The 576,716-nt window shown below is 40.3% G+C and overlaps 28 protein-coding genes and 2 long non-coding RNA genes across 52 annotated transcripts in view; 12 read left to right on the plus strand and 18 right to left on the minus strand.

The window, feature by feature from the left end:
- The window catches only part of fam222ba (family with sequence similarity 222 member Ba), a 29,362-nt gene extending 14,514 nt beyond the window's left edge, over positions 1-14,848 (plus strand). Inside the window, exons 2-3 of the mRNA XM_080866781.1 lie at positions 4,835-4,962; positions 10,935-14,848. Coding sequence (XP_080722907.1) covers positions 4,881-4,962; positions 10,935-12,646 — 1,794 coding nt within the window. The 5' untranslated portion in view covers positions 4,835-4,880 and the 3' untranslated portion in view covers positions 12,647-14,848. The remainder of the gene's footprint in view (positions 1-4,834; positions 4,963-10,934) is intronic.
- On the minus strand, positions 13,449-33,176 carry trpv1 (transient receptor potential cation channel, subfamily V, member 1). Its single transcript, XM_080866780.1, has 16 exons — positions 29,323-33,176; positions 26,746-26,971; positions 26,441-26,598; positions 26,193-26,345; positions 25,929-26,066; positions 22,483-22,781; positions 22,108-22,284; positions 21,865-22,020; positions 21,679-21,774; positions 21,504-21,574; positions 19,808-19,973; positions 19,656-19,722; positions 19,124-19,473; positions 18,930-19,051; positions 16,734-16,855; positions 13,449-16,652 (listed from the first exon to the last, which is right to left on the minus strand). The coding sequence occupies exons 2-16, from the start codon at positions 26,946-26,948 to the stop codon at positions 16,573-16,575; spliced, it is 2,358 nt and encodes a 785-aa protein (XP_080722906.1). The 5' UTR covers positions 26,949-26,971; positions 29,323-33,176; the 3' UTR covers positions 13,449-16,572.
- Positions 33,177-33,313: 137 nt separating this feature from the next.
- On the minus strand, positions 33,314-43,967 carry shpk (sedoheptulokinase). Its single transcript, XM_080866785.1, has 7 exons — positions 43,602-43,967; positions 43,381-43,522; positions 39,098-39,272; positions 38,854-39,006; positions 38,513-38,688; positions 35,186-35,386; positions 33,314-33,789 (listed from the first exon to the last, which is right to left on the minus strand). Exons 1-7 carry the CDS (start codon positions 43,737-43,739, stop codon positions 33,395-33,397), a joined length of 1,380 nt encoding a protein of 459 aa, XP_080722911.1. The 5' UTR covers positions 43,740-43,967; the 3' UTR covers positions 33,314-33,394.
- A 95-nt stretch (positions 43,968-44,062) lies between these two features.
- Positions 44,063-45,568, plus strand: emc6 (ER membrane protein complex subunit 6). Its single transcript, XM_080866788.1, has 2 exons — positions 44,063-44,255; positions 44,897-45,568. Exon 2 carries the CDS (start codon positions 44,930-44,932, stop codon positions 45,260-45,262), a length of 333 nt encoding a protein of 110 aa, XP_080722914.1. The 5' UTR covers positions 44,063-44,255; positions 44,897-44,929; the 3' UTR covers positions 45,263-45,568.
- Positions 45,569-45,686: 118 nt separating this feature from the next.
- Positions 45,687-53,280, minus strand: p2rx5 (purinergic receptor P2X, ligand-gated ion channel, 5). The gene is made up of 12 exons (XM_080866784.1): positions 53,064-53,280; positions 52,489-52,639; positions 52,182-52,253; positions 51,975-52,050; positions 51,667-51,751; positions 51,405-51,485; positions 49,126-49,267; positions 47,219-47,352; positions 47,039-47,132; positions 46,882-46,947; positions 46,618-46,706; positions 45,687-46,529 (listed from the first exon to the last, which is right to left on the minus strand). Exons 1-12 carry the CDS (start codon positions 53,192-53,194, stop codon positions 46,271-46,273), a joined length of 1,380 nt encoding a protein of 459 aa, XP_080722910.1. The 5' UTR covers positions 53,195-53,280; the 3' UTR covers positions 45,687-46,270.
- A 5,893-nt stretch (positions 53,281-59,173) lies between these two features.
- On the minus strand, positions 59,174-60,836 carry LOC308386949 (polyubiquitin-B). 2 transcript variants are annotated; one of them, XM_080866786.1, is made up of 2 exons: positions 60,736-60,836; positions 59,174-60,080 (listed from the first exon to the last, which is right to left on the minus strand). In XM_080866786.1, the coding sequence occupies exons 1-2, from the start codon at positions 60,821-60,823 to the stop codon at positions 59,383-59,385; spliced, it is 786 nt and encodes a 261-aa protein (XP_080722912.1). In that variant the 5' UTR covers positions 60,824-60,836; the 3' UTR covers positions 59,174-59,382. The 2 variants fall into 2 exon arrangements, with proteins under 2 accessions (XP_080722912.1, XP_080722913.1); XM_080866787.1 differs by having other exon boundaries at positions 60,719-60,787.
- Positions 60,837-68,018: 7,182 nt separating this feature from the next.
- On the minus strand, positions 68,019-85,833 carry LOC308386881 (beta-glucuronidase-like). Its single transcript, XM_080866702.1, has 13 exons — positions 85,546-85,833; positions 83,661-83,846; positions 82,998-83,179; positions 82,747-82,889; positions 75,059-75,246; positions 73,906-74,058; positions 73,583-73,761; positions 72,150-72,296; positions 71,310-71,394; positions 70,748-70,924; positions 70,532-70,667; positions 69,937-70,101; positions 68,019-69,609 (listed from the first exon to the last, which is right to left on the minus strand). Exons 1-12 carry the CDS (start codon positions 85,759-85,761, stop codon positions 69,950-69,952), a joined length of 1,944 nt encoding a protein of 647 aa, XP_080722828.1. The 5' UTR covers positions 85,762-85,833; the 3' UTR covers positions 68,019-69,609; positions 69,937-69,949.
- Positions 85,834-90,954: 5,121 nt separating this feature from the next.
- LOC308386747 (polyubiquitin-C) lies at positions 90,955-93,309 on the minus strand. Its single transcript, XM_080866503.1, has 2 exons — positions 93,153-93,309; positions 90,955-92,483 (listed from the first exon to the last, which is right to left on the minus strand). The coding sequence occupies exon 2, from the start codon at positions 92,473-92,475 to the stop codon at positions 91,102-91,104; it is 1,374 nt and encodes a 457-aa protein (XP_080722629.1). The 5' UTR covers positions 92,476-92,483; positions 93,153-93,309; the 3' UTR covers positions 90,955-91,101.
- A 187-nt stretch (positions 93,310-93,496) lies between these two features.
- On the plus strand, positions 93,497-97,168 carry cenpv (centromere protein V). Of its 3 annotated transcripts, none has more exons than XM_080866505.1 (6): positions 93,497-93,600; positions 95,358-95,439; positions 95,545-95,637; positions 95,784-95,853; positions 96,524-96,638; positions 96,855-97,168. In XM_080866505.1, the coding sequence occupies exons 3-6, from the start codon at positions 95,546-95,548 to the stop codon at positions 97,001-97,003; spliced, it is 426 nt and encodes a 141-aa protein (XP_080722631.1). In that variant the 5' UTR covers positions 93,497-93,600; positions 95,358-95,439; position 95,545; the 3' UTR covers positions 97,004-97,168. The 3 variants fall into 3 exon arrangements, with proteins under 3 accessions (XP_080722631.1, XP_080722633.1, XP_080722632.1); XM_080866507.1 differs by lacking the exon at positions 93,497-93,600 and adding an exon at positions 94,780-95,154; XM_080866506.1 differs by lacking the exon at positions 93,497-93,600 and adding an exon at positions 95,149-95,275.
- Positions 96,991-110,305, minus strand: pigl (phosphatidylinositol glycan anchor biosynthesis, class L). The gene is made up of 7 exons (XM_080866504.1): positions 109,992-110,305; positions 107,963-108,062; positions 101,262-101,352; positions 100,129-100,196; positions 99,284-99,315; positions 97,979-98,112; positions 96,991-97,459 (listed from the first exon to the last, which is right to left on the minus strand). Exons 1-7 carry the CDS (start codon positions 110,248-110,250, stop codon positions 97,331-97,333), a joined length of 813 nt encoding a protein of 270 aa, XP_080722630.1. The 5' UTR covers positions 110,251-110,305; the 3' UTR covers positions 96,991-97,330.
- Positions 110,306-110,867: 562 nt separating this feature from the next.
- Positions 110,868-173,104, plus strand: ncor1 (nuclear receptor corepressor 1). 7 transcript variants are annotated; one of them, XM_080866493.1, is made up of 46 exons: positions 110,868-111,021; positions 114,806-114,995; positions 117,596-117,690; positions 119,023-119,230; positions 120,222-120,401; positions 122,320-122,433; positions 123,700-123,756; positions 123,898-123,950; positions 124,637-124,703; positions 132,612-132,784; positions 133,749-133,839; positions 134,349-134,527; positions 134,669-134,723; positions 135,807-135,905; positions 145,174-145,304; positions 145,768-146,063; positions 150,903-150,968; positions 153,228-153,364; positions 153,482-153,575; positions 156,644-157,079; positions 157,209-157,335; positions 157,615-157,732; positions 158,390-158,551; positions 160,527-160,690; positions 161,002-161,116; positions 161,447-161,532; positions 161,633-161,804; positions 161,889-162,017; positions 162,114-162,197; positions 162,279-162,526; positions 162,672-162,981; positions 163,349-163,573; positions 163,795-163,971; positions 164,383-164,532; positions 165,128-165,298; positions 165,442-165,577; positions 165,827-166,293; positions 166,995-167,111; positions 167,628-167,776; positions 167,903-168,120; positions 168,204-168,347; positions 168,474-168,619; positions 168,752-168,805; positions 168,904-169,083; positions 169,178-169,348; positions 170,614-173,104. In XM_080866493.1, the coding sequence occupies exons 2-46, from the start codon at positions 114,885-114,887 to the stop codon at positions 170,808-170,810; spliced, it is 7,059 nt and encodes a 2,352-aa protein (XP_080722619.1). In that variant the 5' UTR covers positions 110,868-111,021; positions 114,806-114,884; the 3' UTR covers positions 170,811-173,104. The 7 variants fall into 7 exon arrangements, with proteins under 7 accessions (XP_080722619.1, XP_080722622.1, XP_080722620.1 ...); XM_080866496.1 differs by having other exon boundaries at positions 168,474-168,577; XM_080866494.1 differs by having other exon boundaries at positions 161,892-162,017.
- A 1,194-nt stretch (positions 173,105-174,298) lies between these two features.
- zswim7 (zinc finger, SWIM-type containing 7) lies at positions 174,299-210,475 on the plus strand. Its single transcript, XM_080866790.1, has 5 exons — positions 174,299-174,413; positions 190,597-190,618; positions 201,144-201,246; positions 205,312-205,416; positions 209,667-210,475. Exons 1-5 carry the CDS (start codon positions 174,338-174,340, stop codon positions 209,775-209,777), a joined length of 417 nt encoding a protein of 138 aa, XP_080722916.1. The 5' UTR covers positions 174,299-174,337; the 3' UTR covers positions 209,778-210,475.
- A 139-nt stretch (positions 210,476-210,614) lies between these two features.
- Positions 210,615-223,434, minus strand: adora2b (adenosine A2b receptor). The gene is made up of 3 exons (XM_080866789.1): positions 223,252-223,434; positions 222,618-223,095; positions 210,615-214,105 (listed from the first exon to the last, which is right to left on the minus strand). The coding sequence occupies exons 2-3, from the start codon at positions 222,938-222,940 to the stop codon at positions 213,382-213,384; spliced, it is 1,047 nt and encodes a 348-aa protein (XP_080722915.1). The 5' UTR covers positions 222,941-223,095; positions 223,252-223,434; the 3' UTR covers positions 210,615-213,381.
- A 416-nt stretch (positions 223,435-223,850) lies between these two features.
- Positions 223,851-305,782, minus strand: specc1 (sperm antigen with calponin homology and coiled-coil domains 1). Of its 7 annotated transcripts, XM_080867269.1 has the most exons (16): positions 305,687-305,782; positions 305,176-305,239; positions 289,220-289,401; positions 288,956-289,091; positions 265,429-266,990; positions 263,313-263,520; positions 262,678-262,751; positions 260,093-260,268; positions 256,233-256,396; positions 255,466-255,566; positions 255,299-255,374; positions 254,468-254,612; positions 252,056-252,158; positions 236,807-236,923; positions 230,926-230,985; positions 223,852-225,763 (listed from the first exon to the last, which is right to left on the minus strand). In XM_080867269.1, exons 3-16 carry the CDS (start codon positions 289,376-289,378, stop codon positions 225,674-225,676), a joined length of 3,171 nt encoding a protein of 1,056 aa, XP_080723395.1. In that variant the 5' UTR covers positions 289,379-289,401; positions 305,176-305,239; positions 305,687-305,782; the 3' UTR covers positions 223,852-225,673. The 7 variants fall into 7 exon arrangements, with proteins under 7 accessions (XP_080723399.1, XP_080723395.1, XP_080723394.1 ...); XM_080867268.1 differs by lacking the exons at positions 305,176-305,239; positions 305,687-305,782 and adding an exon at positions 293,382-293,520; XM_080867267.1 differs by lacking the exons at positions 305,176-305,239; positions 305,687-305,782 and adding an exon at positions 304,899-304,994 and having other exon boundaries at positions 223,853-225,763.
- Positions 305,697-307,900, plus strand: timm22 (translocase of inner mitochondrial membrane 22 homolog (yeast)). Its single transcript, XM_080867275.1, has 4 exons — positions 305,697-306,032; positions 306,430-306,626; positions 307,143-307,215; positions 307,301-307,900. The coding sequence occupies exons 1-4, from the start codon at positions 305,720-305,722 to the stop codon at positions 307,375-307,377; spliced, it is 660 nt and encodes a 219-aa protein (XP_080723401.1). The 5' UTR covers positions 305,697-305,719; the 3' UTR covers positions 307,378-307,900.
- A 2,539-nt stretch (positions 307,901-310,439) lies between these two features.
- On the plus strand, positions 310,440-313,605 carry LOC308387545. Of its 2 annotated transcripts, none has more exons than XR_013969964.1 (5): positions 310,440-310,778; positions 311,479-311,544; positions 311,895-312,050; positions 312,503-312,595; positions 312,889-313,605. It is a non-coding gene; the product is annotated as an uncharacterized lncRNA (long non-coding RNA). The 2 variants fall into 2 exon arrangements; XR_013969965.1 differs by lacking the exon at positions 310,440-310,778 and adding an exon at positions 310,797-310,935.
- Positions 313,606-318,057: 4,452 nt separating this feature from the next.
- Positions 318,058-331,793, plus strand: tbc1d8b (TBC1 domain family member 8B). Of its 2 annotated transcripts, XM_080866059.1 has the most exons (21): positions 318,058-318,295; positions 319,751-319,861; positions 319,976-320,094; positions 320,218-320,443; positions 320,691-320,931; positions 321,292-321,499; positions 321,613-321,780; positions 321,891-322,052; positions 323,313-323,463; positions 323,612-323,826; positions 323,951-324,068; positions 324,164-324,449; positions 324,545-324,674; positions 324,775-324,873; positions 325,418-325,486; positions 325,596-325,836; positions 325,927-325,992; positions 328,182-328,274; positions 328,414-328,461; positions 328,570-328,667; positions 328,766-331,793. In XM_080866059.1, the coding sequence occupies exons 1-21, from the start codon at positions 318,169-318,171 to the stop codon at positions 329,180-329,182; spliced, it is 3,393 nt and encodes a 1,130-aa protein (XP_080722185.1). In that variant the 5' UTR covers positions 318,058-318,168; the 3' UTR covers positions 329,183-331,793. The 2 variants fall into 2 exon arrangements, with proteins under 2 accessions (XP_080722185.1, XP_080722184.1); XM_080866058.1 differs by lacking the exon at positions 328,182-328,274.
- Positions 331,794-336,271: 4,478 nt separating this feature from the next.
- Positions 336,272-340,966, minus strand: gja2 (gap junction protein, alpha 2). The gene is made up of 2 exons (XM_080866508.1): positions 340,737-340,966; positions 336,272-338,720 (listed from the first exon to the last, which is right to left on the minus strand). Exon 2 carries the CDS (start codon positions 338,667-338,669, stop codon positions 337,611-337,613), a length of 1,059 nt encoding a protein of 352 aa, XP_080722634.1. The 5' UTR covers positions 338,670-338,720; positions 340,737-340,966; the 3' UTR covers positions 336,272-337,610.
- A 1,809-nt stretch (positions 340,967-342,775) lies between these two features.
- gjb1a (gap junction protein beta 1a) lies at positions 342,776-345,805 on the minus strand. 2 transcript variants are annotated; one of them, XM_080866509.1, is made up of 3 exons: positions 345,616-345,805; positions 344,980-345,260; positions 342,776-343,567 (listed from the first exon to the last, which is right to left on the minus strand). In XM_080866509.1, the coding sequence occupies exons 1-3, from the start codon at positions 345,651-345,653 to the stop codon at positions 342,831-342,833; spliced, it is 1,056 nt and encodes a 351-aa protein (XP_080722635.1). In that variant the 5' UTR covers positions 345,654-345,805; the 3' UTR covers positions 342,776-342,830. The 2 variants fall into 2 exon arrangements, with proteins under 2 accessions (XP_080722635.1, XP_080722636.1); XM_080866510.1 differs by lacking the exon at positions 344,980-345,260 and having other exon boundaries at positions 345,616-345,766.
- Positions 345,806-349,140: 3,335 nt separating this feature from the next.
- Positions 349,141-381,061, plus strand: ophn1 (oligophrenin 1). Its single transcript, XM_080866703.1, has 24 exons — positions 349,141-349,878; positions 351,041-351,136; positions 351,541-351,602; positions 352,259-352,330; positions 354,435-354,536; positions 354,638-354,748; positions 354,869-354,973; positions 355,064-355,190; positions 355,287-355,387; positions 355,498-355,589; positions 357,889-357,967; positions 364,570-364,603; positions 364,784-364,846; positions 365,436-365,510; positions 367,624-367,708; positions 369,603-369,661; positions 370,284-370,389; positions 370,521-370,680; positions 371,377-371,524; positions 372,335-372,562; positions 373,475-373,622; positions 374,398-374,448; positions 378,297-378,345; positions 380,052-381,061. The coding sequence occupies exons 1-24, from the start codon at positions 349,725-349,727 to the stop codon at positions 380,061-380,063; spliced, it is 2,319 nt and encodes a 772-aa protein (XP_080722829.1). The 5' UTR covers positions 349,141-349,724; the 3' UTR covers positions 380,064-381,061.
- Positions 381,062-388,169: 7,108 nt separating this feature from the next.
- Positions 388,170-429,163, minus strand: ar (androgen receptor). Its single transcript, XM_080867276.1, has 8 exons — positions 427,986-429,163; positions 419,264-419,415; positions 418,977-419,093; positions 410,223-410,495; positions 393,400-393,544; positions 389,144-389,274; positions 388,885-389,036; positions 388,170-388,385 (listed from the first exon to the last, which is right to left on the minus strand). Exons 1-8 carry the CDS (start codon positions 429,146-429,148, stop codon positions 388,227-388,229), a joined length of 2,292 nt encoding a protein of 763 aa, XP_080723402.1. The 5' UTR covers positions 429,149-429,163; the 3' UTR covers positions 388,170-388,226.
- On the plus strand, positions 403,839-405,366 carry LOC308387325 (uncharacterized protein). The gene is made up of 3 exons (XM_080867277.1): positions 403,839-403,976; positions 404,122-404,438; positions 404,647-405,366. Coding segments are annotated over exons 1-3 (675 nt in total). The 5' UTR covers positions 403,839-403,974; the 3' UTR covers positions 405,003-405,366.
- Positions 429,164-431,744: 2,581 nt separating the features above from the next.
- Positions 431,745-432,884, minus strand: LOC308386997. Its single transcript, XR_013969880.1, has 2 exons — positions 432,575-432,884; positions 431,745-431,992 (listed from the first exon to the last, which is right to left on the minus strand). It is a non-coding gene; the product is annotated as an uncharacterized lncRNA (long non-coding RNA).
- A 24,330-nt stretch (positions 432,885-457,214) lies between these two features.
- Positions 457,215-461,944, plus strand: LOC308386646 (N-acetyllactosaminide beta-1,3-N-acetylglucosaminyltransferase 3-like). Its single transcript, XM_080866341.1, has one exon. The coding sequence runs from the start codon at positions 457,217-457,219 to the stop codon at positions 458,264-458,266; it is 1,050 nt and encodes a 349-aa protein (XP_080722467.1). The 5' UTR covers positions 457,215-457,216; the 3' UTR covers positions 458,267-461,944.
- Positions 461,945-484,856: 22,912 nt separating this feature from the next.
- On the minus strand, positions 484,857-505,055 carry LOC308386647 (moesin). Its single transcript, XM_080866342.1, has 13 exons — positions 504,782-505,055; positions 493,063-493,146; positions 492,664-492,759; positions 492,255-492,529; positions 492,079-492,162; positions 491,148-491,294; positions 490,970-491,066; positions 490,706-490,869; positions 490,345-490,475; positions 490,080-490,240; positions 489,897-489,989; positions 488,584-488,808; positions 484,857-487,121 (listed from the first exon to the last, which is right to left on the minus strand). Exons 1-13 carry the CDS (start codon positions 504,791-504,793, stop codon positions 486,957-486,959), a joined length of 1,734 nt encoding a protein of 577 aa, XP_080722468.1. The 5' UTR covers positions 504,794-505,055; the 3' UTR covers positions 484,857-486,956.
- Positions 505,056-515,208: 10,153 nt separating this feature from the next.
- zc3h12b (zinc finger CCCH-type containing 12B) lies at positions 515,209-524,832 on the minus strand. Of its 3 annotated transcripts, none has more exons than XM_080866060.1 (6): positions 524,723-524,832; positions 518,816-519,613; positions 518,536-518,675; positions 518,170-518,404; positions 517,798-517,904; positions 515,209-517,708 (listed from the first exon to the last, which is right to left on the minus strand). In XM_080866060.1, exons 2-6 carry the CDS (start codon positions 519,448-519,450, stop codon positions 516,285-516,287), a joined length of 2,541 nt encoding a protein of 846 aa, XP_080722186.1. In that variant the 5' UTR covers positions 519,451-519,613; positions 524,723-524,832; the 3' UTR covers positions 515,209-516,284. The 3 variants fall into 3 exon arrangements, with proteins under 3 accessions (XP_080722186.1, XP_080722187.1, XP_080722188.1); XM_080866061.1 differs by having other exon boundaries at positions 524,669-524,754; XM_080866062.1 differs by lacking the exon at positions 524,723-524,832 and adding an exon at positions 523,205-523,279.
- A 1,123-nt stretch (positions 524,833-525,955) lies between these two features.
- On the minus strand, positions 525,956-533,778 carry LOC308386612 (APC membrane recruitment protein 1-like). Its single transcript, XM_080866268.1, has 2 exons — positions 533,298-533,778; positions 525,956-530,701 (listed from the first exon to the last, which is right to left on the minus strand). The coding sequence occupies exon 2, from the start codon at positions 530,594-530,596 to the stop codon at positions 527,543-527,545; it is 3,054 nt and encodes a 1,017-aa protein (XP_080722394.1). The 5' UTR covers positions 530,597-530,701; positions 533,298-533,778; the 3' UTR covers positions 525,956-527,542.
- Positions 533,779-534,521: 743 nt separating this feature from the next.
- On the minus strand, positions 534,522-543,340 carry gab3 (GRB2 associated binding protein 3). The gene is made up of 10 exons (XM_080867248.1): positions 543,205-543,340; positions 540,295-540,595; positions 538,515-538,671; positions 537,970-538,415; positions 537,742-537,791; positions 536,746-536,998; positions 536,391-536,481; positions 536,094-536,178; positions 535,447-535,557; positions 534,522-535,258 (listed from the first exon to the last, which is right to left on the minus strand). Exons 1-10 carry the CDS (start codon positions 543,274-543,276, stop codon positions 535,139-535,141), a joined length of 1,686 nt encoding a protein of 561 aa, XP_080723374.1. The 5' UTR covers positions 543,277-543,340; the 3' UTR covers positions 534,522-535,138.
- A 10,534-nt stretch (positions 543,341-553,874) lies between these two features.
- On the minus strand, positions 553,875-559,109 carry LOC308386855 (uncharacterized protein). 2 transcript variants are annotated; one of them, XM_080866661.1, is made up of 5 exons: positions 558,800-559,109; positions 558,123-558,226; positions 557,782-557,934; positions 555,991-556,083; positions 553,875-555,843 (listed from the first exon to the last, which is right to left on the minus strand). In XM_080866661.1, exons 2-5 carry the CDS (start codon positions 558,177-558,179, stop codon positions 555,748-555,750), a joined length of 399 nt encoding a protein of 132 aa, XP_080722787.1. In that variant the 5' UTR covers positions 558,180-558,226; positions 558,800-559,109; the 3' UTR covers positions 553,875-555,747. The 2 variants fall into 2 exon arrangements, with proteins under 2 accessions (XP_080722787.1, XP_080722788.1); XM_080866662.1 differs by having other exon boundaries at positions 553,875-555,847; positions 558,800-559,106.
- Positions 559,110-565,067: 5,958 nt separating this feature from the next.
- The window catches only part of aifm1 (apoptosis inducing factor mitochondrion associated 1), a 13,500-nt gene continuing 1,851 nt past the window's right edge, over positions 565,068-576,716 (plus strand). Inside the window, exons 1-15 of one of the 2 annotated variants that reach the window (XM_080867106.1) lie at positions 565,068-565,450; positions 566,274-566,404; positions 568,119-568,229; positions 568,349-568,373; positions 568,786-568,893; positions 569,388-569,509; positions 569,613-569,743; positions 570,974-571,064; positions 571,253-571,337; positions 571,412-571,488; positions 571,760-571,868; positions 571,976-572,083; positions 572,172-572,260; positions 572,351-572,491; positions 573,000-573,142. In XM_080867106.1, coding sequence (XP_080723232.1) covers positions 565,363-565,450; positions 566,274-566,404; positions 568,119-568,229; positions 568,349-568,373; positions 568,786-568,893; positions 569,388-569,509; positions 569,613-569,743; positions 570,974-571,064; positions 571,253-571,337; positions 571,412-571,488; positions 571,760-571,868; positions 571,976-572,083; positions 572,172-572,260; positions 572,351-572,491; positions 573,000-573,142 — 1,559 coding nt within the window. In that variant the 5' untranslated portion in view covers positions 565,068-565,362. Of the gene's footprint in view, positions 565,451-566,273; positions 566,405-568,118; positions 568,240-568,348; positions 568,374-568,785; positions 568,894-569,387; positions 569,510-569,612; positions 569,744-570,973; positions 571,065-571,252; positions 571,338-571,411; positions 571,489-571,759; positions 571,869-571,975; positions 572,084-572,171; positions 572,261-572,350; positions 572,492-572,999; positions 573,143-576,716 lie in introns of both variants that reach the window. The other variant, XM_080867105.1, reaches the window with a different exon arrangement.

Below are 576,716 nucleotides of genomic sequence, written 5' to 3' on the forward strand. Positions count from 1 at the left end.
CTTTCCTCTTCTTTTACTGTATGTCAGGTCTTTTTTTCCCCTCCCTCAAGTGTTTTAAGAGTCATGTCTGAGAATAGGCTGGCTCTTTCCTCACTGAGGCATGCCCAGCTTCTGGCTGTGCTCTCGATGGATTTGCTGCAGATAAATAAATAACTAGGCTGGCACCCCTCACTTTGGTTCCCCTCTGTTTTGGCAGGCCATCCACACTGCATTTTCTATCAGGTGTAAACATGTCTGTCAAACGGCGCAGTCAGGGGCCCCAGCATTTTGGCATTCATGACGCCATGCATGCACCGCTGCCAGCACTTTCTGTCTGCCCGTCTGACCTTGGCCAGCCTTGACGTGGCTGAGCACACTTAGCTCTACCTTCCACTTTTGTAGAGCTCTTGGGGAAGCCAAGCAGGCTTAAGTGGCTGTTAGTGAAACTGACCCCAAGTTGAAGAACGGACTTTGGCTGGCTGTCCTTGCAGCAGTTATGTGGTGGATGGGTAATGACCATGACATAGCTGTGGCATACATATCCTAGCTAGACCAGGACACTTGCAGGCGGATACGTTTTCATTCTCTCATCTCGCTACCATGTCGCTGTCATCATCTCCACTGTGACGAGCTGTGGTCATCATCCAAGAGGCTACGAACTACTGATGCAAATACAAAACAGGACAAATGGGGTCAGCCTGATAAGAGAAGAGGCCTCTTACTGTCAGGGTTACTGTCCTTTTCTCAGTTTCATGGTGCACAACTTCTCTAAGAGTCTGTGTTCTCATCCTGAAACCAACCCTCCATATCTGACACCTATGCAAAGATTTAGCCAATCCAACTGTGGACTGTGCAGTATTCTAGGGGCATGCTGCCTCTCTCCGCTCCACATCCACCGTCTCACCTCGGGGAACTGTCACTCTTTCATCAGTTAGTTACTGAGCATTCATACCGTCTCCCAGTTGTTTCACAAACCCCTCCCTCCCTCTAAAGAAGAGCATCTTCAAGTAGCTGTCTTCCTCTCTCCCACAGTATTGCAGCAGTTTCCTTACTTGACAGATTTATCCCTGACACACTCTTGCAACTTGGAAACCACTACTTTACAGACTCTCAATTTGTGTGCAAGTTGAGTTTGGGTTGGCTGTCTTCTCTTCTGCTTCTTCTTCTTTCTTTTCTTTTTTCTTTTTTTTTTTTTTTTTAACCCTCTGCTCGTGATCAGAGCTATCTCCCACTCTCTCGCCCTTTCTCTTTTGGCGAGATAACACTCGGGGTTGATGAGGGGATCTCTGCTAACTGAAAAGCAAACGGCCCATCCCGAACGCCTCGGGATGTGCTGGAGTCATCAGGATCCATTGTGTGAAACTGTGAAACCAGCCTGTCATAGCCTAACACGCCCGTGTCCCTCAGCTAGCAACAGCAATCCTTCCTGCCTCTGTTGTTTGTGCAGCCTGATGGGCTAATGAAGGCCATACCAAAGTGTTATTTCTTCCCACCGTGCTCAAGAGCCAAGGCTTTTTCCCCTTTCTTTTGACAGAATACTCTGGTTTGGTATTCAAGGGTAAAAAGCTGTTCTCATCTTCCTGCTCTCTTTTTTTCTTCTTTCTTTACCTCCTATTCAGACTCAGCTTGCAAAGAAAAGTAATTTCACTCTTTCTGTCCCTGAGAGAATCAACACAGTGAAGTTGCATTGAATTCCTGCTGCAACATTTTTTTTTCTTGGCTCTATTTCAGACCCATAACCTGGGGGTAAACATGCAATTAAAATAACAGCAGCCTGCTTTCTCCACCACTCTCTTCTTCAGCTGTTAGCGCAAGCCATGTACAACATGGTGACTAGGCTCTCCTAATTGCTTTTGCTCATAATTGGTATAGAAAAACTGCTAATATAATACCAGCATCCAAACATGCTTTCTCACCTTATTTCCCCGACCTTCCCCCTCCTTCATTGTATTTCTGCACAAATATTGTAGATGTCTGCTTCTAATTAGCTTATTTTCTGTGACCCCCCCCCATTTTAATATGCTATGCAATTAGCCTGATGCTATTTCCAAATTTCTAACAAATGCAGATTATAGTTGATGGAGAGGATATTGATCAAAACAATCAGCACATAAATGCAGTCAGCTGGTCTCATTTCCTAAATGGCTTCCATCTATCCTCTTCCTCCTTCACTTCTCTGTAATCTTTTTTTTTTTCAAACTTTCAGATGGCTTTCTATTTCTCTTTCCCCAGTGAGGAATGAAAAGAAAATATAGGTCAGCTTTTATGGGAGCAATTTGACACATGACACAAGCCATGCGCATCACTTGCTCAAGTCCTGATTTGTCTTCTTGCCTTTATTTGTCTATAATGAAAGCCGCACAGTTATTCACACGCTTTATTACAGTTCTATAAGTAGCTGGTGGAGACTTGCCGAGTCACGCCCCCCCCCCCCCTAATACTTTGAGAACCCCGTAGTGTCTGTCTGCACGGGGCTGATAGTGTGAGACGCCTGGCTAAACTCCACCAAGCCAATCCCTGCTCCACAGGCCTTCCCAGCTGGCTTGGCTGGGCCTCCTTATACGCAACTGTGTTTCCACTTATAACAGGAGGGGCTTGTCTCTGTACGACAAGGACTATTAGGTGATTAGGGTAGATATTTACCTGAATGGATGGGCAGCTTGAGGGTCAAGCTCCCTGTTTAGAGTAGGCTAAACCCCCTGGTAGTTACAGGGCAATTTGGACAGCCAGCAGGCGACCGAGTCATGTGTCCAATTACATCCTGCAGAGAGGCACCTCCAACTATCGCGAGCTTGGTCCCTGTCTGGATCTGACACTCTGTCAGGTGTATTCGTGCCGCTTCTGATACAAATAGTCTGAGTGTTGGGAGGGGGGGAAAAAAAGAAAGCCTCCATGGGGGTGTGCGCCTTTGTAGAAAGTGCCACTGTTTGGCGTGTGATGTATATTTGAAGTCACTGTGGCAGTGGTGCTGAAAGGCAAGTCAGTAAACGTCAGGCTTCTGTCTGTCGGGTTTCATGTCCGCCTGCTCTGCGCTACAAAGCAGAGCGTCAGCTTGGGCATTACCATAGGCTGACCTTTGTTTCTGCACTCCCCACTGCACACTTTTCTGACATTCAGGGGCGCTGTGGGGGAGGCAGGAAGGGGGTGGCCTGTTGGGTGGTTGGGTTTTTTTGCATGTAGTGTGTTGTGTGTGTTCTTACAACAAATTAACGGACAGTTATGTGCTCGGTTTTGTTTTGTTTTCCCCAACATCATTTCACTCTGCTGCCACCGTTCTGCTTTTGAAACCCTCCTAACAAAGACACTGCTGTATTTGATATTTAGCTTTCCTCCACACCAAACCTGCCTGTTGTCAAAGAGATTGCTGTTATCTTTCTGTGAAATCTTGGCATCCTGATAAATGAGAGAGGGCTGGAAATCTTGCCTGCTGACATCAAGGCACCATGTACCTAAAATCCTTCCAAGGCCAGAGGGAAAAGAATAACATATCAACCCAATTAAAGTTAATGCATGGTTTGAGGGCAGGGATTGCAGCCATATGGCAGTCCAGGCTGTAAATCAGAAGGCACAGGAAAGGGGAGGAGGATGAGAGGAGTGGGAGCAGAGGCCAAGCAACAGAAAAGGTGACGCAGTGTCAGTGCGGCAGAACACCCCCGAAATCCTCAGATCCATCTCAGAACTGCCCCCTCCCCATGCAGCACCCTAAGGTGCAATCCCCTCAGGTGTCTGTGTAGAACTGGCAGCTTCATTAAGGCTTGTTTTTTTGTTTTGTTTTTTTTTTTTTTTTGGGGGGGGGGGGTGTCTCTACTTCTTGCTGGGAGGATTTAAATGAGCTGTCATCCTGACCTTTTTGAGCTCCTGCTTTTTAAAGCAAGTTCAGCCCCCGCCACCCCTCTACTACCACCCTAAACCCGGTACCCTTCTTTCCTCCTTTTCACCTTTCTCTCTCGCTTTGTCACTCTTTCCTCCACTTGTCTCTTCTCCCCGCAGGGGGGAAGACACTTTTAAGCCATCACCCTGCGGCAGACAGGCATGGCAAGGTTGTTATGTGGGTAATTGCCTCTCTCATAGACGCTTGTTTGTCTGCGCTCACTTGCCACCCTCCTCTGATGCCACACGGCAAACGGGGAGGGCACGGACTCTGTAGACTTAATTTGCTCCCTGACTGTTCTTCAGTGCTGATTAAGCAAGCATCTGTGGTGTTTTTGAATACAGCAGTAAGCCAAGTGGAGCATGGCTAACGTTTTCTCCCTCACTGTTACATCAAATTATTGCACAAAGTGGCAGACATTTATGGGAGCCGTAGCCATGTTTATTCATTTCTTTCCACCCGTCCCTAGCTGACTCCATTGTTTAATGTCCCCGAAATAAGGGCCTCTTTGAGGTCTGGAGGACTGCAGTATCGATCAGAGACGCACTAACTTGTCAGAGCCAGGCCTCTTGAGTGTGTTCTTTTTGGGTATACAGGAGTCATTAATTTCCTCTGCCACGGTCTGATAGTGGCAGAGAATTAAAGTGTGGGTAGCGGGGTCCAACTAGGTGACTAACATGCAAGTCGAGTAGGAGGAGGGACTGAGTCGATTTAAAGCTGCCAGTCCCTCAGGCCCAGCCTGCCCATTTTACTTCAGCTGTTTGATGTTTAATTGAAGTTGTTATTGGCATCAAATGTCACCTTACCCGATGCTCCAGGTGTGAATCAGTTTCTAATTGAAAGGTAACTATGTCTCCCTCAGCCCCGTGCCTCAGGGGACTTGCTACTGAGTTCTATTTGCCTGCACCCAGCCTCTGCATCGACAGGCACCATGTGCTGCCTTGGAGTTATGTCTGACCTCTCCCTCTCTTTTTCTCTCCACAGTGTGAGGAGAAGTGTGTGTCCCATGTTGCATTAGTGTCTGTGTGAAATGCTGGCCTGTCTGCCAGGGCCAGGTGACCTCCCCCTCCAGCTTCTCCCCCACACGCAGATGAACACTGGACTTCAGAAATGTAAGTACTGCTCTCGGGACACACATGCACACTGTTAACTACCACCACCACCACCACCACCACCACCATCATCCCACACAGCAAACCAAGCTGTTACAATCCTGCTGGCCGCCCCACATTAGATCCCCATGCCAACCCTGGCCTGGATCTCTTCTGCAGCTCTGTGTTAAAACCAGAAAGAGTGAGAGTGAGAGAGAATATTTTAGTGCTCCAGGACCATAGATCTGTCTTCAAGGGAAATTAAGATGAACCGCACCATTAATTTGCTGATGAAAGGCAAACCGACTCCCTCCCTCTCTCATCGCCCCTGAGGATCTGTCTGTCACAAGAGTGTGGTCCTGTGTGCTCACTGCAACATTGCATGTGTTTGAACATGAGCATCTCAGCTACTTTTCACCATCAGGAAGAGTCAGTTACTGTCAGACTTGCAGACAGATTGCGGCTGAGTGGTTTTGCCCCGATGATCTTGTAATGTGGGTGAATTTAAGAAGCAATCTGCTGGCCCGGTTTAACAGCAGAGTAGTCAGTGCCGGCCCGCTGAATTCAATGTGTTTGAATTTTACAACTGCTGAAAAACTTGGACACTTTTGGGTGTCAGCAGCACAAATGGAGAGTCGAAGTCAGCAAATGCCAGCGAGAGCGCAGACTTCAGAGGCTCTGACAAGTGATGATGAAGGAGAAAAATACACAAAGAAACAGTAGATTACCGTTCTTTGTTTTTAAGAGTAAATATATTCACATTTTGTTATGAATTGCACAGTTTGTCCATTTGATGCCAGGTCACAGTCATACTTGCCTTTTGTTTCATCTTCAGTTAGTTTTTTATACCCAGCAGATCAGTCACGTCTGAGACATTATGCTCAATACTTTTGGTCAGCTTTATTTACACAAAACGTCTTGGTCTCCTTTTCCTCCTGTCTCCTCCCTGAGCTCAGCTCCAGGCGTGACCCATTTCTACTGCCCTTTTTTTTTTCTTTTTCTTTTTTTTTGTAAAATGCTCCAGCTCATCAAGACTGTAATTTCAGAATCACAGTAATCAGCCAACCCCCAGGAGATCGGCAAGCGCGAGGGAGTCTGCTAAGTGCCAGCGTCTGTTGCCTCACTCAGGCAGGCTTGTGACATGGTACAGCCATCAGCCAGACTCTTTCCCTGCTCTTCCTTTATGTGACACACTAAGACAACTGGAGCTCAATTTGTTTTTTCTGCTCAGGACTGTAATCCATTTAGGTGATGGAGTGTGCTTCCCACAGCCACGGCCATTCCTAGAAGTGTAATTCCAGTCCTCTTTTTTTTTTTTTTTCTTATCATTTTCTCATAATGCTTTTCATCTGTTAGTCAAACAGGCGCCGACCCGAATGTCATGTGAACTGTATCATTTTTATCAAAGTGCCATGAAAAAAGTGAATTTGAAAAGAAATAGGCTCTCTCTGGTTTGCCTCTTTTACCACCCATAATCTATCACCTGTAGCTCACCTCCTGCATGTTAGCAGTCTTAGCAGTTGTCAGGCCTGAACCCTCGAGTAATGCTCCACCGTCTCCCTGCTGGCTGTCCACAGAGTTCACTGTCTCTCCAGAGCTTCTATCGCTTACCCAGCACAGAAGATAATTTGACAGCTTGACTCCGTGAGAGATGTGCTCGACTGCTTTTAGGTGAAATTCATAGACTGGTTGTTACTTGAAATCTTTATTCAGTGCACTGACAAGTCCTTGCAAAAAAAGAAAAAGGGGGGAAAAAAAAGCTCAGATGGGAGGTTTACATAATTAGCTCCTATTTGTTTTGCTATTCTTGAGCTCGAGCCTTTCAGCTACTCGGTGCTCCCTAATGCCGAGTCTTGTGTAACACAATCTTGTCTTTGACACTTTCCCACCACTCAATAATCACCAAGAGCTCCAAAACGCCAGGCTGGCTGTGCCCTGCCTCTCCTCCTGCGGGGGAATCTGCGCACTGGAGAGTCATTTAAAGTTACGAGCTTGCAGGCTGCTGTCAGAGGCAAGGCCAGGGCAGCTGCTCTATTTATCATCAGGGAGTGTCTGCTAACAGATGACGGCTGTGAAATGTAAAGACTGTCGGAGGAGCAGATCAGGTACGCTAAGAGACAGCGGGTCACGAAGAAAACTGCTCATCCTCCAGGCAGGATGACTCAAGTACCAGGAAGTGGCCCTTGGTCCTCACATCTCACAGGCAGAACAAACTGTGAGTACAGCTGGGCCACTTGGCTGATTCTCACATCTTAGTCCCCACTGAGATCAAAAGCAACCTTCTCTTCCTCCTCTCCTCATAATAGTTTTCATTTTCTTTGAAGGTTATGCTCTCTTCATAACTCGGCAAAAATGTAGGGAGGTCTCTTCACGTGAGAAACCAAACTCATGTCTAATTTGATGCCGAAGCTTCAGACCTAATTTCCTGCTCTTGTGTGAAAAATGCAATTTACAGCAGCATGAGCCCCTGCTCCCTGCTGCTTAAACCTTGTTCAATAAAAACAGTAGTTTGAATAAAAGAAACCCTAATTAGTGCCTGCTGACTGTGCACTTGTGTTCCAACTAGCTCGCTTGCAGTGGGATAATTAGCGCGCGGCCAGACTGCCCTCTTTCCCCTGCTCCCTCCCTGGAAACGTGCTTAGCTGGAGATCTGAGAGATGATGTGCTTGCAGCCACCAGCAGCCGCCTACAAACTTCACTCATATTCCTCATTAACCCTCCCTTGATGCTTTAAGCCCTTCAACTAATCCAGGTTCCAGGTTAAGGTTGAAATGCTAATAAGCTACACTTGCTTACTAGAACCCATAATCAACAGCTGCCAGGAGCCTTAAGCAGAAGTAAACAGCGAGAGGTCGATTTTATCCACTGTTAGTGGGGAAGCTGCTCTAAACAGTAATTTACCGATTTCATTACACATTTTACAGCGGTGCTGTTAAACCCTTTATCCTGATTTGCCTTTTTTTCCCTCCGCCCTCCCCAAAATGTCAGCCTAAGCTGTGTTAACAATGTATAATCCCTTTTCCAATTTAATGGATTGGTCACTTTCCATTGGCAGTGCTTTCTTTGCTACTTGCCTAAATCTTACAACTTAAGTATAAAACTCATTACACAAATGCCAGTGGCAAAGAAATAACACTGTAGGCAGTTACATGTCTGTGGGTTAGTATTTTTTTGTTTGTTTTAATTTTTTTCTTGCTGTAGATTTCAATCTAAAAGAAACAGTTCTCTTCCCCTGCATAGAAATATGAAAAAATACACTTTTTCTTGTCAATTTAAGGTTTTTATTAAAATTGCATGTATTTTACCTTCGTTCTATTTGGATCTCTCATGTGAACTAGTCTAGAAGCCTGCACAGAAAACATGAAGTGATTTTGCATTTAGATGTGCTGTAGTTATTAAAAAGCAGGGTTATTATTTTTATTTCCATCTCCTTATTTTTATTTGTGGACATCTATTAACTCCAGTAATTTTGCATGACCTCAGTGCCATTCATCTTCTATCTGAAACAACAAGAAAACCAGCTCTCTTGTGAATGGCTGCGTCTCTTTCAAAGATGTCGCCAACAACAGGTGGGTGTGGCTGCTTCATGCTTCAGAGTGTGATTGGGATATCATCGACTGACATCACACAGAGCCAAGAGTAGAAAAAACACTCAACTGGAGCATGCAGAGCAGTTTGAAGCCTGATTCGTGGCTCACGGGGATTACCTTCATGTGTGCTGACATTCGTGTTTTTAAAACTTTGGCCAACATATATGACAGAATGTAAGGAAAAGCATAACATTCTGTCATGCTGTGCACAATCTTGGTATCAAATAGAAGATTCCATCCCCGTAAAATGATAAAAGATGTTTTATTCATCGCAACAGATGATGTACTCACTTCCCACCCACTTACAACCCTTTCTACAGCTACACTGACATGAGGTTTTGACAGCAGCTGCAGACCACGGAGGCTGTGCCAAGATCTTCCAAACTGAACACAGAGAGCAAACAACTTGCATTTATTAATGCATACTCCTTTATACTCTTTGCACTCTGTAGTAAAGGTAACCTACTAATTACTGGAAAATCGGAGTGAGGTTTTATTTGTGTTATGATCAAACTTCCTTTGGGTTTTTTTTTTGTTTGTTTTGTTTTTTGCAGGCTCATTAATCATTTCCTGTATTTGACAGGTGAAACCTCTGCTCATCATGTCTGTGTGCTCCTGTGTAAGTGTTCATTTATCTGTGTTTGCTTACCCTGGCATTTATTCAGTGACAGACATTAGGCCTCAGTGATGGTGGGTGTCAAGCTCCAGCTCTTTGGCCCAGACCCCTGCATTAATGAGGCTGCCATCAGCAGGCTGAATGCTTAGTTACAGCCGCCCCCTGTGTGCCGCCCTATGCCGGCCCCGCACATCGCTGCCCATTGTTTCCTGTTCACAAATAAAGCTCGAATTAATTAGCCAGTTGGCACAACTCTTGGTGCCGCCGTGTCAGCGCCCTCCATTCAGCTCCGTGCCTCATCCCACATGTCCAGTCCTCCCGCTGTGAGACCATGGCTGCCTGAAACCGCAGACCTCTGCCAGAATTTCAGACTTTTAAAATTACTGCTCACTCAACAACAGAGGAGTAGCCAGTGTGCTATAAAGACGTGTTTTACTTGAGCTGAAAATCCCCCCCCCTCCTCAAACAGGATGAAAGAGGGAATTAAATGGAGCTCAGAGACCGGTCAGAGCAGCGATTCTCTTCACACATCGGCTCCACTCATGTCCATCAGTCAGAGAGGTGTGGTGGAAGTAGGTCAGGCTGGCAGGGCTGAGGTGATGGGGGTAGCATGGTGGAGGACAGCAGGGACGGAAGCCTTTTTTTTTTTTTTTGTGGAAGTGAGATCAGTGTGTTAGAAAGATGCGAGCAGTCACATCCACCGAGGCTGAAAATGGACACAAGCGGTTGTTGCGCAAGCCAGCACCTGCACGATCCTGTCACAAATTTTTTAAAAGGAGCTTCACGCATACACAAACACACAATCGTGCTCACATTGTCACTTTGGCATTGTTAAATTTAGCCACAGTGCTTAGCAGGTGTAACAAATGTCTGCGAGCTGAGGCCTGGGAGGTGTTCCCACAGATCAGAGACGCTGCTTCTGTGTCTGATTACTTGTCTGCTGTCATGGAGCTGTGCTCTCTGCGTCTATCTCGCTCTCTCTTTTTTCCTTCTCCCCTTGCCAGCCACAGGGGACCATCACAGCCTTTTTTTTCTGTTTATCTTGTGATATTTTTTTTAGTAGCAAACGGCACAGCCCACCCCTCAGATGCATTCTTATTCTTTGCCCAGATAATGCGTCAATTAAGGCCACTAAAAGCTCCTGACCTCAAAGTCCCCAATGATACCACCAAATTGGATTTTAGACTGGGAATGTGTCGGCACCGATAATTCTGCAGAGACTCAGATTGGAAATCTTTTTCTTTGAGACGGGGGGTTTAGGAGAAAAACAGGCAAGTATGAAATATGAGAGTGCGTTCCAAATCAAGTTCACTCAGCTACTCTGATTTCAACTGATGTGCTCTTTTGTGCCATATACATTTCTACCTGAATTAAAGCTGGGGTAGGAAACATGTTTTTGGCATCAGTGGTTTAAAAAAAAATCTATAATAACCTTTCAGCATATGGTGATTTAAGTGGTCTGAGTTGAAACTAGACTCCTGCACCTATTCTGAGATCTGTTTTCATGCTCTAGAAAATCTAGGCCATGAGGAGAGACTGGTAGAAGGTAAGTGGTATAAAGGATAAGAAGTAAGATGAATGAAGGACTTTGACATGGGAGAGCACAGCATGAAGACAAAAGTTATCATTAAGCATATCTCAAGCTTCCTCTTCTGAAGTTGTAGGGGTTTTTTTCATTCTAGATTTTGGCCTGCTGCCTAATGTCTCTCTCTAATTTTTTCCCCCTACCCTCTGTCTCCTTTTGCTTTCTGCTTCTTGCCTCCGATCTATCCTGTTCTTCACCTCAGGGGACACCACACAAAGGATGAGATCCGCTCCGTTTCCAACCCCTGCAGAATTGGATGCATATGCTAAGAAGGTTGCCAACAACCCCCTCACCATTAAGATCTTCCCCAACAGTGTCAAGGTCCCCCAGAGGAACCACGTGCGCCGTACTGTCAACGGGCTGGATACGTCAGGCCAGCGCTACAGCCCTTATCCTTCCTCTCAGGCCAGTGCCAAGACAGGCCTCCTCGCCATCATCAAGGTGCCCACTGTCAAAGGCATCCTAAAAGATTTTGACGGTAGCCGGGCTCGCTTGCACCCTGACGTCATCATGAACCCCCTTACGGGACCCTATCAGGTGGCTTCAACCAGCACTTTAAACCACCAGGTGCAGAACCTTCCCCGGCCCCAGCAGAGGTTACCCCTTCCACTGCAGGACCCCCCTCAGACTGTGCATATACCCCTTCCCCAGCAGCAGGTGCACACCCAGAGTCTCAGACAGCCTCCCCCAATGGCCCAGCACCCTCAGGGCCCAGCCAGACTCCAGACTCAGTCTCAGCACCCAGCTCTCGGGCAAACACAGGGGCCACCTACTGTCATGCTCCAGCAGCAGCACCTTCAGCAGCAGCAGCAGCAGCCTCCACCTGGCCTGCAGGGAAGCAGAAAGCTTCCCGATGGCGATGCACCACCTAATGTTACTGTCTCTACCTCAACCATTCCACTCTCTATGGCTGCTGGTCTGCACCAGGGCCGCCAGGCTGACCTGAACACCATCGTACATCAGATCAACCAATTCTGCCAAGCTCGGGCCCAGGGTGCAGGAACCACCTCCATGTGTGAGGGCCAGATCGCCAACCCCAGCCCCATCAGTCGCAACCTGCTTATCAGCGCTTGTTCTAGGGTTTCCATGCACAGTAACCCTGCCACCCCTGGCTTCCCCCCACCCAACTGCATCATTGGCTCTCAAGAGAAAGCCACAGCCCCAGTGGGAGCTCACCCTCCACCCAGTGTGGCTGCTATGAACCACTTGCCTTCCAACCACACTGATCTCAAGCAGCAGCACCAGCTGCAGCAGCACCAACTGCACCCACATCAGAATCAGCAGCAGCAACTACAACACACCACGCAGCAGCAGCAGAAGATGCGCTCTTGGAATCAACATCAGTTGGCTCATGTACCCCACATTCAGAATGGGGGGAGCCACCTCTGCAAGCAGCCTTCCAGGGACGCCACCTTCCATTTTAAGGGCATGGGCTACCCTGCAGAGGTGTGCGTGGGTCACCCTTACTCACTAAAACCTCCCGTAGAGAGGCCCACCCCCTCCCCACCTGTTAACAACAATGGCATGCCCGGCCCCATGGCCCACTACACTAACGGTCACTACTTCCAGTCGCACATTTGGAACAGCAGCATCCTACCCACACCCAACAGTGACAGCTCCGGGTCTCAGGACATAGCCATGCCATTCCACGGTGCAGGCCCAGGAGGGTGCACCACGCTAGACTGTGGGCCCCCTGGGGCTCCCCATTACCGGCTAGGATCAAGCTCCTCCTCCTCCGCCCAGACTAATCTGATGCAAACAGCAGATTACTTGGGTGGGGACTTCCAGACGCCCTATTTCTGCGATCAGAATCTAGGGTTGATGGGCAAGATGCACAGGCCCCCTCTGAGCAGGGTAGGTCCAGAGGTTGGGGATGGCAGAACCGCTCTCATCCAGCACCCAGGGTACAGATAAGCTATGGCCTTGTCTCCACAACTGTTATCAGCACCCTTTGTTTAGTCTTAAGAAAGGAAACATGAATAAAACTCAACTTATAACTTAAGCAAATGACTGCTAATGTTAAAGAGGGTAAATTAATATATTTAATGAAGATCAGTAGGTTTTTTTTTGTTTGTTTGTTTAATCTTGCAAGTGATCAATTGCTAATTCTAGGTTTGTTAACGAGGGCTTCTAACTGGCACTTCATACTGTTTATTACCTGCTTTTTTCCCTTGATGATACTTGTCAATTTACGTGCCTGGATCTCAAGTGATCCTGTGTCATTTCTACTTCAGACCTGCCACTAAAGTTTCCTTATGCATGCAAGAAAGAAAAACAGATCCCTCTCTGAAAAAACATCTGCTGATAGATTTTTTTTTCTTCTTCCTGTAACAGGATCATGTCAGGAAATTTTTTGGCTCCGACTAGGTTCATTAAATTAGTTTCATTTCGATGATTAAACGCAGTCACTTCAGGACAAAAGAGAGAGAGATGACCGTGCTTCAATGCAAAGCCATCAGTTAGTGAAGTATAACAGAGTCCAGCTGGGACCTGTTCCAGAAAGCAGGTTTAGTTAGTTTGAGTTGATGAAGTGCAGCTGGGTCAGTCAGCTTAGGTAATATTAAAAAAAAAAAAAAAAAAAAAAAAGCAGTTATCAGTGGAGCTCCGAGTCCAACAATCACTATGGCAACGGGTAAATAAAGAGCAAATCTTCCACTTTAAATGGAAATATGAATGTTTGTCAATCTGTCACATTTTTCTTTTTTTCTTTCTTTCGTTTTTTTTTTAAAGCCACATTTTATTCAGCTTGAATTTTACTTATTTTTTTTTAATGGAAGTTGGAATCCTACCTTTTATTGGCTACAATATCTGAAGGCTGAAATACAGGAAACAGCAGTGGAATATTGGAATATGGATCAAACAGATATGATGGCATTTAATTACTGTAACGTCAAAGTGTGTTGTAATGATTTGCAGTAAAAAAACTGACTGTACCTTTTAAGACAGCTTTGTTGCATTCGCTCAGTAGCATATATTGACCTCAGCATGTGTGCATATTTCACATGCTATGGGAACACTTTTGGACTGTCTGCAGTCTGTAAGACTCAAAGACTCACTCTGAACTACATGTAGCTTGGTTTAAGAAGCTGGTTTCAGCAGGTACGCAATCATCCTCCCTCAGTCATCTTCACCATGTTATGCCGCTGTGATAAAATAGGATATATCATGAGATATGATAATAATACTCGAAGTATGTACCTTATAAACGATAGTATGGCCAATAAACAGGACAAGCTTCATGCAGAGGATTTTTTTTATTTAAACAGGGATTATGCCAATATGCAGTTTAGTGTCGAGAAAGTGGTTAAGAACCTGACAGCTGCCATCCTGTCTACAGAGTTATAACGGAAGACCATGTAGCATGCAATAGATTTTATTCTTCCATGTCCACGGATCGCTGTATGTCCAGATCGATAGTCTTGAAAGGAAGAAAGTCCTCGGACAACAAAGTCAATATTCAACCAGATAGTATCCTAACTCTCAACTCTGCATTCACTGCTGGATAATAGGAGGTTAAAAAGAACCTGCAGGTTAGAGTCACAGAGTCGGTTATGCCAACTGACTGATCCAGCATGTCAAAGTTAACAAACCTCAAAGTTTGGCTAAATCTGCTTTCTGGAATAGGCCTCGGGCAAAGCTTGCAGTATGCACACATGCACAAAGGGGTTCTCCTTCTTTTTAAATGTCATTATTTGTATAATAGGATTCTTCAAGATCGATACCTCTCCGTCACTTAAGGAAGTCTGTAATCAGGTTGTTTGTACATATTTAAGTTCCAAGAGGGAGCAAACAAGTTGAAAAACTTTGATGCTTGGTCCTGCTTCACATGCTGCAATGAATTCAGGTGTTTACAAAGGAAAGAAAAAAGAGAAAAAGAAATAAAGGCATAACAGACTGCGTTAGTGCCACGTTTGGCAGCAAGATTGTGAAATGTTTATGACAAGGAAGGTTGTGATAAAATTTACTCCTACCTTTTTAAAAGCGACCAAAGTCAGGTTAACAAGGACACACTGTTAGGAAGCGGTGCCATTTTTAAAGTTCGTGTCCTTTTCAGATCGTCTTTGTATCTATGACAAATGTGTTTACTTGAATGTTTGAGATGATTTGTTTTGAAGGTATTGAAAGGCACAGACAAAAGTCTCTGAAGTAGATGAAATCCGCGTCAATGCCCCGTAGGAACTCACTACACGCCTAGCTAGATTTGTGGTCCCAACAATGGGCACCTCAGCAAACAGAGTTACATGTTGTTGCTACTGATGCTGAAATGAAAAGACCAAATTGATCACTTGCAAGAGCACTCGGAGGTAAACGAAGCCCGACTTTTAAGTGAAACAGCAAATGCATTGTTTATTTTATTGTACACTGGCTTACCTACTAGACTACTGTAACTTTAAAGTTTAATGATTGTGTATGAATGCTGCCTGTGGATGTGGGAACGGTTAAGGGTGAGTGTGTGTGTGTGTGTGCAGTAGACAGTGTGTGTGTGAGATATAACGCAATGGCACCCATGTTTTGTTCTCCTAACCCCCTAATGACCCTTAAAAAGCCTTAAGTGTTTGGTCCTTGGACTTTCCTTTGAAAATGAGCATGGTTTAATGAAAACCCCAAATAAGAAGGAAGAGGCAATGGTAAGGATCCACAGAAACAGCAATTTTATTTTGCTTTTCTTTTTTTTTTTTGACTTTTTACTTTAATGAAGTTTTGTTGAATAGGCAGAGCAATTCCTTAGATATTCTTTATTATGTAAAGTGAGGAAAATGAGTAATATTTTGTAATTATATATTTTTAGCAATGTGTAGTTTTTTGAGCTGTAACAATTTTTTTTTCTTCTCCCTCCCCTCCCCACAATCTTTCAAAGCTTCAGTTTGCAGTTGTGACTATTTATAATACTTGATTTGCTTGTTATTTAAAATTTTATTTTTTTTCTTTATTTCTTGTACTGTTGCTGTGAAATGGAAGAAGGTCCACGAGCCTTTCTTTTGTGTCATTCTGTACGACAGATAAGAGGCAAGAGCGTGAGAGTTGTGCTACTCTTTTTGTAATATTGTAATAATAAAATAAAGTTCTAATTTATGCTTTGAACTCAGTTCGCTTGAACATTAATTTGTCTAAATTAACAGCAGGCAGCCTAGCTCTTGTCATCCTCTGTGACAGTTCAGGTAGCTACACACACACACACACACATTTGTCTCTCTCATAATCAGCCCTAGAAGCGACTCGGTGTTTCTAAAGGCTTGTCTAAGCCACATTTGTAACTGTGACAGGTAGAGCCAAAGGTGGTGATTGCTACACCAATTGCTGACGCTTCATGCCATTTATCCAGGCCGGAACAGGAAGTGGAGTAGACAAAGCAAGCTGTGAAATCTGTGGGACTGATCTGGTCGCAGTAGATTTAGCTTGTCTGGCTGTGATGAAAATGGGCCTAGTATAAAGGGCACACAGTGGGAGGGAAGGATCAGCACCTTGGTGAGTGGCATTACTCCACGAAGGTTTTCGAGCGATACCAGAGGTGCCAGCAGGTTATGGCCTTTGAGCAGAGGATGCGCATCCAGTTGACGTGCAGGAGCAGCATGTAGAAGAAGCCGCTGGATTAAATGTTCTGCTTTAAAGGTTTGCTTTAAAATTTCTTTGCTATTTGCACAACACTGCCTGGCGTTCAATACTGATAAATATTGCTGTTTTACACTGTTGTCAGTCAAACCCAAAGTGTCCACAAGGTTTTCTTGGGAAGGTTACACTGGGGTATCAATCAGTCAGTAAAGTAGATTATCCATGTCTGTTAAAATTATTGGGCAAGTAAAACAGCCAGTCAGGCTGAGTAGCCAGAGAGCAGCTCTCTGTTAGACCGGTGTCATCTCTGTGGACTGGTACGCCTGCCACCGCCTACTGCCATCCATGAATAAGCCTCTCCAGCTCCTCCCTGTGGGTAAAGCAGGAAAATGTTAGTGGACTCGAATTACTTTCCTCCCTCACACAAATCCATGAATTCATGTTTCCGCACCTCTTTGTTGGCTCCTAGGCGGGGTTTCAGTGCCTGGCTGCTGGACACGCTCCCAACAGCCGGGATCCTCATCGATTTTGACCAGGTTGCTGTTCCATTTGTTCCAGTTGACTTCCTCCACTCTGAGGAGACAAGAGGACACATGCTCCAATTACTGTCTGCCGTGTGACACATCAATCAGCTGTCAACAAAATTAGCGAACAACATGGTGTACTGTGCATCAATCGATTATGCTCACACAGCCGCGTCTTGGATGAACTCTTCAATGCTAAACCTTTGTTTCTCCTTTGTTACTGTGCCTTGATGAAGTTGGCCTTTATCAGCCTTTATTGTGAGCAGCAGAGTGGTGATCAGTTTCATGCAAGGGATTTTATACTCCTTGATATGAAGAATCTTAATATGAAAACCTGGCCAATAAAGTCAGATAATAAGTCTAATATTAGACCTCATACATCATCCTTCCTGTCACCAGGAAACCCACTACAAACCCACAAAGACTGACACACATGCAGAGGTTCAATTTAGCACAGCTGAACACAAATAATATAGCCAATACTGAAACGTAGCCAAATGTATGACTAATAACTCTAATAATTATGTATTCAATACCCAAACGCGTTCTTTTCTCCTGTCTTTATACATGTCTGGATTTATCTGCAAGCGAGTTCAAGCCGCAGCTCACTAACAGCCAGTTTTCTAGATTTTGTTTTTCTGCAGCCACAGAAGCCAACTAGTGCTAATGCACGTTGTAGTGATCAAACTAACAAATTTAGTAAAGTAAATGCAACATTTGAACATCATGTCAGCTGAAATAATTCAAAGTTAGACTAAGTTAGATTATAGTCATTATTTATGTCAGGCATTTTTAGTCTTTCTTGGACAAGGACAATTGTAAAGCAGGGGAAAAGCAAGAATGACACAGGACATGCAGACCCATGTAGTAGTGTTTTTTTTTTTTGTTTTTTTTTTACATTTTAAGAGAAAAAGCTTTGACCCAACAGGGCCTCCATAACTTGTGAGGCTGCATTTGGCATCATAGTGCTTTGTGCTAAATTATCCATGTTCAGCTGGTTTAGTATGTTGGTGTGCAATAAATGCAAAGTGCAGATGAGGCTGATTGGAACAACAATAATTGACAAATAACTTGTTACCCCTGAAAACTACTAGGAAAAACCACTGAAGCTCTTTTCTGAGCTGAGTGGTATCTGTCATATTTCACCATATTGAACAAAATGACTGCGTGTGCATCAGAAGCTAGTGAAGGTGGTCTCTGCCTGTTCAGCTATTCTTGGAAAAACCCAAAAACTGTTCTAATGGTTATCAAACCGCGTCTTGATAACACCTCCTTAACGACGAGGTGTTGCAACCCGTCGTTAAGTAAACATAAATGCAGAATGAAACATTTGATTTTGTAATACTGCTAGATGAAAACTAAAGGAACTTCCTGTATTATAATCGTGTGCAGCTCTATATTTTCACTCTTGGACTTCATTAGAGTAACTTTGCATGACTCACAGTTAAAAAAAAAAATTCTTCTGGACTGATGCTCCTAATAAAAGAAAGGCTTTAACAGCAGATGGGTGTGGCCGCTGGGCTCACTGATGTGCCTGAGACAGCCTTATTAACCCTGTAACACCAAATGTATCATATTTGACACGTGAGCTTTTGATATCTATATGTGTGTCTTCTCTTCCCCGCCCCCCCCCCCCCCCCCAAAAAAAAATAAAATAAAATAAATAAATAAATATAACTATAAACTATAAATCTTTCTTTATTTGAAACTTTTTGCCATGTTTAAACTAGGAATGTACAAGAGCTGCAGCCTTCAGGAAGCTGGGACTTCAATCAACAGATTTCCAACCCTGCCCTATGCCAATATGTCATTGGAAAAAATGAGGCCTCTATCTCCAGTAGGGGTTAAGGTAAGGGCGTAGCATTCAAGAAGGAAGAAGCTTCATGTTGATCTTTGTGGTATCTATTAATGTCTGCTTGCTAACATGTTGTCTTTGTCAACAAAACTGACAGAAACATTAGATGGTATTGGTTAAAAGCTTAGATTTCATTAAAAAAAAGCTATGAAGATGCTAAACCACAAATGTCAACCCTATGTTGGAGCTAGAATGTCCAGGGCATTTGCAGCCCTTTGAAAATGTGTGACTAACCACTGTGCTGTCACTGAACTGAATAGAAGCCAACCTGAAACACCGTCGGCGGTCCTTTCCGGTAGCAGTGTTGAGATTTTTCTCCACCCCACAGCGAAAATAACCCTTCAGGCAACAGGGCAGTCTCCTCTCCATGTCCAGGATAGTGATAGCCCTCTGAAAGCAGTCACATCATTTAAATCACGCATACTTCATTTATATACTCACATCAGCTCTGAACACTCTGACCTGTAGCTTCCAGATGCTGGTGGTCTCATTGGTGAGCTTCTCCACAGTGCGGTTCATGAGCGCGATGAGCATGTTGAGCAGCAGGATGTAGGTAAGTATGATATAGAAGATGAGGAGCACATAGAAGACGTCTATGTACTTGTAATTCTGGATGAACTCCATGTCGCCCATGCCAATGGTGAACTTGAAGAGCTGCAGGGTAGTGTAGGAGATGTTTGAGAAGGTGGGTTTGACACAATCCTCCTCAAGACCAACAAGGAGAAAACGAGGTGATTTAGTGGTGTTTGTTGTATTCAGCTCTTTATCAGGAGACTTGTCCGCTGTAGGGTCTTTGAGCAGGGTGACCACCGCTGTGATAGGAAGCAGGTTACAGCAGGTTAAGCAGGTCTGATCAGGGTACACAAGCTGCAGATTCTGTCCCAAAATACTCTTTTTGTAAAAGAGTATTTTGTATGTAAAACTTTTTAAATGGAATCAAAAAATGCAGATGTTTTTGTGCAAACCTTTCTCCTTTTTAGAGAGGGTATAATACCTGCTGAAAATCCAAAGAGGAAGACGATGTAGACAAACAGGAAGCGCAGGATGTCACTGAGGATCATCTGCAAACAAGGAGACAGAGAGCCTCAGTGATGGGATCAGTTGCTACTATCTTCTCTGTGGAACTGCGTGACATGCGAGGGCTACCTTTTGTATCATGACACTATAGATGCCCATGTGCTCGTTGCCCCTGGAGAAGTAGAGTATGTTCACCCAGCTGAGAGCAAGACACAACACCAGGAAGCTGAGGTACTCATCCCTCCCAAACAGGTGGAGCCCAGTGGAGATCAGGAAGAGGACACCCTGCAAAAGACTATCAGCGGCAGCACTGTAATAACTATTAACATGACTGCTGAGGAGTTTTACTGTGCTGTACATCTTCCACAAACCATTTATTTGCAAAGTGTTGTGGAAAAACCTATTTTTTCCCAAAAGAAGCACAATGCCTATAGAAAGTATATAACCAACTTACCAATGTTTGGACACAAACATGCTTTTTATTTATTTTTACGACTTTCTACATTGTGGATACAAACTGAATACATCAAATCTATGAAGTAAGATATATGAAATTATGTAGCAAAGAAAAAATTTATGAATAACTCTAAATATGTCTTATCTTTTAGATTCCCCAAAGTAGCCACCTTTGCTTTGGCGACAGCACTGCAAACCTTCAATCATTCTGGAAAATTACAAAAACTTTGTGTCCCCAAGTGCATTCGCAAAAACCATCAAGTGCTATGACGAAACTGGCTCACATGAGGACCACCCCAGGAAAGGAAGACCAAGAGTCACCTCTGCTGCTGAGGATAAATTCATCCAAATCACCAGCCTCAGAAATCGCAAGTTAACCGATTAGAGCAGATTAGAGGTCAAATAGCTGCTAAGAAACGCCTACTAGGGAAAAGCAACAAGCAGAAGAGATTTGTTTAAACCAAGAAACACAAAGAATGGACATTAGACCGTTGAAAATCTGTGCTTTGGTCTGATGAGTCCAAATTAGAGATCTTTGGTTCCACCCGTCGTGTCTTTGTGCGACGCAGAAAAGGTGAACGGATGGTCTCTACATACATGGTTCCCACTGTGAAGCATGGAGGAGGAGGTGTTTTGGTGTCGGAGTGCATCCACAGCATCCTGCAGCAACATGCCATCCCATCCGGGTTTGTGTTTAGCTGGAGCATCATTTATTTATCAATAGGACAATGACCCCAAACACACCTCCAGGCTTTGTAAGGCCTATTTGACCAAGAAGGAGAGTGATGGAGTGCTGCACCAGATTGCCTGGCCTCCATAGTCACCTAACCTAAACCAAATTGAGATGGTTTGGGATGAGATTTGACCGCAGAGTGAAGGCAAAAGGCCCAACAAGTGCTCAGCATCTCTGGGAACTCCTTCAAGACTGTTTGAAAACCATTTCAGGCGACTACCTCATGAAGATCACTGAGAGAATGCCAAGAGTGTGCAAAGCAGTAATCATAGCAAAGGGTGGCTATTTTGAAGAATCTAAAATATAAAACATGTTTTGAGGTATTTGACACTTTTTTGTTTACTACATAATTCCATATGTGTTCATTCACAGTTTTGATGCCTTCAGTAAGAATCTACAATGTAAATAGAAAAACACATTAAATGAGAAGGTGTGTCCAAACTTTTGACATCATTAAATCACAACAACTGCTGCAGTCAATTGAAACTATTAAAAGGAAATGTTAGTAGTAAAGGGGCTTCAGCTGATTGCTGCACGAATGCAAGTTGCGACTCTGTATCAGGAATAATACTGCATTATAAAGAGGTGAGAAAACTCCACAAGGTAACTTTAATTTTGAGCATGCCTGCTACTTACAAAAGAATCTCATAATATCCGTCAACCAGCAGGGTCTCCAGCTTTGGTCGTTTCCTCATCATATCTATAATCTAGGAATTCAGATGAGGTAATCAGTCATGTTACTGGACTACAACTTCCACTAGGTGGTGATATAAGAAAGTAGATGTACACAAACACAAAGTTAACTACATACCCCTATGAGAAAGAAGTAGCAGTTCGCAACTGCTGTCAGCAGCCAAGCTAAAATGTACAGGTGATCATCAGTCTTGAGGTTAATGTGAAGCATTGGCTGTGGGGCACAGAGAGAACATCATCCACATTAACACAGGCCTGTCTGTGATGCTTGCACAGCTCACCTCTTTTGTGTCAGTCAGCTTACCATGCTTTCTTTCTTATAGTAGGCTAGGAGAGTAAAGATGATCAAGTACACAAGGTAGGACAGGAAGTTGAAGAAAAACATTCCACTGGCAAACCTATTCCACTTTTCTTCAAGCAGTTGGATCAGAGGCTCCGTCTCGAGCATCTCGTGACGGTTCTGAGAGGAGAAAGGAAGGGATGCACATTTGAGAACCGAACAGCATGCAACTACTGCTCTGACTGGTGTCACGATGCTGGAACTCACAGGGATGTCGCTGCCGTAGATCAGTATCTTCAGCACTGAGTTCTCCTCATATGAGTCCACGGAGGCCAGGTCGTACAGGGAGCAGTGGACGGGCCCATAAACCCACTCGGTGAATTTACGGGACAAGTGTTTGGTTCCAGTCTCTTGGAACTCTCGTCTTAAGATGTGTGAGAACAGCTGTAGACAAGTAAAAAGGAAAGCTAGAACAAAGAGAGTCTGTGAAGGTCTGATCTATTTCTGAAAACCCAGAAACCCACAGATCCCACCAAAACGTATAGTTTCTGCCCTGTCAGTAGTAAAGGAGCTCTGCACTTCATTCTCACTGTTGCTTTTCTCACTTGGTAGTACTCTTAATGTCAAACTGCAGTGTTTTACCCCAGTCTTGCCAGTGTGGGCAGCCATTTTGAGAGGTGTCAGGCCCTTCTTGTTCTCAATGTTTTCCAGCTGCACCTTGGGATACAGTCTCGCTGTGATCTTTAGGATACGGTCGTACATGCTGACTATGAATTCTGTGTTGCACTTGGAGTTGTCAGCCACCATCACAAGGGCATGCAGGACCGTGTTGCCTTGAGAATCTACCATCTTAGCATCTGCTCGCTGGTATTCATTGTCCATTAAGAAGTCTACCACGTCGGGCTGGTTGGTGCAGGCTGCCAGAGACAGGGGCAGCTCACCTGCAGACAAAGATTTGATGATATTTTAAAGTTTTATTTCAGCCTTACTTATTTTTTTGAATCAAAATCAGGGTGTTGAAAGTGGAAGTGAAACACTAAATGTTTAAAGGCTACACCATGGAGCCCTGCCCTCAACAACTGACACAGATGTAACTGGATTTAAAAAATAAGTGCTTAAAGGCTTTAAAACATGTTTTGCGCCATCTTCTTTCAGTACAGAACATTACATCAAATTGTAAATGGCCTGTATTTGTATAGCGCTTTGCTAGTCCCTAAGGACCAATAAGCGCTTTACACATCCAGTCATTCACACACTGGTGATAGGAAGCTACACTGTAGCCACAGCCACCCTGGGGCGTACTGACAGAGGCGAGGCTGCCAGACACTGGCGCCACCGGGCCCTCTGACCACCACCAGTAGGCAACGGGTGAAGTGTCTTGCCCAAGGACACAACGACTAAGACTGTCCAAGCCAGGGCTCGAACCGGCAACCTTCTGATTACAAGACAAACTCCCAACTCTTGAGCCACGATCACATCACTGGGTTGAAAATTAAAAATCAGTCAAAAGGGACTATTTTTTTGCTGGTCCATTCTATGTCTAGTCAATCCAAACCATTAAAGAGCAAGCTGACAAATTCATGCTATCAGTACTGAACAGTACAGTACTGTGCAAAAGTATTACAGCTATTGTATTATAGGCATTGACCATTGCTCATTCAACCATTAAAAAGGATACCCAAGTCAAGGAACGAACCAGTGTTGTGTCTGCACATACCAGACAACAATGAACCGATTTGAAATTGTATCTTTAAGCACTTTGTCACTTAGTCTGCTGCAAAAAGAGATGTTTTGTTCTAATTTCTTTAGTTAAATCTATGAAAAATGCCAAAAACAACAGTTTGACAGACATGAAATAATATTTTTGCACCAACAAGGTGATTCCCAAAGAGCTATTATCGAAGAACTTGGCATATGTCGACATGGTGTGCAAAGTGTCCTTAAAAAGTTTGAAGAAACTGGATAGGTGGAGAACAAAAGAACTGGCAGGCCTAAAAAAAAGACTATCTGCAACAGATGAACAATATCTGAAAGAAAGAAATGGCACTGAGGTGGTACTGAGGAGTTCAAGAGACAGGTACAACAAATAGTGTCTACACCCATCTGTAAAGGACGGTGGAGGCTCTATCATGGGTTGTGGCTGTATTTTAACCAGAGGTGTTGGGGATCTTGTCAAAATTTGGTAAATTGTAAATTACTGTAACTATTTCCCACTTTCCTAACAAAATGTTAAGAAAAGACGGTTAGCTCAATTCAATTCAATTCAATTCAATTCAATTCAATTCAATTCAATTCAATTCAATTTTATTTATATAGCGCCAAATCACAACATAAGTCGCCTCAAGGCGCTTCATAGATACAGAGAAAAACCCAACAATCATATGACCCCCTATGAGCAGCACTTTGGCAACAGTGGGAAGGAAAAACTCCCTTTTAACAGGAAGAAACCTCCGGCAGAACCAGGCTCAGGGAGGGGCGGCCATCTGCTGCGACCGGTTGGGGTGAGAGAAGGAAGACAGGATAAAAGACATGCTGTGGAAGAGAGACAGAGGTTAATAACAGATATGATTCAATGCAGAGAGGTCTGTTAATACTTAGTGAGCGAGAAAGGTGACTGGAAAGGAAAAAATCAATGCATCATGGGAATCCCCCGGCAGCCTATGTCTATTGCAGCATAACTAAGGGAGGATTCAGGGTCACCTGGTCCAGCCCTAACTATATGCTTTAGCAAAAAGGAAAGTTTTAAGCCTAATCTTGAAAGTAGAGATAGTGTCTGTCTCCTGAATCCAAACTGGAAGCTGGTTCCACAGAAGAGGGGCCTGAAAACTGAAGGCTCTCCCTCCCATTCTACTTTTAAATACTCAAGACTTGCACTGTAATAAATTTTGCCAGCTGTTGCAGTTCATCGCTTGGTTTTTGAGGTTCACCGAGCAGCTGAGGAAACATTTTTTTGTAACTTGCATTATATTGTGACAACTAGTTTTGAATCCAGTCATGGTTTCCTCTATGATTTAGGGACTACACACGAAGCTATCAGTGGGGGAAAGATTCCTGCATTACTCGTATTGTCCATTTTTATCTCTATCTTCCCTCTGAAGCTAGAGATGCAAATGCAAAACTGGAAAAATTTATTTTCGGGATCCTTAAGCAAAGGATGAGACTGTTGGTAGCAAGAGTGTTCTGTTTTTCTTTGTGGTGTGTTTGCAGTTAAATTTCCATTGACCAATGATGTTTGAGCAAGCTTTTGTTGCTCATGCAGAAAAAAATTCTGTCCAGGCAGCAACAGAAAAACACACATATGGTGAAACCGCCTTGAAACCATCAGCTAATATAAGTCGTTGATTTAGCCATTAACTAGATTAAAAAAAAAAAAATCAGCATTTGTAAAAACTATCTGGCCGAAAGAAGAGCAAGTTTGACCCAAATAATCTTTTTGTTAAACTGGTAATAGAGGAAGATGAGTTACAGAGAGATAATTAATTGATTATAAATTGTGAAATTCATGGCCAACATGAAGATCATATTTACTTAATATTCCAGGTATTCTGTACATTTGAAACAATTATTTTATGTTTGATTAAAGAGTATACTGTTACACGCCAAAGAAAAATGTATCATATGTGACTTTTAAGGCTTTAATAAGTACCAGAGGTTATGTAACAGTATGTAGATAGGGATACTAATATAGTTGGTGTCATAGTTAAAGGGAACCCGAGGAAACCTTTACTTATCTTGAGTTCGCTCTTGTTTCTCATTCGAGATTCAAAGCTGTACTGGTCTTTTAATGTACTCACATGTAATTCAGAATTCTGCATTTTGCAAAAGAATAAGAAACTTGGAAAGGTAGTAGCATGTCCAAAAATAGGACAATCTTTCCCTTTGAACAACTTGCACATTGTTCCTCTATACATATTTGAGTATTAAGTATTGATCGAGGAAACTGGGCCATCATATTGTTCCTTCAAAAAAAAAAAAAAAATCACACTTCTGCTCTGATTCTAAAAACTACAAAAATAACTGGCTGACTCACTGCGTCGGCATATGATCTTTGCATGAGGAAACTCCTCTCTGCAGCAGCATGTGCTCACCAAAGTAGAAGTAGGGACCCTTGTGTGGTTGGAAGAATTTCCCGCAAGCTCTGACGTGGACGTCTGCACCTTTGCTGACCAGCAGCTTCACATAAAAAATACTTCTCCTCTCGATGGCTATATGCAGAGCTGTCTGGCCTGCAAGAAAATGAGTCTTATTTAAACATGTCCACTGCATTACTGGAAAAAAAATACTGGAATACGGATATCGTGACAAGGTTAAAAGAGTTCAAATAAATCTCCCGGACACAGAAAATCTGTTACCTTTGTAGTAGTTGTTGGTGTAGGCTGCGTTCACAAACTCCTTAACATCACCCATCTTCTCTGAAATGTCAATCAACATTTCGACGGTCTCATTCCTGCCATCTTTGAGGTGCAGCAGAGCTTTCATTAAGGGCGTTTTACCGTAGGACCGATCTGTGGATGTAAACACAAATCCATGTGGTTAACACATAGGTCAGCATGTTCTGCTTTAGTTGCAGCTGTTGCATTACCGGTCCTCCAACACTCACACAAAGAGTCAGAGAGTTTCTTCATATTTTGGCGCAAGTACTCTTGAAGGCCATCTAGTTTGCTGATATCTCTGCTGGCCACTGCTTCAAACAGTCTGTCACGGTTATACGTCTTGCTGTCTCTCCTGTTATCATGCTGATCCACACCTCGAATCCCTCTATACAAAAAACCAAAAAAGTGTAACAGTTGGGTTGCTGAGGGTTATTAAATCAGCACTTTGGGGCTTGAAAATACCCAGCACCAATCCTATAATGAGTGTTATATTGAGGCAAACTTCATTTTATCACTGCATGGAGAGGCTCACTTGTCAAAGTTGAAATTGAATCTGATCTGAGGTTTCGTCTTCTCCATTTCTTCCTGGTAATCAGTGTCCATAGGTGTCTTGGGGTCCTCCGGGCTCAACCTCAAAGCCAGACCATCTTTCTTAGTCATCTTTTGGCGCGACCTCTCCTCCTCTGTCCTGTCGTCTGTCTCCAGAGTGAAACCAAACATCTCAGATTTCTTCATTTTTCACCCTTTCCTCCAGTGATCTGCATGGAAATACGACACAGTTATACATAATCCAGAAGTGACAGAGGTGCTGCAAGGAGTTTTCAATACAAAGTGTAGAGATTTTTTTCAAGACACTGTTACTGTTTCACTGCTAATACCTAATAACTAAGACACTCAGTAACTACCATTTTACTGGTGCTTTTTTTAAATTTTATTTTCATTTAAATTGTAGTTAACCGGGTTTATGAGCTTTAAGGAGACTAAGTTTGGTAGTGGTTGTATGTGTGTCATGTCAAAATTTAACCTCTGACCTCACTTTTACATTTAACCCCAAATGCATTACAGATTTAAAGAAAGTAATGTCAAGAGAAAGAGCATGAGCTGCTAGTCAGTTATTTACGTCTAGTTACAAGTTGTAAAAATCAATATTATAACAAACCTATTATCCGTTAGCTTCTCCTACACAAGTTTGGTATTTTGTTTACAAAGTACCAGTTTGGTATTTTGTAAACAAAATAACAAAATACAAATTTTTGTATTTTGTTTACAAAATTTTGTTTACAAAACACCAAACTATACCAAATTATTCCCTTAAAAGTGTCTTGGCTGTCTTGGTGGAGGTTTGTTCTCTCTGGGTGCTTCTTGTTGAAAAAATCTACTAAAAGCAACTAATCGAGTCCTATTTAGCCTGCAGAAATTTGAAACATGAGAAAAAGGGCAATAAAATCACTGTACACCCAAATCTGTGTCCACAGTAAGTCATCTACAACAATTGGAGGAATCAAAGTAAAGATTTAAGTTAAACCATATAAAACTATGTCATTACACTGCTTGGATTGAATTGGTTACAAACACAGCCATGAGCCACTGTAAATAATTCAGGTCAGAGCGTGTAGCGTGGCTGCATCAGCAGAATCGGAAACATGTTTACCACAGGGGCTTATCTAATCCGTCTTAAATGGCACGAGCATAGCTTTCAGACATGTGATGTTTCCTCAACCAGTGACTAACAAAGGAGTTTTTATTTAAAACACTTCCTTGACAACAGTAGAAACACAGCACTCGATCTTCTTGCTGCTTGCTGCTTTGTGACATGACCAATTGGTTTACAGTGTGGTTACACATTCACAGTCTAAAAGGATTCCAAGTTCAGCTGATAGTAAACAGACACTATGCCCCGATGTTAAAGAAAGATGCGTTAAGGGCCATGAGACCGTACAGAAATCTTCTGTGGCTTCTTGTTCCTCTTTTTGAGTCAGAAAATGGGGAATTACTGATTCAGTGGAAACTGTGTTATACCCCATGGACATCATGGGAGGAACACAGCAAAAAAAACAACAACGGACTAAAAACCGAGAATAAGAACATCTGTTGTGGTAAAAAAAACATTTTGCTGAACATCATGTAAAAGATGAATTAAATAGATGCTTTCAATCGCACAACTGAAACGGTAGTATTTTAAAGAAAGAAATGCTAAGCTTGCATGTCTATAAATGTTTTCATTGTAAAACTGCTTGTACAGGAACCTCTCCGACATCATGTGATTATATCCTGGTGTATTATTTATGACTTATTGATCCATGATGCTCAGTAATGTGAGCCATGTATGTTTTTTTTAATGCTGCACAAACATGTCTCTACAATAATAAAGATAATCTGCTCTGTATTCTCACTGAGGCGCAATCTAAACTGTGAAAAACATCCCTTTAACTGCATACATGCCATCCATATACCGAAGCAGTGCAACATGCCACGGCAGTAGCACATTCTTCATGAACTAAAGCATTTTTTTTATAAAGTGGCAATCAAAGCAGTAACAAACGAGCTGACTCACCAGACTTCAATCTTCGTCGTCTGTACTGTTTCCTTTGTTTAAAAAGTTTTGAAAAAAATCTGATGTTAATGTCAAAACCACTGAGGTATTGACACACCCTCAGAGACATGGGCGTGTGAATACTGTTGTGTCTCTGAAGATGCCTGCTTAGCATTAAGAGAAATGAAATAGTAGGACCAAGGCAGAGGGAAATATGATAACCTGCCCTTGAGAAAATTAGAGCACTTTACTCTGGGCTTGAGTGCTTAAAAGGATGCTGTACTGACCATTACTGGACATGACAAAATACCACAGAGAATGCAGTGTATTTTCTGACCTAACACAACAGAGCTTGGCTTTTTTTGATGACTTCAGGAAAGAGGAGCTACAGAGCAGATTGCAGTGTTAAAACAACAGTTAAAATCTTTTATTATCTTTGAATTTATACAAACTAAATAATCCACTGAAGCACTTAGCTGAACAAAAAAGCAGGCATGAAGCAGAAGAGCACTGGCGTGTTGTCCACAGAAAATCCACAGAAAATGAAAGCAGAAGTTTCAAAAAGGAGAAACTTACCCTGAAGAATCAAATTGAAGATTTTGGTCGTAAGTCTTCTGGGGTTTTTTTTTTTTAGTCCATAAAGCTGCTCAAGAGTTTCCTGTACGTCTTACAAGCCTCTTCATGTTCTCAATGTGATGTACTTGTGCGTTTTATTTAGTGCTGCTCTGGTCCTGTGACTAAATGTGTGGTTGCGGAGCATCTGCCTACCAGCGTGAGCTGTAGCTGCAGAGCTCGCATGAGACAACTTCCTTTTTTTACTTTTGAAAAGGATGCATGAGATTGTTATCGTTTGCATATGATGGCATAACCAAAACCGTCACTTGAACCCCAAAAAAACTTCTCTGTGATCTTGATCCCATTTGTATCTGAGCTTTTCATTCTCAAAGGAGCCTTGATTAAATACAAAACAGAAATGTGCACAAAGCTAAAACTCTCTTTATTAGCCCGTCTGAGCTCACGCAGGCAGAAAAACACATTCAACGACAGTCAGGCACAAATTCAGTTATTAACACCGGTTTATTTCTAGTAGCATCACTATCACTGTGGCTTAATGCAGCATAATGAGTGAGTGAACACACTTATAACGCAGTGGACTGTGACGTCTATATGTGCCTGTGGAAAAAAAAACTGTGTTTATGTGATTATAGTAAAATATGAAGCTATAGACTTGACAAACAGGTTTTCTCTTTAACTGGTTGATGACTTTTAATCTTCATAATCATAATCGTATCTCCTTAAACCAAATGACAACAAGTATGAAAAGGAATATTAAAAAAACAAACAAAGGACATCCATGAACTTTTTGAGTAGAACATATACTAAGTTAAAGGTCAAATTAAGGTTGAATGTCAGAAGAGGTGAATAAAGAGCAGTAAACATCAGAAAGAAGATTTCCCATGGCTCTTACAGGTCAGTTAAAGGATGCTGCGATGACCCCCCCCCCAAGGCAGTAGGTGCTTTGTTACTCTAGCTTATAAAGTCTTATAAAGACCAGAGCAATCTGGCTTTGGGAGATTCTGACATGTAGTAAATAAAAAGTTATGTTACTGTTTTGCTGAACGTTATGGTCACTGAGCTGTCCTCGGCTTGTGATTCATGTGGCTTTGAGCTTGGCTGGGCCTGTGCCTGGTGTGTTTAAGTCTGTATAAGGTGCAGCTGCTGTTCTGTCCCTGATGGAATGTGGATTCTCTCTGGTCTGTTGGGGAGGGTTTTTTTTAGTGTTTTGTCAAAAAAGGTTGTCTTGGAGGCACATCCAAGGTTGCAGGTGTCATTGACGGTTCTAGCTGCTTCACTAGGCTCAAGGGTTTCAGCGCTTACGTTCCCGCCACAATTATCATAAAGGTGATACAGATTGTTCAGCCCTCAAACTTTTCATCACATCTGTTTACTCAAATTTTGAAACGAGTCTGAGTAAGGCATAATCACATTCAGAGCCACTTTATTGGTTCCATCAAACTTTGAAAACACTGCTGTGGGGGTAATGTGAATTAGGCCAGGTTTGGGAAAGACCCATGGCTGTTTGTTGCTGGCTGCCAGGGATGTAATTCAACTCATTACTGGGTTTAGTCTAAATGAGATGGTATTTGGTCACACGGTTTGCTTCGGGATTCTGTGGTACAGCCTGAACCCCATTGAGATAGTGAATCCGGTTCTGGATTATAGAAATGAAGCATCTTAATTATCCAAAAGCCAAACTGCAGCAGTTCGGTCCAGGTGAGCAGGTTTTAGCTCTGATGCCATTTGGTGGTGTCTCATTTCAGGGCACTTTATGGTCCCTTTGCCATTCAAGTTCAGAGTAGAACTATTTGTTTTTTAAATTCATTTTTGTCATATTAATCTGCTTAAACCCCATTACATCAGGGTGTCCCAGCCCTGTAAAACTGGGGAAGACATACCACAGCACAGTGGGAAGCATGGATTCACTGGCACATGAGGGTGATGGGGTAAACCCATCCAGTGAAAGCCTGCCGAGGAAGGACCCTCTGTAAATTGGAAGCCCGTTCACGTCTGTCATCATGAATGATTATTCGTTTGTCAGACTCAAACACACCTAACAGAGCATGGTATTGATGTGGGTGACGCACAACTGATTCACTGGCGTTTTAAGACTTTCTGGGAAAGAAAAGAGAAGGTGATGGAGAAGGAAATTCAGTATATGTTCAATTATAGTATTGTGAACCTTCATCTTCAAGCTGGGCTTCTCCCTGTTTGTTGGTGGATACAGCCAACAACTCCCGGGTTCTGTACCAATCACTGAAAAGTGGGTTGACTAAACCAGATGCTTATCCTCTACCATGGATGGAAGACTGCGTGAACAGGGTGGGTTCAGCTCAGTTTGTCAGTAAACTTGATGTACTGAACAGTTCCTAGCAAGTTCCCCTAACGGAGCAAGTGACACATCAGTCTTTATCACTCATTCAATTTCCTGCACTCATTCTGTTGTCCAAATGCACTGGCTTTTTTGTTTTTGCAATCATATGGCTCAGACATCCATCACATCAGGGATCTTATGGGGTTTTTATGTATATACATTTTTTTTTTTGCTTTATTAGACAGATGCAGTGAAGATTGATGGGAAAAAGAGAGAGAGAAATGTGGCAAAGAGCTGCAGGTCAAATTCGAACCTGGCCAGGCCACTCTCAGCCACACGCCATATGGTTGCCTGCTCATCCAACTGAGATAAACCAGCACCCAGTGATTTGATGTTTTGTGGTGCTTTGTCAAGAGCAACTTATTCTTGAGACTATACTCAGTTTTCTGGTAGCTTTCCAGCTCCTTCATTTTTTCCAGCCTACTGTTCAAGTGCCTATTCCAAGCACCAGGTTTCCTGAGTTAGAGAGTGGAGTTAGCACTGACTGGGGAGGCTGTTGCAGTAAACTTGGTGAACATGATACAACAGAGTGTGGTTGAAAATGAGACATTGTAACTGAGTAAAACTTTTATATGCAGTAGTGTAAATGGGGGGGAAAGCAATGATTTGGATTCAGCTGGTGTCCAGGAAGAGTGTGACAACCCCCAGCCACTAGGTGTCTCTGCTATGGTTATAGTGCTGTTACTTGTAGAAGTAACTGGCTGCATGAGCTACACTTGGGCCCAATTAGTTAAAAGATTCATTACTAGTTACTACCTCCGTTTTGAGCCTGTGAGCCAAGCTGTGACAGTGCGATTAAAAAAGAAAAATAAGGCTCAGTGGGAGTTGACGGGCACTGTGAGAGTCTACACTGAAACAAACACTCAAGTCTCTCATCATTCTCAAGAATGAAAAAAGGTGCTAAAAATGAAACCATTCCATTGGATTCCTGCTATTATGACACTGGTTGATTCTAAACCAAGCGTGGATCACCCTGGTAATCTGCGCTTCATGATCAGACTGAATTCTGATCAATCAGTGTTTTGAAATACTTAACCCACAAACACACAAAGATTCGACCTGTTTCAATCAGGCAGCTGAAAAGGAAACACCCATCCCACAGGAAACTACAAATGAATCTGTCCCAGACACCTAAAATGAAGGCACCTCAACATGCTGTTTTCTGCTTCAGTGTTGACATGTTGATTGCATCTTCATCTCAGGGAACATAAATCATGCAGAAGCTTTAAAGCATTCCAACTCACTGTGATTTCTCTCCATGTCATTATTTAATTTCAGACACCTACAGTTAACAAGTTTGAATTTGTTGCCTCTATCATTTAATGCATCTGTCTGGTGCTGCATTAAGCAGCTGTAAAGCTAAGTGACAGAGGCCTGACTTTTTTCCTGAGGAATGAAGAGCAGCTAGGTCTAGGAAAAAGATGCCGTCCTTTGATTGTGACTTACACTGTAACAAAATCCAACCCCAAATATCAGAAATGCCCAGTATATTGATGAGAGCTGTTCAGTCACAGTAAAATCTTTGAGCTTTCACGAACATCTTCTATCTTTTGGTCCTATAAAATTGCTAACATTGGATCTCTATCCTGTCAAACACAGCCTTTTCTTTAAGATTCAAAATAAAAATGAGCTGTGTAAGATTTGTTAGGGTCAGCTTTAGTTGATGTGCAAAATTCTCAGTCATGTAAACAGACAGAACTGGATAGCGATTCCAATTCAAAGGCGGTCACAGAGAATCATTGCCACGCCCAAAGCAGAGTCTGCGTTCTGTCCGTATACCACCTGCAGAGGGAACGCCTTCTCCACTTCCTGTCTTAGCACTTCGTTCCGAGCAAGCGCGCTCCCACTGCCCACAATCCTGCGGACCCCCGCCTGCTGCAGATGCTCTACGGGCATCATCGAGGTGACGTTGTCCAGGACTCCATGGCAGAGAGCCCTGATCACATGACCCAGGGAGAGATTGGAGGTGGAGATGCCAGTCACGTGGCCCAGGCAGAGAGGGTCATGTCTTTCTCCCAAGATAGTAGGACTCACCCTCAGGTTGCTGGTTTCCTGGTTCAGGGCACAATGAATCAGCTTTTCGTATAAGCACGAGTCACTCAGCTCTGCACCTGTGGAGATTGGGGGGGGTGCAGCAGAGGGGGGCATTTTAGTGTCATCTATCTGTGCAGACTTTAGTTTAACTGTTCTACAGTTGTTATTTTGTTTATTGCATTCATGATTAATTATTCATTTAATGTCAGTTTTCTCTAATCTCTGCGCCGTCTCTGGTCTTTGCTTTCATCTTTAAGCAGCTTTGATTGTTGATCTGCAAGTATAACCTTTCCCTAGAACTGTTTGCCAACGTTTCTGAATAAAGCTGGGATGTATTTTGGTTCTTGCATCTCCAGTAACGAGTTTAGAGAGGTGTCATTTATCATCTCTATGAATATGTTAAGTATATGAGCCTGTGAGGTGTACATGGATCTTTCCAAATGAGCTCACATAAACCCTGATTAAGCAGCAGATAAAACTTTCTGTATATCAGAATATACCACAGTTTTAAACCTGGTGTCTATAGTGCCATTCCCTTTAGTTATAGGTTTTATGTAAAGACTGTATATAAATGATGGGCACAGCATAATCATCAAGTGTGAAATGTGAAGATAATGAAGATATACCTTAAAACTACATTTTTCCTAATGGCCAACAGGGAGCGGTCCATCTGGTTGAAACAGTTGTAAAAAAAAGTATATGATAACACGTCCCTGCTGCTCACTTGTACGACTAAGACTAGGATTAATCAACAATGTCAGCTGGCATTAGCTATTTGCTGATCTATCTGTATCAATATTATAACTGCTGATGAATAAAAAAAATTTAAAAACTAAAGAAGAGACAGAAGAAACATCCTTCAACCATGTCTTGAGTTTTGAAATTACATAGTTTTCCCACCAGTGGGAGCTCTTGTTGTTGGCAACACACTTCTTTGGAAAGCCACAAACACAACATCCAGCTAATCCGAGCAGTTAGGTTAAATAATTACATAAATAACTACGCATAACAAACGTTAGGGAAGTCTGTTTATGATTTGTGCCTGAAAAGAGAAAAGAAATGGCCAAAATACAGCTTTTTCAACCCTGAATATTGGTATCCGCCGGTTTATGCAAAGTGTCAGTAAACATTTTCTTATTGAGGTTTTTGGTCTCACAAATCTTATCAATACACAATGTGATGCGCGATTTTACATTTTAATCCGTTTTAGAGTAAAGAGGGGGTAGGATTTTTAGAGAAGTTGTCACCTTATGAATATGAAACTGTTGAAATAATTTGTTTCGTTATATTGTACTTGACTTTACTAAGCTATTCTACTTTTTTAAGCCTTTTGTAATAATCATGATTAAAAAATAAAACTAATGTGTGGAATCACAGTGTCTGTGTCCATCTGCAAGTCAGCCTGCACTGTTTGGTTTTCCTGAGAGGGATGACGATGGATTAAGGTCTAGAAAATAGAAGAAGAATACAAACCAAGCTCTCTCATCCAGGAAGTCAGCATCTCCACAAAACTTGCCAACACATTCCCGCCATTGAGCGATGCTGCAACAGCCAAGTATGTGGACTCAAAGTAAGGGAAGTAGGAGATGGACGAGGCAGGCTGAAGAGAATCTGGAGGTTTGAAGTCAGCTGGCATGGCGTAGGTCAGCTGGGCTGAAGTGCTTATGTTAAGGACTGGGAAATTTGAAAAAAAGAAAGAAACTGTCAGCTAAAGAGAATTAGCTGTGATGGTTAGTGATGTGTTTGTCCTGAAATATAAACCCCTAAGTCAGCTACAATAAGTTTTATATTGGATTTTTTTCCTCAACCTTATTGTTTGTTGATCTCTCACTTGACATGCAACAGTGTGGTTTGTGTCTGTGAAGGTTCTCAGTCATCCAGGTCATCGTAGTCTAAGGAGCTTGGAAAGAAAAGTGTCTGGACTTCTTTGAGTTGCTTGAAGACGTTTCACCTCTTATCCGAGAAGCTTCTTCAGTTCTAAGAGTCAAATGGTGGAGAGCCCCAGATTTAAACCCAGTGGGAGTTTCCCCCCAAAGAGGGACAAAGGACCCCCTGATGATCCTCTACCTAATCACATGAGCCAAGGTGTGAAAGCGGGTGTGCTTTACAATTAGAGCTGGGCGATATAAGATTTTTTCATATCACGATATGTTTTTTTCATTTCAGGCGATAACGATATCTATCACGATATAAGCCAAATAACTATATTTGTAAGATTTAAATGTGCCGTTGCTCACAAGTAAAATGTGAAATAATCAGCAGCTTGTTTTTATTTAAATATTTATTTCCCATAATAAGTTCATCCATTAAGCGGATGTGAATGGATGGATGAAGTTCAACAGGGTAGATGTACTTAAGGAACATGAGACTTTTTCAGATAAATAAAGGCAAATATTGCAAACTACACAAAAGGTAGCCACTAAAGCGTTTAAGTTTCAAAATAGAACAAACGAAACAGACTAAATTGTCAATTCCACTTAGAAACAAAATATTAATTCTAAAAATAAATCTTAGTTTGTTTTACAGAAGAACAGACAAAACTGACTAACTTTTGTCAATATCAAATAAACTGAGAACTAAAAGGAAATTCTCGATCTCTCCTTGTTGTATAGCTGAGCTTTTCAAACAGTTTTAACAGTTACTTTAGTCTGACAAAAGCCGAATGACGAATTAGCGCTTCCAGTCAGAGACTGAGGCTACGTCCACACGTACACGGGTATTTTTGAAAACGGAGATTTTCCGTTTCCGTTTTAAAAAATAATCCCGTCCACACATAAAGGCAGAAATGAAGGAAAACGCTGCTATGAACATGCCAAAGCAGCAGGTGGAGCTAGATTCCTAACCGTGCAGAAATGTTGGCCAATCAGAAGTCTAGAAGCCTCGGTGGGAAAAAGTAAACAAAGCTGGGGCATAGAAGCAGAACCGAGTCGTATGTGTGGAGGGACAGTAACTGTGTGTATATGTAAGCATTTAAACACTGCAGAGAGTAGAATTAACAGTAACAGTATTGTAGAAATTCATTTCATCGAAACAATAACGTGGCGCACAGTGTGACGCATGCACCAGTTTATTGTATTTCCGGACTTGCTTTCGGCACAATTTACAGTGCACGTTTTTTGTCAGACTTGAAATAGCCGAAATACCTTCACACTACGGAACTTCTATGGCTCTTCCGTTCGACAATCTCTCCGGCATTGGAACCATCATCTGTTTTCTCTTCGGTCACGCTCGGTTGATTTTTCTAGTCGGCACACTCATTTCCTCCATTACCCGGGCGGTACGGTGGCTGGCTGCTTCCCAAACACATGTGCGGCCTGGCAGTTGTGCTGTACGTAACAAGTCACGCGACGTGACGCTGCGGCTGTGATTGGTTCGGCTCTGCGCTACTTAATTTGGATTGGCTGACCTTTTTTTTTTTTTTTTTTTTAAAGAGGATAAGAGCGGCGAGGTCTATCGCGATAGTTTAATTTCTCTATCGAGTAAAAGTTATATCGCGATAAATATCGTTATCGTTCTATCGCCCAGCTCTAGTTACAATCAGCCAAGGTTTCGGGTGAGCTCATTGTGAAACCTGGCCCCACCTTATCATGCAATTTCCTGAGGTCAGATGGCCCAGGATGTGAGTGGACGTTAAGGCGTCTGGGAAGGGATCTCAAAACTGGATTATAGATGGCAGACAGTTGGTGTCATAAACCACCACCTCTGTTCAAAGATGGTCGCTCACAGTGGACGTAAATGGCTTCTTTCACTCCTCTTTCAAACCATCTGTCTTCTCTGCCCAAAATGGGAACATTTGCACCCTCGAAAGAGTGACATTTGTCCTTTAGATGCAGATGGACAGCTGAGTCTTGTCCCGTGGAGGTGGCTCTTCTATGTTGTGCCATGCGCTTGGCTGTTTGGTCTCTCCGATGTAGAGGTCTGGGCATTCCTCGCTGCACTGTACAGCACACACCACATTGTTAAGTTTGTGTTTAGGAGTTTTGTCTTTCGGGTGAACCAGTTTTTGTCTGAGTGTGTTGCTGGGTCTGAAGTACACCGGGATGTCGTGCTTGGAGAAGAGCCTCCTGAGTTTCTCTGATACACCGGCTACATAGGAGATGAAAATGTTGTTGCATCTGTCTTTCTTATCCTCCCTCGCTGGTGTCTGATCTTCTTTTCTGTGCATCTTTGCTGACTTTATAAACAGCCAATTAGGATAACCATATGTTTTAAGTGCTTCCTTTACATGTGTGTGTTCCTTCTTTTTTCCTTCAGGCTTAGAGGGAACATGTTCTGCCCGGTGGTGTAGGGTCCAGATTACCCCAAGTTTGTGTTCCAGAGGGTGATGGGAGTCAAAGAGGAGGTACTGGTCCGTGTGTGTGGGCTTCCGGTAAACTTCAATGTTGAGGTTGCCATTCTCTTCAATGTGCACAGTGCAGTCCAGGAAAGGCAAACAGTTGTCCTTTGTGTCTTCCCTGGTGAACTTGATGTTTTTATCCACAGCGATAATGTGCGCAGTGAAGGATTCCACTTCTTGTGTTTTAATTTTGACCCAGGTGTCGTCTACATATCTGTACCAGTGGCTGGGTACTCTCCCTTTAAAAGAGCCAAGAGCCTTACATTCGACTTCCTCCATGTAAATGTTGGCTACAATAGGCAATAGTGTGGTTTGTGATTCAGCTAAGCTGTAAACAAATTCCCCTTTTGGGATTATTAAAGTTATCCGAATCTGAATTAACTTATAAATGCAGATCCACAATCAACTGTGAGAACATTGTGCATTTAGTTCATTAAGAGAGATAAATGGATATCCTGTTTCACCTGCATCTGTCCGTTCGCTCATGCAGGAGTAGACGGAGCACTGGAAGTCTCCTAGCGCGGCCCCTACTGGCGTGCCAGCAGGGATGCCGTGCCACTGAGAGCAGGTCTTTCCTGCCAAGCTACCAGATGGCACACACTTAGGAAGCAGGTGCAAAGGGAAGCCAGCACCCTTCAGACTAGAGGACACACACACACATACAGTGCTTGTTACGTATGCTTGCACTGATGCAAAAAGTGTTAGGTAAATGAGGCTGCAAACCAAACATGCACAGCAGTTTTCATGCAGTAGGTGCATCTAGTAAAGTGTTGTAAAAAGGAAGGACGTTCAACACTATACAAACATGTTTTCGTTCCACTGATTGGATGACGTGTTGAAGAAGCCCCAGCTGGCTGCATTCTGGGGTGTCATCACACACCTGTCCAAACCGCACAGCATGGACACCACATAGTCCTGGATAGTACCTGCAACCGTAAAGTCCTCAAGGAATTTGGGTCTGCGGCAAAACCACACAGCTTCAGCTTTTGTATCCCAATTGCAAAATGTATTTATTTATAATGTATTTATTTTTAAAGATGTGAGCTTACTTGTGTTTCATGTACCAGAAGATTGTTGCACAGCCAAACCCCGTGGCGACGCTGAGATGAGAGTCTGGTCTGGGAAGAGAGGTGAGGAAGTCATTGCTGCAACGTCCATCTTGCCAGGTGATCAGCTGACTGGTGTCTTTGGCTGTTAAGGAATCACTATTGGACCAGACGCAACCTGGGTGGTGCAAAAGACAGTCAACTGAGTGCTTACAACTTTAATACAACCCTTGTTTGAGTTGTTATGTTGACTGCTGTGTTCTTGAAAGACTCTGTCCTTTGCCCTGTCCTATTATCAATCAATGTTGTTCTAAAGCCTCTGGATCCACTTAAACATTAGTCAAACTAAACTGCATGCTTATTTTAGATACCACTCTATACAGATACTCTATACGTATCTGTCGCTATTCTTTGTGACCATATGGATCGGTCCCTCATATTACCATTATTTCACCCAAAGGCACCAAGTTAATACTTAAAAAAGCTGCAACAATACACACAAATATAAAAAGTACTTGGTGACAACTTTGCTTTTAGCCTTTAACCCTCTGGGGTTCAGGGTATAACTGGTTGTTTTTTGACTACTTTTAATTTGTCCTCTATATTTCACCTTTAAAAACTGTTTATCTTGCCAATTCTGTTATTTTCACATTTTGACATACTGTATAAGCACAACTGATCTAAATTCAGACAAAATTTAAAATATGAGTAGAAAAAAGTTATATTTTTGACTGTAAAAAACACAAACATGTTTTACGAATCATTTTCATAACTTGAAATGCAAATAGAAATTGTACATTTTTTGAAAATATGCACAAGTTTTGCAAACAACAAAGTTATATGGTACTATTTATCTAAAAATGCAGCCAAGGCTCAGACGTTTTTTATATAACCATTTAAAACTATTTAGAGAACAATGAGGTGTTCTGCATCAAATAAGAAGACACACAAATTATATATGCAACTCCAAAAATAGTTTGTGTCCACTATAAGACAGAGGAGAACAGCACAGGGATAAATCCTGCAGGTATGACAGAAGGTGTGTCACTCCTGTTTTCCATGTGGAGACAGCGTTTACATCTGCCTTTGGTGGCTTTTTTTGCAGCAACTGTGACATTCACTAGTAGAAGTGACACACAAAACAAAACAACGACTACACTACACATTAACTACACAAGACAACACACTAACTTGAGTCCAAACACAGTAAACATCACAAATCTATCATGTATCAAAACTCACTCGCTCACTCTCGCCGGTGTCACTCCTAAAACTTCGCCCTCTTCCTAAACAACCAAATGCCACATAATTTTTGATTGGTCGACATGGCACATTTTTCCACTTTTTCTTTTTTTTCACTCCCAAGCAGAGAGTGTTTGCTACCGCTGTCCGTAGAAAACGCCGTTTTTACGGTTTCTTCCCGCTGTAAACACCACTGTTTTATTTAGAATTGAAACTAACACTCAGTCCGTCAACCCTAGAGGGTTAATCAGAAAGCCTTAAGTTGGCTAGTTATGTAACTGGCTAAATGTTTAAAGTAGGGGTGGGCGATATAAACGATATACGATAGAAACGATATAAATTTGGCCAACGATAGAGATTTTGAATATCACGATAGCGCATGTTGATGATGTCATCAAGCTGCGCCTGTTTTGGTCGAAAGCATCGCAGCTGCTACAACCATTATCATCTGCAAATTATGCCGGGCGACAGTCATAGCAAAGAGATGAAACATTTTTGAAACATGGGGAAAGCCAAAAACTGCGCTTCCTCCACTTCCGTAACCTTGATTCATTAATGTTGAATTCTCTCACAGCTGTTCTATTCCCATATTGTTCATCCTCCAGCTTCACTGTGCTAATGTTATGCTAACATAGCTGTGTCGCTAGCAATCACATAGCACAACATTATATACCAGGTAGTCCAACTTCAGTAACTCTGCAAACACCACTGCTGTTTAGTTTTCTGTCTTCATTTATGTTGAAAGTGGTAGCAGAGCTGTACGTTTTAATTAGTTTCAAAAATCTCTCAGTCAGAATATGGTATGTCATGTTTAGGTGGAAACTAGCGAGCTAACTTCCTGTTAACTTCTAACTCCATTAAATTTAATAAATTCTGTTTTTATGGATGCATGGATGTTAAACTTAATTGTTACACCTGATAAAGCAGCAACGCTGATGATTTTATTAAAGATGAAAGAGTTTAGACCGTTTTTAGTGTTGGTTTGACTTTGGGACCTGAAGGGGATGAGGTTTTGGACACAGATTACTCCGCGAAGCTCCTCACTATGGCAGCCGTAATGCTCTGACAATCCAGAATTCATATATAAGGCACACTCTCGATTTATGAGAAAATTAAAGGATTTTAAGTGTGCCTTATAGAGTGGAAAATACGTTATACAGAAGAAAAGAATATATCTCGATATATATCGTTACCGCACATGCTTCAAATTATACAACGATATGAATTTTAGGCCATATCGCCCAGCCCTAGTTTAAAGCTTTCACATGAGTAAAGTAACACATATTACTGCTACTGCTAAGTAATGTTAGCTAAGTTCACAGCATATTCCATAAATCTTAATGCCATAACTAACTGTATAATAGCGCTGCCGTATTGCATCACACTCATTGCATTTCAATCATTTCTCCAGCGAGTTTGATAGCTAGCAAAATAATAATCATAATTTTAAAAATTAGCATGTGTAACGTACTGGAAAATTATTCACTAGGACTCACCTATCATGCGACTGGAGAGCGCAAACTCCGCCATTGTCGTTTTCCATCAAACACTCATTAAAACAGCAACTGCAGGTATGTTTTTTGTTTTTGTTTTTGTTTAAGAACTTTATAACTGCAGGTATGTTAGCGTGCTCATCCCGACAGTTAGGGGGAGAGGCGGGTCACATATTGAAACAGACAGCCACAGAGGTGCAAGGCAGCCCAGGCAGAGAAATTTTGCTTTTACATTTTGCGACTCATTTTATTTCTCTATCTGATAAAAATAAATAAATAAATCAATTAGATAGTTATTTGTGGTGAATGAAATACAGTTACACTTTCAAGCACTTTTAAGCACCACATCTGAAATGTAAGCAATCACCCTTACGAACCCTGATACTGAATACACAGATGCTAAAAAAAAAAAGGGGTTCCAGAGTGTTTGGCAGTGTGGAAAGATTAAAATATCTTGGGAAGAGATCAGATTGACAAGTGAGAAAATAATTACTTAGTGAAAATAAATGAAAATATTCTATTGATAAACAGCGCAATAGTCAGAAAACTATAGGACTTTTAAATGGTGATTACATGGTAAGTCAAGAAAGCTTTGCAGGAGGTATACATGTTTCCAGTGTGTCCTAGTGTAAGCTGTATAAGTGTCCAAATGTGTGGCTGTAAACACCCTAAGAAAAATTCTCTCCAATCTATCTAAGATTTGCATCACTTCAGTACCTAATCTGTGATGATCCTGGTATAATTCATCCATCTTTACACAAATGTTTCCATCCTCCACCTAAATGAATGTATCCAAGATACAAGAATTAAGATTACACTGATACACACAGTATGTTTCCTGAATCCCTGATGGTTGTGTTCAGAGAAGGGACATTGGGTGGTAAAGGTCCTAAAACATGATCAACTACTCCCCACTCACAATTTACCATTAGACTGGAGCACTGTTAATCACACATTGCTTCATGCCATTGGATCAGGGCATAGATAGGATCAATGGTGAGATGTAAGTGAGGACTGCACTTCATTACATTCATGATAATGTTTTAGTTACTTATTAATTTGTAGATCTTAAAATCTATCCATGTTCTACCTTCACTCTTTGACCCTACCACATCTGGGTCCCAGGAAAGAGGTAGACAATGAAAAAAACAGAACCTGTGTTATGTGGTATTATAAAAGTCAAAGCACTGTCAAAGTAATGTCTCTAATTCTGAAATAGCTCCTGAATGTAGTGCGAAATCGTTTGACTCATTTCTTAATTGGTATTATGACTTTTACTTGAGTAAAGAGCCGAAGTACTTGTTTCGTCACTTTGCCAAACAAAGACTATTTTGGCTCTTGCGCAGTGTCATCTGTATTTGGCACAGGGCTGCACGTGAGCCTGAAAATCATGTCTAATCTTTCCTTTGACACCTGATTTTGTTTTTGATCATGTTTTTCTCATTTCCCGTGAAAAGAAAATCAGAAACAATCCCCAATCATAGAGCCGTTGTTACACAAGTTACCACACTGACGATGAAATGCCACAGCCCGCGCGCAGAATAACTTTACCGCTTTTTGGTTTCCAGAATAAAACTCCGTGCATCTGTCCGGTCAGCCCGATGCAGCACACATGCTGCAGTTTGTCTCTGGGCAGGAGGCCAATGCACCGGTCCAGAGTGTCTATGATCCGACCCGTGTCCTGCTCTTTCGCCTGCGTTACACACAATCACACAGAGGTGTTTAGATTACTGAGCTGTAGTTAAAATTGCGGGACAAGTGAACGCACTCACCTTTATCCCGCTATCGTCGGCTAAATCAGAAACAGTCGGTAAAGACTGACTGGCAGCTATAGCTCTACATCCTCTGTCTAATAAAACGGCTTTTACTGAAGAGGTACCCACGTCCAAACCCAGGATAAAGTTAGACATGACTGATGTTTACGATGTGTACCTTGAGCTTTTTTCATACCGAAATGCAAAAGTCCTCACTGCTGCATTCATGTGATTAAAGGAGTTTAGAGCTTCTTTGCTACTTAGATTAAATTTGCTGTTATAAAACTGCTGTTTTAGCCAAATATGTGAAATAACGAATTTACATTTTGATGTAACATAGTGTCTCCTTCAATACAAATTCAAAGGTAGCTTCCCTGCTTAAACGTTATTCAGGGTAGATCAATTTCCTACTGTTTTACTGTCAAGGAATGCACCAAATCGGCTCCTCCTGAGGCTGACTACCGCCTTCCCACAATGCACTGCGCAGGAGCATGGCTGACTTTCGTATAGGAGTGTCATCCGAACGAGAATGAATGCACTTTTTCTTTTGGTGACAGCAGCTGACTTTTCCTGTAACTGCTTTAGATTCAGGTTTGCTAAGTAAATCTTGCATGTTATGTTTTTGTGACTGCGTCGTGAGGAGTCGACAGGAAGTCCCTACATTAATCTCCGGTGAGAACCTGTCACCGTCAGTGGGCAGCTGGGAGAGCTAGCACTGCTAGAATTAGCACTGGTAGAAATGTTAAAATAGTTCAGCTGATGTGCAGTTTAGCCCCCAATAGTCTGACTCTGCTTTGTGTAGTTTGAAAACTGATGTCTGTGTCGTATAATTTTACCTTTTTATGTCAAAACGAGGCTTTGAATCACCTTGAAGTTTGGCAATAGCTAAGCGAACCCGACTTGCTTTCTTTGTCACGCAGAGTGAAGAGCTTTAATGTGTCCAGATTTGTAGTTTTATGTTGATTCAGTGTCATGATGATCGGTCTTTCTTTTTTAATATAATAACCTTCATTACCAGCAGTAAGATGGCCCTTAAATTATTCCTGGTGAAAATTGTCTGTCAATGGATTTTTAAAGTAAAACCGATCGGTCTCTGTTTTAAATGAGCTATTTTTGTTTTGTTTCTATTTGGTGTTAATTCTATAAAGCATCCCGAGTCAGGATGTTTAGGATTTGAAATCATTAGTCCTACTATTCATCATGTTATTTCGATTTTGATTATTTATGAATTAAAAACCTCATTGTGCGAGGTACATAAAATCATAGTAGGTACTGTTGCTCTAACATTGTTGCCTTAATCTTTGATGTTACAGCAGCACCTTCTGTGGTAGCCGACCAGAGCCAAGATGGCTGGAGTTGGGGCCAAGCGCGAGGGACCACAGTTCATCAGTGAAGTGGCAGTGAGAGGCAACGCGGCAGTGCTGGATTACTGCCGCACCTCTGTGTCTGCGCTCTCGGGAGCAACAGCCGGTATCCTTGGCCTGACGGGACTGTACGGCTTCATCTTTTATTTCCTATCATCCTTTCTCCTCTCGCTGCTGCTTATTCTCAAGGCCGGACGGCGGTGGAACAAATTCTTCAAATCACGGCGGCTGCTCTTTACTGGAGGCCTCGTCGGAGGCCTCTTCACATATGTCCTGTTCTGGACTTTCTTGTACGGGATGGTGCACGTATACTAGAACATCTACTCGAAATAACTCAGAAATATTTGTCTAATGCTCTGTAATTCTTTAGGTTTGTCTGCCCTGCTGTTGTAGATAGGCTGTTAGTGGAAGGCTTCCATTGTGAACTGTTTATATGTTAAACGATGAGTTAAGAGAATTAACTGTCCTTTTCTTTCCTCCATATTTACCAGAGAATGAACTCTAACCTGTACTTAGAGAGCTATAGTTATAATGTAGGTTTACAGATCAAATCCTCACAAGTTAAACCAAGTCAGAAAACAGCAGATGTAATTACTGACTGGATTAAAGATCTCTCTAGAAGTTTTTTGGATCACTTTTTCTTCACTGGGGAATGTCACTAATAATAATAAAATTGTGATGACAAAAATGTGTTTCCAATGACAAAGAACATTCAATAAATAGAAACAGGAACAGCAAACAAAGGGAGACTCTGCATTTCAGTTTCCATTCATTACACAGAGAATATGTCCACTTGGACTCGTAGAGCATGTCAGGCTGTATTCTTCAGTGTCGCCAGTGAATACTGTGTAAAAGCTTCATATCAAAGCCATAATCAGTACAGTTAACTGAACATACAGCAGAAAGCAGCAACAGTGTTTGTGCATTTTAACAACACAATACATGTGTTGAGCTGTAAAAACACAATTAAGACCACACATTTTCTTATGAATTGCTTCTAAGTGTAGTTTTTAAAAACTTTCATGCCTACTTTTTTTTACTTTTATTACTATATATTGTAATTACTGTCACTGCTAATTGCCAGTTGAGTGGTAATGAATCTGTTTTGAATCCTGACCCTGCTACTTTCTTTGACGTCCTGATGTCATGCACTTTGCACAACATTTACATTCCCCTGGATCAACACATCTTCAGTCAGGGCATCATTCATGCTAGTGACCGTGCTAGCAGTTGTGCCGGCAGGTAAGACGTGGACGTCAGTCCCACCTTTGGGTTCTGCCTCATGCAGGAAAACAAACAGGTGATCTTGCTCTGCCTGCAGACCTAATTGTGAGCCATGAAAGTGATATGATGCTTCGTCTCGGTGCCTTGGGGTGGAGCAGAGTATCGCTGTCCCGTGTTACGTGGAATTGTGGGACCCCTTTTCTCTGTAGGTGGCTGGCTCTCTGCAGAAGATCCTGCAGTGGGCTCAGTTTCTCCTGGATTTTTGATGGAATTTGTAGCCCCTTTCTCTGTCCCTGGTCTTCTGGACCTCTTTTCCCGATGGCCCGTTTTCTCATCTTTAACTTTGGTCCTCTCTTTTCTGTTGCACACAGCATTAGAGAGGTGTGCGAAAGTGAGGAGCAAGATTTAGAAAATGGCAAAGTTTTTGCAAACATATGAAGTCCTACTTGAAGTTGATGATTTCAAATTTCCTCTCTCTGTAGAAGGAGCTCGTGTTCATCATGTACAATAATATCATATCACAGGCAAAGGCTCCCTAAAAGAGAAAAATAAACAAATGAACTGGAACAGGAGAGAATATTACTTTTCTTGGTGGGGATTACACATCATCCACTGTCCTGTAAAATGACAGTTTTTGAACTTAGCACCGTGGTAATTGCACAGCAATCATCCACACATGCGTCAGCAGAATATTCTAATAAATTACTCACTGCACCGAGGAGAGCAACACCTGAGCCAATGGCAATTACTGTGGGGACAATATTGAATTTCCCGGCCTGTAAAACAATAACCAGAAACTCACTGTTAATCTCCCACCAGAATGATGTGCTTTAGAAAAAAACTAAACTGCTACTATCTCCACAGTACCTGACCATTGATCATTATATCAAAGCGAATCCCATACACTTTATACAGCGTGCGATAGGTTTCCCCATTTTGATCCTTATAGTATCTGGCATATCTGTAGAAAAAAATAGTTGACATAAGATGTAAAGGCTGAAAACATGTTGGAAACAGTGAGCAGAGTGAAGGTAGTGGGTACCATACCTGAAGTTGTATCCCGATGTGATTGAGTTGTTCAAATTAATGTCCAAACGGGTGAAGCTGTACTGTGGATTACACAGAGAATAATCTTTATCCAGGTCACAGTTCCACTCAATGAGAATGCCAACAGAGCCGCCCTGATGGACACAAAGGGTAAATATTAATAGCACATCAGCGGATACACCACAAACCATACCGTACAGAGTGCTTTACAAAAAGTAAAACTTTTTAAACATAACATACCACGACCAGAGAAGACACACGCAGATAAAATCAAGTTACATGAGGCTTTGGCAAGAAAATGCTTATTTTGAACAACTGTGTTCATTTGGGATGTAATTCAGTTGAGGTGCCCTGATCTTTCTCCCTCAGAGCCTCAAACTCAAGTTGCTTGTAATGGGGAACACAGATTTAATTTGGGACCAGCCAATGTGGAGCATCAAAGCTAATAGAGGAATATCTTACTTAAACGCAGTTCCAGAAACTCAGTTTTTCATAACTCTAAACAGAAACTGAAAAGGATTAAATACTACTGAAAACTCCACATGTCCATCATCCATTTTCTTCCAGCTGATTATATAACAGATACATCTACATATACAGCTGAAGACCACAAGATGTGTCAAAAAGCTTCACGACAACGACACATAACGACATGTATGTGGATCTAACCAGTTCATGAATGACCCTGCTGTTAGTAGTCTACCAGAGGCTGGCTTTTAATACACAGCTTTACTGTATTTGCATTGCAGAGAGATTCAAGTGTTTGTGGGATATTTGCAGATTTTCTCACAAATCATTAAAGAAATCAGCTTTTTTGTGCAAGCAGACCATCTCCCTATAAATCAATCAACTGATTTGAGTTTGTGTGTCCACAGAGAGATAAACTGTGTATTGCAGAATCTTCACTGTACTTTGTCCTCTTCTAACATTTTATAATGTTAGAAGATCTGCTCAAGAAATCTAAACAAGTGATGGCGAGCTACTGAGACCAGATTTCTATTATAGTTTGTTAGCAAACAACTGTGAGGAAGTGAGGAACCAAAATCACTCCCGCACATAGTCTTAATTGTTTGTCTGTCTGTGTGTTTGTTTGCTGTTTTGCATCCAGAGTTTGTCAAATTTCAATTTCAAATTCATTCATTCTCAAATTTAGTTTGAGGTTAGATATCAATAACAACTCAAGCTGATTCAATTTTGGTCAAAATCTGGTTAAAGTCAAGGTCACACCAAATGTAAAAATCAGTTTAAAAAATCTTCAAACTTCACAACAATATGCTACACCCTGGGGGACATGAGTACCTGAAATTGGCCATTAACATTGGCCTTTAATGTTAGCACCCAAGGTTAAAGTTGACCTTGACCAAAAAAAATTAAACCATATTGAGTATTATATCATATGAAAGGGCATGCAAAGAGCTGTACGACGCACTTTTTATTTTCTCAATACAACATCCTATGACGTCACCATGATGCTGGAAAGCTTTGCAAAACCACATAATTATATCTTTAAAGCTCATGTTTTACAGCTTATAGAAGTCAAAGATTCCAGCCAGAGCTGCTCCAGTATTAAAGGTAAAGATCATAAAATACACTATTCTAGCATGTAATGCTTAAAAGGTCATTGGTCAAAGGTCAGGGTCATATGAGCTAGGATCATCTCCAAACTTTAAACCAAGATATTCGTCACTGGGGGGGACATAAGAACTTTCTTTTTTTTTAGCTCTTTTTTCAATACAACGCTTGACGACTTCAAAACGACACAAAATGATCAATATGCTACACTAATATACTCCAGTAGATTTCCATGTTAACAATGCTGACATGATCACGAAACATTAAAGTTTTAGCATAGGTCTTAGCCTTCAGGGGAATTTGCTCTCTTTGAGTGTTGTTGTTTCACTTTGTACCTTAACAGCCATTTCCTGGAAGTCATGTCCAGCACTGCTGACAAGATCTCTGAGGCGAAAGATGGGGCAGTAAGGATGATTCTCTTTTTCATAGAAACATCTCTTTAGGTAGCTTTCATCAGAAGTTTCAAGGACATTGGCTCTAGAAGTAATAGACAGCAGATGTGGAGTTAATGATATCAGAAACTTGTGTTTTCACTCAATGAAATGACTTAAGTGAAAAGATGGAAGTTAGAGTTATCGGGGTTTTGCTGATGGCAGCAGATAAGGCACAGCTGGTTCCATGCCTGAACCAGCTGTGCTCTTTCTGTCTAAAGTTTGTATGTTTTCCATGTGCCTGTTTGGGGTTTCTTCTCACAGACCAAAGGCATGCATGTTGTGTTATGTGGTCATTCTGAGTGGCCGCAGGCGTGGATGTGAGAATGTGTGCTCTCTTTTTTACCCCGTGATGGACTGGCTGCCTGTTCAGGGTGTACCCTGCATCTTAGCTGACATTGGCAGCTAGATGGATAAGCATTTAAGAAAAATGGGATGGATGGATGACTTGAAAGTGCAACATCAGAGTCTGACCACCGGTTGTCATACTTAGGATAATATTGACAATTTGACTGAAAACTTGAATCTCTGAAAATATGATTTTTAGAATATATATTAGTCTTTGGTATTTCTTCCTTTTGCTTTACTAAGACCCAACCTTTGGTCTTCTTTACACCATAAAATGTTGGGCTTGGCCTATTATCCTGCAGCACTGTGAATCCTTCAGATGCAAAACAGAGGCCATGTTTCTGAACAGGAAGGGGCTACTGGCTGAGCGTGAAGGTCCTTTATTATAGACATACTTGTCCAGGGTAGAAAACAACTCTAGACTTCACATCCAGAAGAAGGTGTAAGCCGAAGCATGTAGGTGTATTTTTAGTGTCACTTGCCCACAAAGAAGCTACTTTATTACTCGCATAAACTACTAGGACTGCCAGGACCTGGATTTTTTAAGCCAGTTTTGGTTAGATTCATTCATTTTCTTCCTCCTGATGGTTTTCTTGTGCCCCGTAGTCTGTTACTTCCATAGCACTAGGTGGTCTTCTCAATAAATAGGACTTTTTTCCATTATGTACATTTTTTAATATAACTTTTGCTGACTTTTGCTCACTTGGTCTTTATTGATGTCTTTTGATTTATCTGTTTTTGTTTTGTTTTTTTCCTGCAGTGAATAAAGCTGGATGTATTGATCTTCTATGGCTGCTTTTGGACACTCTGCATCCATTTTCCAGCATTTTAGAGCTCTGCCCTGTGGGAACCTTCACACTCACAATGACCCGGTCAAAGCTCTTTGTTGCTAAGAATAACAGGCTGACTAGTGACACTTTTGCTCAGTTATGATGGAATATGTGTTCTCCAAATCAACCTGTTCTATTCTGCTTCAGGGGAAGGAAACAACTCAAAAAATGTTACTTTTTGCACAAAGATGTTAACAAATTCAGTGCCACAGTTTGGCTAGAAATATGGAAGAATCTAAGATTTATCTTCCTTTTTTTATATGATTATAAATCTTTATAACATTTTTTTTTTTTTTTTAAAGGGGAGAAGATTTTTAATGTGATCTCATACCATTTTAACTTTGGTCCTCAGATACGCACATATGCCTCTGCATCTGTACCACTGTGCACTTCAGAGTTTCACTGTCTGGACTCCAACTAATCTGACTAAGCTTTCTTCAGTGTACACTACAAAAGTGGCGCATGCAGCATGCGTATGTCAGTCAAACCAAAGCTTACACCCTCTAGCTGCAAGCAAAAGAAAAAAACGTAACTGGATACAGGACACTGTAAGATGTGTAGTGTTGCCGGCCATTTGAAGTAAGTTCCATTCAGGCGAAAGCATTACCTCATTAATCACAGGCATGCCAAGATTAGTAGGGGAACATAAGAGATGTATCCGTAATTATAGTAAGATCTTGACAGATGAATTAGCTATAGCTGGGGCATCTCTGTGCATTATTGCAGGACTCGTGCAGGGAACAGCGGAGAGGGTAGCTCAATGGGCTAGCCCATTCTGATCAGACACCTGTCCAGGGTAAGGCTTGCTGTCAAGGACGTCTCAGATGACTGTTTCACTGTCTCACTGAGTGCAATGCACAGAATGGTATAAATAGAAAGCTCTCTGCACCCTAAAGCTATTTAAAGCAGCCACTGGAGCGTGCATATCCCCCCAGGTCACTCTATGCCCCAATCCCTGGAAGACATAGGCACACCAGCAATCAGCAGCCACTTATAGCTACTTACTTGGAGAACTCAAACTTGGGGAACCTGATGAAATTCTTGATGTAGATGGTGAAGTTTTCTGCATCACTCAGTAAGGGCTCTCTGGAAATGAAAGAGACAGGCAGCTGTGTGAAAAAAGAAAAGGGAGGCGACAGCCTATGCCAGTAATAAATAGAACCTGTGAAATATCTGGGTCTGTGTGAGGGATCAGAGCCAGTGTTAATGCAGCAGCAGCTCAAAATGGCAAATTTCCAAAGTTCTGTGAGGGATGATGAATGCTCACGCGGGTCTCTTGTTGTATTCAACGGGACACCAGGCATGAATCTCGCAGGTCCCGGTGCTGTTTAAACACAAGCCAGTCTTGATTCCTAACAGAGAGAGAGAGAGCAAAGAGTTGGCAGGCTGTGTGGTGGAGCTGAACAAGAACTTAAAAAATGAAAAGACACAGAGAGACATAATGAAATGTGTAATATTAAAGAGTGGCGGTATCAGGACAATATTTTGTATTGTTTCATTATACAGATCATACATCAGAGAATGGAAAAAGCGAGGATAAATCCAAACAAACAATCAGATTTTTACATCCCTCACCATGACCTGCTGTTACAGGCTCCCCCTCCATGCAGTCATCATCAGTTTTGCATCGTCCATCTGGCACCTTGGAACTCTGTTAGAGGCACGATAAATAAAATATATATATATATATATATATATATATATATATATATATATTTATTTTATTTTTTTTACTATGACTTTTCTGCTTTCAGAAAATGCTAATTTCCTTCCAATACGCACCTCAGCACAGAAGCCCAGCCTTTGATTGGGGGTCTCTATGTAATTTGTTACAACAAAGAACACCTGCTCACCCTGCAAAATAAAATTAAGTCCTGGCAGTGAGATGAAGAAGCAAAATGTTAAACAAATTAGTGCCCCCAAGAAGCTCAATATTGTTAAATCTGCCGAGGCAGACATTGAGACTAATGATACAAGGCAGCCCAAACATTCAATAGCCTCGTAATATGTCTTGACAGGAACATAATTAGCGAGTGCTGCTATCAGTGCCATCAGTGTTGCTATCCTACAAACTAAAAGATAGACTCACATTTGGGGGTATGACATAGTCCTCGGCACTCCACAGGTAAGGCCCCGTCTCAGAAGTGTTGGTCAGAGTGACACCTTTAAGCTTGGTGATGACTGAGCTCTGGATGGCCTCTTCTTTCTCCTGGTACCCCTTCTTCACCACAAACACCCACCTGGGACATTCAGCATAACTTCATGACGTGTTCAATGTAGCCCTTGTCTACATTGCAGAGTTATGTTATTATTACTAATATTATGATTATTAAAGTGTTTTAGAAAATATCTCGCACATGCATAAGGGGTAAAACGCTTGAAAATACCATAAATTAAAGATTACTGAACGAAAAATCGACTGTTAATAGCAGGCTTGATTGTATAACCACCAGCCACTTAAAAATGTCACACTACAGTTTGTCCTCAACCAGATAACCCACACGGGAGTATTAGTAGGAAAGGCCCATACTGCGCTACCACTTTAACACAAAGTAAAAACCTTTCCACAAGCTCCACTATTTTTAACTTTGTTAGTCACTCTCCCTTTTATTATTCCATAAAGGAAACACGCTAGTTGGAGGGGGTGCATGCAGTTCACCTCACCCAATAATGTATCCCAGCACTGCCAGCTGGTAGAGCCGAAATAATATTCCGATTCTTCTGTTTTCTGCAATGACATATTTCTCCGTTTTGTAGTTGAGAAGAGAAAATAAGAAGCCCCCCCAGCCTGCCATTCCTCCCCGCACGGTGGAGCCGAGTGAGACGGCAGCTCGCAGTCCCCCAGCTGATATATACAGCTGCTTCTCTTGTCATGCAGCGGGCAAACCCACTGAGACAGGGGTCTTCCACTCAGTTCCTTGTGGAAGAGCGACGCAGGGAAAGTTTATGTTGTTGCATGGTTTGATTACACACTCACTTTGACTTACATGAGCTGTGTGCAGCAGCACCTTTGCTAATAATTCATTCCTGTGCAAATACGGCGACTTGTACTTTTCCAACAGCGTTTTCCAACACTGTCATGAGTGTTTACAAGTATAGTAAAATTATTTTTGTAACTGTTGCATTTTTAAAAATTAAAATGTGGACGGAGCGAAACGCACACTTGCCATTGGTTACTACCCTCGAGTTTCAGCTGTTCTTCCTGAAAAAAGCAAATTTCATAGAAAAAGCTATTTACCAAATTCGGCCATGTTTGTAGTTTTGTGCTGTTCTACACTTGTACTGCATTCTGTTTATGTTGTTCACAATCAACATGCTGAGCAGAAACATTTAGTACTTTTTTTTATTTATCGATGGCTCAAATCACAGCACAGTGTTTTGTTTCGGGGTTTCTTTTTTTGGGGGGGGGGGGGGGGGGATTTATAGAATTTATGTTGCAATGGATGGCCAGTCAAAAAACAAAAAAACAAAAAGAGAGAAAGAAAGAAAAAGAATGACAGGCACTTGACGTCTATAACTGGAAGGAGAACTGAGAATGAAGACAACATATTCATTGTTGAGAAATGCTGCAGAAAGGTTGAGGAAGCTGCAGCAGAGCGCCTTCGCTAACACTCATTCAGGAAGGACAGGTACAGGAAATCTTTAACACTACATGCCATCATGCGCTAATATCTAGTAGATGACATCTGGTTGGCATCTACTAGATATTATTATTATCAGTATTGTTATCATTGGTTGTGATGGTCATCATTTCAGCTTCTGTAACAGGAGAATTTCCCAAATATGGGATAAATAAAGTATTTCTCATCTCATCTAAGACTTGTTTGGTTTTCATAAATACATGCTCATTCTGACTCTAAAGCTTCAAACACTTCTGGTATGTTTCCCTTTTGCATTTTCACTTTGCTGAAATAACTAAGGTGTTTTCCTTAAAAACGAAGAATGATGGCATATGTTGCTCGTAAAACAACATATCAATTAACATCAGTGGGCCTTCGTATGTTTCAGTTACCCATGCTTTTTTTTTTTTACATGATATTTTCATAATTGTCCCACCAAACTATTGTGAAAGGTATACAAAGTGTTCTTCTCTACTTTCACCCTGAGGATGTAATTTTCCACTTCACCTTGACCAATCTATCTTATATGAGCTTGGGATCAGTGAAGCTGTTATTCTATTCAGTTTTTTCTTTGCTTACAAAGTTTTCAACTCATATTAGAAGACTGAAGATGTTTATTGAAATTAGTTATCAGAACTGCAGTGCGTTTCACTACAGCATCATCTTTTATGCCCGAAGATCACAGCCAGTTCGTTTTAGTTTTCAACCTTATCTCTTGTTCAAGGATATTTCCCAGGTTCTGAATCCCATGCCATCTTTACTTCTGAAAAGCTAAACCTGTGAATAGGGCTCATTTTATATGTTTTATTTTTATTTTGTGCCAGGTTTTTGCTTCCTTGTCCCAGTGTTTCTGCACCATGTAGCAGGCATCAAATGGAAATGGGCATATACTTCATTATACAATAAGAATTTCTCACATTGTTTGCTATACAGGGAGTGCAGAATTATTAGGCAAATGAGTATTTTGTCCACATTATCCTCTTCATGCATGTTGTCTTACTCCAAGCTGTATAGGCTCGAAAGCCTACTACCAATTAAGCATATTAGGTGATGTGCATCTCTGTAATGAGAAGGGGTGTGGTCTAATGACATCAACACCCTATATCAGGTGTGCATAATTATTAGGCAACGTCCTTTCCTTTGGCAAAATGGGTCAAAAGAAGGACTTGACAGGCTCAGAAAAGTCAAAAATAGTGAGATATCTTGCAGAGGGATGCAGCAGTCTCAAAATTGCAAAGCTTCTGAAGCGTGATCATCGAACAATCAAGCGTTTCATTCAAAATAGTCAACAGGGTCGCAAGAAGCGTGTGGAAAAACCAAGGCGCAAAATAACTGCCCATGAACTGAGAAAAGTCAAGCGTGCAGCTGCCAAGATGCCACTTGCCACCAGTTTGGCCATATTTCAGAGCTGCAACATCACTGGAGTGCCCAAAAGCACAAGGTGTGCAATACTCAGAGACATGGCCAAGGTAAGAAAGGCTGAAAGACGACCACCACTGAACAAGACACACAAGCTGAAACGTCAAGACTGGGCCAAGAAATATCTCAAGACTGGTTTTTCTAAGGTTTTATGGACTGATGAAATGAGAGTGAGTCTTGATGGGCCAGATGGATGGGCCCGTGGCTGGATTGGTAAAGGGCAGAGAGCTCCAGTCCGACTCAGACGCCAGCAAGGTGGAGGTGGAGTACTGGTTTGGGCTGGTATCATCAAAGATGAGCTTGTGGGGCCTTTTCGGGTTGAGGATGGAGTCAAGCTCAACTCCCAGTCCTACTGCCAGTTTCTGGAAGACACCTTCTTCAAGCAGTGGTACAGGAAGAAGTCTGCATCCTTCAAGAAAAACATGATTTTCATGCAGGACAATGCTCCATCACACGCGTCCAAGTACTCCACAGCGTGGCTGGCAAGAAAGGGTATAAAAGAAGAAAAACTAATGACATGGCCACCTTGTTCACCTGATCTGAACCCCATTGAGAACCTGTGGTCCATCATCAAATGTGAGATTTACAAGGAGAGAAAACAGTACACGTCTCTGAACAGTGTCTGGGAGGCTGTGGTTGCTGCTGCACACAATGTTGATGGTGAACAGATCAAAACACTGACAGAATCCATGGATGGCAGGCTTTTGAGTGTCCTTGCAAAGAAAGGTGGCTATATTGGTCGCTGATTTGTTTTTGTTTTGTTTTTGAATGTCAGAAATGTATATTTGTGAATGTGGAGATGTTATATTGGTTTCACTGGTAAAAATAAATAATTGAAATGGGTATATATTTGTTTTTTGTTAAGTTGCCTAATAATTATGCACAGTAATAGTCACCTGCACACACAGATATCCCCCTAAAATAGCTAAAACTGAAAACAAACTAAAAACTACTTCCAAAAACATTCAGCTTTGATATGAATGAGTTTTTTGGGTTCATTGAGAACATGGTTGTTCAATAATAAAATTATTCCTCAAAAATACAACTTGCCTAATCATTCTGCACTCCCTGTAGTGTATTTGACATTGTTTTCCCAATCAGTGCATTGTTTTATTTACATTTGACATAGTGTGGTATAAACTCTTCCAGTACAATATCATCACAACAACATTGCATTGGAAAAGTTAGAACAATGACAACAACTGTCTAAAAATCAAGATTTTATTATGTAAGTTAATAATTAATACTTCATTAAACTCAACAAATTTTACTATTTGTTCCTATCCTGACTTCTTTGAAAAGTGTCATGTCTGCAAATATCATTTTTCTTTGACTTCCGTGGTATTAGAGCAGCTGATTTCAAGGTGTAGAACCTAATACTAACCATTTTAATGCATCTTTTTCCACATCTGCTTCAGGGCAAATATTTGTGGTAGTAAGCTATACCAACTGTTAGAGTTAAATTGTTAAATGTTTGTCATTTTTATGTTTACCATTTGTACAGTGTTTTAACTCTGATGAAAGAAATTCCACTGTCCTTCCCCCCAGATTCTCGAGGTTCTGGTGGGGGCTGTAATGTTTTATTGCAGATACATCCTATCTGGAAGATAGGATGTAGCTTACATCTTCTTTTGATGTAAGCTTCCTGCGTTTACGACCCTTTGGTCAGCAGGAGGTCTGACACACACACACACATTCTCACATAACACACACACACACACACGCACACACACACACACACACACACACACACATTCTCACATAACACACACACACACACACACACACACACACACACACATTCTTACAGAAGTTCACACATATACATAAAATGCTTTGTCTTAGAACCAAGGGGGCGTGGCTTTGTTCTGACGTGTTTTGTGTGAACTGTCTCTCAATAAAAGGTAGCAGGAGGAGGTCAGATCTGGGGGTCATTTTCGTGGTGGACACAGACGAGGCCTCCCTTGCGCAAATAATCGATCCATCGACTGTCTTGTTTTCTTCATGATGAATAAGTCTCTAGAATTAGCGGGGCTTGTGGAAACACAGACCCAACACCAACCAAAATGCCATGCATGCTCTCACCTTAGAATCTCGATTTCAGTAAACGGTGTTCGGTAAGATTTCTGGGACTGGATTTCACTGGAACACCTGGAGCCTGTGGCTCTGCGAATTCATGTAACCAGAATGAAGATTGATTTGATTGGAGAACTTGTAGTAAGCACAGAAGTAAGCTCCTTCTCCCTCTCCCCTCTCCCTTATCTTTCCTGCTTAGTTTCTTGTTTGATGTTCAGTAAAGACTCTGGATTCGTGATTACTAGCAAGCTTTGCTTACTGTGTAACTGAGCAGACATTACACGTAAGCCACCTCACTCCCGGGGGGGCGGGTCTCACTTTTGCGCAGCGTACTACACGGAACAGGTATATTGAAGCAGCATTAATGAACAATATTAGTCAGATGTTCTACACTTCTCATGTCTTTTGTATAGTCTCGCTTATTCTCTAACCCCAAGAGAGTCTCCCAGACTTGTTCTCTAAAAACCTACAGAAGAATTATGGATTTCATCAACTGGTCCCTTAACGAAACTGACAACTCCTGAGCTTGGGAGAGCCTGATTGTCCTGCAGAGACGTTTGCTGCCGGATACTCGATGGTCGGTTGCGCCGTGTGTCTGGCGACACTCTTGATGGAGGACTTTGAATGACATCTACCAATTCGGAACCATGATAACAGAGTTCTGGCTGATTGGAGCTGGCTCGGACCTGGCTTATCGCCACAAGGCTGGCCAACATGATAGACAATGGGCAGGGCTGTGAGTACTCAGACTGTGTTTTTGTGGAACACAATATGGATAAGATCTTGGAGAAGCTCATGGCTCTGCAATATAGGTAACATCTTGAAGAAGAACAACAGGAATTGAGAGACCTGGTGACCAGTGACGGACATTAGACCAACTTTAAAATTTGAAGCATTTTGTTCACACCAACCAAAACAACTACCATCTTCATCTCATGTGGCCTCCCTGGTGCCAGCTGGATGCTCAAGGCAAAAGCTGACAGAATAACAATTCTCTCCCTTAGATAACAAGACTGTGTTGTGATTCTCTTCCCCCTCCTTCAAGGCCACCCGCGTGTCGACTGAAGATTGTTGACTTTTGCTTAACCGGGTGAAAGGACACTTTCTCTCGACTGAACACGGAACACACACACACAAGCATGTACACTGACACAGACCTACACTCACCCCCTCTAAAGCTTATGTCTTCCATGTTGCGAGATGTGATGATTCATGTGCTGAGGTGTTTTTTTCTGTTCTCAAACAGAGCTCCCCATTGGAGCTCAGTCTGGGGGGAGTTCTTTTTTCTCATGTTGTGCATTTTCCATTGTTATACCTCTCTGACCCGTCTTCCCCATGTGATGTTTGTGTAATGTATGTATGGTCGGAAGGGTAAGATGGCACTGGCAAAGGTCGGCAGCTTTAACCCAATTTCCTTCGGGGTCAACCTTCAGGATCAATGAAGTTTTATTGATTGAATGATTCCTGTGGCATTTCATGAATAACAAGCTTCATCTTGCCACAGTGTGACCAGTCAAAAGCTCAATTTCTGTTCCAGAATTTCAGTAAACTGTAAATAACACTTTTCACTTAACTGGTCTGAAGAGAAAAACAAGTGTGCTCCACTTATAAAGGGTGTAAAGCAACAAAGACTAATTATTAAAGAGCATGGGCAGAAGCTGAGTTTATTCAAATTTTTATTAAGCCATCAAAAGCCCAACTTAACATAACACAAGTTGATTAATATACAGCATAAGATGATTTATCATGCAAGTGCATTTTAGTAAGGCTGTATATGCATTTGAATCAAAGGGAAACCACCCTAGAATTTAATCTAATCCTTTATTCAGTTAGGTTCTGTTGCAAAGTAAATAAAAACACTTAATCATTTATTGGCCACCCCTGAGACGCAGGACAAGGTGGAGGGTGGACTCCTTCTGGATGTTGTAGTCAGAGAGGGTGCGGCCATCTTCTAGCTGCTTGCCGGCAAAGATCAGCCTCTGCTGGTCAGGGGGAATGCCTTCCTTATCCTGGATTTTGGCCTTCACGTTTTCAATGGTGTCACTTGGCTCAACCTCCAGGGTGATGGTCTTGCCAGTGAGGGTCTTCACGAAGATCTGCATGCCACCCCTGAGACGCAGGACAAGGTGGAGGGTGGACTCCTTCTGGATGTTGTAGTCAGAGAGGGTGCGGCCATCTTCTAGCTGCTTGCCGGCAAAGATCAGCCTCTGCTGGTCGGGGGGAATGCCTTCCTTGTCCTGGATTTTGGCCTTCACGTTTTCAATGGTGTCACTTGGCTCAACCTCCAGGGTGATGGTCTTGCCAGTGAGGGTCTTCACGAAGATCTGCATGCCACCCCTGAGACGCAGGACAAGGTGGAGGGTGGACTCCTTCTGGATGTTGTAGTCAGAGAGGGTGCGGCCATCTTCCAGCTGCTTGCCAGCAAAGATCAGCCTCTGCTGGTCGGGGGGAATGCCCTCCTTATCCTGGATTTTGGCCTTGACATTCTCAATGGTGTCACTGGGCTCAACCTCGAGAGTGATGGTCTTACCAGTTAGGGTTTTCACAAAGATCTGCATGTTTTCTCCTGTGAAAAAGATTCCATATTACCAATAATAAAACATAAGGCGCACACACACACACACACAGATATTTGATCAGCATGCTGTGCAATAGTACTGTATTTGTAAAATGCTGGGCAATTATTTCTTCCTTGTAGAAACGCACACCAAAATTGGCTTATGCATACGTTTTCTTTATATACTATCAGTCGGTCTACTAGTTATCCTTCCAGCAGGCGCGATAAACAGGACTGAGTCATACACCAGTTTTATAACATACTGGTAGGAAACCGGTGTTTCGCGTACCAGCGCCATTTTAACATAAGCGATTGTTGTTTGCCTCCTTTTTGTCCAGCTGACGTTACAACCTAATGGACGGTAGCCATTTTTATTAGTTAACGTTAGCGTTTTTACGGCATAGTTCATAGAAAGCATCTTGCTTCCAACGTAACATAACGACAGTATTCGTTTTAGAATTGGTATATCAGGTGCTTTTAAACAAGTTACATCTTTACAGTCACTCTTTATATAGCTGTTGGGTCGCACATTAAAAAATAACTAAATGAAGAACATTTAAAATGTGTTTCACAGATCAGCGGAAAAGCAGTTGATGTCAGAAATCTAACAAAAACCGCTTTTAAAAAAACCGCATAGTCATACTTACAGCTTGAGTTCACTTACGTTTCCTTGCTCTCACAGATACACAGACACCACCCTCTAACTGCAGTTGCCAAGGGAAACAGGACTTTTTATACTGGAGAAGCGTCATCGACTGATATTCATCCGCAAATAAAACTAGATCCATGTTCTAGCAGTTTTTATTGTATTAGTATTGTCCAGTGTTTTCTTTTGATAGGGAAAATTTACATTACATTAAACGGACTTTTGTATGTTTGCTTGTTTCAAACTGTAGTAAATGAATCTATTTTTCTGCCCCAATAAAGTGAATAAAATGAATGGCCCTAAAAATAATTCACAACTTTATTGTTTTTGTTATGTTTATCCCGTGTTAATCTTACACTATGTATAGCTATAGCTGCCCTGCCTCAGTGGTCATAATAATAATATGTAGCATGATTAATACAACTACTGCACATGTGCATTTAAAATGATAAACCTAGGTGAACCACATGAATTGATGTATGATTATGCTATGATTAATATCAATTATATATCACCAAACAATAGTCCCCTCAAAGTCCTTTAAGACCCTACAGAGAGAAAATCCCAACAACCAGACGACCCCAGAACCAGGCTCAGAGAGGGGCAGCCATGTACTGCGACCGGTTGGGGGGTTACAGTAGGGAGGCAGGACAAAAGCTGTGACAAAAATAATTAAGCATTAAATGCAGAGTGCTATATAAACACCGAGTGAAGAGAGGTGAATGAAGAAGAAATGCTCAGTGCATCATGGGAAACTTTCAGCAGCCTGGGCCTGCAGCTTAGGTTCTCCTGATCCTGTCCTACTTTTTAATTTATATATAAACAACATTTGTGATGTGTCAAAAATGTTACATTTTGTTTTGTTTGCAGATGACACAATCTTTTTATTATTCTGGAGAAAACTTGAAAAAATTGGCTAAAGTTGAGGTTATTGAAATGAAAAAAAAAACTAAAAAGAAATGGTTTGATGTAAATAAATTATGGCTGAACTCCGTTTTCTGGGTGTAATAGTGGAACACAAGTTAACATGGAAATCTCATATTGAACATGTTGAAAAAAGATCGCCAAAACAATTTACATCCTGCGCAATGTAAGATATATATTAGATTACAAGGCAATGCAAATATTATATATTTTTTATATTTTTACCATGAGTTATTGTGTTGAAGTGTGAGGGGATATGTATGTGACTAATATAAAAACATTAACCCCTTTAAAATATGCTTTAGTTCACATTTTAATCCAGTAAGTCAGTAATCAACATATAAACATCATCTGTGCAAAGATTTATCCTTCTGAAGTGAAACAGTGAAAAATGACTGCACTTTTAATAAATACATATTCTGGCATTCCGTACTTTGTCCAATTTTGAAAAACTTTGGACACCATATGTGCCATGCAGCAGAATTGATCACCAGCTGCCTTTTATTATCACACTAAACCTTAAAGAAGACTAAATCCTGCATCGGAGTAAGTAGTTCAGATCTCTCCCATATGTTTCATCAGATATTAATAAGTATCAGAAGCGTGCCATCTAGTCTAACCTCCCTGGTACCTGTCCTAGCCTGTGCAACATGGGCTTCCTCCCATCTGTAGGGTTGCAGCGATAACTAGTGCCTGCTCCACCTTTACATAATATCACCCCTTATCATAAAACTGAGTGACTTCATGTCTGATTTTTGCAAACATAAACTGAGCACAAAAGGTGAGACAGTTTGTGTTTGGTCTTTTTTTTTTTTTGTTGCAACTATGCTTCTTGGCAATAAATCTTATACTGCTGGAAACCCTGTTTATGAAATGGTGTATGTGGGTTGTGGCCATGAGAAGTAGGGGCCTCAGTAACATGTGGAAGCACCTTACACAGCCACAACAGCCTGGCACCTCCTCCTCATGCTGCTCACCAGCTTGGTCACACACCAAGCTGGTGACCAGCCCTAACCCTAACCCTCTTTCTGTCACTATATTTTACTCAAAGCTTTGTGGAAAATGCTTCACCTGTAAAAGTTTCAAAGTCACCGGTGACATTTTTTCACCAGCAGAACGTTCAACAGCTTCATCAGAATGAACCACAGTTGATGACATCACGAGAGTCAGAACACAGAACTACTAAAAAAAATCTATGACGTTCATCTCTGCATCATTTAATTTGGATGTAGTTGGTGGAGAAATATCAGTAAACAGTTCGCAGCGTTCACACAGCAATCAGTAGCGATTAGTCCACATTTGCTTCGTGTGTTTAAACAGTTTGCTAAAGAGATTTCAAATCTTTTTCAACGACATTCTAAAAGTTTGAAACCAGTCAGCTAATGTTTGACAGCTGTACCGACCAGATTCCTCCAGCCTATTGTAGCAGACTGTTTTCATCCTAAATAAATGGAGAGAGGAGACGGACCACAAAACGGTATGTTGTGCAGGTTATTGAATGAAGAAAACCTCCGTGTTCTGGGTCAAGTTATTAATCAGCTGCCACAACGTGATATTGAGGAGGACAATCTTCAGAATGACGAGGAAGAGGCTAATGACGATGATGAGGAAGATGAGGAGGTGGTTGATGTTCCAGTAGGAGGCATTGAAAGAAATCCACCTCAGGAAATAGAAGGACCCTGGTACAATAATGGAGCAGGAGACTTTGAATTAAACCAGCTGAGCAAGCAGAAGATCTGATAATTGAGGAAATGAGGTGGTTCTGGGAAGATGAGGAGTCTGAGAGTGACACTGTCCCTGAAAATGGTCCTGATAGTGACACGGATAACAGTGACAGTGATGATGACGGAGACAATGGCCAGGATGCTCCTGTGTTATTGCCTCCCAACCCAGTACCAGGAGGTTCAAGGAGGAGACCAAGGGAGGAGGAGGATGAAGAAGAAGATGGGAGAGCTAGAAAACAATTTAAACACTGAACTTTGAGCTGAGCTGAAAACTCAGTGTTGCACCCATCTTCTAAAGCTACATAATGTAATTATAATATATATATATACATATATATAATATATATATATATAATATACATTGTGTTTCTTTCTACAGAAGAGCTTGCATCCAATAAAAGCAGCAGGAACAAACCCAGGAAACAAATAAGAAGAAAAAAGTGAAAAACTGCAAAGCAGAAAATTAGGAAAACAGAGACTTAAAGAAAGGAAGATAAATAACAGAAAGAAAAGAAGAAAATGTCATGGCTGTGTGAAGGCAGGCAGGAATGGTGGACCCAAGAGCAGGACTCACGGAGACAAATGTGAAGTCAAAACACCCGGCTTTATTGGGAGATTGGAGACTGAATAGAAAACTAACTAAAGTGGGAAAGCAACAGGCAGGAAAACGGGCAAACAGAACACAGATTAGAATAAGGGACGACGTGAAAACGAGCAGGGGAAGACAAAGACGCTAAATACAAGAGGTGAACAGGACTGAAAGGAAACAGCTGGGAGACACTTCTGACAGTGATTACACAGACGAGACAGGGAGAGCACAAAACTGAACACACGGACATAAGATGCAGACCAAAATAAAACAGGAAATGCACAGAGTGGACTCAGAGACACAGTAACAGACAGAGTACAGAGGGAACACAGAACCAAAATCATAAAAACCAAAAAGTCTAAACCCGAACACATAATCAGAATGAACTAGAACACAAGATCATAATAATAATAAACATAAAACACTGGGTCAAATGACCCAGGATCATGACAGAAAAATAAAAGATGAGAGAAGAAATTCATGACCAGATAGGCAGCAAATGAGTCAGGTCATGCAGCAAATTGTCAGACATCACCTCCAGATCCAGATGACCGTGTGTCAGCATCGTCTACATCAGCATCAGCTGGATACTGGAAGCGAAAATGAAAGGATGATGAAGACGAAGATGGGAAAGACAGAAAACAATTCAAACGCTGAATTTTGCTGATGGACAATCATCATTACACCCTACCTTTCAAGGCCAGTGTCCAACATGTAAAATCCTCAGAGACTGAATCTCGGCTGGCCCCTCTGACCCACTGACTTCCTGCCACCAGGGACCTGTTTACCGGACTGCCACAGTGGTGCCACAAGTGGAATGCAACATGAGTGTTTCATACCACTGGTACCTTGTTAGATGGTGATGATTGTGGTCTTACTGGTTGCAGTCATGGAGTGACAGATTAGGAATGCAGGGTTGGGGCTTTCCTATCATCATTATGCTAATGTGATTAATATGGTTTGTCTGTCTTCCTGCCCTTAACCCTGATTGGTCCTGCCAGATAGCTGCCCCACCCTGAGCATGGTTCTGTGGAAGTTTCTTCCTGTTTAAAGCCAGGTTTTCCTTCCTACTCTCACCAAATGCTGGTGATGATTGTGGTTTTACTGGTCGCAGTCATGGAGGGAGTGGTCTTATTGGTTGGCTCCTACATTAGGGAGGTGGGGTTGGGGCCTCCCTATCACCATTATGCTATCATACTTAAACAATAAATAGCATTTACAACACCATCATCTTCAGATAGAAAAACACATATTGGAACGCTATCAGTTGTGGATTGGCCTCCCCACAGCCTGGACATCAACATTAGTGAATAGTGGGGATCATCTTGACAGAGAAGGGAACAAAAGGCAGCCAGCATCCAAAGAAGAGATTTGAATGTCCTTCAAGAAGCCGAACGAATGAAAGTATTCCTGAAGAATACTTTTGTTGTAATTAAAAAAAATAAAATAAAATAAAGCAAAGGTAGTTGTCAGTTTGGGTGTTGCAGTCCTTTAATAATCAAAGAAAAAAGTTGTAAATCCACAATTTAAAAAAAATGTTTTTATTATAAATAATCCTGGTGTGGATTAGTTACTTACACATCAAACCAATGTTTTACAGGCAGAACATTGCTCATCTGAGTTTTTACAAACCCAGAGTGAAATTCAGACAAGTTCAGCTTTCGTCACCTGATCAGTACGCCACTGAAGCAGACGATTCACCATGAGAAATTGGCATTTCTTGCTCCAACTGTCCACAATATGAAAGTCACAGGAAAAACAGAGACATGTCTTTTTTTTGTTTGTTTATTTTTTAGCCCACTGTGGGGTCACTTAACATCCCCGTGTTTGAACAGTACACTTCTATTCTGCTTTTACAGCAATCGTTGATGTGCAGGGAAACATCAAGGTTAGCAAGCTCACAGCGCAAGTTTTCTTTCTCTGGTCCACATGCGTAATATTTATGTTTTTGTCCATCGAGCCACTCCATAGAGCTTCACCACAAGTAACATTCAATTGCAGCAGAGAATGCAGCAAAGCCTCCACATCCCAGAACATCTGAACACCAACTGCAAAACAGAAAAATAAACACGTGGACAAGATGCATAAATTTGCTGTAATGCAAACTATTAGTTAATAAAGTAAGTTACATACCAGGAAAGCCAATAGCTCCTCCACTCACACAACCACTGTACACATCATTCTTCCAGTCAGATTTGCCTCTGTGCTGTAAATAAAAAACAGGTACAAAAAGACAGTTATTTACACAGTGGATAGTAAATCTGTACTTGAGTAGATGTACTATGTTAAATTCCAGCTATGTTCCTATCCATAGATAGAACCTCTGGGCATGCCCCAGCACCGCACACAGAAAGTGTTTTGTTTTTCATCTGCATGGCAGGAGGTAGTAACAGCAGATAATAAATTAATGTTGGGGAGAGCATTCATTAATCAGCATATATCTGTAACAGTATCCTCATATAAATTACCATCACTTTGTTTAGCACATTCTAACGATTTGTTAACATATCCTTTAACCACTTCTGCAAACAACCTGTGCCTGACTTTATCATAGTAAATTACATGGTGACAATCAAACAAAGCATATAATTACTAAACCGGGTAGCAGTGGGAGTGGGAGCATGATTTTGGAAGAAATCATAGAATTCTAAGGGGGGGGGGGGTTAGCAGCTGTTTTTGTCTCTCTCCCGCTGTTTCCATTTGTTGGTGACAAATGTTGCTGGACTGAGTGTGTGATGCAACATTTCCAGCAGTGCTTGCAGTTGTAAAAATACTATATGCACTGCTAGATGAATATTATGACTGTTACTGTTTTAGGAGTAATAGATTATTTTTTTTTTTACTCCTGTTTTTTGTTTCCAGATTAAAACTAAATAAAGAAAATGTTGGTTGGGAATATATTGTCACGTTGAGGCTAAAAATCTATGTTAACCTCCATCCCCCTTTAAAAAAAATCAAAATGCTCTCATTTTGTCTCTCTATGTTTTAAGATCTGCATTAGAGTATAATATTTTAACTAAAATTCTTGAAACTTAAAATATTGCTTCATATTGTCATCTCCATGATTCTGCAATCACTGGAATTTATTCTGTTTATACCATGTCTTTAAATCATTCACAATATCAATAGTGTCTCCCATCCAGAGCAACATCTGGAAATTTGACATTTCAAATCTCGACATGCTGCTCCCTCTGGTGGTAACTGCACTACATTCAGCCACAGACCTTTACTGAGTTTACAGAAAATGCTGCACTGATGAAGAACTGTGATCTATATCCTACTATGTAAACAAAGTAACACAATGCCCTTTCAAATAAGTATGCTAACAGTAGACTAAGCTTTCATTTTTCTATCATTAATTTAACTATAAATTAGCATAAATAAATATCAGAGGCCTAATTAACCTTTTAAGCCCCAAAGGGCTTTCTGAGCTTTCTGCTCAACAATGACATGCACCAAATAAATGGAGTATTTCTCTGCAATTACAAACTCTGAGTAAACAGTCGTGGTATCGAAATAAGGTTAACACTTGTGATATTTAATCAACTGACTGTTGTTTTGGGATAAACTTATTTGTGTTTTTAATTGACATATTTCAAAATATTATTACTATATTTAATAGCATAGTAAAATCAAAAGTACCCCATGGCTGAGTGTGTGACATTGTCTCTTAGAAGTACCCCCCCCCTCACTCACACACACTCTGGTAATATTTACATTTCAGTATCTTCTAAACCTCAGATTATTTTTGTATCTTGCAATGTATACTTAACTGCTTTGTATCATTTTATGCTTTCTCTCATTCCTTTTTCTGTTGTGTGGATAGCTGAGACCTGTTTCAATCTGCAGGTACTGCTTGCCTTTCAGTTTCATTTGTAAATTGTTATTTAAAGTAAATGTGCATTTAAATATTTCGTTAATCATTTACTTAGAATTTTTAAAAGATACCATGAGTCATTAACAACACACAAGTAACTGCTTTGCAGTTGGTGTGATACTTTATTTAGAAATGTTAATCGACTGTCTGATCACAGCAAACTAGGAACGACAGTCTGTACAGTTGAATGTCACTGGCATAAAAATGATTTTTTTTTTTTTTAAAAAAGGCCCAAAAAAGATTGATAGCGGCTAAAGGAAACTTGTAAAAGGAGAATAACAATGGACCCAGAATCTAACCCCACTGGTTAAACATGCTGTGTAAGATCAGAATCTGCTTGCAAGAAAGAGAATGTTCTTCCAGACAGTCATTTTCAGTACAACCTTTTTCATTTATACAGTTTTATGTATCACATGACACCTTGTATCTAATGACATGGCCTTTGAGTGCCATTGAGCACAGTTTAAAATGGTACAACCAACCTGAGTACAGTTACTGACCATGTCCATTCAGGATCATTTAGGATCACGGTCTTACCCATCTTATGAGGTCTGCTGCCAGCAGGATACTATGCCATGTCACACAGCTCAAATCACAAATTTCAAACTGGTTTTCTTGAGCATGAAAATGAGTTCACTTTACTCACATGACCTCCAAAGTTACTAGATCTCAGTCTATAGAGCACCTTTGGTATGTGGTGGAATGGTAGATTTTTATCATAGATGAGCAACAGATAAATGCCTGAGGAATCTTTCCAGTGCCTTGTTGACTCTATGTTACAGAGTAAAAGCAGTTCTGAAGGCAAAAAGGGGTTCATCCTGGTGCTAGCAAGGCATACGTGATACAAGTCCCATCCAATGCCAATGATGCATCTTCACTGTACTTAGCCTTGAATGAAAGACTTTTGAAGCAAAAATAAAACAGAAATAAAATAAAATAATGTTATCACCACAATCAGATAGCAAAGACTAGCTCTTCTTTATTGTAAAACAGGCCTAACTTTGCTTTTATTCTTTATTTGGTGCGGGTGACTTCATAGTGACTGGAACGGCTGATAATACTTGTAAAGCTGCATACACACTGAAAGTGATTTGCAGTGACGTGGTGATGAGAGACCACAGAAAGTAAACGATATTCACTTCAAGTGACTTTGGGCAAAAAAAAAAAAAAAAAAAAGTGGCTATCACCTATTTTTCGTAGGTGATAGCCACTTTGTTTTCTGAACTTTCGGGCGAGAGACTGAAGCAACTACCAATGAGAGTGAAGAAATGCACTGATTGACATCTGACCTTTTAGTAAATACAAAGGGGATCACCTAGGTAACCTGAATCTGGAATGTCCAAAAGCATAGAGCCTTTAGCTTCAAAGCGATGCGCGATGAGCAAATTGCTTGCAGTGTATACAAGGCTTTAAAGTACTTATAGTTCAAAGATGGTTCAGAGACAACCTTTTTTAACTTAGAGGTCATTCTTTTTCGTAAAAACAACAACAACAACAACAAACAAACAAACAAAAAAACATTCCTTAATCACCATGACTGAACTAGCAGCAGGTTTTGGATTTAAATGAGCAGCACAGGGCTCAATGTATAGAAAATGACTCCAAGGTCACTTTAGATGAACAATAGTGAGAGCAGGAGTCTACTGATCATACTGCATCCTCAGAAGCGACAGCAGAAGATTAGTCTGTTCTGCTACCGTGCTCACAGAATCAAGTAGTGGATCACCTACACCGGTGAATGTCACCATGGTGGGACTTGATGGGTCTTCTGCATCAATCTGAAAAAACCCAAAACAATACAAAAGTTAGAGAGACATATTAGTAAAAGCTGCAGCAAAGTGTTCAACACCAAGCAAACATCCCCCTTGTGGGGGTACTGTGGGCAGACCAACACAGCCCACAAGTTGGCAAGCCCACTATGGGTTGCTGACAGAGTGCCCACAGAATTCCCCAAAAGAGAAACAGTTCTTTGGGCCCCACATAGGCTAGATTACAGAGGCCCCACATGTGCAAGTCTAGTGTGGAGTCCCCACAGAATTCCCTCCTCGGGGCCCAACAGGAGGGAATTATATTGGCAGGTTCGGAGCATGTCCCAGACTGGTTACCTTCAACAAAGTTTCAGAGTGAACAGGGGTATTTAGTCCAAGGAGGCAGTCTCCACGTCTCATTAGCCAGTCTCCAGTACCTCCTCCTCAAGATGAAGGCTGCTGCTTTAGGCTGCCTTTGCCTGGTAAAAATACCCTTCTTGTTCCCCACCACACGATGGATTGCTGTAGACAGACAATTAAATATCATTGTTACAGGGCAGAATATAATAAGGTGACTGAATAAAGCTTCAAATACTAAGTATTAAATATTAAGATAATTTAAGACAATTGTTTGGTATTTACAATTTGTGCAAAAACTTGTGCAGTGCAGATTTAAATTGGTTAAAGTGACAGTGTGTAGAATGTCAAGAGGGGTCATTTCTTTCCACAGAAGTTCATCTAGAAACTTGACTATGTTGCCATTTTGTTTTTTAGCCCAGATTTCCTTTTGAGTTTCCCTTTAATCTCCTGATATAAATTATCACCTAGGAGGAAAAGAGCTCTCATCTTTAGACAAAACATAGGCTATACTGTATACTATCAGTACTGTAGAAACAGGAAAAACGGCAGCAGTTCTGGTTCTACAGGTTGCTTGAGTTTGAAGCTGCAGTACCTTGTGCAGTCATGAAGTCTGCAAAGTTCCAGATGAGTTCACCAATAACATACTGCTTCCTCTTCTGGTCAAACACATCATGGTAGCTCTGCAGGAGAGCATTCTGGTACTCCTCAGTGAACATCATGGGCGGATCCTGTAGAGTGACAGTAAAACTTGTTAAAGATGCTGAAGTGACATGTGACTAGGTCACTGAGTGAGTGAGTTTATTCTCACCATGTGAAGCCCTGGAAGTGCATCTGCTCCATATTCACTCTGGATTATGGGTTTCTTGTACTTTCCATACCAGTTCTCAAACTGAGCGTTGAGCTGAATAGGAATGACCTCCAAGTGGCCTGGATCATGGTACCAGGAGAAGTAACTGTTTACACATACAACATCTACAAAGGGAGCCTAGAGGGCGGGAAAAAAAATAATTAGATTTAAAATATTTTAGAGGTATTCTTCAACATGATGACGACATTTTTTTAAAATATTTTAAAGGCCACAAGAGAACTCCACCTTCTTGAGCTTTCCTTTATTATTCATGTACAAGCTTAAAGCATATTTGTTGTTAGACAAAAATTGTAAAATGTATTTCCATAAAACTTTGTGTACTCGCACAGCCATTCCTTCATGGATGGATTTTAAGGGATTCCCGTGGGGTGGGGGGTGGGGTCACAGGTGGAGGCTTGTTGCTAAATTGTAAATTGCTACTTAAGGGTGGTCTTAAAGTGCTGTGCATCTTTTGCTAGTTTAATATATTCTTGATAGTGAGGTGAAGGCTGTGGAAGCTCACCCCTTTGTCCCTGGCATAGTTACTGTCTGTGATGTAGGTGACAGGTCGGGTATGGTCCAGAGCTTTGGTATGCTTTATCAAAGTCCTGCAAGGAAAACAAATGTTGTTGACGTTGATATACCTGAGGAGTCACCAGGATTATCAGATGCATAGTTAGAATGTCACATAATCGATGACAGAAAAACATTTCTTTTCTATCAATCGTGGCTCAAGAGTTGGGCGTTCGCCTTGTAATCGGAAGGTTGCCGGTTCGAGCCCCGGCTTGGACAGTCTCGGTCGTTGTGTCCTTGGGCAAGACACTTCACCCGTTGCCTACTGGTGGTGGTCAGAGGGCCCGGTGGCGCCAGTGTCCGGCAGCCTCGCCTCTGTCAGTGCGCCAGGGTGGCTGTGGCTACAATGTAGCTTGCCATCACCAGTGTGTGAATGTGTGAATGACTGGTTGTGTAAAGCGCTTTGGGGTCCTTAGGGACTAGAAAAGCGCTATACAAATACAGGCCATTTACCATTAGTCTTTAATCTGAAGTAATTGGTGGCTCCATGGTATAGTGGTCACTCGATCAAGAGCTGCATAAACCCAGTCCCAACCTCAGCACATCCTTCTGCTGTGGTGACTCCATGTGAAATATGAGAGCAGCCACAAGTACCAGTTTAATCTGAACTATTTTATTCTCTTAGGCCTTCAGCATGACAGAACATATGCTTGAATTACCATTTAAATTTACAGTTTAAAAACATATTGAACCATCTGGCATCATGTTGCTTGATTGTGTAGTGATGACTATTTGAACAGTGGCTATAATAAGTGCTTTACACCTCAAAAGAAAAATAACCTGTACTCACTTGAAATAAAATTCAGCAGGAGGCATTTCTGAGGCGGGCTCATTGGCTACCGACCACATGACCACAGAGGGATGGTTCTTGTCCCGGCGCACAAGCTCATCCATGACAACCAAGTGGTGAGACAGAGAGGCGTTTCCAAAACTGCGACTATCAGCAAGGCACAAAAGATACATCTCAGCCTGAGCTGAAAGACTAACAACTTAGATCAATCCATCTTTTGGGCTCTACAGAGACCACAAGACAAAGCTAGCACTGCAAGAAGTGAAGACCTAACTCACAACTAGGGATGGGTATCGTTTAGGTTTTATCCAATACCGGTGCCAAACCGGTACTTTTGAAACGGTGCCGGTGCTCAAACCGGTGCTTAAAGAATGGAGAACACAAAATTGGTCCAAATACCTCTCATGTTCAGCTGTTTCTTTTGTTAAAAGATAACAATGTTAGCCTTTTCTGCAGCTATGGGGCATATATGGTATCACTCTTGGCTGGAAACAGCTTAAACAATGGAAAAAAAAACACAAACTTTGTTCAAAAACGGTTTTCCACTTTTTCCTTGGTTATTTTAGCCTTTTTGGCCAGGGTGAAGGGAGTAACTGCCATCAAACAAGAAGACAGCCGCATGTAGCTATGATGATGTTTGCTAGTTCACCGTACTGCATTAATATAATAACGTGGTTAGCCTACTCAACGTAAATTACAAACGAACAACATTAAGCTACTCACGCAGAGAAGAATGGCTGCTGCTGCCATCATCATCAGTCATCATTTCTGCTACACTGGCAGGGCTAGGGGCCAGGACTCTACTCTTCGGGTTTTTGGGGGGATGTTGCTAACTCCGGGTCCGATAACAGGCAACCCACCCGCAGTAGATGTGCACGGTGTGAGGTCTCGCAGCAAGCTATCAAATACGGCGCATTTCTCGGCTTTTAAAAAAAAACGCTATGCGTCGCCAGGTTTCATCGGATTTGAGGTGTTACCTCCTTTGACAGTATCAGCTTAAAGCACTTGTTGCAGGCTGCTGAGTTTGCATATTTTGCTGTGAAGTACAGCCAGACTTTTGGCCGCTTCGCCTTGGGCATTTTAATCTGTAGCTCTGCTCTAAAAGAACGTACGTACCTGGACCCACCTACTATCCTCGGAAACGTAAAATGATTGGCTAGAATCTAAAGTCTATCACAGCTCAGGAAAAAAAAAAGCACCGAAATAAAGCACCGAAATGTGCGCTGCTTTTCGGTCTGGTTACTACCGTTTATGTCAGAACCGGTGCCATCATAGCACCGGATACCGGTACCCATCCCTACTTGTGCTGAGTCACAGGATTGCCATACCAATATGCAAGTTTCTCCATATCTTCACACATTGTAACACAGAATTTCTCACTGTTGACCTCAAACATACTCATGGGCTACAGAGATGCGTTTAGTGACACTTACATGTCTTTGATGCCAACACCTGGGCACTCATCTATCACCACAATCCCATGACGGTCACACATCTGCAGGATCTCCTCAGCATAGGGGTAGTGGCTGGTACGGAACGAGTTGGCTCCCAACCACTTAATTAAGTTAAAGTCCTTTACAATTAGGGGCCAGTCTAATCCTTTACCTCGAATCTACAACACATTAAAACCAGGAAAATAAAGATGAGGTCATTAAATTAAGTCTCTTAATTGTGATTCAAATTAATGTTGACACATTGTTTCAAAGACAAATAAGACAGAGTCATTCTGGATTTTCATCCCTCTAGTGGTACTCACATCAGAGTCCTCATGTTTATTAACACCATGGAAATAAAACGGCTTGTTGTTAATGAGGAACTGGGTCTTGGTAACGTTGACTGTGCGGATGCCGACTGGCAGAGTATACACATCTTCATATGTTGATGTCTCACTGACTGCTATTAGGTGGACCTAGAGGTTAAAGTACAAATGGTAGAAATGTTGTTCTTTACATCTTCTTCAGCAGACATGATGTCACCAGAAATGTAGCAGTTGGCACCAATACCAGTAGAACTGTGCAATTCTCTGTAGCCAATTTGATATCAAAACAAAATCACGATCCCACGTAATTAAACAAACCGTTTTCAAACAGACATGGCAGCACATCATTTATTTAAAATGTTATTATGTTTATGTCAACAGGACACCGACTAAAATGTTAGGATGGTTGCTGAGAAGCTTACTAATATTAGCATAAGAATAAGCTAACATTACATTAGCATAAGCATTTCATGTTAAAGTGAAATATATTTAATTTACTGAACAGGTATTCTTGGTGTGTGTTGTGATTGCTAGTATTTCAATTTTCCAGTATAAGAGAGGTTTAGCAGCAGATTAGTATCAAGTATAATAATATTTATATATTTTTAAATCACAAGGTTAATACACGCACATTCTTGTGACAATGCAACACACAGTTTAGGGTTCATTCAGTGGTTTTTGTAAGGTACAGCTTAACAAGCTGCGAATATAAAAAGTATTCCCCCAGCAGAGAATCTATAATGCACTTAAAACATGCTGTGAATAAAATAATCAGGGAAAATGTGGCACTTTCAGTTGAATTGAAACTTGCATATTAGGCTAATGTTTATAGAACAATAAAAAAATAAAAATAAAAAAAATCAAAGATTAAAGTTGCTTCTAAGACAAAGGCATTAGATCCAAATAAAAATAGCAAAAACCCAGGGTTAACCCTTAAGTTACCTGGATAAGTCAAAATCCTGGTTTCCGCTTTTCCTCGTGGTACATAAACTGTGATTTTTACACTGTTTACACTCTACTAACCAATTAATAAAAGATCATTACTTCTTAACAAACCCCCTTAATGAGCCTCACAAATCTAATGGCCATATTGTCAAACCACATCACACCGCAGGAACACACTTCCCTGTCTGCAAGCATGTTGTCTTACCTCCATAGAATAAAGGTAACCTGGATTCTCGTGCATCAAGTACGGCCACCACAGCTTCACGTCTACAACTTTGAGGACTCCAGATGGTGTGTTAGAGGAGGCCACACAGTGGCCATCTTTGTCCATCAGAGTAACCTTCAGGGTGGCTGTTGCAGCACCTTGAACAGATACTTTGTATCTAACAAGACCTAGAATCCAGAAGAAACAGCAATATCTGATAAATAGTAATAGCACATTCAATCTGTATTGTATTAATGTGGATCCTATTCACTATGTTTTTGCACAGTTCCAAAAAAAAAAAAAAAAAAAAAAAAAAAAAGCTGGGATGCTGTGTAACATGTAAATAAAAACAGAATGCACTAATTGTAAAATCTGTGATTTTTGAAATCACCATGATGCACCCTCATGTGTTCAGAGATGCAGACTTTTGAGTGCAGATAAGAATCCAGACTGTCCCGCTCCTCTTTAGTCTCAAGGATGCAGCATCCATTTGCAGGTGCAAAGTGGTTGACGTCGGTTGTGGTGGTAATCCCCGAGCCAGTGGTGGACAACAAAAGGTGAAGAGAGCTATCGAGCTGTAGAAGATTTGGTTAGCCTGTGCCACTTTGGTGGCAGCAGATGGGTCTGTACCCATCTGCTGCCACCAAAGTGGCACAGGCCACGCAGGCCAAGCAGACATGGCTCAGGAGGTGGCTAAAGCAAAAGCTTGGGTGTGAGGAGTTCAGTGACGAAAAAGACTTTCAGACTGCCTCAGAGTGATTCTGTCAAACCGTCAAATGATTTAGGAGGGGAAAGTGGTGCTCTACTCACATGGTAGTGCAGAGCGGCACTACTGACTTTAAATGAGGATATAGTCAGGTAAACTTCAGGTACCTCCTTAATCCCACTGTCACCTCTTCTGTAGAGGATGTAGGGTCTGAGGATCACTCGCCCATCACTGGGGTCAGGTCACTGAGGTAATATAACTCTTTGGTGGCAGCGCCCCTTGGTAGTATGAGATTGCTCCTGATTTCCTGAAGGCTCTAGATGTTGTATGGCTGACTTGGTTTACACGCCTCTGCAACGTCATGTCAAGATCTGGGGCAGTGCCTCTGAATTGGCAGACTGGGATGGTGGTTCCCACATTTAAGAAGGGACTCGGAGGGTGTGCTCCAATTACAAGGGAATCAAACTCCTCAGCCTCCCTGAGAAGATCTATTCCAGAGTACCGAAAAGCAGAGTTTGTATGTTAGTGGAACCTCAGATTCAAGAGGAACATTTTTATTTTTAAGGATATTTAAAAGTGTGTGGGAGTTCAGCCATCCAGTCTACATGTGTTTTGTAGACTTGAAGAAGGCATTCGACTGTGCCCCTCAGGCTATTCTGTGGACCGTGCTGCTAGGGTAAGAGGGGTTTCTAGTAGGGGTGCAACAATACACAAAATTCACGGTTCGGTTCGATACTTTGGTGTCACGGTTCGATATTTTTTCGATACAAAAAAAAGTTCATGCCTTTTTAATTTGTCATTTATTAAATTTTCACGGCACATTCCGCACCACATCTCTGTGCGTTCATCATTTGTTTGAAGCCAGCTCACCTCCTGCAACTACTTTTCCGACAATACGTGCTTCTTTTGTGGTTCGGACTCCTTCTGACATTTCTTTGGAGGTGGAGGAACATCACAGTAATTGCTTAAAGGAGCTTGCTTCTTCGACATCTTTAAGAGTTCTAAACAAATGTCTGTCCTCCTCCTGAAAATCTTATGTATGCAAACACGCGTTGCAACTTCTTATCTTGTGCCCGTTTTTTATTTTGACAGCGAATGCGCACCTGCGGACCACTTATGTGCAGCCCTGGTTATTTCGCTTGTCATATTGCAGCCACAGAAATTCTTTTGTCCATGAAACCATAAAGCTGCACTTTCTTTTTGCCTTATAGTCTGATTTGTCATAACTTTTCCGTTTTGTGGTAAGTTTTTCTTTGGCTGTCACTTCTTCACCCTGACCTGTCTTATTTGGCTCAGCAGAACTAAAATATTGTGGCGAGCTCAGACAAGGAGGAGACGGAGGTATCGTTTGGTCTTGCTTCCCGTGAGCTAGCCAGGGAGCACAGCCGTTTATTGACATCTGCAGAAGAACACTGCCGCTAGCTAACTGCTCAGCGCGGAAACAGCACAGCAACAACAACAACAACAACAACAACAACACCACCACCACACAAGGCGCCCTCTGACCCCGGAAGGACACACCGTCGCAGCGAGAGGGCGTCACCCGTCACTATGGCAACATAAACAAAACATAACTGTACAAACAGAACCCCGAACAGCCCTGATCCGCTACAATATATATCCTGCTGCTTTTACACACGCACTCACATAATGCTCAGCGATTCTCTGCACGATCAACCTCTCACATGTTTAAGCTTGTTGCGGGAGATTTTACTTGTCATGTTTGCATAGTAAGCTAACGATTGATAAGACAACGTCAGAGGAATTGGTGCGCAAATTATCATCACTCACCAATCAGTGCTGTCGCTCTCTATACACAGTTCGCGCGATTGCAAAGTGAAAGCAAAAAAACAAGCGCAAATTCAAACGCGATTTCAATATGTCACATATTGGCAGTGGCTCACCGATGTCAATGACATAATTACCCAGCTACATTTCCACATTTCCGAAAGAATGCAAAAGCATTGACATAGATTTTTCCTTCCTACAATAGCCCGACGGGCAGGGTAGCCCGTCTGAAAAAAATCGCTAGCCCCAGGACGTCGGGCTAGCGATTTTGCGAGCCCTGTATCTGATTGAGGAATCACTCATCTTTGGAAAAGAGAGTTTATTACAGAGAAATGCCTCTTTCCAAAATAAAAGCTATACTATCCGCTTCTTCTGGGCTATATTCTCAGCAGCATAAGGAGAATCATGTGCTAACAGCTGTCTAAATGACTCGGCTAAAGTTAGTAGCATGCTTGTTGTTTTTGTCTTTGCACTAGGATGATGTAAATGTGCAGTCATATTCGTTGTGTTCCCACTAGTGCTTTCAGGTTAATCTCGTTGAAATGACCTTAACGCCACAACACGGCAAATCTCCGTTAACGAGCTACCACCGATCGCCCTGTGCATGGGGCTAGACGGCCAACACGTTAACGAGCTAACTGCGCTAACACACTAGTTCCCACCTATGTAATTGAGCATTGCATGGCACATCCAACATACTGTTTTACTTTAGTCCATGACTCGCTTACCTTCAGGGTCATACATCACATGAATAAAGACAGATTTTTCCACAATGTATATGATAGTAAGAGTTAGTAAACCTCTATTAAAGTCTCCCTCTGCAGTCTGTTGTTTCTTAGATTCAGCATTGAAACTGAATTTAAAACAAAACATAGATGACATTCTGTCGCCTCATCAACCACCAAGATCTCACTGCCTACAGACATTCAGTAACTCTCATTGGATAATGTTAATAAATATCTTTCACTAAATATGAACGTTTTCTACCTGTCCTTGTTTAAATTATGAAAGAAATTATTATGCCTGAGAATCTCTAGAATGTCGAATACTTTCCACTAAACAGTTGTCTTCTACTTTGGTTAGTTTTTTTAACAACCATTTAAAAAACATATTTTGCTTTTGTTTTATTTTTTACTGCAATTCCTGTAGAGTAGCTTTTATAGTGTTAATTCAGTATGTGCTACAAAATAAAAGCCTTTCCTTTACATTAGGTTTGTGGGCATTTTATTTTGAATTGTTCCAATCATGGCACTTCAAAGGAACAGCGCATCACAGGAACAGCCTGTGATGTCACAGTGCACATTCTACTGGAAAACCCTATAAATAGGGGAGACGTTCAACCGACTTTAGTGGATCTCAGATGGCAGAAACACAAAGCAACCTGGTTGTTAAAACAAAGACAAGGCGGACGCAGAGAAACGCACACGCACACGCTGACGCATCTACAATGGCAGAAGCAAAAATAGAAATGGTCATCACACCAAAACCTGAGGTTGATAAAGCCGCACAACCAAATACTAAAAAGTCTCCTGTGGCACAACCACCAAAGGAAACGGTTGTGAAACCAAAGAAACAAAAAAAGCAAAAACAGAAAAGAGTGGCTGAAGAACCAAGAAGACCAATTACTCGGGCATATGCCCGGGCTCTTCTTGAAGCTCAAAACAGCACGGCTGATGGAGCAAACCCAAAAAATGAAGAAATGCTCCCCATTTCAAATGCAAAGGAGGACATGGAGAGAGAGAGAAATGGGAAGAACCCCAGCAGACCAAACCCTGTGCCTAATGGAGGGACTTGGGAATATCAACCCATTCCCACATTTAGACCCCCGTTTAATCCCTGGCACGAGATTGCTGCTCTCAGACACCAACTGGAAGCCTCCCAATACCATCAGAACGACCTTTACGGTAAAATGGTAGGTGCAAACAAGAGGGCCTCTTATCACCAGCTTCAGGTGAACAAACTTCGTGAAGAAATTCACGAGAACGAGCAAAATCACGAGGAAACGATCAAAGGCCTCATAGAGCAGCTGGAAGAGGCTTCTAGTAATAAGCCCTATGACATCAGTGAGACAGACACTCTCGTGAGTGACAATGAAGCTATGGTCATATTGGATGAGGTGATTGCTACCCTGCAGGACCAAATCAGCCACCCTACCACAGAGCAGTGTGTGGAGTCTGCCACTCCAACCACAGAGGCTTCACACACTGACTCTGTAGGACTGAAGTCCTCTAAGGAGGCTGAATTTGAGCTCAAATGTAGGATTCAGCAAGAGCAGATTGAGATGCTCCAGAAACAGCTCCTAGCAGCTCAAAATCAGCTTGAAGAGCAGGCCGTTAAACATAGGCAGGAGCAGGAGACACTCAACCTGGAAATCAGTGACCTGAAATCCCAGCTCTGCCCCAACAAGGCCCTTCATGATTTGAAGCTAGAGTCTCTGGAGCGAGAGCTGAAAGGGGCCAAAGCTTCCTCACTTAAAATCCCACAGCAGCACAAAGAACAAAATTCCACTGCTGCAAATGAAATGCACAAATTTGAGCTTCCGAAAGAAAACGAGACTGGAGAACAGGACAAGATGGAAAAAGAGGACTCACTGCCATCCACTGCAAGGTCTGTGCAGGAGCCTCAGAAAGAAAAAGACACCACAGAACAACAGAAGATAGAAAAAGAAGAGTCAGCTGCATTTTCTGTACAGGAATCTTTGCAAAGTGTACAAGACAAACAGAAAATGCTCAATGTCAAGGTGGCTGAACTCAAGACTGAAGTCAAGAGCCTGCCAGAGATTCCGCCAAGTAAGAAGAAGAACAAGAAGAAGCGGAACTGTGCGCGTCCCCAATTTCACATAATTGGTGTCAACATCAAGTCCTAAAAATCATATTTATATACAACTAAATTGTCAGTGAACATTTGAACCCCTCTCGGTCAAGACAGAAGGCCACCCCTTCCTGAGCCCGGTTCTGTCAGAGGTTTCTCCCTATTAAGAGGGAGTTTTTCCTCTCCACTGTCGCCAAGTGCTTGCTCATAGGGGATTTGGGGGCTTTTTTTTAACACCAACCACTGAAAAGTTCACTGACATCAAATTTAAGACTCAGCAAATATGGAAATGGATCATTCGTCATCAAGTGAGGAATCATCCATTTAAAACATGTTTGCTGAGTCATATTTAGTTGTATATAAATATGATTTCTGTCACACTAAGGCCAATCACAGACTAATTTGGACAATTGGTAAAAAATAAATAAATTGAAAAAATTGAAAAAAAGTAGTTGTGTCATTGTTTCGTGTAGATTTCAAATAACATGCCATTTTATGTCAACATATTTCTGTTACATTTGTAGTGCTCGTGGTTTTATATTCTTATGATCCTGTTTGTTTGATGAGTATATCCTTCTGCCTTACTTCACATATTTACTGCTGATACGTACGTATACTTAAAGGTAGCCGTGTTACAGGCGCTGTTCGAGGAAAAAAAAAAAAGCATTTGCAGTATGTATTTTTGTATGTTACCATAACGTTTGTGTTACCATGTTTATGTTACCTTACGGATTAAATTAAACGTTAAAAATCCTCACGTGTAATATTTCTGTGTAAATATCTCATATTACGAGTGAAACGCATACGGCTTAAAAGCCGGTGCGGCCTATACAAGTACAAAATTGATTTTCTTTCTAAAATTAGAGCATGCAGCTTTTAATCAGGTGCACTCTGTAGTCCGGGAATTACGGTACATTAAGAGCTTGGCCTGCATTTCTGGCAATAAGTCAGACTCATCTGCAGTGGGCATTGGATTTTGCCAGGGCTATCCTTTACTAATGATTCTGTTCAAAGTTTTTATGGACCTAATTTCAACTCAGGTGGCAGAAGGCCTCCAACTTAATGACCTTAAAATCTCTTTTTGTAGATGTTGTGGTCCTCTTGACTTTATCAGGTGGTGGTAGCACTGTAGTTATTCATAGCCGAGCATGAAGTAGAGCTGAGTATGTGAGAGTTTTTCCCACCTATGATGGTTAAAATGGCTTTATCGTAACCATGGAGTATAAATGGTCATGTCAATATTAAGCTGTCTGCATTTAATTCAATCTGAGTTTTTTGTTGTTTTTTTTTTACTCCCACACGCTGAGAATGCATCATTAATCCCAACTGGAAATTTTTCTACCTGGCACACAGGGCTGAGCATGCGTGTTTATACACTACCAGATAGGGAAAAATATGGCAACAGTGGAAGTTTCAGACGAGCAGGGAATTTGACTCAGTGTTGTTTGGATTTCACGAGAAGGATGTCGAGCAAAATGTGGTAATTTACAAAACATGCTGTAAAACTATGGAGGTATACTAGACATGTCCTACTGGGAGGAGGCCACGGAGTATACCCAGCACATGCTGGAGAAAATATCTCTCATCTTGCCTGGAAATGACTCGGTGTTCCCCTGGTGCAGCTGGAAGAGCTATCTGGGGAGAGCAAGGTTTTAGGGGCAGGGATAGCTAAGTAGGTAGCATGCCATGAGGTACCCCTGAGCAAGGTACCGTCCCTACACACTGCTCCCCGGGCGTCTGATTAGTGCCTGCCCACTGCTTCACTGAGTGAATGGGCTAAATGCCGAGAGAATAACTTCACAATTTTACAATGAAGAACATTATTCTGCAATTGTTTCACAATTTGTAGATACAGTTTTTTGCAGACTGGCAAACTTCTGCCTAGCTTTACTTCTGAGAAAGTCTACCTTTCTAAGATGCTCTTCATGTTACTCACTTGTTGCCAGTTAAACTAATTAGTTGTAATATTCATTCATTGGTTTCTTTTGAGTACCACTTATTTTCCAACCTCAAATTCAAAATGAACCAATATTTGTCATGAAATAGTGAAATGTCAGTGCGCCCCAGGACGGCTGTGGCTACAATGTAGCTTGCCATCACCAGTGTGTGAATGTGTGTGTGAAGGGTGGACGACTGAATGTGTAAAGCGCTTTGGGGTCCTTAGGGACTATGTAAAGCGCTATACAAATACAGGCCAAATGTCTCAGTTTAAATATTTAATGAGTTTTCTGTAGTCTCTGAATAAATTTGTTTTTGTTTTGCAAATCATTGCATTTTGTTTTGATTAACACATTGTTCCAACACTTTTAGAATTGGGGTTGTCCATCAGTTTACCTGCTCACATATTCTTTGGTGCTAGTAAGGAAATTTGAAATGAATTTACCAGTGTTATCCATGAAGTTGGTCTCCACTATGATGTCATCCACATACACCGTAGGAGTAGTATACAACAGTACAGGACGATGTATCCCAGCATAGTTGAAGAAATCAAAGTAGATGTTTTGCACAAAAAAACCATCAGGATACCTGCAGACCAAACAGTCTTCACATCATCTACATTCTCACCGATGCATCAGCTTAAAGTTTTAAAGGGTGGCAATAAAGTTAAAAATATGAACCAAAGAATGAGGGTACCTGGTACGGTCATTCATGTACTGGATGGTGCCTGGAGGAAGAGTCTCCAAAGTTAGAGTGTTGTTTACAGCAATGGTGATTCTGCATGGCTTCGTTGGGTCCCTGCGGATTAAACTACTAATCTCTGCCTCAAAAGGCAGATGGCCACCTTCATGCTCTGTCACTTTCTCTCCATTCACCCACTGCAACAGAGAATGATCACCGTTTTACATGAGCTACAATTTAGTGACACACAATCTTATTTACAATGAAGCAAAGATGTATTTTGAAACAATACATTTCTTCCTTATTTTAGCAAAATGATGGCAAACCACAGTCTGCATGTATCACAACAGCCTGAATCAACAGTTTTATTGAGTTTAGGTTCTAAACTAGCCTGCCTACAGCCCAAACTTGTCATCTACTGAAAACATTTGTTGCATTACCAAGCAACAAACAAACTTTTAAACAGTTCAGACCTTATATCAGGAAATACAGATGCTGGTGTCCTAGCTTTCTTAAAATAAGTATATATTTTCCAAGAAATTGTTTCATTATGTGTGTTTTTGGATCATTAATCGATAAATCCATAAATATCATTGATAATTACTAAAATAATAATTAATATGTTTGTAAAAATAAATAATAATAAATAAATATTTTTACAATTATCATGATACCCACCACTATTGAGTAATAGTGAGCACTTCCCACTCTAAGAACCACTCTTGTTCCCTCATCGGAGATCCAGCGGGCCGGCACGAACACCTCTCGCTCATACCACACCCAGCCAATGAAATCTCTTAGTGTGGGGTCCTGTGTGATGTCATTGTAGCTGGCAGGAACTGGCATTTCAATCACTGGGCCGGTCTAAAGAATATAAAACAACAAAGAGAAGACAGGACTTTACAGGGAGACCTGTAGCAGCCATTTGAAAGTAGGCAATACACATGTTTATGTATTTGACTTCATTTTGATTCTCATGGTTAGCCCCCTTCGTGTGCATTTGCCAAATATTTATAATGTAAGGTTTTGACCTTTGTTCTCCATCCATCCATTCGCTTCCACCTATCCTTTTTTAGGGTCGCAGGGGTGCTGGAGCCTATCCCAGCTGTCATAGGGCAAGAGGCGGGGTACACCCTGGACAGGTCATCAGTCTGTCGCAGGGCTAACACACAGGGACAGACAACCATTCGCACTCACATTCACTCCCGCATTCACACCTATGGGCAATTTAGATTTTTCAATGAACCTATCCCCACAAAGTTCTCATCTTGTTTATTTTTCCTTGTGAAATTGTGAATATTTTCTGCAATAAATGCCTCTAAACACCTCAAAACAAGACAATCTGACAGGAATGTATCCATTTGTGCTTGGTTTAAAGCAAGGCTTTGTGAAACACGGAAACATTTAAAGCATGTGAGAATTGTGTAACTGTTTTGAAACAGTCTGATAACCATCTCCAAAGTGACTGGACACTTTTTTTTTTTGCTATTGCCATGAATTGATAATGGTATTCTGTGAAACAATGACACATAAAGGCCTTGCACAACTCTAATTTTACTTAGTATGCCAGACTATCAATTATGATCAACATGTTTTGGTTTTGAAAAATCATCATGCAGCATAGCAAGAAAAACTTTGACACTGTTAAAAACAGCAGGCTGTGACTGATGATCAGCATGTTTCAGCAAATATCATTTCCCCTCCTGTTGCGTTAACATACGTGAGGTGGTTTCAGTTGCTTAATAATTCGATGCAATGCATAATGAACCACTTTATAAAATAAATTATATATTGCAAAAAAACTGTTTTTGTTATAACCTCATATTTTTGTGGACTTAGATGTCACCTACTTTGAAGGTAGCTTAAGTAAAGTTAATTGAATGCTTCCAATAATGGTCATGCAAAATGAAAATCAAGTAACAATGTCTAAATTTGTTATTTCTAAAGCTTTTTCTTTCTTTCTTTTTTAGTTTTCTATAAGTTACCTCCTCAAACTTGATGTGATAGGTATAACAGGAATAAAAATCTATTTTTGCTAATGTAAAGCTGTGGATAAGCAACACATCCAGTGGATCGTGTTCTTAGAGCAAGCATTAGGGAACTCTGCTGTGGTTGCTGCCGATAACGACTTTTAGGCTTTCTGGGAGTTTACCAGGCTTGTTCCAGCAGCAGAAAAGCCACCTAATCCAAACTGAGGATGCACGAAAGCTTCAGTTCGCAGTGGTCATGAGACTTTCCACCCGGGCTTTGAAACTTAGTTTTGAACACCCAGTTACTAGCTAAACGTATGAATGAGTCAACCCAAAAAGTTTGAGGGTTTCTTGTATTTGTGTTAACACGTTTTATGGCATTCCAAGTAGCTTTTATTTACGATTTTTTTTTTTGGTATAACTACATAATTGCAGGATGTTTAAAGGTTCTTGTTTACAGAGATTAAAATGTGCACATTACTGTATGTGCACTTTGTTTTACTATTGACAGGGTTACAACAACCCTGTCAATAGTAAAACAAAGTGGGCTGATTTATTTCATCTGACCTGCTATCACCTCCGTTCCCGCTCACCTCTGCCAGCCGACGTTTGTACCAAGCCTTCTCGAAGCCCTCGTTCCTGTTGAGGGACCCGTCAGGCCTGAAATCCCACAGCCCGTTCAGCTCCTTCACCTCCCTGGAGGTGGACTCCCGGGGAAAGAGCATGCCGCCGTCCAGCGGGAGCACCGTGCCAAACACTGATAGCAACCACAAGACACGGAGCACCGCGGAACTTCCAGGTACAGACATCCTGAAGCCCTCTTCTACTGCCCTCTCGGAGACGAACCCCGAAGTTTTCTTTGTTGTTCCGCTTTAGAGGTCACGTGACAACGGCATTACGTAACATCCCCACCGCTTTTCTGCTTAAAGCCCTCCAACGCTCTTCCCTTTTTTTCAGTCCTGTCATTTTCTCCCCTCAAGCTAATCTTTAACTCTTTCAGGCTGGAGACAGACGAAGTTTCGCATTTCAACGCTAAGCATTAACCTTTTATAAAAAAAATAGTAGGTTTACCCTGCCGACAGTTTCCCTGCCAGCGTTGGGTTTTTTTTGTTTTGCTTTGTTTTTTGGCCGACAGACACAGTTTCCTCACTTTTCATCTTCCTTAAAAAAAGGAAAATTAAAAAAAAAATCAGCTGCTATATTCAGAATTAAATGTTTTAGTTCTTCTAATGTGACATTAAAGTAGGCAGGAAACATCCAGGATGTCACCAAAGAAACTAACTTAGCACAATATGTCTGTTTGTCATATTTAAGTCATATCTGTTTTCACATGAATTCGAAATGCAGATTCACAGATTCAAAGTTCAGTGCTTTTGTTTACACTTAAAGGTTCAACAACTGGAGACAACCGATAGATCCAGTGTAATCCACAACTTCACAGTTACAGTCTCAAGAAGACACCATTTTAATCAAGCCCTCACTCCTTGCCACAAGATCACTCTGGGAGGATTACTAACACCCAAATATCCTGGGCAGAAGGGAGCAGGAGTCACAAGGACATAAATGTTTAACCACAGGAGGGCCAAGTCAGAGGCGGAGCCAGACATTTGAAACACCCGGGGCTTAGCCCTAAAGGGTAGTACGCATGTGGGATTTTTTTTTTTTTTTTTTTTTTTGGGGGGGGGGGGGGGGGGGGGGTGTTAGAAATGACTGAAAGATTAATAGGCTCTGTTTTGAGTTTCAAAAAAGAATGACTTCACAGAGGGAAAAATATATATCACATATGCAGGACACCTTAAACTAGTTTTTTAATTAAGCAGCAAGGCAGAACAAAGTCGGGGCTGTATCAAGACACGAGGACTAAACCCCAATTCAACCAGACCCAGAACTGATCCTGAATTAAAACAGGACTACAACAGTTCAAAATCAGGACTACAGAATCAGAACTAGATGATAGTAGTACTAAAAATCATCATATACCTGCACTACACTTGTTTTTTTAATTCTAAGAAAAGTCCACTATTTAGATTGAGAAAAGTTTATATAATTATTTAGCCTTGTTGCGCAAAAAAGCCTGCATAACTTAAATGTAGAATTTGAAAAATAGCAAACCTAAAAAGAAACACTAGGTACAAGATACATGAGGACCTATGATACGGTGATACTTTTGGTAAACAACCATTTGACTAACATGTGTGTCTCACCTGCTCTTGTTCCACCTCTGTTCTGTCCTCATTCTCCATCTCCCTCTCTGTTCCTCTCTCTCCCTCTTTGTGCTGACAATCATCAAATATACAGTTGAAACCAGATATTTACACACTCTTCAGATCAAAACACAAACACTTTTTTAATTGTAACATCAAATCAGACTAAATGTTTATTTTTTTAGATTGATAAATATAAAAAACATATTTGTTAACTTTAAGAGTAAAGAGAGAAACTATCTGTATTTCTTAATTGCAAATGGCACCAAATTGTATTCAAACTGAGCCACACCTATGGAGGTCCACAATTCTTTTCCTGGTGTTTTGGTTGACATCTCTTGATTTTCCCATGTCACAGAAACAGTGTTTTGCCTTATATGCATCCACAGCTGTGCCACCAGTTTACTCACATGGACTCTACTAACCTATCAGAAGCTTCTGCAGCTCAGAATGGAATCGTCTGCAGTTTTCTTATTAATTAACAATAAACTTAGTGTACATGTGCTCCTAATTTTGATCAAAGTGATAAAAAATAGACAGCTCTGTCTCTCTTTATTCTGACATTTAACTAATTCAAAAGATGTTTCAATATTTATCTAAAACAAAAGTTTACTCTAAATTAATGTTGTACAGTAAAAATGTTTTATGTTTTCTCCCTAAAGTGTATGTAAATATCTGGTTACAAATGTGAATATCCTGCTGTGTACTGAAATCCCTCTTGTTTTGCATAGAAATATACTGAACAACATACAAAGCATAGTATATAAAATAACATTTACCTGAGTTTTTTCTTTGAAAGAAGCCTCTAATGTCCATTCTTATATTTCAGTACATAACTGAAACCGATTTAGTCGGGGAGGGTAAGAACTGAAAATATGAAATAAACACATGTAAGCTAAGACTCTCTAAAAACAATAGCATTTGTTCGGCTTTTCATTTCGCCATTTGTTGATTCACTTGAACAGCAAGTAACATAATATTGGTCAAGTGATCAGTTTGATATCAATCTTTCGTGATGCACCGTCATATTTACATTATTTGTACGGTATGAATGATTTGCTTTGGTACCTGCTCAAACGTAAGCTCTCCTTATGGCTGGCTCCGTTTCTTCAACAGCGTACTCACAGGCAGCAGCTGCCCCGCCCTCTTGCTCAGTCGCTTAGTGTCTGAGCTCGGATCATACCAATATCAGGGGGGATTCACGCACAGTCGTAAATTCCCACAGTGTGCACTATGTGCTTCGAATATTGCTTGCACTTTTTGTTTTATACAGTTGTCAGCCAAGCATCTAACTATGAAAAAATTACACCCCAAAAGACCCCGGGCTTCTGACAAAAAGACCCGGGCTTAAGCCCAGTAAGCCACCCCCACGCTCCGCCCCTGGGCCAAGTCCACTAACAGTTCTTAGTTAAAAATCCAGCCTTGAGTGAACTGCTTCATCAAGCTTAAGTCATAGGTCATAATCAAATAACCCACAGGTGAGATAATCAGCCCAGGTGCACAATGTTGGTAGGCAGGAGATGGAGGAAGAACCGCCTCTGAAACACAGGGTGTAGTTAGTACGCACACACACATACACACACACACGGAGAGAGAGAGCGAGAGAGGTGAGTCTCTCTCTCACACACACACACACACACACACACGGAGAGAGAGAGAGAGAGAGAGAGAGAGAGAGAGAGAGAGAGAGAGAGGTGAGTCGGCCAGGAGCACTGAGGGTCCATGACACTGTCTAGAATCAAATTTTGACTGTGACTCAGTTTCCATCATAATGCCATGCATACAGTGACCTGTTGCTTACAAACATATTAAACCTTTTTCACCTACCTAAACCTCTGTTCAACTCTATCCAAATTTACAATTATACTATATTTATATTATAAAAACGACCCAAGCACAACTATTGTAGTGTCTAAAAATTATTTAGACCTAATAATCACAGATTTCAATAATTTTATAGCCTTGGGTTAGTTATCAAATCTAAGGCCAAAGCTCATACATGTCCTTCCTTTATTGTGCAGATTCAACAAGGGGCAGGTACCTCCGTTCAAAGAGGGGAGAAATAGACTTCGGTGTTACAGCTGTAATTTAAAACCATGTTTGGAGTGCAGTGGATCCTGTTAAATGTCACAGTTCATATCAATGCATATATTCTCTTTAGAACCTCAGCTGACATTTTGAAGTGAGTCATTAGAAAGAACACAAAGCAAGCATGAAACCTCATTCTTCCTGCACTTGTGTCTCTGTCCATCCTCCTAATTGCTTTTCTGGATTGACGTTCCCACATAAACACTGTTTGTGTTGACTTTGACTACACTTTAACCCTTTAGTTAAATGTCTGCCACTTCATCACTTTCTTGCCTTTTCCGTCTCCCAGTTATAAAGGGCAGAGTGGATGGGAACTATCATATTATTGATTCTTAATCATTGACTTATTCATTTGTTCATGTGTGTACCCCTTTAATCCTGCAGTTGGAGATGGGTTTAATTACTTATATAGTCATGGGTAGCTTCAGCTATGATAACTAAAGCTTTAGTAATACAGGTGTGTGATTCCAGAAAGTTTTAGAAAGATCATCAGAAAGGTAGTTCAAGAATAATAGCTGTTTAAGTCCACAGCTAGGTTAGTTAAAATATTAATACTCATATGAGATTATTCAGCTGGCTATGCAAGAGTACAGAGGAGGACATCATGGCTGACTCAGAAGAGATAGTAATAAGGAAGAAAATTAAGAATAATTTCCTAGATAAGCAACAGAGCCTCATTGCATAATATTCCAGTTTATTGTGAAAAACAGGAAATAAATCATCTGATGATAATATCCTATTGGGGAGGATCCCTCAGACCAACAACTGTATGGAAAAAAAAATCATTGATCTACCACTCATTAAGCATTTTTCAATAGGTATGTGTTACATGGAGAGGCTTCTTATATTTAAATGTTAACACCCTAACAGATGTTTTGTGAGCCAGTCCAACCACATTTACTGTTTTAGATGATGGTGAACATAAGCGCACAGGTATATGTCCCAATTGAAATAAGACATGGCAAACTTTAGCTTATTTTAATATGCTTATTGTTTACTTTGAGATCAGTTTCCATCTAAGCTTTCTTCTACGATACAGTAGTGTGCACATGCCAGGAATAAACCCTTGATGTTATTTCCCAGTATTATGTCTACCATCTTTCCTCTGGGTAACCTGCTTGATGTCAATAGATGGCACAGCATCTTTGCAAATAAAAAACCCTGATAACCTTCAGCGTTCTCCAGAAGGTGAACCTAACCATACTACCGTTTTTGCAATGACTTAGCACTGAAGCGCAGGCAAAGGTATAGTAATGTCCTTTAATTCAGGACCCTTATCATGAAACTTTGTTGTAGCTAGTAGTACATGATGTTAATTCAAGGCAATATTTAACTAATTTGCATTTATTCCTAATGTATTTTCACATTCATACATGAAAGGCTGTATTTCTTGCATGTCATATCTAGCTGTTTACATCTAAACATGCATGGAACCAGAAGTCCTTTGGCTGACAGTTTATAAAAGTATTTGTTCTAAAAAAAAAAAAAAAAAAAAAAAAGTATGCTTTGATTATAATCTATGCCACAGCTTTACATGAATCATGGTTCAAGGCAGACATAGTATAGTTGTGTTTTATTCAGGAGAAAAGTTTAAAGTTTGCAGGCCTGTTCTTTTTCAACATAAACATATCTCCCCCCCTCCAAAAAAAAAAAATCAGTGTCTCACACCCTATTGCTGTCTGTCATATACAAAAAGCAGCAACACTTAAATGGCGTTCAATCCTTTATTGATATGCAATATTTGGTCGAAAAAGGTTAAAACTTAGCAGTGGGTAACAATTTCGTAACAAGGCATTCATACCATCAGCTGTTTATTTTAAGGAAGCAACATTAATGGAATTGTATTGAATCATTTCTTTACTGCCCACCCCTGAGACGCAGAACAAGGTGGAGGGTGGACTCCTTCTGGATGTTGTAGTCAGAGAGGGTGCGGCCATCTTCCAGCTGCTTGCCAGCAAAGATCAGCCTCTGCTGGTCAGGGGGAATGCCTTCCTTATCCTGGATCTTGGCCTTGACGTTCTCGATGGTGTCACTGGGCTCAACCTCCAGGGTGATGGTCTTGCCAGTGAGGGTCTTCACGAAGATCTGCATGCCACCCCTGAGACGCAGGACAAGGTGGAGGGTGGACTCCTTCTGGATGTTGTAGTCAGAGAGGGTGCGGCCATCTTCCAGCTGTTTGCCAGCAAAGATCAGCCTCTGCTGGTCAGGGGGAATGCCTTCCTTATCCTGGATCTTGGCCTTGACGTTCTCGATGGTGTCACTGGGCTCAACCTCCAGGGTGATGGTCTTGCCAGTGAGGGTCTTCACGAAGATCTGCATGCCACCCCTGAGACGCAGGACAAGGTGGAGGGTGGACTCCTTCTGGATGTTGTAGTCAGAGAGGGTGCGGCCATCTTCCAGCTGCTTGCCAGCAAAGATCAGCCTCTGCTGGTCGGGGGGAATGCCCTCCTTATCCTGGATTTTGGCCTTCACGTTTTCAATTGTGTCACTTGGCTCAACCTCCAAGGTGATGGTCTTGCCAGTGAGGGTCTTCACGAAGATCTGCATGCCACCCCTGAGACGCAGGACAAGGTGGAGGGTGGACTCCTTCTGGATGTTGTAGTCAGAGAGGGTGCGGCCATCTTCCAGCTGCTTGCCGGCAAAGATCAGCCTCTGCTGGTCGGGGGGAATGCCCTCCTTATCCTGGATTTTGGCCTTGACGTTCTCAATGGTGTCACTGGGCTCAACCTCCAGGGTGATGGTCTTGCCAGTGAGGGTCTTCACGAAGATCTGCATGCCACCCCTGAGACGCAGGACAAGGTGGAGGGTGGACTCCTTCTGGATGTTGTAGTCAGAGAGGGTGCGGCCATCTTCTAGCTGCTTGCCGGCAAAGATCAGCCTCTGCTGGTCGGGGGGAATGCCCTCCTTATCCTGGATTTTGGCCTTGACGTTCTCAATGGTGTCACTGGGCTCAACCTCCAGGGTGATGGTCTTGCCAGTGAGGGTCTTCACGAAGATCTGCATGCCACCCCTGAGACGCAGGACAAGGTGGAGGGTGGACTCCTTCTGGATGTTGTAGTCAGAGAGGGTGCGGCCATCTTCTAGCTGCTTGCCGGCAAAGATCAGCCTCTGCTGGTCGGGGGGAATGCCCTCCTTATCCTGGATTTTGGCCTTCACGTTCTCGATGGTGTCGCTGGGCTCAACCTCAAGGGTGATGGTCTTGCCAGTGAGGGTCTTCACAAAGATCTGCATGTTTGCGCCTGTATAAAATTTGATGGATATTAATTAAGAATTAAAAGCAATTTAAAACATTCCACATTACTCCAACACACACACACACACACACACACACACACACACAAAATCAGATAAATATGAATAAATAGATAAAGATGAATTATTGATTAAAAAGCTCTTTACCCCCCCAAAAAAATAAATAAATGCATTAGAAATTACATTACTTTAAGTTTAAGCTCAAATATGGATTAAAAAGAAATTCTTTAAAAAAAGAAAAGAAAAAAGTATTAAATAATATTACTATGAAGCGCCTAAGAATGAGAACAGCAGGAGCCATTTCAGCCCAAGCGCCATTTTGAGATCTCAGTGACCTTCCTTTTGTTCAGCAGCCGGTAATGGAGGTTACTGGAAATGTTGAGTCACTGCTGTAAGCGAACGTTACCAAAACGCTGCTGCGTAACAAAAGGGTAGTAAAAAGAAAGAAAATCGACAATGGAACGACGACGAAATACGTATTAACTTTATATAAGAGAAAAATATAATTCGGAAGAACTACTGTATTTTGGAGACCTTTGTTACCTCTCGTTAGCGCAACCCAAATATCGTTCAACACAATGATACTAATGCAACATATTTATTAAAAACAAACGTTTCTGGAATATCAAAAGATATAGAAATAGGAAAATACTTACGACTGGTAAGTGAGGCGAAAAACTGCTCTGAGGCACGAAATTGTCTTTCTCTTTTCTTTCACGTAGGTAGGTCTGCGGGAGCAATGTCTAGCAGTGTGTTATATAGTATGGAGGTGCACACGTCATCCAGAAATCTCCATCCGCGTCAATAAGTAGTTCCCACCCTCCCAAAAGTCACTGCTTCAATATTTATAAGTCCAATATTTATAACTTAGTTCTACAATAATATATATTTTTTAATTATTTTACTCATAAACGTAATTATTTCAAAGTCGAAGCTATTACGTTTGTAAGAATGCACTCATAAATCCTCCACCGCGGAATGATATCATCTATGCACTACGACTCTGGAATTTGCTCGAACCAGCACAGCAACGGGAATCTTCCCCGAGCTTCTGATTGGATGACACAGTTGTTTGTTTGATCAGCGATTGGTTGCTGTGTTACAGTAAGTAACATTTCACGATAAAGTTATGGTTATGTCCAATGACTGGCTATGACAATAAGGTTAAAAAAGGAGCTTAAACGTGACCTAAATCGACAAACCATTATATATATTTTAGGCTATAGAAGTATAGGCTACGTGTCACATTCAAGCGTCGCGTCATGGATATAGATTGAAAAATAAGAGTTCGCCATGTCAGAATGACTATTCGTATGACTAACATACCGAAGACTGACATGTACACTCAGGAAGTGTGTTCATCTCTATCAGATATTTCAACCTTTAACAGATGGCAACGCGCTTAGTAAATGTAATAGCAGCTGACGCGACAGCGGGATATTTTAAGGCGGAAGTTCGCCTCTATGGCCGACCTCATTTATTTTTTTTAGCAAGCCACACTGCGCATCTAAAAAAAAAGAATGCGTTAATGATGAATAGTCAGGACATCAGTACAAAATACTGATTATGGGCACACCGTGTATGCATAGATGCACAGTATATGCACACCTAACGTTGATGATAAGCAAGGTTTAGCAGACCTGATGTGCTTATTTGCTGTGTTGCCAACTTATAGGGATCTGTTACTGTGTAACTTAAAATTAAGTAGCTTATTCAAATGCTAGCTTGGTTTATTTGAATCTAGTTGTTATCAGTGAAAATATGCACATAAAAGTTACTATAAAGTAAAAGCATGACTAGTATGTTTCTCTTTAGTCTCATGATGCACATGCACAGACAGGTCATTGTCAAGTCTCCACTGGAGAGATAAACCTGTATGGGGGGTAGAAATTCAACTACATTATCTACATTGCTGAACACAATGATAAACAATTAGTTTCCTCATAGAGTATAATAAACTTATTCAGGCCTCACAGACATATTGTTATCTTTGTGGCTTGGGCTGAACAGTTCTAACAGCTTTAGTGTAATGCTTACACCTACTTTGTAAGTCCCTCAGGTAATATGACATCTCTTCATTTTATTTCCATGAGCAATATCAAGAAAACACGAGTTCATCTAGTTTCAGCATGTTGTCAACACGCAGTTGAAACTAGAACATTCCAACAAGGTAAAGTCAGATTGAACATTGTAGGGAATGACTGCAGGTCATTAAGTGATCTATCTGTTTAGAGCATCTAATTTTTTGTATTTCCTGGTTTCCAAAGTTTATTTCCAGGACTGTAATTACTGATCAGTGCCCACTTTTAGCACCCACCACTATTTAAGGTAGCACTGTAAACTAAATCAGCTTGGGCTCATGGGGCCTTGTGGGTTTCTATTTTTGGGAGTTTGGCTATAATGCAGCTCTGAGAGCCCTGATTCAAATAAAATATGTATTTGGGTCACAGCATTCTGTTAGCCCACCCCTCTGGCACTGTGTCATATGAAACCCAACTCATGATGCACCACGCCTTTGCTTTCCAACACAGAGCAGGGCATCTGGCTGATCTAGTTCTGCCTCTGAGGAATGTGTTTGTGCAAGCCTGCTGTACCTCGCCCTGCCCTTTGTTATGTGGACTATCTCAAAGTGTTCCAGGAAAAGATTGCAAGCAGGAAGTAGGTCTGGTTAACATGGAATCAACATGTTCACACCTTGGAAAAACAAGAAATCGGACTTTTATTTTAAATATAAAATGAGTACATGAGTTGCTGTGTTTGAATCAAAAGCTTAGCTTCTGTAGGTAAAAGGTTCTTTATCAATTCAAATGTGGTTCTTATCAGAGCTGCACTTTAATCAGGTTCATTGTTTTCCATGGCAGGATGACTGGAACTTTTGATTGGGAGCTCCACGTCAGCAAGTTTCACAACTAACATGTGACACCCTTTCAACCTGAACTTTACGTAAGACTTGGATAGAGACATTCTAGCATTTTCCTTCACGTGGCTTAAAAAGGTGAATCCTTACCAAATCTCACTGTAAATGTATTTATACTGATTCAATTACAGCATGGACCTGGTGAAACATACAGGTGGCTGCCACTGTGGGGCTGTGCGATTTGAAGTCTGGAATTCCCCAGACCTCCATGTTTTTCATTGCAAGTATGAACAATTAATTCAGTGATAGAAACTAGGTAGTAATTCTGGAACATAGCCTAAACGTTCAAATATCTTATTCATGCCATGTTGAAGGCATTTCAAACAACAAAATACACTTTAATCCATATGAACTGATATGTTCTCTCCAGTTGCAGCATTTGCACAAAGAAGCAAAATCATCATTTCATTGTGCCAAAAAATCGCTTCACGCTCTTACAGGTAAGGAACTTTGTTTGAAACGCATTGTTTTATTTAATATACAGTACTGTGCAAAAGTCTAGAGGCACCCTTATTTTTTATGTATTGCTTCCAAAGGAGCCAGACTCTTCTATAATTTTTCAAAGTGGTCTTAACCATTAATTCTTCAGGCTTTCTGAAGGTTGTCAAAAAGCCGGAATTAATTATTCGTGAAGCCACTTATGGCTTATGAATCTATGAATCATTCAATCATAAAATAGCACCTGACTCAAGCTGTTAGCTAAAAACATGGAATATCTTGGCCTTAAAAAAAACTGAGGAAACTGTAAGGTGGAGGACAAAAGAATGACTGGCAGGCCTGTCTCCAGCAGATGAGCAGTATCTGAAAGTCATGTTCCTAAAAAACAATCCCAGACAATTTTTCCTGAAGACTATTTAAATAAATTACAGGACAGTTCGTCTGGAAGAATTCAGGCTGTGTGGAAGAATAAAGGTGGCTATACCAAATACTGACTTTCATTCAAATCTACTTTTGCCTTATATACTGTATTTCGATGTATGTTTGCACATATATTAAAATTAATTACTGCACCTAGCAAAATTAGGGTTGACCCAAGACTTCTACAATCCTGGATATTTAAAATTTACATTGAATTTTAGCATACTTTGTTTTGTTTTTTTCCATTCTTAGGGTTTGGAAAATCTGACCACGTACACATTTAACACTCATGTTGCAAAACACACCTTCTGTAAAACCTGTGGAGTTCAAAGTTTCTACACACCACGCTCCAACCCAGACGGATATGGTATGACCCTGACAACTCACCGACACACTTGGTCTCATGTGTTGTAAACAGAATTCAACACCCCGCTAATGTTTACTCCATACCAACCAACCCAGTTGTCTCTTTAATGTCATGTTTTTATGCTATTTGTAGCAAACAGAAACTGTATGTTCACAGTGGGATTTGAATGCAAATCAAATGACAACCTTCTGTTATTCATGTCTTCATCTCAATTAGGCATTGCTCCACATTGTCTGGATCCAGGTACTGTGCACAGTGTCACAGTGGAGAACTTTTGTGGGGAGAAGTGGGAAGAAAGTATGCAAGTTCACGAAACTATCAGAGACATGTCAAAACCAGAGGAAAACCAACCTACTGTCATATAAGAAACTTTATTTTTCAATCAGCATGACATCAGAAACATTCAACAGTACTTTCATTGGTCTTTAAAGTAATAAAAAAAAGTCATAACCCCTTGGAAAAGCTTAAATACTCTATATTTTAATACAGTGCTGTGACTGAGTCAATAAAAGTTTTTCTGTAACAAAAAAGGATGAGAAGTTTCTTCTATTATTAAATATTATCTAAAAAATAACAGTGTTTAAGAAAAATGCATATCACCTACTGCTGTTAACAGAGTATCAAAGACATTTGTAAACAGCTTCTAAATTCCCTGTAGTGTAAGAAATGTGGCAATCAGTGCATCAGAGCTTTTAATAGATCTTCAGGTTCTTTGGTCCCTGAGCAATGGTTTGGAATGTGTTTATGAACATGTAGCGTGAGAACGTGATGTAGAGGTAACGAAACCACAGCAGCTGAGTGCGATGGCACAGCATGGCAGCCTGAAAAAGACACAAAGTTGTTTTTAAGGGAGATAATACAACTCGCACTTCTCGCTCTACCTCTGAGAAAGAGTCCAGCCACCCTTTAGAGGATGTTCATCTCTGCAGCTCGTATCTGCGATCTCATTCTTTTGGTCAATACTGAGAGCTCGCGGTTGTAGATCAATCGATAAATCAACAGGTTTGCTCTCTTGTCACCACTACAGATGACTACAGTGCGTGGATCACAGCAGACACGCCCAATCTGCCTGTCGATCTCCCGGTCCATTCTCCCCTCAGTCACATTAACAGCAGTGTCATGTTATCTAATATAACATGAAAACATTTCCAACAGTTTCATGTTAGATAAAATGAAACTGTTGGAAATGATAACAGATAATTGACAAATGTACCTTTCCTTCAAAAACAGGGACAGTTTGAGTGTTAGTGTAGACTGTACATGATCTTATTAGAGTGTGCACTTCTCAGAGTAGAGAACATAAAGTCCTGCCAACACACAGTCTCTAGTTGGAGGCTTACTTTGGCTTGCTTGTAGGGCTTTGAGCCTATAATACAGCAGACACACGAGGGCAGAAACCAGCTGAGGGGAACATCCAGGAAGGAGATGTACTTCCTGAGAAGGCCAACGGTCACCAGGGAGAGCAAAGTGCAGTCTGGGAGAAAAGACAGAGCTGTTAATGTTTTTAAATGCTTATTTCAGAAGCATACAATTAACGAGGCCATCGTCCAGGTGCCACGCCAGCACAACGTCATTGTTTGTGATACAGTTCGTTTGAAGTGAGAATGCCTGGTACTGCTATGCTACACAAAAACACAAACTGTCAGTACTTCTTTCAGTTATTGTCTTGTGGCAGAAACACGTGAACCTTAGAGGTTTAGGAAAAGAGCAGGGAGCTTTGTTTTACAGCTGAGTGACGAGGATTAATGTCACTCTGAATTCTCATCTACTTCCCCTTTACTGTAAGACCAGTCTAACAGCTGAGGTGTAAATTCCTACTAACAAAGAACCACAGTTAATGGCATGCTGCTGGTCAAGATCATCCACTGAGCTCATGTGGGCAAAGCGGATTGACGAGCTTCTACCACAGAAACAAGTGTGTTTGTGTTTATGGTGTGGGTTCATGATTACCTGAATGTCTGTTTCTTATCACCTCTCTCCTCAAATATGTATGCTTTGATATGGCCTGTGGGCTGTAATGTTTATCAGATAAGCAAATAAGGTTGTGTAGCATGGCCCCCCACCTCACTGACCTACTTTTCCTTCTACATTCTGTTAGAAAGAATTCCCAGAATTTATCACCACAAGAACTTAGAAAAACAAAGTGAAAATTTAGTCATTTTGGAAATTCCTTTAAAAAAAAAAAAAAAAAAAAAGATTCACAAAAGACATTCTAATATCTGCGGTCAACAAGTCTTCAGAAGTTTGATGATACATTCTTATCACATTTAGAGTTTAGGTCCAATTCATTCTTCCTGCTGCCACCAACAGACCAGCGCCTTTAGTGGAGATACAATGCTCATGGGGCTTTTATGAACAGTAGAGGGCGCTGTACATTAACAAACCAGCCAGTGTACTTTGCATGGTTCTCTGCAAAAACGCAGCTGGAGAGGTGCCGTTTCTCCTGTGAAAGAACTTTGCATTTTAATATAAAGTGCTACCTAAAGCTTTCATGGTGATGAACATATTCACAAGCATACTGTACTGTAAGCAGGATAAAGTACCCCAAGAATTACTTTTACAGACGACTGTTCTGAGAGTGATCAGTGAATCTAACGCTCCTAAGCTTAGAAACCTCTTAAAAGTTCTCCCAGTGTCAAACCTACCATTGGGTACTTCTCCAGTGGAAGCGAGATGCCTGTAAGACAAAATAGTGAACATCAGTGCTGCACACAGAAAATGTCATGGAAGTGGCCACTGTGTGTGTCGAAGGATATATCAAATGCTGGGAGGTTTTTGGAAGTTTTCCTGCACTTGCATTTTTTTATGCAATGGTTATTAACACGCTGACAGAAAATGACAGCACACTGTCAAGATTTAGAGGCTGTGAAACTCGCACTCAGCCTCTCCCCCTTTTGTGTTCCAGTCAAATGGGAATTTCCAGATTCGATCTGGAGAGCACAAATCTCATTAAGGCCCACAAATGAACAGAGAGCCTTATGAGAGAAAAGAGCACGGCTCACTGCACAGACAGGTAAGTGTGGTACAGGGACTACGATGTTCTCTTCAGTGTGCAAAACACTTTTTCTTTTCTTTTTTTTGGTTTCAAACCAACAGTCTGATGCAACTTCTTGCTTGGCCGGCCTCTCCAAACCAAAGCTGCCCTCCCACCTCACCACTTCAGGGACAGGATTTACTGTTGCTCGCTGGGAGCAGAGCCGAGTGCCTCTGAGGACTCTGTTTGGATGACCTCTCAGCTATGTAACAGACCAATTCTGAAAAACATGGTGTGTGTGTGTACTTGTGGGGAAACATTTGGAACGATGGATGTTGATGTGGGTCCAAATGTTCAGCATTTTCCTGGATTGTGTTTAATGATAGCAGGGTGAATTGCTTTCTGTGTTTAAGTCACAGAGTATCCCCTCAAAATGGCATCTTAAAGTTAAGGAACTGAAGAAATAAAATAAAAAGGTTTTCCTGATGGCAAAAATCTTTAAAGTCCTTCCTGTACCTGACGGCGTTATAGATAGCTATGTGATTGGCATGGCCGCTCACGCCGCTTCCATCGAAGGTCAGCACCTGAAACAACAAAATATGTCACTGTGTGGGTGAAAAGCCGAGGCTGGGTATCTAGAAGCTGAGGCAAAGGCAGCAAGAAAGATTTTCTTAGGTTTATGTGTGTGACTGTGGAGGCTTTTTGGCAGCCGACAACTGATATTTAAAAGCCTTTTTTGTGCATGCATGCTTGCGCACCAGAGGAAACAGGTGAAAAAAAAAATCAGGTCAAAGGGAAGAGAACAAAACTCAACTAAAAGACTTGAAGTGTTTGCTCTGCTCAGGCGATATTCTACCATGACTTTGCAATCAAGCACAAGTTTAAGCAGCCAAACCAATATGTTATAAATAACGCATGATCTTTGCATCTAACTGCAAAAACACTTCAACCAAAGAAACAACATTATTCAGTTGGAAAAAAAGGAAATGGAAGTCTGTTTCCTCTGTGCTTTCCCCTGCTTATATTCATTAGGGAAAATGTTTTCTTTGCAACTGAAAGGACTCTTTAAGTTACTTTTTCACTAAAGGTGCTTTTGGCTGTGACGCGTGACAGGATGGGAGGAGACTGCCTGTTTGTTTGTCATCTTTGATAGCCAAAAAAGATCAGCAGCTAAAGCAGAATAACTCAGTCGTGCTTCTCCATTTTCTACCATGAAGACCCCCACCCCACGCCATTACTGCTGCTGTGCTTTCAGTGACTATTTTTGTTGTTGCTGAGAAAGAAATTGTCCAATTCTCAATTTACATCATTCCCATTAACTAATAGTGCGGAACTGCATTGAGTATGATAAGAATCTCTGCATACACACAGAGCACAGGCCATTTCCCCCTGGCTTCAAGGAGCCTCAAAATGCAGTCTAGTTAGGACTGAAAAGGAAGGCAGCTGACAAGGTTATTATGCAGACCACCGTGAAACTGGGATAATCAACAAGGAAGCTGCGGTGCCAAAACACATTGTACAAAGAAAACAATACAGTACATGTATTTCTAACATATAATGGCGGGGAAATTGTGCGGTGACACCGAACAGGAAATGACACAAAAGCCACTTCTTTGAAAGGCACGAACCAAACACAGAGTGGGGCGTACCATGTTGATGGAGTGAGCTCTTATGTGCTTCAGGATTTCAGAGGAGACCAATGAGACGCTCCATTCTGCTTTGGGATCATCTGGGAGTTTTCTGTAGGGCAAAAAAAAAAAAAGGAAGAAAGGGACTGCGGTTATGTATCCAGTTAGTATTAAAACAGAGTTATACAGTGTCTGCTTTGTAACCAGTTTGAACATTTAACACAGCATTTTATATATAAAAAAAAAAAAGGGCTGTTGTAGAATGCAAACATGTGGGAGCGCTGGGAAATACAGAGGTTATGGATCTGAAGGCCCTTAGTATTGTGTATATCTGAAACGCCTGGAGGCCCTCGTTTCCACAAACATCACACTTGGCCTGCTGACTCTCTTGGCCCACTAACATGCACACTCCCTTTAGGCTATAAAACGGAAGCACTGCTTTCTATGGTTGTTCAATGTCCTAAACTCGGGAGACAGAGAAAAAAAGAAACACAATATAAACACACTCACTTGCCACTGCATTAAGTACACCTGCTCATTAACATAAATATCTCATCAACTGATCCCTCAGTGTATTTAACCTTGTAGACACGGCCAAGATGACCTGCAGAAGTTCAAACTGAGCATCAGAATGGGGAAGAAATGTGATTTTAGTTACTTTGAACGTGGCGTGGTTGTTGGTGCCAGATGGTCATAAACGGCTTATTTGTCCTGCATGAGTATCTCTACAGTTTACAAAGAATAATCAGAGAAAATATCCAGTGAGCAGTTGTCCACTGGGTGAAATTTCTTGTTGATGTCAGAGCAGAATGGCTAGAAGATTGTTTGAAGCTGCTAGGAAGGCAACAGTAACTAAAATAAGCACTCATAATAACCATAGTATGCAGATGAGCATCTCTGAATGTGCTGCATGTTGAATCTTGAAGCAGATGGGCTACAGCAGCAGAAGACCACAATAAGCGCCACCATCCCATGAGCATCGTTTAAACGTCAAAGGCCACCCGTGTTTGTTGCTGACCACGTCCATCCCTTTCTGAGTTATCCTGTTGGCTGCTTCCAGCAGGATAACTCAACATGCCACAAAGCTCATATCATGACCTTGACAATGAGTTCACTGCACTCAATGGCCTCCACAGTCACCAGATCCCAGTCAAACCTTCGGGATGTGGTGGAAGGGTAGATTTGCATCCTGGATGTACAATCGACAAATCTGCAGCACCTGTGTGATGCTGTCATTCCGATATGGACCAGAATATCTGACAAATGTTTCTGGCTCAAGGTAAACTTGTGGCATGTGCGTGTACAAAGTCAGGGAAGAAACAAAAATATTTAGAACAGCAGTTTATAGAGTGATGTTGTTTTTTCTTTCAAGGGAAACGTATAGATAGGGAGATACATCAATGCCATGACATACTGTTGTACACTTGGGCTAACATGTGGGTGGAACATGTGAGACTGCATGCATGCAAGTATGTAGAGCCAGTTGCCGACATTTCTTAAGTTAAAAACAGCAAACATTTGCCACCTGCATATTCTCCAGTATGAACATTTTTGAGTCTGTTTACAGGATGAAAGAAGGTGAAATACATACACATTGTTCTCAAATCCAATATTCAGATTTCCATGTATTGTGTAAATTTGTGTAACATTTTTTCTTATTTCATTTTAATTGTATTTGTGAAGATACAAAGTAAAAATGTACCTATTTTGAAAAACATTCCAAGAATTCCTGAATCTGGAGCTCCATAAGTTAATCACTTCTAAATTGGGCCAAGCCCCATCTCTGGTAAAATTTGCACCCAAAGCCATCCAGAACATTTGGAGATTGATAGTTTGTCTCCTTGGCAACTAGCTGCAGGCTTGTATATAGACCGTGCATGGAATGGGGGTAGGTGCGGCTGTGTGTCAGCAGCTGCGTCCCTCCCCTTCATTGCTAACAATGAGCAATGAGTGGTCAGGGTCTGCTGTAAGAGGTGGAGGATGGGGTTGGGTTGGAGGGCTGACTGTGTCATCAGAGGGAGGGACAGAGGGTTAGGGGTTCACAGATAGTTTAAAACTGTCTGTCTTCGAGTGAATGCCCCACTCTTGCACTTGGATACCAGTGACCTACATTTAATAAGAGCAGTGTGTATGGACCTGCTTTGGGCTAAAAGAGAATAAAGCCAGAGTGAGATATTCATGATGCATTATTCTCACTGCTGCATTTAATTGTTTATTACTCAAAACATTTTGAATGACTCTCGATAACTGTAGCTGTGTGAAAGCTGGAAGAGGAAGGAGGAGAGAAGAAAAAAAAAAAGAACAACAAAAGATAAAAGACACCTGACCTTTCTCAAGCAGGATGTAGGCTGAGTGTCAGCTTTGCCATGGCAACAGTGCAAAATGTCCTAAAGTAACCTCCCCAGCTCCCTTTTGCAGCTTTGCATGTGGATGTCTAATTGCTTGCAGGCATCTGTATGCAGTTGTTGAACTTTGGCCCACTAAAGGGATTCTGTGTGTGTGTGTGTGTGTGTGTGTGTGTGTGTGTGTGTGTGTGTGTGTGTGTGTGTGTGTGTGTGTGTGTGTGTGTGTGTGTCAGGGAGGGCTTGTTTAGTCTGGTCACATGGACCACAGGTCTATGCAACTGCCAGACTTCTGTCCACACAGTCAGATTATATGTCCTGCTGGGAATGGCTGAGATGCCACTACGCGCCAATTGTACGCCCCTAATACAATTGGCCAGTGTAATAAGGCAGTTACAACTATAGTAACAACACTAGCTTACACGTGACGTTTCATGATAATTTACAGACATGTGCGGCTGCAGGTATGGCCAATATTTACCCATATTTAACTATTTGCAGAAAAAGAACCATGATGGAATAGGTGTGTGCTATTCACCATGGAAATTATTATCTTACTGTTGTTTTGGAAGTAATTTGTGCAGAAAAAGAGGGATTTAATGTGACAAGATTCAAAATTTGTTGTTGGCTGCAAGGTTCGGTGAATGGAAAACTAACAGTGTGACTACACAGAGGCCGATCTGTGCTGCTGACAAATGAATCTTGAGTAAAAGTATAGCCAGAGGTACTGACCTCTGGCTATACTCGGGCTGGAACATCTCATCACGGTTTACTTGGCCCTGCCATGAGCTTATAAATCAGCCAGGACTATTTTTAACCACTGATCAATGTATATTTAATGCTTGTGTGTGGATGTGCTGTCTCTGCTTGCGAGTACCACTTTCCTTTCCTGAAACTTGTGCTGAGCTCTGTGTTTACATGACTACAGAGAACTACACTAATCCAATTGACAACAGACGCTATTAGTTGATTGTTTACTTCTGCGAGAAGCTTTCTGAGTACACGTGAAATATGTTAACAGGGAAGTACAATTATTGAAGTCACAAAGAAATGAGGTAAGCCAGACAGAGTGAGACTTCACTTTAGTCTGATAGATAATGTCATGAAGAAGAAGAATGGCTGAATTTGTGCAGCGAGCAGCTATAATCAAGTTCCAGGGAGCAGAAAGAGGTAATGCCGGAGCAAGTGGAGAGGCAGCAGAGCGTGCTCAGATTGAGCTTGATCACAAAGGCCCCAACATGCACCGGGGCCCCTAGATACTGTCAACACAGCTGTCCTATTCAGTGTGCACTAAAGGGAAAATCATAATGTAAAGAAGAAGGCGCATGTTATTCCTGTGATCTTGGAGAACACTGATACAGTTGTGAGTGAGTACCATCGAAATCTGACATATAAAAAACACAATCCTACGGCCTGCTTAAAAAGCAGAAAATCCAACAGGGCCCACCCAATCTTAAATCTTCACTCTAATCAAAGTACAAGAGAGAGTGATGTATTTCCTTAAAAAAATGTAATTCAAATATACATAAACAACAGAGGCCGTAGGTTAAAAATTGCTAAAGCTACCCAGTCACATGCAAAGTGTTACTCACCTGCCACTGGGGCACAAACTTCAAAAGAAGAGCAGTAAATTTAGGTCAGAGCAATGAGTAATATCACAAAATCACCACCAAATATAACTACAGCTCACCTACAGTACCGTTGTGGCCCACCAGGAGGCCCCACTTTGGCGACAGTGGGAAGGAAAAACTCCCTTTTAACAGGAAGAAACCTCCGGAAGAACCGGGCTCAGAGGAGGGGCAGCCATCTGCTGTGACCAGTGGGGGTTATTATGTACAGTCAGCACATTATTTAGTGTTAGTTAGTTAGTGGTTGCATTACAAAAGGAGCCACATCGAACAAAAACCCAACAAAAACTCTGTGGCTCTAAACATCAGCTATTTTCCCCAATGACTAAAGCATATGGGATCAATGTTTCACAGCTGGAGGGACCAAAAACAGAAGAATTGTAATATTTCTTTATATCCTTTGGATCTTTCCCAATCCTCTCCAATATAACGCAGCAACTTTGTGAAAAAGGCTCAAAAATTACTGAGAGGCTGAGCCCAAGTATGCATATTTTTATGACACACTGATGTACAAAAGAATTCACTTATTAAAACCTGCCCAAAATAATCAACCAATTAAATAAATCATTCTGCTCACTTCCCCCCTTACGTCCTTGTTTGGAGGGGATCAGGTGCTTAATATCAGCTATCAGTATCACTCCCTGTACCCATCTGACAAACCACATAATGATCGCCAAACATCGCCAAACAATTTTATTTTAGTGAGATTTACAATGACATATATGCGTTCACATGAGTATCCAATATTTATGAATATTAGAAACACACCTCAGTATAAAAAATAGATTATAAAATTAGGCAAACGTGAACATTATAAGCTTAATGCGGCTAAAAGATGTGCACAAATAGACGCACACTGATTCTCCTATTCAAATCGTAGAAAAATGCCTCTAAATCTGATGGCTACATAGCCCTATCCCTGCTGAGATTATGCCTAAAAGACAGCACTGCCTGTGTAATTGAGCACTGTTTGACTATTGTGTGTTAGATTTCAAACTTTGAACTTGAACAGAGGGGGTTAAGAGCAAAAAGCCAAAGACTGGCTAGCTGTGTACAGACACACTAAGGGAAAAACATTTTGGAATGACCTACATTAGCAGTGCTTAGAGCGTGGCCAAAATGTATCCCACAGTCCTTGGCAGTTGCCTTCAGTAGACATGGACAAGAGGAGGAGGGGTGGGATAGATCGAGAGAGCACGAGAGAGGCTGACTGTCAGAGAGTGGAACTCAGGCTCTTAAAGTGCTGATTAGGTGTGTGTTTTGGGCAAACAACAAAATACAAAGAAAGGGAAAATGGGCCACACTCCAGTTCAGCAGAAGTGCAGAGAGCCCTAAGATCAAAGTTCAGCTATATTTTGTGTGCACAAGATGATAAAATGGGAAGTGTGTGCATGTGAGTTCAAAAAAAGCACACACACACACACACACACACACACACACACACACACACACACACACACACACACACACACACACACACACACACACACACACACACACACACACAATGCTCTCCAGGGCAGACAACCTGGGCAGTCTGCCAGCTTATAACTGAGTTCCAGGTTAGTGCAGAGTTCATACAGCTCTCCTGGTGAGCCAACATGGAGACACTCACATGTAGGCAGCCCTGATGTTCTTAGAAACCACAACATTTTCAAGAAAAGCTGCACAGTTGATCCACAGGAGAGGGGAAAACAATACTCTTTACCATTACCTTTTCTGTGTAACTTGACCTTCTATTGTGCTTTTAGCTGTAGCATAACCTGTTCTGTGTTTCTGCAACAAAACTGGAATGCACGGGCATCTTTCTTTCCGCAAGAAAATTGTTGTGCCACCAAAGAGTGACACAGTTCTCTTTAACCCCTGCCTCCCCGAGACACACACTTTTATAGATTTTCCAGTAGAACTAGCATTACTAAAAGGATCACCTCGTACACATCACTAAACCTTTAATTGACATAAATGTCAAGTTTTGAACACAATACTGAAGAATAAAGGGCTTTATTTAGGTCGCGTCCCATTTTATATAATTTAATTCCGTATTCAGGAGAAAAATATCATCATGCAACTAACATGATAAAACTTCCAACAAATACTTTCAGCTCCGGTACAGACATCCCAGTCTGCCCAGTTATTTTTTCCCAGGGATCGCTAACTAATCCTTTGTGACTGCTTAAACAGGCTGATTGATTGCTCCGGGTGTACAAACAGGCAAATGTTCTTCTAAAGACTTTCAAAAGTAACGAAATAGATACTTTAATGATAATTTGTTCTATAAATACTTGACTCTTTCAAAGATGCACATTTAAATAGATCTGTATATACAAGCTGTAAATGGATAAAAGGATCAATAGACTGATTCCGTGATGGAATTTTTAAGGTCTTTAAAGAGCCTTTTGTCCCACAGGGCTGACCCATCGCTGCCTCCAGAGCCTACTCATATATTTCCCCTGTGACACAAAGGTAATATATCAGGTCAGGCTACATCGGAGCTGTCACAGTGAGAATGGGAGGGTTGTGATTTGTGGTCAACTCTCTTATTTGTTCTTATAGACACTGGTTGGCAGGGAGGGGGTGATGAGCTCCAGCAGGAACACATGCTGAGACCTGACTCCTTAATTGAGGGCAGCATACATCAATGGACAACGCACACATCTGTATATTTAGTGGCACAAACTCCCTGATTGTGAAAGGCAAAAAACAGAATGACTCTTATTTTTATGTTGCATGCTTGGGGTAGATGGCTTCTTACTTGTGGTTTATGATGATGATTCTGGACGCTGGTATCCCCAACACGGCACAGCTGTTCAGAAGTTCTTTTTTACGCTGAGCTCCTTGATTGTAGTAGTTTCCTGCGTAACATGTAGAGGTCACATTAGATGTTAGATATGGTATTATCGCAGTAGATTATGTATAATTAGCAGTTTTTATAGTTTTAAATATGGGGGTGGCGTACAGATGGCCTCTGGAACAGGACTGGGGTTTCCCAAAGAGAACTCTGAACAACAGCCATGTTTCTTGTTCTTGTACCACTTATTGGGAAGCTTTGATTGCACTTCTGGTACCTGACAACTTGTTTTTAACTTAAGCAGTGCTTGTCACAAAGGATGTAAGCTTAAGGTAGGTACTAAAATCATTCAAAATTCAAAAACAAAACAGAAGAAGAAGAAGAAGTAAAATAAAAAGGACATAGACAACAGTGCAATGACATACAAAAAATGAACATAGTTCACAACATAAGGGAAGGTATGAAGGTACATCGATTATGTTCTCTTTCAGTTCTTATACTTTTTTTATATTTCAAACCAAATTGCAAAAAATTGGAAATGCTGTCTGAAATGTGAATAAAAACAGAATGCAATGATTTGCAAATCTCCTAAACCCATATTTTCTTCACTATAGAAGACAGGTAATATATTATATGTTTAAATAGAGGGATTTTACTATTTTATGAAAAATATCAGCTCATTTTGAATTCGATGGAAGTAACATGTAAGAAAAAAGTTGGAAGGGGGCAACATAGGGGTAAAAATGTAAGAAGTTCTACAAAAACTAATGGAGAAACAAACTGCAATTAATTAGGTTAACTGGCAAGAAGGAATGATTGTGGTTGGGTATAATAAGAAATATTAAAGAGGGAGTTTCTCTGAAGTAAAGATGAGCAGAACTTCCATTGTCTGCAAAACTATGTTTTCAAATTGTGAAACAATTTCAGAATAATGTTGGTCATCCTAAAATTATGAACACTTTAAATATGTCATCATCTACAGTACATAAGATCATTAAAAGATTCAGAGAATATGGAGAAATCTTTGTGAGCAAAAGTCAGCACAGGATGCTTGACCCTGAGACAGCGTTGCTTTAAAAACAGGCACGGTTTTGTTATGAAATCACTGCATTTGATCAGAAACACTTCCCAAAACCCTTGTCTGTGAACACAGCTCACTGTGCCATCAACAAATGCAGGTTAAAGCTCTAACATACAAAAAAGAAGCCATATCTGAATGTTGTCCAGAAACGCAGCTGTCTTCTCTGGACCAAAGCTGATTTAAAATGGACTAAGGAAACTTGGAAAGTTACTGTGATTACTGCTTGTTGTTAAAAGAAAAAGAGGGGATGGTGTATAGTAATAAACATTGCCCTGTCCCACTTTTATTGAGAAGTCTTACTGCTGTCATATTCAAAGTGATTTTTTTAAGTGCATATTTTCTCAGCTTAAACATCTGATATGTTTTCTATGTTCTATTATGCGTAAAATATGGTTTTGAGCTTAGCAAATCACTGAATTGTGTTCTAACTTTTTACACAGCATTTTAACTTTTTAGGAATTGGTGTTGTACTCCTGAAAGATGCATGAGCACTTGGTACTCTTGTGGTGTAATAACTGCTGGAAAATTAAGGAGCTCCTGTATGTCTGCAGAGCATTGCATGCACTCAAACGGGATGGATAAATCATTAAATGTGCTTGAAGTTACGGTTTGTTCACTCATTTCTCCTCTGCCTGGATCTGCTCTGTGTGCATACATTTATGTTGGATTTGAGGTGTGGTGACAAATAAGAACAACAGGGAGCAGAGGAGAAAAGCTAGTGTGACCCTAACTGACAGTAAAACAAACAAACAAACAAACAAACAAAAAGTGGGTACAAGTCTTTAATTGGTCTATATATAAATATATGGTTCTATCCGATTAGCAGGTAGGACCACTTTTCATTTTAATTTTCTGTATCTTTATATTGGTTTTTTTCTTGAGTATGCAAATATGAGTGTGCTGTCACCGTACCTTCAGACAAACAGAGCAAATGTACGGTGGCATTTAATTCAATGAGTCGTATGATCGTTGGCGCGAAGAACATACACTCGTCATCCGGATGCGCAGTTACGACCAGAGCTCTGATATCCTCGCCGTTTGTTTCTCTGCTTGATGGAGCATTCAATGCACGCTTCAACGACTTCACCAAAGTCCGCCGATGTCGAAAAAAAATGCATTTTATCAAAGCCAAATAGGACAAAATTATGATGACAGCCAAGTACAAAGTCATTATTTTGACCGTTACCGCATAAAATCCGTGTAAAAACAAAAGCCTGAAGTGTAAATGGTTCCATGTGTAACCCCCCCCAAAACAACACCCCTCGCGCAGTCTTTTAACTGTTACTAACGTTAGGCATTTATTAATTAACGCAGCAACTGGAAGTATAACTCAATTCAACAAGCATGGGTTCACATGTTTATTCCCACGATTGCCATATTTTTGTACTAATTGCAGTCTCGGTGACTTTTATTTTCGTTTCACTTTAAATAGATATATAATGAGAACGCAAGACAGAATAATTTTCTGTCTTGTCTGAATAAATATAAGAAGGAACACGTTTATATCGTTGTATAAATCGAGAGAAATAATCGTTTCTGAAAAGTGAAATAAAGAAAAAAACACTGAGAACATTACCGTGTTTGAGGGGAAGATTTAGTTGTCACACCATTACATTGTCCTTGCAGATATATAACACTCCAAAATAATATTTTAAATTTCCTCGCAAAAAATGGCATTTGGCAGCCACTTGCTCTGTTTTCTGCAGAGTCTAGTTTTATTCGTATATACATATATTTTAAGGACTAGATATACCCTGGGGATTCATTAATAATAAGGGGAATCTTTTTTACTCTGCCAGGACATCAACCGACAAATGCGGCGCAGCCTTCAGACTGCACAGTCGTCCACAGCCCATAACCCGCGGATTTACAATCAACTATTGCCACATATTTCTGCACAGGGAACCCTTTCTCTGCCATCGATATATTTTCTTATAATGAGGTAAGTAAAAATAGTTACCATGCAGCACATCAACATGTCTAATTAGCACGCTATTTAAGCGCCCCGGTCTACGCTGAAAATCTGCCTTGCAAGATGGCGACGTGGTTGAGATTTCAAAGGTGAAATACGGCTAACTTAGCAAGCTAGCGACAACAACAGCAATATCTTAAACGCCACGACACTAAGCTAAAGCGTTAAAGTACCGCATATTTTAAAATGGACCTTTATTGTCGTGCACGATTTTGGCGCATTTCCGGGGATGCTCTCTGCTGTAGAAATAACCCCATTCCGCCGATCAAGATAAGATACAAATTCAGTTGCGTTTATATGACAGTGTGGCGTTAAAAGACAACAATAACAACGTGCAACAGCATTATTTCACCATGCATGCCTGTAGCTGAGGCCAGGGAGGTCACCACAGCTGCTGGGTTAGTGTGGAAATTATCAGAGGGACCACTGTAAATAATTTACTTGCTAACTTTACCTAGAACTTTACCGCGATACGAAGAAAACTGATGAAAGTAGGATTTTTTTTTTAAATTCTGCAGACGTAACGACCCCAATCCGGTCGAATATTACAATTAAGACGCTGAGAACACACAGGAGCATCATTTTCGTTTAGCTGCCATATTACATTATTTTAAAGTGCGAGAGATCCAAGAAATGACTCCCATCATGGGTTTGTTTGCAAGTTACACTAACAGACACTACAACTGAGAACGAGGCTATAGTCAGGCCCCTAAGAAGTAGAGTTCCAGATTGTAATGCTAAGCATACCTATGTCATTATTATTATGCTCTGCTTTTAGAAAACATCGTGTTAAGAAAGGTTTAAGTGATTTAATGCCCTGAATGAAGCACTGTAAGAGACAATGCATTCTGGAGCCTAGGAGGTTAGCTGTTTCTTATTGAGAGGACACGTGTTAATATTTTTAAATTATTTTGAATTATATTTAGAAGTATATGACTTCCCTAGCTTCATCCTTGCGACTTTAACAAAATACTTTCCAGGTTTGGTTTGTGTGTCAGCTATGCTTGTAAATAGAAGGTCATCGCCACATGCTGCGATTCGTTTTTTTCAGAACAATAAAATGGTAATACTTCAGGCAGCTGTGGGGCTGCTGGGAACTCTTTTAGCAGTTTCTCTTATTTCATTTACCGCCAAACATTTTGACCTGTAATTGCTGAGCTGATTTGTTCTACCTGAATTTGGCTCAAAGCCATAAGGTGCTGTTGAAAATGAGGTTGAGCCTTTTATAGATTTAAGAACCACATTCACAGACTGTCTGGTGCTGGTTTTGTGGAGATGATGATGATGAACACATTTGTCACTGCATTTAGGGTTTACAAAGGGAGCCATGAAAGTTATTTTTTTTATTTGTTTTTATTAAAAAAAACCCCACCAGCAATCACCAGTTGGGTAGTTACAAGTTATTTTGTTGTTTGTAGTCTTTTTCTAATTATTAAAATAGATCTTGGCCAGGGATTGAAAGGTAAATGGTAAGTATTTGTATAGCGCTTTACTAGTCCCTAAGGACCCCAAAGCGCTTTACACAGCCTTCACACATCCACACTGGTGATGTGTGAAGGCACCCTGGGGCGCACTGACAGAGGCGAGGCTGCCAGACACTGGCGCCACCGGGCCCTCTGACCACCACCAGTAGGCAACGGGTGAAGTGTCTTGCCCAAGGACACAACGACCGAGACTGTCCAAGCCAGGGCTCGAGCCGGCAACCTTCCAATTACAAGGCGAACGCCCAACTCTTGAGCCATGATCGCCCCATAAAGTAACATCTCTTCAACTTTAGTGACCGGTAACGGTTATAACTGTTTGCAGTAAACTAGCATGCAGACTAAATTAGTTTTAGTTCATCAGTATAGTGCTGACTGCTGAATAGTGCCGTCATTATTACTGCAAGAGGATCCTGCACTATTAGGCCATCATTTTTTATTTTTTGTACATGCACTATATATTCATACTCTGCATGCAAACACTTCAAATTTTCAGGAAAAGCACATTCAGAAATGGCTTAAAATTTCTATCAGTCATTCATTATTTGGAGTTTTGTTAGCAGTGTACCTATTTATTGCCTGTATCTGTAGAATATTAAACACGCTTGTACTTGCTTATGGCGAGTCATATCGTGTAATCTATGATATTGGCACTGTTGTCACACATGGCAGATTTTCCTTGTGTCTTACAGGCCTATTGTTGGTATGTGTTGTTTTTATCCATAAATATTTAGTCAAAATACAAAACTTTGTGCATTAGTTCATTTGGAACGCACTGGAGTATCTGGGCTCTATGATTTGTTATTAGAGAGAAGACAATGCACCCTGGCTCGGTCCTGGCTCTTGTTCTTTGTACGATGCTTGACTAATTGAGGGTGACAGGATTCTGCGCAGCCTAGACAAACTCACTAATTTTCATCTGAATCCAGTTTTGTTTAAATGCAGTGGCTAAGTTGTTCATCGTGGGTACAGTTATGGGACGCTATTCTGACAGAAGAACATGAAACAACATGAATAGAAAGTTTAAACCACCTCCGAACAGAAGTTTGTTAAAATCTGAGAAACTGTTCCCATGTAAAGGGAAATAGCCTTCAATACACAGTAGATTGTTTGTACAGAAGATAGAAACCATAATAATATATTGATTAAAAATCTATGAATCTTGTGCCACGTGTAGAAAATGTCTTCACAGTTTTAAAAATAAATTGTAGAAATAAATTGACATTTAAATGCTGGTTTTCTGCAATCCGTTTATCCAGATGTTATAATCTGATTTCAGTGTAACCAAAGACATGGAGGCAGTAAATGAATAGTATGAATACATCTGTGACTCAAAGTAGCTGAAATAGACCCTCACAGTAGTTTTCTTTCCCCTATAGTCAGTATTTTCACGATAAAATGTCAATAAAATTCCTTCATTAAACCACCTGTTCACTACCCTCCACCTCTCTCTTTTTTTTAACAGTGATGCCTACAGCAAGGCTGAGTCTATATTTATTTTAAAGCTTAAGTTACTAAATATTTTGCAGATTTAGGTTATTAATCTCAAATATAGAGCAGCATGGTGGAGTCATGGCTAGCACTCTCCTCACAGCAACAGGGTTCTGGGTTGGAGTCTTGTTCTGCCCTTACCTGTGTGGGTTCACTTCGGGTACTCTAAGAGTCCAAAAACATTAATTGGCAATTGGCCGGAGGTGTGAAAGTCTTTTTTTTTTCTTCTTTAAAATAAATCTAAAAAATATCTAAATATTGGTGGTCTTTTTTGTTGGTGCTTTTGAATCTGGGTGCATTTTTGTATGTTTGAGCTCCCTACACATTACACAGTCTAAAACAAAAGGTTTAGTTTAATACAAACAGTCATGAATCAGGTTCATTGAATTATAAATAATAATGTTAGTGTTATAATTATTTTATTTTGGGGTATGTTAACTTCATTACTTACACTGGGAATGAGGTGATTTTTGATCAAAGCCAAAATTCTCCTCACAGATACTTTGTTGTTCATATAAATACGTCTTAACCAGCCTGATCACATTGGGACTGGTCTGTTCCCTAGTGCCTATGTGTTTGTGTTGCTCATTTCCAGTTGTGGTTTGCGTAATTTTTCCAGGGTTCTTGAAAAATATTTTTATCATGCACTTAAATATTTTCAGCTTATATGATGACTTGATTAGGTTTTTTTAAGTACAGAAAAATACTTTTAAAAAAATATATACATTCATGTCTTAAATGTGACTCTTTGAAAAGTGCATGTATGTTTCTGTCTGGTGCAGGTGGTTCGTGTCTCCTAACATGGTCTAGCTAAACTCTGCATTCCGTGAAGCAGCTACAGCCCGCTAGCACTGAGCCAGGATGTCCAGTAGCTCGGGCTACCCCCCGAGTCAGGGGAGCTTCAGCAGTGAGCAGAGCCGATACCCATCACAATCTGTCCAGTACACCTTTACCAGCAGCCGGCACCCACAGGTAAAGCCTCCTTTCTGCTTTCTTTTGTTTTGAGCGAACAGTCATGTTTGTATCCTCACCGAGTCAACCACTATTAGCCTTTTTGTTGTGGTGTAGAATCTCACTGACAGCTTTGATCGTGTTGCATTAGTGTTTGCCTGTATGATAGATTTTAAGCTGTTGATGGTGATATCTGAAAGAGCAGGGGATAGATTATTTTCACTTTTCAAAAATACCACTTGTTCTGAGTTGACCAATCAGTGTCCTCCCAGGATTGAACCAGGGATCTTTTGCTTGTTGGGCTAATGCCAAAAGAAGCTACACTATGGAGCCATAGCTTTACTTCTATGAGAAATTACACTACTGTTTTCAGTAAAAAAAAAAAAGGTGTAAAATGATTTTATTTATTTTATCTTTTTTTTCTCTCTCCTTTCAAACTTGCTATGACATTTGCCTCTCCCTGCTGGAAACTACCTAAAACTTTGTGATTTGTTTTCTTCCTCTACTTGGCTAAAAGCTATCTTTTAGTGGTGCACTTGGTTTTTGGTTTAAGGAAAAAAGTGAGAGCTTTGAAGTGAAAATAAATGCAATAGATTAATCAGTCCTGTAGCATAAATACACACCATTTGGTTTTTGTAATTGTTGGATGTCAAAAATGGGATAGAATCTAAAATTTGATTAGTAGTCTAGCTTTAGCTAGTATTCCAAATGAAATCAATCTGTTCCTCTTTCTGTTAATTGTGGCTTAGGGTGCAGTATGAGTAGATATCTCTTCATACTGAATTGGAACCTCACTCCTTACCAAGAAGTTTTTGTTTATATTTTATGTGTGAATAAAAGATTGGCCAATGACAGCAGAACTTTAAAGATGTTGTTAATTGAGGCTTTGGGCTTGCTTTTGAACCAGTTGATTTGAAAAGGTAATGCACACGCTAGGACTAATTTACAGCCAGATTCCATCTTTGCATGGAAAACGAGTCCAAAGTTGAGTTTTTACCAAGCTCACTGTCATGTTGTTTGTGGCTTTTAAGATTTTAAGGAGCTTTATTGCTTCATTTTCAACTACAACTGAAGATTGAAGTGATTTAAAAAAACAAAACAAAACCCAAGACCAAACCCATTTTTTAATTTATTAGTGTTACATTGTTTATTTAAACCAATTAGAAATGCATCGATGCTGATTAAGTTTGCTTGTAGTCTCAGTAGTGAAAAACCATGTGTGGTGGTAATTCCCGTAGCAGTATTTAACTCTAGAGCATCGTCCTTTTGCGCATTCATTTGAGAATGTTGGATGGTGTTTGGACATTTTCAGTGACACGTTTCTTAGAAGCATACTTTCACAGAAAACTCTCGATGGGACATTTCTGAGCATTCACATTGTTTGCTTAAATCTGGGACAAAATGGGAATTTAGAAATGTTTCCTGTAACTGCATTTGCTTGTTCAGGTTTGTTTGGCAGTCACACTGTGCTGATAACATTTCTGTGTTCTTTACCCCATACGGTTTTGGATAAAAGCCCCTGACTATTACAGACATTTTAATCAATGTTCTTGCCATCAACAACATTCCTTTTAGTTTGCCAGAGGAGGAGTAGTGCTGCTGGTTTCAGTAATTCCATTGTGAACTGACTAATGACACGTTTGAAAAACGAGTGGAACTGGGCCTCACTTCAGGCCAGCCCTTATTCTCTAGTACTAGGATATATATATTTTTTGTATATTCCTGGTAAGCTTAACCATGTCTGCAATCTCTGCCCCCCCTCCCACCCCCCGGGCAGAGGTCAGAGTAAGGACAGAATACAACATTGGCCTATCCCTGCTGATTAATTTGGGAACTTTGTTGTTTTAATAAGGTGAGATCACAGATGAAAATGGCCTCTTGGATAACTGTGCTGCATTTATAGCTGTTTTTCTTTTTCTATATATCTGCAATGTCACTGTTAAATAAACCAACAAATAAAATTATGTAAGCTAACAAAATAAGCAAAGCTAATTAGCTATAATTATTTATGATTTTAATCTCTGATTGCTGGCATCGTGATTGTCTACTCAGAGTTGCAGCTGAGTGGCAGAAATGCCCATTGAGTTGCCTTTATTAGATTAAGTAGAACAGAGTTTACAGGAAATGGGATGGGTGGGGTTGCAGACATGTGTTTATGTGCGTATGTATGCATGAGGTGAGATGCAGCACAGGTCCATGGCTAGACTCTAACTGGGGACATCACAGTTACATGATTTTTGTGCCCCTCAAAGCTTTTGGCAGCGCATTGTACAGCCAGTGATGGTGCTTACATGAGCTGCTAAGGGGTAAAAAAAAGAAAAAGCATTGTGCTTCAGGTTATAGTTCATGTGTAAAAGTGTGAGTGAAGCAGGCAGTGGAGGCAGCTTTACTGATTCAAAGTAAGATGTATCTGTAGCAGAGAAATGTGTCGCTTTTGTAGACACTACTTTCTAAGGATGATCCGGTTGCTGCATCTGTGAGGTGCTTATAGTTTGTTATGGTATGTGAGGTGATGTTTGTTTTTGTGTATTGATTTCCATTTTCCCTGCTTCACACTGTCAAGAATTTGAATGAGATTGAGATTTGAGAATTAATTTGCTAAGTGTTCCTCTTGCCTTTAGGATTTCACCGTCCCAGACTACCGGAATCACATGCAGGATCCACAGGGTCGCAGAAGACCGTCTTTACTGTCCGAATTCCACCCTGGAGCTGAAAGGTAGGAGCGTAATATTCAAATACCAAGCTGCTTATTAGGCTTTATTAGGTGCTTTCTTATTTCATTTTAGGTTTTGTTCTAGAGAGGTTTTCCCTTCTTGCATCTAGAGCAGGGCGATATGGCCAAAACTATTTATCATGATATATATTTAAAATTTGCGATAACAATATAACTGACAATATAATTGATGCGAGACAAAATACAACTCCACAACTTTACTAGCGCAAAACCCCCCCCATCCATGTATTTTCACTTAAACAAGCAGCTGTTTTTTTTATGTGCATTAAAGCTATATAAAAATTTAACATTGCAAAAGCAAATTCCTTGCTGAAAATTTAACCAAAAGGCATTTCCAGTAGAAATGGGCTGACATATCCTGAGCATAACCATGTATAATATCCACTGAAGTTAAACAGAGGTGCTTTGCAACATTAAACTGCAGTGTGCCAAATAAAAAAGTCAAATACGTATTTTTCGGACCATAAGGTGCATGGGATTATAAGACACATTAAGTGAAACAAAGCAGTCAGATAACTCAAACTATTCTTGCTTCCTCCATTTCTGTACCATTGATTCATTAATGCTGTATTCTATCACAGCTGCTTTATTCCCATGTTGTACGTTTGAATTTTTTCAGAAATCTCTCAGTCAGAACATGCTACATCATGCTTAGGTAACTAACAAAGCTAGCGAGCTAACTTCCACTAACGTCCTGTTAACTTCTAACTCCGTTAAATGTAATAAATTCTGTTTTCATGGATGCCGGATGTTAAACTTCATAGTTACACCTGGTAAAGCAGCAACGCTGATCATTTTATTAAAGGTGAAAGAATTTAGACAGTTTTTAACTCTCAGTGATGCTGCAGTGTTCGTTTGACTTTGGGACCTGAAATTGACTGAGTTTAGGACACAGATTACTCCCAGATTTACGAGTACCTTAGTCTAAATACGGCAATAATGACGGCCCACGTGCATGTTCTACAAAAAAATGTGCTTTGGTGGGTATCTGACGGACAAACACCAAACCAGTTCCACATCACTGAAGTAGCACCATTTTTACAAACCAATTCTGGTTCATCCGTTTCACTGAACGATCCGCTTTCTCTCTTCTCATTCTCCGTTGCCGCCATGCTTTTTCGGCCATGTGCGCATGCGCGTTTTACTCATATTCTATCACGATATTTCATTTACTTATCGTTGCCTAACATTGTACCGGTATTACCGTGAACGGTATAATATGGCCCAGCCTTACTTGCATCCTCCAATTAATTTTGACAGCTAGTTGCAGTTTCTGATAAATCTGTAAATTTCTTGTTTACTTTTCTTTGTCAGGCCTCCAGAGAGGCGCCATGGTTACGAACAGCAGTTTCACTCTGTCTCAGCCCAACCTGAGCATGAGGTCTTGGAGGCTAAACGCCCTCGCCTGGAGACTGTTGCTGAGGCTCATATCACCCGCACCCCTTCCACTGCAGGGGGTATTGTTCTGCCTGTGCCCCATAGTGTACAGGACAGCCTAAGAGCCACTGTGGAGGTCAAGAAGGTGGGCATCATATTTTTTATTTTGTAGGTCCTGTATTTGAACCAGTTTATCAGGCAGAAATAATTAAGCTTAAGATTGGACTAACATTTACTAATGTCAGTCTTCAGTATTCATAAAAGTTATTGTTATGAACATCAGAAAGACAAAAAATGAGGTCAGTTCTTTCCCATAATTAAGATTTCTTTATTTTGTTGGAACAAAAGTGAATATAAATGAGGACTAAAGCACAATCACTGTACAAAATAAGGCTCTCCACTATGGATAATGGCCAAATTTTAAAACATCAGCCATAGGCCCTTTATTTTGCAGTTGCTAAAGTCTTGAACTTAACAATAGGTTCTTGTAGACAATAAAAAAAAACTTGAGTCTGAGTAGACACTCATGGATTCTCAAACACTTAACACTAATGCAGTCATGATGTTTTATGAAGGTTTTATTGCTGGATGGGGCTGTTTTGGTAAGGTGTTGATTTGATTTGTATCCTCAGAGGATGTAATTTATAGGCCTTTGGACCTGAGCAGTGCATATTTGCTGATACTGTCAGGTTAGCCAGTAAGCCATGCACCGGCTCATGTTTCTCTACTGTCAGTACTTGATGTTGTTCAGCTGCCTTTTTGCTTAGTCTCTCATCCTACAATCAGAGGAACTCTGCTGTCTTGGACTGCCAGTGAAGGTTGTAGTCCTTGTTCTGCCCTGGACATCATCTGTGAACTGGAAAGGCAGAGTAGAACAAGAAATGCTCTTTCTAGCTGCTAGACAATGACAGTCAGAGTCAGTCTGTAGGAGGTGAGAACGACTGGAGAGGTAGCTGAATGGCTCAGAGCCTGCGCATAGGGAAGCATGAAACCAAACAGGTTTGTGCTGGTTAGTGGTGAATTAATTTTCAAAAATAAAATACTTGGTAAATTAAGCTCTTCTGTCATATTATTGCCAGATTGCCTACCAATAATTTGTATAAACTTATTTAACAGTTTTTTGGTTTTTTTGCCAGGAGACTCAGTTCACTGTCAAAGTGGAGTCTTCCCCAGGAGGACCTACACTACACATGGGGGAGGAGCAGGACACCTCTCCTTCTAAACTGTCCAAGGAAGAGCTGATCCAGAGTATGGACCGTGTAGACCGAGAGATTGCTAAAGTGGAGCAGCAGATTTTCAAGTTGAAGAAAAAGCAGGTTGGTTACCCAGCTTGGCCTTTTTTCTCTTAACATATTTCAAACACAATGAGTGTTGTGTAAGAAAACATGGCACAGATAATGTTTTTCTTTCTTTTTCTTTAAGAAATAAACTGAGAGACTGATATGATACAAATTTTAGAACAGCATTGAGGAAGTGCTTAAATATAAATGTTTTGTTGCTTTTATGCAACTGTATCACAGCTAAACTTCAAACTGACTTTTTATTGAAAGTGACACTGAGGATAAATACTAAGAAAAATATTCATGGGAGGGTCTCAGAAATCCGCAAATCCATTTAGTGTAAAAAGTGTTGTACTTTCAGCTCAGGGTTAAAGTAATCTACCGGAAGTCTTTCCCTTTGAGAAAAGCCTGTTCAGTATGTCTGGTGCTAAATATCAAGTCAAATATCAGTTCTCTACTGACTTGGTGATGATAAGCCCTGGAGGCTTGCTTGTCTTCTCGGTGAGCTCCAAGTTGCTCTTTGACCTTGAAAATTAAAGCATTCCTCAGGGCTATAAGATGCCACTGCTGTAAATCTATAGGCTGACAGACTTGTGTCTTTCATTTTCTTGTATTTTTCCTAGAAGGCACTCTCAGAAACGACATTTCTAGATCCCTAGGTTTACTTTTTTTCTTCAGCTCAGCATCCTATTTAGATTAGATTGTTGTTGTTTTTTTGTTTGTTTTTTTGCTTCTTGGTCGTCTTCGAACTGCTATCTCTTTTGGAATTCTACTTAATTAGATAGAAATGTTAGCTGATCAAGGCTGCAAGAGAATACCTCTCCCTTTTCTAGTCTGCCTTTTCCCAAGGTTTTCAGGGATTTAATGTTTATTTGAGGTATTTCAGGAACTCCTAATCTGGTCCCTGTAACCTGGTAGTTTACATAACCTTTAGCTTGTAAACATTGACCTAGCAAACATTCAGCAGATTAGTGTGTCTGTGTTTATTAACATGGCCCCAGTTAGGGCTGTTCGATATAACGGTATATATCGGATGACAGTATAAAAACGTCTATCATTTCATTTTACGCTATCGTTTGTTTCGTGGTGTCGCAAAATAAACTGTTTACGGCAATGTTTTTTTTCATCGTTTTGATGGTCACTGTAGTGGCTATATTAATTTCTTAAAGTTCTCTCTTTCTCTTATATTTAATATAACCACACTACGGACGGACAAGCGCCTGTTTTTATGGGTTGTCGTTAGCAACAACGACGGTAACACCATCGCACCATCCGCTTGTTTATTTTCCAGTCCACATAAACCTTTTACAATAAAGCTCAAGATCCTATTGAGAATTTTCAAAATAAACGGAATCACGTGAAAAAGTATGCAGAGTATTGACGGATGAGAAGCAAAAAAAGAGTTGTCAGGTGCTAAAAAATAAACCTTAGACTCAAATGTTAGAACAGGCTTTCCCCGCAGCACGTCGTGTAATAAATACTCACAAAAAAAACGGCGGCCGTTACAACCTATGCCTAAAAATGTGTAGTTTCATGCATCGGTTAAAACACTCGACTCCAGGTACAAGACGCCCAGCTGGAAACACTTCACCTATCCGAGATTCACAGAATTTACAGAAAATATTACATTTTTTGTGATTTATATCGTTATCAGACGATAGATGTTTTATATCGGGATATGAGATTTTGGTGATATCGCACAGCCCTAGCCCCAGTGGCAGAAACCTTCAGCCTTATACACAAAAACGCCTGCAGGGAATAATTTGACAATACCTGCATGGTCCTCATATATGAGATGCCGGGATCAGATCACTACACTGTTTATGGGTCTGTGTTTTTTCACAATCTGCTCTGTATGGTCATGCATAGATGAAATAAGTCTCTCCACTCCACATTGTTATTCTGATCTTGTGTGCCATAGGTCAAAAATTCATGTGTTCTTGTTGTCTCTTAGCAACAACTTGAAGAGGAAGCAGCAAAGCCAGTGGAGCCCGAAAAGCCAGTGACTCCTCCCCCGGTGGAGCACAAGCACCGCAGCATAGTCCAAATCATCTACGACGAAAACAGGGTTAGTCGTCTCATGCAAACACAAAGACACGCCTGCAAGTAGCATTGGTTCTTTGCTCTCTGGTCTCTGTTAGTTTATTATCTTGAATAATTGCAAACAGTGTCTGCAGAGCTGGGAGAACAACATTACTTTTTCTGTTTAAAATCGTGCCACAATAAGCTGTGAGCAAGTGTTAAAACCACCAATGACACCAGCCAACCCGTGACAGTCTCCACCCTCAAATTAAGTAATTCTTTTTGTTAGCTGATGGGTTTGGAGTTTAATTTCACTCCCACTAATCACTTTCTGTAGTATCTAAGCTGTGGTAACCAACTGATGATATCTGAACGGTTCCTGTTATTGCTGACTCTCCTCACCCCCGTTTATATGCATCATCTGTTAGAAGAAGATGGAATATTTTGTGGTTGTAGCATTGTGTTTTGAAGTTAATGGGACTAGAAATGATGCTTCTTTTAAGTGCCGAATCTGTTTATCAAACAGAAGATGTGATTCTTTGTATCAGTTAAGAATATATTAATCTCATTCAAGGGCGGAGGTAAGCCTCATTATGTGTATTTCAGTTGAACAACAGTGCAGCAAGTGAGGATGTGTTTACAGAGGTCACTGGAGTTCATGTGTGTCAGACAGTGTTGTGGTAGGAGAGCGCTGGGACACGCCTTCCCTTCTCAGTCAACCATTAACCCTTTAGGCTGTAAAGCTGCTCAGGCTTTGCACATAGCATTTAGTCTGGCAGCTGTGGTTGTTTATCTCAGTCTACAGATGGGGGTTTGTGAAATGTGAAAATGAAGAGTTGGTATGTCCCTAATGATCTTGAAAAAGCTGACAGACTGCAGCGATCCAAGAATACTGCCTTGACTGCACTATTATTTACACTTCAGTGGGAGTTCTCACTCTTATATTTATTTCGTTTTTTTGTATTGTGAATTGCTTTTCAGGCTTTTGCAATTTCTTGCTTTTTGAATTAATTAATGGAGGAAGATTATATGTCAAGCCAACTGAATACATCTGAAATAATCAAACACGTGTCTGTTAAACATTTTTGTTTAGTTTAGTCTTAAGATTATGGTTGTGGCCATAGTTCAGTACTTCACTTGAGAAAGGAAAAACATTTGCCCCCTCTATTTTAACTGAACCTTCCTTTTAATGCTGTGCTGGCAAAATGTCTCAGAATCAACATAAACATCCATATCTGAAGATGGTGTGTTCCTGCTGTTTCTTTTTTAGTCTCCTGTTGTAATCTTTTTTTTTTTTCTTTCCCCGATCTAGAAAAAAGCTGAAGAAGCCCATAAAATATTAGAAGGCCTTGGTCCCAAGGTTGAGCTGGTAAGTAGTTTAATGGTTAAGATTTTTGACCTTACATAAGCTTTGTTTAAGAAGTAGTGTTACAGTTTGTCTGTTGGCTAATAATTAATCCACCATCTGTTGCTGGTCTGTTGGGTTTTTTTTTCCCCTCTTGTTTTTTAGCCTTTGTATAACCAGCCGTCAGACACAAAGGTGTACCATGACAACATCAAGACGTGAGTGTCCATGTTTCTTTGTTGTTGTTTTTTTACAAATAGCTTTAATAAATATCCTAAGTACAGGATCTGATGCTTGCCTCGGTATCAGTATAAGAAGCCTCTGAGCTGAGGACAGCAGTGGCTGTAATATTGACCATGGCGAGATAAACCCGCTGATAAGTCAGTCTAATCTTAATGCTGAGTCACCTCATTGAACTGGCCTACTGACACCAAGGAGAGCAAGAAAGGAAGTGAGAAAATGTGTGTATGTGCCTGCATTGGGTGTGTTTAAAGCAGGTTGCGTTGGGTTGAAGGTCGTGTCGTCTGGGACAAAACCCTTATCGCTGTGTACCTTGAGAGCAGCCCATCTGGCTCTGCTTTTATCAGGACAGGGCCCACTTCTGTGTGAATCTGCTGCACAGGTTGCACATTCAGGGTCGGCGCACTCGCTATTCTTTCCCCACCATCATGTGCAAACAGAATACTTATCAGTATTTTGTATTTGCTACACAAATAAAGTGTTTGGTAGTGTGCTGGAACAGAATTTGAGCTTATTGCATCAATGAATTTTGTAATTCTTAAAGGTAGCAGCTAAAGGCAACTCTTGCTCTGTTGAAACTAAAGTTGTTTTTTTTGTTTTTGTTTTTTTGTTTTGGTAATACTTTAAAAATAGTGACTGATTTTTGGCAACTGTTTACTTTCAGAAACCAAGTCATGAGGAAGAAGCTGATTTTGTTTTTTAAGAGGAGGAACCATGCACGTAAGCAAAGGGTAAGTGTCCTTGTACATTTATTTGTGTCATTGTTATGGATACAGCTCAAATAGCATCCCGTATTTCCATGGTTAGTGTGACATCCATAACGTATGTGACTGTCCTTAGATGACCTGAGCTGAACTTGATGTGATATAAGCACATTGTGATAAATGTTTTTTTATATGTGCTAGATTCTTTGCTTATGTAAAGCTAAATAGTATTGAGATAGTCTTGACATATTGAGCCCTAAGACGCAACGTGTCTTTTGTCCTGTCTTCCTTCACTCACACATAACTGGTTCCAACAGATGGCTGTATCTCCCTAAGTATGGTTGTGCTGGACATTTCTTCCTGTTAAAAGGGAGTTTTTCCTTCCCACTGTCACCAAGTGCTTTCTCAGAGGGAGCCATCTTGATTATTGGGGTCTTCTCTGCATTATTGCAGGGTCTTTACGTTAAAATATTAACCGCCTTGAGGCGACAGTTGGTGTGAGTTGGCGCTATCTACATGAAAAAGAATTGAATTGAATCTTGAAGCAATACATGACACAAATAACAAAACATTTATTCAGGTTTTAAAGTTTGTATCAGAACATCCGACAGTTTTACGGGGTCCATTTTATTAGACTGACTAATAAATGCTGAACCTTGGTGAACATTTAATTTAAATATTTTTTTAATAGTTTTCTTTAAAAGAAACTCTTGTAATTATCTGTAGTTAAATATAGAAGGTTATAGTGAAGCAAATTAGCATTTTATCTTACTCATGAAAGTTTAATAATTGAGACTTCCAATTTGGACAAAGTTTAAAAAGGGTACCGTATTTTCCGCACTATAAGGCGCACTTAAAATCCTTTAATTTTCTCAAAAATCAGGAGTGCGCCTTATAATCTGGTGTGCCTTATCTATGAATTCTGGCTGTGTTTATTGACCTCGAACCAATTTTAAGTGGTACACGGCGCTCAAAAATCTGTCAAAAATGTTTTAGTAGGACTTTGCTAAGCTACAAAGCCACACCACTTGATGGATTGTCTGAGCGTTATGGCTACCGTAGTCAGGAGCCTCACGACTCATAGTAATCTGGGTCCAAAAATTCGTCCGCATCAGGTCCCAAAGTCAAACGAACACTGTGTAAATTCTTTCATCTTTAATAAAAATGATCAGTGTTGCTGCTTTACCAGGTGTTACAATTAAGTTTAACATCCAGGCATCCATGAAAACAGAATTTATTAAATTTAACGGAGTTAGAAGTTAGCAGAAAGTTAGCTCGCTAGTTTCGCTAGTTACCTAAACATGATATACCATGTTCTGAGAGATTTCTGGGCAAAAATAAAACGTACAGCCCTGCTATCACTTCCAAAATAAATGAAGACAGAAAACTACACGGCAGTAATGTTTGTAGGGTTACTGAAGTCGGACTAGCTGGTATATAATGCTGTGCTAGTGATCGCTAGCGACACAGCTATGTTAGCATAACAAAGCATAAGAGAGTGGGCCCAAAACTCCGTCTGCTTCTGGTTCCAAAGTCAAACGAACACTGTGGCATCACTGAGAGTTAAAAACTGTCTAAATTCTTCCATCTTTAATAAAATGATCAGCGTAGCTGCTTTACCAGGTGTAACAATTAAGTTTAATATCCAGGCATCCATGAAAACATGGTATATGGTATATACTGCTGTGCTAGTGATCGTTAGCGACACAGCTATGTTAGCATAACAAAGCATAACACAGTGAACCTGGAGAATGAACGCTAACTTTTTTCCACTTGATAAAAGTTCCCGATGTGTTTTTTTGACAAATGCAATTGCGTGGAAAATTACTATAAATGGACCAAACTTCAGTAGGGGAGAACAACTGAGATAATCCAGCCTAGGGCTGTGCGATATGACAAAAATCTCATATCCCGATATAAGACATTTATCGTCCTGACAACGATATAAATCACAAAAATGTAATATTTTCTGTAAATTCTGTGAATCTCAGGCAACTCGACTTGCGTTTAGTTTTTCCAGCTGGGCGTCCTTTACCTGGATTCGAGTGTTTTAACTGATGCATGAAACTATACATTTTTAGACATAAGTTGTAACGGCCACCACTTTCTTTCAAAGTTTGAGTCTAAGGTTTATTTTTTAGCACCTGACGGCTCTTTTTTTTTGCTTCTCATCCGTAAACTCTCTGCATACTCTTTCATTTGATTCAGTTTATTCTGAAAAGTCTCAACAGGATCTTGAGCTTTATTGTGAAAGGTTTACGTGGAAAACAAACAAGCGGACAGCGGAGCCAGGCAATGGTTTTACCGTCATTGTTGCTAATGACAACACGTAAAAACAGGCACTTGTCCGTCCATAGTGTGGTTATATTAAATATAAGAGAAAGAGAGGCTTTAAGAAATTAATATAGCCACTACAGTGACTGTCAAAACGATGAAAAATATTGCTGTAAACAGTTTAGTTTACGACACCACGAAAGAAACGATAGCGTAATAGGAAATGATAGACGTTTTTATATTGTCATCCGATATATATCGTTATATCGAACAGCCCTAATCCAGCCACAGTATGAGGTTAGTCATAGGGGTGGGCGATATAAATGATATACGATAGAAACTATATAAATTTGGCCAACAATAGAGCTTTTGACTATACCGCTCTATCGCGATACCACATGTTAATGATGTCATCAAGCTGCGCCTGTTTTGGTCGAAATCTGTTTCATGGCTCTAATGAATTTTGTTTCCCCAAAATTTATTTTAAGACCTACATGGAGAGCATTGCTGGGGAGAAGGGACTTTTTTATGTATATAACTATGGTTGGGCGATATTTAAAAATTTGCCAACCAACAATCCATCGTCCATTGTCCAATAATCGACAATGGGCGATATATTCACGCATGCGCAGACTTTTTGATGGGTGGAGCAATGTAATTATGCACGGACCGATTTACAACACAGAAGAAGTCCAAACATGGATATATAAAGTCGCCAATTTGGGATTTCTTTGGCTTTAAACCAATGAAAGAGGTAAACTTAAGGATGTAACCAAAATGGTGTGCCGCTGACGTATAGTGCGAGCAAAGGACTGAAACATGACTAACTTGCATTAGCATGTATGTGTCCACCATCTGAATGTTTTTTTCTGAAAATAGGCTACTACCTTTCTTTCTTTCTGTTATGAGTTTGAGTAAATGAATCACTGCATTTGGGCACACTCTGAGGACGGTGTATCTACTCGCAGATGAAAGATGGTGCTGTTAAAACAGCACTATTATTTATTTTTTTTTCTGTTTACTGCTTCTATTAGCTCCATCATTATTAGCAAACTTACTCATGGGCAAATACATAAATAAATCGCCCTTGTAAAAACAATTGACGATAGGCTGTAGTCAATATATTCGTCCAATCACCCAACCCTATACATAACCCATCTGCCCCATTCAACTCTCGTGCAAATTTCATTTCAAATCAGACTTTGACAGGCCAGAAGAGGAAAATGATGGAATAATCCTGTCCGTTTTTTCATATTTACAGTAAATTTTAAACAACATCTCACAAAAAAGGGAGCAGATCGAGCGTTTTGTAATCTTTATTCCAAAAAAACTGTTGGAACTGTTGCCATTAACAATCAACATTAGCATGTTGGTAAGAAAACCTTTTGAAATTAAGTTAACTAAGTATCCTGTATGTTAACTAGAGTTTGAGCATTTGTAACAAACATAACAGATAAAAATCTGTTGGAAACTCTACGAGTTATCCAGCGCACCTCACTCTGACTCATTTTTCCAGTGAACATCAGCAAGCAGTTCTGCATCTGTTATCTGAGTGTCAGGCCTGTGGTCAGTAGACCAGCATTGTTGTCCCTTGAGCTGTGCTAATGGCTAATAAAAATAATGTACTGATGTATTTACAGAACAGGAAACATCTTGTTTTCCCTTGTTTGTTCACTGTGGCAGCCAATAAATGCTTTTTTTATGTAACAGAATAATAAATATTGTCACATCAAAGACCATTTCTTAGAAACGGCTGGCCAATTCTTGGTCTTTCTTATCAGTTACCATTTATTTAAATATTTCAAACGTAAGCTATGTGGAAACACGTGTGTGTGTGTGTGTGTGTGTGTGTGTGTGTGTGTGTGTGTGTGTGTGTGTGTGTGTGTGTGTGTGTGTGTGTGTGTGTGTGGCAGTGGCTCAGTGAGTCCCACCTTTCCCTCTGTGTCAGACAGGCTTTTGGACTCTGAACAATGGCAGAGTGCACATGGCTACATGCCAAGAGGAAGGTGAATTGTTTGTCTATCGCTGCACAAAGTGGAAATGAGGCTATATTGTCCTGCAGTCTTTCCAGATCGTAACTTAACATTTTAACTGTGACAATTTTGGAAATTATTACAAACAAATCCTTTTTTCCCTCCACAGTTACTAATAAATATATGGTACCTGTGTGTGTTAATAACAACTAAAACAAAGAGGCAATGAGCTTTTGAACCTTATTTGTAGATAGAATTGGTGGATGGGAGCAGCTTGTGCGTGGGTCAGGATACTGAAATAAGTAATGTCAAAGGCAGACACAAACCGCACAACCGACACGAGTTCCCGAGCAGCTTGTACTCAGTGAACTCTTCTGCTTTCACTTCAGCCCGTCTGTCGCCATGTTTACTTTCTCACTCCCTTTCAATGATAAAGTACAACACAGGTTTCAGTGACTGGTCAAATAACACATGTGCTAATAAACACACGCTTAACTGCATGTAAAATCACAATCATTGGGGGTTTTTTGGGGTTTTTTTTTCTTCAACTTTTTAACCTTTAACATTATTTGCATCTGTTTTGCCTCATCTGTCCACTGGTGTAGCAGCGTTTGGGTTGGCCCCAACAAACTGAGTTGTTGCCTTTGTTTGTTCAAAAATGTTTGAGTGCAGTTCCTGGCGAATGAGCCAGACTTTTTAAAGGCACAGAGATTTTTGCTGGTGTTTAACAGCAATGCTGTTATGATCCACCAGATTTGGTGCATTTTTGTTATTTGAATTAATTATAAATCTGTGTTGGGGAGTGTTACTTTACATCACACGATCGTTACAATTAAAATCCATTGAGAGCGTAACCTACTGTCATTACATTATATTGCAACAGTTCACAACAGCTTCTAGGACAATCGGCCAGTAAAAGACAGTAAATGTTGGTACTACTTTTTTTTTAGCACTTATTGCACTTTTAGAGACAGCTTTTGACAATATTGCATGATAAAAGAAGACGGTGTTGAGTTAGAGTACTGGTCCTAGTTGAAAGTTTCCTCACATAAATACTGGATGTCAAGGCAATGCCATCCAGATTAAATATCTCTTTCACATATTCTGCAGAGCCAGATATAAAAACTTAATTTTTGTTTGGAGATTGCAGGTGCTTCCTTAAAATGTGGTGTATATTGCTTAAAAGAATGAAGGGAACACTTGATTCTCACAATCCAACACAAGGTCGGTTAAATTTCAGGTATAAGGAAGCATAAACCATGTCTGTTGCAAATGAAAGTAACATCAGGAGCACTAGAAATGCAACAAGATAAAAAAAGGAATGGTTGTAGAGGTGTTGGGCACAGATCATTGCTCTCTCCTGAGTAATTTTTCTCTATTTGCGATTTTTGCTGATGTCCTTGTCAATGCTGATAGGATGAGCTGCCCATTCAGGTTGCATAAGCAGTGTAGCTCCTCCAGCATGGCATACCCATAAGTGCCAAGAAGGGTTAAGTAAGTAAAACTTTATTTATATAGCACCTTTCAGGATATAAAATCACAAAGTGCTTCACAAGAGCCAACAATGTAAAAATAAATAAATAAATAAATGAATAAAAGCAGATTTAGAGAGATGTTTTTAACTGGCTTTTAAAAGAGACTGTACAGTCAAGTCCAAAGGAAGAGAGTTGCAGAGTCTGAAGGCCACTGAACAGAAGGCTCTGTCTCCTTTTGTTTTCAGCTTAGTATGGGGCATCATCAGCAGACCCTGGTCACAGGACCTCGGGGACCTATGGGTACAGAAGTCCTCTGATATAACCTAGTGCCTGTCCACGAAGAGCTCTCAGTGAGTGACAGAATCTTAAATTTCACTCTGATGTAGACCGAAAGCCAGTATAGCTATATCAAGAGCAGCATTTTAAAGAACTTGCAAGCGTTCTTTGGGGGCTTTGCTAAGACATGTATACAGTGCATTGCAGTAATCCAATCGTGATGAAACCAAAGCATGAATGATCATTTCCAGTTTAGGACGTGACACAATGGATCTTAGTTTGGCAATATTTTTTAGATGATAAAAACAGGAGCGAACCAGAGACTTGATGTGCATATAAAGTAAAACTAGAGGTTCCATAATCAAGTTTCTTTAAAAAAAATTGCCAAACATTGAAATCAGTAGGTACCTTACTGGAGGCCAGTGAAACATTGACAATAGTGAGCACACTGGAACTAATGCACTGTAAGACATTTTTCAACAAAGATGTAGGTAAAATGTCCAGAGAGCAAGAAGAGGCTTTCATTGTACCAATAAGCTTCGCTAGCAGGTAAAGTTACTGCTGCAAAGCTGCGTAAGATAACTGGCCGAGCTGGTGTGGGAACCATCAACATAGATGCTGAGGAAAAGATATTATTTCTTACATTTCTGACTTTATCAACAAAAAAGGAAAGATAACGTTGACAGTCCTCATTTAAGAGTATAGGAGCAGTAGGTGTAGCAGAGGACTGTAAAACTGGTACTGATCTTGTTTTAAAAGGATAGATATAGTCTAAAATAGAAAGGCAATGTTAATAAAGTTAAATCAAAAGTCAGCTTTATTGTCAAAAACCATATGTACAGATAATAGACCGGAATTTGAAATTGCAGTGCTCCCATGGCCCTCAGTGTTACACTAAAACAACAGAAAGATAAAAAGAATTAAAATCTTATATACATTAAAATGATCCATTAGGATATCTACATCATTATAAGAGAATAAAAATAAATTAAAGCCTCAGAAAACGTGCTGGCAGTAGATGATTTTAATAAGAGCAGACCTCATAGTGAGCTGAAGACGGGGTCACAGTCACAGATAAATTAAAAATAACACTGCAGTGGTTGGAAATAAAAATGTCCTCAGAACAGAGAGAATCAACGGACAGACCCAAAGTAAAAACGAGTTCCAAAGGACAGTTGGGCTGGATAAAATTAAAAGTGTCCAGAGTCATTATCAGTATGGATGATAAAAATCCTTGACTACAACCAGTCAACGGTTTTAGGGTGGATGATTTAAAAAAAGTCACTAAAATCCTTTTTGTCATGCTGTTTGGAGCAGGTGAATGGTACACTACAGCACAATATAAAGGATCCTTTCCCCCGATTTTAATAACTTAAGACGACACCGAGGAGTCTGGAGAAACACTCATGAGATACCTGTGTTGCGGAAATCCAGGCCTATCACATCCAGGCAGGGATGTGGATGTAGAGAACCCCTCTGATATAATCCCAGGGGAGTAGGTGATCGGTAACGCCGCTGACATTTACCAGTACAGATGAGTCTGAGTTCATGTGCTTGTTTTCAGTCCAAACTCTCAAAAGACAGATGGTGTTGCAGGCAGTGTAACGTTCACCATTGAGTCTTTTTCATGTCAGTCCCATGTGCTCGATGTGAACCTGCTCTCATTTGCAATGAGAACAGGGCGCCAGTAGTGGTCTTCCAGTTCTGATGTTCAGCAGCAGTCTGCTCAGCCCTGCTTGGCTCTCATTGTGTAACAGCACATCTGCTGGTATCTCCTCCACACTCCTCAGACTGTGTTGGGAGCTGCTGCTTGTATTGATGTACCACGCTGGAGGAGCTCGATTATTTGTGTAACCTGAGTGGACACACTGATATCCCTGAAGTTTAACTTAACCCCCTCTTGATGTAGTCGTGCATGTTTCATGCTGTGTACACAGGAGCAGAAGATCTGCCAGCGTTATGACCAGCTGATGGAAGCATGGGAGAAGAAGGTGGAGAGAATGGAGAACAACCCCAGACGCAAAGCCAAGGAGAGCAGAACACGGGAGTACTATGAAAGGCAATTCCCCGAGATCCGCAAGCAGAGAGAGCAGCAGGAACGCTTCCAGAGGTAAAAATGTAAAAAAAAAAAAACAACCCAGAGACATATGATTAGATATTTTTGGTACTTTTTTCACAAACACACTGATGCCTTTTGAACTTCGCAAAGTGAGGATTTGGTTTAAAGAGGTCAACATACAGATTAGGGTTAAACTGAAAGTAATTGGTTTTATTTTCAGTTTTGATCAATTTTCTTTTCACCAATCAATTTAATGATCTGTGAAATGCTTGCGGTTACATTCAGAGTGAAGTCCACATGGCTGCTTGTACTGTGTAGCGAGGAGTCATTCTGGCCATGCATGGAGTCTGATCAAAACACGTAGCGTGAGTTAAAATCATAAAAAAGGAATAGTGTACGCTGGATGTGATTAAAACTGAAGGCGCCACTGTGAATTTTCACTCTCGCAGGGATTTGATACATTAACAACAAGAACTGGCACTACACCTAGATGTTAAAATTGCCTTTTCTGTCTTTAAGAGGCCTGTTCAGCGATCTCTTAAATGGAGGGCATTTGGTGGTATGTAATGGCCTACTTTGGCTCTCTGGGTTTGAGACGGGGTCAGGGTCCAGAGTGTGGTTGTTCCTGGCGCTGGCGCTTTGTGCTTTAATTGAAATATCCACATAAGAGTTTTTATGTCAGCGCTATTCATGTAGACTGCTAGACCGTGAAGGAGGAAGCCAGTAATAACTGTTCAGGGAGACTGTTTTCTTCATTAATAACGGGCACAAGGACTTTGATCTTGAAGAGGGCTTTGAAAGTCCAAAATTTCCCTTTCTCAGCAATTTGTCCCTGAGTTTGGAGGTTTATTTTTTGTTTTTTTGTTCTTAAAGGGTGTCAATGTCAGCTAGGTTCTATACAGATGTTATGGATTACTCTCTCTCTTTTTTCTTTTCTTTTTTTTTTAACATTATTTTGACAACATTTGAAATAAATGATCAATATTGTAACATTTATAACTCTGCTTTTTCATAGGGTTGGACAAAGGGGAACAGGTCTGTCTGCAACAATTGCAAGAAGCGAACATGAGATTTCTGAAATCATAGATGGGCTTTCTGAGCAGGAGGTGGGTATTAAGTGGACATAATTTGAAATGTGCTATGAGGTTCCTATGCCACAGTCATGAGCAGCTGTAACCAGTTCAGCCACTCTGGCCCTCTGAGGGTTTCTTTTTTTTCCCCCCCATTGCGCCAAACAGAAAGTAGAAATATTTAGATGATAATGAGTTCTGCTGATTCTGCGGTAACCACACTAGTCTTTCTGTAACTGCTTCACTATAAAAGCATCACTGGTTTTGTGGTATAATGCTTTTAATGTGAAACTGAAACAACCGAAACAGCTGGTTAAGCAAAAAGGAGTGAAACTGTAAAAGGAGGCTCTCGAACTCACATAGTTCAAACACTGCCTGTTTGAAAAGTGTCTAGGTTTTTGTGTATTTGGAGAGGGAGAGATGTCTCTTTTATCTCCCTTACTACATCACCTCAAATCATAAAGCACATAATCTTCATGAGTAAGCTGTAAGGTGGTGTATTGGTTAAGAGGGGTAACAGAGGCTGCTTTGTCTGTGTTCCACAGAACAACGAGAAGCAGATGAGACAGCTGTCAGTCATCCCACCCATGATGTATGACTCTGAGCAGAGGCGAGTGAAGTTCATTAACATGAACGGCTTGATGGACGACCCAATGAAGGTGTACAAAGCCCGGCAGTTCATGAATGTTTGGACCGAACACGAAAAGGAGATCTTCAAGGAGAAGTGAGTTGTTTTCGTTTTGCTGGTGGCACAAGATGTTACAGTCGCAATGTCTCCCTGTACTTCAGATGTGGTTTATGGGACTTAATGCTAGCTTGCTCTTGTGGTTTTGGCACATGAATAATCTGTGGATTGTTTGTGCAGGTTTGTCCAACACCCCAAGAACTTTGGCCTGATTGCCTCCTATCTTGAAAGAAAGGTAAACTGCAGTTAAAGTGTTTGTCATAAGACTGCTTATTCTGATCTTTTGTAAGAAATTTATGTGTTCATTTTAGTTCCTATTTTTGTAGGTCTGCAAATCAATCAAATTTTATATGTATGGCACTTTATATGCAGGTCAGTGTAGTTCAGAGTGCTTGAAAGATGATTTATAAGCCAATAATAAGTAATACAATAATACAAATAATACCCGGCAAAATAAAAGTATGGAGTGCTTTGACTGCTCTGGGAGATGGGCCCTGTGAAAGAATCAATACATTTACCAAAAACAAAAAAATTAGTAGATGCATGGAATAATAAAATAGAAAAAATAGAAATAATTAAAGCTGCAAGCAGCAATGAGAGGGCCCTCCCATTCTGGTGTACCTCCAAGCGTGATGTGGTCAAATTTTGCTGAACGCCCCCAGACTTTTTTGATCCTCTTGGCATGTTACACATGTGTACCAAATTTCATTCATGTAGCTCAAACCATGCGCTGGTTGTACTATCATAAGTGACGCCATTGAGCCATTTCCTGCTCTCTGTATGTGAATCCAATAAAATATGTACATTTTCACCAGACCTTACACATGTGCAAAATTTTATGATTTTTTTTTTTTGCATTATAAAGCCTCAAAAAGGTGTTCAAAGACATAAAATAATAATAATAAACAGAACAGATACAATAGGGCCTTTGAACATTTTGTGCTCAGGCCCTAAAAAGCAAATACAGTTGCATCACAAAATAGAATAAAATGATGAATAAAATGAAAAAGCTTCCATCAGCAAATAAAAACAAGTTGGTGTTAGAAAGTAAATAAAAAATAAATGAAGTGATGTCTATAAAGCAGACTTCTTTGTACACTTACAGTGGATATAAAAAGCATAACACATCCAGGATTTTTTATGTTAAAACAAATAAGACTGCAATAAATTTCAAACCTTTTCCACCTTTAATATGCCCTACAATTTGGACAATTCAGCTGAAAAACAAACATAATCTGTTAGGGAAAAAATAGATAGTTGATAATAATAAACCAGGTTTAAGAACGGGAAATTCTTAAATTTGATATTCCTGTTTCAGTGTGTTGCTGATTGTGTCCTATACTACTACTTGACCAAAAAGAACAACAACTACAAGACACTGGTGAGGCGAAACTATGGAAGACGGAGGAGGAACCAGGTAAATCAAACACTTTTTAAAAATGTGATGTCGCTATTTTCACACTGGTACTGCAGCCCTAAATGTCTGATACACTGGGATCAGACATTAAAGAGTCTTAATGGTCTAACCAACCAAATCTCTGTGTAATGTGAGAGCAGCATAGGTGCGGTGAATTCAGTGGGCCACAGGGTGCTGTGCATCCTTTCTTCTGCATGCTGTACAGGGAGCACCCTCACTTAAACCAGACCTTTAAATCACACCCCCACTTAAATCAAACCAACCTGATTCACCCAAGATTTACAGAGTTCATGTGTTTTATTTATTTTCTTTTTACTAGTGTCAGTAACACGATGATGGATTTGTCTTTCACAGGCTTCTTTTATTAATAGGAAATTAGGTCAACTTTAGCAGTAAAACACCCTGTAAGCACTGGAAATAACAAATTATACAGTATGTCACTTGGCCTTATATTAAAACCATTGTTATGGATGGGCACAGCGTTTTCATCTGGCCATGACATGTCATTATTTCACAGTCTGCAGCACTGCCTTCGTCTTACTCTTACACACCTGTTTCATTTCTCATCAGACTGACAGCTGATAAATATACACATATGCTACATATATTACACAAGGACCACACCCCAGACTCTGCTTTGCTCGCAGTCTTCAAGGGCCAGAGAGAGCAACCTGAAAGCAGGGTTGACATTTACTTAATAATAATAATAATAATAATGGATTGCATTTATATAGCGCTTTTTGGGGGGCCTCAAAGCACTGTACAATTCCACTATTCATTCACTCTCACATTCACACACCGGTGGAGGCAAACTACAGTTGTAGCCACAGCTGCCCTGGGGCAGACTGACAGAGGCGAGGCTGCCATATCGCGCCATCGGCCCCTCTGGCCATCACCAGTAGGTGGTAGGTGAAGTGTTTTGCCCAAGGACACAACGACCGAGACTGTCCGACCCGGGGCTCGAACCGGCAACCTTCCGATTACATGAAGAACTGCCAACTCTTTGAGCCACGATCGCCCACTTAAGCTACGAGTAGTGAGATTATTACAATATGGGTTCAGTTTGACACAAACACTATCTGCACACGATAAAATATAAATAACCTCTGAGTTACTGAAATATAAATTAAAGTGTGCAGTGAAGTTTGGACAGTGAAAAATGTCATCCAGGATTGGGTAACCTGACACTGTTGGTCTGACTTAAGTTTCTTAAATTCTTAAAAGACAACACTGTATAGATGAACAAGTTTATTAAAACGTCTCTTCATTTTTAATCTAGCCAGCAGTTTTGTTTTCTGGCATGGAATCACCATCATGCAAAGCCATGAAGAGTGCTGCTTTGTTGAAAATTGTATTAATTATTTTAAAAGTGGAGATACATTAATTTAATATTAATGTATTTTTTGAAAAGAAAATACTATATGTATTGTGGCAGTTACTTATTAAGTGCTGAATCTGCAATGCTAGAACACACAGAAAAGAAAAGTGAGTAAAAAAGGAGGTGTATGATTGAAAAGCTGTGCAGAAATACAGAACAGTGATTCAGAGACATGAAATAATTCCAGATTTTTGTGAATAATTCAGAGTAAGCTGGAATTCTTTTGAGATGATGCTACTTTCATCTGCCGCATGGGTCTCTCAAAAGACTTACTTGTCCCGGCATCAAGCAAAGAGACAAAGCGGAGCCGCGTCTTCCTTTGAAGCCTCAGTGTGCGAGCACTGTCAGATATGGAATGTAAACTTTGTTGATGCTAAAAGGAAACCTTTAGAGAGACATACATATGATTGTTGTCTTGGCTGCATCATTTTAAGTGCAGCCATCTCCTAACTCTGATTAAAATCAGTGCCAAATGTCAGCCAACACGTTCTGTTGGATTATTCTCCTCCCTGTTGGACTTTCCCCATTTCACTATAGTCTGTGTACAGGACATTCTGTCTCTGTGGCGTACATCTACTGTGCAGTACAATGGGTTGGTTGTAGACCATTTCTCTACATAAGCAAAAAAGCTGCCAGCAGCTGAGAGAGAACTTGACTTTTCTGTGACACATGAGGCCAACTATGAGCAGAGAAATGTCTTTCTGTATCGCCAGTTTCTGAGCTTATGATTGGTTGGACTTGTTGAAACCACTTTTTGTTTAACTTGTGGACACTGGTATGTGATGTGGTGGATTGTTGTATACTGTTTACATTAACCGTTTTACTTGCATGCATAATAAGCAAGTCGGCTCTGTTGCAGATGCTGATTGATGCAGATTCCGAACTGCTTTTCCAAACAGTGGATGTTAAAGAAGGCTGTATACAGTAAATGGCCCTTTCTTTGAAAAGATTTTAAATTGTCAGAGTGATTATGGCTCTTACAGTCTTCTTTCATTCACAGATGAACTATAAAGGGTCCTTACCTGATTGATGAACATTGATTGATACTTAACTAGCCCAGGTCTACTTTTTTAGCTCACTAGAAAACATCAAAGTGTGAGCAATTTGTAATTTTTGTCACTTCGGAATGAAAATATTTAGTTCTTTTGTCACTTCTAAAGTAAAATCCCATCATCCTGTGATTCAGGGCAGTTCATTAAATAATTCAGTGTGTTGTTTTTCCCCCCATATACAATGGATTATTATTAATATTCGTAATAATGCACATCAGGACGTAGTGCACTTTTTAAGCTTTTTGTGCCTTAACAACTGCAGCTCAAGTGAGCAGAGTGAGTCATTAGAGTTGGAAGAAAAAGGACAAGAGTGAGCAAGAGTAAAGCAGTGGAATGTAGGGCGAGTGAGTGAAGCTGAGTGAAAAAAATCCTCAGTGAGACCGAGTCAGCGCTGGCAGCTTATCTGCTGTGTGCTGCTTTTTTTCTCTCTCTCTTTTTTTCTCCTCCTCGTTTTCCATTTCCTCTTTCTTCTGTTCTTCTGAGAGCGAGAGCGAGAGAAAGAGATATTCACCCCTCTCTGAGACGGCTGAGTTGGTACAGCCCGGCCATCTGACGGGCCCAAAAATCTCACTGTGCTGCTGTGAGTGCCAATCAAAGAGGAGTGCTCGACAGGGATTACCTTGAGTGACCCTGCATAGATTAGTGTGTGCATGTGAGATGGACAATTCTTTGGGCGGCTTAAGCGGCCTGATGACACGCTTTCCCGGAATATGTGTGGTTGTGCCGTGGCCCGGCAGCCCTTCTAAGGAGCTCTACTATGGTGCTGTCCTCCCCCTCTACTGCTACCGTTACCACCGCTATGGAAGCACCGGAGGGTAAATTCTCATTCGCACCACTGGTAAGCTGTGGCTCTCAGCGAAGGAAAGGGATTTTTATGACCAGCAAATGAGCTTACAGGTATGTCACTAACTGTAAAACCAGAGTTTTTAGTTTTGAGTTGAAGCCAGTTTACTTCTGTTGCTTTAGTCTGGGAGTTGATTTCTTGATTCCTCTGTTGCCTGTTTCTTCGCCTGCCTATTGAAACGTATTAGGACCTCTGCTGCGATGTTTTTTTTTTCCTTCTTTTCGAAAAAATTCAAATCCATGATATGTGGTCATGCCTGTTTTGTATGTGCTTTGAGAAAATATTGGAAATTGCTTCAATGTCATGTTCATGCAGTGACATTAGCTACACGTTAACAGATTTAGCATATTTAAGCACATTTAATCCTCAAGTAGATACACGAGCAGATGACAAGTTGAATAAAAATATGAGATGTTGTAAGATGTCGGGCCACATCATTCTGCTTAAACGGCTTCAGCGAGCCTCGACTTTGACAATAATTAAATACGTTTCTGGAACTTTATTAAAACAATGTAACTATACCCTGACTGATCCTGGAGTTTTTGGCTGATTGCCAATACAAATGTTAGGGAGTAAATTCAGATATCAATATATCAGCTGATACTGAGTTTCCCACACTTAGACTTTACTTTGGCATAGTGCCCAACCAAATATACTTAGCATCGCATTTTAGCTTTGCGGTTTTTTTTAAATCTGTGGACAATAATCTTACTTTTGTTTTGCCCATCTCGTGTTTTCCCACCAACAGGCCATCAGCCCTGTTTTTCAGATGCGGAGTCCTGCTTTGCTGTGGTAATTGGTTCATGAGCTGCTCCACAGTGTAGTTCAAAAAAAGTTAGCAACTTTGGTCTAATTTGGATTTCTGTGAGGAATCTCTGTAGAGCCTACAAAGTAACCTACGCAAGTGGCGAACGTCATTGCCAGCATTTCTGTTGTGCTGCTGCATTATGTGTTTATCACCATGTGGTCGTGTTAAATAAAGTGTCAGCCGATGGAAACAAATAAAATGCTGAGACTTTTTTCCCTCCTGGGTCTCCACTCTTTCTAGTGGTCAGGTTGTTTTGTTTAGTTGTTTTTCCCCAGAAGAAAACATATTTGTCTCTCAAGTTTTTTCACTTTTTTTGTACATTACCTCACATAAGGCCAGAAAATTTTTGTCACTTGTGATTCCTTATACTGATGAAGTGATTATTATTCATTATTACTGGGATGATGGCTGTTAATCTCTTACTGATAAATCCCAAAACTGTGGTAAAAACATAGCTGGAAATGCACAGGAGGAATTGATGGTTCTCAAGAGGCCAATCACGGTTAGGGATGGGTATCGAAACCCGGTTCTTGTTGAGAACCGGTTCCCACTGTTTCGATTCCTTGGAATTTTTGCCATTTTTGCAAACGATTCCCTTATCGATTCCAGTCGCCCCGAATGATGTCACCACGTTGCGGAGCGTCATTTACCTGGCAGGAAACACAGCACCTAAGCGGCTCAAACGCTCAAAAGTTTGGTTATACTTTACGAGAACGGATGACAACAGGGCAACTTGCAAAGTAGATATTTCATTTAAGGGAGGAAACACTACGAATATGCAAAAGCATTTGCTCACAAAACACGCGATAACCTTAAATGAATGTCGTGTTTTTAATTCCGCTCCGGACTCGTGAATCATGTAGTTACAATTCTGAGGAGGTGTACATCGGGTTATGCTGAAGGTTACAAGGTAGAGTTTCAGAGGGGATTGCAGTTACGATGTAGTTAGGGTGTAGATTTCCCACTGAAGCATACATCCCCAGTTTCCACAAAGCCACAGTTACCTCAGCTGTGGTGTTACTTTGGTTCAAGTGCATTAGACAGTGCTGAGGAACATAAACAATGGAGCCCCTACTGGAAAAATTCTGTCATGGCACCATTTTGAAATTATCCCAAATTTATGTTGTTGCTGCATTATGTTTTCATACCTGTACATAACAGGATGGCATATACTGAGATTCAGTATATCTGTGACAGCCCAATATCTGTGAGGCTTTATATGGAGCTATTCTTCCAATAGATCTTCCCTCATTAGGTGTTTTAGTTGTAGTATTGGAGAACTTTGTTAAACATGTACCTCATATGTATTTAACTTGACTGAAATTGTGTGAAAACCACTTTTACCACTCAGTTTCACTATAGATCTTTATATGTTATAACTTCGCTCTCCTCCACCGCTAGCTGGCTGACTAACAACAGCACAAGCAAGAGTTGGCTCACAAAACTGGTTTTAGCACATACTTTTACAGTGCCACCATCTGGCAACAGACCTCTCTGCAGGCAGATGGGCAGACCCTGGAGTGGAGCAGACAGCGAAGGCACTAGCTCTGCTTGATCATAAACTACACTTAAGTATCCTTGGGCAAGATACTGAACCCCAAGTTTCTCTCCGATGCATTTATCTGAGTATGAATGGGTGAATGAGGCATGTTGTGTAAAAAGCTTTGTGTGCTCAAGTAGTAGTAGCGCTGTATAAGAACCAGTCGCATAACTACATAGGGATCGGGCGACCTTATCCTGGAAGAAACCACTTGGTCAGAGGATAGAAGCGTCCAATTAGAACAACTTGTGTTGTGGTAAATTGCCCACCCACCCTCACCTATCAGGTGTAAAGCAAAGATTTTTGCAGACATTTTTATTTATTTGTCTGGCACTGTGAAACGTGCACGCATAGCTGGTACATTGTATTGGACTGGAGCATTCCATTCATTCCTAAATGAGAAAATGTACTCAACTCAGACCCAGGTGGACCCTTATAAACCATAGTAAACAGGGAAAATGATGATACTGATGTCACCCATCATCGTTTATATAGACACTTTAGGTGTTGACACTCAGAAGAAACCTCTGTATGAGCACTGGTAAAGGAGTAGAAGTGATTTCTTAGCTAGACACAGAGCACATAAGGTATGAACTGAGGTTGCAGGTTGTACCATTCTACTTGTGCAAGGTGATTACTCTTTGACCTTCAGTTTGTTTTGCCACAGTATTCCTTAATAGCCTCTTTCTCAGTTTCCTGCCAGTTTTTGAAGCCATGAAGTAGATTTTATTGGTTTATAGTTCTTCCCCACGCAGTGCTGGATAGTAACCATGGCAACTTTCTTTTCTTTTCTTTTTTTTGGGACAAGTTGCTACACTGTGCTTAGGAGAAACCACCAGGTGTGCATAGCATTTTCATAGAACTTGGAGTGGTTTGACAGTTTTTAATCTTTTTGGGTTCCTTTACCAGAATCCTTATAAAAATGTGTTTTCCTAGTATTTGTCTTATGTGTGATAGCAATAACTAATGAATATTAGGACTGTAGATGATCCATAGTAATAATCTTTTTGTTTTTTTTTTAAATTTCCTATTCCCACAGTGGAATGGTTTGTAGAAAGAGTGAGAGATTCCTCGGGTGGCCTGAGTTCTGTGGTAGGAAAAAGAAGATTGACTTGTGGCTCTGTCATTTCCTAAATTAAATACAACTTGTGAATCAGCAAAAGACGGGAGAAATTAAAACTCTTAAAATATTCAAGACAGGTCAGGAAAGAGCTTCATTTAAAAACACTGAAGAGCCACAGAGCCACAGGGACTCGCTGACTTTGGGAGAACATCTGTGTAGAAGCTCTTTACGCAGTGTGGGAGAAGAGGCAGGAATGCCATGGCTCTATGGCCATCTCCAAAGCAAACACGAGCATTCCCTGACCAAACCAGAACAGCGCCTCACAGAAGGACATGCATGGGGAGAATAAACTGGGCTGCTGTCCTTTGCAAAGAAAGGTCTTTGAATTGGCAAAACTGACCAAAAAGCAAGCGTCTCATGCTACTGTAGGTAGACAGTGAGTCAAGAGTTAAATCCAAGTGATAGGTTGTACTCTATCAATCCATCCATCCACTAGTAATCCCAGCTTCAGGCATGCAACACTTAAAGGCTGCATCATCATACTGCACGATCGATTCATTCATCTATTTTCTTAACTGCATATCCAACTTAGGGTCACAAGAGGCAAGTTTACACCCTGGACAGGTCATTAGTCAATTACATTATAGGCACTATATTATGCAATATTGTTACATGGATAGCATGGATTACATTGATTTTTTTTAAGTAGCTTGTGATCAACAGTTTTGACAGTTAAACAGCAAATTGCAACAACGTCAACCATGAACCATCAAAGTTTCCAGTTATGTGGACAATTAATTTAAAGGAAGCTCTGTGCACAGACTAATAGAGTTTATGGGAAAACTTGAGGACAGCACCACGTGCAGTTTTCTCGCATACTGTTGATTTGATTTCTCCTGTGTGTGTCTGTGTGCGTGTCCATTATGATGTAAAAACTCTCCGATACACTATCAGACTGGCTAAAGCAGCCACTAGTTCTTCAAGTTGAACACAGACTATTGTTCTACAGGAGTCGAGGCTGACTCCATTAAACTATGTTACAGTTTTCTTATTGCTTTTTTTTTGTGCTGTGTAGATTTTACTGTATAACAAGACAGCCAGACTCCTTGTGTGCAGAGACATGTTTTTGTAAAATAGACAAGACAGCCACATCCTTTTTTTTTTCTTCTTCTTCTCCCCTAAGTGGTACCCGTGTCTTCATTCTATTTTCCTGCCCATATCTTTTGCCTTTACCATTGAGCGAAACACATTCCTTGGCCCCATCTGGTACCAGCATGGAATCTTTGGCTTGGCGTAGCCAGACTTGTTGCAGTGCAGCTCTTTCACTGAAACAGGCAGGAGAAAGCATTCTGTGGTGAACCACGCCAGCAATGATGATAAAGAATGCTGCTCTGTCCTCAATCACTCCATCTGGCTTGTGTTTTGTTTTTCTTTTTAATTCACATACAAATGATATTTTCACCCCATTCATATAGGTTTAATATTGAGTGAGTTAGTATTAAGTGAACTAATTTGCTTTGATGCAGTTTGTTTGTTTGTTTGCAGGACTACTCAAGCAGTCTCAAGCTGTTCTTGTTATCTGTTGGCAGTATGATATAAAGTTCATGAATAGTTAAGTGAGACACGAGAACTGGCCACACATCAGGGTTCTTCATTCTGTAATTAGGACAAACACATAAAAGAGAACACTGTCTGCAATATTGGTTGTTTATGCTGGATAATAAAAATACAGTATAGGGTCACATCTAAAGAAGAGCGTACAAAGCTTGTTAATCTTCTGCCATATTTTGAGTTTTGCTGTAATTTGTGCAGATGAAAAGTAAGAGTAATCAATGAGGGGCAACATTTGTTTTTATCGTTTTATTACTGAACATTTAACCTTACTGTTTAGGTTGTGCTGTATGATAGTGAAGCAGCATCAGACTGGCGGAAGGTGAAACAAGCCCTTTGAGGGGGGAGAAAGATAAAATGCTTTTGTAGTGGTTGGAACTGCTTGAAGTGTCTTACTGGGTAGATTTTTACATTTGAATTGAAGCATTGATAAGACTTTGCTCTGTATAATAGTCTCCCTCTTTGAGTTCTTGATTTATATCAATCTTGGAAGCCATCGGCTGGTCTGCTGACTTTCGTCTGTAGCCTCTGGGAGAGCGGCCAATTTTTTGGTTCTTCCAGTGTAGCCAACGGATATCCAGGCAAAAATTCCCATTCATATCCGCTGGTTGTTGTTTGTGAATGCAGATAATTTCAAATGGACAATCGACATTGCTAAGATGTTAGCCGATGGTTATCTGGTGCATTCTGACAAATGCAATCCTGTTTTTTGTGCTCCGCACGGGCTGTTAAACTACATGGAAGCAAAGCCTACACAAACAGGGTGGTTCAGTGGCACCTTGACTACAAGCAGATTATAAACTGAAAGCTTGTACTACCAAAAATCTTGTCAGATTCTGCATTTTCATATGAAGAATGCATTTTTAGAGATTATACTAAGTTTGAACAAATAAAATGTCTTTAACTAATCCACACTGTACTTAATGCTACTTCTTAATGCTCAATATTTCCCCCATGTGCTCTTGTCTTCAGCAAATAACACGTCCCTCACAAGAAGACAAGTCAGACGAGAAGAACGAAGAGGACAAGTCTGAGAAGTCAGAGAAAAAAGAGGACGAGGAAAAGAAGGACGAGGAAGAGAAAGATGAAAAGGAGGATTCTAGGTGAGTTATGAATAGTTGTTTGTCCTCGTGTCACCATTAGGCCCTGCAGGTAAAAGTCCTGTTTGTTTGATGTCAGTGTTTGATCCATTCACTCTGTGAGAAAGGATGTCATGGTTACATATGCTGTATTATATTTCACTGCTTTCAGTTAGCTGTAGTTATTAGGAAAGAGTTCACTTTTGATACCCAGCGACCCTGTACACTTTTGTACTTTAAATTAAGGTGTATTGCAGTGTATATTAGTGGTTCTTGGCTAATAGACAGACAACTTGCTAACTTGTAAATTTGTCTGTCCAGATTGTCTACGCCCAATCTCTAATAAGGTGTGTGTATGTGTGTGTGTTCAGTCAGCGAGGAGAAAGAACAGGTTACCGTAAGAGAGCTTGTTATTGCGGAGCCAAAAGCGAATAGATATTTGCAGTACCAACAGCTAAAAGCTGTGTTTCCCTGTCCAAAACCACAGGGACATTGGCAAGGACAAAGAAAAGTGTGACGGTGGGGAAGACGACGACGGAAAGGAGCAAAACACGCCGCGTGGCAGGAAGACTGCCAACAGCCAGGGACGCCGTAAGGGAAGGATCACCACACGCTCCATGGCCAATGAGGCTGCATCTGTGGCAGCTGAGGAAGCACCTCCCACTGCCCCCGAGCCTTCCTTGCCAGATCCACCACAGTTCCCTAAAACTGATCCAGCTCAGAAGGCCATGAAGGAGCCTGCAAAACCCCAGACTCCAGTAGCTTCCATGGATGCTGCTAAAGGTGAATACTCTCAGGATAGAGTCTGGGGTCTGGAGTGTTGTGAATTTTTGTGCACCACATTCAGTCGTATACTATTTAGGGAATGGGATTAAAATGTTAACAAAAGCAGTTCAATACTATGAAAGTATACATAGTTGGAACATTTTAAACATGACCCACAGCAATCTGTCAGCGAAAGCAAACTGCAGTTAATTTTTCTCTCGTCACTTCTTGTATTATGAGCTAACATGAATACCTATTAAAACAAGGTTGCAATAGAGACATAACACTCAAAGAGTGCTAAACTCATACTTGTGCATGAAAGTTCTACATCCGAGAAGGTGTCGTTAAAACTTCCAGAGGAAAAAACAATAATAATTCAAAGTGACTGGCTAAATAAGTTCTTGTGGTCATTTAAAATGGCTGCCATGTGTCAGCTTCTAGAAAGACTTTGGTACACGATGTGTTAGAATATTGCTCTGTTGGATTTCTTCTCATTAAAAATGTGTAGACTTTAAAGGTGGGAATAGTTTAAAAATGGAAAGTTGGCTCAGGTACTCATTGCCAGGTGTGTGCATTTCCCTCAGGAAGCTGTTTGCAGTCTGTCTCTCATCAGTGGACTGCTGTAGTTGTGTTCTTGTCATGGTACTCCTTTACACACTTTCAGTACTTGACGTCTGTCGCTCTGAGGGTGATAGCTCAGGTTACCAGGTACCCAGCTCCCTGTCTTTTAAGTTTCTCTTATAATTGAAGCACTCTTCTGCCACCCATGTTTAGTGCCATCTTCTGTCAGTACGGAATGCAACGTCATGTGGTTGGTTGGTTGCGGCTAATAGACTTACAATAGTTTATGTTAGCTAACTAGTGACAGAATCAACTGAGGGGAAAATAAGGACACTAAAACTAAAGGTCAGTTTAGGGGGATCACTTTTGTGCTGCCCCTGGCTGCAACAATGAGTTTTATGTTTAGAAAAAGAGGATATACTGTCCATTTTCACTGTCTCCTTAGCAGTAAGTTGCTTTATGTTGTTTGGCTAGCTGAACTCAAATGGGAAAATCCATCTGCTAGCTGTAATGTTTGGATTTCTAAAGCACTTTATGAATGTGTGGAGGAGAACCTGTTGGAGTCACCAGACCGAAAAGCTGGAGTCCAACACTCCAGCCAACACCGAGCCGTATCATAACCTGACAAAGCAGATGTTTGCATGATGCGATCAACGCTATTTTATGCAATAAAATATTCTCTCTTTTCCCAACACAACCAAACAGTTTACAAGATCAAAGGTTGCTACGAGCGTACACATGTAGTAAACTGTGATGTTGTAAACTGTTTGATTTCTTACCAAAGACCATTGGAAATCCTGACATCCATCGGCATGTCCACTTACATTTGGGCTTCGCTTTTCCTTACTTCTAATATGAAATAATGAAGTCAATGAGATAATGTGAAGAAAAAACAAAAGGTCTCCAAAAATTGTGGCATCTCTTCCTCAGAGCCTCCACTTTGTTTTTGTTTGTTTTCTTTCTGTCTATTGCACACTTCGACCTAATTTTTCTGCCCACATACTGCTGATGGGATTCCTGATTGTGCTTTGGTAAGAAACTTAGTTATGTTTGTGGTGTGGTGTTGTTATGTATGTAGTAAACTGTTTGGCTGTGTTTGGGCAAAGAAAGATTATTTTATTACTAGGGGTGCAACGATACACAAAATTCACGGTTCGGTTCGGTTCGATACTTTGGTGTCACGGTTCGATATTTTTTCGATACAAAAAAAATGTTCATGCCTTTTTAATTTGTCATTTATTAAAATTATAAATATATATTTTAACTCAAAAGTACAGTTTTTAAATTTAACCCTAACCCTTGTGCGTGTTTTTTATTTTGACAGCGAATGCGCACCTGCGGACCACTTATGTGCAGCCCTGGTTATTTAGCTCGTCATATTGCAGCCACAGAAATTCTTTTGTCCATGAAACCATAAAGCTGCACTTTCTTTTTGCCTTATAGTCTGATTTGTCATAACTTCTCCGTTTTGTGGTAAGCTTTTCTTTGGCTGTCACTTCTTCACCCTGACCTGTCTTATTTGGCTCAGCAGAACTAAAATATATATCTGTCTGTGAAGGTTCTCAGTCATCCAGGTCATCGTAGTCAAATATAAATCCTGCTGCTTTTACACACGCACTCACATAAGCTCAGCGATTCTCTGCGCGATCAACCTCTCACATGTTTAAGCTGCGGGAGATTTCACTTGTCATGTTTGCATAGTAAGCTAACAATTAATAAGACGATGTCAGAGGAATTGGTGCACAAATTATCATCACTCACAGATCAGTGCTGTCGCTCTCTATACACAGTTCGGGCGATTGCAAAGTGAAAGCAAAAAACAAGCGCAAATTCAAACGCGATTTCAATATGTCACATATTGACAGTGGCTCACCGATGCCAATGACATAATTACCCAGCTACATTTCTGAAAGAATGCAAAAGCATTGACATATATTTTTCCTTCCTACAAAAGCCCGACGGGCAGGGCAGAGATAGATTTTGGTACCCCGACTGAAAAAATCGCTAGCTCCGGGACGTCGGGCTAGCGATATTGCGAGCCCTGTATCTGATTGAGGAATCACTCATCTTTGGAAAAGAGAGTTTATTACAGAGAAATGTCTCTTTCCAAAATAAAAGCTATACTATCCGCTTCTTCTGGGCTATATTCTCAGCAGCATATTAAACAGCTGTCTAAATGACTCGGCTAAAGTTAGTAGCATGCTTGTTGTTTTTGTCTTTGCACTAGGATGATGTCGGCGTAAATGTGCAGTCATATTCGTTGTGTTCCCACTAGTGCTTTCAGGTTAATCTCGTTGAAATGACCTTAACGCCACAACACGGCAAATCTCCGTTAACGAGCTACCGCCGATCGCCCCGTGCATGGGGCTAGACGGCCAACACGTTAACGAGCTAACTGCGCTAACACACTAGTTCCCACCCATGTAATTGAGCATTGCATGGCACATCCAACATACTGTTTTACTTTAGTCCATGACTTGCTTACCTTCAGGGTCATACGTCACATGAAAACCAAAATAATTCCAAACGCCAGATCTGAATGAGGGTGGGGGAGGTCCATCTTGTAAGGAGAGCTTAACTTCTGTCTCGCTAGCTTGCCCTGCGCTCTTCCTTCTGACGATGCTGTCTGTGTTGAGCGCTCAGTGAATCTGCGTTCGACTACTCCGCCTAGGCTGCACTGTCGACCCTAGGCGGAGCAGTCGAACGCAGATTCACTGAGCGCTCAACACAGACAGCATCGTCAGAAGTAAAGTTGATAAAATAAATTACAAATTTTGTATTGTTCGATACATATGCGTACCGAACCGAAAGCACTGTATCGAACAGTTCAATATCGATACGAATATCGTTGCACCCCTATTTATTACATAAAATATTGCAGATCACGTCAGCTGATTTCTCTGATTTATTGATTCTGTCACTAGTTAGACTTACATTAGTTTATGCTAGCTATTAGCCGCAACCAACCATCCAACCACAGGATGTCACGTTCCGTATTGACAGAAGATGGTGCTAAACATATTTTTAAAACTTGAACTTTAAGCACTTATTTCTTAAATCCAGCTTCACACACAGAGTGTTTTCTGCGTCAGTTTTTGAGAGCAGGGCTCCATGATGTAAATTAGCCTTTATATATGTAGCATTTCATGTCCTCTTTAACCCTTTACAGTGTCCACCCATGCTTCAAACCCTTTCTATCCTGGTTTATGTAGGACTTGTCAAACCTAATCTCCTTTAATGACTACATTGTGGATTTTGAGTGGGACTGTTTACTTGCTCAGTAACCCCTGCAGCCATGATGTTTCTTAGAAGTACGTGGGCAAAAGGGTAGCTATCTGTCAGTGTTGCCTAGCTGAAATGGGGCCAAGCAGATTGAGGAAGCTGCTGATTCAGTGGGGGTTTGGATTCTCTTTTGGGGGCTGGTGTGTGTGTGTATATATATATATGTCATTAGGCCACATGCTATGCTGTAGGCGGACACTCTGTTTTCATATCCGACTGATTAAGAGCCACTCTAGAGGGGCCTCCCCTGTAGTGGGGTGCATTTCGTCAGTGAAGAAGAAAGCTTAGTCTGGTAGACATTTGCTTAACTAAAAGTAAAACACAGTGTGGCAGGAGAAGTCTGAACAGTGAGAATTGATCTCGTCTTCAAGATTGGTGGGTTTGAAGGGGGCAGACCACCTCTTAATGTCAAGGGTACATCTGCAGCTATATTTGTCCAAATGTTTACACAGTCTCAGTGGGTGCCATAGAGGAGAGTGGGCTAGAGTTCATTCAGCCCCCTCCACACTTACCGTGCTCTTCTGTGAATTTTGTTAGAGGCGGGGCAATGAACTGTGTAATCAAGCCAAGGCAAAGGGGAGGAGCGTGTATCTGTGCACGCGGGAGGGTTTTTGGGTTGGCTGTTCTGTCTATTTGTCTCCATCCAAGGCCATTTCCCAAAGAGGGAGGCATGGCTCTCAACTATCTGGTGCTACATCAGCTGACCAAGGCCCTCCCCTCTCGGATTAGAGAGGAGCAGGGCTTGCTCAGGGCTGTGGGGAAGGAGAGAGAACGAGAAAGCAGGAGAAAATGAGAGGAGGAGAGTAAGCTAGAGCGAGAGTGTAAGTGAGGGAGCAGGTCTCGGCAGCCCCTGAATGTAAACAGATTATTAGATTAGCGGCCATGAGAAGAAGACGACTGAAGAAAGAACTGTCATTCTCTCACCGTCACCCTCCCTCCTTCACTTTCTATTGCTTTTTTTCCCTCTCTCCTTCTATCAGTGCTGATGGGGCTGTGTCTGTCTTTGTTATTTAGCTGGCGCTGGTGAAACCGGAGAAACTTCTCGCTGGACCGAGGAGGAGATGGAGGTTGCCAAAAAAGGTACTGCTTTAATGAACTACTCTCTTTCCTTTATGTCTTTGTCCTTCCTGTTATCACTGTGCGGCTGAGACGCCTCTGCTTCTTACGATTGTGTTTTTCCCTCCATCTCCCGCCTTTTTCCATCCGCTTTGATTATCTGATATTGCGTTGCCCTGCCCGTTTCCTACATGCAAACGGGAATGACTGCGCACATGCATTCACACAAATAAAAACTATTCCTGGTGCTTTACTGGAAACTGTTGGAGAGCCTGTAGTCCGCCCCCCCCCCCCCCCGCCCTTTTAGCTGCATTGCTGACTTCTCAGAAGTGATCTATTAAGGCCATCCAGGAAGCAGCAGACCGTGACGTTTTCCTTCAAAGATCTCTATCTATTATTCAGGTTCAGACGCTTTTCAGATTCTCTAAAAAACAGAAAGGAAAAAAAAGTGAAAGTTACTTCAACAAGTCTTCGAAATATTCATTGCACGCGTCGCTTGGTCTAAGGTTAGACACTACATGTCTTTAGTCAGCTAATGCCACACAAGTATGCCTACGCTTGCCCCTTTCTGCTTGGATTTGCTGGTGATAGGTTCTTATTCAGGGTAGATTGGCAGAGTAAACAAATGGATTCATGTTGAAAAATTAAGACTGTTGCGTGTTTCGATTTGCTCCACCTTTCCAAAAATACGAGTGGATATCATCTCCTCAGACAGGAAAGTCATATAACATAGTAGGTTCGGAAATCACCTTTATGCTGCCACATGTGGCTGATCAGGCAGGCCCAGTGAACAGTTTACCTCTGAGTAACTTGATTTGTTTATCTGAATAAGCCCTGGTGTTATTACAAGGCTGAGACATGCCAAGCTTGGTAGTCAAATCAGAACATCCCCTCAGATTAAGAAAGAATTTGGGTCATTGCAGTTCTTTATTGTTGTCTGGATGATTTCACACCTTTTACTAAAATGTGATATTAGTATAATTAGAATTTGGTATAATCACTTTCGTTTAAGCTGATGTAATACAGCTTATGTATTGTTGGTAGGCCATATACCCCTAGTTCCTCAGCGAAATCTGAGGTGTTAAAATCAGTCAGACCAGAGCAGCTACCACATTGAAGTTATAAAGCTCACAAAGGCCTTTTATTGCTAAGTGTATTACGGATATTTTGAATATATAACTGGATTGAATGTTGTCTTGGTAACACAAGAAACAGTGACACTTTCTTCGATTAGCTTTTAGAAGAAGTTCACTTGATTGTTTCCCAGTTTCTGCCTTCAGATTTAGTGCTGTGCTCACAGCACCATAACTTAATTTGTCAATGATTACTATGAACGTGTGAACCACTGATTGTAAATTAATCTCAAGACATATTCTGTTTGTGCACAGCACTGAGAAATACTATGAAACATCTGGCACAGTTGTGATTATGTGGAAGGAGTATTAGTTAAATATAGTACCAGAGCAGTTACAGCAGCACAGGAAAAAATATGACCAGGGCTGTAACAATATTGGCTAATTAACTTGTCATAGTGATCAAAGCAGATAAGCTAAGTGGTGATCGGATAGAGTGAGTTTACTGTATTCAAGTACATCCCCCCCCCCCCCCCCCCCCCCCCCCCCCCCCCCGCGCGCGCGCGCGCTCCAAACAAAAAAAAAACAAAAAACGAGAGCTGCTCTGAACTGGAACATTAATCAGGTTTTGTCTTTAGCTGTGCAGCGATTTGTCAAGCTGCCAGTATCCTTTATCTTAGTGGGATTGGGCGGGAGAGAGAGGTCACATGGGTTACAGGATTTAGTGAAGAGCTGCTCTAAAGGTAAATGGAAGTCTTCCAATTGACTGTAGGGTGAAAGAATAATTTCAAAGTTTAGTGGGACCATTAAAGCTGATTGTGCAGGATGGGGAAGACCAACAGCAAATCGCAGCAGCGGGGATCCCAAGAGTGTAGTGTAATTTTTGTGGTGATGCTTTTATTTGTTAAAAGATATCGTTAAGATTTAACTGAGATCATCTTCCAGAGCCACATTGGAGGTTCTGACACAGCATGAGAACCATTACTGCATGTTCACGCTAAATAGGGCTTTTAAAACTTGTCCTTTCTGCAGTGCCTTTTACATTACTGCAGCCAAACCTCGATTGAATACAGTGTCCATTGTGATTTTGTAAAGTCCTGTCTGGCATTAGTTTGTATTATTAAACATGAAATGCCTTGTTAATTTGTATTTTACCAAGTATTCAAGTTAGATTTTTGATTTTGCATCATCTCTCTCCGTCCTGCACCAGGGCTTGTTGAGCATGGGCGAAACTGGACAGCTATTGCCAAAATGGTGGGCACCAAAAGCGAGGCACAGTGCAAGAACTTCTATTTCAATTACAAGAGACGTCACAACTTGGACAACCTGTTGCAACAGCATAAGCAGGTAAGCTGATTGTAATCTGGATTCAGTTGCAGGCTGTCTTTAAGCTGTTGTAACTCTGTATGAATGAATGTATTTTATTAAATAAATTTTTTTGTTTACGTGTTTTTTGGTTCCCAGGATACACGAAAGGCTCGTGCTGATAGGTCTCAAGGTGAAGGTCTAGCCACGCAATCACCGGATGATGATGAGGACAATGCAGAGGACAGTGAAGGTCAGAGAGATGGATAAGATAACACATAACAATCACACACATTCTTAAGAACTCTTTTTGGGTTGTAAAGACTGCACGTCTTCATCGTGTGATAGATTCTTGATTATGAGCTTTGAAGCGTAGTGCTTGATCTCAAATGTTAAGTAAAGAGTTTAGAAGAAATCTGTGAAGCTCGATCCAAACTTCTATTTGTCATTTAAGTGTTTCCTCTGGGTTGATGGCAGTGGGCTTACTCTGTACTGACAGTAGTTTTAATAAGTGAGTGGAAAAGAGATCAAATGCAAAAAGGCAACGAGTAGAGGAAGAGACTAAAGATGTGAACTAATTCAGACTACATAGGTGCCTGTTGCATAACAGTTTGTAGCTTTGAAGACTGAAGAAAGCCCACTCTTTGAACACAAAGTGCTGGTCCCACTTGTTTGATCCAACAAGCAAACAAGCCTGCCTGTCTACCTGCCTCCCTCACTTCCAGAAATCCTTATCTCTGCTGGGTTTACATGGTGAAGGCATGAAGGCATTTTTTCTTTTTCTTTTTTTAACAGCACAGTGTTTTTGATGTTTTTTTTCTGCAAAAAACCAACAACATCAAACCAAGTTTAAGAAAGGTTTACAGACTTTGGACACTTCGACTATAATTTAAACAAACTCTGCTTTACAAGATAACTGTGGCGACGTCGCAATGTTGACTTTATCTACATCTGATGGAAATCAGGTACTGCTGGTGATCTACACGTCACAGATCTCACTTTATAAAGTTACACATTAGGCCATCAGAGGCATTAATAAAACTCTCATAACTATAAACATCGTGATTTACCATTTGGATATTTTGTAAAGCTGCTTCTTTGATTTTTGGTTTGATGCATTGAATGGATCTACAAATCTGGACTACCATCACCATGGTAACAGCTGCAGCTAGACAATATGCAAACCGAGACGGGCAGACAGGTTTTAAACATGTGGTTTCTGGATGTGAATTTATTTTTTATTTTTTATCACTTTAAGCTTTCTGTTTTGTTTGCAATACTGTACATCCGCATAGATTGCAGTTATCTAAACTTAGGTGTGAACTGAGCTTATGATTTCTTTTTATCTTTCAAGGTTGTGCTTGCGGTTGTGAGACCTTGAACATAGCACAGGCAAATATTATCAGCGATAAACAAAATATGGTGTTTTGCAATAAGTGGCAATCACATGTGTGCCTAAGCGTGAATGCATGTGAATACATTTCAAATGGGTAAAGTGAATGTTTAGGTCCTGTTGTAGATTTTCTGTCTGGGGTTTCATGCTATGTGAGTTTGATATAAATACCCCATTCTTTCTTGACTTAATACATGGAGGCTGTATTATGGCTGATGTTTTAATGGTTTCATGGAATATTCATTGAATTGTATTATTTCCACGATCCAATTGCGTCTTCTTTATATGATTAATCTTAGAGTATCTGCTCTTGTTTTGATTTATGTCAGGATGTCTATATTTATTTTCATTGTTAGAAGGAGTTTAGAAAAGTCCTGTGAGTTTTAGTTAGGGCTGAACGATATATCGCATTTGCGATAATATCGCGACATGATCAAGTGCAATTTTCTAACCGCAAAGGCTGCGATTATACTCTGGACATGTCCAAATTCATGGGCTGCATCCTCCTGAGGCCGCATTTGTAGACCGATTACGTCACAGCGACGTGCCGAAGGCTGTCCAAATTACTACCATATCCCAGAATTCATAGCGCGGCCCAGCCAAACTCCAGTTTCCAGCAATGGCGGCCGCTACTAAGTTTTAAAATTACTCATATTAATCTTTCTGGGTCACAAAATAAACTTTTAACATATTTTCAGGCGAGAAAGTAGTTGTGTAAACATCAAATATCTGCTCGGTTTATCAAGATATCCCATATTTGCAAAAGTGCTTCGACGTTTTCAGAGGCGTCTGCTACCCACCAGCTCGACAGCTAGCCGGGAGCTCGAGGGTTACTGATGCGGCCGAGAACGGCACAACTCCCGGCACATCATTTTCAGATCACCGCGGAGTTTCGCTGCTCGGGTTAAACGTAATATATAAGTCACTTAGACAACCTAAAAATGTTATTGTTGGGCTTTTTTCAGTGTTTTGTTTGTTCGTGAGTAAATCGGTTTGGCTGAGATTAAAGTTATTAGATTAGATAAAATAAAACTTTATTAATCCCCCGGGTGGGTTCCTCCTTGGTTTTCACACAGCTGACTAAACGTCAAACAGAAAACTTATTAAACAGAAGTATGAGACAGTCGAGAATTTACACCAGTGTCTGGTTATATTTTAGATAGCAAGAAGCAGACGGCCGAGTTTATTAAACTCCACCGAGACAGCGGTGACGCTAATCAGAACTAGCCTTCTGATTGGCTAGACCGTCCAATTTCACGCCTTTAAATTTTAAAGGCGTGTTTGTGTGTGTGTTTATACAATTGCTATTATGTTTGCACTTTATGTGTAATGTTACTGACTGCAGAGATCAGTAAGATGTGTGTATTTTTTATTTATTAGTTTTATTTATTTAATATTATTTTTTAATTGAATGACTGTCTAGTAGTTCACAGATGTCGAAAAACTGAGTGTGGTAAAGCCACTGATTTTTTTTATGTATATTTCTGCAATCTGCACATTGTACTGACTTTCATTTTAATGTTTACACCAGGGTTCCTTGTCAGCACTTTATGCTCAGATGTTTGTAAGCTAAAAATAAACTATTGTGTATGTTCAAATATACTGTTGTGATTGAAGAAGTTAAATAAAAATGTCAGTCATCAATTCATGCATCACCTCATGTCATCATAACAGAGGTCTGTCTTCCAGGAAAGAACAGTTTAAAATTAATGTAATATAGTATTGGCCATACTATATGATGTATTGCTTGTCTTTGTTTAATAATACAGAAGACAAAGACCTTAAAAAATAATCGCATATCGCATCGCAATCGCAATATTGGGGCAAAAAATCGCAATTAGATTATTTTCCATAATCGTTCAGCCCTAGTTTTAGTAACTTCATTAATTGTTTGTCATGTATTAATTTGTCCTTGGGTGCTTCCTTAGGAGGTGACAACAGCTCTGATACAGAGAGCGCCCCTTCCCCCTCTCAGGCTGACTCCTCAAAGTCCGGTGACTCCAAGAGGGCAGACGGCGCTGCAGGAGATACTCAGTGTGCTGACCAGGACAAAGGCCAGACTAGCAATGGGAAGGCTCCAGAGCCTCCATGCGAATTCACAGTGAAACAAGAGAAAATCCCAGAGGGCGAGGTGGGATCTCAGGAGGAAAAAGCCAGGGTGACTTCCTTTGCAGGCTCAGTACATCCTAAAACGGAACCTCTGGATGTGGTTATGAATCTCGAAGAGGTTAAAGTGAAGATGGAGCCCGGTATCAAGGAGAAAGGCGAAAAGGGAGATCATGGCGAAAGGCTCCACTCAGATAATGACTCCAGCGCCACCTGCAGTGCTGATGAGGATGTTGAAGCAGAGCCTGAAAGGCAGAGGTGAATTTTCATAGCAAATTTCATAGCATAAGCTCCCTGTTCACGCGTTCATGTTGTGTGTGAATAACTGCATTTTCCAAAAAGAATGCTGTCAAATTATTTTAAACGTCTATATTTTGTCTCACGCAGCAGAATATTCTCCATGGAAAAGCCTTCGTTGCTTAACCCTCCAGGCTCGGTGTTGGTGCCTTCACCTAAGCAAACCCAGCTCAACATCGATCAGCTGCATCAGCGGGCAGCTTCAATACCACCCATGGTTGGTAACTTTTTCAGAAGGATCATTCTCAGACAAAAAAAAAACTACAACAAAAAAACTACAGGCCTTTATAGTGTAAGCACTATGTAATACATGGCAAACAGTTCCACTGTGTGTGGAAACATTTTTTCTATTAAGGTTTTTATTGAATGAAAACAATAATATTTGTATGTTTATTAAACGTGTTCTGGAATTGCTTCCCTGCAGTGCTTCATCATCTCACTTAGTTCATATCTGGCTTCCGGACTCATGGACTTCTCCCCCTTCTTAATACTTTAGGTGCCTGGTCCATTTGGCACTGGTGGTGTGCCCATCAGTGGTTACGCCATGTTGCAACACCAGATCAAAGCAGTGCATGAGTCAGCGCACCAGGAAGAGAAGCAAAGGCAGGACCATGGTAAGAAAGTAAAACTATCCTCGTTCAACGCTCACATTTCCTGTTGCCTTCTCAGTGCTCTATCCTCATTGTTCTCTGCTGCTGCTGCTAACAGTGAACTATTTATAGCCTATATTTTAGGACCCATTCATTTTTATGTAGTTTCATAAAAATGTTTTTATGAAACTACATGTTTAGGGTGCTCTGGACTGTCGTAATGTTCTTCAGCCTGAGCCAAGATTTAAAAAAAAAAAAAAAAATCCTTCTGCGTTTAGTACTATATGAACAGAAGTCTTGATTTACACTTCTCTTGAAATACCTTATGAAGAGGGGGATTTGGGGTTTGTGTTTTTTGATGCCATGTGACTAGAGGCTGTCAGAGGTCACTTCTGCCTGACCGTCGATTTAGTTCACCCATGCACCTTCTGAATGGAGAGCAGTGAAGCCAATGGGCAGACTGTATTACAGCTTGATTTTGCAAAGCTTTTAGCACCTTTTAGCGTGAGTGCCATGAAGAGGAGAGCAGCTGTCAGTAAACGACTGAGCTTTGAAACCACAGTATTTATTACACATAGTAGGTTTTAGCGGGTACGTGTCCAGGTGGCGGTGTGGCTGTCAAAAATGTGCATCCATTCTGGGTGGTTATCTTCCCTTTGTCCTTATGCCTGTACGCTGCAGGTAAACCCTTACCGTACATGCCTTATGACATGATGCTGGCTGTGGACCAGGAGACCCACTCCGGTCAGCCAGGCTCTCCTTACAGACTCTCCCCCAGGGAGTTAAGAAAGGCCTCACCTGACCCCAACGCCCCCAATGTCTCCTGCTACAGTGTGCCACCAGGTAAAAGCACACATTTTCACCTCCTCCTCCCAACCCTTTTTGCCTCCTCCCATGACCCTGCTGATACAGGCAGGCCTTGTTTGACACCCCTTTTCTATTTGTGTTATAGATTTTTTTGACTCCACTGGTAGTGGAATATGACATTGTCTTCAAAAATGTGCATACATACTAACTGAAATAGTTAAAAGAATGAGGTCAGTATATGAGGCAACAGGTTAATGTCAGACACCCCCCCCCCCCCCCCCCCCCCCCAAGACCCTGCATGAGGTAAATGAGTATTCTGAATTGTGAATCATTTTGTGTACTCTATACTAGAGTCCAAGAGTAAAAACGTGGAGCTAGCAGTGAGCATGGTAGGTCCACTTTAAATTTGGAGTGGAGATGAGGATTGCTGTGGAGCTCTTATTCCTGTCATGGGATGTGACCGTGTTAGCACTTGTGTATTACTCAAGATGTATCTTCCCAAGTCCAAAGGTATATGTGTACACATTAGCATTTAGCAATGTACAGGAAGTGTGCAATCAGTGTTAAGGTGAAATGAAGAAACCTCTGCCCAGATATGACCATCCATTGCTTTTGCTAATATCTATATCCTGCATATCTGAAGTTCTCTATGTCACGTTTCTTTTGGGTTTTTTTTTACACTCTGTTATAAAGTCATCCTCTCTGCTTGTAACGTTTTATAACCGGTTGGATTATAATTTGCTTATTTGTGAATGGATCAGACAGAGGTAACACTTCTTTGGCTCCATTTGTTGTGTCTCAGAAAATGAGCCCACTTCCAGTGATAGTTGCCCTCTGATCTCCGTGACATTTTGTGTATTTGCTTTACATAAGTGAGCACATTAAACCATATTTATAGGTTTCTTTATAATAATTTCATAAATGATATCATTTTAACTATTGGTGATTTTCATTAATCAACGGTAAAAAAAAAAAAAAAAAAAAAAAAAAAGACCTAACCATGTCCTGTCCACTCTGATGTTCTGTTAGACTGCTGTCATCAAAGAGCATTTCTGCTGTATCGCCCTTGTAGGTGTGCTACATGTCCGGTTAGAATATGGTTATAGTGAATTATGAATCCTGAAATTGAATATCACTGCAAACTGAAGGTCATACACCGTCTGTTTGTTGATGATGATTAACAGATTCACATTTTAATGATGTTGTGACAGCAAATCAAAGCCAGATAAGGGGATTATCCTGGATTTACTACATGCAGATTGACTGTCAGATATTTGCCAGAACTTTATAGAGCTGGGAAGAGGTGCTATGTTTTACTTCCTCATTTCCCACGTGTGGGACTAATAAAGGTCATCTTATCTTATTTTCCATCTTATAGGATGCATACAAAAACTTCTGCTGTTACTCCCCCCCCCCCTTGTTTGTAATCTGGGGCAAGGATAAAATCATGTCCATCCGAATTAAGTTGTTGTTCCTGAACTTCCTGAGCATGAATGTTAATGCCTGACACACAGTCCCTTCTCTGCAACAGAGGCTTATAAATTCGTCATAGAGTGGCTTGTTTTCTTATCTGTCCCTGCATGAGCCAGCAGCAGGATGACGCCCGTGCCCGCTGGAGGAACTCTCGCTGCCATTTGCATTTTTGATAGAGTGCAGAGTGCATGCTGCTCTCCCTGCAGGGAGGTTACTCCCGGTCTGTGTGGGTGCATGTTTGAGGTGTGTTATGATTCATTTTGTCTATTCAGCTGTCCCAGGAGACAGTCAAGTAGACAGCGGGCATGGGCCAAAGATACCACAGGCTGAAGACAGGCTGTTAAATGAGGTCTTCTCTGCTTACTTCGCCACTCAGTGGAGCGTTGTCAGAACAAAGCTTAATATTTTATCATGAAGTATTTAATTTGGAATAAAGCTAAAAAAAACCCAGTATGTTGGGTGCACTGGTTTGCTTTTTTGATGTTATACCCAGCTGTTTTAATCAGTTATCTTATTTCCTTTTCTGTATTTCCACCAGTCCTTCACCCTGCAACTACCCAGCTGGTCCAGAATATACCAGATGGAGGCCGCATGACGTTCAGAACCATTCGACCTCCCAACATTCCCTCTCCTCCTCCACTCATTCCAACTACCAAGCCCACAGACAAGCCTTCCTTCATCCAAGGAGGCTCCATCTCCCAGGTGAGGCACCTGGGGTATGATGTTTGTGCTTTACCAGTAGACTAGCTGTTCTCTTACACCACTGGGGAGAAATCAGATTCTTTAATAATTTATGTGAGCTCTGATGTAAGATTAACATATGTAGGTTTTATAAATCTTTTTGTCCATGACAGGATCAACACTTTAATTTTCAAACTATTACTATATTTATCTACTACACTGTTGATGGTAGAATAGGACAGTTGATCCCATCTTAATAAAATGAACTGCTTTATTGTTTCTGTGTACCCAGTGAGCTGACTTTGAAATATGTTCTGTGATTTAATTTCCAGGGAACTCCTGGCACATACCTGCCATCCCACGCTATCTATGGGCCAGAGGGAACTAAGAGCAGTGTGGGCTCCATCTCTCTGGGTCTGCCGCGTCAGCAGGATCTTAACAAGCCTGGTAGGATAACAGGCTTCATGTGACTAAGCTGTTTATCACTTCTTCTGTTCATATAGAGCTGGCAACATTGGAAAACCAAGCATGGCATGAAAATGAATGCTTTGCTTTCAGTGTCAGAAAGCAAAACATCCAGATCAAAGGACATTGCTCTTTAGAAATTCTGTCACAGTTGACATCTGAGGCATCGCACCTACTTTATGGCATGGTCTGTCTGTTTTACTATTGTCCCACACAGAATTCTGCAAATAGAGAACTGGAGTTCCTGTTAGTAGAAAACTTTCTCAAGCCTTATAGTCTAGTTATATTTTGTTTCTCTCTGTAACTCTTTAGGAGCTGCAGTTCCATCCATACAGGATTGTAGAGGCAACCCAGCAAAGGCTGGCGAAGGTCTGCCTTTCAGAGGCTCTATCACTCAGGTAATGAATGGATGAAATGAGGCTTTGTTTTTTTGTTTTTACACTTCATGGGTTTTTTTTTTGTATTTATAGAACATTTCTTTGCTCTCCCCTTAAACAGGGCACACCAGCTCTGGCCCAGTCAAGCATTGCTGCTGACCTTCTGAAGGGCACCATCACAAGGCTTGCCACAGAAGACCCAAGCAGCCCAGACAAAGCTAGGGGGGAGCAGCTGGCTAAAGGTCATGTCATCTATGAAGGCAAAAGTGGGCATATCGTGTCCTATGATAGTTGTAAGTGCCTTTTATTGTCGATATTGCAAATAGCAATTTTTCTTTGTTTGGCACACACGTGTTATTATATGTTTTATTGACCAGTAGCCATCAAGAACCCCAGGGAAAACACCCGCAGCCCCCGAACAAGTCATGAGCTGAAACGCACCTTCAACATGATGGAGGAACCCATGGGCCGAGGACACACGGGCAGAGACGGAGCCCCGTTGGAGGGTACTGCTTGTGTGTCACTGAATATACACACTGTCCTTGTTTGTCTTTTCTGTGTCAGGGGCTCACGGTGCCTGTTTCTGTTTTTTCCCCCCTCAGGGTTAATTAGCAGAGCTTTGCCCAGAGAAAGCATTCATGGAGAATCTAAGGAAAGACCGGTGATCACTGGATCCATAATGCAAGGTAGCTTACTGTAAAGTTGATGCATCACTCAAAGTCACATGAACGAATAAGCAAACCTGAAATAACTTCAAATCTTTCCAGGGACACCAAGAACTGCCGCAGAGACTTATGACGATACTATGAAATATGGAAAACAGTTAAAGCAGGAGAGCCCGCCTGCCCGCTCCTTCGAAGGGGGTATTGGCAAGGGCAAGCCCTACGAGGGCGTCAATACGATTAAAGAGATGGGTCGTTCTATTCATGAAATCCCACGACAAGATTCTGGACAGGATATGTGCAAGACTCCTGATTTGCCAGACAGAAGGGTTTTGGAGGGCTCCATGTCACAGGTCAGACAGAGCTGTGATTCCAGCCACTGTTAAACAATTTACTTTAATGTTTTTGAAATTTAATATATGAACTCCACAAAAATACAAAACTGATTTTTTATGATGAATTGATAACTAAACTGTTGTTTTTAAAACCCTTTACCAGATTCACAATCTGAACCAGCCCACCATCAAACACAATGTCAAGTCCCTGATCCCCAGTCCCACTAAGCTGCCACACAACATGCCCCAACTGGAGGCCATGGAACGAACCAAATACGACGAGGGTAAGGGAGTACGGCACACCTCTGTGGTCAACTCCACCACCTCTGTTCTACGCTCCACACACCAGGAGGCCAGCAAATCCCAGCTTAGCCCAGGCTTGTATGAGGACGCCAATGCTCGCAGGACCCCTGTTAGTTACAGTACCAACCCCATGTCTAGAGGATCACCTATGCTGGGACGAGCTTCAGAGGGTATATTCCATAATCATTTTATTCACAGTAGAACATCAGGTTCTCAGTTATTTATTAATAAACATTATAACTCTTACAATTATGGAGTTGGATAGAATTGAAGTAGACATTTATCTTTCCCTTACCAGATGATCTTATTTTGTCGAAAAACTATAGTAGTAATTAATACACAATGTGCACCCAGTGCTGAGGGCACTGGATAAGCTTTTCTTTTTTCTTTCTTTTTTTTTCCTGAGAAAAGTAATGAAATGATATTAAGTTGTTGCTTCAACTAATTAGATAAGACGTGCGTCTCTCTCTCTCTCTCTCTCTCTCTCTCTCTCTCTCTCTCTCTCTCTCTCTCTCTCTCTCTCTCTCTCTTCTGAAGGTGGGATGGGGTCTGCAAAGTCTGCTTCACATGAAAGAAAGAGCACCATGACACCGACGCAGAGAGACAGTGTCCCAGCCAAGTCCCCAGTGAGCGGTGGTGACTCTGTACCCTCTCATAGCCCCTTCGACCCCCATCACCCCCATCACCGACCTGACGTGTACAAAAGCCATTTGCCTCCACATCTTGACCCCACCCTGGCCTTCCACAGAGTGCTGGATCCTGGTATAGTGTTTAAAGCATTTTTATTCTTTCTACCGTCACCATGTGAATAATGAAAACCTTGATTCTGAGTAAACTGATGAAAGCAACTCAGGCTTTCTATTTCATAAGCATAACATGTCCAGGATCTTTTACAGCTGCTGACGTCAGCAGTGGTGATCTGTATCAGTGAGCCTTCTGTTCATGGGCTTTTTTGTTTTGTTTTGTTTTGTCCTCTGCTACAGCATTCATGTTCCCCAGGCAGCCATCCCCAACAGGCTACCATAACAACTACCAGCTGTACACCATAGAGAACACACGGCAGACCATCCTGAACGATTATATCACTTCCCAGCAGATGCCCAGAGGACTGTCACCGCGGGAACAGTCTGTTGCTATCCCTTATGCACCCGGATCTCGAGGTATGGCCCTCCGATAGCTGACTAACAGCTGTGGGCAGGAGGGGTAGTAGTATGCAGGCTGTGTGCTTGTGAAGTAGTGGCAACCTTTTCCAGACGCCCAGAAGCAAATGACCTAGACAAATTCTGCTGATTTGTTCTTTATATTGGGGCTGCAAATGATTCGGCTACAGCTCAATTTATACATTTTGTATAGTCATGCAAATCTCCATTTGCTGAGTGGTTGCCTCTTACAAGTTGACCACTATTCCACTCTCTTTGCAGCCCTGTTGCTTATTGATCAATTTGTATTTGGAAGCACTAACAGATGAAGGTGATGGGTTACAGCTAAGTGTAGACGGTGTTCATACATTCAGAAATTGATGGATTGGTTCTTGTTGTTCACCGTTGGCCCTTTGCTTCTGTCTGTAAAAGGGATTATTGATCTAGCCCAGATGCCTCCAACTATCCTGTTGCCTCACCCTGGGGGAACAGGTACTCCCACTTTGGAACGCATCGCCTACCTCACTGGACCTCAGCCCCCTTTCCCTCCTAGAGCTTTCAACCCAACCTCCATGTCGCAAGGTGAGGACCCCTCCCTTCCCCATCCCTACACCCCATGTGCCCTTTATCTTCCTTGCCACGATCGCCGCTTCTGTAAAAGTGCAGCTCTGTGCTGGCCTGATGTGGCAAAGGTCAGTTGTGCTTGTCTGGTTACAAAAGTTAAGTTTTACTGAAGTCATGCTGGGAGTGATTTCCCATAAAACTGCCTGACCGTTGCACAGCGCAGTTGATGTCCTTGTTTTTGTTTTTTTGTTTTCTGTTGCACAGGAAAAAACAAACAAAACATAAATAGCCTGCACTCTGTTTTTTTATTTTTATCCTATCGCCTAAACCGATTGTTTTAATATGTAGATTCCAAAAACCTGGTGATGAGCTTAAAGAGTTGAGTTATGTGGTCTGTAGTTGTTCTTATTTTTCAGTCCAGGTAAGTTTAAGAGTTTAAAGCAGCTTTAAAGCAGCAGCAGCACAGTTTCCTGGTTTCATCTGAAATGGTACATCTGGCCATTTCAGAACTTGTCAGCAAAGCTAACATTTCTAAAGGAAGTCTGCTCCAGCATTTTTCTAGCAGGTGAGTCGAGTCTTTACATTTTGTCTGTGGTGTCCTTGTTCTCTTCAGGTCACCTTGCTGTTGCCAATGAGAGAGAACGGGAGAGGGAGCGTGACCGTGATCGGGAGCAGCAGGAGAAGGAAAGGGAAAAGGAAAGGGAGCAGAGGGAGAGGGAACATGAGCGTGAGCGGGAATTAAGAGAGCGAGAACGAGAGCGAGCCAATGAATACATGCGTGCAGGTGAGTCATTTTTGAGTTTAGAACTCGTACAGTTTTGGAAATCTCATTCTGATGTTTTTAGTCCCTTCAGTATAGGAACCTGTGCTCTTAGGGCTTTTATTTTGAAACACTGTTACAGTAAAATATTTATGTGTGTCCTCAAGGCGGACCAGAGCAGCCAGTCCGGCCAGGGAGTCGAGGTTATCTGCACTCCCCTTCTCCCTCACACAGACCACAGGATGTTGGAGTTCCACAGCGGCCAAGCATCTTCCAGCCAAAGAGTGTCATCACCTCTCTGATGTAAGCTTAAAGCTACTCTGGGTCTCTTTTCCTCTAGCTCGCTAAAGATTTTTTGCACATGCATATTTTTTTTATACATGATTACATTTTGGGCAACAGCATGACATGATAACTGTGTGAGCCACTTCTTTATGCTAAAAAGTCTCCTCGTTAGACTCATTTGATGCAATGGAATGGAAAAATATTTTACATGAGCACATGTTTCTGCAAATATTTTTGACGTGATCGAGTTCTTATTTTCTCTTTTAGGCCTCTTTCAACAGCTATATCTGCACCACAGAGTACCGCCCGCCACAGTACTGCAGCTGATGCTCTGGCTGCTTTGGTGGACGCCGCAGCTTCTGCTCCACAGATGGACGTGGTCAAAGTGAAGGAGAGCAAACATGAACGAGATGACGATATGTCTTCAGCTCGGCGAGCATCCAGCCTGTCTGAACAGCAACAACAGGAGACAGAAAGGCGATCTCTGCATTCACCGTATGGAGCTATGTCTCTGCCAGGGAGTAAAGCCTATCCAGCTTATTCTGAAAGCACTGGTGTTGGGGTTAAGGATAAGGGACCTCAAACAAAGTCCCGCATTGAAGAGGAGCTTCGGACTCATGGAAAGACGACTATGACAGCCGCCAATTTCATTGATGTCATTATCAAACGTCAGATAGCCTCGGACAAAGACTCGCGAGAGCGAGGCTCCCAGAGCTCGGATTCATCTAGCAGCTGTGAGTGTATTGGATTAAAAAAGAGAACTATTCAAGCTTCACATAAATGCTCTGTGATACCGTAACATCCGCAGTTGCATGAAAGGATAGGTGTACATAGAACAGTACATCTCATGTGTAGTAGAGCCTGACCAATATATTGGTAGGGCTGATATGTAGGCAAATATTGGCTATTTTCCTACATATCAGTATCTGCAGCCGATAAATTAAAATTTAAAAAGAGATAGGAGAAATGCCCTTCAACAGTGTTGGCGTTGCAAAGTTTAGGAGAAGGAACTTTCCAACTGCCCTGTTGGCAACAAGTGTTTGGAATGCTACAGACACCACAAGTAGCAGAGTCAAGCAGAGCGTAGAAGAGCAATCATTGTCACAGCATATTAGGCCCCTCCATAGTGTACTGGTTAATACATTTGCTTCGCAAGCAAAACGTTGTTGGTTCAAATCCAGCCAGACACACAGATCCCCTTTAGGTTTACCTCAGGAAGGGCATCAAACAAACTTGCAGCGCTACCGACTGTAACAACCTCTTGTGATTAGTAAGAAGCTGAAAGTAGCCTTATTGTCATATTATCTTAAGGACTCAAAAAGACACATACGTTTGTGTTAAGTTAATGTTCATTGTTTTTTTCTTTAACTCACCAAATATTGCTATCAGTTTGGCCTCAGTCAACAGTAACTCTTTGTCCATACTTGTCCCACAGTGACATCCAGTCGCTATGACAACACTGGTGGTGGAGCAATTGAGGTGATCAGTCCAGCTAGTTCCCCTGTCCAGCCTCAGCAGGACAAACCAGAAGATGTGCAACAACAGGCATCGGGTATGAACATCCTAACTTTGGGGATATTCCTTTTTTTATTTAAACCAGAGTGATTTTACTAATATTCAAATATAATTCAAGTTATATTAAAGATATTCATACAATGGATTTTTTAAATGCAGTTAAACTCTGTCACACAATCGCATACCAACTGGTGCATTGGGGAATTTACAGTATCTTATCCTAAAACTCTTCAACTCAGACCACTAATCTTCTGGTTAGAGAACGATACCCTTGATTACTTGTTGGGGGGTGGTTGAAGATTTGGCATGAAAGGCTAAAATTAGCTGTGCTGAGTAAACATGCCATACCTTGAATGGCTTCACCGACTAACCTTGTGATTTGAGACTGTCTAGTCCCCAGACTGCACTCAAAAGTTATTTTTGTCACCTGAAAGCAGATGTGGATCATTTACTTTTGGCATAGTCTTTTGGAGCCTTGCCATCTCATCACTTCTCACTTCACCATGGCTCTCTCTAAAACAACTCTGCTCTGTCCCTGGTTAACCTTTCGCAGTTGGCATGCGATCTTATGACATGAGTCGATACCGGCAATCAGGGGAGCCACCACAGTCCAGTTCCCAGCAACTTTCCTCCTCCCAGGCTGACAGCTACTCACAGGTCCCCAAAACTCATCGAGTCATGACCTTGGCAGACCACATTTCGGTAAGAAATGCTGGAGAGCACAATGGCCTGCAACATCAAAAATAATGCAGCACATAGGAATTTACCATGTGCACCAGGTAATCACAGCTAGCTAACTTGGTTTTGTGGTAACTCCCTGTAATGCAGCACATCATAACACAGGATTTTGCCAGGAATAAGGACCCTCCTCCAGTCTCCTCTTCAGCCTCTGCTGCATTCCAGAGCGTTGTGCCACCTGTGTCCTCTTCAGGTCGAGGCAAAATGCCCAGTCGCTACAGTCCTGAGAATCAGGTGCAGGCCCAACACCACCAGAGACCCTCCAGCAGAGTTTCCCCAGAGAACGCCTCCGACAAGCCCAGAGCCAGGTACTGAATGCCTGAATTAATTAGAATGAAACCAATTTATTTTCTGCCATCTGACAAAAATTTGCTCTCTTTCTCCTCTTCAGGCCTGGCAAGTCTCCAGAGCGAGGAGGCAGGCCGATGGAGAACTATGAACCCATCTCTCCACCACAGAGCTACCAAGGCATGGACAAACAGGAGTCAGGTGGACCTCCACCCCAGCGGCGAGAGGGTGACAGCTCAGAGATTAGGTACAGGAGCGGCTCAGCTTGTTTGTTTGATAATTTGATTTTATAATGATTCAGATTTAGTTTTGATGTTTTTGAAGGTTTGTGTCACTGTTTTGTCTGACTCCTTGTGTCTTTTTTTGGTTCAAGGAGTGACTCACGGTCCCCAGGGAGTGTTAGCTATCTGCCTTCCTTCTTCACCAAGCTGGAGAACACCTCACCAATGGTGAAATCGAAGAAGCAGGAGATCTTTCGTAAGTTGAACTCCACCTCTGGTGTTGGTGATTCTGATGTTGGTAAGTGGGTATTCTCTTATCCTATGTTAACCTAAATCCTTCTAGCTCTTTATGCATGTGAATTATTAAAGCGTTTTGAACTCGGTTTCTTCTAAACCAGCTTTTTTTTCACCAGTATTAATTGTCTTGCAGGAAACGCACAACCAGGAACAGAGATTTTCAACCTGCCTGCGGTTACCAGCTCCAGTAAGTAGCAGCATATTTTGTTCAGACACACTGTGTATTTATGCCGATTCTCTCTCACTGTATTGTGCGTGTGTGTGTGTGTGTGATATGATTTTTAGGCAGCATCAACCCCAGGAATCACTCCTTTAGTGACCCAGCCAGTAATCTGGGTCTGGAAGACATCATCCGCAAGGCCTTAATGGGCAATTTGGAGGACAGACAGGAGGACCAACAGGGTGGTGTAACATCCAACACTGGCAGTGACCCTCGGCAGGAGGCCAGTCCATCTCCCAGCATGGGTAAGCAGGAATACCCCCGCTATTGTAGTCAACTTTGTGCCCTTTCTGAAGGACTGTGGATAATGTTGATTTACCTCTACCTCTTTGAATTCAGGTAAGCAGAAGCAGGGAAAAGCCAACAGCCGGAAATCCAAGTCTCCTAACCTGGGTCAGGTCTACGGTGGAGGGGAGCGCCCCTCATCAGTGTCCTCCGTCCACTCTGAGGGAGACTATCACAGACAAGCCCAATCCCAGTGGAGCTGGGATGACCGACCCTCTTCCACAGGTGCACTGTCCAGTCTCTACTGTCACTTTACTGTTTTCTACTCATAGATCTTAAATGATTCTATTCCAGAGTAAGCTCAACCTATTAAGCAGCAACCTTATTTTTTCTTTTCCTTCCTGATGTTTACTTCCCAGCTAGATTGTTAGTTAGCTTGTTATTGTGAGAGCCCTCAGTATCATTCAGCTGCTTCTCTAGGTGGTGGGCTGTCTTTTTTTATAGACTCCACAGTCTTGGACACCAGTTGGTGACAACCTTTTACTGCTCTCGACATCTAAGCAGAACCTGCAGCAGGTGGAGAACTAGTTCTTGTGCATGCTGAAAAAAACAGAATAATGAATTAATTGTTAATTCATTGTTAATGAGTTCTTCAACAAATTCTGAAAGTCTTCCCCTGGCTCCTCGCTTCCTGCTGCGCCCAAACCAGCTGACTGACACTCAGTTTCATTTCCTCATTCATAAAGTTGCTGTGAAAGGTGCAATTGAAAAGTTTCATTTGCAGAGATTTTTGGTAGAGTTTTTGGTAGAAACTAAAGTCATGTTTATTTGCTATTTTTTGTATGTAACACGACTGCGTTCACAGTTATTTAGTCGTCACTATTATAAAGATAAAGACCAAGATTACATCTCAGATGTAAAATCTGTAGTCTCAATTTTTCTAACTGTGTGGACAGAAATGCAGCTATAAGAGTGTCATGCAATTTTTCTGAAACATTAAATGTATTTTAAAGTGACTTTTTAAATGCAGTTGCAGACACTCTAATTGTGTTCTGACTACATTTCATGTTGAAATTTGTTCACAGACACATTACATGATGTGAAACAACATTTTGAAGTACACTGTGTGAAATCCAAACTTAAACTCACCTTAATCTGAAAATCACCTTAATCAGGTCTCCTAGAACTGGATCCATGTCATAAATTCCATAATGGATCAAAGCAGCTCAGTAGACCATGTTTGGGTTTCAGTTAACTAGCATGGCCGGATTTAAAACTGATAAATTCTTAGTGGGTTATTTTGTCCTTACATGATCTGTATTTCTTATTTAAAATGTGTCATCCTACCAAAATTACATGTAAAGTTTATGTAACTAAAGTGTTAAATGTAAAACGCCAGCTCTGGTCAGCCTTTCCTGAATCAGAAACTCGGACATCAGCTCAGGGTTTATGGTTTGACTCGGAGTTTGTTGAACCTGCTTCCTAAAATATGGCCCTGGCATCATTTCATCTACATTTTGCCCACTCGTGTTGTTTTCCTTTTTCCACAGGACCCATCCAGTTCCCATACAACCCGCTGACTATGCGCATACTGAGCAACACACCACCCACTTCCATAGCGTCACCCTCCATACAGAGCCAGCAGCAGCAGCTGCAGCAGAATCCAGCTGGAGCCCCTGGCCAGCGGCGAGAGTGGCAGTCTTTGCTGTCGGAGCAATACGAGACCCTGTCTGATAGTGATGACTGAGCCCCGCTTGCTTACAGCTTTATTAACCAGAAGAGAGGCCTGCTCTTTGGCTTGTCTGTTCACGCCCCTCTCCTGGAACTAACCTCGCTCACTGGGGAGTGCAACATGTAGATGGGGTGTTGTCCTTTTTATTTTTGGTGCTATGGCGCCCCCTGGCTGTTGGCTGAGAGTACGAGCAGCAGCCTGTGACAGGAAGGGTTCTCCTGGACGTCGCTTGCTTTTGGTCCAGAAGCACTCGTCCAGCCTGTTGTGGTGGGGGAAAAAACAAACAAAACTCAGCTTGAGGTGATGACATGAGATGCAGGAAAGATAAAGAACTTAATATGTAAAAAAAAAAAAGACAACAGAAGAAACTATTTCTGAATTTTGTTTGATTTCTGTAAAGATATACCTTGTCTTTAAGAAGATCATTGTATGTAAATAGAGTAACCTTTTGCAGTGTTTTTCTTAACTTGATTATTTCTTATTTTAATGTCGCTTTTAAATTGATCCACTTTAAATGGAAAGAGTGTGGGTGCGTTCTTTAATAACACAGTTGGTCTTGTGTAGTCCAACATCTCCCACCCCTCCAAACCCTGTCACCCAGCACACACACAAACAAATACTTTTACCATTGCAACGGTAAGAGAGAGAGAGAGACCGGACCTGTGGTTTGTACTTGACCATGAGCAGAGCACAGAGACTGTGCCACCCTGCGCACCATCCACCAAGCACCACCAGAGCCTGAACGTTGCGGACATTAGAGGAGAACAGACTAACATTTCAAACAGCATTGGTATCTGATAACTGTCTTTATCACACAGCGGAGATGATGCATGGATTGTAAGCGTTGGATGGTAGTGATAACCGCTCACCCTAGACAGAGAAATGTCTTCAAAACAAGTTGAGAACACTGGTGTCATAGCAGAGAGACGAAAAGTCTGATATAAGCTTAATTTCGCCAGAAATTATATCATTATGACTACTCTTGGACCCCGACTGAATAATGAAAGTGAGCCAATATGTTTTTTTTTGTTTTTTCCTTCTTCTTCTCCAAAAGAGCTATGTGATGTGTCACATGTAGCTGTCTCTTTGCAGTTTCCAAACTGTCCAGAATGATTTGTTCTGCAATGTCGTCATGGTTTAAAAAGAAAAAAAATGTCAGGAAGTTGTGTTTTTTTTAATGCTTTTGCCATGCCTTGTGACTTGAGAAAGAAGGCAGCTTTAACTAATTTTCTCAGAGATATATGTTTGTGTTTAATGTTTGTATTTGTTTCTGTAATCCCTCTTTTTTTTAATTATACTGTCCTGACAAAAATCTGAACTCTGTAAATTGTCTTTCTATTACACACAAAGACAAAACTAACCAAACTTAAAAAATGGTCTGCACCATTGTTGCACTTTTTCCTTTTCTTTTTCTTTCTTTTTTTTTTTTTGCTTTGTAGCATTTGACAACAAAAAGCATACTACCTGCTGTGTAACTTATTCATCCTCCAGCCTTGGAGTATACTAAAATGTGCTTTAACTTTTCCTACTACTCACAGAAATTTGCCCCGATTTTTTTTCTTCCTTGTAGCTGGTACAGGAATCTTTTTGTTTAGTGTCACACTTGCATCACAATTGCAGTTTGAACTGTATGGTACCATTACATGTTTAGGCATTTGATGTCATGAAGATTCAAATCCATGACCACTTAATCTCTGCTTTCATTGTGTCACACAACAGGCATAAAGCTTTGAATATGAATTATACTAGGTCAACTATAATACACGGCAGTAAACTTTGTTTTAGATATGTGGAAAAAAAATATTTTGGCTTTTTCAGCTTTCACTCTGCTCAGTTAACAAACCCATTCTGCTCTAAACTTGATATTTCCTTTGTTGTTGCTTTTTCTTTCATTTTTTTGATTTAAAATTGTCGTAGCACATGTTCAGATTTTTATTTTCTGTCATTTTTTCTTCTTCAACATCTTTGCTAATTCATCCCGTTTAGATGGGGTGTTATTTGTTTACAAATGCAATGACAAAAAGAAAAAAAAGTTTACAAACTTGAATCTTAAAGAAATCCGACATGAAGCCGAAAAAATATTGGAGCATCTTTTCAGCTCTCTATCAAACACACAGTGGTGTTTTTGGGTTTTTTTGCTCTTTGTTTGTTTTTTTGTTTTTTTTTTTTGGAATTGAGACTTGAAAACCCGTGTAACCTATGATGTTGAAATGCAATGTTTGTATCGCACAATGTCTCTCAGTAGGCTATTACAAGAGTTCAGACCAATCAAATAAAGTGGATCAGTTCACCACTGAAAAATGTGCCGATCCTTGAGACGTGTGCAGTTTTTTGTTTGTTTGGTTTTTTTCCCTTCTCTCTGGTTGTGCACTGGCAGTTACACGCACTCTTTGACGCATATTGCAATGATTTATTTGTCAGGTAATCCAGTATGAAATGGAAATTAATGCCAGTGATCCCTTGTAGGTAAAAGTTGGGCAAATGCAACAAATATATCAGCTATTAAGGATTCCCAGACTTAAATTGAAGGTGAGAAGGCAAAAATGTTAATTGAATTCCTACAAATTGAAAAATGAAATGTGTAATTAAAGCCGACACCAACACACCTGAGACTTTGGTAGTGCAGTTAAAAAAATGTTGTTCAATTACTGCTGCCTAATAATTCTGCAGCATTCTCTTATCAGCTCTTGTCAGTTTGACCTTTTAATCTACACATCTTAACATGGACTGTAGAAAAAGTTATGTATTGGCTGACTGCTTCTGTGTATTATTGCACTCAGTAAAGTTGATGGCCTTAAAGGAGGTCCCTGTGGTGACAGTTATAGACCCAGTGTGTTTGAAACCTTTAGCTGAGATGCCACAGTGGAAGTGTATAACAGGTCATTCTTGCAGTAGGGCTTCTTTTTATTCATGTGTGATTCACACACTGATTATTTGACCTGTCTTACCAGAAAAAGTGTAGGTTGTCTAATGAGATTTGTTTACAGATTTTTTGCAACCCATTGTGACAGAGCACGTTAAACACTACGGTAGGCACAATAAATCTGTGTGTGTGTGTTTCACTGTGTCTGGTGTGAAATGGGTCTGTTTGACTACTTACTGCTTATACCAGAGCTAAATGTCCAATCGAAAAAAGCTTTGCCGATCTTATATCGTCTGCCAATAGCACACTGTTTTCTTATTGAATATCTAAATGACTTGAGCGTTTTAACCCATACGAAGAAAGGAAGTGGAAAGGGGTTTCAAGTTTCATGTACGCGGACGCGTTGAACTTATTTTCCTTTAATACGCCGAGTTTAAAAAAATCTATTTAAAAAGAAAGAAAGAAAATGCCTGTGTGACATCGCAGATATTCATATAACGAACTCAAAAGCAGCCTTTTCTTCCAAATAATCTCCTCGAAACAGAAAAATGTGATCTACGTAGGAGTTTATTTTGGAGGAAAGCAAAACCACAGCAGGGTAACACGGGAAGTTGTAATATTTTCGTGGAACCTTATTGGCTGGAGCAGTCAAAGACATCCTGTAATAAGTGGTGCGAAAATGCGCTCGTTTTTACCTGCAGTGGCCGAACAACTTTTCCAAGACATACAGAAAACATACCAGGAGGCTTCTCAAAGTAAGATGAATATGACGAAGACAAAAGTCTGGACATGTTTCGGTTTAATTTAAACGTAGATTTAGCATTGCTAGCTAACTGTTGGTTAAAGCAGAATGTGACACGACTTTCATTCAAGGCGCACTCCACATATAATTTCCTCCTTTTCTGTGAGGACTAGTTAACTTCCAGTAACTGAAACGCAGCTGGCAGCGAGCTTTACTTTACCGTGCTTCACAGCAATGTCAATGTAGTAGTTGTTGTGAAACCTCATAATTATGGCCCTGCTACTTAAAGTGATGCACTTTTACATTTTGGCAGTAGGAGGCGCTGTTATCACACACATAACTTTAGCCCCAAGCTTCCCTCCATAGATAAATTGCTACAGGTTTAAATTTACATGAAGCTTTTTGACATACCATAGTTTGATAAAGGCAGCTGCGTTGCAATACACACTTTATTCCTACCACAAAATGGACCATCAGCCAAAAACCCCAAGCATCTATGGAATTATGGTCTGTTTGTCTGCGTATTTGACAGAAATCTGTCTTTCTTACCATTTCTAACTAAACAAAACAGGTATATTAGACTGTGAGAAATTTACGTAATATTGGTTTTTGTTAGCCCACGATGCTATATAGAAATTATAATATATACAGCATATATATGTTATCATATATGCTGTAAATGAACAATATGTGAACCGTATCAACGTTTTGTGTATATTGTTCACATGGTTTAAGGAGCTTGGAAAGAAACGTGTCTAGACGTCTTTAATTTTCTTGAAGACTGTTCACCTCTCATCAGAGAAGCTTCTTCAGTTCTAGGGTCAAATGGTGGAGTACCAGATTTAAGCCATGTAGGAGTATCCCCCCACGAGGGACAATGGACCCCCTAATGATCCTCTACCTAATCACATGAGCCAAGGTGTGAAAATGGGTGTAGGTCACAATCAGCCAAGGTTTCGGGTGAGCTCATTGTGAAACCTGGCCCCACCCTATCATGTGATTTCCTGAGGTCAGATGGCCCAGGATGTGAGTGGGCATTAAGGCGTCTGGGAAGGTATCTCAAAACTGGATTATAGATGACAGACAGTTGGTGTCGTAAACCACCACCTCTGTTCAAAGATGGTCGCTCACGGTGGAAATAAATGGCTTCTTTTACTCCTCTTTCACAACATCTGTTTTCTCTGTCCAAAATGTGAACATTTGCATCCTCGATGTCCTTTAGATGCAGATGGACCGCCAAGTCTTGTCCCGTGGAGGTGGCTCTTCTGTGCGTTTATGAAGTGGCTGTTTGGTCTCTCCAATGCCGCGGTCTGGACATTCCTCGCTGCACTGTACAGCATACACTACATTATTAAGTTTGTGTTTAGGATTTTTGTCTTTGGGATGAACCAGTTTCTGTCTAAGTGTGTTGCTGGGTCTGAAGTAAACTGAGATGTCGGGCTTGGAGAAGACTCTCCTGAGTTTTTCCCGATACACCAGCTTCATAGGGGATGACAATGTTATTGCGTTTGTCTTTCTTATCCTCCCTAGCTGGTGTCTGATCTTCTTTCCTGTGCATCTTTGCTGACTTGATGAAAGCCCAATTAGGATAACCGCATGTTTTGAGAGCTTCCTTTACATGTGTGTAGAGCTGGGCGATATGAGATTTTTTCATATCATGATATGTTTTTTTCATTTCAGGCGATAACGATATCTATCACGATATAAGCCAAATAACTATATTTGTAAGATTTAAATGTGCCGTTGCTCACAAGTAAAATGTGAAATAATCAGCAGCTTGTTTTGATTTAAATATTTATTTCCCATAATAAGTTCAACAGGGTAGATGTACTTAAGGAACATGAGACTTTTTCAGATAAATAAAGGCAAATATTGCAAACTACACAAAAGGCAGCCGCTAAAGCGTTTAAGTTTCAAAATAGAACAAACGAAACAGACTAAATTGTCAATTCCACTTAGAAACAAAATATTAATTCTAAAAATAAATCTTAGTTTGTTTTACAGAAGAACAGACAAAACTGACTAACTTTTGTCAATATCAAATAAACTGAGAACTAAAAGGAAATTCTCAATCTCTCCTTGTTGTATAGCTGAGCTTTTCAAACAGTTTTAACAGTTACTTTAGTCTGACAAAAGCCAAATGACGAATTAGCGCTTCCAGTCAGAGACTGAGGCTACGTCCACACGTACACGGGTATTTTTGAAAACTGAGATTTTCCGTTTTCGTTTTAAAAAATAATCCCGTCCACACATAAAGGCAGAAATGAAGGAAAACGCTGCTATGAACATGCCAAAGCAGCAGGTGGCGCTAGATTCCTAACCGTGTAGAAATGTTGGCCAATCAGAAGTCTAGAAGCCTCGGTGGGAAAAAGTAAACAAAGCTGCGGCATAGAAGCAGAACCGAGTCGTATGTGTGGAGGGACAGTAACTGTGTGTATATGTAAGCATTTAAACACTGCAGAGAGTAGAATTAACAGTAACAGTATTGTAGAAATTCATTTCATCGAAACAATAACGTGGCGCACAGTGTGACGCATGCACCAGTTTATTGTATTTCCGGACTTGCTTTCGGCACAATTTACAGTGCACGCTACTCTGTTTTTTGTCAGACTTGAAATAGCCGAAATACCTTCACACTACGGAACTTCTATGGCTCTTCCGTTCGACAATCTCTCCGGCATTGGAACAGTCATCTGTTTTCTCTTCGGTCACGCTCGGTTGATTTTTCTAGTCGGCACACTCATTTCCTCCATTACCCGCTGGCTGCTTCCCAAACAAACACACGTGCGGCTTGGCACTTGTGCTGTACGTAACAAGTCACGCGACGTGACGCTGCGGCTGTGATTGGTTCGGCTCTGCGCTACTGAATTTGGATCGGCTGACCTTTTTTTTTTTTTTTTTTTTTTATTTATTTTTTTTTTTTAAGAGAACAAGAGCGGCGAGGTCTATCGCGATAGCTTAATTTCTCTATCGAGTAAAAGTTATATCGCGATACATATCGTTATCGTTCTATCGCCCAGCTCTACATGTGTGTGTTCCTTCTTTATCCCTCCAGGCTTAGAGGGAACATTATCTGCCCGATAATGTAGGGTCCTGATTACTCCAAGTTTGTGTTCCAGAGGGTGGTGGGAGTCAAAGAGGAGGTACTGGTCCGTGTGTGTGGGCTTCTGGTAAACTTCAGTGTTGAGGTTTCCATTCTCTTCAATGCGCATGGCACAGTCCAGGAAAGGCAAACGGTTATCCTTTGTGTCTTCCCTGGTAAACTTGGTATTTTTATCCACAGCGTTAATGTGAGCAGTGAAGGATTCCACTTCTTGATTTTGACCCAGGTGTCGTCTACATATCTGTACCAGTGGCTGGGTACTCTTCCTTTGAAAGAGCCAAGAGCCTTCCTTTCCACTTCCTCCATGTAAAGGTTGGCTACAATAGGTGACACCAGGGAGCCCATGGCACAGCCATGTTTTTGTCTGTTGAAACCCTTGTTATATTTGAAATATGTGGTGGCCTCCATAAACTATATTACATTATTTAGTAACTATGGGTTGTACTTTAGCCAAATAAATGGCCAAACTGAACCATGAACTCCTATTTTAAGCATTGGTGTGTTTATTTTTTATTAAAGGCATGCCCATGCAAGTTAGAAGGTTGACACAAAGCCCATCTGAGGCAGTGCCTTGCCCAAGGCCATCTCAACAGTTGTTTCATTTTACCTGCATTAAGGTTCATTACATTTGAACAAATCAAATCAAATCAAAATCAAATCACTTTTATTGTCACATCACATGTGCAGGCACACTGGCACAGCACATGCGAGTGAAATTCTTGTGTGCGAGCCCCACAAGCACCAGAGATGTGCAAACACAACAACACAAACGAGCAAAATACAAGAATGGCCAACCTGAAACTAATAAATATATGTACAATATATAATAGTGTATGCATTTCTGGATGTGTATACTAAATATTTTCCTACGTGTGTGTGTGTGTGTGGTGTGTGTGTGTATGCACATTTTTACAAATTAAATAGTTAAAAAAAAATTAAAAAAACAAATTAATAATAATAATAATAATAATAATAATAAAATATATAAAATATACAGAGTTGAATATGTGCAAAACAAGTGGCATTTATATACAGTGTGGAGTGCAGATAGCCACATGGGCAACAGCTTGCCTCCATGCTCATCTTTCTATTCCAGGAGAAAACATAGCCAGAAAACATAACACAGATAATGCTCTAAGTGCAAAAAATTACAACCCTTGATTTGATAGCTTGGAAAACCATCTATAGCAGGAATGACTTGAAGTAATAATTTTCTCTATGACACTATTAGTCTCTCACATTGATGTGGAGGAATATTTTTGTACTTTTTGTCACAACAGTGCTTCACTTTATTGTGGTTTGCATACATTTCTTTAAGTACAGCTCTAGTAGTCTCACTTCTTATTTCAATCAGGTTGATTTTTGGGGGGCTTTGATGGGTCAGCACATTGATTCTTTTCTTCTTCAGTCTTTCTGTTGGGTGATTGTTGTGTTATATCATGCAGTTTGGGCCAAACTTTAGCTGTCTGACAAATGGCCGCACATTTGACTCTAGAACACTTTGGTATAAAGAGGAGTATGGCTGCCACGATTAGTCAACTAGTCACGATTACGTCGACTATCAAAATCGTCGACAACTAATTTAATAGTCGACGCGTCGTTTGAAGCTTTGTAAGATCCCAGAGACGCAGGAATAAGTAGCAGGATTTAAGAGTGTAATAATGGACTGCAACAGAAGATAGCAGCACTGCATGTACAAGGATGCCAGCTGCCGTTAAACCCAGAAGAAGAAGCAGTGTCCGGTATAGTAGCTGTGTCCAAATTCAGGAACCGCATCCTCCTGTGCCCGCATTTGTAGGCCAATTACGTTACAGCGACACGACAAAGACTGTCCAAATTCGAAGACTCTGACAAATGCGGCTGACAAATGTGCCCTTCATTTCCCCAGATTTGAAGGATGGGTCGGTTGTATACTTCGTTGCCCGACCTTTTCGGAGATGTCTGTTACCCACCAGCTCGATAGCTAGCCGGGGTTCAAGGCTCACTTAGAGCCGGTGAGAATACCGGGCTGCCAGCAAATTGTTTTCAAACCCACCGCCGTCTTTCGCTACTCAGGTTAAACATGATATATATATAAGTCACTTAGATAAAAATGTTATTGTTTGGCTTTTTTCAGTATATTATTTCTTCCTGAGTAAATCGGTTAGAGTTATAGTTTTTACACAGCTGAATAAACGTCAAGCAGACAACTGATTATCAAAAGTGTGAGATAGGGCTGGGCCATATTATACTGTTCATGGTAATACTGGTACAATGTTAGGAAACGATAAGAAAATGAAATATCGCGATAGAATATGGGTAAAACGCGCATGCGCAGTGCCTTTGTTTTCATACGCACATGGCCGAAAAAGCATGGCAGCAACGGAGAATGAGAAGGGAGAAAGCGGATCGTTGAGTGAAACAGATAAACCAGAATTGGTTTGTAAAAATGGTGCCGCTTCAGTGATGTGGAACTGGTTTGGTGTTTGCCTGTCAGATACCCACCAAAGCACTTTTTTTTTTTTTTTTTTTTTTTTTTTGTGTAGAACATGCACGCAGGCCGTTGTTATTGCTGTATTTGTTGGACTATGGTGCTCATAAATCTCGGAGTAATCTGGGTCCTAAACTCGTCTCCTTCAGTTCCCAAAGTCAAACAAACACTGCAGCATCACTGAGAGTTAAAAACTGTCTAAATTCTTTCATCTTTAATAAAACGATCAGCATTGCTGCTTTACCAGGTGTAACTATGAAGTTTAACATCCAGGCATCCATGAAAACAGAATGCATTACATTTAACGGAATTAAAAGTTAGCAAGAAGTTAGCAGAAGTTAGGTAACTAGCTAAACTAGCGAGCTAAGTATGATATAACATGTTCTGACTGAGAGATTTAAAAAAATAATAATAATAATAATTCAAACGTACTGCTCTGCTATCACTTCCAACATAAATGAAGACAGGAAACTAAATGGCAGTGACGTTCGTAGGGTTACTGAAGTTGGGCTATGTGCTAGGTGATCGCTAGCGACATAGCTATGTTAGCATAACATAAACAGTGAAGCTGGAGGATGAACGCTAACACTTTTCCACTCGATAAAAGTTAACGTGAGGGTTCCTGATGGTTAGAGACAAATGCAATCGCATGGTAGGATGCTGTAAACAGACCAAACTTCAGTCAGGAGAACAACTGAGATAATCCATCCACAATAGAATGTTAGTCATCAATATACTGCAACAACATGGGAATAGAGAAGCTGTGATAGAATACAGCATTAATGAATCAATGGTACAGAAGTGGAGGAAGCAAGAAGAATCAGTTGAATAGTTTGATTTATCTGACTGCTTTGTTTTGCTTAATGTGTCTTATAATCCCATGCACCTTATGGTCCGAAAAATACGTATTTGACTTTTTTATTTGGCACACTGCAGTTTAATGCTGCAAAGCACCAGTTTTTAACTTCAGTGGATATTATACATGGTTATGGTGAGGATATGTCAGCCAATTTCTACTGGAAATGCCTTTTGGTTAAACTTTCAGCAAGGAATTTGCTTTTGCACTGTTAAATTTTTATATAGCTTTAATGCACATAAAAAAACAGCTGCTTGTTTAAGTGAAAATAAATGGATGGGGGGTTTTTGCGCTAGTAAAGTTGTGGAGTTGTATTTTGTCTCGCATCAATTATTGTCAGTTATATACCGTATTTCCCGGACTACAAAGCGCACCTGAATATTAGCCGCACAAGCTAAAATCAGGGGAAAATCCTGTTTTGTACATACATTAGCCGCACCTGACTAAAAGCCGCAGGTGTTTCAATGTTGACTTATCATATGTAAGAGAATATGCACAAAGGGAATTGTCAGGAAAGAGATGGCTGTTTGGAGACACACCCCTTTTATTAATATTTTGAAAAACAAGTTATGGGTACATATTTGCACAACTTTTTTGGTATATGTACAAGTAGCGGTAATTACAAGTACGAAACATGTACTGTGCTTCATAAATGAGTAACAAATGTAGTACATAACAATAACCTACAGCACACCAGAAAAATAGATTCGGACTACCTTTTAGGCTCAGGTGCAGTGACACGGCTTTAACAAGAAGAAAAGTCAGTCATTCACCACCATCTTCCTGCGCACTAAAACCACCAAAGTCCTCTTCTCCAGTGTCGGAAACGAACAGGCTCAGGATGGCTTCGTCATCCACTCTCAGCTTCTTTCCTTTGTTGTCACTTTCAAAACCAAACAAATCCTCGTTGTCAGTGTCAGAGTCGAACACCCTCAGAAGGGCCGTGGCAGTGTCCTCCTCTCCATCATGCAGCAGTCCAGCCCTTCGAAATCCGTTGGTGATCGTGGATGTTTTCACACTTTTCCACGCTGTCAGATTCCACCGGTGGAGTTGAGCATAACTTGCTTTTCGCAAGTTTATTGCCGCTTGTCATCCACGCCTCCGGCTGAACGTGTAGCGCTACTTTGAAGTTTGTTTTTCGCGCTACTTGTACGGCACTATGTTGCCTGGCGGATGGACATGTGACCAACATACCACTCTTGAACCCCGATACTGTGTGTCTGATCACATGCCCTTCCGCCAGGCAACGTAGTGCCGTACAACAGCGGAACAAACAAAACAAATCGTCTTACGATATGACAAAAATCATGGACAATCCATAGAAAAGCCGCACCTGACTAAAAGCCGCAGGGTTCAAAGCTTGTGCAAAAAGTAGCGGCTTATAGCCCGACAATTACGGTAGTTATCGCAAATTTTCAAATATATATCGTGATAAATATTTTTGACCATATCGCCCTGCTCTAGTGTGAGATGCTCGAGAATATACTCCGGAGTCCTGTTATATTTTAGATAGCAAGGAGCAGACTGCTGAGTTTATTAAACTCCACCGAAACAATCTGCAGATTTCATTAAAACTTAATAAACTATCATCTTGTCTTTATTTTTAGTTAGCACATACATTAAACACTTAAAGTTGTAAGCTAATGATAGTTATATAAGAGCAGATGCATGCTGGTGCAATAAGCTGTACGTTTTACATCCAATGGATGCACGATCTGATTAGTCGACAAATCGCAAAAATAATCGGTGACTAGTTGACTATCAAAATAATCGTTTGTGGCAGCCCTAAAGAGGAGTTCAGGGTAGATTCAGTAACTGCAAGGTGTTCAGGTTTTGTGGCTGCAGAACAAGCCCAAATCTCCACCCCTCCACCACCGTGCTTAACAGCTGATATGGGCTGTTTGTCATGCTTTGTTATTCCTAATTGTACTGTGTAATGGAAATTATTTGAAACAGCGTCAGAATATGGAGACAGTCTCCATGCAATCTTTCACATATACCACATGTAGATGTGCGATAGCATTTCTCTATAAATATTTTAGGCTTAGAGTCCCTCTTTGTCCAAACCATCCACACCTCTGTCGGGCTGTCTGTATATTTGTTTGATGCCTTTTGCAAAAGTAAATAAAACACCTGGTTGTATGCACCACAGTTTATTTCAAATTTCAGAAGTGTGAGTCCATGGCTCATTGGATCTGAGGTCCAAAATGAACAGTGACGGATCATCCTGGAAAAATGCATTTCCACCCTCGAGCTCAGATTGTTGACAGATGAAGAGGACTAGAGTGGACCATGACCTCGACTGTGCCCTTTCAGTGGCTCCACCAACTCAACTTCTACCTACACTGCCACCATGCATGGCACCAGAAGACTGTTCCAGTGATTCATTACTGACCACAGCCCACATCTTCAGGTTTCATATCAACAAGCAGGCTCATCAGAAAGCTCCACGTCACAGTTTTCGCCACAACGGGTAGCAACTTGCTACAACACCCTTCCGCTGCCCATCAAATGTGCCAATGGACAGTCCCTACTAGTCTTTTTACCTTAATCAGAAGCTCAGATTAAAGAAATCATGACTCATAACTGGGGAAATTTTTTTTTGTTAAATTCTCTTATTTTCCATTGTGAGACATGTATACACATTATGATTGGGATGATAATGACAGCTGAAGGAGAAAGAGAAGAAAATGGACAAAGAGCTCCACATGGCAGCCCTGACATGTGCTAATCTATCCAAGCTACAGCCTATTAGCCATGTCCCCTGACCACAAACAAGTATCAAGCTCCTGCCAGAGGAAGAAAATGAGCAAGATGACACAACCTGGACATCAGTTTAAAGTGCTTTTAGAGGGCACAGAGCAGTGTTGTCCCTCAACAGCAACAACACTGCTGATGAGAAGCATAGCAAGGTGGACTGAGGCTGGAGGGAAGGCACAAGAGTAACGTGCTGCTACTCTGCTGCAATACCACACACATGTGATAGTATACAGCCTATGTGCACATTTGTGTAATTATGATTTGGGGAAATTGAACTTTAAACATATAGTTTGCTGTCTGTTGTCAGTAAGTTTATCGAGCTGTGATCTAATGTGTTGTTTGGGTGTTGGATTAATTTCAACCTCTGAAGGTCTCAGAAAGAAAGTAGTTGAGCCCAAAACTCATTTTTACAGGCCCGGTCAGCAACATTTGATACTGCAAACTGCAAACGGGACTTCTTATGGTTTTCTGTTAATAATGGCTTTCTTCTTGCCACTCTTCCATAAAGGCCAACTTTGTGCAGTGCACGACTAATAGTTGTCCTATGGACAGATTCCCCCAACCTGAGCTGTAGATCTCTGCAGCTCTTCCAGAGTCACCATGGGCCTCTTGGCTGCATTTCTGATCTGCGCTCTCCTTGTTCGGCCTGTGAGTTTAGGTGGACGGCCTTGTCTTGGTAGGTTTACAGTTGTGCCATACTCCTTCCATTTCTGAATGATCGCTTGAACAGTGCTCCGTGGGATGTTCAAGGCTTGGGAAATCCATTCTCTCCTGACTTTCTCTCCTCACTCTCATAAACCTCCCAACTGTCTCCAAACTCTCACTAACCGCAACTCTCCATCAAACACCCACATTTTGAATGAAGTCTGAGGGGTTTATATCTGTCATAGCTCGCGGCAAAGTTCGAACCACTTCATGAACCAGTCACGTGGTACAGCCGGGCAGCGAGGCTTCGGACGTCATCATTTTCAGCTCCTCCCATAAATGAAGCAAGCCTCGATACGCGCATCGCGGAAACTCCCCCTAAATTACTCGGCACAAGCTTTGAAGCCTCGATACAGAACGTCACATCACTAGCTGCCAGTCTTTTAGGGTATGTCTCTACCAGCTTTGCACATCTACAGACTGAAATCCTTGCCCATTCTTCTTTGCAAAACAGCTCCAGCTCAGTCAGATTAGATGGACAGTGTTTGAGAACAGCAGTTTTCAGATCTTGCCACAGATTCTCGATTGAATTTAGATCTGGACTTTGACTGGGCCATTCTAACACATGGATATGTTTTGTTTTAAACCATTCCATTGTTGCCCTGGCTTTATGTTTAGGGTCGTTGTCATGCTGGAAGGTGAACCTCCGCCCCAGTCTCAAGTCTTTTGCAGACTCCACGAGGTTTTCTTCCAAGATTTCCCTGTGTTTGGCTCCATCCATCTTCCCATCAACTCTGACCAGCTTCCCTGTCCCTGCTGAAGAGAAGCACCCCCAGAGCATGATGCTGCCACCACCATCTTTGACAGTGGGGATGGTGTGTTCAGGGTGATCTGCAGTGTTAGTTTTCCGCCACACATAGCGTTTTGCATTTTGGCCAAAAAGTTCCATTTTGGTCTCATCTGACCAGAGCAGCTTCTTCCACATGTTTGCTGTGTTTTCCACATGGCTTGTGACAAACTGCAAACGGGACTTATGGTTTTCTGTTAATAATGGCTTTCTTCTTGCCACTCTTCCATAAAGGCCAACTTTGTGCAGTGCACGACTAATAGTTGTCCTATGGACAGATTCCCCCAACCTGAGCTGTAGATCTCTGCAGCTCATCCAGAGTCACCATGGGCCTCTTGGCTGCATTTCTGATCAGCGCTCTCCTTGTTCGGCCTGTGAGTTTAGGTGGACGGCCTTGTCTTGGTAGGTTTACAGTTGTGCCATACTCCTTCCATTTCTGAATGATCGCTTGAACAGTGCTCCGTGGGATGTTCAAGGCTTGGGAAATCCATTCTCTCCTGACTTTCTCTCCTCACTCTCATAAACCTCCAAACTGTCTCCAAACTCTCACTAACCACAACTCTCCATCAAACACCCACATTTTGAATGAAGTCTGAGGGGTTAATATCGCTGTCATAGCTCGCGGCAAAGTTCAAACCACTTCATGAACCAGTCACGTGGTACAGCCGGGCAGCGAGGCTTCGGACGTCATCATTTTCAGCTCCTCCCATAAACGAAGCAAGCCTCAATACGCGGCCTAAGCAGGCTTAGCCCTTTTAAGCAGGCCTAAGCCTGCTTAAAATTTCTCAATAGCTTTATCCCTGACCTGTCTGGTGTGTTCTTTGGACTTCATGGTGTTGTTGCTCCCAATATTCTCTTAGACAACCTTTGAGGCCGTCACAGGGCAGTTGTGGAGCTGTTTTGCAAAGAAGAATGGGCAAGAATTTCAGTCTCTAGATGTGCAAAGCTGGTAGAGACAGACCCTAAAAGACTGGCAGCTGTAATTGCAGAAAAAGGTTGTTCTACAAAGTATTGACTCAGGGGGCTGAATAATTACACACACCCCACTTTGCAGTTATTCATTTGTAAAAAATGTTTGGAATTATGTATGATTTTTGTTCCACTTCTCACATGTACACCACTTTGTATTGGTCTTCCACGTGGAATTCCAATAAAATTGATTCATGTTTGTGGCTGTAATGTGACAAAATGTGGAAAGTTCAAGGGGGCCGAATACTTTTGCAAGCCACTGTAAATGACCTACTTTTCAAGGCGGATGGGAAATAAACACCCCAAACACAGATCAAGGTTTTATAGTTAAATAAAATGAAACTAAAAAGTCAAACTAGATGTGAAAAACAGCTGCTTTCAGTAAAGTTGTTTTTTTATTTTAATACCTATTCTGATTTCTCCTAAGATCCTAAAAATGATTGCTCTCCATGCAATAATAGTAAAAAAGACTAAATCTGAACATTTTCAAACTGTAAAAACTAACCTGAAATGAAGAGGCCACTCTGGGAATAAACTCAAAATAACATATTCAATGCTTAGAGTCGATTTTTATAAAAAAGCATGCAGACTGCTGTCAGGCTATCAGTACTGTTTGCCTGTACCCCTTTGCAAAGGTAACAACAGCCTGGTTATGTGCACCTCACTTTGTTTCAGATTTCTACAATAACTTTAATGAGCTCAACATTTAACAAAGGAGAGTCTGAGCGGTAATTCTTAGAGTTTTTAGGTTTTTTGAGCTTTGTATGTTTTGACTTCAGAGGGAATTTTCTGGGTCGTCCACTCCTGGGGTGTTAACACATACCTTAATGCGCCATACTAGCAAGTTGGAGTGTTGGAGTGAGAAGTGGTCTTCACTCTTGCTGATCATCAGTTATTTACATGCATTTGATTAGCAAAACCTGACTGCTTCTTATCTTCTTAATTCCTGTGGAAGCAGTGAGGGTGTGCTAAAGTTTTTATTGGACTTCAAGTGCCAGAGCTATCCCAGTTTAGAAATATGTGATAGAATACAAAAGTATGGTGGTGGAGTGCGCCTGAATTTTTTTTTTTTTCACCATCATAACAAATAGTCTGACAGATAAAATGAACTGTAAAACAGTGATTATAATAAAGTAGAGCTGGGCGATATGAGATTTTTTCATATCACGATATGTTTTTTTCATTTCAGGCGATAACGATATCTATCACAATATAAGCCAAATAACTATATTTGTAAGATTTAAATGTGCCGTTGCTCACAAGTAAAATGTGAAATAATCAGCAGCTTGTTTTTATTTAAATATTTATTTCCCATAATAAGTTCAACAGGGTAGATGTACTTAAGGAACATGAGACTTTTTCAGATAAATAAAGGCAAATATTGCAAACTACACAAAAGGCAGCCGCTAAAGCGTTTAAGTTTCAAAATAGGACAAACAAAACAGACTAAATTGTCAATTCCACTTAGAAACAAAATATTAATTCTAAAAATAAATCTTAGTTTGTTTTACAGAAGAACAGACAAAACTGACTAACTTTTGTCAATATCAAATAAACTGAGAACTAAAAGGAAATTCTCAATCTCTCCTTGTTGTATAGCTTAGCTTTTCAAACAGTTTTAACAGTTACTTTAGTCTGACAAAAGCCGAATGACGAATTAGCGCTTTCAGTCAGAGACTGAGGCTACGTCCACACGTACACGAGTATTTTTGAAAACGGAGATTTTCCATTTTCGTTTTAAAAAATAATCCCGTCCACACATAAAGGCAGAAATGAAGGAAAACGCTGCTATGAACATGCCAAAGCAGCAGGTGGAGCTAGATTCCTAACCGTGCCTAAATGTTGGCCAATCAGAAGTCTAGAAGCCTCGGTGGGAAAAAGTAAACAAAGCTGCGGCATAGAAGCAGAACCGAGTCGTAAGTGTGGAGGGACAGTAACTGTGTGTATATGTAAGCATTTAAACACTGCAGAGAGTAGAATTAACAGTAACAGTATTGTAGAAATTCATTTCACCGAAACAATAACGTGGCGCAGTGTGACGCATGCACCAGTTTATTGTATTTCCAGACTTGCTTTCGGCACAATTTACAGTGCACGCTACTCTATTTTTGTCAGACTTGAAATAGCCGAAATACCTTCACACTACGGAACTTCTATGGCTCTTCCGTTTGACAATCTCTCCGGCATTGGAACCATCATCTGTTTTCTCTTCGGTCACGCTCGGTTGATTTTTCTAGTCGGCACACTCATTTCCTCCATTACGCGCTGGCTCCATTACCCGCTGGCTGCTTCCCAAACAAACACACGTGCGGCTTGGCACTTGTGCTGTACGTAACAAGTCACGCGACGTGACGCTGCGGCTGTGATTGGTTCGGCTCTGTGCTACTTAATTTGGATTGGCTGACCTTTTTTTTTTTTTTTTTTTTTTTTTTTGAGGACAAGAGCGGCGAGGTCTATCGCGATAGCTTAATTTCTCTATCGAGTAAAAGTTATATCGCGATACATATCATTATCGTTCTATCGCCCAGCTCTATAATAAAGCATAATGAGGTATTTTTGCAGTTTAATGACTTCCACACATTCAATTGCTGGGAAGAGTTTTCCACTGGCTAATGAAGAAGGAGGCAAGTTAAAAAAGTGTAAACACAAAGTAAACGTTCTGTTTGCCTACATACCGTATTTTCACGACCATAAGACGCACTGTACTAAAAGGCGCAGTCTCAGTTATGTGCGCCATTACTGTATTTAACACACACATAAGGCGCACTGGATCATAGGGCGCAGACAAGTACCGTATGCGTATTTAAAAATAAAGCGGGAGCAAACCCGAGTTCGGTACCTTACTCACATTTTTATTACCAGTAATCATCATCATCAACAACACACAAGCATACAAGTGTGCATATTTAAAAAATAAAGCAGGAGCAAAACAAAGTTTGGTACTCACATTTTTATCATCAATCAAACCTATCGAAGTCCTCATCCTCTGTGTCTGAATTGAACAGCTGCGCTAAATCTCCACCAAACATGCCAAGTTCACTTTCTTCACTGTCAGAGTCACTTTCCGTGCCGTGCGGCTCCTTGGAAATGATGCCAGTTTTTGCGAAAGCTCGAACAACAGTGCCAGCAGACATGTTAGCCCAAGCATCTACAATCCATTGGCAAATTGTGGCGTGACTCGCCCGGCGCTGCCTTCCACTCTTGGTGAAACTGTGGTCTCCATCGGTCATCCATCGCTCCCAGGCCGCTCGCAGCCTTACTTTGAACGGGCGGTTCACACCGATGTCCAGCAGTTGGAGTTCCTTTGTCAGGCCTCCCGGAATGACAGCAAGCTCACAGTTCATTTGTTTCACTAGTTTTTTCACATCGGCTGTGAGATGGGCACGCATAGAGTCACAGATTAAGAGCGATGGTGATGCGTGGAAAAAACCACCTGGTCTCCTTACATACACCTCCCTCAGCCACTCTTTCATCATTTCCTCATCCATCCAGCCCTTTTCATTTGCCTTAATGATGATTCCTGCTGGAAACTTCTCTTTAGGCAAAGTCTTTCGCTTAAAAATCACCATAGGCGGCAGTTTCTGTCCATTAGCATGGCAGCCAAGCACAACAGTAAAAGAAGACTTTTCATACCCCGTTGTGCGTATAGCTACCGTGCTGGTCCCTTTCTTCTCCACAGTGTGACTCACCGGGATGTCAAAAGTGAGCGGGACCTCGTCAATGTTTGTGATGTGGCTGGGCTGGATGTTTTTGTCGCCGATGTGTTTGCTGCAGTAGGAGTGGAAGATGGCCAGCTTTTCATTATAATCCGCTGGAAGTTGCTGCGCTACCGTAGTCCTGGTCCGGATGGAAAAATGGCACCGTTTCATAAAACGAAAGCACCAAGACGGACCTCCTTGGAAATGTTCAATGTTCATCTCTTCAGCTAGTGAAACTGCTTTTAGCCGAATGGTGACCGTCGAAACGCTTCTCCCGCTTTGCTCGATGATCCACCGCTTGAGTCTTTCGTCCAACTCGGGCCACCTCGCCTTATGTCCGCGGAAACTCAGCTGCATTTTCTTGACCTGCCGGAGCTTGTTTTCTAGCTTCCTCCATTTGCGAACCATCGATTCGTTAATCTTAAATTCTCTCGCCGCTGCTCGATTTCCATGTTCCTCCGCGTAGCTGATGGCCTTCAGTTTAAACTGTGCTTCGTAAGCGTGTCTCTTTGCCATTTTCAGGGTTGTTAAAACAACGATGTCCTGCATAATGCACATACCTGTTCTTTTATACAGGTATGTGTGATAAAGTCAACGCATACACTTCACCCTTTAGCGTTCTCATGGTGTTTTCTACTACGGCCTCATTACAACACACAGGGCGCACTGCGCTATAGGGCGCGCCGTACGTTTTGAAGAAAATCTAAGACTTTTAAGTGCGCCTTATGGTTGTGAAAATACGGTAGTTCATCTTTACCTCAACATCAACACAATAGCCAAGTGTTATCTTACAAGCCCTGCAGCAGCTGATAAATTGTTTACACCTTCACTTTTTCTTCTTCTTGCAGTTCCCAATGACCTGCTGATTGCGTAAGTATTATTTTCTTTCTTTCTTTGATTATCTGATTATCAAAATGTTCAACTAGTATAAAAGTACACCAGAAAAGAAAAATCACTCAAACACACACAAACAGTCTTTCCATGCATGTATTTGATTTTCTTTAGTTGTACTAAACTTCTGATGACTACACACTACGCTTGTACTGTACTTCTGATTTCTTTCATCCACCTATCAAATACTGAGGGCATCTTGGATTTCATCTTGGAGTCAAAGAGGAGGTACTGGTCCGTGTGTGGGCTTCCGGTAAACTTGAATGTTGAGGTTGTCATTCTCTTCAGTGTGCACAGCGTAAAGGACAACTGTTTGCCTTTCCTGGACTGCGCAGTACCTCCTCTTTGACTCCCATCACCCTCTGGAACACAAACTTGGGGTAATTAGGACCCTACACCACCGGGCAGATAATATTCCCTCTAAGCCAGAAGGGAAAAAGAAGGAACACACACACATAAAGGAAGCACTTAAAACATACGGTTATCCTAATTGGGCGTTTATAAAGTCAGCAAAGATGCACAGAAAAGAAGATCAGACACCAGCGAGGGAGGATAAGAAAGACAGATGCAACAACATTTTCATCTCCTATGTAGCCGGTGTATCAGAGAAACTCAGGAGGCTCTTCTCCAAGCACGACATCCCGGTGTACTTCAGACCCAGCAACACACTTAGACAGAAACTGGTTCACCCAAAAGACAGAACTCCTAAACACAAACTTAACAATGTGGTGTATGCTGTACAGTGCAGCGAGGAATGTCCAGACCTCTACATCGGAGAGACCAAACAGCCACTTCACAAGCGCATGGCACAACATAGAAGAGCCACCTCCACAGGACAAGACTCAGCAGTTCATCTGCATCTAAAGGACAAAGGACACTCTTTCGAGGATGCCAACGTTCACATTTTGGACAGAGAGGACAGATGGTTTGAAAGAGGAGTGAAAGAAGCCATTTACGTCCACTGTGAGCCAGACGCTTTTCTTTCCAACCTCCTTAGACTACGATGACCTGGATGACTGAGAACCTCCACAAACAGTCAATAAAAGTAGTAATCCACTCCTGTCTGAGTTATGTTCTTAGTAAGAAAAAATTTGGTTCTGAGTGGGTGTGATGTGGATAAACCACACTGACAATGACCAACTATGCATGCGTGCAGTCTGGGTTTCCCCATGTGACACAGACACCGATAGGACTGCGATGGTGTTCTGTGAGATTTCCTGGCAAAGTGGCTCAAAATGTTGAGAGTACAGGAGTGCTCCCTGTCACCACATCCTGTTTATCACACAGGAAGCCTCTGGTTTAGGGGCTCATCACACTCTGGCAATTCACTAGTAGACTTTTGTTTTTTGTCTTTTTTTTTTTTTCTTTTTTAAATCTCCCAGGCTTTGTAGAAGCATATTTATCATATAGCAGCACAATTAGGTTGTCCACATTAATGATTCCAGTCAGAATTTTAATAAAAACAAACTGAGTGATGGGGATGTAATGGATAAAGGGATGTTGTTCTTATTGCACTGAACTTCAGCGTGATTATCTAACATGATTGAATGACCTTTTTCATAGGATAGACCTTTAAACCAATAGAAGTCTGGTTTGAAACCATTTAACATGTGCTCTAATTAGACACATAGAGTGTTGTGTTAAAGTAACTATCTGCACTAACCCGAGGAGACATGCAGCGACGAAAATGATGTGTATATAAAGAGAAAAAAAAAAAGGGGGGGGGGGGGGTTCAAGATGCTCCACCACAGATGAGTGTGTGGTTTGTGTAGATATGCAGTGTGCCTCTCGTCTTTATAACCTTTTGTTTCTCACAAGCATTACTCGCAACCCTCCACCCCCCCCCCCCCCCCCTCCCCCTTAGGACTGCTTTGAGAGTGTGGCTTATGACTAGTAAGGTTGGGCAATATGTAAAAAATTTCCAACCGACGATCGTCAGTCCAATAACCAACATAGACGATACACTCACGCAGGCGCATACTACATTGCAGCACAATGTAATCATGGATGGACTGATTTGCGCATTTAGAATTTTATAAGTTTTGTTTGGAGGGAATATTTTACCTTCTTGTTTTTTTTCAGTATTAATATAGCTACTTTTTGAATTATTTATTCATTTATTTATTTATTTATTTGAGATGCGCTAAATTCCATTTTTATTTTTTTAATGTTCGCTGGAAGACACACTTTGATTTCTAACTTGTATAACTTTATATTTGTTGTTTGATCGAGTGTATAAGACAGATGAACACTGGAACGGCCTGTGAACACGGTTAGAGTGGGGAAAAAAGAAGCCAGTTACTCTTCGTCTCCCTCTCCACCATTGTGGTTTTTTATTTAAATGTTTTTGAGGTTTGTTTGGGGTTTTTTTCTTTTTTTTTGAACATGGGCTATTGTATGGGCAGAACTCTGTGCTATCAAAAACTGAATTTGAATAAGTTGAATTTGAATTGCTCAGATTGATTCTGAATTGCTCAACTTGAGTTCTTGTCCTGTGAGCCACCGTAAGGAAGTACTTAGAGTAGAACTGGACCATCACCTTTTCAAAGACAAAGCAGTCATTTAGATAAAATATTGGATATTGTTTACCTGTAACTGCACAAAGAGAACTTAGAAATGTAATTACTGACAAGAGTGAACAAGCACTTATAGTGTAATATACAGCTGTGGCCAAACATTTAGAGAATGAGAAGTGTTGAGGTTTTTCCCCCCACAAAGTTTGCTGTTTCAGTGATAGTTGTATATCAAATTCAGTGTTGGGACCAGAGATGGGCAGTAACGTGTTACTTGTAACGCGTTACTGTAATCTGATTACTTTTTTCAAGTAACGAGTAAAGTAAGGGATTACTATTGCAAAAACGGTAATTAGATTACCGTTACTTTCCCGTAGGAATACTGCGTTACTAAAACCGTGATTTTTTTTTTTAATTTTTTAATTTTATTTAATTTTATTTATTTATTTTTATTTTTTTTGCGAGAATGTCTCATGACAATGACGTAAGCGAGTGCGATGTTCGTGACAACAGCTGTGTGCAGATCAACAATGGATCATATATCGAGTGCAGGAGAGAGGATGAGCGTGCAGCGTTTAAAGCGTGGAAGTACTGACTAGGGCTGGGCCATATTATACCGTTCACGGTAATACCGGTATAATGTTAGGCAACGATAGGAAAATGAAATATCGCGATAGAATGGGAGTAAAACGCGCATGCGCAGTGCCTTTGTTTTCATACGCACATGGCCGATTGTTGAGTGAAACAGATGAACCAGAATTGGTTTGTAAAAATGGTGCAACTTCAGTGATGTGGAACTGGTTTGGTGTTTGTCCGTCAGATACCCAACAAAGCACATTTTTTTGCAGAACATGCAAGCGGCCGTTGTTATTGTCATATTTGTCGGACTAAGATGCTCTTAAATCTGGGAGTAATCTGGGTCCTAAACTCCGTATTCTTCAGGTCAAACAACACTGCAGCATCACTTAGAGTTAAAAACTGTCTAAATTCTTTCATCTTTAATAAAACGATCAGCATTGCTGCTTTACCAGGTGTAACTATAAAGTTTAACTTCCAGGCATCCATGAAAACAAAAGTTATTACATTTAACGGAGTTAGAAGTTAGCAGGAAGCTAGCGGAAGTTAGCTCGCTAGTTTCGCTAGTTACCTAAGCATGATATAGCATGTTCTGACGGAGAGATTTCTGAAAAAAATCAAACGTACAGCTCTGCTATCACTTCCAACATAAATGAAGACAGGAAACTAAACAGCAGTGACGTTTGTAGGGTTACTGAAGTTGGGCTAGCTGGTATATAATGATGTGCTACGTGATCGCTAGCGACACAGCTATGTTAGCATAACATAAACAGTGAAGCTGGAGGACGAACACTAACACTTTTCCACTTATAAAAGTTAACGTGAAGGTTCTTCATGGTTAGAGACAAATGCAATCGCATGGCAGGATACTGTAAACGGACCAAACTTCAGTCAGGAGAACAACTGAGATAATCCATCCACAATACGAGGTTAGTCATTAATATACTGCAACAACATGGGAATAGAGCAGCTGCCAGAGAATTCAACATTAATGAATCAATGGTACAGAAGTGGAGGAAGCAAGAAGAATGAGTTTAATAAAGTTTGATTTATCTGACTGCTTTGTTTCGCTTAATGTGCCTTATAATCCCGTGCACCTTATGGTCCGAAAAATACGTACTGCACACTGCAGTTTAATGTTGCAAAGCACCTCTTTTTAACTTCAGTGGATATTATACATGGTTATGCTCAGGATATGTCAGCCCATTTCTACTGGAAATGCCTTTTGGTTAAACTTTCAGCAAGGAATTTGCATTTGCACTGTTACATTTTTATAAAGCTTTAATGTACATAAAAACCAGCTTCTTGTTTAAGTGAAAATAAATGGAAGGTTGTCTTTTTGCGCTAGTAATGTTGTGGAGTTGTATTTTGTCTCGCATCAATTATATCGTCGGTTATATCGTTATCGCAAATTTTCAAATATATATCGTGATAGATATTTTTGGCCATATCGCCCTGCTCTAGTACTGACCTTACTTTGAGTTTGATTCCATAAAAAGTGACAAAAACATTAGCGTCCGTTGTGCGTGGGAAGAAAACTGCGCAACGACGTAATGGGAAATTCACAGAAACTCGCGGATTCTTCCACTGACCGCTGCAGCACACCTGTACCAGGGTAAACCTCCGCCTACCCCACTCCTGCTTTACAGGTGAAAATAGAGCAACAGGACCGCTAGTCTTTGATTTTATTTATTTTCTGCTGTGTTTTACTTGCATCTATTTGAAAGACTGAGTGTAAACACAAAAAATATTTTATTTTATGTGCTGGAATGTGCAGAAAATAGGTTTAAATGTTAAACTAATTTCTTCCAGTCAGAGAATGTTGCATATAATTAAATTTTTGCCTGATGCATAAAGTTAAAAGATTAAAATGGATAAAACAAGTTTTAAAAAGAGACTTTTCCATTTGATTACATTTTGTATGATGGATTATGCAGAAAAAGTAGAATTGGGCTGAAAGATCTATCGCTTTATCACCTATTCAGGTTGTAAATCGTGTTTTTTAATAAGTAACTAAGGACCGGCCACCGGTCCGAGTGTCAGGAGAACTGAACTTCAGGTAAGAAGTTATGACCTGCAGTCTTTCTGGGTCAGATATAAACCAAGTTTAGGTGGAGTTTATTTTCGTTATGCTGACTTTTTTGTACTGCGTACTAGCTAGCATGACGGGGTTTCTATACAGCTGGGTGGGTGCTATGTTACTGATGTTAAACTTTATTTTGTTCATAAGGTTAATTATTAGAGTTGCCAACTGTCCCATTAAAAAAAACCCAGAATAGTCTGGTATTCAGAGAAAATATTACGCGTTTCATATTGAGGTGAAAAGGAAGACAGTTTGTCCCGGACTTCAGCTACAATGAAAAAGACACAAAGCTGAAGTTATTCTGTCTTTACGCTGTCAGCTGCCTCTTCTTCTCTTATTCTCTCCCCTCCCTCTCCCGTTTCTACTTCAATCATGAAACTGATCAATGATCAGGTGATCGGCTTTTCTCTCTTGTTTGTTTATCGCCCACTTCGCGCCAGAAAGAAGAAACCAGCGGAGCTCGCGTTAAACAACAGCTGCACGTTTAAGCTTGATCAGCTGTTGTTAGAATTTATTTAATATTAATTTCTAGTATCAGCTGATGTTTGCTGGAGCCACAGCTGTAAAAGCTGCTGGTCATGATATGGTTTGGTTATCTGGTGAGAGGGAAACATGAAGATGAAACCAGGAGATGTCCTTACTGAATCATCAGAGCTGAACAGGTGATGGAGAAACAGGTTTACCTTTTAGGTGACATGAATGAGTTGAAGGGAAGTTATGAACTGTTTCTGAGAGACAAATAAAACCAGGATCCTTTTCTAAGTAGCTGACAGCTGGTAACTGTGCAGGGGCGGGTCTAGCAAAGTGTTACCAGGGGGCCAGGTAGGGCATTAAAAGGGAAAGGGGGGCACAAGGAAATACTTTCTTATTCTCATTTAAAATGTCTAGCTTTTATTTAAAAAAAAAAAGAAAAAAGAAAAATTATTATCTGAGTCTTACAACAAACGATTGATAGATATATACCATCAAGACAGTGTACATCACTGTCACAACAGTGTTTATTTTCATTCAAAGGCTTTATGATTTTTCCTATAATAGTGGGCCGGTCTCTAGTCAAAATGCCCGGGACGATTTTTTTTGTCCCAGTCCAGCCCTGTATGCAGCTCATCTGCAGTCTGGTGTTACCTACATCTTCCTATTCAGAAGGCAGAATTTCCGAGTTCTGAGTACAATCAAAAGCACCACAACTGCAGTTTTCCTGTTGGATGTAAAAAGCGCACATGATTTTGTGACGTAGGCTAAAATCATGGCGGCGGTCAACGACGGTCCAGGCATGGGATTTCTCTCGTGGAAATACAGTGGGGCAAAAAAGTATTTAGTCAGCCACCGATTGTGCAAGTTCCCCCACTTAAAATGATGACAGAGGTCAGTAATTTGCACCAGAGGTACACTTCAACTGTGAGAGACAGAATGTGGAAAAAAAAATCCATGAATTCACATGGTAGGATTTGTAAAGAATTTATTCGTAAATCAGGGTGGAAAATAAGTATTTGGTCAATAACAAAAATACAACTCAATACTATGTAACATAACCTTTGTTGGCAATAACAGAGGTCAAACGTTTACTATAGGTCTTTACCAGGTTTGCACACACAGTAGCTGGTATTTTGGCCCATTCCTCCATGCAGATCTTCTCGAGAGCAGTGATGTTTTGGGGCTGTCGCCGAGCAACACGGACTTTCAACTCCCGCCACAGATTTTCTATGGGGTTGAGGTCTGGAGACTGGCTAGGCCACTCCAGGACTTTCAAATGCTTCTTACGGAGCCACTCCTTTGTTCCCCGGGCGGTGTGTTTTGGATCATTGTCATGTTGGAAGACCCAGCCTCGTTTCATCTTCAAAGTTCTCACTGAGGGAAGGAGGTTTTGGCTCAAAATCTCACGATACATGGCCCCATTCATTCTGTCCTTAACACGGATCAGTCGTCCTGTCCCTTTGGCAGAAAAACAGCCCCATAGCATGATGTTTCCACCCCCATGCTTCACACTAGGTGTGGTGTTCTTGGGATGCAACTCAGTATTCTTCTTCCTCCAAACACAACGAGTTGAGTTTATACCAAAAAGTTCTACTTTGGTTTCATCTGACCACATGACATTCTCCCAATCCTTTGCTGTATCATCCATGTGCTCTCTGGCAAACTTCAGACAGGCCTGGACATGCACTGGCTTCAGCAGCGGAACACGTCTGGCACTGCGGGATTTGATTCCCTGCCGTTGTAGTGTGTTACTGATGGTGACCTTTGTTACTTTGGTCCCAGCTCTCTGCAGGTCATTCACCAGGTCCCCCCGTGTGGTTCTGGGATCTTTGCTCACCGTTCTCATGATCATTTTGACCCCACGGGATGAGATCTTGCGTGGAGCCCCAGATCGAGGGAGATTATCAGTGGTCTTGTATGTCTTCCATTTTCTGATGATTGCTCCCACAGTTGATTTTTTCACACCAAGCTGCTTGCCTATTGTAGATTCACTCTTCCCAGTCTGGTGCAGGTCTACAATACTTTTCCTGGTGTCCTTCGAAAGCTCTTTGGTCTTGGCCATGGCGGAGTTTGGAGTCTGACTGTTTGAGGCTGTGGACAGGTGTCTTTTATACAGATGATGAGTTCAAACAGGTGCCATTCATACAGGTAACGAGTGGGGGACAGAAAAGCTTCTTACAGAAGACGTTACAGGTCTGTGAGAGCCAGAGATTTTCCTTGTTTGAGATGACCAAATACTTATTTTCCACCCTAATTTACGAATAAATTCTTTACAAATCCTACCATGTGGATTCATGGATTTTTTTTTTTTTTCACATTCTGTCTCTCACAGTTGAAGTGTACCTCTGGTGCAAATTACTGACCTCTGTCATCATTTTAAGTGGGGGAACTTGCACAATCGGTGGCTGACTAAATACTTTTTTGCCCCACTGTATGCACATTATCTTTTCCTTTCTATTGGTAGGTGGCACAGTGCACTTGTGGCAAGTAAGCAAGCTAGAAGACTGGAAAGCTTGCTGGGTATCCAGTTATGGAAGCAACACATTAACAAGAGAATTCTGAGTTAAACCAAAGTTACTTTCCCTAGTAACTAGTTACTTTGAAAGTAACGAGTAACTATCAAGTTACTTTTGATAGTTACATTACTAGTTACTTCTAAGTTACTAATTTAAAGTAACTTACCCAACACTGATCATATTCTACTGGAAACAGTCGATCATATTTGTCGAAGCTGAACCCAGGGCAAACTAAGCTAAATTTAGCTTTTTTTTTTCTTTTTTTTTTTAGCAAACAGCTACAATAAGCATAACAGTTATCAGATATCATTTGTTTACATGATGCTTTTTCTTATACAGGTAATATATTTATTACCAACCTGAACGTTTATCTGCCGGTCATCTGACATGACGAATGACTTCTGAATACTTAAATCTGTGTCCCGCTCCAACTCAAGATGCTGTAGGAAGGTCTGCAGGTACAAACGGTGCTCGATTACTCTGCGGCTTTCACAAAGGGCCTAGATGTATGCCCCCAAAAACTGAATTGTAGAACTGAAATTGAATGGTGAGCAGTGAAACTGAAAGCATTCAAAAGCTAAATTTAAAGAAGGATGAATACAATTTCAAATTAAATTAATTAATTTTCATAATGTAAAATTCTGTTTCGATTCAGTGATGATCATTTTCAAATCAATTTATTGGATTTCAAATTAGGCTAATTCAAATTCAGCTTCAGAAGGTTTTATTCAAGTTGAGCAATTCAGATTAAATTTGAGCAATTCAAATTTGAATTGATCTTATTCAAATTTAGTTTCTGATGGCACAAAGTTCTGCCCATACTAGTGCCGTTCTTTCTTTCATACAGAAAGTCTTAAGAAACTGGGGTTTGTTCTGAAATAATCTGTGCGAATTTTAAACCAAGTTAGAGGTTTTTTTTGAACTGCCAAACTCCTCTGTGCAGGCACCAATATGTGATAACCATGCCTTTTTGCCTCCTTGGGATGATAAATCCTATGTTTGGAAGGAGAAGGGCTTAATCATATTCAAAGATCTTTATATAGATGGAAAATTTGCATCATTTAATCAGCTTAAGCAAAAATTTGATTTACCGCATTCACATTTTTACCGTTACCTACAAGTCAGGCATTTTATGCAATCCAATATGAAGAATTGCCAAGATGTTCCACATGAACATAACCTTTTTAAGGTGTTCCTGAGCCCTCCTTACTCCAAACATTTGATTTCTACAATTGTACATTTGTTTGCTGACAGCATTGAAGTGCAGACTACGAGGATAAGAGACGCTTGGAGGGAGGAATTGGGCATAGAAATATCAGAATCTATGTGGGACAAATGCCTATCAAAAATTCATTCCTGCTCTGTTAACAGCAGACATCAATTAATACAATTTAAAATTGTCCATCGGCTACATTATTCCAAGGTTCGGCTACACAAAATTCATCCTTCAACTTCCCCCATATGTGACAGATGTAAAACATCAGAGAGCACATTGGCTCACGCTTTCTGGCATTGCCCCTCATTGACCAATTTTTGGTTCAAAATATTTGATTGGTACTCTAAAGCTTATGGGATTTCCATCTCACCCAATCCAGAAATTGCAGTTTTTGGCTGTGTACGTTCCAGAACTATCCCTGCGACTGTGTGGGTGCCAATCGACCTCGGAATGATGATCGCGAAAAGACTTATTCTACAGGAATGGAAGTCCGCTGCTCCTCCCTCCTTCAGTGTCTGGCTCAATGACATGCTATCAGTCATTCAACTGGAAAAAGTTCGATACCTGCAAACACCTGCAGCAAATGTTTTCTCAAAATCCTGGACTCCGTTTTGTACTCGCCTTGAGAAGGCTCACGTTGTATAAACATGTACCATGGCACTGCAACTTCCCTGTTTATTACATATTCATGACATTTAATTCATTATGGATACTGGTAGTTTCTGATTTTAATGTTTTCTTTCTTTTTTTCTTTTGTCTTTGCCTATTGATTCATATTATTGTTGTGCTATTTCTTGTCCTATCATCTCAGCGCCTGAGCTGTATTTGTTTGTTGATGGGGTTTTCTATGCTGAAAAAATTAAAATAAAATATTGGGGGGGGGAAAAAAAAATCATCCAAACTGTGGGTGGCCATTTTTTTCAAATTTTGGGAAAACTGCTATAATATAACAACAGAAAAATCAGCAAACTCCTAAAATCCATGACGATCTGGCATTTTTAATTAAGAAATGACAGGTTTCTGTGATTAATTGTTTTGCTTTTCTTATACACTTTTAAATCTGAGCACAAAGCTTCTGTTGTTGTTTTGACGACTCCTTCTTCTTCTTCTTCTTCTTGTCTCATAGGCTGAAGTTTGTCTTCGGGTCTTGTGCGTTACAGGCTTTGGATTTGGTTGACCAGCACTCAGTCACCTGTTTGACAGCTCCCAGTGGACGCAAGGCCTTTCAGGTCTCTTTTTTTTTTTTTTTTTTTTTTTTTTAAGCCCGAGTCTCACTTCTCTGTGCCTGCCAAGGTCATAAAAGGTGTTTCTCACTGCATGTGAGAAATTCCTTCCTAAAAGTACAAATTTACAAAAGCATTTTACGCATGAAGAACATTTTTATAAGACAGGAAATGACTTAATGTGAAAGAAAAAGGACTATTTTCCTGAAATTTGTCCTGAGTCATGCTGCAAGCTTATGAGTTAGCCTCAGGGGGACAAGGCATCAGTTGTAGTGGGAGAAACAAAGCAGTCCACCAAGGTTGTGGTCATTGTGTCCTGAATTTCCTGTAAACTCCTTTAGCCTCTTGTAAAAAGTAGTTTTATGAGAGGAGCGTTAGAGCACAATGCAGCTAAATAAAGACATGGATTTTGTTCGTGTTGTGAAATTTTCAGCACAACTTAACTTTTCCACATCATTCACACCGCAGCTACCTCATGTCTGACCATTTTACATCAGTATTTCTAAATATTTCTGGCAACTTGAATCACTTGAGAGTTTTAGATTTATTTTTTTTTTTTTAATCCAAAAGCATCAAATTTGCTTTTGCATCTTATAAGTTCATTTTGACAGCTGTGAGTTTCCTCCTGTAATCCAGCCAGGTGGCACTTATATAAAGTTTTAATTTAACAGTGTCTGTTCAAATCATGTCTCAGAGGCATGGCTCAGACATTTAGCTTACACTGCTCTCTGACTTCACTTGTCAGTAGGCAGCATTTAAAATCAAACCAACCCCTTAAAAATACCTGAACACATCAGAACATAGTGAGAAGTGCATGAAGACACATATTAGGTTCCAGCTAAAATGAATCAAAGCAGGTCCCTGATTTCTAATGAGAAATAAAAAAGGAGGTGAAGTTACTGCTGTGAGGATCAAAGGTTAAGTGATGAAATAACGTTCAAGGTTGGACTTGAGGCCCTGTGATTTTGACCAGACTGGAGCATCTTCAGGAAGTATATGCTACCACTGGGAGTTGGAGCTTTAGCTCATTTTCTGGCTTTTCTGCAATTAGTCATCCACATGTCAAGCATTTATGCCAATTTCCTGTAAGGCGGGAAGAGGAGGGAGCAGCCGTCTCTCACCACATTACAAAAATAATCTTATTTGGGAAAGAAATGCATTTACTGGAAGTGCAGTGATGCGTGTGTTCAATGGAAAGAAGATGATAAATGAACAGATTCGGCCATTTTTGTCATTTCCTACTAATAATTTGTTTCTGTTGGACGGAGTTTCTCGTGTTGTGGTGGTTATTTTGTCACCTTATGAATAACCCATGAGAACTTGGCATTTCAGTGCAATTTTTCTTTACAGTCTTATCTCATTCTTAAAGTCAAATGACCTTTTGATAAGAAATGTACCACCGTTTTGTTTTTTTGGAAAGAGAATTTGTGAGTGGTGAAGTCTTAGAAGTACTGAAACTTAAAATAAATGTTTTTGAGTCAACTGTCATTAATATAGTGGGGAAATAGAAAGTTATTACAGCTTCTCACAGTTCAAGGTGACAATATGAAATGTTGTCTGTAAGTTATTTAATTATCTATCAAATATCCAGTTCAGGTCATGTTTTAAGGTTTCAGTTTAAGGTGGTGGTGGTGACATGGCCTGCTGAGATGTGTGACTGGCTGTAAGGAGGGTTTATTTAATCCTCTCTGAACTGCCATTAGTTATAAGCTAAACCATTCTTCTTAATGGAATGTAAAACATAAGTCTTTGTAGCATTAACATGAAGGCTTTTTGGTTCTTAAAGTAATTCATCATTACACATGAGAATCTCCAGGTCTGTGTTTTGTAAGTCAGAATAAATGCACCCAGTCAGGGTTGACTGATAATGCACATATACAGCATGTTGGCATACAGACACAGGGGTAGCGTATCTTAATGACTTCCCACTATAAATTTCCCCAAAGTTTGTGGCGTGGAACGGAGAGCTGCCCTAGTTCCTGCTCCTCTGGCTCACGTTAATGGCAAATACTCTCATGGGAGCCACTGCTTGTAGAAGAGATGAAGCCAGAACTCTGCTGAGTCCAACTGCAGTGAGTAACAGAGAGACGCTGATGTATAGCGTTTTTTTCTTTTTTGAAGAAACTTCGATGCCTGCCAAGCAGTGCAAGCGCAGTTTGGTGTCTTTTGATGATACTTGCCACTAGCTTTGTGGTGAGAACTGCAGCAGAGCCTCATGAAAACAAAAAAAGCTGGTGTGAGCTGATTTTAAACTTGGCTCTTTAGAAACTGTAGTGGTCCTTGTCCATGTGGTCACAGTTTTACAGCTTCTGTCCTCATCTTGGTGTGGAAAGTACATCTTTAGTGAGGTGTTGTGAGTCTATGTAATTGTCTCTTTTGTGCCTTTTTTTTTTTTTAATAATGAAGTGTCACATTGAATAAATGAGGTGTTTTTGCTTTTGTAGGTCAGAGGCAAAGGTAATTCATTGAAGCTTTGGAGAATAATGGAGCCTGCTCTGCCATCTTGGCAAGCATTAGTTATTGTGAAGTGTCAAGCTAATCCACCGACTTAATGTCCTCGTGTGTCATGTGTATGAGGACGGCACCTAAATCACTGTCTGTAGCTGGGAGCGAATGCTGACATCATGAGCAGCTTCAGTCAGCCAAGGCCATTAGGCATCCCACCCAGGTTTTTTAAAAATGCATTATTTATTACTTATCTAAATAACTAATGAGAAATCATGTAGTTGGTAGAAGCTAAAGAATAGTTTACACCATTATATTCCTCTAAATTTGCCGGCATGCGGTCTATGAAGTGCAATGCTCTGCAAAAGTGTTGAGTCCCCCCCCCCTCATTTCTTTAATTTGCTAGCAAAATGGGAAATACAGAAATTGAAACATGTGCAAACATACATAGAAATGCAGTATACAAGGCAAAAGCTTGTACAGTCTTAATCTGCTTGAAGGTAAATATGTGTTTTGATCACCTCTATTCTTCAACAGAGCCTTAAAGGCAAGCTTTCCTATGAGTTCTGTAACTAGTCTTCAGTGTTACAAGTGGCTCTACCTTCCACACAAGTAAGATATGCATCAACTATGTTGTTTACAAACTGATCAGTAAATCTGTGGGGAGGTGTGTGCTTGGGTGAGTGAGCAGAACATTAGAAATCTGTAAGTCCGGGAGCTTGTGAGAGAGATGAAAAACTGGTCAGCTCTTTATATACGCTTGGCCACAATGGTACGTGGACTGGTTCTTATATAGAGTACTCAAAGGGCTCCATCAGACTCACTGCCACTGATTTTCAGTCCAGCTCTTGTGTACTTTGTCATATCTCAGCCCTTTCTCTCAGTTTTCCTTCCTTAGCAATGGCTTCTTGATAGCCACTCTTCCACTAAGACCATTTCTGATGAGGCCTTGTCTAAGAGGGTAGATGGGTCAAACAAAAGGTTCAGATGCATCTCTCAGGTTCTGTGTCCGCTCTTTGCTGTTTTGTTTTGTTTTTCCTATTTCTTAAGGACATGACTTTCAGGTACTGTTCATCTGTCGTAGCAATCTCTTCTTCTCTCCTCCACTGGTTCGGTAGTCTCAAAGGTTTTAAAGACACACTCACACCATGCACAGCACCAAAAGCATAACCTCCTTGGTTGAGGTAATCATATGAACACTAGGAAAGACGGTTTGTTTGTTTGCTGGTCTACATCATAGCTACATTTGTTTTGTTTTTTTAAGGTTTTAGAACAAAATATTTCTCAATCTTAAATTTAGATAGATAGATAGATAGATAGATAGATAGATATAAAAAGGAGGGAAAGATCCATATGGAACAAGATCACGTCTGTAATATCCACAACTCGGCCAGCTATGCCTGAACTCGTAGAGAATCATTTGGGGAAACAACTTGTTTTCCTTCATTCCATTGCATGCTTTTTTTCTCCACTTCTCATCTACACAACTGCCTCTGCAGTACTGTAGTCAGATTTAATTTCAGAATCCCCCTCATAAACAACAAATGATACCTCTGCAAGTGACATTTATTTCATTTGAGGTCAGTAAACACATATTTAAGTATGTTTTGCATTAATATCTTTCAGGTAACGGGAGGTTCGGGACGTTTGTACACTTGCTTCTTGTCCTGCCACTACTGCCCATGTCCAGCCTTTGCCTACAGTGTGCTACGTAGAAATGACGGCCTGGTGGTAAGTCTCATACAGACCATATGTCGTGTTGCACTAAAGGTTTTTAGTTGGGTAGATGTGGGGAGTGGAGAGAGAATATCGTTTAAATATAAGTGCTACACAGATGTATCTGTGTACTTGCCAATGATAGTTTTAAAGCGAAAAAAAAAAGCTGATTAAAGTGCATTTTCTTTTTGTAGCTGCATTTAGTGTTTGTTTTATTTTTCAGATAAAGATTACACTGCCTGTGATAAGGGTGCTTTCACAAACCAACGATCAGCTGAGCTCTTTACATCACAGTATTCCTATAAATGATGAGGAAGTAAAATAGTTATGTTTATTTGTAGTGCAGTGTTGTGGGTGCGTGCTGTTTATGTTAGTTTTTAATTGTATGTCCGTTTAGATAATTTATTTGCTGCCTTGTTTTCTTCTCTGTTATTTCCTCTTCACCTTCTCATATCCATTTCAGAAACACCACCAAGTCAAGTTAGCATGGGAATTGCCTAAGAGCACTTGGATGACATGTTTTATTAAGAGTGTTGATACTTGCTGCTATTATATCAATAACAAGAGAAAGCTATACGACATGTTGCTATTGAGGTTTTTCTGCTTTGCACATAATTGGTGTCTTCACTACAAAGGGTTCTAATGCTTTGTATTTGATTGCCTAGGTTGTTGTGTTTTGTTTTCTGAAAAGCACTCATAGGAGTTTGTTGTATTTTCCTGACCTGGTTGCTCCTTGCAGTCTTCAAATGGTAGTCCTCCAGCTGTCAGGGGCTTGAGTAGTAGTAGTAGTATTTATAGCCCCAGAGGTGAAACCCCCAGAGCAGTGGCTAACCACACCAAACCTTTACATATTTTGGAACGTGAGGGGGACATTTTCATTGTATAAAGTAGTATATTTACACACACACACAGTTGTGTCTTGTCATTCAAGCATGATCTAAGTGGAAAATCTTTGCCAACTCAAGCAAGACAAAGCCCATGTTGAAATGTGTGTGACATGTGTGTGACAGATGTGGTCAGGACTTGTTTTTGTCTGGTCACTGATGGGCGTCTACTTCCCATCGCTCCAGCTAGCTGTTTTGGCTCCAAATATCTGCAAGTAAACGATCTTCGCTCGTCCTCTGACCATTAGGCCGTTCCCTGGAGGACGCTGCTAAAATCGGTGTGAGAAACAGAGAGCTGCAACAGACCATAGAGACTCCTCATGAGCACGTCAGCGCCATTGATATCTTTCCTCCTGAAAAATGTAAATGCTCATCAAACTCTTCGTCCAGTTAGATGACGGCGGAGACGAGTTTGTGTCGGTCCAAATGTGAAGCGAAATGGTGGACACGTTCATTTTAAAGAACTCTCACAATCCCAAAGTCAAAAATGAGACGCATGCAGGGTGTAGCCCTGCCTCACTAGAGCTATTTCATTCATTCCCGTGCTCTGCAGATTCCAGCATGACCACAAGAAGACAGATGAGGTAGTACTGCTCTGACAAGTATAGGTCGGTGGACATATAAAGGAGCTCACCTGCCATAGCCACGTGCTAGTAAACAGTTCACAGGAGAGGCTACCAAATAAACTTCTCTGCTTTTGCAGATTTAGAATTTAAGGTCATTTTTAACCTCCTTTTTTAAGGAATTGGATGGGAAAAAAATCCACAGACAGACTAATGTGCAGGTGAAGCTGATCTGCAGTGCACGCAGTAGTAGAGCAGGGCGATATGACTAAAAGTATTTATCACGATATACATTTGAAAATTTGCAATAACGATATAACTGACGATATAATTGACACTAGACAAAATACTTTACAACTCCACAACTTTATTAGTGCAAAAAAACCCCAACCATCAATGTATTTTCACTTAAACAAGCAGCTGTTTTTTATGTGCATTAAAGTTATATAAAAATGTAACAGTGGAAATGCAAATTCCTTGCTGACAGTTTAACCAAAAGGCATTTCCAGTGGAAATTGGCCGACATATCCTCAGCATAACCATGTATAATATCCACAAAACTTAAAAAGAAGTTATTCGTACACAATACGGTAATATTATGTTGAAGCACAGTAAGTATCACTCCGCGAGGCTCCTGCCTACGATAGTCGTAATGCTCCGACAGTCCATCAAGCGGTGCGGCTTTGTAGCTTAGCAAAGTCGTACTGAAACATTTGACAGATTTTCAAGCACCGTGTACCACATAACATCGTTTCGAGGTCAGTAAACGCAACCAGAATTCATACATAAGGCACACGGGATCATAAGGGGCACTGTCGATTTTCAGAAAAATCAAAGGATTGATTTTAAGCGTGCTGTATTTTCTAAAAAACACCGTAATAACGATGGCCCGCTAGCATGCGCTACCAAAAATACTGCTTTGTTGTGTGTCTGACGGACGAAAGCCAAACCAGCAACCTGAAGTTGCAGCATTTTTACAAACCAATTCTGATTCATCCGTTTCATTCAACGTTCCGCCTTCGCCCTTCTCATTCTCCGTCGCCGCCATGCTTTTTGCGTATGAAAACAAAGGCATTGCGCATGCGCGTTTTACCCATATTCTATCACGATATTTCATTTTCTTATTGTTGTCCAACATTATACCATGAAAGTTATGATATGGCCCCAGTGTTGGGGAGTAACGGAGTACATGTACCGCCGTTACGTATTTAAAATACAAAATATGAGTAACTGTATTCCGTTACAGTTACCGTTTAAAAAGGTGGTATTCAGAATACAGTTACTTTGTTGAAATAAATGGATTACACTGCGGTACTTTCCTGTTTCATGTTGTCGCGGGTCAGGACTGTTTGGGTTTTGTTTGACAGCTACGTTCTGTTGTTCCAGGCGGCAGCGTTACGGTTGCCATGGTTACAGGGCGACGCTCTCTCTCTCTCTCTGCGACTGTGTGTTTCCTGGGTGAGAGAGCGCCTTTTCGTTGTTGTTGTTGTTGTTGTTGTTGTGCTAAGCTAACAGGCAGAATGCTACAAGCATAGCTCTAAAGAATGTAGCATCATGGGCAGTGTAGTCCGTGTTGCAGGGAGAATGGACTGCCACACACGTTATGGGTCTGTGAGCGCGAGGAGGGAGAAAAAGGGGAGTGGAAAGGTACGAGTTGTCATCGAGCAAAAACGGGAGCTGGAAGCATGTAAATATAATAATAACCACTGCAGCCAAGAAGAGTGCCTGACGAGCCCAGTTGTAAGTAAGCTATTAAGACTCGACTGTACACCGTGTTCGTGTTTTCCTCCGAAAACAATAAGTTCCGTTGGAGCAGTCTTTCAACGCCTCTCTCTGTCTCTCGCAAGAAAAGTTGACCCACACAACAAAGTAAAGCTATTTTTCGGCTACGAGCCGACAGGGACCCCGCCGTATTAGTCAGAGGTCCCTTTACTACAGTTCGGAGTCGCGGACCTTCAGTAATAGTAATAAATCACACAGCAATAGTACATTCACGTTGTTGTAAAAAGCATGATAATATATTAAGTAATCCAAAGTATTCAGAATACGTTACTGTCATTGAGTAACGTAACGGAATACATTACAGAATACATTTTGGGGCATGTATTCTGTAATGGAATACATTTTAAAAGTAACCTTCCCAACACTGTATGGCCCAGCCCTACGCAGTAGGCTGAAGAGGAAAACAAATCAATGAGTAACTTATACTGATAATAAGAGGGGCTAATGAACACGTTCACAGATCCTGAGAGCTGCAGAGCTTCTTATTATTCAGCAAACATTACGCTACTGGAATTACTGCTTATTTTGTACACAAACGTCCACACACAAATAAAATCCTCTTTATCATAACTGCTCTCCATGTGTCTCCATTTATGAACATTTTTAATTAGATATAGATATTCTAAGTTACTGACTAATACGCTCAGTGTATTATACAATAGTTCATTGGAATATTTAATGTATACTTTATTGATCCCCGTGGGGAAATTCCTCTCTGCATTTAACCCATTCACTTAGTGAAGCAGTGGGCAGCCACTGGGCGCCCGGGGAGCAGTGTGTAGGGACGGTACCTTGCTCAGGGGTACCTCAGGGGAATCGAACCCCCGACCTTCCAATCATGGGGTCACCACTCTACTGAGCTATCCCTGCCCAACAGGTTAGAGCCAAACTAAACTGCTCCTTTCTAGTCTGGTGTATACATGAGATGTTTGAATTTAAATTACTGGCATGTCATTACAGCTTCATATCCGTCTCATTAATCACACCAGCTCTGCTGTTAATCTAATGAATCTGTGTCTGCGATCTTTTCTTTCAGTGCAAACATATCCTGGCTGTGTACCTGAGTCAGGCTATGGCTGTGACTCAGCAGGAAAGCGTATCTGATCAGCAGATGTCCCTGCTGCTCAGTGGGACGATGGACCCGTGACTGCAGGTAGATCGACACACCTGGCCCTGCAGAGGCATGCGCCGGAGCACCGAGCATCCTGGATAGAAGCCAGTGTAGTGACATTCATGACACAGCAGGGAACGCTGTTATGTCTCTCTGAAAGACCACAGATGTTGTTCTATTCATCTTTTCTTTTGGAAGAGTTCTTAATCTGTTTTCAAGGAAATAACATCTGTTTGCTGAATATGGACTGCTCTATATTTGGTCTCCTTTTATCTGAAACTGTCAGTTCATGAGGCAGCATCTTCATACTGAAAGCACTTAAGAAGCTTTCCAGTGTGGGAAATTTAGACTGTCACATGGTTTGCAATTTTAACCTTGGGGGGGAAAAAGCTGGCGTTTAACAATATAAACATTGCCTTTATTAACAAAATAGTTCACCATACATACAGCTTTTATCATGTTAAATAGCAATATCAGTTAGCAGTTTTGTTGGAGAAACCAAAGAATGGCCTCTGGAAAACTTGAACATCAGCTTGACCACAGAGGAAGTTTTTCCTGATTAGTAGCAACTCTGACAGACAGGTACTTCGAAATGAAAGGCAGGAATGTTGAATTCAGTCAACTTATTTCGACTTACTGTTGAACTTGAAAAAGAAGGCAATAGTTTGACATCGATAGCTGGCTGAGAAAAGCTGAACACCTACAGTACTTTTTTTTTTTTTTTTTTTTTTTTTACACACATCAGTCAACATAGACAGTAATACAACGTTACAGTGCATTTACAGTGTAGATGTCTCCATTGGAATGTACTAAACACTGCACACTCCTGTATTTTAGCCCTTGAATTTAGTCAGAGGTGGATCACTACACACAAAAGCAAATGAAGTGGGGGAGATAATGAAGCACTGGAGGCAGACGCTACGCTTGTTTTAACATCAACAAAACGTGGTTCGACACCACCAGTGAAGCACAGCTAACAGGAAATGATCAGAAATGTCAGTGCATTTGTGTAGTGATGGGTCTCTGTTGACCAAAACACCTGCTCATTTTCACTCAAGGTGTGAGAATTCAAATAAAACCGCTGTGCTCTGGTTAATCTTACATGCTCTTGTATATGCTGAGCTTTGAAAGTTACAGCAACACTTCTGTGAGGTTTGCTGCACTATGAGCACCACTGAGAGTGTGTAACAAATTATTTCTCTAGTGTTACCCTATCCTTTATTCTTTTTTTCTTTTTCTTTTTTTTACTTCAGTTAGACTCAGTTAAAATGGCCATGTTTACTTAAATTAAAAAGCTAATGTCGGTGCAGTCTTGACGACTGGCTTCACTAAGAGGGCCTCGGGATTCCAGCTGAGACTGTCTATGTGGGGGAGGGCATTGTCAGCTGTACTCCTGAGGCAAGTCACATTCATTTATTCCCAAATAAATCAAAGCAGTGATGCTTTATGCCTTTAATTGCTTGGATACAGAATAATAAATCAAATTGCAATGATCTGAAGAATCAAGTTTGACTTGGCTTTCAGGTCTGCTACAGTATCTACAGTATGTCATCATGTGGCTCAATAGAAAGCAGCTTTGCACAGATGCAATGTTTCCATGAAGGGTGCAATCAGTTATTCCTCTTCCTGAGCATTTGAAAATGTAAATCATGCAGAGCACAACCACACGTGTTGTGTTGAACTGCATCATATTAATGGGTCTGCCTTCGCTCAAATCAAATTGTGCTATTTTTCTGCAGCTGCAAGACAAGGTTGGTGAATCCTTTGGAATTACAAGGATTTCTATATCGATTCTCCATGAAACATGGTCTGATCTTTATCTAGGTCACAAATATAGATGCACAGAATCTGAATAAAGTGGTTACAAAGAAATGACTGTACTTTCATCGCTCACAGTGCCAGGGCGGAAAACCTAACTGCACTTCTGTGCTCACAACTACTCTAAAAGTTACTTGAAGACAAAGGTTCTCCAGTTAAGGAGATGAGAGGGTGTGGGTTATAGGACTTTGAAAATCCCCCCCCCCCCCCAAAAAAAAAGAGATTCAATCAAAAAAGTCTCAGAGATACGCACAGGAAATTCCAAAGTGTTGCTCGTCTCTCCCTGCAGGAAAAAAAAAAAGAAGAAACTGGGAGTAACACCAAATTAAAGTTGGATAATGGATATCAAACACTAGACAACTTGGGTATCCAGTAACACTTATGGGCCAAGAGTCTATGGACATTATTAACATCTGTGTTTATCTGGAATTTTCACATTGGCTACAGAAACTAAACCCTGCAAGTAATCAATGCAGAAATCCTGGTAATTCCAAGTGGTCCTCTAACTACGACTTCTAGGAGCCAGAAAGTGCTTACTCAGTATAATAGCCACTGGAGTAGAGCTAATTTTTGCCCCTCTCCCCAAAAAGACCCTGTGGCTATGAATCGTGATTCATGTGGAAGAAAAAATGTTTTAATTTTTCCATTTCTCCCTGTTTTGTTGTTTTTGTTTTTTAAATCAGTTACCATAACTTCCACAAAGCAGAAAAGTGCATTTTTCTTCCATCTCTGCACTGCCGAGCTCTTCTGCTTGCGCACGCGCACACACACACACACTCACAAGAACACCTGCAAACACTGGCACTTAGTTGAGTTGAGCAGTTGAGCAGCAGACAACATTGAGAACATTTCTGCTTCATACAGATGTTACATTTGTTATCTGACTCTAATTTTGAATTGATATGAAAGTTACTTTTTTTTAGCTCCTCCTATAATTAAATAAAAACTATAAAAACAATCTGTCTGCATACTAAGGTGTGATAAGTAAGAGTGTGAGCTCAACTTTTAAAGGTTCACAAGCCAAAAGTAACCACGGACATACTGTACCTTTTAGGTCCACAAGTACAGATGTAGCCACACAAGTTTGTTTGTTTTTTGAACTTTACATTCTCAAAGATATATATTTTTGTAATAAATAAGTTAATAAACAGTGGCACTGAATGTTGACAATATAAAATATAATGGCAGTAAAGAGGAGTGTTTGCAGTTGTAACATTATGTTGGATTCAAAATGATAATCCAACATAAAGATGATAAGCAGTAATTTTTCTTAGTTTGGATCCCATTCACAGTCCAACAAATCCAGTTAGCTTTATATATGGACATGTTAATAATGTCCATATATATTTATATATATATATATAAATAAAAATTTTTTTATTTATTTATATATATATATATGAATAAAAATAAAAAATCCCACTGTAGCGGACAAACACAGTGCCTTTTATATGGATGCAAACACGCGTTCCAATTTCTTATTTGGTGCGCATCTTCTATTTTGACAGCGAATGCGCACCTGTGGACCACTTATGTGCACCCCTGTGTGTGTGTGTGTGTGTGTGTGTGTGTGTGTGTGTGTGTGTGTGTGTGTGTGTGTGTGTGTGTGTATATCCTTCACAATAGAAAAGATTTGTAAGACTTGCTATGAAACATATCATTGCTTGGCCCCTGATACTTTGCACTGTTCATAATTAAATGTCCACATTCAAGGCGCGTTTGACATCTTTACATATCATACCATTGTTCTGTAAACATTAGAAAACTGGGAAAGTCAAGACTAAAACAACAATTGACACACATAATACTCCTGTACGGTTCCCTATAGCAGAGGGTCGATGGTCATGTTGATTTGGTCTTTGTTGCGTTTGCTGCCATTGGAGCTGAGGGACTTCTCCTTTTTGCATGTAAAGGGGCTCAGGATCTTGCGGAATGTGACCCTGAAGTCCCTGATTCGGTAAGCATAGATGATGGGGTTTACTGCAGAGTTGGCGTGAGACAGAATGATGGCCACGTACATGACGACCTCCAGCTGTAGCTTCTGGTAAAACAGCGTGACACAGTTGAGGATGTGGACAGGCAGCCAGCAAATGGCAAACAGTCCCACGATGATGGAGAGGGATTTGGCAGCTCGGATTTCCTTCTGCAGCAACCCGTGATTTTGGCTGTCGCCGTTGCCCACGCATTTCAGCTCGATCTGCCTCAGTTGCTTCCTGGCCACGTTGAATATCTTCAGGTAGATGCCCAGCATGATGAGCAGTGGCAGCAGCACGCAGACAAAGAAATTAAAGTACACCATGTAATGCATGTCTACCACGCTCTCAAACAAGCACGTGAGCTTGCAGCTCCGTGGCAAGTCCCCCGTGGCACTCGGCGCTGCTGTGATGCTAGCGTTCATAGTGCTGCTTGTGTCAGAGCTGTTGTTACCACATTTCTTAGACTTCAAGTTCCATCCAAAGAATGGGATGAGGCCAATAATAAAGGAGAGAATCCATAAAATAGCAATGATCTCTCTGGCAGTTTTACCCGTCATCAGCTCCTTGTACCTGGACAAAACACAGCAGAGATTACTGACTGAGGTTTTGCACAAATATCACACTTAAAGGGACATTATTATTCTTTTACTGCAGCTGTGTGTGATTCACAGTTAAAAACAATCTGTATTTATCTTATTACAACCCCACAGTTCATCCACAGCTGGATCCCTTCACTTGCCAGCTGAGGATTGGTAGATGCTCACCACCAGAGCTGGTTATTTAAGGCGACTGTATTCGCAATATACAGTCTTACTGACATAGAAGTCAAGTGCTTAGAGCAGGGCTGCCCAATCCCAGTCCTCGAGAGCTACTATCCTGCAGCTTTTAGATGCATCCCTACTCCAACACAGCTGAATCAAATGGTTTGATTACCTCTTCAGCATGCCATCATGTTTGGCAAAGTCCTGATAACAAGCCATTCATTTGATTCGGGTGTGTGGGAACAAGGATGCATCTAAAAGCTGCAGGACGGTAGCTCTCGAGGACCGGGATTGGGCACCCCTGGCTTAGAGCAATCTGAAGTAAGAGCTTTTCGGTCACAGGGATTACCTGCACAAACACACACCTCATATATAGTGTTCTTAACAATATTAACAACCTAGCTGTTTATTGTTGGTGTTGTTTATTTAAGAAGACTTAAAATTATGCATCCCCCAAGAAGAATTAGGACACAACAAAGGGGAAAAACTGGTAGAGAATAGTAAACTTTTGTCTTACTTGCAGTGGAAATCCGCAATGTACAACCACACCAACAAAATAAAAGGTTTAAATATGCATATAAGCAAAAATGTAAAAGAAAACCAACTTAAGCTTTACTGGTTTTCAGCGTTGGTTTTGTATAAAGCTCCAAAATGTATTTATTTATATATATACACGTGTGTGTGTGTGTGCGCGCACAGATGTTTGGTTTAGTGATGATTAGTGGTTGTTAAAACCAATTCAAAATCAATTCCCTACAAGAACTCATCAATGCAGTAGAATGGTCTCCAACTTGGTATTTATTCTGTAGTAGTAGATTATTATTACAACAGATGCATTACAATTTAATTTGAGACCACTTGCATTACTTTATATACAGCAGTGAAAGTGATTCAAAGATACATAAATGCATCTTTGTTTGTTTTTTATTGATTTTGTACATCCTGATGAGGACCTTTCTAATCCCAGTACATCCTGTCATCTTGTTTGAATTTGCAGTGATGGTGTGTGACTAGTGGAAACCACAGCTCAGATTCTACTCTAAAATGACACCACTGTAAACAAGACAAAAAAAGATAAACAGTCAGAGCCTTTCCATATCCTCTCGGTGTTGTACAGAAGCGCAGCGTAACTGCGGCGGTGCGCGTTGATCAGGAGCACATTGTCGGCTTCAGAGTGAAAGCATTGAGTCTGCTGCTATCTCTGAGTGTTTCTCACACACAGCTGTGCTTAAATTAATTCCACGAGTACAAAACCGAAACTAAACTTAAGCCTGTTCACGTGTTTGCGCTCGGATGCTGTTTCACAGGCTGCACCAGCAGACCACTAAAGTGACAGACGTTTGAAATGGTGCCGATTTTATTATTATTTAAATCAGTCTTGAGCTGACAACAAGATAATGTGTGTTTCTCATACAACCGTCTTCGTGGCTTGTGGATATGAAATGAATAACTGCATGTGTGTGAGGCCGTGCATCACAAATGCGCGGTTGAGTCACTCCCGTCGTCCCGTTTTTGTCCCCATCATGTGAGATGCGCTTGAAGCACAATTTGCTGTTTCCTCAAAGTGATTCAAGCGAGTGTGTGGTAATGACTCACACACATACAGACAACCCCCCTTCCACTCACACACACACAAAAACACAGGTGGGGGTGTCACAGAAAATCCATGTGACCTCGCCTGCTGCGCAGTACATGACCACAATATATCATAACTTAAAATGTGACTTTTTTTCTGCAACGCGCTGTATGATAATGAGAACTTAAAGGTCATTCTTAAGCCATTAGCTAATAATGAGCTAATCATTAGTCAATGACTAATAAGCCCTTTTTAAAAATAAACATTAACTTTATATTAGTAAGCCATTACTGATATATATTATTGATAAATCAAATTGTGCATGTGAGAAATGATCTGTTAACCATGCTGTTGCCACACATGGACTGTCTGTGGACAGTGTGGGGAAAATTGGTCCGGGAAGCTGCTTAAAGTTGTCCTTTCTCACATGTGAGGCACAACAGGAAGTAGTCTGCTTCAGGAGTGCTCTCACTGATGTAATTGAGGGTTCTGTCTGAGTAGTGTGCACACAAGATGCCTGACAAATGGCAACTACACCCTAGCTGCAATTTCACTTACGCTTCATTCAGCTTATACACTCCAAATAAACTACTGAACATGGTTCAGGTGTTAATCCCCTGCAAAGTTCCCAGTTTTCTTCATTCTCCATTTTTTTTCTGTCCCATTTCCTGAACACAGTGATGTTTGCGGCCTCCTGAGCTGACCGCCACCTTTTCTGCTCTGCTTTTCACTGTCCTCGCATCCCATTAGGCTCTCACATCCTGGATGCCTGAACCAACCAGACACACTGTAAGCAGCCAAGGGTGAAAGGAAGGTCCGTGCAGATGCTAACACGCACTAACAAAAGGGCCACAAATAGCCAGTGAGGGAGACAAATTGAGGAAATGGTCGTGTTGTTTCAGGGGGGACACGTTCACCTAGTGTCTGGCCCCATCACTCACATTGTTCTCACAGGTCATCTGAAGCAGATATGAGCTTTCACATTTGCCAGTTCAGGAGGTCATCATCAACAGACAGTTACAGAGTCAAAGTCTTAGTACTTAACTGCAGCTCAACAATAGTCCAGTGCTTTAAAAAGATCTTTTCAAGGCCAAAATGGGCAGGAGAGAAGCAAAATCCACAGCGGAGGGATATTTTAGATCGAAACGATGCATCCCTGTCTGTATGGTGAGAGGATCTTTTGTCTTCGCTTTACTGTGGGGGTGTGGTTTAGGTCTGCTAGTCCCTTCAGAGGGTTAGGGTCACTGCAAATCAATATGAAGTTATTCTGAGTAATCACCTTTACCCTGTGATGCAACATTTCTACCCTGATGGGAGTGGTCTGTTGTATCCATAGGGCATGGGGGGGGGGGGTCACTGCATGGTCTGATGTGACTCATACACTGGGGTCTTCACAGTCATTACATTTTATGGGAATTAAATGCCTGTAGGACATTTAGGACTACACATGAGACAGCACTCTCCTTCACCACCACCATCCGAGCACCAAAGGAGGGCTTATCTTTTGGAGAAACTGCATTCATCCCTCCAGTAAACGTCCAGAGAACTGTTTCCAGAGAGCACTGAAGCTGATATTCTGGTACGTCGTGGCAAAAACGGTCACTAGCATGCTTTATGTGTTTTTTGTTTCTCACCACTCTTTGCATGGCCCACTGGCTATGTAAAGCAAGCCTTTACAAATTGTGGACTTAATTATGTGTCTTCCATGATCACCCTGGTCTCTTTATGGGATTCAGAGTACTGTGCAAAAATCCTGAACCACCCCTCAATTATTTAAATATTTGGTTCCAAGCAAACTTTTTTCAAGTGGTTTTGAGCAACAGAGAAGTTTTCCTTTGGACATTGGCAGCTTTTTCACTCATTTTCAGTTGAGTCCTGAGGAATGTTTATTTAGTTGTTTTTGTTTGTTAAGATGCTCAACATTGACCTTTAAGAAGAATAAAAAAGGTATTTACTCCTTACTAAAGGCACTTAGTAAGGAGGCAATTATAAATTGTGCCTTCAGGCACTTTGTCACTAACAACAATGTAGCTTGCCATCACCAGTGTGTGAATGGGTGGATGACTGGATATGTAAAGCGCTTTTGGGTCCTTAGGGACTGGTAAAGCGCTATATAAATACAGGCCATTTACAATTTAACCTGTCGCAAAAATCATTTGTTCCAATTTCTTTTTCAAGTATTTGGCTTGCATAAAATAGTATTTTTGCACCAACAAGGTGATTCCCAAAGAGTTATCAGCTAAAAAGTGAAGCTCTCTCCGTTGTGGGCAGTGGAAAAACACACAGACGAGCACCATCAGTTATGGATTGGGCTCCCCAGAGCCCGGACCTCAATGTTATTGAAGCAGTGTGAAGTCATCTTGACAGGGTGGAGCTAAGAGAGTTCAGGCTGTGTTAAAGGATAAAGCTGATCATATCAAATATTGACTTTCAGGCTTGTTGGAATTGTACAAACTCTGTTTTTGACATTTATTCTGTATTTTCGTGTAGGTTTGCACGTTTTGGTAAATCCCTGTAACCATTTCCCCTCCAAAATGTAAAGAAATAAAGGGTGATTCAAGACTTCCGAACCACTGTAAAAATAACAGCGGTGCCATCCGACCACAGGCTGTAAAGATAGACATGATGAGGAAGTATGCTCAGCTTGCAATACATGCGGCTTCCCTTAGGGAGTTTGCTAGTAAAATTAAAGTCATGTTAATGTAACAGCACACTTTCTTAATCACTAGTTCAGTCTACCTAACAGTGGGTGTTTGGAGGAAAAAGAAGTCCTGTGTTGTAATACTTCGTAGTCATCTACAACTACTGGTTGGCTAATGGTCAGCTGATATTCCCACAAGCCTCAGAACTCTCTCCTGCACATGTAGCTGGGCAGACAATGGTGTGGCCTTTTCTTCACCACTGCTAAAAAGTTTGGTGCTAGAAAGTTAATTGACAGTTGCCCTATTTATTTCGTAGCATACTGTGAACAGATTTGTTTTTCTTTCTGAACCTACAGCAGCCTCACTAACGCTCGGGCTCCAGTCTGAACAATCAGTTATTCATCAATGGTGCGGCAGCGCTGTCTGCATCCTGGACTCCCTGCAGAGTGATGAGCGGGTGCCCTGAGGTCCATGAATAATACAGCATTCTGGCCAAAGAGGGAGGAGAGGAAGCTTCAGAGCGCACGATGACCTGTACTCCTACTCTCACTTCCACCGCCACTCTCCCATGTTCCTCTCCATCCGCTGCTCCCTCCGAGTGTTAATCGCAAAATACAGCAGGCAGGACAGGGTCCATTTCCCAGAGGGTCCATCTCCTGGACATCACTTCCCACTCTCTCTTTCTCTGTGTGGAAGCAGCGACTGGCTGAACGGATTAGCTTTGGCATGACGACAGCATGGTGGCATCTATCTGTGTTGTGCTCCCCCCCGCCCACACACACACACACACACACACACACTCCCCGGCCCATTTTCCATACATCTCTCCTCTCATCCCTGTCAATGTGCTTCCGCCCTGGGGCCACTGACCTATACCAGACTACACAAACCTACACATACACACACAGTCTAAACTAACAATACCCAGCTAAATGTATGGCTGTGTCTGTAGCCCAGCTTCAAAAACAATCTAAGAGGTGGGTTGTTCACAGCAGAAAACAGGAGATTTTTAAACTTCAGTCAGATTGCCACCATACATGCAAACAGGGCTGTGCGGCATTTGCATGACGAATGGTGTGTACAGAGCATCTCCATTACATAATTAGCAGATAAGGTAAACAGATTTGAATCTGTAAAGAGTTTTCACTCCAATAAAGACATAATCGCTGAGTCGTTATCCCGCAGATGTAACCTCTCTGTAAAGAGTTTTCACTCCAATAAAGACATAATCGCTGAGTCGTTATCCCGCAGATGTAACCTCTCTGTAAAGAGTTTTCACTCCAATAAAGACATAATCGCTGAGTCGTTATCCCGCAGATGTAACCTCTCTGTAAAGCTTCATTGGGAAGATTGACTCAGCACCGTATTTCCTGCACTTTGCTGACTCACAACTAAAGCGATACTTCCCTCCATGTCTATTTTTTGAAACATGACCTTTTATGTTGGGGTGCCTTTATTTCACACCCATGAAACGGTAAAGTGCAGATACTATTTGGTGAGTCACCAAAAGAAGATTGAAACATTGCTAAAAGAGCAGGGGAACATTTTGGTAATTAACGGTATTCCCTTAGAGAATAAGCTGACAACACTCATATCTGTGAGTTAAGTGTACAGCTTGAGCCACGTGTTGTATTTCCCTGTTTCACACAGATTAAACAAATGAGATCTAGCAGGTTAATTAGTTTGCTTCAGAGGTGCCGGCGGGCAGGTTTTGTTGCTTCGGGACTGAGCCAGTTCGCTTTCACTTTCTCCCAGCTGCAGTTTCAGCACACAGACACCAGCGTGGTATCCAGCTTATCACCCAACTCTAATATGTGTATTTACCAAATGTTGTTCATGTTGCACTAATCGGTCCTTGTGCGTAAGTGCTGTTGCTCTTGTGGTGAGATAAACATCAGATTTTGATCGTTTGAGATGAGCCACAGATGCCACATTAGTCTTAAATCAGACTGAGACACACTCTTCTTCAAACCATAGTCTGAGAATCTTTCTGCAATTCAACCAGTGTTGATGGTTTCTCCAGACTCTACAGTTGATCCATTTCGGGACTCACTGACTCACTTGCATTTGTTGTGCATAACTCATCCTTCATTAAATTCAGAGAGTGCTCCATCCCTCTTTGAATGCCTGCATCTTTAAGCATTTTTTCCATCTACACCCTGTTTTCCCATCATTCTCCATGAGTACAATCCATAAATATGGATCAGCTGTTTGAACTCCAGCCATCAAAAGAGCCTTTCCTGGTTCTTCAGCCCCTAATGCAGCCATGCATTTTTCATCATTTGTAACATAACTAAAGCTGGATTTACAACAACACCAACACTTTACCACACCCAGTAAACATACACATGTGCTGGAACCAAGACAAGGAACGCTCCATTAACTTTATGAAACATGATCAGTTTAAAATCAGCAGCCCGAGGCGAGAGGGGGCTTGCATTCACAGACCACAGTGGGGGCTGTCCTGCCGCCGTGGGTGGGGATCATAGTTTGAGCTCAATGATGTGCATAAAGTTTTGTTTTGTTTTTGTTTGTTTGTTTTCATTTGAAACCTACAGGACAGAGGGACAAAATAGCCAGAGGGTCTTTTTCTTATAATGACAAACAGGGAAGCCGGGGGCTTGAGGCGGGCATTGAGTGGGTGTGCAGCTCTGTTATCTTGTGGGGCTTAAAACATCTGCTGCTGGCCTTTCACTTCCAAAAAAAAAACATCTGCAAAAACACTTTTATCTGAGTTAGAATTTCGTCCTCAGGGGCTGTCAGACTGACCAAACTCACACACACAAGTGTATGGACAATGTGAGCTTGGCAAACGCACATTGATCTTATTATGAAAAGTACAGTATGTACATTTCAGTTCAAGCTCAATCTATGAAAGTCATGGAGAGCACTGTTCACAGGGAACGTATGGAGCTGCTGGAAGTTCAAAGGCAGTCAAAGTCCTATTTCTCTATGAGGATGTAAAACATGATAAATGTCATTTTCCATCTGTAGGGTGAAAATAGAAGCACAGAAGGGGGGTTTCACAAGGTTAGTGGCAGACAACTTTCATCCCAGACTAGTGTCAAACTGTCCTTTCTTGCCAGCATCTGAGTATAATGGAAATGACAGCACATTTCAGTCACACAGCCTTGCAGCAAAAACAACATCCACTTCTCACAACAGTCACTACACTGCTTGTTGTCTAACTCACTAACAAGGTGAAACGCTAAGAACACCACCACCAGCACAGAGACAATCCCCATCTGATAATAAAGCTTGTTTGTTTGGGGGGTTTTTTGTTGCTTTTTTCCTATTCGAAGAAATGTCAGGCAGCAGCGCTCTTGTCCCTGCTGGCAGCTCATCTCTACGTTTTTCCTCATGTGGACTGCAGGCACTTTCAGGGGCTGCGCTGTGGAGCTTAGCGGCCTTGCCATGAAGTTCAGGAGAAGTGACACACTCTGGCAGGTATTGATCTCACAGCTTCGCCTGATGTGTCACATCATACATTTGCATGACTTATCTTTGCATTTTTCACGAGCTGCGGGGTTTCAGATGGAAACATCAGCTGGGGATCAGCTAAAGGAACAGGACCAAACACTCAGATGATGCAGATTTGAAACCAAGCGCATGCAGAAAGGTGGCATTGACTCGACAACCTTAAGATTATGTAACCCAGGGTGAAAAGGGTCAGTTCAAAGTGTTTGTTAAAGCCATCTGATTATCATTCCAGACTTAGGCTTTAACCAAGCTATTCTTACACGGGGCAATGAGCTCAGCAAGAAACTGAATCACAAGGTCACGGAGCTGATACTGATCTTTGCTTCTCTTTTTCTACATGGCATAGTTGAGGGCACTTACTTTCAGCTCTTTTATGAAGATATGGGAGAATGAAAGCAAGTATGTGAATAAAATATCAAACTTCCAGGGCGCATTAAACACATGTACCATTCCTGTTAGGAAATACTGCCTGAAGAACTTAAAAGTAAATAAAGCCTTAATGAATCATTATTCTGGTCTGATGTTTCAGTGTCTTCACACTGATTTGTTCAGGCAGGGATCCCAGCTGTAAAACTAACTTTCTTTCTTTCTTGATTAATCTGACAGACAAAATGAACACTCACCTGAGAGGGATTTTAACGGCTAGATATCTATCAATTGCAATAGCCAGAAGACTAAAGATGGAACTCTGAGTGAGCACCAGGACAAAACAGGCAAGGAAGAGACATCCATAAAAGTCCAGGGGTATGCCGATGCTGATGGTTATGGCAAAGGGGATGGCGAGGCACCCGACGAGAATATCAGCCACAGCCAGAGATACCAGAAAATAGTTGGTGGCGTTCTTCAGAGTGGTGTTGATCGCAACAGCCCAGCACACCAGTACGTTGCCGAAAACGGAAAGAACAGCGATCACTACTTCAATCACGATGTAAAAGAACGTAATCATCTCAGCAAAGTGTGGGGGGAAAAGGACTGAAAGCTGCAGGCTGTTGGCAGAGGAGACGGTCACCCACAACACCGATTCTAGTCCCAGGGGAGAAAACAAGTCTTTCTGAAGTAATCCAAAAATATTCCACACGTGCGAACTGCAAAATCAGCCATCTGTAGAAAAGAAAGGATTACTTTTTTCTCCACACATCAGGAACTTATCCTCACCGCAAAGTTGACAAACCTATAATAGCTGTTTAATACTGCGTTAAACCTCCTGCCTGTTGCAATCATTTTAAAAAAGTCAACACAATTAACATTTTTACCCACCTTAATGAACCTTTTCATCGTCTCTGGCCCTTATAACACCAACATCGGGCGATCTGCAGAGCGTTTAAGCGGCATCTGTAGATTCGTATCGCAGACAGAGTGTCACCCAACTTCCGACCCAATGGTAGTTTTCAAGAGGAGTGAGAAACGCAAGAAAAAAGGGGAAGGGAGGAGGTGTGTGTGTGTGTGTGTGTGTGTGGGGGGGGGGGGGGTCTGTGTCACTGAAAGCCACGCCTCAAACGCACACGCTTCAAACGCACGCATACTCGCGTGCAGTTACAGTTATGAAAGTGGAATCAAACGGGAGAATCCGTCGTGCGTAATTACGCGCCAATTAAATCGCATTCAGTGATGGGCTGCACGTGCATTACGTTTAACGGAAGAATAGCTTTTGGTTGCCTACGTGCATGGCATGCGCGCGCATCTGTTTCCAATCAGTGCGTTCGGGGACGGCACAGAAATCAAACTCAGAACTAGAGTTGCTCATTTTCTTTACGTCAACCCGTGCGATGAAGTCATAGTTTATATGCAAAGGAGAGAGATTTCTTTCTGTGCAGACAAAGTAAAGTTTTCCCTCTTTCAGAGTCGAGTCTGTTATTGATCCATGCGTAATCCTCTTAAGGTCAGGATTACCTTTTGGATGCACACAGGGACAGCTGTGGGAAAATATTACTTAGAGGAAGGATGTACAGCTGGGTTACAACGATCAGTTACTGCATTCAGACAGTTAAATTTAAATAGCCCCATACTTCATGGGAAACGACTCCCACAGAAATATTTTAACGTAGAAAAGGCGTGTTGTCGAAAGCAGGGAATGCGTCCCGATAGTTCCCACTTACCCTGATGTAAGTGGGCTCTGGCACAAAACTTTAATGTGCGCAGTGGGGAAGCAGTTAAAACCTTTATAGCAACACAGCGGTCACTGGAGCGCATTTAAAACACAGGGTGAAGGCTGGTTCACTAAAACGGAGGCTTTACTGAAAAAAAAAAAAAAGAACTTGAACTTGACAATGATTTAAAAAAAATCTTGAAATTCCTTTATTAAGCAATATCATCAGACATGTAAGAATAGAAAACTGCTGCATACTGTATCTGTCCACGTTCTCGCTCTGTAGTATGTATGTCTGCCAAATAAATAACAATTTGACCTGTTAAAACATTAGGGCATCTGCAAACAGAGGCTTGCCTGTATACCAGAGAGAAAGTGTTGAGTCCTCAGCTCTTAGAAGCTCTCTTTTGTACTTCAGCATGCAGAATACAGATACAAACCTGTTGCGCAAACAGCTGCAGTAACCATAGTTCAGAGGATTTTAATGGAAAGCATTAAGAGACCGAAGGAGGACACAGCATGATGGTTCAAGTCAGGCAGTGCTTAATACTGTACACAAAGCAAATAGCGATCAATCTGTATTCATAAAACATTTTTTTAAGAAAACTATTCAGGAACTCTTTAAGTGTTACTTCATTACAACTATTGTTTGTCCATTCTGTAAGGAAAAACTGAAACTTATCAGTTGAAAATGCTTTATGCGCCACAAAGCTTGGCTCAAAGAAAAGCCCAACTCTTTAAAAACACTCGGAATAAGGCGTGAGCGACGTTTCAGCCAGTTTACCAAAAGCTGGTTTTAGACGGGTTTGCTAGTAACAGTATGTTGACAGAAAGGAGACGTCACGCTGTGCACCCAGGCAGAAAGGTCACACTTAAATCATGCATAGATGGTCCTCGTACGAGCAGAGCATTGGCTGTGAAAATTTGGCACTTTTTTTAACGGTCAGTTGGCACACAAACAACGCTGATAATTAGCAGGTAGCATAAGTGTAAGAAAGGAAAGGAAAAATCATCTACTTTTTCACTGAGTTAGAGACGAGCTCTCACGTTGCAGGGCTGTTGGATATGCCATGATCTGCCACCACCCCTACAGCCACTTAGTGCAGACTTTGTAGTTCTCTAAAACTGGGCAGTTGTCTCCTGGCAGCCAGTATTACTAAAAAACAAAAAACACCTTGTACCTAATGATGAGAGGCAGCCAGCATCTGAAAAATGAACAAGCATTAACGACGCATTGATTTTTGTACAGAGGGAAGAAAAGAAATTGGATCACTTGTCAAGTCTCTGTAAACTGTGTTGTCAACTGCTACATAGCTTCAATAGTGTCTTTCAGCATAATCAGTGTGTCTGTGGATCAAATGCTTGGTTGATGCTGAAAGTCTCTGAAAAGTGACTCCAGTCTCTGTCTGAACACGTGAGCAGCGACTGTGGATTTGGCAGCTTTAAATAACAGAATTCCTCGGTCACGTCTCCAGTGTCGAGCAGGAGGAGGGGTAACGTGGCATCATCAGCCCGGTCTCAAAAGAGGTTGTAGGGCTCACAAAATGGGACAGAAAAACCCTTCATCAGGCTCCAGCTCCTCCTACATACCCATCAGGTCTCAAAGTACTTGTAGATCTGGGAGACGTACTGCATGACGCTCTGCCAGTCTGGCCTGTCGGTCTTCATCAACTCCTTAATGTCCTGTTTGGGACAGAGATAGGTGTGAATGAACAGCAGTTTGGAAGTTGAGTGTAGTTAAGGAATGACGTTTCATTTTCAACAGTGCTACCAACAGGCCAAGCAGACACAATTTTTATAAGAAAATTTTGTATTTGTCTACATGTCAGCATTAAAGTGTATTAAATGGGTGGTAATTATTTCTATGAAATCTAAATGTCACATAAATATAAGTGCTTCCTGAAAAGTCTTCAGTTGATCCAAGAGGCTGCAGTGAGAGTACGGACAGGATATTTAAAAGTAGAATGGGAGGCAGGGCCTTCAGTCCCTGTTGTGTAGAACCAACTCCCAGTTTAAATTTAGTAAACAGGCACCTTCTCTACTTTTAAAATTAGACTTAAACACTTTTTCTTTTTGATAAAGCATATAGTTACTTACTAATGCTGCAAAAGGCCGCGGCTGCTGTGGGACTTCCCATGATGAGTGTTTCTTCTTCACTCACCTTTTACACTCACTATGTGTTTTATACACAACTCTACATTTAATCATTAGTTATTATTAATCTCTGACTCTCTTCCACAATGTGTTTTTCATCCTCTCTCCTGAATTCCCCAACTGGTCGTGGCAGATGGGTGACCCTCCCTAAGCCTGGTTCTGGTTGGAGGTTTCTTCCTATTAAAAGGGAGTTTTTCCTTCCCACTGTCACCAAGCGCTTGCTCATAGGGGGTGGTATGATTGTTGGGGTTTCCCCTGTATTATTGTAGGGTTTTTACCTTAAAATATAAAGCCCCTCGAGGTGACTATTTTTGGTGTAGTTTTGGCAATATGTAAATAAAACTGAATTGAATTGCAGCAATCCTCATTTTATTATAAAACTCATATCTTGGAGCTTTTAGTGTTTAAGTGTGATATCTGAAGAGAGACAGAGCAGACAGAGCAGAGTGTCTGTGACAAGTTGTTTAGTTTAATTTTTTTCTGTTTGCGACGGCGAAAACTGAAAAAGAAAAAGAAAACTGAGAACACTGGTTTAAGTCGCGTTCATCAGGTTGGCTGTAGAGGATATTTGACTTCATTATTGAGTTACTGTATGCATTTCCCGAGTAATGTTAATGAAGTCTGAAGATGGACGTGGTGGAAAATTGGGTCATTTTGAGGGCAGTTCGCAAAATATAAATCTACAGCGTAATGAGTCTCCGAGCAGCTGTCAGTAGTCAGCTGCTTGGAGACACCGGTGACTCAAACAGCGAACGAGGCTTTCACATGACTCCACATCGAGCCGCTCCCCTTAGCTCAGATTTACAGAGAAGCTTCGTGATGTCTCAGCCTCCTAAAGGCAGGATGAGAAATATCCTCCTGGGCTGTTTATAAAGGATTAATTAACACTGAAAAAAACATCAGCAGAGACTACCAGATAGGATGCAGCTATTTATTTGTTTATAGTGTTTTCAACTGACAGACATGGGAATAACTTTTCTGTATCCAAGCTTGGAACCACAAGCATGTAATGGAGACTGATTAGACAAAGTAATGTGAACTTTAGCCTCAGTGCTCCATTTATGCCCAATTCACTTCATTACTGAGGTCCAGCTCTTGGTGTGTTTAACATCAGAATTCAGTAGTTCTGGTAAAGCTTATTCCCACAGGCTGCCAAACTTCAGTTGATTACTTCAGCAAAGCCACTAATTTTTTGTCCTGGAAGAAATGAAACTTGACCTGGTTAGCATTAAACTCTTTAGTGTCAACACACTTAAAGCTGATGACGTTTGTGTTTAGAGTACCATATACGCATGAAGGAAAAAACATGGCAAAAAGCCCGAAAGCACACAAACTGTACACACCTTAGTGATTGTGTGTGTGTGTGTCTGTGTGTGTGGGTGTGTGTGTTTAGGAATAACTTGGGTCTATGACCAATGGAATGAGTTAGTCTTTACATGTGGCAGTAACACTCATAACTAAAATATTTGATTTATCCCAAAATATAGTCAGAGAGAAGTCGTCTTCTTCGAAAATTGATCGGTTTTGATCATTTCGTAAGGACGATTTCTAAAACAGTGCTGTTGTTTTGCCTCCGTCTGTGCTTTCGTGTGGGTAAGCCTGCATAGGGAAGAAGACGTCACTCACATCCGCTGCAGAAAACAAACTTTAGACATAACATCTTAGCCAAAACGGGATTATGATTTTTTTTCCCCATTTTGCAAGGCCTAAGGTTTATCTAACCAACTCAATGAATAAGATTAGCCGAGTTTGTGAGAAGTATTGACATTCCCGTACACAGTGACGAAGGAGGTTTTTTTCCCAAATTAATAATTTGCAAGCTTACAGAGAAATCAAGGTTAAAAATGTTCATTAAAGTAGTAGTTTAATACTTTAATACCTCAAACAAACCTCCCAATTAATGGCTCAGCTACCCACACAGTACTTCCTTTGTCTCATAACTGAAAGTGTTCAGTCTGCATCAGTCAGCCACAAGATTAAAGCCACAGGTAAAGCAAGTGATATCAATCACCTTGCAATGTTCTTGTTCTTACAATGTCCCAAGCAGACATCCTAAAGGGACTCCTACAGAAGCCCAACATTGGCCTGCATAGACATTATTTCACAGCAGCCACAGTGATATGAAATATTAGATAAACACGGGCATTAAAAAAGGCTGTGTATCGTGACTAACACCTGTGTTTACCTTATATTTTCCATTACAATGGCTGTTGTGAAAAAGCTCTTTGTCTTGAAGTTCAGATGTTGATTCAGATGTTAAGGCCACCCTGGGTGACCTGTAGTACCCTAAAGGTGATCACTTCGTTATTGATTTATATGTATACTACTTGTACTTTTGTTTCTTACAAAATGCACATAGAACTGGTTTAGCCTGGGCTTAAAAAAATATCAGGAATGGCGTTCCTCCAGTTTAAGGAGTACTCACATATGATAAATCTCAGTTTAATAAATAATACCAAGAGATTTCATTTTTCATGTGGTGCAGCCTGGCATTGCTTTAGACTGGGTGTGAGCATGAAAGTTGTACCTTTTCTCTGGTAGCTAATTTAAAGTGCAACATTTCAGTGGGTGCAGGAAATAACACCAAACACACAAAGTGTTTCTGTGCAGTTTCTATCACAGTGTGTCTGCAGGTTAAAGGTCCAGATGCGGGGCGGGATCAGTGTCTGATAAATCCACTCTCAGATGGAGAAGGAGCTAAGGAAGGGAGGACATAAGAGACTGAATGATACTAATTTTGTGTTATTTAAAGCTCAGACTAGGCAGTTAGGGCAGAATTGGGGTGAAGTTTATATAACCCCCAACTTCAAAAAAGTTGGGATTCTGTTTAAAATATAAACAAAAACAGAAGGCAATTACAATTCTTGTAGTAAAAGACACATTTTATTCACAATAGAACACAGAAAATATATCAACAGTTTAAATAGAGAAAATGTACCGCTAAGAAAAAAATAAGGTAATTTTGAAGTTGAGGGCAGCAACACACTTCAAAAAACGTGAAACATGAAATAGGGACATGTTTCTCACTGACATCATCTCCTCTTCTATCAGCAACAGACTGTAAACATCTGGAAATAGAGGCCGGCAGATGGGCAATTTGATACATCATTTTATTTAGATTTTACACAGTGTTACAGCATTTTTTGAAATGGGGTTGTAGTAATGAGCTATGTTGTCCTGGTGCAGTCAGGCTGTTGTGTTCATGGCCACTGTTAGTTTAGGTCAAAGGTCAATGCTCCCTAAGAGAGACAGGGAACCATTCACGCTCACATTCACAGCTGATGGTGACTCTAAACCTAGGGCCAGTTTAGAGTCACCAATCCACCTGACGTGCATGTCTTTGGGCCATGATGGATGGCTGGGGTGCCTTGGACTACTACTGAAAACTAAGTTGTTTTAAACAATAAGAACTAAACTGAAAAAGCAAACCCACTGTGTGGGCATTAGTGCGGTTAAGGCTACGTAAGCAAAGATATACCACACACTTTGTCCACACTACTGCAGCAACAAAAATTTAGTCAAACCATTGTAGTCAATATTCTGAGAAAGATAAGCAATAGTTTATGAGTCATATTATTTCTCAATCAAAAAATACAAACTACGATTTCTTTCTTAGTTTTAACTTATACCGTTTCTTGTCTTGTTATTAATATCAAATTTTTAGAGAAGCCTAAAATGTTCTTAAAAAATAGGTCAACACACTTGCTGTTAAAATGTGTGTGTGATCACTCCTTTGACTAACCACTCAGTATTTCCTATATAATGACAGGCAGCAGAGAGCAGGAAACTGATGATTTTGGCATTCACGTCACCACTTTGTTTCATAACTGAAAGTGTTCAGTCTATCTGTACCAATCAACCACAACACTAACAGCACTGACAGGTAACAACTAACATCCATCATCTAGCTGCAGACAACCTTGGCTGCTAACCTTCATGTGGAAGTTCTTTTGACACGTACCACCCCTCTAAACATTGTTTGTAGACCATGCACGCAACCTTCTCAGGCAACAGGCCTCCGCAGTGGACCCATAAAAAACACCCAAAGTTTGTTGCTGTGAGATATGAGTGCTAACCACTGTGCCACTATCCTTCTACTGCTGAAAGAACAAAACACACTTTGGTATCCAACTCAAACTAAGCCAAAATTCCAGTTATTTGTTTTCTTCACTGCTTATCCAGCTTAATGTCGTGGGGTTACTGAAGCCTGACCTAGCTGTCACAGGATGAGAGACAAGGTATGTCCCAGATAGTTTAGCCCTTAGGTTTGAAACTGGGGACCTAAGGGCCAAAAAATAAACAAACAAATAAATAAAAAAAAATGTTGAAGTATCTGTTTTTGAACAATTTATACTAGCTTTGTTACCAGAAGCTGATAGTCCCGTGTTCCTTAAAATAAATACGAGCAGCTTTGTTTATAACTTGGCAAACACTGAAGGGCAATTTTTTCACAAAGTCTAGATATTTCAGTGGAGCAAAAGAGCCGATAACGATTTGTTTTCCCCATATAAGAAAAGATTATTTCCAAGGAAGAGTACTGGAACACACTTCTGGGCCAATCTCTGTTCTGAAGTTTCATATCTTAAAAGTTTAGCAAATCAAAGTGGTCTGTTTCCAGTTTGTCTAATCAAAAGCTCTGTGTTTTCCAAGTGTGTTTGTGTTTGTGTGAGGTCTGGTGTGGTTTAACTCACCAGGGAGGGTTTGATGCCAATGCTCTCAGCTGCCTGGAAAGCTAGAGTCAGATTCCGGACCTGAAGAAAAAAAAAACCCCAAAAAACGCTCATATCAGGAAACAGAGAAAATGTGAACGTCTCGGTCATTCTGCAACACTACACATGGAGGAAGAATCAGAAACAATAAGCTCACAAATACCATAATAAACCATACAATATCCCAAGAGACCGTTTGAAGCCTACATAAGCCTCTGCTTTTTTGTGTCAGCTGCATATTCACTCATGTTTATCTGATAAGTTTAAAGCCATACTGGTTGAGAGCTATCAGGAAATCCAATTTGGATCCCCTTGAAGCCTGTAACACAAAACTATTTGTGTTTGTATAATTACATCTCTACAGAAAGCACATGATGAGTGTAAAGAACAAAGTAACCCCTCCATGTGAGCACTGCTGATAGAAAGTCAAACTCATCAACGTACTGAATGCTATGCTTCACTCTAAACTCGGGTTAAAATTTTCTCTTTCTTTCCTTCGTACCGAGAGCACAGGCCCCCCCGACTCATGAATAGAAACTCTTGTGATCGCTCAAACCTTCATATTAACTGCCTTGAGGCATCATCACAGCTGGGATGACGAATTGATAAATTATGAATTCTTAATAATTAGTTCTGCAGCTGCAGACCTTCACCTAAAATACAGGTTCGCCTATAATGTCATCTTTCTTAAAAATTCCGTATGATAAAGGGGTGAAGGAGGGCAGGAGTGAGAGTACTGGGAGGACAGATTACACTGGGAGGAAGGTGGGTGTTTGGGCCTTGGGGAAAGTCACTCAGCAACAGTTATTAAAGGCAATGCAGCTCAATTGAATTATTCAGAGAGAGATGGGTTGTGCAATGTTTCTGTCGTCAACTTAATGTTATACTTTCACACTGACATAACCCTGTGTACCCATGCCTGCATCACTAATTTGTCACGTAGGATGTGTCGGGCCTTGTCAGAGGTGTTTGTCTATTGTTTTAATCTTGTAGCGGTGGGGTGAAGGACCCACAGTCCCCAGAGAGGAGCCACATTGTTTGCAGCACTACTGTATATACCACCTGCATGTCTGCATTACACAGCCGTCAGCACTGAGCTATAACTGCTGCTCAGTGCTCCAAATCACTTAGACTACAGAAATGGCTACATTCATAATTCATACTGAGGCTGTCTCTTACTGCAAAATGAACAATGTGGCAGTGCTATAAAACCTAAACATATATGTACAGGAAGTCGGTAATATGCAAGTTAATGATGGAAAAAATCTCTCCTGCAAAATAGCATCAGAGTATTACAGGGCTGTTATCGTCCTCCTGGTGATCTTTCACATGAACACATCAGAGGTTGATCATTTTTATGGCTGACATTCTACTCAAACAAGATGTTGGAGCTTTATGTGCACTTCTGGAGACTGAGTTGTCAGGTTGAACGTGCGCTTTGCCCTGCAGCCTTAATCAGAGAGAACATTCATCCTGAGACTGAAGAAGAAAAAGATGAAAGCAGGCAGAGTGAGTTCATCAAACAAAAACAAAAAAAATTACAAGCGGCTTCTCTGAATTTGAGTTGGAATTCAGAGAAGACAGACAGATATACGTCAAAATATCTGTCTGTCACTTAATCTTATGTAGGTGGAAATTTTTTTTCAGCATTTAGTCAGAGAGTGCTGCAGTAACCTCCAACAGTATGCACATTTCTCTACATGTGAGTTTACTCCAGCGTACAAGCTGACATGAAACCAGAAATTTGCTCAAATATGTGTGTATTAGCTTGTGTGGGTTATGACCCAGTGATCACTGTGAGAGAGAATTCATCCTAAGAATAAGAAAAATGACCCTGATTGCATTAAACATTGGAATACCATATAAGACAATATTAAATCATTTCACATATAAAAAAATTAATAATGGAGCAGCTCCTAAAATAGTAAAACAGGCAATAAAGATAAATATATAAATAAGTCAAGATCAGTATATTTCCAGGTAGAGCAGGGCGATATGACCAAAAATATTTATCACGATATACACATTTGAAAATTTGCGATAACGATATAACTGACTAGACAAAATACTTTACAACAGCAACTACAAAAACCAAATAAAACATCAATATATCTTCACTTAAACAAGCAGCTGTTTTTTTATGTGCATTAAAGTTATATAATATAAAAAATTAACAGTGCAAATGCAAATTCCTTGCTGACAGTTTAACCAAAAAGCATTTGCAGTGGAAATTGATTGTCCGACATATCCATAACCATGTATAACATCCACAAAACTTAAAAAGAGGTTATACACACAATACGGTAATATTACGTTCAATTCAATTCAATTTTATTTATATAGTGCCAAATCACAACATAAGTCGCCTCAAGGCGCTTCATAGATACAGAGACAGTACGTATCACTCCGCAAGGCTACTGTCTACGATAGCCGTAATGCTCCATCAAGCGATGCAGGTTTGTAGCTTAGCAAAGTCGTACTGAAACATTTGACAGATTTTCGAGTGCCGTGTACCACATAAAATTGTTTCGAGGTCAGTAAACACAACCAGAATTCATACATAAGGGGCACTGTCGATTTTCAGAAAAATCAAAGGATTGATTTTTAGTATTTTCCATATTTTCCAAAAAAACGCGGTAATAACGACAGCCCGCTAGCGTGCTCTACAAAAAATAGTGCTTTGTTGTGTATCTGACGGACGAAAGCTAAACGAGTTCCACACCACTGAAGTTGCAGCATTTTACAAACCAATTCATCAGTTTCATTCAACGATCCGCTTTCGCGCTTCTAATTCTCTGTCGCCGCCATGCTTTTTCCGCCATGTGAGTATGAAAACAAAGGCACTTACCCATATTCTATCGCGATATTTCATTTTCTTATCGTTGCCCAACATTATACTGGTATTACCGTGAACGGTATGATATGGCCCAGCCCTATTTCCAGGCTTATCTTATTTCTCTCTGCTATTAAAAAAACCCCATTAAATTAGACAGGTCACGTATTTAGAAGTGACAAGCGTGTCCAAACTTTGGATAGCAAAGTAACCTAGTTTGCAATGGAAAAAAAGAGGAAAATAAAAACTGCAATTCTTTTAAAACAGCAATGATGTCATAAAACATACTTTAGCAACATTTTTTTTCTGGCACCCACTTCCAAGGTGCATGGAGAAGACAAAGATCTGATGACGTGAAGACTCCAGTGACACTAAAAGTATCAGAGACCAACTTTACCCGATAGACCACCTAATAGAAGGTACTTTAGTCAGGACCACAACAGTCAAAAGATTTTTCTGATCTGCAGTGAGTGATATCAGGCCGTATGATCTTCTGTTTAACATACATGGAAAGCCACTGGTGGGAAGAAGTATCACAGAAGACAGCAGGCATCAGTGACAACAGATATGACACTGATAGTCAGATATATCAAGTCAGGTATAATATGAATGTAGGTGCCAGGGTGGAGGCAGTTTGCAAAGTACCTTGCAGATATGCAGAACCTGTTTAAGCTGTTTGAAGGTTAAAACAGCTTAAAGAGCATGCTCTACATGTTCTGGGCCCTGACATCAGCTCATCTGCTGATGACCAGTCAGTGCTCCTCACAGAGAACAGTGTGAATTCAGCCTCGCGTAAGTACTGCTCCAAACATGAGTTAACATGACTGATAAACAAAGAACCAAATGTGGCATTAAGGATTAAAAGTGTCAAAAAACAGCAAAGTGCAATTTACTAATTGAAGTAATCTAATAAATTTACATTTATACATTAATTTGCTCACTTGCTCACTCATTGCTATAACTCTCTCCTGGTTTGAACCTAAAATTTCAATCACCAGTTCAGCTCTTGTCTAATTTGATGGACAAACTAATGGGGGCAGAAGCATCTCTGTGCGAGATCTTTGCTGGATTCTTTTTCTGATTCTTAAGGACATGACTTTCAGGTGTTGCTTCTTATGTGCTTGACCTTTAAGGACGCACAGCGGAACATATGAATAAAAAAAGCAGTCCAAAAAATTTCCAAAGAAAAGGTTCAGAAGACCTTGAAAAAGCCCAGAGAACTATTGTTCAAGACCACTTTAAAAATCACATGAAAGTCTGGCTCGATGGAAGCAAAACGTGAAGAAACTAGGGGTTTTGCACAGTACTATACAGGGAGTGCAGAATTATTAGGCAAGTTGTATTTTTGAGGAATAATTTTATTATTGAACAACAACCATGTTCTCAATGAACCCAAAAATCTCATTAATATCAAAGCTGAATGTTTTTGGAAGTAGTTTTTAGTTTTAGCTATTTTAGGGGGATATCTGTGTGTGCAGGTGACTATTACTGTGCATAATTATTAGGCAACTTAACAAAAAACAAATATATACCCATTTCAATTATTTTTTTTTACCAGTGAAACCAATATAACATCTCCACATTCACAAATATACATTTCTGACATTCAAAAACAAAACAAAAACAAATCAGCGACCAATATAGCCACCTTTCTTTGCAAGGACACTCAAAAGCCTGCCATCCATGGATCCTGTCAGTGTTTTGATCTGTTCACCATCAACATTGTGTGCAGCAGCAACCACAGCCTCCCAGACACTGTTCAGAGAGGTGTACTGTTTTCCCTCCTTGTAAATCTCACATTTGATGATGGACCACAGGTTCTCAATGGGGTTCAGATCAGGTGAACAAGGTGGCCATGTCATTAGTTTTTCTTCTTTTATACCCTTTCTTGCCAGCCACGCTGTGGAGTACTTGGACGCGTGTGATGGAGCATTGTCCTGCATGAAAATCATGTTTTTCTTGAAGGATGCAGACTTCTTCCTGTACCACTGCTTGAAGAAGGTGTCTTCCAGAAACTGGCAGTAGGACTGGGAGTTGAGCTTGACTCCATCCTCAACCCGAAAAGGATGATACCAGCCCAAACCAGTACTCCACCTCCACCTTGCTGGCGTCTGAGTCGGACTGGAGCTCTCTGCCCTTTACCAATCCAGCCACGGGCCCATCCATCTGGCCCATCAAGACTCACTCTCATTTCATCAGTCCATAAAACCTTAGAAAAACCAGTCTTGAGATATTTCTTGGCCCAGTCTTGACGTTTCAGCTTGTGTGTCTTGTTCAGTGGTGGTCGTCTTTCAGCCTTTCTTACCTTGGCCATGTCTCTGAGTATTGCACACCTTGTGCTTTTGGGCACTCCAGTGATGTTGCAGCTCTGAAATATGGCCAAACTGGTGGCAAGTGGCATCTTGGCAGCTGCACGCTAGACTTTTCTCAGTTCATGGGCAGTTATTTTGCGCCTTGGTTTTTCCACACGCTTCTTGCGACCCTGTTGACTATTTTGAATGAAACGCTTGATTGTTCGATGATCACGCTTCAGAAGCTTTGCAATTTTGAGACTGCTGCATCCCTCTGCAAGATATCTCACTATTTTTAACTTTTCTGAGCCCGTCAAGTCCTTCTTTTGACCCATTTTGCCAAAGGAAAGGAAGTTGCCTAATAATTATGCACACCTGATATAGGGTGTTGATCTCATTAGACCACACCCCTTCTCATTACAGAGATGCACATCACCTAATATGCTTAATTGGTAGTAGGCTTTCGAGCCTATACAGCTTGGAGTAAGACAACATGCATGAAGAGGATGATGTGGACAAAATACTCATTTGCCTAATAATTCTGCACTCCCTGTAAATACAATTGATAATGTACATCTGCATCTGTTTTATAAATACTTATAACTTATAAATGCAATATATAAATTTCCAATGGGTTTCGTTGTTTAGGCGGTTCTGATTAACTGCTGGTGAGCCACTGTGTGTGTGTGTACGTGTTTGCGTGATTGCATGTGTGCTAGGCGGTCCTGTATTTTTCTACCTTATCTTGACTGATGAGTTCGTGGTAAGGGATGTGGGCAGGCAGATATGTGTGCAATAGGGCACAGAAAGCCAGGCCATCATTCCAACTGCTGCTGAAGTTGGTCACATCGATATTCTGAAGGCACAAGGAAAAAAAGAAAAAAAAAAGTAAAAGAAATTAAAAAAAATTAATTAGAGCAACATAATTTCAATAAAAATAATGATAATCAGCATAAAGTGCTAATAATTCAGGTAGAAGCACTAACAGCCTCTTGACAACATCACCATGCAGTGAAAAAGAAATCCATTAGGTCATAAAATCAAAGGAAAAATAATTAAAATTTAATCAAATTTGAAAGACGCAGAACAGCAGAAGAGTCCAGTCATTGATATTAGGAGGATCTTCTTTCTTGAATCACTTCAAAACAACAATGCTATCTCTGATCTCCTCTGCATGAAGGACATGCATAGCAGCACGTCCAGTTTGTTTGGTTTTAGTTATGTGATTCTCAGAGCATCATCACCTCGTGCACGGAGCATACAGCATATTCAGAGTATGATAACAGGAGAGGAGCTCGGAGGACACACTTCCTCTGGGCCATTGTTTGGAGGGTGCAGACTCTCTGTATAACAGATAAGTTATTTACAGTCTTCCTGTTTCATCCCTCTCATACGCTTTGGGAACAGAGCTCACAGCAAGGGAGGCCCTCGTGAGTCATGGGTACGTGTGTTAGATTCCTCCCATATATTATACGAAACCGGGGAAATTTACACTGCTTTGATCTGGATTCATCCTATTAAGGTGGAAATAATCTAAGAGTCCTAAACATTTTGTTTTAGATGGTAACATGCAAAATGAAAGCTACAATATGAATCTAAGAGCTATTAGATTCACATAGCATTGTATATTCTAGTTGTATGTAATAATAATAATAATAATAATAATAATAATAATAATGGATTGGGAGGAAGCCAGAGTACCCGGAGGGAACCCACACAAACACGGGGAGAACATGCAAACTCCACACAGAAAGACCCCAGCCTGATGTTGGAATTGAACTCAGGATCTTCTTGCTGTGCAGCAACAGTGCTAACCACCGTGCCGTCCAAAGACATGCAGCTTGAGGGGATAGGTTAATTGGAAAATCCAAATTGCCATTAGGTGTGAATGTCTGAGTGAATGTGAGCGCGAATGTTTGTCTGTCCCTGTGTGTTGGCCCTGCGACAGACTGGCGACCTGGCCAGGGTGTACCCCGCCTCTCGCCCTATGACAGCTGGGATAGGCTCCAGCGCCCCCCGTGACCCTGAAAAGGATAAGCGGAAGCGAATGGATGGATGGATGGAATAATAGATTGGATTTATATAGCGCTTTTCAAGGCACCCAAAGCGCTTTACAATGCCACTATTCATTTACTCTCGCATTCACACACTGGCGGAGGCAAGCTACGGTTGTAGCCACAGCTGCCCTGGGGCAGACTGACAGAAGCGAGGCTGCCATATCGCGCCATCAGCCCCTCTGGCCAACACCAGCAGGCGGTAGGTGAAGTGTCTTGCCCAAGGACACAACGACCAGAGAGTACGGGGATTGAACCGGCAACCTTCCGGTTACAGATGCGCTTCCCAACCCCCTGAGCCACGGTCGCCCCTTATCTGTGCTTTAATAGAAAGCACAGATAAGGATAATGGGACTGTCATTAGTTTTCCATTATCTGGTCATGAAGTATGAAACAATTAACCATCCTTGTTATGGACTGTCGACCTGTCCATGATGTACTCCCACCTCTCACCCAGTAACAGCTGGGCTAGGTTACAAAACCACTACCTCACCCCCGGAGTGGCTAGGTGGTTAGGAAAATAGGTGGGACAATGAACTATAAAGGGCACTGTGATCTGAGAAATCTTACTTCAAGCATGTTTACTACTTCTATTGAGGCACCAAAGGGAACATTAGGGTCAGTTTATATTAAAACTGGAGTACGCAAGACAGAAATGCAAAGATAATTACAAATGACAGAAAAAAGTGGACATGGAGTAAGAAGCTGTCATAGGCAAGAGTTAGTGCAGTATATACATATGGGATAATGTATTTGGATGGATCATATTTGTGGTGATGCAATATAAAACATATTTTAATGGTATTGTGGTATTGTGCCACAGTGATGATAATTATCATTATAACACAGTCTCTTGATAAAGTTTTGTTTTGAACTCTTTACTTCACATAATAATGTTTAAATGGTAAATGGACTGGTTCTTATATAGCGCTTTTCTACTCTGTCCGAGCACTCAAAGCGCTTTATACAGCTGATTCATTCACCCAGTCACACCCATTCACACAAGCACTTCTAAGCTTAAGTGCTAAGTATCTAACATTCACACACATTCACACTCCGATGGATGCATCGGAGAGCAACATGGGGTTAGTATCTTGCCCAAGGATATTTGGCATGCAGACTGGAGCAGCCTGGGATCGAACCACCGACCTTCTGGTTAATGCCTGATCCGCTCTTCCACCTGAGCTACAGCCACCCCAAACACAGTTTTATTTTATATCTCCCAGTCACAATTAAGCACATTGAACTGCATTGTCCTGTACAGAACGTGCCATAAAAATGCAGTTTGATCGATAGAGAGGAATAGACAGTGTTTGGGATAAGAACTGCATTAAAGATCTTTTTGGGTACATCAGTGCGTCTGTAAACACAGCATTAGCTCCAGGGAGATGCTAAAGATGTGACATGTATTTGTTTACTGTTGCTCTAAGCCGGTGGTCATCAATCCTTGCCCCGGGGCCTGAGGGCTGCTGATTTTCATTCTACAAATCGAATCAGCGACTGATCCATACATGTGACGCCAGGTGAATGTAATTAACTACCTGATGGGATAGAAAAACAACAACTCTGGGTCCTGAGGACAGAAATTCAAAATCACAACTCTAAGTCACTGCAGTAATCAATATCCTCTGAGTTTCTAAGAAATGTTGACAGTTGTTCACTCGTCTACTTTGGCGTTAGAGGTTAGCTCAACTTAAAACCAGCTGCAGTTTCAGGGTGAGAGGCTAAACCAATGATAAGAGAAGGAAGAAGTGGTGCTATGCTGGGTTGTGATGTGGCTGTGACATTTACACATATCTACTGTGGTATATGATGCTATTTAATTGCTACGAAAGTGAGAATAGCTAAACCAGCGCAGAAGAGCTTGAGCCATGCTTTTATAGTTACACTTTACAGATGCCCCCTAAAGGCCTCACAAGCATGCAATTATAAAGTTACTGTTTTGAAAAGGGGACAGCTGTATGGTTACAGTCACTGAATGCATGTGTGTGTGTCTGCATGATGTGGCTGTGCAGAGCAGGCAGTTTGCATGTTGCTGCTTTCTTGGAACAGCTCCTCCAAATTACATGTGACAATGATTGAAATTGCTTTTCTCAGAAAAGCAAGAAAAAGATAAGCAGAAATATAGTGTCTTCATGTAGAACTGTCTTTGTGTGACTTTTAGTCCCTGTAAAAGTTAGAAATCTTTAATCTGTGCTCTTTTTTGTAGATCATTTAAAGTTTTCAAAGTTTAACCTAAACCTTAATTTCAAGTTTAAGTAATGTTTTGGATTTCAGTCGTGAGGCTTAATCTTAAGCTTAAGAGGCTTGGTGTCAATGCCCATCCATGTGCACTGTCATTTTGTAACTCGAGAAAACATAAAACTCCCAAATATAAAAACATGAGAGCTGGTCAACCAAACAAGCTGATCCAATTTGTGTCATAATGTGGCTCAGCAGTGCGTATCGCCCTAATGTTTTAATATAAGACCTCCCAACATATGGGGATTCTGCTGAAGAGAGTATGGATGGAGTCCGGGAGGATCAGAGCATCGGGGGGCTCCTGGACATTCTCTGGCACAATCTGGCGGTATCAGATACAGCAATACATAAAGTTCCAGAGGTTCTCAATTGGACTCATCTCTGTGGAATGTGAGGGCCAGTCATTGGCATCAATGCCTTGGTCATCCCAGAAGTGCCTACACATTCTGATCAAATGAGGCCAGACAGTGTCATGTGCTAGGAGGAACACAAAGCTCACTGTACCAGCGTAATGTCTGAAAATGGGTAGTGTTGGCTAGCGCACAGAAGTCTGTGCGGCCCTCTATCAATAACCCAATGCCAAACCCGTCATGCCGGATGGTGTTGCATACAGTGTCACCAGATGCTTTAACATATGATCAGCGTAAACCTGCTTTTATCTGTGAGGATAATGGCCTGCCAGTGGTGGCTAGTTCTGGTGTTCTCTAGCTAATGTCAGTTGCATTGCATAGTGCTGGACTGTGACTACTGCCTATGCAATTTGAATAGACTGCAGGTACTAGAATAAAATGCAAAATTAGATAAAGATCAGCCAGGATGGATAAGGAGAGAGCAGTGGTCTGTAGATACTGCTTAAAAAAAACCAAACATTGGTTTTTGGGTGTTGTTTGATGTTGCCTCTGAAAACATAGTTCAACTTGAGGAGTACTAATAACTTCAGGTGGTATGTGTGTGCACAGACGCTAAAATTTGCACAATGAATATTTATCACACTATTAATGGAGAATGAAAGTGTGTTTTTGTTTGAGTCATCAAGCCAAGCTGCAAAACATCTGTGGTCACAATGAGTTCTGAAGGAGCAGGAAGTCCTGAGTTCAGGCTTTGTTCACATTCAAGGAAAGCAATAAACACATGATGCAAGAAATTTTAAAGGAAGTTCCTGTCATTATATATATATATATTATAGCCCCTTGACAACCCTCAATAACTATTATTAATATACAGTGACATGTTCATAAACTGACACCGAAAGCGAAGCTGCACCGGCCCTCTTTTCATCTGTCAGCTATGAGCCTGTTCCATGTGAAGGCCAGACCTGTGCAGTCATGTCAGATCACATTCCTCTCACAGCTCCCCATTCCCTCTCGTAGCTGGCTCAGCAGCAGCACTAATCACAGTGTGTGTGTGTGTGTCCATCCTACTGTATGTGCAAACATACAAAGACACGCACAGTCAGACTCCAGGACAAAGATGGACAGTGACAAATAAGTTGATAAGAAAAAACTGCAAAGGGCAGATTCGCATGTGTGACATGTGTGAGGGAGTGTGGCTGGATAGGGAGACTGACATTTTGACCCAGCCCAGAGCTGGTGGTACAGGTATGTCTGAGTTCAGGGTGGGTGCTGGAGTTCGTTCAGGGTGGAAAGAGAGGGACAGGCATGAATGCTAAACCAGCAGTGGACAACAACAGCTCTCTGGGAGCCGGATCAGAAAAGCAAACACAGCATCAAGCGACAGGAAGTGTCTCGTTCTGCACAAAAGGCAGAACCGCCACATTTTAGGGCTCAGAGAAAAAGAGTATGAGAGAGAAGCAGGGAGAGAGAAAAGACATCCACACATATTGGATGCAAATATTAATAGCATTAATAGCTAAAACATGGTGACAAAATCCCCAGAGAGCCATGCCACGCAAACATTTACTCTTATGAATGTTTGAATAGCCTATAACATTCTGCTCCTTCTAAAAGAGCACAAACAGCATTTTAAAAATCTTGCCAGAGTCATCAAACAGACAACAGAACAGTTAAAGTTATAAAACTGAAATTCTGCAAAACATAATTTCATTTTCAAAAAAAAACAAACACGGTCATAAAATCAATCAGTGAAGATTATTTTCCTGTCAATAAACAAAACAAAAATCTAATAACCATTTAAGGCCTTTGAGTAGCTTTAGCTGTGGTGGACATTAAAAGGTCAAGGACATGTCACATCCATCCTGGATGACACGTCCTTCCTGCTGTAAACCAACCACACAAGCTGGCTGGCTGAAGCGCACACAGACGGTGATTAACACCGCAGAAACAAAAGGAAAGGGTGTGTGCTCCTGGTGCCACATAAGGATGATAGCACACTGCTGTAATGCTGTCATGGCAGCTGATACTCTGATTTCAGACATGGTGTAAATGCAAGTACGGCAAGTAAACCTATGCTATGGCAGATAAACTGAATTACAGTACATATCAAACACACAGTTTGTCAAAACCCCAAGTAGGAAATATCAGGCTGGAGGGTTATTTTCTGACATTTCACATCAAATACATGAAAGAAAAGACATAGAAGGAAGTGAGAAGGAGAAAATCTTAATAAATCTCGTAATGAAACATAGTTTTGAGCACTGATCCCAGGCAGGTGGGACCATGGAGATAAAGTAAGCAATCACAGGAGTTCTCCACAGACTCAGCTTGTTGATTGCATTAGGCTTTTCTGTATGGGGATAAAGAGCAGGGAGCGCAACAGAATGTCAAAGAAGGCACACAGGTGAATCGAAGCCACAATTCACAACCGTTCTGTCTATTGTGAGCCACCTGCAAATAGATATAATGTAATGCAGTGTAAGCTGCCAGTTGCTATGCAGTTTAGACTAAAAACAGCACACCTCTAACTTAGCTGTAAACACAGTGTTACCAATCCCAACAAGGAAAAGCTTGAAAAAACATGGTGTGCATGGTGAAAAGGCATCCCTGTACTTCTAAATTTGCTTTAAAAAGAGAAATATCATCTCCACCATTACTGCTCAAAAAACTTGTCAGATGAGCAGCAGATTCAAACCCAAACTGTTTTTGCCTACCATTGCACCACCGTGCTGTGCCGTGCGCTCTAGTATGTTGGAGTTGAATCTGATCATGATGAATAGTTATCTAGTCTCCTATCAAATGTAAGCAGATTTTAGTCTTGATAGCTACATACTATACAGGCACCTTTTAGACTTCTAATTAACAGAAAACTGAGAGAAGATCAGTTTGTTGTGGCCAATTGTCACTTACTAAATTTAGACATAAAGTGACTTTTTTTTTTCCTGACAGCGTGACCAGATTTAGCCCAGAAACGAACATCATCATCCATGGATGCTGGGTTCTTGGTGAGATTATTCAGTCTATGATATTGATAGTCTGTGATAAAATTATCCTTCTAATTAATTACTTTGATCACAGTGCAATGATTTACTTATTTGTCACTCCATGTGGACCCTAAACCTTAAAGAACTAATGCTTGCCTTTGAACCTGCGGATATTTCCGCTCTGTCTTCTTACCTGATTAAAACCAATAAAAATAAATAAAACTTATTCATCAATATGCCACAGTGACCCTTTAATTTGACATCTCATCAAGTCCTTTAATTGTTATGCTGAGAATACCTAGCTCTACACTGACAACAAGGCACATGAATCCACAATAGGCACTTAGCACAAGCACTTAACTCTTTTCACACACACCAGATGCTAAAAGCTACTCAATATGCATTTGTTTTAATGCACTTCAACCCAGACAGCCTCAATATTATATCATTTATAAGAAAACACATGTACTAAAATATTCCGGACAAATCCTGTCTAATCACCTGTAATTTGTTATTTTACAATCACGATCTCACCCCACAGGTACAGTTAATCCTCCATTTATAGAACTTAGTAATGTCTACTCCTATCCTCTTCCCCTCCCCGATGTCTGACCTTCATTCCACACTCTCCTGGGGGGTCCATTCCTGTCTTTCAATGGTTTTCTGCATGTGTGTGAGTTCCCAGACAAGGCCGGATAAGCTGTGCTCTGTCAGGGCCTAATGTTCACAGCCCTTTGGTCATTGTTTCCATCTCAAACAAACAACGCATTTATTTTTGTTTGGCTTCTATGGTTAATTGAGGGGGGAAAAAAAGCTTAAAAAGTGTCCGGAGTTGTCCTAAATTAAGACATCAAAGAGCCTGATAAATATACAAATGTTCAAGAAAGGCTTTTTTTGCTTACTGAACGTGGCCAAAAAAGGCTACAAGTAAACATCTTACTCTTCAATGCCACAAGATGGTTTTGCCAAATTAGGTGAAAAAAAGCTTTCAAAAGTTCTGACACAATGACATGAGACCAAAATAACCAAATATACAGTGACTTGCAAAAGTATTCGCCCCCTTGAACTTTCCACATTTTGTCTTTTTTTTTTTTTTTTTGGCCTGTCCCGTTTGGCTCTTTTGCCATCAGAATTGTTGTCTAAAGGCAAAGAAAGATGCCCAACGGATTTACTTTACCAAATTGACCATCCCAGCCTTGCCATAATGGTCCATTTGATTCACCTTTTATTGTTTATTTTATTTTCACTTACTGAATACGGGACAGACTTGACTGGAGGAAAGAAGGGGAGAAAGAAAGAGGGAAAGAGAAACAGCTGAGAAGAGGGACGGGGGAGAAGGGCAAAAAACAAAAACCAACAGAATGAGCAGAAGAAGAAAAAAAAAAGAAATAAAAAATGCATATATCAATCACCTGGATCACCTGCTGAGAAAGAAAAAAGAAAACAAGCAGAAGAGAACAAGAGTAATAGAATAAACAGCATCACAATGATATATTGGAATATGACAGTAAATACTAAATATTAAACATTATTGTGCAGCACATAAGATCAACAGAACAGTGTGCTTTGAGGTAGGAGCCAAAAAGGGTGTAGTTTGTGGGTGTGATCACCCATGTGTACACCTGTGAGCATGGACGCGCTTGTTTTTTTAAAAGGTTCCTTCATGTAATGATCTGCTAGAGGGTGTGGGGAGCCACAGCCCTGTCCTCCAGGGCATGAAGCAGGTATGGAGGAGATCAAAACTCCAGACATCCAGAGGCCCCCAGAACACAAGAGACCAAGGAAGACCAACAGAGGGGCAGCCGCGCCACTGTCCCAGAAAGAGCTGAGGAGAGTCCCAGATGAGGGCTCACTCAGCAGCCGCGGAGCAGAAGCCAGGGGGAGTTGCAGTGACGCGCCCGTGAGCTCCGCCGGCAGCCAGCCGTGCCTGAGTGACCGAGCCCCAGGCCGAGAGGCCGGGGGCACCCCACCTCCGAAGTGGCCCGAGCGAGCCCCAGGCTCCAGGCCCCGATAAGCGGCCGCCAAGGAGTGAGCCGGTGTGTACCTGGACGCCCACCCCCGGACACAAAGAACCACCAACGCACCGACACCTGAGGGAGTCCGCCACTGGCAGGGGAAGTGGTGGTAGGGGGAGATAGGCCTCCAAACCTTGGAGGGCCTGAGATGTCCCCAGAGAGGTGGCGCCTTTCCACATTTTGTCACATTACAGCCACAAACACGAATCAATTTTATTGGAATTCCACGTGAAAGACAAATACAAAGTGGTGTACACGTGAGAAGTGGAACCAAAATCATACATGATTCCAAACATTTTTTACAAATAAATAACTGCAAAATGGGGTGTGCGTAATTATTCAGCCCCCTGACTCAATACTTTGTAGAACCACCTTTTGCTGCAATTACAGCTGCCAGTCTTTTAGGGTCTGTCTCTACCAGCTTTGCACATCTACAGACTGAAATCCTTGCCCATTCTTCTTTACAAAACAGCTCCAGCTCTGTCAGATTACATGGACAGTGTTTGTGAACAGCAGTTTTCAGATCTCGCCACAGATTCTCGATTGGATTTAGATCTGGACTTTGACTGGGCCGTTCTAACACATGGATATGTTTTGTTTTAAACCGTTCCATTGTTGCCCGGGCTTTATGTTTAGGGTTGTTGTCATGCTGGAAGGTGAACCGCTGCCCCAGTCTCAAGTCTTTTGCAGACTCCAAGAGGTTTTCTTCCAAGATTGCCCTGTATTTGGCTCCATCCATCTTCCCATCAACTCTGACCAGTGCACGACTAATAGTTGTCCTATGGACAGATTCCCCCAACCTGAGCTGTAGATCTCTGCAGCTCGTCCAGAGTCACCATGGGCCTCTTGGCTGCATTTCTGATCTGCGCTCTCCTTGTTCGGCCTGTGAGTTTAGGTGGACGGCCTTGTCTTGGTAGGTTTACAGTTGTGCCATACTCCTTCCATTTCTGAATGATCGCTTGACCAGTGCTCCGTGGGATGTTCAAGGCTTGGGAAATCTTTTTGTAGCCTAAGTCTGCTTTAAATTTCTCAATAACTTTATCTCTGACCTGTCTGGTGTCTAAATCCAATCGAGAATCTGTGGCGAGATCTGAAAACTGCTGTTCACAAACGCTGTCCATGTACTCTGACTGAGCTGGAGCTGTTTTGTAAAGAAGAATGGGCAAGGATTTCAGTCTCAACATGTGCAAAGCTGGTAGAGACATACCCTAAAAGACTGGCAGCTGTAATTGCAGCAAAAGGTGGTTCTACAAAGTATTGAGTCTGAATAATTACGCACACCCCACTTTGCAGTTATTTATTTGTAAAAAATGTTTGGAATCATGTATGATTTTGGTTCCACTTCTCATGTGTACATCACTTTGTGTTGGTCTTTCATGTGGAATTCCAATAAAATTGATTCATGTTTGTGGCTGTAATGTGACAAAATGTGGAAAGTTCAAGGGGGCCGAATACTTTTGCAAGCCACTGTAAAATGAATGAATCATTTCTAGATATGTAAATTGTCCAGTTCGTTGTGTGATTTTTGTGGTCTGTTTGTTGTTCAGGAGCAATCTGCACTTTATCGATGTAAAAACTCTGAGTCAGAGCACAGGGGCGGAAAAAAAAAATCCCACACACATATTAAGCACAAAGCAGCGAGTTTCAGGCAAAGTTGTTCCGGCACAACAACCTGCACCTTTGAGTCTGATCTAACAAGCTGCCTTGAAAACCAGTGCAACACAAGTTATATAAAAGCAGTCTTGTGTTTCAAGTCTGTGTCCAGTCCAGCACTGACGTGGACAGGATCTCTTGTGAATACTAATTTCCTGTGAGAGGCCTCTTTACTCTCTCCCACAGGGCAGAGTCAATCAGAGCGAGCTTAAGGTCTTCTCTGATTGATCTGAGCTTCCCAGAATCTGACATTTTAGGTGTGACAGCGTCTGCCTGGGCTCACACCTCATCCTCCCTTGAGAGTTCTAATGCAGGCCGGGTTTTCAGCTACTCTGAGGATACTCTATGTTACTTGGGTTTGGAAGCAGCTGGTGGATAAATGCACCCCTTCTCACATCACATTCTCCCTAAGGGGTGCAAGACTGCTTCTCCATGGTGATAGCACAGCTATTGTACTCAGTACTTGCGTGTTTACATGCATGTAATTTGCAGTGTTTCCCTTTTTCCCCCCCCCCATGAAGTGTATTAACCATTACGGTCTGTCCAGAACCCCACCCAAGAAACAAGCTGACAACAGCGAATCATCATCAAGTACATTAAGACACTTAGATTATGATAACTCACTGTTTTCTACAGCATCTATATAAATTAAAGCATACATGTACAGAACCCAAACATATGTGAAACAAGCTGGAAGGTGAGATGAAGCTGTTTTAGCAGACAGACAACTGTGAGTACTGCTGTCTTGCAAAGGCTTTGTGCTCGGCCACAATCGCAGACTTATTGTGCCCTCAGGAGCTATAAAGCATCAAATAATTGCTCAGCATGCTTACAAAAGCTCCTACTTTCTCTTTCCCTTTAATTAGACTGCTGTTTGACCAAAACGTCTGCCAACAATAGGACTGTAATAACAACTTGCACGGGGGCTGACCCACCCATGAGTTTTGTCTCAGACTCGCACAGCAGCTTTTCTGGCTCTGCAGTGGCAGATGAGCGTGATATAGGAGCTTGTTTCCTGACTCTGCCACTCCAAACCAGAGGGGCAATAGAAAGCGAAGGGTGCACAGTGAAAGCCACCTCTTCAAACTGACCATTAATTATGTAGCCCGAAGAGGCCGAGGACAAATTACAACTTGCTGACGCTATACTAAAGAGCCAATTAGTGTTGAGGGATTACCTCTTTGACCTTAGTCCACAGCAGGGAGGAGAGGGACTGCAAAGTGTGTGTGGATGTATTAATGACACTAAACCTCACTAACCTTTATCAGAGCACAACACGAGCATGACAGAGAGACACCTGAATGCTGTGTTTTTTCTGGTCCCTTGGTTCAGTTTTCCATCCTGGAGGTGCACACGGTGTGACATGTTAGTCAGTGTCTCTCAGACACTGGGCCTGTAATCGGGGGCCGAAGCAGCCTGACCTTTCATCAGACGTATGAAGCTCAATGCATCCTATGGCAATAAAATTTTCTCTGCCCACCACAGGACTTAGTCACATGGGTTACATGCTGTGGTGCAGTTTACTCACCACGGTGGCTATAAGTGATGCCCTATGCAGTATGTAACACCAAAGATGCAGGACATATGCATGCATCCATGAAAGCAGAAATCTCTGTGGGTGCAGTGCCAAGTAGGGCTGCCACAAACGATTATTTTGATAGTCGACTAGTCACCGATTATTTTTGCGATTAGTCGACTAATCAGATCATCATCCATTAGACATAAAACTACAGCTTATTGCACCAGCAGCATCTGCTCTTATATAACTATCATTAGCTTACAGCTTTAAGTGTTTAAGGTCTGTGCTAACTAAAAATAAAGACAAGATGATAGTTTATTAAATTTTAATGAAATTTGCAGATTGTTTCGGCTAAGTTTAATAAACTCCTTGCTATCTAAAATATAACAGGACACTGGAGTATATTCTTGAGCATCTCACACTTCTGATAATCAGTTGTCTGCTTGACGTTTATTCAGCTGTGTAAAAACTATAACTTTAATCTCAGACAAACTGATTTACTCAGGAACAAATAAAATACTAAAAAAAAAGCCAAACAATAACATTTTAAGTTATCTAAGTGACTCATATATATTTAACCTGAGTAGCGAAAGACGGCGGTGGGTTTGAAAACGATTTGCGGGGAGTCCGGTGTTCTCACGGCGCTAGTGAGCCTAGCCCCCGGCTCGCTAACGAGCTAGTGGGTAACAGATGTCTCCGAAAACGTCGGAGCGCTTTTGAAAATATGTGGTGTCCTGATAAACTGAGCAGATATTTGAGGTTTACACAGCTACATTCTCGCCTGAAAATATGTTAAACGTTTATTTTGTGACCCAGAAAGAATAATAAGAGTAACATTAAAACTAACTAGCTGCCGCCATTGTTGGAAACTGCGCTGGGCCGCGCTATGAATTCTGGGACACAGCTGCTTCTTCTTCTTCTTCTTCTTCGGGGTTTAACGGTAGCTGACATCCTTGTACATGCAATGCTGCCATCTTCTGTTTCAGTCCGTTATTACACTCTTGAATCCTGCCACTTATTCCTGCGTCTTTTGTGATCGTACAAAGTTTCAAACGACGCGTCGACTATTAAATCAGTCGTCGACGATTTTGATAGTCGACGTAATCGTGACTAGTCGACAAATCGTGGCAGCCCTAGTGCCAAGAAGAAGGAAAAGGGCAAATAACAGCGGATCACCCTTTTAGAGAGATCCTCCTTTAAATCCTAATGACTCAACTTAACATCAGAGATAAGATAGTGTTAAAGTCATCTGCTTCTCTTTTTTCTCATTTGATTGTTGCATAAGAAAAACAAAAGTATTTTTTTTCTCATTTAAATCAAAAACTAAAAAAAAAAGATTGGTACAAGTTAACAAATATTGATGAGATGTGCAAACAGGAATTACCTCATGTCTCTACTTTACGGAAGTAGTCGCACTGGTTCTCAAAGTAAACATTTTTAAGGCGAACTGCCTAACTAATGGTCCAGTACTAAACCGGATTACAGGCCACGCGCATGTCGCACATGGAGAATATGCAAAGGCACGAAGGGACCACAGCTCTAACCCTATGCCACAGACTGAAACACACCTAGCAGCCAAATCTTCTTAATGCATTCCTGATACTTGCAAATAATCACACGGTGTTGCTAAGCCCTCTGTGAGAGCAGATCATAAGATCCCATAGTTAAATCCACACCAGTAGGAATGAGGCTCTATTAAGGGGTATTAATGTTGTACTGAACTGAATTAAGATTTGCAGTTTAGTTTATTGTTCTTCACGAGAATATTTAAGAGGGAAATATTATTCGTGTGACAGCTAAAGACACTTATTACTTGGTACATTGTCTGTACCAAGTAACAAGTGTCTCCCTAGATCAAACTACAGCCATTGAGAGGTAGTGACATTATGTTATCAGTGTGTGGGCGCAGCAGAGAGTAAACTTCCTGAAGACGCAGCCCAGTGGTTTTGTTTCGATTTTTAATCGCCGTGTTAAAAGATTTCCAGGAAACTCCTTTTTTTCCAATGAGCGAGAAAACTGTGGCATCAACGAATGCTACAAGAGAGCGTCTTTAAACATGCTCCCCACTGCCCGAAGATGTCAAAACAGTCTAAACAATTTGAGCCGGGCAGCCTGTGTTCAGGAGCAGCATTTTATCAGACAGATTGTCAGTTTTATCTCATTAAGTCAGCTGTTTCCATCACAAGAAGATCTGCTGAGCGTGTTTCACCAACATACGCACCATGAGGCCGTCAAGCACCAGTTCTCATAAGAAAAGAAGAGGCAGTGTGGGGTGGGGTGGGGGAATCAAAGTTCACTGAGCACCACTGTCCTTGTGAAATAGAACTATTGATCTGACAGCTCATCCAATAATTCACTATTTATCACTGTGACAGCTGGGTTTATTTTTAGCAGTTATTATCACCTGTGCTTTCTCATACTTGGTTAAGCCAGAGTTACGTGCTATTAGACTCACCCCCAAACCCCAGAGACGCACAGTCAGTTACATCTGTAACTGTAATTCCTATCAGAAGGCTGAGAGTGATAAAAGAATTGCTTTTTTGGAGGCTGCAGCCAGTCCCCCTGTATAGCTTTAGCATACTGGCACACAAACACAGTGATTACAGAGGTAAATCTCTAATCCCACTGGGGTTAATAGGCTCCTTAAACTAGGTATTAAGGGAGCGTGTTAGCACTAGGGCTTCCTGGAACCAGTTAAAGCCGCTGGGAGCACAACAACATAAAAAAAAAAAAAAATGAATGGGCAAGCATAAAAACAGTGCAGGCTGTGAAAATACATACAGGTATAAATCCAGTGTGTCTGTAAGACTGGGTGCTTTGCTTCATTGCTTCCATTACTGCTGTGCCACAGCGATTTCATATCCCCACTGAGATGACAGGAGGAGTAATGTGCCATTACAGTCCGGCACATCACTCATGGCAGGAAAATAAAACAAAAAAAAGAAAAGAAATAGCTACCGAACCTGAGGGCAGACTAACCAATACTGCATACATGTAATATGAAAGGGGGGACGGGGGTGGGGGGGCTGTCATCTCGCCTTTAAATAAGAACCGGACGAGTGAAACACTCAAATGAAACAGTCAGACAAAGATGCAGAAAAGAGCAGGGTGTGAAAGTGAGTGGGGCTCGTCTTGTGTCTGAGAGAGGTCTCCGGCCTGTGATCCCTACCGGATAGCCTTCTGTTTTCTTCTGGCACCACTTCAGTAGAGCATTTCTCTTAGATCCTCCGTACTCCCGCGCCAGTGCAGCCAAGGGGTCCTTTCTTTCCACACTGTCACAAGGGAAACACGAACCACAATCACATAGAGATTTTTTGGGTGGAAGGAGGGAGCAAGTTTGCAGTAAGTCATCGAGGGGATAAGTAACCATGCAAACTTGAGTGCATATGATGATCACAGCAAAAGGCTTTGTTCAATTATTTAAGTCCCCCCAAAATTTCTATATAAAAGGTAATTCAAGTGGTCCTGATCTAATAACACACAACTTATTTCTGATTTCTCACATGCATGCTTTCGGAAGCTAAAAACTTCCATTCCTCTTTTTCTTCTTCTTTAGACTTTGGTGTTTTAGTTCAGGAAGGTTACAAAGGTTGGCCATCTTTAAATAACATAATGGGCTCATAAATATTAACTTTAGAGCTAAAAATGAGCTGCACAACATACCATTATTGAAAAACTAGATCCATTTCAGTCCTGAAAAATTTGAATAAACCCTTTTTAAAAAAACAAAAACAAACTCTTAATGCTCTCTTTAAAAATAAAATTCCTACATAGCTTTTCCAAATGTTCCCTGTTTGAAAACTCCCTTCTGAATTCCAGGGCTTCGAATTATCATTACAAGACTGAAGCTTCTTTGGTTTGCTTGTGCATTTGTGTTGGAGTTAAGAGTTGGCTCAAGATTACTTTGGCGTGAATCCAGCACCCACTCTGACTTTAAGTGTTGGGATGTAAACCTTTAGCAAAGTTTTTTTTAGTGGCATCTGTTTTACTTTTCATCCATCAAATATTGGCAAACAGTACACTCAATGCATTTCTCTAAAATCCCCCAAAATTGTCCAACAGATTGGATAAATGCCTATCTGCAGTATTATTCAAAGGGGCTTCTCCCAAGGGTTTGTGCTGGAGCTGAGGCCATGGGAAGACCATGAGACATGGTCATTACTGTGAGCATAGTAAATATTTCACACGTCATCGCTGCTCTGCTGCTGAATTCATTATTTCTCCGTTTGAGGCACCATAATGCCAGAAGGAGCAAGATGCTATCCAAACATATATTGCAGTGCGGAGAGTATCTGCATTTATCATCAGTGATACAGCAGCTTTATCATGAGCCTTTAAAATACCAAATATGGAAGGAGACAGCCCCCTAATCTCCTCTTCCAGAAAGTCTACAACTCCTTCACACACATTTACATTAATAATGTCAAGAGTGAATAGATGGTAAGAAAAGATAGACTGCACTAGGGAAAAGGAAGGCCAATTATCTGTGTGGAAAATTTATTCTTGGTAGCACAAACAATACTGTAAAAATACAGCTGTGTGCAAAGTGCAGAGAGCTGAACAGTCATGACAGCAGACAAGGATGTGGAGAGGCTGGACTGACAGGTTTCTGAGTTTCAACATAAACAATGAGTGCTGTTTATTAATGTCAACTGTATGCTGACTGAAGCTAAGGGTGTTGTCCAGTGTGCTGGCCAAGTATTTCGCCTCTGTCAGTGCGCCCCAGGGCGGCTGTGGCTACAATGTAGCTTGCCATCACCAGTGTGTGAATATGTGTGTGAATGGCTGGATAACTGGTTGTGTAAAGCACTTTGGGGTCCTTAGGGACTAGTAAAAGTGCTAAACAAATACAGGCCATTTACCATTTATTTCATTGCTTTAACTAACTTTGCTGTTTCGAAGTTGCCACCATTTACATCAGATGCAATCACGAGTGTACACAGACATGAGCTGTCCGTGCATGAAAACGATCACTAGCAAGAAGAGTATAAAAACATGTTTGTTCACCATTTGCCTCTCTTCCCATTCTGATAAGCCAACACTCCATCTACTGTGTGCAGGCCATCGGTGTCCAAACAGGAATGCTGGACATAAAATTTGGGAAACTAACAGAGAAAGCTTTAACTAGTGATATCAAGAGGGAGTATGCAAGTTTAAAAAGCAGAAATACAACAGCACCCATTATATCTGTAACCACCACCAGTTTTAGAGTCATGCAGCCTATTTTAAAGCTACATTTAAAAATAAATAAACTTTGTTTTGTTAACTGCTTGTGAAGATTTGCCATCACAGCAATGGCCTTCTTTAAAAACAAAATCAGCTTTAAAGCTTCAGTGAGAGATCAACTTATTCACATTTTTGCTTTGTCACAGTATTGGGAAGCATAAACCCAGAACAAATCCAGACATGTAGTTTTCATGTGGTGAAATCATAGTCAAATATGTTAGCTCCTCCTAAGCTTAAAAAAAAAGAAAAAAAAAAGAAGAATTTTTTCAGGTATGATTAAATTACCAGCTCCAGTTCAAAGTAGCAGGTTTGTCTCAGAGTGAAGTGCTATTTAAAAATAAATAAACAAACTCACCTGAGCTTGCTGCTTCCTCGGTTGTAGCTGAAGGATGGCGTGCGGCTGCTGAGGGAGGCAGAGGTTTTGATTACAGACTCCAGTGACGGGCTTTTCCTCATAAGGCTGTTAGGTTTCAGGTCTTCCCTGCAGCTTGCCAATTTGTCTGTGGGAATTAAAACAACACACAGGAGAATGAAAAGAAAGTTAGAAATGGAGGGATCAAAATATAAAGTACATTTGACAAATCACATGTGCAGTTGCAGGGCATGAAAGGCAATGGGACAAATAGAAATTAATTGTATTCTGCTTTAAGACTTCTAGCGTTCTGCAGTTATGGAAAGTCACATTATCCTCCAAGGTGTCTATGTTGCTAAACTACTGATGTACCCACTGTGTACAAAATAATACTTGAATTCTAATGAGCAGTAAAATCTAAATAATCTGGATTTACTGCAATAAAACATTTTTTAAAAAAAATCCCTTATCCAATTAAAGTAATCCTGTGATTCTAAAGTCACTGTGTTTTTCAAATGACTCCTCAGAGATGGAGCAAGAAGACCTACTGAATGTAGATGCTGACATTTTAAGAGCCATGCACAAAATTTACAGCATTTGGTTGCCAAGGAGAAAAATCATAAAATTTTCCACCAAACTGGCAGCAGTCGGATGTTTGCATGTCTTTAATACCATTCATTTAGTGCTCATTGAACACTCATAGTGGACTTTGGCTGTCAGTCTGTTGACCTAAAAGCCACCATTTGTTCCTGTGTGACAGTTAAAGGAAGTATGGATATTTGATAGCAAATTTATACCATTACAACATGCCCAAATCCCTTCTGTGTTACATACCATGAGGATGGGAGAATTCTCCGTGATTAATTCTTTTTTCCAGTGTCTTTGATAGTGGCTTTATGTGCGAGTGTCTCTAAAAAGAGAATGAAACAGTCATCTGAAACAGTTCCACTCACAGGAAGTCTGTATTTAAAGGGAATTTTAAAGGGAAACAGGGTGTATACCTGGATGGGGGATACAGCAGCAGCAGGTGCAGTGCGCACAGGGATCCCACTCAGTGGGCTTCTTGAGGAGGAATGCATTTGAACCGTGTGACCTGGCCCATCTGAAACACCAAGTCATGTAACCATTGAGTTCAAAAGTGCTCTGTAAAGCCTGCATTTATAGAAGCAAAGAATAACCTTTTTCAAAGATTAAACAAATGTCACAGCCCACTGTCCGCTTTTTTTTTTTTTTTTTTAAACAGTTTTAAACAGTTGGACTCCTAGTCCTCTTTTCATTTTTGATATTTGAGAAATTAATAGTATATTTTACTCAGTTTTGGTACATTTCCCCCAACAATTTATTTTGAAGTTTAGCTTGTTTCATACAAAAAGAAAAAGAAAAAAAGAATAGCCTTGGTTGAAAGATTAAATAAAACCAGTAAAACTGTCCTAATGTATGCAGCTCTACATAATGTTCATGTCAAGCTGCTTAATAAATGAAACAAGAGGCACCATCTCCATAATGCATGACTAAAGTTTCTAAATGAAAATGCCTCCTATCAGTAAGATATATCCAGCATGTCATTTTTGATTTTACTGAGACACACAAGGAAACCCTCCGACCTGTCTGAGGCCAGCTTAGCCAGGACTGTCCAGCCCAATCGCACAAGTTGCAGAGAAAAGCCACATATTCATAGACCTCTCAGCAGCTGTTCTGCTCTACAGTTACACTGCGTAATGGGATGCCCTGAAAGTGTGTGTCTGTGTGCTGGGGTGCTCGTGCTCACTTTGTCCAACAGTATCAAAGGACTTAATGAGGGATTTGACAGTAGCTCCAGGCTCTGTGTTGGAATCTCCGCTGGCGTCGGCGGGCGTGGCTGGGATCATGGAGATGCCGCACCAGTGACGGCCGTTATCCGAGTCAGACACTCTCGCCTCTTCACCTTGGGACCTGGCAGACACAATGAACAGGATTGCTGTGTGGACACACAGGTAGCACAAACACTAGAGGGAGGAGAAACGGCAAATTGTGACCTGGTGAATTTCAAAACCCTGAATTTAGAACTTATCTTATGAGATAACCCATTGACCAGTGAGAAAGGGGAGACTGCACGTTTTAAAAAAATAGGGTGTTTGCTCAGTGTATCAACAAGATCATGTGATCAGCTTGAACCGAAGAACTGTCAATAACTGATGACTAGCTGGAGACAAAAAGAGTTTGGAAAACCTTAATGTGAGCAGTAGAGACGCTTTCTGCCGTTGTACCTGGTGAACATTGGACCAAAGGCTACAGCGTGAGGGTCTGCAGCCTCTTTACAGACAAGAGGAGACAGAAATGACAAACAAGTTCTTAACTCACTTTCAAAAAAAAAAAAGTAGACTGACAGAGAAAGACGACTGCAGTTATACTGGTGTCATTTAATTTATTCATTTGCCTGATGAACAGCAGTCAGACATAATAATACACGTCTAAGTTCACAAGCATAAAACCAGTCACGAGTCTTTCTAGGCAGAATAAATTAACAGGACATTCATAAATTGTTCATCGAAAGAAAATGATCCATCACATTGTTAGTAGCTCATCTTTCTTTAGAAGGTCGGGTTTCTTGAGTGAATCCAAATGCTTACATTTTGAGCACCAGTACCTTTACCTTGGGATTAAAATATGGCTTTTAAAAATTGTAACCTGAGATCCTGCAACCGTATGACCGTATACTACCACAGTATGCAATATTCTATTGAAGTTTTTGTTGAACAATGAAATAAACCTTTCAAAATTATATCACAGTACTTGAGTGACACATTAAGAAGGATGTTAAAGAAATCTCAGAGTCCCATTATAACATTTTTTTTTTTTTTTTTAGAGTAACCTCAGAGGCTCAGATAAAAAGTGTGTGTTTAATTCTACATCATCTTATGCAGCTAAAAAGTTGAATTAAAGAAAATGAGTTCAGCTCATAATTTAAAAGTGGTTTCTTGTGTGAAATAAAACAATCATTTTAGGAACATGTAACACAGTCTTCTTGGTCTAAGGGTTAAAATGGCATGTTTCAGTAGAGCAAAAAGTGGCTTGGAGGAACAGCTGTTTGCGTTTGTGGCAGTTCCAATGTTGGCAGTATAATATTAAGAAGACATTTAGAAGAAATATCGCTATCATTAAAAACAGGCAAATAGAAACAGTGCAGAGGATACCTGTGTGCTGAGATGACAGAGATTTAAAGTTATTATGTGTTCTACAGTGCCATCAAATGGCTAAATAGGAAACTGCATTTTAGACCAATCAGAGGAATCAAGAGTCAAGTAAACAAGTGACAACAATCTGACTAATATAGAGCTAGTAAGCAGAATAATATTAGGTCCAGAACTATATACTGTATGAATATCACTGGACTTTTGTTCTGTTTTGTTGCTTTGGCCTTGCGATGTGTATTTTCTGATGTTATGAGTTTGTCTTTGTTCTGGCAGTGTTTGGGAAACGCAAGTCTCTGAGCTTTGCTACTCTCTGAACATTTACCCATATTTTCATACCGCTACCAGTTTTTTCAGTGTTCTTTCTGTAACACTTCATCTGTTCAACTTTCTGAAAGGCACAAAGCAGCTTCACACATTATTATAAACAAACAAACAAAAAATATAAGTCTCTCACTCCTGGAATCTCAAACACAAGAGAATCACAAAAATAAAGGGTACATTTTATTGAGAAACAAAAATACAGTATTTTTAAAAGGTCATGAAGACATGAAGAGAGATAGAAGCCGTTCTGTGTCACAAGAATTCGTCTGTGGTTACAGAGGTCACAGTGGCTTACAATTAAACTATTTTACCACATTACATGTTTAATGTCATATTAAGTGCAACAATAACACTGTCTTCACGTGGTGCTGAGGTGAGAGACGCTTCTTTAGTGCCCTTCTACTGCCGTCTTGGTCTCAAAAGTGGCCCCGGAACTTATTCTGGAGAGAAAAGAAGAAAGGACATGAACTGCAGTGTAACAGCTAATGTTTACACAATGACCTTGTTTTCTTCTCAGCATTATTATTTTCCAAAGCCAGACCTGTGGGTGCTTGCAGACTTCTAAAATCTCTGCTCCATGCATACCTCAAAGGATTAATACAGTCACTCAGAATCAAATTTCAATAAAATCACCCTGTGATGAAATGTATCTGCAGCAGATGATGCATTGCATGAGTTTAATCCAGTCATGCCGTGCAGACCATCCTGCTATACAACCAAAAAACAATTAAGAGTGTTATTCATTTAAAGGACAGCAGGTGGCACCAGATACATCTACTCGAACCAAAGGTTGAAAAAAAGAAAAAAGAAATCAGGCAAAGCAAACCAAAAAGGGCATGATACCCCTGAGGGTGCAGTCAGCCAGCACACAGAAAGACAGACAGAGTCAGACAGGCTGAAGCGGCAACACGAAGCCAAACATAGATAGGAAGGTCAGTGAGCATCAGCAGCACACAGGGCAGGGAGAGGCAGGCTGGCTGAGAGAGCACTGCAGGGCAGGAAACTCACCTGGGCTTTACACAGGGAGGCTTGTCAGAGGGACTTCTTTGATAGAGTCATCACAGGGAACTGCTGGAGGTGGGGAGCGGACGCAGCGTAACAGCTAATCTCGGGGAGAGTTTGCTGATTTAGCCGTGGTCTAAAGCCACTACTATATTCTGAAGTACTGCATGAAATCTGAAGAAAAGACATATCTGGTTTTTAAACCAAATATTACGGTTTCTTAAGTGGTAAAACTACTGGTGAGCAGTTTAATAATTAATAGTAATAAAATAGTTTTTTTTAAATATAAATTAATTAAATTAATAAAAATTTGTTTCGCTACCTGAAAGGATTATACCATGGCCAGCCACAAATATAAAGAGAGCGCTGTACAGTCACAAATCTAAGCAGACTTTGCCACAGAAGTATTTGACCTGGCTTGATAATGAAAGAAGACAAGACTGTCAAAAACACTATGGTATATGCACACTAAAACACACTTGTATAACAACACACGATCCAACGCAATGCTCATCAACAACAATGCTGCACTGACATATTCCGATCGCACTATGTGAAGTCTTGAATAGTGTGACAGATTGGTGTGGGACATTTGCTGTAAAAAACTAATCACAGATTCTGCTCTGACCATGAAGCAGATCTGCCACCATTTATTAAAAAAAATAAAATTTTATATTATTCATATTGTCCTATCAATACTGCTGAAGTTTGCTGCATTTTGAGCGTCAGGAATAAACGTTACCAGAGGGTAAGTGTGGAAGAGGGAGACGGAGAGGGCAGCAGCTTAAAAGGAATAGAATACACAGAGGGAAATACCACAGGAGACTGCTCATTTACCAACAGAGTCTGCCAAATCCCGGGAACCTAGACTCAAAAGCATCAAGGTTTGGATCTTGTGAAACATCATAAACTAAATTGTATCTATACTAAATGTAGATATGTCTAAATAGATTATTGGGTGGTATTCTTATTCATTAAGTATGTATAAAACACAGGTAATAAGAGATATGGCAGGACTCTGGCAGGTATATCATAACTACATTTGTACAGGGAGAAAAGAACTGCAGCCCAATGCTAAAAAAGGGGAAACTGGTGGAGGGAGAGGAACTGAAAAATATGGGGAAGATAGTACCTGACTCCCTGCAGGGCCTCAAGGTCTGCAGAAAGCTTTGCATTACGATCCTGCTCCTCCTGCAGCTCCCTCCTGAGTGTGCGCAGCTCCTGTTGAGCTTCCACCTTGATATCATTCGCTACGACCACAGCCGTCTGGAGGTCTGCCTGAAAACGACGCCACTCCTCCTTTTCATCCTGAAGGCACAAACATGCAGAATCATATACATGTTATTCATTCTGACAGAAAATGACTCAAAGACATTTGAATTTAGTTGAAATGGAAGAATGACTGGTCCTTATATGAAAGGAAACGAGATATTACATGCATTTTTTATATTTTTGTGAATATTCAATCCACCAATTACTGGAAAAACTAACAACGCATCAGTGAAATTTTGCTTAGTTATTTCAAACTAGAATTGAGTATGAAAATTCACTTCAAGACATAAAAAAAAGGAAAAAAAAAAATCTGATCTCTGATCTCAACATCAAAAATCAAAAGGTAGACACAACAACTTTTTGGCTTCCTCCCGGGAACAAACACTGGGGAAAAAATAAAAAATAAAATAGGACTTCCCTTACCACTGAGGTAGAAATCAAAAACATCTAAGCACCCAGTTAATGACACCCAGTTATAACTCTCCTGCAGGCCTGATTCCTCCTTCCCACCTTCTTCTCTTACAGAATGCTCATCGGAGTTAAAATCCTGGCTCCACTCTAATTTTCTTGAGCTCAATGAGGATAAAACTGAAATCCTTATCGGCACTAAATCCAACCCTACTAAAGGCAAATCATTTCACTCTCACTATTGATAACTCCACAGATTTCCCTTCACTTCAGGTTAAGAGCCTTGGTGTCATCTTAGACAGCTCACTATCCACTAAATCTCACATCAGTGATCTCACCCGTTCTGCCCATTTCCGTCTACGCAACATTAACCGGTTACGTCCTTCTCTTTCCACCCAGTCTGCGTCCATAGTCTGTCTTGTCCACAATCTCGTTACCTCTGGCATTGACTATTGTAATTCTCTCTTGGATGGTCTCCCCCAAAAATCCCTCCATAAGCTTCAACTGGTTCAAAACTCCGGACCAGAACACAGAACCCCCCTCCGACCAGCACACAAACCCTAACCTTCAGGAACTTCACTGGCTCCCTATGAAATTCCGAATAGTATACAATCTTCTTCTGCTTACCTTCAAGGCCCTTCATAACCTTGATCCTCCCAACCTTTCTGACCTGTTAAGCACTACCTCTTCTGCCTGCTCACTTCGATCTTCTTCTATCCAGCTTGCTGTGCCTTCTTTCTGCGCCTTCTTTCTGCCTCTGCACCATGGGAAGCAGAGCTTTCAGTTGCTCTGCTCCCAGGCTGTGGAACTCTCTACCCCCAGATATAAGAAACACTGGTTCTCTCCCCCAGTTTAAATCCCAACTCAAAACCTATCTTTTCAAATCTGCATATTCACTGTGAACTTACTGTTTATTTTATCATGTGTTTTTTTTTTATTTTTTAAATTGTTCTTCATTTTGTCATTGTTCTATTATGCGTTTTATTCTATTGTTAAGTGTCCATGGGTGTCTTGAAAGGCGCTTTTATAGAAAAATGTATTGTTATTGTTATTATTTCTTATCATTATCATTATCATCATCACCATTATTATCATTGTTATTATTATTATTATCATCATCATTATCATCATCAATATCAATCAAATTTGTACTTTATAGATTTTGGGTTTTTTTGTTTATGTAGTCTCTGCATTACACCAAATTTTGTTTTCTACTAGAACACCGACTTTCCTCAGGATTTGATAAAAATTTCAACAGTTTTAGTATTTTGTAAGACCACCAACAATCAGCAGCCACACAGCACAAGCTGAAGATTACGATAATGATTATCACCATTAGATCCACCAAGTCTTGATCTGCCACACTTGATGTCTTTTTTAAATCTATAAATGTCCATTTTAAAGCGTTGGTGGCTGTAGCTCAGGAGACAGTACAGGTCTGCTAATTGGAAGTTTTCATGAATTTGTGTGAAAGCATGTGAATGAGACATGTTGTAGAAAGTGCACTGAGTGCTCAGCTACAGTAGAAATGCTGTACTATACAAGAACCAGTTCATTAAAACTAAACTGATGGAAGAAGCTGCCTGTGTCAGGACCCCATCTGCATATTCTAAAATGCTACTGGAACAATGTTTAGTGGAAAGAAGACTTATTGGTCTCTTTGGCAAAAAAAAAAAAAAAAAAAAAAAAAAAAAAAACACACAAGGAAAAACTGAAAACATCACCATGAACTTAATGTGTCACTCCACCAAAAATTTCTTCCTTGTAGGAATTCAAGGACAACTGTAAAAGAATGGCTACGGTTATGTGAACTAAGCTGTAAGTGCATAACTCTGTGACAATTATCACAATAATATGGATGCTTGCATGGCTTAAAAATGAAAGAGAAACAACATACTGTAAACGAAAGATGTTATATGGTATACACTAAACAAAAGGGCTGTCCTCTGAGCGTGTCACATTACATGCCACATAATTAGAGAGCTACCAAGATGTGAACTTTTAAAACTCAGTACATCAGGTCTGCACACTTCTTACCTTCATTTGTCTACTCATAACTTTCAGTTGCCGCTCTGCTTCAGCCTTCTGCTCCTCCAGCTTTTTGACCAGATCTGCAATGGTAAATTCAAGGTCTTTGAGAACTTCTGCCTAAACACTACCATCGCTGAGGTCTAGCTTACCGTAGGTTTAATAAATAAGCATTCACTATGAGCAGCACAGTTTTCAGTATTGTGGAGCGCAACCAACTTACAGCTTAACATCTATTGTATAAGTAGTGGTGTCTAGCAATAGCAATATCAGACTAAATCCAGAATTTGTAGAAGTCTGTCAAAACACAGTGTGTCCAGCTATATGGAATGAGCCAGCTGCAGTAATGCAAAGTCAATGACAGATGAGTTACAGCATGAACTCACATTGCATGGCGCTTTTATACACTCTCAGTTGCTAGTTTATGAGCTTTCATTAATGCAGTCTATTCCAGCGCTCATTCAATAAATCTTACCTTTATGAATCTAAAGCTCAGTGTTTGTTAAAACTGTTTAAAGATGTGATGTTTCACCACTGTGGACACGTTTCTAATATTTTATGAGCATTTATGAGGACTTCAAGTTATGACTCCACAAAACATTAGAGAATAGCAGGGACCTGAACCCCTATTTATATTAACTTACTTTCCATGTCCAGGACAGCCTGGTTGGTGTGACAGTTAACAGCCCTCTGCTGCTCCACCTGGTCCTCCAGCTCAAATATGGTCTCCTTCATCTCCTTCACCTGGTTCTCACCCTGGATTCCCGCTTCCTCCAGGGAAGCCACTTGGTTACATAGCTCCAGTTCTCTCTTTTCAGCCCGCTCCTGAAGCTGCTGACATTTTGCCTCCACCTGTGTACATGTAAACATACAAGAGCTTACAGTGACTTTAAGACATCATTGTGCAAAACAGACATGTGGTTAAGTTGCCTTTGGTTAAAGAAAGAATAATAATGGATTTCACTGTATATATCTCAGGATATTAAATAAAAGGTACTTGCTTCATTTTTTTTTAACCACAACTCCTCAATCGTTGTGATTAATAAAACAAACAATAAAGTTGTGTCTGACATCAATAATTTGGCATTCAGCGAAATGAGTGACATGAAAGATGGCACCAACTCTGACTAGTTCTGACTACATCATGGTGTTTTTTGCTCCACTGAAAGCTTTAGTCAAAGTTCTACTATGATTGCTGCTTTGAGAAATGACTTTGTAAAGTCAGTCTTTGACAGAACAAGATACTAAAACGAGACAGTGATGTAGTCACGCAGGACACCCTCCAACTGACACCACGTGGCTCTAATAGATCAAGATGTTTGTAAGTGAACTTATGGAGTGGTCACACCCTGACACCCACGTGCCTGAGGAGAGTTATGTGACTCTGAGGGTCCACCCTACTGTTGGCACCACAGTCACAGCCCAGTAATGACGACATCACTAAGCTGATGGTGACACATTTCGCTTTGGAACAACAACCGCCAACATGACCCCTAACTCATACTGCCTCAGCGGTTCTCGGATGTGTGGTGTTGTAGGGGAAAACCAAAATGAATACTGAGGAAACATATGAAAATCATTTAAGTGGCATTGAGTTCATGCATTGCAGTGGTGAGGTACTCAGTACCAATTTAACGGTCATGTTCACACCAGTGTGAGAGAAGTTTGTCCTCAGTCACACTCAAGAGAAAAATCACATGGCTTTTCCTTTCAGTCAAATTTTTAATCATTAAGATTCAAGACTCTTAATTATGAAAGCAAAACAAATTTATAGCAATAAGAAGTTCTGTACTTCTCAAGTACAATATATGCACAAGATTATAAGATATTACGGACAACTATGGCTGCTGTGTTTTGCAATTCTATACACAACTTACAGTAAGAGCGGATGAACAAGTCAGCAAGTCATAATTTACATCACAGGACCACTTTAAAAACAGTCCACAGGATCCATACTAAAACTGTACGGTGGTTGAAATGATCAGCGTTGAATTTTAATACGTTTATTAAGGAGAACTTGTTATACAACTGCAATTCTTCGGCTTAATAAATCAAACATAATTAAAAGCACTTGGTTGATTACTTGTATTTTTTTTAAAACATCTGTAACATGTTATATAAAGTGAAATTAAATTTGTGAACTGGATCATAGACTGTGCCCAAATTCAGGGGCTACATCCTTCGAAGGACCTGGCCTTCCCGGTCTATGTAGGCCGCGTAGGTTGGAAGGGCAAGGCTGTTAAATTGGACGGTCTAGCCTACGACGTGTGGTTTCTGTTACCTAGCAACCACGACATAAACAGCTACACCTGTGGTGAATGGCATGTTCGACAGTATACGTGGTTTGTCATATTTTATTTACATTATTACATCTATGTAAGCAGTTTCCCCAGTCTAAAAACATGTATGTATGCATCAGATCAGAGTATTCATTCATTCACACACACAGAGTCTTCCAATTTGTTTTTATACACTATTATTTTTGTTTTAGGAATTAGCATACACCTATTTCTCAGTCAAATTTGTTCATAAGGAAACATCATAAATGAAGTTCTTACTGCTCACATGCCACTCGGTTGCTTCCACTGAGTGTACTAACTACAGAGAGCCAAGATATGAATATGAATAGTTTCCAAAATGTCAAGCATATTTTCTTTATAGTGCATTTATGTGTTTAATCAACTGACCTGGTGAAGGTGCAATAAATATATTATGAATGCCAAGACGGAAAATATGTTATCAATTTTGCCCGTCTCTTACCTTAGACACGGAGGCTTGCACATGCTCAGTCTCAGCCTGCGCCTGAAGCAGCTCCTGTCTTAGTTCTGTCAGCTCCACTCCCAGCTTGTCTCTCTCAGTGTGGGCTGTCTTCAGCAGAGTCTGCAGCTCAGTGTTGTCACTGGCACTTTGCATAGCCTTCAACTCAGTCACTTTTTGCCTCTCAATGTCCACCTGTGCCTTCAACCTGTTGTTTTCCAGTCTCAGACCCTCAGCTGTTGCCCTCTGGTCTTCTGCAGCTTGAGCTGCCTGACCTCCGGCTTCCAGCTCTCTGTCCAACTGGGCTTGCAACCTGTCTAACTCCTCTCTGAGGCAGCGCACCTGGCTCTGGGCCTCCTGGTGCTCCTCCTCCAGGGCCCGCAAGCTGCCCGTTAGTTGCTGCTGGATGTCTACTAGCTTCTCCCGTTCAAAGCGTGAACTCTCTACCAGCTCAGCATACCTCTGCTCCAGTTCGACCAGTCTAGGCCTCTGGCTACCCAGCTCCTCCTCCCTCTGGGCCTGAGCCTGAGCCTGCTCCTGAAGCCGGACAGAGAGCGTTTCATTCTTTTGGGCCAATACCTCCAGACGCTCTCTCTGCTGTTGAAGTGAGGTCTGCAGGAGTCGTTTCTCCTCAACCAGACGCTCGTTCTCAGCTGTCAGCTCCTGCACCACTTGCTGCTGGTCAGCCAGCTCCTGTATTGTTGCCTGCAGTTCCTCCGATGTGCTGTGGTGGCTCTCCTCCATCTTGTGAATCTGTTCGGTTAGGCTCTGCAAGGAGATGTCCTGACCTCTGGCACTGTTAACTGCGCCTGCTTGATCAGTGCTCCCACTGACACCACTGCTTGCTGATTCTGAGCGTGATGGGATCTTCTCAAACTCTGAGGAGTCAGGTGACGGTGACCCCTTGGTGATGTCAGAACTGGAAGATCCAGAGGTTTTGAGTGGGCTGGCAGTAGAGGGGAGACTATGCTGTTGCGGAGCTGAAGAGTCTGAGGACAGGCCATTCACCAGAGGCTTGGAGGAAGTGCTTGTGTTTGTACTACAGATAGAAGATGCCTCCAAGCTAAGCAGCTTCTCCTTCAGTGCCTGATTCTCCTCTCTGAGGGCTGCCAGCTCCCTCTGAAACTTCCCATTCTTCTCCCTCAGCTCTCCAACCAGCACAAGGGCCTCCCCCACCTGTCCTTGCTCGCGATCGGCTGCAGGTTCTTGAGGTGAAACAGAATTGGATGAGGGTGAGGAGGAAGCAGAAGAGGCTTTACCCTTACAGCGTTGCAACTCCATCCTGAGATTGCTGATCTCTAGGTCTTTAGCCTTTGCCTCAGCAAGAAGCTCCTTCACCTGGCTTTCCAGAATACTCTTTTCTTGGCCCTCTGCATCTGCACGAGATTTGGCTGAATTACGGGTCTGTCTTGTCATGGTCGAGAGGCTGGAAGTGCTGGCACTGGAAACCAGTCTCTTTGTGGAATTGCTCTTCAGCTGGTCCCTTAGAGAGCTGCGGTCTCTTGTTATGGCAGAGGGCATTTCTCTAGGAGCAGGGATTCCAGACTTCTTGACAGTTTGTGCACCTGAAAAACACACAAAGAAGTATATAATGAAACGGTGTTTAATTATCCAGTGGCAAAACTGATTTATAAGTGTAAACAATTTTTTCCCTTCGCTTTGTCAGCTAAAAGGCCACTTTAACAGACTGTGTTGGGGACCAATTGTTATAAAGACTTAAATGCCAAAACAAATCTAAGCCTCTACATCTGATAGCTGCTAAAATCATAACTATAACCTTCAAACAAAACTGAGTGGCTACATAAGTAGAACCACTGAAAATTTCATAAAACCAATACAAACAATATTATTTACAAGGATCAAACTTGTTAATTGTGTTTAATAGCTAAAGTGGATCAAATACTCATTTAATTTGAAACTGAAAAATACAAAGAAACAAAAGAGTCCACTTGGACTACAAATGTAAATCCTGTGATGATACAGAGTCCAGATTCATAATTTGTGATTCATGCATCAATAAACTTGTTCTTTGTAGTATTATCATGTAGCAGGCTTCACACTGACAAGTGGAGGTTAACAGAATCAACATACCCCCATGCTAGAACCAGGAATTTGTTAACATCATGTGATGACACTAACTGAACAGACAGTGCATCGCATTCATACTTGTATTATTCAGCACATGGTCACTATACCCTATTCACATATTGTTCTCTGTTTGGACAACAGTACATTTGCCTGACACTGTCTGTTGCTCGCTGTAACCATTCATGACTGCAGCAGAGCCTAACTGCATCAATGTGGGCTGCAGCCACGAGGCCTTTCTAGACCCCTCTCAAATATGAAGAGTATTTACTGATGCCTCGCATGAGTTGTGTGCCGCCTGAAAACGCTGTATTGTTTGTTTTCAGATCATCAGCAAACAGCAAAACGGACACAAGGGGCCTGCTTGTTTCAAAGGATGACAAAGGTCCCTGTGCACGTGGAGCAATCAGGCACAGAACAGTTTAAGCAGAGCACAGACAGAGACAGCACTGTCTCTCTCTCTCTCATACATGCAGCTTCATCATCAAGCCCCCAAAGCAAAGGCTAGACAGGCATCCTGTGAGAGGAGACGGATCATCACCCAGAGCAACATGCGCACACACTTCAAGCAAAGACGCATACAAAATGGAAAAAACAAATGGACTCATTTTGAATGGAAATCCTATACCTCCGTGGTTTTTTTTTAATACTGTGCCATTGATAGGCTCTGTACACAGACTACCCCCTCATTCAATTAGGTAGGAAGGCAGAAGCTGCCAACACTGGCACAATTTCTGGGGTACAAAGCTGTTTAAGATTCCTGCAGTGAGAAGCCTTGCTTCGAAAGCAGAGTGGTAAAATCATATCAACTGTGTCAAAGTTTTCAGTGAAAATCCTTAAACAATCAGATTTGAAAGACAACTGTAGACTATGCAAATGAAGAATAGTAGCATGGGCTCTGGACACTGTGTGTTGTCACTCCTTAAAAGATCTGCCACGTGCCTCAAATGAAGGGATGCTACGGTTTTCTTTCCAAGCTCCTTAGATGCTACAGTTTATAAATGCAGAACTTCTTATCCTGTCAGGTGAACTGAGACCCAGATCTTCACAAAGAGCCAAAGAACTGCATCAACATTCACAGTTACATGTCTGCATTTCACAGATGATGAACCCATGACTGACAGAATGAGGACAGAAAGCACTCCTAAAGTCCCATGAAAGATGTTAACATAAAATAAACCCTGAATGTTTACTACATTTTACTATGCACTTCTCGAAGCACCATCCACACGTGGGAGGCAAAGAAACACCTACCAACTCATATTCTAATGATGGGTGCTAATAAAGAGAGGCTAAATAGGTCTATGTGAGAGAGAGTCTGGAGTGATTAAGATCAGGCTATTTCCTTGAGAATGACTGATGCCAAGAATGGGACTGTGGGCCAGCCTTCCATTTGCTGTCCCTTCATCTTCTGTTTTCTTCTTGCTCTTAGTGAATAAAACCCAGATGGAGCACATGAACTCACTCATCTTTAGATCACCCACCTCTTTAACCATGACATCACCACAGCTGCTTCATGTGCACAGAGAAATGACACCAGTCTCAATGCCAGCAGTTAGCACATGCAAAAAGAGACACTAAATAGCCACTAGTATACAGAGTCCGGTAGTTACAGAACCAAGCCTTCGATGCAAGGCTCCATATCAGAGGTGCTTTGCACTCCAATGTATCCAAATTCTACCAATTACCATTAATTAAAACCACTTATAGTATGTTTCAGTTAGAAACATTACAGTCAACAAAAGACTGATATTTACATCTGCAATAATTTATATGTGGTGATGGTTTTGTTCCACAAGCTATCTATTCTGCTATGTGGATAAATGGAAATTCAGAGGCAGGGAGAGCAGAAGCAGGACCTCCCCAGGATCCAGGACCTCAGGAAAGTAAGAGCTGGGGTGAAAGTGGTTACAAAGTGGCTTGGAAATACATGCTGATAGAGTTTTAATAGCATGCTCTATATGAGATTTGGTAATTGGATGAGTAGCAGACTACTGATTGGCATTGAGATCAGCTTATTGTCTGGGATTTATGGCAGGTACAGAACAGGTTGAACTTCCTTAAGGTTACTGAGCATTTGGTATTACTGCTGACAGGTGACAGTATTTTTTTTTTTTTAAAGATATAAAATATGATAGCTGAAGAGTTTTTACTGAGACAATATAGTTGACATGGACATGAAAAGGCACTTATAATATTATTTCCTTATAAATAACAGGGGTTTCACAAATGTTGAAGAACCAAGAAAGTAAACAAAAGAACTATTAAAAAAAATTAACCATCACGTTTTCTGAGAGTAAAACATACCACTTAGTTTACAGACTAATGAAAGAAAGAAAGTAGGTGTGTTAACATCACTAATTAGGTGTCCCTCCCATCACTAAATTCACACACCACATTACAGCAATTTGACTGTTCAGTCAAAGCGGTAATATTAACTGAGGGCATGAACTGCAGAGAAAGCACAGCACAGACTTTATAGTTTTCAGGGCACATTAAAAACTTGTACTTCTAATTACTCTATTAATGTGCAAGAACTACATTTACTTTAGGGTCTTCAAAGAATAACATTTCCACTGTGGGTGTGCAAGTGCAAACCTTTCACAAATCAAAGTTAAAGCAGAGATAGTTAGCGGTTATCTTCCCCTTAATTTATTACAGTCTTTGATGTAGGTTGGCTCAGATCCAGAATCTTTTATAGCTACATCTGAGAAGAACTACTAAATTGATGAAAAGGAGTGGAATGGGCAGGTAAATGACATACTGACTGTACCTCTTCTAGAAAGGAATAAATCTGCATGCAGCCAATGAGACCAACTCTTATTAATAGGGAGATAAAACTACTGGGAAAAGCCAGCTTTGAACAAAAAGGAGGGAATCTTTCCCAGAGCACTTTCACTGTTATATTCAGTGTATCGGGAACCGTTTTAGCCCTCTTGTCACAAATATTAACGTGTTGATTATAGCTGCCCTGGAATTTTCATATACAAGCTATACCACCACTGTTTATACAGCAACTACAAAAACAGCATGCATGTTATTGTGGAGACTGCCCACATGAAATAAATGTGTTGTTTACATTAACTAATTATCTAACTGACTCAAACAGAATGACTTCCAGTAGCGCAAACTTTTAAAAAAAAGTCATCACATTAATGCAGAGTGCAGGCTTTTTTTTTTTTTTTGCTAATGAAGATAAGCTTTCAAATCACAGTGGGAGCCGTGTGGATGGACACAGTCCAGCACTGACCAGTCAACTGCAGCTCGCCTGACAGCCAGCCAGCTAAGAGGTGACAGAGTGCACAGTGAGCAGAATGCACAAAGCCTTCAATTTACAGAGCAGCAGGATCATGGGTGAAGAGTCATGGTGAAATAATGACTGCAGGTGGTCAAGTGTCAGACAGTTGGCACCTGAAATGACGCATTGGCACCGTCACCATAATAAACAAGCTTTGGAAGAGAATCTCTTACTGCCACCCAGCAGTCTTCTCCTCTGGCTTTGAGGAAATGTGATGTGCAGTTTTCCAGTCAGGTGGAAGAAGAAAGGAGAGACGGAAACACAGTCTGTGTGTTTGGACTTCCTGTTGTCCCACTGACAGGACATGAAATAGGTCAACAGGCGCCCTTCAGTCAGATACCAGGACTCAGGCATTCCTTTCTTCTTACCAAAGAGGAAGATAGACAAAACTGAGGCTCCATGACTGCCACACTGACTGAGCAGAGATTAGTGTGGATGCTGAACTGTGTTACAACAGCCAGTCAACCACTAAAAACTATTAAAATTCTTTTTTTAAAACATAAACATGCTTTGGAATATAGCACAAACATGTGTTTCACAACAATTCCTTAAAATTCCTCTTTTTTAAACTTGCTCTCATTCAAGGAGCATATTTAATGCAATAAGACAATTGATAATATCCAAATAATTGAAGCTCCTTCAAGCAAGTCTCACTACAGTCTAACACCTGTCTTAAAAAGCATTCAAGTACAAAGACAATTTGAATTGTTATCTGCATTTGGGATACCCCCCCCCAGAAAACAAAACACAACACCTTGTTCATGTTACTTTTACTGTTACTTTGAACACCAATAAATATTTAAAATTATTACTTTGTAACACCAGATTTTAAGAGGTTTTTGTTTTTTTAAACCAATATCAGAAAATGCTTCTAAGTGGTTGGCGAGCTGCTCTGCCATCAGGTTTATGGCAGTGCAATTGTAAAAAGTAGACTCCATTCAAACTTTTATTACTAGGCTGAAATTAAGGCAATGAACTGCTCATTTACTCATAGACACAGAGCCTCCTGGAAAGCATCAAGCCTCCCTAGTCTCCTCTGTAAGCAGAAGTGCAGAAAAATACCCCATTAATCTAACGCCCTTGGTGTAACCTGCCAGCAGGTGACATGTTAATCAACTCTGCCAGCAACTGACCGGGCAAACCTTCCACCCAGTCTTTGAAGAAGACATAATGTGTGCCAGACTGAGCTGAGATACTCGTTTCTGCCCAAAAAGTGTACAGCTCTGTGCTTCCTCTGCAACTCAGCAGGGAGGTGCACCGTGAGAGCTGGCAAGCCAAAGAGGGACACTTGGCCTGAGTTCTTTGGCTCCTTTAATCATCTTGATTGAATCGTTGCAACTGGCCTGCATGTGAAGACTTTTAACACAGCGCCCTTATGCTGATCCACTCAGCTTCACATTACTTATAGAGCCAATACCCTACAAAGAAATCCAATAGCACAAGCCATGAGCAGGCCAAGTGAGAGGGAGGATTTCTCTATGCATGGAAAATAGTTTAACACTGGACTCATAGAAGGATCATATGGCTTTTTACATGCTAATGAGTTTAAGGGATCAGCCGGTGTGATGGGTAATAGGTTGTCATGAGTATTACTTGATTTAAGCTTCTGATGATTTCCATCTGAGCGTTAGTCCTTTAGAATGACTACTACTGACTTGGGCTGAATTAATCATCTGTGATTTGCTCTCCTGGAGTAATCACAACAAGGCAATAAAGCAACATATCCTGGAATTATTAAGGAAAAAAAATAGAAACTGAATTAGCAACTTTACAACTTCTAATCTTAAATTACACAGAGGAACTTTGGCAGTTTCGGCTGGCCAGAATTAAATGGATAATCAAAAGAAAGGAAACTAATTTTATATAATAATGCAATACATCTATGCACAGTTCAGCTTTAATGAACTACTAATGCAAATTCAAAATATGAGCTACCTCTAACCAAGTCTGCTGATTTTCCAGGGGACTGAAAGGACAACAATATTAGCCATGGCTCACAACGCACACTCACTCACAAACTCACCTTGTTCTCAGCACCACTGAGGGTACCGAGTGAGTGATCTTTGTTGTTCCATTTTCTAGTATGACCGGACACTAGGGTAGAGATTATTAACAAGATGACACCCAGTACAAAGTGACAGTTGTGTGAGCTTTCTTTGGCCTGTTGTTCTCAAGACAAAAACTGGGCTAACATTGACAGAAAGGCCAGGATTATCATTCCCAGACTGAGGATGAACCACAGCCAGCTGCTGACAGATATACAAACCACATCAAGTCAAGTTTGATTTGGTATGCATTGAACACACAATCACAGGCTTAGTGGCTTGCATGTCAGATCCAGCATTCTTGTAATGGTGTCCGTGTCATACATGTATTGTTAGTTGCTCTATCATAAATTTCGGAGTTTTATAAGCTCAGGGATGAAGGCAAAAAGAACAACAACAAAAAAGTATCAACTTTGATGTCCAGGCTACAGCCTCTGTTACACAAACAGGACATTTAGACAGCACACACGTCCCGTTGCAAACACAAAGTACTACAGCATGGATGGTGTATTTACTGTACCAATTGCCAGCTGCCACGGAAAATGTGACTGGTGTAACTTCCTCACAGTGTAACTTCCTCACAGTGTCCTGACTATCAGAAGTTGGACAAATGTGCTTCCTCATCGTAAATCCCTGCTCTGCGTCAATTTACTCTGATATGCCATTCACATGGCACGTTATTCCGTGCCCTTCCACATTCTTTGACTTGGAGCGAAAGTCTGAAATGAAACCGAGTAAAGCTGTGTGAATCCTAAAAACTTGAGTCCATGGAGCGTTCTTCTACTTAAATATACGAAAATACATCTTCTGTGTCAGTTCACAAAGACTCACACACAAACATACAAAAAAAATGTGTGAAAACAAGAAAAGAAATTTTCAATACTGAAACAAGTCTATTTATCCACACATACACTGTAGACAGCTAAAGGTAACGGCATTTCGATTGGTGTTTTAAGTCATTCCAAATTAAACATAAGAGCCCTGATGTTGCTGTACCACTAATACACTGAGTGTGGACAGAAAGAACAGTGTTATTGTAATGACAACATGCCAAAATGCCACATAAATATTAGGCTCCTCTACATTTTTGGCCATGTCCTCACACATTACAGCTACCTCCAAGCATTCCAATCAAAATTCTGCAGAGACCACAAATGTGTGAAATTCCCATTTTTGACCATATGAAAATCACAACAATCTATTTGACCTCATTACACAAACATGTTTTAACCTTTTTTTAAACAATTCCTGAGCCCCAAACATGTATAATTTATTGAGTTGTAGGCCCGAAAATAGACCCACTGTTATTGGACCATATTTCACAGATGATTCATCAACAGCCGACAGCTCGCTGACCACAGGTTTGGCTGCTCTCCTGGTCAGGAGAGAGGAAGCCTTGTTGCAGTAGTAGCCATCAGTGTGGTTTGCTCGTGATAACGACCCGCTTATCACTGCAGCAGACAGCTCACTCCTTAGACTTCCACTTGAGAGATAACACCATCAATCAAATCAGAACAAGTTCCTCCTGTTCCCACATTTCTTTCCATTCTTCAGGCACCAGAGCGGTTATTCGCTTTTTAAAATCCCAGTCTGACAAACCTCATCTGGCCTAACTGTCAGGGTGTATCAGAAAGCTAATGGAGGAATTACAAACTTCACTGTTTTTGTCCATCAACATATTGTTGTTTAGCAGATGGTGACTGGTGACTTTATTAAGGCCTAAGTATCTTTTTTTTCTGTGCATCATTTGCCTTATAGCTTTTGGCATATCTTGATGTCAAGAAAAGGCATAATAAAAATATTTCAATATTTCATTTGTGATAATAGCTCAGTGTGGGTAGTTAATAAAAATAGGCCCTTCAATAGCTAATATAGCTGAAGGAATGTTTAATTTCATAATGTAGGTTCATGTGGGACGCTGGACCAATCATCATCGAGTACATACTGCATTTAGTAACTGCATCGTTTAAGCACTTCTCTTAACTAAAAGAGAATAATTGATTATTACTCCATATTACCAGTTCACTCTAATTCATTTCCACCACGCATACTTCTACACTACCTGTAAAACTGTACTTTGCACCCACATGTTGCTTAGTAAACAGGTAACATTTTGTGAGATCAAAGGTAACATTAATTTCTTAGTTCTGCTTTTAAATTCAGTATCAGCAATCTTTTGTGTATAATGCATTAACTGTGTGCTCCATGCGGTATGTACACTGGAAAGACCTAATCTTGTCAAGCAAGCTGCAGCCTGCAACCACTGCCTTCCAATCTGAGCCTTCTGTGCTTTATCATCCAACAACACATGCCACTGCTATGAAATGATGCAGCTTACGCCCACGACTGATAAAATACTGTATGTGTGTGTGTGTGTGAGAGAGTGCGTGTCAATGACTTGGGTCTCTGCAGAGCCATGTCTAAACTTGCAAATATAATCACATAAGCGAATAAAGATGTGATTAATGTCTTTGTTTAATATTTTATATTAAGAGGCTCTGCACATAAGATGCTATGCTAATTTTGTTACAGAAATGTTGAAAGCTTAAGATGTGAAATGTCCTGGTTGTCTGAAGATCAGCACAAAGTGCTGCTGAGAGCAGTTCAGAGGGACTGAAATAGGAATCTTACAGTGGCACAATGAACTCGGGGATGTGAGCGTAATGATCTCCTCTGGCAGGTTCCCTCATGCTTACTGACAGGCAAATCTAACTCGGTACTTGCCCTTCGCATATATACAAACACAGATCTGTGCTGTCTGACTAAATGCAGAAACACACCAGATCCAAAACCACACAGACATAACGTAGAAGAAGAAAGCAGCAACAAACTTGTAACACGCTTAAACAGCTTCTGTAGCTCCAGGCCACATTCAGCCAGCGCTACAGTCAGCACTCATTAATCAGGACTTGTCTGTTAAATGTACTTACATATTGCAAATAGTATTTAGAAATAGTCCATCTTTCTTGGTTTTTTTTTTTAACTGAGAAGACAAACGAAACACAAAGATGTGATGCTGAGGTAAACCACGATACAAGAAGCAGACCTGACTCCGTTTCCTCCTGCCTCCCTGCTTGGTTCCCCATGTTGGTCCGCTCCGCCGCTCCCACACTCCACACCAGGGCAGACTAATCCAAGAGTCCGTGGCTGCGGGGGTAGAGGTGTGTGCGCGCGCACGAGTGGTGGGCTTGTTTCTTCTGTTCAGCACCCAAAATCAGCACCACATAGAGAGGACGCAATAAGAGATGTGAAATCCTTCTTATTCTTCCTTCTTTTCTCCTCTCTTTGCCAGGACTATACGAGTCTGTGTGTCTGCATGAGCATGTGTGAGGAGACGGGCTGCTGTCCCATCAATGAGTGAGTGTACGTGAAAGCGTGCGAGTTTGTCCTCCAGGATGGTGACAGTTTGTCACACTGGCAGGCGGGCAGGCAGGGAGCGTCGTGTGCACCTCATTATAGTACTGATGACTGGAATCAGCTCAGAGGAGGCGTGGCTTCCTCAGCCAGACACAAACCCCCCCGCAGAAACACACACTTTAACACACCTCCTCTCTCTGCTGCCAGTCAGTTTACTCTCACTAGTACCAGCTGAACAATGGAGAGATGATCTGTCCCTCAGTGGAACAAAAAAGGACAAGTATGAGCCAAAGAAGAGGGTGGAGGGAAGTAGGAAGGAAAGAGAAGCAGGAGCAAAGGAAAGGCAACATTTGTAATTTTTGGCAGATGGTGGCAGCTTGTCTTTTCTTTTCAAACTTTCTTCCATGCCTGCTCCCACATACAGATTTATAAAAATATAAAGAAGAGAAAAGTCTTCAAAAATGGGAAAAGGAGATGCGGGTGTGAGGAGTGTGTGTCAGGGGCCACCACAAGCTTTCACTAGCATTTTCCCTACAGTGCACCCAGCAGGGAACAATAGCATGTGCATGTATGTGGGTTCACCTACATGTAAAAAGCTGGGAGGGGGTGATGGTCTAGCTTTGGTGTTTGTTCTGTCTTCTCTCATTCACAATATAAGTACAAAACTGTAAAGGAGAATAAAGTATGATCAACTATAGTAGCCTCTTCTTTAGGCTCCTAAATGTTGAATAGATTAGAATATACCTGTGTGTCAAAATAGCCTGTACTCTAATATGTAAGATCTGACTCTGAGACCCCAAAACATCAAATGCACATGGATGTATTTCTTCAAAATTAACATTCATTTTTGCTGCACTATATTTTTTTTTTAAGCTACACGTGACACAGATAAGCACTGATATTTTTAGGAGTATGAGAGTCTCTGTTGCATAAGCTGAGAGCTGCTGGATTATTTTCTTTCTGCTCAAAAGAACTGTAGAAATGTACTGATAAGCAGAATAATAATGCAAAGGTCATTTATAGTTGTGCATTTTTAGTTGAATATAGTTTTGAATTAGAAAATATTATTAACAGAGAAGCCATTTAAAAATTCTCTAGTAGCTGCAAGGAAGATCTAGTTTGCTACACGATTCTGCCCACGTCAGCCTGAATATTCAGCCCTTTGATACAACACTGTACGGGTCTTTTCATATCATATGATTGTTGCATAAACTGCTTATACAGCTTCCTCTTCCTTTCCTAATATTTTCTTCTCTCCTCTTGGAGCAGCACATCCACCTTGGTAAACAAACATGCCTCTAATCCAACTAAGAATGTTCTCCTCACTGCAGGATGTTCATCTCTGCGGGTCCAAGAGACCCCTTTCAAAATTTGGCAAGACCACTGCTCTTTGTCTAGTGTCTTTCGGTGACTCGCTGGGGTCACGGGCTTCTACACAGAGGAATTTCAAACTTTGAGCCAAAACTCTGGCCAGCAAACCTAAAAAGCGCAAAATGCATTTAGCCTGAGTTGATCCCAGATACAAGAGCAAAGCTATAACTGCTTAACGTAAGCTTCTTTTCCACTGTATGCAAAATAAATAGAGAACACAATCATACCGTTTTATGATCATTATGGGAGACAAAAGGAAGAGATAAACAGTAATGCTACTTTTTTTAATACTCTCTGTAGATACGGTAAGCATATACAGTCCTGTGAAAAAGTATCAGCCTCATGTCTTATGTTTTATGCATATTTCTCACACAGATCATCATCAGATCATGTTCAGATATTAGACAAGGTTAACCTGTGTAAATACCAAATTTGATTTTTGGATAATAATTTCATTTATTAGGGGACAAAAACTATTCAAAGCTACCCAGTCCTGTGTGAAAAAAGTATTTACTGCATTTCTTAAATCACAAATTAATTATAAATAAACACACTTTTATTTATAAAAGTTAAATTCACACCTGATTACTGAAAACTAGTTTAATCAAAGAATCCCCTAAATAGAACCTGTCTGACAAAGTGAAGCAGGGCAAAAGATCTCAAAAAGCAACACATCTTGCTACAAACGAAAGAAAAGGAAACAAAGTCACTGACATGTATCAATATGGAAATGAAGTGAACCACAGTGAGATCCATCTACATCCATCCACAAATGGAGAAACTGTGGAACAGTGATGAACTTTCCTTGGAGTGACTGCACTACCAAAATTACATCAAGGGCACATGTCATACATATTGCCTTGAAAAAACAGCAATTCATGTAAAACTAACACTAAATATTATAAAAAGAACATCATACCAACAGTCAAACATGGTGGTGGTAGTGTGATGGTCTGGGGATGCCTCACTGCTTCAGGACATGGATGACTTGTTATAATAGATTGTTACGTTTCGGTGTGTCAGTGTTTTGTTTTTGCATGACTTATGTATTTCCTGCTTTACTTTGAAAGTCTGTGTTATCTTAGTGTGTTCAGTTTACATTTTCCCTGTCTCGTCAGTTCTAATTTGCCCCAGCTGTGTTTCCCTCCTGTGGTCCATTTCCTGATTGCTCCCTCTATGTATTTAAACCCTGTGTTTCAGTGTGTCATGGTCGCGATCTCCCCCGTGTTGTAAATAGTTTGGTGTTTTGTTGTAAATAAATAGTCTGTTGTAAATAGTTGTGAATGGGTTTGTCAATACTTTCGTCATGGGATATTTTCGTTTTGGGGATTTTGGTGGAGAGCCTTCGTGGTTTTATTTTCCTTATCTTTGTTTTTCTACGTTGCACCCCGGTTGCCTAGGCCGGGGTGTAACATATGGGGGCTCGTCCGGGATTCGCTGGAGGGTCCGAGGGACCGCTTCAGCTGCTCGTCTGTCTTCGCTGGAGGATCTGGGGGACCGCTCCAGCCTTCATCCGCCTTCGCTGGAGGATCCGAGGGACCGCTCCAGCCTTCTGCAGCTGGTGGGCTGCGTGTCCGTGTGTGCAGCTGGTGGGCTGCGTGTCTATGTGTGCAGCTAGTGAGCTGCTCGTCTGTCTTCGCTGGAGGTTCCGAGGGACCGCTCCAGCCTTCATCCGCCTTCGCTGGAGGATCCGAGGGACCGCTCCAGCCTTCTGCAGCTGGTGGGCTGCGTGTCCGTGTGTGCAGCTGGTGGGCTGCGTGTCCGTGTGTGCAGCTGGTGGGCTGCGTGTCCATGTGTGCAGCTAGTGAGCTGCTCATCCGCCTTCGCTGGAGCGTCCGAGGGACCGCTCCAGCCTTCATCCGCCTCTGCTGGAGGGTCCGGGGGACCGCACCAGCCTTCGTCGTCTGCTGGAGGGTCCGTGGGACCGCTCCAGCCTCCATCAGCTTCGTCTGCCTTCATCCGCCTTCGCCGGGGGGAGGGTCCGTGGGACCGCCCCAGCCTTTGTCGTCGCTGGAGGGTCCGTGGGACCGCTCCAGCCTTCATCCGCCTTTGCTGGAGGGTCCGAGGGACCGCTCCAGCCTTCGTCGTCTGCTGGAGGGTCAGTGGGACCGCTCCAGCCTCCATCAGCTTCGTCTGCCTTCGTTTCAGCCTTCGTTTGTCTGAATCAAACTTTTCACTTGGGGTTACATGTTTGATTTTTGGGTAGGGGGAAATGTTACGTTTCGGTGTGTCAGTGTTTTGTTTTTGCATGACTTATGTATTTCCTGCTTTACTTTGAAAGTCTGTGTTATCTTAGTGTGTTCAGTTTACATTTTCCCTGTCTCGTCAGTTCTAATTTGCCCCAGCTGTGTTTCCCTCCTGTGGTCCATTTCCTGATTGCTCCCTCTATGTATTTAAACCCTGTGTTTCAGTGTGTCATGGTCGCGATCTCCCCCGTGTTGTAAATAGTTTGGTGTTTTGTTGTAAATAAATAGTCTGTTGTAAATAGTTGTGAATGGGTTTGTCAATACTTTCGTCATGGGATATTTTCGTTTTGGGGATTTTGGTGGAGAGCCTTCGTGGTTTTATTTTCCTTATCTTTGTTTTTCTACGTTGCACCCCGGTTGCCTAGGCCGGGGTGTAACAAGATGGAATCTATAATTCTGTATATAATTATAATTGCAGGGTTATAATTCTCTCTATAACCCTGATGGAGAGTGTCCAGTCATCAGTTTGTGCCCTGAAGCTTGGGTTATGTGGCAGGACAATCTGAAACACATCAGCACGTCCACCTCTGCATGGCTAACCCCCCCCCCGGAAAATTACGATTTTTGGGACGACTTGGTCAAATGTTGCTTCTGCATGAGTTTGCACAGGGCATTCATGTTAAAAAAAACAAAACAAAAAAAAACAAAACAAAAAAACAAACAAACAAACAAACAAAAAAAAAAAAAACGCTGCACAACAAGAAGGGTGGAACAAAATTCCTCCACATTGACATGAATGACTCACTGGAAGTTATCACAAATACTTGATTTGCAGGTCTTGCTGATAAGAGTAGCACAACCAGTTTTTAGGTATAGGAGCCAATTACTTTTTCACATAGGGGCAGGCAGATTTAGATAGCTTTTTCCTTTATTGAATGAAATCATCATAGGAGATTTCTTATATAAATAAATTGATTTGAGCCATGTAAACACTGAATTATATTGTAAAGGTGCAAAACTGTGTCATCATATCATATTATTGCCATATTCATATCATATCTTGCCTTTTGTATTTCAGGTTATCTTTGTGTATTATTAATTACGGCTTGATGATCCGAAACATGTAAGTGTGACAAATATAAAAATAAAAAACCCACTAAGGAATCAGGAAGAGTGCAAATACTTTTTCACTGCACTGTATGTCTCACGGCTTTTCATTGTGTGTCTGTTTGCTATGGCTGACTGCTTATGCTGAATGAGGTGTCTCAGTGGACTGTAACACATTTGATTAATTTATCTGACATGTACTGTATGAGGAGTTCTAGGACCATACCAGTTTTCCTCCTGCCTGACGCAAGCAGACAGGGCCCTGCTGGGACCATGTGCTATGGCTGAGTGTGGTGTCTGGGTTGTGCATAGTAAAATTTACAGACAGTATGGGGTCCATAGTACCTGAAGCACACCTCTGTCTCCTGGCTCTGCAGATCATTGACCCTTAACCATTATCTGACATCTTCTTTTTCTTCAGACAGTGAATTCAGGCACTATTAGAAAACTGACACAAGCTATAAACTCATTAATAGAAAACAAAGTCAAACTCTATCAGGTTTAGCCAGCCAACCTCAACTCCATCACTGTATGACAGGCAAGTTCACAAAGAAGACACTGGATGTTAATGAATAACTATAGTATTCACACTAATAATGAAAACTTGTCTCTTGTAAATCATCTGCCTCCACCCAAAGAGTATTCCTCGAGTAGTGCTGATCATCACACCAATAACCTTTGCATAGCCCACCTATAAAAATACCCTCCCTCTATGAGAAAGCTTGTCAGTATAGTCTCCTGAGTTACACTGGGAAAGCACTGCACTGACATGTCATTAGGAGAATTGCAGAAGAAACACAAAACACATTAAGGTGTCTGTACTTAAAAATGTCCCGCTCTCAAAAACTCCTCATGTTGGTTGGAGTCGTCAACCTTGATGTAAAAAGCGACACAGCCTACAAAATCTACACAAAGGGAGTAAGAATGAGATACGATCCGATATGAGATCAAATACGGCAATAATATGACATGATGACAAAGTCTTGCACTTTTACAATACAATTCAGCTCAAATCAATTTATATAAGAAATCTCCTATGATATTGGCTGGCACATTATCGCAGGTATAACACATGATGACAATTAGATATATTAGATAAAAATGTATAAGAAAGCATCATATATGCATGTACAATGACTACAGCTACAGTACATCTCAAACCTATTTATACAACAAACCTACATTACATTATTATATTAATAAGAGATAACATCTTATGACAGTCATTGCTACTTATAAAGTCAGTGTTGCTCAATCTCTCTCACTGGTATAACCACTAAACATCACGTGACATGAAAACATGTGATCAATAAAGGATAAATTAAGGTGGATAAATCCAGGAGTAAAGCAATGTGAATTTTGTCTAATAATAACATTAATATTACAAAATATCATAATAAATATTAGATTACGATAATCGGATATTTAAAAAAAAAACAAAAACAAAAAACACAACAACAACAACAACAACAACCCCTAACTAAACAAGAACTCTGATCACATCAGTGACCAGAGTGAACACATTGGCTGCACAGATGTGAAAGAAAGCTGTGATCCTTAGATGCTCCCATTTATAAAGTTATGCATTTTCAGTCCCGAACATGCTTTTTATTTATAGAGCAGGGCAGCTTCATCTCCCCTGTTCTTGCTCACTCCACAGGGACCCCTCTGAGTGAAAGCTTTACTGAATTATTGATTAGGAGTTTTAAATAAGTCATCAGGATGAGGCTGGGTTTTAACCCGTTGTCTAACAGCATGGCACAGTTGGTAAAGTGCCAGAGGGGATAAGGGGATAGACTCCATTAGCAAAAATAACAGTTTTGATTCATTACTATGACATGCTGTGAGGGTGGGCCACAGCTTGCATGGGACAGACAAAGGTGGGTTAAGACTGGCAGTCAGAGGAGCTTTTTTTTAAGAGACTGCTGTGAGTGTGCCTCTGCCCCATGACTCCATATTTTTTCCCATTACATCTTCCCTACTCAGTATGACTCCATTCTCTCTAATCTTATGAAGTAATGCAGTGTTTCAAGCAGCTCCAGAGTGATGCATAATTTGCAATACAAACCCAATAACTAAGCAGATAATAACTACACAGAGATGATTTTTTTTTCAAAGATTATAATAAAACAGTTTAAATCTATTCAGTTCTATGGAAAGAAATATCACAGATCAGTTTCTAAAAAAGACTGTAGACTGTTGCATGAAGGTGAATTTGCTCCCTAATTAGCGCAAGAATTATGTTGTTTATCTTCCAAAAGTGTGCACGATATCACATCTGACCCACTTCTCATGAATCTCCAAAAATAATAAATTATGCATTAGTTCTTATTCAACAATAATATTCTTTACTGACTTTTGCAAAAAAAAATATGAGGTTACCATATGGGACAAACGACTGTGCACTGCTTAATCGTTTCCAAAATCCACGTGTGTGTGTTTTCCTTTTTTTTTTTTTTTCTCTTTTCTTCTATTTTTTTTTTTTTTTTTTAAAGGAAACTGAAACCTGCCTGAAACCACAGGCCCAAAATATAGGTGAGAAAAGACTCAATTTACTGTTTGACGCATGTGATGACAGTTCTGCTGCAATGTGCCTTAGAGCCCAGTAAGCCTTGATAGCTTGATGGCTTCATGTCAGTACGTAATGTCACTTATTCGCTAGGGAGCAGCTCATGTGCTTATAACCCACATGAAAGCTGACGGTATCACTAAGGCAAGCCTGATGACACATTACAGCATCAAAGTCAACATTTTTATCCCAAAATGTCACAATGCAAATGTTGAATATTTCACTTCTCTGCACACTCAAAAAGTAAATCTTCTTCAAGCAGATATTTACTCTCCTTCCACATCAATAAATGCAAACATCCAAGACATTTCTGAGCATTACATCACAAACGGTTTGAAAGGCCACAAAGCATCACCCCAATCTATATTCAAAGCCTGTCATTCCCCGCTGTGAGACTATTTTGGAATTCTGATTTAGTATTGGAAGCAGCAAGCTAAATGATAATTGCCGAAAGCTGTATTCAGGGCTGACCATCGCTGCTATTTCATGTGTCACATTTCATTCTCAGCATGCTCAATGGCTTTGCTTTTTTGACACGTTTGACACATCCACTTGTGTATCTTCTTATGTCTTGACGTGCTCTGCCTCACTGCAGGTGCAGAACAATGGCCTGAAGGGAATCATACAGCAAAAACATCCACTCTTGTCACGTTTGTCCTACAACTACACACAAGGTCAGAATATGCCTGTTAGCCTGGGGTTCTTTTAAGAAGTTAATCTCAACTCAGTGAAAGCAGAGTTCATATTTTGATGAAATCTATTTGAAGAGACGAACATATTTGGGGATTTGGGCACATAAAAAAATGAAGATGATAAAATCTTTCAGATGTTTTCATTTCTGCACATGAACTAGACGCCAGTTAAGATCAGCAACTTGGCTGAAAAACAATCTAAGTGATCTTTGTGTTACACAAAAAGATTATATTTTCGCTGATATAAAACACAGTCTTACCCTCCTGACAACCAGCCTATTCATTTATGTCCTTTGTAACGGACACTTGTTTTTGCTCTTATTTTTGACTTATTCGAACTACCCTACCAAGTCCTGGTTTACTAAATAGAGGACATCCTGGGCTTTCCACTGATATCTTATCTGTTTTTTGGGTGGCCTCCTTTAGCTCCAAAGAGGCAGGAAATCACAAAAAAGTTCAATGGGAACATTCTTTTTTTCCTTGGTTCTCATTTGAATATGACAGCATCACAACCATATTTTAAAGAGGTTTTCCTCTACGGTATATCTCTGTATTCAAATGGAATTGGATACTAGAAATTTCCAAGCAAAACTAGGTCAAAGCAAGTTTGTAATGAATTTATCATGAATAGCATAAATTGGGCATCTGTTCTTGTCCTTGGGTGTGAAAATGCTTTGAAAAAGCAAACTTTGGTTAATTAGAGCTCAATCCGGTGAAAGCTGATCATGGTCTAATTGTGTATGAAAGAACTGAGAGCCTCACTTGGCTGTGGTTTCTGAGCTCCTCGGGAGTCTTTTGTCAAATAGAATTCAATTATCTGCGCTTCTGCACAAGAGCCCTTTGAAGAAGAAATTCACCAGAGCACAGCATCCACACACTGTTTGGATGGGCTTCCATAAACAAACACAGCTTTCTCCTACACTAAGGGTATGCACAACATTAATTACTGCAAACAAATCCCTGTCATTATCACCCATCATATTTGTTCTACATGTAATATGCATTTTGCCATCATGTAGCTGTTCTGTTTAATAGCCAATGCAAAGTTTAATATCACCACACAAGGTCATGGATAACAAGATACTTGCATTTGAATTTACTAAAAGGTAAAAAGTACTACACTGAGCCACCATATGCTCCCCAATTAGCATTGATCATTTAGTCAACACCATCTTAGCGCTAAAACTAAACCTAACATTCAACCTAGACATCTTTCAGTCTGGGCAGAATGTCCTATTTCAAACATTCAAATGTTCATTATATAGCTACTGCTGACCCTGTGCATTCTGTTATTGAATAGCCAAAATTTTAAATCACAAATTTACACATTTTTAATTTTTCCTCTCTATTTCATCCAAATACTTATCAATAAAATCTAAATTTTATGTAGTGAAATGTCTCACGAACCCCTAATACTTCTCAGCAGCTCTTACAATTATGCTCTTGTTTACACACCATATTTATTAAAAGCAGTGTTGTTGTACAAACCGGATTGCATAAAAGTTGGGACACTAAACAAATTGTGAATAAAAACTGAATGCAATGATGTGGCGATAGCAAATGTCAATATTTTATTCAGAATAGAACGTAGATGACAGATCAAAAGTTTAATCCGAGAAAATGTATAATTTCAAAGGAAAAATATGTTGATTCAAAATTACACGTTGTCAACAAATCCCAAAAAAGTTGGGACAAGCAGCAATAAGAGGCTGGAAAAAGTAAATTTGAGCATAACGAAGAGCTGGAAGACCAATTAACACTAATTAGGTTAATTGGCAACATGATTGGGTATAAAAAGAGCTTCTAAGAGTGGCAGTGTCTCTCAGAAGCCAAGATGGGTAAAGGATCACCAATTCCCACAATGTTGCGCAGAAAGATAGTGAAGCAATATCAGAAAGGTGTTACCCAGCGAAAAATTGCAAAGACTTTGCAGTTATCATCATCAACTGTACATAACATCATCCAAAGATTCAGAGAATCTGGAACAATCTCTGTGCGTAAGGGTCAAGGGCTACTGTGATACTGGATGCCCGTGATCTTCGGGCCCTTAAACGACACTGCACCACAAACAGGAATGCTACTGTAAAGGAAATCACAGAATGGGCTCAGGAATACTTCCAGAAACTATTGTCAGTGAACACAATCCACTGTGCCATCCGCCATTGCCAGCTGAAACTCTACAGTGCAAAGAAGAAGCCATTTCTAAGCAAGATCCACAAGCTCAGGCGTTTTCACTGGGCCAGGGATGATTTAAAATGGAGTGTGGCAAAATGGAAGACTGCTCTGTGGTCAGACGAGTCACGATTCGAAGTTCTTTTTGGAAATGTGGGACGCCATGTCATCCGGACCAAAGAAGACAAGGACAACCCAAGTTGTTATCAACGCTCAGTTCAGAAGCCTGCATCTCTGATGGTATGGGGTTGCATGAGTGTGTGTGGCATGGGCAGCTTGCATGTCTGGAAAGGCCCCATCAATGCAGAAAAATATATTCAGGTTCTGGAACAACATATGCTCCCATCCAGACGTCATCTCTTTCAGGGAAAACCCTGCATTTTTCAACAAGATAATGAGAGGCCACATTCTGCATCAATCACAACATCATTGCTGCGTAGGAGAAGGATCCGGGTACTGAAATGGCCAGTCTGCAGTCCAGATCTTTCACCTATTGAGAACATTTGGCGCATCATAAAGAGGAAGGTGCGACAAAGAAGGCCCAAGACGACTGAACAGTTAGAGGCCAGTATTAGACAAGAATGGGAGAGCATTCCTATTTCTAAACGTGAGAAACTGGTCTCCTCGGTCCCCAGACGTCTGTTGAGTGTTGTAAGAAGAAGGGGAGATGCCACACAGTGGTGAAAATGGCCTTGTCCCAACTTTTTTGGGATTTGTTGACACCATGATATTTTGAATCACCATATTTTCCCCTTAAAATGATAAATTTTCTCAGTTTCAACTTTTGTTCCATGATTTATGTTCTATTCTGAATAAAATATTGACATTTGCCATCTCCACACCGTTGCATTCAGTTTTTATTCACAATTTGTTTAGTGTCCCAACTTTTTTGGAATCCGGTTTGTAGCTGGAAAAATAAGACATCCTAAAATAGTACATCCTAGCAACATGTCTGACTGAGTATTTGTCTCAAACAGACTTATTATAGTTTTGTATTTTCTAATTAGTTTGTATTTTTATTTCATTTTGACTTTTCCTTTTTCAGTTCAGTTAGTTTACAGAGTGGATTTTCTTGTTTCAGTTTAGTTTTTATCATTTGAAAATGTTTAATTTTATTTTAGCTTTTATTAGTTCCAGTGTCAGTTTTAGTCTTTTTAATTATTGTATGCAGTAACCCACAGTTTTGTAGACATCCAAAATCTTAAGAAGCATATCCACCAATGTCTCATCAGGCAAGATGTAATAAATTTTGTTTTTACCAGACTAACAAAAACTTAAACTAAGGATATATTTTCTCTACCGAGGGCCAGTGCACAAAATGTGCAAAGGCCCAATTGGAATTGCTCTATTTATTCTTTTTTGTAATGCAAGTTTGTTTTCAAATTTCACAAATTGTTTCAGTTAGTTTAAATTTTTCTCAAACATCTATTTTTTTACTAAAATGTTTTTCATATCACAGTTTACAGTCTTAGTTTTGAGTTTCATTTTGTTAACTATAATAGCCTTTGTCCAAGTGCGTCTAAACATGTGATAGCCGTAGACAGAAAACTAAATGGCACTTGATGTAATCTAACATAATTTTGCCAACTGTAGAAATGTTTTCTTTGATTCATAAAAAAATTTGGATACTTATTAATTAAAAACAGATAAATAAATGAAATTTTGTGAACAATAAAGAGATCTTAATCCTCACTCTGTGTAAAATGAAGACATTTCATAGGAAATGTCATGCATTCATTATGGTAATTGCTTCTTGGATTTACAGTTTCTGTCAATCTGCTGGTTGTATCAGCTCTCCTCTGACTCTGGTCTTCAGATTTGGGGAAATGAGGTCTGCCACAAGAACAGTGGATATTAGCTCAAGGAACTTAAGTCATCTTTTGCTAATGAAAATGCAAACAAACAGAAAAACAAACAAACACAAAACTCTACAACTAACAAACACCATGTTGAAGTTAATGTTAATTACACTTTTGCATTTTTAAAGTTGAAGTTTCACTATTTTTTATCATTTGCCCAAAGAGATTAAAAATAAATACAAGGACATTAACATATAAACAGCTAAATATACTGTTTATTCCAGTCCCACTTCAGATTTGGTATTATCAATCCACATAGTTATATTAGTATCCCCCCATCACTCAACCTTGACCTCTCCTCAAACCCAATTTCATCCAAAACATATCCTGCTGTTCAATTTGCTGAGCAGATGTGAGAAGAGACAGGTCATGAATCTGTCCAGTATCTAATGTTTGGACCAAAAGCTTGAGAGTCTCAGTACTTGGCCACCTGCACCTCACTAGTACCAACAAATTGTGAAAAAAAAATATAGATACAAAAAATAAATGAATAAAAAGGGTAAGAAATAAAAAGAAGCATTTGTGAAGCTGCCAGTTCCCACCAGTAACTGGGAACCCATAACAGACAACTTTAGTAATGAAATGTGGCCCTCTAGTGGCTGCAAATAGTTAGCTCTTCAACTCTGACACAAAATATGCACTCTATGAATAAGAGTGCATATTTAATTAATATGTACTCTTAATTATAATAATTTATGAAGACATGCATCCTTTTCCTTTCATATTTTATACTGGGTCTTTTTTTCTCCTAAGGAAAGTTTCTAAAACTAGTTGTTGAAAGTGTCCCACCTGACAAGCTGCGAGGGCGGGCCTCAGCGAGATCAGAAATGGCTCCTGTAGTCACAGTCTTCTTCATCCGGGAACCGGAGGCAGTAGCTCCTGGTGGAGGCTTTGTCAAGGCATCATCACTGCTGGCTCTTTTCAGCTAAAAACACATCTGCGCTTAGTAAAAGTCATGCAAGTCTAATAAAGTTCTTCTTAATGTTTTGACATGCTTTTATTTAAACCAACATTAGCAGGGTTAATCTGTGTATCACTGCACCTGTGACTTACCTTGCTAAGGCGCTGATCTGAGGCCAACGTGTTGGAGGATCTGGAGGTCTTCATGGCTGAGGAGGTGGTGGAGGCAGAGGACGTTGAGGGGGCCTGCCTTACTCGTTCCTGGAGTCCAGGCTTGGGCAGCCCCACTTTGGTGGCGCCCGCTTTCATCATGGCTAGGTGTCAGCGGACTACACCTGAAAAAAAGTCCAGACAAAAGCAGAAGTTATTCAATATGGTAAAACGATAATGAATAATAGATAATAGCATTAGTCTAAGTATGTAGGATCTGCAGTAGGTGGGCAGATTTTCCCAACAGATGGTCAGGACAGACTTGGTCAAGGCTGCTTTGTTTTAACCGCTGAGCTCTACTCCATCTCCCAGAGGCAGCAGTGAAATATGAACACGACTTGCCCTTTAATAGAAAAAGCAACTGAACAACAAACAACTCTGAGAGCATGATATGACACCGCCTGAAGCCGCTTAGGCTTTTAGAAATCTTTACAGTCATTGTTATTGTGATTATTATTTTTATTTATATAGTTTATATATTTTTGTTATCATCATACTGTGTTCATCTTTATTTTTCATGTTCATGTTTCCATCTTTCCTCCATTTGTTTCTTTATTATGCTTTATTTAACTGATCTTAATTTACAATTATGTTTATCAAACACTAAACTTTAAAAGAATATTCGTAGAGTTCTGCTAAATACGCTAACACATACTCATTGGCTTTACTGTATGTGGATAGATCATGCCTACTGATGAGCCAGGAAAGACCCTGGATAATGTTTCCCTCCAGTACATATAAAAGGAAACCCTGAAAAATAGGCAGCACATTTTCCTCAGGTTATAAGATGACTATAATGGATTAGCACTGACATGTGATATTTATTACTGTTCCAAAAAATACTAGCCAGGAGGTGCCTCTGCAGCGAGCTTAAGTTATTTTAGCAGAAACACTATTGAGCCACTTCCTGTAGGAGGGAGGAGAAAGAACACAGTCTCTTATCTGATTTGTTCATACCAGCAGCACTGACCAAGACTCCACTTCATCTCCACACCAGTAGAAGTTACATATGCAGTGTGAAAATGGCAGAAGTGGCTGTATAAGAAATATGGTAAAAATAGGCCTTTTGCAATTTTTCTTATTTTCTGTCATATACAGGATATACTGAGATACGGTGTACTGATTTTGGATGTTCATGATAAACATGGCCAGTGTTTGAAGTAATGAAACACACGAAATACCTGTGAGCCAACAAACAAACAAACTACAGGCATCAGACGTCTCTAAGCATCATGTCTAAGACACTTTTTGTTTTCCACTCTTGGATCATTACATTATCAAAAAGAGGGAATAACTCTTATACAATCTCAGAAGACACATAGCTACTCAAAACCATGAAATGATCAACTGCACCAAGGCTCGGTACAAGTTAATAAACTCATGCAAAGCTACTTGAGTAAAGTCCTGGGATAAAAATATGAAGCTGGAAAAGACACACACAACAGGCTCCCTTTAAAAGCAGCACAATAATATAATATGATGTGGTCAGGGTGACTGTTAAAGGTTTGCATTTGATGTGGGTAATGCGCTCATCTGAGCAGCTGAAGGAAATGGAGGTCAGAGTGCAAAGACAGAGCATACTGGTAAAAAGGTTCGGTAGCTCGCAAAGGGTTGGCTGACTTATTGATCGTGGTTGTGTGGTAACTTGATTATCTAAGAAGCAGAGGACTCTTGATGAGAATAGTACTCTCTAGTCACTTAAGCCTGTACAACCATGACTTCCCAACAGGAAGGCCACCTTTTTTCCCCCCCTCCAGTCTCAACTATTTATACATTTTGTACTGCAGTGACTGAACTGCTGCATGTGTGTAGCAATTTAGAGCAGGACAAACGATGCTGCAGTAACGAGTAGTTGGCACATACTTAAGATCATTTCACACTGTAAGTACACTTTTAGGTGCTTAGGTACTGGTTAACAGCACAATATATTCAGTTGCTTTATTGACTGTATCAGAGCATGTGTTTTCCTGCTGGCCCATCATATGATACTTCGGGCCTCTCTAGGCAATATCCCATGACTAGCTCCTGCCTAGCCTAGCAGTCTAACACTTCAGCCGTGCTGTCTCACCTCCCCTCAGACACAGATTACATAGCTATGGCACCATTCTCTACAGAGCACAAGCTGTGCCTGTTTCTCAACCTGCCCTGAACACTTTGTAGGCTAAATGAGGAAGTGAGATACATTTGAGGATGTTTCAATCCAGGATGTATAATCGTGTTGCTGTTTTGTTTTTTGTATTTTTTTTTTTTTTGGGGGGGGGGGGGGGGGGGCTGTTACTATAAGGGAAGTAAAAGCTCTAGGCAAGCATTTTGAAAAGATAATAAATATGAAAGGATAAGTGTCTAAACTTTAACACTGATACATTTTGTTTCCACTTTCCTCGACCACTGCAGAAGTCTGCATATACAGTATGACCTTTCCATATTTCCTCTGCAGAGACAGGATTCTCAGGGGCCAGAGCCCTGTCCCACTTATCTTACAACGACCCAGTTGTGAAAACTAAAAGTCTTTGAGAGACAGCCAGAAGTAACTTTAAACTTGAACTAAAAACTAAGACAGTGAGAATCTCCCTGTAAACAGCACATTAGCCAAGAAAGATGACAGTCATTTAGTGGTTTTATTACACTGCATCTTGCTGAGTCTAATGAGACACATATGCTGGATGATGACATTATGACTTCTTCATGATTGGTAAAAAACTAAATATGGAATCTGCTCTAAAAAACAGCCATTTTTGAAAGGCAAATATAATTTGCAGTCACCACAGCAGTAAGTAATGGGTTGTCATCTGCCTTAATTATATTGCTTCCAAACTTGGCAAGATGATATAAAGGCTGAATATGAAACGGAGAGGAGGAGGAGTTTCTCCAAATTTCTGACAGTTGCTTCTAGACTGTGCTGCTAGAAGGAGATAAGAGGAAAGCAACTGACAGCAGTCATCAGTCTGGGCCTGGATAAAACAATCACATACACATCATGTGATCTGATAGAACTTCAGGAAAGAGGACAATGTGCTACCATTACAAAACCAAGAGAAGCACTGAAATCAGACCAAGATGAATTATATGAAAAGTCAACAAATTCAACCACACATCTTAATTTGAGGTTTGACAACTAACTTCCTGCATGCTTCCATTTCACTTAATCTCATAATTTAATCTTAATCTACTGCATACAAAATTCAATAATCTATTTTACTTTTGTTAGCTACATTATTAAATACAATCCCAAATGAAAGGAATTCATTTTACAAATATGTAACTTTGCCTGCTCAGCTTGCCATGACTACAAATAGTCTCCAATCATAGAGAAAAAATCCACGCTAATGGATCTTTGCTCATTCTCTGCCCCTAAATACAGACTCTGAAAAAGTACAGGACAAGCAAACTGCTCTCCACTTCAAATATTTAGTGCATGTAGAATATAAATGAACTACTGCATCAATAACTCGCAGTGCATAAGAATGAAGATCCTGTCTATTCATTTTAAGCAAACCTTAATGAAAAAATGAAAACATAGGTTGAAACTGCAGGTCCTAAAAAGGAGTGGCTGCAAAACTTGTTGCCTTCTTGTGATAAGACTCTGTTGCACAGAGTAAAGTCTGGTGTGACTGGATGCCACTGATACAAAGTTCTTTTTGCAGAGTTAAGCTAACGTATGTCTTTACCTCCAGACCATGGGCACTGACAAGACTGCTTCACTGACCAGCAGAAGCAGCAGCATGAATGATTCAAGAAATGATCAAATATAATGCTTCAAACCGCAATGGACACATAAGAAACAGAAAATAAGTTACTAGGTTAAATGTCACTCTGAATCATCACATCCTCTTGACTTCTTTCCTGTCTGGCTCTGTGGTTAGCAAAAAGGCTTGAGCTAAATAATATACAATAAGGATAACATATGGCATCCTCTGTTAGCCACTGTTTTTAAAACTTCCCTTCCAACAGATCATGGTGGTGAATTTACTAGGTTTAAACTATTCTATAGTCACCAATCTTATATTAAATTCAAAGTAAAATCATAGGAAGCTCTAAAAGAAGCGAGTAATGAAACAGTAATGGCAGATTGTTGACAAAACAAAAGACACAGCAGTTCACTTACGTTTTTGGTGCTGGGCGCTGTCCTATAGTCTACCTTGTGCCTGAGTTCCTTGCAGCAAAAATGAACAAAATATTTCTCTGTTGTTATGCTCTAAAGAGGCTGCGGGGGGAAATGCAGGGCCAGGAGCAATGGCTTTCACCTCCATACAGCAGTCAGGATGAGGAAGTACTGCAAGTTGCCAACTGCTGTGCTATGTGTGCTGTTGCCGCTTTCACTCTCTCATACAAAAGCAAATAAAGGAACTGTCTCAGCCATGGGCAAGTTGTTCTCCTCTCAGTTTTTCCAGACAGCATGAAAGGGGGGGGAAAAAAAAAAAAAAAAAAAAAAAAAAAAAAATCTGGGATAGGCTGGAAAATGTACAACATTCAGATTTATTTAACCTGAAACTGTATGTTGTGAAAGAGAGCATCAGTAGTTTTTTTTTTTTTTTTTTAAAAACATGCTACTGGAAATAGATTCTGGAAACAGATTTATGATACTGTTGTGCACAGTTTATTTCTAAGTTATCTGTAGGCTTTATACACATAAATAATGGCCACTGACACTGACAAAGCCAATCTTTGTCTCAGAAACACACCAAAATATGAGGGCGGCTGATTTGTGGAGGGGTCAGCATTTTATGCTCTCCCATACTGATGTAATTTGGATCCCACAATGTACAGCATGCCAAGGCCGTGGAGCATGTGGGCAGAGTGTACGGCACTCTGGGCTGGGCTGGAACAGGCTCCAGTTTGTGGCAAGTGGCAAACTGAGGAACTTGGTCTGACCACACCCTTATGCCACCACAAAACCTGCCTTTTAAAAAGGGGGATTCAGAGAGTGTAGTAACAGTTGAGTTAGATGCTCAACATTTTTTTTTTTTTTTTTTTTTTTTTTAAAGGCACGCAGTTTCACACTCAGATTCCAAGTGTGATTGATATACATCTGACAAAAACATGCTTTCGACGACATGGATTCTGATACTACCATTGTCACTCCCTACATCATAAATTACAGCCTTCTAGTGTCACAACGCCACTTTATTCCCATGATTATTCACCATGGGTGGTGACCTGTGTCATTATTGGACCTAACTACCTAACCATGACCATACGACTGTCTTTTTAAATCCTATATTTTGATGCTGCAAACAGAGTTAACTTCTTTTCTTCAATATTCATCAGATGACTGTAAAGGTTCTAATTAGCAATGGTAACCATGTTTTCTATCAACATCTATTCTTAATGGATTGTTGTAACACTGAGCATTGCAATACACCAAGTCATGAATCAATCTCTCTTTATTCCAAATTACACAGGAATGCAGAATACTTTATAATAAAATGAACCAAAGGACAGACGTAATTAGGCAACCCAATGTATTCCAAATCCAGCAAGTCGTAGACAAGTTTAATTTAGTTGCTAAGAGCGATTGCTTTTACTTTAAAGGCAAATGTTCTCCATTTCCAGTTTGCATTGCCTTACTTAAGTTTCCATACAGCTCAGAGAGTAGATAGCAAATGTTCGTAGACAACTTTGTGCGTTTCATGCAAACTACAAGAAACTTTTCTAGTGTCTCAAACAATGACAAGGATCTGGCCCCTCCACTAAATTTCCTGGACTTTTGAAAGCCCTAGCCTCCAAGCAGGGACTTTTTAGAAGTAGAAAAATACCCAGGACTTAATTTAAACATTAGTTTCCACAGTGGAAACAAAGCTTTCATGCTCCCAGGGGAAAGTTCCTGCAGTGGTAAAGTGGGAAGATTGTTTACTGTCTTTTTCTTCTTCCCATACATACCTTGTCATCAGCTTCTCCTTTTTATCTACAACTGAGAATATTTTCCAAGACGGTGCTGCTTACTTGGAGTAAACAAGAAAATAAACTGTGAAGGTGAAAATAAGGAGGCCTATGACTAATTATGATGACTATTTTTTTCAGCCATACAACAGTTGCCTTGCACATCAGGACGTTCCTATGAATTTCTGACCAAAATAAGCTTCCTTGCCATCTGCATAAAATTAAAACCAAACATGCAAATGTTAAATATGCAAGCAGGAAGTTGCAGACCCCTGGAGTATGAACCATGTCAAACATTAATAAATAATGATGGTACATAAAACCATGTGGCTGGTTGCTCAGTGGGTGACACGTCTGTCAGGGGAATTCCTGTCATCATATAATACAAGAGGCCAGGCAGACAGACTTCTGAATACCACAGTTCTCTCATAAAACTAAATGCAGGCACACAATACAGTAAACACCAAATGCTTGTCCTCCTCTTCCTTTTCCACCTTCTGTGTAGAGGAAAAAGCACTGAGTCAGAATCTCCACGAAGACACAACACTGTCACATGGGATGTAAAAACAAATACAAGATGTTCAATGATTCAGTCGAGCATGTCTAAAAATACAGCATTTTCCATCATCACTTGGCATTTGAAAATTGAAACTGCTCACAAAATTAGCCTAAGGCAAATAGTCGGAGAATTACAGGATTACACAATCAACATAAAATTAACTTAGACTAACATGAAAAAGGAATATTAGTAACAGTCCAAACAAACTTGACTATGGCTAGATCCCAGTTTCAAGATGTGGAAGCTAGCTTAGAAAATAACAAAGTAGCTTAACACAATGAAAAAGTTACAAATGTCAGTGTTGTCAAATCTCTGAAATAGACATTTCTAAGAAGAATGAGGTGTGATTTCATTATGTATACTATACTGTTGAGGGGCAGGCAGTCTGGTTTTTCATTTTATTGGGGGAAATAACATTAGACTGTTTTTGATAAAGCCTTTATGTTTAACCTTCTTGGTAATACTGTATCTGAGAATCTGATCCAAACCACACCAGCGCCAAGATTCATGGATTATATTAGCAGTTGCTAGTCACTACTGATGTAGCAACTGGTGAAACCTAATATAGCAATGATGACGTCTATCATTGGAAGCTACTTGGATGCTAATCATAGTAGCGAAAGAGCACTGTAACTAAGCTTCTTACAAATGAAAGCAGAGATTATCTGTGTGTCACTGCTGCTGCTGATATTAGTGATATCTCATTACCATAACAGCAGCTGAACAAATTGCCATCTGCATTACAGCTAATAAACGGATAGCTTTTTTTTTTTTTAAAGCATACAACACTCCCAAATTAAAAGCTATTTTACTTTAAGATAGAGAAAGTAATACAAAGTTGCTAGTGGAGTTGACAATACACATCCAGGAAATTTTCACCTCCCACCCATGCAAAAATTGATTCATTTTGTCTGACCACCCTAGCATATCCAAAGCATCTGTGTGGCACCTGGATGTTGCAAAGCGACGTGTGCAAAGTCATTATATGGGCTAAAGTGAAACAGGAAGTGAGTGGGATTAGCTCGTATCCCACGCTGTGAGATAGTCTTTGTTCTCCCCCTGTGTTCCCCCTTTAGAGGAAAGAGATGTGAAACTAGGATGCAAAAAGCTGTATTAGAGGGTTTCCGGCAAAGTTTTACACAACATACTAGAGTAAATGTGACATTTTTGTACTGTGAGCGACTTGTAAGAACTGAATGTAGCAAAATCATGATGTAAAAAAAAACAAAAAAACAAAACACTAAAATTAGCACAGCTGTACAAATATAAACAGAGTAAAAGCTAAAACCATACTGGAGTGAATGTAGGAGACTTAACCTACAGCTTGAAATAGTTTCATATACAACAAGAAACTCCACTACCCTTACAGTATTATACCGCACCGATGCTCAACTAAAACCCAGAAAAACTACTTCTCACCATCTGGATATTAAATAGACTAAAGATTATAGCTGATGTTGAATCATCACTTTTTTAGTTCAGTACAAGATGGGAAGAAAGTAGAGCTATTCAGCAAAGTGCTGTGTCGACAATTTCCTTTGATCTGGACCCAGATCAATATAACGCTTGCCTGGTCTGTTTACAACATGGCCTCCCAAACGAATCACTTTTTGAATATATGCTCATATTGAGAAGCCCAGTTCCCAGTGTTTATGTCTGATACAGTATTCACACACTGAAAATATGCCACTGTATTTAAATTAGGATAAGCTCCAATATTTGGTCTTCACTTGTGTACTTACTAACTTTTCAAGTACATGTTGTTTATTGTCATCTCTCTCATAATCAGAGTCCACAGTAAAATGACATGACTTTAAATGTATATGATACTACATGAAACAGTAAACATGCAGAGCGGAAAAAAAAAAAAAAAAAAAGACTAAAAATAAAGCTTGTTCCCATTTCATAAATAAATAAATACAACTACATAATAGTTATGGTATCAGAACAACTAATTAGAAAATTACAACAGTCATCAAAGCAATCATCAGAAAACTGTTGACTTTCCAAATCTATTCAGCTCAGCTATCTGAACCATGGTTTGGTACATACCATGTTATTTTAAGGGGTGGAGGGGGGGGAGAAGTAAACTCCATTAATCTGATGGATTTCCATTTAACTCTCTTCATAGCTCCACCGAACCTTTTAGCATAAACACCAAGCACATGGTTGGTGTTTATGCTAAACACCAAGCACATGCTTAATTAACTTATCATCCCAGCAAACATACAGTCATTATCTCCTCAGTGAAAACTGGTCATGATAACGGTAAAAACTGTGTTACTGATGGATAAATGTTTATTTCAACATCCAACACTGGTCCAGTGAGACCATCTTTTACAAAGCAACAAACAACAGTGATATTAATGCATGAAGAAATTAAATGTACATATTCTTGTTTTTCTTAACCCAAGCACATTTGCTTGACAGCTAATTCTATCAATAAACACTTGTAAGAAGGCAGCACACAAGATTTTTTGTACATAAGCACGCTAGTATTACAGAGCCTGCTTTTTTTTTTTTTCAATACAAACACTTTTACCTAGATATATATTCTGTCTTATTTGTTCTACGATTATCTTAAGATGTCTGGTATGGTTTTTAGGGCAAGAGCTCAGGAGCGCAGTTGAGGCACAACATGCTGAGGGAAATCAACAAAAACTTCTGCCATAATTCTGGATAAATTTTTGACCAACGATATCTAGGTAATGTAGAAGTAATACATCCAGAAGACCTTAAGGTTGCGTCTCTGATGTCGGCACAACTTTAATTTTGCAACAACTTTTCAATACTGTGTCACTAAAGTGTCACTAAAAATTGTTAGCCGACAGTTTTTAAACATGGAAATGTTTGCTCAGATTACGTATGCTGCACAAGAATTTCCTAATCATAGATTCTCAACCTAGAAACACACTTAAACAATATTTCATTACATACCATAGTTTTAAAAAAGTACAATTAATATCCTATAAATTAGCTCCAGATGTTAGGCAAGCACTCTGTTGGTAACACAGCACTATTAGCAAGAGCTCAAGAGTACGCTTTGAAATGAAGAGATGCTGTATTGCAAAGCAAGAACTCAGTCTCAGTTTTAGGATGTCAAACTTCCATATTACGGTTGTCAACAATCAGGGTAAATCCCCTTAATGCTGCAACTTAAGTTAGCCACCCTCTGAACAGACATGTTCATAAATTAATTATATTCTTAATGTTTCCTCTAAGGAAATATAGGTTTATAAAGTTAACCCTTCAAAAACTAGTGTATCAATATCAGAACAATCACTATACACAGTGAATAACTGAGGTATTCACTGTGCCACATCACAGCAGTTACAGTCATCCATTATTTCCCAAAAACCTGCTCTGTCCTCGATTCGTCGGTGATACAGGAGCATGAGCTGAGCTAGATACAGTCTTCATGCATATTTCATCTGGTCCATCCTCCGTTTCATCTTTCTCAGAGCAAGGCTCCCTCGAGGGGCTAACTTCCTGCTCTGATGGTGTCAAAGTTCTTTTCTAATAAACAGCCAGTCAAAGCCACGTTGCAAAAAACTTCAGCTACTTTTCAGTCTGTCCTGGCTGGCTACATGTACAATGAGTGGGCGGATTCCATAGAAACACTAGCATAGCATCCAAGATGACTGTGAGAGAATAAAAAAAACAGACCTCAGTAGCTTTCCACAATGGAACACCGTAGTATTAGTACCACTGACTAGAAATTCTGTCCAACCCAAGAGGAGGCTTCCTCTCTGCGCCTTTTGATTTTGCAACAGTACACAGACTTGTTGCATCAGAGCTATTTAATGTGAACAGTGGGTGTGACCATTTTAATTTGTATGGAGACTGAAAGCTATTACAATGGTTCAGACATCTTTCAAATACCAAGCAAACATCATAATGACACTCCCCGTGTATGCATAAACATCACACATGTGAACTGGCCTGTCCTGTCCTCTCCTCAAAATAGCTCAGTAGCTTATTTTATTTGTCCATTCTAGAGCTGGATATTACACTTTTGAAAAGCACAGCTGTTGTTGTCAGGAGGGAGGGCAGGCAAAAAAGCCTGATATTTGTGTAAAGACCATATCTGCGCTTCACCTCAGATCTGGTCCAAATGACCCATTTACAAAAACAGAAGCATTCCTTTGAGGCACTCAGTTAGACTGCGATGCTTGTCAAGAATGCAATCAGTTTCCTGGACAGTAATCAACTAAAAACAGCCAAAAAGAAAAGTATTCTTAGAGTTACCTTCTTAATTGAATGCTCTCAGACAAACGTAGTGCAATGGCTTTTAGTCACTAGCGTTTTGATAGATTGAGCATTAGCTTAAGGAGGAAAAAAAAAAAAAAGCAAAGAGAAAGTTGCTCCTGGGAATAATGTGAAGGCTGGAATCCAACTGTGCCTCTACAAAGGAAAAGTTAAAATATCCCAGAATATAACAAGTTTCTCAGAAGGCACGTGGACTACCAGAAACAAAGGTTTCTGTTTATTCAACTGATTGAATCCCACTGCAGTACTCATTTCTGCTCCAATCATCCAATCTCTTCAATTAAATTCTCCTCTATTGCAGTAAAGGACATGCCACTCCAACTGTACATACAGGCCAGACCTTGCCTCTTGAGGACGAATAAGAACCATTTTGTTCTCAGATGAGTGTGTGCAAGTGTGTCAGGGATAGAAAAGAGCTGACTGACCACACCAGGCTTAGAACTGGCTTTCCATTTTATATTAGCATTGGCACCATATTAGAGTTTTAGAGCTATTCTTGACATAGACAAGAGGGTCAAAACGCATAGCAATAAATTTTAAATGAATGGTTACAAAGAGAGAGCGCTCTGGGAAATAGACCTTAAAAGCACAAACAGTTATTCAAGCTATACTTTAGCTGTATGACAACACAACACCCTGCAGTTCTGACTCAAACTGGAACTGTGAACTATACTCAGACAGATCTGCTCTTATTTAACACTTAATTTGAACTGATACAGACCCTGAGCTTCATTTTCATTTGAATCTTTAAACCTTTCTTAATATAATCAATTTAATTTAAAGCCACATAACACATTGATTTGTTTATTCCCAGTGACGTTACACAAAAATGTATGCAAAGGAAAGTGTTGCCAAGGTGATCGCTTTATGAACAAGCCCACAGTCTAAACATTGACATGCACAGGCTTTAAAAACAACACATACTTTCTATTTTACATGGACATAGACTCTCTCTTCCTCAAGCTACAATGTGTCCACAGAGTTATAGATGAGGCAGATATTCACATATTTTGAAAAGCTTCCTAACTGGTTCCATCTTTTACAGAATTGTCCCTCCTCACTATTGAATTGACAATATGGTTTAAACTACACCAAGGACCTGCAATACTCACCAATGACCCACACTTGACTTCTGAAACAATGCCAGATGGCTATTCAGTTATTCCCCTTAACCTCTACCCAACATTGCTTTTCTAAATATGCTGCAACTCAACAGCAGAAGGAAAGGGTACAAAATGAATTTGGAAAGCTTCTATCAGTGGTCCTTGAAATGTTTCAACTTTTTTGCAGTCCATCTGATAATCTAAAAATTAGTAGAATTTTTTATGACTCTGAAACAGAACAAAATATGGAAAACTAAATCTTGACTTTAATGTTTTTCACAGCATTGCAATATATTTAGAAATTAAAATTATAGTATCTATTGACAGCCACCAAGCTACCTTTTAGGGGAGCTGGAGGTTTGGACAGTGTACATATGAATTAAGATGAGTTACTGATGTCTTAAGGTTTACACCGAGTCAGCAGTTCTTAATTATCGTGGTACGTCATTCCCAATGAAGTAACCTGGCAAAATATCTGTGATGAGGGCTTACCTGATTAAGCATAGCGGACTAAGATCACTGTAATTACTGCCTTTCACTGTTTTTAATCATCAGAACCAGAAAACCCTAGGGATTAATAAAGTATTATGCTTCTGATTACTAAATCAGGAAAAGGTTACTCCAGTGCAGACTCATTTCACACAGCATGTTCATCTGGACGTAGCGTTTTCAGTGGGAGAAACGTTTCGTCACTCATCCAAGTGACTTCTTCAGTCTCAGCTGACTGCAGGTTTCCCCAAATCTTATAAAAAGTACATTTCGATCGTGGCTCAAGAGTTGGGAGTTCGCCTTGTAATCGGAAGGTTGCCGGTTCGAGCCCCGGCTTGGACAGTCTCGGTCGTTGTGTCCTTGGGCAAAACACTTACCTACTGGTGGTGGTCAGAGGACCCGGTGGCGCCAGTGTCCGGCAGCCTCGCCCCTGTCTGTGCGCCCCAGGGTGGCTGTGGCTACAATGTAGCTTGCCATCACCAGTGTGTGGATGATTGGATGTGCGCATTGGGGTCCTTGAGGACTAGTAAAGCGCTATACAAATACAGGCCATTTACCATTTGCATAATGACTGAAACCAGCAGTCACAGTGGGCTGGGAGGTCAGTTGCGTCATCGTAATTATGCAAATTCCCATGACCATTGATCAACAACCACTGATCAATGGAGAGAATGACCATGAGTACCATTCAAAGAGAGTTGGGGAATGGCTGCAATCACAGCATTGTAAGGGTGAGGGAAGTTTAAAAAAATAAAAATAAAAAAATCTACTGACAAAGAATCACCACTGGAGGCTCTAAAGGGTTCCAAGTACCTCTACGGCAAAGATGGCAATCCTATTAGTTCTGTCTTTTTTCTGGCTTGCACTGATCAGACAACATTAAAACCCCCAGCCCTAATATGCGCCCTCATTGTGAGAGCACACAAGCTCTGACCCATTACAATATGCACATGACCTCTGTGGTGTTTGGCACTGGGATGTTGGCAGCAAATCCTCTGTGTCCTATGAGTTGCTGGGTGGCACTTCTGTGGACTGGACGACTTCTAGCACATCCCACAGATGATCAATGGGATTGCACAGTGTGGATAGTGGAGACAGGGTCACTGCTTCAGACTCCTTGTTATGGCCCTCATGCCTAATTCCTGACCAAGTTTTTGACTGTTACAGGGAATGTTAACCACGAGGAGGGCGTGTGCTTGATCTGTTATCATGTTGAAGTGGGTGTATGAGTGAGCGTAATATCCAGGTGAATCCCAGGACCAGAGTTTACCCAGGGATGGATTACACCCACTTCACCTGCAGTTTTAATGCTGTGGCTAATCTGTGTGAATCGCAGATTGAGAAAAGGCAGGAACCAATTTCATCAGTTAATGTTGAGAAATTAACAACCTGATGTATCCACTTTAGAATGAGCTACTGTCTGACTGCCCATCGTGCTGCTGACAAATGATCGATATCCAATAGAGTTTGTGTCCAGACCAATGAAGTATTTCCCCTTCTTAAATGGTTAACCATGAGAAGCAAAGCCTTATATTGCCTAAAAACAAACCTCATCAGAGCTGGTGCAGTGCTTATGTTTGAACTGGCTTTTCTGTTTGCATACTCAAAAGAGAAAACCGTCATTTGTTCACTTGTCACAGGACTTCAAAGTGAGCCGTGTAATTAAAATATGTATTTGGCTTCTTAATTTTTCCTCTCTTTTCATTACTGAAATGTTCTCTTTTGCTGAAGTTTATCATTCAGGCATGATTATGTTAGATACTCGGCTGGTTTTCTGGAACCCATCTTTTAAGTCTACATTTAAAGGTTACCTGGCGAGAGAAAAATTACACACAGAAGCTTAGTCAGGATAATTTGTCATAATGAAACATTTAAGGATCTACTAAAGTCAAAACCAACAAACGTTTTACAAGTACCTGCAAGAAAACACAAAGACATGTTTGACAGCTTCACACAGAACTAATTGGGAACAACTGGCTGGCTGATGACGTAAAATGGCCTGCATTTGTATAGCGCTTTTCTAGTCCCTAAGGACCCCAAAGCGCTTCACACTACATTCAGTCATTCACCCATTCACACACACATTCACACACTGGCGATGGCAAGCTACATTGTAGCCACAGCTGCCCTGGGGCACACTGACAGAGGCGAGGCTGCCGGACACTGGCGCCACCGGGCCCTCTGACCACCACCAGTAGGCAAACACGGGGTTAGTATCTTGCCCAAGGATATTTGGCATGCAGGCAGGAGGAAGCCTGGGATCAAACCACCGACCTTCTGATTAGTGGCTGACCTGCTCTGCCACCTGAGCTACAGCCACCCCGGACGTGTAGAAAAACAGCTTGCAGCACACAGAGGCAGTTTTGAAGGTAATTTGCCATTAGCATCAAAATTTACTTAAAGCCTGAGCAACATTAGTAACTTTATCTCTGCATTTTTTATGTTTCTGTCAGGGAGAAGTGTTAGACAAACACTAAAAACCAAAACTAAAATCTAACAGGAAACCAGGACCTGACTGACCTCTCTTTGCAGAGGTTTTAAGACCAACCCGGGGTTACTTTCCACTTTACAAGAGGATAAGCTTATTCCAGTACTAGATATTTAGATATTTATATCAGACACATTGTACACCAACAAAATTAATCAGATCAAAGAAAAGATTTTAAGCGTAATATTCAGACCAGTTTAAAGAAGTTGACCCGTTCTTCCTTAAGGAGGAAACTTACAAAGTGTTACATTACCAGGCATCAACACTATCACCGCGTTAATACCTTTTATTTTAATGTTTATAAAGAAGGAATAAATACTGCTCAAGCAGAATCCTGTTGGACTCGCGATGGTGCAACCTTAGCCAGTAAACTGAAAAATTCAGGATGGACATTTGCAGCTACGGAAAATGGGACATGAAATGCAGCGTTAGTACTGTTAGTCCACTTACTGTTGGCCATCACTGCAGTCATACAGTGCCACGCTCAATTAGCGTGAAAACAACACGTCCTTGGCTCGAGCTATAATTTTATGACAGCCGTTATTATCGTTTGAGGAAAAACGCGTCTGCTCTCACAATGACTAGTCGTTACGTTAAAGGAGCATAGACGTGTACAGTGACTATGCTGGCAATGAGCATGTCACCGTCAGCCACTTCTACGTTGGTGTAACTCGGCGAAACCCGAGCGACTCTCTGTAGCCCATTCTTTAATTTAGACACCGAGAAACAGTAGAGCCTTTACAGTGAAGTTTACAAATTTCACTCCAAACAACGGACGAAAAAAGCAGAAAGGCCACATGCTATGAGAAATAAACAAGTGTTAATTAATCTCACCTGTTCCGTACTGCGGTGGAGCTGCTGTGTTGACAGGATGCTGCCACTGCCGCCTCGCGCACGCATTAAGGTCTAACCACCAGCTGTCTGAGCTCGAGCCGATAGGTGGAGCGCGTGAAGCGAGTTTGGCGCATATGCTTTGGCGCAGTGTTTAAGGGGTTTCTGGGAAATGTGGTCTTTTTTTTTAACAGGCCAGAAAAATGATAAGACAGCATGTAAGGAACAGCGTTTTCGCCTCAGGTGTAAACTTATTTAGTCAATTTAATTTGTACTGTACCTTTGTTTGAAGTTTAGTGTGCTTCAAAGTGGTTCACAGATGAGTGACAGGCGAGACAGATAAACTGTAATAAATAAAAAACAATACAATAAAGACAGGAGTATTGAATAAAGAAAATAGACGTCAATAATGAAAAATATATTAATGATAAAATAAACACAAAAATAAAAGTAATTTAGAAGACATTAATATAATAAAACAGAATTAAATGTAAAGTAATCAATAAGATCTAGTATAGTCTTGCGAAATTCTGTTACGTTATTTAATTATTATTTGATACAATAATCCAGTGGAAAGAGTGTAGGTAGACGTACGGTGTTACGTAAAAGCATAAACTCCTCAACCACACTTTAAATACAGGTTGACTTTGTGTCGAATGTGCTAAAATTAACCAAAGTAATCTTTTAGTGAGAAAATAAAATCATTTTAATAAAAAAAATATGAGAATACACACATTATTTAATCTATCGTGGTTTATTCGTGTTTTTGTGAAGCTAAACACTTTAATTACCGTTATTTCTATCAGCAGACAAATGGGACGAATATGCGCGCGCTCGTCTTTCGACAACATTTACTTGAAGCTCTGTCATTGAGAAACATGGCGGCCTCCACAAGAGCTGCAAACGCTGCTGCTTCCAACCCACAAGGCCCAGCTTCGGTCGGCCCGAGCGTGGACAGCCCGACTCTTCAGTACAGTATGATTCTGGAGCATCTTATCGGTGACAAGAGGCCCGTGAAGGGCCTGAACCCCGCCGTGATGGGGGGGCTGCCCGTGCCTCCGAAAAGCGACGAGCAGAAGATGATCGAGAGGGGAATGGAGAGCTGCGCCTTCAAGTCTTTGCTGGCCTGTGTGGGAGGTAAACGGAGACATTGAGAGTGTAACAAACATCACAAGGGTTTGGTGTTTTTGTGCGTGTTTGGCTGCTCGTGCAGAATATTTCGTGTGCTAAGTCACCTCAGATATACGAGGCTATGGGAGCTGTAATGCTGTTATACCAACAAACAGCAAATTAATCAGTCATCTGATCAAACCAATCGGTCATCGATATTGTCTTGTTTTAAAATTATGTATTTGTGTTCAGACATAAGAAACGTAAAAGCAACATTTTAGAGCGTTTTGAATAAACAGGTATCAAATAATCAGTTTATAATACAGCCACGATGTTGCCCAAATGTAGCCATTCAGCTCAATAGCAGAAAAGATCTGTATATATTACAATTTTAAGAGTCTGATGATGTTTTTGCTCACCACAGGGTTCGTCCTTGGAGGAGCATTCGGCGTTTTCACAGCTGGAATTGATACTAATGTTGGCATCGACCCCAAAGACCCTTTGAGAACTCCAACAGCACGAGAGGTTCTAAAAGACATGGGCCAGAGGGGGATGTCCTATGCCAAGAACTTTGCCATTGTGGGCGCCATGTTCTCCTGTACAGAGTGCATCATAGAATCAGTAGGTCACAGCTTCTTACATCCTCATGTGGGTTCTGACAGACTCATAGTGGACATATAACCTCAGACTGGAGTTCAGAACAAAAGGCAAAAATGAGCAAAGGCGATTCATTTTCAATGTATCCATCAGTCTCTTTAGAATAATAAGGAATGAATGAAATAATGATAACAGTTTGTCAACAAGGGTTTGAGATGTGATGTGAATCCATAACATGGCTTCAAAGAGGAAAAATGCTCAATATGTGGTCAGATTACTAGAGCACCATCAGAATCACTGAAGACATATTATATATGTGGACAGCAAAACATTTTCAGCAAAGTAGTTGCAACTTAAGCTAAGTTTGTAAATGTGCAAATAGTACAGCAAAGGTGGATGCCAGCTATCTCTTATTAGTCACTCCTCTCTCTAAAATGTAGATGCCAGTATTATATTTGCTTTGCATTTCTTGCTTTTATTCTAACCCTGCAGTACACTGTGGTAATAAGTGTCTTTTTTGTACCTGTTTTTCATTTACAGCACAGAGGCAAATCTGACTGGAAGAATGCTGTGTACAGTGGTTGTGTGACTGGAGGAGCTATTGGCTTTCGCGGTATGTAACTTACTTTATTAACTAATAGTTTGCATTATAGCAAATTTATTCATTTTGTCCACGTGTTTATTTTTCTGTTTTGCAGCTGGTCTGAAGGCTGGTGTTCTGGGATGTGGAGGCTTTGCTGCATTCTCTGCTGCAATTGAATATTACTTGAGGTGAAGCTCTATGGAGTGGCTCGATGGACAAAAACATAAATATTACACATGTGGACCAGAGAAAGAAGAATCTCGCTGTGAGCTTGCTAACCGTGATGTTTCCCTGCACATCAAGGATTGCTGTTAAAGCAGAATTGAAGTGTACTGTTCAAACACGGGGATGTTAAGTGGCACCACAGTAGGCTAAAGAAAACAAACAAACAAACAAAAAGACTTGTCTGTTTTTCCTGTGACTTTCATATTGTGGACAGTTGGAGCAAGGAATGCCAATTTCTCATGGTGAATCTTCAAAGACAGAGCAGAGTGGGTCTGCTTCAGTGGCGTACTGATCAGGTGATGAAAGCTGAACTTGTGTGAACTTCACTCTGGGTCTGTAAAAACTCAGATGAGCAATGCTCTGCCTGTAAAACATTTCTTTGATGTGTAAGTAACTAATCCACACAGGATTATTTATAATAAAAGCATTTTTTAAAATTGTGGATGTACTACTTTTCCTTGATTATTAAAGGACTACAACCCCCAAACTAGTCATTACCTTTGCTTTAATTTTTTCTTTTTTTTTATTATAGCGAAAGTAATCTTCAGGAAAGGTTCTCCAGGCTTCTTGAAGGACATTCAATTCAATTCAATTTTATTTATATTGCGCCAAATCGCAACAACAGTCGCCTTACGGTGCTTTATATTGTACAGTAGATCGTACAATAATGGATCCAGAGGAAAACCCAACAATTATATGACCTGCTATGAGCAAGCACTTTGGCGACAGTGGGAAGGAAAAACTCCAAAAAAAAAAAAAACAGAAAAACTTTTCTATCTGAAGATGGTGGTGTTGTAATTTTTTTTACTTTATTTTTTAATTACGTTAGCACAGTAGTGATAGGAAGGCCCCAACCTTGCCTTCCTAATGTGGGAGCCAACCAATAGGACCACTCCCTCCATGTCTGCGACTAGTGAGCCCACAATCATCACCATCTAACAAGGTACTAGGATATTACTTTCCACTTGTATGCACAATCATACTGGGTCACAGGTTGAACAGATATCCACAGGTGGTATAGGGGAAGTCCGGTAAACAGGTCACTGGTGGCAGGAAACTAAGTCAGTGGGTCAGAAGGGGCCAGCTGACATTCAGTCTCTGAGCATGTTACATGTAGTACACTGGGGTGGGGTGTAACGCTGATTGTCCGTCAGCAAAATTCCCTGTTTGAATTGTTTTCTGTCGTTCCCATCTTGTTCTTCATATTCCTTTCATTTTTGCTTCCAGTGTCCAGCTGATGCTGATGTAGATGGTGCTGACACACGGTCATCTGGATCTTCATCATTGTCTGAGATGATGTCTGACAATTTGCTGCATGACCTGACTCGTTTGCTGCCTATCTGTTCATCAGTTTCTTCTTTCATCTTTTATTTTTCTGTCATGGTCCTGTGTCATTTGACCCAACTTTTTGTGTTTATTATTATTATTATTATTATTATTATTATTATTATTATTGTTATGATCTTGTGTTCTAGTTAATTCTGATTATGTGTTCGGGTTTAAACTTTTTAGTTTTAAGGGTTTTGGTTCTGTTTAGTTTCTGCTAGTGATGGCCCGCTTGAAGCTGACGCTCCGGAGCGTGTGTCGAAAAAAACAACACACTGGTTCAGAAGCACTGTGTCGAGGCTTGCTTCGTTTGGCAAAAGTCACGTGACCAGTGACGTCCGAAGCTTCATTACGCACGTAACTGCTTCGGTACCTGATTCAAACGGATATAAGGAAGTGAATCATCCACGGGATTCGTGGAGTGTGTTGATGGTGACAGAGAGCGAAGAGGTGATCATTCCACTGACAGATATGGAGCCAGCGAGGAAGAGAGGACGTTCTGGCGTGTGGGAATATTTTGAGTTGATTTTGCTCAATTCATTTTATCTGCCGAAGTGAAAAACTTGAAATGTCCAAAATCATGTTTTCATAATGTAAATATCATTACAGCATATGACTTCAGGAACACTTCCATGTGAATTAAAGCTAATGAAGACTACAAAAATGTATTTGACACTATACGTACATTACATTGCTACACAGTTTAGAAAATCATTTTGTTTATTGTTTTTAGGTGATAGTCTGCAGGACCCAGGAATACCTGCATATCTACCAGCTTGCAGTGTAGTTCCTGCACTCCACAGCCTCTTCTGTTCCATGCAAGTGGATTTTCTCCAGGGCAGGAGAAACTATTTCTAAGAAAAGAAACAGACTCAGCCAGCGCACAGTAACACTAATCCTCTTTTTAAATGTAAATAACAAAAGGGCTACCTGACATAGAGCATGTTTTTACTTTGCAAGTTCTTGATTAGGGGTGGGTTTTGATTATCGCCTTTCTGATTACAATCCATGCTAAATTGAATAAAGTGATATTGATTCATTAAAATCCCGTGTCGATTTGTAAATTAACGTTATTATGCCTGAAACGCCAGCATCTCAGGTTAAACCTCACAACATGTCGTCAAACACCATACAGCTAAAACAGTAACTGGGAGCAGGTTTACGGATTCTGCATACAAACGTGAACGCAGAGCGCGGACCCGACGCGTCAGAGTCAGATTTTGGTGCGTCGTCGGGTCGCGCTGTGTTTGCCTCTTTTTTTTCCCGCTGGCTTCTGCAGCTGCAGGTTTCATAACTCTCTGTTTACATCTCTAATTAAGTCTCACATGTGTCAGCTTTCTTTTAATAGATACGAAATTATGGATATATACTGTTAAATGATCAGAATTGTAATATTTCTGACTGAGGCAAAACTTTCCAGATTCCAATCAAATTGAATCGGATCCTGTATCGAATCAAAAATGATTCTACAAATCAGTGACGATGCAGCCGTACTCAGCTCCCTAAGCATTTTCCCTTTCCAGTTCACAATCAATCCCACCCCTAGGTCAAAAATATGTATAGGACAATTGGCCTCATCTAATATTTTGTATGAACCTGTCCAGCTGTCCAGTGATTAAACGACAAGTAGATGGAGGCAGGACTTCACAGCAGGGGCATACTCCATAATGTGCTGTGCATTCTCATACACTCAAAAAAATGAATGAGGTGGATTGTTCAGTGTATATTAATTATTTATTTTCATTTTACTTAAAATATATGTTTTTGTTAAGTTAACATATGTTTTTCTAATCAAGTCTACGTAATTGTGTCTATTATTCAACGTACATAATACTAATGTGTTACTTGATCGCATAACATTTAAGTTAAGTCAATTAGGATCGATATACCTTGTATATCCACAAGGTGGCAGTAATGCAAAAACAGTTGTAATGAAACCGCGCAGAACAAGAAGGTTTCACGGCTTGTGCCTGCTCATGCGCAAGACTTCAAATTTAACTGAAAAAGGCTGTTTTGGCGCCAAGCTACTGTTTCTTTGAGAGGTAAGACCACTTTTTTTCTTTGACTATGTTGTGTAGTATCTATATGTCCAGCATGGTTATATTTTGCGTTTGTCTTACAAGACATGTTATATCGTTTGCGTGCGCTTGTTTTACATTAGTTTTACTGGGTCCTGGACATGCTTATTTTGTGGACTGTGTAAGAAACATTTTTATTGTTTTTTGTTTTATTAAGGGATTAGCTACAGGGGTTCATGGGGTTATTCTTTCAAGGGGTTATTTTTCCATTTGCTTTCTTGGGATTCCTTTTCTGTAATCCGAGAGTCGGAAATATCGAATAGGATAGCAAGGATAGCATAAAGTGACATTTAAAATCCAAAAAGTCAAGGGCGAAAGCCACTGTGACACCATTGTTCTGCTCTATCAGTAATCTGTATTATGTAAAAATGGTCTGTAAATACAGCATGTTTCCTAGCGGAGTTATACATATCAATGTAGTTATAAATTACAGTTTGTGAAAGTACACACTTAATTTTTTTAATAAAATTATTCAAGACATATGAGTGGACAGACAATGGAGGTCGACAGACCTGGTGATAATTGCTTCTATAGAAAGTTAGCACATGGCAGTGTCAATCTCTTGCTTTTCTTCTGAGTAGTATTTTATTTAGTTGTAATTCAAACAATAATTTGCTTCTTGAAATTAAGTAATGAATTTCTTGTTTTACTTTATAAATCTCAGATCCTGCCTTTACCTGCTCCCTCCTATACTGATGTGGTGTATGTGGTATTGCTGAGCTTGTATGTGGTATGTGAACTGTTATACTTTTAAAAACAAAACTGTTTTATAAGTTAAGTTTTCTTTTGTGACCCATCCCATGCCCCTGTTATTTCTTCTCCACATCTGAACCATGGTAAAGGTTGCAGTTCAAGGGCCTGAGGCATGAAATTCTTTTCAGATCAGCTGTGATCAATATTTTTTGGAACTTGATAAATAACAATAAAAGCTGTAATGGCTCCATTAGCATTTTGTGTAAATGTTTGTGTTAAAATTATAGCTTTAATGAGGTCTTACTACATTAGTTTTAGTTTGTATATGTGTACATATAGTATGTATATTTACAGTACAGTATGTTGTGTTTGTTGACATATTTTCAGGTGGAAGCAGAATATGTGAGGATTACTACTGCTGCACATGTTCCAAGGCTTTTTACACAACTTGACCAATACACTGACCAGCTCATAAAAGTCTTCAAGAAAAAAGGAGGCGTTGCAGGGAAGAAAATTAGACAAACTTTGGCCCCAGCCACACAGGTGCATTATTCTGTTGGTAGCAAAATATTATGGCTAATAAGATCATTTTCAAATTTAAACAGCTAGTGTATGGTAGCTGCACAGTGCACTTACATTTATATTAAGCAAGACAAAGTTTGGTACTCAAAACGTTGGAAAATTTAAATTACCTAAACATATGTAAAATCTGATCCCTTGATTTAGGTTAAACCAGAAGTGAATGTTTTTATGTTATGTTTTGAATGCAAAAAAGATGATGTATTAGTTTGTCTTTACCTCCATTATGGACATATATAATGTGGTGGAAACCCTGCCCAACAGGTTAACTATTCATGTCCATGTGATGATTAGTTGGTCTTGTGTACATGTCTATCTGTGCAGTGGATATGTCATTCATTTTGCGTATAATGTGAGTTTCTGTCATCCTAAAGTATATCTGTTTTCTCTTCCTGTATCTCTGCCACTCTCTACAGAAGGAAAGTATTGAAAAGGGGAGGGAGTGTGTCCTCAGGGCACTACCTTTTTACCTGAATGAAGACCCAAGCATCCTCTTCAAAGAATAATTGGTTGGTAATTTTAGTTTAGTTTTTTATCTGTATTAAACCAAATTTTGAATAACTAATGTTGTTGCATGTTGTTGTTGTTGTTGTAATTTGCATGGAACCTGTTTAAATGTTTTGGGAAATCTTCTTGTATACCCAAACTATTTATATTTATCGTTGAATCTGTAGTCTGAAATAGTGGCACACTGGGGTGCATGTTCCTAATATTGTGTTTACGTCATTAAAGGGTAGCTTTGGCCCTTTTTCTTTCTTTTTTTTAAAACTGGATGCCATTTTTCTATGTTTTTGTGTCTAAGCTACAGCTGTTCAGAGGGAGCTGGAACAAACTACCCTTGCTATCTTTACCATCGAAAGAGCTGATGCCAGCACTCCTCCAGCCGATGTGGGTATAACCATCTAGTGTGTCCTGCATGACCTGGAAGACCTGGCCTCTGCATGTGCACTCTTAATGGGTGGGATATATGCACTGAATCTCAGTTAACCTCAAGACTGAAAGCTTTCTTTGAAGTACTTCAGAAGCTCTTCCTTCATCTGTATGTCAGCATACTCTTGACCAAGGTACAGTTGCTCAAGAATACACTGAATGAATAAGCCAACCTTTAATTTGGATGATGAATGTTCTGTCAGATGGACAGAAGTTTTTCGGAGGCTGAATGGGAATAAAATGGTAATTTGTAAATGACAGATAACGGGAAAATTACATTTAAGAGAAATTTAGAACATTTTGAAAAGTTTGTAAACTACTACAATTTGAGAGATTTTACTGTTGTGGGGGGCTAGTAAGAGACAATCAAAAGTATTGAGATTTAAAGGATTTAATTGAGAGATGATACTGCACCAGAAATGTTGAAGGGTGGTGTGTATATTAGCGTTCAAGGCATATTGTTATGAGGTGGAAATATGTTCATATTCAGTTTGTGTTACATTGTGTGCATTGTAAAGGTAATTGCAATACATACTAAAAATAAGGGTAAGTTAGGAGGTTGATCTGATATCCTCGTGTTGGTGTTGTTCCCAGATCATCATACTAAATGTTGTTCCAGGATCAACATTGCAAGTGACCAATCAGAATGTTGTGACGTCATACTTTTGCGACTTCGGGAAAAACCGGCGTAAAACAAAAAACTGTACTTAAGCTGCGTGAAACCGCCTCTGTCCGCCGATCAACTGACCCTAACCCTAACCGTAACCCTTTAATAAACAGTAAGCAGAATTGATATTGTCCTTGCAACATTGGAATTTCATAAATGCACGAATGGCTTGGCGCGCAAAAGAATAACGTCACAACAATGTGACAACATTTTCATGATGGTCTGGGAACAACACCAACACGAGGATATCAGATCATCCAAGTTGGGAATGCAGGATGAATGTATATTTTGTGGACTTTTAAAGACGAACAATTGTTTCCATGTTAAAATGTTTACATCTGAAGTTTTTTGCCCAAACACTAGTAAAATAAATGTTGACAGTGGCAAGTGTTAAATGGTTACTGCTGTGCTGTTGCAAAAAAACTGAACGCTGACAAGCTGTTTTATTGTTAGACCATAATGTTGGCATGTTTTGTTAAAGTTTTATTTGGGATGGTGATGTAATTTTCTTTGATTGCTAATATCAGTGGACTATTTATTATTATTATTATTATTATTATTATTATTATTGTTGTTGTTGTTACATAAATTTTTTTTAAATTGTGGCTGTTGAGGTGGACACTTCACTTTGCATTGTTAAAGGAAAGCACTTCATTGGCATTGTGTTACTGGACTGACCCTAAGCAATCATTGCAAATAGCAACTTTGCTATCCATTTTAGACACTAAAAGAAAAAAACACTCACAGACCTTACTAGCATCACATGTGCATAACTCAAGTGTCATCTTATCAATGTGTTATGTGATCTTCAATGCGTTTTTTTTTTTTTTTCTCTCTTCTATTTCTGGTAGATACAGACATTTAATTTAAAGTCTTGATGTTGCATCTGTCTACATACTGTTAATTACTAACCCTAATGAGCTGTTGTGTTTTATTTTGGACTGGGTTTACACAAATGCTCACTGAATGTGTTGGCAATAAAAGAAATTTTAAAAAATAAGTTGGATGTACTTAATTCATTTGTGTGGAACCTGTTGACAAAATAGATTTATGTAAAACTAATTAATAAAGCACAAGGTGGCTGAAAATATAATATTTGAATTAATCTAACTTAAATTTAACATTTTACTGCCACAAATAAGAAATGTGTTGAAGTAACTAATCTAAACTATCTAACCTGAAAATATATCATCTTTGTTCATACAACATAACTTGATTTAGTTAGTCTTAAATATGTCTTGTTAATCTTAAGTAGTTTTTTTAAATTAGATGAACTAAAGATTTTTGCTTTAAACTAACATAATTCAATTTCGTGGAACCTGTTGACAAAATAATTTTAATTAAAGTCAACGTTTCATTTTTTTGAGTGTATGTATATTATATATATTGCTCACTTATTGTATTTACCAACATCAAGGAGTTATGAGCAAAGAAAGGCCACACCATAGTGCATGTTTAAATAGGGAAAGTTTATTGATCAAAATGTATTACGCAAATACGCATTACATTTTTTTCAGCCCCCCAATCGAGAAAACAAAACCAATTACATGTTCAAAGCAACGGAACGGTGGCCCAATATCAGAGAGAACTCCACTCTTGAGTGAGCAGCGATGATTGAGCAGTCCGTTTTATTTTGCAGATTCAAGCTGCTCTTCAAAATTTTCACCACCAGATGTCACCGGAGAGGACTGTGTTGAAAAGCTTCGAGTAATGAACCGTTTTTCAATACAAGCTTCAGTGCTTCAGAAAGCTTCATTTGGCCATCACTAGTTTCTGCCCATGTGTTCCTTCTGTTCTCTGTCTGTTACTGTGTCTCTGAGTCCAGTCTGTGCGTTACCTGTTTTATTTTGGTCTGTGTCTTATGTCCGTGTGTTCAGTTTTGTGCTCTCCCTGTCTCGTCTGTGTAATCAGTGTCAGCCGTGTCTCACAGCTGTTTCCTCTCAGTCCTGTTCACCTCTTGTATTTAGTGTCTGTGTCTTGCCCTGCTCGTCGTTGCATCATCCCTCTTTCTACTCTGTTTGCCTGTTTTCCTGCCTGTTGCTTTCCAAGTTTAGTTAGTTTTCTGTTCAATCTGCAAACTCCCAATAAAGCCAGTTGTTTGACTTCACATTTGTCTCTGTGAATCCTGCTCCTGGATTCCTGCCTGCCTTCACACAGCCATGACATTTTCTTTTTTTTCTTTCTGTTATTTATCTTCCTTTCTTTAAGTCTCTGTTTTCTGCTTTGCAGTTTTTCACTTTTTTCTTCTTATTTGTTTCCTGGGTTTGTTCCTGCTGCTTTTATTGGATGCAAGCTCCTCAGTAGAAAGAAACACAATGTAGGACACTCGTAGCTTTGGAAGATGGGTGCAGCACTGACTGTCCAGCCTAGCTCAAAATTCAGTGTTTAAACATTTTTTTTAGCTCTCCTACACCAGCCCTACACCAACATCATTTTGTGCAACACCATCACGGTTTTGTGAGTGGTCTCCTCTATCCATTTTTTGAAAACAGTCTGCTACAATAGACTGGAGGAAACTGGTCGGTACAGCTGTCAAACTTTAGCTGATTGGTTTAAAACTTTTAAAATGTCCTTGAAAATGATTTTAACCGGTGACTTTGAAACTTTTACAGGTGAAGCATTTTCCACAAAGCCTTGAATGAATTATAGTGACAGAAATAGACCACAAGATGGCGCCATTTTTCACGTAGTAGATACCGCCTGTTGGCTGTTTGTTTACGTTCACACTACTCCATGAATATTGTGCATAAAGTTTAAAGTATTCCTCAGGCTTGGTTTGGTCTTGGAATACGTAGTCTATCATAGATATCAATGACATGCTGTTGGTGAAACACTCTGTACCTGCAGTTTGTTTTTTCCAAAAATGTAACAAACAAAACAAGGACACACATATTGATGGCTGATATCAACTCCACTCAACACAGTGACCAACGCAAACTCGGTCACACACTGGCTGAGTTGCACTGACTGACCAAGCTGGTGACCAGCATGAGGAGGAGTACCCAGGCTGTTGTGGCTGTGTAAGGTTCTTCTACATGTTCCACAAAAATTAATAAATAAATTAGGCGAGGGAAAAGATCTACTTACTTTTTCTGTTCTCCAGCCTCAGTAACTTTCACACAGTAAAAACCGCTGTAATATTTACACCTCTGATGAAATGTCATAAGTGTTAGCTTTATTTTGATACCATGATTGTTTACACAGAGTTTGTAATTGCAGAAAAATACTCCAATAAGTTAATGGAAGAACAATGAAAGCTTAGTCTACTGTTAGCATATTTATTAGGGCATGCCCAGAGGTTCTATCTATGGATAGGAACACAGCTGGAATTTAACATAGTACAATGTACTACTCAAGTACAGATTTACTATATTCATTTGTTTTTACGTTATGCTACTTTCTGCTTCTACTTCAGTGTTGTATGCATATACTTTGGCTCCATCCTATTTATGTTAAAACGTGAGTTACTTGTTGTTTTTCACGTATTAAAAAAAGTTACCAATAACTGTTGCATATGATGCTTTTTCACTGCATATAAAGCTACTCTGCAGCATATAATTCAAATCACAGACAATCCTGCAACATTAAAGTGAAATAACAAATTAAAGGGAAACAGTACACTTTAATAAATCAACAATTGTAATTACATAATATAATCGTGAGTCTGAGTGGAAGCATTCTGCATAATGATAGCACTTTAAGGTTTTAATTGAGGTACTTTAAGTATATTTGTTGCTAAAAACCTTTGCCTAAATAATTGGCACAAATTAGGATTATGACTTTCTTAAGGAAAAGAGTCTACATAGTGTTTCATTAAATGGTAAAACTGTTATTCAATACAAAATGATGTTTAAACTCCTATGTGGTAGAGTGCAGTTTTTTGTACAACAGTTTTAGATTTTGTATTTATTTTGATCAGATATTCTGACTTCCTGTTGATCCCACCCCCATGCCACCTTTTATCTTTTTACACTGCAAATCTCTTTTAATCAGTGTTATGACTCATACTGTTTTATGAGAAAGTGGAGGGAATGCGTTAGCATTTCATTAATGAAATATTTGTAATTTGATTGACATTTTTCTCTTTAAAATTTTACATTTGGAAGAATGGGGAGAATGCAGTAGATGTATAGTGCCAACACCTTACAGGGTTTACAGGGTATACTTGTTTTACTATATTTAATATCCAGTTTGTGAGGCAAAAAATAAAAAAGATCAGCAAAGACGTTGTAGATGTCTGGAAACTTTTACAACACAGTTCTGTAGTATATTTGCGCTGTTGCAGTATCACCCGCCTACAGCCCCTCATTCTCCTCAGAAACTACAATCCCACAATGCCTTGCACTTTTGGCAGCATTTCTTGTCGACGTGGGAAGGGAGGGATTCGGACGCAAACAAATGTCCATGGGTTTGCTGTCGGGGTACGTTAGAGATAACTGTGAAATGTCAGGTCGGTTTGACAGATAACTTGGCGACATTAGAACCATGTGGCTCAAACCCGAAGAGATTCTGCTGAAAAATGCTTTTAAATTGTGGGTCACCGAGAAGGATAACGAGTATTTCGTGCTGCAGAGGAGACGAGGGTACGGAGAAGGTGGTGGCGGTTTGACAGGTAATGTTCGCGGTTTTGTTGTCATATCGTATTTTCGGGACAGCTGCTGCGGCTTCACAAACCACAAGGAAACACGCAAGTTAATAGCTGGCTAACTCGCGGAGAATTTCCCTAGCTAACTAGATGTCTGCCACTGTTAGGGCGGGTGCTGTTACACAGCCTACTCCTCAACCCAGAGGGGGGGCGGGGAAAAGGAAAAGCGTCTTTGCAACAGGTTTGAGCTATGGGTCCAAATTACGTGAGTCAGTTTAGGTACTGAACAGCTGGTTTACGTAGTACGTGTCAGTTCATTGGCCCGTTTGGTTTGTTTCATGTTTCTTATAGCTGAGTGGACGAGGGGGTCTGTACACTACACCGCTGATTTCATTTCCTTGGGGCCTGTATTACAGGCTGTATTCACTTTTTTAAGGGATTGTTGTGTCACCCAACAATTTAGCAACTCATAAAAGCAGAAGTATTCTGCTTGTTGATTTTCCTGGTTTAAAAAGGGCATTTCCACTCTGCTGGTGAGCTGGGTCAGTTTGTGAACAAGTGCACCTGTTTCTCACACAGGCTAGAAATTAAACCTGGGCAATTGTAATGTCACTGCTGTGTCAGCTCCCCAGATAGTAAATGCATCAGCCACTTTGTGGAGAGACCCTGATGCTCACTCGAGTAGTCACAATGTAGCGTTATATATACACAGTGTGTATAAATAATTTCTTTTTCCTGCAAACTATACAACATCAAGTTTATCAAGTCCTTAAATTCCTCCCAAGTAAGTTTCCAGTTTAACCCACAAGACCTTCTTTACTAACTTGGAACTCAGAGGAATACTTCTAATACATCCAGCTTTTGTAGATTATCTATTACCATCTACTAGATTGTTAATAATGTTGTCAGTGGCTAGAAATGTACTGATGTCCTAACTGTCAGGGTTAATGATAATAGAGGTTAAATAGTATGGTCCCCCCCCCTTCTCCAAAGCAAACGGCACTTTACACCTGAAGTATCACCATGCTCTGCGCTGCAAAGTGTGTTTGTTTGATCTGCTGAATGCTTTACTACTTGGCAGCTCATCGTTAGAGCATATTTGGGGGTGTTCAGCAGGGTGGCCTGTCTAATGCTGACGCGATGCATAGGATAGTGGTTTCACTTCGACCTTGTCAATTATTCATGGAGGGCACGTCAGAAAGAAGTTGTAGAGGTAACAGATTTAGCTAATTTTAGGCCTGACGAGGACCTGGGGGATCATGCATTTCCGCTGTCAGTATGCGTTCAACACAGTCTGAGATGTAGCTATGAACAATGACTGGATAGTCCTGCACAGACTAACTAAAGGCAAATGATTCAGCACACAGTTCTGTTTATGTCATTTTTGAAGGGCAAGAAATTATTGAAGGCTTCTATAAGGATTCATGTGTAAATCTGATATTTATCTTTTTTTTTTATACATCATTGTACTTTATGCTACAGGCCTCCTTGTAGGAACCCTGGATACTGTGTTGGACTCCACTTCCAAAGTGGCCCCTTATCGCATTCTGCACCACACGCCAGACTCACAAGTGTACTGGTCAATAGCATGCGGTACGCCCCTCTGCATTTTCATGTCAATATTGCTGTCTGTTCTCTAGTTGTTGCAACATTTCTTCGATTAAGCTGACCTTAGTATTATGTTTTTTCCTCTTAACATTTGGTCAGGTGTCACCAAAGAGGAGATTATTCAGCACTGGGATTGGCTGCAGCAGAACATTATGAGGACGCTCTCTGTTTTTGACTCCAGCGAAGATGTCACCAGCTTTGTACAGGGCAAGATTAGAGTGAGACTTTAGGAAGACCTATTTTTTTTTTTTAATCCCCAGAAATGTTGATTACTTGCTTTATTATTATATCCATAATATATATAAACAGTCTGCAGTAACCCTGTGTACGTCACATTTTAGGGTCTTATTGCAGAAGAGGGGAAGACATGCTTAGTGCAGGAGGATGATCCCGAGAAGTTTCGAGAAGCCCACTTGAGGTTTGAGAAGTGGTTTGAGCTGCCACCAGAGGAAAAGCTGGTCACATATTACTCATGCAGCTACTGGAAAGGAAAAGTACCCTGCCAGGGCTGGCTCTACCTCAGCACAAACTTCCTGTGCTTCTATTCATACCTTCTGGGAGCTGAGGGTAAGCAATTTCTCTGCCATTCATAGCACGTGCTGCTGCCTGTCTTTAGAAAGTTGATTGGTGGTAATAAAGGGTGTGACAGCTGCTAATTGCTGTCATAGTGGGTTTTTATGGCCTCAGAATCTTTTAGTAGTTCTTTTGTTCCAGGTAATGACAGCTTTTTAGGTTTTAAGAATAATTGTATTTATTTTTTTCTTTGTTTCCAGCAATTAATTTAACTACTTCATATTTTTTTAATGCTGTGCAGTTAAACTAGTCATCTCCTGGGATGAGCTTTGGAGGCTGGAGAAAACCTCTAATGTCATTCTGACTGAGAGCATCCATGTTTTGGCTCATGGAGAGGATCACTACTTCTCCATGCTGCTGCACCTGAACGAAACGTTCGTTATCATGGAACAGTTGGCTGACTACTCCATCAAGCGTCTTTTTGATAAAGAGTCCTTCCAGAGAGAGCCAGCGCTGTCTGACCCGCTGCAGATTACAAAGAGGTAATATTTTGTACGCTGTGCAGTGCAGCTTCACACGATCCTGTTAGTGCCAGATGCAAAGTTAAAGAACCCGAGAAAACAAAGTATGACTTGAGTCAGATAGGGTTTATGTTTGGTGTGACCTGCCAGGATTGCCAACCAAGTCACGCCTGAGCTTGCCAGTGCCAGTTCTTTAAAGACAGTTCCAATGTTTGTTTACTTTTCCCATTGTTTTCATTTGATCCCAGTCGACAAGGGAGTCACGTCCTGTTATTTTATAATAATATTTAAGCAGTGTGGATCATTTTGAAATACATGTAAATGGATGACTGATGTGAATAGAGGCTGGAGGCTGATGTTTGTGCTCTTCTGTTTCCACAGAGGGCTAGAAGCTAATGCAAAGAGTGAGCAATTCAGGACATTTTTCAGGCTTCCCAAAGAGGAAAACCTGTTAGAGGTGCACGAGAGCTTCTTGTGGGTTCCCTTCAGCCATTTTAACACGCTTGGCAAGATTTGTCTGTCGGAGAACTACCTGTGTTTTGCCAGTCAGGATGGAAGTCAATGCCATGTCATTATTCCAATGCGAGAGGTAAAGTCAAACAAAAAGTGTTTTGTCTTTAAAAAAAACTAAAAAAACAACAACCTGATGAACAACAGAAAACCTCATATGTGACCGTCTGTCTCCTTATTTCTGTCTTCTAGGTTGTTAACGTTGAGAAACCAGACTCCAGCAGCAGAGCTTTAACGGTGTGTGTGCGCGGCAAGAGGGCGCTGCGTTTCTCTGAGGTGCGGGACTATCAGCGGCTTGCCAATACAATCCGTAGTAGGTGTGGGATTAGTGCCAGCCCACAGCACTCTGCTTCATCAGAGGTAATGTGCTGTGATTGTTTCATTTGTGCCATTTTGCTTCTCTTTAAACGTCATCCTGTAGTTTGCAGAGCTGTCTGACATTGAAAATGATTAACGTCTTTGTCATGAAGGCCATACGGGGAGAATGTCAGTCTCTCATAAACCACTTTGAGGACAATCCAGAGGACGTAACTTTAATGGTGGGGCAGAAAGACAGCAGCAAGGCCGTGAGCACCGAGGCTCTCATGACTGTTTTCCACCCCCAGGATGTTGAAAACCTTGATCCCAAAATGGTAAACAACAGAGTTCATCTGCTCGAATGAAAATTGATTTGTTTTTACTGGCCTTTTGCGTAAAATCACCAGATCACATGCATATATCTGCATGTTCTAGTGTGCAGCAGACATCTTCATATGTGCTTGGATTTGTGCCCATACCCAAAAAAGTAAAAAGCTGTTCTACCCAGAACTAAACAGGATGCACTTATTATTGGTGGGGTGGCTGTAGCTCAGGTGGCAGAGCAGGCAGCCACGAATCAGAAGGTCGGTGGTTCGATCCCAGGCTGCCTCCTGGCAGTTGGGGTTAGTATCTTGGGCAAGGTACCCCATGTTTGCCTACTGGTGGTGGTCAGAGGGCCCGGTGTCGCCAGTGTCCGGCAGCCTCGCCTCTGTCAGTGCGCCCCAGGGCAGCTATGGCTACAACGTAGCTTGCCATTGCCTGTGTGTGAATGGGTGAATGACTGAATGTAGTGTAAAGCGCTTTGGGGTCCTTAGGGACTGAGTAAAGCGCTATACAAATGCAGGCCATTTACCATTTATTGGAAATCTATAACCAAGACTCCATCAGTGTCCAATTTGCACATGTTATTAACAAGCTCAATTAATCTACAAAGTCAAAATGAAACTGTAACGTTCATAGGCATCTAACCTGTGACTCCTGTAATCTATCCTCTTAGCTGAAGTATGTGGTAAAATACATACAGACTTTATGTTATTTATGTCTTCCTGATTGACACAGCATGGTTAATCCCCTGATGAGGAAATGAGTTTAGCAATCTTTGGATTATTGAATACAACTTCTGCTCTTTGTCCTTTTAAAGTATAATAATGACTACTGGTTTGCTGCTTTATTTACAGTGTAAACACAGCACATCTGTTATGTACAGTTTGATCAGGGTCAAGTCTGCTCAGGTATTACAAATAATGTCAGACAGATCTGGAACTTTATGTAGATCCAGATGGGTTTCTGTGGTTCAGATGGGCTCATGAAACTGTCTGCTGTGAGTGTGGATGACTGGTTAGTTCTTGGGTGTTGTTATAAAATCAGATGAAGTACACATGAATTTAAAAAAAATACACGTTTTGTTAGTAGCACTGTTGTGTGTGCTGCCTTTTAGAAGCACAGCCTTTCCCTCAGTAGCCATCTTGTAATGCCTCCAGATGCTTATTTTGAAAGAATGTAAGAAAACAACTGGTCAGTGGTACATAGAAAGTGCATGTATACAATCATGTCTCAAACTGAAAAACTTTCTTCTGATACTTCTGGGTTAACAGCTTAAGGAGAAGATGAAGGAGCAGTCTTGGAACATCCATTTCTCTGAGTATGGACGTGGTACGAGTATGTTCTTTACCAGGAAGACGCGAGACTTGATTGTGCGCGGCGTTCCTGAGGCCTTGAGGGGAGAGCTGTGGATGCTTTTCTCAGGTTGTACATCAAAGTTGCCGTGTCCCGTATAGTGACAAGCAGCATCAGTCAGTGATTAATGAAGCCTTGTGTGATCAAAGTTTCATCTACTGAAGTGCTTTTTTTACTTTAAACCGAGTGGGGGCTTTTTTTTTTGTACACTCTGTAGGGGCTGTAAACGACATGGCCACTCACCCCGGCTATTACACTGAGCTGGTTGAACAGTCTCTGGGCACAAGCACTCTGGCTACAGATGAGATTGAAAGAGACCTGCACCGCTCTCTCCCCGAGCACCCGGCCTTTCAGAGCGACACAGGAATCTCAGCTCTTCGCAGAGTCCTTACTGCCTATGCCTACAGGAACCCTAAAATTGGATACTGCCAGGTACTTAAAATAACTTTTGAAATATGTCCTTCCCTTGCCTCTTGTGATGATATATTATACCATTGTGTACTTAGGAGGAGGGAGAAGCCTATTAAACCATACTGTTTATTTCTCTCCTGTTCAGGCTATGAACATTCTCACCTCGGTTCTCCTGCTGTATGCAAAAGAAGAGGAGGCTTTCTGGCTGCTGGTAGCCGTCTGTGAGAGGATGCTGCCAGATTACTTCAACCGCCGAATTATTGGTAAGAGTGGAAAGATTGGCTTCTGCTGGATACCTGGCAGCGTGGCATTTTAATTATGCCAGGAGCAAAGTCTCACTATGAAAATATTTTGTCAGGTGCTTTGGTTGACCAGGCTGTGTTCGAAGATCTGATTAGAGAAAACCTCCCCCAGCTGGTGGAACACATGACAGACCTGAGCTTCTTCTCCTCCGTGTCTCTGTCCTGGTTTCTCACGCTTTTCATCAGTGTGCTGCCCATAGAGAGCGCCGTGAACGTGGTGGATTGTTTTTTTTATGATGGAATCAAAGCCATCCTGCAGCTTGGCCTGGCCGTGCTGGACTACAACATGGAGGCTCTGATCAGCTGCCACGATGATGCAGAAGCTGTCACCATCCTCAACAAGTCTGTGAATGCAAAAATTATGCATGTCCGAGACTTTTAAATATTATTACACTGTAAATAATACTCTCCCTCTTTGTCTGTTGGTGTTGTTCCAGGTTTTTTGACAGTGTGACAAACAAAGACAGCCCATTGCCCCCGACAGTGCAGCAAGCTTCAGTAGGCAATAATGATAAAGCATCTCACATCAGCGTAGATATCAGTGAGCTGATCCGAGAGGCCTATGAGGTATAACTTTGCTCTTTCAGTCTGTGACCGATTAGAGACAACCTCCCCACCGTTTTTTTTTTTTTCTCTCAATAAAACTAAGTTGTGACGGTCTTTGCAGAAATATGGAAATATTCGTTCAGAGGAAGTTGAGAGTTCACGGAAAAGAAACAAACTATATGTGATTCAAACACTGGAGGACACAACCAAGCAAAACGTGGTAAGTAAGCTTAGAGTAACTAGTACAGGTGCCTGTTCGGACACAGTATTACACAAGTTATATATTTTATATCTATTCAGGTTTTTGTGGCAGTTTTAGATGAGTGAAAACTTATTGGCTGCCTTGCATTTTATTTCCCCCTCACCCCTTCAGAGTTCTGTTTGCAGGACCTGGATTAGGGTGCCTAGTTGTGACAAGTAAAAATAGGGATGGGAGGCTTGAGAATGCATTGATATCAATTTTGTTCTTACAACAAAATCCAAACAAACATGGCCATCAATGTTTGCCCAGCATACAGAATGGAGCAGGCAGCGGTCATTTTAGGGGAAACAGATAACTTATAAAAGGTCTTTAGAGCAAAATATGAGAATTGCTCTTACAAATGATGTCAGACCTGCCTATGCATTTACTCTGGTCACCAGGAACACATCTGCCGAGTTAGAACAGGCTTCTCAATATGTGTGAAAAATATGAGTGAAAGTAATTTATAGATTGAATTGTAATATTACTGTGGCCTTAATAACGAGGTCAAATGTGTTTTCAGATCCGTGTGGTGTCCCAAGATGTCAGATTCAGTGCCTCACAACTGGACGAGCTTTATAATTTATTCAAAGTGAGTCATGAACTTCAATGTTGTATCTTTATTGTCACCATGCTTAACTGTTTGTTAGAATAAGAAAGATGGACAGGTCATGCTTCCTTCTCTGTTTATCTACTTTCAGAGGCAGCATTTCCTCAGCTGCTACTGGACAATGAACAGCCCAGCTCTGCTCCATCATGACCCCAGTCTGGCCTATCTGGAGCAGTACCAGCTGGGTTTCCAACAGTTCAGCATGCTCTTCTCCCTGCTGGAGCCCTGGGCTTTCTGCAGCATCAAGAGCACCCTCTCCCTCTGGGTTTTCCGCCTGATAGATGAGAACCAGGATGGTCTCATTAACTTTAAAGAATTCTGCTGTGCCCTTGGTACATTTGTTGGTTCTCTGCTCTGTTCTAGTAAAACTTTTAACCTCAGTGTCCCCACTGCTGAAACTATAACTTTTGCGTCTCCCATAGATACTTTATACACCGGATCTTTCACAAATAAGTTGAAATTTCTCTTCAAGCTCCACCTGCCACCAGGTAAGTAATGAACAACTAATAAAACCAATCTCAGTTTAAGACTAGATCGTTAACTTCTCTCTCATGGCCCTGTGCCCTTTATTTTGCTATCTGATTTTCATCTGCCTCTCATAAACTACACAACACTGTCTTTAACCTCTGACCTCTTTCTTTCACACAGTGTCTATGGTGATGACAAACTGCTTTAGGTTCAAATGCAGCAAATGTTTTCAGACTGGAATCTATATAGTTGATGCACGCTGCAGCAGCAGACTGACAGAAGCAGCCCAAAGTGAAATAAAAGGTCACATAGTTACGTCAGTCTGAGGTCTGCAGGGCTGAAATGCACACGGGTTGTCATTTCAATAATTCAGCCTATAACCCAGCATTTGATGAGTGAGCACATTGCCTCGGGGAAGAAAGTGTCCTTGAATGTGTGACTCTTATGTGCGTGATGCTTGTTGAAGGCAGGGGTAAGAATAGCGTATGCTGGGTGAAAGAGTTTGTCATGGCAACAACAGGTCTAAGGAGCTGTGAGGGCATTTAGCAGTGGGCTAGTTTCTTCAGAAAGAGAGACTGTGCTGCTCAAATTACAACTGACAGCTTAGCAGCAGATGAGCACTGAGTCACCGCTTGTGATGTGCCAGGCCTGTGAACATCAAGCAGCAAAGCTTATTTTGTGTCTCATGGAAAGTGGACATTGCTTCAGCACCAAGGACAGGTCACATCCTGGTGCCACAGTCTAAACAAGATGGTGGAGACGCACTTCAAATTTGCCACCTGTGCACTGATCGCTGTTTTGTTTGCTTCCTCTGTATGAATAAGAGGGACTGGAACTGGGCCAAACTCTACATTGAAATGATTGGAGCCATATCCTCTTCAGAGCTGAGACGCTGCAGGTTTTTCAGTCCAGAAGAGCTGTGGAGCAGCTTTAGTCATTTATCAGTTTCAGGCGGAAAGCAGTGACCACTCGGTTACGTTAGCTCTGTTGTGATTGGCTGTAGTGACCGCAGCATGTCTTGTTGTACCTTTTTAACTTAGAGCCCTGTGGAGGTCTGCATTGTTCTTTATGCTCTGTAGCATTTTATACTTCAGGACACTTTCATTGTTGGAAATTCGGTGGAAATGTTTTCTCCACTTATTCTTAATTAGTTTGCATTCAGAGGTTGGTATTGGTCTTTTTGCTGAGAGGAGTGCAATGTGTAACTTATGTGGCAATATTTAGGCTTATGCACCACAAAGCTATCAGGAAAATAATATTACATTTCTGGCTTGTGATGGGAGTTGTTTAATCTACGCATTTAAACCAACATGCACACACATGTAGACGTGGCTCAGGTTGGAGCAAAAAAAGGAAAAATTCGAGTGTTTCTTTTTTTTGATGCATGGAATAATACTGTAGCATGTTTAATATTAACAATTCTATACACAGCTATTTTTAAATCTAAAAATCGGATACCTCTGTGTGGATTTAACATCTGCGTTCTTTATTTATTGGCCAGATTTACTAACAATGTAGAAGGAAATCATACAAAGGATAAAATGTATTCATCACCGAAAAAAGCATGTTTAGATCTATATTTCTGGACCTCAGCTCTACTGTTTTGCTATAACGGAGCAGAGCTTAAAGTGGCAATTAATAAATTGCTCCAGTCTCATATGGCATACAAAAATAGTGCTCAAAACCTCAGAGAAATTTGTGTCTTTATGGAGGTGGCATAATAACTTTAACACATGGCTCATCCAGAATCTGAATGTAAATGCTTTGTTTGTTTACAGCCTTAGGTCAGCTGTTGTACACAAATTTCAACTTAATGTGGTTATAAACCTGAGCTGACAAAAAGAATGCTGTTTCGACCTTCATGATCACTCAATGGTCTCCATCAGTTTGTACCAGAGTTCACCCTTAAATCAGATTCTCATTGATTCTCCCTCAGCTGTCTTCCATAGATCTGAATTGCTTCTCTTTCTCTCATAAGAGACAACCATATGCATTAAAAACTGCTTTTAGACCATTATTTTGATTGGTAGTAGATCCTCATCAGATCTGCATGCGTTGTTGACTCCTTTGTGCTGCTCTTGGTAATTAATGTTTTCATTGAAACAAACTGGCTTAGTAAATCTAGCCCTAAACTCTGCTTTGCTCTTGTGAATTCTTTCTCCTTTGTCTTTTCTTTCCTTTCAGTGCACTTACAGACAATATCTTTTAGCCTTCACAGGTAGTCCTTTACACTTAAAGGAACAAAGAATCCAGCACTTTATTCCAGTGACTGAAGATTCTTCTCACTTGAGTAGACTCACTGGTTAGCTACCTCTTGTCCTTCCTCAAAACTCCAATTTAATTTCCTCTTTTCTAACTAAATATCGCAATAATTCTGTCTTAACACTTGCGTGGAAGCATTTTTCTCTACAGTTTGTTTATATGCTGCTTCCCTGTTTCAGCCTTTGATCTTCCAGAAGATGGTGTGATAAGGAAAAGCCCTGAAAGAGGTAATATTACACCCAAATTTATAACAAATGATTAATGGCTCCAACAAGGATTTGTGCAAGGATTATAATTTCTTGTAACACAGTTAAGTTTGTCAATTAAACTGACAGGAAGAGGGAAGGTTGACCTGCAGGCCTATCTGAAACAATGGCAGAATGAAATATTAAAGAAAGAGGAAACCATCAAAGACCTGCCCAGAATTAATCAGGTAATTCAAACCATGCTTTGTTGTGTCTGTGTGACTTCATCTTTTTCACAATAAATTGACTCATTTAACTTTTTTTCCCCCCCACATTTCCATCGCAGACTCAGTTCATCCAGTTCTCCAAGACCCTGTACAACATTTTTCATGGTGATCCCGAGGAGGAGTCACTGTACCGAGCCGTGGCTCATGTGACCAGCCTCCTCCTGAGGATGGAAGAGGTGGGGCGGAGGCTGCAGGAGCCGAGCAGCCCACCCGAGTCCAAAAAGCCTGCCAATACCACTGCTGGCGAGGAGTCTTCAACTGAAGAGTCCTCCACAACCCCAGAGAGCTCTGACACTTCCAGCTCCCACAACAGTCAAGACCTCTCAGAGACCGAGTGGTCGTTTTCCTTCGAGCAGGTCCTAGCATCTCTGCTCAATGAACCGGCCATAGTCAGCTTCTTTGAGAGGCCTGTTGATATTCAGATGAAGCTGGGACAAGCTAAGGTCGCCCAGCTGAAGTCAAAGACCAATAAGTGAACTAACACTTTGCTTGTGATTCAAACCTACAAGTTTCCATGAATTTCCTTTCTCCACTTGAACAGGGTGGTGGATTTAGTGGGACACAGAGTTAAATTACTATCTACTGATACTATCTACCGATCACACATGAGGAGGAATCATCAGAGACCTGTTTGTCACGCAGATGATGAAGAACATCAGAGACTGATAAAACACGTGCAAACACTATTCTGTAATAGGTCATTAATGTGCAGTATATTTTAATGTTCAAATGCACTCTCTCACTCGGCCACAGTTTCTTCAGATTTTCTGTTAAGAAAAAAACAAAATAGTTTAGTGATGTGCTTTATAAGATGCTAATTTCCATTAACACGAGAGAAAGGATTGTCCCTCTCCTTCTCTCTCCAGTCCACGTACATAATAAATGACGTAAACCGCATGATGGAGTCTGCAAGAGGATTCTCTGGTTGGAGATCTCCATGTATGTTCTCTTTCAAATTAGCTATCACTGCTGTAAAGTGAAATTTACTGTAAATGGTAGTGTGTCCTCTGACGTCAGTGTCTCATAGTGTGCGTTTTGCTCTAAACATAAATTATGAGAGTGCAGCTTTTTAGTTAACGCAGGCATGAAGCAAACAGTAATATGGCTGTTTGAAGACGAGTTGCAGTGTTGTCGTTGGTAGCCAGGAAATGAACTCACTCGTTATCGGAGTGAAGACGTCACAACATGAAAAGTTACACTGCAGTTGTAGGTGCATTTGCAATAATGTACAAAGGAGGATGCTGTACTGCCACATCTGTCTCTCCTCCAAAAACGGCACACAAAAATGGTAAACATGTCAGGATTAGGGGGATTTCATGTGGGTCATACTTGAAAACATGTAAAGGGAAAAAAATGTCCACCTTGCAGCTGCAGGTGAGTAATCTGCCTCCTCTAAAACTGTGTCTGATATTCACAGCGTGATTGGTTAATGTGTCGTTTGCTTACGTCCGTAAATGTAGGATTTTACGCTCCTGTTAGTGCGGCATTGTACACATAAAGGTCAGTTCAGTAGTTGTTTGATTATTATGTATATATAAGGTTTGAATGAGAATCTAATATATAGAAGCTGGGAGGGTGTTGCAGACACCTTAAACCGTTTGAAGGACATTTTGTGTTATCAACTCTCAGGGTGACATTTGTGTAAAATGAACGGGAGGAAAGGGATATTTTTTCAATCTGGGACATTACAAAATATATGTGATACACAGATTGCATCTTCTCTGTAACACTAAAACATAAAGCATGTGTAGCATAGTTACTGGAGTTGCCACATTATGCCAGCCTTTGACAAACAGCCATTACTGCTTGCTACAGAGAGACAGCATAATCACTATAATTTTCAATTTTCTGCTGCTTCTTCTTATACTTTCAGCCTGTGAATAATTTGCACTTGTTTGAGATGTACAAGCTTTAGAAATGGCTGTGTTTTGGCCAGGTTTGCAAAGCGTGAGTTCAGAGAGGTTGTAACTGCTTCAGCTACAGCTTGTCATCTCCAGGGGCCAAATTCATACACTTTTAGCTTTTTTTCTGCCTGTGTTTTTAAAAACAGTGCTTTAGATGCTTCTTAAGTGCAGCTGCAGTCCTCTGTTTCCTATATCCTATATTTTAGTCTTTGTCATATGATGGGAAAGATTTATTTTCCTGTTTAAGTGCTTTTTTTTTTTTTTTTTTTAAACTTAGGACTTAGGGACCAATCATAAGTGCTTTTTGTGTAATAACTGCATTATTTAGACATGCTTTATATTCATAGCATAAGTTGTTCTAACTGATAATAAGCGTTTCTAATTGGAGTTGATCTTAAAATGATTTACATGATCAGTGCAATGAAGCTATCATAATACGCTACATTGATCTTAAATCCAAAGCTTGATGAGTGACCTCGGCGCTCACCAGAGAGTTGAAACAGTACTGACAGTCTCAGCAAGAGAAATCAATAACTGATCATAGTGCAATGTTTCAAATCAGCCACTCAGTTCATTATTTATAGCGGTCACATCACCTCTGACCTGGCGTGACGCTTCAATCTGACTGTTTGCCTGCAATTTAATGTAAAAGGATTTACATGGATTATGAGTTATTGCATGCTTTGCCAATTTTTGATTACTTGATGGGTTGTTAAAGATAAGTGAAGAGAAAAAGTATGCTTTCAAGGATTGATTTATCGTTCTTTTTGCTAGACCAGTGATTAAGAGAAACTTTTTGATGTGCACTGTTTCCTAACCATAATTATTCAGGTGTCACTTCTGAAAAATGATGGTGGCAGTAATACTTTTTCATGGGAAAATAATAGAAAGTACACGAATTGGGAGGAAGGAAGAATTCAGAGGGTTGGAAGTCTTTCTCTGGCATGCTGGCAGTTCTCCCATTAAGCATGAGAGTGTATACAGTTGGCATGGATAATACTCCAGCTGCTACTGCTGAATAAGTATGGTTAACCATATCCTCATCGTCTACAGCTTTTGTTGTTTATGGCTTTTGACTGAATGTTTGATTTGCACAATATCTGATGCTGAGATATTTCTGTTTACTTGCTTGATTATATTTTTTATTCTCATACAGATGAACTAGAATAAAGAGTAAAGATTCTATGAATGATCATCAGTGACCACAGTTAATTCTTGCTCACAATGTGACACGCACACACACACACAGTCACACGTGACTTACACTCATTTAATTCATATTCATGACACTTGAGCTTCAGCTTGTGCGGGTTATTTTAGTCCGTGTGATACCATATGGGGATAGTTCTGTTTATTTTTGCAAAAGGGCATAGAAGACAGTCTTTTATCATAACTGATTAAGAATCTCCATAAGCAAAAAGGGTCAGCATTTTTATAAGCTACAAAACACAACATGGTTTTGACAATCATCAGTCACTGCTGCTGATGTCAATGCACCAGTGATTTCAGTTAAGAGTTGGAGGAGGGACAGATAAACAACACTGTAAATGTCACAGAAAATAAATAAACATCTTGAATAAATACTTTATTTGAATATTTAAGAAATATATTTGTTAAAATTAAAAAATTATTAAAAATGTAATCTTCATTTTTTAAAAAATTTTTTTAAAAGAAATTAGTGACATTTTCATTTCCATATTCCATAAAAATTAAAATATTCCATATTTTAATATAACCAGTGAGTCCATTCAAGTTAATTAATTTTTATTGTATTTGGTACATCTAGCATTAAAAAAAATTACTTGCAAAATTAATTGTGCATTTATTTATTTATATTTTTGGGGAGGGGGGGTGATGACGACAGAAGTCTAAAAAAAAAAAGCCCTGCATGTATCAAATATCGTACGCTAGACAATAGGGGGTTAAAGATTTCCATACAATAACACTTCGCGGAGATGTGTTAATGTAATTGTGAATAAAACACTTCCTGGCAAGATTTTCTCCTGAGGTCTGTAGATGTAGATGGAACTTTCTCATTACGCAAATAAAAAACAGCTGAAACCATCACAGCATGCGCAAAAATATTTACATATGTCCAATTATTGCCCAGCAATATTCTAGTTAGTTAGTATTCTTCCTCAACACCAACAAACAACATAAATAAACTATTTTACAAGAATATAATACTATAATGCACACGGTTTCTTGAACAGTAAATGAGTGCTTTAAAAGCGTTGGTGTGTGGTGGGAATACAATGCTGTTAGACAGTAGAGCATGCTCAAAACAGTTGCCTACTTTCTGGCCTCCTACATGATATGTACAGTATGTTGGGGTGTTGAAGGTCACCTTTTAGTGACTTTCAGAAAAAGAAGCATGATATGAGTCTTTTGCATTAGTGTAAAAGCCTGGTCTGTAACACAGCATGAATTCATAAAAACATAGGGTCATATGACAAGGCCCACAATAAGTCATCAGTTTTGCAGTAAAAGGTCCCATCCTTGACTTGTCCAAGAGCGTGAACTGTCAGCCTGATTTATGAGGAACAGTGGCACTCTATAATGAATGGTCTCTGCATACTATTCTGGCTCAGAGATTTGGTTGCATATGGTTGTTAGCCCAAAGTTCATAACCTAATGACCCCTGTCACCTGTTCAGTTTCCCGTTGGGTCTGTCAAGGAAGATTTTCCTGCTTTGGAAATCTGAGAGATTTTATTTTGGTTTATAACATTTGCCTTAGCCTTAGATCATGCCCTTGTCATGGCTAAACCAGCATGATGCTGCTGATGTTTAAAATATGATCATTCTCAGTATGACTTGTGATCATAAAATACATATGATAAAAAGTTCAAATCAAATAAACTACAAAACTTTTTCATTTACAGCTACTGAATATTTACAGTTCTTAACAAATACATGCATGAATGAATGAATGAATGAATGAACAGACTGCCCTTGAAGTCCAATCAGTGTTTGGCTAAATGAATCATGATTTACCAAGCATACGTGCAGCTTCATAATTTGATGAACTGTCTATTCTGTATTTATTTTAGTTTGCAACAGACTGCTATTTTGGTTCCCTACCCACAGTTTCACCCACAATCCTCCCCCAAGTGTGCAAGTGAGTTATTTTGGGCTTGGAGACAGGAAGCCTTTGAAGCATAGCTCTCACCAGTATGATGGCATGTGTTTTGGAAATGGGTCCATCCACACTGTCCTCAATCTGTATGTCTTGGTGCAGCTGGTGGAAACCGAGCAGCTAATGTGACAGCCTCTTGTAAAAGAAAATAGCAGGGCTGCACTGATATACTGCAGATTGAGTTAACATTGCAACACAGCTCTTGGACAGAAAACCCCCCAGTTCCCATCAGTATTCAAATGTTGAAATGTTGCATCATAGGCTAACTTCGAACACTCAGAGCAGCATAGTATTCAGCGATTAAACTAAGTAAGACTTTAAGTACACCAGCAAACTGCCCCACTGACCATATCCTGTAAGGATTTGCCTTGGATGTATGCAAACCATTTCTCAGGCTTCATCCACTGAAAGACTAAAACCTTCACAATGCCATGACTATCCAAACCAAACTTTGCCGATCACACTTTCCAGATACTTGAAATCTAAACATAATGCACATATTAATTACAAATTAAGTGAATGAACGGTTTCATAATCCCTGTAGTATTACTCATTTCATATGAGGCCTGCATGAATGTCAAGTTGCTGTTGTTTGGCTCTGGAACTGTGACATTTGCTGTGCTGTGAGATTATTAATACATTTTGTATGGCTAAAACTTTAATTTGCATCACACAATCATTGACTGCATTCTATAAAAGCTGCAAAAGTGTGTATGTGACATCAATATAGGTTTTTGTTTTTATATACTTATTTTTTCAAATTACGAAAAGGCTTGATGTCTTGCTAAACAAATTGAAATATATTTTGATTTATGCTCAATCATCCAGGTAAGTAAATCCCAAAAGGTTGATTCTGTTCATCTGGACGTAACATTTTCAGTGGGAGAAATATTTGTCACTTCAATTCTGAGAATGAAGAAGTCATTTGGATGAGTGATGAAACATTTTTCCCACTATCTTGTGAAAATTCACAAAGAGCAGTGAGTATCGTATTACCTGATCACAAACTGTACAAAGAAGAAAGAAAAATTTAATTCAGTTTTAAAATTCTGCAACCTGTCAAATCAAATAATCAATCAATCAATACTTTATTTGTATAGCACATTTAAAGACCAGAGGTACACCAAAGTGCTTCTCAATAGTAAAATATGAAATAAATGGTAAGTGGACTGATTCTTATATAGCGCTTTTCTACTCTCAAAGTATAGTACTCAAAGTGCTCTATACAATATGCCACATTCACCCAATCACACCCATTCTCACAAGCACTTTATCTATACTTAGTGCTATCTAACTACATTCACACACATTCACACTCCGATGGATGCATCGGAGAGCAAGTTGGGGTTAGTATCTTGCCCAAGGATACTTGACATGCAGACTGGAGGAGCCAAGGATCAAACCACCAACCTTCCAATCAGTAGGTGACCTGCTCTACCTCCTGAGATACAGCCACCCAAGTAAAGTTAATTACGATAGTAGAGTACAAATACATTTCCAGACAAAATGAGCACTAATTAACCCAGAAGCACTATGCTAAAAGAAACATAGAAATCCCACTTTGATCCTTGAGTACATCTGATATTCTGAAACAGGGATTTTGAAAAAACACTTGTTTGTTTTGGGGCTTTTAATCAAAGTACATCACAAATACAATACAAGGAAGCCTGTATCCCAGCATAAGTACTTTCTGTATTAAATCCTCATCAATAAGCAAATATTTTTGCAGTAATTTAAGCAATAAAAGCAACAATCAATAACATGGGAAAAACCACAGTTTCTTTCAGTAAAACATTTTTATTAGTCCAGTATAGCTTATTTTATCTTCTATTCTCATCTCACAGTACTCATTTAGGTAATACAGCTGTAAACAAAAAGTTTTGAGTTACCTGGGGCCTGTTCTTCGTACCGCGCTAAGTGAGTTAGCTGGATGAGATTGTTGACGATTTCGCGTGATCCTGGATCATTCGGTTCCCCGAAGCTCATCCGGGACTTGCTGTCATAGCAACAGATCCGTAAGCGTAAACCTGCTCGGGAGCAGGCTTACTTTATGTAAACAGGATTAGATCGCGGCCACTCAGGTATGTCCGCTTCATTTATACGAAAGCAACAGCGATATTTTACCACTGTTTTACCATAAATAAATATTATCAATGTAACTAAAGATAATGCAGTACTTGATCCTTTTATTGATTCCATACAGATACATACAGGTCATTTCCTTAAAAAAGGGAAATGTACTATTAATCATTCTATTTCATGTATTTGATTATTTCAGATGTAATTCATATTTTAGAGTAGTAATAGTAAATTACTTCGTGTAATCAAGATGAGAGACCACGGCTATAAAAGCGAAGGTGGATTTGGGAAGTCTGTCGCAGCCATGTCCTGTCCGTATACGCGAGCAACCCATTGCGGAAGGTGCAAGATTGATAAGGAGAGTCCTCAGAATTCCGCGTATATTGCGGGATAGACAGGATCCTTTAGCTCAGTGCGACAGTGTGCTCATAGAGAGATATCGATTTTCCCGTGAGTATTATTTACTTAACCAACTTGTTGACGAGGGGGTGCAGGACCACCACCTGTCTTTTTTTGCTCTGCCCTTTTCTTGGTTGCTGTTATAAACAAACAAACAGATTATTTCAGGCTCTCTTTTCAAGAGACTAAAAGCAATATAAGTGATAAATATTACCATTCTGTAGAATATTCTTATATTTCACTTTTACTTGTTCCCATGTTCTAGTGGGTCCTGTTGTGGCTCTAATGTGAAAGAGGATATAATGTAATATAATATAATATAATATAATACAGTTACCCTACCGCCTACTGGTGATGGCCAGAGGGGCCGATGGCGCGATATGGCAGCCTCGCTTCAGTCAGTCTGCCCCAGGGCAGCTGTGGCTACAACCGTAGCTGCTTCCACGAGTGTGTGAATGTGAGAGTGAATGAATAGTGGCATTGTAAAGCGCTATATAAATCCAATCCATTATTATTATTATTATTATTATTATTATTATTATTATTATTATTATTATTATTATTATTATTATTATTGTTAAATTACTTACTAGTTTAATTTGTCAGCAACTTTCTGCCAGCCCTCTCTCCTTGCTTTTGCAGCCTTTGCAGTGTTCCCTTGCGTTTTAATTAAACTCTGAAACTCCTGAAATCCCTCAATCAAGAGTTCTTGCTCTGCTGCCGAATAATACCGAGCGCGCTCCTTCGACATTTTCGCCGACCAATCAAAGGGTTGCCGATCAATGTTTCTACTATCGATGCGTAGCCCCTGTTAAGCCACCCAGTGATCTCACATTACTTCATCCAGCTATACTAATCGTCAACAACAGGTGTGTTCGGAGAACCGGAATAGCGAGCTCAAAGTTAGCGCGATGATTTGATCTTGGATTTGTCATTTGATCTTGGATGTAAGCGACGTACGAAGAACGGACCCCTGGTCATGTATCTGTCAGACTCAGAGTGGAAACAAAGTAAAATAGTGTCATGAGGTTAAACCAGCTTTCTAAACACTTGCTCTTTTCTTATGAGCTTCCTTGTTACTAACATAAGGAGATTATCTGATCTAAGAAATGGCTTCAACCTCCAGTTGAAGTTAAGTAGAAGTAAGATGTTTTCACTGAAGCCTGCTGTTATTATTTTTCACATGATAATCACAATACTTTACACATGCTCTGCCTCCAGCGTGTCTCCCTGAGTGCTCTTAAATCTTGGCTTCCAGCCTTTTATCTGCTTTGTGTTTACCTCATTTTTCTTCTAACGTCTTTCACACTCATATTTTACATATTATTACATGTTGGTGTCTCCAATTTTTCCTGAGTCTTCTTGCATTAATATTCAGTAGATTCTTAGATCTTCAGGTCATCCATCCTGCTCTTGAAGTTGCTGTGCTTGCTTGACTGACTGTTTCTACGCTGATTTTCGATGGACATCTCAAGGACAGGACTGGAGATTTTTCTCCCCTTTGTATCAATTTCTTCCGCTTTGCCTTTCCTCTCCACGGCCATATTATCTCTGTTCTGCTTGTAGGCCACCTTGCTGTTGTAGGGGCTGTAAGCAGAGTTTGGCTCTGGCATGCTGTACTTTGAGTCTGTAGGGAAAAGTTCAGGCACAGCAGAATGACCTCCAAAGTAGTTATAGTTTGGGACAAAGGGCATGACCGGCTCACTCAGGGCTTTGGAACCTTCACGTGCGGCTTTTGAACTCCTGCAACGAAGACCCTGGTGGCACTTTGTAAAACCTAGATGGTACATTTCCACCAGGTTGAGCAGCAGTGAGACGCAGGCCACAGCCAGCATGAAAAGGATGAAGATTGTCTTCTCAGTGGGGCGGGAGATGTAGCAGTTCACCATGTTTGGGCAAGGCCAGCGGTCGCAGGTGTACATGGCCTTGAGCTCAAACCCATATAGAAAATACTGAGCTACAATAAACGCAACCTCAAACAGGGTCTTAAAAATAATGTTGAAGACATAGGTCCGCAGTAGCACACCTTGTAAACGTGCGTGGCCCTGTTTGTCTTTAACTGAGGGCTTTTTGTCCTTATGGCAGAATACTTGCTGCTGGTCTTCAAGCTCCTTTTGTTTCTGCTTCTCCTTCTCCTCCATGCGGACCAAATGAAGGATATGACCAAGATAAATGAGAGTGGGCGTGGAGACAAAGATGATCTGCATCACCCAGAAGCGGATGTGAGAAATGGGGAAGGTCGTGTCATAGCAGACGTTCTGACAACCCGGCTGCTTGGTGTCGCACGTGAAGCTGGACTGCTCGTCGCCCCACACCTTCTCAGCAGCAGCTCCCAGCACCAGGATGCGGAAGATGAACAGCACTGTCAGCCAGACTTTACCCACTACAGTGGAGTGTTCCTGAGCACTTTCCAGCAGCTTCCCTAACAAGTTCCAGTCAGCCATACCGTCTTACAACTGTCCCCTCAGCTTTATTGGCAAAACCAGAAGAAAGGCCTGTAAGTAGAGGGGGAAATGTTTTATTTGAATAAACTAAGTAATATGGCAGACTTAACCTGTCAAGTAACTTATTACCATACCATATCACCACTTATTACCATAAAAACAACGTGATAAGCTTTAGTAAATGAAATGATGATGATATTTACAAATTAGTTGATTGACTGACTGGACTTTTATAAGGTGATTGTTAGCTGTCATATTTGCACATGCAAAATTAGAATAAGGCTCAGCAAACGTTCCCACCAGCTTGTTTTGTTCATACAATAGTTTATATGTTAATCAGAATTCTAAATCTCTATATGAGGAAATATGTATTGTCTCCACTTTCTTTAATTTACCTTCAGGTAAACATATTTTTCTGTGTAGAGAAATGGGAGCATGGCAGTATGCAGATAATATGGAGACTGCATAAGCCCTGTTGGTTCAGAACATATCCATGGGGGTAAGAACAAAATATTCCATTGCCAACGTTTCATAACTCTGATAGAGATTTTGAGTGCACACTTGTTTTTTGCTCAGGGTAAGAACGTTTCCATGCACATTTGTGAATGACTGCCATCGTCCTGTTACATGAGCCAATTTCAGCTAAGCTTTAGCTGTCAGGCAGATGACCTCGCGTTTGACACTAGAATATTTTGGTATACAGAGGAGTTCATGGTCATCTCAGTGCCTACAAGGATCTCAGAGGCTGTGGCTGCTAAACAAGCACAAATCATCACCCCTCCACCACTGCTTGACAACTGGTATAAGGGGTTTTGCTTAGGTTTGCAAAGATGCAACTTTGCAAACCTAAGGCATGCTGCCAGGTTCTTTGCAGAAAGGCTTTTTCCTTTCAAGCAAGTTTGGTCCTTTTCTAAATGAAATATCATAAAATTTCACATTTGACACCTGGGCATGCAGGGAAGTGTGGCACTGTGTTAAAACTACCAAAACCTCTACTTTTACAGAGGTGGTCCCACTTGCTGATGATTATTTAATTAGTTATTCATTTAAAGACGTATTATTAGTAGTATCTAGCTGCTATTTACCTTCTCAGTTCCTGTGGAAATAGGGAAGGTGCATTTAGTTTTTTGCAGGACTACATAGAGTCCTATCAGAACTTTCCTTTTCATGTTATTGTGTATAGCACAATAATCCACCATAGCACAGGGTCAAGGGTACATGAGTCTGATTTGTATGTAAATCTAAAATTCCCCTATGTTGTCATACTTGTACTTTGCAGTATACAATACCATGTTGGATAACTAACTGATAACATTGCTATTAGTGCAGTTCAGACTTTTTTTAATGAACCGTTTTAAAAATTCTGACGAGGAGTGTGCCACACATTTAAATGTGAGAACACGACATAAAATCAGTCAAGTGCAGTTTTAATGTCACTGATTCATCTCAAGGTTTTTACATTTTAAACACATTTAATTTTAAAACAAAACAAAACACACATTCAGTGTAAACTGTTTGATTGCTTTACTGTTTAGATATGTAGTTAATTCATATAGTATGATGAATCCATTTAGTATTGGTCTTGAGAAATCCCACGTTCAACTTTCCCAGAGAATGCTGATCATGAATTCACCCGTTTGTACTCATAAATGTTTGTCAGAACGATCTGATAAAAAGTGCAGGGACACAGATGGTTGTGTTTGAGAGATAGCCCCGGAGCGGCCTGGGTGAGACTCTCAGGATCGACGCTGATCTTGTGACACAGTACTCCGACTCCAGAATTAGGTGTCTAGTTTAGATCTCATATCATATTTGTTACGGTTTAGAAAAGAAATAAACTTGAAAAAAATACTTAAAAATGTCCTGAGTGATTATTTTAAAAAAATCAAAAAACAAATCAAAAAATTTAAATCCATATGGTCACATGGTCACATGGATCAACTTCTTTTACCACAGCTGAATGTGGAGTTCTTTCACTCTGTTCAAAATTCCTTTCATATTTTTTCTTCATAATAATTCTGCTAGCGAAGCAATAGTAACATCCCAGAAAGATTAAGAAAGACCTACCTGATAAAGTTCATTTCTTTCAGTCACTTGACCTCTTCACTTCACAGCGAGGCCATGTTCTCCTGAGCTGCTGAGGAAACTGCAGCACCAAAGATAAACTTCTCTCAGGCAGTTTTCTCTGGGATTCTGCTTGGTGCCCTCCCTCCTACTCTGACCTTATCAATGCCCAGTCCTCAACAAGCCACCACAGCTAAACCCCTTGTCTTGTCTCAGCACAGATGAAAACATTCCTGTGAGAAGAAAAGTCTAAAATCCTCGCTGTCAAGAGGTGTTTCTGTTGAACTGAGTGGCAGCTGAGGAGTCCAGTGAGGATGCAGGTTAAGCCTACATACCACTGTGCTCTAAATATAATTCATGGTTAAGGGAGTGGTTTTGTTGCCACTTTTATGGTGATCTGACCCATGACTGCGTGGATGAGCTTTAGATGGCACAGAGCCATCCCTCAGTGCTACACGGAGGAAGACTGCATGGAGTAATACCTGAAAAAATGATGCCTGCATACAGAGGATGGTGTACTAACCTAATTATGCTATTTAGACTTAAGGTCCCTCTATTAAAGCATCAGAAAAGACAACAGAAGTTTATTTACCTGTACACAAGTACAATTACTCATCACAAAATAACACTGTGAAAAAAGACATACTGGATTAAAATCACTTTCACTTGGGGTGTTTTGCGGAAGGCCATCTGCAAAATAAGCACACTTAAAGCCATTTTACTGTAAATTAATTTGCCTTCCTGAATAATGTGTGGTGATGGTTTCCATAAAAAGAGAAACAACCTCATTTTTCTGGGACAGCAGGTTCAGCTGTCTATGGGGGTATCCACACACTGAAACTCCTATATGGTGGGTCCACTGATAACACCAACACCAATAACACCTGAGACAGTTCTTCGCAGGTGACTTTGAAGATCTCACACACGGTGGAGTTGATGGGGTGAAATGCGTGAGGATGTTTCGTTCACATATTTTGTTTCCCTCAGTCACATTTCTGACACCGGCACCTCTGTGGCCTCAGCTTTATTTGTACCTATCGTTAACCACCGCCCGCTGGTCGTTTATTCTATCACCTTTCCACAGAGCCGGGAAGTCCTGCCAGAGTACGCTTAAACAGCTTTCAATCTGTTATGTGTCAGAACAAATCCCCTTTAACCGAGTAGGTAAAAACAGCACAGTTAGTTTAAAGTCTGGTTGATTTTATTCTGTTGTGTATGGACAACATAGAAACATTCCACTTTCAAAATAAATACATTTAAATAGAAATATCACCATGTTAAGAAAGCTTCACACAAAAAAATGCAATTCAAGTTTTTTTTCTATTACTGTCTTTCCAAGTGAAAGTATTGAACCGCCAATTCAAATAATGTGACTGCCCCATTCAATACATATGAAATGCAACATGTTTACTACATGCATGTATTAGTATAATTTCACTCACATCAGTGTTTGTGATTATGTGTCACATAAATAACAAAATATTATTAATGACCATGCCCACAATACACTTTTCTCAACCAACTGGAAGTTTTGCTATGACTTTGGGCAGCTTTTATAGTTTCATTTCAAGATAAAGATTAAAACAAATCCATGATAGCTGAAGGCTGTAATGTGGTCAGTGGAAATATTGGTTTATTAAGTGTTTTTAACTGATCTGCAGTCAGACAAACACCAAGCTATCCATTATAACTAGAAATGTTTGTCGAAACATGAACTGCTGGCTTTCTGCATTTGAACCGGTGAAGCATCGCCATGATATAAACCTCACAAGTTTAATCAGTAGTTGTTACCTAAATGGTCACTTATATGTCTCCTTTGTCTGTGAAGGTTCTCAGTCATCCAGGTCATCGTAGTCAAAGGAGCTTGCAAAGAAAAGCGTCTGGACTTCTTTAAGTTGCTTGAAGACGTTTCACCTCTCATCCGAGAAGCTTCTTCAGTTCAGAACTGAAGAAGCTGAACTTCTTCAGTTCAGTTCAGAACTGAAGAAGCTTCTCGGATGAGAGGTGAAACGTCTTCAAGCAACTTAAAGAAGTCCAGACGCTTTTCTTTGCAAGCTCCTTTGACTATATGTCTCCTTTGTGCTGCTGTGCATTTTGTTAGAATGAGCAAAGCTTTTGTTGGATCCAAGCCCCCATAGTCGAGTCTCCAGCATTGTGCAAATGCTTGCTGCAAGCCTTCCCCACCAAGAAGACCACCTCGGCAATGTTGAGTAGAATACAAACACCTGACACAGCCAACATGAACACGGTGAAGACAGTCTTCTCTGTGGGTCTCGACACAAAGCAGTCCACCGTGTTGGGACAAGGGTAGGAGTCACACTTCACCAGCCGGATCATCTTGTAACCAGGGTAGATCATATAAAACACATACATAAAAGTGACCTCAAAGATGATACGGAACAAAAGGCTGATGACGTATGTCCACCACAGGGCCCCAGTGATTTTCATCTTCTGTGTTTTTATCTGCTCCAGGTCTTTCGGGTTGGACCGGCCCGACAGTTTGTAGAGCCTCTTGTCAACATGACGCCGATGGGCAACGTGCATGGCTACCAGCAGGGCAGGAGTGGAGACCAGGATGAGCTGGAGTGCCCAGAGTCGAATGTGGGAGATGGGGAAGAAGTGGTCGTAGCAGACACTGTTGCAACCCGGCTGCTGCGTGTTGCAGGTGAAGCCAGACTTCTCGTCGCCCCACACGCTCTCGGCTGCAACCACGAGGACCAGGATGCGGAAAATGAAGAGCACGGAGAGCCAGATTCGACCGATGCCGGTGGAGTGGCGGTTCACACCGCTAATGACAGCATAAAATGATGCCCAGTTCATCTTTGGTTCCGGGTCTGAAAACAAACAAACACAAAAATCATATGATATAATTTTTTTGTAATTAAATTTTTTTTATTGTAAAATAATTTTACTGCAAATCAACACAATAATGTAAAACAAACCATAAAATGATAAAAAAAAGATAAAAATCATCTCTTTTTTTTATATTCATTTTTATATTTCTCTGCTTTTTTATGTTATTGCTTTGTTGTCTATTATATGTATGCTGCTATGACAAGAGTTTCTCTGATCTGATCTTATGATAATTCTTACTGTTTGAGATTAGACATTCAAATAAGACTGTCTTCTTCGCATGTAGCCATTCGGCAAAAATGAAGGCTTCTTAAATCTTAAAAAAAGGTCTGCCAAGCTCTCACTTGGACAATTTGTTTCCAAAAAAGTAGAACCAAAAATTAGCAAGTGAAGCAATGCAAATGATGTACAGTAAATCCCGTGTGTAAGGCTATACTCTGGAGAGTTGACCGATGCAAATTTACCCGGGATCAGTCCCCCTGTGTTTCTGTTCAGTATATCCTCCCTTTGCCCTGATGTATAAATTACTTCATCACATTAACTCCTCAGGACTTGCAGGACTCTTGCATGTTTAACCAAAATTCCCTTGAAGTTCCTAAAAATACTTAAAAATTTGCTTTATAAAAAAATCACTAACAAATCCCATCTTGTGACATAACAGGCACAAAATTACTGGCCCTTCAGTACAAGTAAACTTCACAACAGCAGCTTCACGAAATAATTGATTTGTTGATCATTCGGTTAATTTTCTGAGTGAAAAAGCGCTTTTTTTTTTCTAAAAGCAGAAAATCTCCCTCCAGTTTCTGTTGTGAGGATTGTTTGTACTTATTGCCTTCTGTGACATAAAACTGAATATATATGGATTATGAGAAAACAATTTGCACACATCATCATGCATCAGCTCTTTCTGAAGGTGTTAGAGTGACACTTAAGTTAAAACTATTGCTTGAAAATCATCAGGAAATATTATGTAAAAGATTATGCACATGAAAATGATCTATGCATCAAACTTAGAACAAGAAAAAAATACTTTAGATTAAAAAGGCAGGAAATATAACTCTAAAAGTTCTCCTGAATGTCAAAGTCAGACACAAAGGAGACTTTCAGTTTCACTTTTCAACAGCAAACTTAAAACTTAATAAACACAATACTGTCTTACTTATTCACTTTAAATAATAGCAACCTGCACACTTGACTTAAATCAGAACACATGGTGCAGCCACACTTTGGCTGGACTTGGTAAATTAATAGTAATGAGTACATCACAGCTTTTTCTTTTTTACGCCTATGATTCTTCTTAGTCTTAAATTGTAGCATGTTTGATCCCCTTGGTGTTGATCATTACTGATTGCTCTGTTATGTCTGAGTCTAGAGTAAATGTTGGAGTTGTTACCGGGCTCAGCTGGAGGTGTAAGAGGCATAGGAGGCAGCGTGGAGGACAATGTTGACCCGCTGGTTTGGCATGGATGTGAGTCCAGAGAAGGAAAAAAGCCTCTCTGCCCCCCTCTGCAGCTGGCAGCCCACTTAAGAGTGCAATACTGAGGTCTGGCACCATGTGTCATGTGACATGCTTTCACCAGTAGCCATGGTGTTGCATGCAAAATGAGCAACTGTAGCTGGATTAACAGACTCTTGGATAGTCTCCACTCACCGGCAGGAAAATCATTTGTGCTCCTAAAGGACGTTGATAAGTTACATAGAAGGACTCTTCTGCTTCTTAGCTTAGAAGGTTTTCACACAATTCACTGATCAGGCAGATAGAAATAACTAACAAGGTCTGCAAATAAATAATGTTGTCTGATCATCACTTCTCGGACGAACTCTCAAAAAGAACATGTTTGGAAAAGAGTCTCATTTTCTTTTTTATCCTAATCATATCTTGTGAATATAGTGTGAAGTGACATTAACAGCTAAGCATGATCTGCCAATGAGCACAGAATAAATGAACACGCTGAAAAGAAACTATTTAAACTGTCCATCCGCGCAGCCACATGATGTAGGAACAAAGCCATCAATAAAATGAACTTACCTTAGCTCTGCTTGCAAATAAAGTGCATCCAGAAACATTTAAGTTAGCATCACCAGATCAGATTTTTTTTTCCAGTCTTTGACTGTGAACAAGAGTATCAGAGCACCATGACTTTGCATTGCTAATGATTTCCCTCACACTAGCCACTGCCCTGCACTGGGGAGGTCATATGCCTCTGTGCAAAGAATTTGCATACAATAGCCCCATTTAGGCAGCGCAAACAAACAGCTTCAGAATTCAGATCAAACGTTTTAATTTCTGCCCAGCTGAAGAATCTGTGTGGGGACTGTGGTCTGTCATGTTGTCCTCAGTATGCTGCTGAGCAGAGGAAGTGGGGGGTGGTTTTGACGTAATATTGAGTGTAACATAAAGGTCTTCAACAGAGAATGAGACTCAAAATCTAAAGATAAGAGGACAAGGGTTTGTTATCCTGAGAATCAGACTCTCATCTAGTGTTTCTTCTCGACCTTTACATCCTAATGCTAAACCACTGATTGAACCAGCCAGTGACTGCGTTTACTGTGTACTCAAGGGAAACTGAATCCATTTTGAGGCGTTTTCACAGATGGGGCAAAAACTGGCAACTTTTCAAACTGAGTAACTTTTTGAGCTCACTTCTTGTCTCAGTTAAAATCCAAAAGAGCTGATTTGAATATGACAAACTATTCATTATAATATTCAGTCATTTTTACTAGTTTATAGTTATTTTTAATCATTAGTGAGACAGCTGTTATATTTCATGACATCACTTGTCATCATTTGTCAGTGTTAGGACCATTTAGTTGGCTATGATAACTAAAACAAACAAAGAGAAATGTATTGTCATGTATCTGCATTTCTGTGTCATAGTATGAGAGAAACTGTGGGTGAGTGACATCTTTAAAAACCTTGGCACCAAGGGAAAGACTCTGGGAATGTTGAAATGATGCTTAAACTAGCAAAAATAAACTTTAACCCTTGAATTCTAGTAAAAGTCACCCGAATGGATGTAGTTTTCAATTTTCCAATGGCCAGTCTACCTGTGCCATGCATCCAATTAAAACTGCATCAAATGCAACATGTTTTCTTTATCACATTAAATCTCCTTTACCTTCTAACCTTTACTCTGAACTTTCATTTGACCTTTTTTAGTGTCAGGAAATCTATAAAGGTGCAATTTCTGACACATATTTTTTAGGCATATTAATATATCCCATAAGTAGTAGTTTTTCCCCCTTTACAATATACTGTTAAAAGTACTGTGAATCCAAAAACTCGCAAAACTTGAAATATATACAGCCTTTTGACTTTTTGTTTTTAAGTCACTTCAGATTCAGTTCATTTCCAGGGGGTTCATGTTTCAGTTTGGTTTTTCTTGTTTGAAAATGTTCTTTTTAATTATCATTGTATGAAGGGCATGCACAATTAGGATAATCAGCAGAAGTATTACATTAAAAAACACAACTTTTTGAAAGCAGCTGCCTCGCTGTTTTGCAGACACCATATATATATATTCGCAAAATGGTTTCAGAAATTTCCTTCAAAAGTCTAGATGTTGTTTTCATTTTAGTTAGCTACGGTATATCTGGCGTTCGGACCACACTCAAAGGATCAATACGCTACTATTAATTTCCTGGACCTTGATTCCAACCAGATGTTGCATGGTCTGTTTTCATGTCACAAAGCAGGAGACAGTCATCATGAACGGATCCTTTGCACATATTATAAATAACTCGGTTCTGCTGTACTGTTGATTTAAGTGGTTTTTCATTTCCACGCAGCTGCAGAGAGATTTCACGATGCTGTCTTGTAACCTCTACAAAGACTCCCGGTGTTGACATTAGAAACACAGGCTGTGACTCAGCTGAACTGCACATCAAGCAAAACCGATCAAGCCCCAAAGACGCAGACACTAAATTCTGTGTACTTATAATGCAACTGTAGGGTTTAATGTAACAAAGCACTGAAATTGTGTATGTGTGCATTAGCAAGCTTGCTTCAGTTGAATCTGGAGGCTGACATCTACAGGTCTTCAAGCGTTAGTGCAGCAGGATTAATAATTAACACGTAAGCAATGACGCAGGATCATTTCAAATTTTTCAAATTCAAATTTTATTTGTCACACACACACACAACCATACACAGTATGACATGGGGGTGAAATGCTTGTAGCTGTACAACGCCCGACCATTAAATGACAGAAGAAAAGTTTTACAATATTTACAATTTACAGTTTACTACAAAAATTTACAAATTAACTTAAATTAACTTAAATTAATTTAGTTTAGTAAATGAAAAATAATGCCTCAACATTTCAAAAATTGAAAATTAATTTTAGGCAATTGGGCCTTTGCATTGTTAAACATTATAACATTAGATTGTTATATCTTAAACGTTAATGTAAAAAAGTAAACATAAAAAGCAGAGCATTGCACTGTGTACTGTATACGGCTCATTCATCTGCTGAGTATTTGTTTTTTTAACCGCCAGGACAATTCGTTTGATCTGGAGAAATAAACAATATACTGTGTCTAACGTGACAGCCTCGCAGAGTGTTTTTTGTTTCAAAATTATTACAAAAAATGTTTGAATAACGGGAACAAGACAATTTTGTAAGAAATCTCTGCCATTGAAAGCTGCCGATGATTTCTTTATATTTAATCGTGACGATTCTGATCATCATCAGAATCATCATCTGATTCTTTTATTCTTATCCTCAGGCAGTCAAAGATAAAATCAAATTTCAATCAAACTTAAAAATATTCTTCGATTTTTACTCTACAATAATACATACATACATACATACATACATACATACATACATACATACATACACAAATAATGGATTTGTTCCAAAAACGAAGGCTGTTAGGTAAAAGCAGGGAGATGAAATTTTCAGTGTTTTCCTCTGAAGTGTGCCGGAGTAAAAGAATACAGTTGCAGGGGGAAATATAAAGTAGAAGTTCCCTAGATTTGTACATTAGCTCAGTCCTGTTACACTCTAGATTGCGAGAGTGCCCTTGAAGCAATCTCGCTCCAGCCTCTAACTCCTCAGCTCAGGCATCTTCTGACAGAAACATGTCTGCACATATAACAAAAGTGATTATAGTGATTCAGAGGAGTTGCAGTAACAAGTAACCAAGGAAATGCTGAGACTGGTATATTTAGGCACTGTCTTTACTACAGAATCAGAATCGTCTTTATTTAACCAAGTTTGTGCACACAAACAAGGAATTTGACTTATGTTGCTCTCTGTATGCCATAAACAGAAAGGGCAGCATGTACATTTTTTTCCAGAGTGGGATTTAAATAAGTTCTCTGACTGCTGTCACGGTAACACCTCAGTGTAAGCTAAGTGCCGTGAATCTGCTTGCACAAGCAAAATTCTTGTACTTAACCCTGACTGCAGGAGCACACCCTATCCGCCTGTCTGGAAGTGTAATTGTGTTTTCCGACTGCACCTAAACGCAGCATCCATGGCAAACAAATTACTCAAAGTGTCCGGCGAGCCCTTTAAGAACCTTCTGGGTGTGGAAAAGGGGAGTTTTTTGTGTTTCTGTTGCCAGCTGGGTACGCTCCATTGCGCTTTGTCATTGACTTTTACTAAGGATATTGGACTCGGATATGTTTATAATATCGCTTGAAGTAGAAAATATACTCACTAAGAACATATACTCACTACATTGAGGGGTTGGTAAGAGCGGGTTTTAATTTTAGCGATGGAAAGCTTATTTAAGAAAGAACAGTGAGGCGTCATTTAAGTGTGGATTTTGGAATGGGACGCGGTCAGAGGGATCGTAGCTGCTCTTTTAATTACGACACGGTAAGGAGCAAAAAAGTGGTCAGGGCACCAGGATACAATTAAACCGAAGCATTAGCAGCGCGGACGAATAAAAGAGGGAAGTGAGCCTAGGCTGCGGGAATTCACTGTTTCGATCAGTTTATTTGTAACCATCCGTTGCCGCAGGCTCCCACGGACACGATGGTTTCCGAACCTCGGAGCGGAATGTGTGGAGTAGCCTCAAGTGAACAGAAATGAGCGGTGCGTGCCACGGACGAGCGTAGGCAGCGCCTCTGTGGAAAGCGGACTCAGTGTTTCTATTGTGTTATAAAGTCGAGCGGTGCACAAGATGGTTCATCCTCCGCTGGAGTTCAGCGACTGCTATCTGGACAGTCCGGATTTCAGAGAGACTCTCAAGTGCTACGAGCTGGAGCTGGAGAGGACAAACAAATTCCTCAAAGAAGTGATCAAAGACGGGAATAGTGTGATCACTGCAATCAAGGGTGAGCATGCTTAGTTAGATTGCTCTTTTTTGCGATTTGCATGTAGATTTAGGGCTCTGATGCCAATGGATCAGCATCCCCTCCGTTATTTTACGTAGGCCTGCAGGATAAAGTGTGTATTTATGTGGGAGAGGAGTATTCAGGGAGTTGTTATTGCTCTCCAGGGAAAAGCCATAAAAAAGGAGAAAGAGCTTTGAACTGAGAGGCCACAGAGCTGCAGATGTGCAGGATGACCAGCACTATTGTTCCCGAACAGCTGTCTCCTTTTTGGAGGGCTTGCATCAGTCCGTGCATCGCCTCTCCACTTCTCTGTGCGCTCATGTTTAGGTGGGACCATTCCCACTGATAGAATAGGTCAGAGCCAGGGACGCCACGCAGACGCAGAACTGTACATGCGTATATTTGGGTCAGCGTGGCACCCACTGGGGGTGATATTGTTTGTTTTGTTTGACTCACCAAGATACTGCTGTGGAAATCCTGAATGGCAAAGCTGTTCACCTCGAAAACAGAAACTGTCATTGTAGGTACTGTAGTGGTGTTGGGGGGCGGTGAGGGTCCAATAGTAAATCCAGATAATAGTCAGAGGTCACGAGTTGCTGGGACAAAGTCCATGGAAAGCAACACCCCCCCCCCCCCCCCCAAACATTTTTCAATGTTCATGTCATCCTGCTCATCAGAATGCTCATGTCCTTTAATGCTTTTTCAGCCTCAGCACTGATTGTCATCAAATATGATTTCTTTAGAGCTAAAACACAAGAAGAAAGGGGGTTGGGTGCACAATTGGCTGATGGAAAGAACATTAAACGATTGTTCCACTGAAAAAAGTATGAGGCTAGATACAACTAGCCAAGTTCTCTGGACTAAATAGTCTACAGCAGTGATGTGAAGGGCTCTGTTTTGTTTTGATAGTAAAAGCCAGGCATGACGGGGATAATGTATTGCATTATCAACCACATACTGGCTGCTACACCGCTGCTGAATCCTGCCAAGGATGTCTTTCATTCTTTCCGGTTTCCTATCAGGGGAAACATGAAACACCAACTTCTATTAATCTTGGCCTGTTCTTAGATTCATGAGAACTGGACTGAATTTAAAAGCAGTGTATGTAACTTGTCATTAATTACAGATCACGCTTCGTGTTTTTATTTTCTCTCTTTTTCAGGATACTCTTTGGCAGTGCAGAAGTTTTCCCAGACTCTCAGTGTGTTCCAGTTCGACTTCATCGGCGACTCACTGACGGATGACGAGATTAACATTGGTAAGAGTGATAAAGGCGCACTGCCTTGGATTGTGCTTGAGTTTTTAAGCAGTCAGAGTAAATACGTGGCCAGAAATATTCCAATTTATTGTAGTTTTTCTACATTTGTGTTTCCCCGCTTGAACGCGGTGGAAAGCACAGCACTTTTGGCTGTCGGCTGATAATGCCTCAGAATTTAGATAAGAGGAAACATAAGGCTTTGTGTGCTCCACTATAACCTGCCTCGGAGCTCGATGGAAAACGTGCATAAAGATAGGTGGAAATTCTATGAGCATAAATCATAAAGTGAGTTTTGTAAAGTTCTGAGCAAGTGTTATCTGCTGCTTTCCTAATATGTCCTCTGACTCAGCCAGTTTCGATAACACCATGCAAAAGTTATCCTCTTTTGGTGCTTTCCTCCCCAGCGCAGTCGTTCCAGGAGTTTGCTGGACTTCTGCAGGAAGTGGAGCACGACAGGATGATGCTGGTGGGTTATCAACTTCCTCCATGCTGACTGTGCATGCTGCTTGAAGTCTTGCTGGATATCGGACACCGCATTAATTTATCCTGCGCAAAAAGTGATACTGCTTTAAAGGAAACCACTAATGCATTCTGTTTCTTTTTTTTTGCTGTGATGCCATCTTTAATGTGTTCATTTTGTCACACAAGACATGTCAGTTGTGTAAAGGTGTGGCTGCATGCAAGCACTGTGAAGTGTAATGCTGGTAATCATTTTGGTATCACTTCCCCTCTTGGGTTTCTTCTTCTCTTTTTGTTTATGGTTACATATTGGCCTGCTGTTGGTAGAAATTTTGATGCAAGTTTTGTCACCTCAGTTTTTGCTGATTCACACACTTTATTATTCTCCGAGTAATTAAGGCAGGCAGGTTATTATAATGGGAGAAGCAGTTCCTGTTTGAGTGGATTCTCCAGATAGAGATGTAAATCTAAAACCGGAGGTCATCTTGCTAATTGAACTTGCAGCAGGTGCTCAGAACTGTGATGTTTGTTGTTTTGTTTTGTTTTGAAAAGTGTATAGATTTTTAAAAAAATTCAAAACTCTTTACATTATCTTGGAAAGTGAATCTACAAACACAGTATGTTTAGGAGCCGTCAGTAACGGTTTGTTTTTTTCCTGTCCAGGTTCAGAATGCATCAGATCTACTCATCAAGCCCTTGGAGAAGTTCAGAAAGGAGCAAATAGGAGTAACAAAAGTAAGTTCTTTGTTTACCCTGCCTTGTAAGTGACATCACGGCTCATTCCTGTAAATGGCACTGGAAGCACTCGATCTACTTCAGTAGCTTCAAAATGTGCTTCTCTGCATGGACAGTCAGGTCATTAAAGTATATATAACCCCCCTCTCCTTGCCACAAAGACCAGACAGGATGTCATAAGGTACTTCCCCGTATTTGTGTATAAACTATTTTTGAAGCACAATAACCTGTCTCCTTTGTTAAAAACAGGATATTGCAGGTGTTTTTAGTGCGTGCACTCTGTAGTTGAGAGCAGCTCAACAAATTTCTTTATTTCGTTCTAAGGTGATATCATTAAAGTTAGGATTTTATATTGTGATTATTCAAAATGACGTTTGAAAGTCTCATATTTAAAATATTCTCATCAAGCATCTGTTGATTCTGATTATTAAATGTAGCAAAGCCCTGCCCTAATAGATGTACCGCTTAATAAAATCAGGGTACATATTCTTAAGGTATACAAACAGACGGTCAAAAATTATATTAATTTATCTACAGTCAGTACTGAGAAAAACTAAGCCCACCTTTACAGTTTCCATAAGAATTATGAATGAGTAACATCCAGGTGCTGCTAATCAAACTGAGCATCGGTTTGGCACTTTGCTGCTCTACAGAAAACATGGAAAAACTAAAAAAATAAATAAATTAGGAACTACATGTTAGTCTCTACATGTCTCAGTTAGCATGTTAAATGTTAAAGTTCTTGGCAGCACAATTGCAAAAATACTGAATAAATATTTCTTGTTTGGAAGGCTTGTCAGGAGAAAGTCTCTTCTTTCTAAAAAGAACATGGTAGCACAGCGTAGGTTTGCAAAGTTGCATCTGGAGAAACCAAAAGACTTCCATAGCAATGTCCTTTGGACAGACAAGACCAAAGGGGTGTATCTTCACTTTGTAAGAGTGGAGATTTGAGCTTGTTGTGTAGCCACTGGATCTGGGAACTTTTCACTTATTGACTCAACTATGAACTTCTCTATATATCAAAGTATTCTAGAGTCAAATTGTCAGCCGTCAATCCAGTAGCTAAAACTTAGGCCAAATTGTAACATACAACAAGAGAAAGGGCTAGAGCACAGCAGCAAATCCACAAAGAAAAGAATCGAGGTGTAGCAGCGGCTGAGAGCTGTACGTAAATAAATGCCTACATGCCTCAGTGAACCGAAGCAATGTTGTAAAAAAGGGTGGGCCAAAATTCCTCCACTATGACATGAGAGACTGATAAAGCAATACAGGGAACAATTAGTTATAGCTATTAATGTTAAAGCGACTCTATCACAGGGTATGTCATACAAATTTGCATCTACTAACGTTACAATATAGCTATTGAATCTGGTCTTTGATATTTTACAGGGTTTACATTTTCAAGTTTTCACGTTTCTGTCTGTATTTGTACTCATTGTACTTTTTTATTGTCTAGTCATTTATCATTTAGTGAGCACTTACAAGAAAGCTGTAAGCTTTACCATTTTTGATTACTTTTAGCTCGCTACTTTAGCAAATGTTGGTTAAGTTATATTTTTTGAGCTTCATGAACTTGAACTTTTAAGGATTTATTCCTACTACTGTACCAAAACCGTTGCATAATGTTTATTTTATCATTTGTATATTATCAGTTTAGCTAGTGTTTTTTTGTATTTTGCTACTTTTAGCTATCTTTTTAATATTCTCAGCTCGCTTGCTAACTTTTCATGTAAATACAGTGAAAACACATTTATTTTTAGATTTTACAGCTGACAGTTGACACGTACTGGCATTTTAATATTGAGATATAATCTATAGGTTTTAGCATTAGCCTGAGCCTGACTGATAGCAGATGGCTATTAGCAGCAGATTCAAGATGGTGTGTTATCAGCTATATGTATTTTCAAATTTATAAGCCACAATTCTACAACAAAAAGAAAGAAACATGCAAACAGGTGATTTGTAAAAGTTCTCTGTTACATAATTTGACTTGCAGAGGTGACTTTGGAACTGTGAATGCAATGCAAAAGGCAGTACTGAACTGCACACTGGAGTTTGGTGGTCTCTAATAATAAATAATCTTTTTCTACAATCTGTTTTGCAGGAAAAGAAAAAGAAGTTTGATAAAGAGAGTGAAAAATATTACTCCCAATTAGACAAACACTTGAATCTCTCTGCCAAGAAGAGAGAGACTCAGCTTCAAGAGGTTAGTTGAAGTACAACAAATACTTTGCATCACTTGGGTAGGGAAATATATAGGTGAGAACCATTTTAAAAAAGATTATATTTTTGTTGAATTTTCAATAGGCTGATGAACTCCTAGATAAAGAGCGTGCAAACTTCTATGAATCTTCAGTCGAGTACGTATACCAGATACACCAGGTTCAGGACAGGAAGAAGTTTGACGTGGTGGAGCCGGTGAGTGCGGTTTTTGTGCTTCCACGCACATAACAAAACATTGAGGAAATATTCCTGGTGTCATTCATGCATTGTTTGCTTTGACTCTTGTTGTATGTAATGCACACACTCGTTGGACAGGTGCTGGCGTTTCTTCACAGCATTTTAACACTTAACAACCTGACAGTGGAGATGACTCAGGACTTCATGCCTTACAAGCAGGAACTGCAGCTAAGCTTGCAGAACGTAAGCACTGTTACCGACAATGCCATCAGCAAAATTCACTTTCCTTAAATCATATACATTGTTTTAAGTACTTTCCGGTTTTGCCTGCAGACAAGAAACAACTATGAAAGCACTTGTGAGGAGTTGGAGGAGCTAATGAAAAGGATGAAACGGCCTTCCCAGATCTATAAAATGCACAATTTTCCAATGAGGGGTTATTTGTATTGTCAGGAGAAGCGTAAGTGGGTTGCTATATGTTTATGTGGAATCTAGTTGTTTCTGTAGGCTCTTTTTAAAAAACAAAAACAAAAAAAACTGCTTTGTATTCCTCCAGGGGCTCTGGGTATGACATGGGTCAAATATTATTGTAAGTATCAGAAAGAGGGGAGAGTGCTAGTCATGGTACCTTGTGAACAGAAGACTACAACTAAACAGGTGCTGACCCACCTTCAGTAAACACCAAATTTCCTCAGAAGACTTTCTCTTATATTGTTGTCTCCATTATGTTTACTGATTACTTTCCAACTCTCTGTCCTCACCTGAAGGGCCCCATACAGCTCACACTGAAATCCTGCATCCGCCGGAAGACAGAATCCATAGATAAGCGCTTTTGCTTTGACGTGGAAACCATCGAGAGGTTAGTGCAAACAAGCTGAGAAACTGTGAGACAAAAGCCTTATGGGATAAACAGATTCAGGCAGCGAGGTGAACAGGTGGTTTACAAGGACATGGTGTGAAGGCTTAATGGAGTGTAGCCCAAACAATCCCTAAGCAAAGAGCTGGAAACAGATGGCAAACTTTCCGAGGACAGAACACAACAGGCTCATATTTATATAAGCAGGCCAGTCAGGACAACATGCATTTTAATAGCCTCATAAGCCACAGGGATTTCTGTCACACAACAGGTTTGTGTCGTGAAATCGGTAAAAATATTTGGGTTTTCTTTTTTTTAAAAAAGGTTTAAAAGCAGCTTGAATTATACATCGCTCTGAATCCTGATTGTTAACTGAATATAACCAGGAGTTGGCTGTTTGAGCAACTCAAGGTGGCAGTGCTGTCTAATGTAGGAGCTAATGCTGTGAGTTCAGGCAAAGAAAAGCCTGCACAAATGGGCCTGAAAGGCAACTGGCTCTAACCTTTGACCTTAGTGGAAGTGAATTAAAAGTCAAGATTGTTACAGGTCTCTCATATCCTTTGACAATTTAGTACCTGCTTGTTTATTTGTTAAAATTACAAATTGCCGTTTGATTAGCTGGTCTGGATTTAGGGACGGCTCTGTTTCAGGTATTAGAGGTTATCCACAAGATTCCTGGTTTGATGCCGGTCCTATGAGGTGCATTACAAAGTATACATGGGCAAGATGCTGAATCCGAAATAGACCCTGATGCACAAACTGTGTGTGTGTGAGAGAAAATTTTATGCGTAGACTAAACTAGTTCTCTGCAGCCTTATTTAAATCATAGCATTTTGTTAACATTCTGGATTCACTGTAAAGTAAAACCACGATACCAAGGCAATAAATCATCTCCCCTTACGCACTGGTGAGAAAAATTCAAATATTTGGCACAACCGTGTGCCTGTTATGCTTTTGGTTTCACGCACTTCTGATTTCTGTTACATTTGTTTGTTTGTTTTAGAAAAGTCAGCATTTGGCTCACTCGTGTTGATGTTTCTACGGAAGAGCAGAGCTTTGATCTCAGTTTAGACGTATTCTTCCAAACTTTCTAACACAAATTATTCTGTCATTGGGAAAACACCTGCAAGCCTCATCTAACGCCTCACCTTTGGCTCAATTGGTTCCTGTCAGAGGAGCCGCCAGAGCCCCCCACCTGCACTCAAAAGTCCAGCACAAGAGCAAAATATTGTGTGCTGTGATGTTTAACCTACTCAGGAGAGTTGGTTGTAGGTTATTAATTGCTGTCTTATATTAATCTTTGCATCATATAATTAGACCCACGAGTAACTCTCCACAGTGCTCCTAGCCTCAAGTAATAGCACTCAGTAACAGAGTGAGTGTGCTGCCTGTGCACCCGGGTTAGCACTGTTTAAAAATTCACATTTTGCATGAAATTATGGTCCATTATAAATTCCAGCAGTGGAATAAACTGCAGTGTCAATGGGTGAATGTGGTTTGTAGTTTAAAAGTGCTTTGAGTGGTCAATAAGACTAAAAAGTACCTTATTAATGCTAACCTGAATACAGATTACTGACCTACGAGAAAAAATCGGAAAACTGGTCAAAATCAACAATGAGTCTTTGCTTCTAAAAGTTAAATTTCCTTTTTATCCACTCAGCTGTGAAAATATATAAGAAGTTATACTGTCATGTTTACATGCTAACGATTATTATTATTATTATTATTATTATTATTATTATTATTGTTGTTACTGTATTGATGCATTAATTTTAAATTTTCAATTCTAAGTAGTAGGTAATAAAGGGATTGTTTCAAAACTGCCTTGCACAGCCTCGTGTTGAATAATGATCATTAAAATGGATTTTGAATTTTGGAAGAGTTTTTTGGGTTTGCTTGATTAGCATAATTGGCAGAACAAGCTTTTAAACTCATTGCACAGTTGTTTTGGTTAACAATTGATTCAGTAGCCTACAAGCTGTAAATTCTGGCACTGGATTTTGTTACTTCTGCAGAGGACAGATTGCAGCAGTGGGTTTTCATCATTTCTTTATGCTTGTCTTATTTATCTCAATTTGTTCCCATCGCTGCCACATGCGATTTAATCAGCTACTTTAAAGACACTTTGTCTCTCCTCAATTGCTAAGAGAATGTGTATGATGTGTACGAGTGTTTCAAACCCCCCCCCCCCCCCCCCCCCCCCCCAAAACAAGAGCTGGATATTGAAACAGTACACCCTTTTAACTGAAGGATTAAATTGCAACCTTTGCCTTTTTAATGTCATTTGTTTCTGTTTCCATAGAAACACGCCAGTCACTTTCCAAGCTCTTTCGGAGGGAGACAGGAAGTTGTGGATGGAGGCCATGGATGGAAAAGAGCCTGTGAGTTTGTTTCTCATTTCATTTAGGATTATTCTGTGAAAACAGCTTAACGGCCAAAAAGATTAGCAGAGCAATTTTGTCCCTTCAGCGAGGCTACTGCGCTGGAGCCGTTTCCCTCCATGTGCAGTCTAACACGGGGCTTGTTTTTTATTTTTGTGTTAAATTAATCCTCTTGGATGGTTGCTAAACACACATTGCCTGATGTTAACTGCATGTTTGGATTTGGATTGCACGGAAAACAAAAAAAAAGTTTTATCTTTGCATCATCAAACAGAGAAAACAATCTGGAACTGTGTGTTATTTTAAATGCTTTATGTAAAAAAAAAAAAAAAAGCTGCCCTTTCATAATTGTTTTTTGTGTTTTGTGTTTTTTTTTTTTTGTTTTTTTTCCCTTTTTTCCAATTTAACTTGCATGGCTGCTCAAATTTGACATTTGTTAAGCAGCGCAAGAAAAAAGGCAGCGGGTAGCTCATTATAATTTTTCTATTACATATGTGAGAGCTATGGTGTGAAGCTTGACTTTCACATGAACACACACACCTACGTACAGCTAAATGATGGCACCTGGTTAGTTAAGAGCCTTTTGCTGAATTTGTGCTGAATTGTTTTTCTTGCTTTCTGATTCTTGAAATCACATTTGGGTGTTAATGAAGCCCCGCCTCTAAAACAAAACAAACAAACAACCCCCCCCCCCCCCCCCCCCCAAAAAAAGCTGCCGACTTGTTACTCCACCATCTCTCTTCACTCTCTTGTTCAAAGTAACAAAAGTGCCTTTACTAGCAAAATTCCAGTGTTAATTCCTCTTTATGTTTGTAGATGTTATCATTTTTTGCTTTCAGTATTGCCCGCTCTCTGCAGTTCTCACATCACATCTCTTGCCCGCATGTTTTAATGCATTGGTGTTGTGTGAGACACAATGCAACATATGGAACGCCAGGACTGCCATAATGAATTAATTAAATACACCATTAAATAATTAATTAAATGTGGCAATAATTAATTAAAATTGGAATTAATTAATTAAATAAATAGTTATGACACATGTAATTAATTAATTATTGACACATTTAATTAATTATTTATGTATTTCACATTTTAATTAATTATTGACACATGTAATTAATTAATTATTGACACATTTAATTAATTATTTATGTATTTCACATTTTAATTAATTATTGACACATTTCATTAATTATTGACACATTTAATTAATTATTTAATGATATATTTATTTATTTCATTTTGGCAGTCCTGACGCCTGGCTCTCGTCATGAAATAATTTTATCTGTCAGCCTCACCCATCAAACTCAGGGGGCGGGGTTAACGCTGCCCATGCAGCTTCTCTAACATTTGATTGGTTGCCGTGCAAAGTAAGTCAAAACAGGTCGATCCTAGAAAATCGATTGCTTGTGTAGACTTGGGGCAGCCAGTTATCCCAGAATGCAGATCAAATCACAAGCAGCAATGGTGGTGGTGTAGTTTTAAAATACCCCGTTTTTCTGTCACCAGCTACACTTTTAACAGTGTTTTAGCCGCGAATGTTGCGACGTATGTCTGGTCAGGTTGTCAACATATGTTGACACATGTTTGCAAAAGTGCTCAGATGTTTTCAGAGATTTCACTAGCTCTGCTAACAGTTAGCATGCAGAGTGCACCGAGGGGGTTACGTTAACCGGTTTGTTTACATATTCCACTCTCCGTGTTCCACATGTTGCATTCGCAGATTCTCATTTTCACCGAACGATCGTCTCTTTCCGCCTGGTCTTGTGTCTCTGTGCTTCTGTAACATAAAGAACGAGCTGACATTTTTCTCACGAAACCAGCGATCAGCTCAACAGACCCTCAGTTTACCTGCATGCATCCTCCTCCTCATCTGTCAGCTGTTTAACACCTGCTGCTAATTCAAGAAACACGCCTAGTTACCTGGTCACAGTTTAACTGGGCAGCCGGTGCTCGATATAACGCAATGTCAGCGCATTTTTCTGCACAAGATAAGTAAATATAGTGTTTTCCCCGAGCGCAGAGCTGCTGGAGCTCGTTTCCTTACAGAGCACTTTATAGGCGAACAGCTTTATCAGCGGCTGATGTCCAATCACCGGCACACAGCTTTCAAACCTCAGCTGAGTTTTAGCTCTCAGTGGTTAAACGCTGGACTTCATTCACTCAGGTTCTGTCTGTCGGGTCACGTTTACTTCGCTGTTTTATTTACAACTGAGCAAATCGGTTTGGCTGAGGTTAAAGTTACGTTTCATAACTGCATAGTTTCACAGACGTTTAATGGTTCACTGGCACATGTGTTAGACTGAACTATCATCTAAATATCATCTGTTTTTTAATAGTTATTCAACTGTATTCTAAGCACCAGCTGTCTGTTAGAATGTGATTTTTTTTCTCTCTCTGTTGGCAGAGGTATAAAAATGCGCAGGAAAATCTGACGTGCATGGCAAACTTCACCGACGATATTTAGGGAGGAATAAACACACATCAAACATAAATGAACCATTTGTCTGTCTCCATAATTGAGAGAATTTTCTCTTCTTATGTCAACACTCTCTCTCTTTTTTTTTCTTTTTTTTTGCTTTTTCGGTCATGTTATGTTTACCTGTCAAAGGCTTGTTACAAACTATGAAACACATTGTGCAGACTTCTGGATGTTAGAAGAAAACTAATACTGCTCATGAATGAGACTAAAGGCAGGAAGGTGTCCTTTAAAACTAAACATGTTAATAGGACCTCCCTGTTTATATCATAGTTTATGATATAGCACGTGTATTTCAGTAATAGCCTGCTGAGGCCACTATACGTGCTGGCCTCATATCAAATGTGAAGGCAGACTGAGTCTATGTTTGACGTTTTTTTTATATCTAATCTTCCTTTTCAAACATTTAAACAGCAGCGAGTCTGCAGCTGAGGGAATACAAATTCAAATTGTCGGAACAGGTTTGCTCGTTTCTTGGATTCATTTGGTGATTTATTAAATGTATAACTGTTATTCTAATCTGCTGCTGAGTCTCTTACACTTTTCTTTATGCTGTATATTTTCACGTCTCTGGAATAGTTGGCAGTTAGATAGTCAGCTGGGAAACTTTGTGTTAACTCATGGAGCTGAGGATATCGTGGATATGCTGACCTCGCTGCGTGGTGTACAGAGCGAGGTCAGCATGATTAATATTCACAATAAAAATATTAGCCGAACATCATGAAGTCTGTATGTGTTTCATAGTGTCGAACAACCTTTGTACAGTTAAAGCCAGCAGTTACTACATGACGGAAACACCAACGTTATCTCTTTTATGTGTTTATACACAGGTCACGCTGATTACTGAACAAAAACCCAAAGATCAGATGTTAAACAGATTTATTTGCTCTCTCTCCTCCTTAAACATGTTTTTAATGTTAGTTATAATTCAGAATTGGCGACTGAAACACGTAGGACACATAAGAACATCAGGAAATAAAACATCGATAAATATAACCTCAGTAAAAGAAGTCAGCGGGGGTTACTACAGCTGTGTACCGGGGCCTGCGCTTTGTCGGTGGGATTGCTTGCGAGGCGAGCGGGTCTATCCCACGCTTTGCCGTGAGACTGGGCAGACATCTCCGAAATCATCGAAACACTTTTGCAAAGAGGCTGTATCTTGACAAACCGACCAGACACATGAAGATTAAACCACTACATTCTCGGCTAAAAAAATATTAAAACGGTATTTGGTAACACACAAACAGGGTTTTTCAAAGCTCAGTTCTGTTAGCTTCCACATGCCGGTTGTTGTGTGCTAGAAACAATGGCCACCAGGCCAAAGCAATGGTTTTGACTCGATCAGCGTTAACCCCGCCCCCTGAGTTTGATGGGTGAGGCTGACAGATAAAATTATTTCATGATGAGAGCCAGGCGTCAGGACTGCCAAAATGAAATAAATAAATATATCATTAAATAATTAATTAAATGTGTCAATAATTAATGAAATGTGTCAATAATTAATTAAAATGTGAAATACATAAATAATTAATTAAATGTGTCAATAATTAATTAATTAAATGTGTCAATAATTAATTAAAATGTGAAATACATAAATAATTAATTAAATGTGTCAATAATTAATTAATTACATGTGTCATAACTATTTATTTAATTAATTAATTCCAATTTTAATTAATTATTGCCACATTTAATTAATTATTTAATGGTGTATTTAATTAATTCATTATGGCAGTCCTGGCGTTCCATAGCAACAGTCATTGCCAGGGGATATGAAAATAACAGAACATGCTTTTTAGTACCCTTTTTTTCTGCAGAGTTCCCCCTTTTCTTCTTTATATATTATGAAAGTTGCACAAGAGCTTTTCTGCCCAAAATAAGCTGGAACTGTGAATTTCCAGTGGACTGCAGACTATCTGGCCTTTAGACTTCTGAATACATGAAATTGTCTGAGTTGTAGCACTGCTTTTTTCCATTATTTTTTTCGTTCACTTTATGCAATCCACACAGTGCGGAATGCATTTGCTTTGTTTTCACATGTGCACTCACTGGTCACTTTTTGGGTACGCCTGTTCAACTCCTTACTATTGAAAATATCTCTTTAGGACTGTGAAGACATAGTCAATCTGCTAATGTTCAAACGTAACATCAGAATGAGGAAGAATCAGTGATTTGAGTGACTAAATATTGCTGATTGTTGGTGCCATAGAAGGCCAAAAGCAACTAAGAGAACCAATCATTATGTCAAGCTACACAGAAGAACATCTCTGAAGGCAAAACAAATCAAACTTTGAAGCATCTGGGGTACAGCAGCTGAAGACCACACCAGGTGTGACCTCTGTCAGCTAAGAACAGGATACTGAGGCTACAATACAAATGGACAGTATAAGTCTTTAGTGTAAATGACATGTAAGCATGTATCTGTCCTTCCTTGTATCAACAGTTTAGGCTGCTGGTGGTGTAATGATACGGAGGATATCTTCTTGGCATACTTTGAGCCCTGTTTTACCAGCTGAGCATTGCTGATCATGTCCATTCATCTTTGACCACATTGTACCCATCTTCTGATTACTGCTTCCAGCAGGATAAAAATCCATGTGACACAGCTCAGATTATCTCGCACTGGTTTCTTCACCGCGACAGTGAGTTCCCTGTCCTCCCCAGTCACCAGATCTCAATCCAATAGAGGAGTTGGGGTGGAGTTTTCCATCATGGATGTGACTGCTACCATGCAATCTTCCTTTTTCAGCTGCTCCCTTTAGGGGTTGGATCATCTGCATCCAAGATTTTATGCCGAATGCCCTCACTGACACCAACCTCCCCACCTGACTGGGCTTGGGACAGGCACTGTCATGGTGTGTCGTGGTTGGGTTGATGCTGTAATGGTAATATGGACCAAAACTTCTTAGGAAGCATTCCAGCTTCCAGCATTGTGTTGAATCTTTGCTGTGAAGAATTAAGGCAGCTCTGATGGCAAAAACCGGTTTATCCTGGTACTAGCAATATGTACCTAATAAAGTGGCCAGTGAGTGTGGATCTTTCTGTACTTCCTCTACTCTTCTTAGTGCACTTCTTTACTTTGATTAACTTCCACGGGTGGAAGTTGGAGTTGCAGAAGTTGACACGATTGAGCCCATATATCACAATATAATATGACACTTAGATCCCTTGAAGCCCTTGTTTTGTTTGATTTCCATGAAATCAAACAAAAGAGCTCTAAGATGCCATCATTCATGAGGCGTCCAATTTTTAAAGAAAGCAATAGAGTTTTGTTGTTTTGGGTTTTTTTGTCCACACCATCTGTCCACTAAGATTCCTGAAATTTGGCTTGGTAGCTTTTGCCATCTTTCTGACAGTTAGACAAACAGCACTGCAAACCTACCTCTGACCCAGCTTTCACTTTGGCAGAGGAATAAGAGAAAAATGTCTGCATGCACTTCTCCAAAGTTTCCTAAGCAACTAGAAATGTTGGCAAGTTTCATGCTAGCCACTGAAATTAAAGTAAGCATCTAAACGTTGTAGGAAAAAGTCCATTTTTATTGTTGGCTAATGTTCTTCTCTAGCATTAGGTTTTCTATCACATCTAGAATTTGTAAGTAATGAACAAAAAAAAAAAAGCCTTGCATAAACTTGTATGGATAAACAGTCATAGATGAACTCTAGGTGTGACTGTTATATTTTACACTTCAGCTGTCTGTGGCTACAAATGCTCGCCCTGCATAAGTGTCTCTGAACAAAGCTGTACCATGTCTCTGCTGGTTTGGAGCTGGCCAGGACCTCTGACTTTCATTAAAGGGGAGGGCAGTGAGCTATTTCACGGCGAGGATCACACACAAAAAAAGTGCTCAAAGTAGAAGTGCGTCCTTTTTCTTTTTTTGTCATTACTGTAGTTATCATGCACTTTCAATCTGCTCATGAGGTAAACTCAAACCAGAACTCAAAAATCATGCTAATATTCTTGTCAACTCCTCTGAAATCCTTCACTGTGCCTTTCAAGTGTTTGTTTCCTCTCATTTTTAAGGATTTATTTTTCATTAGTTCCACTGTGTGTTTGATTTTTTTTTTTCCTGCACAATCCTCACTTTTTTTTTTTTTTTACTGCATCTTTTTTTTATTTCAGATTTATCATTCACCAATTCACAAGCAAGCTGAAAGTAAGTCACTCATCAGTTTCTTCAATGTCTAAAGCTGTAATATTATTTTATGTGGACAGATGCTATACTGTCCTACTTTCCATCTCATGCCATTGAATGCATCCATTTAGCAGTGACAAGTATGTGCTTGATAATCGTGGCTTTTTCGTAAATGTAAATTGTTATTTTTTGTTTCCACAGTGGAACTGAATGAAACTGGATTCAAGTTTGTGCGAAAGTGCATCAATTACATTGAAACAAAAGGTAAATGCTTCTGTTAAAGGATCGTTCTTGCTTTTTTTTGCCTTTTTAATTTTTCTTCTTTCCCTTAAGGGGGCGTAGTTGAGTCACGTGTGACACATTGACACTACTCCGCTGGCTACTCTCTGTGAGACATGCCCTTCTTTATAATAAGAGTTGTCTGAAATGTAGTATTTTTCACATTATAAAGGATTTTAATCATCACGTTGCTCTCTCTCTCTTGCTTGTTATGTGAGGGTCTATTAAATTCAGAGGTTTTTACCTTTTCTTCACATCTTCCCTTCATGCTCATTGTTGCTAAAACTCACACCCTAATGATTAAAACCTACAGTCACAGTATTTTTCTCCAGTGTCATGATTCATCTTACTGGAATGAAGCTAAGCTCTAAAAACATTAACACGTCTATGTTTTAAACCGAATACACTAGTGAAAGAAAGTGTTTTTGTTTTTTTGTTTTTTTGTATCTGTAATCAAAATCAGGGAACATCAGGAACATTCAAGGGAATCATGTGGGCGTTTCCACAGCTCTCTATTTGTCCACGCACTTTTTTTTTTCTTTTGTTTTTAACCTTCCCCATGTCTTCTTCCTAGGAGCCACACAGGAAGGAGTGTACAGGACGGTTGGCAGCAACATCCAAGTGCAGAAGCTTTTAAACGCCTTCTTCGGTAAGCTTGTGAAAATTTGCTACATCTGTCCTTTTACAATGTTTCACTCTGTTAGACTTATTAACACGGCACAACAGGTTCTGCAAGTTTCAATCGGGCATGACAGGGAAACATCTGCTGACTCACTGTCTTGCTTCTGGAAGGCTCAACCTTAAAATTGCTTTAAGCTATATCCATGGTAGCCAGTAGCTGATCATTTTAGCCATGTTAGTTTTATTTAAAACAGATCCATTCCATATTTGTAATGCTGACAGTTAGCATCACTTAAATGGACCATAATTTACAGAATTAACTTCAAACTAGCCACTGAAGCCATAAACTCAGTGTTTTGAAGTGAGAGAGCAAGGGATCTTAAGGGGTCATTTACTAGTATGTCTGCCACTGGGATATGTTTTTGCAGCCACAGGCTGTACATAAAAGATGGATTTGTTTCCTTTTTTTAAAATGTCCAGCAGGGGGCGACCAATGTGGTTGCCAAAGTGCTTGCGGTTCTGCAATAGACCATATCTATTGGTCTAGGCCATATCCTCCTGACAACTGAGGAAAAAAAGAATCTTTAAATGTAACTTTTTTGTGATTTCCTGCCCCAAAAAACACATGAGATATCAATGGAAAGCCAAGGATGTCCTCTGTTTAGTACACCGGCACTTGGTAAGGTAGCTCAAATAAGTAAAAAACAAAAAAAGAAATGGCTATTATAGAGGACATAAAGAATAAGCTGGTTCTCAGAAGATTTCAGATAGAACGTAAAGTTAATTTTGTAAATTATGATGCCTTTTAGAGTCAGACATAAAGATAAAACAGGATGTGCTCAATGACTTGTCAATCACAAGTCGCGGGCTGTCTCTCTTTCAGCAAGATGGTGACAATGAAAACGGTCAGCTCCAGGCTTCACTACAGGATGCCACAAACCAGTTGGTGAAATCACAGTGGCTACATCCATCAGTTATGACACTTCAAGCTGGGGGCAACCACGTTAGTTTAAGGCACCTTGGCCAGGGCTTTCTTTTCAGACTCAGAAACTATGCCTTCATTAGGGTAGAACATTTCAGGTTCAATACCTGAAATAATAATGTGTTTCATAGTAGTGGTGTGAACTTTCTCTGTTTACTCTAGGCTTTCTGCTCCATTTTCCTGTGTGTGCTCAAACAGAAAATAGATCAAACCAGACTTCATTTAAACATCAGTGCATTCAGATCTGATGGATCCCTGCAGCCACATGACAGAGATGTGGAAATTACTTTAGATTTTTTGGTCAGATTAAAATGAAATTAACTTTAGGGATTTAATATTCTTGGTGATAAACAACCTACAAATAATTCAAATAAAAAAAATTGAATTGAATTATTATAAATACAGGTGCTTTATATTTTAAGGTTAAAAACCCTACAAGACTCCAGCATTGTGACAATCCCCTGCAAGCAAGTGCTTGGCAACGGTGGGAAGAAGGAAGAACTCCCTTTTTAACAGGAAGAAACTGCCGACAGAACCGAGCTCAGGGAGGGGTGGCCATCTGCTGCCACTGAATAATTTTCAAATCTCTGTTCTTTTAGTTGCAATCGAGCAGTGCAGAATAGACTTGGCAGCAGGTTAGGATCACGCATGAAAACATTTATATATTTTCTGCATTAGTAGCTGAATGCTAAACGAAGTCGGCACATTTTGCACTGCTGCAACTGTAGTTGACAATTTGGTGAAAAAAAAAAAAGAAAGCATCTTTTCCAGCCAATTTGAAACCATAACCTGCCCTGGATCAGGTCAGGACAAGTTGCTATAGTAACTGACCAGGTAAAGCGAGAGCCACCTTCGTGATACTTAAAACTCTGACTTTGAGCTCACCAGACCTCACTAACACATTAATGTTGCTTGTAGTAAACCCCTCTGTTCCTGATGACAGTGGGTCCTTTGAGGTTGCTGTAGAGCTGGCGTTCTCCCCCAGCTGTGTGGGGGAGATGTGTGTAAACATAACTGTGAAGGAATGCTGCTGTTGCTCTTTTTTGTCAGATGTCCTCAAGATGCTTATCTGTTATACAATGTGGTCCACACATGTCACATCTAGTTAATGTCTTTGAGTAATTAAGGTAGCATGAGCCTTTTTCCTGCTCTTTCATAGACTCTGCAAACCCAGGAGATGTGGATCTCCACAGCAGCGACTGGGATGTTAAAACAGTCACAAGTGCTTTGAAGTTTTATCTCAGGTATGTGTGTGTGTTTACATATGACATTATATTATATTATTTCATTATTATTATTATTATTATTATTATTATTATTATTATTATTATTAAATGCCTTTTAATTGGTCCAGGGTAGGGCTGAACGATATATCGCATTTGCGATAATATCGCGACATGATCAAGTGCAATTTTCTAACCGCAAAGGCTGCGATTATACTCTGGACATGTCCAAATTCATGGGCTGCATCCTCCTGAGGCCGCATTTGTAGACCGATTACGTCACAGCGACGCGCCGAAGGCTGTCCAAATTACTACCATATCCCAGAATTCATAGCGCGGCCCAGCCAAACTCCAGTTTCCAGCAATGGCGGCCGCTACTAAGTTTTAAAATTACTCATACTAATCTTTCTGGGTCACAAAATAAACTTTTAAAATATTTTCAGGCGAGAAAGTAGTTGTGTAAACATCAAATATCTGCTCGGTTTATCAAGATATCCCATATTTGCAAAAGTGCTTCGACGTTTTCAGAGGCGTCTGCTACCCACCAGCTCGACAGCTAGCCGGGAGCTCGAGGGTTACTGATGCGGCCGAGAGCGGCACATCATTTTCAGATCACCGCGGAGTTTCGCTGCTCGGGTTAAACGTGATATATAAGTCACTTAGACAACCTAAAAATGTTATTGTTGGGCTTTTTTCAGTGTTTTGTTTGTTCGTGAGTAAATCGGTTTGGCTGAGATTAAAGTTATTAGATTAGATAAAATAAAACTTTATTAATCCCCCGGGTGGGTTCCTCCTTGGTTTTCACACAGCTGACTAAACGTCAAACAGAAAACTTATTAAACAGAAGTATGAGACAGTCGAGAATTTACGCCAGTGTCTGGTTATATTTTAGATAGCAAGAAGCAGACGGCCGAGTTTATTAAACTCCACCGAGACAGCGGTGACGCTAATCAGAACTAGCCTTCTGATTGGCTAGACCGTCCAATTTCACGCCTTTAAATTTTAAAGGCGTGTTTGTGTGTGTGTTTATACAATTGCTATTATGTTTGCACTTTATGTGTAATGTTACTGACTGCAGAGATCAGTAAGATGTGTGTATTTTTTATTTATTAGTTTTATTTATTTAATATTATTTTTTAATTGAATGACTGTCTAGTAGTTCACAGATGTCGAAAAACTGAGTGTGGTAAAGCCACTGATTTTGTTTATGTATATTTCTGCAATCTGCACATTGTACTGACTTTCATTTTAATGTTTACACCAGGGTTCCTTGTCAGCACTTTATGCTCAGATGTTTGTAAGCTAAAAATAAACTATTGTGTATGTTCAAATATACTGTTGTGATTGAAGAAGTTAAATAAAAATGTCAGTCATCAATTCATGCATCACCTCATGTCATCATAACAGAGGTCTGTCTTCCAGGAAAGAACAGTTTAAAATTAATGTAATATAGTATTGGCCATACTATATGATGTATTGCTTGTCTTTGTTTAATAATACAGAAGACAAAGACCTTAGAAAATAATCGCATATCGCATCGCAATCGCAATATTGGGGCAAAAAATCGCAATTAGATTATTTTCCATAATCGTTCAGCCCTAGTCCAGGGTCAGATTTGTTTATATTCTTACATGCACTTTTGTAAAATATATAATCACAGGGTTGTAAAATCCCCAAAGTATTTTTCCAGCATTGATTGTATAATATTTACAGATGTGGATCTGCACATCTGAAACACATTTTTATTACCACATTAACAAATGTGGGCTTGACAGAAGATGCACTCGCTTTCTCTCGCTCTCTGTCTCATTACTTTCTAGTGTAACTCTATACTGAGGGAATGCTGCTTTTTGGCTTTGTCGTGTTTTTAATGTGGTGAGTTATATTGCACTTGTGTGTTCTTATTTATTTGCAGGAGTTTGTCTGAACCTCTAACGACCTACAGTCTGCACAGAGACCTCATGTGTGCTGCAAGTAAGACGTGTTTTGGAAGTGATCCATTGCTAAGACCGGGGAGGTTATGTTCTAATGTGTGCCTCCTCTCTAAAATCTTTCCTTGAATCTAGACTTACCAAAGGCTTGTGTTATGTATATTAACATGGTCCAATCCAGTTGGTTTTCTGTTTAACTATGCCAGGGAAATGGAAAGTTAAAGAGTGACATGTGCTTTTTGCACTTGTACTTCTTTAAGTACAAGTGCAACACTATACAACTCTGGACACTAAAGGAAATCTGAGACTCCTATTTGTTTTTATCTGCCACACAGCAATACTGTAAAAACCAAGAAGACGATGACTTTAATAGCATCAGCCTCATTCTGTCAGGATGTTGCATTAAGGCAGCTGGTGGCCTCAGGTTCCTGGAAATGCCATTCATTATAGGAAATGGGGGGCTTCTCGTTATATGGCCTGACATTCTGGAGACACTCTTTTATTAGTTTCACGACGGTGCAGAAAGGCTGTTGCCCAGTCCATGCTCTCTCAGAAAGTGATGCTGTTTTTGGTTGTGATTAACACAGAACGATTGATTTTATTGAGATGACATAAAAGGAAAATGAAATGATCATGATTTCTATAACTTCTTGTCTGTGTGACAGAGTCAGATAATCTGGACATTCGACTGAGTGAAATCCATTCACTTACCTACAAGCTGCCAGAGAAGAATCGGGAAATGCTGGAGATGCTTATAAAGCACTTGGTGAAGTAAGTGCGAGCTTACTCGAATGCGACTTGCACTGCAGCTCTTCCTGTCATTCTAGAAGGAGCTCTGTTCGTGTGCCACTGGCTGTTTTGAGTTAGTGTTTTACTCAACCCAGCCTTCCATTTGTTGACAGCGTGTGCAGCCACAGCAACGAAAACTTGATGACTTCTTCAAATATGGCGGTTATCTTTGGGCCTACGCTAATGAGAGCAAAGGAGGAAACTGTGGCAGCCATGTTGGATATCAAGTTCCAAAATATCGTGGTTGAGATTCTGATAGAGCACTGCAAAAAGGTACGGCTGAAGTGATGTCGTTCACCCAGAGAGTTGTGAGACCATTAAAATTCATAGGTATATTAAGCTATTACTGTTGGTGCTTTGCTTAACGTAAAGTAAGAAAAAGGGGGAAAATTGAAAACGTGGCTCAGTCCAAAGGTAATAAAATCTACCTACCAGCACTTTTAAAGCCAACTAATCAACATGTTGCCTCCTTTGTTTTGGAGTGTAAAACACAGCTGAGGATTTCTTTCCAAGCTCTTCTTTTTTTTGTCTTGGCAAGGCTGCTGAAGGCTTTGGAGTTTCCTGTACATAACTGCCAGTAAAACAGCAAATTGCTGTTTTTATGGTTTGGGTTTTATATGAGTTGACTAAAAAAGTCCTCAGGACTGAGCCAGGCTATCTGACTGTCCTGCTGGTTGCTCTACATCTATGCTTTTAAAGCGACTTTGCGTAGAACAAGCAGCTTTGTGTTTGTCACCGCTCTAGTCATTAAGTTACTACTTTGGTATTTGTGCTTTTTTTTTCTCTCTTTGTTGTTCTATGTTAATGTCATTCGTAAGAAAAAAAATACTTTTCTAGTTTATTTTTTTCTTTTTCATGTAAAGACTTTTTACTTCTTTCAGCTGAGACTCTGTGGAGCTGAAAAAGTAGCCAGTGAACTAAAGTGTTACTGTGACTTTTTTTCTTTTTCTTTTTTCAATATGGTTGCAGATCTTCAGTCATATGCCAGAGGACAGCACTGCCCCACCTGTCCCTCCCCCGCGGATCAACCCGAGAAAACGGCAACCCATCACAATCTCCAAGCGACCGGCTCGTGTTTATCAAGCTCTTAGTCACGAGCTTTATCAGCACACTGAGAGTAATTATCAGCCTCTCTTAGCCTGATTGTCACCATCATCCTCATCATTATCCCATGCTGTCTTTGCTGAGCATACAGTAGATTTTTTTAAAAATGTTGTTTTAAAATATATTAATTAATTCATTTTATTCTTTAAAAAGACTCGTACCACAGCGTACCTGCAGGGTCATTTCTTGACATTTTCGAAATAGGATTTATTGGTGTGTGTGTGTGTGTGTGTGTGTGTGTGTGTGTGTGTGTGTGTGTGTGTGTGTGTGTGTGTGTGTGTGTGTGTGGCAAAGCAGTTATTACATACTTCAAAACTTGGAATTTGTTTGTTAAATTCTATTCTGTTTCTCTTCTATTATGATTCTCTATCTGTATCATCTTCAAATGTTGTTAGAAAATAATTTGGTGCTTCCTTTTTTAAAAAATAATTAATTTTGAGCACAAATAAATGTATCTACAATTTGATCTCACGTTAATCTTTTTTTTTTTTTTTTGTCAATTACTCAGGCTAAATCATTCAATTTACTGCTTTATTGAATCTGTTGCTAAGTGAAGTGGCTGTAACTCTTGTCTTTTCATAGACAGTGCGAGAGAAAGTTTGGGTGCATGCAGCTTGCTATGTTTGCATTGTGTGCGTTATGTGGCCAAATAACATGGTTATATGGTTAATCCAGAGCTCGAATGATCAGTTTCTGTGCATTGTAATTATTCTAATAATAGTACAAGTTTACCAGATTAACGTCACAGAGTAAAATATTTCCATATAACTTCATGCTTTTAATTTACAGCAACCAAACTGTTAATGTTGCTTCTTTGTAACAGATGGTCAGAGTGACAATTCCAACGTGGATGATGAAAACCCAGTGAGCCCCACTCCCATACAGCGTCAAAGGAGACAAGTATTAGTACCCAGAGCAGCTATCCGTCAAGACAGGCAACCAGAATCTGATGCTTCTTCAGCAGGGAATGGGGAGCCTGGGATCTACGTGAGCAGGGTGCCATCCTTTCAGGGCAAAAAAACACCTGCAAAAGGAGCAACCACCAAAGAAGGTGATTTAATGGAAAATTCCCTATCTCATACATGCTCGTCAGCAATGAAAAAAGGCCTCTTAGAGGACAGAGGGATACACAGAGTATGAAAAGCAAAGTGGTAGTTTATTATGGCCAAGATCTGGGTAGTCGAGTCTGGAAGAAAATGTTCAACATTCTCAGGCAATGCATGTGGCTACATGTAGCATTTAAAAATCATTAATCTTTCCCATTGACTTGCTCTTTTATCATTAACATGTTTCTTTTACTTTTATACTAATAGTAACAATCATGCCTATTGTGTTGGTTTACGACTTTGTGTGTTTCAGCTTGTACAACGGCTGTAACTTTGATGCCACTGTGTCTGTCAATTTATTATTTAATTATACACTGCTATAACCTTGGGAAGTAAACAAGTTTAAACTGAGCTTTTTATTTGTTTAAAAAGAACTCTATGGCAAGAAGCAATCATAGTAGAAGATCTCCAGAGTTAATTTATGAAGCAGAGTGTTATGCAAGCATTTAGAGTGAATGAAGCAATGAAGCATGGCAGTCGCTTGGTTGCAGATTTTAAGCTTTTTCTCATTTGTTAACTGTCCATCATATGAATTGAAGAAGTATTGATTTTAGTTACCAGTGGCCTAAGATGGCCCATTTATAGTATTTATGCACTCATAAAAGCCTTATTTGATGAAAAAAAAAAATCTATTTAAGCAAATGTTGATTACACTATTTTTCTACAGCCTGTGGTGTTTAAAATATCAGTATTACATGACATCATTTCATGCTTTCACTTGTAATGTCAAGTGTATTGTCTTTACTGAATATATCAGGAGTTTATCTCAGATAAATAACTGCACAAATGCACTTTATGTGAACTAGTCCAACCCACAATCTCCTGAAATCTCCTGAAAAAAGGGTTATTTTTTTCAGGAGATTCTGATGGTCTGACCAGAACAAGGTCCACGGAGAAACAGCAGATTTGTAGACCCCCAGTTAGGCCTCCTGAGCCACCGTCCAGGTTCCCCGCTCCACAAAAGCTTCCAACTGCAGCCAGCAGTGAGGGCACAACCACATCCTAGTAAGTACTCTTCATACATGCAAAAGTCTTACAACACATGCTTATATATTTAACTGCAGTGTGTGCAAAATTATTGAGCTTAAATTGTGGTTGACATGAAAATTCCAGTAACTCAGCAGTGCACAATGCCACGTTAATTAAACCACAAAATAATAGTTATTATGACACTAATGCTGAGAGACAGGCCACAAGTTGGAATAAAAACAATGAAACCACAAATCTGTTCTGTCATCGCTGCAGACTACTGATAGTGATGTCATCATGATGTCTCTTTAAGATACCTTGCACAGCACATAAGTCTTCAGTTAATGCCATAGAGCTATACAGCTGATTGAATTAACTTTAGGAACTGTAATGAAGCGTATTGTGATTTTTTTTTTTTTTTTTTTTTTTTTTTTTTTTTTTTTTTTTCTCTCCACCTCTGGAAGTGGAAAGAGAACAAAGACAGAAATAAAAGGATAGTTATGAACTAGGCTCCATTCATCAGGTGAAAGGAACATGACTGCAGCTCAGCAATGTTTCTAAATAAGCAACTGTTTGCTTCAAAAAAATTGCCACATTACTAAATAAAGATAGTATCTGTTGCTGCCTCCAAAATAAGATTTGTCAGATTTAAGTTGTTTTTCTTGTTAGAGTATAATAATACAGAGCATGTTGGCTCTGCTTAAAATAAATGACCACAGCTGCAACAGCAATGACTGATGGCAGTTTTAAATCTTAAATGCATCATATTGTCTGTGTACAGTGTCAACATCTCTACTATTTTTTTCCCCAGCGTTGCATCTAAAACAAAGTTTTTTGAAAACGCCTCCAGGCAAGTCGGCAGGTATGTAAATGCTTTCTTATCAGGTATGCATGCATGTACCGTAATTGTCGGGCTATAAGCCGCTACTTTTTGCACAAGCTTTGAACCCTGCGGCTTTTAGTCAGGTGCGGCTTTTCTATGGATTTTCCATGATTTTTGTGATATCGTAAGACGATTTGTTTTGTTTGTTCCGCTGTTGTACGGCACTACGTTGCCTGGCGGAAGGATCGGGGTTCAAGAGTGGTATGTTAGTCACATGTCCGTCCGCCAGGCAACGTAGTGCCGTACGAAGTAGCGCGAAAAACAAACTTCAAAGTAGCGCTAGGCATTCAGCGGGAGGCGTGGATGACGAGCGGCGATAAACTTGCGAAAAGCAAGTTATGCCCAACTCCACCGGTGGATTCTGACAGCGTGGAAAAGTGCGAAAACATCCACGATCACCAACGGATTTTGAAGGGCTGGACTGCTGCATGATGGAGAGGACACTGCCACGGCCCTTCTGAGGGTGTTCGACTCTGACACTGACAACGAGGATTTCTTTGGTTTTGAAAGTGACAACGAAGGAGAGAAGAGTGGATGACGAAGCCATCCTGAGCCTGTTCGTTTCCGACATTGGAGAAGAGGACTTTGGTGGTTTCAGTGCGCAGGAAGAAGAGAAAGATGGTGGTGAATGACTGACTTTTCTTCTTGTTAAAGCCGTGTCACTGCACCTGAGCCTAAAAGGTAGTCTGAATCTATTTTTCTGGTGTGCTGTAGGTTACTGTTATGTACTACATGTGCAAATATGTACCCATAACTTGTTTTTCAAAATATTAATAAAAGGGGTGTGTCTCCAAACAGCCATCTCTTTCCTGACAATTCCCTTTGTGCATATTCTCTTACATATGATAAGTCAACATTGAAACACCTGCGGCTTTTAGTCAGGTGCGGCTAATGTATGTACAAAACAGGATTTTCCCCTGATTTTAGCTTGTGCGGCTAATATTCAGGTGCGCTTTGTAGTCCGGGAAATACGGTATATATTTTTACATGACAGCTGATGTTCATTTAAAAAAGCTTAGCAGAAGGTGAGACTGATTTAACAAATTCATGTGTACAACTCATTGTCTGTAAAGCTGTGTACATGTTGTTTTTTCCCTGTAAAATTAAAGACAGTCAGTCAGATCATAAATAGCAATCTTACTCCTAAGACAATGCCATGATTTTCTGAACTACTGTTGGACAGCTGGACACAGACAGCTTGCAGCTAAATACAATCAATGCTCTAGAAGGCTCTCAAAAACCCACTCAGCATTGCAAAATCTTAATTACATTTTTGAATAAATACTAAATATGATTTCCTAAACTCTGAAATGAGATTAAATTTTGTACTGCAAGCTGTAGAAGAATAGTACCCTGTATTGTTAAATGTGACACATTTAAGCAATGTTAATTAAAATGGATTGCCCTTTATTAAAAATAAATTATGTGCTTTTAGGTGTTGTTTGCAAATGCAGAAGAAGAGCTAGGGTTTAAAAATATGAATAGCTTGCATATAGTAAAACCTTGATTTGACAGTTACAAAACCATGATATAGATATTGGTAAGTTTTGAGTTGGAAAGGTTTGGACACAGTTATTTTGAGGGCTGATCTAAGTAATTGCATACGTCTCTGTAATGGTTTCCCTATTAATATACAAAATAAACACAACGTGATTTACTATTGTTTGCAATAGGCAAGGTAACACGTAAAAAGCAGCCGAAGGTTCAAAGTTTTAATTTTTTACATTAATGTGCAAAAAAACAGTTTCATTATTCTTTTTTTTCTATGAATCCTTAACTTGAAGATCTTTTGTTTTGATACAAACAGATATGTTGGTAGCGTAGTGGTTAACACGTTGGCTTAGTAAGCGAAAGGTCACTGGCTTCAATTTCAGCTGGAAACACAAATCAGGAAGGGCATCCAGCATCTATTCTGTGTCCTTGCTCTCATCTCTTTACCCTGACCCACACACAATGGCTGCCACTCCCTGAGCCTGGTTCTCCTAGAGGTTCCTTCCTGTTAAAAGGGAGTTTTTCATTCCTGCTGTCACCAAGGGCTTGCTTTATAGTGCTGATTGTTGGGGCTTTCTCTCTACTATTGTAGGGTCTTTACCTTACAGTATAAAGTACCTTGAGGCGACAGTTGTTGTACCTCGGTGTTATATAAATAAAATGTAATTAATTAATACATTAAAATGTTGACATCGAAAATGTGCTAGAATAGTGTTCCTCCTATTCAGGTGTCACTGAATGTAATTTGGGATTACTGTTGCCCAAAGCTGGCTCTGTGTGAGAGTCTTTTCTTTGACTTTTATAAATACCTAAAGCATCATGCAACATACAGAAGTAATTTGGTGAAGCATTACTATGTGGATCAGTTGGGATCTGATGCTTGGCTATGTTTTGTGTACTTGTAAACAACCGCAACATTTAATAAAGGACACTTTGAATATGTCAAATTTATGCATGTGTGTTCGTAAGTGTCTGCATTGTTAGTCGGATAAACTTTCCACTCCTACTTTTTTTTTCCCCAGTTGCGATATCACTCTGATTTTTCCAACTTGGTAAATCTGTCACTTTGTGTGTCAGGTGTTCTACTTTTTGGATAATTATTTATAAATTCAAGTTTACTTGGTTTGCTCTCATTTGGAGCTTGCAGACTGTGTGTTACGAGTGTGTGAGAGAGAGTGTGTGAGAAATAAAACAGCCTCACACACACTCGTGGAGAGATGGAAAACCTGTTCCTATGGGCTCTCTTAGGCTGCCCCCTTTCACAGTCCCTTTTGTGAGGTGGAAAAAGACACACATGTTCTTTGATTTGCAAGTTAAGGTCCTTGCCGTTCACCCTGTAGCTGCTATAAATAAACAGTGTCCAAATGGGAAGAACTAGTGGGAGTGTTATCAAAGAAAGATTATATCCTCATTGTTCTTTAGAGCGTTCCCTTTGAAATTGATGTTCAGTTTATATAAACACGACAAAAAGGGAGGCTAAGCAGCTCGTAAACATTCAGTTTTTGAAGATGATGTCTTGGCTTTGTCAGGACATCTTTTGGGGTGTTCCAGCTATGCAGTGGCTAGTACCCAGTTGGTGCTGGCTGTCTGATCCCACAGAAAGTACTGGAGCATAAACGTAGCGTTTCCTGTATATGTGGCTGTGTAGAGTAGTTAGAGCAATTTTGAAATAATGAAAGGACCTAATTAACTGAGCTAGACTGTGGTGCAACCTAGGATAAGGTGGATAATGGAGGAGGTGGATAATGTTTACCATATGACATGGATGAATGTTCCCGGTCATTTACCCGATTAGCAGGTGTCAGTGGGAGGCAGTATAGGAAGAATTCAAACCAGAGGAGAAACTGTTTTTTTCTCATGCCAGGAAGCCTTGGATCCTGACATGTATGCTGAAGTTAAATTTAACACTTCACTTTTTCACACCTTCCTAAAATTGTTGGGGACAGCAGACACCCGTTCATGGCAGAGGTATGCCCTGATTGCAGACATCTCTATGAGCATGATGAAGCGAGACTGGTTTGAAAAACATATCAAGAGCTCAAATTGTTATTTGGCTTCTGAACTGCCCAGATTTCAGTCAGATCTAATATCTGTGGAATGTGCTGGGGAAAGAAAACAGCACACAACTTGCAGAACATGGATATGTGCTACTAATGTCTTAGCACCTAGTGTAAGAAATGTTTTGTAAAAACAGTAAACATTCTGTTACAGATTATTGTTTAATAGAATTACATTCACAACAAGTTGTGAAAAGCTGGTGAAATAGTGTTTTAAACCATCTATGTGTTTGTAATGTTTTTGTTTTTGGTGTTTTGTTTTTTTCTCTTCTATCTTAGTCCAGCGGGTTCACCATCAACATCGGCAGTAACGACGGTAAAAAAAGAGGTAACATTAAATAGATGTATTCAGTATTTGTAATGCTCTTCAGTCTTTCTCAAAGTAGTAAACTGACATACTGATGCTTGTGGGGGATTCACCTGCCTTCACATTGTAACACACTGGGTACCACTTTAATGCTATGTTAACATTTTAAGTTTCTATGTAGTAAGGTGTAGTCTGTCAGCTCCGGAGAAGAAGAGAAGCTTTCATATTGAATACGTTTTAATGTGTGTTCAGTGTCATTTAATGTACATTTAAATGCGAAATATTATTACTTTTTTCCCGCTTTTTCCCCAGTTTCTTCAACTCCTTGTGTTAAAATATAATTAGAAACAGTTCCTGACCAGGCGTTAGTATGTTAAAGCTAAGTGTATTATAATGTGTATTTTGAATTTATAGTGTGTTAGTTGTGATTGTCCACATGCTCACTTACACTCTCACCCATTACAGATTGGCAGCAAATCACGATGCTCTCAGTTGATGGATGTACAGTGCTGTGAAAAAGTATTTCCATCTTAAGTCTCCCAATACAAGCACATAACCTTAGCTACGGAGGCTGCTGTAGGACAAACACCTTTATCAGAATTTAAGACTGTACTCTGTAACTGCTCCAGACCACCAACATGTTTCTACTACTATTTCTGTATAAAAAAACTTTTTTGCACACACTCAATTTGAACATATTTGAATAATATGAAGTATAATATGAAATATTTAAATAATATCAACACTTTATGTACTTCAGAGTTTTAATTTTTACCCTGGATCAAATATAAAAACTGGCCACCGTTCATCTTCGGTGAGTGCAGGTTGTCAGCCTACTGTTTATCTCAGATGTCAACATGTGTCCATTTCTGTTTATTTTGGAGGAGAAAATTCCCAAAGTATGAGTTGATGAGTGAAAACTGTCCACTGACAGTTGTTGCTAAGGATATCATGAACTTTTCTCTCAGTAAGCATTGCTGTTTTTTGCCACTGTTAGCCAGCGTTTGAAGTATATCTAACACGTGGTTTTTTTTTTTTTTTTTTTTTTTTTTTTTGTTTTTTTAAAAAAACCACTTTAGCCTAACATTAGCTGGCATAACCAGCTGTTGTTGTTTAGCCGGCTCAGCTGTCTGGAGATGGGACGGTTGCATGTCTAATCTGCTGACAATTTCAGGAATGAATAAATATATTTATGCACTGTTTTTGTACGTTAGAGCCCTGACTGCAGTTCAGAGGCTTGAGGTGAGGAGCAAGAGCAGTGGTGTTTGAGGAGAAGGAAATGATTATAAAATGATGATGAAAATATATCCCCATTACACAAACATATACATTATACATGACCGTATGATCATTTAGCATATGTACAAATGTTAACATTATAGCTTGAGCTAGTTATGATCTATCCTATGGTCTGTCCCAGCCCTACACTGTATATTTTTAATGGATTCATTCACTGTTTATGAGGACACATTCCCTCAATAAATGCAATAATAATATTAAAATTTAGTTGACGATCTGAAACGTGTAACTGTGGCAAATATGCAAAAAAAAGTACATACAGCTTCTGTACATCACTTCCTGGTGTAGTATGACGTTTGTGTAGTATGCTGTGCAGTGGATGAAGTTTACATTTAAGATTTCAAACAGCAACACCAAACGACTGGTGACTAAAATGTTCTTACATTCTTTCCATATTTGAAAGAGGCTGTCTGTGTTCCTTTTTCTAGGAATTTAAGTGAGGAAGATGTGGCTGACATCATGTGACCTTTGGGAGCACATCGAGCTGGAGGGAGTCACCACTAATGAACTTAAATCAATCCAGTTTGTGTAAAAATAGACTGAGGAAATAGCTCTTAATTGAATTACTTGGTGTAAGGATCTTGTTGTGAAGCGAAGCCGTAGCAGACTGACTTTTTAAGGAGTTCGCAAAGTTACTGGTTCTGTGTTCAGTTAGCATTCCAAAGTTAGGCTGGAGTAAAAATAATTTACCTTTGTTTATTTTGTTAAATAAAATCTCTCTTGTCCTTTTACAGTGTTTAATAGTTTGATTTGGTCATGACACCAACTGTGTTTGTCGGGGTAAACTGCAGTGCTGGTTATAACTTGTTGCTAACACAAATCTCCCAAAGAAAACTAATTCATTTAAAACTGCCTAAATTAGTTTAATCATTGTACATTAGTAAATGTGAATTTTTACTCTCGCTAGATTTTGAATAGGATTATGAAGTGGCCCGCGTATTATACTTGCAACAAGAAAAACTACAGTGTGTCGTGTAAGTTCTTTTGCTGATGAGCCAGCTAAAACATTGACACTGATCAGAAAAATACTATTTTTTTTTAATTTATTTATTTTTTTTGTCAATCTGGACAAAGGGTAAGCAAACACTTTGGTTAACCTATTCAAAGTCACTTTTATGAGGCATTACAGAGAAGTACTTATGCCGTCACCTCCGATCTTGTCAGTGTAGTTTGAATTCACACTGAATGTAGTGGTAGCGTTAACGCAGCTCAAACATAAAACAAACTTGACTGTTAGAGTATGTGAAAATAACACTCCAGTGTTTTTGCTTCCATTTCTGTGTTCTTAAAATTGTTATGTAAATTTTACACTTGTGTGTTATGTTTGTTGATATCGTTGTTTTAATTTTACATTTTTTTTAATCCAGCTTTTAAAATTCAGGTTGATTTCTGGTTTAAAAAAAAAAGGAAAAATAAACTGAAGGACTTCTAAACCAGACTCATGAGTAAGATGCATTTCTTTTCCATTCATTACTGATTTTTTCCCCTTTTACCTTCATATGACATCTAATCACTTGTGTGGTGTTGACACCTTGTCAATATTTAACCAAAGTCAACACAACAGAACTGTTGTTGTGTAGCTTGAATGTTTAGATGTGTTTGAAGCCTGGGCTTTTGACTTCACTGGAAGTGTAAATGTACTTGCTTATAACTTAAAACCATGTTTAATATGAGCATCCACTATTATAACAGTATGTGTATATATGTAGTACAGTATGTAGTATATGTACAAAAACACAGCAACAAGCAAAATAGGTTCTTAGTCTTTTAGGAGAGACTTAGTAAAGTCATATAATTGTTTGTCTAGACTTTGATAGAATAAAATGTTCGAAATTTCTGCCTTTACACCAACAACACTAACATTCAGAGCAAATCACAGACGGAAAATAAAATGAAAGGTGAATAGAATGAATATTAGCAACTTGTTCAACCATCAGAAGCTATCTCTGTGTATGCTTAGAACCCCCACCAACCCACCCACACACACTCAAAAGCTAAATTTTCTTTTTAAAGAAGTGAAAAGTTCTTTAAATGCTCAATTAAAATACATATTCAGTAGCAATAAAGTGGGCCCCAATCCTCAGCCCATATAAAATGTTGATGAAGCATCTCCCCTTGTGGAGCTGAATTCCTAAAGTGATCACACAGCGCTATCTGACTACTGCCATTATCTTTTTTTGTAAACCCTCAACCATCCCTTGAAGAGCATAACTGGTCATGTGGCTCTTCTTCCTGTGGAACTAACAAATTCTGGGAATGAAAGAGCACAGTGGGTCTTACCATTATGCACTATGCGGTTATCTGTCAAAGGCACTTTTGCATTGTATTTATGTTGCCGTCCACTCCTCCCTCCGCATTCCAGTGTACACTGCCAGCCATCCCTCCCTACCCCATACCTTGATCCCTCTGCAGTGGATTGGATGGTTGAACTGCATCGAGCATCAATGGAAATTCCCATTCTGATTTCATGCCAATTTAAATTCAAATTCAAATCAAATTCAAATTCAAATTTTATTTGTCACGTACACAGTCATACACAGTACGATATGTAGTGAAATGCTTGGACAACTGCTCGTGACCTAAAGAGAACAAAAAAGGAAAAGGCTATGAATAAGATAGGAAATAAATATGAAAAATTAAAAAGGGTAAATTTAACTAGGAAGGAATAAAATATAAATTAAGGTTAAAAATGAAATAACTGTACAACACAAATTAGAATGAAGGGTAAATTTAACTGGGAAGAATAAGATAAAGATAAATATATAAATTAAAGTTGAAAATAAAATAACTGTACAACAAAATACACAATACACAATATAGAACTATATAAGAATGTATGAAGAAATCTAAATATAAATAAATATATACACAATAACAGCAGCTGTACAAGTATTAACCGGAAATGAAGAATATAGTGACCAGTGTTGTGCAAAACCAAAGTCCAGAAAGTCCAGTGTGTGTGTAAGAACCATATGTGTGGGTCAGTACTGTGTGGTGGTGTGATTGAGAGACCGTATCGCCTGCGGGAAGAAGCTCCTCCTCAGTCTCTCTGTGTTGGTCTTCAGGGAGCGGAATCGCTTTCCTGACCTCAACAGAGAGAACAGTCTGTTGTTGGGATGGCTGAGGTCCTTCACGATCTTATTTAGCCTTGAGTTTCGGTTAATTGCAGCCAAGCGCATGACTCTCAAACGGAGGAGTGCACACAAGAACAAAAGAATGTGTGTTGTGACTGAAAAATCAGCGCTAACGTTTTCCACTCTTGCATTTGGAATTAATTTGTCTGTGTTTTAATGAAGTGCTTATCACTAGATCTGCTCACTGATATCATGGAATTGCATTTAAAGTACATTTAAAGGAGTCTTATGCTTTTAATTATTTTCTGTCTCATATATATGTAGTCATAATGACAAATGTTTATATTAAAAATAACATTATTTAAAAAAATAATTTCAAATAATAAATAATAATCTTGGGTTTTGCGTAAGTAATCTTGACTCCTTTAAACACCCTGCTTCAGTTTTTTTTTTTTCTACTCTTGTCTCAGTCAGACGCCAACAAGAAGGGATGTCTTAATATTGGCTAAAGGTGGCTCAAAAGGAGGGTAAACTAAAGAACTGCACCAAATCCAACTAACTGATTTCAAAATGATATCTTCTGGATATTATTTTGAATTGTGAACTGTGTTGTGATGTCACTCCAGCATAAATTAAAGGACTACTTGAAAAAAGTTGGATTTTGGCCCAAAAGTCTTTTTCATTTTATTTTGCCCCATTGTCTTTCTTTAATGCAGGTTTTTGTAAGTTTAAAATAGAATTTAAAAAAAGAGTAAAACGTGAACCTTTCTTACCCAAATAGTCATCACAAGCACTTTTATTAAATTATTATTATTTTTTAGTTAAAGACAAATCTGTTTTTGAGTTTCAAGGCTCCAATAGAGCGTAGTAAAAAGACTGAAGAGTTTATTTATTCCAAGAAAACATATACCACTTTCAGAGTCAGAAATATTTTAATTGCCTTTAAAAGATGACACCTTTGAAAAACACACATTTTGAAAAAACAGAGATCACAAAAGATATAAATCATACAATAAACAACTTTGAAAGTCAAGTGTTTGGACACAAAAACAGACATCAAACTGATCAATATATACAGTTACTGTCGCATGTACAAAGAACCCTGTTAATATGCAGTACACTGGGCACATATCAGCTATTTCAGCAAAATACAAACGCCATGACCTTCTTTGAGTACATCAGTATCAAAATTTTACAGACGCATCTATGTCTTATTAATGCACTGTTGTGTTGGCTGTGCCCGCTGTGAAATGTGTAGAAAAGCTAAACCAGCATAAAACAACAATATTTAGAACCACAGTTAATTGAATGAGTTCTTAACTGCTGCAGCAGTCTTACATATGTAATATATTTTTCTGTAGACAACATGCTTACTGAAAATTCAGTTTTCTGAAAGGTGTCTTGTTTGCATCATGACGGAAATTGGTTTCTCTGCAACTTCCAAAGGGCCAAATCACCTTTAGTCTAAATCCATAGCTGTCCACTGTATTCTCTTTCCTCCCCTAGTCACTCCGCATAGCAAGTAGTGTACAAGAAGACAAGTTAAAAAAGCATGAATATGTTTATTTGTGCAGATGAAGTTGGATGCTCTACAGGGTTTCACTATAGCTTAGGAATGAATAGGCTACAAAGGAGCTGTGAAACTGACTGTGACAGACAGTCGATCACTGTGTACTGAACAACAATTACACCACCAACCAATATACGATAAACAGGTAATACACGGATGTCTGTGCGTCACTTTCTGTAAAGCAAAAAGTTATCCATACAACTACACAAACACATAATACATGCATCTACAATCTTCTAATGGAATGTGGACTCGTTAAGTGCTGAGTTATAAAACATTATCAAATGAATGAATTGTCAAAAGGTGCAGAAAAGACCACAGATGTTACTTTTGCTGTAAGCACAGAGCAGCTTGATTGTGAGAAGGCAGGATGTGCTACAGTTGAGTCTCAATTACATCAATCAGTTGCATCATATAAGCCATGTTGTAGGCACAGAATGCCTTGCGTTTGAACACTTGAACAGACGTCTTTAATGTAATGTAGATGTGTATAATTGCATCCATTTCTGCAAATAAATGCTTTTCGGCTGTTGATTGACTGCGATCGGTTATCTTCAAGGCATTCCACAGATTTTTTTCCTTAATTTTAATCTCTTAGGTTTGGCAGTGCCTGTCAAGGATTCTTACATTCCACATCCGAGGGCCTTCCAGTTTTTGTCTTGAAAAAAATTGAATTTTTTTTCTGTCATTTGAAATTTGTTGCTCTGTAAAACATTACTGCTGCAATCTAAGATCTCTGGCACCCCGAATCTAATTCAGTATTTGCCTGTATTTGCTGCCATCCTTTTTTGCTTGCATCCCTACAAGACGTTCAGTCCTTGCTCTAGAAACTGACAGCCACAGCGCGAAGCAGTCAGCACAGTGTTGTCGTGCAGACGAAGTAAGAGCTGTGCATTCTACATGCAGCCCTGTCTGTTACAGCTGATGACATTATGTTAGCTTTCGTCTCATGACTCACTTCCCAGAGGCTTCTAATTGGTCACATCTTTGTTTTAGCTTTAAAAATAAGAGCGCTTGTAGCCACATTCAACTTTTAAAATAATGTACGTGGCAATGCCAAACATCGGTACTTTTTAAAGGCACTATATTTACACAGTTCTGCATGCACAAAACGAGACAATGTATCTGTTGTAACATTAGTTGCATAATGAATTAATATTTTCATGACCAAATCATATTGTTCCATTTGATAGAAAAGTCACTAAAGAAAAGAGGTTCATTTTACGCTGACTGTGGGTAAGGAAACATCTTAACAGACGGTCTTTTTTTAACTTACAAAAAAGCAAAAACCAAAACAAAGATATCCAGTCTGCATATTTGCTGTTGTAAAGAGCGGTGGGTTCTGCGTGGTGGTCTGCAAGCCAAACAAGGTCAATGTGCTGCTTAAGATGTCTAAATATTAAAGTATTAAAGTACAAAGTGAGCAGATGATGTTTCATTTAAAACGTTTTTTTCATGACTTTGCTGAAATTTCACACTACGCTATGCTTCACAACAATCACAGTACTGATCATGTTCGAGTGCTGGACAATAAAATTCACAGAAGGCTTGAAATGAATGTGAATCTTTCACCTTGTCTTTAACATGTTCTTGTCTCCTTCTGAAAACATACATCACACGTCAGAAACACTTTAACAATGGGTCAAATGAGCAGAATATACAGCTATGAGGGATTGTATTGTGGTGTCAGAGGCTTCAAATAAATCACTACTGTACTGGATTTATAATTTTTGTAATTTGTTTCTTTATACTTATTGAGGCATAACTAGAATATGGACACTTATATATAAGATTTACACTAATCAGTGCACAAAAAGTGAGATTTTTGTCAGTTCTTGTAGAAGTTTAGGCCTATGACTGTTCACTGGACTGGAATTTAGGCACCAAAGAAAACATCAATGAATCGAGGTAATTGATAAGGAATTTGAATTTCCGGCAGTTCGGAAGTCTGCAAGTTCACTGGTCGGCCGTTTTGCCCAGAAAAGACTTTTACATGTTTTAGATTTCCTGAGCCATTAACGATTTAGACAATATATGTCTTTCAAATCGTTTACTGTATGGCACTATGGTCCTTTATGCTACAGTCACTCTAACGAAAACAGTAGCTGGAGACTGCAGCACGGACAAAGATTTTTGCAGCTATGTTCAATGAAATTGTGATCTGGTTGCCTTTGAAATGGTCCCTTCAAATACAGTGACCAAATCCGCGACCGTTCGCAGTCGGTCTCTCTCTTTAAAGTACCTTTGGTGTGACTGCAATAAAACGGCATCAATCTGTTTGTGCTACGGCAATTAACTGCGGCATATCACATAGGGCTGTTCGATATAACGATATATATCGGATGACGATATAAAAATGTCTATGTTTCATTTTACGCTATCGTTTGTTTCGTGGTGTCGCAAAATAAACTGTTTACGGCAATATTTTTTCACCGTTTTGATGGTCACTGCAGTGGCTATATTAAGTTCTCTCTTTCTCTTATATTTTATATAACCACACTACGGACGGACAAGCGCCTGTTTTTGTGCGTTGTGGTGAGCAACAACGACGGTAATACCATCGCGTGTCCGCTTGTTTATGTACCACATAAACCTTTCACAATAAAGCTCAAGATCCTGTTGAGACTTTTCAAAATAAACTGAATCACGTGAAAGAGCAGATTATTTACGGATGAGAAGTAGAAAAGAACCGCCAGGTGCTAAAAAATAAACCTTAGACTCAAACGTTAGAACAGGCTTTTCCCCGCAGCACGCCGTGTAATAAATACTCACAAAGAAAACGGCGGCTGTTATAACTAATGTCTAAAAATGTATAGTTTCATGCATCGGTTAAAACACTCGACTCCAGCTTCCCACAAGTCGAGCTGCCCGAGATTCACAGAATTGACAGAAAATGTTACATTTTTGTGATTTATATCGACAGAATTCTTATATATGAGATTTTGGTCATATCGCACAGCCCTAATATCACATCAATATGTTACCGGGTGTTGCAAATCATTCAAGGGAATTCACATTAAACAGAAATTCACATTATCTACTTACATTCAGACTTCCACTAGAACCTCATTGATAGATTTGAAACAGAAATTCAAAATTCCTCCACAAATAGCAAGCATAAACTGACAAATGGCGACACGCAGGCAGTCGGTCTGCATTTATAAACCAGACCGCAGTTATTTGGAAACATTCACCAGTCTGATAGAGAATGAAGTCAGTAAAAGACAGACTGCAAGTGTTTAGAGACTGGTTGCCTCTCACTAGGTGTGCAGCTGTTTTGTGATCGCAAAAGTGGTTGTCCAGAGGTTGACACCCTTAACCTCTGGATAGTTGGTTGCCACAACTACTTGCAATCAACTGCTGAATGTGAAAAAAAAATGTAATCATTGGACAAGTATTAAGTAGCAAAGAGGTTGACGTCCTAATTTTACTACTGTGGCATAAAGGATGTGGGTTTTTTTGTGACTGAGCCATACGGGAATCTCACTTTCACAAACATGAAATGAATAGGTGAACTGCAAGGCAGCAGCTAAAATACTTTGGTAATCCGAATATTATTTACGATTTGTGATTTCTTTGTCCGTTATACATAACGATGTCACAAAGGTTTAGGTGATCATGTTTTACAGACTTAACTGCAAATGTAAAGCTGAATCTCTCCTCCATCAGAAAACACAAACAATCCTCTTATGATCTCATGAACCACAAAGCTGTCATAAAAAGACAGCTCTTCAGGTAAAAGCTTTAATAGTTTTGAAGAAACAATCTCAATTATGGCTAAAAAGGCAAAAACCCCCAACCCCAAACGTAAAACGCCTTGAGCAATAAAAATGTGATTACAAGGCAGGGATAAAAGCAGTCAGATTGAAGATGTGGGGAAACAGTTTAAAGCCTTAGTTAAAGTTTACGGAGGCTGCAAGATGAGTCATTTTCTGATTTTTTTTAAAAAAAATCTCCTTCTACTTATGAAACAAGATTGGTTTAGCCAAACCTACCAAGATCTTTGGTACATGTACTGAGATTATTTCTCCAATCATCTCTGGAAAGCTGACCTTGGTGTGAAGTGACTGAGCCTGGACAAAAAGGTCAAAGGTAAACTGATGGAGCTTCTTTACGGTCTGAAACAGAGGAGAAAAGAAAAAATCATAATGTGGATGAAATTTACTACACATAGTATTTGGACAACAGCTTAGGGCACATGAGTCAGACATACACACAGTTAACGCTCTGGCATAAAAATGTGAGGATATGAATCATAGTAAACTCATCCATTAGGCCTTTTCCTGCCTCGAAGACCACTTCTGAGATTTTGACTTCTGAGTAATCAGATTCTTTTCCAATACTAGCATGAAGGATGTTTTTTGTTATGGGCTATTAAAGTACTCCGTCCTATGTGATTTAACTGGATGTGTTTCCAACAAATGTTTTAGTGTAATATAATTACAGCTCCTTCTTTACACTGTTTTTCCATTTTTTTTCTCTCAAATTTGCAAAAGTGCATCCATGTTCCATGCATCCACAAGTGAGGCTTTTTAGAAACGTTTACAAAAGTATGAATGTATCTTTTTGGAATAAGGATTTTTGTTTTTAGCCTGAAGAAACATCTCACCAACTCACCATCTGGAGAGAGTCCATGAGTCGTGTGAGCTGGTAGAACCTCTGAGATGTGTTCGTAGTCGTTTGAAAGTTGATGAGGCGGTCGAGTTCGTTGATGTAGGTGAGACGCAATTCGTCAAAGTACTTCTGACTCTTCAGACCCTCAACGGGAACTGGTGAAAATAGAAAGAAAAAAATCATGTTCATTTCTGACTGTACTCACTCCTCTGTATGTCCACTTCTTTATGTTTTCATTTTTGGCACGCAGAAGAGTACTTACTAATGCTAAAGAGGAGCAAGGCCTTCATGCAGAGAAACTCTTCCTGGGTGATCTGCAACATCTCAAACTCCTGAGAGAGATGCCTCATCCGTATGCAGTGCTCGTACATGGTGGAAACGTGCATTCTGTGTCTGCAAACGTTAGAGAAAAAAAAGGTCAGGATGAGGGGATGTAACCTAACGGGAATGTTCAAATCGCAAGAGGTGAAGGAGAAATTGCTTTACACCTTGGACATTTCTCCAGTAATCAGTAACTACTGAAGAGGAAAGAATGTCAGAGGTTAAATCCATTTCCATCCGGCACACTGTCTTTGAATCACATTATAACAATACAGATTTGTGCTGTGTCATCTTTGACATTAGTGCTGAGGACGTTAAAAACACACAAAACTCTTTTACACCAAAATCCAGTCATCCAGCCTAAGCTCAAAGTTCATGATGAGAGCTGATTGGGAATTTAATGTTCGTGCCTGAATGATGGGCAAAGAAGACATTTGTTATCAAACTTTGCCATCTCTTCTAACACGAAATCAATTTGTCACTTATTATGAAGCCGGCAAAAGACAGTTTGGAACATATTCACATTTTTTATTCTGAGAAAATAAAGGTAGAATGAAGCAAATTTTGGGAATTAGAATACAGATGTCAAGGGGGGAAAAAAAACTCAAATTGAAAAAAAAAAATGGCATGAGATAGAGAAATGAAATGGAGCTGAATTTCCACCTTCTCACAAGAAATAAATGCAGAGTTTCCAATATGTGCCGGTATATATGAATAATAGTCACCAGGAAGCGTATAATCCAATTATATTGGACTTTCTGGAAAAGCTAACGATGAGTTATGAGCCAAGGTAAAAATAAATTGTAGGTTAGAGCAAGTTTTTTCCCCAGATTCATGATGATAGTCTGGATACTGAAAAGAAAATGACTGCTCTTTAATTCTATCTCGATAGCATCGCAGTTGATAGGCTGTCTCATGTTGAAGTGGTAATGCTGTTTTATTATATCCATGAAATTAAGCCTGATAAATGTACATCTGATGTGACTGTGGTGTCTTAATTCTCCAATTATGTTGACTGTAATAGGGTTTTTACCCTCTCTAAAGGACAGCCTGCTCGGCAGGAGTAGGAGTGGTAAGCGGCTAATTTCAAAGGTAACAAGGAGTACTTGAGTGCAGTAATACTGCTGCTCACATTTCTTTCACTTAGTTTAAATTATCCACATTTCTGACTTTTATGGTTTCCACCAGCCCCAAATCTGTCCTTAAAAGTTGAGCTCCTGGTTCACCACACCTTGAAAAACAACTGACAAAGTGGTCACAATCACGTTTCCGTGACTTAGCAGGATTTGAATTTTGGACGTAGATGGCTGTACTTTTTGAAAAGTCACATTAGTTCTGGATGCTGTTGAATGTTGCTTTGATTTATATTTTATTACCCCCAAATAATACCTGTCTGGTTAGCTACTTCACAGGCATTCAGCTCATTTAATCCAGTCATTTGATCCAGTTTTTGGCAATGCTTTTCCATTCTTTAATCCGTGCACTCTTTTATACTTAAAAGTACATATGTCTTTTTTTATTTTAGGAAAGAGCTAAACTTATTTGAGGTTATTACAATTAAAACATTTCTTTTTTAAGGGTCATGATCTCATCCTCTTCCAACTCTATCAAACTTCCAATCCTTGGAGTAACCCTTTAATAGAACTTACCTAGAGTACTATCTTTTCAACATTTCATACTTTAAAAAAAAGAGGTTGTGTTCAAGAAGATGCTGCCTTTACCTACAATTTTAACAATTTTAAATATGAACCTACTAAGTGAAAATGCCAGTCATTTAGCCTTTTAAAAACTGTTCATACTCACAAGTATTTTCAGTCACTATGGAAACTTGATACAGTAAAATATCCTCATCATTTATGAGCATAAAACCTGATTTTGGTATTGTATTCTTGCATCACATTAAGTTAACATTTTTCAAATTTACATCCACTGGCTACTTTATTAGGTGCACCTCACTGGTGTCAGGTTAGGGCCCTTTTGCCTTCAGAACTATTAATTCTTCATGGTAAGGTGCTGGAAACATTCCTTGGATATTTTGGTCCACATTAACCTGGTAGCATCACGCAGCTGCTGCAGATACTTCGGTTGCACACCCATGATACAAATCTCATTCAAATCTCCTGTTTCACCATATCTCATATTAGTTCTACTGTATTGAGATCTGGTGATTGTGGTGGCCATTTGAGCACAGCAAACGTCTTATCATGTTCAAGAAATCAGCGTGAGATGATCAGAGGTTTGTGACATGGTGCGATAAAAAGCAGCCATCAGCCATCACCAACACTAGGCTGCAATGTTTGAGGCAGGATTGATCCATGCTTTCATGCTGTTTACACCAAATTCTGATCCTACCATCCAAATGTTACAGCAGATATCGAGACTCATCAGACCACACAGCATTATTCCAGTTATCTGTTGTCCAATTTTGGTGAGTCCATGCAAATTTCAGCCTCAGTTTCTTGTACTTAGCTGAAAGGAGTGGCACTTAGGTATCCAGTGCTCATCTGAACACACAATATGTCCAACTTGGGCTAGACAGATGTATTGTGTGTTTAGAAATACTCTTCTGTATACCTTGGTTCTAACAAGTGGTTATGAATGATTTTCTCTTCTTATAAGCTTAAAGCAGTCTGAGTCATTTTACATTCTGACCTCTGACATCAACATTCACCCAGAATAGCCACTCACTGGATATTTCACGTTTTCTGAACTCAGTAAATCCTATTGTAGAGATGGCTGTGCAGGAAAATCTCAGTAGATCAGCAGTTTTTGAAACACTTCAAAAAACACGCCAATTTAAAGTTACTTAAATCATCTTTCTTCCCCTTTCTAAAGCTCAAAATCTGGCAGATTGTCTTAGCTGTAATTGTAACACATAAACGTAATGAGTTGTTGAAACTGAACAGGTATACTGTGCATAATAAAGTGGCTGGTGTATGCAGATTGCACATTTCTTTCAGGCTGTAACAAATTTGCACTGGTGCTGCACATATGTTTAAAACTACTGTGTAAAAGGATCCTGTACATCACCTGCTTACACTGTTTGAACCAGACAACAACTGATATGTGTTATCTACTCCCAGCAGACTGTGTCAGTCAGCATTTGATGGAGCTAAATAAGAATTCATTTCTTGTAAACATTAGTATTCCCCACTAACTCTCACACAGACATCACCATTGTTGTTGCCGTCTGAAATATTCAGATCGGATTCATCTGCACTCTGCGGGGTTACGAGAGTCTGAATGCTAAAAAATTTTCCTTACTTTAATTTCACAGCAACAAAAGAACACCTAAGGAGAAAATTGGATGAACACACTCTTTTAAAAAGCCTGAAACTATTTATGCTTTTGTTAGATTATTCTGTTATTATATGTTACCTTATATATGTAATCAAAGTAGTTGAATTAGAATACTGCTGTAGATCACATTATACCCTTTAATATAGAGTGTGTGAGCTGTATGTAGTTTAGTTCTCATTATACTTTTGAGTTAACAGAACATATTCACATATTAGTTCATTAGATAAATGTGCATCACTCTGTATCCTTGATCTGCTGGGAATGTGTTACACTGTTTTCTTGACATGCTTAATTGTTGAATCATGAAGAGAAGGTTGTAAGCAGGAGACTCTGTGTCTAAAGACAGGGGAGATAGATAGACCACATTCCACACCCCCACCTTACAGAAAGCAGAGAAACAACTGCCGAGGTCATAACTTAGGTGCTGTAACAGAGAAAAAATGTGATGTTTTGGCTTTTACGACTAGCTGGGGGCCACTAGAGACTATAAAAAGCTGAGCAACCCGTCACCATTTTGAGACATGTGCCTGACCCTCTGGTAGCATCTCTCCCGTCCGGACGTTGTAATGCTCTTATTGTTGAATTGTATGGAAATAAATGATTGTTGATTGAGCATTTATACACCGAGTATTGTCCTTCCTTCAGCCCAAAGATTCAAAGAATTGGGAGAATCCAACACTTTACATTTTTAACTCTGGATATGTTTTTCTGTTTGTCTGTGAACGGGAAAGAAAATGAAAGGAAGAAGGGAAGATAAAGTGATGAAGGCAAATGAGAGCAGCTGCTTGCTCGCTGGTGGTGATCTCTAAATATAATGAGGAGCGCAGCATGTCAGTGACCCACTAATGGAATCCTTTCAGAGGATTATTGAATTCTAGAATTCAGAGCTGGACATACTCATTGAACACAAGGTCTGGGGCAAAGTATAGCATCCTGCCACTGGCATTCTTATAGGACCTCCATCCCAAGGCACACACCATCACCCCCATCCATGACTGCTGAATGATAGTCATCTGGTCATCCACATGGAGATTTCTGAAACCTGGGGACATACACACACACAATCACAATCAAAAATGAAATAATCTAATCTCTATCAAAGCACTTATTGTATGATTACGTGAGTTTGAAGATTGTGCCAGGGCTCAGCATTTTTATATACACTTTTTTAAATTATTTTTTAGGGAAACTTTCAGACTTTATTTCATCAGGTAGTAGAGAACAAACTGAAGAGCAGAGAAAGAGCAAAGGGAGTGACATGAAGGGAACTGTTCAAATGGGCAGAAACCGGCAGCCTTTCACTTGTTCGACCAATTGAGCTATAGAGTTGCCATAGCCACAGCTTTATGTGACTGTTCTAGTGACCGCCTTGGGTTGAAAAACAAGACTTAAAAGAGGATGAACAATGAAACGAGCAAAAGAAATGATTCTGTACAAGTAATTTCCTACCATATAGGACTTGTACATCTTAATTAGGTAAAATCACATCCAATTTTGATATTGTTATGGTTTAAAGTTAGAGGAGTAAGCAATCTGACTGACACACGTCCCAGAAAACAGAGTTTAGTCCATTGCTGTTTGGTAATCTTCACCGCTGCTAAACTGACTAAATGAGCTGGACTTCGAGAGTATGTCAGTGTTGCCATTTTTATCTGGCAAATTATATGACTTTGCTATGACGTACAGACCCGTTGACCAATAAGTTTTGTTAGTTTTTGTCAACTACCTTTTTTTTCTTCAGAAAATAAGACAACAACTAAATAAAAAAATAATAAAAAATAATCCGCGAGGACAAAAACTATGATGCAATGTAAATACGTGTCAATACGTAAAAACGAGGTGAAAATATTCTGGAAGGAGACGAGATCCATTCAGAAGTAATCGCTCATGTAGCTCCCATACTTCCTATTTGTTTCCTGTCAAAATGTGACAAAATATATCAATTGTAGCAGCCCTTGGGATCAAGAACGCCATTTATTTCCTCAGCACACACGGCTCATTCTCTGGACATCATTGAGCACCGTGAAAACTCAGTCCTCTTGCCAAGGGTGCAAACTCCTGTGAACACTTAAACAGTTGGCCCGTTTCTCATGGGGTGCTGCTAGCTTGAGTGACACACATGTCTAAGGTAGACTTTATATAGCTTTTTGCTGTGCACGACCGACTGCTCTATACAGGTCGTGCCTCTGAGCGCATCCGTCATTAATGCTACTGCGCATAAAGTTCTGACAACCCCAGTAATGATGATTTATAGTCAGGGGTGGAAGTAACGAATTACAAATACTCACGTTACTGTAATTAAGTACATTTTTTGGGTACTTGTACTTTTACGAGTAATTTTTCAAGTTTGTAATTTTACTCATACTTGAGTACAACTTACACCATGTAATCTACTTCGCTACTTATAAAATCAAAAGTCACTACTGAGTACGCCCACAATTTGAATTAATATTCAAACCTTTCGTCTGCATTTTTGCAGCCAATAACGCCGTGCAATCGAGACCGCGCCAATTTAAGACGTAAGCAAAGAATAAACTCCGCTGCAGCAGCAGGCACAGGTGTCTGGAGGTGCTAAATGGTGGAGTATAAACTACTTTATAGACGGAAGATTTGGAGACAAAGAAGCCAAAATGGAGACAGAGGACAACACTGTCAACCATGAAAACGACGTAGAAAAGACGGAGGACGCGTGCCCGTGGCCATACCTGGAGGAATTTTTCGTGTACAGAGGGAGAAAAGGAGACAGCGTCCAGATGCAGTGCAAACTTTGTTTGACCTCTACAGTCATTTCAGCTTACAAGACTTCAGCATCTAATCTAAAAAAACACATTGAGGTAAGAGGTTTTACAACTATACGTGTATGATATTGCTTTCTTATTTTTCATGTGTTTTAAGGTTACTAGTTTGGCTAAGATATTGTCACCGCCATTGGTTAGCCTGATATTAAAATAAGACGGAGCTAGCTAATGTGCGTGTGTGCATGCATAATTGAGCTACAATTCGTAGGAATGTTTTAGCTTATTATTTGGATAACCACCGTCATTACAATAAATTAAACTTGTAGTCATTTAAAACTCACAGGCCTACAATCAGCTGGCCTATATATATATATATATATATATATATATGTGTATATATATATATATATATAAACAAAACAAAAACAAAACTTGAACACAGTGCTGAGCTGCATCTCAAATTAATCTTCCAGCTCTCAGCTGACTGCGGTCAAGTGAGCCCTCACTTACGAAGTCGCAGTCAAGCTAGCCGCCCCGCCAGCCGCACCGAAAATGTGGTTGCACTACTCTTACGTATATTACGGTATGGGTGAAGACCGGCTTAGAAACGCAGTGTTTTGTGTCCTGACACTATTTTACTTCACAATCCACTCCCATTTTTAGTGTATCTCCACTTTCCCCCCCTGTGATCCACAGCCCAAATTACTGTATGATTCAGAGAAAATTAACAATAAAATTTACCCAATTTACTCAACTATACTTTTAATGTCCTCATCTTTGGCCTCAGATTACAGGAAAACTATAAGAGGTGACGCAGATATCTCACTGGATTATGACTCTGGGTGACCCCCACTCTGCACCCTGTGATCCACAGCAAAAATTACTGTACGGATTTTGAGAAAATTGATAGTAAACTTTGCACAATTTACTGTACTATACTCTATATATTCTCATCTTTGAGCTCAGATTACAGGAAAACCATAAGAGGTGACGCAGATATTTCACTGGATTATGAATCTAGGCTGTCGCCACTCTGCACCCTGTGATCCACAGCAAAAATTACTGTATGGATTTTGAGAAAATTCATAGCAAAATCTTCCCATTTTGCTTTACTGTACTCTACATATTGACATCTTTGGCCTCAGATTACAGGAAAACTATAAGAGGTGACGCAGATATCTCACTGGATTCTGACTCTAGGCTGTCGCCACTCTTCACCCTGTGATCCACAGAAAAAATTACTGTACGGTTTTTGAGAAAATTGATAGTAAACTTTGCACAATTTACTCTACTGTACTCTATATATTCTCATCTTTGAGCTCAGATTACAGGAAAACTATAAGAGGTGACGCAGATATCTCACTGGATTATGACTCTGGGTGACCCCCACTCTGCACCCTGTGATCCACAGCAAAAATTACTGTACGGATTTTGAGAAAATTGATAGTAAACTTTGCACAATTTACTGTACTATACTCTATATATTCTCATCTTTGAGCTCAGATTACAGGAAAACCATAAGAGGTGACGCAGATATTTCACTGGATTATGAATCTAGGCCATCTCCACTCTGCACCCTGTCATCCACAGCAAAAATTACTGTACGGATTTTGAGAAAATTGATATTAAAATCTTCCCATTTTGCTTCACTGTACTCTACATATTGACATCTTTGAGTTCCGATTACAGGAAAACTGTAAGAGGTGACGCAGATATTTCACTGGATTATGAATCTAGGCCATCTCCACTCTTCACCCTGTGATCCACAGCCAAAATTACTGTACGGATTTTGAGAAAATTGATAGTAAACTTTGCACAATTTACTCTACTGTACTCTATATATTCTCATCTTTGACCTCAGATTACAGGAAAACTATAAGAGGTGACACAGATATCTCACTGGATTATGACTCTGGGTGACCCCCACTCTTCACCCTGTTATCCACAGCCCAAATTACTGTACGGATTTTGAGAAAATTGATAGTAAACTTTGCACAATTTACTGTACTATACTCTATATATTCTCATCTTTGAGCTCCGATTACAGGAAAACTGTAAGAGGTGACGCAGATATTTCACTGGATTATGAATCTAGGCTGTCGCCACTCTGCACCCTGTCATCCACAGCCAAAATTACTGTACGGATTTTGAGAAAATTGATAGTAAACTTTGCACAATTTACTGTACTGTACTTTATATATTGACATCTTTGAGCTCAGATTACAGGAAAACTGTAAGAGGTGACGCAGATATCTCACTGGATTATGACTCTAGGCTGTCGCCACTCTTCACCCTGTGATCCACAGAAAAAATTACTGTACGGTTTTTGAGAAAATTGATAGTAAACTTTGCACAATTTACTCTACTGTACTTTTAATATTCTCATCTTTGACCTCAGATTACAGGAAAACTGTAAGAGGTGACGCAGATATCTCACTGGATTATGACTCTGGGTGACCCCCACTCTGCACCCTGTGATCCACAGCCAAAATTACTGTACGGATTTCTGATAAAATTAAATCCTATTCCATTACCAAACAAAATGAGTTCATTGAAGTATTTGCTTAACTACAAGAAATGTCTTTCCACACACAATTTAAATTTTTCAAAATGTCATTCACACACCACCTCAAGTATCAACTTCAGTTTTAGACATTATTTATTCAGTGCTTAATCACAACAATAGTCAACTTAAGGCACTTACATAATAAGTTAAACCTTACAATAATACATACAGAGAAAAACCCAACAATCATATGACCCCCTATGAGCAACAGTGGGAAGGAAAAACTCCCTTTTAACAGGAAGAAACCTCCGGCAGAACCAGGCTCAGGGAGGGGCGGCCATCTGCCTCAACCGGTCAGGGTGAGAAATTACATTTCTCAGATTACTGATTTCTCATATTACTACTACACAGTTTAGATACACTCAACAAAAATATAAACGCAACACCTTTGTTACTGCTCCCATTCCCCATGGGATGGACGTAGAGACCGAAAATTCATTCCAGATACACAATATAACCATCCCTCCCAAACAGTGGTCACAAATCAGTCCAAATGTGTGGTAGTGGGCACATCTGCCATATTGAGATAATCCATCCCACCTCACAGGTGTGCCACATCAGGATGCTGATCTGACATCATGAGTAGTGCACAGGTGTACCTCAGACTGCCCACAACAAAAGGCCACCCTGGAATGTGCAGTTTTGTCTCACAGCAAAATGCCACAGATGCCACAAGCAATGAGGGAGCGTGCAATTGGCATGCTGACAGCAGGAATGTCAACCAGATCTGTCGCCCGTGCATTGAATGTTCATTTCTCAACCATAAGCCGTCTCCACAGGCGTTTCAGAGAATATGGCAGCACATCCAACCGGCCTCACAACCGCAGACCTCGTGTAACCACACCAGCCCAGGACCTCCACATCCAGCAGGTTCACCTCCAAGATCGTCTGAGACCAGCCACCCAGACAGCTGCTGGAACAATTGGTTTGCACAACCAAACAATTTCTGCACAAACTGTCAGAAACCGTCTCAGGGAAGCTCAACTGCATGCCCGTCGTCCTCATCGGGGTCTTGACCTGACTCCAGCTCGTCGCCGTAACAGACTTGTGTGGGCAAATGCTCACATTCGATGGCGTCTGGCACGTTGGAGAGGTGTGCGCTTCACGGATGAATCATGGTTCACATTGTTCAGGGCAGATGGCAGCTGAGAATGTCCCAGTTCTTGCATGGCCAGCATACTCACCGGACATGTCACCCATTGAGCATGTTCGGGATGTGCTTGACCGGCGTATACGACAGCGTGTACCAGTTCCCACGAATATCCAACAACCTCGCACAGCCATTGAAGTGGAGTGGACCAACATTCCAAAGGCCACAATTGACAATCTGATAGACTCCATGCGACGATGTGTTGCACTGCATGAGGCAAATGGTGGTCACACCAGATACTGACCGGTTCTGGGTCCCCAGACCCCCAATAGCGCAAAAAAACTGCACATTCCAGGGTGGCCTTTTGTTGTGGGCAGTCTGAGGTACACCTGTGCACTACTCATGATGTCAGATCAGCATCCTGATGTGGCACACCTGTGAGGTGGGATGGATTATCTCAATATGGCAGATGTGCCCACTACCACACATTTGGACTGATTTGTGACCACTGTTTGGGAGGGATGGTTATATTGTGTATCTGGAATGAATTTTCGGTCTCTACGTCCATCCCATGGGGAATGGGAGCAGTAACAAAGGTGTTGCGTTTATATTTTTGTTGAGTGTATCTAAACTGTGTAGTAGTAATATGAGAAATCAGTAATCTGAGAAATGTAATTTCTCACCCTGACCGGTTGAGGCAGATGGCCGCCCCTCCCTGAGCCTGGTTCTGCCGGAGGTTTCTTCCTGTTAAAAGGGAGTTTTTCCTTCCCACTGTTGCTCATAGGGGGTCATATGATTGTTGGGTTTTTCTCTGTATGTATTATTGTAAGGTTTAACTTATTATGTAAGTGCCTTAAGTTGACTATTGTTGTGATTAAGCACTGAATAAATAATGTCTAAAACTGAAGTTGATACTTGAGGTGGTGTGTGAATGACATTTTGAAAAATTTAAATTGTGTGTGGAAAGACATTTCTTGTAGTTAAGCAAATACTTCAATGAACTCATTTTGTTTGGTAATGGAATAGGATTTAATTTTATCAGAAATCCGTACAGTAATTTTGGCTGTGGATCACAGGGTGCAGAGTGGGGGTCACCCAGAGTCATAATCCAGTGAGATATCTGCGTCACCTCTTACAGTTTTCCTGTAATCTGAGGTCAAAGATGAGAATATTAAAAGTACAGTAGAGTAAATTGTGCAAAGTTTACTATCAATTTTCTCAAAATCCGTACAGTAATTCTGGCTGTGGATCACAGGGTGCAGAGTGGCGACAGCCTAGAGTCAGAATCCAGTGAAATATCTGCGTCACCTCTTATAGTTTTCCTGTAATCTGAGCTCAAAGATGTCAATATGTAGAGTACAGTAAAGCAAAATGGGAAGATTTTACTATCAATTTTCTCAAAAACCGTACAGTAATTTTGGCTGTGGATGACAGGGTGCAGAGTGGCAACAGCCTAGATTCATAATCCAGTGAAATATCTGCGTCACCTCTTACAGTTTTCCTGTAATCTGAGCTCAAAGATAAGAATATATAGAGTATAGTACAGTAAATTGTGCAAAGTTTACTATCAATTTTCTAAAAATCCGTACAGTAATTTGGGCTGTGGATAACAGGGTGAAGAGTGGGGGTCACCCAGAGTCATAATCCAGTGAGATATCTGTGTCACCTCTTATAGTTTTCCTGTAATCGGAACTCAAAGATGTCAATATGTAGAGTACAGTAAAGCAAAATGGGAAGATTTTACTATCAATTTTCTCAAAAACTGTACAGTAATTTTGGCTGTGGATGACAGGGTGCAGAGTGGCGACAGCCTAGATTCATAATCCAGTGAAATATCTGCGTCACCTCTTACAGTTTTCCTGTAATCTGAGCTCAAAGATGTCAATATATAAAGTACAGTACAGTAAATTGTGCAAAGTTTACTATCAATTTTCTCAAAATCCGTACAGTAATTTTGGCTGTGGATGACAGGGTGCAGAGTGGGGGTCACCCAGAGTCATAATCCAGTGAAATATCTGCGTCACCTCTTACAGTTTTCCTGTAATCTGAGGCCAAAGATGTCAATATGTAGAGTACAGTAAAGCAAAATGGGAAGATTTTGCTATGAATTTTCTCAAAATCCATACAGTAATTTTTGCTGTGGATCACAGGGTGCAGAGTGGGGGTCACCCAGAGTCATAATCCAGTGAGATATCTGCGTCACCTCTTACAGTTTTCCTGTAATCTAAGCTCAAAGATGAGAATATATAGAGTACAGTAGAGTAAATTGTGCAAAGTTTACTATCAATTTTCTCAAAATCCGTACAGTAATTTTGGCTGTGGATCACAGGGTGAAGAGTGGAGATGGCCTAGATTCATAATCCAGTGAAATATCTGCGTCACCTCTTACAGTTTTCCTGTAATCGGAGCTCAAAGATGTCAATATGTAGAGTACAGTAAAGCAAAATGGGAAGATTTTACCATGAATTTTCTCAAAAACTGTACAGTAATTTTGGCTGTGGATGACAGGGTGAAGAGTGGCGACAGCCTAGATTCAGAATCCAGTGAAATATCTGCGTCACCTCTTATAGTTTTCCTGTAATCGGAACTCAAAGATGTCAATATGTAGAGTACAGTAAAGCAAAATGGGAAGATTTTACTATCAATTTTCTTAAAAACTGTACAGTAATTTTTGCTGTGGATCACAGGGTGCAGAGTGAGGGTCACCCAGAGTCATAATCCAGTGAGATATCTGCGTCACCTCTTACAGTTTTCCTGTAATCTAAGCTCAAAGATGAGAATATATAGAGTACAGTAGAGTAAATTGTGCAAAGTTTACTATCAATTTTCTCAAAATCCGTACAGTAATTTTGGCTGTGGATCACAGGGTGAAGAGTGGAGATGGCCTAGATTCATAATCCAGTGAAATATCTGCGTCACCTCTTACAGTTTTCCTGTAATCGGAGATCAAAGATGTCAATATGTAGAGTACAGTAAAGCAAAATGGGAAGATTTTACTATCAATTTTCTCAAAAACTGTACAGTAATTTTGGCTGTGGATGACAGGGTGCAGAGTGGGGGTCACCCAGAGTCAGAATCCAGTGAGATATCTGCGTCACCTCTTATAGTTTTCCTGTAATCTGAGGCCAAAGATGAGGACATTAAAAGTATAGTTGAGTAAATTGGGTAAATTTTATTGTTAATTTTCTCTGAATCATACAGTAATTTGGGCTGTGGATCACAGGGGTGAAAGTGGAGATTAACCAAAACTGGGAGTGGATTGTGAAGTAAAATAGTGTCAGGACAGAAAACACTGCGTTTCTAAGCCAGTCGGCACCTATACCGTAATATGCGTAAGAGTAGTGCAACAACATTTTAGGTGCGGCTGGCGGGGCGGCTAGCTTGACTGCGACTTCGTAAGTGAGGGCTCACTTGACCGCAGTCTCAGCTGACATGTACCAGAGCCCGATTGATGGATCAGTTGATCAGTATCATTGGCCTGATATAGGTCTATCATAGTGACATGGCTCTTAATCAGTAGGGTTATATGTTTCCCAATATGATATATTTTTTTAAAGAACATAATGTGGATTGTTTTTATTTGTTAGCTGTATGGGCAGCATTTTTGTGTATGTGATCCCTTTTTCTTAAATTAGATTTGCTATATACACATATTTTGCTCTCTTAGTATTTTTAGGACCTGACTAATACTGAAAACTTTAGGGTGATACTGATAAAAAGGAGTTAAAAATTTAGATACTGATACATTGGTCGATACTCTTTTTACAGATAGTATACATATTACAGAACTTAGAATGTATACAGAAATTCATGTTTTTTGCAATGATCGTTCAAAATTGGTTTACACTTGTAAATAAATACAGCAATATATCTGCAAAATTTGACCAATTCACCACTCTTTTATACTATGCTCAACAATCAAAGATTAGCTCAAGTCTAGTTGAATAATGTTTTAAAAATGTGTTTTCCTTTAGTGTTAATCACAGTGATGTTATGAAGTAATGTATGAACCTGACGTATGATAATATTTATCTCTACAGAGGAAACATCCATCGAAGATTGAGCAGTACAATATCACTGTGGCATCAACATCTCGACAGCGAAAGACCACAGCCACACCAAACAAGCGCTCAGCAAATACGCAAGCCAAGTTACCAGACCTGATGTTGAGAGCTGCAAACAAACATGTTCCACAAGCAACTGTTGACAAGCTTGTCATCAATTTCATATGTGAGGGTCTACAGCCATTTGCAGTGGTAGAACAGCCATCTTTCAAAGAATTGGTTACCACATTACAACCTCAAGCCAAAGTCATCTCCAGACCCACTGTCCGTGCCAGAATCTGTGAAGCTGCTGATCACATGAAGATGACTTTGGTTGCAGCATTGGATAAAGTCAAATTTGTTGCTACCACTACTGATTGTTGGTCAGCTCATCAGAAAAGTTACCTTGGAGTCACATGCCATTGGATAGAGGAAGAGTCCCTGGAAAGAAGATCTGCAGCACTAGCATGCAAAAGATTGAGAGGGTCTCACACATTTGACATGCTTGCTGGTGCGCTTGATGATATCCATTGCCAATACAAGATTAGAGGCAAAGTTGTAAGAACCACAACTGATAGTGGATCCAACTTTGTCAAGGCCTTCCACATGTTTGGGGCACAAAATGATGCAGATGAAGCTGAAGATGAAGCAGACCCAGAAACTCTTGACCTGACTGACCATATTGACTACCATGAGGCAAGTGCAATTCTTGATGAAGACTCTGGTTTGGAGTATCAACTTCCGCCTCATCAGCGATGTGCATGTCACCTGCTAAACCTTGTGGCAACATCTGATGCTGCCCTAGCAGAGAGCATGAATGACACCTACAAGAGGCTCTCCCGTGCAACCTTTGCAAAATGCCAGGCCATTTGGAACAAAACTGGCTGATCTCATTTGGCTAATGAAGTGGTAGAGGACAAGTGTGAGCTACAGATCATTCGTCCCAATGCAACACGATGGAATTCAACCTACCTTGCCATTGATGAGAAGGGGGAAGATGCCACCAGGAGCATTTGTGAGGAGTTCAAGGTGAAAATGTGAGTAAAATTGGACACCTACCAATATGGTTGCAAATTTTGTGAATTTTCCTTAATGTATGGTTAAAAACGTGAGCAGACTCTTAATATTAAATCAGAAGATCCCTATTATAGTCATGGTGGGTTTTGTTGTTGTGTCTTACAGGTTGAGTCCTGCAGAAGTTGCATTCCTAAGGGAGTACTGTACCACCATGAAGCCACTGGTGAAAGCTTCAAACATCCTTCAGTCTGAGTCCACTTCCTTTATGGGATGGCTCCTGCCAGTAATCCAACAACTACTGTCCAAACTTAGCAGGCTGGAGACATCAAGCAAGACATGCGTGCCACTCATCAGAGCCCTGCAAAATGGCCTTCAAAAGCATTTTGGAGCGATGATGGAGGATCCAGAGTTGGCTGCAGCTGCAGTCCTCTTACCCAAGTTCAAGACTTCCTGGACTGACAGAGCAGATGTAATAGAGGCTGGTAAGGATTCATGTGATCCCATTTTTGTGTATTTTTACATTTGAACACATGCTTAAGTGAGTATTTCACCTAATACATTGTAAGTTATTGATGGTCTGTCCTGAATACTAAACAATCCTTTTTGAGAATTTGCCGATTTTAAATTTGTGTTCAGGAATAATCACTGAAATTTAAATAACAAAATTGTGTTATCTACTTGCAATTACAGCCTTGACATACATCAAACAACATCTTGAAACGACAGAGCATGAGAGTGAGGATCAGCAAAGAGAGTCATCTGATGAAGATGAATTCTTCTCCAGACCAATCTCCAGAAGGCTGCAAAGTGCAGTTGAGCTTGATGGTTATCTTGCTTGTGCCACAGACACCATGGAGCTGCTGCACTCCTTCTCAGCCATCAAAAACCTCTCTCTTAAACTGAACACAGCTCTGCCTGCTTCTGCTGCGTGTGAACGACTTTTTAGCTGTGCTGGTCTACTCTTCACTGCCAAACGAAGTCGGATTGCCTCTGTTAATTTAGAAAACCAGCTCTTGCTGAAACTGAACAAAAGGTTCAGAAAGTAAAGTGTGAAAGAAATGCTAAGAGTTTAAGACACTTACCTGCCTGTTGTTCAGTGTATGGGGAAAAGTTTAAATGGTTCGACGCATGTTCAGAAACATTTTTGTCATTGTTTTAACAAACAAAATTCCTTCTTTTATATCTACATTTATTTACAAAACAAGTTACCTTTCTATACCTTGTTCATCTGAAAAATGTGCTTTGAACATAAATATTTATACTGGTGAATCGAGTTGAATGCCTGCTATTGACAACAGAATAAAACATCAGTCTGTTAAAAAGTAATTAATACTCTGAGTAGTTTTTGAGAACAGTACTTTGTACTTTTACTCAAGTATTTTTTTTAACACCAGTACTTTTACTTGTAATTGAGTACAATTTAACCAGTGTAACAGTACTTGTACTTGAGTACAAATTTTGAGTACTCTTTCCACCTCTGTTTATAGTACAGACCAGCAGTTCATGACATCAATGAAGAAGGAAAGAGTAGACATATGGACACATTTGACATTTGATGTCAGGTAAAAGAAGATGCTTTGTATTTCGTGTGGAGCAACTCCGAACCAACTTTAGGTTGGAGGTTCTATGATCTTATGATATTTAGTCGACTAAAACTAAAAGCATTTATCTGCTTAAATAACTAAATAAAAATTTGCTCTCAAAATTAACTCTGACCTCCATAAAGTTTTCATATCAGTTTTGGCTAGCAAGACCCCTCCCTCTTGTCCAAACGGGGAGGCTTCAGAATTCAGAGAGCAGTAGGTGATGTCATGATTGCTACATCTGTCTTTTATACTAAGTCATTGATAATGACACAGGACATGCTGATTCTTTATAATCTTTTAAAATACTGGATACGCATGTGGCTGGGAATTAGAATGGGAGAGAAAAGAAGGTCAGTAGATCGATGCCCACAACCAAGGTTATTATAGTAAACTAAACTACTACTAACTCAAATTAGATGTGAAAAAACTTTTTGTTAACAACAATAAAAACTAGGCTTTTAAACTTAAATGATTTAGTGAACCTGGAATATTATTTACTGATTTTCCTAAATCTTGCTTCTGACACGTTCTCCATTCAATAGAGACAAGAAAATCCACTCTGGAAACTAACTGAAACTAAGTCTCTCTAAAACCTCAGAACAACCTTTGTCCAGGACAAATGCAGACAGTTTGAACTTAAAACAGTAATAGAAATGGTGGAGAAATGGGAGAAAGAGGAGAAAAGAAATTAGTGAACCGTTAGTGAATACCCTCCCTCTTGTCTCTCCAGCTGCTCAGAATGGAAGGCATCCAGCCCTCTCCAAGGACAGAATGGGGGAAATAAAAAACATGAATGAATGAATGGGTGAAAGAATGAATAGGCTGTGGCTAGGGACTTCCCCAGCAACAAATCTTAAAGTCTATCAAAATTCCCCCCAAACACCAAACAACAAACTTTTGTGTTGTCTTTGATTCATAATTAAGTATAACGTGTCACCAAATCTATTTTTAATCTGATGCAAAAATAAATAAAATAAAAAATAAAAACACTTGGCTGTGTGGCTGGAGTACACAACTTTAATTCAGCGATCAGAAACTAAAACATTTCTGCTTGGTCAAGTGACATCTGTTTGAAAACTCTCTGTGAGTGTAGACTATAGAACCAGAGAGTGAGGAACAAATTGTGCCTGTTTTGAACTTGAATGTTATTTGTCTGTGCCAATAATTGTGTTTGTATAGATTGCAAAATGCTCATGCTTGTTCTGAACGTCACCAGACTATTTGCGTGATTCGCTTGCCATACCTGCACCAGAACTGCCTCTCGGGTCATCTGGCACATGGCCTGATGTTCCAAAGAGCAGGTCAAAAACCTTTAGTGAGGCAGCTTTTAGATTTTATGCTTCACACCAGTGGGACAGCCTGCCCATGAGGTCTGAAATTATCAAATGCATTTTCCTTTTTTTTTTTTTTTTTTTTTTTTTCTAAATGACATCAGAAACAGCAGTATGCGACATTACGTGATGGCAGAGCTTCAGTTCATCCTTTGTCATTTTTTTATTTATTTATTTTTTTTTTAATAAATAGGACAGGGGGAATGAATGAGAGAAAGAGGGGGAGAGAAAGAAAGAAAACCAAAGGGGAGAAGAGACGGTGAGAAGGGGGGGGGGAAGAGAGAGAGAAAAAAAAAAAAGAACTCCTGGGTCACCTGTATGGAGAAAAAAAAAAAAAACAAACAAAAAAAACAAACAGAGGAGGCAGCAAACAACAAAGAGCAACATAATAATAGAGAAAACAAAGCACCATCACAATAAACTAGCTAGTCATAGATATCAATATTTACTAAATAATAAACGATATTGTGCAGCACGCAAGATAGACAGCGCACAGTGTGCTTTGAGGCAGCAGCCAAGAAAGCTTTAGTCCGCGTCTGTGAATACCCATGTGTGCATACCTGTGTGGATCAGCATGCTTGCATTCCAAAGGTTTCTCCATGTAATGATCTGCTAGGGAGTGTGGGGGGGCCACAGCCCCGTCCACCAGGGTGTGAAGCGGGTATGGAGGAGATCAAAACTCCAGACATCCAGAGGCCCCCAGAACACAAGAGACCATGGAAGACCAACAGAGGGGGCAGCCGCGCCACTGTCCCAGTAAGAGCTGAGGAGAGTCCCAGATGAGGGCTCGCCCAGCAGCCGCGGAGCAGAAGTCAGGGGGAGTTGCAGTGACGTGCCCGTGAGCTCCGCCGGCCCCCAGCTGTACCTGAGTGACCGAGCCCCAGGCCGAGAGGCCGGGGGCACCCCACCTCCAAAGGGGCCCGAGTGAGCCCCAGGCCCCAGGCCCCGACAAGCGGCCGCCAAGGAGTGAGCCGGTGTGTACCCGGACGCCCACCCCCAGACACAAAGAACCACCAACACACCGACACCTGAGGGAGTCCGCCACCGGCAGGGGAAGTGGTGGTGGGTGGAGATAGGCCTCCAAACCTTGGAGGGCCTGAGGTGTCCCCAGAGAGGTGGCGTCTGATACCCAACCTGACATATAGACACAGACATACAGGCACACACAGACACAAACATCCATTCCCACCCTCATGCTCTCATATGCACTTACTCCACACTCAACCAACGTGGAGACAGACATAAAGAGACGCTGTACACACAATCACACTCCCCAAGCGTACTCTACAAACCGGGTCTAGGTACCCTTGCCCCTGGAGGGGGGAATTGCACCCAGACCCAGGTGGTGTTACCCTTTTCCCTGCGGTGGGGAGAGGCAGACCACTCCGACTCCGCAGCAGCAGGGAGGCCCCACACCCCAGACCGCAGTCGGACGGCCAACTCCTCCTACTAGCCCTCCCGCTCCAGCAGGCCGCAGAGAATGGGGGTGGGAGAAGACTCCAAACCTCCCTCCACCCGCTCATTGTAGTGTTGATGCATATGTGTTCTAAGGTGCAATTAAAACCCAGGAGGGCATGGAGCTACCTGCCAAGGAGCAGCAGGTAAGCGCATAGTCCCTCCTGCTAGCCCTCAATGACTAAGTGTATTTAAAATTGAGAGGTGGGCAACGACGTCAGGGGTGAGGTATACACCCTGATGGTAATTTGGACTCCGTGATTGTGCCCACCCCCAAGATCCTATATGTATGTGTAATGAGAGTGTGAATAATGTGAATGTCTAAGTTGTGGGATAAAATTGAGGCAGAGGCAGCCAGAAGGGGACAGGGTAGCCTCCTCTGCACCCTGGTGACATACCCCCACTCCAAGGCCCTGCATGTGTGGGTGGTTGTGGAGGAGCGGGAAGAGGGAGGCAGCTGCATTTTCCAATTCTTTTCATTCCAATCAATCCAGCTTTTTTATTAGAATGTCTAGTTTCTTAATTATTCTTTTAAAATCTTTTTTCACGTACTGGTTTTGAGATCTCATTATCAGTTTGTTAGTCTTCTGTATAACATTTTGAATGTCATCAGTACCTGAATGAGAAGTCATATGGTAACTACTGCAGAATGGTGCACACACAAGAGCATCTATCTAACAACCTACAGGCAAAACTACTAAATCTTCACATAGCTGCAAAATCTCAGTCATTAAACAATGTCTGCTGCACATGTTTGAATTTCCTCATTGTTGTGTTTTAATATGGGGCAAATTATTAAAACAACCTTTTTAAAACATTTTATTATGGGTAGGAGGAGAAGAATAGTTTTCTGTGACTGGAAAATAACTGATTTCTTTTTCCATTTAGGTTTTTTTTTTGGTGGGATGAATCATCAAGCTCTACCACCACAGTCCGTCTGGGTTTTGTGTCCAGGTGTATGAGCACAGTGACACCTCTTTTCTCCTGTTACATTTTTCCTATCAGACAAAAGAAAAAAGGCCACAGGTTAGAGCTCAAAAATCTATCACTAGAGCTGTTCCGCTTCATTGTCTTACAGGTTGGATGGTTCTTACGAGACCGAATCATATTTAGAATTTGAAGAAAAAAGAATAATTTATCTTCGCGTGTTTTTTCTCTCTCATCTTAACAACTGATCAAATAATACTTGTATGTGATGAGAGGCTTGTAGTTACAAAGCCATAGTAATCTTCACCTCACTCTTCAGTTCCTCTGAGCTCTTTGGAGCATTTTGGCATTCTTTCGCTCATTGTATTGGTTTCATTCACTCTCTTTGCTCTCATCAGCAGGCAGCTGTTTTTTAGTGAAAAAGCTCTCATAAACCCACAGAACCTTACATTGCCAGCACCAAATCACATACAGACAGTGACGAGCCAGTTTCATGCTGGTTAATGACAGTGAAACAAAATCACCAGCCAATTACGCAAAGGTGCGAAGTCCAGGTTTTGTGTTTGGGCAATAACTTTTTGGATAGTTAAGTTTGCATAAGCACAAAAGTTCAATTTACATTATGAAGCTGTTTCTGTGACATACAGTTGGATGAACACAGTGAAAGAGAGTGGCTAGACAGTTTTGTCAGGAGTTTGTAGAGGCCATAACAAAGCTGAGAGCAGATGTACATGTATTTCTTAAACACAATTACTAATGCTGCTCTGTGCCTGCCGATTGCTTAAACGAGTAACAGTTTTAACTTTTAATTTAAAAGTGGCAGCCTCTGTTTGAGACTGGGCAAAGACACAAAGACAGGCTATCCGGTGTACTAATCTCTTAAAGATCAAACTGGATCCATCTGCTAATGATAACTCAAAAGCAAAAAAAGATAATCTTATCACCTCTGCTGCAACCACTGTCCTACCTGGCAATCCTTTTGCCCATTTGACCACTTTGACAAGTTGTCTCTCTCCCAGTTCGTTGAGGCTGGTGAGCAGGGTGGCAGCGGAGTCCGGCTGGCCATAGTCATGGCCTGCATTCACAACCTCTGGCTCAATGGACTCCAGGATGTTGAGGAAGACCAGGTGGGAGTTCAGTTGCACACCAGATTTAGGAGAGACATGTGGATCCACTGGATCCTGAGCACCATGCTCTTCTTCTGGGCTTTTTTGTTGTCCAATCTTCTTCAGCTTACGTGCTATAAACAAAAAAATGATTTCATGTCTGTAAAGGTAACAGTTCTCATCAAGTTCAGGTTTGACAGATTTTTTTAAGTTATCAATCCAAATCTACATCTGGACCAATACAAGGAGAAGGTTTCTTCTTATCCTGTAGCAGCCATTCTGCCTAAATGATATATGCAGAATAAAATTGTGTTATTATTAACAGCAGCTGGCTGATGCCATAAAAAAATTTCAGTTATCATTCTGATAGCTTGATTTCAATGAAAATTAATCAAATCAATCCATTACATCCCCACACGCCATCTGGAACATATGGCTCTTTTTTATATGTAATATTATAGGAAACCAGAAAAAAAGCATTAACAGACCATACAAGTACTGCTGAAATACTGCATTCCTCTTTCCAAATAATATGTCATAAATGCCCCATACTGCAACTGTGAACTATTTTAAAAGAAATATTAAATTTGTCTCAATAATACTCAATACTGTGCTACTAATAGACTAGAATATTGAATCATATTTGATTTGAAAGAGGACTCACTGAACAGATGAGCCTCGTCTGATAGAAAGCCTACTGTCATCATGTGCGAGTCCTTACTGGTAATGCGGACATGAAAATATTCTTTTTCTTTTTGCCTTTGCAGAGTCCTAAAATATTTCCTTTAACTATACAGTTCAGTAAATTGTGCATTTCTACCTTACAATTGTGTTTCTTTGTGCAATGTATGTATCTTAAGAAGTCAAAGACAACAAAAGCAAAACCAACAAATACTGTATGTTAAAGTAAACATACTGGTTTCCCATCTTGAGCTTAACAAAGCTGTAATTCCTTCCTCCACAAATGCTGAAAATCCTGCAGCAGCTGCTCCATATGGCAACCTGCACTTACAAACCAAATTAGAGCAGGAGAAGCTGCCAAATACATTTAGCTCTTTAGCAGTCAGATTTAAGATCACCTATAATTTTTTTCCTAGAACAGTTATATGAACGGTTAAGCTTCGGCTCAGCCTGTCATTTGGGAATGTCAGTCCTGCTAAAGAGCAAGTGACAGGAAAATACAAATGGCAACAATGTGATGAGTGTACTGAAGAACACACACTTGTGTGCTCTGGCGATTTTTGAAGTGCAACAGGATCTTTTGTACAGGCGTAATTTTACAATGTATTTCTCTGACAATTAATCTGTTGTAGTGTCTGGGGGAAACAAAAAAGACAAGAAGATGGAGAATCAGACTATGAGGAACATATTAAATTTTTAATCTGTTTTATCAAAGCTGAGTGACAGTAAAAAAGTAACTGTTAATTGTCGTGCAATTGCCTCTTGCAGCTTCTGTGTGTAAAGAGTGTCTAATTAAAACTGCAGCCTGGCTCTTCAGTTTGATAAATATTGAGCTGCCAGTTATAGACACGACTTAAGTCTCTCTCAGGAGTGGCAGAGCTGAAAGAAAATTGCAGATTATATAAGATGGATAATTTGTAAGTCTCACATTTCCACTCCTGATCCAATAACAAATATTTCAAGTAAAAATGGTTTATTAAAATTTTTTCCTTTGGATTCTCAACTGGTGACACAGGCAGGCATCTGATCTTTGCAGAGAACAATGTAAATGGTTGGGTCGAGCCAACGTGACACTCTCCATACTTGAGTTGAAGCCAATATAAAGAGACAGAGACACCCAATGGGTGGATTCAGGCTTTGTTACGCTCAAAGACTTGGTCTAGGAACAATAAATATGTCAAATCAGTGACAACCACCTGCATTAACTTGCATACGTTGCATACGCTTTGGCATCCGTGTCAATATTTCCAGCTCAAAGTGGCAGTAAATAAGCTGCTCCCTTATCCAGAACAAACCCATTTTCTCTCATATCAAATTCCACAGGCGAACTTTACCACTCTTTTTTTGCCAGGTCGATTAGTTGCTTTTGATAGTATCTGCATCACAATCACAATATTTATAGAATTCTATTTTTGGATAACTTCATCTCATGTGTAATGTCTTGCATTCTAAGTTTTGTCATTAGTTGTAAATTTTGTTTCTGAAATTATGAAAGTGTGATAGGATGGCAAAACTGAACATTAAACCAAGTCACAAAGCGTCACGTGCCAGAGAAATGCTCACATTTCTATATAAACATAAGAACTGTAAATTCAACATGCAAGTTCTTTACATTGTATACCATAATAATATATGGTAATGAAATCACCAGGACAACAATATAATATTTTGATCAGAATCATATATATTGTCCATCCATCCACACGGCATTTGAGTTCTGTTTTGGGAAAAATGCAGCTTAAACTCAGTTGAATGGAATAACATAATTCATTCAAATAATTTATTCAAAAAACAGTGAGGGAAATACGCTCAGGATAAATGTACGTATTACAATCAGGTTAAGTTATTTTTAGCTCGTAAGTGTGTAAATACCTTGAAATTTTACATTGCTGTGATGTGACGAATCTAGATTAAAAAAACATTTAATAACGAATGTAATAAAACATTTAAAAACAGTTCTTAGTCAGCTTTTTGGAGATAAATATATTTTTTAATTGTTTCTGTAAGAATAAAAACTTATTAAACCTTTACTAGTTCTTCCTATTTTATCTTTGTATTACTTTAAATACCAGCAAACTGTAAATAGATATGAAGTTAACTCTGAACCATGAAATAATCTAATTAATCTTTCATGCAATTTATTTTGTTTTTTCAGAGAGAAAAAATCACAATGGAATGTAGAATTCTCAAAGACTCACAAAAACACATGTATCAGGTTTGATATGCTTAGCTTTGAAGCGTTAAAACAATGAATCAACGCTGGGACAATGTAAAACTTTCTGTTCAGTGATCATTCTGGACTTCACACCGCAGCGTGTTTACTTGGAAACACAGATTTAGTGTCCCTGTCAAAATGTCAAGTAAGTGCATGAAATGTAAATCCTTCTGAAAAGAAGTGTTCATTATCTCCTCTTAATTACTACTGTTCTGTTTTTTGTATAGTATTTTATGCATTGATATCGTGTGTGATGCAGCTGATTTGAAAAAAAGAGAAAAAAAACTATTTGACTGCACAGAAAACATTAAAACTAAATAAAGAAATAGCAGAGAAAGCTCAGAGGTTAACGAAGAGAAATTATTATTCAGTTTATTTTGCCTGTTTTTGTCTCTTCGTCCTGGTAAGACATGTTGTAATGCCCTCCTTTCATGTTATTTACTAACCAGTTTTGGTTGGTAAGTCTGTTATTTCAGTTAAATCATTTTGAGAGTTTTCTGATTGGCTGTTAAGCACCAAGAGAGAAACTGTAACTGCTTACAACTGTCATTAAGTGTTTTAATTACTGTTTTAAAATGGGGTTTTTTGTGTGTTTTTCTGAAAAGACTGCACTAAACAAACAGAATAACAACATAAAAATTAGTTCTAATTAGATCTAATGAGCACATGGATTTTTTCTTTGAAGAGAAAATGGTGAGATATTATATAGCATTTTAGTAAATTAAATCTAATTAAATAAGTAAATGAACTTTAGTTATTTATGATTTTTGTCTTGCTATTGCTGCCAGTATAAAGGGATTAGTTAAATCAGTATTTGTCAAAAGCATCTTGGCAGTCACACAAAGGTTGTTCTGAGGTTTTAGAGAGACTAAATGACTCCAGTTCTTTAACAGTACAGGTGCTATATGAATTTGAACAAATTGGTGTTTTTAATATTGGTGAAATCAAGATCTTTGTTAATTATTAGATAACACCAAAAAAGTTTGGGACGATGTATAAAATCTAAATGAAAACAGAATCACTGAAAACCCATATTTTAATCACATGAGAACTTGAAAATTATCACATTTTTAAACCAACTAAGTGTACCACGTTAATGGCTGTGTTTTTACCACAGTGTAGTATTCCTTCTTCTTTCAACAACAGTCTGTATTTGCCTGGAGACCAGATCCTGGACTTTGGAGAGGAACATTGTCCCATCTTTGTGCGATATAAGAGTCTAGCTGGGCAACAGTCCTGGGTATTCACTGTCACATTTTTGTTTCATGACGCTATTTTAATAGCTGCAGCAAGTGATTTAGTATTATCTTGCTGAAATATGCCAAGCCACGCCTGAAAAAGTTGTCTGGATAGGAGTATATGTTGCTCTAAAACCTGTATATACTTTTCAGCATTGGTGCCTGTCCAGATGTGTAAGAAGTCCAAAGGCACTCAAACATGCCCATACTGTCAGAGATGCAGCGAGTCCCTCTCCTCTTTAGCTCAGAGGTTTACATGTTTTCCAAAAAGTTTTTTGGGGTTTTTTGAGATAATGTCCGTGACAAAATCTTACCTGATCTGTGAAGATCTTGTCAGAGGAGACCAGTGAGAGGCTGAGTGACTGCTTCAAAACCACAGACTGGGATGTAATATGTAGTCCACAGGCAGTGTTGGGGAGTAACGGAATACATGCACCTCTGTTACGTATTTAAAATACAAAATATGAGTAACTGTATTCCGTTACAGTTACCGTTTAAAAAGGGGGTATTCAGAATACAGTTACTTTGTTGAAATAAAAGGATTACACGGCGGTATTTTCCTCTTTCCTTTGTTAGGCTATGCCCTCGCTATTTTTGGCAATTCCACGCCGGTGGAAACTCAAACAAAACACGAATTAAGAGGCTCAAATGCCTGTGTCTCAATCTTGCGTCTCATAATGACGTGAAGAAATATAAAAAAAAATTATTTAATATGAAAGCAATAAGAGAGTGTTACAGGCATCGCCCTAAAGAATGTAGCCTCATGGGCAATGTAGTGCTGCAGGGAGAATCGACTGCCATACCCGTTATGTGTCTGTGAGCGAGGGAGGGAGAAAAAGGAGAGTACGAGCTGTCACCGAGCAGAAAGAGTGCTCTCTCCCTTCCTTTTAACTCTTTATATCGGACTTCAGATACAACATCACTAAATGTCACCTCCAGAAGTTCTCTTATGATAAAGTCATCAGTGGTTGTGTATCTGAGGAGAATGATCTGGAGAACAGGAAGGTCATCACTGACTTTGTCATCTAGTGTGAACTCAAACACCAGTTATATGAAGCAGATGGTGGTTGACTTCCAGAGAAAACTCCCATCACATTGTTGAACATCAGGGTCAGGAACAAACTGCTGGGAGTTCACCTTGTAACACTAAACTGGACTGGTCACGTAACACTCAAACTTTTGCAACAGGGGCCAAAGTCAGCTTCATCTGTTGGGCAGGCTGAGTTCTTTTGGGGGTTGGACATTACTGAGGACATTACTCAGATCACGGCACCTAATATTGATTTTCAACATTGTCCCTTGCAAGCAGATCTTTCTCCAGATTGTGGGACTCTTTCAATGATGATATTATAGTATAAGTATAATCAGTGCTTGATGTTCAAAGGCGTCAATTTTATGTTGAGGAACATTTTACTGAAATTGTTCCACAATTTGTAGATGCATTTTTTTTTTGCAGATTGGTGAATCTCTGCCCATCTTTACTCCAAAGAAACTCTGTAAGATATTATTTTTATAAATGCTTATGTTACTAACATGTTCTCTATTAACCCAATTAGTTGCAACATGAGGTTACAGCTTTTTATTGCCCCCATCCAAAGTTTATTGAGATGTACTGCTGAGATTAAATTGAGTTATTATTTTTCATGAAAAAGTAAAATATCTGTTTAAATATCTTTTTAAAATAAAATATGGATTTATGAGATTTGCAAATAATTGCATTCTGCTTTGATTTACATCCTACATCTTTGGAATTTATCTTATTTATATCAATCAGAGAAAGCATGCAAACAGGGACACAAACCAGCACCTCACAGGTTACTACTTGACTGCTCTAACCTCAAGTCTTTGTCTAATCCAAGTTGCCCAGATAGCAGATATACGTAACCTTGAATTCAACCATTTTGGATGACAGTTCTTAAGGGATCTGAGCCTCTGCCTGGCTTGGGAAGACTTTGGAATCTGACAGGAGGAATTAGGGTAAATTGCTGGGGAAAAGGTCGTTCTACCTTGAGGCAAACGGAGAGATGTGAAATACTAATGTTATAGTTTGAGCTCTGGAAGTGTTGTGCTAGAATTACAATAACGAGAACTGCTTGCTTTTGGACAAAGCCCAATTCTAGGTGTTCAAAACAAAGGAATACGACCCAATGGATGGTACAGCTGCAAAGCAAAACTCTGACGTGAAATCTGTATTCTACTGCCTGATTGAATTCTTGGTCATTTGAGCTGCTTGCCTATTCTTCTTGTTCCCTTCTCAATGTCAATTCTATCTTCATTACTCTGACCATTCATTTTCTTGCTCACCATTTGCAAGCTAATCAGTCTTCGGATGTCCATCCTTCAAATCTCTGTGTTCTTCTGTCACTCTGCCTTTCAGACTCTTTGTTGCAACCTGGCTCCAACTCATCTCCACCCCATCTAAGTCACTATATTAGTTCTTCATCTCCACCATCAGCAGCATCTAGACTCCAAGACTGTTTTGCCCTACCATTGTAGGTTCTACGATCTGCCATGCTCTACCTTCTTTGGAGTTTACCAGCAATATAGTTTATTTCTGAGAATGTGTACTTCAATGAATTATGTTCACTTGTTTCAACAATCTGTTATTGTTCAACAAAAAACAAAAAACGAAGAAGTAGATTTAACTCTCGTTTGTTGACTGTGAAGCACTAGCCAATGTGAATTTTAACATCCATCTCTTATATTCAGGTCTTCAGGTACTTTGAAGCCTTTATTTGACTTGGAAAGACTAGCATCAGTAATCAAAACAAATTGATAAGAAAGCGATTGACTTACCTCGAGGCAGACAGGGAACTATGAAACACCATGGTAAATGGTAAATTGACTGGTTCTTATATAGCGCTTTTCTACTCTCACTAAGCACTCAAAGCGCTATTATGTTTACTGAAGCATTGCGCTAGCCCTGCCCTATAATTCAGATAACTTCCATTACCTGTTTTGGGATAAAACCTGCACATAATCCTGGATAGTACAACTGAATAACTTTTACCACTGTAATAAACTGACTTCATGACTGTGATTTTTTTTTAACTAAAGTAATATTACAAAATCAAGCAGTGGAACTTTGACAGAATGGCCCCAATTCACTGAGCTGCCTTATTTTTTCAACAAATGCTGGAGAAAAACAGTGGCTTATGTGCATCATTATTTTATAAAGGTTTAACTCTGACTTGCAGATTGTGATACACATCTCTTATACTCTTGTCAAAAGAAGTCAGGGGTTGGGTTCTGAAACTGCAAAGTTTTTAAAGAATGTTAGGCAGTTTAATGTTCTCCATGAAATGTATTTCCACTGGGACAGCAGATGTGCAGTGAGCTTTCCTGTGACTGCTCAAAATAAAACTCCCATCATGCTTTGGTGAAAGTAACTGTTTGTTATCTGTTTGCAGATGTAATTAACATTCCAGAAATAATATGGAATTTAAATTATAAGAATAACTCATAAGAATTATGATTAAAATAAATGCTAGACAGACAGACCTTCTAAACTACAAGAAGTGAAACAAATAGATCAAATCTAGTAGTAGGGTTATTATTTAAGGCATATAGATGCCAGTGGATTTGACATTTGGTAATACATTAATCATCATATTCTCTAAGCATTTTAGGACTTTAAAGTATTTCCAGTAAAACACCCTTTGGGATAATAGGACAAAACATATAATTTCTCTGCTTCCACTTCCACAAAATTATTGCCATATATTTCCCTGTTAGATGCCAAGAATGAATTACATGTCTGTGATGAGAAGATAAGTGAAAGGAACTTTTTAGCCACAACCAGAAAAGGTGTCCCTTTTTACTAACAATCACAGCATTAGATCACATTTTCCCTCCATGCGTTTGTCAGTGACTGGTGGCAAAATTACCAGCATGTCTGCTGCTTTAATTCACATGTCTCATGTCAGCTTTGTGCTTCTAGTACAATTTTCACCGTTAACAGAATGAGAAAATGGAAGAGAGTGAAAATTGAACACAAGCCTAAAATTAGTGCACTACATGTCAATCTTTACAGCCTAATATGACGAGCAGGTCTTGGTGACAGTAAGGAGAAGTGAATGGAAGAGGTCTAAATTGCATGGCAGCTCAGTCAGGGGCTTGATTATCAGTAACATCCCCTATTGTGATGATGCTGCAATTGAAGAGAGCCAGATAAGATGTGCAGTGCAGAAAGAATAAAATACTTGGTCTGAGGAAACCATTAATAGTGTCACTTTCAGGGCTTCACTTTTTTTGTAGTGCTTTGTTCATCTTTTTTTCCTCTCTCTCTCTCTCTCTCTTTTTTTTTTATATATATATACACACACACACACACACACACACACACACACACACACACACACACACACACACACACACACACACACACATATATATATGTATATATATATATTATATACCATTATAAACCATAGCATCAAGTCAACAAGTATTAGCTGCTTCTTTGCAAAAATCCATCCCACCTCCAAGAGTCATCCCAGCTTCAAAGCACTTCTTCAGGCGACAGGAGGGGCAGTTCTTTCTTCTTAGCTTATCAATAGTGCAGTCATTCTTGCTGGCACACAGGTATTTCTGCTTGCCTACAGGAGAAACCGTGAAACAATGTAAAAAAATGTAAATCACTTAAACTGAAGACAACCATGAGCAAACACAAAACTCTTTAGGAACTATTAATGTGTAGAATAAAGAGCCATAATCTCAAGTGGACTGGCATAAAACTCACAGCCCAGTTGGATGCTTTAAGATTTACCTTCGGCAGCCCTTTTGAAGAAAACCTTGCAGCTGCCACAGGTGAGTGCGCCGTAATGGCAGCCAGATGCCTCGTCCGAGCAGATAAGGCATGTCCTCTGTGGGGGAAAGAAGAACTCCATGGGAAACATGTGTTCTCTACTGGACTCAAACCTGCAGTCAAACACAAACCCCCCCCCCCCCAAAACAAGCCATTTATAAAATCATAAACCATTTTTATCCCACACGAAATTAAACTCATACTATACCACAAGTAAGCTACTTAATTCACTCATACCCAAGACCCATGGTAAACTCTAGTAGTTAGGTAGTTAGGTAGTTATAAAAAAGAGGACAGGCCGATGATGAAAGTGTGGGAAAGACTGAAGCACCGTGGCTATGGTACGGAGGGGGGCTGGGGTGAGTTGAGTGAGCTGCAACCTTGGACACAGAGAGATTGGAGACAACTCAGACACAATGCTGCCTCGGTGACGTGCTACTCAGATATCAAGGTTCGGTGTAAAAGAGACAAGCATGAAGTGAAGAGCCTCACTGTGTCCTGACTGATTTTAAGAATAAATAAAATATTCTATCAGAATGGGAAAACTCGAGCATGACACGTATGCATCTGGGCTTTGACAACTTTATAATAATAAGCAGCAAATCTAATTTGAATTCATTTTTATATGAGCTCTGTTACAGTAGACTTAAGTGTTTTAAGGAAGGGCCCTTTTGTTCAAAGCTTCACATTTATTTAATGCTTAACACTAACACACAAAGTCTAATTAGATTTCTTCAACACGTAGGTCCGGCTTGGTTGTGATTAAAAGATGACAGTTTGAGCAACGAGAGTTGAGATTATACAGAGCAATCTAGTATTCTTTTGTAGCCCAGGATCTGCTGATGATAAATGTGAAAAATATGCATGTCAATATGCCAATGCTCGGCGCACAGAACAAAAGAGGCCGCTAATAATCCCAACTGACAGATGAGAGCTTGAACTGATCAGATTTGCACATAATGTGTTAACAGAGAAGGTGACAATTTTCTCTTAACCCAGCCAGCCAAAATGTGGTATCCTATTATGCATAATTGTGTATATCCTAAGGCATGCGGTATTTTCCTTTTTTGAAAATAACTTACTGATCCAGCTTTTTGCTGTATTTAAAGACACTGTAATAGGCAAATTATCTGGGCTAACCACATTTAACTCTTTTATTGAAAACAGGAAGCTAGCAAGATTGGTTCACTGGTAGAACAAGTGCAACATGTTTCTTTTTTTTTTTTTTTTAACAGGGAGACTGGCTTTATTTTTTCTTGAATAAAGCCTGATGGGGAACACGCTTTTTATCTACTATAAAGTTACTCTAGTTACTTACTCTGTGGATTTGTGTGAATCCTTGAAAATGTGCTGACCTGCGTGGTGCTCACTTGTTTTAACTTATGTGTTTACATACAGTTTTAGGACGCCAGGTGCTTTAGGGCACAGTTAATGACAAAAGATTCATGTTTGAAAAATTCCTAAGCTATCGTGCCAATCACCTGGATCGTGCTAACATCCAGGCCAGATGATGTAGTCCAAAGAGAAATTGTTATAAATACTTATTAGACATTTCCACCTAATCAGGCAGTCCCATTAAAATAATTACTTTAGACAGAGCAAAATTCAGTAAAAGGATGAAAAATAGATACATGCAAATATGCCTGATATAAACTTTTACATTATTGTTGTTGTCAGTCGTATGCTCACTCACACACCACAGCGGAGTGTGGCATTTATGTGTGTCTGACTGCATGCTATATGGTTTTATTTGACCTTTATTGCAATTTTAAAATACAAAAAACAAACATCAGAGTTTAACAATATACACACTTAGCCTTCAGCATTTGACGTTTTAAACACTCTGATGTCATCTTCTGAATAATTACATTTGAATATAATTGGTATAGTGACCATTTAAATATTTCCAAAATGAACAGATATTATTCAGGTTTACTCTTTACCTTGAAGCATATACCTCAAGGTAGTATTTTGCTACAACGTAAAAGTACAAATAGATAACTTTCACAGGTTAAATGAGACTTTTTCTGTTGCAATAATTAGCAAAAATTGTCCTGCAACAGCCACCTCCATGCTTGATCAGACACAATCGAGTAAAATGTTTAAGATGGTTCCTATTTGGTCATAGTCAGTTCAGCTTGTTTTTGTAGTGTTCCGGGATGGAACTAAATAAATTGGTAAACATCTGTTTTCATTCATTTATGTGGTCATGACTCATCCTTCACATGCAAGAGGCGCTAGTCGAGCATGAAGTATTATGGCCTGATTTGACAGAGATCACATTTACTTTAAGTACTGTATAATAATAATAATCACCGAGTAGGTTTCTTTACTGAGTTACTGTACTATGCAAGCCTCTCGCTGCCATTTGTGCTGCCACTCTGCATACTTGGTTGACTCCACACGCAGACGAAACAGAAACATTCTGTGTCCATTTCCTGCTCTTTGTTACCAGTCTTGTAAAATTCTTCAAAGCTTGGCTGGTTGCTATTTTTCTGCACTACCAATTAATGTCAAAGGGTAACCAACCAATCACAAGTTATTTTTGTAGAAAATTGCTGCTCAAAACTACTCCTATTAAGATTTTAACCAGAATCCTTCACATATCTACCAGACTGCCGCCGTGTCACACTTCCGATCCCATATATGTCCCCGGGGGTTTGTTTCCAAAAACTTAACTGCTGCGAATCATTGAGGTCTGCAGCATTCACAGCGCTGAAAATGCAGTTTTAATGCTGTGAAAGTTTCAATAAATAATCTCTTTGTCTAAAACTGGAACTCTGGAAGGTTTAACAACAAAGTGCAGTAAACAAGAAATATCACATGGTAATACTAAACTGTATTTAACAACTATTAAATTACAAATTGAAAAATTAAAGCATTTTGTTAAAATTATTTTTTTTCTCATAGTAGGTAAAATGTCTTGACTTTCCATCAGGCGTAGTCCCAGAATTTAATCAAAACTACAACTTTACATAATTGCCTGGCTAAATAACTCCATCCAGCTGTGCAGCTCACTGCCACGAGGTCCAAATGGGTAAAAGCATGCCTGAGTTTTCTCAGCTCTGCTTTGCAGTAAAACCACACAGATGTTCCTCATGCTCACAGCAGGTGTAACTGCAACATATACACATAACTATTGCAATGCATTTTTTCCAAACTAAATGATAGCAAGGCACAAAATCTTTCTGTTAAAACCAAATCTAAGAAGCAGCAACAAAAGGTAAAAAAAAGCAGGCTCTCGCTCATGGCATAAGAGAGATTTTAGCAATGTGGTGACAGGAAAAAGAGTTCAGCAGAGATTAGGGCTGAACGATTATGGAAAATAATCTAATTGCGATTTTTTGCCCCAATATTGCGATTGCGATGCGATATGCGATTATTTTTTAAGGTCTTTGTCTTCTGTATTATTAAACAAAGACAAGCAATACATCATATAGTATGGCCAATACTATATTACATTAATTTTAAACTGTTCTTTCCTGGAAGACAGACCTCTGTTATGATGACATGAGGTGATGCATGAATTGATGACTGACATTTTTATTTAACTTCTTCAATCACAACAGTATATTTGAACATACACAATAGTTTATTTTTAGCTTACAAACATCTGAGCATAAAGTGCTGACAAGGAACCCTGGTGTAAACATTAAAATGAAAGTCAGTACAATGTGCAGATTGCAGAAATATACATAAACAAAATCAGTGGCTTTACCACACTCAGTTTTTCGACATCTGTGAACTACTAGACAGTCATTCAATTAAAAAATAATATTAAATAAATAAAACTAATAAATAAAAAATACACACATCTTACTGATCTCTGCAGTCAGTAACATTACACATAAAGTGCAAACATAATAGCAATTGTATAAACACACACACAAACACGCCTTTAAAATTTAAAGGCGTGAAATTGGACGGTCTAGCCTTCTGAATCAGAAGGCTAGTTCTGATTAGCGTCACCGCTGTCTCGGTGGAGTTTAATAAACTCGGCCGTCTGCTTCTTGCTATCTAAAATATAACCAGACACTGGTGTAAATTCTCGACTGTCTCATACTTCTGTTTAATACGTTTTCTGTTTGACGTTTAGTCAGCTGTGTGAAAACCAAGGAGGAACCCACCCGGGGGATTAATAAAGTTTTATTTTATCTAATCTAATAACTTTAATCTCAGCCAAACCGATTTACTCACGAACAAACAAAACACTGAAAAAAGCCCAACAATAACATTTTTAGGTTGTCTAAGTGACTTATATATTACGTTTAACCCGAGCAGCGAAACTCCGCGGTGATCTGAAAATGATGTGCCGGGAGTTGTGCCGTTCTCGGCCGCATCAGTATATGTCCCCGGGGGCATCAGTAACCCATATTTGCACTTTTGCAAATATGGGATATCTTGATAAACCGAGCAGATATTTGATGTTTACACAACTACTTTCTCGCCTGAAAATATTTTAAAAGTTTATTTTGTGACCCAGAAAGATTAGTATGAGTAATTTTAAAACTTAGTAGCGGCCGCCATTGTTGGAAACTGGAGTTTGGCTGGGCCGCGCTATGAATTCTGGGATATGGTAGTAATTTGGACAGCCTTCGGCGCGTCGCTGTGACGTAATCGGTCTACAAATGCGGCCTCAGGAGGATGCAGCCCATGAATTTGGACATGTCCAGAGTATAATCGCAGCCTTTGCGGTTAGAAAATTGCACTTGATCATGTCGCGATATTATCGCAAATGCGATATATCGTTCAGCCCTAGCAGAGATCAGCTTTTTGCAAATGAACAGCAGATCATTGCTTTGGTTGCTAAACAAAGGCTGAATGTGTTTACAACTGGCTATGTTATTTATTTATTTCAACTTTTCTTTCCTACTTTTGTATTTTTTTAATATCCAAAAGTGTTCCATTCATTGCTCTTCAAACATCTCCCAGTTTTTGTAGTGGTGCAATTGTACAAAACATCCTGCACCTTAAGTCTTGAATCGTGTTTATGTTGTGTATAGATAGATAAAAAAGACAAGACAAGCTTGACTTGGAAAACTGTATAAGCAGGGTTTTGAAAGGGCTTCAGACATTAAGCAATGTCTCGCTCACTCAGTGTCCTCATGGTCTAAACTATAAACCACATAACCTCTCTGAACTGAGTGTGAGGACCTACTGATCTGTCACAGATCAGCTGCTTTCACTTTCTAATTTTCTGTTTTGTGTTACTCTAACTTGCTATCTACATTGTGATCAGATTCGTGCTTTGCATCTTGCCACCATGCAGGAATGCCTACTTTGGAATCTTCCCCATAAAACGCCAGTCAATACCCTCAGAGGTCAGTGGCATCAAGTGTAAGAAAGTTTGCACCTTAGAGCTCTCTCTTTACATCTAGACAAGCTCCATTCGTTTGAAAGTGCCATTGAATACATATAAAAATAGGATTAGGAAACATAAATCGGTTTGTGGACGTCCATTTCTAAAGCCTCATGCTGAACATTTTTACTGCTGCCATCTTGTTTTTTTCTTACACCAAACATAAGTGCCAAATCTCACTGTGGCCCTGAGAACACTGCACTCATCTGTTAGTGATTTGTCATGTTAAGATAAGATAAACCTTTATTAGTCACGTGGGAAATTTGTTTGGTCACAGCAGACAGCGGACAGTACAAAGTTAAGACCATCAAAAATTAAGAAAAAACAATAGAATAGAATAAGAAAAAATAGAATAACATACTGTACAAAATAGAATAAAATACTATGTTGCATAAGAAAAATTGCACTTGCCAATATTGTACATAAGGGAGACTAGGTGAAGGTTACCATGGTGTACTGGATGTGTGTGTGTATGTGTGTGTGCACGCGTGTGTGTGCGCATATGTGTGTGTGAGTGCGCGCATGTGTGGTAGTCACAACCTAAAGTAGAAACTGACAATTAAGACCATGGTGATATAAAGACAATACTGACTATGGTGATAAATCAGAAGAGAAGGTATAGCAATTCTTTTCGTAGACCTCTACACAATCCTCAGGCATCTCCACCAGCTGATCTGCAATTTCCAGATCTGACATGCATGTCCTAACAGCCATGTGCTTTCTTTTTGTTGTTTTGATTCACTCTGCTGCTTGAATTTACACAATTTCAGGCCTGTCAATCAAACAATGTGCATTGCTTTAAACATCCTGAGTCTGCCATGCCTGCAAACAGCTGACCTCAACAAGGCCAGTGGCCAAGAATGCCTTTCAGTGCTAGAATTCAACAATATTTCCTTTCTGAAATCATAAAGGAGCTAACATCCCTGTACAGAATAAGGCCGGTTTACCAGCAGTGAAATACAATGAACAGTGAAATGCTGGCTATCAAAGCTGAGGAAACCCTGTAGAAAATGTTTCAGTCTAAATCATTTATGTAAAAAGTCATCAAAAAGCAAATGATGGCACTGCTTTCATGAAGCAAACCCTTGCTACATTTTTAAATGGTAAGTAATAATCTGTAACCAATTACATTCAGAGAATAACCTTCCCACCACTCCACGCTGCCTCCGCTACAGGTAAACATTCAGTCAAGGCAAATTACCATAAAACTAAAATAATACATATCTTCTGCCAGAAGGTAAAGCATGCAAGGGCTGGGAGTCTTTTCAGTTTAAACCTTGAGCAATCAAGCTGTTTTAGTGCCTAGAAAGAGCGAGTGAGGTCATCTATGACCCCATTTTATTCCATTTTATACAGGAATTCCTTTTTTAATGCATTTATCAAAAATACAACACAATCATTTCCCCACAAGGAACACTCCCATCTACGACACATGTTCTAGTATCGTAAATTATTGTTTTAAACCTGAGCTAACCCATCAACATCAACTGAGCTGTTTTCACTGAGCATTAAATATCTGCCCCAAGGCTTCTTCGGCAGTCAGTCTTGCTACTCTAGGTTTGTTAGCCATGTTTCACAATAATACAACACGATGTAATCATTAGAAGTGAAAAAGTGGAACAAAATTAAAACCCAGTAATGTCTAAGTGAAAAAAATCCATAAAACTTTCCATTACCCTTCTCTACACACAGGGATCAGTTCCTGGGTGAAAGTATGAAAAGTTAAAGAAGTAGACTGACAAGTTAATTCTGGGAAATTTTTTTATAGATTAAAAAATATATAGGTAGATATAACATGGTTTCAAAAATGACCTTCTTGGGTTGACTGCTCAGTAGATTAGGCAGACCACACTGCTACACCTCCTCTCAGCAGCTTTGTACAGAAATTCACTTTACACCACGCAGACAGCTATGCGGTACTGAACACTAACAGCCAAAGGAAACAGTGTCCCTTTTCTGACTGCACTAACAAGCATTCACCCAGGTGAATTTGAGAAAGCTCTGCACAACACCAGCAGACAACACCTCTGTGTGGCATGCACGTCACACGATGGCTGTCAGTTAACGTGCCCACTTTGGGTGCTTTATAGTCTGAACTAAAATGTGTTGAGAGATTTTAAGAACCTGACACACTCAGAAACATTTGAAACTACGAAAGCACCAACTGTGCGTGTGGCTTGGGGTTTTTTGTTAACTTGTGTTGTTAATTATTCCCACTTTTGTGCCACAGAAACATCAAAATCTTCTCGCTAAAACAAGACTGTCTGCATCTCTTTATCACATTAACTTTGAATGCTTAGCTAGAGCCAAACTGATGTGAAACATCACCCAGTGGCCCAGGTAAATTAAGTTAAACTAAATCTTATTTTCAGGTACAGCCACCAAGGTCACTGTCGGGTAATACAAATGTTTGTCTATAAACTGCCTCATCTTTTTTGTCAGAATTCAAAATCATGGGGACTAACATTTACAATAGTCAAGGAACAAACAAACTTGAAGAAAAAGTCAAGCAGTGATTTTTCCCCCTTTTTCTCCACTCTGTCATCATCTGACTTTATGAAATGAATACATCCACTATCATCTGAATACATACAACACTCTCTCATTCACTTTATTCAGAAAAAAATTTATTAAAAATAGAATCAAACTTTATTCATTACAAATGTTTGGAGGAAAAGGGTTGTTAAAATGTTTCCATGTATCGCTTTGATCTCCTTTTTTTTTGCTGTAGCTATAATCAGTTTGGCATACTTCAATTATTGTCTTTTTTAAAAAATTAGACTTTCACACAGTGTATAAAATCAGCAGCTCTGGGTTACTGTAAAATCGCCAAATATGTGAAGCAGGTGTATTTCTAGATTGGAGCCTGAAACTTCTGCCTACACATTTTCTCAGCAGGGAATTTTTTTTAAACAGTCTGTTCAGTTTGCCACTATGGTTTGGAACCAGAAAAAACAAGTGTGGGGTAAATGTTTCCTGCATCAATAAAAGAACAACAACAACAAAGAAAAAAGAAATACGCGCACACACGCACACACACACACAGACAGTAAAGAAATTGATATGTGGTGTAGTATCAGTTGCCTTTTGCTGTTTGTCAGTCTGTGGATTGGTGATCTAATCCTGGTCAGAGACAGACCCTCAAGCCCCCTAAGGGACAAAGGGTCAACCTGTGGTCCTGAGTTTGAATATATATATATAAAGTAGAACGTTTGGCTCGCAATTACACCTAGAACTGTTCAACCTTTGGTTATACCGCAATATGAAATACATATTTATATTGTAATCACGTAAAATTACTATTACCAGCCGACTAAAGCTCACCTGGTGTCGTTGTAAGTGACATCCAGCCATTCGCCGACTTCACCCTTCATGTAGTTGGAGTTGGGATAAGGCGTCCTCAGCATCCCGCCAGGGTACCACTGTTCACGGCGCATTACGGTCCCGTCATATGGATTGCATATAAACGGGGAGTTCGCTCCCGAGCTCTGCACGTTCATGCACTGCCTCGACCCCCAAAACTGCGAGTTGTACTTGTCGCCGAAGCTGTAATTAGGCCTGCTGACCCACGACGCCCCTGCAGATGCACTTCCCTCAGATTTGACTTTGACGCCGTACCGTTCTGCCTGAAACCCCGTGGACCTATTCTCCACGGCATCCACGACGTCTCCGGCTTCCTCCACGGAGTTGTAAGCTCCGCATGGCCTCTGTGCAGCCGCGGGGCCGAACTGTGCCAAAGGCTCCGGCGCAGCTGGGGCGTAAGGGCAAGAGGCAGCGCACGCTATGTCCAGATGATCTATCTCTTTCGGAGTTATGTCATCAGCCAGGCACAGCGTGAAGTTTTGCGCGTTCACAGATGTCGCCGTGGAAGTAAGGTGATGAAAAGCCGCCGCGGGCTCTGAACTTTTGAACATTTTCACCTGTTGCTTGTGGTCGTGTGGCGGGCGCTCATCTCGCTCGGGACACCTGTACTCGGAGAGAGAAGCCGGGGCTCCGGGACAGTTCGCAGGCACGGCTTCCACCCCGAATAAATACTCTGCGCTCATTTGGTCATTTGCGGCACACGGCGGGAGAGAAACGTGCGCCTCGCTCGTGTCACCGGACTCCATGGTCAGACCCAGAGACACGGACACAGCTTTGCAGAGCTCCCTGGCTGTTTCTGAGATTGTGGCGCAGGCAGAAAAGGAGCGAATGTCGCCCACTCGGCACTCAGCGCTTAACTCCTCCTGAGGAGCAGCAGCTGTCTGGCAGCAGCGTTTCTCCATGTCACAGGCTAGCGGAATAATGTTTCCGGATCCGTACAGGTTTGCGTTCTCGGATTCTGCCAAACTCCCGGCACTGCTTCCAGTCGGGGTTTTGGTGAAATAGACGCGACTTTCTTCAGTTTTTTGCGCCATACTGGCAGCGGTCACGACGTTGCCTGTGTATGATTTCCTATCCTCTGGCCAGATTTTGGTACAAAATAACTGTCTGCTCGTTTGGCTCATGTCCCAGAAAGTGTTTGCTTTGCCAGGATACTGGACTTTGCACGTCAAAAAGTCTTCGCAGTTCTCAGCAACACAACAGCCCAACTCTCACGTTGTGAAAAGCGTTTTGATAAAAGGTCCTAGGTGAGCCGCAGGACTCACAAACTCCTCCTAAACTGAGATGTTCAGAGTCAGGCGCTCGACTTGTAGTTGATTAAAAGGGAATTCAGGGAAGGACTCTGTGTCCGTCAAACATGGCACTTTCCCCTCCAATAGGTTACAATAAAACCAAGGCGCCAATTTAATATGTGTACTTTAATAATCAAGTTCTATTTGTCATCACGCCAAAAGGCATGTTAAGAAGACTTCACACAAAACAATGTAATGTTAGCCTTTCTGCCTCTGGTTGTTTTACATCAGACTTGCATGCAGCCCATCACATTTTTATGGGCCCAGCACAGCTTTTTCTTTTTTCTTTCTTTTTTCTTCTTCTTTTTTTTAGTAAAATTCCACAGGGTACAAACCTATTTTCTTTTTATGTCTTGTCGGATTAAAAAAAAGACCTCAGCCTTTTTGATAGGTAAGGTTTGCGTCATGATTAATCTTTCCAATAAACGCTCTCCAAACATCAGGTGCAGATATAAGTGCAGTTTATGGATTTGTAAAACCACTTCAAATTGTTTAAGATGATTTTCAAGTTGGATTTGGTACTATTTAGCTCGCTCAGAGGCCTGTCTTCAGATCCAGACTTTTAGTCTTTTTAGTGGCTTACAGAGTAAAAAAGAAAAAAAAAACTATCAAAGTGCCATTTATCTTTTACTTCTTCACTTTTTTTTAAACTTTCTTTGACGTTTGCTTTGCACAGGGCTGGATTTCAGAAGGAAGGACAAACAAACCCAACCCATCCTAATAACCTATGTTTTTTCCAGCATAAATTGACAAAAGTCACCAGAAATTCAAAATAGAATGCACAAAATGTCCTCAGTGTAGTAGTGTAGTAAATACTCATTATTTAGCAAATTATGCATGTCTTTAAGTTATCACTGTAAGTCTGGAGCTTCTCTGGTACTTGATTCTTTCAAGGTTCAATATGTAAAATCATATCGGGCAAAGTTCTCCAAAAGATTTGTGCAATTGCAGTATGACTGCCCTCCTAACCTTTCTTCAGATTTAGTATTCTTCTTATAGATCATATCATTTAAAAAATAAGAATAATTCCCCACAACCTTAAAATTTGCCCTGACATTTTTTGTGTCTTTGAAAATGTCTGGTTCTTGACATGAATTTGAGACAAAGTCTTGTGGCTGTGTGCGTTCTGTGGTCTGTGAGCCACACACATCTAAACATGAAACTGAGAAAACTGAACACAGCTGCAGCTCCTGTTACCTTAAAATTACAGCGTGTAATCCACAATGTAGAAACATGGTGACAGAGGAGCCAGTGAAATTCAGAGCAAAGCTGATTCAGAGCCCAATGGTCTTACTGTGACTCAAACTAAAGTGTTAAATGAGAAAGTACATGATGGACACATGTGCAAAACCTGCTCCTCCAAAATGGGCAATCACATTACTTCATAGATTGTGTGTCATGCTTGTGAGCTCATTTTCCAAAAACTGAAAAGCACTTAATCACAATAAGATGGAAAAGACAACAGCAGCAGTTCTGCATGTTTAATATAGACGTCAGTAACACTTCATAGTGAGGTGCACAAAATTACTAGATACTACAGTGCACAAGCTGCGATTGAGCGCTCAGTATTATGATCCCCCTCTTCACTTTGAGGGAACATATAAGTCACGTAATCACGACGATGAAGTAATGAATTGTGTAATAGCAATCCTGTAAGACAGCTTGGGATGCCTGAAAACAGTAACTAATTAGTATTTATTAATAAATGAGGAACTCTTTCCTGTACCGGACTGTTCTGAGGTAACCAGGAACCACTCAGGAAGAAAATGGTTGAAAATCATAAACCACTTATTATGTATGATTCATCAGCATGGATCTTGCTGTCTTTTGTCTTGTGACTTATAATGATAGTCATCAAAACGTATTTATTTGTTCCTTTTTTAAAAAACAAACAAACAAACAAACTAATCATTAAGACCTATACATTGGGTAGATAATTCAGGCATTAACTTTTAACAAAATAAATAGCAATTTATGTCTCATTTGTTTCTTTTTAACTGTCTTTTTGAAAGAACTGCTGCTATATCCCATGTGTAACCAAAGAAGGTAAGCCCAACGTCAAAATAATACAAGTAAGCTCTTTTGGCCAGAAGTGCACACACACAGCAAATCCAGCATGTCCATATTAACACTGTCGGATTTGATTTCAACACTATTAAAGTGTCTATATGGGTCCACACCAGAGAGTGTTAATTTAACTCTTTTTGGAGAGTTGGTACGTTAACTCTGATTTAGTGTTAAACACCAAATCTGTCTGGAGTTGATAATTTAACACTTGGTGTTAAGAGTTTATATATTAACTCTCAAAGAGTATTTTAGTTTAACTACGTAAGAGTTATCTTCTAATTCATTCTAAAAAGCGGGAATTTTACTGTTCTGAACTTCTAGAAATTTCTTTTGGAAATAAACATTTACTAAAAAGATGCAATGGTTTTTGAAAAACATTTATTCTGAACTGTGCACCACAATTTCAAAACATTTTCTGAAAGATGTAACAGTATACATGTTCTCACTTCATTAGAATTTTGTTTATCAAAAGGTCTGACATGGTAAATGCAAATAACAGCATTCTCATCACTTATTTCTTCAATACAATATGCATGTCCTTCATTCATCACTTTGTGGAACTTCAACGCACTTCTGCTCTCCCCCATATTCCATCTTCACAAGCATATCCTGTGCGGAGATTGAATAAAAATTAGTTGACACTAATTAATGGTACAAACAATCCAGTAAACAATTGCAGCACAGTAAAAAAAAAAAAAAGGAATCCTCTTTGAGCCATTACTTGTGTAAAGTATTTTCCCAAAAGACAAGGACACAGGCAACAGGTAATACTGAACTAAATGTAAAACCTCAACCTTTTTCATTTTTACCTAAACCGTGTGCACAAAACTCTGGAGGGATCTATGCTAACGTAGAATCCAGTCAGGACATCTGCTACTGCTGTTTGCTCGTTTTTTTTAATGGGCGATCGTTTTCAGGCTTCAAGTAGCACCATTATACCAACATTTCACATTCTAGACATTGTTTTAGGTGTATTTGACCAAAAGTTTGACTGAAAATTCACATGCAAGCTTTTTTCAAGGCTGTGGTATTTGCCCGCAAACAATACCTTTCAGCTAGCTAAAACAGAATATTATGCTATCACCGAGCAACATGGCTAATGCCTTTCACACAGCTTTGTCTCAACTCCAAAGAGCCACAGAAGTAAAAGCTCATAATAATAATTGAAACAATCTTTGAAAAATGACTTACCAAGCATGGCAAACAACTCGAATATGTAGAGCAAAATGTTCTGAAACGGCTTCACTTCAGCTTCGATTGGAGCCGTGCTGGGGGCGGAGTCTGTGAATTTACTCTGTTGGTGTCATAGCCCCTCTAGGAGTTCAGAGTTAAGAGGTCAAGAGTTAATGTTTCCATTGTAACACCTCCAGATTTGACAGAGAAACACTCATTTTTAACACTCGATTTTAACTACTATCATTTTACACCTCAGAGTTACATTAAAAGAATGTGACTCTACTTAGAGTAAAATTAACTCTACTTTTGCAAGAAGACTATTAACACCAAAACATTTAACACTTTTGAATTTGCTGTGCAGGAATGTTGTCTGTTTGATGGTACACTAAAACAAGTGTAAACCAAGGTATTGTTGCTTATTTCTCTTCTTTTCAACTCATTGTTTTGAGGCATTTTAAATCCTCAATTTAAGCACCACATGATTTGTAAAGTTTGGACCTCCAAATGTAACTTAAAACCTCAAAGACCCTTATAAGAATGGCCAAGCTAAGCCTAGTTGAGTCTGGCAAGTATTATTTCCATGAACTCAAGGAGTCCTTATGCCCAGGCAGCTGAAGAAAAAAACACACAAACCCATTGCACAGTGGCCAGGTGGCATATATATATGAATATTTTCAGTATTTTAATAGAAAATTGGCTTTTTAAAATATTTTGGAAACTTGTAAAAATCCTCACATCTATACAGTAATTGTAAAAGCATCACTTTTAAAATACTGATTGTATGTGGCACCAGCTAAGAGCAATGGCACAGTTCACATCTTTGAATCATAAGCCTGGAAATGGTCCACTTTTCTCCAGATATATCCAGCAATGGATATACGCAGGGTGTTTTAACTGCAATAAGTCAGATCAAATATGATTTCAGCGATGAAGCTTTACTCCTGAAAAACTCACTCTCAGCTTCTTTTTTCCATATAATTATTCTAAGCACACCGGTTGGATACATTTTCCACTCAAAGCCATCAACGTGTTTGCCTTTCAGCTGTCAGTGATTCTCAAACTAAAGCACTAAATGTGTGTCAAACACTGAGCCAACAAATGTTAGCTATAGTCATTAAACAGCATTGAACTCCTATTAACAGTATGAGCTGTCTGACCCTAAGGCACGTATTTATTTGAGTAGTTTCAGTGCAAAACTGTCTTCGCCTCCATAAAATCCGTGGCTCTAACCAGATCACTGACACTAAAGCCAATTATGCACTCAGAGCTAACAGGTAGGTTTGCTTTGCTTCTTGGAGGGAATGAACATTTTCCACTCTTTTCACACAGACACAGAAAACAACCCAGACGTGATGCGATTCAGGTTGTCTCTGCCTCGTCTCACTGTGTTTTTAAAATCTCCCCATTGTTTGCTCATTTACTACTCCCAGGATAATAGAAGGGTAATTGTGATTTTTGAAATGCCTTTAAAGGCAGACAGTAACAGAAAAGCTGCCATACAAACTGGGGAATCTGATGTTTGAACCAGAAACAAAAGATACCTTTGAAGTGCATTACAGAAACTCATGCAGCATTTTTCTGCTTTCCCCTTGCATTCTTGTTACGAAACCAATCTCCTGCAAATCCCTCACTTTTCTGGAAATATAAAACTCCATAGAATTCTCTTTTCAACTGCTCTTTGTTTATGAATGAAATAGTTTTTTTTTTTTTTCATGTCTACGGTTTCATATTATTTTAACAGATTTTGGAACATTTCATTTAGCATGTCAAACTTTGCTGAGGCTACTGTATACAGCTCAGTCCAGACCTTATTATCAAAGCAGATATTTTTAAGTAATTGTTGACCAAAACAATCTGAGTGAAGCTGAAAAATATATCTGAGCCTTGGAATGGAGGTATAAATGTACTTTAAATATAATTGTATTTAAATATAATTCGGTCTAATCAACAATATGCAATATGTTGCTACTCTGCAGTGCGCTAGTTATGATAACTTGTTACTTAATGCTAGCATTTTCATTTTTCCTGTTTTTTGTATGCATGAAGTTATAGTCTTAAAATAACCAAAAAAAGATTATGTTTTTGTTACTTTTGTCATCCGAAATACAGAGCAACAGTGAAGTGTAAAAAAACGAACATATTTAGTTCTACTTTGAAACAGTAAAGCCATAAACCTATGCAGAGCCACCTTCATCCCTACCTGTGTATGTGCAAATAAATCAGAATAAAAGTCACTTCATTAATAGTAAACAAAAATATAGCATAGCCTAATAGCTTTAAAAATAAGCAAGTGTTTTACTTTTATGTTGACTAAAGCGTAGCTGAGATCAAGCATAGCGACAATGTGTTAAATCTTAAAAGATGGGGGGGGGGGGGGGGGGGGGGGGGGATTTTACTGTAACTTCTGAAACAGCATGTAATTGGTAAGAGTAGCTATTCTTTACTCTTTTTCTTGCATTGAGTCTTTTTGTTGCCATGAGTGCACAAACGCTTTCAGGGCTGAAGCATGTGCCTTCAGGGATGGCCCTGAATGAATGAGCAAGCCTAAGCTCCTCCTTTTAGATGCTATCTCTGCCTGAAAAAAATGGCATCTAAACATATTGCATTCCACACAATCACGAGGACAAATCGATGCCTTATTGCTTGTGATGAAATAATTGGAATTTAGGATTCCTTATAGTAAAGCATGCAACCCCATTGGTAACTTGTAATAACAGTGTAATAAGAATAGATTGGGCCACACCCCTACTAATGCCTTTTCTTTTAAAAACATGTCATTTCCTTGTTCTACCTTCATTGGAGGTAAGGCAACTCTATAAGGCAATTAGTATATATTTTTAGGTAAAACAACATCCTAATTTCAAAAGAAATACATGGTGAATGTTGGGAAATTACACCCTAAATTACATGCCAAATTGTGGTGCTGCCAGACATTTTCATGACTGAGGACTATTCTTCTGTTGCACATAAATCAAAACAGAAAAGCAGCTAGTGGTGCTTTTACAGGAGCAACCTCTTGATGGTGCACAGTGCTCCTTTGGCCCCAACCCATCACAGTCCACACAGCACAGTTCTTACTCTTTACATATACGAACAAATCAATGTCACATTTACCGTGCCCCTAGTGTACAACATTTCAGTTTTGATATGTAAACTTCACCGTGTCTGTTAGTTTTACAATTTCACATAATAATTGCTTTGATTGGAAACAGCTTGTTTCTGTCTTTTCTGGTGTTGCTGTAGCAAAAGCCGCTGTTTTTTCCTTTCTTTTTACTGCATGCTGTAAAATAGCTCATCTGTGACTTAGGCTGTATTACTGCAGAGTAGATCCAGAGACACCTTCATAGCCCATTATACTCATTTACATAAAAAAGCATCAGTTCTACATAGCCATTGGAGACATGTTCTCTGCTTGAGCTGTGTCCTCAGCACTGTGAATTTGTCTTGACACTGATCATTACAGTTTTTTTCTTAGGCTGAGTACTGATCGTAACTTTTCGCAAAAGATGGCCTTCACTAATATTTAAAAAAAAAAAAAATCTTCCTTATCTGACCGCTTCCCCCATGGCCGGCTTGAAGACTCAGTGTGGGAGGCAGCCTTCTGTCATTCTGACACAGTGGCCATTCTTTTTGAGCTGTTTCTGGAAGAGCAGGACTTTAGCTGGGGCTTTTTGTCTCTTGAAATATGCTGACATTTACCCTCTAGTTCTTTCTTAAAATGTCAAGGCTACTCATCATCACTAGTGAAACCCTTCAAATGATTTGCAACATTCAGACTTCTTGTCTGATTAGGATACATTTGGGTAGAGTAACCAGTGAATAATAAAATTAGCTCATGCCATGGAAAGATGCTGTGTGAGAGTGTCCGTATACATTTCTTGGACTTTTTCTTTTTTCTTTTCTTTTGTCAAATGTCATATTGTAGGTCATGGGTTTAGAGCAATCTCAAGGCTTTTCTGACACAAAGCACAACAGGAATCACAGCTTTTAGGCATGTTCAGGGCAATTAATTATGGTTAAATCATATGAATGCGCAATCAATGAATCAATGAAGTACAAAATTAAAAGGAAAAAACTGAAACAAATGTGAAGGGAGTACAAAGAAAGTTCCAAGAGTTACAATGCTGTTTCATACAAATAAACAGTAACTTGTTCAAATGCATCGGCTAAAAAACCAAACATTTTGGCTAAGCATAATTGCGGCTCTTTTAACTTCAGTTTATGCTTTATAATATGATGTCAACATTATCTTTTAGTTTTAGCCGCGATGATAAGACGAAATGTGACATAGCTGTATGAGCATCTTTTAAGATTTCCAACAAACAAACAGTCGCAATATTGTTTTAAATTATGTGTAAAATGTAGCGGTGTTATCTAATAACCAGAGCTATTGTCAGCTGTTGAGTGTAATCAGGTAATCAAACGGAAAAAATATCAGAGGGGATGATTATCCCACATTCAATCAGATAAAGACTCCAGTTCCTGCAAGTCAGCTTTCACTGTCTCATTATGTTTCCTGCTGTGCTGAGCTTTCTACTGTCCAACAAACCGCCCCTAAGACCTGCTCTTAGACCCACACAGAAACTGGAGCTTGAGCAGTGCACATTGTAGTTCCAAGCCAATGAATAAGAACCAAGATGGAAAAAAAATCACCAACTGAGAACACATCATGACACAATATTGTATGAATGAATGACTAAAGTTTATTTTTCATATTATATGGAAAACAAGTTAGGCCGACTAAGAGTTTAAGTACAGTATTAAAAGCCCTCGGCCTTGGGACTCTGCCTTGGCTTGCTACTAACAGAGCATGTCTGCCAAGGCTGTCTTTTTTTGATCCGTGTTTGCCTTGATGTTGTTTACAGTGCAGCCTGAGAGATAAAATGCTGGGACTCCCACATGAGCCTGTTACTTACATCAGAGCTGAAATAGCAATATGTAAAAGTTAATTTATTTATTTAGTTATTTCTTTATTAGCTGAGAGTGATTGTGGTATAATAAATAAAATACTTACATATATGTGCATAGAGGTGTATCACTGCAGACACAGGCAGGTGTCTAGCCTTACCTTGTCTTTGTGTATAAGACCATACATGTGCTCCCATCAGCAGTTACCACCATGCTGACAGCACATCTCCCCTCTGCCACCCACAGCCAGCCATTGCTCATTTTGAATACAAAAAATTCCTTACAAAAAAAGGAATTCACGTCTTGGCTTGAAAGGAGTTAAAAGATTAAAGTGTTACTGCTATTCTACAAGTAATACCAGGAACAACCTCTTTAACACCTCGCTAAAGATCTTTTAGAAGGGTGTTTTCTTTCTTTCTTTTTTTAATCCAGGAACTCACATGCTGTTTGTTTGTGACCTTGAATATTCCACTTTCCCAGATTTCTCAGTTTTTCAGGAGAAGAAGGTCTAATATCTCAGCCTTGGCATTTGCTTCCTAGAAACCTTGCTTTCTCAGCTCTCCCACACATTCGTGCCTTTATCCTCACCCTCTTTAAGCCCCACACTGATGGTAATATTAGCATTAATACATTGCTGGCGGTAGAAAAATAATAATAGTAATTTGACTTTGACAGTTCTTTCCAAATGTTTAAGCTGAAAAAAAAAAAGACTGTAAGAAAGAAATTGGCTCCCAATTTTCTCACTCCAAAGCCAGCAATTGTGAAGCCAGGGCAAACACGTCAGGTAACAATAAAATATCAGTGTAACAATATGGGTAAGTCAGTTTAATTGAGCACAAGATGTGAAATATCTCTCAAATTATAATTTCTGCTAGGTGACTCAAGCAAGGCTGCTCTTGGACAAGGGGGAAAAAACTACGACTTGCAGGTGTTAAATGTTGCTGTCTGTGTTTTTTTTTAATCGAGGACATTTTGATCTGGCATTAATTCACGGCCTTCATAGTTCTTGCTCTTTTGCTGGAACAAAATTCAGTCCTTCAAGTGGATGGACAAAAGAAAAAAAAAGTAACCTAAAAAGTATCATGTTGGAACTCATGCTCTTCGACTTGTGCAAACATGCTCACATCCAGATCTCAGAAGGCTGCTGTGCCCACTCTTGAGTTCATGTGGTTTACTGCCACATCATTCCAGGTTCATCTTTCCACAGTTAACTGCATTTCGTTGCCCTGTACCTGTGCATGTGCAATGACAATAAAGTTGAATTCTATTCTATTCTATTCTATTTTAATCAGATATGCACTTATTTTCCCAGATGTTTTTGTTTTGTAATGCCTGGTCTTACAACATGCAGCCACCGAAACAGTAAGGCATAAATAAATGCACAAGGAAAAATTAATGCAACCGTGACAGTAGACATCAGATGACTGGGGAATGGCTCAGAGTTAGCGATCTGATGAGGGCGACTCAAGTCCAGTTTGATTTTTCACTGTGCTCAGTCTTGATTTGAACATTGCGGTTTCACTGGGAACAAAGTTGCACTGCACTAGTGTATTGGGAACAGACAGCAATCTGAATAAAGCTGAAGCCTAATCAGGTCAGTTTGACATGCTTGGAATGAATTTAACAACAGAGATATGGTTTGAATATTTACACGACAGTTCTGTTTTAAATGACAAAAAACGAAAAGAAAAAAAGCTCTCTTTGAATTTGTTAACTACCTTTTTTTTTTTTTTTTTTAGCTTAGTGTTCTTGGCAGTTGATACAAGATATTTTAATTCTGTATAGCCAAAAAGTTTATATTACATTAGCAGACTTGACTGACTTCATGTTCCCAAGTCTAGCGGCACATGGTAGCACCTGTGTGGCAGTCAAAACAGAGAAACAAACCAAAAAGTTGCATTGCTGTCATCTGATCTTCAGCTACTATCATAGCCACTCCTTTCTCTCCAGTTTGATTTTTGTTTTTATTTAACTCAGATGTGATTTCACAGCAGACATTACAGTCTGCCTATCTTTAAGCAATATTATACAAATCAGTCACATTTATCCTCTTTTGTCCGTGCAGTTCTGGGCAGTAATTTATTATTATGTCTGACTATGTGTGTTATTTATTCATGTAAAACAAAGTCTTTCTGTGTCCTAGACAGTCTTACATTTACTAAGACCACAGTGAAAAAAAAAAAAAAAAAATAAGACCACAGTGACTTCAGTGGGAGTCTGACTTTTCCTAGTAGACGCCATCTAGTGGCCAATAATGAAACGGACACTTGCCAAACCATTATCTCCCTGTGATGTGTGCTTCCTGATGCTCCGTTTTTATTTATTTATTTTTTTTTACAATTTAGACAAAAGCTTGATGTATTTCTGTTTTGATTGTTTTTTCAGTTAAATTATTACCTTTAATGGATGGGGGAAAATAATTCTCTTAGACATAATCTGACTGAAAAGTGATTAAAAATAAACACAAAAGCAATGACAAGAAATAATGCAAACAGATTCACTTGTGCTGAAATCTCAGCTGGTGATGTAATAGAAGTGAATAAAACACTGAGACATTGTCCTCTCAGTTCTTCCAGTGTACTGCAGTTCAGTGGGTGATTGGTTCAAGTGCTGTCATGCATCTGTGAAAGCATGCGCTTGAGGAGGAGCAGGAGCAGAGACAGGTGGGTTATATATAACCCATGTCATCAACTTTGCTGTCCCTGTTTCATTACTGTAAAATGCAAACGATGTAATTTTGTAAAAAAAATATGTACATTAGATATGTGTATGTAAAGTGAAATCTTAGCCTGGTTTATTATTTTAGCGATGAAATAATTAAATTATTTTAAAATTATTTTAATAATTTAAAAATCAAAAATATTTTTTGATTGATTTTGCAGCTGCATGGACCTGCAGCCTTGGATGATGACTCAGTGTAGACAGAATCATAAAGGGAACACAAAAATAGGACATCCCAGAACTGAATGAATGAAATTTCCTTTTTAAATACTTTGTTCTTTACATTGTTGAATGTGCTTACAACAGAATCACACAAAAATTGTCTGATCCAACTTTGATGTACTGTCCTTAAAATAAGTCAAAATGAGGCTCAGTAGTGTGTGTGGCCTCCACGTGTCTGTATGACCTCCCTACAACGCCTGGTCATGCTTCTGATGAGGTGGTGGATGGTCTCCTGCGGGATCTCCTCCCAGACCTGGACTAAAGCATCCGCCAACTCCTGGACATTTTGTGGTGCAACGTGGCATTGGTGGATGGAGAAAGACATGATGTCCCAAATGTACCCAATTGGATTCAGGTCTGGGGAACAGGCGGGCCAGTCCATCATCTTGCAGGAATTGCTGGCATACTCTAGCCACATGAGGTCTAGCTTTGTCTTGCATTAGGAGGAACCCAGGGCCAACCGCACCAGCATATGGTCTCACAAGGGGTCTGAGGAACTCATCTCGGTACCTAATGGCAGTCAGGCTACCTCTGGTGAGCACACAGAGGGGTGTGCGGGCCCCCTAAGAAATGCCACCCCACACGATTACTGACCCACGGGCAAAACCGGTCATGCTGGAGAAGGTTGCAGGCAACAGAACTTTTTCCACAGCATCTCCAGACTCTGTCACGTCTTTCGCATGTGCTCAGAGTGAACCTGCATTCATCTGTGAAGAGCACAGGGCAGTGGTGAAGTTGCCAATCTTGGTGTTCTCTGGCAAATGCCAAACGTCCTGCACATGCACATTTGTGGCCTGCTGGAGGTCATTTTGCAGGGCTCTGACAGTGCTCCTTCTTGCACAAAGGCAGAGGTAGTGGTCCTGCTGCTGGTTTGTTGCCCGCCTACGGCCTCCTCCACGTCTCCTGATGTACTGGCCTGTCTCCTGGTAGTACCTCCATGCTCTGGACACTACGCTGACAGAGACAGCAAACCTTCTTACCCCAGCTCGCATTGATGTGCTTATCCTGGATGAGTTGCACTACCTGAGCCACTTGTGTGGGTTGTAGACTCCATCTCGCTACCACTAGGGTGAAATCACCGCCAGCATACAAAAGTGACCAAAACATCAGCCAGGAAGCATAGGTATTGAGAAGCGGTCTGTGGTCACCACCTGCAGAACCACTCCTTTATTGGTGATATCTTGCTAATTGCCTATAATTTCCATTTGCACAACAGAATGTGAAATTGATTGCCAATCAGTGTTGCTTCCTTAGTGAACAGTTAGATTTCACAGAAGTGTGATTGACTTGTAGTTGCATTGTGTTATTTAAGTGTTCCCTTTATTTTTTTGAGCAGTTGAAAGATACTCAGCCCTCCTGCAGGTGTCACTGTTGCAGTGTCATTTTACCATCAGCTCTTCTGAATTCGTTTCCATTGCTTAGCACATACAGGCTGAGTATTGCCAGACTAACATGAAGTTTATCTTCTTTGTTAATTCCATAAAACTCATAATGCATATTTGTTCTGGGAAGAAGATCTTAAATGTTGTACATTTTACAAACAACAATGCATTAATTATGTAAACTATTAATCACACACAATCAAAAAAATAAAATAAAAACAAAACAAAACTCAAACATGCATTTCTGATAGGTCCTAACAGTTCTTCTGTCTTTTTCCCCTTTTGATGTACCAAAATGACAAAATTCAAATAATATAACCACATAAATATAACCCTACCCCTAACCCCAAACAGGTTAATTGTAAGCTATAAAGAAATAAGGGTTTACTCAAGCCTTTTGTTCAGCAGTGTTTTTGTATAGTGTACAGCATGAATTGCTTGTGGTAGTAAGCTCTATTAGTGTTTCATTCACAGTGAGTCACAGGAAAGCTGATGGTAACATTGGTCAGTTTTTGGGCTGCCTCAGAAAAGAGGAAAACTAAGTCTATAGAGGTAAGAAAATGAGTGCCAGTCAGATAGTAGAAGTGTATAGAGATGAGTCAGTGTGTCTTGATATAATAGTCACTGCCACTCACAAAAACCTAATAATCCATCCTTAGGGATCATGGTAAGAAACACCATTTTCACTGTGTTGCTGTTCAGAGTAAAGAGGAAGAGGGAAATAGAGATCACAAGGATGGTGACAGGGCAGGAAGAGGAGATGACATGGAAGTGAGGAAGAAAAGGAGCAAATAATGTAAGATGACATGTAATGGAGCTCTTCCAAAGTGTTGTTATCTTTTTAAATTTTATAAAACAAGTGGAAAGTAGCTTTTAAAATTTTTCAGTAATTTGGATAGTAGACTTCTGGACCCAAACACTTAAACATGGATTTGGTTCTCCTCCAAAAGATGATTACATGAGTATGTCTTTGCATAAAGAATCTTGTTGTAAAGTGGTTTTGAATATGTTCTTTCCTGCACAGATCCACTTTTGAGAGCATCAGATTAAATTGACAGCAAACAAAAAATACATTCTTGCATTAAAATATAATGTATTTGTATTTATCATGTGTTTTTATATAAGCATACACTGGCCACTTAATTTGCAACAGCTGTTTAGCTGTGGATTTCAACACGATCAAGACCACCGACTAAATTTCAAACCAAGTACCAGAACTGGGAGAAAGGTGATTTAAGTGACTCTGAATGTGGCATGTTTGTTGTTGCCAGATGGGCTGGTTTGAGTAGATCATGTTTATCTTCTGGGATTTTCCAACATAAACATCTCTAGTGTTTATAGAGAATAGTGCAAAAAGGAGAAGTTACTCAGTGACCAGCAGTTCTCTATGGATAAAAATTGCATTGTTGATGCCAGAGGTCGCAGGAGAATGGTCAGACTGCTTCAACCTGAAAGGGAGGTAACAGTTACTCAAATTTGTTACAACCAAGGTATGCAGAAAAACACGTCTGAATCCACAATGCGTAAAAAAACATGAAGATTGCCAACAGCAGCAGAACACCACACTGGGTGCCACTCCTTTCAGCAAAGAACAGGACGCTGATGAGTCTCTGTTCCTGCTCAGGTGTTAAGGTTAGAATTTGGTACAAAGAAGCATGCATAAATTGTATTAGCAGCTCAGGCTGCTGCTGATGGTGGAATGGTATAGGGGCTATTTTCTTGCTTTGGGCCCCTCAATACCAAATAAACATGGTTTAAACACAAGTCTAACTTGTTGCTGACTATTTCCATCTCTTCATAACCACAGTGTACTCATCTTCTTATGGCTGAGCTCAGATCGTCTTAAACATAACAACGCAGCACTGTACTCAAACTGTACAGTCCCCAGTCCTCGAACCAGTATAGCACCTTTGGTATGTCACGTAATAGGAGAGTCATGTGATGTGCAGTCAACAAATGTATTGTTTCTTTAAAATGATAAATTCTCAGTAAAAATGTAATAAGTCAGATTCAAATGTGATATTTGAAACCTAAAGACAAACACATTTTAATCACACCTTAAAACTTTGGGTACTGAACAACAAAGCCCTGTAATAATTTTGCAGATACCTGCTACTTGGGAATCTTGGAGCATACCTATCAGACTCTCCTTTCACTGCTTTATGAAGGGAATTCTTAATGAAAGAATAAAGTTACGTTGAAACCAAGCACACCATTGTTTTCCTTGTGACATTACCAATAAGTTTGATGTGTCACATGGCCCTCTTCCTATTGAAAAAACAAAAGTTGTATCCAAGATGGCCGACTTCTAAATGGCCACCATGGTCACCACCCATCTTGAGGAGTTTGCCCCCTCACATATACTAATGTGCCACAAACAGGACTTTAATATCACCAACCATTCCCATGTTATTACAGTGTATCCATATAAATGGCCCACCCTGTACTTGCATCTTATATATGAGAGTAATTATGAAAAAACAAGAAACATGTAAAACAAGTCAACTGTCAAGAGTTGATGCCAATCACCTTTCTTCTCCAGGTTTACATTCACCATTGCAATGAGTTGCTGTCATGTGATTGGGTGATTCCATATGTACGTTAAAAAGCAGTTGAATAGGTATCTCTAGTGAGTTGGCCCACGAGTATACATCGTGCAATCCAGAGAGGGAGAATGAACTTGAATATCAGAACTAGAAGCAGTCAGAAAGGCAATGATCCAAAGAGACAAATCTGCGCTTGTCTGAATGCCCCACTGGTGAAAATTTAAACAAAGTTGTATTTCGGCAATCCTTTTAGAGAATTCCTTCTTTGTTGCCAAAGCAGTTGATGAAGACAGAAGAAGTCGCTTCTTGTCAGACTTGGATGTGTGTGTGGGTCACAACTTTATCATCTGCACTGTGAATTCGTACCGTGTGCTTTCTCATCCCTCTCCATTCTGCCAACACATGTCCTGAGAAAAAAAGGATTGAGGATTTTGACGTTGCACTCAAGCATTTTGTGCACCCCTCCTATGTTAACAAAGCCTCTCTCCATTGTCTTATTTATGCCTTACTGACATATCTTACCCACCAAAAAGACTCACTCTAACAAGTGTCCCTTCCTCAGTTAAGTATGGCTGCATTTAAAAGAATGGACCTATTAATGAGCTCACTGAGCTCTGTGGTGTTTTTATTTGAAGGACCTTTTTCATCGTACACATGGAACATGTAATCCTCCTTCAAGCATCTTTCCACCTCAATTAACAATCTCTTCCAAAAGGATGCTCTGCTCCTCCAAGCACAAGTCAGAGTGACACTGAGAGTACAACACCCACAATGAACAGGGTCACACTGCACCACACTGAGTAGGCAAAGGCAGTACTTACAGTGGGGAGCCTACGTTTTGAGGAGCACCAACCTATATGGCAAATTACTTTTCATTTAAAAATTTCTGAAACACTACAATAGGTAAAAGAGAATGTGATTCAACAGTACGTCTACAGTTGTGCAAGAGCATGACTTAATCCTTATAATCATGAATGTGAAGAAGAGAGCTTTTTTTTTTCCTTTTGTTGATTAGTAAATTGCTGCTTCAGGATCGGTCTGTAACACAAGCTAGTACTCCTCAGATGTTTTTTTTCTTTCTTTGGTCAGTTGCTTTCAACTTTTTAAACTTTGCTTTGCTTCCCTTTAATGCATTTATACTTCTCATGTTTCCCTGTTAAAAAAAAGAAGGAATAATTATAAGCATTTATCCTTTGAGTGTGTGATTTTTTCACAACATATTATACATATACAGCATATAGTTTTCGACATATTCCGCATACTCTGAATAAATAAACATCCTCTTTGAAACAGTGGCTACAGTTAAATGAGACATCGTGGCTCAAGAGTTGGGAGTTCGCCTTGTAATCGGAAGATTGCCGGTTCGAGTCTCGGCTTGGACAGTCTCGATTGTTGTGTCCTTGGGCAAGACACTTCACCCGTTGCCTACTGGTGGTGGTCAGAGGGCCCGGTGGCGCCAGTGTCCGGCAGCCTCGCCTCTGTCAGTGCGCCCCAGGGTGGCTGTGGCTACAATGTAGCTTGCCATCACCAGTGTGTGAATGGGTGGATGACTGGATATGTAAAGCGCTTTGGGGTCCTTAGGGACTAGAAAAGCGCTATACAAATACAGGCCATTTACCATTACCACCAGTGTTGGTCAAGTTACTTGAAAAAGTAATCAGTAACTAATTACTGATTACTTCCCCAAAAAAGTAATCCCCTTACTTTACTGATTACTTATTTTCAAAAGTAATTAATTACCTAGTTACTTAGTTACTTTTTAAAAACATGATTTACAACCTGAAGAGGTGATAAAGCGATAGATCTTTCAGCCCAATTCTACTTTTTCTACATAATCATCATACAAAATGTAATCAAATGGAAAAGTCTCTTTTTTTTAAACTTGTTTTAAACTTTTAACTTTATGCATCAAGCAAAAATGTAATTATATGCAACAACATTCTCTGACTTGAATAAATTATTTTTTGTGTTTACACTCACTCTTTCAAATAGATGCAAGTAAAACACAGCAGAAAATAAATAAAGTCAAAGACTCAGTGGTCCTGTTGCTCTATTTTCACCTGTAAAGCAGGACTGCGGTAGGCGGAGGTTTACCCTGGTGCAGGTGTGCCGCGGTCAGTTGAAGAATCCGCGAGTTTCTCTGTGAGTTTCCCATTACGTCGTTGCGCACTCTGTGCTTGCTTGGAAGTTTAGGGGTTTTTTTCGCTGTAAAAAGAAGTTTTCTTCCCACGCACGATGGACGCTAATGTTTTTGTCACTGTTTATGGAATCAAACTCAAAGTAAGGTCAGTACTTCCACGCTTTAAACGCTGCACGCTCATACTCTCTCCCACAATCGATATGTGATCCATTGTTGATCTGCACACAGCTGTTGTCACTAACGGCGCACTCGCTTACGTCACTGTCGTGAGACATTCTCGTAAAAAAAAATCACGGTTTTAGTAACGCAGCAACGCAGCGTTCCTACGGGAAAGTAACGGTAATCTAATTACCATTTTTGCAATAGTAATCCCTTACTTTACTCGTTACTTGAAAAAAGTAATCAGATTACAGTTACAAGTAACGCGTTACTGCCCATCTCTGATTACCACAGAATTTTATTTAGCAAAAATATCAACTGAGGCAATATTATTCTTTGGCCTAATGCATATGTCTGCCTTTAGCAGCAAGTACTCTGAATTTACTGAGGGCAGACTGTTTTCCAAGAAAGAAAGAAAGACAGACAAACAGAATAGACAGACATTTTCCAGACTACAAATGCCAGAGACAAACTGTGACTGGCTGAGTAAGTTCTATTCCTTTGCGCTCAACCTGAAACTTCTATCAGTTCATCTTGAGAGACATGCAGGGGTGTACTAGAAATTTCAAATGATCTGGTATCATTAATTATTTAATCAAGAATAGACTATAAAATATCAACTTTAAGTTCCTTGAAAGGATAAAGACTTTGCATGTTCGAACAAGTGAAAGATTTCGCACTTTGTTGCTTGCAGGGACAATGTGAGGATAGATGTTTATCAAGGGAAAGGAGTCAGATAAGAGAAGGCATAAAAATACCTTCCACGGAGTAGTTTCATTTCGATTATTTAGGCAACATTCAGTTTAAGTTATTGTGAAAGAACTTGTTGAAAGGTAACTTGGTGCCATGGAATAAAACACATACTGTATATTCATAATACATATAATTATGTAGACAGACAGTCTCTCTTCAGACTTGTGATTTTTAGAGCTTTAAAAATAAATGTGTGTCCTGTTTGAAGAGACCTAATAGGAACAAACAAGCCTTTTTCATGAGAAAGGGGATTTCTTTATATGGTTGAATAGTGGTTATATTGATCACATTAATACTGTAGTTCCCAATCCCATCCCAGTTAAAATGTGGATATTTAAGCTGAAACAGAAGCAGGCCATGTGTTAAGTTGCATCTCTTTTTGTTTTACCTAGGACAGTCTCTGCGTGGAAGCTGTTGTATGCTACATGGATTGCATCTCTCTAACACAAACTTTTAGCTTTATAATATCACCAAGGTATGACAAGTGTCTTTGTATTATTTAAATGTATTTTTATTCTACATCAAATAATAAGCAGCATATTAAATGCCCGACCAGAGAGGAGAGAACATTAGACCACTGTTACAGTACGATCAGCGGGGCCTATCGCGCGGTGCCCCGCGCTTCACTCGGACTTTCTGACCACGTCATGATCCACCTAATCCCCGCGTACAGACAGAGGCTGAAGCTCTCCAAACCTGTCGTGAGGACTAAAAAACTGTGGAGCAACGAGGCTGTGGAGGAGCTTCGCACGTGTTTGGAGTCTACAGACTGGGACACAATGAAGGCTGCTTCTAACAGCTTGGACGAGTTTACGGACACTGTCACCTCCTATATCCACTTCTGTGAGGACAGCATTGTGCCATCACGCACCAGGGTGAGTTATAACAATGACAAACCCTGGTTTACTCCTAAACTCAAAAAGCTGTGGCTGGAAAAGAGTAAGGCGTTCAGAAGCGGAGACAGGGACTGCTACAGAGAGGCCAAGTACAGGTTCACTAAAGAAGTGGACATTGCCAAACATCAGCACTCTGAGAAGATGCAGCAGCAGATCTCAGAGAATGACTCGGCCTCTGTGTGGAAAGGTTTTAGGAATATTACAAACTACAAGCCTAAAACCCCCCACTCCACTGATGACTTGCTCTTAGCCAACACCCTTAACAACTTCTACTGCCGTTTTGACGAGCCATCAGGCAGCCTTCACACCTCCAACGACCCCAACAATAGAGGCACTTTGGACACTCATTCCCCCACCTCTCCCCCCTCCATAGAGCCATCACCACCTTCAAACTGTTCACCTGCAACACCCGCCCCCTCACCCCACACAAAAGAGGATTTCACACCACCTCCTCCGACCACAACTCTTCATATTCATGAAGCAGATGTGAGGAAGCAGTTTAGGAGTCTGAATGCTCGGAAAGCTCCCGGCCCAGACGGTGTGTCTCCTGCCACCCTCAGACACTGTGCAAACGAGCTGGCCCCAGTGTTTTCTGGCATCTTCAACTCCTCACTGCAGGCATGTCATGTGCCTGCCTGCTTCAAGTCCTCTACCATAATCCCTGTCCCCAAGAAACCTAGGATCACTGGACTAAATGACTACAGACCCGTGGCTCTGACATCTGTGGTCATGAAGTCATTTGAGCGCCTAGTTCTCTCCCATCTCAAGACCCTCACGGCCCCCCTCCTGGACCCCCTGCAGTTTGCATATAGAGCCAACAGGTCTGTAGACGACGCCATCAACATGGCCCTACACTTCATCCTGCAGCATCTGGACTCCCCAGGAACCTACGCCAGGATCCTGTTTGTGGACTTCAGCTCTGCCTTCAACACCATCCTTCCAGACCATCTCCGAGGCAAGCTTTCCCAGATGAATGTGCCTGATCCCATCTGCCGGTGGATCACTGACTTCCTGACGGACAGGAAGCAGCACGTGAGGCTGGGAAAGAATGTCTCGGACTCCCGGACCATCAGCACCGGCTCCCCTCAGGGCTGTGTTCTTTCTCCTCTGCTCTTCTCCCTGTACACCAACTGCTGCACCTCCACCCACCAGTCTGTCAAGCTAATCAAGTTCGCAGATGACACCACCGTCATTGGGCTCATCTCGGACGGGGACGAGTCTGCCTACAGGAGAGAGGTTGAACGTCTGGTGTCTTGGTGCAGCCACAACAACCTGGTGCTGAATGCCCAGAAGACAGTGGAGATTATTGTGGACTTCAGGAAGCACACAGCCCCACTCCCCCCCATCATCCTGACTGACACCCCCATCACCTCTGTGGACTCATTCCGCTTCCTGGGTACCACCATCACCCAGGACCTGAAGTGGGAGCCCACCATCACCTCCGTCATCAAGAAAGCCCAGCAGAGGATGTACTTCCTGAGGCAGCTGAAGAAATTCAACCTGCCAACACGGACGATGATGCAATTCTACACTGCAATCATCGAGTCCATCCTCACCTCCTCCATCACCGTGTGGTACGCTGGAGCCACTATCAGGGACAAACAGAGACTGCAGCGTGTTGTGCGCTCTGCTGAGAAGGTGATTGGCTGCAGACTCCCATCTCTGCAGGACCTGTACACCTCCAGGACACTGCGGCGTGCAGCCCGGATCTCAGCTGACCCTTCTCACCCTGGACACAGTCTGTTTGACCTGCTCCCCTCAGGCAGGAGGCTCCGGTCCATTCGCACCAGAACCTCTCGCCACAAGAACAGTTTCTTCCCCTCTGCTGTTGGACACATGAACAATAACCACATGATTGTCCCCGCCACTAACACATGACCCTACGCTGTGTCACTGCATCATTTCATGTTTGGCACTGATCACCACCTGCACTCATGTATATATCTTTCTACGTAGCACTCATAATTCTTATTCTCATGTATATATCTCATGTATATCTCATGCACATATCTTTCTTTCTACATAGCACTTTAATTCTTATTGTCTGCACTGAAGCACCGCAGCAATTTCCTAATGTTGTAAACCTCAACATCTGGCAATAAACCCATTCTGATTCTGAAATAACAAAAATGTATTTTAGAAGAATGGTTTGACTTGGGTTTAGGGTTGGTCTCAAAGACTACACCCAGCCTAAATACATGCAGGTAACAGGCTTCAGTTGGAAGCCGTTTCTTACCTGCACACATTTTATGTTGACTACCTGAAGGATACTTACCAAGTGAGCTCATCCACCAGTATGTCAAGGTAACTGCTGACACACACACACACACACACACACACACACACACACACACACACACACACACACACACACACACACACACACACACACACACACACCAGTTTTATATTGTTTATCATTATCAAATTTATCACAATAACATTTATTAATACTCCTTTTAAAACTCCACAAATTATGTAATGTCATTTTCAGTCTTTTTGCACACACAAAAGAAAAAACAAACTCAAACTACTTTGCAAGAAATCAGAGAAGCTGGTTTGTGCTTGAGATATCATATATGATACAGTTCTTTGTGTAAGAAGTCAGTTAAGTCCATTGTTTTTCTTAACCCTTGTATGGTGTTCGGGTCTGTGAGACCCGTGTTCAGTTTTTTTCAAAAGAAAAATTAAACAATTAATTATTTTTTCACGTGTAAATGTGTTGTGTCTTTCCACTCACTCCACTTGATTATAACTGATTTATTTATAACATTTTATATAAAAGAAAAACGAGAAGCACATTAATTCATAAATGTGATCTAACAAAGGTAAAGGGAAAAAATTAACCATGTTTGCTGTTCATATGTCTTGTAATTGGGATGAAGTAAACATCTGTTGAGTAATTTAACATAAAATTGTTTGATAGTGTTAATTTGGAAAGCCAAAACTCTAGCGGGTCCACCAGACCCATGAACACTGGCCGAGTAACAAAAATACGAACACCACACAAGGGTTAAATATTTTTAACACTATTTCACGTTATGTGGTAGTGTACAAACAAGTTTTTTGATACATATATGTACATACATATGTGCTCCATGGACATATTTGTCCATAGAACAAAAAGTCTTAAATGCCTGTATACTTCCTATAAGTACGGGGGGTTAAACAAGGCAACAACTAATGGAGTAAACAGCTAATATGACTCATGTAATTTATTTGAAGTGTGCAGAGTTTTGTGTTTAATCTGAAAGGTAAAAACTTAAATGCTTAATCATTTGAAAGGCTCTAAAAAGTCAGAGCATTAGAAAGTGAAACGGCAGCACAGTGAGGGCACAGCGATGCGATGAAGGCTGTCCCAATTCGAAGGCTGCTTGAAATGCGGCCCTCAAATGCGTCCTTCATTTCCCTGAATTTTAAGGACGTAGCGGTGTAGACTTCGTGGCCCAACATATCCCAGAATGCATAGCGCGGCGGTGGGTGTGGATAATTTTGCTGGGGGGGGAAAAAAAAAAAAAAAAAAAAAAAAAGAAAAAGAAAAACGGCGGATGAGGGGCGCCCGAAGAGTAAACTTTAAGTACTGAATATTATGTCACTTATTTATGTGCAAATGTTTAATAACGAAGAACATTAAAACATTACTGGTGGCCACAAGTCAGCAAAGTTATGTGACATTAGTGACATTAGGCCGGCCGCGTGGGAGACAGCGGCCGGCCTCCAGAGATCAGGAGCTGATGTCCAGCTGATGGCCTGGAAAGTGGCCGGTGACGGTGCACTGGTCGACATGGCTTGGCAGGCACCAGGCCTGGACGTGGCTTTGCAGGTCCAGATAAGGCAGGGGGCTGGACGGGCTCCTCGGTCGGGCCCTCCAGCTGACGAGATGTGATGCTGGTTGGGTTCTCTAGAACCCACAACTGGCGAAACAGACCCAGGGCCTGCAGGTGCAGAGTCGTCTGGCTGGAACGAAGCGGACCATAGCTGCGCAAGACACACAGCTGGCTCACGGTGCAGTGGCCAGGGTTGCACAGTGCAGTCAGGCTGTCCAGGCATTGACAATGATCCAAAGTTCATAGTGGGTTGGATGAGCTCGAGTGAGCTCTCCACTGCTGGACTCAGCGGGCCTGAGTCTGCTGAGGTCTGAAGTTCGGCATCTGAGGAGGCCCTGGCGAGAGGCTTAATCTCAGAAGTGACTGGTGAGGCAGCACATAGAACATCGTTAGCATAAAAATATTTGAAACCATAAATTCTCAGTTCATGATCACTTTCGGTAACTCGAGTGGTTGATGCCAACTCCCTGTAGGCATTGTCAACATAATTGTTCATGGTAGGATTACAAATAAGTCCATAGCTGAATTCAGAGTCGCATAAAGAGGCAGACATACTCGTGGCTGGCCTAACACTCTGCAACTGAGAAGCAGTGTCATCAGAGCTCACGTTCCCGTGCATTTGGTCTTGATCACTGTCTGCACTTCCAACATCAGGGATTACAGTATTAGAATCCACTACAATCTGCACACGGGAGCAACACTGTCTCGGATGTACGAGCCGGCTGCGGTAGAACACAGTCTGAGGTGGAGAGAAAGGTCACGCAGCCCTCAGCCATCTTTGAGGTTTCACAACCATTTCCAGCAGGCTCAGAAGCAGACTGTACAGTTGACGTATGAACCTCTTTCACTGTCTCATGAACCTTGGCTTCATGTGGTGTGGCTATGGGAGCAACACTAGAAAAAGTCCTTAATTCTACAGAGTCAAGAACATGGTCTGTGATTTCTTTATGTGCTTCTTCAAAACAGTTACACAGTCTTTTCACTATCACAACACGACTCTAACTGGCCCTCAGTCTTAACCAGAGTTAGGTCGGCCACAGCATGGATGTCTATGAAATCATGATTAATGACAGGGCAGTCTTTAGCACCAGTTTCTTCGTAGCCAGGCCCACAAAAGGGAAACCCAGTACACTCTACTATATCAGGTTCATGAGATGAAAAAGCACAGTCACTCACCTCCGTTATAAGAGGAGTCTGGGACAAAACTAGCACGGGTGCTGACTGGACAGCTACTGCCTCCACCCGGGAATCAGATGCGGGTATAAGGTCGAGCAGCGCCACAGCCGCCTTGGAAGTGCGCCCAGGGTCCTGAACATGCATTTCAAGGGGTGCTAGCAGAGGGGCAATAACAAAATTAGACCTTAACTCTTCAGAGACATCAGCACAGTTCAAACAGTCTTTAGTTGATCCTTGAGGAAAGCTAGACAGTCTCTCTTCAGACTTAGAAAATGGTTTAAACAGAGTTTCAAACATGGCATGGGGTGGCTTGGTAATTGTTAAATTGTCTGAGTTAACAGGATTTAATTCTTGATCACACACAGAACTAGGACTGCTCGCTGATGATTTCAGCACATTAACTCGACAGTCATGTGATACAGAATACTTTGAGTCTGAACCTTTACTCCCAGCATCTTTCATTATTTCAGAAAAACTGACTGCAGGTTCACTGTGTGAGTCTTAATGGTTGATCTGATATCCTCGTGTTGGTGTTGTTCCCAGATCATCATACTAAATGTTGTTCCAGGATCAACATTGCAAGTGACCAATCAGAATGTTGTGACGTCATACCTTTGCGACTTCGGGAAAAACCGGAGTAAAACAAAAAACTGTACTTAAGCTGCGTGAAACCGCCTCTGTCCGCCGATCAACGGACCCTGACCCTAACCCTAACCGTAACCCTTTAATAAACAGTAAGCAGAATTGATATTGTCCTTGCAACATTGGAATTTCATAAATGCACGAATGGCTTGGCACGCAAAGGAATAACGTCACAACAATGTGATTGGTCACTTGCAATGTTGAACCTGGAACAACATTTTCATGATGGTCTGGGAACAACACCAACACGAGGATATCAGATCATCCGAGTCTTAATGCCCTCATCACTGGTTAACTCAGAAAAAACCTTTGACTTGGTAGGATGACACAGTACAGAAGTACAACAGTTGGTGGCTGCCAATAATGGTGGGTTAGTTATCACAGTGTTGCACTTTACAGAAAATCCGTCCTGTACTGCGCTTAAAACCCCCGTAGAGCAGGGCGCTAGGCTAGTGTCGGCGGATACAGACACATTTTCATCAACGGCAACATTAGAACTAGTGATCGTAGTACCAGATTCAGACGTTGTCTGCTCAAAGCTTGCTGTACCAGGGTTAAATAACTCTGGAACAAGACAGTTACTGTTTGCATCAATACAACATTCAGGTTCAGAAGTTATGACGCCGAGGGCACAGTCATCTTTATTGCTATTATGGTTGTTAACTGGTTCATGGATGCTGTAACCTGCCGAATCAGCCAGGTCACAGCCAGACAAGAACGTTTTATTCACAGCTGCCCCTGAAACACTCTCCTTTGACTTGAGGTCTTTGGCTATGGGGCTATATACAGCGTCAGAAACTGAGTCAGTGGTACTCACGACTGGATGGCTGATGGAAGTTAACGCCTCAGATGGCATTAACTGAGGGACTTCCTTAGGCTGAGGCTCGGAGCGCCGACAGCAAGAGCGCCGCTTCTTTCTATCCGTGGAAGCTGGCGGAGTGAGGGGTGGAAGTCCCTAGAAGCTCCGGGGACCCCCGAGAGCCAGTCGAGTTCCCCAGAAAGAGTGCTCGTGCTCCGGAATGAGCCAAGGCCTCCACCGGCGCTCCTCGTCCAACAGAGCACTCAGTATTTGCTGTCGCTCTTCGTGGTCCAAATCTACTGCGTCTAGTGCTTCCCCACATTGCACCGTGGCAGGAAAGTGGCGAGACTGTGATGGCGATGAGGTGACTGAAGAACTGGAAGGTGATGATGGCGCAGAAGAGTCTGGTGCCATGGCGAACCTCAGCACGCCGACTCTAACCGCCTCGGGCTTGCGAGGCAGCGCGGTGCAGACAACGTTCTGCAGATCCCCTGGCAATCCCTCTATGAAAGCCGGGTATGCAGATATCAAACAGCTCAGCTGAGCTCTCACGGACTCCTTCTTCCTCTCCGGTCCGCACGCGGAGAAGATGATCCACTTTCCATGGAGCACAGTCAACCGAGTGTTGAACTCCCATTGGTCCTCACAGATGTCCGCTAGGCCCATGATATTCGCGTCCTACTGTCACGGACTGCCGGGGCAGACCTTGTGGAGTGAGTAGAGGACCCAAGAGCAGACAGAGGCGAGGACACAAAACTGGACTTAACAAAAAGCGAGCCTTTATTTAGGGCCGAAAACTCACAGAAAAACAACAACAAAGTAACTGAGGGAAAACCTGAACATAGACTGGGAAACTATGACTCTACTAAGATTTAGACTATGTCTAAACAACATTCAGACTATGACTTACTATGGCTGGGAAACTGTGACAAGGGGTAGGGGAGATAACACAGACTGAGGACTAAATACACACATGAGGTGATCAGAGGAAGTGGAGACACATGAGGACACAGCTGACACACATAACCTAATCACAGGACAGGGGAAGTGAAACTAAATGCAATGAACAAAGAACAGAGGACTCTTTCAAAATAAAACAGGAAACATGATGAGACAGACCAAAAAACATGGGCTTGACAACATGAGACGTGGAACACAAAGGGCAAATGAGATTAAGATCCAGGGGAAGGGGAAATGAGGAGATCCAATAAACAGAACTAAGGCTGAACAACTTAGGGGTTTAAGAGAGGTGGATGAACTTAACCCAAACAATAAATGACAAAACACAAAGACTCAAGTTCTAACTAATAATGCAAAAACAAGAACTTAACATATCCCCATACTTAAAACAGAAATACACAATATATAATGAACTCAAAATGCTGGGTCACAGACCCAGCCATGACAAATAGATTTAAACGTGTGCACCCAATTCTTGTTTTCTTAAAAATACATTCTGTACAGTGGAAAACAAACATTTCAAAGAAATAGTTAACCACCATCCCCCCAAATTACCATGACGTGTGTATGACGAGTGTATGTAAAATAATTTACATATTTTTCATGGCCTCAACAAACCCCTCCTACAACTGAGACTGTTTGCTTTTTGCCACTGTCCGAGCCGTGTTCCGCTTGACCTGCCATTTTATTTTGAGCGAAGTCCCACTGGTTGACCAATTTAGCCTGATGGCTCCCTGTTACAGACCATCTAGAGACAAATTAAGATGGTTTGGAAAGGACTAGCACAAATGTCAAGCAAGTTAAACCTGATTTGATTCAACAGTAGAAACCAAAGCATGCAGTTTTCAAATATTCCTCAACAGAAACTGTGGCTCCAGTAAGAGTGTAAGTGTGAGAATGTTAGTTTTCTGTGTAAATCATTTAGAACAGCACTTCCAGCTGCATCTTTCAGTTATTCTGTAGATAATTGGGTTCCAAGAAACCACACCTGCTTGCTAGGAAATAATTTGTCCCCTTTTCTTGTTTTTTTTTTTTTTTTTGCTTACAACAAAGTTTTACTTCTGTTTAGTCTTTTTGTGTGCTAAATAAACTGCTAACCATCTTTCTTTTGTTTAGAATAATTGTGAAGTGACAAAACACTGAAAGTCAAGAAAACCTGTTAATAGAAAGATTTAGAACTTTGAAAAAGATAAATACAATGCTGATTTTTAAATATTTCAAGACTTTGCATTCCAAGCAAATTATAACTGGAGCTCAAATCCTTTATAGAATAGAATAGAATAGAATAGATCAACGAAACACATTGGTAGCATGTAGATTTGCATTCAGATTCTTACAACCTAAGTATCTACAAAGTAATAGATAGTAATATAATGCACACATTTATTGCACTCTTATCTTTTTAATGTTATTACTAATTGGAATTTTTTTGTGACCACAGATTTTTGAAACAGACCACCTTAGGAGCAAGCAGTTTGCTGGTGGTGACTGGCCTTCTCTTGACTGTTGCTATTTTCTGTAAAAATATGTCAGACTCCCGAGATTCACTTCTTGAAGAAACCAGGAGAGATGATGTCATTAAGCCACCACAAATCACTCCAGCTCATCATATTTCCTGGTCAAGATGTCAACAAAACATGTCTGTTGCTAACATTAAGAACTTCAGCGCACTTCCTGATCATATAAAAGACTTTTTGTACTATCGCCACTGTCGCCATTTCCCCATGCTGCTGGACATTCCTGATAAGTGTGGAGGAGCTGAAGGGTCCTCGGATGTTTTTCTTTTGCTGGTCATTAAAAGCGCTCCTGTGAACTACGACCGCCGAGAAGTACTGCGCAAAACCTGGGCTAAGGAGAGATTGCAGAATGGTGTGTGGATCCGAAGGCTTTTTATCTCAGGAACAACAGGTGTTGGTTTTGAGAAAAAGAGACTGAACACACTCCTTAAAATAGAGCAACGTGAGAACAATGATATTCTTCAGTGGGACTTTAATGACTCATTCTTTAACCTCACCTTGAAGCAAATACTCTTCCTCGAATGGATGGAGAGAAACTGTCCACATGCTCGCTTCCTGCTAAACGGCGATGATGATGTCTTTGTCAACACAGATAACATGGTTGAATATCTACTTCAACTTAAGGACAATGATGGACGGAAACACCTCTTTACTGGCTGGGTGATCCGATATGTTGGCCCTATTCGAGAAAAGTGGAGTAAATATTATGTTCCAGTTCAGGTGTATGAGTCAGAGTCATACCCTCCTTACTGTAGTGGTGGGGGTTACATTTTATCTGGCTACACAGCTTTGGTTATATACAATATGTCCCACTCTATCGCTGTTCTTCCCATTGATGATGTTTACTTAGGAATGTGTTTGGCCAAAGCAGGACTTAGCCCTGAGCGGCATGGTGCAGTGAGGATAAATGGACTTCACGTTCCTTCCACTACAGCTGATGACTATGACCCTTGTTATTATAGAGGAACTCTACTTGTTCATAGATTCCTTTCAGCAAAAATGTACTACATGTGGAACAAGATACATGACCCTAATCTGAAATGCTTTGCTAGTGGCTAAAAAAAAAAAAAAAATCAATCATGACTTTGCCTGTACTCATTGATGCTGGCTGACTCATTTCTACTTAATTTGCTATACATATTCAATAAAATGCCAGTGTGGATAATACAGGCTCAACCGAAAGAAACTACTTTGCTTCAATTATCCCTTTTAAAACTTACAAAGTTTTCTGTCATTTCTTTATGTGTTATTGAGGTTTTTAAACTGGGGTTGTACATAATTGTGTGGAGTTATGTGGCAAGGTGCAATAGTCTGTCTGTTACACTCAAAGCCTTGTGATGTATCTGAATATAGGTCATAAACAAAAGGGTAATTATTCACTGCATATAGGGTTCAATAAAATACTTCCTGGTTACCAGTGGCAAGGTGAGGACATTTACAAATTAAAGTTAATAAGTGTGTGCTTCAAATTGAGTGAATGAAAAATTACATTACATAATTAACACAATCTTTACATGGTAATGGGACAGTATAACTGCATATACTTACAAATATTTCAAAATCACTGTATCCTTTAGTTATGAAGTTATTTTGTGCACATTCTGGGAATTATAAATAAATAAACACAAGAGACAAACATCCCATTAATTTTTGTGTGTAATCAGTTATAATCTTTTTATTTATGAACCCTTTTACCAACATTCTCAGGGCTGAACAGAACAATAGCTTTATTGCTGGATTTATAGATAAATAACACAAAGGGAAGGTTAAGTGACAGATGCCAAACAGAACATGCTGATACAGAGAATTAACAAAAGAAAAGGACACACAGCAGGAGGGAGATTGCGACACTGGATCGAGGGAGACAGACGATACATACAAGAGGGAATCAGAGAAGAAACACCTGGGGAATACGGTTGAACATGATCAAATAGATGAGACGGGAAGTAAAGTAAACACCAAGCACACAGGGCAAGAGAGCGCTAGGGACAGAGGCATGAATAGGGACGCTGACTGGCAAATAAACATGGAGACAAGACTGACTTAACAGGGAGATGCTGAAGGAAGCACACGGAGACGAGACCAAATAACAAACAAGAAAACCTAAACTAGAAATAATGTTAAATTCAAGAGTGGGAGAAAACTAAACCAAAAAAGTCTATAAGTCTATAAGCAATGATGAATAAACTGGACCTAAAAATTCATAAACACAAAAACACTGGGACAACGACCCAGGCACCCTAACAATGTGCCAGTCATGTATCTGTAATGTCAGTGCAAAAGCATTCTGCACAAAAGAGCAATCCACCGTGTCTTTCTTTAAGGTCGTTTACATGGCAAGTATATGGCAAGCAAGCTGTAATGTGTAGCACTAGAGTAATTACTGAGTATATGGTCTAGTATTAGTTATGAATTAGAATTAGTAATTACATTTTGGAGAGGTTGTTACCAAACACCAACAGAGTGAATCACAGTGTTTTCCCACTGGACCTACATTATACAGTAAACACAGTCACTGTGCAATCAAGAGTCAGGTAAGAGTTGCCAAAAACACTGACTTTTTCCTGCACTACAGGGGAGCATCAAATGAAGGTCTTCCTTCTCCTTAAGCAGTAGGCAGGCACAGGATTGTCAGCAAGTGAGGTAATTATCACAGGTGAGCTGGAATGAATGGTAGTCTTTACAGTCAGTAGTTTTCACATTCCATTTCCATTAAATTCAGTATAATTCTGAACAGTTCCCCAGTGCTCTCGAATGATATTCAAAGTCTTCTTTGGATGTTGGCTTTGTGCTGTTCACCTTAAAGGTGCTGCTTTAAAAATGTTGAGATCTGGGCTCTGAGGAGGCCAGTCAATGACTGATAGTATTGTTTTATGAGATTTTCTTCCTGTTTTACTTACTTTACTTATCATATAAGGCTTATATGATTTACTCATGAAAGTGGCCACTTTCATATATTGTTTTAGTAAGTATCCAAAACACACAAGTTTCATTTATATAAATTTTCAAGGGATCTTACATCTGTTTTCACTCTTGTATTCGTTTCATACAAGTTTCACGCAAGACAGATACAAACTTTATAAGATTTATATATATCTTTTCCATATGGGTCTCCTCACAGCTTGCCTTACCTATAATGAGGTGATCACAGTAAATGACATATTATAATATTCATTCCATGCACTATTCAAATGGACAGGACAATGGTATACTGGTAAACATTACAGCGTTTCTTTGCAAGACAAAATAGCATGTGTGATGCTGAGCTCAATTTCTGAGTCAGCTATATGCTTTGCGTTACGCATTTAAATGTTTACTGCTTTTTTCTCTCCTGAAACTCAAAGATGTCTCAGAAACTTAGACAAAGTCTGGTGATCCTACTCTGCATCTCTGAGCATTGTTTTACCAGTTTTTTCTTTCCTCCTTCCAGTTCCGTTGTTTTGTACTTCATTTTATTATAAAATTCTTGTAATTTTACCTCTCAAAGTCCTGGAGAAAAAGTTTTTCTTCTTTCGGTTTTATGTCCAGTTCTTTTGTCTTGAAGAAACTGCAATGTTTCATCAAGCTTTATTTGGAGCACTTGTATTTTTCCTCCATGTCTTCATGCTTTCAATAAATTTCTGTTTTATGTCGTGTTGCTTTCTCTCTTGAAGCAACTGTTGATTTTTGTGCAGTGTCTTATTAAGCTTTCCCTGCAGCACTTTTTATGAGGATATTTTTTTGCTTGGACAAATTATCAGTAAAGTTTCAACCCCTGTTGTTTTTTTTAAAAATGTGTTATAGCAATACCATACACCAAAAGACACACACATATATATTTATGATTATTGGATACTGTAACCCAGGATAATATTGTTTGGTGTCAATTGTATTTTATATTTTTGGGAATTGTCCTCAAATCAGTGTGAGTAGTTGTATTTTCATTGCTGTACTTCTTTTGTACTTTTGTTTTTGGTATATTGTTCTGTTATCAGTTGCACCACACTTTTCAGTCGCAATTTATTCATTTTTTTTAGATATTTTAGTCATACATGAAGATTCAAGGTCTTTATTGTTAATACAACAATATACACAGTGAACTAAGCACACAGCCCTGCAACGATCCTGTAATCAGTCTGAGGACTTTGGAAGTGTTATTTCCTATGAAGACAGACTGGGGCCTGTCAGTTAGGAAGTCCAAGATCCAATTGCAGACAGTGGTGTTTATTCCTAGTAGGTCCAACTTCTTTACAGGTTCTGGGGAATGACTGTGTTGAATGCTGAGCTCAAGTCAATAAATAGCATTCTTACATAAATGTCCTTTTTGTTGAGATGAGAGAGAGAAAGGTGAAGAGCAGGCGAGATGGCGTCATCTGTGGAGTGGTTTGGACGGTAAGCAAACTGTAGCTTGTCTAGATTCTTGTAATCAATCCAGGCCATGCACAGGTTGTTCAGTCTAGTCTTACAGTCTCAAATGACTACTCTATCTACCAGTAGCTGGTGTTTTGCCCTTTTGGTGTCTCTGGCAATTCCTTTCTGTTCACCGCACAATATCGAACTATTGGATAAACCTCGGTAGGGATGTTCTGACATAAACGGTAGTAACCAGACCGAAAAGCAGCGCACATTTCGGTGCTTTATTTCGGTGCTTTTTTTCCTGAGCTGTGCACTTCTAGCCAATCATAGAATAGAATAGAATAGAATAGAATAGAATAGAATTCAACTTTATTGTCATTGCACATGCACAGGTACAGGGCAACGAAATGCAGTTTGCATCCATCCAGAAGTGCTTTAGTGATATAGATATATTACAATATATATTAGCAATAATATAGATATGTGAGTATATTACAGAAATGGGTCTATTATGGTATGTTATAATGTACACGGTATGAAGTATGTTGTGAATATTCTATAACTATAAGTATGTACAGGCTGTAGTGAGTACAAGCTATGTACAGGATATGAACAGGATATAAATATGAAAAACTATACAGAATATGAAATAAATAACTTTACAGAATCTGGGATATACAGCTATACAGAAATGGGAACTATGCAAGTTGTAAACAGTTGTAGGATTAAAGATTATCGAATGTACAGAATGATTATTTACACAGAGCTATACAGTAGTGCAGTTAAGATAAGTGAGGGTGTAGATAGTTTCTACAGAGGCTATATAAAGTGCTAGTGGTTGTGAGTGGTGGTTCAGTCCATGTTATTATTGTGTTTGAGGGTACAGTTGTCCATTGTGGGTGTGTGTATGTTCAGTCCATGAGTTTAACGTGGGTCAGATGTCAGGAGGCAGAGTTCAGGAGTCTGACAGCTGTGGGGAAGAAGCTGTTCCGGTACCTGGTGGTCTTAGTCCGGAGGCTCCTGTGGCGCCTCCCAGAGGGCAGGAGGGTGAAGAGTCCATGTGATGGGTGACTGGGGTCTTTGATGATTTTCCCAGCCCTTTTCAGACACCGCTTCCTGTAGATGTCTTTTATGGCAGGAAGTGGTGCTCCGGCGATGCGCTGGGCAGTTTTCACGACCCTCTGCAACGCCTTCCGGTCCGAGGCAGAGCAGTTCCCGTACCAGACTGTTATACAGTTGGTCAGGATGCTCTCGATGGTGCAGCGATAGAAGTTCACCAGGATGTCTGAGGACAGGTGGTTCTTCCTCAGAGTCCTCAAGAAGAAGAGGCGCTGGTGAGCCTTCTTGACCAGCTTGGAGCAGTTGGTCGTCCAGGTGAGATCCTCGGAGATGTGGACTCCCAGGAACTTGAAGCTGCTCACACGCTCCACAGCCGTCCCCTTAATGTGGATGGGTGGATGTGGGTCAGCATTCCTCCTGTAGTCCACGATGAGCTCCTTGGTCTTCTCGGTGTTAAGCAGCAGGTTGTTTCTGTCGCACCACTCAGCCAGACGATCCACCTCCTCCCTGTAGGCGGCCTCATCGTTGTCACTGATGAGGCCAATCACCGTGGTGTCATCTGCAAACTTAATGATGGTGTTGGAACCATCAGCAGGTCTGCAGTCGTGGGTGAAGAGGGAGTAGAGGAAAGGGCTCATCACACAGCCTTGTGGTACACCGGTGTTCATTGTGATGGTAGATGAGCAGCGGTTATCCAGCCGGACATGTTGGGGGCGGTTGGTCAGGAAGTCCAGTAACCATTTGCAGATGAGGGAACTGATACCCAGGTCTGTCAGTTTCCTGATGAGTTGTGAGGGGTGGATTGTATTGAATGCTGAACTGAAGTCTATAAACAGCATTCTGGCGTAGGTGTTGTTGTTGTCCAGGTGTGAGAGGACAGAGTGCATTGCGATGGAGACTGCATCCTCTGTGCTCCTGTTCCGGCGGTATGCGAATTGGTGGGGGTCCAGGGTGGGGGGGAGACAGGATTTGAAGTGTGCTAGGACCAGTCGCTCTAAGCACTTAGTGATGATGGGGGTGAGTGCTACTGGGCGGTAATCATTGAGGCAAGATGGGTTGGAGTTTTTGGGTATCGGGACGATGGAGGTGGATTTGAAGCAGGCCGGTACCACAGCGTGGGCCAAGGACAGATTGAATATGTCCTTGGCCCACGCTGTGGTACCACGCTGTGGTACCAAGGACATCACATCATTTTACGTTTCTGAGAATAGTAGGCGGGTCCAGGTACGTACGTTCTTTTAGAGCAGAGCTACAGATTAAAATGTCCAAGGCGAAGCGGTCAAAAGTCTGGCTGTACTTCACAGCAAAATATGCAAACTCAGCAGCCTGCAACAAGTACTTTAAGCTGATACTGTGATACTGTCAAAGGAGGTAACACCTCAAATCCGATGAAACACCTGGCGATGCATAGCGTTTTTTTTAAAAGCCCAGAAATGCGCCGTATTTGATAGCTTGCTGCGAGACCTCACACCGAGCGCATCTACTGCGGGTGGGTTGGCTGTTATGCAACATCCCCCAAAAACACGAAGAGGAGAGTCCTGGCCCCTAGCCCTGCCAGTGTAGCAGAAATGATGATGAATGATGATGCAGCAGCAGCCGTTCTTCTCTGCGTGAGTAGCTTCATGTTATTCGAGTGTAATTTACGTTGAGTAGGCTAACCACGTTATTACATTAATGCATGTAAGGTGAGCTAGCAAACATCATCATAGCTACATGCGGCTGTCTTCTTGTTTGATGGCAGATACTCCCTTCACCCTGGCCAAAAAGGCTAAAATGACCAAAGAAAAAGAGGGAAACAGCTAAACATGAGAGGTTTTTGGACAAAGTTTGTGTTTTTTCCATTGTTTAAGCACTGCTTCCAGCCAAGAGTGATACCATATATGCCCCATAGCTGCAGAAAAGGCTAACATTGTTATCTTTTTACAAAAACCAGCTGAACATGAGAAGTTTTTGGACCAATTTTGTGTTCTCCATTCTTTAAGCACCGGTTTGAGCACCGTTTGAGCACCGGCACCGTTTCAAAAGTACCGATTTGGCACCGTTATCGGATAAAACCTAAACGATACTCATCCCTAAACCTCGGTCATTTCACAGAAATACAGAATAGTGACGGGATACTGTCATTGCCTATCCCTAGTCTGGTAGAGGAGTTTAAATGTGAAAAAGTGAGGCTTGAGATGTCACTGATGGACTCTCGGGACCCAATAGTGAGAGGCACTGCTCCAACCCTAGAAACGGGGAGGAAGTGGACCCCAGCCACATCTGTGCTACAGGCCAAATCTGCTCTTCAACATCGTGATGCGGTGGGTCACATCCAACAGGGCAGAGGAGGATTTGGTCCTGGAGCAGTAACACCTCAGTGGCAACAGGCATCTGTAACTGAAGGTCGAAAAACGGTGGTGGAGGAGGTGCGTCAACAGGAGGAAACAGCCAGACATGCCAGTGCCGTAGCGGTGGCCAAGCAGGGTTGCTGGATGAATTGGGAGAGTGTGGAAAAGAGGAAACTCTTGTTGGGTCAAAACATGTGACCCTGCTGGAATTCGACCACGAGAGACTGCAAACACAACACAAGAGCCACTTGAATGTTTTTACTTGAAAGGCGAGACTGCGCTCAGAGAGCTAACGATCACAGGGCGATTGTGGCTCAAGAGTTGGCAGTTCATCTTGTAATTGGAAGGTTGCTGGTTTGAGCCCCTGCTCGGACAGTCTTGGTCGTTGTGTCCTTTTGCAAGACACTTCACCCGTTGCCTACTGGTGGTGGTCAGAGGGCCCGGCGGCGCCAGTGTCCACCTTTGTCAGTGCGCCCCAGGGCAGCTGTGGCTACAATGTAGCTTGCCATCACCAGTGTGTGAATGACTGAATGTAGTGTAAAGCGCTTTAGGGTCCTTAACTGTGGTGATTTTATTTGACTGCTTTCTCTCAGATTTAATATCCAGATTCTGGTGAGGCACAAAACACATCTGAGATAATTTGCTTTGATTATTAGGACACATGGGCTTAGTGTGACCTTCCTGTCCACAAAGGTAGCACACTGGCGGCCTTTTACCTGGCTTCGAGGTATTCAGAGGCTGCTTTTCCCTTGTAAAGGGCTTACCCACACCCGTCGCTGACCTCTGAGGATGCTGAGGGGGTTGCGACCGACGTGAATCTCTGGCAGCCTTCCATGCACTGTTGCCCCATGGCTGACTCTTACTTCGGGCAGCTACAAACACATCAGCCAGGGTGGCGGCCAGGGCCGTGCAGAGAGGTTTAAAGGGGCGGGTGCTCAAAGTTAAAAAGGGGCACATTGAACCAGGCTGAATAACAACAACACACATTCATCACGAATCTAATATGGGCAACAAGGCAAAGCAAACGTAGCCGATGTTTTACCTGATGGGTACAATGTTGCTGTTGAGGGGTTGCTGTGGATAGTGCTGGAGGGCAGGGCTGTGTTGATCTGAGACTGTTGACATTAAAAAGTCCACAGGAGAGATGGTAGCTGATTAAACAAGTGTCATGAGATAATAACAAAATGCAAAGATTGGTGACAGCACTTGGAACCATAAGGCAACAAAAACTGTTATAAATAATTTAGGCTCTGCCTGTAAATCACTCTTTGCTTCTCTTCTTCCTTCCATCCCATCATTTCATATATCACTCTCCACTTGCTGTCTATCTGAGAACAAAGCACAACTTGCTATTGCAATAAACTATAATCTAATTATCCACACCTAACAACTCTTGCACTTAATCTAAAATAAAATGATGACAGAAAAATGTTATAGCCCTGCCTTTAGTAGCCTCACACAGCTCCTACTGTTTCCTCCTCATGTCCTTACCAGGCATGTCTGGACAATGTTATATCATGAGTAATTTTTTTTTAAAAAATCCATCTAAATAAAACACACATGCACGCACACACAGTGACATTTTAGACCTTCTTCAGAATACTGTATATACTATGGGCATCACGGTGCTGATTCAGAATCCTTACATTATTATTTATTACTAGAGCTACAATAATAAAGCAATGAGGGGGAAGTAATAAATATGAAATAATGTATTTATGATGATTCCATTTGTTTCACTATCCACTCTGTGCAGGGGCAAAGCTTATTACATTTTTAAACTGTAGAGATACAATAATCTTACTGCTGTAAAATCCAAATTTTGTCTTATTTAAAATATAAATCTGATATAATCTGCTTCTTAATGTATGTTCTTTAAAATACAGCGTGTGTTTTTAATATATTATAATTATAATAATGCATAATTATGTGGACATGCATATTAGAAATATAATCCCTCCAGAAAGGCAGGAAAAGCCCGGAAACTTACTTTAAAACTAAATATGTTCCCTAAAACGGTGACAGAGCTACAGACCCATGACAGCCTTACACAGGTAGCCAGCAGCTATGACCAGCACTACTTGTGCAGTTAATAAAAGGACAGGTAATGTTTGTCGCGCTGTTGCACACACAGCACGCTCGTTTGTTTCAGTTCGTCAGTTGCAACAAGACAGCTTACCAACGTGTACGTAATAAGCTAATACTCCTGTGTGCTACACACTACAGTGTGCGCTGTACACCTACTTACTGGTTTTGTTGCATCAGTCTGTGTCTCTGAGTTAACTTGTGTTTCTCCTACCGCTCCGGACTGCAACAAATGCGCGTGCTCTTTGTGAGCTCTTTCCCGGCTCGTAACCAGCGTGTTCTGCCGTCAAGGGCGATCATTGGTTAAATGTGATCATGTGACTGATGCAAGCCAGATCCTTTTATTTAGCAAAACTGTGATTAATAGTTAAATATTATTGTTGAGGGGCACAGACGGGACTCCGCACGCACACACACATAAAAAAATAAAGAATTTTTTTTAAAAGTTGCCTCAACATAAGGGCACTTTGGGCACCCATCAGGAAAGGGGCGGGTGCTCAAGTCCCTCTAGCCCCCCCTCTGCACGTGCCTGGTGGCGGCCTCTGCAGCAGACTTTGGATTATGCTCCTTGATCCAGACCTGAAGCTCAGGACACAGCATTCTTAAAAACTGCTCCAAGATAATAATTTCACCAACTTCTTTTATAGTTTTTTTAGGCTGAATCCACTTCTCATAAAGTTCTTTCAGTCTCGCATACAGTTCCTTGGGACTCTCATCAAAAACGTCAAGACAGCGAAATCTTTGCCTGTATGTTTCTGGGTTTATATCATATTTTTGCAAAATGGCAGCTTTTACCTTATCATATTGCAGTGAATCGTCCACATCCATATTAACATAGGCACTTCGAGCCTTACCAGTGAGAAGAGGAATGAGGTGAAAAATCCAGTCTGACTCTGGCCAGTGACAAGCAGCTGCAATTCTCTCAAAAGTGGTCAGAAAATGTTCAACATCATCTTCAACAGCTAGTTTCTCCAGTTTAGGATGACGAATATGCACAGACTGACCTGTTAATATGGAGGCTGAGCCAGAAAAATTTACATTTTGTGTGGAAAGAAATTTCTTGTAGTTAAGCAAATACTTCAGTGAACTCATTTTGTTCGGTAATGGATTAGGATTTAATTTTATCAGAAAACCGTACAGTAATATTGGCTGTGGATGACAGGGTGAAGAGAGTGGGGGTCACCCAGAGTCAGAATCCAGTGAAATATCTGTGTCACCTCTTACAGTTTTCCTGTAATCTGAGCTCAAAGATGAGGATATTAAAAGTATAGTAGAGTATATTGGGTAAATTTTATTGTTAATTTTCTCTGAATCATATAGGAATTTGGGCTGTGGATCACATGGGGAAAAGTGGAGATACACCAAACCTGGGAGTGGATTGTTAAGTAAAATAGTGTCAGGACACAAAAGACTGCGTTTCTAAGCAGGGCTTCACCCATACCGTAATATGCGCAAGGTTAAGTGCAACCACATTTTCGGTGCGGCTGGCGGTGCAGCTAGCTTGACTGTGACTTCGTAAGTTGGCTGGGTCAATCTGGGATATGGTTTTTCAATTTTGTTGTCCGGGTGGAAAATCGGGAGAAATTGGGGAGAATGGTTGATGCCTTTAAGGCCTAGCATAGCCTGTAACGTTAGTATGACCGACACATTTTAATGAGTGAACTTGACTTTAAGTGACTTACAGGTTTCTTTGAAAAATACTTTCTTATATCCAGGTTCTTCCTTTTTGCTGCCATCCTCCTTGCAGGTCCTCGCAGCGCAGGCTAGCCGCTGCTAAAACTAAACAGAGCTCCCTGAAAGGCACAGCCAATCACATTGGCCATATTTGTCACATGAAGTAGGACTCCAGTAGAGAACGTAATTTAACTCTTTCTGCACCGCTAGGTGAATGAGATGTTGACAGATCATGTTTTTTCTTTCTATCGGTTTTGTTTTTCTTTACTCGAAGAGATCAAATTATTGGGGGGGACAATTCATTAATCGCCAGATATTGGTTGGTACATGTCCCTTCCGTCCATGCCAAATCTATGCCCTTGGTTGTAGGACTAGACTTACTCAGAGCAAATACACAAGGAGACACAATCAGGTCCTCAGGTGTCTAGCCGAGAAAGTTGAGAGCAAAAGAAAATCCATTGGCTTTCATCAACATTGGTCTGGGAGGGAGACAAGTCGAGGGCAAGCCCCTCAACCCCGGACCTGGGCCCGCTGAAGGTTGTCAGGGATTGGCAGATTTTATTATTATTAACCTTTATTTAACCAGGAAAATCCCATTGAGATTAAAAACCTCTTTTTCAAGGGAGACCTGGCCAAGATAGGCAGCAGCAGGTGTCTCACAGTTACAGAAATTACTCAAACACAGGCAGCAACAACACACATGCAACAATAAGTGAAAGAATACAAATAAAATAAAATAAAATTCAAAAAAAAAAAAAAAAAAGTCAGTTAAAATGACAATCAATCTAATTGAAACAGTTGCATGTTATGGACTTGGCCTCAAGGATTCGTAGTTTAGATTTAAAAGCACTTAATGAAATGAATTCAGTCATTTTCCATTCCTTCTGCAGTTTGTTCCAAGCCAAGGGTGCTAAATGGACAAAAGCTCTTTTACCAAGTTCAGTTCGGGCAAATGGAAAAGAAAGCAACAAGTAACCATGCGGACAAAGAGAATACCGACCAGCATGTTTCATTACAAGCAGGGAACATATATAAGAAGGCAGCAACCCAAGTATCACCTTATATATAAAACTGTATAAATGAGAGTTCCTCCGACTTACCAAAGCAGGCCATCCTACCTGAGAGTATAACTCACAATGGTGAGTCTGAAATTTACGGTTAGTGATGAACCTCAGAGAAGCATGATACACAGAATCAACCATTCGAAGACATTGAGCAGAAGCATTCATATATAGAATATCACCATAATCCAGCACAGGCAAGAATGTTGCAGCAACAAGCCGCTTCTTTGTATTAAAAGAGAAACACAACTTATTTTGAAAATAAAATCTCAGTTTTAATTTCAGGTTTTTCACAAGATTCTCTACATGTGGTTTGAAGGTAAGCGGGTCATCAATTAAGATTCCCAGATATTTATAGGTGTGAACCAACTCTATTTTATTACCTTCAAGAGTGGTTACTGATGGGATTGTTTGGGCTTGTCTCCTTGATTTAGAAAACAACATGAGCTTTGTTTTGCCTGCGTTGAGAACAAGTTTAAGCTGAAGTAATGAGTGCTGGACAGCAAAAAAGGCTTTCTGCAAGGAGTCAGTGGCTTGGACAAGAGTTGAACCACAGCTGTAAATAACTGTATCATCAGCATAGATGATACAGCACGTTTGCATCTGCACATGTAGACTAAGATTGTTTACGTAAATGATAAATAGAAGGGGACCTAATACAGAACCCTGTGGCACTCTGTTGTGCACTGTAACAAAGTCAGAACATAGACCGTCAGATTTAATGCACTGAGTCCTGTTACTGAGGTAGTTTGAGAACCATGTCACTGCTCTCTCAGAGTCCTGACTGGAAGAGTCTAAGTTTTAAAATACAATGATCAACAGTGTCAAATGCTTTTGACAAATCAATAAAAAGGGATGCACAGTGTTGTTTTTTATCAAGTGCAATAGTAATATCATTTACCACTCTAATTGCAGCTGTGATAGTACTGTGATTCTTCCTAAAGCCTGATTGATATTCAGATAAAATGGCATTGGTGTGTAAAAACTCCTTTAACTGCTCACGCACAAGAGCTTCAAGAACTTTGGCCAGCACAGATAGATTAGATATTGGTCTGTAATTAGTTAACACTGCTGGATCGCCCCCTTTTAATAGTGGAATAACAAAAGCTGATTTCCATACTGAAGGAATTTTATTCGTATCCAGTGTGAGGTTGAAAAGTGTTGTGAGAGGCTCTGCCACAAAATCAGCTGCCAGTTTCAAGAAGTAAGGATCTAGTAAGTCTGGCCCTGGAGATTTTCTAGGATCTAACAGTTTAAGAGCTTTACAGACCTCCTGCACAGAGAAAGGAACAAAGTTAAATGGCTGACCAGTGTACACCGGAAGGTTTGTGCCAGATTTTACAGAGACTGGGTTCAGAGAGTCAAACAAAGAGTCAGAAGATATAAAGTGCTTGTTAAAGCAATTCATAATCTCCTTCCTATCATAAACAGGAACAGAATCCTTAAAAACATAGGTGGGCAGAGCGTGGGAGCTTTTACTCACTGAAAGATACTTAATGATTTTCCAGAACTTCTGTGAATTATTTAGGTTCTCAGTGGTGACAGACAGAAGAAAGAAAGAAGCCAATCACTGGGGTAGCCTGTTTTCCTCGCTTTGGCCCAAGCCAGGTTGCGCTCATGAATGATATCTGCCAGCTCTGGGGAGAACCAGGGGTTTTCACGACCTTTTATCCTATATCTTCTTAATGGAGCATGTTTATTCACAATTTGCATAAACCCATCCCTAAAGAATGCCCACACTAATTCTACATCAGGGATCAATCCTATTTTCTTCCAGTCATAGTTTGACAAATCATGATAAAATGCTTGTTCATTAAAATGTTTAAGAGTTCTTTTAAAAATAATACGATGTTATGACTTGGCCACTTTAGTATTTCTAATAGCAGCAACAACACAGTGGTCACTTAAGTCGTTACAAAAGACACCCAAAGATGAAAATTTATGAGGAACATTTGTCAAAATCAAGTCAATCAAGGTAGACTTTTCGGGGCTTTTGAGATTCCGCCGAGTGGGTAAATTGACCAGCTGGGTAAGACTGATAGAATCACAAAAAGATTTAAAATCATCTGAAACAGTTTTGAGCCAATCCCAGTTAAAGTCACCAGCTAGAACAAGCTCACCATAATTTAGTCTGGACAGCAAAAGGTTTAAAGAACGCAGAGCTTCTGTGGAGGCAGAAGGGGGTCGATAGCAACAAGCAACTGTTATGCAAAGACCCTTTGCAACACTCACATTCAGAGCCAAAAATTCCAATTGTTTGCAAATTGATTCTGATAGAACAATTGTAGCATCAAATTTTGACTTAACATAAGCAGCAACACCACCACCTTTCTTAAGCCTATCGGTGCGATAGATATTGTAGCCAGCCATGCTAACATGTTCATCAGATATATATTTAGACAACCAAGTTTCAGAAATGAGGACAACATCTGCATCTGTTGATTGAACCCAGATCTTGATCATATCCATCTTGGGTAACAAACTGCGCACATTAAGATGAACTATCTTCAGCCCAGGTGAGGATTTAAATTCAGATGGTGTCTGACTACATTGCAGCTCAGGGCTTGGGTTAGGTTGTACATTACCAGATAAGAGCAGTAGTAAGACGATCAGAAGTCTCTGCTTTGTACTTATTGATTTTGACTTGTGAAATGTTGAAACAAAGCAGGATTTTTCATAACTAATTTTGTAATTGTACAAAGCAAGAAGGTTTTGAAGGTGAGGTAAATCTTTCTGTAGTTCAAATGATAAATTAATGTCCTGTTCCAAATACATTGGAAATTGTACAGGATGTATAGCAGCAGTGACGCATGTAGATCTGGGAACCATGTCTCGCAGAATGGGGACACTGTTAAATGTTCTCATCTTAGAAAAATTGAGTGTCCAAAAGTCCCCCACGGCCAATAAGCAAAGTAAAGTTATTAAAAAAGCCATTATCCAAAACACAATGATTGTTGATGCTGAATTAAATAGGCTGCACAAACCTAGGATGGCAAGTAAGGCTCCAGCCAGAAGTTCGGGTCCTGGGGTCCGTTCTTCGTACCTCGCTAAGTAAGTTAGCTGGATTTGATTGTTGACGATTTCGCGTGATCGTGGATCGTTCGGTTCCCCGAAGCTCATTCGGGACTTGCTGTCATAGCAACAGATCCGTAAGCGTAAACCTGCTTGGGAGCAGGCTTACTTTATGTAAACAGGATTAGATCGCGGCCACTCAGGTATGTCCGCTTCATTTATACGAAAGCAACAGCGATATTTTACCACTGTTTGTCCATAAATAAATAACATCAATGTAACTAAAGATAATGCAGTACTTCATCCTTTTATTGATTCCATACAGATACATACAGGTCATTTCCTTAAAAAAGGGAAATGTACTATTAATCATTCTATTTCATGTATTTGATTATTACAGATGTAATTCATATTTTAGAGTAGTAATTGTAAATTACTTCGTGTAATCAAGATGAGAGACCACGGCTATAAAAGCGAAGGTGGATTTGGGAAGTCTGTCGCAGCCATGTCCTGTCCGTATACGCGAGCCACCCATTGCGGAAGGTGCAAGATTGATAAGGAGAGTTCTCAGAATTCAGCATATATTGCGGGATAGACAGGATCCTTTAGCTCAGCGCGACAGTGTGCTCATAGAGAGATATCGATTTTCCCGTGAGGGTATTATTTACTTAACCAACTTGTTGACGAGGGGGTGCAGGACCACCACCTGTCTTTTTTTGCTCTGCCCTTTTCTTGGTTGCTGTTATAAACAAACAAACAGATTATTTCAGGCTCTCTTTTCAAGAGACTAAAAGCAATATAAGTGATAAATATTACCATTCTGTAGAATATTCTTATATTTCACTTTTACTTGTTCCCATGTTCTAGTGGGTCCTGTTGTGGCTCTAATGTGAAAGAGGATATAATGTAATATGATATAATATGATATGATATAATATAATAAATTTACCCTACCGCCTACTGGTGATGGCCAGAGGGGCCGATGGCGCGATATGGCAGCCTCGCTTCTGTCAGTCTGCCCCAGGGCAGCTGTGGCTACAACTGTAGCTTGCCTCCACCAGTGTGTGAATGTGAGAGTGAATGAATAGTGGTATTGTAAAGCGCTTTGGGTGCCTTGAAAAGCGCTATATAAATCCAATCCATTATTATTATTATTATTATTATTATTATTAAATTACTTACGAGTTTAATTTGTCAGCAACTTTCTGCCAGCCCTCTCTCCTTGCTTTTGCAGTCTTTGCAGTGTTCCCTTGCGTTTTAATTAAACTCTGAAACTCCTGAAATCCCTCAATCAAGAGTTCTTGCTCTGCTGCCGAATAATACCGAGTGCGCTCCTCCGACATTTTCGCCGACCAATCAAAGGGTTGCCGATCAATGTTTCTACTATCGATGCGTAGCCCCTGTTAAGCCACCAAGTGAGCTCACATTACTTCATCCAGCTATACTAATCGTCAACAACAGGTGTGTTCGGAGAACCGGAATAACGAGCTCAAAGTTAGCGCGATGATTTGATCTTGGATGTAGTAAGCGAGGTACGAAGAACGGACCCCTGGTGGCTTGCTAGCAGAGGGCTTCTGCTAGCACATTCACCAATGTGGTGTAGAAGGCTTCAATCAACAGCACAGCGCCCGATATATTGCAGATGAGCTTTTCGAGCAGCACAGGCCTTGGTGTGGTGCTGATGTCTTCCACTAGCAATACAGATGCAGTTGGTTTAGCCGGCAGCAAAGGCCCTGGTGTGCTGCAGACGGCCCCAGCCAGCAGATGCAAGTGGACTTGGATCAGAGGCTAATTTTTCCCACAGAGATCGTAACAACTACTCTGCGATCAGACTTCGTCCTTTGGTCTAACTCCCAAAAACTTGCGTACATCATTGAGCTGACGGTATCATGGGAGGAAGCATTTGAGCGTCAGAAGCTGTGATATGCCGACTTGGCAGCTGAGGCAGAGGACAGAGGCTGGAAGATCAAGGTGCGCCCAGTGGAAGTGGGATGCAGGGGCTTTGTTGCCAGTACAACAGCAAAACTGCTTAAAGAAACTGGGATCAGAGGACAGGCGCAACAGCAGGCTTGTGATGTAGCATAACTTAAGCAGCAAGGAAGGTGATGAGTAAATAGCATTAGCAGACGATTGAAGTTCTTTTTAAGCATATTTTATTGCTGGCATCTCCATTTTACCATAAAACAATCCATCAGGCATGCAAAAATACCACTGGCTTTATACAAGACTTTGCCCACACCTGACCTCATTAGTCCCTACCATTGAAACAAAATAGGTCAAACTAAATAATACAATTCTAAAAAAAGAACAGGAATAAAGTCATGCATGAAACTGACAAACTCATTTACTCAACTAAATGGTTTGTAAAGTAAAACACTGCATACAATATAACTCAAAAGGCTACTTTAAAGAAAACAAACAATACTATACAAAATGAAAAACCCTCCATTTGGTTACACCCAGTGATGCAATCATTGGCCTCATGACCCTATATAAACAGGAAGTAGTGGGCGGCCCTTCCCATACACCTGTCTCACATATGGGACCTGAATACACAACATGGACACCATGGTAAGTATAACCAAAGCAACATAAAGAAACATAATTTACCAGACATGTGCCTGTAAACAGAAGAAAATTCAGATGATCTGATGGTTAGTAGTGTTTGCTTTAAAACACATGCATGGATGTAAAGAATGTAACTACTGCTACCACAAACAAAACCCGGGATATTGTGTGTTAAGAGAAGTTACACCAGCAATGTCTAAATTAAAGCATTATGGCTGACTGTAAAATAACAGAACACAAAATAACAATATATGCAAGTGACAAATGGCAAATTAATTCCGTTCTAGCCACTTTGTCACAAGGCTATAAGAGAATTAGCTAACACTACTGAGAGGACCAGTCACTGGCTGTGGTTAAAAAGGTCTGACATCACTTTGGCAGCTAATGCAGTCAGCTAACCGCGAGAGAAAAGAAATATTCTGCTCTTCTCCCCTCTGCTCTTTTTCCCTTTTCTGGGAGGCAGTGGGGAGGTAGAGCATACAGCCCGATCAGGCGGGCTGTGCGCTCTCCTATGTTGTCTCTTTTGTCTTACTTCTCTCTATCACCTTTTCTATCTCTTTGAAGAAGTGAGGATCCATAAATGTTAAAGAGGTAAGTATTATTTCTCAGATGCAGTGAATAGATAGGAGAAAATAAACTGTAGAAAACTAAACAGAAGAAAGAATAAGAGAAATAACAATTTAACATTTTTCAGTGAGCTTTTGCAGACTGAAGGAAGATGCAGCAGAAAACCAAAAGTGAAGCTTCCATTCTATGGTTATTGCTGAATAACGTTTCTAAACATGAAAGTTTGGCATGGCAATGTTTTTTAAATTCAAAAATCAAAATTTAAACGCAAATTGATTATTGGTTGATCCTGTCAGAGAAGACAGTGTTTTAGATGTTATACAAAAGGGCAAGTCAGACAGAAAGCACCATGAAAGCAACAACAGTGTATGTGTATGTGCTTGTGCATTCCGCGATAATGAAAAACGTGAAAAATATGTTAGGCTCTTTGTGGTTTTAGATCAGTGAAATGCTACTGTACTGCAGGAGAAGGAACCAAAGCTTTGGTGCTGCCCTAGCATCTACTTTACATGTATGGACAATCTGTACATGCCACATACTGTATGCATTGGCTTTGCAAATGAACAAACAGTTATAGCAGCAACCATTGAACACACGGTTACTTCTCACAGTACTCAAAGGCTGGCAAAGATAAAAGTCAAAAAACTCTATTTACTAATTATGCCTATGCTATTATGAATGTGTTGCATGAAGCAAACATAAAACATGCTTCATAGCATTTAGCAACAATGCTACAACAAGAACATCTCTAATATGTGGTTTGGTAAAGAGGACAGCACCCAAGCACACTGGAGGCAGGATAAAATCCAAAATACAAAGGTCTTTTCTGAGACTGCCAGCAGTACACAAGAAAACAGTGAGTATGGAAAGACAATCCAAGATGGAACAGTCAAAGGGAAGAAGCCAAAAAACAAGCAAAGGAAATGTACTGGAGGGGGGGATGGATGAGGGAGCGATTTACAAGACTTGCAAAACTTGGAACTTGAATTATTTAGACATTGTGTTTGAAAGAAATGCTGGAAAGCTTTTTACTCCAAGTTCAAAGAGAAGAGGCAAAGAACAAAGGGTGACAGAGCACAGACAATTCACTGGATGATTAGCACATTTATTCACCATTGGCAGGAAAATGAACCAGTAATGAACCTGAAGAAAAGTAACATTAAATAGAATAATGGTAAATGAATAGAAATAGAATTATAAAAGAAAACAAGTTTGACGGGAAATACAGTTTAATTCATTTTGTCATACATTAACTTTCATGTAGTTGAATTTGTAGGTAGCATTTTTGTTTGGTCTTGTCAAACTCTGACACTCTTTAAAGAGAAATTCACACTCTGTAAAACAAAGACATGTGCAAGTACAATGTAAATAGGGGGAAGTTAGCATTTTGAAATGGCATTTATAGAAATGAATCAATTATTACTGAATACAGTTTTATCTCCTCTTCATCAATTTATCCTGTCCAAATTAAAGTATACAGCTTCAGCACCACTTACTGGACAAGCGTCATTACAGCAGCAAGACATAACCAAGCAAAAAACACAGGAAATACAGATAAACTAAAGAAAAATGGAAAAGAAACAAATGTAGGTCAAATTATATATCATTTGTGCCATGTAAAAGCAAACTTGGAATGAATTCTTTTTTATATCACCTGATATTTTTTTTTTCATAGGATCAAGTGTGAGGTGAATCCACTGGATTTAGACAGATTTTTGAAGTGTGTGTTGCAACATCTAGTAAAAAGTGCATGGCTATATATAACCAGCTGTCTCTCACAGGAGATGGTTAGACTGTGTCTGCAGTTCTTGTTATCAGAAATTATGCAATTTATAATTTGACAGCCTTATCGGAGGTTTATTTCTGCCATATAGTGAACTCAGCTTAAGATAGCAGATTGCTTTACCAATAGCCTCAGTGCACAGCAGTTTTTGATGACATCGGCTTGTATTTCATGAGGAACTGATCCTTTTGTATGAATATAAAGGATTGTATTAGTGACTCGGGGCTGTTCGGGTGGGTCATGAAACATGTGTTGATGTACCAGTCCAGACAAATGTTCATTTAAGAATATTTCCAGCAGTCTGTGAGGCTAGACAAGGCTCAGTGCTCAGTACAGCTTGACATTTGGATAAACCTCAGGAAAAAGGAAAGTAATCTGAGCTACTTCAGTTGGTCACAATGTAAAACACTTTTTAATTACTCCAATTCAAAGACGCAGGATCTAGCCAGCTGATTTCACTGCAAATGGGAGTGCCATTAACAACTAGATTGGGACCGTCTGCCTGCATAACACTGTCTTTTTAAAAGACAACGGTGCATCATCTACACTCAATAAATTAAAGTGTGTATGACCGTTCATTGCTGATGCAAACCACAACTGCAGTGCAAATAGCTTTCATTTCTGCAGCCAAGGCAGAGTTCATGTGACTTGCACCATGTGTAACTTGCCCTTTATTCAGTGTAATTTGAAATAGATGAAGTACAGTGATAGTACTAAAAGGCTTATACGCATGACCTACGAAATCGAGTAATATATGCCTTTTAAATGATATTTACGAGATAAAAGCCTTATTTGGTGCCTTTTTCTTTGTTCTTTTGAAACAGAGGTTGGAAACAGCTATTCATTGCTATTTGAAACAGACATCCACATGTTTTCTTATGCCTATAGGCTGTACCATGTTGCTAGAGGAACAGGAAATACAAGCTAGTCTGATAAGTGTCTTCATTTAGTAGTCAGTTGGAGGATGAGCTTCTACTGCAGCACTAATACAGGCTACATAAATATGACACGTTAAAGATCACACATTTGGAGTATAAAAAAAAAACCACACACACACGCATCATTTGCCTTTATTATATATTTCTCGTGCACTTGAGCAGATTATGTTATCATAACACAAATTCAGAGAACACCATTCTCTTCCCTTCTGTATGTCACATGTGAAACTGAAAAGACATGTGGCCCCACATGCGGACACAGAGAGGGCAGCTTCTCTGACGCTAAACAAAATAGTTTATGAAACCGAGAGAAACTGATCACATATATACTTTTGTGTAATGATAGCTGAACCGAGTAAAAACAGAAAAATTGTCTGTCTGTTACTGGAACATTGTTATGAAGCCTTCATGATGCAAATAAGATAGAAACAGAACCTATTTGATACAAGTAAGATTTCTGATTATTAAACAACTTTTAAGTAAACCATTAGCTTGCATATGAATTACTAGAGCAGCACAGATGATGCAGTACCTAAACATTTTACTTTCATTATTATTAATTTAACACTTTAACAGCTCAAAACCTTTACAGGCAATGTGTTTTATGCCCGTTACCTTGGAGTTCTCAACTTCTATTGGTTTAGCAGAGCACCCCGTGGAGTTGGCACATCAGCTTATGGGGTGATCTTAACTTGTAGACAAGTGACACCTCACTTGGGGTATTTGACAAACTGACACTCACTGATACAGAGTGTCCAACTCAGCTTGTCAAATACACTAAGTGGGGGGCCTGATCTCATGCAGCACCAAAGACTCTGGCTCTGTAGATTCAATGAACAAAGCATCAGGACCACTTTAAAAAACATGATCAAAAACCTAACAAAGCACACCAAGTATGTATTAATCTGATTGCATAAAGAGGTTTCCTTGGTATTGTTTCACAAACTTCATGCAAATGCGTGTGTTACCTGTTGCAGACGAGAGTCCAAGAGCAGCACTCTTCTTTCCTCTCCTTCACAATGAAGGCACTGTGCACAAGACAGCTCGTTTGACCAAAGCACTTTCAGCGCGTCAAAGAGGAAGTCAAAACAAGGAAGATAACTGCAAAGCTAGCTCTCAGGAAATGTGGGGAAATAAAGTGTCAACATGTCATGTTGTGAAATGCTGTTGACGGCTTAAATGGCTCACAACTTATGGTTTCCTGAGCCATATTCAACAGTTTTGTTCAGCTTTTGTTGCACTTATGGTTTCTTGATGCCTGCATCAGTAAGGCTCCTACATGAGCATGCACAGAGGCTCAGAGCATTACAAATCTAGGAAGTAGCGACCTCTCATGTGAGACCTAATTAATAACACTTTCACACCAGTTTGTGCAAAGTTTAGATACTGTTTCATGGTTTTATTTCAGAAAAGAGTTGCACAATTAGACCAAGAGGACATCATCATTTATTTTACTTTGTTTTAAATCACACTTCACTGTCATCACTTTAATCAAAAACATCATCTCTCACATGAGTTCTCTACACTGGCCCTCATCTTCCCCTTCCAGGAAAAGTGTTAAAGCCACATGGTTGATTGAGGGCTTATTCATTTGTCTGTTTCCACCAGTACTAATGCTGCCAGACAGCTAAAACAATACTTTCTATTGTCATACTGTTTCACATTACCGCCAAATTTTCACGACTAGAATGTGCCACGTACTTGTGCTGTGTAACGTCCTCATGTTACTCTGGACCAATGACCATGAATCAGTTGCTAGACTTCCCTAAATAGATACAACTATACTGTATGGTGAACTTCCGTAAGGCACTGAGTGAACACTGAACATACTGAATACTGGCTGGTCACATCAACATCAAGGTCACAGGCAAAGAGTAAAGAAACAGTTTGGATAATTCAAATTTGAATGGTTTGGATGAGGCACAGCTCAAGAGGGAAAAGGCCTAAACTTGAATCTTTTAACCTTTAAATTAAACTAATCCCCTATAATCAAAGATAAATGACTAGGTCGGGTATAGCACATCCTGTTTGGCACTTGGACACTGGCTGTAGATCTTTTGGGTCTTATAAGCACTTGAGCACATTGATGCCTAATCACACTGGGATCTGAGCAGGCCAGAGAAACCTTTTTGGCTCTTTGTCATGTTTATGGCTTCTCTCACTAATATTATAGGCTTTTTCCCTTTTCAATGCAGTTAGGTTCACAAGTTTTCAGACAATTTTGCCTCTATACATCACAAATTAAGTAGATGAATGATCAGGTTCATTCAAAGTGTTGTCTCACATTTGGTAGCTCTTCACTGTAACTCTCAATACGAGTCCCTAAATATATGTTGATGTAAGTGAAGTAGGTCATTATTATGGTAAAAATAAAAATAAACCTAAAAAAATTTGGGTCATTCGTAAAATTAATGAATGCGCTGTTCACTAAAGTAGATGTTTGCTGAACTTTTTTCTCAGGTAGAAAAACCCATCTCACAACACATAGACAAGTATTGTCAAAGGTCTACAATCAGGAGACACCTTCATCAGTGGACATACAGAGGGTTTACAACAACTACTGGTTACACAAAGCTGAGCATGAGAAAGACCCACAAACAAGCAGCATCCAAAGGTGGCTGCATTAAAAGCCTGGCAGACCAACCCAAGGGAGCACATGCAGCATCCACAACTTTTTGTATTGATCTGCTAAAAACAATCGTTATATTTAAAATGATTCATTTGTCAAATTACTTTTGAGTATCTCAAAATGCACAGTAAGGATCAGTTAATTCCATTTGAATGTCACGGCTCACGTGGTTGCACTCACCTGTTACTTAATTTGATAAATCACCTTTCTTTCCCATTCTGATGCTCAGTTTGACTTTCACCAGCCGAGCATCAATGCAATGTGTTGGCACCATGTGATTGACTGATCAGACACTTGTATTGACAAGCAGTCAAACATGCGTGCCTAGAAAAGTGGCCAGTAAGTTTATATCATTCATACAGTAGACATGCAGCACATTGTATGCAGATGCAGACATGACATGATTATGTAAGTGAACTGAAGTTTCCCGTTAGGCCTGTATTTCAAAGTATGAACCATCGCTTACAGTTAAATGACTAAAGCTCTCAGAGTACAAAACTACAACACGGCTTCTTTTGTAATGCTGTTTCAAAACCTCCTCCATCAAATAAAAGCAGCAGAGTAATGCTCAGAAAAATCTATAATGATGCTATAGTTGCAAAGAACAACACCACAAATTAAGCTCTACAATGTGGTTGTAGAGCACATTTTTATCCAGTGTTAAAAAGAAATGGAGAAATTTCTGTAACCTGAAATCAGCAAATAAAATGGTTTTATAAGTAGCCCCGGCCCTTTTAAATGCTTTCTATTTTCCCTCTCAAGCTGTGCACAGGTGGCAGTTCATCTGCATTTTTTTTCATGAGTCACCAGCGCCACGAAATGATTACAAATTTCTGTCATTATTCAACAAGCAAACTAATGGGATTTGGAGCACGTTGTAGCTTAGAGGGTGTTGTGCTGTAGTTAAGTTTCCTTCTGACAGAAGGAAAGAAGAAGAATGATGTCGAGAAAAGAAGAAGAGCTAACAGCTTCTCATGAGTCATTTTCTCCAAAACACTAAAGTACATTCTAGGAGCTTTGTTCATACAGGAAGAGTCATTGCATCTTATCTCTAAGTGGCAGTTCAGTGTGTGAACCATTTCAACACCCACTGTAGGCCACTAATACCACATATAGGGGAAGTTGGAGATTAAAAAAAACAGCACCTCCCTTTGGTGTTTAGAGTTGTTCAATTTCCTATTGCAAAAATAACAGAAAATTAGGTTACCTTCATTTATTTTGTGAACTATTTAGTGATCTACCAAAAATCAGCATTGGTGTAGAGAACTATACCAATACTACTACAACTGGTAGAATTTGGATTTCTTGTATATATTAAAATGTATTGAGTTGTCACATGGTTATCAAATGATTATCAAATTTGAAACAAAATGTTAAATGCTGCGCTCGGGCAGCAGGATCTCACATCTCCGGAAATGTGCTCTTTTGAAATGTTTTATTTTTAATCGAACATTTAAAAAGGAGACATTTAATCGAGGAGACAGGTGCCTCCTGCACTCTGCACACACATTCAAAGGTTGAAACTGCAAATTGGTGTTTATTTGCTTGCCTGAATGCTCCATGTTGAAATTGTGACACGTGGCATTTGAGTCTTTTTTATTTTAAGCAGTAAAAATCAACTCTTGGAAACATTTCAGTGAGTGAAAAATTAAATAATAACCTCCAGAATCTTCTGGTTTAAAACACAGTTCTTTAATTATTTAAACATATTGTGCAGATATGTAAACAGACTCATGTGATCTTTATAATAATCCAGTAATCAAATGTTTCACTAAAATTTGTGTGAACAAAATTAATCCTTTTCGAACTGCTGCCATGTCACCCTTGGTGCAGAACGGTGATGTGGCTGAAACTCACAGTTTGTAAGCCACCTTGTGGACACACTTGAGATTTACTTTTTGTTTTGTTCCTTTGTACTTTTTTTATACAGTGGGGCAAAAAAGTATTTAGTCAGCCACCGATTGTGCAAGTTCCCCCACCTAAAATGATGACAGAGGTCAGTAATTTGCACCAGAGGTACACTTCAACTGTGAGAGACAGAATGTGAAAAAAAAATCCATGAATTCACATGGTAGGATTTGTAAAGAATTTATTCGTAAATTAGGGTGGAAAATAAGTATTTGGTCACCTCAAACATGGAAAATCTCTGGCTCTCACAGACCTGTAACGTCTTCTGTAAGAAGCTTTTCTGTCCCCCACTCGTTACCTGTATGAATGGCACCTGTTTGAACTCATCATCTGTATAAAAGACACCTGTCCACAGCCTCAAACAGTCAGACTCCAAACTCCGCCATGGCCAAGACCAAAGAGCTTTCGAAGGACACCAGGAAAAGTATTGTAGACCTGCACCAGACTGGGAAGAGTGAATCTACAATAGGCAAGCAGCTTGGTGTGAAAAAATCAACTGTGGGAGCAATCATCAGAAAATGGAAGACATACAAGACCACTGATAATCTCCCTCGATCTGGGGCTCCACGCAAGATCTCATCCCGTGGGGTCAAAATGATCATGAGAACGGTGAGCAAAGATCCCAGAACCACACGGGGGGACCTGGTGAATGACCTGCAGAGAGCTGGGACCAAAGTAACAAAGGTCACCATCAGTAACACACTACAACGGCAGGGAATCAAATCCCGCAGTGCCAGACGTGTTCCGCTGCTGAAGCCAGTGCATGTCCAGGCCCGTCTGAAGTTTGCCAGAGAGCACATGGATGATACAGCAGAGGATTGGGAGAATGTCATGTGGTCAGATGAAACCAAAGTAGAACTTTTTGGTATAAACTCAACTCGTCGTGTTTGGAGGAAGAAGAATACTGAGTTGCATCCCAAGAACACCATACCTACTGTGAAGCATGGGGGTGGAAACATCATGCTATGGGGCTGTTTTTCTGCCAAGGGGACAGGACGACTGATCCGTGTTAAGGACAGAATGAATGGGGCCATGCATCGTGAGATTTTGAGCCAAAACCTCCTTCCATCAGTGAGAACTTTGAAGATGAAACGAAGCTGGGTCTTCCAACATGACAATGATCCAAAACACACCGCCCGGGCAACAAAGGAGTGGCTCCGTAAGAAGCATTTGAAAGTCCTGGAGTGGCCTAGCCAGTCTCCAGACCTCAACCCCATAGAAAATCTGTGGCGGGAGTTGAAAGTCCGTGTTGCTCGGCGACAGCCCCAAAACATCACTGCTCTCGAGAAGATCTGCATGGAGGAATGGGCCAAAATACCAGCTACTGTGTGTGCAAACCTGGTAAAGACCTATAGTAAACGTTTGACCTCTGTTATTGCCAACAAAGGTTATGTTACAAAGTATTGAGTTGTATTTTTGTTATTGACCAAATACTTATTTTCCACCCTGATTTACGGATAAATTCTTTACAAATCCTACCATGTGGATTCATGGATTTTTTTTTCACATTCTGTCTCTCACAGTTGAAGTGTACCTCTGGTGCAAATTACTGACCTCTGTCATCATTTTAGGTGGGGGAACTTGCACAATCGGTGGCTGACTAAATACTTTTTTGCCCCACTGTATATAATGAACTGCATTCGGTTTAAAGATACACAAAACATTTAAAAGGAAAAATGACAACACAAGAAGACAAAAAGCTTTATTCTAAATTTCATTTATTGGTGAAAGGAAGACTTTAAGCAGCAAGATCTCATGAACAAACTGGGCAAGGCACTGTCTGTCAATGGTTTTATAAGTCAACATTATTTTCCTTTTTGAGACAAGACAAGCATCTTTTAATGAGTTATCACCTATGATGACTAAATTTCAAATTAGGCTGCTAACACACAAACTTTGGGATAAAACACAAACTGCAAGGATCACAAAAGTTACTATTCAAGGCATGTAAAGGAATCTGTAGCAGCAATCCTTTGATCTGTTTTCATGGCACATAAAATAAGTAAAACTACACTGCTGATCAAAATGTGTCTTTTTTTCTTTCATTAAAAGACATCAAAATAAAATAATCAGAAATATTTATCACTAAAATAAATTTGGGCTTAATTTGAAATGTGAAAAAGAAATCAAATACTAATTTCTAAAAAAAAAGGTTCAATGGTTTAACGCACCCTTAAAAGAATGTCCTGTACCATCTGGTTCTTCCACTTACAAAACGCTGTCTTTAAAAAATGCTGTTCCTTTGAAAACAGGTATTGTTGACAAGTACTCCTAGTTTTCTACATTACAAAAATATCCTAAGGTGTGTCTCTCTTAGACCTTACATAATTGTATCACATTTGAAAAATCCCAAATACAAAAACACACAAATGTCATTAAATACATACAGTATATAAAAATGCATGCTTCGGAGAATGTGCCCATGTGGGACAGTATAATTTGACTCACTTGTAAAAAGGTAAACTGATTTTTCCAGTGCATGTCTGACGAAATTGTTTTATTTTACGCATTGCTTGTTTTAAGATTAAACTACAGCTTTCACCTTTACAGATGACTATGTGTTTAACAATAGAAGCCAACTTCACAAGTTACAATTACCATTACTGTACTGGGTAAAACAATAATCACTATAATAACCAAAAAACATCCTCAGTGATAAGTAAAAGAGCAAAGACTTGATGATGATGGTTAAAAAAATATTTTAATGGTTAAATGCAGCTGATAATTTCTACAAATTTCAATCAGATTTAATTTGCAGGTCAAATTTCAGCCTTGCTTCTTTCTTCAGCGTATGTAGGTCAGCATATGTAGATGTGCATATCAGTGCTACCTTCTCTTTTGATGTCTAAGCATGAGGAAAAAACAAGTTGCAGCGTATACGTTAAACTAAATTTGGATTCTTCAAACAACTGGATTGTTACAACATATGAGATTTGCAAATGACATACCAAGTTTATTCCGTCTCTAGGCACAGTTAGACATTTGTTTGCTTAAGCTTCAACAGCAAGTTCTACACTTTCAGCCACACAGCTGAAAGTGTAGAACTGAAAATGCAAAAAAAAAAAAAGACAAAAATCCTTAGATCCTTCATATCACATTGCCAGTAGGCTGTAAATACTGTGACTTTTAACTGCTGGATGATTCTGAGCGCAGTAAAATTAGTAAATAAACTGTGAATTTTCAAAATAATAATAATGATAGAAAATATTAATAATACTGCTGCTGTTTTTTGTTCCATACAAACAATTTATTTATATTATTTGCATTTGCTCGTATAGATTGCAGTGCAATTAATTTTAAACTGCAGAAAAGCATTATTTTTCTAAAAAAAAATTAAAAATATCCAGCTTGCTGTAAAGAATCAAGTGCAAATGGCTTATGGCACAATTTGGATTTGTGAATGGCACAAAATTAAATGGATTTCTACAGCTTTTATTTAGAAATGATGATATAAAAATGTGAAAGAGATAAAACAAACTAAAAGTTGCTTGCTCAATGTGTCATGAAATGAGGCGTGAGCCCGTTACTAATATGCTACACATACCCCTAGTGAGGAATGTACTAATAAAATACAGTATGTCCCTTTTCAACCAGTGACTTGTCTAAAATTCAAAGTAAGAAATGGTAACAAACAGAACCTTCCAGATCCACATTTGTACAACATGCTGTGCTTTTGCAGCAACGTCATTTGGTGGATCTGACTTTATTTGGGTACAGAGAAAACAGCTAAAGTGAGGCAGGACTGCAGTCCAGGCAGAAAGGCCCAGCTCTGTGGGCTTTTGCGTTGGTGAATGCAGACATCACATGCATTCAAACTCATCGATACGCTGTTTGGTGTTTCCTGACCGGATCTGCCTGAGGGTCTTGTACTTGTCACGTCCTGCTCGCATGTTGTCTGCATGAATGATGTCATTTGCCGTTTTCTTGCTCTCATCCCGGGCGTTGGCCAGCTCTGAGCTTAAAGCCTGGAAAGAAGGGTACAAGTATTATAAAATTACAGTTAACATGTGCGACTCGTTGTGTAATGTCATGGTGTTTTACCCATGTTCTTGCATCAACCAGTAAGTCACTTAATTGGCTCAAAATTGACATTCTCACTTATTTCTGCTTTTTAAAACCTGTTTTTCAAAGGGATTCAGACTTAAATGAGGGGATTACTCTTACCTGGATCAACTTCATTATTCTACTTTAAAACAAGAATCCCTAGCTGACTGTGTGTTCTTACGAGATGTAATCATAATGTTCCTTCACTTTGCCAATACAATATCAAAAAGAATTATATTTGATTTATATCCTCCCATTTCCTTCTGCAGGCCACCTCTGTCAGCATATTTTGATCCCTGTTTTTGCCTTGTGGCACCATCAGACAGTGCAACCATGAGTGCATTTCTCTAAAGATGCTCCCACAGACATCTCAGATTGTTATGGTAGAAATCAGCATCTGTCAGACCCTGAGTGACCAAATTCCCAGTGCTCAACCCCATCAAAGTTAAAAATAATGAGAAGCATGCTACTAGTTTCCCTCCTGCTCTGATACCTTCAGGCTCCGACACTGTGGACTTCCTTCCTTGCTCCTTTTTTCTGGGTTCTACAGAAGTTGATGTTTATTCTCAAGTTCACAAGTTTACAACTCCACGATAAAATGCAGAACCACTGTGGTCAGAAGCGGACTTTGACTGAACATTCAAAAACAGCAGACCACCCTGGGAAGACTGCTGTGCATGACAAACTGGTTTGAATCTATTTGAATCACGATTTTTAAGGGTAAAAATGTATGAAATCTTTACATCTGACTGTAATAATGAAGCTGTATGACACATACACGTATCTACATACAGTCATCTGACTGCTTTAGTAGCATGACTTAATTATGCGCATTCTTTATTTTTAGTTGACTAAAGCTACTTAAAATTGTGTCAACAGTAGTCAAAGAAACAACCAAAAAAATACTTAGATACTAATCAATACTAGAAAATACTGGATTAAATACTCATTTGCAACAGTATCAGTACCAAAAGTGTTGGCTTCGCCTTCTCAATCTGACACACAACTTCACACAGTACTGCTTTCCCTTTAATGCTTCACAAATACAGACAAGCAGGCACGCAGCCCCTCCCCACACTAGCAGCTGAAGTATTTGGCATTCACAACACCGAACAGCACTTTGGGAGGAAGTTCAAGAGGCCAGTAAAGCTCCCATTTCAACAAAACTGAAGCATTAAACAGTGTAAAAGCTAACTTGGCTTCCAAATGTTCTACATTAACAGGAAAATATAATAATTTGTGTGTCATGTTTCTCTTACAGTCCCAGAGTGAAACGTGACAAAAAACAGTGGCAGCCTACCAACTTTATTTGAACAACGTTTACTTTGTCACTTTATTATTTGTATTGTTTTAATGTTTATTAAAAAAATTCCAAGGACTTACAAGTAGATGTTTCTGTAAGCGTTCGTTCTTCTCAGCTTCAGTCATTCTCTCCTCCTCGCTGCGGTCCTTGTACGTGGCAGCACCTGTTAACTCGGCGCTGGCTTCGGCGCTGCTCTCATCATTTTCATCATGCTCGTTCTCTGCGTTTAGGGGCTCCTGAGGTACCATCACTTTGTTTTTAAGCTCTTCTTTGGTCTTTTCCAGGTCCTCCTGCACTGTTGTAGCCTGAGCAAATGTAGAAATAAAAGTGAGGTGTTTTAGAAATTACCCTTATTTAATGTCTAATGAAAATGACAAAAGTGGGGGGAGCTTAACTGATATTTCTGTATTGCCATTTTTCCTACAGCATGCAGTAGAGGAGAAATGCACAGGCAGACCTATGCTACATGACCCATAGCCAGGCTCTTGGTTTCCTGTTTTGGTTTCTCTCCACCCAAGCTATATATCTTGGATATTTTTATTAGGAAATCCCTTCAGGAAATTCAATATAAAACCGAGTGCTTCTTACCCGAGGCGCTATGAGTCAAAAACTAGCTATGAGTAAGACTGGAATTTCAACTACTATTTTTTCCAAAAATTCACACAATACTGAAACCACCAGTTTGCACAACTGGTTTTTACAAGGCAGAAAATCACAATGGTTTAAAAAGGGTGAACAGGATTTCCCTCACACAAAGACATCCATCATCACTACAAACACCATGAGTCACATGGGCTAAAAAAAAGAAAAAGAAAAAAAAGAAAGGGCTGGCACGCAGGATTTTTTTTTACCAAAAAAGACAAGAGGCAGGCTGGGAGAGTTTAACCCTCCCCCAAACCCACACAACAAAAAGACCCCAGGAATGCCTGTCCTGACTATGTCACAGAGGAGGGGCAATGTGACCAGCACAACTCTGATTAACTTCTTCCTGCCATAGTTACACTGACTTCGATTATCAATGAACAAAAAGGCTTTTAAGTCTAACAGTTGAATCTTTTCTTCTTCCTTTCACTTTTTGTCCATCCGTTTTTTTTGCTTTTCCAATTACATTTCCAAAATTACTAAAATAATATTTTTCTGTCTTCATAGTATCCTAGTTACAGAACCACAAAAGATCAGTTCTCACCACAAGATGGCAGTAAAGCACAAGTTTCCTTTTTTTTGTTTTTTGTTTTAACTAGAAAACCAGGAAGAACAAACTGAGTTCTGCAACTGCATATGCAAATATCTGTTAACGTGTTTTCTATATAGACAGCATTTCCACTATTGGCATATTGGCATATTTTTATGTTATCAGTTTTGAATAGCAAACTACGGAAAAGTCAAGCCACACCTTCTGCTGCCACTCTAATGCTTCTTCTTCCTTTTTCTTCTTGGCATCCTCCAGCAGGGAAATCTTGGAAGTCAGGTCAGCCAGCTCTGTGGCCTAAAAGAACATCATATTTGAAGCATCAATACACACATTATTGCAGTTTTTTAAGTGTCAGTGTCTAATCACACTGGCTAACACACTAACCAGGTGCTCCTGGTTCTTCATCTGGTTCTCTGACTGCTGCAGCAGCGCCATCTTGGCATCCTCAGCACTCTTAAGATCACTCTCCAGGCGTTCAGCCTCCTCCTGAGCACGCTTCCTTTCCTGCTCCAACTCCAGAGCCCTCTGCGTTTGCTCCTCCAGCTCTGTGGACACACACACACAAGAATTAAGGGTAAACATCATGTGAGGAAAACATTGTCATCATTCATTACAGGCAGCTTTTCTTGAACTCTCACAGCTTCCCCACCTTGCTGAGCTTTTCTCGTCTGCTCCTCGATCCGCTTTAACCTCTCCATCAATTCCTCCTTCTCCTTTTCGATCTTTTCCTTTTCCTTCTCTGCAAGTTCTCTTTTCTTCTTTTCATTTTCCAGCACAGCTCTAATGAAAACGAAATCGTTACAGGATGATTGTACGGAAATGTTTCAAAAGCAGAGCAGATAATCACCCCATTTTATTTAGTATTTGAAAATAAAGCTAGTAATCTTTCTATAACTGTTACAATATCCTATAACAGACTGCATTTATTATTGCATCTTTGGAACAGAACTCACACAATCCATGTGTAAAATATTTGTAGGTTTTTTTGTTTGGTTCCATTTCGGTCCTACCTCTCCATCTTCTTGAGATTCTTCTCCTCCCGAGCCTGCGCCTTCATCTGTTGCACTTCAATAGTGTCGGGCTTGCGGCGGCGCATGTAGAGCTCATGGTTACCCATGCACAGAGCCAGAATACGCTTGTTGATGCGCAGCCTTGGAGCATAGAATACAAAGTCCTGCAATGGAAACATTTGAGACATTTAAAATGTCTTATTGTTACATGTTATTATTAATATTATTCTTAAATATAAATAACATAACATTATGTTAACATACAGGTGCTTTCTTGTCAATTGGTTTGATGACAAACTTCTTGTCATTGAAGGAAATGTTTCTTATTTCACTCCATGGAAATCCAATTTTGGGCGTCATTCTGTAAGAGAACAAAAATGCTTGGTCAGCACTGCACAGTGTACCTTTTGCGAAACACAAACCCTTCTGTGGAAACACTTACTTATCATTTTGTTCATAAATGTTGAGACCCAAAGCATCCACTCCCAACCACAGCTCTGTTCCCTTCTTATTTTTGATGTTGAAGTAATTGACTCCGTACATCTCGAGGTCCTGAGCAATTTTCAGATACTCCATCATGGATTCCTCTCTGTGGACAAATAAGACGTCTTTAACTTTTGCTAAAAGAAGAATTCACAGTCAGAGCGTGGCGTGCTGTTTGCACTGTTCTAACCGGCTGCAGAGGCCAAAGCTCAAATGCAGAGCTTTCAGGATGTGTGGTTGAGCGGGTTATACCTCTTTTTTAACCTTACCTGAACTATGAAACTTAACTGATCAACAGAGCAACTGGGGAAACATATAATGAATCTAGGCTGTGTTTACTGTTTATCTACGACAAGCTAACCTGTCTGATGAAACACATATGGAAGCCAATAAAGGACATTCACTACTGTCTTCAATAAAGCATATACTAAAAATGTCAGTGGCACAAACAGTACTCAGATCAACAAACTGCAGTGACTCAAGGCCAGTAACAAACTTTCAGAGCACCTGTGAGTCAACACAAAGGCCGTGGTAACACACTCTCAGTTAGCTCTATCTCAAATTCACGGAAATGACAGAAGAGGGAAGAAACTGTAGCAACAGAGAACAACAAGGTAATTCAACTAGGAATAACTTCCTCAACAGTCTTATGTTTTAGTAGGTTATGAAGTGTGTATATAAGCTGTGGCTACCCTAATGTAGTCACTGAAGACTACATTGTAGTCAAGTGGCAGAAAAAATAAGTGTGCACAATGATAATGGAAAGTTTAAGCTACACATTTTCACATCCCCAGAGATGCAATAATTTCACAAATATCCATATTTTAGGCAACCGTCCTCTCTTTCACGTGTTTGTGTGTGTGCTGGGGAACACGTGTGTCGCTGATCACCTCATCATGCCCTTGTGCTCTTCATGCCACACTTGAATCCTCTCTTCCCACTGTTCCTTGTTGAGCTTGTGCTGATCCAGGACTCTGAGAACATGAGAGGCCCAAGTGTCAAAGAAACATGTCAGGAATGTTTCACGTGAACCTGCATATTGAAGTGGCAATAAAGCCCACGTTACCTTTGCGGAAGCAGGTGTTCACTGCTCAAATAGCCTGGTTTGTGGACTTCCTTATTGTAGTCGGCATACTTGGCCTGCACCGCGTAGGAGGCCAGAAGGACCGCTGTCTCTGGAGGGCAGTAGATGTCATCATTTAAGATTCCCTCCTTTACCTGCAGGAAGAATAGCCGCTGTGTGGCATCCTGGATTAACTCCTCTGAGACATCCTCGGGGAAGAACTTGGCACGGAATTTAAACAGCAGCGGGCTTTCCTTCCTCACATCCTGGGCTGTTACCTAAAATATGATCCGACACGGGTGAGAGGGTAGAGGTTATGCTTCTGTTTGTGGACTCGAGATCAAAAAGCGCAGTTCATGCTTGAAAAAAGACGGCCCAGTGAATGAAGTGTACTGAGTACTGAGGAGCTCACCTTCTTATTGAGCTTCAGCCAAGTAGAGAAACCCTTTGTGTCCTGGTACTGGAGTCCAAAGTACCAAACCTCTCGTAGGCCGATGGTTTTCACAACCTTTAAATAAAAACAGCAACAAAAATAAAAATATGAAATATAATTCCCTTGTTTTATTCTGTTATTTAAGGGGTTTCAGCCACAAAGATTTACTGCTTTCCTAATTTCAAATGTATTGTTTTTATCATCAGCCAAAAATAAAAAAAATTAATAGCCATGAAAATAATATATAATAATATATAATAATCTCCCGGCATTTTCCAGAAATAGGAGTACTAAACCCCACCACAGTACTCATCAAAGAGTCATCATTTATGTTTAATGGTAACTTAAGTGCTGGCTAGAGGAAACAGTTTCTCATACCTGGTCAAAGAGTTGCTTTCCTGTTGTATTGGGCTGAATGGCGAACTCCAGTTCGGCATCCATAGTGGTGACTCTTACGCTAATCTGAGGAACAGAGGAAAGGAAAAAAAACTTTTTCAAATATGCAAATAAAAAAAGACAGTATTTTGAGTATCATTGTACTATCATTGTATCATTGAAATGATTGTACCATATCATTTCTTGGTAAATAGAGAATAGACAAAACTAGATCTTCTGTTCTTCTCTTAAACATTATGAGACTCTGCATTTAATCATTAGTTATTATTAACCTGTCTCCCTCCCCTCACTCCCAACAGGTCGTGGCAGACAGCTGCCCCTCCCTGAGCCTGGATCTGCTGGAGCCTTCTTCCTGTTAAAAGCGAGTTTTTCCTTCCCACTGTCAAAAGGTACTCGCTCATTTGATTTAGAAACCCCTCTGTGTTAATATACGGTCTTTACCGAACAATAAAAAGCAAACTCTATGCAATATATAAGCTCTCGTGCATTAAAAACTGTGTCATTCTATGCAAACCATTTAATGGCGACCATCTTTAACAAGTGTAGCATCTCAAAATGTGTGGCACTCTTGTAGAATTCATTAAATGTGCCTGCAATAAAAGTGTGCACACATCTCCCAGTCCTGCTGGAGAACAAAGTAACACTGCAGTCCAATTACCTTTTTACTATTTTATTCTGAAATTTAGAAAAGACTGCATCTCAGGGTTACGACGAATGTACCAATCTGGCTCTGTCTCAGTCAAGAACTTATCTACAGGAAGTAACCACATCCTTTGGTGGTCGGGCCCTGTGAGGCATGACTGTTAAACACTGAGCTCTCATGAGAGATGTGCACATCCTGTCATGCATCAGACAACCTGTCTGGTGTAGCAGGATTTAACAAGATCGGTTTGTAGACAGAACTTTAGCTCGATCTCTTTTTCAGGTATCACACTTTGCTACCCTGGGTTATTCAGTAAACGAGGCACGCCTTAGTTAGACAAATTGTTATATCTGTGTCTTACAAAATCATGTCTGAAGTTGAACACATTTATTTAACCTTTTCTTTGGAAAAGCTTGCTCAGAAGGTGGCAAGAAAAGAAAAAGAAAAAAGTATGTACTCAGTAGGCTGTGCAGGAATCCCTCATTTATTGTGCCCTCTTAGAGACTAGGAAAAAAAGAAAAAGAAAAAAGAAACACCAGCATGCATGTCTATTGGGAAATAACTGTGCAGGCAGAGGCCCACGCCTGCCCTGAACAACAATGGTATGTATTATTTCCTAGTTGCGGGGTTGATTAGAGTTGCGTTCTTTCCCATCCATGTCAGCAGGACCCTATTTACTGCTCAGGACACTTGCCCCACTGTCACTTCCTGCCATCCCAGGCAGTTAAGAGCTGAGGAGAAACCTTAAATCTGGGCCCACTCTGAATGCCAACACTGCAGTCTAGAATCGTCTAGACACAGGAGTTGTTAAGCTTCCAGTTATGAACTTTAGGCGATACACTTTTTTATATTTGAGCAGATAAGAGTTCAGTTTGTGGCCACCCTGATGGTGTCTAAGCAGTTTCATTTCCTGAATCAAAATAGTTAATCTTGCAAGAAAAGGGAACTACGCTTATACATTTTCTGCCTAGTTAGGGTGTGTCTCTCATGGCCAGGGCTCAAAAACACTTAACACACTATTATTAGCACATGCTGAAAAACACCCTGTTCTGGCCCACGTGCCATGTTTCCATGACTTTCTCTTAGCTCTTTTTTTAATCGCACCAAAGCAATACTGCAAGAATAAAATCCCAAACTCGTACATTTCACATTGAGAAACACATCTGTGACCGATTTTGTCACATGGGTGTATTTGATGACTGACTTGTTTAAAGCTTTACTGTATGTCATGTGAAGCTGCTTATAACAATCTGCCACTTCACTGACTGTCTGAAACGTATGAGTTAATCTGTGTTATTTTATTTATATTTGTTTTAATGTAATACCACAGCTGAATGGCCACAACACCAAGAAAAGCACAGTGGGGGGGACTGTGGAGAAGGCAAACGAACTCAACAACTTCTTCAACAGGTTTGACCAGCCCACAACCCCCCCACCCTCACCCTCACCTTCACTACAGAGTCCAATCCCCACTCTCCTACCTCCCTCGCTTCCCCCCCTTCCTGACACCATGACACCCCCCTCCTCCAATCCCTCTCTCAGCAGCAAGACATCTCCCCCCCTCCCCCCCTCCCAAACATCTCCCAGTGTCACAGTGGATCAGGTCAGGAGACAACTGAGGAAGCTTCGCCCCAGAAAGGCAGCAGGCCCAGACAAGGTGTGTCCTAGGATGCTAAAGGCGTGTGCTGCTGAACTTGGGGAGCCGCTACAACGAGTCTTCAACCTCAGTCTGCGACTGGGGAGAGTGCCCGCCCTATGGAAGACATCCTGCATCGTCCCGGTCCCCAAAAACAACCGGCCCAATGAGATGAATGACTTCCGACCGGTGGCACTGACGTCACATCTTATGAAGACTCTAGAGCGGCTCTTCCTCAACTTCCTCCGACCACAGGTACAACATGCCCAGGACCCACTACAGTTTGCATACAAGGCGGGTGTCGGAGTGGAGGATGCCATCCTGTACCTCCTACACAGAGCCCACTCACACCTGGATGGGGGAAAAGGCACGGTCAGGATCCTGTTTCTTGACTTTTCCAGTGCCTTTAATACCATCCGGCCCTGTATGCTTCAGGAAAAACTGAACAGGATGGAGGTGGACCCCTGCCTGGTCGCTTGGATCTCCGACTACCTCACCGACAGACCACAGCACGTCAGGCTGAAGGACATCACGTCTGACACAGTGGTCAGCAGCACAGGAGCACCACAGGGAACTGTGCTGTCCCCTCTTCTCTTCACCCTGTACACCTCTGACTTCTGCTACAACTCTGAATTATGCCACATTCAGAAGTTTGCAGACGACACAGCCATCATGGGGTGTATCTGGGATGATCAGGAAGAGGAGTACAGAAGTCTGGTGAGGAACTTTGTCGCATGGAGTCACACAAACCACCTGCAACTCAACACCTCAAAGACTAAGGAACTGGTTGTGGACTTCGGGAGGTCTAGAGCAGGTCCACTGCCGGTTCAGATAGAGGGGGAGGAGGTGGAGGTGGTCAACAAGTACAAGTACCTCGGGCTGTGGGTGGACAATAAACTGGACTGGTCATGCAACACAGAGCACCTGTATAAAAAAGCACAAAGCCGACTGTACTTCCTCAGGAGGCTGAGGTCTTTTAACATCTGCAGGAAGCTCCTGAGGATGTTTTACCAGTCAGTGGTTGCTGGAGTACTTTTCTATGCTGTGGTGTGCTGGGGGAGCAGCACAGCAAAGAAGGACTCATCCAGGCTGGAGAAACTGATCAGGAAGGCTAGCTCTGTGGTCGGCATGAAGCTGGACACTCTGGTGACAGTGGCAGAGAAAAGGACATTAAAGAAACTGATGGACATTATGGACAATGCCAGGCATCCTCTGCACACGGCCATTAACAACCAGAAGAGTCTGTTCAGTGACAGGTTGCTTCTCCCAAAGACAAGAACTAACAGACTTAAAAACTCCTTTGTCCCACACGCCATCAAACTGTTTAACTCCTCTCTGGAGGGGAGAGGGAGGGGAAACAGGAGGACAAAGGAGGGGGTAACAACTAAGCTGTAGTGCCTCTTCACCTCACTGTGCAATACCTTTTGTGCAATACTTTTGTAAATAGTCAACAGTGCAATAGACCTCAATACTTGAAATGTGCAATTCACTTGTATTTTTATTTTTTATTCCTATTTATTCTATTTATCCCCTTCGTATATTTTATTTATATTGTCTCTGTATTATATATATGTGTGTGTGTGTGTGTATATATATATATAATATTCTGTAACTCTGTAACTTCTGTCGGTGCTGTGCTTTTTTGGAAATCGAATTTCCCAGAGGAACCCACCCGAGGGATTAATAAAGTTCTATCTTATCTTATCTCTTATCTTACAAAAATAATTCTTTTCCAGACTCAAATCAAAGGTCTAATGCCTTGACTTACCAACAACTGTTCAAGCCATGCTGGACTCACAACACAATATTAGTTATTTAACAAAGAATTATCAGGATACACATATGCTAAGGGTGACAATGCCAACATTGTGATGTTTAGTGGGTCTAACATTCACTTTTGTGAGCAAATAATGAGTTTGATTGAGGCTGAATATAATTTAGTTATCAGAAATGTCACGGTAATCCTAAAAGTCTGCAATTTTTTCACTAATTTCATCTTAATGGCATGTTTGTTCAAACTGTACCAAGCTAACTATAATGCTGAAAACGCACGTAGCAGGTGAGAGCTGTTGGGCTTACTGAATACAGAAAGCTGCACTAACCACAAGGAATAAAAAAAAAAAAAGGACGCAACTATCATAAGTAAAAAGTGTGCACGTGTCTTACAATTGTACAGCCACTGAATGGCAATGGGGTGATGAGCAGTTAACCTGAAAGTTAACTGGGGCCAAACATCTGGGTTGCCTTGTCAGTAAGAGGAAGCAAAACTGATGAAAACTAAATTAAACGTGGTGTTAAATATTGAGTGAAGACACAGTGATGCAAGCAGTCTGTCACTAATTTTTCTAGGTTCATCAAGCTTCCTTAGCAAAATCTTTTTTAAATCCCCTCTGTATATTCAATTTCGATTTAACAAACATGTTACTAAACCAGCAGAAACAGAGGTCACCGGAGAGCATTTGCTGCAATTAGGGCTGCCACGATTAGTCAACTAGTCACGATTACGTCGACTATCAAAATCGTCGACAGCTAATTTAATAGTTGACGCCTCGTTTGAAGCTTTGTAAGATCGCAAAAGACGCAGGAATAAGTAGTAGGATTTAAGAGTGTAATAACGGACTGAAACAGAAGATGGCAGCACTGCATGTACAAGGATGCCAGCTGCAGTTAAACCCCGAAGAAGAAGAAGAAGAAGAAGCTATGTCCCAGAATTCATAGCGCGGCCCTGCTCAGTTTCCAACAATGGCGGCAGATAGTTAGTTTTAATATTACTCTTTCTGGGTCACAAAATAAACGTTTAACATGTTTTCGGGCGAGAATGTAACTGTGTAAACTTCAAATATCTGCTCAGTTTATCAAGACACCACATATTTTGAAAAGCGCTCCGACGTTTTCGGAGACGTCTGTTACCCACCAGCTGGATAGCTAGCCGGGGGCAAGGCTCACTAGAGCCGGTGAGAACACCGGACTCCGGGCAAATCGTTTTCAAACGCAAGGCCCTCTTTCACTACTCAGGTTAAACATGATATATAAGTCACTTAGATAACTTAAAAATGTTATTGTTTGGCTTTTTTTTGTATTATTACGGAGCCCCGCAGGGGACATGGGAGGAAAAAAAAATTAGGGAGAAAAAAAAAAATTAAGACGAACTTTTGCGAGATCTCGCAAAACAAACTCGGGATCTCGCAAAACTTTTGCGAGATCTCGCAAAACAAACTCGGGATCTCGCAAAACTAACTCGGGATCTCGCAAAACTTTCTCGCGAAAGTTGAATTCCAACAATGGCGGCAGCTACTTAGTTGTAATATTACTCTTTCTGGGTCACAAAATACACTTTTAAGATATTTTGAGGCGTGAATGTAGTTGTGTAAACGTCAGATACCTGCTCGGTTTACAAGACATCACATATTTGCAAAAGTGCTCCGACGTTTTTGGAGATCTGACACCCACTAGCTCGAAGCTAACGGGAGGTCGAGACCTACTACAGCCGGGAGGAACACCGCTTTCCCGGCACATCGTGCCTCGACCTCCCGGTCGGCTTCGAGCTGGCGGCCTCCGAAGAATGCGGCTAAAGCTTTTGCGAGATCTCGCAATACTTTTGCGAGATCCCGAGTTTGTTTTGCGAGATCTCGCAAAAGTCAGTCTTAATTTTTTTTTTCTCCCTAATTTTTTTTCCCTCCCATGTCCCCTGCGGGGCTCCGTATATTATTGATTATCAGAAGTGTGAGATTCTCCAGAATATACTCCGGTGTTCTGTTATATTTTAGATAGCAAGGAGCAGATGGCTGAGTTTATTAAACTTCACCGAAACAATCTGCAGATTTCATTCAAATTTAATAAATTATCATCTTGCCTTTATTTTTAGTTAGCACATACCTTAAACACTTAAAGCTGTAAGCTAATGATAGTTATTTAAGAGCAGATGCATGCTGGTGCAATAAACTGTACATTTTACGTCCAACGGATGCATGATCTGATTTGTCGACTAATCGCAAAAATAATCTGTGACTAGTCGACTATCAAAATAATCGTTTGCGGCAGCCCTATTTGCAATAACTGCAATTACTTATTTTAAAGAAAAAAAAAACTAAGTGCCAGCTAGTTTAACCCTGTAAGGTTTCAAGTCACAAGAGAGCTTCAGTAAATTTAATCTTTAGATACAGCCCCACTGACGTGCCAGAATTCAACTTCTGCCTTACATTCCCACACAAGAGTTATCTCCATGTGTTGCTCACAACTACAATCTGTCCAATACAAGCTGAGACGATAAAGAAGATAATCCTAAGTGGTTCCTGGAACAAGTAGGAATGAGCTAGGCTCTGGACTAACAGTTCTTTGACGTGAAAGAGCAGAGGGGTTTTTAAAGAAGGTCACTATCAGAGTGTACGATAAGCCTGGCTTATTTTACAACTGATTTATAACAACGAGAAACATGCATCAGAACATGCCATTCTTTCAGTGTTTACCCCAATAACCATAGCAACTGCACATTGATAATTCTGAGTCATACATCTGAGTCATGCCATGCATGAGAGTCACACAATGTCAGCATCTAAAGTCAACAACTGCTTAACAAAGCATCCTCTTGGTTGCCAGAGAAACGCTACTGCTGGCTCCACCGCAACCCGATTTACAGTTTGGTGTATCTGACAGATAAACTGAGGATGTCAGGGGCAACCAGAGTGCAATTCAGATTCCAATCCATTCAGGTGAAATGCATTTTTTCCTTCTTTACTCAAGCATGAGAGACATTTTAGTTTTACCAAATGGCTATAAATGCTCTCACTTCCATCAGATATGCTAATATGAATTGATCAATTGCTCATTCTGAACGAACAAAAGCTTTGAATCTGGTTCTATTACAACGAACACGGAACATTAACAGTTCAGGTTGTTTAAAGCGACATTTGACATGGTAAAATGTGCGAAAATGTCATGACTTCCACTTCCTGTGCGATTCACAATTAACATCTCGTTATGTTATCGCTCAAAGCGTGGAAAATTAAAAAAAAAAACTTGTGGGCAAGATGATAAGCATATGACTCTCTGACTAGAGTTTGCAGTTAGTTAACAGGAAAATGGAAATAATTTAGCTCCATTATAAGTTTAAAATTGAATCCTCATTACAACCTTAAGGGTATCTTCATTGTTAATGTCACCAAGTCTTCTTTTCTGGTTATTTTGGGTTTACTGTGTGCTTACGGGTATTAGCATTAAACGAAAGAAATTCAAACTCTGTCACAGGAAGAGGAGGGTCGAAAAAAAAGGATCGTGTTTCTTCTTTCTAACCAGGGGAGAGTACAAACACGCACACACAAACACACTCAAGTTTGGGTCTTTTAGAGCCGTTTCCCACGACCACTGTTTATTTGATTTTTAAAATGTCGGCGCAAGCAAACTGGAACAGAGTCTTGTTAGTTTTGCTGCTTCTGGTGAAACTGCTGAGTGACATCTGTCTGAGCCAATCATGGAATTTACCGTCTGCTCTAAAAAATATCCAATAATAAGAAATCCCAAGCACCAACTGATTAAAGTATGTTTTATGCATACTTGTCTTCTTTGTCAGGTATTCTCTGGCACATTGTTAGAGCCATGTAGACGTGCAGAGATTAGGCAATAGCATGGAGGTGTTAATATGTGTCAAAGTGCAGTACAAATTTTCCATTCCTGACATCTTTTCAGATGACTAATGTTAAGTCCTGAAAGTTGCCACTGTACAGTAGAACTGCTATGCTACCTGTTCACCTTGTGTGGAATTATGATTTGTCCGTCTTTGTGTAGCTCCAAATAAGCTAATACATTAGCAGGTCAGCAGGGTGGTTCTAAAATAAACTAAATTATCAGTTGTCAGCTGAGGCAAAGCTAACCAAATAATCAGCATAAGATCAAACTGGTCTATTGAGAACCAATGCTAGCTCATAAGCAACAACAAATACAGTATTAAGGATGTCAAATCAGAACACTACATGACCAGCAACAAAGTACTTACGTTCAGATCTTTGATATTTGCCACAGCTTTCAAAGAGAAACCTTTAAAAAGTGAACTTTTGATTGCAGTTTGTCCACCAGCTCTACCTCTACACTGTTAATCTGCTCTGCTATGTGCACCACAGCCCCATATTTAATCTCCTGCTACTTGCATACTTCCAGGTCTTTCCATTTGCCACGTCTCCATAGACACGCTTGTTAAAAATGTGATCATTCCAAGGAGAAAGCTAGATCTGTCATCATTCCTGCAATTCGAGCTAAAATGGTAAGTTATGCTTAATTTTTATGTGGTAACAGCTGCCCATATGTGCATTTCTTGAGTCTAAGGAGTTAACATGAAAAAGTGTACCAGCTCTGAAATGGTTCTAGCGTTGAAAAAAACAGGTAGGAAAGTAAGTGAACCAACCGTCATGGGGTTGCATGAGTGGGAAAATCCTTTGCTTTGTAACAACATGGGGTGAAATTCTAGCAATAAAGCTGATAATTGTTTTGTGCTTCTGAAAATACAGCCTATTTAAAAAATAATTTTAAGCTACTGTTACCTTCTTGATAAAGCAGACAAAAAGCTGCAATTCCATGTAACAGCAGCACATAAACAAAATCAGTGTAATAACAGAGCTGCATTAGGAACTAAGAACAACAAAAAAACTGTGGCAACAACAGACATGCAGAAAAATTCTGAGAAAGGGTTTTGCACTGCTGTAGTGCAATCTAAAGTGGGGCATGGTATCTGAAGACCATGCGAAGGAAAGCAGGGAGGAGATCAGCCAGACTGTGATGTGAAAGTCCATATAAGGCTGCAGGCGAGGAAATTACCAGAAAGGAACTGATGTAAGTACAGAAACCTTGAGTCATAACACGACTTCCTAGGGAAACTGAAGGACTGCCAAAAGGAGTCCTGTAAAGGCTGAGCTTCGCAATAATTATTGCTTTTGAGTGACATTAAGCTTTATTAAATGTAACTTGAACACCGGAAAAATAAACTGTCTGAAAAACTAGGTTAAAAAAAACAGGTAATTTAAAACGATCTATGAATCCCAGAGGCAGCTTGGTGGGGACATGACTTTTACTTTTGCTGGATACAGAGTTGCTTGATTTGCTGAATCAGTTTATCTAACTTCCTTTTTTAATGCTCCTCATCTGTTGCATCTTTGCATAGCACCTTTAGCTAACGAGAAAGGAAATGAACCGATGAGTGTCACACATCTGAGTTTTAACCATTGCACCTGTTCACCTTTGTGCTACTGTGCATACAGGGTTTACTCCATCTACACAAATAGAATAGAATATATTTTCTTATAGTTCCAATGATTATACTTTTGGCAGTGGCAGCACAACGCGTGCTGTTCATTAATGAATATAAAAACCCCACAATCTGCTGTTTATTTTGAGAAAATGTTGCTGCTTCTTCCTGACCAACAACTGGTTTACTTTTTTCTAACTGACAGCATGACAAAAATGTGTTCTTCTGATTTGACAGTAACTATCATTTAGGTGCTTTTGAGGTGTTTGAGGTTCCCACTGGTGACTGCAAAAGCAGCTACTTTAAACACGGCTCTGGTTTTGCTGAGGTTAACAACATCCCAGCTGCACTCTGCAGACAGACGCTGATACTTAGCAATGGACTAAAATGCATGGCAAGTAAACAATTCATTATAGGAAACAACTTCAAAGACAAATATCTGTGTCTGTGTGGGACGCAAGCTCTTAGTTGAACTACATTTATTACAAACTGCACTTGGGTTATAATCAGTAGTGTAAGTAAATGTATGTGCAGAAAAAAAACATTAAAAAAATGTTTGATTTTTTTTTGCTAATATACAATTGAAATTCAATAGTTATGTAGTGACTCAAGAGAAACATTTTTTCCTCACAATGGGTCTTTGGGAGGTGACTAGATACATTTTCAAGACTGGTACACTAAATGTAATTTTTGCTTCCCTGACCACCTGATAAATGAAAGTGTTGATTATACCATTTAAGTAAATGCTAGTAACTAGTGATTGGTTGTGCCAAAAATGCCTCCATGCAGAAAAGAAAAAACAAAACAAAACATGCTGATATTAGACGAATTCCTCTGGGGAAGAAGAGGGTAGTGAAGGCTTTTTAATGCCAGGATGCTTGACATTTTTTTCTGGTTGACAACTTGGAAAAATATCAAGGAAGTACGAGCAGAAACAATACTGTAGGAAGAAAGCAGGTACGAGACTTGGAGGCTTTTTTTCTCTCCTTTGTAACATTGAATGTTTCCGGCCTGAATATAATATATGACTAGTAAAAGGTGATAAATTTGGTATCATACTCAGGTAGTAGCTATAAAACTAATCCAGTATTATATTAACCAATCTGTAAAATAATAGTTTATTATTTATAAAAATCTGACACACAATCTGGGGATAAACATGATAGCACTACGATGAATTACAGCATCTGCACTGTGAAATGTGAATCACTCTGTAGGCTATATAATGCCGATCACCTTCTCATTGGTCATGTGTGAATCTTTTAGTAGCATCATGTCCCTTTTACATTCAGAATGTGCACGTGGGTATCTCAGGACAATGTGCAGATAAGAAGAATGACTGCACACAGATTCAGCAGCTTCTTTGTTATCTTCTTCATTCAGAAAGCATTTCACTGAGTCAAAGCCCCACACACCTTCACCCAGCCGAGCAGAACCGATGAGTTTGAAACCGCATTCAATTCTTTTGTCCACTGATAAAGGCATCCACGGGAATATTGGGCTGTGCCTTTTATAATGCTGTAGGTCTGGACCCCCTTATTTTCTTTGTTCAGAGCTCCACCAGTACCAGCACAAATCTGTGAGTGCTCCTTCATTTCAAGAGCAGTTATTTTTGCCTTTATTTAATAACCTTCGCAATGTAGCATTAAAAAAGCTCTCTGTGTCTCCTCTTTTGCCTCCTAGCCGTTTGCAGATTTGCCTCCATTTGCTCCTGTTTTGACCATAACAGCTGGCCTGGCTGACAGTTCAAATCCTTAAGAGCTGACTGAGAGGGAGGCCTGAGAAGGACTAGCTCGCTGCTAGTCCAGGATACACCTCCGCAGAAAAACAGTATAAAAAGTATAATTTAAGCCTAAATATACAACTCTAGAGCATTTTAATAGCACGCGGCTTCCACCCTGAATGAATGATTTGATTTAAGGCGCTAATTTTAGTGAACACAGGGTAGGAAGCGCGCACGCGCACACACCTAACGGAAAGTACCACAGTAATCCTCGGGTGAGTTTGAAAGGATGCGAAAGATTTTTAAACACGGTAAAACCCATCGGACATGCACTTTAGTTTATCTTACTGTTGTTAGTGAATAACAACGCGAAACACCCACACCTAATTAAAATCGCGTACTGAAAAAGAGACAGAAAAGGCAAAGTAGCTTCTGACATAACAACATAAATGTACTTTTCAGCCTTACCGTTTTCGGCATCTTTCTTTTCTTTCACGTCCGGCTCAGGCTTTCTATGAAGTTATTAAATAAAAAGAGCAGTTTGCTAAACCAGGAGAAAACTTTTTCCCATCAGAACAACGGCGCCAACCAAACGCTTTCCCGTCTCGAGGAAACAAAACCTCACTTTTTTCCGTTGGACTGCGAAGAGCTATTTTCGACCCTACGCGAGTGGGGGGTGTTTTTCCTTTGTTTCGCCTTAAAGTAAAATGGACTCGAGCTGGATTTCCTGCTAACGGTACCCTGCAAACCACACCCAACCCGATGACAGGACAGCGGAGTGAAAAAGAGGTTCAGGCCAGCAGCAGACTCCGCCTGCAGTAGTCGCATCATCATGGCTGCGGTTCACTGTCTCAGTCAAAAAAGTTTCCCAGCACTCTCACTTTTAGCAGACAGGCCACGTTAAATACCATTCTTTATATGAGTCTTTTATTTAAACGACGACCAGTGTGCTGGGATACTTTGAGAATACAAGAAGGCAGAAAGTACCAGCAAACATGTCAGTATCTAAAACAAGCCTGTTAAGAGTGTCCAATATATTCGTCGTCGGCCTCTAGCGCTGTGCTAAAGGCTGGTAACCAATACTTTTAATCTATAAAGGCAGCTTATGAGAGATGGTGTTGACGCAGTCTGCTTTTTATCTTCATGTTTTGTTTGTTTATATTTTTTGCACAGTAGTTGGGTGGCGCACCCATAATTTCGTTGTATATGTTATGACGATAAAGGGCTACTACTCCGCCTATGTAGTGGAGAGCAGTGTGTCAGATGAATCACATTCAATTTGCAAATTCTAAAAACATTTTGATAACCATTAAACCCCTGTGATTTTCCACAATGATTTGTTAATACAAAAACAAAACAGGCATTTCAGCTTTACGTGTATTTTAAATCAGGGTTGAATTTGTTGACATTCAACATAATAAGATTTAGGCATTTTTCACAGTTCATGTTTGAGGTATATTTTTCCATTTCCCCATAAAATTATTTAGTTAATAAAATTCAGTAGGCTACATACTGAACGTACAGGACGAAGCAAAGCACAAGATAGAAAGGAAGTATATATCCAATCGCACTAGTATCGATTCTTTAGTATAGATACTATCGATATTTCAATCGATTGCCCCGCCTCTATTGGCTACATTTTAAGCATTTCAAATAATTTCCCAGAAAATCATCATCGTTAATGGCAAAATTGCAGGCTGATATGCTACATCGTTCACAGACTTAACAAATAAAAAGGCTGCTTTTGAATTACTGTTTAATTCAACTGTTGTGGTTGTTTTACTAATGTAGTTTTGTAGAATTGGGTTACTATAGGATAAATAATGCATACGGTGCTGTGCAAAAGTCTTGAACCACCCCCCCCATTTTTTTTAAATATTTTGCTTCCAAGGAGTTAGGCTTTCTTGTAATTTTTAACTTGGTCTCGAGGCATAGTTCTCCAGGCTTTCTGATGGTCATTCAAAGCCTTTCTTTGGACATTGGCTCCATTTCCATTCATTTTCAGTGCAGTCCTTGTACCTGACCATTTTCAGAGGAATGATTTTTTATTGTCAAGGTACTTAACACCAATCTATAAATTGTTCAAACTCTGTGTTCTCTGGAATTTATCTAGCTCTGTCAGGGGATAAAACTGTAATACTTAGTGACATACTTACAAGTGCAGCATGCAATATGATGAAATACAAACTCTAAGGCCTCCTCTTTCAGTATGCATCACATAAAGCGCCTAAATCATGAAACTGCACACTGTCTCAGTGCAGTAAACCAACATCGTGAACCTTAAAAGAGGTTTCTACACTGCTTTGTACATGCTCTGGATGAAAGTTCTCAGCCCAGATTGAAAATTTGTGGTCAACAACATCTAGAGGTGGTTGCAGGGTTGCAGGTTTTTTCTCATCCTTCGTCCCCCACCCTCGCCCCCCTCATCTTTGCAAGCCATTAAAGTACAGATTCCCGCTTCAAGATACCTCCTATTTGATTTAAGTCAAGATGTGCTTAACCGTTGTTCGGGCCTATGCTGTAAAAGTAAAAAGTTGCATATGCGTATGGTATGTAGCGATAACAGCATTCAAATTTTACACATGCCATAAAAGGAAAAAGGAAAATATAAATAACTAGACATAGGAATCTTTGAAAAAGGCTGGTGTTTGAATATTCTCAGTGAGAGCGCAGCATGGAGATGTCACTGAGTTTGTATGTTGACTCATCTCTGATGATGGTGGATGACCACCCACAGTCTCACTGAATGAGCTGCATGCTGCTTTCAAATCAGAGGCAAGACGGCTCCAAGACCACACGTGTACAGCTGTCACAATCTAGCAGATGAGAGCAGACTGTTTCTTGGACATGTCCACTCTTCTTGTTGAAAAGTGGTTTTTGAACATTAACATTGTGCAAGGAATGCTCTTTTTGTCATAAACGAACCCTATTGAGTTTCCAATGATCTAAAAGTAAAAAAACAGATTATCATATTCTTGGGCATAAAATACACCGTATTTGTTGCAGCATAGAAATGTTGTCAGAATGAATCCATAACTTTTGTCTGCAACTTGTAGTTTCTTTCATAGCTGATATTAATCCCAAGAAGTCTACCTAAATATCCATTTATCATTTCGTGTACACTCAGCACAGTATCCATCAGCAGACCTGACAGCAGTTGGAAAAGGTCTCACAGGAGCAGTGGAGTAAGTGCTTTATTAGAAGTTAGGAGCCAGAGACAGGAGTTCTCAGACAGACAGATTATAGTATTTGACAGTTTTAATTGAAGAGGCCTTTTAGGTTTCTATAATTGTTTCATATAAAATAATAAAAGTCTGCACTTGTGTCAGTGGCGCATGGCTCTAGCTATTGCACCGCTCCACCAGCAGAGAGTGTGCATGTGCCATGTAACCTGTTGCACATGCACAGCTGCAGTATATAAGCAGAGTGGTTTATAGCATCAGCCTGTGGGATCATTTTACAGAAGTACAAATTGATTTTTTAAAAGATAATCTCAAAGTATATTTAGGCTATAATTACTTTAAAATAAATGGTAAAGGGGAAAAGTAATTTTGACAAATATCTTCCAGTGATGACGTAGGACGGTTTTGCTACTTTCAGAATACATTTTAAATCAACACGTGTTTGCCATAACACATTCAAAACAAATGATGTAACATTACATTCTTCGCCTCAGCTGATGGTTTTGCCTGATTCTAAGTCTATATTAAATGAAATATTATGTATTATAGGTTGCTGAGGAGGTACAGCAGCTCATCTACTAATCGGAGGTTGATGGTTTAATCCCTATCTAGGTACTGAACCTCAAGTTGCTCTCTGATGCATTCATCTATTTGTGAATGTTAGCTATAGAAAAAGCATTTGTGTGAAGCATGAGGCATGTTTTATGAAGCCCTTTTGCGTGCTCGAGTAGAAAAGGGCTATATAAGAACCTGTCCATTTATCATATATAAAGCAGTGTCTACAATCAATCCATCCACCTCTATCCAGTATCCCGTCCTTCTAGAGGGTGAGAATGGGTAATATGTCTGTCTCCACGTTGGTTGAGTGTGGAGTAAGTGCATATGAGAGCATGAGGGTGGGAATGGATGTTTGTATCTGTGTGTGCCTGTATGTCTGTGTCTATATGTCAGGTTGGGTATCAGACGCCACCTCTCTGGGGACATCTCAGGCCCTCCAAGGTTTGGAGGCCTATCTCCCCCCACCACCACTTCCCCTGCCGGTGGCGGACTCCCTCAGACATCGGTGCGTTGGTGGTTCTTTGTGTCTGGGGATGGGCGTCCAGGTACACACCGGCTCACTCCTTGGCGGCCGCTTATCGGGGCCTGGAGCCTGGGGCTCGCTCGGGCCACTTCGGAGGTGGGGTGCCCCCGGCCTCTCAGCCTGGGGCTTGGTCACTCAGTAGTATTTACTGTCATATTCCCATATATCATTGTGATGTTGTTTATTCTATTACTCTTGTTCTCTTCTGCTTGTTTTCTTTCTCAGCAGGTGATCCAGGTGATCGATATATGCATTTTCTTTTTTTTTTCTGCCCATTCTGTTGGTTTTTGTTTTTTGCCCTTCTCCCCCGTCCCTCTTCTCAGCTGTTTCTCTTTCCCTCTTTCTTTCTCCCCTTCTTTCCCCCAGTCAAGTCTGTCCCGTATTCAGCAAGTGAAAATAAAATAAACAATAAAAGGTGAATCAAATGGACCATTACGGCAAGGCTGGATGGTCAATTTGGTAAAGTAAATCCATTGGGCATCTTTCTTTGCCTTTAGACAATAATTCTGATGGCAAAAGAGCCAAACGGGACAGGAAATAAATAAATAACACGGTTGTTTCTATAATCAACCACCTCATTAAAAAGAGATAAAACACAGTTGGAACAGAATTCTGCTTTATTTATGGAGAGAAACACAGTTTGTCATTAAGACTTACATTTTGTTTGAGCCCACAGACCCAAAGAGTCTATTTTCGTATACATTAGTCTATAAAAGCAATGCTTTCTAATCAGTGTGAATTACAATACTGCAGATCATCACAACACAAAAAACTTGTTTTATATTTCCCTTTTTCACATGGCAGACACAACGGTCTATTCAAAGGTGAGACCTACACATACTTCAGAAAGGTGACCACTGCATTTCTCAGTATTAGAAAACAACCAAGTCTGCGATTTAAAATGTTTGGGTGTTTAACCTGAGTATTACACTGTATACTGTATATGTACAGTCCTGTTTATATGCGTGTACCTGTTGTCGTGACATTTCGTACGCCAGCATTCCATATGGTCGCACAAACTGCAAGACATCAAGGGCCGAAAACTATTTGAATCAATAATCATGACAGTTATGAGAAGTGTACACATCAAAAATCACTTTGGTCTTGATTTCAGCCAACAACAGATTCTGATATAATACTGACAATATCCGTGTTAACACATTGAAAACGGTGCTAATCAAATGCAAACTGGCCTCGGATAACAACATTAATAAATTACAATTGGTGAAGAATTCAGTACTGAAAGAATCCACTATTCAACACACCTCTGCTTTGTTAACATAGAGGGTTAGTCATTAAATCAACAGCCAAGCATTCTAAGAAAATTCCAGCTTCAAAAGCATCTTTCAAGACCGATAAAGATCAAACACAAATCAGAGTGAAAAGTCGCACTTTATTACAGTCACTAATGATACTGCAGTCTCATTCTTGCCAATGGTGTGGATGGTATGTGGTGACATCAGTTGGCATCCAGACATCAGCCAATGATAGACTGCAGATTTTGTATCGTGCTTTTAACCATTTTTAAACTGCCAGGCTATGCACTGATTTGCGTTTGTTGTCTAGTTACCCTTTGCTTACAGTGTGTGAAAAAGAAAACCTTTGTCTTCGAAAATATAGAATACATTGCATGACAACCCGTGTGCTGAATCACAAGATTTTTTTTTTCTATTTGTTTTTTTTAAACAAAGCCACCCAAGAATAACTTTGGCATATTTTATTCAGCAAAATATATCCAAAAATATTTAAATTCCCATTTAAATAGCATAAAGACATATCAGATCAGATGAAATAGATGCACACGTTTACAACACAAAATTATTTTACTTAAAACAAGTTAAATACCTGTTACATTTACAGATTGCGCTGTAAAAGTGCTGTTAAAGTATTTGCCCCTTCTTGATTTTTTTTTTATATTTGTCACAGGTACATGATCAAACTAGTTTTAATATTACACAAAGATAACCCAAGTAAATACAAAATGCAGTTTTTTAAATGACTATTTAATGTACTAAGCCAAAGGCAGGTTTGGCTAGCTTTTTAAATTGAATAAACAAAATCGTCATTTAAAAACTACATTAAATCACATTTGTTTGATCTGAAATGTTTAAATATGACAAATATCCAAAATCAAAAAAAGAATTAAGAAGAGGGCAAATACTTTTTCACAGCAGTGTACATTTAATGTAATTTTTTATTTATGTTTTTATATATATATATATATATATATATATAACACTATGTACAGAGAGGACACGATGCTTACTGCTGTACACAGGGTATCTGTGCACGTTTATGTAGCACATAAATGTCCCTGTAATTTAACTACTGTACCCAGTATAAGAATAAGTACATACCAGTGGGCTACTCCCAGTGACACACAGTGTCACAAACATTATGGCATTGTTTTTTTCCCCCCTTTATTTAAACAAAACTATTTTCATATTATACATTTCATATTTTGTTACATTCAAGGTATAGATACAATTTGTATCAACAAGCAAAAGTCAATTCTAGACATTTGTAACTTAGCTGTTTGCGGCACTTAGAAAGGAAGGGAGAGGATTAAAAACCACCATTATGGTCTGTAACATTTATCCAAAGCAACAACAACAACAACAACAACAACAACAAAAAAGAAGAAAGATTGGTACATTGAAAGTATTTAGCAAAAATAATGAGGTTTTTATTTTTATCCTGGAAGTAGTCCATTGCCAAACAAGTTTCCAGATTTAACACAAAACATAACAACAAACCCAGACCATTTGCTTTTTGGTGGATTTATGCTGTGGCCTACATCCTACATTACAGTTACTGAGTACACGCACAATTTAGCTCATGGCCAATGGACTATTCCAGTGTTCATGTTGAATATGGACCTCAATAAGGTTAAATATTTCTAAGTGAAAAAGGCAAATGACTGATCTTAATTTGGTGCTACAATTAGCAATAAAGCCAATTTTTGTTGTTGTTGTTGTTTTATTTAGAGCAGTTTCTTGTAGCATACAGCGCTTCAGTGTTTTTGCAAAGTTTTCCAAAGTTTTTGGAGCATAGATCAATTCAATTATTTCAAAGGGAAAGGATGGCACGCAAACTTTTAGCCAAATGCCAGAAACAACCTTGACAGCAGCCTTGCAATCTGATTGTTTCACATGAAGAAACATTTAGGCAGTTTGTTTCACCTTCTCATGAACAGACAGCTGGCCTAACGTAGCCTCGTCTTTTTTCATGAAAAACAAAGTCAGCAAAGCCCAAAAATAATTTTGGGCAAAACACATTCAACAGTTTTTTTTTCTTTATGTCTACATATTACGGTTCTAGCTAAACATTACAAAGAAATATATATATATATATATGCATCTTTAAAAGCACCACCAAGGAGACAAGGTCAGGCTCACATAATTAGCCTTGTTAAAGAGTAATACCACTCAGTTTAAAAATTCATGAACACGTTCAGAGAATAAATGACAAATAGACAGCTTTGTGATAGTCTGGTGCAGCTTCGTTTTCTAAAATACAAGCTAAACATTAATTTATAGCGTTTTTAATCATTTATTAACATAATGAAGGACACAAACTATAAACTGACACCAAATGTATTTATGTTGTTTGTTGAAACTCAATTGAATCTGTTACAAATGAGCCTTTAACCACTGTGCACTTTAATAGCAGGTCTAGGGGTTACCATTCCTGAACCCTGAAAATAAGTGGCATTTCCCTTTAAACGCGCTAGGAGGATGGTTGTGCTATATGGGCTGGCTTTACATAGTACAACTTCTGCAAGTGTATTGTTTGAAGCAGAATAATACCAGGCCTCACCGCCTAGTATAAGAAGTCAGATACCAAACTTAGTACCCAACATCATCATTTTTAGGCTTGATAAAGGCAGAAATTTTTCAAGGCCTGGTTCAACACTTTCCAATCAACATTACTGTTACAAAAACCACGAGCAAATCAAGAAAACAACTTCGTTGAGTACTTTTTAATATTGCGACATTTGTCTTTGGCTACAGAGACACCCTTATGGAAAACAAATACCTTCTGAAGTTGCACCACATGAATCCAGCCTGTTAGCTCGCTGTTCGAACACTCAAGGTGCATAAAGAGGATATTCACAAAAAGTACAAAGTTTTGCAATGCCATCTTCATGTCTCAACCATAAATAACTAACTTTAAGGTACTACATGTTACATGTAGGAATTTCACAAATATATCTATATATAACTACTAGATCAGAGTACACTTTTGCCAGTAACCGCTGGTTTTGGCAGGAAAGACTTAAAATTAGAAAAGTGAAAGCATCCTGAGAGCAGTGTGCTGCAAGGCACAGCCAAATCTTTCTACAATCCTTAGAGACCAGCTGCACGTATGTGTATTGTACATCTGTATATTAGCAGTCCAGCCTCCTATAAAAAGCCATACAGAAACTTTCATCTCCAACATGCTTTCAAGCATTCACAGAAATGTATTTAATATGTGTTCATTCAATTTTTTGTTATTTAAACCTAATACTTTACAAAATATCAGAATATTTATTTTACTACCAGGCCTAACTATTTAAGCCAGATCCTCAGAGTTATCTGATAAATAACTTCAGTTCAGTCGGTATCAGAATTCCGTGTGCAAACATTTAACTGTGATAGTAAACACTGTTTCCATCTCAAAGAATATACTTCTACAACTTCCAATGTCCCTACTAAAGTCACATCATAGCCAGGAGCAATGAATTCTCAGTTTACCACATTTACATGCACATGAGAGGAAGCTGGAAGTCAGGTAACAGCATAAGATTGGATGACTTATTTAGGTGCACAGGAATATTGACGGAGTAAAAAGTCTCCTTTCTGCAGTTTCAATCAACTTTGCCATATTTTAAGTGCATGTACATTATATAAGAAATTACTTTCTACAAGAAAATATTTCTTACAGGCGCAACTGAACTAAATGTAATGTGAGGAGATGTGCTCTATTATAGGGGAGCATGTTTTACTGCATGCATATTTCCATCTAAAAACCTTCTTAATGTTAGAAATGCACTTGTTCAATTTAATACACTAAACCACTTCATTTAATATTAAAATCCATAGATTTGTTCACCACACACTGGACTAGACTTTGGATATAATAACTTTAGATGCAGTAATCTTGGATTTTTGCTAGATAACTGCCACAGTGATACCACCTTCCCTGGCTTAGGTGTGTCATGGACATTAGCACTTGATGACTTAAAGTGAAGACAACAATTTTCTTTTTTTTATTAATCATAATTAGGTAACTGACTAAAGCTCAAATGATCACACTATCAAGGTGCATGTAAAAGTAGTTAGAAAATAAATTGACTTGCACCTGAAAACAAACTGCTCCAGCGGCAACTTGAACAAGTCCAATAGAACTACTGCGTGAAACAAAGATACTTTGAATACTTCACACTGAAAAGGATTAGCACAACAGATATGACAATTTTATAAAGAGGAAAATCCTGGATGTAGCATCCAATAAAATCAGACAGCTAACTATACAGTACACTATATAAACTATCCAAACACATATGCTCTTTTTATACTATAATCAAATTGATCCTGTGAACTAAAATTATTTTGAATACTGACAATATATAAATTATTTTTTTTGGCATTATTTAGCAGCTTATAAATGACTTTGAAATAATGGCTTTTCTGTGATCATATGTACATGCGCACATATATACAAGTCAAATAATTTTTTTGGCTTGCTTTGTGCACTGTCAAATTCTACCAAAATAGTAGCTTTGTTAAGTGAGGCTGAGAAAATATATCTCTTTAGATACTGAGATAGTGCTTTACATTTGAAATTATGAGGCTTCAATGACAAAGACGTTCACCGAAACCAATTGGACAATGAATAAGTGTGAGGTCACTCAGATATAAGGCCATAAAATGTCATAGTTCATGCTGTGAGGTATATACCTACCTCCCTCTTACTCATCTTCAAAATAAATCCCCCCCCCAAAACCCCCCCAAACAAACAAACAAACAAACAAACAAACAAACAAACAAAAGAAAACTAATCATAAATATTATTTACAGCAGAGGCAGACTGCATGGTTACTAATAGTTCCACTGCATCAGAAACACTTTAAATGCCTTTCATAACGCATTCAAAGCACCTGAACAGGATCTTCATAAAAATGTGGGAGATAGGACCATGTAATTATTTCCCGTGCTGATATTTACCTAACTCGTTTACTCATTCAATTGTTCACACTGATACGCGCATTCAATATTACAGAAATTAATTACAATTACATTAGGGTTCACTTTAGTCTTAAATTATGATTGTAAGCTGTCTACAAACAGAACCCAGCAATACAATTCTAAATGAAATAAACATGTTCACTTCTGTAAAATACAGTAACTTCTGGAACTGTTTGATGGTTAAAATCAAGTTTAAAGTAATATTTCAAATGTCCAATTAGTATTTTTATGACTTCATCTCAATACAGATACATATTTTAAATACCTCTTGCTAGCGATATCAAATAAAGAAGTAAATGACTGAATTCATTTTATTAAGTCATTTTATTTTAAATCTAAACTACGAATCCTTGAGGCCAAGTCCATAACATGTAACTGTTTCAATTAGATTGATTGTCATTTTAACTGACTTTATTTTAATTTTTTTTTTTATTTGTATTCTTTCACTTATTGTTGCATGTGTGTTGTTGCTGCCTGTGTTTGAGTAATTTCTGTAACTGTGAGACATCTGCTGCTGCCTATCTTGGCCAGGTCTCCCTTGAAAAAGAGGTTTTTAATCTCAATGGGATCTTCCTGGTTAAATAAAGGTTAATAAATAAATAAACTTCCTTAGTTTTGTTACTGTGTTTGCCAACTAATGCTAACTAGCTAGCAAGCTTGTCGATTAGCTCACAAGTGCCAGTATCAAGCTGTTGATTTGAAATGAAGAAATAAATGATGGCTTTTAGTGTTTTTTGGTCTTTAAAAGATTGCTCTCTGAATTAATAAGCCAATTTTAATTCCTATAATAAACTGTCTTCTGTGCTTACAACCTACCTAGAATGTTAGCTTGTTAGCTAAGTGGCCTTTGCAGCCTTATAATAAAAGGAAATCTAAAAGTTTACTTTATCTGTGTTGTGTGTTTCACGGAGTTCATTTTTAATGACTTTTACAGCTAACAAGAGCAAAAAATGTTAATTCTGTTAACAGCTTTTTACCTTGAAAGCTGAACACTGATTAAAAGGTGACAGGTGGTGTCATCTGTATATATAAATACATATGAGTTTAGATTTCATTATTTTACTTTATTTCACACATTACTTTATTTATATATTTTACAAAATGGATTGAATATTTCATATTGTTTTCAGCCTCTACAACTTTGTACAACATGTAACATCATTTAAATTCAGTACTGCCAAAGGTTAACGACAATACAGGAATTACCTTTCATGTTAAACAGACACTGCTTCCCTGTTCCTGCTCAGGTAGTATGAATACGTTATGAACCAGATTTCTAATAAGGTGTTGGCTTGTATCAGCTACACCCCACTTCATACAAAAATGTCCTCTATCCTACCAGAAACATTTAAAAACAACTAACTCCTGAGGGCAGACATTGCACATGGAGCAACATTTAACATGTGCCTATCTTTGCAAAGAAATCCTCATTTCTCTTATTAAATCCATTTTGAAGGTTTCATACAATTAACTGTTCAGTGGCATGACCTCAGTTTTGTAACAATGACAGCGGCAAGTTGCTGCGGGTCTGTCAAATGAGGGTTCTTCTCCATTACAGCGTGGACTATGTAGGCAGGAAAGATGTTACAAAGGTTCCTGTATGTTTGATACTGGTGGTCTGGGATAGCATACCGCTCTTGGTGTTCAGCTCCAGATGGGGCCTCCCATGGCGAGTTCCAGATTTGTTCCATTTTGTCTGGCATGCTGCGGACCATCACCCGCTCACAACATGGCATCAAGCTGTTACTCAGTGGATATGAATGATATTCATAGGACTCATTACCACAAGGGAGAGGGTCCCAGCTTGCATGCTGCTCACGGCACAGTGGAGGTCGCCTCTGTCTCATTGGGTTGCTATCATATAGCCTTGAATCCGATATGCTGTCCATACGAGTCATACCTAGCGAGCGTGTGGGTTGTGAGGACAAAGGTGGGAGAACATTCTGAGTTAGGGGATAATCTCCAGGACAGCTGGACCTGGCTCCCACTGCAGCATGCTGGATATGTGGTGCTAGATGAGACCCAGCCTGCTTACGTAGGCCTTGCTTGGGCTCCTCTGGTCCGTAACTCTGTACCCTAGTCAGCGCTTCATGACGAAACCCGTGGGAGAACGCTTGCATCCTAGTCTGTGCGGGAGACTGCTGCTGCCCCTTCATACTCTCCTCTAAGCTACTGTCCACAGAGCTTGGGTACAGGTCCCCATAAGACGAGAACGAGTCACTGTTTGAATGGCTGAGGCAGGATTCAGGGCAGTGGCTGGGGTTTCTCTGATACACATGCTCGTGCTCCATGCTACAGAAACTGTCAACATTATGCATGCTGCTCATGCTCATATTTGAAAAATCACTGTGCAGTGAATAATAGCCATGGTCACTAACTGAGTCATACTTTGGGAACTGTTCACTATATGTTACAGAGGCGCCATGACTATTAGTAACTAAAATAGGAGGGTACTGTACACTAGACATGTGCTCCAGAGAACTGTGAGAAAACTGCAAAGAACCTGGCACTGGGCTGCTGGCTGATCGTGTGTTCAAGGCACCAGCTGCGTGACTCTTGGCTGGCTGCATTGTGGGCACACTGAGAGCAGACACGAGGGAAGGCACTGAATTTGTCTCAGACTTCCTAATGGCGGACAGTGCCTCTGGAGGTTCGCAGGCCACTGAACGAATGCTCGGGTCAGACTGACGTTTGGGTGCCACGCGTTTGGCCTCAGAGCTGCTGTCCCCCTTTACTGTTGCTGGACCAATCCCACATTTAGCTAAAGCCCCTTCACTCATTGTTTTCACTGCAGACAATTTGGCAAAAGCCCGTAGTTCATCAGCCACGGAGCGCTGTGGCTGGTTGACACGCTCTGGGTGATAGTACTTGCACTTGTGTCCATATGTGCATTTTTTCCCTTGTACAAAGAAACGGAAGATTAAGTTAAGAAAATCAAACACATTGAATACCCAGACAGAATAGCAGTATTTTGAAGAAAGAACCTACCATAAGGGCAAGGTTGTTTTTTGTGCTCTGGAACAACGGGGCGTTTGCGCAGGAAATTTTCTAAGCTTGGTCCATGTCTTCCCAATGGATCATCAGGTGGCATAAACCTAATAGCAAAAATATTTATTATTAAATGCAAAACTGTCTACCACAGAATAGAATTCAAAAACTCCTATTGTCTATTATAGATCACAATATAAAAATGCAACAGTTCATGCAACATATATAGTCTTTATTTTGTTGATTTATTTACATAAAACAACCCCGACACGTTTCTAAAAAGACACTTTATTTGTACAATCTAAAGTGGTATTCATGAAAGCATTTTACATAGTATAGCTATGCCATAAAATGACAGTAACAGTTTCTTACTTGTCATTGACAAATGAGTACATTAGGAGTCGCTCTTCTATAAATTTCTTCCATTCTGGCTTCTCATTTTGCAAGTCTCTGTAGTTGTCATTTGACACAATAATTCCATCAGAATCATAAGCCAGCTTCACTATGAAGCGATCATCATAGCACACCACTCTCCTGCCTTGAACTCTCCGAGACGGGGTGAAAACCAAGATCTTCTCTTTCTCCAGCTTGCGTAAGATTTCTTGATCTGAAAGAGGAATACTGAGTGAGTTTATGTGCATCAGTTTGGTAACGGTTTATTAAAATAAACAGGTGCAAGTTAAAAGGCTGCTCTTTAAATAGCACCAGTGTTATGATGTAAGGTGAATGCACAGTCACCTGCGATGAGGGCATCAGGTCTTGACTGCTCCTTTCTCCAGGCTGGAACAAACACAGTGATGTCTTTGTGTCCTTTCTCCAGAAACCATTCAACAGCAAGCTGGATGCCACGACAAGAGAACACCTCTTTGTTTCCGTGGCTATCAAAACATAACAGTATTAGGTTTAGTTAACTTCATGGAACAGCTGACTATTAAAGGAAAATACTTCAGGACAATAAGTTTATTCTGCACAGAGCACAGACCAGTTCAATGTGAGTCTAAGTCTCTGTGTCCCTCACCTCATTGCCACATTTGAGCCATCGATGACGATAGGCCTGAGGTTATCAAAACTATCCACAGATTCCTCTTCCACTGACACTTCGGGACTAACAGTCTCTTTAACACAGGGGGAGCGTGATATTGACGTGGCTGTACTGCTGCTGCAAGACTGGTTTTCAGGCTCTGCTTTGTTTCCGAGCCGTACTAACTCGGCAAGAACATCGTTAATAAGCGCAGCAGACCCTAACTTGTGGAGCACAGTTTCAACCTGCTCTCCTGAATAGCCCAACTTCAAAGCAAATTCCATCTTAGTCTGGTACTCTCGCTCACTGGCGGGCTTAGCCCCTGGTGCTGCATTGGTCTCATCCTCACGAAAGTCTTGCGCAGTGCTACTCTGGGAAAAACTGGGCCGATCAAGGCATGGGGAGCGACAGAGCTGTCGGTGGGGTTTTGTTACAGCCAGTGGCTCCCTTCTCTTACAGCTACTGCTGTTCACCTGAACCCTCCGATGTTGCTGCTCTTCCGATTCGCTATCTGAGCTGCTTCCATCCTCAGACTCGTCAGTGGCATGCTGCGCCTCGCTTGAGTCAATGTTCTCCTCCCTGCACGGGCGTTTTTCCATTTTGAGCTTCTCCACCATGGACCATGCTGTCATCACGTTTGTCTTGACACCCCAAATTTCCACTCCATGCTTCCTCACCTCCACCACAACCAGCTAATCATGCTAAGGGATGGACTTTTAGCACTGCAGGCTTCTCCTCCAGGCCAAAGGGTTACGGCCTCTACTGTGTGAGCAGGTAAAATCAAATTATGTAATCCTGCAAGAAAGCAACAAAAATAAGGGTCAATATGTCTCTTTCATCAATCATTTTTTTTCCTGAGCACCTAATCTGAAGTTGGACCAAAAAAAGACACTGGGGGAAGATACCAGAATGAATCTAACAACGATATAGTAAGTTTGGCCCCTCCTTTCCTAAAATGGGGGTTTTTGTGTGGCAACTATGGCTGGTCCACATTTGAAGACAAATGTTATTTTATCTTATTTGACGAATATATATATATGCATTCCTGTTGTTTGTGACAACTTATAAATAGAAATCATGAGTTGTTAAAAGGGAGTTTTCCTTCCCGCTGTTGCCAAGTGCTTGGTCAAAGAGGGTTGTTTGATTGTTGGGTTTTATCTTTATTATTGTAAGGTCTTTACCTTACACTATAAGTGCCTCAAAGCGACTGTGCTCATATGAAAATGCCCATTTCAGGGCTTTAGAACAGGAGTTTGTAAACCAATGAGTGATGTCAATCTTTAGTACAATCTGTGGTATGGAAACAGAACCACTGGATTGCATGGCAGATTAGGAGGGTCCCATATCAGAGATTTGCTTTTGGTTCCAGGATGGTCCAGCGTAATACTAACTTAGAAGGTATGGCAGATTTTCAGTTGTAAGTACAGTAGGTGCTCCCAGCTTTCTTTTATACATAATAAAGGTAATGTTGAAAGGTAAAGTAAGTACTTGAGATTATTTAATAGAAAACACTAAGAATACTAAACTCAGAAATATATATCAAATTAGTCTATAATTATGTCTTCTAACAAATTCCAATAAAACCTGGGAAAACGCTTTTGAGCCCCAGTCTTCTGCCCCTACTTGTGGTAGACCAGTAAGTTCTCCACCAGCAAGAAACAATACCATCTGCAGTAAGTGACTGAATTATTCAGGCAAATGAAGCACAATAATCACACATGCTGACTGGTCTGCCTGACACTGCTATATGAGACACTGGATTCTTAATTAGCAAATAACTGCCATGGGTGGGTTTTCCCCTTAATTATGATGCTGGGGGCCACAACTGCAATGTTTTTACTCTTTACCCTTTCAAAGCCTACTAGGAGTAACCGTTGAAGCCCTTTTCTGTCACATTTCAGGCCTGCTTATAGAACAAAATGACTCAGTATCAGAAGTTAATAATGAAGTCAGAGATCACACTAAGTGTACTGGGGAGATCCTCATATATCATCTTTATGGGGTGAAAGAGTTAAAGCAGCGCTTGTTTTTGGTAGCCGTCAGGCATCGTTACTCATTGACAAATGGAGGAACATACTGAACTTTTCCTACTTCCCTCCAACAACAAAAAAAAAATCATTTTATTTTCACTTGAAATATCCCCAAACTATACTTGAGTATAAAATTATAACTACAAAACTATGCTTTATTGCATTTTTAATGAAAAGTAACATGTCACACACACAGACCACTAATTCATAAAAATCTGACCACCAATTATGTATCTTAAGCAGTAATTACAAACTACAGCAAAGCACCTGACAAGGTGTTGCATTTATAAACTAAAATTACCAATAAACCTAAACAGATTTGTGTATATTTCTTTGCTTATTTTCATGTAGCATACAGATACAACAATCTCAATTTTTGGACAAACAAAAGCCAAAGATATAAACATTAAAGTGTCACTGATCTCTTGCCTAGTGCAAAGTCCTTCTATTTTTCTGGTTTTAAAATGAAAATCACAACATTCTGGTTAAAAAAACCCCAAAAAACCCAAAACTACCCCCCCCCCCCCAAAAAAAACCCCCATACAAATCACACAGGTATTTAAAATAAACACCATATTTTAACTTCATAGCAACATTGAAGCCAGACATACATGGGGTGTAAGTACACGAGTTAACATAACCTAAGAGAAGTGTGGGCTGAACAGTGTAAGCCTGCACCACTAATCCCCTGACAATCAATCTGAATTGAGGAGAATTCCACAGGGAGCAAAGCTGTTTTATGGTAAAGCACTGCGGGGATTTTGGGGTGCTCGGAGTCTAAACCACAACACGCTGCCAACGGCTCAGAGTGCACATTGTTTTTACACATGGATATTGATAATCAAATAAAGTCCATGGTAAGCACTCTACTGAACACACACACACACACACACACTATACTACACTTTCCCCCCAGTCTTGCAGAGACAGTACAGCCAGCTTCGAGCTTCAAGAGGCACAGCCCATGATGTGAGTTGCTTAGCAACACAGCCTTGTCATCAGCTAACTCTTTTTTACCAGTCACGACTAACACAAACACAGCTCATCATCTCTCTTCACGCAGCCAGTAAATGCAGAACACCACAGCTGCGATACAACTCTACATCAAAACTCATGAAGCGGTGATTTAAAAAATTTTAAAACTCACATTTAGACCTTTGTTTGGGGTGAGCATTATAAAAAGAAAAGCCAGTCTTGGCATTGTGAAAATTGACTGAATCATTTGTCTGACTCTAAGCACTGGCTCATGTAATAACACTTCGTCACTGTATTGGCAAAACACTGCACAGGCACCGACATTCATGGGAGCTACTTTGAAGGTCAATCTATGGCTAAACAAGCATACCTTGTGATGTCAGTGTTTTGTGTAGGCTTACTGCATCAATAGAGCCTAGTCTCATTCCTCATCACTACTTGTGTAAGGACAGAGAACAAACCATGGTTTGAATATCTAAGCACGCAGCTGTAAGAAGGACGAAGGAGAGGGCGATGAGGCACTGTTGTGGAACTTCTAGGATTAGTGGCAGACACAGTACAAAAGCTCACACAACCCACTGTCATTTACAACATTTTATGAGCACATGAATACGTGTTTAAAAAGAGCTAGAGCTCTTTCAATCCTTTCCCTTCCACCTCCAGATTCACAGGCTTAGTCTCAGCAAGACCTCCAGACTATCCCTGCACACACACAGGCTCATGCAGATCTGTTTCATAGCAACAAGTGAGGCAGGCCCGTGAAGCCATCTTTCGTGAAGCTGACCCAACATTAGTATCCAGAACAAACCAGGAATAAACTGCAGTACACAGCAAGCTGGTGTTACATTTAATGCTTGTGTTGTTATACATCTTGAAATCAAGGCTGACGCCTTAAACCACCAGCTAAATCACCAGTGTGATAAAGAAAATAAATTTAAAATTGTTACTTTGGTACACTTTTCCATTACTTTACATAGAACTAAGAAAACATTACATCTTTCGATCCTTGTTCTCATATTTTGTGGTTTTGCTAAACACAAAATGTAAATACATAATCAGCACGGCCAGTTTCCAGAACTCTGTGTAAATATACGTCCTACATACTCCTTCAACATACTCCACCACCCCAAAACTGCAATAGGAAGATGCTCTACATCTGTGGCTCACCAATTAAAGTATCAAAAATCAATAGAAGACAAGAAGACAACATGTGCATATTATTTGTACTAGCATAAGGGTGTGTAACAATGATCTGGAACTGTATTGGAAATAACTTCATTTAGATTTTTTTTTTACTTGGATATGATTCAATATAAGAAGGAAATAAAATGTCATCCAGGGAAACCAGTGAAGAAAGATAAAATGTCATTTCCTCACTAACCCTGATCAGTGTTTCAGACATCTGATGTATAGCAGGAAGAATTAATGCTGGTTGGCACTACATTTCCACAAGCTCTAACAGCAGTTTTCACTGCAAAAAAAGAAGAAAAAAAACAACAAAACAAACTTCAATTTAAATTTTAAAATGTTAATTTCTTCATCATATGGCCTAATCATCAACTTTCATCAAGTTTTCAGCAGTTATCTTAGTGGATTCCTGTCACTTACAGTTACAGTTATAATCCATGGCAAGCAGGAAGGAAGGTGTTTCTTCCAAGTATCATCATTATTTATAGATTGCTGTGCTTAAAGACACAAGGGTGTTTCTGCTTCATGCAATCATTAAACAAAACTGAATTATAACAAATTATAGTGATACAAACAAAAGTATAAATCATGAAAATATGTTCAGGTCTTTAAAGCATGATCCCTCTTCCCAGCAAGTTAAATTTTGTATATTATTAACCACTTAAGGTCCAACCAACTTTGGTCTGCTGACAGAATTTTTTCTTAACCTGTTTTTTAAAATGCATTTTTACAATTCAATTCAATTTTATTTATATAGCGCCAAATCAGACTTTTACAGAATTTTACAGACTCCTCTATTTAATCCTGTGTTTCATGAACGCATCCCAACACAAACACACACTAAGCTGGACAGTGACAGCAGACAAAATTACATGTGACGACTGAAGTCCATTTTCAGATTGATCAAGTTTTTGCCTCTACAGGAAACAAACTACATGACTTGTAACTAAGGTTAAAATGGAACATGAATCCTAGTGACCCTCCTGAACTGCTGAATGAACTTTGGTGGGCTGTGTGTGTGCAATGATTCTGCTAACAAGCTGACACGTCAATACAAAAACCTCAAGTGCTTGATATCTTTAGCAACAGCATCATGAGTTCAGAGGGATGAAAGGAAGGTTAAACAACATGTCATTATAAGACAGTTTGTACTTACAACGCATTCTTTACAATAGCGCTGTAACATGACCACTGCACAAGACGTCGTCTTTGAAAGTCAGTTTGATTCAAGAGAACTGCTTTGACACCCTTAGGCCCCGGGCTGTGGTTAGCATACGCTAGCAAGCCAGTCTACTCAGACAACTGGAGTCAACATTTTCGCTACATAAAAACAACAGCTTGACAGGGGTTGTCCTATTCGTCAATGGCTTGAGAACGGCCGAAAACGCCTATTGCAAGCTACAAGTTAACCAACAACCTTGTCAATGAAGCCAGGTCTCTTATTTGGTTAACGGTAGCAACGCTAGGTAACGCGACTGAGCTAACATAAAGCCATCTCAGAGGCATCACAGGGTAATATGCTAACGTGAGTTAGCTTCAGTTGCTGAGCGTGTGCTAACATTTTTGCCGGAATACTATAGTAACTTAAGGTAAAGTTGACGCTCATTTAACATTTCAGATGTAACTAAAACAAAACCAATACGTTACGATGCCTTACATATTCTGCACGTATATCACCGCCATCGCTGAATTCAAACGATGCTCATCTCACCTTGTTGCTGTCATCCTCCTCGCCTGTAACAGTTATGTTTTGCTGCCATTGGCGCTGTCGCAGTTTGGTCAGGGTTGCCAGATAAGGCGAAGGAAACAAGTAACCTTAACTGTGAAAAGCCACCAGGGTCAAAATAGCCAATTTCTTCCTCCTGCTCTCTCAGCATGCTGTTTTATCAAACATTCACGATGCTTTTTTTCCTGGTTGCGTGTAGTGATAGTTTGAGAACTGTCGTTTTTCCAAAGCAAAAACACAAAAGCACACTTGTTTTCGTTGCCTTCTGAAAAACATTCTATGACGAGAAGCTCTTTATTATAAACACCGATCAAGGTGTTATTTCTTATAAGAAGTGCAATGTAGCCCAACTGCCCTGTTTTTGTTGCATTGAGTGACTTACTATTGTCATGTACTTTCAATATATACAGTAGCGTGTCAAGACTCTTAAGTCACCCTTTTCTTTATTTGTTGCTAGGATAATGGAAATTGAGTGTAGAAATGTACTTAAACATGTGCAAACATAATTGGAAATATACAACAGGGCAAATACTGAGTTTGTTCATTTCTAACAAGCTTGAATGTCAATATTTATTTTTCAACACAACCTGAACACTATTAGGCAGTTTTCCTGTAACTTTATAAGTAGTCTTCAGAAATAGTTCTCCAGGCTTTTCGAAAGGAATTCTGTTCTCTGTCAAGATGATCACACACTGCTTTAGTAATTTTGAGGTTCCAGTTTTGGGAAGGCCAATCAATGAGCTATATAGTCGTTTTGTTTTGAATCATCCAGGTACGCTTTTACTGTATTGGAAGTGTGCTTGGGATCATTGTCATGCTAAAAATGAATCTGTTGCCAATTAGTCACTTTCCAGATGGAATTGCAGGTGGATCAAAATCTGACTGTACTTCTCTTTGTTCTTAATTTGACAATACCTCCAACACCACTATTTGAAATGCAGTTCCAATCCACAACACAGCCTCCAGAGTGTTTTACAGATTGCTGTAGATACCCACGGTTGTACCCCTCTTCTGACCAGATGCATCAGTCAGGTTCTATGTCGGGTTCCATGCTGGACGTTTTCCCTACTTCTTAAGGACATGATATTCAGGTACTGTCCATCTGCAGTAGATCATGTTTAAGGCCTACCACTTATTCTTTTGTCCTCCACCTGTTCTGTTTTAAAATCTTGTAAGGAAACATAAGAGTACAAGAAAACAAGAGGAGTGAAAATGGAAAACGTTTTGGCTTCTTTATTTTTACCTAAGGCAGTGTTTCCATTTCAATAAGTAACAGATTTTCAAGAGAAATTTCCAACTGTAACATGAATTGAATATAACTGTAAAACTATTACAAAAGAAAAACAAAAAAGGAATTTGCAATAATCCGGAATACATGTTACAGTGTACAAATAGCTTAGGATATAAATACAAATTCTCTGACATTTCTTTTAATATTACTGTTAAAAAAAATCTATGACAATCATCTGACAATTTAACCTCTGACTGAACAAACAGTAATGCACAAGAAACTGATACATGGACAAAATAGCAGTTTATATTAAAAAGAAAAATAAAAAACAAAAACTAGGCCATTTGTTCATTCTGCAAGCTTACAGTAGCACAAATATGGAGTGCAACATTTTAGTAAGAATTCTGCACTTCACAGGTGGTCAAGCTGTTGTAAAATAAGCCAAAAACAAAACAGCACACACACACAAACACAAAAAAAAAACTAAACAGAAAAAAAGGCCAGATTGGATTGTCAGTCTACAAACATTAAGCTTGTGGCTGATAGTAGCTTTTTCCCTTTAATTTTGTTGCCTCTAACCATTTTTTTAACATATTTAACTTCTTAGCTGTTTCTACACGCACTACTGCAGAACATTTTCACAAACAGGGTATCTGCATGTAAAATGTGCTATACAAATAATGTAGCTTTGCTCTGCAAAGCTATCTACAGTATGTAAAGCAAATAGCAGCTGAAGCATGAACTATGACTGTCTGTACATTTCTAATACCTGCTCATCTTGTTCTGGATCTGGTAAGAATTACCTGCATTTTGAGATTAAGATAAAAATAGAAACAGCTTAATGTGATTCATATATACCCCATGGAGGTGCTTCTCTCTAACACTTCTTTTTGGCCTTTCCTTAAACCAGTATGGCAAAAAAAATAGCATAGAGGGACTAACATAACTCTCATGAGAGCAATAGACTGTGGAAAAGCAAGAAAAGGAAATACAAACATAAGCCGGCATTAAAAGCATAAGCATTCATGTGTTTAGAGGCAACTGGCAAAGTAAGCAGGACTTGGTCAGCCTGGACACCAGGCTAATGAATACCCACTAAAACGAAGTATGACATTATTGTTGAGGCCTGGATGCCGAGGCTACACGTGGGCATGAACATTCTAGTGAAATTCAATAGCTTAATGAGATGATTCGATACAAATGCAAATGAAACAACTACTCCCTTAAATGCCTTTGATGGACTACCATATATGTAACCAGTTTGACATAACCTACTGTTCACTGTGCAAATGCAGAAAATTCAGAAAAATCTGAATAAAGTCAGAAAAATCTGACTTCCGAGCACTGTGCTAATGATGTCACACACTCCCAAACTTCATTCCACTTCCATTCTATCACAGTGTCAACAACCTTTCAATGGAAGCAGTTGTGCAAATAAAAATTGAACCATTCCTCCATTGGTTGACCATAAAAACACTCGCTGGCAAATATACATGTTATAATAACTGTATGACTGAAAAATTGAGAGCCTTCCACTTCAAGGTTGCCTCAGGAAGATTGTTGCAGGCTACAGGTCACACCACATCCCTCGGTGTTCTTGTTTCACTGATGGTGGACATTTCATCCTTAGACACACATGTGCTCAGAGGACTCTCAGTATGAGACATTGCAACCTGGTGACTTTTACCACACTGATTATAGGATTGCAAATTAGTGGCAGTCTGACAAAAAACGTTGTCATCAATATCATCGGCTACGTCCTCCATCATTCCAGAATAAACAAAAGTGCTATGAGGTAAACAGGACTCTAACTGCAAAGGAGGGTGGCACTGTCTATTGTAAAGCTCAGTGTTTGGTGAAAGTAAATCACAGGAGATGCTGTCCGACATATTAGAGCAAAGACGCTGGGATTCACTGCTGGATGTGACAGAGAATATCTTGTGTTTATGTACTTGGGTTTGACTGAGACTCTGCATCTTTTCACTGATTTCCCCATCTGTCAGAGGAAGGCTTAAAGCCATTTCTGACCTCGTTTGCCATGATAAGGCCATAGTGTTGCTGCTGTGTCGAACTTCTGATGCAGACACGACTACATTCTTCTTGTAATATGGTGAGGCATCTCTCTCCAAGTCCTCTTCTGTCTGAGGACAGGAAATGATAGCATCTCTGTTCTCTCTGTACGAGTCAGGCATCTTCAACTCAAGGCTTTCTGTGTCCAGAGACCTACTTCTCCTCTCTAGAGACAATGGGTTAGGCATGGACTGACTGACTCTTGTAAGGCCGAGGTGCCGTGGGAGACTGGCAACCGCCCATGTATTACTGATCATGTTCTGTTCATATAGGTCTAACATCTGATAGTCACATTCAGCAAATGCATCCTTTTGTAGGTAGCTTTCCTCAAATTCCTGATAGGGCGATGAAATGTCCTCCTCCAGTTCCATGTGAATCTGCTCATCATATTCACCTTCATTATGCATATCCACTACATCAAACGTGACTATGGTAGGCAAGGCCTCCACATTTGGAGTGATGGCAGAATTTGTCTCCAAGTCATCCACATTGTCGTGCAAGTTGCTCAACATTTGAGTGTGTTTTGTGAAGTCCACGAGTGCCTGTGAAAAACACACAGTTTGCCCATCGTCCATGTCGTTGTTAGAATCTTCAGACGGAGAAGTGATATTTCGGTACGGTAAAGCCACAGGCTTGTTTTCCTCGAGATGTTCCTCTTTGGGTTCACAAAACGTTTCAAAGTCTGGGTCAGACATGCTTTGGAATGATAAGCTGCTATGCCTTTTCTCAGTGTCAGCATTTATGGATTTGGCTCTTTTTTCGCTGGAAGCAAGCACATCTTCTTTTTGATCATATATATGCAGCTCTATATGATCTACTCTGACTGAAGCTTGGGCTTTTGTGTTCAAGTTACAGTTTTTATTCATAGCGATTTCTGGCCGACAAACCACACTGTGTGCCAACTCCAAGGAGTTACTGCATGTGCTGGGCATCTCCAGAAAATCATGAACTTTATATAATTCTGCACTTATTTGTAATTTGTTCATTTCTGGGACAAAGGCTGAATCTGTAACATCAGCTGGTTGACTTGAATAGTCACCCAGTTTTGAAATGGGAAGTTGGGATTTGCTTTCATAACGTGGGCTCACGAGACTTTCGTCAGGCGCAAAAAGTTCATAAAGGGCATCGCCGCTGTAACTGTCTCTGGGTAGCCTTTCTGTTTGAAATCTGTCCGTTTTTTCTCGTCCTTCCTCTGGCCCTGGTGTAGTTGAATCGTAGTAGCCCTCATCACTATTTGGAACTGACTCCTGATGCTCACTTTGAGGAGTTAATACATCAGCAATTGAGGAGGAGTCCATGCCACCGGCTTGCTGTCCGCTGCTACTATTCAGCAAGTCCATATTGTGGGATGTCGTCAGCTCAGCAGTCACGTCTGTGTGGTCTTGATTGCAACTGTAGCAGACCTCCTTTGAACTATTGTTCCCCCAGAAATCCTGAAGACAAGTTTCATCCAAATCCTCAGGCGAGGCCATTTCTTCGCCGCCTCCCTGATAAGTAAGATAACAAGAAGCCCTCTTTCCTCCATTTCTGCTCCTCTCTCCAGAGACTGTACTCTCTGTGATGCTGTCGTCTTCTTGATCTGCAATGATGTCCCCGCAGCCGGTGAGGGAGTCGAAGCTTTTCAATGACGCGACATCCCCAAAAATCATGTCCAGTTGATCTGTTGAGCCAGCCGGTGTTTCGGACGCCTCCGACATCATCTGAAGTTTCAGACAGGGCTCGCTATGTCCTCTAGCTGGCTCCTCATACTCACTGGAGACTACGGCTATCAAATTCATTTCCTCCAGCTGATCATCACTCACCTGCTCGTCAACCTCTGACTTTGGGCTTTCTTTCTCCAGACTCCTCTCTAACACTGTCTGCACATTGGCCTCATTACGTTCAGGACCAATGGAAATATCACTTGTGACGTCTACAAAATCAGGCACATTGGGTTCAGATCCCAGGCACTCTGTGACAAACTGGCTGATGTCCCGGACAACAGGCACCTCTTTCTTGCAGTGAGGAGAGGACATTGCAATCACTTCAGTTTTAGCCAATCCATCATTTCTGTGATTTCTGTGATGCTTAAAACTGTGAAAAAGACTCCTCAAACCCTTTTTTTGCCGACCAAGAGTCAGTGATTTCTGCTCAGCAGCAGGATGACTACATTCATTGCTACAACTACTGTGGAGCTCTCCCACAGTGTCCCTCTGGCTGTGGTACTCAAAATCTCCAGCTGAGGCATACCCGCTTCTTAGACCATCATCCTGACTGACTTTGCACAGCCCGTCATGGGTTTTGCTTTTGCTGATTCCTTTCTTAGTGGACCACTTGTTCTGATTTTTGCTCCTTCCTCCAAAAAAGCTTGGTAGAATACAGATACTTTTACGAACTCCAAAAAATGTCAAGGCAGTCCTCCTGAATTTTCCAGATTTTTGAGATTTCACTGTTGCATTCATGGTGTCTGGCTGAAGCTCTCCCACGACGTCATCTGGGTAACATCTTGAAGGCTCTTCGGAGACTGATGGTAAATTCCTGGTATCACTTGGTGGCTCATCAACACTGCGAGAAGCCATGGCTAGCACAGTTACAGGAGCACAAGTTTGATAAAAGGCACAATAGCTGAAGTTTAGAAAGCAGCAGATGGGATGACTGCTGTGAACTCCTCCATCTGATGAGTCCTGTATTGCAAAAATTAAGACAACAATCAATACCCCAACACTGACATTTAAACATTTATCAAGGTTTCTACTGCCTAAAACTGTATGCCTATCCTGATTGCAAATTTTTTTTCTTTCTCTATTTTTTTTTTTTTTTATTCTTTTACATTTTTGCATTTGCAGTGCATTCCCCTTACCATTTAATTGCAACTTTAACTCTGTAAACAGTGTTCAGGTAGGACAAAGGGGAGGTGGGTAGGGTTGGGATGTGTGCAAGAGCTGCAGAGAAAACCACATAAAAATGCAATGCATCTATGCCCCAGAGGGTTTTCTTTTTGAGATTGTGAACATTTCCTTCCTCTGAAGCAGACAGTGTGGTAGAGAGCTACAGTGGACCCATTGTATCAATTCAAGTCACTTGGAATCCTCATCACTAAACTGTTCTCTACACGCTTTAACTATCAAGGGAACATCCTCCCATCTTCAACCACTGCTGAGCTACATGAAAGTGGAAAGAAAATGCACTTCCACTCCCACCAAAAAGTACTAAGTGGAGGGTTAGCAAATAGAGTAAAATAAATCTTAAACACATAGAGCCATGTTGAATTTAACAGTAGCATTTATGGGTTTTATTACAGTACAGGGGCAGTCCTTTACAGTTCAAGGAATGCATTACCTCTTTGCAGTTTGTGATTTTAGTCTTTTACACTTAATCCTGTTTCGTTAATGTTAAATAGCTGTGCTGTTATTTGCTAACTGATTTATTTTTCTCAATTTAATCTTGAGTGCAGGGCAAGCTAGCAAGTTAAGCTCTCCTTGCAACATGGCAAATTGAACCTCCCCCACCCTAATTCAGATGTGGCGTTTGGAACTATTTTGGTTTTCATGTGACGTATGACCCTGAAGGTAAGCGCGTCATGGACAAAAGTAAAACAGTATGTTGGATGTGCCAGGAAATGCTCAATTACATTGGTGGGAACTAGTGTGTTATCGCAGTTAGCTCGTTAACGTGTTGGCCATCCAGCCCCAGGCACGGGGCGATCCGCGGTAGCTCGTTAACTTGCCGTGTTGTGGCGTTAACGTAATTTCAACGAGATTAACGCTGACAGCACTAGTGGGAACGCAACGAATATGACTGCACATTTACTCCGACATCATCCTAGTGCAAAGACAAGTGGAAGCAGACAAAAACAACAAGCACGCATGCTACAAACTTTACCTGAGTCATATAGACAGCCGTTAGCACATGATTCTCCTTATGGGGACCTGATATGTTTAATATGCTGCTGAGAATATAGCCCAGAAGAAGCGTATAGTATAGCTTTTATTTCTCTGTAATAAACTCTCTTTTCCAAAGATGAGTGATTTCTCGATCAGATATATATATATATTTTTTTATTACTTTGTTGTTTCAGCAACATTAAATTTAAAAACTGTACTTTTGAGTTAAAATATATATTTATAATTTTAATAAATGACAAATTAAAAAGCATGAACATTTTTTTTGTATCGAAAAAATATCGAACCGTGAATTTTGTGTATCATTGCACCCCTAATACATACATGCATACATACATGCACACACGTATATATCACCACAAACATCTCATAGTAACGTGTTAGAGTGGTGATCATTTGGTCTTGTTTGCAGCCACAGGACCTAAACTCTGTTTACCAAAGTATTCTAGAGATTAAGATCTAAAGCTTGGTTGGGGCTGGTCGTGCAAAAAAAATTAAATAAATACATTAAAAAAAAAAATCACAAGCAAGGCAATGCATCTACAACTCAAAGACTGTGGAAGAAAAACAAAAAAATATCTACATGTTACAATAGTCCAGTCTAGACCTTAATTTGACTCAAATGCTGTAAAGCTCAAGAGAGTAGCAAAATGAAAGAAGGCAAAAAGAAGAGTGGAACAACATTTCTTGTGTTTCAATGATATGAGACATCTATGAAGTCATACAGAAAACCATTACTTAGTTACTCTTGCTAAAGCTCCCTCTATGTCTCTTACAGACTTCAGGTGCTCAATAAATAAATAAATACACACATATGTATTTATTGTGGCGGGCCTTCGACCAGGGTTGCATTTAAGATGTATCCCACCAAGAAAATTGTTTCTTTCTACTTATGTTAAAAATAACATTTCTGTTTGAGGGGGAAAAAACAACTGATGAATTCAGCCTTCTATTAATTATATATGAACTTTCGTGACTGAAAAAGACAGATATAATTTAAAAGAAAACTGAGCTGAGCTAAAACTATGCCAGCTTACTCTGAGTCAGAGTTGGCGTAAGAAAAAAAGCTAAACGCTACAGATGTGACTTTTCTGCAGCTGTGCGGTTGCCATGCCACAATAAACACTAGCGGCGAACGTTGGATCAAAGACGGCGATTTAACCTTTTTTTAAAAAAAAAAAAAAAAAAAAAAAAGAAAGGTTAAAAAACACTTCAAATGGTAGCATTTGCAATGGAAAACGCCAGCGACTACACATAGCCTAAACCTATTTGTAGCTGCTGCAAATATAGACCTTGGCTTCCATATCAACTAAACTAACGACAACGTTAGCCAAGTAACATAATAGTGGTTGGTGAGTCATGAAGTGAACAAACTTACCAGCTAAAGCCACATTCTGCCGTTGTTGGCTCTTCGACCAAGAGACGAAGTTAGCTCTCAGTGCATCGTTTGTGCTAACGCTAAGTTGGCTTGAACTTTGAGAAACAGCAGCCTGCTTGTGGTCGACGGTGGCCCCAGAGTAGCTTTAACCAGACATAGTTTCATTTATTTCCAGGTACCGTTAGCTAGTTGGGGGTGCTCTGCTAGCAGCGTTAACCGCACTCACCAGTGTGTCCTCACCAGTTTGTGATAATATGACTCACTAGTTGCTAGCGGTAGTAACGTTAAACCACACGGCAGCAGCAGTGTACTGGAAATACACGCAGAGCAGCCGACCCGGGATGAGATTACCGTGTCTAGTTTAGCCGCATGCTGCATTAAGGTGTTCGCCCCTTCAAAGAAAACAAACTGCATTTAAATCCTGGATGATGACTTCCTCTCTCGACTTGTTGGGTAATTTTCCCAAATCTCCTTTTCACAAGTCTCTTCGGCGCATATTAGTGACGACACACGTGTGTATCGCAGGGCGTAGTAAAATCGATGAGTAAAATCTACACGTATTTCTCAAATGATATCGTTGCACATTTCATTAAAAATAAATTCCACATTTTTATTTTTGTAATGAAATATACGATAGCAAAGCTGTGATTCGATATTTGCATCTTCAAAATACACATTTGTTTATAATTGTATTTATATTATAATATGTGTCTCTATCTGTAAATCTATATCTAACTTTGCATACAGTTTGGTTATAATGTATTTTTTGAAAGAGCGTGAAAGAGCAGCTGAATTAGAACAGTGGTCTCATTTATCTGCTTGCATGTGGTTAAAACATTCGCTGACTGATGTGTAAAGTGAGGTGATTGGACATATGTTCAGTAAATAAGATGGTTCACCTGTATAACCAAATGTGTTATGGCAATAATGTTTAAAGTTTCAAGTTAGTTTTGGTTCTTTAAGATGTGGGTAATATTCAGGCAGAATCTCAGAATGGATCATTTTCATTCACGTTATATATTGACACAGAGAGAAATCTTAAAAACAACATTTTATCATTAAAAAAATTCTTCAGTAACATCTCTATACATATATTTACAGCATTTTTTTAATACAGTAAAACAATATGATGCCCTTTTGCAAATCAGGTGAAACTTAATGCTACAGAAAAATCACTGAATAGTGCATGATTAGGCAGTATTTACAGTTCAGTTCTATGGAGACTTAACTTAGTTTTAACAGTGCAATTTTGCATATCCTCTATGCAAAAGAAGGTCTTACTGCTTAATTACTATTGTAATTTTATTTCAATACTGTTTCCCAAAGTGCTTATACAATCTTTTTATTCTTCTTTATCTACACACATCCAAGAGTGACCAGATGTCAACAAATTAAAAGTGAGGTATAATTGTTAAGTTAATGCTGAGGGGTAGCATGTGATTTTAATATATGTGGCTTTAAAAATGCAGGTTAAAGGTTTTTTTGGTTTTTTTTTTATACATTTGAAGATTTGAAGATAAGATTTTCCTTGTGTCTTATAAATTGAAGATAAAGTTTGTTTTTAATTTTTTTTCTGCTCTTACCGTTACATTTTTCATTCCCAGTGACAATTGAGGCTGTTGTTACCTGTCATTGTTAGTCTGTATCTGTTCGATACTCATCTTTGGTTTTCTTGTGAGACTCATGTGTAGGTTGTGAGACATTAGCTTAATATGTGCAGCGTGGGAGGGGGGGTAAAAACTGCTATGGACATAAAATGGTACACCTGGTCACCCCCAATATGTACTCCTTGCTGTTGTTGGCCTTCTTGAAACTGTGTGTTCGTAATTCGTTTCATAGTGTCAGGTCTTCGACTGGCGAACGTCTGTCCACTCCATTTTGGTGTTTTGAAGCGCCTGCGTCTTCTTCTCATCCACCTGCACGTAATCCACTCTGTACTCATCGGACAGGAATGGCTTCTGCTAGACATCGAGAGGGAGAGATAAGCAGACAGTGACGTCACATTTTTAACAGTGATACAATTCTGCTTCACCTGCACAAACATTTAAACTATCAATGCTCCACAGGGTACAGTAGAAGTCTTGCTGTGCAGTTGTTGTCATTTGTCAAATAAAAATAAAGATAAAAATAAAGCCAAATAAAAGCATACCTTCAGCACAGGAGAGGGGGTTGCTGAATTGAAATCCAGTGACAAATAGTCAAGATTTGAACTTCTCGCCCTGGGCTGAACTGGCCCATCAAAGAACTGCTGCCTTGATTCCTGTGAGAAAAAACAAATCATAAAGGCTTCGTAAAAACGTCCCTGTTCTCAGGAAAATGTTTCTGACATATTTACAATCCTAAAGGAACATCAGTCAACAGCAGGTAAGCTTCACTAGTGTCTTATTTTCATTAAATATGTCACTAAACAAAAGCAAAGTGACCTCTGTTCATTTTCAGATTGAGTTTAAGAACACGTCGGAAGCTATATGTGTCTAGAGACACTATGGATGACTAATGTGACTTTTTCAAGGCTTTATTCAGGGAAAATAAAATAAATATGCACATTTTCCAGACCATGAACAATTACAAGTAGCTGAGAAGAATATTTTGGAAATTGGTAGTCACTTTCCACTCCCACATTCTTCAGCTATGTGAGTTCTGAGCATATTTTCCCACTCACAAATGGTTCTATAATAAGACAGTGACAGATTGAGTCATTTTTGTAGTCTTCTTTAAGCATTCTCTAAACCATAGATAGAAAAATAATATTTAAAAAATAATTCTACATATGTTTCCACTGAATAGAAATCCTACCATTGCAGAGGAGCTTGTGACTTCATCTCTTAATTTCTCCCCATTCTCAAGTCGTCTTTCAAGAGGTGAAGGGTTCACTGAAAAGCTGTGAAGAAAGGAACGGAAACAGTTATTTACTTTCAAATTAAAAGGAGAAAATACAGAGAATCCTGAGGTTTAAAAAACATCCATAGCCAAATGTATTCTTAAAAAACAAGGCTCAAACCCTAACTGCAATTTTATTAACCCAATCGTGTGCTTGTTCTTGTTTCTTTAACTCAACACAAAAGTTTGTAGACAAAGACACTTTCTGCTCACCATGAGTCGATCAGCGCTCTGCTCAAAGGGAGATGCGTGGGACATTCTGTGATTGTAGAAAGGCCACTCAGATCAAGAGGTGGGGGTCGAGCTGTGGAGCGAGAAAAGGTCAGCGTTATCAGATTGGCTGCAATTCTCTAACACGGCACAGAAAGGCCATGTCGGAGATCAGTGTTTCTGATACAGGTGCTGTATATCTGTCAGACATGTTCGTTGCATAGATCTGTGACTATGAGAGCGCACAAAGCATAATTTTTAATTAAGCTGTACACATTAAAGTTTACAGAAACAAAACATCTAGCCAAAGATGAAACAAACATTTAGTACTTTCCAAACATTCAGGCTGGACTCTCACCTTTCCTTATGCGAGGTTTTAGATGCCGGTGAATCGGAGGTGGTGCAATAGCACTAAGTTGACTCATTAGTGGGCTGAAAGATGCAGACGGTTCAATACTGTAGGTTGTATTGAGGAAGCTTAATGTCCTTGGGCTCATGGGGATGTAACCATCAGACTCCACGGTCGCAAGAGAAGGAGAAGGCGAAGGGGAAGCCATAGGAACATATGACTCATCCTGGTAGTTTTGAAGTTTTGTGCTATTTAAACAAGGCTGCAAAAACATAAAGCATCATATGATCAGGCACGTGCACTACATCAAATATATTATTATATTACAGCTGGAACATTTGTTAATTCCAGACTTGTTACATACTTGGGGCATTTTTCAAACTATTTTCATTACATGTATTTATTAATAGAGAAATGATACTACAGGGGGGAGTTGCCATTAGTTGAATCCTACAGAGGGATTGTCATTTTAGCAAATGTAATCACTGTATTGTTAGAAGAGAAACATGTCATAAATATGAAGCTAACTTAGCTTAGCCAGGTTGGTTTGTTTAGTAACAACTTGTAGTGAGACTACTATACTCGTGCAGCCAATCTAATGGTAGCTGATGTCATTGACTTCATATAGGCAGAAGTGGCTAAAAGTAAACTGATTGTAAAAAACAAACAAACAGATAATAGTGGAAAATTAATTCACAATAATGTGATTTGTAGGTAGCTTTGAATGTGTAATACGGGCCATAACTGTAAGTTGCTGCTGACATACGATGACCGAGATAATTTTTTTCTTAGTAAGCCTGATAACAAATCAGACGCTACATGATTGTGCTAATTTTGACTTGAAAGAAAGACTATGTCACACTCATGCTAACCTGAGTTAACTTAAAGCTCGCTGAGGCTTCCTGTTTATCATATGGACATGAAATAGGTGTAAATTTTCTTATCTAACACTTTCTTGAAAAACAAAAAGTGTGCATAAAAATAAAAGTGTGTCACTGTTCTTACCAAATTAATACTTTGTCTCCTTATCTGCATAAATTTGCTCTCGGCATTTCCTAAAAAACAAACAAATAAACCAAAGAATTATGTCTTTTAACTTCTTTAAAAAACTCTTTTAAAATCAGCTGATATGAGTATGAATCAAAAAGCATCCTGATCATATTTCCACCAGGTTTATGTTTCACTGAGCAAGGATCATCTTCATCAGCTTCTATACTGTGCATTAGGATTTACCCAATTTGAAATGGTCCAGGCTCGACAAAGAGGTCCTCCGGGGGAAAAATCCAGCATTGCTCGAGAAATGGTGCGCACTCATTGCCCTCGTCCTTTGAAGGCCTTCGTCGCTTGCGTACTCTGACAGGTGATTAGGCTTGGGTGGCAGTGGAGGGGGTGTTAGTTTATCACCCGTCGCCTCAAACATCGCGGGAGAATGTGGTTTGTCGAACTGGAAGACACTTGTGGCGCAGTGATGTAGTGGAGAGGAAGACGATGAAGGCAAAGCTATGGAGGTGCATGGAGCGCTGAATGGAGGGTTGCTTAGCCTCCCATGGGGGAAAAGAGATGGACTGGGACTAGTGTGGGAGATTGAGGATAAAGAAGATTCGGTGCAGATGTCCTTGACGGCATCGTCTGATGACTTCTGCTCCAGAGAGATCTCGGAGTTTGAAAAGCTGTTGTGTCTGCAGATAAGGACAAAAAAATGCAAATATCACATTTGTTACACACACCACACAGCTATGATTTCAGCTTGTGGGACATGTTGCACACACTGTACATACCGACTAGTGATCACACTCCCCGTCTCACACTGGGAGAGAAAGAGGTAGTCCGGTGGATAGCTGGAATCTTGTTGGCTTTCTACAGATGCTATATCAGAGCTGTCAGGTGACAGCTGAAGGGAGGTGGGAGTGTGAGGAAAGCTTTCCTCTGAGCTCTCTGTTGACAACAAGAAGAAAGAAACACAGAGAATGTAAGTGAGCAAGTGCAAAGCCAGAAGATGCAATCGTTCCCTGCCTGCACTCACTCTTCATATTCTGCATTTACATATGAAGTGGTATTTATATTGCAAGAAACTTGAAAGCAGATATGTCTTCTGTTTATAAATCCCCTCATTCTTTCAGGCAGGTTGGCCCTTGTTCAGAAATTTGTTTCATTCCATTTCACTCAAGGCCCCCCTCAAGTCAAGGCCGTTCCCGCAGCACTAATCCAAAAGTCTTTGGATGTTCTCATGAAATATTTGCTATTAGATATTTGTGTCCTACTGTGGGCACAGAGCAACCTTTTAAAAGCCTTTGCAAAACTTATGAGTTGCTGCAAAGAGCTCTTGAGATCTAAGGTCTACTGCTGCCGTCCAGAATTCTCAGTAAAAATCTTTGTGCAACAGTAATTGTGCGCCACAACTCACGACTCCTTTTTTTGATTTACAAGCTTGTGGCATATCGGCAAAAGTTGTGCCGTTGCTCTATCTCCTTCATGCAGATGACAGCTTTTTAACAGACGCACGCTGAAGTCTCCTCCACAAAAATGACACTTGAAGCAAAGGCCGAATCAGCAGCGTGATGATGGTAAAGTGTCGATGTGTTAGATTCAAAAAATCTAATTACACCCCGAAGCATGGAGGTGATACAAAAGTGCCATGTGCTCATTTGAATGTAATGTTGAGCTGTTCTTATCCCCTCAGATCCAGAAGCGACGTTAGGCTGCGTGACAGGGAGTATGCAGAACTGCAACACTTATGACCGCTGGAAACACACATGCAGACAACAGCCAGGCTCCTGATAAAACGTGAGGTCAGGCTTTATCTAAACTGTGTACACTGCTTCACCAGAACTTTTATTTGAATTTATTTCCATTGCGCGCGTGTGTGTGTAGACAAACTGTAGTCAAAATATTTACATATTTCAAATGATAAAAGGGGAAAAATACAGCAATGTTTCCTTGTTGTTGTTGCTGCTGCTGCTGAAGTGGAAAAAAGTCCAGGTATGAAATGGTGCTAATCACATGTAGTGACACGATTGTGAAAATGTTTCTGAAGTTCAGACTTGTAAGGTCATACAACCAACCTGTGACAACCACAGTATTGTGGTACCCTTGCTGTGTTCCAAAGTTTCTAATTTTGAAGACTTTCAAGCTCATCCAATGCTTTCAAAGCCACCAATCCAACCTTAATGGTACTTCAGAAGTACAATTCACTTAAAATCTAGATCTAAAATCTGCCTTCCTTGGGTATATTTAAAATGGGTTTGTTTTTTTAAATCTTAAAGGGAACAGGGAAATAAATCTCGTACAAACAGCATGGTTGAGAGTAACCTGATTGTAAACCTGAAGAATTTATTGCAGATTTGCAGTTTTTTTTTTTTACAGTTGTCAGTAAGGTGCAGTCTTACACTTGATGCCTCAGTTAGCATGGGAAACGAAAATCATGAAGCTCCAAACAAACAGTTTGTTCTGACCTCATAAAACTCCCCACTTCCTGAGTGGTGACACCAATTTGTTTTGGACCAGCAGAGGGAGTCTACACAATTACTTCAGTGCAGCAGCGTCTTTCGACATGTTTACCTGCATCCTCCAGGCTCCCAAACTGGCAAATCTGACTAATGCTGCTGATCCAGCTGTTCATCTCCTCCTCGGTTTTGGCCACCAGGTAGAAAACACGAGATGAGGTTTTTACCACGAAGAGGTGCTTTCCGTGAAAGTCCCTCTTTATCCGCAGTTGCCCTTCCAGCATTTCCACCACGCACTCTTTCAGGTCAATGGTGCGGATTGGCTTTTTGGAGTTATTGCTCTGATAGTATTCCAGCACATCTGGATCACCGCTCATGCGACCTCTTCGAAGCACAAACCAACGTTTCCTCCATGCCTGCAGGTGCAAGAAGTAAAGAAGGTTTAATGGCCTTGCTCTTGAATTTAAATTTCACTCAATATTATGACTCACTTTAAATACAGTGCTTCATAATTCAAACTGTAGCATCAGCCTTTCCCGCCAATTTTGCTAATCACGAGAATTTGATCATGGCCCCGCTAACAGCAACGAGCTAACTAAGTTTCTTTGCCTTTGTTATGGTCAGTAAGCGGAACCTCAACTCAAATTTCCCAGAAGTGCAGAGAAGAGGAAGTTCACTGTATTTAGCAGAAAATGTCTAACAGAATGAAAGAGGTATTTATAAAGAGCCTGGTCACTTCTTTGAGCTGAAAACTAACTGAAAACCTAACACTGAAACTGCACTAAAAGGTATTTATAGCTACTCACAATGAGCACCGCCTAAGCCCTCTATTCCAACCGAGTTTCATCCTAGCCATGGAGCTGTTACAGTTCAATAATAATAATTAATAAGAATCACGTTAAGAATAATAAAGGTGTGTGTGATGTTATCGTTTCACTCTTGGTTTTTGTGGCTTCGTTGTTGTGGCTGAGTCTCTTCTGATCCTCTTCAAGGCTTGAAATTGTGTAACATTTCTTTCTGTGTGTAACAAATGCTCTCCTGCAACAAGTCAGTTGGTGATTTATGTGTTCATTCCAGGAAATGGTTAGACACACACAGACTTATTGCCTAAAAAAACACTACTAAGCTTAAGAGGAAACCGTAACTAGACAGATGGCAATTTTGATCCTGTAGATGTTCTGAAAATGACAAGTTTCGCACTCCTAAAAAGGAGTTGGTTTGTGTACCCAGGTTCATCTAATGGAAGCAGATGGTGAGTGTAGAAGCCAATCAATAGATTCTGTATATTCTGATGAAATCAGGTTTCACCCCCTAATTAAACATGGACCTCCTTGCTTTTCTTTATATTACCGTAGGCTAAGGCCTATAGTTTATCTCCAGATTGTAGATACTGTATGTCTGTTTAATTTGGAAAAAAAACAAAACATCGCAAGTCCGACACTGATCTGAAACTCACAAACAAGCTTGTTTTCTGTGTTTTTAAAGTTTCAACCACATCAGATGCAGCTTCCTTATCTTCTGTCACGTGAGGTTAGTTCGAAACTCTGGTCACATGGGTAACGGTTGGTCAGCAGTGGTGACAAATGAGTAACTTGTCCTTGTTGAGATTATTTGTCGCGATTATTTTGTGACTCCCACAACAGAAAGCCCCAAACCATAATTAATAATTAGTGGTTCTGGCTCTGGCTGTTCTACCAAAGCCAGAACTCAAAGACTGGAGGAGCTAAATGGAATTCAGCCATTTTTAATTACATTCTTTACACCCCTGTATCTGTTTGTGACAGGTCAAAGTGTATTCAGCCAAGAAGTGGCTTAATATGAAGACAAGTGAGATTTATGGTATTTTTTACTTTGTAGTATATCAATATTTTAAGTTTAATTGGTGTTTAGATGATGTCTCCCCACCTTTTCTTTATTTAAAGGAAAACAAGATGTGAAATCCTGGAATCAGACACTGTGATAGCAGCAATGTGACAAACATCTGATAGCGCTGCATGTGTATATCTGAGTAAACAAAATACAGACTCCTGCTCCACTTCATCACGCACACTGATGGACTGCAAACTGCATTTCCAGAAAGTGGAAACACAATGTTGACAGAGCTCCTTCCAGCAAAGTGTATCTCTAGCAACACAATCAAACCAACACCTTAGTTAACTACCACAGCCCCTTGCTCCTTCAGTCTTGTCGGCATGTTACTTACAAAGATAAATTTGACCCAGATAATTACTAATTTTCATACAGGCAAGACCAGAGCCTGATATTTTGAATAAGGCAAACAGTGAGTGTACCAGTCTATACAACTGTGGATTTGCATGTCATGCTAAAATAAGTTTCTATTTCCCATCCCAACACTGTCAACACACATACACGCATGTAAACCCCCCCTCCCGCACCGCAAAAAACCCAATACACACACACCCTTTCCTTACACCGCTGTTGACAAATGGCCCTCCACCTCCTCTATTCGTACAGAGGAAGTACATACAGCCATCATCGAGCTGGACTATTTCTGCTTGTCGCTTAAGTGTCTGACTGCCCCTGACATTACTTCCCATGTTTCACAACACACAGACGCACAGAGCGCAGAGCAAGTGGCCAGCCTGACACTATCACATGACCCCCCACAACCACAAAACAGTCAAGGCTGGATGCTGTTTATGTAAGCTATTACATATACTCGCTGCAAGGACTCACGTCCAAATGTGTCTGAAGCACATCTGCAGTGAGTGGGGTATTGTTGCTAAAGCACATGACTGCTATAACTACGCCAACACGCAAAAGTAAAGTGACCTGTACCAGAGATGAGGTAGGTGATATAAAGGAGACCGAGACAAGGCAAACATACAAGTCAGTGTATCTCTTAATCTTCATTCTACATCGCAGCATACACACATAAACACACATACACACACACACACACACACACACACACACGCATAAACACAAGGCTCAGCACCACAGCCTGGCATTCGTCCTCCTGGCAGAGGACATAGACAAGTGTCCGATGTGTGCTCCTACTCACAAATCTCTTCAGTTTCTTCTCCGGAGGGGATTTAATGAGCCAGCCTTTACAGACCACATCCCCAGCACTCATCTTGGCTGCAGTGTGTCGTCCTCACGGCTGCTCCTGCCGCTGCTGCTGCTGCTGCTGTTGCTGCTGCCGTGAAACTGAGAGTAAAGCATATCCTGTTCTGGTATTCAGCTCAGCCACTCCAAAAAGGAGGAAGTAAAGAAATTGATCACACTGACGCTGAGAGAGAGAGAGAGAGAAAGAGCGCACAGAGAGAGAGAGAGAGAGAGTTATGCATGTACTGGATGTAGCTCTTGGCCTGAGGGGGAGTTAATGAAGAGAAAAACACTGTCAGACAAGATCTGACAGATATGAGGATTTAGACTCACTGACTGGTGACATACAATATGTCGCCTTGTCACATTCTATTATAAGACCTGCAGTACAAACATCAGTGATTTGTTTTTTGTCTGTTGATTTGTCAGTTTCCTCATGTGGCTGAGGTTTCTGAGCTCCACTGAAATACATAGTGGTTTTCAGTGAACCAATGAAAACACCAAACTCCCGCCCTACTTGAGGCTTAACGATATATTAAAAAAAACCTCATTTACATGCGAGCTTCAAGAAAAATCTTGGTGGTGATTACTAGGAGAACGGCTATAACAGCTATTATTTCTCTGTTTGCTTTTCTATCCAGGCCTAGGAAGCTGTTTACATTTAGTTCTGAACAGGTTTTAAATGCAAACCATCTTGGGTCTTAGGTTGCTCATGGTAGGAAAGGTCACGAAAGATAATTCACACACTCGTAAGAGCACTGAAAATTGGGTGTAGCAATGTTTTCAAGCATTTATGAAAGTTGTGCATGTTTGCTATTCAGTTTGCTATAGTTGACAAGACCAATAAAGTTCTAATATTAATAAATAATAACATCTATAAATGTCTAAATAACCTGACACACTCCTTAAAGGTGCTCAGTGGCATGGTGGTAAATTCCAAGTGTCTCAGAGCACATCGAAACAAGATTCTGCTTGCCCATTCCTCTGAACCTAAATGGAATATCAAACTGCATATAGAAAGGGATCTGTTATATAGTCATATCCGTAGTTCTTGTCTTTAATTTTAATGCTGTGATTATTGCTTTAAAAAAAAAACTTTTTATATTCAGGGTGTTGTTGTTGTTGTTGTAAAACATGCAGTTACCGTTTCCTGTTACTTGTGTGGTAATTTCCTTTGGTTCATTACAAAATTCCTCTGAATTCAGGCCATCATTTTCCTTACTGCTTCTTCATAATACTTAAAATACATAGGGGAGACCGGGGATAGTTGTAACGTGGGTCAGTTGTAACACTTCCAATTTCTCCAATCAGGGCTAAGTTTCAAATGATGTGACTCATCCTGTGCATGCCCAACTCAGTTCTGCTATCACATGTGAAAAATCAGCACATTTTGTCAAACACAGACAATTTAACACGAAAAAAAGTAATTTGTATGCCAAAAAGTAAGTTTTTCTACTTTATTTCAATTTCTAATAGCATTATCTGCTTTGCAGTTAAACTCATCAAACTTGAATTATGTTATTTGTATGTCTATGGGGATATATTCTGTGTAGGTCTTTAGTGCTAATGTTTTAGCCGTTGGCTGTAATGTAAGCTAGTTCATGGCTATAGGAGTCTGGGTCAGTTGTAACAGCAACAGTCTGGGTCAGTTGTAACAATAATGCAGATGTTACAACTTACCACACTATTACTTTAACTTATATTAAACAAGTTGGGGCAACAACATCAGCAGAGATTCACTGGTCACATTTGTATATGCGGTTAATGCCATTGGCAACACAATTACTTCACTGTTTGTGTTCCCACACATACATTATGCAGACCTCTGTGTCAGAGATGGACCAGTAGGAAGCACTGGTAGTGGAAATAAGTCAGGATGGGTGCAAGAAACAGATTTCCTCATCTTTCTGAAGCACTTTGCAAACCACACCAAGGTAAACCCTGAAAAAAATAATGGAATTGCGATGCTGGTGAACAACTACATTTTTTCAGCTTCATTGTTATGTTTAAAATTGGTGCAAGAGCTGTAGGTTATAATGCCCACTGAGCCAATGAGGCCAAACTCAAGGAAGACCAACCAAAATTAATGAAATATTCATTTGCAGAAAATTCCATAATTTGTCTTTTTTGGGGGGTTGGAATATGCTCAAAAGCTAGATTTCTGCATTCTGTCACACACACACAGAGCTACATAAATGGCTCTAAGTGCATTCATGTGTTGAATAAACAAAGATTACATGTTAATGTTTTGTTAGTACCCTTATTTCATTGTGTTACATTTTACCCCAGGATATGTTACAACTAACCCAGACTATGGGGTTAATTGTAACATTTCACTCTTTGTGTTTGAGACCATACCATGCAATGGGTAACTGTGCTGCAGAGAAAATAGTTGCACTATTTAATAGCAGAGACATGTAAATACTTTGCATTACATTTTGAATCCACTACCTTAAAAGAGCTCCAATTTACAGACAGAAATGTCAAAAATGTTACAACTATCCCCGGTCTCCCCTACTTAATATATTGTAAGTGCAAAGTGTCATGGTCCTGGGTCGTTGACCCAGCGTTTTGTGTTTTGTGATTATTTCCCTCTGTTCTAGTTATTCTGTGTCCTCCCCCCTTGTGTCCGGTTCGGGTTCTAGATTTCCTGTTTTGTTCTGAAAGTCTGTGTCTGTTGTCATTGTGTTCAGCTTGTGTCCTCCAGTCATCATGTGTATTCAGATCAGCTGTTCTTCCCTCCTGTGTGCGATTACCCGATTACCTTGTGTGTGTGTGTGTGTGTGTGTATATATAGTGGGTGTCGGTCTGTGTTCGTTGTCGGCTCGTCTGTGTTTCTTGGTATCCTGGTCCTTGGTCTGCGTCTCTCTGCTCCGCTCTCCGTTTTGTAAGATTTCAGGTTTGCTCTTTAGTTTCTCCCAGTTTAGGTTTCCGTTTGTAATTACTCGTGCTTCATTGCCTGTTTTTGCCACAACCACCCTGTAAATAAAACGTCACTCGTATCATCAGTTTGCTGCATTTTGGGTCCTCCTTTTCCTCCACACCACACGGCTCCCTCCCCCAGCCGTGACAGTACGAGCCGACCAAACATGGACCCAGCGGCATCCGCACCTCCCGAGGAGCTTCGGGAGGAACTAATTGACTCTGTTTCCAGGTTGGTTAACCTATGGCTCGAGCATGAGGGGGAAGAGTGTCTCCGCGCTGTAGAAGCCAGGCTACAGCAGCTCATCTCTGCTCACTCCTGGCTGCTGGACTCTCTTCACCCGCTCGCACAGGACTTCATACTCAACGAACTGCACCTTCACCCACCAGCCGCTACCGCTTCCCAACTCAGCCCGGCGGCGAAGATTTTGCCCGGCCCGCCGGAGGTTTTGCCCGGCCCGCCGGAGGTTTTGCCCGGCCCGCCGGAGGTTTTGCCCGGCCCGCCGGAGGTTTTGCCCGGCCCGCCGGAGGTTTTGCCCGGGAGGAAGCGACGATCGCGCCGTCGGCGCATCACCCCACAGCCGAAGACTAGGACTTTGGAACTGCCAGCTGTGGTGAGTGAAAAGGACCCTTTTTCTGTTTTGGACTGTGTGTCTGTTTATTCCGGGGCTGTGTTTTTTGAGTCGGCTGCCCTGCCGGTAGCTCAGTTAGCTGCCCAGCAGCCACTAGCTCAGTTAGCCACTCAACCGTCACCCCCATTACAGTCACAGCCAGACCTATTAGACACTTGGTTACAATCCATAGCTCAGTCAATAGCTCAGTTGACAAGAGACTCATCCGCCTTATTATCACCTATTCAGCCATCGTTGTCACCAACTCCTCCTGCACAACAAGTTAAGTCCATCCAACCCGGAAAGAACTATTTTTCACCTGTTCATGTCAAGCAGAGAGACACACCACATAATATTGTAATCAGTCCTCAAAAGCTGGCCAGCCCAGAGACTGTGTCCCAGCCCCCGGCCGACTCTGGACCCCTGGAGATTAGGAAGCCAGCTGAGGACTGTATCCGGCTGTCGCTGCCCGAGCTGGGTCAATGCTCTGTGCAGCTGCAGTCTGCCTTGTGTTTGCCAGAGGCCCGTGCGCCTGCTGGTTCTGAACTGTGCCTGCCAGAGGCCCGTGCGCCTGCTGGTTCTGAACTGTGCCTGCCAGAGGCCCGTGCGCCTGCTGGTTCTGAACTGTGCCTGCCAGAGGCCCGTGCGCCTACTGGTTCTGACCTGTGTGTTCCAGGGGCCCCGGTGCCCACTGGTCCAGAGACTGTTTTCGCTGGGGGGCCCGAGGAGCCCGCCCAGCCTCCTGCTTCGCCTGCTGGGGGGGCCCGAGGAGCCCGCCCAGCCTCCTGCTTCGCCTGCTGGGGGGGCCCGAGGAGCCCGCCCAGCCTCCTGCTTCGCCTGCTGGGGGGGCCCGAGGAGCCCGCCCAGCCTCCTGCCTCGTCAGCTGGGGGCCCGAGGAGCCCGCCCAGCCTCCTGCCTCGTCAGCTGGGGGCCCGAGGAGCCCGTCCAGCCTCAAGACTCGTAAGCTGGAGGTTCAGGAGAACCTAGCCAGCCTCCTGTCTCGTCAGCTGGGGGGCCCGAGGAGCCCGTCCAGCCTCAAGACTCGTAAGCTGGAGGTTCAGGAGAACCTAGCCAGCCTCCTCCCTCGTCAGCTGGAGGGCCCGAGGAGCCCGTCCAGCTGCCAACTGCAGCCTCATCATCCTCGCCAGCTGCAGCTTCATCCACGCCACGGGCAGCAGCAGCTTCTTCCACGCCTGCAGCGCTACAGTCTCCGGCTTCCACGCCGTCGCCTGCTGCAGCCTCATCATCCTCGCCAGCTGCAGCCTCCGAGCCTTCATCCTCGCCCGGTGCAGCATCGTCATCTGCCGCGCCTGGTGCTGCGACGGCCACGCCACCTTCGGGTCCCGAACTGCCGCCTCGACATCGGCGGTCATCTACCAGGCCGCTGGTGGAGCGTCATCGTCAATATGGACGACCTCCTAGACGCCGCCGCTGCCTTCCGCGCGGTCGGCCTCCAGACTTGTGTCATCGTCGCCATTGCTGTCCGCACGGTCGGCCGCCTGAACGGTTTCCCCGTCGCCGCCGCTGCCGTGTGCACGGTCGGCCCCCTGAACTGCCTCCACTCCGCCACCGCTGCCTTCCGCTCGGTCGGCTTATGGATCTACGTCGCCGACGTGGCCGGCCTCAGAAGATGAACTGTCCTGGACTTCTGAGTTGTCAGCCTCCGGGCCGGCCTCCTGAACTGTGTTTTGTTCTCGTGCTCCAGCATGTGTGTTTTTGTTTTGGACAATTCTCTCGGTTCGCTGGAGCTTGTGTTGGTCCCTCCGTCCTGGGCCCCCGCCGCCCGCCCTGGGTTGGTCGTCTGTTTTTGTTTTGGGCTGTCTGGAGCCAGCCCTTGGAGGGGGGGTACTGTCATGGTCCTGGGTCGTTGACCCAGCGTTTTGTGTTTTGTGATTATTTCCCTCTGTTCTAGTTATTCTGTGTCCTCCCTCCTTGTGTCCGGTTCGGGTTCTAGATTTCCTGTTTTGTTCTGAAAGTCTGTGTCTGTCATTGTGTTCAGCTTGTGTCCTCCAGTCATCATGTGTATTCAGATCAGCTGTTCTTCCCTCCTGTGTGCGATTACCGTGTGTGTGTGTGTGTGTGTGTGTGTATATAGTGGGTGTCAGTCTGTGTTCGTTGTCAGCTCGTCTGTGTTTCTTGGTATCCTGGTCCTTGGTCTGCGTCTCTCTGCTCCGCTCTCCGTTTTGTAAGATTTCAGGTTTGCTCTTTAGTTTCTCCCAGTTTAGGTTTCCGTTTGTAATTACTCGTGCTTCATTGCCTGTTTTTGCCACTACCACCCTGTAAATAAAACGTCATTCGTATCATCAGTTTGCTGCATTTTGGGTCCTCCTTTTCCTCCACACCACACGGCTCCCTCCCCCAGCCGTGACACAAAGTATATTGTCCTTTCTTTTAAAATACTCCATATAGCTCATCACCTTAAATACTTACATCATAATTTGTTTCTTCCTTTCTTAACTGCGTCTCCTTTTTGGTGAGTAATTTTATGTAGGCAAACCTGTATTCAGTAAAATAACATGCTAAATATTAGGAAACTGCAAATTAAGTTGCATGCTGGCACTTGCCAGCCTGCAACTTATCTTCTAATTTAGTTTTTGTATATTTGCATATAAATACATGTCATTACACACTAGCTTAGGCTTTAAATTTGTGTGGTAGTGTCACGTACTTCTGCACATAAACCGTGAAGAAGAACTGGTAGTGGTGAAAATACTGCTGATAGGCATGGTAGTGTAAAAGTAAGACACATACAGCTGCTGCTGCTGGTGGTAGGAACAGTATATATTCAGAAGGCCTCTATTTTGAATGAAATGCCCTAACTTAAAAGTCATTATCAGTGACTTCATCATATAAACGCCAAACGCATCAGAGATGCTTCTGAAGTACAGTTGTGCAACTCACCATGAAATTATCTTTTATCATACTAGGGAAGTTGTTGTTTTTGTTTTGTTTTTCTTTAAACTTCTCTTGCCAGTAAAAAGAACAACCCACCACGACCTCACCCTTTATCTTTCTTTCTCTAAAAGGAAATACATTAATCCTCATCTGACTAAAAGTTACTACTTATCACAAATTTTGAATATAAATTTTCTAAATCACTATTATGCAGATGATGGCTGACAATAGCATTCCTACAAACACAACATACAGAATAACTGTCTTTTCAGCCACCAGAGGGTGACAAAACAATAAAAAAAATACAGACATTGCTTGTTTGTTGTTTTTTGTTTTTTAAAAAAAAAAGAAACAACATAGAATAAAATATTACTTTCTGTCAAAATATTAAAGAAAACAAAAATAAAAACCAGCATCTTACCTGTTAAACTACTTAAAATAATACCAATATATAAATATAATATCTGTCTGATCGTTTCCTGATAACATTTACAATAATTGATTACACAGCAGTGGAGAGTAGACTTCATCACAGTAGATGTCTTTCTGAAAGCGCTAAGTTTAAGAATATAATCCACCCACTGTTAGCATCTTCGATGCCCTGTACCAACACAGAGCAGAGCAGCTATCTGAATGCTACTCCAACAGAGGTCGATTATCTTGTTAATAATTTTACCTCCTCACTACATACGACTCTGGATACTGTAGCTCCATTGAAAACTAAGGTCTCTAATCAGAAGTACCTGACTCCGTGGTATAATTCTCAAACATGTAGCCTAAAGCAGATGACTCGTAAGCTGGAGAGGAAATGGCGTGTCACAAATTTAGAAGATCATCATTTAGCCTGGAGAAATAGTTTTTTGCTTTATAAGAAAGCCCTCCACAAAAGCCAGAACATCTTACTATTCATCACTGATCGAAGAAAATAAGAACAACCCCAGGTTTCTCTTCAGCACTGTAGCCAGGCTGACAAAAAGTCAGAGCTCTACTGAGCCAACTATCCCTTTAACGTTAACTAGTAATGACTTCATGAAATTCTTCACAATTAAAATTTTAATTATTAGAGAAAAATTACCAATAATCATCCCACAGATGTAATATTATCTACAGCTACTCTTAGTACCATTGATGTTAAGTTAGACTCTTTTTCTCCAATTGATCTTTCTGAGTTAACTTCAATAATTACTTCCTCCAAGCCATCAACGTGTCTTTTAGACCCCATTCCTACAAAACTGCTCAAAGAAGTCCTGCCATTAATTAATGCTTCAATCTTAAATATGATCAACCTATCTCTAATAATCGGCTATGTACCACAGGCCTTCAAGCTGGTTGTAGTTAAACCTTTACTTAAAAAGCCATCTCTAGACCCAGCAGTCTTAGCTAATTATAGGCCAATCTCCAACCTTCCTTTCATATCAAAAATCCTTGAAAGAGTAGTTGTCAAACAGCTAACAGGTCATCGGCAGAGGAATGGCTTATTTGAAGAGTTTCAGTCAGGTTTCAGAGCTCATCACAGCACAGAAACAGCTTTAGTGAAGGTTACAAATGATCTTCTTATGGCCTCTGACAGTGGACTCATCTCTGTGCTTGTCCTGCTTGACCTTAGTGCAGCGTTCGATACTGTTGACCATAATATCCTATTAGCGCAATTAGAGCACGCTGTAGGTATTTCAGGTACTGCGCTGCAGTGGTTTGTATCATAATTTGTGCACGTAAATGGAGAGTCCTCTTCACACACTAAGGTCAATTATGGTGTTCCACAGGGTTCAGTGCTAGGAACAATTCTGTTTACATTATACATGCTTCCCTTAGGCAGTATCATTTGAAGACATAGTATACATTTTCACTGCTATGCAGATGACACCTAACTCTATCTGTCCATGAAGCCAGATAACACACACCAATTAGTTAAACTGCAGGAATGTCTTAAAGACATAAAGACCTGGGCCCGTATCCCTAAAGAATCTTTGTGCAAAAAGTGGCTCCTAGCGGCCAAATTCTAAGAAAATTCTCAGAGTCATGACGTTTTCTTAGAATTTCCCCTAAAAGTGACATGACAATCCCAGTTAATGTAAAAGCTATTCCTCAAGATTCCTAGCGCTTAAAAGGGCTCCTAAGGCGAGATCTGCTAAGAGCAGGGAAGAGGACTTTTAGTGGCTTAGGAGTTCCCCTAAGCAGCTGCACAAAATGGCCAACAGAAGAGGCAGGAGAGATGTCCTGCAAACACTGGATGACAGGGAATTATTGAGATGCTACAGATTGGATCGTGCAGGAATCATGTTTGTGGTGGATCTCCTTAGAGATGCAATTACTTCACCAACTCGACGCCACAACGCTATTACACCGGAGACGAAAGTAATCACAACCCCGAGGTATTTGGCAACCGGGAAAATGCAACAATGCAGCAGTGATGACTTGGGTCTGCAATCACAGACATTGCTAAAAGCTGAGCCGTGTTACCCTCGTTAAGACCACACTGGACTTGTAACGTTGTGATTTCTACTTCATTAAGGACAGCCTCTTGAGATAGGCCATCTTGTTTTCAACGGGGTCCATATGGGAGTGAAAGTACAAAATATGCCAGCTAGGATATTAATATGAGCAAATAAGACACGAATCATTATTTGAACAGGGTGTAATGAGTTTAAGTTTTCACATATTTTAGATTCTAATGGCTATAACCCCTACAGCTTACTATTCATTTTCCAGATATTTTCTTGAATGTGAAATATTATTTACAATTACAGTCAGCATAAGATTAGAGTATATAATATGTTTATTGATTTGAGGGTACATCCTTTGCTCATTATCACCAAAAGCTCATTTCCATCAAACTTGTAGGATCAACCAATCACGGCTTTTGAAATGATGACTCATACCTAGCAACGGGGTCAACCACACCTCCTCACTAAGATAGGATTTTCCATCCATTCCTTGCTCAGAGTTCACTGAAAATGTTCTGGAATCACTTCTAAGCTAAAACTCCTGGCAAGGAATTTTTAGGTTAAGTTAGGAGCTCTCTGAGAGGATTCTCAGAATCTTTAGGGATACAGGCCCTGGAGTCCATCTGTTAAAAATCACATTCGGTTAGAACGAATGGTGATGGTTGGGGATAACTGCAGTGAGGCGGCAGGTTAAAAGAAGGTTTAGGCTCCTGTATGGTAAGAGTAACTGCGTTTTGCTAGTGAGCGGGCTAGCTAACCTTGTAGCCGTAGTGTAGCCCTCAGGCAGTAAACCAAATTTCTGGTTAGTGTCCCTTAAAAATTATTATTATTTATTTTTTATTTAATGCCACAAGACACATTACTGTTGTGTCAAATGAAGAGGAGACGAAGAGAGTTTGACAGTTGACCTGCAGGGTGCTATCAGGAGCTGCAAATGCTAATGCTAATATCGGGGTTTTTACGTGTTAAAGTTGAAATAAATATATTTTCTAAATATATATACATATAGACCTGCAGGGAGCCACATGCTCACCGTCTGATGATGAAATTTACTCAGTCCCTTGCAGGTTCCTTGATGTGGAAAACATAATCCCAGACAAAATAGTGCTTGCCTTAGGGCAATATTATGCAGTTAGACTACTCTTCTTAGGGTATTAATCCTAAATTATGGTCTTTGGGGCTGCTTGTTTCAGGTTTTTAGGTGCTTCCCTACTCCAACACACTTAATTCAAATGATTATCTTCGAATAACTAGTTGTGTTTGAGCAGAGACTGTTAAGAGGATAACCTCTGTTAATGTTCTGAGAGCACTGACTCAGTGGTGGAATGTATATATGTAGTCTAGTTTAGTAGTCTAGTTTTGTTTGGATGCAAATTTATTACACGCATGCACCAAACGTGCTGTGTTTCTGCAGAAAATTTGTCCTCAAAAACTTACTGTGAAAAAAATGAAGTTGACATCAAGTGCTGATGAGCTGGTCCAGATGTTTCTAAACAAGAAAAGAAAGAAACTGAGATTCTGGGTCCATCCAGTTCTCAAAGAAGGCAGCAGCAGAGAGAATTTCATGGTTTGATCCAGGAGTTGAAGCTGTATCACTGACAGCTTCAACTCCTGACATAAGCTTGAGCTTTTGCTGGCAGAGTGGGCAACACATCTGAGGAGGCAGAGAAATCATTGCATAGAGCCAAATGACCCATAGCAGTGTCTAAGGTAAAAATAGTATTATTTTAATGCTGCAGATTTGTCCAGTGAAAATGACTTGTTCCGGATGAATGGCTGCATTAAGAATACATGAGAATATATGCGAATACATGAGTCCAAGACATATTTTTAACACATGAAATTTTTGCACAGATTTTACACTTGCAGTGTGTAAAGGCCTTTACAGTCAGAATTCAAAAGCTGATCAAAAATGATACAGAAATTACTTGAAGGTGATTTGATATTGCTGGGAAGAGGCTGATGTATTTTTTTTTTTTGCTCTTTATCAGGGCCCAACATGAAAAACTCAGTTTTAAGATTTGCTTGGTGGTATTTACAGCATATGAGCAAAGGTAGTCCACATGTCATGTACGTGACTTTGTTATATGAGATCTCAACCTGCATAGCACATAGGAACACACATCCACTTTGTTTACTTTCACTGGCAGTCATCCACGAATCCACAGAGCTACAGTTACCTCATTAACTTCACTTTTCCCCTGTATCCACTATTCCAACAGTCTTATGTTTTTCTCTTGTGTCTGCTTATTATGCTTCTATTTTTGTCCAGGACTGTTTTTAATCATCCCAGAGAGAGGAGGTATCAGCATCTCAACAGAGACCAAAACCAGCAACCCCATCTGCTGCTCTGAACCTCTCTAGATAGCGTGCAAAAAGAGCAGCACACTCTAAGAAATAAAATGTTGTATTTACTCCACCCAGTTATGTCAACCGGTTCCACACAACTGGGTTAGTGAAATATAAAATGTATGATATATTTAATTTGAACAAGAAATTTTAAGTACATCTGATAACATTTGGATAATTAAATGCAAATCAAAAGAATCATGTTGTATTAGCTGAATATCATAATGTTGATCTAACTAACCTTGTTGATTTAAATTGAGAAGACTAAATAAAACCTACTCAACCAAAACAAGCTCTACTTACTTTAAGAAATAACATGTTGTATTTACTCCACCCAGTTATGTCAACCGGTTCCACACAACTGGGTTAGTGAAATATAAAATGTATGATATATTTAATTTGAACAACAAATTTTAAGTAAATCTGATAAATCTACTCACCCAAAACACGCTCTACTGAAACTATAGGATTAAATCACTTTAACAGAATTGCAACTTATTCTATTTAAGTTTGTAAATTAAAAAAATTGAACACCAGTTTATTCAGTTAACCTAACTTTAATAACACTTTGTGTAAAACTTGTTGAAGCACACTTTGAGCAATTCAAATGCTTCTAGATCTTTTTTCTTAAACAATCTTTACATATATTCAAGTGCATTTTAAGTGCAGGAAGACAAGATAAAGAATGTCATGTTAAACTGAAATGATTAAAACTGTAAAGTGTTGTGATTCCAACATTTTTAACATTAACATGACTTAATGTAAACTTGATTGGGCTACAATGAAAAGCCCACAATACAGCCCTGCAAACAGCTGGTAGAAATTACTTTAGTGTCATTTTTGTCCATATTTACAAAAATAACCTTTGCTTCAAAACTTAAACTGAAGTCCAAAGTTAGGAGCAGTCTTTTTCAGTGTAGTTGGATGTTGGTAAAGGTTCAAGAACAAAGAACGCAGAAAAGTGAAAGGCCTTGCAGAAGTTCTTGTGGCAATTCAAACTGAACAGTTTATGAAGTGCAAGGAGAAGGGTTCGAGAACCTTAAAGTTCAGTGTCCTCTATAGTTCAGTGCAGGCTGTTTCACTCAAGCAGTTTGTTTTTCAGAACCTGCACCTTCATGGATAGGTTGTTCCCATCCAACTCCATCAGCACCTTCTGAAGAAATTCAAATGTGTATTTCAGGTGCTTTGGGTAGCTCAGATTTAGACTGTAGATTAATCCAAGCAGGAGGGCACAACCCTTTGCCACATCACTAAGAGCTTGCAGCACAGTGCATCCTTCTACGATGACACCAATGTCCTCAGGTGTATCTGCAGAGTTTGCTCCTTCATGTCTGAACAACATAGACTCCCAAAGTCAGCTTCTCTGTTTCTCTGCTTGCTCCAAGATCCACATAAATAAAAATAAAAGAAAAAGATAAGTTAATTGCGTACATATACATATGGACAAGTAAGTCCACCTTCCATTTCCAATCCCAAATTAAAAAAAGGAAAATAGCTGATCATTTTCCTTTTTTAACTTACCAAGAATTCCTTGAACAGGTCATCTGGCTTTTCATTTAAGTAGAGACAGACAGCTTTCAGAATGCATTCCCGTCGAACATCAATGCTGGGATTCTGGTGGAGATAAGAACTCAATATGAGGGAAGTTTCCTATTTTGGTTCCTTTCAACCTCTTTACAAAACAAAGTCAAAAATATTAACACATAATCCAGATAAGTGATTAAGCAATGTTTCATAACTCACATCAGTGACGTGCAGTGAGGTTCATGATTGGTAAGGCACTGACTCCTCTGAGTCAGATAAACAAATATATGAACTCAAAAATTGAAGCTTTTCAATTTTGACATTACGTGAAAGCTTTCATTTTTGCTTTAATAAATTCTAGATTGTTCAACAATATATTTAATAATTGTGCCCCTAAAAATATTCAAATTAAATAGAAGATTAGAACTGGGCAATATGGACTTAAAATCCTATCATGACATTTTGTGGTATTTTTTGCGATAACAATAAGTCTGTGAAGGTTCTCAGTCATCCAGGTCATCGTAGTCTAAGGCGCTTGGAAAGAAAAGTGAAGCTTCTTCAGTGAAGAAGCTTCTCGGATGAGAGATGAAACGTCTTCAAGCAACTTAAAGAAGTCCAGACGCTTTTCTTTCCAAGCTTCTTAACAATAAGAGTTACAATAAAAGATCATAATAGTATTTTTGCCTATAAATCTATCAATGCAGCCTCACAAATACAAATACTGCAAATTAAACTTAGCAAATGTGCTATTTAGACAAACCAGCAGTTATTTATCTTGTTGAATTGATAATAAGTTTGACATTAATGGAAGTAATAGTCTCAACTAAATTATCATATTTTTTTTAGAGGTTTGAAAGCAGTCTATCATTTTAATCACATAGGACGTGTTTTATCACAATATTGATAAGCGATGCAATAAGTGCCCAGCCCTACAGAAGATGCATTAAAATTTATTTAGGTTTGGTGTGTCTCATTTTTTGTGTGTAGTAAATAAATTGGTCAAATGACCTGGAAACAATTATAGAAAAATCATTCATTTTACATCAATTTATTAATTTATAAATAGGAGATGCATTAAAATAAAATTGGTGCGTCTCATTGCTTAGGACTGATTTGGTGTCAATTTGTCCTTTGTGAAATTTACTGATGCTCCCTAAGAGTGCTGCTTTATCCACTGTGTCAATGGCGCTCTCAGTGTAATGTGATTACACTGTGAATCCATATACGTGTACCTCTTATACATGTTGCCTTTAGGGTTCAGCACTGCCCTCCATCAGCCTCACTCCATGCATTTTTGCAGCACATTTATGACCAATAACATTAAACATGTAACACAGATTCGTCAAATACATTAGGTAGTCTGCAAGTCATCATCTGTATTACATGTGTAATCAAACATGTACGTTGGCAATTTAGAGAAACAGCAGTGGGATTGCGCATGTGTGTGTCTGTGGTGAGACACAGCATCATCATTGCCTCCTCTCAGCGTTTTACCTTGTATTTGAACAGAAAATCCGTAATGACAGCAATTTTGACCATAAAAAGATTGAAATCACACAGAAAGCAAATTTAAAATCTAGTGTACAAATTGAATTTCTCTTTTGTTAGTATTTTACTTCTCATTAAGGTGCCTCACTTGACTGCATGTCACTGATTCACATGTATCTACAAAATATTCAAATTTACACATATTCAGTTGAAAAAAAATTCTGATTAATGACAGACACAGAAGTTGAAGAAGCATTCAAATAATTTCAGAGCTCAATCAAGGTCAACTAAAATACATACCCTATCCATGGCTGCCATGATTAAGTTGATATTGCGTTTAGCTGTTCCCCCCTTCTTTTTGAACACTCTAAGGTGGTCAGCGTAGTGGTCCAGCTTGGCCATGAAAGTCGACAACAAAGGGACCATGGTGATGCGGGCGAACTCCGCAACAACCTGAAACATATTAAAAATTACAACTAGAGAGTATTCTCTATTAATTTGATTAGAGGCCACATGCAAGAATGTTACAACTTTCAGTCAAACATTTTGTATCTTTTAAAATTAACAATTTACAGTACTTTGTTCTTCAAATACAAGTTCTTATGAAAATGACTTCCAATAACAAAGTTAGTAAGAATTACCTCAGTCTCTGAAAACAGGGCAGGCCATCTGTTTTTGACCTCTGCAATGAATGGCATGTCTTTGATGATTTCCTGTCTTCGGTAGCGATGATAGCCAATGGAAACTGATACAAGGAGTTAAATGGATTATATATAACAGTATTACACATTATTCTGCACTTCAATGACAACAGATGAACGCATGTCTTATACTTTACAAATCAAAATGTTAATCGCTTAAATCCCTGCGTTTGACACTAAACCAGAAATCAACATGGAGTCGAATTCTTTCAAACAATGTAGCAAGTTAATTGAGGCACATTTCTAAAATACACTATACATTCATTTCATTCTTCAAACTACAGGATCGCTGGCGCTCCCGGTGGTCATTACTGATGTCAGGGAGCAGGTGCGGTAGATGTTGGGAGTAATTTTAAAACTGTCGGTCTTAGTAGGCAAGTCTCACCTTAACAGGAATCGCAAAAGATTTTGGAAAATTACACCGAAGCAGGTTCAACAATATTTGTTAAATGTCTTCATACTTCTAACACGTGAGAGAGGTATACAAACTAGAGTGTTAAAAAATTTACCAGGCATCATTTGTTTAAAAAAAATGCAAAAGTATTCCCGAAAGTGTCAGATGTTTATCAGTTAGTATACATTAATCAAATTTGTCATCCTTAAATTGTTGTACTTACCAAATAATCCTCAGATGGCGATGGATTCTATCCAGGATACTAAGCATATGCAAGTCTCAGTTGAAAATGGCGGATGATCAAACTTCCACACTGCACATGTGCAAACTTAGAAGTATGGAGAGCCTATTAGGACAATCCTCTTTAAATTAAAGTGCTCTTCATTTTAAATGAACTTTTTACGTTGGATTTAATTTACTGCATTTTGTTGTATTGAAATCTTATGTTGTTAATTAAATTCAAAACAACATACTTGTGTTTAAAGTTAAAAATCAATTGGTGGCATTAGTTTTAACATAAAACATTTACATAATGCTACCAACATCAGTGTGTCATTTCTTAGAGTGCACAGACCATTAAAGTCTGCAGGCCAAAACACCAACCAGTAATCTGGAGGAGAACAAGGTGACAAACTCAGCAAATTCACAGCATCCTACAAAGAGGAGTTGGATAAGCTGAGGATTAAGAACAAAGTTGAAAATCACTGAAAGAGGAGAAAAGCAAAAATACACAAAACAGAGAAGAAACTTGAAAACATAAAGACTTGTTGGAAGTCCAGAGAGTGCTAAAGAAAGAGAAAAGGGCAACGCAGAAGGCAAAAAAAGAAATTCACGATGCAAAGAAGGAATTGTTGGAAGTCCAGAAAGCACTGGAAGAGAAGACAAGGGGACTGCAAAATTAATTGTTATAAAGATAGATGGTAGACACTGAACTGTCACAGAAGGATGGGGAAAGAAGAAGAAGAAGAAGAAGCAGGCGAAAAAGAAGACAAACGAACAGGAGAAGACAGTCAAGAACAAGAGCTGCTTCCAAAAGAAAAAAACATCTACTAGTTACACAAACTTTGAGGAAACTGGTGGTTCAACTCAGGGAGAGCGATAGCTTCCTCTTCCTCTCCCGTTTTTCCACTTTCCCTTTATCTTCTCTACCTTCACCACTCCACCTTTAATCCACTTCCTGTTTCTCCCTCCTTTCATCCTCCTGTCTCCATCGTCCCTCTACCACCTTCTCTCCCCTGGCCCTCCACTTCACCTTCTCTCTACTCTACCTTCATTCTCCCTCTGTCTCTTCTTCTTCATCCTTTCCTTACCTTTCCTTACCTTTGAAATGAAGATTCAAAGGTAAGATATATAATAATCTTCACCATCATCAGTGAATAAAAATCAGTCAATAAATAATCCTGTGTGTGTCTGCTTCTACTCCTGCTGGTATGATCTAAAAAGGAATAAAGCTTTGAAGTCTATCAGTGTTTTTACAAGAATACATTTAAATTTAAAACTCCTCTGTGGCTGTGATTGTCACATGAGCCTGAGATGAAGTGTTTCCTCCCTGTGTTTTCATAGATTTATTTCGATCTGATATTCACTCACTGAGTGCCTCTCCTGTTAGATTACGTGGGCAAAGCTTGTTGGGATTTACACCTAGAATCATTATCTGGGGCTTGAAGAAGAGGATATAAGAAAATGCAACAATAATATTCACACCTAGGACCAGAGTGTTAAGCAGGAGGAGTTTAAAAGAGAACCAGACACTCTGAGCACATGAAGCCAAAGGGAACTTTCAATTCACTATCAAATCTATTGATATCATATTGAAATATATCCTAAATTAAAATGACACAAATAAGGCTATCACAAAGCTTCACAAACAGCTGTGAACTCCTCAAAAAAGTGTCCATCATATTAAACTGATGCAGGAAAATGCATCTGGGACTTTTAAGAGTTTCCTTTTCAGTCAGGTAAGCCAGAGTCAAGTTAGGTTCATTTTCAAAGTGTTCCTGAATTTAAACAGGTGAAATGACAGAAAAGGGGCTCATCTCCTCCTCTAATGAAGTCTCAGAGCAGCTTCTGGGGGTAAGGAAGATCAGGGCTGAAGAGAATCCCACTCAATGTGCACTTCCATGGCATCACCAAATCACAACCTGTGTAAAACTAGCAAAACAACCTAGCTAAACTGGTCATTGTAAGTGGGGAAAATTGCAATCTCAAATCAAAAAACATGCTACACATTAGGAAATTACACTTTATGTTGCAAGCTAAGTTATACCAGCATATCTTTTTTTTTTTTTTTTTTTTTTTTGGCATTTGTGTATTGGTATTTGTGGTAGCAGAGTTATATTTAGAAGGCCTGTAATTTGCGTGAAATGTTCTGACTTTATTATGTTACATACACACACATACATACAAACAAAGCAACTCAGAGGCTTTTTTTTACTAAATGATCTTTTATTATATCAGGGAAGTAGTAACTTCTCCTGCCAGTAAAAAGAGCTACCCACCATTGCTTATTTAGCTTTTCTTCTCAAAAAAAGGAAGTACATTAATCCTCATTATCCAACACAAAGTTATTTCCTTGCCTTATAATTTACCAGCAAGCTTTGAAATGTGCAAATGACAAGTCTTTCAAAATCACCATTATGCAGCTGATGGCTGACTATAGCATTCCTATAAACAGAATGAATCCCTTTTACTCACCTGGACCCACAACACCAACGCCCTGGTAAAGAAGGCCCAGCAGCAGCTGCACTTCCTCCATGTCCTGAGGAAGAACAACCTTGGCCAGAAGCTGCTGCTGGCCGTCCACTGCTCCTCAGCATGCTCTCCTACTGCCTGGGTGTTTGGTACATATGGGCCACAACTGAGAACAGGAAGGCCAGAACCGTAATTAACACTGCCCAGAAATGGAGGCCATTGCCAGATCCTCCTGTCTCAGGAAAACCAGGGCTATCACACATCAACCCTTGCACCCCACCCACAACCTGTTTGATCCGCTGCCCTCTGGTCAATCAGGTCCCAAACCTCCAGACTCACAAACAGCTTCTTGCCCTGGGCCATTCGGACTGTAAACAAACACTATCTCCTCACACCCACCCCTGCCCCTGCCTACTCACCCACCGATCTGAGTAACAGTCTTTGCTCAGGCCACTCATACACAGACAGTATTCAGACCTCAGTCTTTTTCTTTGCACTACTTCCACATCGCAACTCGTTCTCTAATGTGTACCTTACTCTTGTTTTTGTACATAGTTCTCCTGTTTGTTATTCATTCCTGCTGTCTTACTATTTATATTTTATTTTGGCACAGTTGGCGTGGAGCACCCACAATTTCGTTGAACAGTGACAATAAAGGGCTATTCTATTCTATTCAACCACCAGATGGTGGCAACACTACAGGGAGTGCAGAATTATTAGGCAAATGAGTATTTTGTCCACATCATCCTCTTCATGCATGCTGTCTTACTCCAAGCTGTATAGGCTCAAAAGCCTACTACCAATTAAGCATATTAGGTGATGTGCATCTCTGTAATGAGAAGGGGTGTGGTCTAATGACATCAACATCCTATATCAGGTGTGCATAATTATTAGGCAACATCCTTTCCTTTGGCAAAATGGGTCAAAAGAAGGACTTGACAGGCTCAGAAAAGTCAAAAATAGTGAGATATCTTGCAGAGGGATGCAGCAGTCTCAAAATTGCAAAGCTTCTGAAGCGTGATCATCGAACAATCAAGCGTTTCATTCAAAATAGTCAACAGGGTCGCAAGAAGCGTGTGGAAAAACCAAGGCGCCAAATAACTGCCCATGAACTGAGAAACGTCAAGCGTGCAGCTGCCAAGATGCCACTTGCCACCAGTTTGGCCATATTTCAGAGCTGCAACATCACTGGAGTGCCCAAAAGCACAAGGTGTGCAATACTCAGAGACATGGCCAAGGTAAGAAAGGCTGAAAGACGACCACCACTGAACAAGACACACAAGCTGAAACGTCAAGACTGGGCCGAGAAATATCTCAAGACTGATTTTTCTAAGGTTTTATGGACTGATGAAATGAGAGTGAGTCTTGATGGGCCAGATGGATGGGCCCGTGGCTGGATTGGTAAAGGGCAGAGAGCTCCAGTCCGACTCAGACGCCAGCAAGGTGGAGTACTGGTTTGGGCTGGTATCATCAAAGATGAGCTTGTGGGGCCTTTTTGGGTTGAGGATGGAGTCAAGCTCAACTCCCAGCCAGTTTCTGGAAGACACCTTCTTCAAGCAGTGGTACAGGAAGAAGTCTGCATCCTTCAAGAAAAACATGATTTTCATGCAGGACAATGCTCCATCACACGCGTCCAAGTACTCCACAGCGTGGCTGGCAAGAAAGGGTATAAAAGAAGAAAAACTAATGACATGGCCACCTTGTTCACCTGATCTGAACCCCATTGAGAACCTGTGGTCCATCATCAAATGTGAGATTTACAAGGAGGGAAAACGGTACACCTCTCTGAACAGTGTCTGGGAGGCTGTGGTTGCTGCTGCACGCAATGTATTTAGTATTTAGTATTTATTTATTTATTGTCATTGTCAAGAACAATGAAATTGCGTTTGGGGCTTCCATACAACCCAAAAAAAAAGAAGAAAATAATAAATACCCCTTAAAACCCAAGTGTACATATTTAACCCAGTGTGACTCCAATGCAATAAGACAATCCTTAGCAATAATGTTCGTAGAAATTCAGACAAAGACCTGAGAAACATGACAAAATACAACAATGCAACCCATTCAATATTATTGTACTGTGAGATATGATATCAGATATGATAGTTATCTATTTAAGAAAGAGGGGGGGGGGGGCAGGAGGGGGAAGAGAATAAAGATATGATGCACCAATGCAGACCAGTTCATTGCTATTAAGAAGTTGGATATGGTTATTGTCCGTGAGAGGGGGGCAGAGAGTTCAGGAGCCTCACAGCCTGTGGATACAGGCTGTTGGCCAGTCTGGATGTTCTGGCCTGTATAGACCTGTACCTTCTCCCTGAGGGCAGCAGATGGAAAAGGTGGCGCGCAGGGTGATGTTGGTCCCGCAGGATACTGTGCACCCTCCTCAGACAGCGAGTGGGGAAGATATTACTGATCTCTGGCAGACTTGTTCCAATAATTCTGCCAGCTTCTTTCACCACCCGCTGGAGTGCTTGCTGATCGGCCTTGGTGCAGCTGGGGAACCACACTAGAAATCCATACGTCAGAACGCTGCTGATGGCACAGTTGTAGAAGTTCAACATCAGAGATCTGGGAATGTGTGCGCTCCGCAGTCTCCTCAGGTAGTAGAGGCGCTGTTGGGCCTTCCGTACAACTGAGGTGATATGGTTGCCCCAGGACAGGTCCTCGGTCACAGTTACCCCCAAGAATTTAAAACTGCTCACCCTCTCCACCGCCTCACTGCCAATGAAGAGAGGCAGATGGTTGTTATGACCCCTCTTCCGGAAATCTACAATGATCTCCTTGGTCTTTTTGGTGTTTAAGACCAAGTTATTGTCGTGGCACCATGACTCTAGTTGTTGCACCTCTGTCCTATAGTTTGTCTCATCATTGTTGGATATAAGTCCGAGCACTGTGGTGTCATCTGCAAACTTAACAATGAGATTGGACGCAGAGGAGGAAATACAGTCATGGGTGAAGACAGTGTATAGCAGAGGGCTCAGAACACACCCAATGTTGATGGTGAACAGATCAAAACACTGACAGAATCCATGGATGGCAGGCTTTTGAGTGTCCTTGCAAAGAAAGGTGGCTATATTGGTCGCTGATTTGTTTTTGTTTTGTTTTTGAATGTCAGAAATGTATATTTGTGAATGTGGAGATGTTATATTGGTTTCACTGGTAAAAAATAAATAATTGAAATGGGTATATATTTGTTTTTTGTTAAGTTGCCTAATAATTATGCACAGTAATAGTCACCTGCACACACAGATATCCCCCTAAAATAGCTAAAACTAAAAACTACTTCCAAAAACATTCAGCTTTGATATTAATGAGTGCTTTGGGTTCATTGAGAACATGGTTGTTGTTCAATAATAAAATTATTCCTCAAAAATACAACTTGCCTAATAATTCTGCACTCCCTGTAGATTATTAGAAATCTAGCCTACCACTCATAAATTATGACAGTAAAAACCCAATAAAGATTTGTTTATATAACTTACAATAAACCTTCATACATGGACTATATTTAAATTCATTAAAGCACATTATTTTAAAAAGATTTTTATTTCTTGAAATTCTTTAAGTCATTAGCTGCGTTAATAATATATAAATAATATTCATTATTATGTTTAAATGTGTTTTGCATGAATACACAACCTCATTTTTTGTTTTCATAACTTTTTTCATAACAGTTTTTTAACAATTTACTGTAGTATTACTTTAAATGACATGCAGGGGGCAGCAGTAGACTCTGACTACAGTTGTTTTAAGAAAGGAACAAGAAGGGGGTTCGCGCAATTACCAAAGAGCCTTGAATGAAAGAGTTCAGTATAGCTGCTACTTGCGATAACAGAGTTGCTGTCATTCATGTCAGGAGCGACGCCATCTTTCTTTTTCTTCTTCTTTTTTAGGGGCGACCAATCTTAGGCGTCTTTACCGTCTTTACAATTACCCATCATTCCCCAGAAACGTATGACCTGTCCCTGGCCTTGGTGTGTGGTGCTGTGCAGCTAGTTGTCAGTGTCTGCAGGCTGTTGGAATTAAATTAAGGGTAAACCGGCTTGTGTTTTTATCCGACAAGTCTGCGAGTAAACCGGGAGCTGAGCCACAATGCTGAAATGTAGGACTGTGTGGAAAAAGCTCGCTCCTTTGGCTAGAACTTCATCAACTCTGTGCCGGCAGAATGTGAGAAAAGCAGGTAAGTATCTAGTTACAGTAACTTGTCTTCCTTTTAGCTGACCTCGGTTTGATCATGCACTGCCTGTAGCATGATAATACACAGCAGCAAAACATGAACCCACAAGGGAGGTAGCCCTGTTAGCTTAGCGCACGTAAATTTCAGTGACCTTTGGATGGTTATTAGAATGCTAACTCAGCTAATTAGCAAACGTTAACGACGCAAGATGGAATTTCAGTAACGACCTAACTTAAACTGCACCTCATTTCATTGATTGAAGCGCCAACGTTAACTGATAACGTCAGCAAGCATGTTTTTCACGTGTCTAGTGCTGGTACAGGTGTTACACCATGTTCAGTGCCCGTTTACGCTTTGTAGCGTATGCAAGGGCCCAGTGTTGGATTTGAATCATGGGGTCTTGCAGTCTCTGATGACCCAGAAATGATAAGCCCAGTCCTGTGCAGTATGTAGATTGCTAGAATGTACATTAATCTTCATAATAATATGTCACGTTATACCTATTACTCTTAGAGTGGAATAACACCTGCAACGCAAGTCAGATAGGTTTGCCATTGTCTTTGTTTTATAGAAAAGTAATTTAAGGCGCTTTCTTAAACCCTAGAGGTGTGATGAGGGCAAGCACAGGAGCATATATTTACTCAGTCCTTTTCCACTGTCAGCATCCACAGATGTATTAAGCGTGTATTAAACGGGTAGCTACTTGGCAATTTCTTTTTATTAGAAGCAGGACTGAACCCTGATTTAGTAACGTTTGTGAACATAATTAAGAGTGCTGTAGCTTTAATCAGTGTTTAATCATGTGTGTGCTGGTTTACTGTTTCAGGTTTGAACAATGGCAGAATACCAACACATGTACCCACAGCTCACATGTCCAGTGGGCTGCCAGGGGGTGGTGGGGATAATCTAAAGTATGCCCTCCTGGTTGGAGCAGCCTCCATTGGTGGCGTGGCATATGTGAGTAAGCTTGGTTTATCATCATAGAGAGAGTGTGCAAATTTATTAATTGGAGCAATGATTTTCCACCCCTTTTCTTGGGTTTTATTTCTGTAAATTGAACATTAAGGGCTGAGCAATATGGACAAAAGAAAAACAAATCTATATTTTTATGCTTAATGCCAATACAAGATATTTAGAAGGCCTGCATATCTCTGTATTTTATATGGTAAATGGACTGATTATTATATAGCGGTTTTCTACTCTCCCGGAACACTCAAACATACAACATACAACATGCCACATTCACCCATTAACATCCATTCACACCCATTCACACAAGCACTTTCTTCTATGCTTTAAGTGCTTTCTAGCTAACATTCACACACACTCATACTCTGATCCATATTCAGATGGATGCATTGGAGAGCAACTTGGGGTTAGTATATTGCCCAAGGTCTTTTGGCATGCAGACTGGGGGAGCCAGGGATCGAACCACCAGCCTTCCACAGGGTGGCTGTAGCTCAGTAGATGACCTGCTCTCCTGAGCTACAGCCACCCCCATATAAAAGCAACATTATTTAATAGGCAGTGTTAAAAGCAGCTGGTTTATGTTCTGTTAAGTAGGGATGGTTCAGTTTCTTTGAAGTGAGCCTGTATGAGGTTCAGATCCACAGTCACCGTGTTACTCGGAGTAAAAACTAAAATCCATGTACTGCTGTAGACACAGTCAACAGCGACGTGGATTTTAGCCACCTGAAAGTACAGCTTTCACTGGAAAAGAAATCAAGTTGTTACTCTCCACCAGATTCCATTAACAAAATTAGTAATTTTACTTCACGCAACACAGGAGTTGTTTGACCACTGCTGCAATGGCTGCTTTGTTAGTTTGTGTTATTCTGAGACTTTGAATTTTTAGTCGATGAGTTTTGATCCCACATAACACATTACAACACTTAAGTCACGCAGTGTGACCTCCAACTTTTGTTTTCTGTAAATAAAAGTTACTGTTTTTGTCAACAGTCTGGTGTTTTTTAAAAGAACATGTTTTTGTAGCGTGTCATCTTAGCAAATCAGACCTTTTGATTGTTTTCACAGATGCATGAAGTTAATGTTTACTTTCAGAGTATGAATTATTAGTTGTTGGCTTTACTTAAGCTTGTTTGAATAGCAGAGCAGTTATATGGATAGATTAAAAAAAAAATCTGTATAACAACCGTGATGGGAGTGATCTGCTGTCACCTCCAGCAGATTCTGACAGCCAGCTGGGCCCTTCCTCTGTGGAGTTTGCGTTTTTTCTACCAGTGTCGGTTCTGTGGGTACTCTGGCTTCCTCCCACAGTCCAAAGACATGCATGTTGGGTTATTTAGTGATTTTTAATTTGGCTGTAGGTGTCGATATGAGTGTATTCGCGTGTGTGTGCAGTTGTCTGTCTCTGTGCTAGCTCTGCGATAGACTGGTGACCTGTTTGGGTTGTAACTCGCCTGATCCCCTCTGTGAGCTGGGATATACTCCACTGCCTCAGCATATCCCAGATTGCGCAAGTAATTAAGAAAATGGTTGAATGGCTATATCACCCAGTCCTAGTTTAAAGGCCTCCACTGCCTGTTTGCTCATGACCGAAAGATAACCGTTGACACCAGATCTGACTGGAAAAATTGGACAGCTTGACAAAATGAAGCAATCATTGAAGTTGTCAGTGACTAAACTTAGTCAATTTATCTGTTTTTTACAGGCGTACCATACTATGAAAGGAGACCAGCAAAGATATCAGGCACGTATCACTGAACTTTCGTCCAGATCACAAAAAGCAGCTGCAAAAGAATCAGTCACACCCATCCAGCCCCAGCCTCCCGGTGAGCAGCTTTTAGGAACTATTGGTTAATAAGACAACTTTCACCTTTACTGTTAACCTCTGAGAAATTTCTGAATTTCACTTTTTGATTTTTTTTTTTTTGTCCTTTAGCTGTAGAAACCACTGAGACAAAAGGTGAGTGATTTCTTTGCCATGTCTGTGTAGTCGGTTACTGATCAAACTCCACTTATGTTAATAACTAATAGGAAGTAAATCTTTGTAACCTTGACACATTTAAACAGATCTCCTCCAGGCCTCTTAAGTGCAGCGCTTAAATGCTGTTCGCAGTGACACCTTTTTAAAGGAATTTGTTTTTAAAGGTGTTAGAAGAGCCTTTTAATCAGCTGACTCCATAGCGCATGGTTTAGCTTTGACTTTATTTTCCATGTAAGTAGCAGATTTTGAGGCTTTAAAGCAAACTGCGTTACAGACTGTACTTGAATTGGAGACTGTTTTAAATCTCTCGCTGAACCACAAACCAGATTGTCTCTTGCTCTATATGCTGAATGTTACTCAAAGTTATTTTTAACTGTGTGTTCGCTCTCAGCCACCACTGAGCCAAAACCTGAAACAGCTCCTTCATCCCAGGAGCCAAGCCCTCCAGCATCAGGCACTGAAGCAGTAGCCACCAGTGAAACAACCGAACTGCCTCCAGGTTGTCTGCATACTTTTTTTTTTTCCCTCTTCATCTACCATGCATGTTAAGCAATATAAAAAATATCTAGAGCATGCAAGGCTTTATATGCTTGGGTATTAGAAATGATGACATCAACTGGCAAAAGCAGGTCAGTGCAAGCAGGCAGGCGGCAAAGCAAATTTCCACGTGTTAAAAATATGTTGTTGGATTTGTTAAATTGAGATGATGTGTTTTACAACAGATTCTTTGCGTGTGTCATACTTTCATCATCTCTCTTTTTTTTGTGCGTACTGTCTATATTGAAAAGCTGAGAATTTTGCAAATGATACCTCATTTGCTGCCATGTAAGTAAGATTAAAAACAGCCCCAGATAAAATAGCCACAAAGATAGCATTCAGAGATGCACTGACGAAACCAGTGAGGGAGTGGAATCGACAGAGTTACTCTGAGCCTCTTTTGTCTTACTTTCACTCTGAATTGTGCTTGCTGTTCCTCTTCCATCTGAAAATCAGCCGTGGGCTTCACACCTGCCTCTCTCAAGCTGCCCTCACATGCCCCCTATCTCCTCATTGGTGGAGGTACTGCCTCTTTTGCTGCTGCTCGGTCTATTCGAGCCAGAGACCCCGGTGCCAAGGTCAGTAAAGCCCCCATGTTCACTTTGAATTCTCTTTGTTACTTGTTTAGTTGTACCTGAATTTGGTAAATATGAGTCTTTTTGTTTGTTTTTTTACTGCCAGGTACTAATTGTGACTGATGAGCCAGACCTTCCATATATGAGACCTCCTCTTTCTAAAGAGCTGTGGTTCTCTGATGATCCCAGTGTGACAGAAACTCTGCGCTTCAAACAATGGAACGGAAAAGAAAGGAGGTGTGTTTGGTCTATTTAACCTTAGTGCTCTCAGTTCTTTTGTCTCAGCATCTGTCTGTCCTTGGCCGTGTCTTGCTACATTATTGAAAAATTCAAGCTTCCTCTGGCACTATTGTGCCTTCTTCAGACTTAAACACAGGGCTTCCATTGTTCTTTAAAAAGGGAAAAAATAAAGCAAAATTAAGTCTTAAAATATCTTGTTTCCTTAAAAATAGGTGTTAATTTTGCAGATTGTATTAGGCAGTTTATGTCTAACATCCAGCACAGAGAGAATTGAATGTAGGCTGTACCAGTGAAAGAACTTGGTTAACCTCATTCACATTTTACAATGAATTATTTAACCCACAGTAATGAGTTGCTGATATTAGATGGAAATAGATGGATGCATGTATTGCAAATAAATAAGAGAGTTATGATAACGTACAGTAGACCTTTACCAAATGTAACATTGCCGACATATCATCCATCCATTTTATTAGCCACTTGGGGCTGGAGTCTATCCTAGCTGACTTCAGGCGAGAAGCAGGGTTAACCCCAGACAGGTTGCCAGTCTATCACAGCGCTAACACAGAGAACCAGTCAAGGTTTCATTCACACGTACTTCAGACTGAATTCACCAGTGAACCTAACAGGCCTGTATTTGGACTGGGAGGAAGCTGGAGTACCCCGAGAGAACTCACACAGCAGAGAACATGCAAACTCCACACAGACAGGCCCTGCCAAGCTTAGATGTTCAATCCCAGAACCTTCTGGCTGTGAGGCGACATTACTAAGCACTGCACTGTCACCCTAAAGAGACTTCTTTAGGCTCAGTGTGCAGCAAAATGTTTGGAACAGTTATAATGTTATAATATTGTGCTATTGTATACCAAACTTGTATCCATGGCTTGTTTATAAATGTCTGCTTATAATTTATTATTTCAACATTGCTCGGTCTGAAATGCAGTCATTCTGATCTTTAAAATTTGCAGGAACACTGAGACATCCCTGATGATCTTACTTATAACATTTGGTTGTTACTAACGTCTCTATTTTACTGCTGTTTCCCTTTAATAAATGTTAATACCAAACAAATCTTGCAGTTTCTCTACAAAGAGGTGATAGACTTTTTTTTTTTAAACACCTGGTATTGTCGTAAAAAACGGAATGTGTACTCTATAAACATTTCTGAGAAGCTTTTTTCTTTTTCAGTGGTTTAGTCATTTTAATACTTTTGTATTTATTTGCTAGCATCTACTTCCAGCCGTCATCATTCTACATTAACCCAGAAGAGCTGGATAGTGTAGAAAATGGAGGAGTGGCTGTTCTCACTGGGAAAAAGGTAGATTTATGGTTTTCTTTCCTCAGTCTCCATAATTTTATTCAGTATATGAATAAAATTATACTGAATAAAAGTGAAGTATTCAGACCAGAAGTAATTATATTGACCGATTTGCAAGCATTATGTGTTATGATGTCTAAACCTGGAAAGCAGAAGTTATTCATGAGGTATACTTATTTTTTTTATAGGTGGTTCACATGGATGTGAGAGGAAACAAAGTAAAACTGGACGATGACACTGAGATTTCATATGACAAGTGTTTGATTGCTACAGGTAAACTCCCTTGTTTTATTTCTTGTCTGTTTTTATCACTTAAACCTGGTAGAAGCTAATTTTATCTTTCTCAGGTGGTGTGCCAAGAAATCTCCAAGTCATTGAAAGAGCAGGAGAGGAAGTGATGAGGAGAACCACTTTGTTCCGCAAGGTCAGTGTGTAGCCACAAGGGGGTGGTAGAGATGTTTCACTCTAACCATCTGTGGCTGATAGTATGTATATACAGCTTGTTGGAGTGAGTGTTAAGGCATACCACGAAGGAAATATTAACTATTTTAAAATGAAAATAAAAAAGTTTTGTCTTTTTTGATTTAGATCATTACAAGCATTGAGATTTTCCAGACAGAAGTCTTACTGTGTGTTACATAAAAAAATCTGACTGTTGCTCTAAATTCAGTTTTTGTTTTTTGTTTTTCCCACAGATTGAGGACTTCAGATCTCTGGATAAGGTCTCGAGGAATGTAAAATCCATCACTATCATTGGAGGTGGCTTCTTGGGCAGCGAGCTAGCTTGTGCCCTTGGCAGGAGATGTAAGAACAGATGACGAGCTGAGAAACTAGCAGAGTAGATAAGAACACTGATGTCCAGCATAAGTAACTCTTTTCTTAGTTGTTGTTCTTCCTCTTTCTCTTTTTAGCTACTGAGTCAGATCTGGAGGTGATACAGATGTTCCCTGAGAAGGGTAACATGGGAAAAGTGCTACCCGAGTATCTGAGCAACTGGACAACAGAAAAAGTCAAAAAAGGTCCAACTTTATTTCATATAAGTCTCCAAAGACAAAAAATGTTCTTTATGTGTCTCATTATATTATGATGTCTTGCCTGTTTTCATAGAGGGTGTAAAGATTATTTCAGAAGCTTTGGTGAAGTCTGTGACCTGCAAAGATGACAAATTAGAAATCCATCTAAAGGATGGTAGATTGGTAGGTTCAGATTTCTACACAAACTCTGACAGAATCAGGACATTGAATTTATTTATAAGCTGCTTATTATCTATCGTTTTATTTTTGTAGGTGAAAACTGATCACATTGTTACAGCTGTTGGCCTAGAGCCAAATGTTGACCTTGCTAATTCAGGAGGTCTGGAGGTGGACTCTGACTTTGGTGGCTACCGGGTAAACGCAGAGCTGCAAGCGAGGTCCAATATTTGGGTGGTAAGTTAATGTTCATACGATGTTTTCTGCTAACAAGATCCTGAAGAGCTGTGATTAAAAATCCCTCTTTAAAAGTTCCTGTGCTGTGCTTTGCTGGTTTGCCTATAAAATCCTAGAAAATGCTGAGTACTTTTGTAGAAATTTCAAACCTGTGGGAAAGTCTTAACTTAATTATTATCCCATTGTGCTCATACCTCTAGTTTCACTGATCATTTTGGACACAGGAATAATTGTTATCGCTTGTTTTAACCAAAACCACCACATTTTGACCAACCGATGCACAATGATGATTGTGCACTTCTTTTTGATTAAAGCGCCCTCTTCAGGCTCAATCAAGTCTTAGTCCTAATATAAAACAGTGTAATTAAAATTGTAGTGTAATGCCAATGTCCTATTTTGAATGTAATGTTGTGTTTTAGGAAAATATTGTCATTTCCTGTTAACATGAAATAAAAACTGCATAATCTAAGCCATACTGCATGTTCCCAATCGATTCTTGTTGATGTAGGCAGGAGATGCTGCGTGTTTCTATGACATCAGACTGGGTCGCAGACGTGTGGAGCACCACGATCACGCTGTTGTGAGTGGTAGACTAGCTGGAGAGAACATGACGGGAGCCAGCAAACCCTACTGGCATCAGTCCATGTTCTGGTAGGTATCATACTTTTTACTACTTCTACTTACTATGGGCTATAAAGTCTTTTTTTTTCTCACCCCTCCCCAAATGAGACCTGTGGATGCAAACCATGAAAACTTCTTTTAAATGGAAATGAAGGAAAGAGTTTGTGAAGGCGAGAACAGTCTTAATTTTTGATTGCACATTTAAATCAGAGAGCATGTGCAGTGGTGCAAGGGACTCCGATGTAATCCTTTTAGAGGTCAGATCAACATACATGATTCCTTTGAAGTTGAAAACCATTAACCATTAAAATGTCTTTAGGGGACATTAAATCCATCCCGAGAGAGACTTTAAACCCCTGAAGAGTCATCTCTGTTCATCAGAATTCGATAAAAAATAAATAATACCATCTTGCAATAAAATGCTTTATACTTGCCTCACTAACTATGCATGCATATATGTGTGTGTGTATATATGTGTGCTGATGCACCCCACTGAACTCTCTTACACAGATGAGAAAAAACCAGTGCTTAAATTATAAATCAGGAGGTCTTGATCAAAACAGGGTACTGTTCCAGCAGGTCAAGGGAGACAAGGTCACAGAGCGCATAAGAAACAACATCAACAGTTTCTGGAGCACTTTGGGCAATGGCTCCCTGTTTAAAACTGAAACTGTCACCACAAACAGCATTTTGACAGATTTAGACGTGGTGCTTTTATTATACTTACAGAATATAATGAAGGCAACATTGTCTTCACTTAACTTTTCTCTCCTATGCTTCATTGTCTGTTTTACTGTGACACACGTGGTAAAACAACGAGCAGAAAATCCTTAAACTGAGCTAAAATGAAACGATGAAAGGCACAATGGGGGAAAAAAACATTCAGCTTGCCCACGTCATCAGGCAGCTTCCAGTATGTTGCTAATGGTGATGGCATTGATTCCTTTGGTTACCTGTGGACAACAACGATTGTTCACTGAGATCACTGCTGATGTCTCTTCTCCTTGCCATCGTGTAACGCTAAAACCTGTGCCTTTACAGAGGGGCTCACACTTTCTGATTAATCAAGCGCGTTAAGCTTGTTTAGCTTTTTACACGGTGCTTTTGGCAGATTTCTTTGCTAATCAATCACATGGTGTAACATGTGATTGATTCGTTTTCATCTGAGGTTGTATTTAAATCATTTTAGAACCTCGTAAGTAAGACTTGTAATTGCTTTATTATTTCCTAATAGGTAAAACTTTCGACTCGATGACTGTGTACTTTTTCTCATGTATGAAAAAGCACACGGACTGGTTAACAAGGTTAAATATTTGACTTAAAGCTTAAAAACAATAAAACTTTATGACCTTGGACATGCATATGTTAGACATTATAAATAAGATCACAGTAGGACTCCAGATATTAAGGGAGTTACCAAAAATGTAAGTACAGTGTGGAATGCAACTCTCAGGACCCAAATGAATGTTGTGAATACATGTTGCTAGCAGCTGGTGAAATGTGACACACTGTTGAAACATGGGTTCACTGCAGTCCAAGAAAAAGTACACAGGAACATTTGTCCAACTACCACAGCTCCATTAACTAGTCCTTCATATTTATATAATTATAAAGTATAGTCAGTAACTTTTGAAAAGTTCATCTGTTTATGCTCAAATGCTGCATGTAAAATATAAAGAGATGTACCAACAGATTCCCTATAAATATCAACGAAGCATAGTTCTGGCCGGCTCTGCAGTTTTGTACAAGCTCTCTGTGCAACCTTTCAATTTGTCAAGGTCAGGTGACTCTGACATCACTTCAGGTCTTAAAACTCATCAGGCAGCAGCGGTGGGGGTTTGTCACTGAAGATTACAGCCCTCAGCAGTGCTTGTGTTTCACATGGGAGCTGTCTGAGGTATATAAGCATACACACAGTGTTCAGGAAGCTGTTTTGACAGTAAAGTTTTAAAAAGCTGGCATTTGTTTCACTTCAGCAGAACTACTTCCAACAGAGATGTGAGGAAAATGTTCTTGGCATAGAAATCCTAGGTGACACTTCTTGGCACAAAATGACTGTCTAGTTTAATTATACAGTGGTGCTCCAAAGTTTGTCTACCCTTTAGTTTTCTACATATATTCTCTAAAACTTGACCAGATTTTAGCACAAATTTTAACAGTAGATTTTAAAAAAAGGAAAAAGAAAAAGCTGAATTAACAAATCAGACAATGACAATTAATTATTGAGAGAAATTGTCTATTGTAGCATATCTGAGGAGGGAGGGGCGATGTGAACTTTAAGGAACATCGGTTAATGTGAGTGTTAAATTACAGTTAAACTGCCAGACAGTGAGATAGCAGTCAGATGTGAGAGGGCTTCTTCTTTTATATTTGTAAATAATTATTTTCCTTGAATATCTGTGGGAGTGAGGCAATAGCATAAGCATTGCTTAAAGATCACAAGGACAAGTCAGAAGGCTGTTCGAAATGCTTGTATCAGACCAAAATAAAGCTTGGAGGTTTAAACAAGCTTGCTTCTGGAGGAAGGGAAACGCTGCTTTGCACCATAATGCCCATCATGGCTTGGGACTGTGCCAGAACGGCTTTCCATCAGAGCAATGAATTCTGTATTCTTCTGGGAAATTCTGAAGGCAAAGGGTCAGGAGATCTGCCTGTGAACCGAATCTCAGCTGAAAGTGGGTCACGCATCCAAATGACGACACGGAGCACACAAGTTATTGTACCAAGAATAGTTGGAGAGTAATAAAGCTTTGTATGGCTGAGTTACAATTCTGACCTTAATCCACCAGAAATGATGGAGGAAGGCAGCAGTTCGTGTAAGGAAATCTACCGACATCCCAGAATAGAAGCTGTTCTTTACGGAAGAATGGGCGAAAATTCCTCCAAGCCGATGTCATGGACCAATCAACAATTTTTGTAAACATTTTGTTGCTGTTATTTCTTCACAAGAGAGTCATACCAGATACTGCAGGCAGGCAGGCAGGCAGGGCTACACTTTTACACATACTAATATTGAATCATTCCCCCCCCCAGACGTGGGAAGTTAAATCCATTTAAGTTAAATACTTAAATACAATTTTCAGGTATCTACTTTAGGTTTCTCCCTACATTTCTAAATGAAAATCTGTAATTTCTACTCTTTACATTTCAAAAGAGACGTGTTACTTTTGGTTTAATGCATTTGGGGGTAAGTTACTATTTTGGTACTGCCAGCGTCCAAACATCAAACTGATTTGAGCCTAAACAGAATCACATGAAAGGCAGTCCTGTTTGTTGATTAATCACCAGAGGATGTTGCATAAAAAGAGATGGCGTGTGCCAAGGTCAGGGGTTGAAAGTGGAACGGTGGCTTTTGTTTTTGCCACAACACCAATGACTGCACATGTCCATGTGTTGCGGTACTTCAGCATCTAGCTAGCCCTGTAGAAGAGGAGCGAGCATAAAGGGAGTGACATTTTTTTAAGTGTCAGGTCATTTCAAATGCAGTTCAACAAAAATCAGTAAACACACAAACTATTTGTGTGCAGTTTGTCGCACAGTGTGTTGCTAGCTAAAGGTTCAGCTGCTGTATTTCACAGGGAGAGAAAAGAAAGGTCTAACTTCA

Source organism: Rhamphochromis sp. 'chilingali' (assembly GCF_963969265.1).
Source record: "Rhamphochromis sp. 'chilingali' genome assembly, chromosome: 19".
In the NCBI taxonomy this organism is placed as follows: domain Eukaryota; kingdom Metazoa; phylum Chordata; class Actinopteri; order Cichliformes; family Cichlidae; genus Rhamphochromis; species Rhamphochromis sp. 'chilingali'.

Excerpts from the sequence above, each read along its gene's own strand:
- trpv1 (XM_080866780.1), bottom strand. The coding sequence starts at position 26,948 with ATGAAGAAATCTGAGATGTTTGGTTTCACTCTGGAGACAGACGACAGG. Across the intron at positions 19,474-19,655 it reads CCTCTTTGGATTTTCAGCAG|CGGTGGTCACCCTGCTCAAA; the intron begins GTATTATACCCT and ends TTCCTATCACAG. Across the intron at positions 16,856-18,929 it reads GACCGCCGACGGTGTTTCAG|AGTGGAGGAAGTCAACTGGA; the intron begins GTTGGCTTCTAT and ends TTGTCTCCTCAG.
- shpk (XM_080866785.1), bottom strand. The coding sequence starts at position 43,739 with ATGTCTAACTTTATCCTGGGTTTGGACGTGGGTACCTCTTCAGTAAAA. Across the intron at positions 39,007-39,097 it reads TTCTGGTACATGAAACACAA|ACCCAAATTCCTTGAGGACT; the intron begins GTAAGCTCACAT and ends GTTTTGCCGCAG. Across the intron at positions 33,790-35,185 it reads TTCCTGGATGAGAGAGCTTG|GTGCAGAGCTGAGTGACTCG; the intron begins GTTTGTATTCTT and ends CAATCTCCACAG.
- emc6 (XM_080866788.1), top strand. The coding sequence starts at position 44,930 with ATGGCTGGAGTTGGGGCCAAGCGCGAGGGACCACAGTTCATCAGTGAA.
- p2rx5 (XM_080866784.1), bottom strand. The coding sequence starts at position 53,194 with ATGGCAGGCTGGGGGGGCTTCTTATTTTCTCTTCTCAACTACAAAACG. Across the intron at positions 47,353-49,125 it reads TCCAGGAAATGGCTGTTAAG|GGCGGCTCTGTTGGCATTCT; the intron begins GTACAAAGTGAA and ends TGTGTCCATCAG. Across the intron at positions 47,133-47,218 it reads ACATCGGGATACAACTTCAG|ATATGCCAGATACTATAAGG; the intron begins GTATGGTACCCA and ends TTTTTTCTACAG.
- LOC308386949 (XM_080866786.1), bottom strand. The coding sequence starts at position 60,823 with ATGACGCTTCTCCAGTATAAAAAGTCCTGTTTCCCTTGGCAACTGCAG. Across the intron at positions 60,081-60,735 it reads ATCTGTGAGAGCAAGGAAAC|GAGAAAACATGCAGATCTTT; the intron begins GTAAGTGAACTC and ends TCTTTTTCACAG.
- LOC308386881 (XM_080866702.1), bottom strand. The coding sequence starts at position 85,761 with ATGTCTGTACCTGGAAGTTCCGCGGTGCTCCGTGTCTTGTGGTTGCTA. Across the intron at positions 72,297-73,582 it reads GGTGTTGGCATCAAAGACAT|TCGCAGTTTTGGAAACGCCT; the intron begins GTAAGTGTCACT and ends CCTTGCTGATAG. Across the intron at positions 70,925-71,309 it reads ACTATGCCAGGGACAAAGGG|GCTCCCTTTGTAGATGTTGT; the intron begins GTGAGCTTCCAC and ends CCCGCCCTCTAG.
- LOC308386747 (XM_080866503.1), bottom strand. The coding sequence starts at position 92,475 with ATGCAGATCTTTGTGAAGACCCTCACTGGCAAGACCATCACCCTTGAG.
- cenpv (XM_080866505.1), top strand. The coding sequence starts at position 95,546 with ATGGACCTGGTGAAACATACAGGTGGCTGCCACTGTGGGGCTGTGCGA. Across the intron at positions 95,638-95,783 it reads CTCCATGTTTTTCATTGCAA|TTGCAGCATTTGCACAAAGA; the intron begins GTATGAACAATT and ends TGTTCTCTCCAG. Across the intron at positions 95,854-96,523 it reads ATCGCTTCACGCTCTTACAG|GGTTTGGAAAATCTGACCAC; the intron begins GTAAGGAACTTT and ends TTCCATTCTTAG.
- pigl (XM_080866504.1), bottom strand. The coding sequence starts at position 110,250 with ATGACTTTGTACTTGGCTGTCATCATAATTTTGTCCTATTTGGCTTTG. Across the intron at positions 108,063-109,991 it reads TTTGCTCTGTTTGTCTGAAG|GAAACTACTACAATCAAGGA; the intron begins GTACGGTGACAG and ends CATGTTACGCAG. Across the intron at positions 97,460-97,978 it reads AGCCCTACAAGCAAGCCAAA|GCTGCCATGCTGTGCCATCG; the intron begins GTAAGCCTCCAA and ends TGTCTTTTTCAG.
- ncor1 (XM_080866493.1), top strand. The coding sequence starts at position 114,885 with ATGTCCAGTAGCTCGGGCTACCCCCCGAGTCAGGGGAGCTTCAGCAGT. Across the intron at positions 122,434-123,699 it reads TCATCTACGACGAAAACAGG|AAAAAAGCTGAAGAAGCCCA; the intron begins GTTAGTCGTCTC and ends TCCCCGATCTAG. Across the intron at positions 166,294-166,994 it reads CTCGGATTCATCTAGCAGCT|TGACATCCAGTCGCTATGAC; the intron begins GTGAGTGTATTG and ends CTTGTCCCACAG.
- zswim7 (XM_080866790.1), top strand. The coding sequence starts at position 174,338 with ATGCGCTCGTTTTTACCTGCAGTGGCCGAACAACTTTTCCAAGACATA. Across the intron at positions 174,414-190,596 it reads ATACCAGGAGGCTTCTCAAA|TTCCCAATGACCTGCTGATT; the intron begins GTAAGATGAATA and ends TTCTTCTTGCAG. Across the intron at positions 190,619-201,143 it reads CCCAATGACCTGCTGATTGC|GCTGAAGTTTGTCTTCGGGT; the intron begins GTAAGTATTATT and ends CTTGTCTCATAG.
- adora2b (XM_080866789.1), bottom strand. The coding sequence starts at position 222,940 with ATGATTACGTTCTTTTACATCGTGATTGAAGTAGTGATCGCTGTTCTT. Across the intron at positions 214,106-222,617 it reads GCCGTTAAAATCCCTCTCAG|GTACAAGGAGCTGATGACGG; the intron begins GTGAGTGTTCAT and ends TGTTTTGTCCAG.
- specc1 (XM_080867269.1), bottom strand. The coding sequence starts at position 289,378 with ATGATGAAAGCGGGCGCCACCAAAGTGGGGCTGCCCAAGCCTGGACTC. Across the intron at positions 260,269-262,677 it reads TTATGAGTAGACAAATGAAG|GATGAAAAGGAGGAGTGGCG; the intron begins GTAAGAAGTGTG and ends TTGTGCCTTCAG. Across the intron at positions 236,924-252,055 it reads AGAAAACAGAAGGCTATCCG|AATATCGATGTGACCAACTT; the intron begins GTAGGGATCACA and ends TTGTGCCTTCAG.
- timm22 (XM_080867275.1), top strand. The coding sequence starts at position 305,720 with ATGCGCGCGCTCGTCTTTCGACAACATTTACTTGAAGCTCTGTCATTG. Across the intron at positions 306,033-306,429 it reads TTTGCTGGCCTGTGTGGGAG|GGTTCGTCCTTGGAGGAGCA; the intron begins GTAAACGGAGAC and ends TGCTCACCACAG. Across the intron at positions 307,216-307,300 it reads AGGAGCTATTGGCTTTCGCG|CTGGTCTGAAGGCTGGTGTT; the intron begins GTATGTAACTTA and ends TCTGTTTTGCAG.
- tbc1d8b (XM_080866059.1), top strand. The coding sequence starts at position 318,169 with ATGTGGCTCAAACCCGAAGAGATTCTGCTGAAAAATGCTTTTAAATTG. Across the intron at positions 319,862-319,975 it reads GTACTGGTCAATAGCATGCG|GTGTCACCAAAGAGGAGATT; the intron begins GTACGCCCCTCT and ends ACATTTGGTCAG. Across the intron at positions 320,095-320,217 it reads TTGTACAGGGCAAGATTAGA|GGTCTTATTGCAGAAGAGGG; the intron begins GTGAGACTTTAG and ends GTCACATTTTAG.
- gja2 (XM_080866508.1), bottom strand. The coding sequence starts at position 338,669 with ATGGCTGACTGGAACTTGTTAGGGAAGCTGCTGGAAAGTGCTCAGGAA.
- gjb1a (XM_080866509.1), bottom strand. The coding sequence starts at position 345,653 with ATGTTTCTGGATGCACTTTATTTGCAAGCAGAGCTAAG. Across the intron at positions 345,261-345,615 it reads TATTTGCAAGCAGAGCTAAG|GAGCACAAATGATTTTCCTG; the intron begins GTAAGTTCATTT and ends AACGTCCTTTAG. Across the intron at positions 343,568-344,979 it reads TACACCTCCAGCTGAGCCCG|ACCCGGAACCAAAGATGAAC; the intron begins GTAACAACTCCA and ends GTTTGTTTTCAG.
- ophn1 (XM_080866703.1), top strand. The coding sequence starts at position 349,725 with ATGGTTCATCCTCCGCTGGAGTTCAGCGACTGCTATCTGGACAGTCCG. Across the intron at positions 349,879-351,040 it reads TGTGATCACTGCAATCAAGG|GATACTCTTTGGCAGTGCAG; the intron begins GTGAGCATGCTT and ends TCTCTTTTTCAG. Across the intron at positions 372,563-373,474 it reads AGGAGCAACCACCAAAGAAG|GAGATTCTGATGGTCTGACC; the intron begins GTGATTTAATGG and ends TATTTTTTTCAG.
- LOC308387325 (XM_080867277.1), top strand. Across the intron at positions 404,439-404,646 it reads AGCAGATGTAATAGAGGCTG|CCTTGACATACATCAAACAA; the intron begins GTAAGGATTCAT and ends TTGCAATTACAG.
- ar (XM_080867276.1), bottom strand. The coding sequence starts at position 429,148 with ATGAGCCAAACGAGCAGACAGTTATTTTGTACCAAAATCTGGCCAGAG. Across the intron at positions 389,037-389,143 it reads CTTGCTCCTCTTTAGCATTA|TTCCCGTTGAGGGTCTGAAG; the intron begins GTAAGTACTCTT and ends TATTTTCACCAG. Across the intron at positions 388,386-388,884 it reads TCATGGACTCTCTCCAGATG|ACCGTAAAGAAGCTCCATCA; the intron begins GTGAGTTGGTGA and ends CCTCTGTTTCAG.
- LOC308386646 (XM_080866341.1), top strand. The coding sequence starts at position 457,217 with ATGTCAGACTCCCGAGATTCACTTCTTGAAGAAACCAGGAGAGATGAT.
- LOC308386647 (XM_080866342.1), bottom strand. Across the intron at positions 491,295-492,078 it reads GAGCACAAGGGCATGATGAG|AGAGGAATCCATGATGGAGT; the intron begins GTGATCAGCGAC and ends ATTTGTCCACAG. Across the intron at positions 488,809-489,896 it reads CATTAGAGTGGCAGCAGAAG|GCTACAACAGTGCAGGAGGA; the intron begins GTGTGGCTTGAC and ends ACATTTGCTCAG.
- zc3h12b (XM_080866060.1), bottom strand. The coding sequence starts at position 519,450 with ATGACAGCATGGTCCATGGTGGAGAAGCTCAAAATGGAAAAACGCCCG. Across the intron at positions 518,676-518,815 it reads GGCTCAAATGTGGCAATGAG|CCACGGAAACAAAGAGGTGT; the intron begins GTGAGGGACACA and ends ATGTTTTGATAG. Across the intron at positions 517,905-518,169 it reads TACTCATTTGTCAATGACAA|GTTTATGCCACCTGATGATC; the intron begins GTAAGAAACTGT and ends TTTTGCTATTAG.
- LOC308386612 (XM_080866268.1), bottom strand. The coding sequence starts at position 530,596 with ATGGCTTCTCGCAGTGTTGATGAGCCACCAAGTGATACCAGGAATTTA.
- gab3 (XM_080867248.1), bottom strand. The coding sequence starts at position 543,276 with ATGAGTGCTGGGGATGTGGTCTGTAAAGGCTGGCTCATTAAATCCCCT. Across the intron at positions 538,416-538,514 it reads GGGAGTGTGATCACTAGTCG|ACACAACAGCTTTTCAAACT; the intron begins GTATGTACAGTG and ends CCTTATCTGCAG. Across the intron at positions 536,179-536,390 it reads AGAGCGCTGATCGACTCATG|CTTTTCAGTGAACCCTTCAC; the intron begins GTGAGCAGAAAG and ends CTTTCTTCACAG.
- LOC308386855 (XM_080866661.1), bottom strand. The coding sequence starts at position 558,179 with ATGCCATTCATTGCAGAGGTCAAAAACAGATGGCCTGCCCTGTTTTCA. Across the intron at positions 557,935-558,122 it reads CCCTGTTTTCAGAGACTGAG|GTTGTTGCGGAGTTCGCCCG; the intron begins GTAATTCTTACT and ends AATATGTTTCAG. Across the intron at positions 555,844-555,990 it reads ACCTGTTCAAGGAATTCTTG|CAGAGAAACAGAGAAGCTGA; the intron begins GTAAGTTAAAAA and ends TCTTGGAGCAAG.